The sequence below is a fragment of the Notolabrus celidotus genome, chromosome 4 (genome assembly GCF_009762535.1).
Source record: "Notolabrus celidotus isolate fNotCel1 chromosome 4, fNotCel1.pri, whole genome shotgun sequence".
NCBI classification, from domain to species: domain Eukaryota; kingdom Metazoa; phylum Chordata; class Actinopteri; order Labriformes; family Labridae; genus Notolabrus; species Notolabrus celidotus.
In genome coordinates, this window is record NC_048275.1 from 5233080 (window position 1) to 5790579 (window position 557500).

General features: G+C 42.8%; 8 protein-coding genes across 15 annotated transcripts in view; 3 read left to right on the plus strand and 5 right to left on the minus strand.

Annotated features, from left to right (window-relative positions):
* Positions 1-19740, minus strand: part of LOC117811475 (actin-binding LIM protein 1-like) — a 79285-nt gene extending 59545 nt beyond the window's left edge. Inside the window, exon 1 of the transcript XR_004631011.1 lies at positions 18945-19740. The gene's annotated coding sequence lies outside the window, so the exon portion shown is untranslated. The remainder of the gene's footprint in view (positions 1-18944) is intronic.
* Positions 19741-22757: 3017 nt separating this feature from the next.
* Positions 22758-41592, plus strand: fam160b1 (family with sequence similarity 160 member B1). Its single transcript, XM_034681768.1, has 17 exons — positions 22758-23125; positions 24045-24123; positions 28479-28648; positions 28751-28855; positions 28959-29081; positions 29153-29377; positions 29455-29651; positions 29742-29856; positions 29970-30046; positions 32390-32582; positions 32912-33075; positions 33864-34010; positions 35156-35246; positions 35321-35464; positions 36022-36162; positions 38328-38431; positions 40650-41592. The coding sequence occupies exons 1-17, from the start codon at positions 23081-23083 to the stop codon at positions 40759-40761; spliced, it is 2232 nt and encodes a 743-aa protein (XP_034537659.1). The 5' UTR covers positions 22758-23080; the 3' UTR covers positions 40762-41592.
* A 4042-nt stretch (positions 41593-45634) lies between these two features.
* srfb (serum response factor b) lies at positions 45635-95026 on the minus strand. Of its 6 annotated transcripts, none has more exons than XM_034681964.1 (8): positions 93928-95026; positions 78971-79237; positions 56963-57200; positions 51806-51964; positions 51438-51539; positions 49182-49379; positions 49014-49090; positions 45635-47457 (listed from the first exon to the last, which is right to left on the minus strand). In XM_034681964.1, exons 1-8 carry the CDS (start codon positions 94558-94560, stop codon positions 47362-47364), a joined length of 1770 nt encoding a protein of 589 aa, XP_034537855.1. In that variant the 5' UTR covers positions 94561-95026; the 3' UTR covers positions 45635-47361. The 6 variants fall into 6 exon arrangements, with proteins under 6 accessions (XP_034537855.1, XP_034537856.1, XP_034537853.1 ...); XM_034681965.1 differs by having other exon boundaries at positions 48989-49090; positions 51806-51967; positions 93928-94933; XM_034681962.1 differs by having other exon boundaries at positions 51806-51967; positions 93928-94930.
* Positions 95027-102408: 7382 nt separating this feature from the next.
* ptk7b (protein tyrosine kinase 7b) lies at positions 102409-214054 on the minus strand. Of its 2 annotated transcripts, none has more exons than XM_034682095.1 (20): positions 213416-214054; positions 135876-136172; positions 124442-124544; positions 124152-124336; positions 120980-121127; positions 116017-116147; positions 112771-113037; positions 112497-112633; positions 110526-110661; positions 109922-110041; positions 109623-109772; positions 108179-108326; positions 107910-108037; positions 106692-106892; positions 105622-105783; positions 105251-105483; positions 105069-105149; positions 104699-104850; positions 104405-104583; positions 102409-104035 (listed from the first exon to the last, which is right to left on the minus strand). In XM_034682095.1, the coding sequence occupies exons 1-20, from the start codon at positions 213543-213545 to the stop codon at positions 103875-103877; spliced, it is 3249 nt and encodes a 1082-aa protein (XP_034537986.1). In that variant the 5' UTR covers positions 213546-214054; the 3' UTR covers positions 102409-103874. The 2 variants fall into 2 exon arrangements, with proteins under 2 accessions (XP_034537986.1, XP_034537987.1); XM_034682096.1 differs by lacking the exon at positions 213416-214054 and adding an exon at positions 145508-145607.
* A 3960-nt stretch (positions 214055-218014) lies between these two features.
* Positions 218015-256165, minus strand: klc1b (kinesin light chain 1b). 2 transcript variants are annotated; one of them, XM_034682097.1, is made up of 17 exons: positions 256054-256165; positions 245955-246228; positions 243912-244142; positions 241619-241700; positions 240815-241043; positions 239879-239966; positions 239202-239303; positions 238628-238801; positions 237010-237109; positions 236026-236078; positions 235721-235788; positions 235495-235603; positions 235347-235355; positions 234927-235079; positions 220398-220522; positions 220238-220295; positions 218015-219049 (listed from the first exon to the last, which is right to left on the minus strand). In XM_034682097.1, the coding sequence occupies exons 2-17, from the start codon at positions 246201-246203 to the stop codon at positions 218975-218977; spliced, it is 1905 nt and encodes a 634-aa protein (XP_034537988.1). In that variant the 5' UTR covers positions 246204-246228; positions 256054-256165; the 3' UTR covers positions 218015-218974. The 2 variants fall into 2 exon arrangements, with proteins under 2 accessions (XP_034537988.1, XP_034537989.1); XM_034682098.1 differs by lacking the exon at positions 235347-235355.
* A 1863-nt stretch (positions 256166-258028) lies between these two features.
* Positions 258029-261836, plus strand: mrpl2 (mitochondrial ribosomal protein L2). Its single transcript, XM_034681526.1, has 8 exons — positions 258029-258146; positions 258490-258589; positions 258673-258823; positions 259755-259896; positions 259968-260083; positions 260168-260278; positions 260483-260556; positions 261515-261836. The coding sequence occupies exons 2-8, from the start codon at positions 258515-258517 to the stop codon at positions 261719-261721; spliced, it is 876 nt and encodes a 291-aa protein (XP_034537417.1). The 5' UTR covers positions 258029-258146; positions 258490-258514; the 3' UTR covers positions 261722-261836.
* On the minus strand, positions 261809-355857 carry zmp:0000000755 (phosphofurin acidic cluster sorting protein 2). The gene is made up of 24 exons (XM_034681525.1): positions 355289-355857; positions 313827-313914; positions 302339-302428; positions 298180-298305; positions 291865-292027; positions 289111-289202; positions 288055-288135; positions 286078-286137; positions 284823-284974; positions 284491-284584; positions 281444-281527; positions 280800-280933; positions 280041-280173; positions 279837-279941; positions 278628-278734; positions 275851-276005; positions 275650-275760; positions 272117-272219; positions 268221-268263; positions 268083-268125; positions 267698-267836; positions 267388-267611; positions 266468-266581; positions 261809-264639 (listed from the first exon to the last, which is right to left on the minus strand). The coding sequence occupies exons 1-24, from the start codon at positions 355489-355491 to the stop codon at positions 264524-264526; spliced, it is 2760 nt and encodes a 919-aa protein (XP_034537416.1). The 5' UTR covers positions 355492-355857; the 3' UTR covers positions 261809-264523.
* Positions 355858-539958: 184101 nt separating this feature from the next.
* Positions 539959-541009, plus strand: LOC117811925 (transmembrane protein 121). Its single transcript, XM_034682417.1, has one exon. It carries the CDS (start codon positions 540059-540061, stop codon positions 541007-541009), a length of 951 nt encoding a protein of 316 aa, XP_034538308.1. The 5' UTR covers positions 539959-540058.
* The last annotated feature ends 16491 nt before the right edge of the window (positions 541010-557500 follow it).

Consider the following 557500-nt stretch of genomic DNA (forward strand, 5'->3'; position numbering starts at 1 on the left):
CTCAACATCAGGACTAATAGTCCGCTCACTCAATCACTCCTGGATCACTTCCTGTATTTGGTCCGTTCCTTTTCTGGTAGAATCTGACGTTTCTAAATTTGTTTCAGGACCGGCAAAAATGTTCCATCTCTTTAAAAGTGTTTCTGATTTTGTAAATTTGTCTCCAAGTTTTATATTCTCATGGTGAAAGCTCAAATGGACGTCCAATATCTTGATTTATGGGAGGTAGAGCCTTCAGTTATCAGGCCCCTCTCCTTTGGAATCATCTACCAGTCAGGGTTCAGGAGGCAGACACCCTCTCTACTTTTAAGAGTCGGCTTCAAACTTTCCTTTTTGATAAAGCTTATAGTTAGAGCTGGATCAGGCTTGGACCAGCTCTTAGTTATGCTGCTATAGGCTTAGACTGACACCCTGGGATCCTGTCTTTCCCTCTCTCTCCTCTCTCTGCCTGTCTCTTACTTTAACTCTTCCTGTCCCATTAAAGTTACTAACCATAGACCTTTCTGGAGTCCCTGAGCTCACTTGTCTCTAAAAGTAGTATGGGAGGTTGAGCCTTCAGTTATCAGGCCCCTCTCCTTTGGAATCATCTACCAGTCAGGGTCTGGGAGGCAGACACCCTCTCTACTTTTAAGAGTAGGCTTCAAACTTTCCTTTTTGATAAAGCTTATAGTTAGAGCTGGATCAGGTCTTAGTTATGCTGCTATAGGCTTAGACTGACACAATGGGATCCTGTCTTTCCCTCTCTCTCCTCTCTCTGCCTGTCTCTTACTTTAACTCTTCCTGTCCCATTAAAGTTACTAACCATAGTCCTTTCTGGAGTCCCTGAGCTCCCTTGTCTCGTAGGTTCCTCTGGATCTCTGCTGCTGTGGACGTGCCAGACTCCAGCTGCTACAACTACTACTATCCATCTCCCCACTATCATCTCTCTCTTCATCTCCCTCTATCCCTCTCTCCAACACGGTCTCAGCAGATGTGTGTCTAACATGAGTCTTGTCCTGCTGGAGGTTTCTGCCTGTTAAAGGAAGTTTGTCCTTGCCACTGTAACTTGCTAAATGCTGCAAAGTGCTCTGCTCATGGTGGATTAAGATGAGATCAGACTGAGTCCTGTCTGTAAGATGGGACTGGATCTGATCCTGTCTTGATGTTGGGTCTTTGTTAATAATAGGACATAGCGTACGATCTACACCTGCTCTATTTGGAAAGAGTCTGAGGAGAACATTTGTTGGGGGTTTCCTTCTCTATCTGACGTCGTGAAATACCCCAAACTTCACTTTACCACCTGATATATATTGAACCAGAAGAAGTAAAGCCCCAGGGCATCCTTGTGTGATGACAGATTGTCTGTCCGTGCTCACACGTGGCTCCGTGTACACTAAACCCAGGTTTGATTGACAGCTCTACACCCTCTCACGCTCTGCAGGTCACGTTCTGTATGAGGACTGTATAAGAGGACGAGGCATGGGGGCATTTAAGGTCCCATGGTCTGACTTACCATGATCTCCAACATGAGCTCTGTATTAATATCTTCAGGGGATCCTCTGGAATCCAATTACAGAGATCACGGGAGAGCACGTTCCAGGCTGAGCCATGTGAACGCAGCAGATCTTAAATCATACGTGAGATTTATTTACGTACGCTGCATGAAAGCTGCAGAACGTTCACCATCTTATCTGCGAGGGGAGGATTAAAAAAACATTTGCAACATGAAAAATTCATGTGAGTGTCTAACAAAAGAGAAAACAGAGCTTCTTTGTTCATTAGGGTGTATTGAATATGACTGTTGGAGTATATAATGTAAAATTAAAGAGCTCTCTTAGACTCTCACGTGCACCAGAGCTGCTTCTTCTTCTTCTTCTGCGTCGTAGAAACTCTCATGGATCCTGATTTCCTTTCACTTTCTTCATGTGATCTTTACCTCCTTTGTTTTATTCAATTCATCATCTTTCCACTTTGATGATTCTGTATTTTTGCTGCAGTTTGAAGCCTTTTGTAAGCATGCTGTGGAAGCTTAAATGCCAATAAAGTTTCTGCATGTAGAGAAAGAAGAGAGTTATCTAAAATCTTCCACTCCATCCTGATTAATCTCCTCTTCAATGTGTTCTCAAAGTGTCTGAACGTCTCCTGGTGAGCAGATAAAGCTCTCTGCACTCCAGCTCTGATGTTTGCAGACTCTCAAACATGCAATCCCAGAATGATTTCAGGAGTAACTCGCGCTCCCTCTCTGCACCCCTCCACGCCTGAGGGGGGAGGAACAGTCTTTGCATCAGCACCACCTCTCCTCTGTTCTTCCTGATGCAGGCCGCTCATTATGCATTCAGACTATATTCATCCTCTGCAGTTTCTACTCTGCCCCCTGCTGGATCCTCGGCAGCACTGCAGCACTTTGCAGCGGGGCGTTTTCTTCCCATCGGGCAGTGGAGACGTGCCAGAGAGGCAGACAGGAAAAATAGTGAGCTGACTTTTCCCCCAGCCTGAACTCCACCCTGCTCTCTCATGAAGGCGGAAACATGTGAAGAGTAGACTCAGCTGAGAGAGTTTAAAAACACTCTTTAAAGCTTCTGGGAATCAAAGTAAAGAATCAAATACTTTAGTGTGTGTGAGAATAAATGTTCACAACTCCGAGAACATTCAGTTTTAAAAAGGCTCCTGTTTGTTTGTTCGTCAGGAATTTGTGGGTGTGGCTGAGCGCATGTTAAGTGACTTTGATAAGCCCCGCCCCTTAATGTCGCACATTACTGACAACAGATCAACAGATCACAAAACAGTCATCACTTGATGGCATTCAGCTGCACTAATTTAAAGTCACTTGTGGAGATGTTATGATGAACTAAACTCACGATACGATTTGATTCTAAGTTCATGGTTTGATTTTTTAAGAGTTTAAGTGACTCAATTTGTATTCAAGCCAAGCGGCAACCTCCTGTCTAAAAATGTGAGTCCAATGTGGAAGTGTTAAAAACTGCAGTTCATCAAGGATCCACTTGAGGCTGGCTCTAGAAGTACCAGAAACCACATACACACCAATTCAAAGAAGCCGATCTTTACAGCAGAAATAAAAATGTTTACAGCCTGGTTCAAAAAACGAGTGTAGTCTGGATAGATCATTTCTCTGTGAATCTTTTTCTAACGCAGCAATTTCAAAGATATTGAGATTACAAGTCTTCCAATGAGAGGCACAGCTGACTTGATTGACAGGCGGGAACACTGTAGCTGTTGGCTAGGAGGCTCAAAGCCCGCCTCTTTACGGCACAATCGCTCAACAGCAGCAATATGGCTGCCGCCGCCGATTGGCCTCAAAACAGCGCTTCAGAACCAGATGGGTGACGTCACAGATACTACGTCCATATTTTATACAGTCTATGGTTAGCAAAATGCACAAGCCTGCTGATGCACTGATGCTAGCACAGGCACATTGTTGTTGTAAACACAGAGTAGCATAGATCTGTGTTCTCTGAAACAGCATCTGACCTGGCTTTTTGAGTTGGTAGCCAACAGATACCTGATATCAATCAATCAATCAATCAATCAATCAATCAATCAATCAATCAATCAATCCATCCATCCATCCATCCATCCATCCATCCATCCATCCATCCATCCATCCATCCATCCATCCATCCATCCATCCATCAATCAATCAATCAATCAATCAATCAATCACGTTACAATCGCTCCACAGCAATATGGCTGCCGCTGACGATTGGCCTCAAAACAGCGCCTCAGAAACAGATGGGTGATGTCAGGGATACTACGTCCATATTTTTTATACAGTCTATGGGTCTCTCTGATCGCCAGTCGCCTGCTTCCGGCCCCGCTACGATCTCTGTTTACTTTCCCACAGAGATTCAGAGCGTGTTATGTTAATCTACAGCTGATACATGTTGCTGTTTATCATACAGACATGATGACATGAAGAATAGAGAGGAGGAGATGAAATACACGGCCAATGTGCGGCTGATGGGCGGGGATCCAGGAAGTGATGTAAATGCAAGAAATACAATGGGGCTTGCGGTCCGTGTCTATTCTACCTGTAGTTACATTTTGGAGGAGGTGTACATCAGCTACGTGTGTAGGCCTCTGCGTAGGTACGGGAGCTACACGGACCTCCGGTGTAGGCTATGGCGTCGATTTGAGACAGAAGAATAAATCAGCCTTAAGTCTTTGTTGATTTGACGACTCATTCGGGTGAAAACAAGCCGAGCACAGAAAAAACAAAGTTCCTGGGATCTTGCTTCTTTGTTTCACGTTCATCTAATTCATTAAACTCCTCTGATGCAGAGTAATACATGAAAGTGTCATCTCTTTAGAATATGTGGTGTATGAAAAGCTGCATTGTGGCTCCTCACAGCTGAAAGCAGCACAAGGACGTCCTATTATTGTCCGTCTAATAATACAGTAATGGACCTATTATCATCCTGCTGCTGTAATAATCTGTGCAGGGGCTGCTGGACTCTCATGCTACATAAGACTCAACAAGAGCAGTTCCTGACCAGCAAAGCCTATTATCCATGGATGAACGCTTCGTCTGCATTTGGCTCACCTGTGGATGATCCATGTAGACCGTCCATTAATAACCCGGCTGGGAAACCACACACCGCACAACCCTCACCCCGGGCAGATTTAGCGTGCTAAATGCTAATGCATGGTTACAGAGCGATGCTCGGAGAGGTGAGAGCAGACCGACTTTTTAATACAAGAGGTCACATTTACCGTAAACAACAGCAGGGTGTGTGGATATACTCCACAGTTATCCCGGGGATTTAAATTAGGATGCCAGACAACTACACACCCACACACACAAACACACACACAAACACACACACAAACACACACTCAAAACTGAGCTCCTAACTCCATGCACGGGATGACAGAATATTGCAAATCCTGCAGACACAGCATGATGGACATAAGAAAAATCTAATAACCAGGATGAAGCCGTCGACTCTTTGGAGCGCGGACAGATCTGAGAGTTTCAGTCTCTGGATAAAAACAAAGTGTTTTCAGACGAGCAGCAACGTTCACTTCTTCAAACTGTGCCTCGCTGACATTCCTGAGCTGTATGTTTCCACTGCAGAACTCACACAGTTCTCTTCCCTCTGTGCAAGAATTAAAAACATGAAAAACCACAGGAATCTGCTTCTTTGGAGGCTTCATCCATCACTCACTGACCTCTGGATGGCATCACTTGAGTGCCGCTCATTCTCACAGGGCGTGTGGAATAACGCCGTTTTTGGCCGAGCTGTCTGCTGTCACTGTGACTGTGGGTTTTGTTTCAGCTGTCACTGAAGAAATCAAACGTCTAAAAATAAGCCTCACCCCGTGCGACCTCTGACCCCGGGTCGGTCCGCAGAGACAAACTCTCCATGAACATGAACCTTCAGTCAGGATGTAACTCCAGAGTCAAAGCAGCTGCTTCGGTTTGCAGTATTTGCAAACAATTAAGAGCCAAGCATGATGATTTTCCTGCTGTGTCTGGCAGCCGGTCAGGGAATACATAAGATCTGGAAATCTCGATTTGTCCTCATGCCCATGTTGTAATCCCGATGTAAGCCATCATGTCGCTTCATGTCCTGCAGCAGGTCTGTCCTTACATACGGGTGACTTTCATTATATAACGACGGGGAGAGGATGCTGATTACTTTCATCACTTTTCCTACATTTGCAGAAACGCTCTCTGCAGAAACGCTCTCTGTCGTCTGAGAGGTCTGATTGTGTAACGGTGCGACAGGAGCTCTCACATCAAGCACAGGTCAGATGTGGAAGGCCACACACCAACATCCAATTACATACAAGTAATCTGTCACTAATCAATTGACTGTCAGAGACCCCCTCAGAGGACGAGCAGCTGAACCAGAGAGTAAGACTTGTGTTTTCAACAAACAGCCGAAGCTTTAGAGAAGAAGAAGAAACACAAGAGAGGAGGACGAGATGATACGCTTCAATGCTTCATGATTTAAAACAGCTCACATTAATCTGCACAATGAGAATATTTTTGCAGGGTTCAGATAAAATGTAAAGAACTGTGATTTTTCTTCTGCTGTGTAATGTTCATTCTCATTTAATCTGACTGAAGTAAAGGAAGAAAGGAACTGCAGATGTGTGACCAGCCACACACAAGCACACATCTCTCCTCCTGCCTCCTACCTGTGGCGACATCATTCAGCCTCTCGCTCAGGAAGTAGTCGTTGGGGTTCAGATATGGCAGCTGCTCCATGTACTGTTTAGGAATGAGGTACAGGACCTCGGCGACGTGCCCGTCCTCGATGATGGACATCCGTTTCACCGAGCTCTTCCTCTTCACGCGGACGTGGTCCACGCTGTGGCTGCGGTTCGAGCTGCACAGCTTGCCCAGACTGTTGAGGTTGGGCAGGGTGGGCATGGTGCCCTGCTCCCCTTCAACAGACCCACAGAGGAGGGTGAGGTCCTGCAGGTAGACGTCAGCCAGGGTCAGAGTCAGTCCCGCCCTACACACCCATCACCTCCGGACATCAAGAAGCTTCCAAAGAGAACAGAAACAGAGCTCCTCACAGAGTCATGGAGAGGCCTCTAGTGGAAACTCCTCCCGTTAGATTCCCTTCACCTGTCACCTCAGATCTTCTCTGGTTGTGGGAAGTGGAGCGCTGAAATCCAGCTTGGGGTGTAAGTGCCAAACAGCAGGCAGCAGGTATGACGAAGCACTCTGCTGCAGGTGGAGCGAGTGAGGAGCGGGGAAAGAAGCTTACACTACGAGTGTCTTCAGCCCAACCAGCCTAGAGCCTTAAGCAGCTTAGAGCTGACGTCCAGCCTAAGATTATCTTCTGGGTGGGGTTAGGTGGCTTCACATGAGGGGACGAGGATCGTGGGAAGCTCTGCACCTGATGAGACTCAGGTGCATGTTTACTGAGTCTCACCTGTTCAGAGGAGATCAGGGACTGTGCAAAAGCAAACACCTGAATGTGCTGAGAGTACAAACATCAACATCCTCTCTGAAACACATCATGAGCTCAGTTCACTCAGCTCTCAGGTGACATTACTTTAACACACCTTTACACTTCTTTACATCTAAAGTCAGACATCTTTACTTCTGTTTGAGCTCTAAATTATCTATTGATGTTTTTTTCTTCTGCTGCAATAATAAACCTAAAGTCTGAATCTTGGAAAGCATTTGATGTTTTATGCTGATTAATGTTTTGCATGAATAACACACTTTTCATTAAAGTAGTTTAATGTGCAGAGAGATCAAACAGATGGACATCAGAGATAGGGCTGCACAAAATATTGCAAAGTCATCTTTATCTCAATATGAGCATTAAATAAACATATTGCACTCGTTTGAATTTACTGCAATAAATAAGAAAAACTACTTTAAGTAAACAGTGTGTTTATTTTACTCATTGGAAAGAGGCTGTTCCATGATTTTACACCTTTATTTTAATTAGAGATGGGTTTCATAATTTTAATACTTGAATGTTTTACATTTATTTGAATGTTGTTTTATTATCTTATTTATTTTTCACTAATTGTTTTTATTATTTGTCTTTTCTGTTTTATCTATATTTTTGTCAATGTTATTTTTACAAATTTTATCCTCACCCTTTTTTTATGTATTTGTATCTATTTTAACTTTTAAGATTCTTATTGTTATTTTGATGTTTTAACTTATTTTAAATTACATATATTTTATTATTTTTGGTGTTCATTAGTCTCTTCTTCAGAATCTATTTTTTTTATATGTTTTGCTATTTTTTAACTTCTGCTTCTGTCTTGTTTTCAAACTATGTAAAGCTCTTTGGATTGCATTTGATTTGTATGAAAGGTGCTATATAAATTAAGATAGATAGATAGATAGATGGATAGATGGATAGATGGATAGATGGATAGATGGATAGATGGATGGATAGATGGATAGATGGATAGATGGATAGATAGATAGATAGATAGATAGATAGATAGATAGATAGATAGATAGATAGATAGATAGATAGATAGATATATAGATGGATAGATGGATAGATAGATAGATAGATAGATAGATAGATAGATAGATAGATAGATAGATAGATAGATAGATAGATAGATGGATAGATGTATGGATGGATGGATGGATGGATGGATAGATAGATGGATAGATAGATAGATAGATAGATGGATAGATGGATAGATAGATAGATAGATAGATAGATAGATAGATAGATAGATAGATAGATAGATAGATAGATAGATAGATAGATAGATAGATAGATAGATAGATAGATAGATAGATAGATCGATCGATCGATCGATCGATAGATAGATAGATAGATAGATAGATAGATAGATAGATAGATAGATAGATAGATAGATGGATGGATGGATGGATGGATGGATGGATAGATAGATAGATGGATAGATAGATAGATGGATAGATGGATAGATGGATAGATAGATATCAGGTATCTGTCGGATACTCAACTCAACTCAACTTTATCTATAAAGCACTTTAACAACAACAGCAGCTGGACACAAAGTGCTGTACAGAAACATAATGGATAAAAACAAACAATAAAATCATAAAATCAATAAGAACAATAAGATGAAATAAAGTTAAACAATAAAAAATAAAACATCTATAGGCACTAAAACAAGAGCAGGGTCTCATGCTGAGTCGAAAGCCAGGGAATACCACCTCAAAAAGCCAGATCAGATGTTGTTTCAGAGAGCCAATAAAAGAGCTAACACAGATCTAACCTATCTGTGTTTACAACAACAATGTGCCTGTGCTAACATCAGTGCATCAGCAAGTCGGTGCATTTTGCTAACTGTAGACTGTATAAAATATGGACGTAGTATCCGTGAGGTCACCCATCTGTTTCTGAAGCGCTGTTTTGAGGCCAATTGGCGGCGGCAGCCATATTGCTGCTGTTGAGTGATTGTGCCGTAAAGAGGCGGGCTTTGAGCCTCCTAGCCAACAGCTACAGTGTTCCCGCCTGTCAATCAAGTCAGCTGTGCCTCTCATTGGAAGACTCGTAATCTCAATATCTTCGATATGTGTGTGCCGATGGAGAAATGAGCTATCCAGACTACACTCGTCTTTTGTACCAGGCTGTAAACATGTTTATTTCTGCTGTAAAGATAAGCTTCTTTGAATGTGTGTGTATGTGGTTTCTGGTACTTCCAGAGCCAGCCTCAAGTGGATCCTTGATGAACTGCAGTTTTTAACACTTCCACATTAGACTCATATTTTTAGACTGGAGGTTGCTGCTTGGCGCAAACGTAGATGTTTTACCACTTCTTATGCCAACACCTCCAGCTCCAAGTTGCAACTCGTGCAAGGCTAATGTTTGGAGGGGTGGAGGTAACGTAGTGGATATAACACAACTAAAATCAAGCACCTCAAGAATCATCATGCATAAGAATTTAAAGGAATACAACGAGTTCAATCAACTAATCGATGCCGTTAACGTGTTTTGCAAGAGAAGGTTCTTGGATTCATTTTATTGCAACTCATTGAAAACAAGCGAGTCTGCTTCCTAGTTGAACGCACGGTGTTAGCATCACATAAATATTCCTCTGACACCGCTCTGCAAACTTTTATCAACAGAGTAAAATGATGACACAGTGATGAGCTTCCTTACAGATATCTGTGAGCGCTGATGTCTACCGACACACGGTGCAGAGCTAGGAGCTGAACACTTCCACAGACAGGGACTTGATTTCCACACCATGAAGGAAATGCTCAACCAGCGGCATAATCTATTGAATTAAATGCATGTACGTTTGTTTCATACTTGTATTAGATCAGATCAGAATCAGACGATACAAAAGTCCAGGTATCAGTATCTGGACTTAAAAGTTGGAGCGTTGCATCCCTCAATTTCATGCACTTAGCATCATGGAGCATGTGCAAACCCAGGAACATGTGCAAACCCAGGAACATGTGCAACATGAAGAGCATCAGATAAGCAAAGAACTGTGAGATAAAACTTGTATGCATTCTTTAATATTTGTTTGTTTATTGCCCTTCATGTCAGTTTTGCATTATTGCACGTCACATAGCATGTTTCTCTCATATGCATGAGTATATGAATGCAGCATTACTCTAACACACTCAGGGCAGATTGCTCCGGGTGTCTGCCAGCTCTTCACAAGGTCACCGTCCAGCAAGGTCATCCAAAACAGCCAACAAAGCACAAACACACATTAACCAGCAGCAGGATCCTCCACACTCAGAGATGCTGCAACTTCATCAGCGCTGAGGCGGAAACAGAGGCCAGCCGAGGCTCTCCAACATCCTCTGAAATCACCGGGTTTAGGATTTCATGAGATGTAACTTCATAAGAAGGCATGTTCATAGTTTTTAATCTTCTAACCAGCCAATGGGGAAGATTTGTTTCTGGGCAGAGGCTTCAGAGTGTTTTTCCTTGCAAGACAAATCCATGAAACTAACAGAGCTATCCAATTTTTTACCGGCATGTTCTCTGGGGTCAGAGATGCGTTTATCTTTCTTGGATATGAGCATGATTAAAAACAATAACCCAGCAGAGGTCTGATGCACTTTAATAGTTTGAAACCGTAAAACAAAGCCGCAGAGTCCGCTCCGCCTCCGACATAAAGTCAGATTGAAAAGCAGAAAGCATTCGTGACATGCAATATCCATCACACAGACAACACAGCTATCTGCTAAATGAAAGAGGTCACTGGAGGTACACCGTGATGAAGAGCACAGCACACAATGACGAAGCACAAAATCTCCTCTGAGCGTGGAGACGTCGGGCTCGGCCTGCACTTCAAATTTAATGATTTTCCTCTTTGTCTGAGCGGCGCAGAGACACGATTGGCTGGAGCTGCTGGCTGTGACATCTACTACTTACATCGATACAGGATTCAACTCATTTCACTTAATTCAACTTCCATTTACAGCTACACCTCCGTCCTTTCATTCAGAGAGCTGGGGTTTCATTCCAGAGGACGGATAATGTGCGATAATGAGGTTACAGGCAGGAGCTATTACACCCACACATGCACACACATGGACCTGAGAGTAACTGAGGACGTCCTATTCTGCTGCAGTGAGGCACTGCCCTCCAGTTGTCATCCTCTCTGTGGTCGCTGTGACACAGCCCCCCTACAAACCCCACACATTCACGCCGCTCCGAAAGCAGAGTCCCGTCCCTGCAAGCATCCAAACGCAGCCGCAGCATTTCAAAGAAGAAACACACCCCCCCCCCCCCTCCTCCTCCTCCTCCTCCTCCTCCTTCTCCTCTCCTCTCCTCTCCTCTCCTCCGTCTTACCATCCAGTCCGAAGCAGGAGGTGATTTTTTGGGCGTAGTTGCACAGCCCGTCGTAGCTGGGCTCCCTCCACGCTGTATCCCTCTCCTCCATCTCTACACACTCCCACACACACACCGTCCCGTCCGGCAGAGCTTTTACTCCTTCCCCTACTCATCAATTATTCAGCTCTGGCCAGGACACATGCATGCGCGCGCACACCAGCCCCCATATTCACACATACACACCCTCACACACACACACACACACACAGTGGCAGGGAAAAGTGCTGATGCAGAGGGTCGAGCTGCTGGAGCATGAGCAACCCTCTCCAGTGGTCTGATCGGGAGGAGGCAGCGGATCACACTGCTGCAGGATGGAGCTTCCTTTTCCATCCTCCATACATCACATGGATCACTCTGCAGGGTTACAGGTACACTGGGCAGGAAGTGCTTCAGGAAAGGGCGGGGCTGAGGAGGAGTTCACAGCAGGATAGAGATGCTGGAGACGGACCAGGTTCTGCTGGGGCTGTTCGGCACTTTAAGCTATCAGACATCTAACGATTACTTTTAGATGTGACCGCTCTGAAGAAGAAGAAGAAGAAGAAGAAGAAGAAGAAGAAGAAGAAGAAGAAGAAGAAGAAGAAGAAGAAGAAGAAGAAGAAGAAGAAGAAGAAGAAGAAGAAGAAGAAGAAGAAGAAGCTGTCTGGTTTCTTCAAGAAAGGGATAAAAAAAGGCGAGTCCAAAATAGAAAGTTACACTGAAGACTGATTTTCAAAGACACATCACGATTAGATCAAATCTAATAAAGCTGTTCTGCATAATCACGGCCCCTAACGTCAACATTTTAACACATCCCTGATTCATGTTGCTGAGAGTTACACAAACTCAGCCCAGCTCTCCTGTAACGCCTCCAAAAACCATCCATGAAACCAGAGATTAAATATGACATGCAAATATATGCCACAGTCTGTGAGAAGCTGAAAACTGAATGAAGAACACACCGGCCCACACATGAGGACTCTGCAGACCAACATGTTGTTGTAAGATTCTGCAGCGTTGCAGGGATAAAAGGCTCAAATGGACCGAGATGAACAATAAATTCAGGCACTTTGAAAAGCCAGCATAAACTGTAGAAAAGCACTGATAGCAGAACAGAACGCTGTAAAAATACACCCAGAGACCAGGCTGGAGGGGTTCAGTCAGGGCGATTTCCCAGACAACGAGGTGACCCTGAACACAACACTTCACCCTCACTTAGATTCAACATTAAGCAGCAACCTCCGAGGTCTTTCTCAGAAACTGCAGTTCCTCCAGTGTCCACTAGAGTGTGTCTCCTGCAGTGAGTCAGTCCCCATAGAGCCCCATGTTAAAATGTTACAGCAGAAATAAACATGTTTACAGCCTGGTACAAAAACAGTTTGGGTCTCTATAGCTCATTTCTCTCTTCATGACAACTGTACGGCTGAATTTATAAACAACTCACCTGTTTACAGCAGGTTATTACCCGGCTGTGTTCAATACTGGATTCTGATTGGCTGAAACAAACAATAGAAATAAACACCAGGGACAACCCTGATCACACACGACATATCAAATCAATCTGCAGAGAGGAGAATAGAAGGGAACAGATCAAAGCAGAATAGAACGGAACAGATCAAAGCAGAATGGAATGGAACAGATCAAAGCAGAATGGAATGGAACAGATCAAAGCAGAATAGAACGGAACAGATCAAAGCAGAATGCAATGGAACAGATCAAAGCAGAATAGAACGGAACAGATCAAAGTAGAATGGAATGGAATGGAACAGATCAAAGTAGAATGGAATGGAATGGAACAGATTAAAGCAGAATAGAATGGAATGGAACAGATCAAAGCAGAATAGAATACAATGGAACAGATCAAAGCAGAATGGAATGGAATGGAACAGATCAAAGCAGAATACAATGGAACAGATCAAAGCAGAATACAATGGAACAGATCAAAGTAGAATACAATGGAATGGAACAGATCAAAGCAGAATACAATGGAACAGATCAAAGCAGAATGGAATGGAATGGAACAGATCAAAGCAGAATGGAATGGAACAGATCAAAGCAGAAAAGAATGCCTCCGATTGATCAAAACCTAATAACAGTGATTAATTGTTCACTTCTGGCTCCAGAAAACCAACATGGCAGCGACAGGACCGGAGACAGGATGACACTGAGATCCAGGAAGAGCAGTACCAGGGTTTATGATAAGATGGTCTGACTAATGGAAGGACATCAGTGCTGAGGTAGAAGCTGATGGCTTTGTGCTGATAACCACAGTGTCATATTGGCGACTGTAAGACTGAGAGCACAGTAATGGCGGACACTCGGACAGCTCAGCGACGGGCTGGTTATAATAAAACACACACTTGGAAGGAGGAGTGGAACAGTTTGAGAGTGTTTCCAACTTTCTCTTTTTGCAGGACGGAAAATATCTAAATGAGCTGACACGTTTCAGATTTCTGGATGCTGGATTATAAAGATAATCACAACAGAAGGCCAGACATGTAGGCTGAGTCTGCAGAACTAAACGTTAATACCCTGAACACAAAACAGATGTGGGTTCATGTCCATATCTGTATAAACACATCAGGGCTGAACTGATGATATATCAATAACCATTCCCTCCATACAATATCAACAAATCAGCTGTTAACCTCTGTGTTTCTTCATTCTGCCCTGTACCTGTACGATCACACATGACAAAGAGAAGCAGCAAATCCTCTCAGCTAGAAAAGCCTGTCAACACATCTGAACGTGCCGGGGGCCGTGGATTAGTCAGGACTTCACACATTTATTTTAGGACTGCCCAAACTTCTCTGTTTCTGGGAGGAAACTCAAAAAGGGAAGCAGACTGATTTTAGGATCCTGATCTTTGCATTTTCAGGCAGATCTCTCAATCAGGCGAATCGAATCCGAAGGACAGAGGCGATATTCCCTTTTTGAAAATTCTGCTTTCAAAGCCAAAAGGAAAGGAAGACAGCAAAGCTTCCTAGCTGAAGCCACAACCTCTGAACATGATACAGAGGAGAGGAAGGCTCCTTCGTGATGGAGAGAATCACACCAAGATCACAGCTGAGAACAGGTTCTCTGAAAAGTGGGCCACAGTGACACGGCAGCGCCTGAACTCTAGTTACCTCTGTTAGTTAGCTAGCTTGTTATGTATCTAGTTCCACTAGTTCATTGGTTGGTTAGTTAGCTTCTGTATTAACCCACAAATCTGTTCTCTGTCACTGCTAATTGTGTGTGCGCTGCACTCCATGAGCACCACTGTTTTGTCCGTCTGATGGCGTGCGCGGTGCTACGCACACTGTTAGTGTGGGGCACTCCCATTTTCAGTCCATGTGGGGGACCTTGGGTTTGCATTACCGTTAGGTCTGGGCCGAACCATTAAGCATCTGAATCAAACCGAAAGCGCAGCACTGAAACGGTCTGGTACGAATACGTTTCCTTTTTCATCCTTAGTAGAAACAGTAAGAGAAAACGAACACACACACAAGAGTCATCAAACTTTCCAAAGTCATAAGTGTCTGCTGCAAATTAACAACATGGATCTGTTATTGTGTCGACTAGACCCACCTGAGGGATCTTTGATGTGTTATCAGTAAGTTGGGGCAGGGGCTCCCAAACTATTCAGACCCCCAAAATATAGGTGCCAAAGTCTCATGACCCCCACTGTCCCTCAAAGTGATTTAATGTGGCTTCATGTAGCTGGTCTGCAGAAAACTAGCTTGCCTTTAAGAGCATGTGTCTGTGTTTCCTGTGCCGTTATGAATTAACCTGCTGCTACTGATGCTTTAGATAATTAACTGTTCACTAACCCTAAACTTAAGAGTCATGTGGAAACAAAGAAAGGCAGAAAACTCATCACATTTTCTATTTTCAAGGTTTTATTTCAAGTTAAGCTACTGTTTTCGTCAATATATTTTTACTATAATGGGTCAAATGTACTATTTTTAGATGTCCCGACCAAGCGTGCCGGATACGGCCCTGGTGGTGAGGCTTTCAGCAGTGTGACTGCCCCCTGGTGGCTGGCTGCAGTATAGGTCAAAAAATCTGTCTCCCCCATTCATTTGAATGGGGGAGCAGTCAAACTTTAAAAAATAAATACACGTCGTACGAATGTTTCTCACATCCGTATGCTGTGGTGATATGTAGTTAGTATTTGACTGTTTTGTTTCCAAGGCCTCTTTTTTCTGAAAAGTTTATTTTTCGTTAGTTATTACAGTTTAAAAAACGGGGTTTTACTTCCTGTTTCCTTTGATTCACAGCCGCCGTAGAACAAAACTTCAAAGGGCACACAGCGTCTTGTGACGTTACGCTGTAGGGCGGAGCTTATTACAAAGGCTTCACAGGCTCTGGCTGCACAATGGCTGCGCCCGGGAAAGGGATTTTTTGGCTTCAGAACTGTACAACGGGAAGAGGCGGAGCAACGCTGTCCATTTTTATTTACAGTCTATGGTCCCGACCCACACTTTGGGAACCTCTGAGTTGGGGGACGGCGCTGACAGAACACATCAATGATGGAATATGGTGCTAACGGAACCACCTTCAGAACCATGACGTGAGAGATGTGAAGGTTGTGAGTTGTCTGTGTTAAACTCTGTCAGCTGATGATTTAGAGGACGGTTAAAAAGGCAGGGAATTTTTTTTTTTGAAATTCTGACTTTTAAATTGATGCTTTAATGCAGATTTGGTAGATCCTTGTTTCAATCGAGAACTTTATCCATGACATATCTCATGAGTGGACTTTGGAGTCAGGGTCATCACCGATGTATTTAGTGATTTTCTGTGATTTTAAAGGACTTTGTGTTTATTTTTGTTTCAAGTCCTCTTGATTTTTTAATAATTAACCTATTAACCATTGGTTGTGTGAATGTGTCTGATGAGTCTAGGATAATAAATCATTAAGTGGTGTTCATGTAATCGACACAGAGATAATTAGCACTTCCCTCTCCTCCTGCAGGGTTGAGGTGGTTACTTCTCATGAATAATGATTGGCCGCTTGCAGTGCGCTTAAACGAGCTAATCAGGTCTATGTACCACAGGGGGGCTATCAGGCGGTGGACTGAGCTGCATCGATCCCCAGCAGCAGCAGCAGCCATGAAGAACAGATACAGCGGGACGTCTGAGTGATGGGGGGTTCAAAGTCATCTTACTGCACAGAGCAGCAATAAGAAGAACCTGAAGCTCTCTTTGAAAGGTTTACAGAATAACAAGATGAAGCTGCACATTAAAATAAGAGCCTGCATGTTTACTGCACCTTCTCTGCATCCAGCATCAAATCAATCAGGCAGAGTATCTGATCAGAACAGGAACAGAGGGAAAGGGTCTTTATCTTTCCTGCTAGAGAGCAAAATCACCCGACAACAAATCCAGGATAACACATGACGGAAACAAACATGTTCCACCGTCTGCAGGGATCAGTCACACCCACAAAGACCCTTCTATTTCCATCCTTTTCACCTTTATCTCACCAGGAAATGAACCTAGATTTAAATCTTGTGTGCAAGGGAGTCAAATATGAAAGCTCTGAGCAGACAAGCATCCATGCAGCTGTTTTCTCAGGATCGAGATCTGACGTCAGATGATCATAATTTGCATTCCCGGAGTTTTAAAGCACAAAACAAACATAGAAAGAGTCTTAACCTCGTGAATGTGGCATGGCATGTGACAGAAGCTGACATATTGCGCTGGTGATATGTATTGGAGCCAAGACGTGATTGCCCCTTCCTCGAACCAAAACCTACATTAAGCTTGTTGATAAAGCGTGGTCACTCCCCTCAGGTGGGTCCAGTCCACAGCGTCACAGGTTCTTGTGTGGGTTTGAAGCAGAAACTCACGGTTATGGAAAGTTCAATTTCTCTTGTGGTAATGTTTGTTACGTCCTAACCTTTTTCTCTCAGGATTCTGCCTTTAAGATCAAAGGTGGAGTTCTAGAATTCTGAGATCAAAGGCAGAGTTCTAGAATTCTGAGATCAAAGGTGGAGTTCTAGAATTCTGAGATCAAAGGCAGAGTTCTAGAATTCTGAGATCAAAGGGAGAGTTCTAGAATTCAAAGATCAAAGGCAGAGCTCTAGAATTCTGAGATCAAAGGTAGAGTTCTAGAATTCTGAGATCAAAGGCAGAGTTCTAGAATTCTGAGATCAAAGGCAGAGCTCCAGAATTCTAAGATCAAAGGCAGAGTTCTAGAATTCTGAGATCAAAGGCAGAGCTCTAGAATTCTGAGAACAAAGGCAGGGTTCTAGAATTATTCCTTTGATCTCAGAATTCCGAGAGAAAAGTCAACATTCTGAAGAAAAATTTGATCTAAAAAAAAGGAATATCCTTAGCCCCTCCACTCTTTCCTGGGGCGGCTGTGACTCAGTGGTTGTCTATCAATCGGAAGGTTGGCGGTTCGATTCCAGCTCCGGCAGTCACATGCCGAAGTGTCCCTGAGCAAGACACTGAACCCCAAATTGCTTCCTCTGTTGTTCAGCGGTGTGTGAATGTGTACGAATGAGATTAGTAAATACTGATGGTCCCTCACTAAATAGCAGCCTCTACCGTCAGTGAGTGAATGGGTGAATGTGACCAGTAGTGTGTAAAAGCGCTTTGAGTAGTCAGACAGACGAGAAAATCGCTATATAAGTACAAGTCCATCCAAGTCCCAAGTCCATTTCCTGCTTTATCCCTCTTTTTATATCATCAATAACTAATTCAAAGTAAACAAGTCAGAAACATGAACACTGAGACATAAATCAGCATGATAAGAACTAACTATAAAGACAGAAACCATGTTTGACAAACATTTGTTTGACCTGATTTCGGATATTAGAGTTTGACCCATGTCCCATCCATTTACATGGAGGAGGCCGTCCTTAAGGGCTATACTGCAGACAGTCAGCAGGGGGAGCTCTGTAGGTTTTGGCTTCACTTGTCACGTCTGTTATCCTGAGATAGTAAATGAAATGTATGGATGCTTGTCCGCTTACAGCTTCCAGCAGCAGTCAGAGTATAAGATATAAACCAAACACAGCGGATATTAAACAAGTGAACACAAACTGCAGCTCAAACAACACATTTGCTTCTTCAGGCTTCAAACATGGTGTTAAATTGAAGCAGCCTATCTTAAAACAGAATGAAAACTTTGACTGAATCACACCTCTCATGGTGTTGCTCTTCCCAGAAACATAGTGAGACTTATCTCACACATCCAGCTTCACACTGACAGATATGGTCCTCAGATTCTACCAGTAAATCCTGTCAAAACCAGAGACTGAAGAGACCACATGAGTCCTCCACAGCTTTCTTCTGAGCAACAATTAGGGTGTGTTCAGGAACTACTGATCTGCACCATCTCTGATTAGAGGCGTCAGATTAAAGAAAGGACAGATTAGCTTTATAATCACATCAGGGGGTTTTAAAGAGTGAGGTTACTATGGTCTGTAAATATGATAAGTTGAGTCTGTGGTGTAAAGGCTGCAGCAGTGGGAGCTGTACAGTTTCAGCCATGCACAGGTCTAACCTACTTCCACCAGCAGAGTCCCCACACAGCCTGGTGCTCCTGAAACACGACGGAGACCAGCTCTCTTCAGCATCTGATCCTTCCTTGAACCATCACCCCCTCCTCTCTAAGACCTCAGACACTTTCCCTCCTCTGAAGGATCCGTTATGATGAAGGCTTCTGCGGCAAAAGACACTCACCTCTAGCAGACATGCCCGGTAGGTAGAGCCTCTCTTTCTGTCTTTGCAGAGATCCACAGGAGGAGCTGGTCCGGAGCGGCTCTCACAGGGGGAGGACAGGACCAGGTCACAGCCTGGTCTTTATGTGGACCTGAAGTTTTCAGCTATAGGGATTAAACACGGGGACACATTCAGCCTGCGATTAGGTAGACCAGACCAGACCAGACTGCGCGATGGAGAGAGCACTTTCAGCGACAGGGCGTGTCCTGGATCAGACAGCATCCTCTTCTTTTTACAACAAGTCCAGGTCCAGGTCTGGACATCATACCACAGAATTATAAAGATATCAGAGGTAAATCCTTCTCGGAAGTCCAGTCCTGCAGAGCTGGTCCCTCCTCGCCTTAAAGGGGATCTCACCCACTCTGTGTGGATGACTCTGCTGTTCTGCAGCCTGAATCATAAAGTTGTCAGACACTCAGGAGAAATCCACGTTAGTGTCTTTATTCCAGTTTTGATCCATTAATCCGGGTACTTTAAGAATAATGCATGGTAATCTGTGCATCACGTGGACTTGATCCTGAAGCAGAGACACTTTGCAGGAGAGGAAAAAGCTCCCATCAGGGTTTCAGCAGCTGTCAGCATGAGAGATTGTTGTCACTACTTTTCCACAGAGCACATCTGGGAGGCTGATCGGGTTCCAATACTTGCTTTTTACACTTCAAGTGAACTTATTGATTTCTGTTTCCACGCTAAGGGAATATCGACCCCTCTGCATGTGTTGGTGCTGCCTGCCTGCCTTCATTGGTATGCATCGATCGTTTTCAGTAATTATGATGCTGCGTTCACGTGCACCACGGACGGACCAGCTCCGGATGGTCCCAATCTGAAAAGTAGTTCTTCATCACGTGCTGCGTTCACGAACATGAAGTCTTAATGAGGAACCAACATGGCGTTTAACTACAGGACAAATACAGACGGTTGTAACCCAATACTTTAGGCTGTTAGAAATTAAAATATGGTAAAAAAAAAAATTAAGATTTTATTTTATTAATCTATTTTCATCTAAATTAATTGTTTTATTTATTTTTATTTTTTATTTGATATTGAAAATGGATAATTATTCATTTTATCTGATTTATCTATTTTCAATTTATTTCTGTTTTATTCATTTATCATTTTTTATTTTATTATATTTTTTATTGTATTAATCTGTTTAAGTTATCTTTTTTATTTGATTTATCAGTTTTTATTTGTTTATCTATTTTATTTGATCTATCTATTTTTATTGTTATTATCATTTATTGTATTTATCTTTTTTAATCTATTTTATTTTGTTTATCTATTTTCATCTAAGTTATTTGTTTTATTTATTTTGAATTGATTTGTCTATTTTATTTTATTCATCTATGTGTAATTGATTTATCTGTTTTATTTATTTATCATTTTTTAGTTTATTATATTTTTTATTGTAATCATCTGTTTCAGTTGTCTTTTTGTTTGATTTATCAATTTTTATTTGATTCATCAGTTTTAATTATTTGTCAAATTTTTTTATTCATGTATTTTATTTTATTTATCTATTTTTATTGTATTTATCTATTTTTATTGTATTTATCTATTTTTATTGTATTTATCTTTTTTTTTCATCTGTTTTATTTTATTAATCTGTTTTCAATGCAGGCATTTCAAATTATATTCAAATATGAAAAACAAAGGTTCTGATTATGAAGTTATTAAGGGAAGTCTGGGGGAAATTGTAACAACTTTTATTCCTCCAATCATAAACAGAGGATGACACTCACACTGCACATGCTCAGTAAGATCTTAAACCCACCAGGGGGGCAGGACTCACATTATTAAAAAAAGATAGCTGCATTATTGATTTTAAAACAGAACTTGGTAGCTTAATATTGTCCCAGTCACTGTATTTTTGCTTTACTGACCCAAATCTGTGTGGGAGTAAACAACAGTGTTGTTGGCTTAGATCCTTGTTTAATTGATTTCTTGCTGACACAGTTATCATGTGTTCCAGTTAGTATTTTCAAAGTAACAAATGCTGCTGTCTCATTTTTGCAGCTGTCCCAAACATGTGATTTAAACAATTCATGTTAAATAAAACTCAAATATGAAGCAGAGACTGAAAAGCACTGTCAGAGCTGCAAACTAACTCCATGTAAGACTGTAATCTGTGCAGAAACAAAACTTGCATTTTTAAATCAATAGATGATTTATATTTAGACCTAATGGTTTAAATAAGTCAGTCTCATGTAACTGTGTATACGGTTTACAAATTATACTTTAGTTACTTATAAATAAATAAAAAGGGTACCGAGTCCCAAAAGTTCCCCAAAAACCTAACCTAAGTCTATTTGTTATGTTGTAGACACAAGATATTTATATTGTAAGCACAAGTTAATTATTTTCTGAGCATAATATGTGAACTACTGCAAATTATTTTGGGGATTTCAGGGTCTCTGTACAAAAGGTATTAGGTTCAAATTCATGTATTTATTTGCAACTATTAATTGCAACTCTATCCAGGGTCTGATTCTAACTTCTTACAGTCAAACAAATGTGAACCAAACAAGCAGCAACCTCCGGTCTAAAAATATGAGGCCAGACAGATACCCGACAGATACCTAAGATAAGATAAGATAAGATATTACTTTATTGATCCCCCGGGGGGGGAAATTCAGTTGTTACAGCAACCCAGACATAAGTACAATCAAGAAAGAAGTTTCAATAAGTACAAAATAAGATAAAAAAAATAAGTAAGTACAAAATAAAATAAAAATAAAAAATAAAAAATAAAACAAAATAACATAAAATAAATAAAATAAAATAAAAAATAAGTAAAATAAAAATAGATAAATAAAGCTAGAATACAATTTAGATATATACAATGTTACAAATGGAATTTAAATTAAATAGCAGTAATTACAGGCAGTATTAAAAAAATGTTTCAGTAGTGACAGGTTGACATGGTGTGAATATGGTTGGTAATGACAAATTAAGCAATTTGATATCAATCAATCAATCAATCAATCAATCAATCAATCAATCAATCAAGTTTAATTTATATAGCACCTTTCATACAAATTAAATGCAATTGAAAGAGATTTACATCGTTTGAAAACAAGACAGAAGCAGAAGTAAGAAAATAGCAAAACATATTAAAAAACAAAAATAGATTCTGAAGAAGAGACTGATGAACACAGAAAACAATAAAATATATGTAATTAAAAATTAGTTATAGAAGAAGAAGAAGAACGTTTCACTTGTGTTATTTTTCAGTCATGCTACACGCACAGTTTTTGGTATATACATACAATGCACACACATGCTATAGACATGCACTTAGGGAGAGATGTCAGAGTGAGGATGCTGCCATCAACCAGCACACCCCAAGCATTTGGGGATTCGGTGCCTTGCTCAGGGGCACCTCAGCAGTGTAAGTGAACCAGCACCAGTCCACATGCCAAACTTCGTCCATGCTGGGACTGGAACCGGCGACCCTTCGGTTCCCAAGTCAAATCCCTATGGACTGAGCTACTGCCGCCCCCAGTAGTCTATGGAACCTAATGGGACATGTGATTATCTTAGGATGGGGTTGGTAATGGGCTAAAAAAAAGTAGTTATAAATATATGTTTGGTTTATTTAGTTTAAAAAGCCTTTGATTATCTAAGAAAATTGTGTTGTTGTAGCCATCCCCACTCTCCCCTACTGTCTCAGCGTTATATGACGTCAATTAGGAAAACTGGCTTTGTCTGAGTGCAACATTTCGTTCCTCTTACAGAGTAAATCCTCCCAGTCCGAAGCTCCTTTTTCCCATCCTCCCTGACACGTGAACGCATCGCCCCCTGCTGGATGTAAACAGAAGCGTTTGGCGAGCGAAGTGCCACCGTGTCCTAAAGCCAGCGAGCTCCTTCCTCCTACCTGAGCCTTTACCCCGGGGGACGTCCTCTTGTCTCCAGAGGTCTCCTCCAGTGCCCTCTCTCTGGTGCTCTCAGGGTTTTATTGCTCACTCCTTCTCTTTTCGTTCCAAGGGTCAGTACATGAAACCTCCAATCTGGATCGAGGCGGCAGCAGCAGGAAGAAGAAGATAGAGGAGTTCTCTCGGTCTTCTCGGGAGAAAATCGTCCAATCCAAGAACAAAATGTTCTCCAAATTCACCTCCATCCTGCAGCACGCTGTGGAGGCGGTGAGTGTGTGACCTCCACCTGTGTGTGTGCTCACCTGGTGTGTGTTGTTGTCTGTTTTAAAGGCCTCAGACATCAGAACGTCATCACACACACACCATGCTAACTAGCCAGCTAGCTAATTGTGTTTGTTTGTGTTTGTGGTCAGGCTGTTGTTTACATGTGGGGGACTTTATTTGTTTTTTATCCCACCTTTAAAACAAACAATATCTCCTGCTGTCATTCACCTGGTGTGTCTCTAATAGTGTGTTTTAAAGGTAGTTTGTGTAGCTAGCTAGCCGCTAATGTTAGCTTGTATCCTGAAGCTAACGTTAGCTTGCTCTGGATTCAGATTTCAGTCTCATCATGAAGAGTTATGTCGACATGATCACACAGCTGGGGTTGAGGTTGTGTAACTGTGTTAAAGGGGATGATAAAGGGACAGTCTGTCAAACCACACAGGGAGGTTTTCATAGTTTAGTTTAAGCTAGCACGTTAGCCATCCGGTTGCCCCAATAGAAGCAGAATCCTCTGAATCTGCTTCATGTGAACAGATTCAATCAATAAATGAGCTTCAGGTGATTCAAAGGGAACTTCTACACCTTGTGTGTTAATTTGAGAGTGAAAGGAAATGTCTCCTGTTAGATATTTGACCTCTCATGATGAGACACAGCTTGTTTATGTGTGAAAATGAGCTAGCTAACATTTACAGACTTAAATGCCTCATTGTTGATGTTTTCAAAACTCACATTAGAGTCTTTAAAACTCAGATAATCTACTCCTGCTTCAAGCTAACGGACACCACAATATTAATCTCCACCTGATTGTCTCTGTAACATGTAATCAAGCTGTCAGGGTGATGAGTGTTCTCCCTCAGGGGGAATTAGTGTAAACTAATAAATACTCATGGTGTGTTTGTTCCTTCTGTTCTATGTGTTCCAGCTCGCCCCATCGCTGCCCTTACAGGAGGACTTCGTCTATCACTGGAAGGCCATCACACATTACTACATCGAGACGTCAGGTAAAGAGACTCCTGAGAGACTAACACCTGTTGTAGTTAAAGTGACCTGAGGCTTTTACTACGAAGCCAGTTCAACACTCCAAACTGAAACCAACACAGCTGTGTTTACAGAGTGAAGGAAGAACTAACGGATAAGACCAACTGCAGAGAGTGAACGCACAAATCATGAGTTTTAATATCACTTTCTAATCATTAGTGAACAAAAGAGCTGACAATAATAACTCAAGTTTATTCTTGTGGCATAGATGTCATATGGTCGCTCATTTTTGTATTCATTCAATTATTATACACGTGTAAATTATACGTATATGAACATCTGAAACTCTGATTCCCTCCTCATTTAACAATCCACTCAAAACCTACCTCCTCATAAAGTCAACAACACGTGATCTCCACTCCCTCCCCACCTCTGATCTCTCCTTCTGTATCTGATACCTTTATTTTTGTTGCACATCATGTGAAGCGTCATGCAGCATCCTGTTTCTGAGCGGGTTCAGGATCAGCTACAACATTTGTAAGACTTTTGATGTTAAAAATCCTGCTTCATGGTACTCCCTTGGTGCAGAGGTGGATTGATTGTTGTGCAGGTTGTCTTAAGTCATTTGTGTACATTACATATTTTTACATTTTATTTTCATTTAATTTAATTTTTGTTTTACTTCAACAATATATTTATTGTGTTTTATGTGACAAGACAAATACTAATGGTACAATTGACATAAAATATACATTATACCAACAACATAATCCCTCCAAATAAATAAATGAAAACAAGTAAAATACAATAGAATAATACATGAATAATACAATTTTTAAAAAAAAAGGCAAAAAAATAATAATAGTAATTAAATAAAATAAACAAATACACAACACAGCACCATTTTTCAATTAATTCGCTTCGTAACGTCCGAGAAACTCAATTAAAGGTGATTAAATTTCTTGTAAATCTCCCCCCTGTCCCCTGACAATATAAGTAAGTCGTTCCAATACAATGCATGATGCCATCTCCTTCACCCACATATGCATTGAGGGCACATCCACTTTCCTCCAGTATAAAGATATCAACCTCCTGGCCTGCAGGAGTCCAAAGTCAATGAGTTTTAGTTGTCTTGAGGTAAAAGTACACTTCTCTGGGTGTAAACCATAGACTGTAAAAAATATGGACGTAGTATCCGTGACGTCACCCATCTGTTCCTGAGAGCTGTTTTGAAGCAAATCGACGGCAGCAGCCATATTGGTAATGCGGAACTCAACTAGGCAGAGTGTGACGTAGTGTGAGTCTCTTAGCCAATGGCTGTGTGTTCCCGACCGGGATTCACGTCAGTCATGTCCTTATTTGGGCAAAACTCATAATCTTAATATCTTCTTAACCGTCACGTTAGAAAAAAATTCACCCCCCGTACAGTGTGTGCCATTAGAGAGATTAGCGTTGTAGGGCCAAGCCGTTTTTTGAACCAGGCTGTAAACATGTTTATTAATGCTGCAAAGATCGTCTTTTTCCCATTCATATCTATGTGGTTTCCGGTGTTTCTGCAGCCAGCCTCAAGCGGATTTTCGATGTATTGCAGTTTATATCACTTCCGCATTGGCTTCATCGTTTGAGACCGGAGTTTGCCGCTTGGTGTAAACCCAACACACGCATCCTTGCTTGAAAAGGAACACTCACTCCAGCGATCTTAGATAAAGTTTGTACGACTGACTTCCAGTAATTCTGTAGTTTTGGACAGTCCCAGACACAGTGAAAATTTACATTTAATTTAGCTATTTTACTACTTTATTGTATTTATCTATTTTATTTTATTTTACTTATCTTTTTTTATTATTCTTATTCGATTTTATCTATTTAGGGCCCGAGCACCGATGGTGGCGAAGGCCCTATTGTAACCCTAAGGGTTATTATTATAGGAGATTGCAGATTTGGACCCCTGAACGTGAATGAAAGCGCAAGTATTTTTGCACACTCATCGGGTCTGGTGAAAATTGCAAGTTATCATAGGTCTCGCAAAAAAATTCTCAGTAGCGCCCCCTGGAGGTAAAAATAACACCCTACGCATCAAGTTTTTTGAGCTACATGCATGAAAAGTCCTACACATATTCATGGCATCAGGACGCACAAAAAAGCCTCTTGCACCCATATTTGAAACTCAACAGGAAGAGCGCCACCTAGCTTTGAACATGAAAATGGGTCCGTGCAAGAGTGCATACTTTCGCTATCTTCTCCTAGAGCTTTTCTCCGATTCAGTCCAAACTAGGCACATTCTATAGTAAACCCATTGACGATTAATACAAAGTAAAGGCATTCCGTTTAGACGTAAGATGTGGGCGTGGCAGACTTTGGGGCGGGGCATAAAAAAAAACCCGTCGGAAAATAGATTTTTGTGACTTTAAAATGCACGTAATTTCACCTCATCATCCAGCCAGTATATACTCTCAGATCTTGCTTTCGCATCATGTGATGGCAAATATCAGGCGATGGTTTACATGTGGCGGCGACTCGCGTAGGCGGCGGCCGCGGGTGTGCGAGGGCCCGTTCATCGCCGCTTGTGGTAATTTTTCTATTTCTATCTGAATTATTGATTTTTATTTTTGTTTGTTCTTGTTCTATATTAATCTATTTTTATTTATTTTCCATTTTTATCGTAATTATTGGAAAAAAAAATCATTTTCATTTGTGTGTATTTGATATTTTTCTATTTTTTTGCTTATTTTTCTATTTTTTTGCTTATTTTTCTATTTTTATTTTATTTTTCTACTTTTATCCTTATTATCTATTTTTATTTTTATTGGATTTTTCCTTTATTTGTCCTCTCTTTATTTTTCTACCTTTATTCTTGTACCTCTTCTTCCTACTATGTCTTGTTGCTGCAATAACTGAACTTCCTCCCTGGGATAAATGAAGTCTTATCTTATCTTATTGATACCTGTATGATTTTTAGAACAGTGCTTTAAACTTGAGTTACTCTAAAGACAGGAAGTAAATCTTCCATGAAGCAGTTTCATATTCATCCTTTAATAAGTGATTGGTTTCAGCTGATGATCGTATTAATCGCCTGCTGATGCAGCATCTAAATGTAGGAAACAAACCGACACACTGTGAAGGAAAATCTCACTTTAGGTGCAGACATGTGAAGTATGTGGGGAATGTCATGCGAGCTGCAGACTTGAACACTCTTGTCAGTTTGAGAGCAGCTCCAGATTATAAGGAGGACGGCCTGATTTCAGCCTGTGGGGACCCGAGCAGGTAGAACGTGAACACCATGAGTCTGATCAGAGACGTGATGAACCCTATCGCGTCTAAATCTGACACCTTCTGCTCGAACGACCGGCTCAAACCGCTTCTTGGTAGTTCTCCCCGTTAGTCCAGTTTAACAGAACTTTCTCTGAACAGCTGAGGGGGATTATACGAGGGTTATGATGCAGCTGAGCTGGTTCAGGGTGATTTAATCTGTGGTTTGTAGACTTGTGACGCTCTGAGCTCATGCTAACACCGCCTGGAGGGCTTCAGACTTTCATCTTTATAAAAACTGTAAATGCAAATGATCAAATCAAGTGCTTTAGATAATCACAACAAGGTGAATCTGAATGTGTTAGAGAGTTAGTAGATCAAAACGTGGTCTCTAGACTTGTGCATGACTACAGATAAACATGACTTTAACAGGCAGAAACCTCCAGCAGGACCAGACTCATGTTAGACACACATCTGCTGAGACCGTGTTGGAGAGAGGGATGGAGGGAGATGAAGAGAGAGAGAGATGATAGCGGGGACACAGATAGTAGTAGTTGTAGCAGCTGGAGTCTGACACGTCCACAGCAGCAGAGATCCAGAGGAACCTACGAGACAAGGGAGCTCAGGGACTCCAGAAAGGACTATGGTTAGTAACTTTAATGGGACAGGAAGAGTTAAAGTGAGAGACAGGCAGAGAGAGGAGAGAGAGGGAAAGACAGGATCCCAGTGTGTCAGTCTAAGCCAATAGCAGCATAACTAAGAGCTGGTCCAAGCCTGATCCAGCTCTAACTATAAGCTTTATCAAAAAGGAAAGTTTGAAGCCTACTCTTAAAAGTAGAGAGGGTGTCTGCCTCCCGGACCTTGACTGGTAGATGATTCCAAAGGAGAGGGGCCTGATAACTGAAGGCTCTACCTCCCATACTTTTAGAGGCTTTAGTACGAAGAGCAGGCCTGCATGTTGGGAGCGTTGCTTCATCAGTCGAGCTTTGGTTTAGATGGAGAAGTGTAAATCCTCTCAAAGGGGAAGTGGTGAAGCAAAATCTGCAGCAGCTGAAATCTCAAGTTTCACAGTCAGGAGGAACAAAGCTGAGACGTGTGTGTGTGTGTGTGTGTGTGTTTCTCTGGATAGATGACAAAGCTCCGGTCACAGACACAAACATCCCCTCCCACCTGGAACAGATGCTGGACATCCTGACCCAGGAGGAGGCAGAGCGCGAGTCTGGAGAGACGGGACCCTGCATGGAGTATCTCCTGCACCACAAGATCCTGGAGACGCTCTACACGCTGGGCAAGGCAGACGTAAGACACTCATCGGAAATATGCAAATAAGAGTGTGTGACGCCGGATTAAATGTAGTGACATGTGAATACTAACATGCTCTGTTTGTTTGTGTCCCTTCAGTGTCCTCCTGGCATGAAGCAGCAGGTGCTAACCTTCTACACGAAGCTGCTCGCACACATCCGTCAGCCTCTGCTGCCCCACATCAACGTCCACAGACCTGTACAGGTGAGAAGAGGACTGCATTTCTGTTATCTGTCTCTGTTAGCTGATAGTGAGACTTCTTTTAACCTCCCTCCTCTTCTCTGTGTGTGTCTCGTTCCTCCGTCAGAAACTGATCCGGCTGTGTGGGGAAGTGCTGGCTGCTCCCACAGAGAACGAAGAGATCCAGTTTCTCTGTATCGTCTGTGCCAAACTGAAGCAGGACCCGTACCTCGTCAACTTCTTCCTCGAGGTGAGTCGCTGCTTTGAACGGAGGGAGGATAAAGTAAGTCAGGAAATGTCTCTAACTCGTGTTGTTTGCAGAACAAGTTAAAGCGCCCTGAGACGAAGCGTCCTGCAGGGGCCGACGCAGGGAAGGAGAATGTTCTGGCTCCAGACACCGGTCAGTCCCCATCAGAGGAGCGGACTGAGGATCAGCCGGCTGCAGCTGCTGCCGCCGCCGCCTCCACGTCGAGTCCAACCACCAACAATAACAACAACAACAACTACAATCTGGTCTCCTCCCTGCTCAACCTCACAAAGAGTCCTGTAAGTCATCCCAAAGATGAACACTTTCAGAGGTTTCAGAGTGTCTGAAGTTAAAGTTTGATCTCTCTCCGGCTCAGGACGGGAGGATAGTGGTGAAGGCGTGCGAGGGTCTGATGCTGCTGGTCAGTTTGCCGGAGCCTGCAGCCGCCAAGTGTTTGACGGAAAACACGGAGCTGTGTGACCTCCTCACCGACAGGCTGGTCGGCTTCTACAAAGCCCTGCCGCAGTCCATGGACCCTCTGGACATCGAGACCGTGGAGGCGGTGAACTGGGGGTAAGGATCTCCTCTATCCTTATTTTAAAAAAGCTTCCTCTGAGAAGTTTGATCTCACCTGTGCTCCCTCTCTCCCTCCTGTGCTCTCAGTCTGGACGTGTATAACCTGAAGGAGGACGCCGCAGTCTTCACGGGGAAGCGTGCTCTCATCTCCTTCCTGTCGTGGCTCGATTTCTGCGACCAGCTCATCAAAGAGGCTCAGAAGGTCTTTAAAGCTGACTCACTGTTTCTTCTATTCATGCATCGTATTGTGACAAACAAAAGAGACGTTGATTTCTGAACGCCGCCGTTCTTCTTCTTCTTCTTCTTGTCTTCCAGTCGGCGGCGGCAGTGATGTCTAAAGCGGTGAGAGAGCGCTTCTTTGTGTCTGTGATGGAACCGCAGCTCATGCAGACGTGAGTCCTCTTCTGAATCATCAATCACTCCTCCTTTATTCAGACTCTTCATGTTGTCTCAGGGCGGTGCCGGTTCCTCCACGTCTGTCAAACGTTTCAATGCTCTGATAATTCTTTTATACCGTGAGAGTAAAACAACACAGACTCTGTTTAACATGAGATCTCATCAGGAAGAACCAACGATTAGGAACACGATTACTATCAGAACAAAGCTTCACAGATTAGAGAAGGAGGAGGAAGGAACAGTGGTCGACCAGTTTCTGAAGGAGTGAAGAAATCAGATGTTATTTTGTGATTCATCGTTTCACTGCATTTTATTTTCTTAAAGAACATTCTTTAAAATTCAAGCTCAACCCATCTTTATTTATATTTATTATTTATTATATTTTTAATTCATACTTACAATCATGCAGCCAGAACTGCTTCACGAAAGGACAGAGAGACAGAAAACAACAGAAATAGTAAAATAATAAAAGACGTAAAAATACAAAAATATTTCAAAATAAAATAAATACAGTAAAATTAATAAAATAAGTAGTAGTTAAAGAAAGCTACAATTAAAATCAGTTAAAGTAAAAAATAAAATAAAATACAATAAATAAATAGACAACTAAATACATGTTTTTTAAAAAGTTAAAATAATGATTATAATAAAAACAACCTGCAGGAAGGAGATGTTGATTATATGTTGATGTTTTTTTTTTTACAATTGATAAAATATAATAATGAATGAAAAAACAAAACAGCTGATCAGGATCAATCAATCAAACTTTATTTATACAGCACCTTTCATACAAATCAAATGTAATTGAAAGTGCTTAAATGCTGTTGAAACAAGCAGGAAGCAGATATGAAATAATATTAAAAAAATAACTAAAAATTAAATACATAAATACAATTCATTAAATTAAAAAATAACTTAAAGGGGCGCTGGTGGCCTAGCGGTCTAAGCGCCCCACATACAGAGGCTACAGTCCTCATTGCAGGGGTCGTCGGTTCGATTCCCAGCCGGTGGACCATTTCCTGCATGTCTTCCCCCGCTCTCTACTCCCCACACTTCCTGTTTTTCTTCAGCTGTCCTATCAAAATAAAGGCAAAAAGGCCAAAAAAATATAACTTAAAAAAAAAATCAAAAGTAAAACAACAAAAACAACAATAAATGTATGTTATATGTAATTAAACACAAGTTAAAGCATCAAAATAACAATAAGAATATACATTTTTTTAAAGAAATGAAGGCTCTGAAAATGTCTTTAATCATTCAGATTAATCGGCTGACACATTAATGGATCTGTCTCTAGAAAAGAGACATATTTGTGTGATCATGCAGCTGAATCATTCCCTCATGGAGCCTCTACACGGCAGACAGTTCTCATTCACAGGTCGACAAAAACAAAACAAGGGATCCAACAAAGCAGTCAGTTCACAGTTTAATATGTGCCTCGTTTTATTGGTCATGGTTTTCATTTCCTGACCTGTGGTCCTGAGCTGTGGGTCATGACCGAAAGGATAAGATCGCGGATACAAGCGGCTGAAATGAGTTTCCTCTGAAGGGTGTCTGGGCTCGGCCTTAGAGATAGGGTCAGGAGCTCGGACATCCGGAGGGAGCTCGGAGTAGAGCCGCTGCTCCTTCGCGTTGAAAGGAGTCAGCTGAGGTGGTTCGGGCATCTGATAAGGATGCCTCCCAGACGCCTCCCTTTAGAGGTGTTCCGGGCACGTCCAACTGGGAGAAGGCCCCGGGGTAGACCCAGAACGCGGTGGAGGGATTATATCTCCTGCCTGGTCTGGGAACGCCTCGGGATTCCCCAGGAGGAGCTGGAAAGTGTCGCCGGGGAGAGGGATGTCTGGGTCAATTTGCTTGGACTGCTACCCTCAGCGACCCGACCCCGGATAAGCGGAAGAAAATGGATGGATGGATGGATGGTTTTCAGTTCAGTTCAGTTCAGGCGTCTCTGGCCTCGTACAGTTTGTTCCGTATTCTTTTCTTGGCCTTTTAGGGGGTAAAGGTCAGGGTGGGGTGAGGTTATTCGTATACCCTGTTATCTGTGGTTACATGTTTGTCCTCTCCACGGCCAAACGAGAGCCTGTTTGACTTTCATTAAGTGGACAGATTTAGAGTTCTGCTCTCTTCTTTCCCCAAAGTGACAGATAATGAACCGTCACACTGACGTATCTCTCTCTCTCTCTCTCTCTCTCTCTCTCTCTCTCTCTCTCTCTCTCTCTCTCTCTCTCTCTCTCTCTCTCTCTCTCTCTCTCTCTCTCTCTCTTCCCCCCCCTTTCTCTGCAAAGCTTTAATACCTGATACTGTCCTAACACATGTATTGTAAATGTGGGTTCACTCAGGTCCGAGGTGGGCATCCTGACCTCCACGGCCCTGCTGAACCGGATCATCAGACAGGTGACGTCAGAGGCTCTGCTGCAGGAGATGGTGTTCTTCCTGCTGGGGGAGGAGAGAGAGCCGGAGACGGTGGCGACCATCGCTCAGAATCCTCTCAGACACAGACTCATCGAGCACTGCGACCACCTGTCAGACGAGGTTCAATCATCACACGTCTTTCAGCCTTTTGTTATTCCATCGTTGTTACATAACCGGCTTCAGAAATGCAAATTCACACGTCCATTGATTCTTCTCTCATTGTTAAATATTCAGAGAACAAGTGTCCGTCTGCCCCTCAAGGATTCAGAGCTCCAGAGAATCTTCTGATTTATCCAAACACATGAATTAATTATGATGTGACAGAGCTCATTGTCAGCACACAAACAAAAGAGATGAATCATCAGAGTGAAGTTAGAAAAGGCTGCGTTATCACAGAACAAACGCTCTGCATGTTCCTCCGGCTGACTCTCCTCCTCCTCCGTCCTCAGATCAGCATCATGACTCTGCGGCTGTTCGAACAGCTGATCCAGAAACCCAGCCAGCACATCCTGCACAGCTTGGTGCTGCACGGCCTGGAGGAGAGGAACTACCTGGAGAACAAACCGCAGGAGGAGCGGGAGCCTCTGGAGAACGGGCAGCCGCACGATGCCGTGTAAGACCCCGCCGTCTGACCTTTGAACCGCCCTAAAACTCATCTTCAAAATAAAGTGAATGCATCAGCAGGCTGTGTTTCTCAGATGTGGAGACTAATCTGCTCCTTAGTGTGTTTTTAGGTTTCAGATTTGTTTAAACATGTTGCATGAAGTCATATCAGTCTGTTGTACCGTTAAACGATCAGTTCTGGAAGTTTCATGCATGCAATGTGGAATATAAGCGTGCACAGCTCTGAAACATGAAGATGAACTAGTGCAAACAAAACAAACTCTGTGACTCACAAATAAAGTTTCCCTCTGATTTATTCTGCAAAAATTAAAGTTTTCAGCTTCACACGACATGTTGCTCAAACATTTCAACAAAAGGGAGACTGAATTTGTGAGCGGCAGTATTTTACGTGCATCAAATGTCCTGCAAAGATAGAAGGTCACTGAATGCAGCACTGTTATATCTGCAGAGTTTCATGAGCTGGACAAACTTTGAAACATTTTTATGACGATAGACGTTAAAATAATGGGACGATTCATCATGCACGTCCAAGGAGTGTAAACCTCTGATCACATATTCACTCACTTTAGGATTCTGCAAAACTGCAACTCAAAGGGTCCTAAAGCCCTCTAATCCTATAAATAAATATATGCATGTAACTATAAATCACTTTTTATCTGCACACAAAGTTAAGCACAAAGATGAACTCTCAATTTAGAATCCAGAATGAAAGACAGAAATTAAAAACTCACGTCTCATTCCTCTGATCAGACGAATGTATTTGTGTTTCTTCCACAGAGATCTTGAAGAGGACCCCCTGTTCGGTGATGATGTCTCCCCTGACAGCAGGCTGTCCGGCTCTGATTGGCTCAGCTCGTCTCCTCCTCAGAGTCCCGACCACGCCAAGCCCGACGGGAAGACGGAGGTCCACAAGATCGTCAACAGGTACGCAGACGGTTCAGGACGCAGGGGACGGGGTGAGGAGTTTCAATGTTCTCCACCTCACGTGAACACATGAACAGGAAGATCAAACGTTTCAAACAGGCGCACTACTTTGGCATCATGATACTCCAAAGTTACCTGAAGCACACTTTTTCCTCATGCAACTTGGAATCACAGAGGAGCTTCAATTCAAGCTCATTAATCTTGTTAAACAGGGACGTGATTCTTCAGACTTTGTGATCTGAGAAGTTGACTTTAAGAGACTTTGAATATCCAGGAGGATGTTAGTTGGTATTCAGCTCGTGCTCGTCCTGCAGACTTTAAAAAGGACCGCAGTGAGATCGTTTGATGTTCATCTGCCGAGCTTTAAATTCACTCTAAAGTCTGATAATGACACGGACTGTGGAGGAAACTCTTCTGGGTGCAGGTAGAGGACCTCGCTTTCATCTGACATCTCCTGAGAGGATTTGCGCTGCAGTAGAAGCTACACACAGACGTCCAATTTTATTTAGGGTGCGTGTTCGCCGTCCCACAGCGTGCGCCCTGCTACACAGGAAGGGTGTTTGCAGCCTTGAGCAGCTGGGTCCAGTATAGAGAGAACAACATTAAAACAACAGGTTACAGATCCTTTCTGTGATTACTAAGCCTATAGCAGTCTCAATAATAAGACATTTTATTAATAAAATGCTTTTCAGAACACTCAAAGACACTTTACAAATCCTAATCACACATTAAAAGATTAAACACAGCAGTTATAAAAACATTAACAGTTCAAAGCAGTTTTGAAAAGGTCTGAGCCTATAGCAGCATAACTAAGAGCTGGTCCAAGCCTGATCCAGCTCTAAATATAAGCTTTATCAAAAAGGAAAGTTTGAAGCCTACTCTTAAAAGTAGAGAGGGTGTCTGCCTCCCGGACCCTGACTGGTAGATGATTCCAAAGGAGAGGGGCCTGATAACTGAAGGTTCTACCTCCCATACTACTTTTAGAGACTTTAGGAGCAGATCGTGGAGGCAGTTCATGCACAAGTCTTGGTTCTATCAGCAGCTGCAGCTTGTTCTGAGTGAATTCACCTCTGAGTGGATTATCTCTGAACTTGTCACACCCCGGTCTCAGAATGAAGATTAATAGTCCTCTTCATTTCCTGCAGTTTCCTGTGTTTGGTTCCCGATGAGGCCAAGTCGTCATATCAAGTGGAAGGAACGGGCTACGACACCTACCTCAGAGACGCACACAGACAGGTAACGACCGCTCTCCATCATCAGAGTCTACCTCAGAGTGTAGACCAGGTACTCACTGTGCTCATGCTCCTCAGTTCAGGGACTACTGCGGGGTCTGTCAGCGGTGGGACTGGAGGGGGAATCCTAAACCCTTTGAGAAGTGCAACCTGGACGCCCCGTTCTTCGAGGGACACTTCCTGAAGGTTCTCTTCGACAGGATGGGTCGCATCCTGGATCAGGTCTGTGTTCAGAAACCCCTGCAGGGTGCATGCTCTATGTTCAAACATCAGCTGTGTTTTTAAACTTCTGTTCTTCAGTGGAAACTCAGTAACCAGTCTGCAGAGTAAATAAAGCCTCCTGCATGCTAATGAGCACAGGAGTTCATGTAAGGTCACACTTGATGAGATTCTTCTCCTGAAAAGCAGCAGATAAGTTTCCACAGATTAAATTCTCCCACGCAGCTGAAAGTTCACACACGCTGCTCGCTGCATAATTAAAGTCCTCTGATGGAGAGAGAGGAGAGAGAAACGAGGAGAGCGTGCAGATGAGCGGATGATTACGATGAGGTCGTCTCAATTTAGGAAATCAAAACAAAAATAATGAGACGGAGCCGTGAACTCATCAGACCGGGGTTCATAAAGATGACTGATGGAGATAATGAAGTCTGATGGACTGTTTGCAGATTTTAAAGGATCAAACATCGACCATCCCCATTTCTTCTTCATGTTAAACTCCTGCTCTTATTCCTCATCTTCGTCTGACGTAGTTTTAATTTGACTTCCTGTCTTTCCTCCAGCCCTACGACGTGAACCTGCAGGTGACTGCTGTGCTCTCCAAGCTGTCTCTGTTACCGCACCCTCACCTGCACGAGTACCTGCTGGACCCTTACATCAACCTGGCCCCCGGCTGCAGGTCTCTGTTCTCCGTCATCGTCAGGGTAAGACACCCGTCCAGTTGATCAGACACCTGGGTGCTCTGAGATCTACCGCGTGTCTTGTGAAGTGTCTCAACATCCGAGTGTTTCAGTGTTACCTCGGTGTGGGCGGGGCTTATTAGCTTTGATTTGAGAGAGAGAGAGAGAGAGAGAGAGAGAGAGAGAGAGAGAGAGAGAGAGAGAGAGAGAGAGAGAGAGAGAGAGAGAGAGAGAGAGAGAGAGAGAGAGAGAGAGAGAGAGAGAGAGAGAGAGAGAGAGAGAGAGAGAGAGAGAGACAGAGAGACAGAGAGAGAGAGACAGAGAGAACGACATGCATCAAATCCTGCAGGAACCAGGAATCGATCTTACGACCAGGGCGACCATAATAATAATAATTTTATTTATAGAGCACTTTTCAAAAACAGGTTACAAATAAATAATACAATAAATCACACATGGCAAAATCAAGAAATGAAATATATTTTAAAAGACATTTTTCAAATATATATATATTTAAACGGTTAAACTTGGGTAAAAAAAATTAACAAATAAAATAAATAAATAAAAGTAACAAAAATAAAATAAATACATCTAAAAAATAATATAAAAATAAAGAAATAAATAAAAAAACAGAAGTGCGATAAGTATGTTTTTAGAAATGCTTGTAGCCTCTGTTCATGGGGCGCCTGCTCTGTCATCTGAACTAAACTGGCATCCTGATGGTTATTTATTTATTTAAGTTGTTGTATTATATTTGAAAATCTTTTAACGACTAAAATACCACACTTTAAGAATGTTTTTTTTTTTTTTTTTTTTTCAAAGATCTTTTTATTTAGATTTTGACACATTACAAAAAAAAAGATCAGTGCAAACAATTCAAGAAAGTGACGTTTTTGTATAAGAAACATATTATGTAAATGAATACATTTTTTTTTTTTAAAAAGCCAATATGTGGTAGTAACTTAAAATAAAAGATTGACAAGTACTCAAACAGGAAAATAAAGAATAGTGAAATTACAATACGATGAGTAGGTGAATATCAAAAAAATAATAATAATTAAAAAAGATAAAAGAGCAATAAGTATAGAAAAAAACAAAAAAACAAATATACATCCATATATGTCCAGATACACCCATATACATACATACATACATACATACATACATACATACATACATATATATACAAATACATACATACATACATATACATACAAATACATACATACATACATACATACATACATACATACATACATACATACATATACATACAAATACATACATACATACATACATACATACATACATACATACATACAAATACATACATACATACATACAAATACATACATACATACATATACATACAAATACATACATACATACATACATACATACATACATACATACAAATACATACATACATACATACATACAAATACATACATACATACATACATACATATACATACAAATACATACATATACATATACATACATACATACATACATACATACATACATACATACATACATACATGTATGTACATACACACATGGAAATAAAAATATAATCGTACAAGAAAAAAAACCCCCGGATAAATTAATAAATAAACAAACAAAAAAAAAATAATAATAAAAGGAATGAAAGTACCAAAAACAAGTTAAGAAGTAGAATATACAAAACAAACAAAAACAAAAAAACACACAAGTAAACAAACAAACAAACAAAAAAAAACCAACATGTTTTTTAGTCTTATTTCGAAATTTAATTTCTCCTTGATTCCTAAAAAATCACACTTAGCCTCCACACACACACATAGACTTGTACCTCTGGTTTCTCACACACCTGCTCACCCCTCTCTTTCTTTCTCTGTTCGCTCTGTTGACTTTTCTTGGCGATCTAAAAATGCCCCAAAAAAAGGACGCACTTTTCACATTTTGGACTCGGCTTTCCACGACAGCAAATCAGGCGAACGCATCCCCAACATAAAGATAAAGAAGCGGGACAACTTCCAAATAATATCTATGAAGGATTTCTGAAAAGCAGCACCCATAGGCTGAACTCTCCCCTCACAGATTTCTCTCTTTGCAGCCTCTTCTTCATGATCTTGTCTGTTTGATAGAATCACAGAAACATCCCAAAGAGAGCAGGAATAACTTGTTTTTGTTTTGGTGTTTTTTAGGTGGTTGGAGATCTCATGTTGAGGATTCAGCGCATCCCAGACTTCACCCCCAAACTGCTGCTCGTCAGGAAGAGATTATTGGGACTGGAGCCGGAGGGCATCATGTATGTACAGTGACGACTCTGTGTAGCCGAGCTCATCCAAATCTTCAAACTTTATTTATCTGTTTTCTGAGCTGTGAGTTTTATTACAGAACATTGTATCAAATATAACATCAGGAAGAAACCAGAGAAAGATGAGAAAACAACAATTAGTAAAGACACAAACACAGGATCCACGTCTTAAAAACAAACTGTGAGGGCCTTTTTATATTAAACCTACTCGGTCTTTAATGAACACTTCTTTTTAAAGATACAAACTTGATGATTAGGGGTGTAACGATTCTTTTTAACAACGATTCGATTCGTATCATGAATCGTGGTTGCCGATAGGATTAAAGGAAGATATTGGTTCATTTAGAACGATACGATACGAAATGATTCAGTGAGTTGAAATCGATGTAGTCGGATCATTGAAATATAAATTGATACATCGATGTAGTAGATGAATCGTTACACCTCCATTGATGATTACTAACTATATCCGTCCACTCCTGTATCATTGAGTGTTGAGGATGTAACTATGGTCTGGGTTATGCAGGAATCAAAGCACTAAACATGTATTCATCAGGATGCCTAACGCCGGACTTCCACCAGATACGTGTCTAGTCCGTCTCTGCGCTCTCACATCTGTCGACGCCCACCGGCTGCATTTTCAGAAAGGAGCATGTAGCCGGACTAGCGTGACCGAGCGCAGACAGACCGGACACGGATCTGGTGGAACCTGAAAATCAAAGTTTCTTTTGAGTACTAACTGGGCAGTCCAAGAGAACATACAGATGAGCAGCTTCCTGAAATCCACACTAAAAGACAGGTTTCTGTTCACACCTGAAAAATACAAACTCAGACCTTTCATACAAAGGATGCAAGGTCTGAGAAGAAATCAAAACTTCTTATTCAACATTAAAGGTGACATATCATGCAAAATGGACTTTTTAATGGTTCTTTACCTGAAATATGTGTCCCTGTCTACAAACCCCCCGAGAATGAAAAAAATCCATTCTGCCCCTGTTCTGATTTCTCCACCTTTCTGTAAATGTGTGTGAAACGAGCCGTTTCAGACTTCCGTGTTTTTTGTTACGTAACAACAATATCCGGTCTGTCACGGAGTCAGAGTTCGGAGCTTGTTCAGCCCATAGACTGTATAAAATAATACTGAATCCCCCCTCCTCTGTTTTTCATTACCTGCACACATGTGTGCTAACAAGGAGCTTAGGAGGGAGGCATGCTAGTTGTAGGCTGTCTTAATAAACACAAAGGTCGGTTTTACTCCCCACGTCTGCAGATTTGAAGATCTAGTGGATGATTTTTATTTGTCATGGATAAGTGCTAGCGCTAGTTAGCATAGCCACATAGCTATATGTTCATAGCTATAGCTGTAGCTGTAGCTGTGTACCAAGACACACGTCGACATACTGACAAATAAAACAACAAGAAACACTAAATCTATGACCAATCCTTCAGAAAGGTCCTGCTGCCTTTCTGGCAGAGGTCGGTTTTACTCCCCACGTCTGCAGATTTGAAGATCTAGTGGATGATTTTTATTTATCATGGATAAGTGCTAGCGCTAGTTAGCATAGCCACATAGCTACATGTTCGTAGCTGTGTACCAAGACACACGTCTACATACTGATAAATAAAACAAGAAACACTAAATCTGTGACCAATCCTTCAGAAAGGTCCTGCTACAGGCGCCTCTCCGTCAGGATCAGATTCTGGATCAGATTCAGAGGGTTGAAGTAACGTGATCTCTGAGCAGCCGTGTATATTCAGCCAACATGTAAACATTAGATCAACGTGCTGGAGAGCCGAGGCACATCCACTTCCTGAGGGGGCGTGGTCAGAGGGACAACAGAGTGTTCTGAGGAGGACTGAAGAAGAGGGTTTTTCAGGCATGCCAAAATCTGATTTCAAAGTGTTTTTTTGAGCATAAACTTTAAAGACATGTTTTGGGGACCTGTTAGACCAATATATATTGATGAAAAAAGCGTGATATGTCCCCTTTAAAAAAGAACAATGATAATCAATCAATCTTTGATAAATAGGTATGACACAAGTTTTACTTTCTATAAAGAGATTTTTATGAATTGTGATATAAAAATGTGAAGTGAAGACGAAAAGAAAAAATTATTCTCTGAATTCTTTTAATCAAAATCAAACTGTGTTTAAGTCTGTTTGCTCGTCTCCATCAGACTTTAAATATGTCCCTCTCTTCCTCCCGTAGCATCGACCACATGACTCTCCTGGAGGGCGTGATCGTGCTGGAGGAGTTCTGCAAAGAGCTGGCAGCCATCGCCTTTGTCAAATACCACGCAGCTGCCTCCTCCTCGCCGTGATCCTCCCGCTGCCGCTCCATCTGCCTCGCTCAGCGGACAGGTCAGGATCAAACTCTGGGGCGCGGTGGAGCCGGTGGCACAGGGCTCAGAAACAAACTTTACCACTAACTGCTCGTCCCGACTGTTAGAGCCCGCCCACGGGTCTCATGGCTCCGCCTCCTCCGGGCTGCAAAAAAAAAGAAAAAGAAGCTCTGGTCTGTTTTTAAAGCGGGTCGGAGCGCAGACACTGCCCAGCCTGCAGAGGAGGAGGAGGAGGAGGAGGAGGAGGAGGAGGAGGAGGAGGAGGAGGAGCGAGGCTTCCCCGGACTCTCCCTCCTCCTCACCAGCCAAACGTTCACACCCTGTAATTATTGCGGACACACGGATGTTTGTGTATTTATTTCCTGTCCCGTGTCGGCTCATTTGTAAAAGTCATTGCCTTAGTGTGGACTCACACCGTTCAGTTTCACCGGACTGTTTCCTTTTGAAACATTTTAATCTTAAAGCGTCGTGTTGTCTGTTTGAAGACAAGAGGCTGCCGAACAATGCCCACTCCCTTCTCCCCTGTACTCTATATACCTGTAGTTACACACACACACACACACACACACACTCTTACTGGGCTGCAGTATTTAAGATGCTGCGCTCATGTTTTATATGCCAAGTCCTCTTATTTATTTGCTTTCATGTTGCCTTTTAGCTAACGTCGTATTACGTTGAGTTTAAAGAACTTTGTTTGTTTGCTCGGTTTGTCTTTAAGTGCTTCATCTGTGCTCGCCCCAAAGATTTCACCGTCATCACATCCTCTTCATGTTCTGGTGACTTTAGTAAAGATGGAAGTTTGCACACGGATTCAGCCGCATCGCTCTCGTTACATTAATGTTCGTGCTTTTTATCGGCCTGCAGGGATCTTTGAGTGATCCGGTGTTTCATCTCTCACCCTCCAGTGTTTATTTATCCAAAAGAGTGTGTTGGATTGTTTCAGTAAGGTCTGTTTCTGGATGCAGAGGATACAAATCAGCATTATCAGTGATTTAAAGCAACAGTTCATCATATTCACACCACGGCTGCTTCTTCTGATCCTAAAACATTAAAACAAATCCACTACCTCTGAATCAGTCAGCTTTAACAGTATTAGAATATTAACTCTAAGATAATATCTCTCTTAATTAGTTCATTTTCTAATTTAAAAAAAATAATTATCTTATTTACATATATTTAAAATTCTTCTTCTTGGCCCTAAAATAAACAATAAATAAGATAGACTCAGTAAAAAAATTAAATGGAGAAGTAGATATACATTTATATAAAATTAAATAAAAAATTAAATATGAATAATTCTGACACCCAAAATAAGTTAAAGAAAATTAAAACTTTTTCACTGCCAGCTGCCGACCAATCAGGCGACAGTATTTTCACAACCTGAACCAGATCAATCAGATGTTCTGACAGATGATTAGTTTGTCATGATGTCCAAAGAAAAAGATGGCCGCCGTGTGAATGTGTTGATGTTTATTAAAAAAACAAAGATATTTAATTTTTTTGTGACTGAGACGATCAAATCTGAAAAGTACGATGGAGGAGGATCAGGATCACGTTAAGGATGGAGAAAATGACAGTTTGAGAATAAAGTCGGCATTTTACAAGATAAACAGAATTGTGAAAAAAAAAAAAAAAAAAAGTTGAATTTCGAAGTTAAAGTTTTGTCTTTAAAGTCGTGACATAATCAACATTTTTTACCAGAATAAACCTTGAAATTAAATAATGATAATTTGACGATAAAGACATTTTACAGGAATAAAAAAAAAAGAGTCATATGTTTAAGAAATGTTTGACTATATTCTTGAAATTACCTCTCAATTATTGTGGCAATATTATAAGAATAAAGTAGTTAAGAGAAAAACTCTTTCATAAACAGGAAAAAAAAGTTAAATTTCAAAGTAAAAGTTTTGAATTAATGACTTTATTCTTTTACATTTCTTTTAAAAAAAGGCATAAATTAATGACTTACATTTGTTATTTAAAAAATCTTTAAAAGTCCTCAGAGAATTATGAATTTACAAAAATCTACTTCAATATAAGAAAAAAGTTGAATTTCAAAGTAAAGTCTTAAATTTATGACAATCTTTTTTTTAAAGTTGTAAGAGAAATTAATTTACGTATTTAAATTAAGAAGATTAAAATTGTAATCTTCTTAGAATACAAACATTTTACAAGATTAAAAACAAAGTCATAAAATTAAAAAAAAAAGTATAAATTCATGGCATTTATTAGTAAATTGACATCTCTTTAAAATCAAGAGAATTAAAATTTACAACTATATGCGATAAATTACAAGATGTATGTGGCATTATAAGAAAGTAGTTCATAGAAAAGCATTGAAAAAATAGTTGAATTTCAAAGTAAAAGTCTTACATTTATGACATAATCTGTTAAAAACATGACCTTTTTTTTTGGTTGAAAAATTGTAAGAGAAATTAATTTATGCATTTAAATGAACAAGATTAAAGAGGTAATTCATGGCTTATATAATCTCTTTAAAAGTCTTAAGAGAATTTAACATTTTCAAATATGTGCCATCATTTACAAGATGTATTTGGCATTACAAGAAAAACGTAGTTAAGAGAGAAAACTTGAAAAAAAGTTTAATTTCAAATTAAAAGTTGTAATTTTTTGACGTAATTCTTGTAAATGAACGACTTTTTTCTAGAATTGTAAGAGAAACTTACTACTTACTTAAACTTTACAAGTATAAATAAACACAATTGAATTCATCTAAGAGAAAGAAGTTAAGACTTTATTTTCACACATTAACTTCTTTTTATAGAGGAGAGGAAATTCTTCAAGTAAAGTTGTAATTTAATAAGAAATAATCATAACAGTCTGTAAATTCGACTTTATCCTCCTACTCTCTCGTCCTGTCCCTCTAACGTGACCCTGCTCCTCCTCCGTCCTGAGAGAAACCTCTGAGTCTCACAGAGACCAGTTCCCTCTGCGGCTCCTTACCCTGAACCCGACCCTTCAGAGTCCTCGGAGCCGATCATGACTCCCCATCAGGTGTTGTGTTTACCTGCAGTATTACCCGTAAGACGAGGTGCTCTGTGACGGCTGTGACCTTTGACCTGTGTGTGTGAGTGATGGATGAGTGTCCTACCTGGAACCATCAGCACCTGAACTACATTATGCAACTGCCTGCATGGACTCAGATTTTGCACATTGTCTGTCTTCATGTTTCACGATGTAAATCTTCACTCGAAGCTTTTTGTTGTTGTTGTTGTTGTTGTTGTTGTTTCATAAACCAAAAGAAGAAAGCGAGGATGTTCCTGAGCTCTATTTTAACGGACGCTTTTTTTAATCATGCACATTTTTTAATCGACTCTTTCCGACTGTACATTTGTATATTCTATGTGTACAATAGCAATAGAGATATACTTACTACCTGGTGTAAATGCATGCGTCACATTATTTCTTCTGTTGGAGAGAGAGAGGACGGTTTCTGGGACTTGATGCCTTACTTCACATCGTGGACTCCCGCCTCGAGAGCCGCCTCTGATGAGCAGGACTCTGAGTGTCGACCACCTCTTGATGCCAACTGCTTTGTCCCCCTTGTGTCAGACCGATCACTGTCTCACGTTCAGGCCGCTTCTCTTGGGTTTGTGATTGTGCTTCATTTAAAGTTAGGATGCATGCTCACTCCTCTCCTCTCCTCTCCTCTCTCAGTATAACACTGCAGCTCTTCTCTGTTCCCTTCATCTCAGCACCTTTTGTGTTCCCGTTCCTCTGCCTCTCTCCGTCCTGATTAAAGAAGGAAACATCCTCCAGCAGCAGACGCCGTGCTCAGTCTTTGTGTTTTATCTTGTTTTTATTACAAAACGTCTGTACAACAAAAACAAAAATACACAAAATAACCATTTCTTGAAACGACAAAGTGAAAACCACAAACTGCTCAAAGAAGATTTTTAAAAACCAAAAGAGGGGGGGGGGGGCGATGACGGAGCGTCTGCAGCCCTGCAGGGGTGGACAGCGAGCGGGGACAGCGACCTCTGCAGGTGAAGCAGTGAACAGCAGATTGTCATCATCCTGCGCTCTCTCTCTCGTCTCTGCTCCTGATAGGTCCGGGGGGGGGGGGGGGGGGGTCACGTGACGCAGTCTGAAAACAGGCAGGGTAAAACGTTTCCCCTCGTCCTGCAGTGAATTAGAAAGCAGCCGTGGAGAAAAGAGGCACTACGGTGCAGAAAGAAGGCTCTCAGTCTGAACCAGCTCTGAGAAATGAAAGCACCTGAATCACTGTGTGAGAATATCGGTTCCTGTAACTCGACGGTGTGGCAGCTTTTAAATGCTTCTCAAAGAAACACTGACGACAGGATTTAGGGGAGGCCGGCCGGGGATGCAAAGATACTCTCAACACGATAAAGGTGCAAGAAACAAGTCATGATCAAGCTTTGGAGAAGGGTCCCTCCTAGAACTCATATATAAGACGCTTTGATTTTACTGCTTTACACCTCAATTAGTTTATTTCCCTCTTCAGCTTGATCTTAAAGTTAAAGAAGTCGATGCAAACATCTAACAGAAGGATCAATGTTTCGACGATCAACGTTTACCTTATCCAAAATGTAACTATGCATCGAAACAACGTGGACTGCAAGCCCTGTGATTGGTTCACTCCACCTCCTGCATTCACAGCACTTCCTGAACTTCCTGCACATTTCATCTCCTCTACTCTTCACTGTTATCATGTCTGTATGATAAACAGCAACATGTATCAGCTCTAAACTAACACAACACGCTCTGAATCGCTGTGAAAAAGCAGAAACCGTAACTACCGGGGAGACCACACTGCCCTCTAGTGTTTAGGAGGAGTACTGCAGAGTGACGCGGACACATCAAACGAGTATGAAGCTGCGTAGAGTCAATGCAGAAGGATGAACCAGGCTGTAGCGCCCCCTGTGGAGATGTGGGCATGACACCTGCTCTGAAGGTAGCAGAGAGATTGATCATCCAAGAGTTAATCGATAACTTCTGCTAACATTTAAACGTTAGTTAAATCTTGTTTCTTGATCTGCAAAATTTTAACCTGCAGCCTCCATACGTCTCTATTTAGTTACAGACTGCAGAGACGAAATGACGTCTTTCAGGAGAAGTCTAAACAGCGCCCTCTGCTGTTCAACAAAGGTATCGCGCTTCATTTCCCGTCTCTGATTTGAGTCTCCTCTTTTCGTTTTGAGGTACGGTTACATCCCCGGCTCCAGCTCTTTACAGCGTCTCGTCTAACAGGTGATACAGGCGTCCAATAACCTGACTCGAGTTCTGACGTCACGGGAAGCGAATCAGGGTGTCGGGTTTATAACAGATCACATGATGTTAAAAATGTGATGGCAGGAACATCATCAACCTGCAGAATTCAACTGTTATAGGAGTTTAAACACGGGTCTGTACTTGTGCCAAGCATGAGGGGTTGATGAAGTCGTCATTTAGATGAACAGTCTTCTCTTTTGATATGATTTTAAAAGTTTGACATCTTAAATGTAAAAATAATGATAGTAATAAAGTCTTATTCTCCCCTGATGCTTGGCCCGTCCACTCCTCTGCTCTTCAGTGATATCGTCCGGTGAGCTAAGCGTAAAAACCTCCAGACGTGGACTCGACCGTTTGTGTGAAAGCATCAAAATAAAACCAGCGTGAAGCGTGTCGTCATGATCCGTTAGATTTTCACAGTTTCAACTTTTCTACACCCGTCAAAAGAGCCTGAAGAGGACTTTCTGATTCAGAGTGGACGTCACATTTAATAAAGGTGGAGACGTCAGCGGAAATGAAACACTGACAGTGAGTGAATGGAAGCTTTACATCGTTTAGTGACCCGGCGTCTTCGTCCTCCTCGAAGGAAAGTCTGAAAAAAAGTCTCAAAATAAAGGAGCGCTCGTCCTCCGTGTGGAGCCTCAGCGTGTCAACACAAGATGTTATTTAAATTAATTTACACAGACATGTAAATATCCCTCTTCTTCATGTACATACAAAACCACTACGTAAAAAACAACTACATGCTGCCGCACAAACTAAAGCAGGCTGAAAATATCAATTAAAAAAAATATGTACATTTCCAAATGTCTCTTTTTTTTTTGTTTTAAGTCTCCCCCGCCCATTTACAAACCCCTGCACACACACACACACACGCACACGCACACAAACACACACACACACACACTCAGAGGCTCGTGCACGAGTCGCTCACACTGGAACATTCAGACACACACGTCTCTTTGGCTGGTGTGAAGCTGTGGCACCTCGCAGTGTGTGTGTACATGTAATAATTACACATCTTCAAAAAAAAAAAAAAAACACACGCAAAAAATAACACCATCCAACGGCATCAAAATATGTTCCGATGATGGGCGTAGTGATATATTTCCTATGCACTTTCGAATATATATATATTTATATACCAAAACATACTGAGTAAGGGTCACACACACAGGCCCTTTGATTGTGTGTAAATATGTCACATTCAGAAGTGTGAAGTTAAACTGTAGGAAGGCATCAATAAATAGAGATGTCTGTCTGTCCGTCTGTGTCTCTGTCCGTCTGTGTCTCCGCCTCCACGCGTCAGACGGCTCCGGCTGGCCGTCAGTCGTTCTTGGAGATCTGTGCCGCGTCCAGGTTCACCACCTGCAGCTCCGTCAGATTACTGCTGCTGCCGCTCGACTGCTGGCCAATCACCATCTGGAACACAGAAACGGAGCGGCCCCGGTCAGGACTATAGGAGACAGCCAATCACGAGTCATCATCACACATCATCACTCCACACCACACCCAGCATAGAAAACAACCTGCTACACCGCTTTCAGCTCATCGTGGAGAGGTGTAGTCTGTCAGAGTTATTTATACAGGAAGTCAGGGTTCAGTCAGAGCAATTTAAACTCTTTAAACTCTCTTTAGAAGTTCACATTAAGGTCTTTAAATTCTAAAGACAACATATACCTTATTTATACGCATAACAAAAATTTAAGTTATCATGAGATGAAGAGAAAAATATCAGGGGCAATGGAAGGATTTTTAAAAAGTGACGCAAAGATAGATGACATGACAGCTCTTAAAAAATAAAGCCAAAAACATCTAAAGTTACCCATATTGACTGGCTCATAAACCCCGCCTCCTCTATGTTAACAGATGGGTCAAAGTGTAAAATCAAACACAGGTCAAATAAACGTTTGTCAAACATGGTTTCTGTCATCATAGTTAGTTCTTATCATGCTGATTTATGTCTCAATGTTCGTGTTTCTGATTAGTTCACTTTGAGTTAGTTATTAATGATATAAAAAGGGGGATAAAGAAGGAAAGAGGGGAGGGGCAAAGGATATTCCTTTTTTAGATCCAAGTTTTCTTCAGAATGTTGACTTTTCTCTCGGAATTCTGAGATCAGAGACAGAGTTCTAGAATTCCAGAACTCTGCCTTTGATGTCAGAATTCTAGAACTCTGCCTTTGATGTCAGAGTTCCAGAACTCTGCCTTTGATGTCAGAGTTCCAGAACTCTGCCTTTGATGTCAGAGTTCCAGAACTCTGCCTTTGATGTCAGAGTTCCAGAACTCTGCCTTTGATGTCAGAGTTCCAGAACTCTGCCTTTGATGTCAGAATTCTAGATCTCTGCCTCTGATCTTAAAGGCAGAATTCTGAGAGGAAGGCTGGGACTTCAAAATTAAATAGATGGCCTATTCCCTCTTCCATATTAAGGCCATGATTGACAGCTGTGTTGCCCAATGAGGCTCCTGCAGCGTTGTGTGCACCGGATTATCAGAGGAACGGTCAACGGTGAGAGGAAACGTAACAAACTCTAACACAAGAGTCCTTGAACGCACCACAACCGTCTGCTTCAAACCCACACAAGAACCTTTGACACTGTGGACTGGACCCACCTGAGGACTTGACCCAGCTGAATCTTTTTAAAATTATTAACTTACTATCTAAAAAGTGACTCTGGTCTCATTTTTCTATCCTGGTTTGGCAGCGATACACTTTGAACAAAGACTCTATAATAGCAGAAATAAAAACCACTCCAGTGTAGATCTCTGTGCACGGCTACAGGTGTGTTTTGTTAAACTGCACGTGTCAACAATCTCAACAAGCTGCCAGCTGATCATTCATTCAAAGAGGCGGCAGGTGAAAGCCTGCAGCCTCACGGTGCAGGTGCTCTGTTAGGATGCATGAGTGCAGTCAGGTGACATGCTGGTTGCAGAGGGAATTTGAGAGTTTCACTTGTAAAATGCAGATCTTGCCGTACTGGGTGAAGTTGCACCGCAGAGACGGGGATCTGCACCGTGCCGGGGGGTGCTGTGAGGAACACCTGAGGGACACCACCTGAGGGGACAAAGGTTTTCATCGGTTACTTTCATATTAAAGTACAAATGCATCCACCAGTCAGTGAGCCGTGTGGTGCTCGGCGTCTCACCTGTGTCCTGGCCCTGTGCGTGGGACACCTGCATGGCGGAGGTTCCCTGTGAGAAGGCGTTGAGCACTGCGAGCCCCCCGTCAGCCAGCGTCGGCGTGGAGGCGTACATCACCGTGTGGGGGCTCGGGTACATCATGTGACCTGCCACAGACGTAGGCACTGATGAGGTGACGATGGTTGCTGGGAGACTCACCGTTGCTGGAGGAGAAGATGAGGAGGAGGGAGAGAGAGAGGAAGAACATGTTAAACTGAGGGCAGGAGGAGTGTTCACATGTTGGCCAGCAGATGGCACTAATCCTCCATCCTTAGTCTACTGAGGCAGAGTCACACCGCCCTTCAGGACTCATGTTTGAAGCTGAGAGAACACTGAGGAGTTCTTTAGAGGACTTTTAGAGGATGATGATAACAAATGTTTTTATGAACATCAGAGGAACTCTTTGTTTCCACTTTTATGATCTAGAGACAAAACCCAGGCCTGAGAAATTAACCTGCAGTTCCTCCAGTGTCCACTAGAGCAGTGATTCTTAAATGGGGGTACTCACAATAAATTGAAAAAACATCTGATTGTAGACAACTTTATCAACAGCATTTAATTTTTATTTCAATGCAACATCAAATATGGCATTATTTCCAAATTGAGCATATTCATTCCTAAAATATATTATTTACAAAACTGCTTGGACCAGGGATTTTCATCTGTTACCCCGGCTCTACCTCCCTCAACTTGTGTTAAAACTCGGTTTTCTAAAGTTCAAGATGAGTCGGATCGATGACTGTAGCTGTGACTTGAGGCCAGATGAATAATTGTAAATATTATAACTCCTGATGGCCGCCGTAAATCGTAGTTAAGCTACTTTTAAAAAGGGCCAAAACAGGAAGCAGCACGTTGTCAGCTGTAATAACTTGACAGATCTCTAAGAGTAAAATAAAGTACCTGTTGATGTCTAAATGATATGAACAGGGGAGGAGGAGAGGAAAGGAAACTCAGATAATACAGATTTAGTAAGAAGCTACAAAGTCCTGAGTTCTGAACTAAATGGATTGTGGTCTCAGGCTCACCCATGAGTTGAGTGTTGCATTGCAGACTTGTTTCGGAAACATTTTCACCCACTAAGGGGGGCCCCACAGAAAAAGTTTGGGAACCACTGCTGTAAAACCACATGCATACATTTATTCATGTTATTCTCCAATATTATTTCCTGATTTTTTTTCTCAGCCATACAAGGGGGTACTTGGTTGAAATGGTTTTTGAAAGTTGGTACACAAGCCAAAAAAGTTTGAGAAGCCCTGCACTAGAGTGTGTCTCCTGCAGTGAGTCAGTCCCCATAGAGCCCCATGTTAAAATGTTACAGCAGAAATAAACATGTTTACAGCCTGGTACAAAAACAGTTTGGGTCTCTATAGCTCATTTCTCTCTTCATGACAACTGTACGGCTGAATTTAGAAACAACTCACCTGTTTACAGCAGGTTAAGGGTTAAAGGGAGGGTGGATAAAACCTTCATCTCAACACTAAGGTAGATAGTTTTTCTAATGGAGCTTGTTCTTTAAGAAGTCTTCACATCCTCCTTTAGTTTCATTGTCATTTTAAAACCTCATTCAGTCCCAGCGCCTTAATCTCAATCTTTGGTGTCCCTGAGGACTTTACTCACAGACGCATTCTTCTACAATGGAAGGATCACAAACCATCTGAAAGTTCCTGGCTACAAGACCTAATGTCCTTCCTCTATTTAGAGAAAATTAAGTACAGTACTAGAGGTTGTTCAGATCATTTTAAAACGACCTGGGGTCCTGTGCTGTCATTTGTAAATTCTATTCCCACACTTGAGGACTAATGTAATATATGTTTCATAGGCCAAGTTGTAAAAATTCATTTCAAGACATTGTTTGTTAGAAATAAGTGTTTTTCATTTTATTTGTATTTATCTTTTATCTATTTTTTATATATATATATTTAGTTTTTTAATTTCTAATTTTTTTATTTTTTTTTTAATTTATTCATTTTATGTATCATATCTTCTTTCTAATTCATGAGTCCTTCCTGTTTCCTTATTATTAATATAACTTATTTTAAAACACATTAGATTGGACTCTATTTGTCGTCATTGATCGATGTGTTCTTGTTTGTCTGTAAAATATAAAACTGGGTAACATGCACTTTTTGATTGATGTATATATACACAGCAGAAAAACCTAATACAAATATATTATAATAATAAAAACCCTCATTCAGGACCAGAGATGGGATTAGACCTACCGGTGGAGTTTGTGGAGGTGTGGGAGATCTCTGGACTGCTGTCACTGTTGGAGGTGTTGGGATGGACCTGGATTGCCTGGAGCTGCTGGGGAACCCCCGGACCTAAACAAACATGCACACACACACGAACCATACAGCCACTACAGTGAGTCACGAAACCCCCACACTGGGAGAGCAGCAGTCACAGTAGGAGTCATGGTAGTACTATTAACTGCAGTAGAAGAAGAAGTCGTGCAGTCATACTCCCAGCGTTAGGCGCACGTTATTAGTCAGAGCAGAACAAGTAGCATGAGCATCAGCAGCAGCTTTAAGACATGATTACGTTCAGTAGAAGCAGGCAGAGGTGTGCGGCGTGCAGAGCGGGTCACCTGTGAGGGAGACAGCAGCAGGGAAGCGGAACACGGCCTGCTGTCCCTGCTGGGGTTGCGGGGCGGCGGCCAGGGCCGGACCATGCTGCCCCTGGAGGGCCAGGGAGTGCTGCTGCAGCTGGCTCAGAGGAATGGGGGTGCCGGGGGGGAGAGGAGTGCCTGCTGGAGGGGCACATACACCGGGTGGGGGGTAAGTGCCAAAGGATAGTACGGGCAGAAAAGTGATGGCAGAGTCAGATTTACAAAAAAGAGCGCTGAAGAATATTTCGATCAGCAACAAAGCAAGAAACACATCAGAGAGCTTTATTAATCAGCAACAGACTTCTCTGGAAGAGAATTCGGACTTCCTTGGAAACTAAAAACGTCATGTTTACTCTCCCCAACCATTAGAGTGTTCTGTAGCCGGCTGATAGTCCTTAATGACTTCCAACTAAGGCAACACTTTTCAAACCCTTCAGTGTTTTCAGTCAAAATAACATCTTGAGAAGTGACCGTGATGTGTCTGTGAAATAAAAGCCTGTGTTCATCTGTTTGAGGTGAGTCTCAGCTTCACTGTAAACAGCTCCACAGAGGCTTCACTCTGGCTTCCTTCAGCGGTATGAACCTGAAACAGGAACTGATGTTCTTGTGATGTTCTTGTAATTAACGGGTCTTCAGTTTGCTGAAATAACAACATCATGATGCAGATTAGTCAAAAGTGTCAGGTCTGTCCTCAAGAGGAGAAGAAAACTACGTCTACAATGTTTGTTTGTTGAATGGAGGTCTATGAAAGAGGATTAGAGACACTGATGTTTTTTATTAGCTCTGACCTTCTTCACGGAATGTTCCATTTGTTCTCAGAATTCTGACATCACAGACAGAATTCTGGAATTCTGTCTTTGATGTCAGAATTCTAGAACACCTGCTGTTGCTCTCCATACAGACTGTTTCTCCTGCTGACACCTGATTGGTGGATACGACTCAGACTACAGACAGAGACCAGAACCCTTCTCAGACAAAAAACCCAGACCTCCTGAGATCCAGATTCAACTTGTCTCTGAATCAGAATCTGTAATTACAGGTTAGTTGTAGCTGAAAGTAAAAAGCTTTGTCAGGTCTGTCCTCAAGAGGAGAAGAAAACTACGTCTACAATGTTTGTTTGTTGAATGGAGGTGGGATCCATCATTTCTGATGCCGCGTTCAGGGAAGTCAGGAAATCTAAACGCTGATTGTCTTTAGTGACACAGCATCAAGCAGATTTGTGTCTCAGTGTAAATGTTTGATCTAGAACAGATTGTTAGCTGCTCTTCAGAAATGATGGATCACACATCCATCATTTCTGATGCATTCAAGGAAGTCAGGAAATCTAAACGTTGATTGTCTTTCTAGTTTTGTACTCATAGATTTGCAACTTTTTGTATTTCCCTTACCAATGTTTAAGTGTTTTCATAAGGTTATGACTTTATTCTTGTAAAATTACTTTTTGTAAATTTACAAGCAGATTCTTATTCTGTCTATTCATCTTATATTCGGCGGTTGAACGGACGCAGGAAGTTAACTGTTATTTTGTGAAGCACTTCCGGTCCTTACTTCTGGTCAATAGTAAATGACAGTAGCTTGACTAGTTCAAAGCCTATAGAGCAACAAATCCCTCAAAAGTGATGTGTTCGAGGAAAACGGGAATTATATGTGCCGTCAGAGGAAGTCAGAAGAGCTGGTACAAACGGAAAAGGCCAAACCACAACGACGAATATTTTAAACCGGATGTACGTCATAGCTTTACATCCTCATTCAAAAATAAGGTGAATAAACAGTATTTCTCTACAGAACTACAGAAATTATGTTCATAAATTGACGTGTTTTCTGTATAATTTTTAGACTTTACTCTTTAAATACTTTACTCCCATAAAATTAAAACTTATTATTATTGTTTTGTAATCACAAATTGCACTTTACTTGAAAATAAGTTGCACTTTTAAATTATTGATTGCTTCTACACACTGTCTGTCTGTACATATGCTCCATGTTGTTGAGGTGTGCTATTTATTTGGACGTGTGCTGCTGACCTCTTGGCCAGGTCGCCCTTATAAATGAGGTCTTGATCTCAATGGGACTCGTCTGGTTAAATAAATAAAAAACTCTTCATTAATGTAAAACTGTATTCTATTTTATTTTAACAACATTTTTCCTCCAATTACCTTTTTCTTCATAAATGTGTAACTTAAATCTTGTAACTTTCAGACTTCATTCTCAAAATGTAATATTTGTTAAACCTTGATTGCATTAAATTATCTTACTCTTTTATAAAGAATCTGTAAATATTAAATAACTCTCTTCTTGCTTTATGTAGAGGCCATTTTTATATCCTCCAAAAACAAAAAAGGAAACTTGTGGCGGGTCGGTCTTCAGAAGAGAAATTTTAAAATGTGTGTATTTTTTTTTTTTTAAATGTCTCTGTAGGATCTTAAACACTCAGACGTAGATCTCAGAGACGTTGACTGAATCAGTAACCTGAAGTGTTTTAATAAAACATGTATTCCTGATTGATCGGTTTTATAAAAGGAGATCAATGTTTGACTCTCTCTCTAAAGATGACGCACACTCAGACTTCAGAGCCGGACTCAGGACTGAGGACTGAGGACTATCTCCCTCTGGTCGGGTCATATGCTCACAGACAGTTGCTGCTGCGGCGGGGAGGGCCGGCCCGCCAAGCTGTCAGATCAGGAGCTTTTAGTGTGGGAGGGCGTGTTGTTCCACCTGGCACTGCTGCTATGTGCCAGACAGGTGGTGAAGAGGAGGAGGGAGGGAGGGAGGGAGGGAGGGAGAGAAGCTTGTAGAAGGAAGAGAAAGAAGAAGGAGGAGGAGGGACAGGAACAATCCACGTCTGTCCTTCAGCTGTCAGTCAGAATAACAGAGACGACACATCAGTGGACGTGTTTGTCTCTTCAGCTGTGTCCGAGCGTGGACGAGCAACAACGAATAAACACTCACGTTACTGCAGGGGGCTGAACACACAACACACGACACACACCGTCACCATGTTTTTACATTTCACACTTTACAACCAGAGCTCTGCTAGCTTAAAGAGCTGATGGTCTCTGAACAGGATTTCATGTTTCATCCAGAGGGGGCGCCAGAGTCAACACGAGAACTCCTCACAGAGACTTAAAGTGCCCTGATGACTGCAGGCATTTCAGACAATTTATCATTAAGTGTTTGCACCTTTTGTCTTTGCAACAAGCTTTTCTAGATGTTCTTTTTATGCAACTGCAAAATGAAACCTAGCTTTGACTTTGAGCTCAAACCAGAGCTCAAGATAAGAGGGTATATCATTTATTTATATGGTTGCAGCTGGGTTTTTTTTTTACAAATATTACTTTATTTGGTTCATTTGCCTGCATTTCAGACAGAATAATTTAATGTTGGCACCTTACGTGCTCTTTTGCGTCTGTGCAACAAGCTCCTCTAGATGTTCTTTTCATGCAACTGCAAAATTAAACCATGCTTTGACTTTGAGCTCAAACCAGAGCAAGAGAACGCCTAAAAAAATTAACTAAAAGAGTTGAATATAAGAGGATTTCTTATTTAATAACATGGCTGCAGCAGTTTTTGACATATAGTACTCTTATTTGGTTCATTTGCATTCATTTCAGACAGAATAATTTAGTGTTTGCACCTTTCTTACTCTTTAGTGTCTTTGCAACAAGCTCCTCTAGATGTTCTTTTTATGCAACTGCAAAATTAAACCTAGCTTTGACTTTGAGTTGAAACCAGAGCACGAAAACACCCCAAAAATTATCTGGAAGAGTTAAAGATGAGAGACCTGAGAGGAGAATAATTTGAATGTGATTTCAAATATAGCGTCAATAATTCAATAACATGGCTGCAGCAGTTTTTAAAGTTATATATATTTTTGGCCTTTTTGCCTTTATTTGATAGGACAGCTGAAGAGAGACAGGAAATGTGGGGAGTACAGAGCAAGGGAAGACATGCATTTCAGTACACTTTAATCAGATTTTCCAACGTCAGATTGGTTGTTTTGTTTCTGCTAGAGGTTTTTTACTTTAAATTTAAATGATGATAATGTTTGAGATGCTTTTTTTTCTATGAGACAAAAAAAGAAAGAACTAGTTTTATTTTTACACAGAAAAGAACAGAATTGATGTTTTTGATCTCCTCTCTTCACCTTCTTTGCTTTTAAAAAGCTGCTTTATTATCATTCATTTACATATTGTCTTCTAATGTTTATTTTTACTCCTCCTGAGCCTTTCATTCACCTCCTCTACTTAACATATTCATTTATTCTTCTTGGATTTCTTATTAGAAACTGTGAGAATATGCAGATGATATAAAACAGGAAGCTGTTGTAGTCTTTTTAAAACCTCTGTAGTCCAGGTACGTCAGAGTCTGGATCATGTGCGGTCCGAACTGATGTCCCAGAGCGCCGGGCTCCTTGATGAGAGCTTATCGATTTAAATCTAAATATTGAGGGTCTCCACTCAGGGACTCTCGCAGCCTCAGAGGTTCACTGTAAATCTCAAAGGAAGCTTAATGAAGCCAATTTAGAAACACTTTAGGTTCCCCCAATCAGATCCTGCTCCTCTGTAGTCCTCATTGAGTCTGTGCGGTACAGATCCCTCATGTTCCAGAGCCAGTCCCCCTTAATGGAGGGTCATGTCTAGTTCAGAACCAAAACTGACGCCTCAATTAGAGTTTCAGCTCAAGCCACCCATCCCTCATTGAATATTCATGACTAATTAAAGGCCGTGTTCGTCAGCCCTCAACGCCAGGTCTATTGTGTCCGCCTCACCTAATTATTCCCGTCCCCGAGTGACAATCAAAGGACGGGCCGGGCGCCAACAGACGCGACTCCCTGGTTACGGGGCCTTTGTAAAAACCTGAGGGTGCAGAGTGTTGGTGAAGAGCTGCTGTGTGATGTAAATATTTTTTTAAAAAGAGAGAGAGCACGACCCCCCTGAGAGGATGGCTCAGGTCACGCTGCGGCGCCATTCAAATTCTAATTAGCTGATACGCAGAAGACGCCACGAGAGACAAAGCGTTCGTTCAATACGTCGACGACACTGTGATTTAAAGCAAACATGAAGACCTGAGGAGAGGCGATCTGCAGAAACAAACAGGAAGGAGTAAAGAAGAGCAACAGAGCTCACGACTACGTACCGGGCATGAAGGTGAAGCCGCCGGGCAGCTGCATGACCCCGGAGGCAGCGGCGGCCTTGAGGACAGTCCCGTTGGCGCTGATGTTGCCGCTTCCGGAGATGGGCGCCATGTAGTTGGTGATGGGAAACGAGGATCCGCTGCTCACCTGCATGGTGGTGGAGGTGGTGGGCACGGTGGACTGGGCGGCGCTGGTGGTGCCCGGGAGGTTAGCTACCGTGAACGTGGGCTTCAGTGTGTCCTGAGGGGGGGGGAAAGAGACGGGAGATATTAATGACCATCAATCAGAGACTTCTCTTCTTACCACTCAGTCCTTAAACAAAGACTTCCTTAGACCTGAAGGTAGAGGGTGAGATATGAGACCATGGGAGTGAGTTCAGGAAGGAGGAACAGAGTCGACAGGGACTTGCGCATTCATGTTAAAGAAAGGTTAAAATTGTTGCTGATGAAGCATCTGAGCTCTGATTGGGCTGATTATACGACTGTAAAACCAGATTTATGGAGAGCATGTTGTGTTTTTGCTAATAACTCCACATGAAGCTTCCAAATTAGAAACACCGGCCCTTTAAGAGGCTCGGAGACACAGTTAAAAGAGAATAATGATTGTGAAGGAGCAGAAGAAGGTCAAATATTCAGAGTTTATGTCCTGAAAATGGGTCGAGCTTTCAAATGATCGTTCCTACAATTTCACATTTTGTAACTTCTGTATGTTTCAAGTCAAAAAAACAAAAAAAACCCAGATGATGTAATCCCTCTCCGCTCTGCTTGAACCCATTTAATCCAGTGAGTGCAAAAACAACATCCCAACAGCTTCATCTACCAACACCTGAAACAACAGCATCACAGCGGCAGCAGAGCGAGGACCATCAGCAGCAGGAGGAGGAGGAGGAGGAGGAGGTTTTCACATTTGTAGTATTTTCAGGGATCAATGGATGTGTGACAGAAACCAGAGCTGGGTCTAATGGACTCGGGAAAACAACATTACAGAGGTAGAAAACCGGCTGGGAGCCCAATAATTACATCCACATGTCTGCTCAGCTCTGCAGGGAGCGTTTAACTCAGCAGGTTCGACTCTGCAGCACGAAAAAAGAAGTTTGTTTCATTTCAGCTTCAGAGGAAAACTTGAATGAAAGATGTCAATTCAACAAGAAACACATCAAACTGCTCCAGAGCGCAACATGCCCACAAAAGGAGAATACAAAATTCAGCTACTTAAAATATTTGCTGAACTGTCTCAAATAGGGATGTAAGGATAAATCACAAGGCGGTAAAAGATCCATACAAATAAGGGTGGATTGAAATCGATTCAACAACATTTGTATCTGGATATTATTTTCAAACAGTAGAAGGCGCTCTCTGCATTTCACTCCGCTTGTTCAACATCATGAAGTCTCTTGCTCTCTCGTCACTCCGCTGAGTGGAGTGTAACAGACATGGCGGCAGCAGGTGAAGACCGAGCAGGTCAGGATGCACCTTTGTGTTTACAGTCTGAGGTACGACAGCATTTTTGCTTTCACTGATACTCTTAAGAAAAACATGTCAGGAGCATAAACTGCACTTTAGTTTATTTAAAGAGATTTACTTTATTTGTTTTAATATTTCATACTTTCATTTGGGGATCCTTCACTTTCCATTTCTTTAGAATTGTTCTGAAATGTTCCAACAAGGTATTTTTGTACAGTGATTTTTAGTTTTTTTGCAAGGTGCAAAAAAAAAGTGTGCAGTGGTTTTATTTGAGTTACACCTTAAAAATGAAAAAGGATTACTTTGTTTACAAAGAAATATAAGAGAACAAATATATATTGCAACTGTCCATATCTGAGAATTGAAGTTATTTAAATTTTGAGTTCAATCCAGTTTTCTTGAATCGGGATTCGAATTGAATTGTGGGTTGAGTGTATCCTTACCATAGACTGTATATAAAATAGACGTCATCTCGCTCGGCTCAAAGTGAGGCCGCCACAAAAACTGCTCCCCCTAGTGGCTGGCTGCAGTATAGGTCAAAAACTTTAAAAAATAAATACACGTGGTACGAATGTTTCTCACATCCGTATGCTGTGGTGATATGTAGTTATTATTTGACTGTTTTGTGTTCAAAGCCTCTTTTTTCTGAAAAGTGTATTTTTCGTTAGTTATTAGAGTTTAAAAAACAAGGTTTTACCTCCAGTGTAAGAGCCATATTCATGTTCTTGGGTCAAGCTGTGAACCACGTTGTTTATTGTGCCATTGGGTGTCTGGGTTGTCTTGTTGATTAAGGGCACAGGTATAAAGGTACGTCACTGCCAAGGTATCAGTTGTGTGTCTTGACCCGGAAGGGCGTATGTTTTTTGACCGCTGTGGCGCTGTGACGGCAGGCGGCATGGAGACACCGCGGCTGAATTGTTTGTTTGTCTGATGAATGAAACTGTTGGATGCTGTTATCACTTCGCATGGTGCCAAAATAACTGGATTGGGGACCCTGTCCATTATATATACACTGTCTATGATCCTTACATCCTTAGTCTCAAATAAAATAATCAACAAACATTTTTCTAATTCACGTTTCAGTTCGTTTCAAAGAAAAATGTCAAAACATTTAATGTTCAAGCGTCTCAAATTAAAGGGTTTCTGCTTTTTTTCATTTGGGGATTAAAAAGTTTGAGCTTTGAATTCTGCCGTTTTAAAAACAGAAGCAACAGCGTCTGATATTTAATGGTCTACTCTGTTCTGAGATGAGTCCTCTGCTGCAGCTCTGGAAAGCATAAAACCAGAAACTACAACAAGCTCACATTAAAACCTGCAGAATCATCTCCACCTCAGATCAAAACCCGACCTCTGCTCAACACAACGTTTGAAACAGAGACTGAATCCTCATGCCTGCTCTGAGTTTATCTGGTCACACAGCTGACACCACGTCTCAGTGAAATGTAGAGATCACTACGATGAGATGCTCACATTAACACACACACACACACACACACACACACACACACACAGGAGCATCCATTCAGCAGGGACCAGGATGTGTTGCTGAGTGGGCTGCAGGATGAGAGCTGGGTGGGCGTTATAAAGAACATCCAAACCCACCATGCCTGTTTCTGCCCACTTCACCAGCAGCACTCATCACATGATACTAATGATCTGTAATAACAGAAGAAGCCTACACACGAGGAGAGCCGCAGAGTGTTTCATACGCAGAGTTTCTTGTTCTTCTTCTTAGAGCTCCGATTCAACATGTTCAAGAACACAGAGCGCTGCTTCAGGGAAAGAAGAAGAAGTGATCACACGGAGGAGAGAATCAACAGGCTGTACTCAGGAGGTCAGATCCATCAGGTGTGGTTAGAGGCTGCAGGTCTAACACGGGTACAGGTCAGTCTGACCTTCAGGATCTAAAGAACAGGCTCTGACTAATGTGGATCAAATATGAAGCCTCAGTCTGCACAAACTGCCTCGATTCATCTGAACCTCACAACAAATACTAGCAGACGAGTTCCTCATGTCTCTGGTGGAGTGATTATATGTCAGTTTAACCAGACACAGCCTACATACAACTTTATCTCCATTTACTAGATCAACATACTGACAAACCACGCCCACTACCAGATGACATCATCACATGTGCTCCTTTACATCCAGGTAGTAGAGCTGCAGAGCGTTATGGCCGCAGACATTAACCAGAGCTACAGCTCCAGCTAGTGAAGGGAGGCTGAAGAATTAAATATCGAATGCTTTGGCACCAAAACCTGCAGTTCCTCCAGTGTCCACTAGAGTGTGTCTCCTGCAGTGAGTCAGTCACCATAGAGCCCCATGTTAAAATGTTACCCGGCTGTGTTCAATACTTGATTCCCATAACAATAGAAACTAACACCAGGGACAACCTGATCAAACACAACATATCAAATCAATCTGCAGAGAGGAGAATAGAACGGAACAGATCAAAGCAGATTAGAACGGAGCGGAACGGATCAAAGCAGAATAGAACGGAACGGATCAAAGGAGAATAGAACGGAACGGAACAGATCAAAGCAGAATGGAACGGAATGGAGCAGATCAAAGCAGAATAGAACAGAACAGATCAAAGCAGAATAGAACAGAACAGATCAAAGCAGAATAGAACGGAACGGAACAGATCAAAGCAGAATAGAATGGAACAGATCAAAGGAGAATAGAACGGAACAGAACAGATCAAAGCAGAATAGAACAGAATGGAACAGATCAAAGCAGAATGGAACGGAATGGAGCAGATCAAAGCAGAATAGAACGGAACAGATCAAAGCAGAATAGAACGGAACAGATCAAAGCAGAATAGAACAGAACAGATCAAAGCAGAATAGAACGGAACAGATCAAAGCAGAATGGAACGGAATGGAGCAGATCAAAGCAGAATAGAACAGAACAGATCAAAGCAGAATAGAACAGAACAGATCAAAGCAGAATAGAACAGAACAGATCAAAGCAGAATAGAACAGAACAGATCAAAGCAGAATAGAACAGAACAGATCAAAGCAGAATAGAACAGAACAGATCAAAGCAGGATAGAACGGGTCTCCTTGTCATTTCATAATATTTCAGGTCTTTTAGTTTTAAGTGAACTTTTTAAAACTCTTAAACTTCCCACATGGAGGCTGTAACAGGTGTAAACTCTGTGTCCATCTCTAAACCTCAGTTAACACGTGTTTATTCCTGCTTGTTTAGGAAAGTTTTTGTAGTTTTAACTCTTAAATGTTACTCTGTTTGTTCTCTGGATTGTAAAACACTTAAACTCCTGCGTCTGTGTGAGAAGTGTTTTAGAGGTGAAGTTTTGTTCCTCTGTTGTTCAGGTCGCGGTTCAGAGGCATGCAGTCGTCCTCTGTGAGCAGCTTGTTGGTTTTTATACGTGACTGATTACATGGGTGAGAGGTGGACGATCCAGCTCTGATAAGACCTTCAAACCACACAAACATGTAAACTTCACTCTGCTCAGAGCACTACAGGCTGCTTTGACTCACTGCAGTGACTCAACACTGGGTTTTTTGTTATTGTTTGATGGGCTGAAAGATTAAGGAACAGCTAAAGGTGTCAGAGTAAACTTGGTGGCGTGGTGCAGATGGCGGAGCAGGTGGTGTCTTACACAAGCCGCTCTGATCCACGAGGAGCGCTCAGAGACTTACAGACACAGAGCTGAGCGGGCCGCTAGCTGCTCTGCTGCTCTGCTGCTCTGCTGAGAGTTTGTGACAGTCCAAGGTCCTTCACCTCTTTAGTTAAACAGCAGCCGGGGAGTCAGAGGGGGAGGGACGCTACACACACACACTCACACACACACGTATGCAAACACAGGACTCACAGTTGTTCTGCTCTTTCAGCCACAAAACAAAACTGAAGAAATTCACACGACAGAGCCGTCAGCTGTTCACAGACACCTCTCAGACCTGTTGTTCATCACAGAGACAGACGGAGCGTCACACAGCTGTCTGCAGCGCGTCACACACACACACACACACGTTTACACTCAGGTTTAAGAGAGAGCTGCTGCTTTAAAGTCCACTTCATGTAAACAACACCAACAGGAATAAATGTTCCTGTTTGTTTTTAAATTAAAAGGGACAGATTTTAAAAAGTACCAAGGGTCTGAACATTTACATATCTTATATCAGGGAATTAAATCAGCATATTTTAATTTAAGACTAAGTCAAATGTAGTTTTCACAAATAAAATGTGCTCTGAAACACACTTTTTTATTTTATAATTATTTATACATTTATTTTATTTCAGTTTATTTTACATTTAGGCAAAGTTACATCGAATTAAAGTATATATAGGACTTAAAGCTGTTGCTAATTTGCAGTCTTTCTCCCTAGTTGGGCTTTAAATATGCTTATGTTTCAACAAACTGAGTTTGTGCTGTCTAATTTTGCTCTGCACGGCTAAATAATGGATTAAAAAGCCATTTATCAAAAATTAAACCAGTCCAATCTAAAAGAAATCAAACAATGTGCTGACAAATTAACATTGTATATACAAGTTTATGTCAAAAATTTAAATACTGTTTAAAAGTGTATTGTTTTTTGCAATTTGTGACATGTTAAGTGGAATATTTGAAGCCTTTTTTGTTAGATTTTTGATGAATTTCCTGAAAATCTGATATCCAGTATCTCAGATTTATTTGAGTATTTTCTCATGGTGGTGATGTCATTTATATTATGATAATATTTTTATTGTTAGTAACATAATTGCTATTATTAGCATTATTAGTAGTAATATTTTAAATGTATTTATTTATGAAGGTCTGTGTAAATTTCATGAAAATCAGAAATCCAGATTTATTAGAAGATTTTCTCATGGTGGTGATGTTATCTATATTATGATAATAGTGTTATTTCTAGTAGCACAATTGCTATTATTAGCATTATTAGTAGTATTATTTTTAATGTATTTATTGATTTATTTAATTTTCTTCTCTGTGTTTCAGGGAAGGGTTTAAAGTACATACAAATTATAAAACAATAATAAAAAATATTTAAAAAATAATATTTCCTCAGATCAATCAAAATGAATGATTTAAAACAGAAATGTTGAACTTCTGAGCTGTATTCTCATGTATACTCTCAGTTCTCGGTCATGGAGGTGATCAGCTGGAGCTCTGCTGAGGTCTCACTGAAGCTCAGGTTGCTTTGATAGCAGCTTCAGCTCGTCTGTATTTTAGGGTCGGGTGTTTCTCCTGACAAATATCTCTCAGAGTCTCTACGGGGTTCAGATCAGGTGAGCTGTTCAATCAAACACAGTTATGTCACCTTCAGTGAAACATGTGGTGGTGGTTTTGGCGCTGTGGGCAGGAGCTGAGTCCTGCTGGGAGAGGAAATCAGCATCTCTGTAGACAGACGGGTCGCACAATCATCAGTTCTTAGAGGGAATAAATATGAATACTGGGGATATTAAAGGGAATAACTTCAATCCAAGCGTTTAAAATCTGACTCTAGAAAGAGTTCACTGACTCATATCTCTGCAGAGCCTCGAACACTCGGTCCCTTTTAGTCTCAGCTGGTCATCTGACAGTGACGGAGCGTTTCTGCACGAACCTCAACCCTCATGTACTCGCTCATGAGCTACTGAAGACCACGACGAGCACTGACAGTTAAACTCAGACAATCTGTCATGAAGGCAGGAGTAAAGAGACAAAACTGAGTGTGTGTGTGTGTGTGTGTGTGTGTGTGTGTGTGTGTGTGTGTGTGTGTGTGTGCACAGGAGTCAGACCTGCGTTAGGGGGACGGAGAGCGAGGACAGAAGATTGGGGACGGGAGGACAAACAGCTGAGGGTTCAGACAGCTGGAGGGAAACCTGAGCTCCTCTGGGGGGGGGGGGGGGGGGGGGGGGGGTTAACCCTTTCCACACCAGGAGAGGCATCAGGAGCACATGGAGTGACGGACGCCACCCGACTCTGAGCGGCTCGCAGTAATGACGCAGAGCCAGAGCGACAGACGGAGACACTTGAACTCAAACTCTAAAAGAACATCAATATATTGATTCTGCTGATTGTTGTTGAACATACATTAATATATCATGTGAAGGATCACTTTAGGTCATTGCTGTGTTTTAATGTTGTGTGCAATATTGCGTCAGAGTGTGTGTGGGGCGTATTTAGTGTGTGTGTTCCTTGTTTGCTTCATTAGCTTCAGTGAAAAGTGTTAAAAGCTCTACACTAGAATATCAAAGTCCTCAGAGAGCACAGGACCCAGGTAAAGGTGAAGTTAGGTGTCTCAAAGAAGCTCAGCAAGGTGTCATGGATTCCTCCATCACCTCTGCTCTCTAACAGAGAATCGAACCGCAGCTCCCGCCTCCGCCATCAGGTTTGGTTCCAGACCCGAGCGTTGTCATACGATCCAGGTTTTGAACCCGCGTTATCTCTGTGACCTACATGCGAGCTTCCACTGACCCACTGCTTTGTTTGACCACCCCTGTGTGTCTCCTCTGCGACCGTGGGGGTCTATAAACAGCACCCGGCTTTGAGTTCAGAGTCAAGGCGGTGCATCGTAAACATAGAGCGCGGTGAAGTAATGCATTCCTGCAGACACAAGAATCAGCTCTGTGAGCGTGTCGCCAAAGACGCCGTCACTTCCTCCTCAGGTCCGGGTCCTGATCGTTTTACTGGGACTTCATGCAAACCTGATCCATGAGAAGTGACTCTTCTACTCTCACATCTAATGTGCATGAAATATTGCTGGGCGATAATTTGTGTTATATCTTTTCTCAATATAAATAAACCTGTAATTACACCCCCCAGCCACTTAAAATGGAGGGGGCGCTAATGAGCCTTAAACGCTAGTTGCCACTCAACATTAGACAGACGAAGAATACGGCATTGAACAGCCAATCATGTCGCAGGGTGAGAGGTAGGCGGGGCTTAAATACATTCGGAGCAGAATGTAAACACAGTTGAAACGAGCGACAGCGACACTGAAGAAGACTCAAAACCTAGCAGCTCAAAGCAGAGTCGTTAGTCTGACACTGAGTCGACTTCTGTTAACACTTCATTAAATATACTTTTAGGATGTGGGTAAAGGAAGAGCACAGAGACACGTTTAATGTCCACCGTGACCGTAGGACAACTGAACACCGAGCAACCGTGATGCATTCACTGCACTGTGGGAAACATCATCACTCTGCCTGTAACCCTTAGTAACCTTAAAGGGGAGAGCACAACTCAAAACAATAATCAAACAGTTTGATATATCTTTGTTGTAAATTTAAATCAAATTATGGGAATAATCTCAACCTGAGAAAAACAAGGATTACAAACTAAAACTTCACAAAAATCTCATTTTACATTAAAGACCTACTTCCTGTTTGCACCGTCAGAAATGATGGATTCAAGAAATTTATCAGAAAGCTAAATCTAGATACAAACTAACAAATTGTCTGTTCTTAAACTTTTACTCAGGACCAAAAATCTGACTTTAAATTTCAATGAATCGCCCAGCACTAGCATGAAGTCTGAACACGTTAGAGCTGAAACAATAATCTGTGTTTGCAGAACTCTCACTTGTGATGGATGAAGGTCCAAAAAAGGGACAGGTGACTTCTCTTTTCACACATTAAAAAGGTTCCTGCTTCAGAGGAACTACTTCTTTTTATATTAAAGGAACTTTTGGGATGGGATAAGCAGTTCAAACGTCTGAAGTGAAATATTTATAACTCTCTGAAGATATCTTAAAACAGGAAAGGATAAATGATGTTAAAAGCTTGAGGTTGATAAAAATGAGACAGGCGTCACCTTAAAGTTCCTTCTAACACGTCAACAGGCCTTCATCTCTGATACTATTCTCTCACTTTTTGGAGGACACAGATTCTCTCGGTGGTTACGGCCTTGGTCTTATTGTATTTGTGGTTTTGTGTTTTTGCGTTTGTGTTGGAGTGCGCGCTCTCGTCATGTGAGGATCTTTTTTGTCCATCAGGCAGGTGGAGAGCAGTGCTTTGTGTGAGGGATGGAGGGTTCGTAGGATTGTTCAGCTTATCAGCATCCTCTAAAAGAACATTATGCTGTATGACGTGGGTTAGTTTGACCTTCGACCTTTGGCCCTTTGCAGCACAATGTTCCCCTCTCTCATCTCCTGGTTTCCTCTCTTCTTTGAATAAAGACCCAAACAGTCACTCTGAGTCCAAGAAGCTCTCTTTGATTACAAAGTTCTGGTTCTTTTGGTGGAAACACGACTTAAACCGACAAACAAGTTGTTCTTAAGTTGAGGCTTACAAGTTATTTCTTAGTCGAAGTCGAGTAGTTTTTTAAAAAGTTCATTTTTCAGGCATTTTTTCACGGTTACTGGAGAGGACAGATGGATAGAGACAGATAATGTGGGGAGTAGAGAGATGGGGAAGCCATGCAGCAAAGGGTTGAGGTCAGGGAGTTGAACTTGTGCCTGCTGCGACGAGGACTATAGCCTCTGTACATGGGGCGCACCCTGAAACAGCTCGGCCAAACACAACCCACCAGACAAAGTCTTTTCTTTGTTTCATGTTTGATAAAACTGAATATTTTGGAAGTTGTGGAGTTTTGGGGAAATATATTGAGAATCCATCCATCCTGATATTTGGAAAAAGACAGATCGCCAGCCTATTACAGGGTAAACATGGAGAGACAGGCACCCATTCATGCACACACACACACACACCTACGAGCAATTAAGAGTGACTAATTAACCTGGTGAGTGTGTTTTTGGACTGTGGGAGGAAGCCAGAGTCCCCAGGGATTCGAACCAGAAACCTTCTTGCTGTGAAGGTTCAGTGCAACCCACTGCACCACCGTGTCCACCGAGAAGTGAAAGGTAAGTTAAGGGCGTGCATTTAGCTCCATCAGTAGAGCAGAGACCTCGTGTGCAGACGCTGCAGTCCTCGCCACACTCGGCGTAGGATTGATTTCCTGATCCTGACATGATCCGGTGCAGCTCACCCTCCACTCTCTCTCACTCTCTCTCTCACTCTCTCTCAAGATGAGAATCATATTAAATAAAAAGGTAAAATATGCTTCTAAAAGGTCAGTCTGCTGCAGCGCTACAACAGAAATAAGAATACATTATTTAACAAAAGCCACCAGAGGATGCACCTTTTGTTCTTGAATCTATGACAAAGATTTCTTTTCACAAATGCAAAAGTTTGTGTAAAATTCTTTACATTTCATGCCAGATTTTCTATGAATAATTTGTTTGAAGTCCACCACACATTGGGTAAAGTCTAAGCATGGTCTGAGCGAGGGAAACAGGGCACTTAGTGTAATGAGGAACCAGAACAAAAACGAATGGAGTCACGATTTATAGTCGACAGAGGACGGCTGAGTCGTCTGAAATCAGCCGCAGAGAGCTTCCTCCGTCGCATGCAGAGATATTTATTTTACAGTAAACACAGAAATCTAAAATAATACTCCTCTGATCATCTAAAGGTGAAACTAAGAGAGAAATCCTGATATCAGAGCGATCAGGTGACAGAGTTCAATAAACGTGAACCCCGTACGACACAGTCTCAACAGAGAGGTATGGAAACATGATTTTGTGCCTCCTTTGAATAAGCTGGTTTCTGAACTGTCCCGGGTCTTAGCAGTTCTATATATGGTCAAAAAATAAAAGCCTCCTCTGCCCTCCTTACGTTCACACACACTGCACAGAAGAGCCGGGTTTAAAAAGAAGAGGAAATGAGGGAGTAATTAAAGAGAGAAGGACACAAATGATGCCCTATTCATGAGGGATTAATCATCCCAAATTGAAGGTGACAACTGGCAGGCCGGTGCGGTGCTGGTCGGAGAGCCCATTGTGCAGTTTGCTGGAGCCTGCTCCTCGTCTAATCTCCCATTTGCTGGCTCCCATCTCCCCGTCTGTCACCCTGCCAGCAACATGGAATTTGCAGCTCCATTTGGGACTGCTAAAAAAGGCAAGGCAGCCCAAGTGGAGGAGGTGCAGCCAATGGCGGCTGACCTGTCCAGTTGCTTGCTGTAAAATAAGGGTTTGGAGGAGGGGAGGGGGGGGTTGACATAACGTAGCTTTCCTCCGACACAGCCAGCATGCTGCTCTCTCTCTCTAACAGTCTGTTTGAGATAAGAGCGAAGGTCTGTGTAAATTAACTTCTCATTATCTCTCAGCGTCTCCTGTCACCCACTTCAAGCCTCAGCTCGGCCGCAGAGCGAGACTTAGACCATAAATACTTTATCTTTAACGCTGGAGTGCCACGCTTACAGGGGTAATAAGACTTTATTTAAAGGGGGTTAAATAAGGTGTGCTTAAAAAAGTTTATTAAATACAATTAGTATCAGTCAGCACAGTCTTCGGATGTTCCAATGTGACTAACTTCCAACAGAAAGCAGAATCAACAGTCAAATAAGTTTACAGAGTGTGTCTACCACTAGCAGAGCTAGCTCCAGCAGCCTTCGGACAACAACTTTATCTCCATTTACTATATCAACATACTGACAAACCACGGCACGCTACCAGATGACATCATCACCTGTGCTCCTTTACATCCAGGTAGTAGAGCTGCAGAGCGTTATGGCCATAGACATATAAAGAGTAGACGCCGCATATGCTGCTGGGGTGCAAGAAATACGGCCACCATCTTGGTCCGGTCATCCTACCCATGATCCTACCTGTAAACTGAAGCAGCAGAGACTTCAAGATGCCAGAGCACTGTGCGGCAAAATACCTCTCATACATCACATATATCACATATCACAATATTCTATTACTGTTAAGCCCACTATGAATATTTAAATACACCGAACCATGTGTCCTGTATCATACCTACATGTAGGACGTTTGCAGAAAAAAAAAACAGCGAGTTATGATTGATTAAATGCGCTGACAGTTAATTGCGCCTGCCAAACAGATTACACTGAGTGGAGGGGGTGACCGGACCAAGATGGCGACCCCACGGCTCGTCAGTGCCAATAGGTAGTAGCGCTCGATGCGGCGTCTACTCCATGGTTATGGAAGCAGACATTAACCAGAGATACAGCTCCAGCTAGAGGAGGGAGGCTGAACTACAGTCTGTCTGTAGTCTGAGTAGTATCCACCAATCAGGTGTCAGCAGGAGAAACAGTCTGTATGGAGAGCAACAGCAGGTGTTCTAGAATTCTGACATCACAGACAGAATTCCAGAATTCTGTCTTTGATGTCAGAATTCTAGAACAAATGGAACATTCTGTGAAGAAGGTCAGAGCTAATAAAAATCATCAGTGTCTCTAATCCTCTTTCATAGACCTCCATTCAACGAATAAACATCGTAGACATAGTTTTCTTCTCCTCTTGAGGACAGACCTGACAAAGCTTTTTACTTTCAGCTACAACTAACCTGTAATTACAGATTCTGATTCAGAAACATGTTGAATCTGGATCTCAGGTGGTCTGGATTTTAGTCTGAGAAGGGTTCTGGTCTCTGTCTGTAGTCTGAGGAGTATCCACCAATCAGGTGTCAGCAGGAGAAACAGTCTGTATGGAGAGCAACAGCAGGTGTTCTAGAATTCTGACATCAAAGACAGAATTACAGAATTCTGTCTTTGATGATGTCAGAATTCTAGAACAAATGGAACATTCCGTGAAGAAGGTCAGAGCTAAAAAAAACATCAGTGTCTCTAATCCTCTTTCATAGACCTCCATTCAACAAACAAACATTGTAGACGTAGTTTTCTTCTCCTCTTGAGGACAGACCTGACAAAGCTTGACTTTTGACTAATCTGCATCATGATGTTGTTATTTCAGCAAACTGAAGACCCGTTAATTACAAGAACATCACAAGAACATCAGTTCCTGTTTCAGGTTCATACCGCTGAAGGAAGCCAGAATGAAGCCTCTGTGGAACTGTTAACAGTGAAACTGAGACTCACCAGGTTCACAACCCTGAAGTTAGTCAGATTAAACTCCATTATCCGGGTTTCTTTTTTACAATGAAACTGAGACTTATGGGTTCATAACCCTGAAGTAAGCCAGACTGAAGCCTCTGTGGAACTGTTTACAGTGAAACTGAGACTCCTAAACTGATTTTCATTAAGAGGTGGAAAAATGTGTTGCTCCAAACTCAGTCTGTAAAAAGAAGAACAGAGCTGTGGTTTGGCTGAGCGGTTAAAGCATGCACCCCATGTACAGAGGTTATAGTCCTCGTCACAGCGAGTTCAACTTCCAGGCCTCGACCCTCTGCTGAATGTCTACTCCCCACAGTCACTGTCCCTCCTCCTCAGGCAAAATCACCCTCAAATACTGTAAAAGCATCCGGACTGTTCCTCTCAGACTGCGATCTAATTATAAAACATGATTTCTCCGGGGACACACGGTCAGACTCATAATGTGGATCATTTGTTGGACAAAGAGGCTGTTAGAGAGCCACGACGTGTGAAAACAGAGATCTCAGCTGTCGGGTTGGAGCCGCGTTCTCCTCTGCTCAGTTTCACTTCCAGCACCAGATACCGAGCAGCGCAACAAACAAACTTTAACATGAATACCGACACAAGAGAGGGAGGAGAGGAGCGAGGGAGGGAGGGAGGGAGAGAGGAAAGGAGGGAGGAGGGGGAAGAGTGGACTGCGATACTGAGAACTCGTTCCTGAGCCAGATCCTCTACGCAAACATGAGTTGTGGGATTTTGCCACCCCTTTCCAAAAATAACCCGAGGAGCATAAAAACATCTGTACTGTAGGCACGGCCGATAGAAGAGGAGCACTGATGAGAAACATGCCCGGGTCTTTGTACAGTATCATCACATTCATTATTAATGTCCCAGAATGCCTTTCTCCAGACTGTAGCTGCTGGTTTTACGTCCTTAATGTGAGCTGGGAGAGACATGAACACAGAACAGACACATTTTCACGTCCCTTAAATCACACTACTTCTTCTTCTTCTTCTCTGCTGACAGAAAACGCCAAATGATGCGTTTCTAACGGACGCCTGTGCACAAACCATCTCTGCAGATTACATCTCACCCGCTCAGGTTTCAGGACCAGATTGAATCCGCCCCGCAGCAGATGATGAGATGATAAAGACGTGACTCACAGGTTCTCTCAGAGTCTGAAACTTTGACAAACAATCAGCAAGAAGTTGTTCTGCGACACAAACGCAGATCTGAAGATGCAACTGTGCTCTTTATAAACAAACGCGCCTCACAAACGATGAGGTGAGATGCAGTCCGATAAAATACGATCAGATATGAGATTGTCTTTGTTGGATAATCTCTCTCAGACTCAGAGCTGCAAACAAAGCGTGAATAAATATAAATAATAAACAAACAGCACTCTGAATATTCCACATTAAAATGCACGTTCTGCATAAAACAAACAAGTGATAACGATCTGAACGCCCTCCTCCAGCCTGCAGAAACATCATTGAACATTAATATCTGGAGCGAGGTCTCCAGCATGAACTCACGTCTGCTGACCTCCTCTGCCTCTCTGTCACTTCTCCAAACTGTCCTCCACTTCCCCCTCCAGCTTCTGCAAACTCTGCTGTGTTTAGACTAGCTCAGACTCCATGTATGACACACCGCAGACCTGATGAACGGTGTCCAGACTCTGCAAGAGGTGCAGGGAGCGATCGCCGTGCAGACGCGAAGAGGTGCAGCAGCTGTCTCAGTTTGTTCTGTTTGATGGAGTCACTGGAGAAGTGTTCCATATATCAGATCTTTCCCTCAACAAGCGTTCAAATAGATTTACGTGAAACAATAACTGTGGCTTTAACTCGTCTCAGGTCCGTGACATGAACTTCATGCACAGACAGGACGCTTTCTGCTGAGATGCTGCAGCTCTGACGTCAAGCTTCTGTTTTACGATGGTTCAGTTTTATGAAAAGACAATGAAGAGTTTTTTATTCAGCTTGACATGATGCTTCTCCAGCTGCTCTCTTTGATTTGCCCCCTAAGAAATTTACGATACGATACGGAACGATAATATACGATGCTATACGATGAAGTTACTTGTCCCTGTGGGGGAAATTTGTCCAGAAATTAAAAAATATTACAAACTCTTCTCTGGCTCGTCTCTTCCTCTCTTCTTGTTGGTCTGTAATATGCTACAATACAAAACTATACCCTACACCAGGGGTGTCCAAAGTACGGCCCGGGGCCAATTGCGGCCCAACGTCCATTTATTTATGGCCCCAAGCTTCCATCTTAAAATGTGTTATTATAGCAAAGAAATGAATCACATCCTGAATCATCTGTACATTTGCAGTTTCTTTCAAGCGCACAAACAAAACTAAAGTCAATCCAGAAATGTCTCAAAAAGCTTCATATGGACTTCTTTTATAAATTCAAAGTTCTGGATATTCTGCAGGAATATAATTATAGGAGGAAACACAAGAACTCTTAAAGTTGACAGGTTTTTTCAAATTAATGTTTTTATCATGATGTGAAAATGTTCTTGATGAACAATAAAAGTTCAGAAGACACAAGACAAGATCAAAATTATGAAATTGTGCAGAAAAGGCAAAATTTGGTGCATAAAAAATAGTTCAGAATGCAGGACAAGAATTATTTAGTTCTTAAAATGTTGTCTGCTGGTCAGAAAAGTCTTAAAAACAACATGACGAAGAAGTGTGATTAAATCCAGATCATGATCCTGTCATAGAAAAATAACGAGACAATATTTTTCCCCACATTGCCCGACCCGAATGAAAAACATTCCACAGAAGAAGATAAAGTTTGCTAATGTTTACGTGGCTTGTGGAGAACTGAGGACTTCCTAGTTACTGATTTATTGAGAAAAAAATGTAAAATAATTGTTATCAAATAGAGATTTCATATATAACTTGTATGATTCCTAAGTCACCTAAGTCACAGTAGGAGCCACTGGCCCTGAAGTATTCTGACAACATCAAATGTGGCCCTCTTTGAAAAAAGTTTGGACACCACTGCCCTACACTATGCTACGTTACGTTCCATTACGATACGATAAGATACATTACGTTGGGATACATCATGATACGAGACGATACATTACGCTACATTATGATACGATACCTTATGATACGACGTGATACATTAAGATACAATACGTTACATTACGATATGATACATTACAATACGTTATGATACGATATGTAACGCTAGTTCTGATACGACATGATACGATCATAGACTGTAAAAAATATGGACGCAGTATCCGTGACGTCACCCATCTGTTTCTGAACGCTGTTTTGAAGCCAATCGGCGGCGGCAGCCATATTGCTTCTGTCGAGCCAGTGTGACGTAAAGAGGCGGGCTTTGAGCCTCCTAGCCAACAGCTGCAGTGTTCCCACAGGCAGCTGTGCCTCTCATTGGAAGACTGGTAATCTCAATATCTTTGAAATTGCCGAATTAGAAAAAAAATCACCCCCCTCACAGTGAGAGGACGTCGAGAAATGAGCTATTCAGACGACACTCATCTTTTGTACCAGGCTGTAAACATGTTTATTAATGCTGCAAAGATCGGCTTTTTCCCATTCATGTGTATGTGACTTCCGGTACTTCCGGAGCCAGCCTCAAGCGGATCCTCGATGAACTGCAGCTTTTAACACTTCCGCATTGGACTCATATTTTTAGACCGGAGGTTGCAGCTTGGATACGATACATAATACGTTATTATGGGATACAATAAGATATGTCAGGATAGAATACGTAACAATACCTTATGATACCTTATGTTTTGATATGATACATTATGTTACGATGCGTTACGATACGATACATTCTGATATAATATATTGTTGGAGCTATTTACATTGTTTCGTATGTTTGATTATTTTTACTTTAATCAATTCATTTGCTTATTGATATTTAATTTAAGGTAATTAACTTTAATGCCATAGGGGTATTAGCATATTTAGTTACTCACTTTTTATAGGTTGATAGTTTTGCACCGGGTGATGTCTATACATATGGGTAGGTAAGATAGGAGGGGCGGACACCAGGGATGGGGAATGGTTTTTTAACGGGAGATTTGAAAGAGACGCTACCTTTTGTTTGAGCGAACCTTTTGTTGTACAATAAACCACCAAGAGACTGAATACTTGGCTGGACATTGACACTTTTTTGGACACCGTGTAAGATCCACTCTACCTTATGTTACTTACGATAGAATATATTACGATAGGATACATTATGATACGATACGTAACAATATGATATGATAAGTTGCTTCAGTCTAATCCAACTTTCCCCGTTGGGAAATCTGTCTTGGATTAAAATCCTTACAAACTTCAGACACTTTGTTTCCCAGGTCAGTCTCTTCATTTAACCCCTCGCTAGTTTACGAAACGATACGATACAACACAACACAATACCATACCTCACAGTATGATACACTTTATTGTCCCTATTGGTCTTTCAATTACATTAATCACAAACTTCAGGCTCTGTTTTCAATCTGGGCTTTCAATCCGCCCCTAAAAAGTCTCAGAGACGGCACATCGTGCTCTACATTAAAATGTACATTACCGTCCCTGTGGGGAGATAAATGTCTCCAACCAGACATCATCTTCAGACACATTTCCCCTTTTTGTTTTTGCTATTTTGAGTTCATTGATTGGACGGATAGAGAGAGACAGACATTTAGAAATAGAGGGAGTCAAGAGGCAAAACACAGACTGATGCTTCAAGGCTATTCACTGAGTCAAACCAGCGTTCCTCATCACATGTAGTGAAGGAGGCTTGTTGAAGCTCTGTATACACTTCACACTAAACTTAAAGTTCATCTAGTTCATCAAATCAGATCTGTATTCACCGAGCAGACACCTCTCCTCAAATCTTTAAATAATGCGTCAGTGTTTATTACATAAAAGATTCAAGTGATGCAGAATGAGGGGCGTGGCTGTCAGCAGGTGACTCCAGCCTCAGCTCCACCTCTCTGTCTCATGATAACACAGCGACCTCCATCTTTAGGCTTCATAACGCCCCTGATGACATCACTGAGACTACGTCCACCCTCTACATGCTCCTCAGTGTGTCCCTCTGAGAGCTGGACTCCCACACTCACAGCAGCAGCAGCAGGGTCAGAGGTCACAGCATCGATGCCAGCCTCTTCAATGGACACCACATGAACCAGGACGTGAAGTATCACTCCAGTGTTTCCACTCCACCTGCTCGTATCTGCATCCATACCTCCGCTCCATATCACCGGACCAGTGTGTTGTTGGGGGGGCGAGGAGGGGGAGCGAGGGTGGGGGGGATCACAGGACTCCAAAGACAGCTGCAGCTTATAAGGAATGTGAGGGGCCTCAGCCAAGAGAGCAGGCAGGGAAACCATACCATATATGGCAACACAGGCCGAATCTCATTTTTATCAATGAGCAGAGCGGGCATGAGGACGGCTTCACACGCAGAGGTCCGTCTCCATCCTCCACGCCGCGTGGAGCGCGTTAGAAAACAGCACAACCACAAACAGGACGCCTTTAAAGACGACGTGAACTCTGAGGAGCTCGCATCACGTGACCTCAGGAAAGGTGAGGACAGCGAAGCGTGTCTGACGCCAGGTTTATCGCTTCACTTCAAAATGTCAAATACCAGAAGTTTAAGAACATAAAGAAGAAGAAGAAGAAGTGGTGAAATACATCCACTCATCAGGGTCAGGACGGAGGCACGCAACAAATAATCCCCTGAAATGTTCAACTGTTCAAGGTTTCTGAAGGTGCGTGATTCCTCCATCTCCCCACAGATGTACGTCCTGTTGAACTATCTCAGAGCTTCATCCCCAAACCCAAAGATAAACACCTTCATATAGCCGTCTGCATGTTTCTAACACAGCCCAGGCCTGCTGTGATTTATCTGCAGAGTCAGAGAGGTCAGAGAGGTAGGGAGCGATAATACTCTCCTCAGTCCGGAGCCCTTTGAAGGAGGACTCAGACCTTTTTTTTTTTAATGCTTTAATTAAAAAACGCCGAACCACGAGCTCAAACTGAGGCCGCACATCCAGCAGGCGAAGGTTCAGAAGCGTGTTTACAGTACGGGAGATTATTTTCCACAACTGCCTGTGGATCTGATCTTTTGCTCTGCTTCTGAGCTCCTCTGGCCTTTTTTGGAGAGATTTCCTGCAATATTTATTTATGAGCCGAGGTACGGAGTGACATCGCACAACCACACACCGCTTTTACTCTTACCCCCCCTCACGTGGGTCTGCATCTCAAAACAGGCTCCGTACTTAGATAAGGCTCCCAGAGTTAGTATCATCTTTTAAATCTCTTCTTAAAACGCATTTTTACAGACCTTTCTAACTGCTTTTACTTCTATTTTATTATTATTTTTAGTTTTTATCCAACTAATTAATAATCTTAGATTGTATAATTTGTTATTATTATTTTTTTTTATTCATTATTTTAATGTTCCTAAATAATCCTTTTCACTGATTTCTGATTTTCCCGATGTGATGTCGTCCTCTTACTCTAATAACCTCTTTTATTTTCCTTTTAATGCTTTTATTTAGTTTTCAATTTTTTATTTATTCATTTATTTACTCTTGAAACTTGCATTTTGCTTTGCATTGTTAAAATCCCTCCTCACTCTCTAAAGGTGCGTTTCAACCAAGAGTTCTGGGGTCTTTCAGCCCCCAGAACTACTTTATCCTGAACTAAAAGGTTCCTGTGCCCCCATTGTTGTCTGCGTTTCGACCCTGGGGCGTAGATTGTGTAAATCAGGCCAGTGACGTATGGAGGAAATAAAAAGTAAATGCACTACACCACCAGACCAGTAGAGGGCAGTAAATCAAAGACGAATGCCATTCATCACAGATGACACCATAGAAGCAGACGGACAGGCAGGTATCATTATGAGCAACACAACAGTTAGCCTGTTAGCATGAAGAGACTCAGCTGGTGCTGTTTTAGATGGTGCTATATTTCATCACAGATGGATTCACTGAATCAACACGTGAGAGGAGATAAGCGCGAGTAGCAAAGACGTTTCAACACGGCTTTAAAATCCTTTTTAACTCAAAAAGCCGTGGCAGAGATCGACCGGTGTTTTGGTTCAAACAACGACCCTGTTAACTGGAGACTCTCAGCCGGATGCATCCCTCATAAACGTCTTTAGACGATCATTAAATATCTGATGAGGATATTGAATCTTTAAACTCCCTCTGTGTTTCAACAGCTGTGTAAACTCCACAAACACTGACACGTTCAGCTGAAGGTCTCCAGTTTACAGGGTCACTTTTAAAACCGGAACACCGGGAGAGACGCATTCACGGTGGGCTGAGAGAAGACTACTGTTACAAGCTGCTAAATCAAGAGAATCACAGCTTCTTCTTTGGAAAAGTACACACACATACAAAAAAGATAGAACAAATAAAAACTGATGAAAGAAAGAGAAATCAAGTGAATCACAGATGGAAAAAACAACGACTGTGAATGGTTTTTGGAAGAAATTGAGAAAAAGAAAAATTTTGAAAAAAAAATTTTGAAAAAAAAATTTTTGAAAAAAAAAATTTGAAAAAAAAAAATTTAAATTTGAAAAAAAAAAAATATGACAAAAAAAAATTGAAAATTTTTTTTGAAAATAAAAGATTTGACAAAAAAAATTGACAAAAAAGTTAACCCGGAAGCCTGTGTTTCAACAGCTGTGTAAACTCCACAAACACTGACACGTTCAGCTGAAAGTCTCCAGTTTTCAAGGTCACTTTTAAAACCGGAACACCGGGAGGAGAGACGCATTCACGGTGGGCTGAGAGAAGACTACTGTTACAAGCTGCTAAATCAAGAGAATCACAGCTTCTTCTTTTGAAAAGTACACACATACAAAAAAGATAGAACAAATAAAAGCTAATGAAAGAAAGAGAAATCAAGAGAATCACAGATGTGTGTGATGTTATTGTGGACGGAGGGCGGAATAAAAACACTGCGGTTAATCTACCAATCAGACACGCTCAGCATTGCAGGCCCCGCCCCCTAAAAGCCCCGGGGCTTTTGAAAAGTACTACACCCCTAGCAGGGGCTTTTTAGGGGGGAGATTATCTACCCCTGAACTAAAGTTAGACCCTGGTTCCACTGGTCGAAATGCACATAGTTCAGGGGTAAAGTTCCTCCGGTTGAAAAACGCCTTAAATGTTTACTTTGTTATTTGAACCACACTTTGTTTGTAAAAGCACTTTGTAAACGTTTGTTTTTAAAGGCGCTTTATAAATAAAGTTATTATAAAAAGGAGATTCATTTTGCATCATCATTATCTTCTGCACAACCCTCCCAACATCAGACTGATCACACTCCAAAAGGATGAATACTTCCTGCTCAGAATCGAGGTACAGCCCCTCTAAGGCTCAGTTTTTACATGAATATCTAAACCTCTACATGAGTAAAGAATATCTGCACGTTTTCCGACCATGCTTCTGCCTCTGTGGCGTCTAATCAGCTTTGCTTTTTCATAAATTTGACTGCATTCATGCCTCCATTAGAAATCAGACGGAGGGTGAGTCACAGATACTTAAACTGGAGCACCATTGTTGCAGAAACGAGCAGCAAGGACGAGAACAGAAACGAGTGCGTTCAGCTGCAGCCTCGCTCTAAAAGCACCCGAGTATAATCAGCGTTCAGTCTCGCCCTCTTTAAAGGACTTTTAGGGCGTCTGATTCTCACCTTGGTGTCGCCCATGCTCTCCGACTCCGACACCTGGTAGGTGAGGTCCGTCTCCTCGAAGCCCGTGGCACTCATGCGCTGGTCCATGGAGGGGTCTGAGCGCGGCGGCGAGTCCGGGGAGTTCAGGCATGTTTGGATCAGAGCTTTCCCCGTCTCGCTCGTGATCATGGGTTGGAGTTTGCGGGTGGCGAAAGTGTAGACGTGACCCGTTTCGCTGGCCACCAGCAGCAGAACCTGCGTCCCCGTCAGGGTGGAGAGTTCGTACGCCTGCAGAGAGACAACAGAGGAGTCAGCAAGGCACGCCATCAAGAGTTCAGCAGCAGGAGGACGGAGGGTTAATGAAAGGGTTTGTCTTCATTTTAAAACATGGAGAGCAAAATGTTCTCAATAAACAGACCAAAATAAAGAGCTGTAAACAAACATACTGAAACACGAGCAAACCAAGAACCTTTTAAAGAGACAAAAAACAACAAATATGTCTGTATTACAGGGAAAGTTGAGTGAAATTTTCAGGTGAAAATGTAAAATATACAAAAGTTTTCTGGATCTTAAACTGACGACTTCAAATGTCTCCTATTTGTAGAAAAAAATGACTTCTCACTTCCTCAACACCTTTAGAAGCTGGAAGAATCAAATATATTTTTGCATTTATGCTTTAAAAATTTATGAATTGATTTCATCATTCAGCATTTTCCAAATCTGTCTGCTCATTGGAGCTCAATAAAACAAGGCTTAAAACCCGGGGGGGCCTAGCCTTTGCAGCAGCGGCCCCCGAGCTCTGGAACGGCTTGCCACTCCAATTACGAATGAATGTTTTAAATCTTTGTTGAAGACACATCTCTTCTCTTTGGCCTTCTCCTCGTGAAGAGGACAGAAATATCCTATTATGTTGTTGTTTGTTGTTGTCTTCATGTACTTTTTACTTTTTATCTTGTAAAGCACTTTGGCCAACACTGGTTGTTTTAAATGTGCTATATAAATAAAGTTGACTTGACTTGACTCAATCTTCCAAACACTGTATGATGATTTTAATCAGGTAGTCCAACCTGATCCTCTGATCGCTATCCTGGGGATAGTGTGAGATAAAAATAAGAACGTGACAGGAACTCCTCTCAGAATAACATTTGTAACTTTGTTAGCTCGGAGGCTGATCCTTGTTGATCCCAATGTTTTAATGTCCTGTATACTTTCTATAAGAAAACGATCAATAAAAATAGATTTACATTTTTTTTGATGAATTGAAGAATATTTTTGTTGGCAAGTGACTTTTTTTGGGGGGGGGGGGGACTTCTGCTTTTAAAGCTGGGGTTGGTAATCAGATTTAGATACACTTTTTGTCATACTGGTTAAAATGATCTTTATGTCCTGATGGTAATCAATACATAATGTGTTCCTAAAAAAGAGTGAAAAAAAGCTGCTATCTACAGCCGGAGTAAACCTGGGAAAACACCAACCAATCACCGTTTTTTGGCTCCCCAAATTTTAAACCAATCAAATCCCGTCCTGCCATTCTGCCCGCCTCCTGCGCGTACATTTCCCCGGAGTGCACTCCTCCAAGTCCCCGTCTCCTGCCTCTGCTTCCCCTGACTCTATTTACTGCCCCTCTCGCTCGTCCTCGGGCCTGTCCCCTCTGACCCCATGAGGTGCTTTGCTCAGGACTGTAGTCCGGATCAGAGTCTAAAAAGCTCTCACCAACAAGCAGAATAATTAATGACGTTCAGTAAGTCCTACAGAAAATATATATTTATTGTAGCGTCCGTCCGGACGCTGTAGTGATGACGAGCCGATTCTTGAACACGTTGATCTTTAATAACCGGTCACTGTCGGCCGTTACCACGCCAACCAACAAAACAACAATCAATGTTTGAATGAATGAAGAACTTCTCCTCTTGTCTCTCCTCTCTCCCGCTCGTACACTCTACACCTCTCCTGATGCCTTCACTGACTGTCAACACTGTAGGAATTAAGAACATCTACACTGAACAGGTTTAACAAACAGTAGAGCTGTTACAGTATTATATATGTGTTATAACTTTCCTCCTGATATCGTGTCACCAGTACAATTGGATAATGCTAGCATGACAGTTGTGAGTGCTAACAGCAGCCATGTTTGTTTGTGTTTTTAACTTTCACTATGATAATGTTTTGGTGAGGACCGGTTTTGAATCAGTCACGATCATATGGTCGAGAATCAGCGGCGCTCGTGCATGTGAGCGAGGGGGGGGTCGTTTTGGAGGAGCTCTGAGGGAGGAGGGGAGGGGTTAGACGGAGTCCTGAGGAAATGCTACATTCAAATTCATGCTGGTTTTCCGAGACTACCAACCCCAGCTTTAATATCACCAAAAATATTCCATAAATCTAGTAGATAATAGATGTTCTGTATAATTGATTAATTAACAGGAGGTGATTATTTCAGATTCATGAAAGCATGCGGTTCATTTACAGCAGCAAGGAAACATTGCGTCATGTTCACAAAGGTTAATTTCTGCACTTCAGCTACATTAAGTATCGTGGGGTTACATATTCTTCTATTTGTCTGTTTTTGTAATGGCCTCTAAGTTTACGTCTCTGAAGCTGAACCAGAGCAACTTTGAAGAGTTTTGCTTCTTAGATGACTTCCAACTATTCATCGATGATCAGAACTTGAAAAAGAAATTCTCTGACGACTGAATAAGCAAAATTGAAAATTTGAGGTTTAACCCTCTTATTATCCTCGGGGTCAATTGCACCCTATCCATTGTTTAACGACTCTAAATTAATGACTGACATCATTTTTTTCCCTTCATATTTCATGACTTTTCCTAATTTAATGGGGACAACTGGGAAAAGGTCAAATTAAAATGTTGATATCTTCCAATTTCCTGTAAAAATAATTATGCATCAGTGTTCGTTGGGGTCAATTTGACCCCAGGCATGTGACTGCATGAGCTGGGATCGAACCGCCAACCTTTAGATTGAGATATAATATTTCCAGCCACCATGTCTCTAAAGACATTCAATGATGAGTCCTGTGTGATACGTTTTGATAACATAGAAACAAGGCAGGGCCGAGGAGAGCATGACAAACTTGCAGCAGTTTGATTTCCTTCTGAGTGCTTTAAATTGTGTTTATGCTTAAAATGTATTTTATTTAAAGCACTGTTTAGGTAGTCAACAAAGAAACATAAAGTACCTGACACATAAACCTGGGTAACAATCAGTTTGTGGGGGTTTAAATTGCTGGGGTCAAATTGAACCCAATGATAAAAGATGTTAGTAAATTAGAGGGTAACAGGAGGGTTAAATAAACTTCAGCTGATGGCCGAACGTGAAGGATTTGAGTATAACTCTGATAAACTCTGGAATCTAACAGAATAAACTCTGGAGTGGACTCATCGTTGCCGTTTTCAATAAAGTACCAATCAGTTTTCACTCTGAGTCCTAAAAGAGTCCTGAAATATTGAGGCTGAGCAGCAGATAAGAGACTACGTTGCCACTGGTATGTTGCTTCCCACTTGTTTGTTGATACTGCAAACTACTACTACTACTAAAAAACAAACAGTCCCGGGACTCGTGATGTCTTGGACATCTTATAAACATCTCACTGCAGCATCCCATTTACGTCACATCCTGCCTCCTGAGACCCTCGCTCACTCAACACAGAAACTTAATGCTCAGAGGGGCCGTGTGTGAATATCAGCTCTGGAAACTTTCAGAGTTTGACTGTCCTGAAATATTCAGGAGTGCACGTGTGAACAGAGCTTTACGCTTCAATGCAAAGTTACAGAAAAGTATGAGAATACCTCGAAAACCAACGATAGAGACGTCTGACGTAAACCACCATGAAGCTAAAATAACTGGAGATAAAGTTCCAAGAATAGAGAGAGTGATAGCTCTGTGTGTGTGTGTGTGTGTGTGTGTGTGTGTGTAATGTGTATAGAGGAGGGAGGGGGGGGGGGGGGGGGGGGGGGGAGTCATTTTTTAGCAGCAGAGACATCGGCTGTGAAATGTGAGGCCACCATCACACTGTGCCGCGGTATCATTCATTATACAGCCTGCACACACACACACACACACACACACCACAGTGTAAAGAAGACAATGAGATTCAACACACATATACATACTCACACTGCACTCACACTGCACTCACACTGCACTCACACTCACACACACACACCACAGTGTAAAGAAGACAATGAGATTCAACACACATATACATACACACACTGCACTCACACACACACACACACACACACACACACACACACACACACACACACACACACACACACACACACACACACACACACACACACACACACACACACACACACACACACACACACACACACACACACACACACACACACACACACACACTGCACTCACAGTGAACTCCTGAGAAACCTTCTTAATGAGTCATAAGTTCTGTGGAGGATGCTCGGGGAGCTGTGAAGGCACCGTGCCATCAGCGTCACCTTGGTGAGCTCAGTGCGGACACACACGCTGATGAATGTGTGTGTGTGCGTGCGCATGTGTGTGTGTGTGTGTGTCACTGTAAGCTGAAGAGCAATAGAGTGGGGAGGAGACTAATCACATTCAAATTTGAAGGGTTTATTGAGCGGTTACCAAACCACACGTTCATGTCCTGATACTGTGTTCATGATGAGCGGCGCTCTGTGTCTGCTGAGGCCGATGATTAGCTTTCAGAGCGATAACATGATGACAGAGAACAGAGAGGTTACTGACGAGCAGCTGCTGATACACGGGCTCAATGCCACACTGACAAACCTCAATACATGCTGATGGCGTTTATGATGCTGCTGCAACCTCCAGAGAAGAGAAACTGAACCAACACGGAGCTGCAGTTCCTCCAGTGTCCACTAGAGTGTGTCTCCTACAGTGAGTCAGTCCTCATAGAGCCCCATGTTAAAATGTTACAGCAGAAATAAACATGTTTACAGCCTGGTACAAAAACAGTTTGGGTCTCTAGAGCTCATTTCTCTCTTCATGACGACTGTAGGTGGTAGAATTAGGGGGCGTGGCCTCTTTGGAATGGAATGGAACAGATCAAAGGAGAATAGAATGGAATGGAACAGATCAAAGCAGAATAGAATGGAACAGATCAAAGCAGAATAGAATGGAATGCTTCTGATTGATCAAAGCCAAATAACAACAGTGATTAATTGTAGACAGAAAAAGAGACACCAGGGACGACCATATACATGTCAAACTAATCTGAGTAAAGGAGTCGGTCACATGTCCCCTCTGCCTGTTGACACTGTGGTGAAAACTCTCTCTATATCTCATTTCTCTCTTCATGACAACTGTACGGTCTCTGAACTTTAACCTCTGGGTTGTGTTTGTGGTTTTGGAGCCTTTTGGAGATTGGTTCATGTAAATATCAGACAAATAATCTGTCTTTATGTGTGCTTTAATTATGTTCAATCAATCATTATTTGTATAGCACCAAATCACAACAAACCTTATCTCATGACGCTTTTACAAACATATGAGGTCTAGACCACTCTATGTCAAATTATGAACAGAGACCAAACTTCAAGACAGGAGAAGACTCAGTCTGACCCCACCTTAATCCATCATGAGCATTGCACATCGCAGTATTTAGCTAGTTACAGTGGAGAGGAAAAACTTCCTTTAACAGGCAGAAACCTCCAGCAGGACCAGACTCATGTTAGACACACATCTGCTGAGACCGTGTTGGGTCTTGAACGTCAGACTGTTAACCTGCAAGGAGGACTGACGGCTGATGGTGCTAGCTCTGCTAATGGTAGCTGCACTCTGCAAACCAACGTGATGTTGTTGACCTGCAGACTCTGTGATCCTGTGTTTAGTTGTGGGGAATAAATCGTGCTCTATGTTCACTGTTTTTAGTGTTTTCTTAGCTTTAGACCAGGCGGCAACCTCCGGTCTAAAAATATGAGTCCAATGTGGAAGTGCTAAAAACTGTAGTTCATCAAGGATCCACTTGAGGCTGGCTCCGGAAGTACCAGAAACCACATACACACCCATTCAAAGAAGCCGATCTTTACAGCAGAAATAAACATGTTTACAGCCTGGTTCAAAAGACCAGTGTAGTCTGGATAGCTCATTTCTTGATCAGCTCACACTGTAGGGGGGGTGAATTTTTTTTCTAACTCGGCAATTTCGAAGATATTGAGATTACGAATCTTCCAATGAGAGGCACAGCTGACTTGATTTACAGGTGGGAACACTGTAGCTATTGGCTAGGAGGCTCAAAGCCCGCCTCTTTACGTCACAAGCAATATGGCTGCCACCGCCGATTGGCTTCAAAACAGCGCTTCAGAAACAGATGGGTGACGTCACGGATACTACGTCCATATTTTATACAGTCTATCCTTTAGACTAGTTAGTTGGACTTTAAATATTTGTTTAAATGACTCCAAAATGAGTGTCTTCTGAACATCCCTTGTTAGCAGAAATGTGCAGGTATGTGCTGACCACGTCTGGCTCCTCCAAAAGAAGTGTAGGTGAGCAGTGATTCATTTACATTCCTCAAGCTCTCTTTATCTTCTTTAGTCTGATGAAACAACTGTAACCAACCACCAATACATCTCCTCTCCCCGGCACAGAGTGTTTAGCTTTGATTTCATTTCATAACTCCTCCCTCCTCTCAAGCTCCACCCTCTCTTCCAAATATGGTCGCTTCTGGCTCGACCTTATTTACAACATCAATTAAGTCCAATCATGAACTGTTACGCAGCATCACAATAGAAAGTAATGAACTCTCCACTCCGGCTCCTTCACCTTTCCTTCGCTCTGCAGCAGCTGCACAGAGTCTCCCACACCGAGGCCCGTTATTGGCCGACGTCCAAAAGGTAGAGGAGGACTAATTTGTCAACTTAAGTGTGCTAGTTGGCAGCACGAAATAGACCTACACAAAGCTTTAATAACTTTCTCTGCCGGCTGATTGTCTCATAAATATTCATGACGGCGGGTCGGCTCAGGCTCTAATTGGTTCCCCGGTCACAGGAAACATCCTGGCTGAGCCCATACATCAAATACAGACGGGAGCAAGATATAACGAACGTGAGAGCAGACGAGAACATGTGTAGTGCTGTGATTTAAACAACAAAAACAGCTCCTGCAGCGCCCTGATAACACCTTGATAGAGAGAGTCTCCTCTTCCATTTCTGTTTGGTTTTCAGTCAGTATAATAAATAATTAAAACACCACGTTACGATGTTCAGAGTGAAATAAAGCCTGATTGTTTCAGCTCAGATGTCTCTGCAGGTAAAGCCCCGATGAGGACATTAATAATGTCTGTGTTCACTTCAGCAGAGACAGGTTTGGAGACATGTTTTCTGCTGGTTGGCTCATTTTCAAGGCTTTCTGCTGCACCTAAATAGAAAGGAGCTGTGTGTGTATGAAGTGATGTAACACCTGTGTTTTCCTGCTATGACAAGTCAAAACCTCTCTCTCCCTCCAGTTCCTGTGCTTCTCTCTGCGTGCAGTCATTATAATTATACTCATTTCATATATGTTTCTACTTACACTTACACTTACACGTTTTCTGATCACAAGTGAAGCAAAATTCTCCTCTCCAGATATGTCTGTGAAATAAACTGTCTGCGCCCGTTGAGTCTCAGCTTCACTGTAAACAGTTCCACAGAGGCTTCACTCTGGCTTCCTTCAGCGGTATGAACCTGAAACAGGAACTGATGTTCTTGTGATGTTCTTGTAATTAAAGGGTCTTAAGTTTGCTGCAATAACAACATCATGATGCAGATTAGTCAAAAGTCAAAAGTCAAGCTTTGTCAGGTCTGTCCTCAAGAGGAGAAGAAAACTACGTCTACAATGTTAGTTTGTTGAATGGAGGTCTATGAAAGAGGATTAGAGACACTGATGGTTTTTTTTTTTAGCTCTGACCTTCTTCACGGAATGTTCCCTTTGTTCTCAGAATTCTGACATCAAAGACAGAATTCTGGAATTCTGTCTGTGATGTCAGAATTCTAGAACACCTGCTGTTGCTCTCCATACAGACTGTTTCTCCTGCTGACACCTGATTGGTGGTTAAAGTCTTGAACATTTGTGAAACATTCATGAGACATTTGTATAATACTTGTGGAACATTTGTGAAACACTCGTGGAACATTCAAAGAACATTCATGGAATATTTGTGCAACTTTCATGGAACATTTGTATAAATATTCGTGGAACATTCGAGAAACACTCCTCGAACCTTGGTTAAAACTTTTGTGAAATATTTGTGCAACTCAGACTACAGGCAGAGACCAGAACCCTTCTAAGACCCTCAGGTCTGTCCTCAAGAAGAGAAGAAAACTACGTCTACAATGTTTGTTTGTTGAATGGAGGTCTATGAAAGAGGATTAGAGACACTGATGGTATTTTTTTCTTCTTCACGGAATGTTCCATTTGTTCTCAGAATTCTGACATCACAGACAGAATTCTGGAATTCTGTCTATGATGTCAGAATTCTAGAACACCTGCTGTTGCTCTCCATACAGACTGTTTCTCCTGCTGACACCTGATTGGTGGATTCTACTCAGACTACAGACAGATACCAGGGCCCATATGCACATCCAGCCATTACACAAATGGGACCATTAGTCTTAACGTACCGTTATGGAACGGCCCATTTGACCCTAGCATTAGCCGCATGCACGACTGCACCTAATTGGCCAATCAACTAATTGCAGCATGAAAGCGAGGCTGGTGCAAAACGTCATATGTCCAGGGAACCTCCTGGAAAACCCCGAACCAACAAATTCGAATTGCGCATGCCTACTATGCATGAACAACAATAATGAACAAACAGCTGTTATCAGCAAGTCAATCCTCAAAGAACATACTTTTCCAAAGTGTTCGTTTGATCCCCAATGCATCGCTAATGGCTGGACATGCATACAGGCCCAGAACCCTTCTCAGACTATAAAATCCAGACTCTGAGATCCAGATTCAACATGTCTCTGAATCAGAATCTGTAATTACAGGTTAGTTGTAGCTGAAAGTAAAAAGCTTTGTCAGGTCTGTCCTCAAGAGGAGAAGAAAACTACGTCTACAATGTTTCTTTGTTGAATGGAGGTGGGATCCATCATTTCTGATGCTGCGTTCCAGGAAGTCAGGAAATCTAAACGCTGATGATAGAGAGAAAGAAATCCTCCTCAGATCAACAACCATGGATTGTGTTCCTCCTGCTGTTGCTCTCCATAAAGACTGTTTTTCCTGTAGACACCTGATTGGTGGATACTACTCAGACAACAAACAGAAACTAAAACTCTTTCCTACTACAGCTCCGTCCTGCTTGTATAAGTTATGTATCTTTATGTAACTGCACACAAAGAGTCGATGTAAGCGTAGAGAACATAAAAGAAGAAGAAGAAGAACAGGCCTTTTCTTCACTCACCAGTTTGAGACCAGTCTACTATAAATCCTCCCACTCCACCCACCTGTCAGTTTGTGATGGCTGACACAGTGTGGGCAACAATTTCAAAAAATCTCCATCAGCACACTTTGTCAAATAGTGTTTGTGTTGCCAAGAACCTACATAAAGACACCTCAGTTTCCACGACAACAGTCTGTGATACACACACACACACACACACATACACACACACACAGAGAAATACTGCAGAGTTAGAGAGCAGGCGCTTCAAAGTAACACAAGGACACATTCAAACTCTTGCAGCTCCATGAAGTGCAAACATCTGAACTAAATCCTGCTCCCCGCTCAGACCCCTTCTCAAAATGATCATCCAAAGACGCCACACAGCCGCAGCACGGGGCGATGCTGCCTGATGGTATCAACGCTGCTGAGTTTGTGCAGTGAGGCTGGATGCAAGCGTACGAGTGTTCTGTGCAGAATAAAGTTCCTCGCAGTTACTTTGCATGAAAATAAATTCATGATTTCAAAGATTACTGCAGGATGCAAGTGAATCTGCAAAGTCTGATAACATTATTAAACATCATGGCTGTGATGAAATGACCTGCAACACTTAAAAGGTTTAATGAAGCATGCATGATGGCTTTCATTTACAGTTTGAGTGTCATCCTGCTTCTCCTTTGGATCTGAAGTAATCCCTAACCCTAATCACAAAGAAATGCACGTGCATTTCCTCCATCACGTCCACTTTGTTTACATTTTATTAGGGGTGTAAGGATTCATCCACTACATCGATGTATCAATTTATATTCCTATGATCCGACTACATCGATCTGTGCTCGGCAAGTTGGCCTCCCAGACGACATATATCGATCTAACATCGTTTTAAAAGGTAATAAATTGATTGTATCCATACTAGGAAATAACACATTGGATTTAAGCACGGCAGACTTTATATGGATGTGTTTTTTTTTACACTTTTAATGATAAAGACGTTAAACGTGACTCAATTCAGGCTGCCTGTCTGCGACGTCATCGCCACGTGCCAGCAGACAACAAAACATAGCATGGTGGACGGCAGAGGAGAAGCCGGCGAGCAAGGAATTATCAAGCCACCGTTGTGGTCCAGCGTGTGGAAACACTTTGGCTTTTGCAAAGACGTAGATGTTCTAAATAAGTCGCTCGCTGTTTGTAGGACAACACCACAAATCTATCCAACCACCAACTAAGGCGCCGTGGGATTTCACACAACACCGGCCGTCCAGGCGCCTCTTGTAGCGTTCATCAAGGTAACATCAGCTCTGCAGAAGCCTCAGGCCTCGCCAGTATGTTTAGTCAGAGACTAGGACAAAACTCGGCTCGGGTCAAAAACATCAACAACAGGACTCTAGGACTGTCCAGTATCAAGGTGTTTATCTCACAGTCACACTGGTTGAATTTTTGGCTGAAAAGTCACTGAATCGTTTCGGATCGTATCGTTCTAAATGAACCAATATCGTCCTTTAATCGTATCGGCAACCGCGAATCATGATACGAATCGAATGGTTGTTAAAAAGAATCGTTACACCCCTAGTTTCATTGAATACTTCATGTGAACATTTGTCACTTTGAAATTCTGAGTTCTTGCAGGAAAAGTGTGCAGATATGCCGACTCATGGAAAGTGCATGATGTAGCATGAAACAGTCTGCCTTGGAGCGCTCACACACTCCCTGATCTGACACTTAGACAGCTTAGACACACTCACACATGAACCAGGACTGCACCTGAGAGTCAGTGAGTGTGGAGTCAGGGCCCCCGCTCGCTCTTGCAGAGGCTCCATCAAACAGTTCAAAGGTCATAAGTGTGACAGCATGACACGTGTGGCTTTTATTCCTTATTATGCATCTAAAGCAGAGTCTCTCTTTAATGCATGAGACATTTCAAGGTTAAAAATATAATTCAACCTGCAGCTCAAGTTGAAGCTCCTTGAATGAAGGGCTGTGCAGATTCTCTTTGGCATGACTCAGAACATTTGTAACAGTGACATCTTCTTCACTGATCATTTATCGATTGAATCAGGAACAAGAAGATGGATTGATGATCTCTGGTTTGCAGCTCTGTGGCTCCAGACTGCGTGCACACTCTGCTCCACTCTCTCTCTCATGTGTGAGTGCTCTCTGACTGTCCTCTGATGTGTCCCCCTGAGGTTTAGTCAGCTGTTGGCACCTTCAGGCTCGCTGCTGCTCACCAACACATGGCTGCAGCCTGCGAGCAAAGTCCTGCTGCTCAGTGACAGAGGGACAGCCTGAGCACACAGGACCTACCACTGACTGTGTGTGTGTGTGTGTGTGTGGAGGTGTGTGTGCTGGACTGTCAGTTTATCTGGACTCAGTGTGAGAGTGTGTGTGCATGTGTGTGTGTGTGTGTGATGATTGGGGGTGGTGGGCATGGTCATAAATAGAATTGTCATTTGCTCAGGTCTATTTAAAGCTCTGCCATCATGAATGTTCTGACTTCCTCTCATCAGAGTCAGAGAGTGTCACAGCTGCTCTTTAACTCTGCAGAATAAAACATTATTTAAAAAGGCAGGGGGGGTCAAACATGCGGCCCGCGGACCAAAACCGGCCCCTCAGAGGTTCCAATCCGGCCCGCGGAACGACTTTGCAAAGTGAAAAAATTGGGTCGTTGACAAATAAGCCTCAAAAACTTCTTTTAAAAAGTATTTCCAGAATGGTCACAATGCATATTTTTGTGTCTTGAATAATGTGTTCTAACAAGGCTTGTACGTCAACATTAAAACAAAATGCTTTGCCATGGTAGAAGACTGTACAGTCCATCTTGTGTTACCTGTTTCCCTCCAGTGTGTAAAGATCTGCCCATGCATTTCTTTTCATTCTAGAGATGTTGCCTTGAATTGGCTATAAAAAGTATAGGATTTAATGTTATAAATATATAATTTAAAGAACGGAATGGAATGGAAACAGCTTTTTTAAGTGTTTCCATAGTTTTTTTTTACCTTTTTCTTAACTTGAACACCCAAAAAATGTCAGGATATTTGTCAAAATATACACTTTCCTATCATATTCTAATTGAAACGTTTAATAAGTATCCCTTAGAGTGGTTACAGTGCTTTACACATTTGTATTCAGGATTATGTAGGATTTTTGCATTCTATTGGCCAGGTATAAAATATAATTTTTACAGTTTTAGGTTGGTTGTACCACCTGGCATGGAAAGTGTTACCCTCCACCTTTAAGTTGATAAAAGCTTTTCTATTATTATTTAAGAGACATCTACAAACCTTTTAACTCAGCCATGACAATAAGTTGGGGTCCTCTGAATGATTTGCATGCAATGATATTTTCCCATCTGTCGTACTGTGTCACAAGCTGGAAAAACAACACTTGCTCCCATCAAATCACTGTACAAGCAAACATTAAAGGTACTGGACAAGAAGCCAAAAAAGTTATCACTACTGCAATATCATACAGAAGTACAACCTTTTAACTTGTGAAAATGTTGTGGGTTTTGCTGATGCTTGTTTAGCGTTTAAAGTGATAAATGGTCTGACTAAATGCTCCCCCATTAAAAGAGTTTATATCACTGCGTGCAGATAATGGAAGAACAACTAGGACAGCAAATAGAGGTGACTGTGTCATACACCAACCACAGATCTTCTGAATTTGGTGTATCAGCCCTCCTCTCTATTAGAGCAACAACTGCATGGAACTCATTACTGAGTACAGAGAGTGCTGCAGCTTTGCTGAAGAAATCATGGCTAAAATCAACCCAATCATGTCCTCATCACACTTAAATATAAGGACCTTCATAGTGTAGTGCTTTTAGCTATTTATATTTTATTACTGTGTTGGTAGGTTTGATGTAAATGTATCCCTGTTGTTTTATAGTAGTTATGTATTATTGTGTAGATGTTTAAATTATGTACTATTTGTTTTTAACAGAGGCATCGCCTCTGTCTCCTGCCCAGGGACTACAGATGTAAATTAGCTGCTAGCTAACTCTGGTACAACTAAATGGCTGTACACTGCCCCTGTTGAAATAAACAAACAAATAAAATAAATAATACATGTAATATGTTGAAGTCCATTATAACTACTTACTTTCAAAATATCCATGAGTACGGTGGTGCCACCCTGACATTTGAGAACATGCAAATTACAGGACAATTTTTTTAAAATAACTTTAGGTGCCTTCAAACTATTGATATTTATGAACTTGTGTTTATTTCAAAGCTCTTATATGTAAAATCATACCATGGTGTTTTAATTTGAATTTATTATTCTTAAAATACATTTTTATAGTGTTTTAAAGGTGACATATTATGCTCTTTTTCATCAACATATATTGGTCTAAGAGGTCCCCAAAACATGTCTTTAAAGTTTATGCTCAAAAAAACACTTTGAAATCAGATTTTGGTCTGCCTGAAAAACCCTCTTTTTCAGCCCTCCCCAGAACGATCTGTTTTCTCTCTGACCACGCCCCCTCATGAAGTGGGTGTGGCCTCGGCTGTCCAGCACGTTGATCTAATGTTTACATGTTGGCTGAATATACACGGCTGCTCACAGACCCGCGTTACTTCAACCCTCTGAATCTGATCCAGAATCTGATCCTGACGGAGAGGCGCCTGCAGCAGGACCTTTCTGAACCATTGGTCACAGATTTAGTGTTTCTTGTTGTTTTATTTATCAGTATGTAGACGTGTGTCTTGGCACACAGCTACGAACATGTAGCTATGTGGCTATGCTAACTAGCGCTAACACTTTTCCATGAAAACTAAAAATCATCCACTTGATCTTCAAATCTGCAGACGTGGGGAGTAAAACCAACCTTTGTGTTTATTAAGACAGCCTACAACTAGCATGCCTCCCTCCTAAGCTCCTTGTTAGCACACACGTGTGCAGGGAATGAAAAACGGAGGAGGGGTTGAGTTGTATTTTATACAGTCTATGGGCTGAACAAGCTCAACAAGAGTTGTCGTTACTTAAAGCGGATGTGAGGAACTTTTAGTTTGTATCGATTCTGGCGCCCCCTTGCGGACAAAGTGATACCTCTTATCTCTTGTCCTGTAAATGCAAAATTAGTGTCTTCAGACAATAACCTCATCCTGTTGTCTTTTAACATTTAGATGTATCACACAATGTGATTATCTGCCAAAAAACAGCCCAAAAAAAATGCTGTTCCTGAAGTAAGTCTGACACCTACCCCCTCAGAACAGTTTCAGGCATTAAAAATGACAACAGAGAAGGTGTGGGTGTTGTTGTGGATGGTCTTGTTTGCTTTTGAGGGTCATATAGAGGCATTAGTATCAGTTTCAGTCTGTTTCTCAGCCAGTGAAAAACTCCTCATTGTGCCTTTAAAGGTTATTCTGTTCTGATTTTGCTGGTCCGGCCCCCTTCAGATCTACTTGTCCTGTCTGTGGCCCCTGAACTGAACTGAGTGTGACGCCCCTGCTTTATTAAGGGAACAGGAGCTCTCTGTTATCAGAGTCCAGGATGTGAGCTCAGGTATCTCAGGTCTCTGCGTAGACTTTCTGAGGTTCCTGAGAACCTGACAGGATCCTGGTTTTGTAAAGCTGGCCCTCTGACTCACCTTCTTCATGATGCCGGTCTTCCTCTTGCTGAAGGTGGTGTACCGTCTCAACTTGTTGTCAATAAATTCCATCTTGATCTTCACGCGTCCACGTGTCTTCTTCCCCGGTTTGGCCCCTGCGACCCCCCCAGGAACCATCCCGTACCCCCCTGGAGGAACCCCGACCTCCTGCCCGGTCACTGCAGCCTCCATCTCCCCTCTCTCCCTCTTCACCCCTCTCCTGCTGTCCCCGAGTGACCCCATGGGGTCCTCATCGTCCCCCGAGTCAGAGTCGTTGTCGGACCCGCTGCACAGGGGCGCGTTCTCCCGGTCCGGCTCGAAGCGCGCTCCCTCTGGTAGCACGACTCCCGCGTTCAGAGCCACCATGCCCCCCTGGACCTGGCTCTGCAGGGAGGTCCCCCCAGAGCCGTTCCCTGGTCTCACACCTCTCGGCCCACCTGGTCCGTTAGCCCCCAGCATCCCGAGAGAGTCCCCCTGTCGCCCCGCAGACCCGGAGCTGTACCCGCTCGCCAGAACCACCTGCCCGGCTCTCACCAGCACGGGACGGACCCCCGACCCGAGTCCTGTAGTGGATCCTCTGCCTGGTGCGGCCCCGTTTCCTGATGCTGCAGACCCGACCCGGCTCGGTAACATTCTATGTGCTGGACCGAGTCTGTGAAGACCAGCAGGACCAGCTGGAGCGCGCCTCGTCGGATTAAACGCATGCGCTGGAGCTCCTGAGAGTAAACAAACCGGACCCGGTAGACCCGGTAGAGGGTTCGAGGACTCCAGGAAACCACCGACACAAAGTTTAGAAAGTGATGCTGCCCCTGAGACCCTTAGACCCCGCTCAGCTCGCGCTCCCTCCTCCTCTATCTCACAAACTCTCCACACTTTCTCAAAAAGGAAAACACGCAGCGCGGCCTACATATCCCTCCGCGGAGTCAACTAGTCCCTCCCTGTTTACTGAAAACAAAACCACCTCTTCTCCTCTGACACCTTCACGCGCACAGGTACTCACACCTTTACCCACAATCCACCTCTCTGATGATCCGTGAAGCGTTCAAGGGTCTCTTTTTTAAGAGCAGCGTTTGAGGCGCGCGGAGTAATATCACAGCACAGGATCTACTTTCCTCCTTATAAAGAGATACAATGTTTCCTTATTTGGTGCTGTCTCTCCTTATTTGGTGAGTCACAGCGTCGCCTCCTGATTGGCTGGTGGTCATCTGAGCCTCGCTGTGATTGGTCGGTGAGGCGGGCTCATTGGAATAAATACCAAAATGGTTGCGCTACCGACAACGTCACGGTGAACCGGCCGAGGCACCGAAATAACAAAACATCTAACTTTTTATTCCCAACAGAGAGCTCCACGAGACCTTTACCCACAGTTTACATGTCTCAGTGTGTTTTTAAAGACACATTTAAACCCAAATACTCTGTTTTTATTCTGTTAAAGGAAACTTTATCTCATGTTAGTGTGATTCTGTACTGTAGAGTGATTCTTTAGGTGTAAATTAATGCTGTTTAGCAGCTTTAGGATACTTTAAAGGAGGATTTATTGTTATGTGCATTATACATTAACCTCTTTGCCCTAGAGATATGACAGAATATATATTTTTAGAGACTTTGAAGACTAATAATGCATCATACACACTTACAGACTATAAACCTGATACAGACCTACACCAGGTTCATCTTTAACATGTATAAACATGTCAAATAAAGGTATTTTTTTCCACATTTGGTCGTCTTTCAATTTACCTTTTTTGAGTGAGTTTATTTTTCAGTCAAGAATGACAAGCTTAACATGTGTCAGTGTGTTTTTAATTATCAATTTAGACTCAAATACTCTGTTTTTATTCTGTTAAAGGAAACTTTATCTCATGTTAGTGTGATTCTGTACTGTAGAGTGACTCTGTAGGTGTAAATTAATGCTGTTTAGCAGCTTTAGGATACTCTAAAGGAGGATTAATAGTTATGTGCATTATACATTAACCTCTTTGCCCTACAGATATGACAGAATATATATTTTTAGAGACTTTGAAGATTAATAATGCATCATACACACTTACAGACTATAAACCTGATACAGACCTACACATGGTGCATCTTTAACATATATAAACATGTCAAATAAAGGTATTTTTTTCACATTTGGTCGTCTTTCAATTTACCTTTTTTGAGTGAGTTTACTTTTCAGTCAAGCATGACAAGCTTAACATGTGTCAGTGTGTTTTTAATTATCAGTTTAGACTCAAATACTCTGTTTTTATTCTGTTAAAGGAAACTTTATCTCATGTTAATGTGATTCTGTACTGTAGAGTGATTCTGTAGGTGTAAATTAATGCTGTTTAGCAGCTTTAGGATACTTTAAAGGATGATTAATAGTTATGTGCATTATACATTAACCTCTTTGCCCTACAGATATGACAGGTTCTATTATTTTGAGACATTGAGGACTAATAATGCATCATACAAACTTTCAGACTATGACCCTGATTCAGACTTACACCAGCTGCATCTCTTACATATATAAACATGTCAATTAAAGGTACTTTTTGCACATTTGATTGTCTTCCAATTGACATTTTTGAGTGAGTTTATTTTTCAGTCAAGCATGAAAAGTTTTACATGTCTCAATGTGTCTTAAGTGATCAATTTAGACTCAAATACTCTGTTTTTATTCGGTTAAAGGAAACTTTACCTCATGTTAGTGTGATTCTGGGCTGTAGAGTGACTCTGTAGGTGTAAACGAATGCTGTTTAGCAACTTTAGGATACTTTCATGGGTGTTTTTGAAAGAATGAAATGTTATGTGCATTATACATGAACCTCTTTGCCCTACAGGTATGACAGATTATATTTCTTAGAGGCTTTGAGGACTAATAATGCATCATAACAAACTTTCTAAGCTGCTCAGACTATGACCCTGATACAGACCTACACCAGGTGCATCTGTAACATATATAAACATATTTGGTCGTCTTTCAATTTACCTTTTTTGAGTGAGTTTATTTTTCAGTCAAGCATGACAAGCTTAACATGTGTCAGTGTGTTTTTAATGATCAATTTAGACTCAAATACTCTGTTTTTATTCTGTTAAAGGAAACTTTATCTCACGTTAGTGTGATTCTGGGCTGTAGAGTGATTCTGTAGGTGTAAATTAATGCTGTTTAGCAGCTTTAGGATACTTTAAAGGAGGATTTATTGTTATGTGCATTATACATTAACCTCTTTGCCCTACAGATATGACAGGTTCTATTATTTTGAGACATTGGGGACTAATAATGCATTATACAAACTTTCAGACTATGACCCTGATTCAGACCTACACCAGCTGCGTCTCTTACATATATAAACATGTCAAATAAAGGTACTTTTTGCACATTTGATTGTCTTTAAATTGAACTTTTTGAGTGAGTTTATTTTTCAGCCAAGCATGAAAAGTTTTACATGTCTCAGTTTGTCTTTAGTGATCAGTTTAGACCCAAATACTCTGTTTTTATTCTGTTAAAGGAAACTTTATCTCATGTTGATGTGATTCTGTGCTGTAGAGGGATTCTGAAGGTGTAAATTAATGCTGTTTAGCAGCTTTAGGATACTTTAAAGGAGGATTTATTGTTATGTGCATTATACATGAACCTCTTTGCCCTATAGAGATGACAGATTATAATTTTTTAGAGTCATTGAAGACTCAAAATGCATCATACACACTTTCTAATCTCCTCAGGTTATGACCCTGATACAGACCTACACCAGGTGCATCTTTAACATATATATACATGTCAAATAAAGGTACTTTTTTATGTCTCACTGTGTTATTAGTGATCAGTTTAGACTCAAATACTCTGTTTTTATTCTCTTAAAGGAAACTTTATCTCATGTTGATGTGATTCTGTGCTGTAGAGTGATTCTGAAGGTGCAAATTAATGCTGTTTAGCAGGGAATGTTCTCACCACATTGGCTAACATTCCCTATAAGTTCTGATTATGTTTCAAGACAAGGTTTTGAGTGTTACCTGCACTGTGTACATAGGATGTTTTTATAGAATTGTATTATATTATATTTTATTGTATTTTATATTTAGATTTTAGATATTTAAAAGCTGGAAGAGAGAAACAGCATCTCGGTTTTCCTGTATGTCTCGTACATAAAGTGAAAATTGACAATAAAAACCTTTGAATCTTGAATCATATTCAAAGAGCATCTTGAGGATGTTTATAGATTTAAATAATGTTCCTTTTTTGTATTAATGAAAGAAGAACATTTTGTCTGTAACATTCAGATGATGTTTTGATAATATTCTTTTAGTAACAGACAGTGGAGGACAGTAACAAAGTACATGTACTTAAGTACATGTTTTGAGTATCTGTACTTAACTTGAGTATTATTTTTTAGGGGTACTTATTACTTTGACTCCACAACATTTCCATCAATGCTATAGTTACTCACTACTTTAGCTTTGAAGTCAGCTGAAGAATTGTCTTTTCTTTTCTCAATCAGATCCCAAAGACTGTAAACTGTTTGTGTGCTTGTGTTTCGTTTGTCTAAATGGTGTAGCCGTACCTCGGTTGACTGTAGATCAGATCAAACATTATTCAGACCAGTCCGTTCATTTAGTGAAGGTAACATCACCATCTAACCTGAGAAAGCATGTCGAGGTCTGTAGCTAACAAACTGGTTTTATTCCAGACGAGCATTGTAAGCTTGTCTGTGCTTGTAGTAACTTAGTTTATATTTCATGGTTTACTTTTTAGATATGAAGTCATGTTTTCTAGATAAACAGAACGGAGCAGAATGAACACCCATGCATTCTTTACTGCTCACATGCTTTGTGAAAATACGTTCAGAGATATTTTAAAAAGTACATACAAACTTTCTAAGATGCTCAGACTATGACCCTGATTCAGACCTACTTTGTGGCAACACCAGGTGCATCTTTAACATATATTAGCATGTAAAATAAAGGTATTTTTTTGCACATTTGATTGTCTTGCAATTAACCTTTTTGAGTGAGTTTACTTTTCAGCCAAGCATTAAACCCAACTGAGTATTTGTTGTTACTTTTTAAAGACACCTGGGTGCAAAATACAGTCTATAGAGCTGTTAACATGCTAACAGTAGACCTGACACTATAATAAAAGCTTACATTGTAAATAACATCAAGAAAGTGAACCTGATTATTTTGTTTATTGCAAATGAAGGACTGAAAAACAGAAAATCATAGAAAAGCAACATATACAGAGAGAGTCGGACTAAATGTGCAACCTACAGATGTGCCAGACTCCAGCTGCTACAACTACAACTATCTGTCTCACCACTATCATCTCTCTCTCCAACACGGTCTCAGCAGATGTGTGTCTAACATGAGTCTGGTCCTGCTGGAGGTTTCTGCCTGTTAAAGGAAGTTTGTCCTTGCCACTGTAACTTGCTAAATGCTGCAAAGTGCTCTGCTCATGGTGGATTAAGATGAGATCAGACTGAGTCCGGTCAGTAAGATGGGACTGGATCTGATCCTGTCTTGATGTTGGGTCTTTGTTCATAATAGAACATAGAGTAGTCCGTTTGGGAAGAGTCTGAGGAGAACATTTGTGTGATTTGGTGCTGTATAAATAAAGACTGATTGACAGCAGTAATGCTGAAATGCAACATGCAAAATAAATGTGACAGTGAACACCAGGATCCAAAAACTGGAACAACAGCTATCACTACTTGGATAACTTGTTTTCACTCTTCCACTTCGTACTGCTGCACATTGTAGAAACATCTTCTGTGGCATTTTAACTTCTCTGTCTGAATGCACTCCTGTTTAGTTTCCTGACAGTGTTTGAAGTGATGCAGTAATCCCCACCCGGCTGGTGCTGCAGGCAGGTTAAAACAAATGCATCAAAGTATTTGAAAATTAATCCTCAGCCAAGATTTGTTGGCAAGAAGCTGGAGGGGGTTTATTCTAATATGTTACGTTTATCACCAGGAGATCCTGCAGGAGATAAATGTCATCTCACAGCTGCATCCATCAACATACAGTGGGTGATAAAATACTTGCACACACATTGCAGCTGCATGATTTTTAGAATAATGACAGCTTGGGAACACTGACACAAATCCCTAATTTCACGTACTCCCACTCATACAGGAACTTTATTTTACAGCTACAGACTCTGTGTTCACATATTGAGCTCTTAAAAGAAGTCTCAGTGAAATGTTTGTAAGTTTTAAGGTTAGAAAATATGCATATAGCGCCATCTGGTGGTCAAAGACAGAACTGTGTGCATTTGCAGACAGGAGGAGTGTTTGTAAGGGATTTTAGAGGGTGAATATGTGATGTTTTATACATTAAATCTCATTAAATATAACACTTAATGAATAAAGGAAGACATTTTTAATAACAGCACACATGTGGTGAGTCATAAAAGTTAAAGTCTGAAGACAAACAAACACAAACATGCACTTTTTTAATTCAGCCATGGCCTTTTGATGATAAATATCTCTACATCTAATAAGTGGCTTCATTTTAAAGTAATGTAAAGCCTGCATATTCTTCTATAACTCCAGATCTGTCTCTAAAGATCCTCATCAGTCCCAAGAACCTCTGCAGGCAGCTGTTGTTTACACACAGTCTGAAAATGCAACTTGCAGAGACTCGCTCGAGGTCGGCGATGAACCTCAGAGAACATTTCGTCACCTTAATTATTGTTACCGAACATTACGCTGAGAGGAAAAGCAGCTGCATGTAGGAACTGGGACAGGAACTCTGCAGAAGGTTCAGAGGATGGAACATTTGATAACAACTCCAAACATGAGCAACACAACTTGTGTGCACGTTAACAAAGAAGTCTTAAGGATGGTTCACGTCTGCAGCTTCATTATTACACAGAATCAGAATAAAGAAGTGTCTTTGATTTGATTTATCTCATTCAGTTAGATTATTCAAAGGCTGTTCTTCATGTGACTTTGAATAAACACAAGGTGCTCTACAGAAAATGGAACCCTTATTATTACACTTTGTCCCTCAAGACCATGTAGACGGTATACAACATGGACTAAAGCCTATCATGGGCGGTCGCCATATTGGAAATGTGGCCTCAACCTAACTTCAGTCAACCTAACAAGAGGTAAAGAGGCGGGCCTTTAGCCTCCTCACTAACAGCTACAGTGTTCCCGCCTGTCAATCAAATCAGCCACGCCCTTATTTGGGCAAAACTTAATATCTTCAAAATGACGACTTATAAAGAGTCGTTGTGTGAGTTCTATGAGGAAGTAGTGGTTTCCCAGCTAATCAGGGCGACGTAGTGGGGCCGCCACTCGACCAATCAGGACGGAGGATTGGGGAGCAGCTCTGATTGGTCCGTCATAACGGGAACAAGGGGAATAATAACATTGCTTTATACAAAGGCGTTGGAAAACACAGAGATTTCGCGATAATCTCAAATTACTCCACTTACCGATGAGTACTGATGGGTATTATGACCTTTTCTCCAAATCTAGCAGAAAAAAAGTACAGTTTTTTATACCATTCCTACCAATACAAGCTTCAAAGTTACTAACCGTGGACCTTTCTGGAGTTCCTGAGCTCCCTTGTCTCGTAGGTTCCTCCTGCTGTGGACGATCCAGACTCCAGCTGATACGGACGTTCTGGATCCCAGCGGCAACAGCTACAACTACTCGTCTCATCACTATCACCGCTCCCTCTCTCTTATTCTCCTCTATCCCTCTTTCCAGACCCAACTTGGTCTCAGCAGATGTGTGTCTAACATGAGTCTGGTCCTGCTCGAGGTTTCTGCCTGTTAAAGGAAGTTTTTCCTCGCCGCTGTAACTAGCTAAATACTGCGATGTGCAATGCTCATGGAGGATTAAGGTGGACCAGCTCTTAGTTATGCTACTATAAGCTTAGACTGACACACTGGGATCCTGTCTTTCCCTCTCTCTACTCTCTCTGCCTGTCTCTTACTTTAACTCTTCCTGTCCCATTAAAGTTCCTAACCATAGACCTTTCTGGAGTCCCTGAGTTCCCCTGTCTCGTAGGTTCCTCTGGATCGCTGCTGCTGTGGACGTGCCAGACTCCAGCTGCTACAACTACAACTATCCGTCTCCCCACTATCATCTCTCTCTCTCTTCATCTCCCTCTATCCCTCTCTCCAACACGGTACGGTCTCAGCAGATGTGTGTCTAACATGAGTCTGGTCCTGCTGGAGGTTTCTGCCTGTTAAAGGAAGTTTGTCCTTGCCACTGTAACTTGCTAAATGCTGCAAAGTGCTCTGCTCATGGTGGATTAAGATGAGATCAGACTGAGTCCTGTCTGTGAGATGAGACTGGATCTTATCCGGTCTTGGTGTTGGGTCTCTGTTCATAATTCAACATAGAGTCCGGTCTAGACCTGCTCTGTTTGTTAAAGCATCTTGAGATAACGTTTGTTGTGATTTGGCGCTGTACAAATAAAGATTGATTGATTGTACATTTTGTAGAAGCTTCACTCTCTGTAACATGAACCACAACACGCAGGTTAAAAACACTGTGAACCTTTATTAACAGCAGCATGTATACTTTTGTAAATATCTGGGATTACTGTGAACATTTGCTGAAGCAGATTAAAAAAAAACACGTCTAGGTGTGAGCGCCTAGCATTCATAAAACCAAACACTAAAAACAACGTATAAAAACAGGTTCATACACAAAGGCCTTGGTTTGATTAGATAAAGTAAAAAAGGAGGGAAACAGGAAAGAGAATCCTTCATTTAGCAGGCACTTAAAGGAGCAGTCCACTCTTTTTGACCTCTTAGTTTGCGTTAGCGTCTCCAGCTGTTCGCAGCCTGAGCGCTCACTGATTGAACCGTGAGACAGAAGAAGATGAAGAAGAAGAAGAAGAAGAAGAAGAAGTACCTTCCTATTACAAACAGTTAAAAAAAGACAGGACCTTCATCATAAATAAGCAGGCTCCTGCATGTCCGACTACACGACACGAGAGAGAGACAGAGGGAGAGAGTCTTTAAGTGAAGTTAGTGCATGGCTTCTACTTTATGTACACGCTGCAGCGTCGCTCCCAACGAGCGCGCCGGGAGAGAAACTGTGATTGGACCTCTGGAGAAATGATGCTGCAGGTTACACACACAGTGATAGGCTGCATCCCTGTCACATGATCACTCTAACATGAGCACCTTGGAGTTAATACAAGAACACACTCGTACAAAGAGCCCGGGAGTGGCACAGTCACGTCTACGAGGGGACGATCCTTGGCTGTAAAGTCGATGTTTGTGACGTTCCTGAAGTTTTACTGACGGGTGACTCCTCACGTGTACGCCTTCATGCAAAACCCTGACTCCACTTCTTTAAAACACACACAGGAGCACAGGGACAGATCAGTGGTGAACACACACACACACACACACACACGGGATGCATCTGAGGAGGCCGATAAAAACACCTCTGATTGGCTGATTGAGCATCTATGAAGTTTTCTTCAAACTTCAAAACAGTAACATTTATCTTAATTTATAAATCTGAACCGGGGTAACAAGGCTCAAACATCCCACAGCAGGAGGTCTGAGTGTGTGTGTGTGAGTGTGTGTGGGAGTGTGTGTGTGTGTGGAGAGGTAGAGGCACTGAGGTCGTGAGTCTCCGTGGATCAGAGGTGTCTCAGGGACAGTACGCAGAGCAGGCAGGGTCACAGTGGAGCCACACACGGGTCTCTGTGGGGGGTGTGGTGGTGGTGGTGTTGGTTTGTGGTGGGGTCATCCACGCTGCATTTAAGGCAAACATAAACCCCCCCCCGGTCTCTGCTCGCCGTCCACACACACGTGAGTCAGTTTCAGTCTCCTCCACGCAGACGCTGTTTGAAATGCATAAAAAAAGTGTTTGTTCTCCTCCAACCCTCCTCCTCCCTGAAATGTGTGAAAATCCAGCATCGTGTCTTTTTGATATTTGGGGTGGGGAGGGGAGGGGGGCAGGTCAGAGTTCCCCTCACACGTGGTCTCAGACTTTGCTGTCAGACGGCACTTCTCCCAGCGCGTGGACGATGTCGGTGAAGGACGGACGCTCCTTCAGGCTGAGCGCCCAGCAGCGACACATCAGCTTGTAGATCTTAGACGGACAGCCGTCAGGAGGAGGCAGCTTCAGCTTCCCCGTCTGCAGAGCTGGAGACGAAGAGGGAGAGGGAGAGAAGGAGAGAGAGAGATAGGGGGGTTAGAGGAACGCAGAAACATGGACGCACAGGATGGAGGTTCAAGCATGGGTATGGAGCTAGTGTCATTCGAATTGCTCAAAAGGACGAGTGGACAGCTTTAAGAAGATCTCTCTCTATACAGTGAAAAACTGCAGTCTCCAAATCCTCATTGGTTGATACCACTCAGACTACAGAGACCAGAACCCTCCTCAGACTAAAATCCAGACCCTGAGATCCAGATTCTTGGGATTTTCTTGTACTTAAAGGCTCATTTCACTCTAAACCGAGACCTTTTCCTTCCGTGTGATTTCAAAGTCAGCCTCCAAAGCTTCGTACTGACCTTCCAGCACCTCGTCATCATTCAGTTTGGCGTGCGGCATTTCCCCGTGACTGAACACCTCCCACATCAACACTCCGAAGGCCCACACGTCAGACTTGGTGGAGAAGTCGTCCTCAAACACCGACTCTGAGGGGAGCCAGCGCAGCGGGATCCACGCCTGTCTGTAGTGATAGTACTCACTGAGAGCAGGGACACGAACGAGGAAGAAGAGGAGGAAGAGGAGGAGACATCCGTCAGACCATCATCACAACGTGTACTGCAAAGAGTGGTTTTTATGTGGTTCTAAAGCCTGACCTGTTGTAGACGTCCTTGCTGAGGCTGAGCGACGACACCTTCACGCGCCGCTGGCTGTTGATCAGACAGTTTCTGGCGGCGAGGTCTTTGTGGACGAAGCGATGATTGGAGAGGTGCTCCATCCCATGAGCCACCTGGGCACAGATGGAAACCTGCAGAAGAAGAAAGACAGAACAAAGAGTGTGAAAAAGTTTGCATGGAGCTAATGCAGAAGACCGCCATTCTTTCTCTTGTCCAGCAGGGGGTGAGAGAACGGTTCCCCTCCTCACTGACAGACCCAGACTCAAAGCTTGGCACGTTTCTATGTTTAAATATTTGCATGAATGACATCGTGCACAACTCTTTGAGCTGTCAATCATCCAACACTTACTTTGGTCTTGGTGCTGATTGGCGTAGATTTGATCTTGTCGTCTTTGCTTTTGGAGATTCTCAGGAACTGCTTGAGGTCTCCCTGATGAGACAGAAACCATAACCAGAGGGCGTTACATCAGGTAACAAGCAAACTTCACTCTGCAGCCGTTTGTATGTGTTTGTGTGTGTGTGTGTGTTTACCAGGTCATAGTACTCCAGGATCATGTAGTGGGGGTCTACCTCCCTGCACAGGCCCAGCAGGCGGACCACGTTGGGGTGGCTGAGCTTGGCGAACATCTCAGCTTCGCGGCGGAAGTCGAGCTGCAGCTGTTCGTCTCTGGTCTGCAGACTCTTCACCAGAACCACCGACTCCTCCTCGCTCTCCTCCAGACCTTTAGCTTTACACAGGAGCACCTCCCCGAACTCTCCTTTACCTGAACACACACACAGAGACACACACTCTGTCACCTTCTGACGTCACGTTTGTCTTGAACTCGACCACAGACACTCACTGCAGATAATCATGTTATAATAAGAGAACATATTGATATATAACATCATAAATAACGTACCCAGAGTGGTGATGGTCTGCAGGTTCGCTCGGGGGAAGTGCAGTTTGTCGTTGTTGACGTGGCTGTGGCGTTTCTCCGTTGTTGCTATGGTTCCCATGTTTGTGAGCGCCACCTCCTCCTGGATCTCAGCGGTGGTGTGACCGTTTTGTTGGACAGTCCCTCCTGATGGACAGAGGACACATCCCACATGGTCAAAGGTCAGGGGCAGTATCTCAGTGGTTGTGAATAATTGGTTTTATTTCATTATCTATTTCATTTATTTTATTCTATATTATTTTATTTAATATAATTTATTTATTTACTTCATTTTATTTTATATAATTGCATTTCATATTATTTATATTTCATATCATTTATTTATTTAATTTAATTTATAGTATTTAATCTATTTTATTCTATATCATATTAATTCATTTATTTGATCTTATTTAATTAATTAATTACATTTTTATTTATTTTTTGACTTATTTCCAAAAACTACTTTCTGCTCCTTTTTTGAAAAGTACAACCAAAGCATTAAAATCACTTTATTTCTACTGACCATGAAGAAAAAAGGAGTAAAATTATTCAAATTATTATATTATATTTATTATGTGTTAATGTAAAAATTTAGCTGTATTTTTTATTATTTCCCATTCTTTACTTTTATGTTTTTTCCATTTAAAAAAAAAAAAGTTCCAAACAAAGACATCAAACAAACAAACAAAAACAATGTTAATGTGTGAACTTGTGGGTTTTCCATTATAGTGGCAATATCAAAGACGACCACTAGATGGCAGCAGATATCCATTAACTTTAAACAATGTCAGAGGATCATGAGGATGAGGGAATTTAGAGAACTCTGATAAACTCAGGCCAAAAGTTGGAGATGACTGCGCTAAAGTTCTTCATTTCTGAGTTGAGTTTTTAGTTTTCTGTCTGACTTCACTTCAGTCTTTCCTTCTGGCTAAAACTTTTACTTCCACGACAAATATCTGACTTCTCTTCTCCATACATTTCAGCCTCAGTGTTTGATCAATAACTGATCTTAAAGCTGACACCTTTGTGTCTCCGGAGTCAAACATTCATACCGTTCAGACACTCCATCTCTGGCTCCTCTCCGTCCTGTCCTTTCTGCTGTCGTTTGGCATGGCGTCTCTTCTTGCAGTAGAACATGAGTCCTAGAACCACGATGATGTAAGCTACGGCGGCGCCCACGGACAGACCGATGGTTTGGATCATCTTGTAAGGAGCTTTGTCTTCTTCTTCATCGTAGGATTGATTCGGTTTGTCTGTTGGGGAACAAAGAGCGGTTAAACAGGAAGTCTTTTCATCACATCTTCAACCGAACATCATCTTCTGTTTTAGATAACAGAGTACAAAAAAAGTGATGAATGAAAAGTGTTAGAAATGCAAAATGCAATGTTTTAGAACACAACAGTTCCAGCATGCAGGCCTGCTCATCGTATAAAGTCTCTAAAAGTAGTATGGGAGGTAGAGCCTTCAATTATCAGACACCTCTCCTTTGGAATCATCTACCAGTCAGGGTCCGGGAGGCAGACACCCTCTCTACTTTTAAGAGTAGGCTTCAAACTTTCCTTTTTGATAAAGCTTATAGTTAGAGCTGGATCAGGCTTGGACCAGGTCTTAGTTATGCTGCTATAGGCTTAGACTGACACACTGGGATCCTGTCTTTCCCTCTCTCTCCTCTCTCTGCCTGTCTCTGACTTTAAGTCTTCCTGTCCCATTAAAGTTACTAACCATAGTCCTTTCTGGAGTCCCTGAGCTCCCTTGTCTCGTAGGTTCCTCTGGATCTCTGCTGCTGTGGACGTGCCAGACTCCAGCTGCTACAACTACTACTATCCGTCTCCCCACTATCATCTCTCTCTCTCTTCATCTCCCTCTATCCCTCTCTCCAACACGGTCTCAGCAGATGTGTGTCTAACATGAGTCTGGTCCTGCTGGAGGTTTCTGCCTGTTAAAGGAAGTTTGTCCTTGCCACTGTAACTTGCTAAATGCTGCAAAGTGCTCTGCTCATTGTGTTGCTCAGAGAAAATGAGCAGATATGAGACGCTGCTTCAGTCAGCACACAAAGATCCTCAGAGTGTGAAGCCTGACAGGCGTGGCGTCAGAGACGAGGTCGTGGTTATTAACCTGTCGAGACGGTGACAGGTGGGAGGTGAAGCTTTAATGAAGGCCTCCATCCCTCACGCCTCATCTGAGCACCTCTGTGTCTGATAGAGAAAGCTAGTGTATATATATGTATGTGTGTGTGTTTGTGTGTGTGTGTGTGTGCGTGTTGGACGCACCCACGACAAACAGCTTGGCCACCCGGTCTTTGATGCTGCAGCTGTTTCCGGCCACACATGTGTACCTGCCCGTGTCGTCCGTGGTGACGTCTCTGATCACCAGGGAGCCGTTCGCCATCTTCTGGATCCTGTTGGTGAGAGAGAGGGAGAGAGAGAGAGAGAGAGAGAGAGAGAGAGAGAGAGAGAGAGAGAAGGAGAGAGAGAGATTAATATTCTGTGACTCCCTTCCTGATATCTTCATGAAGGTGGTTATGGTCTCTGGTTCTTACCTCCTGTTCTTGCTGATGTCGAGCGTCTTGTCTTTGACCATCCAGTGGATGTGGGGCTCGGGGTCTCCGGTGGCCTGGCAGTGCAGGACGGCTGTGTGACCCTGATACACCGTCGTGTTCTCTGGCTCCACTTTAAAGCGAATGTACACTGTATGCACACATACACACACACACACACACACACACACACACACACACACACACACACACACACAAACACACACACACACAGGCTCATTAATATAACACACGCCACAGAATGTTTCCCTCACACACTGTGGTGACTGTGGTTAAAGCCTCAGTTACCCTCCAAACCAAAGCTAATTTATCATTTGGTTTAGAGGCGACAGAGCTCATAATGAAGCCACCGTCACTGCATTAAAAACAGACAGGACTCTGTAGTGGAAGTCACTGCATTAAAAACAGACATGACTCTGTAGTGGAAGTCACTGCATTAAAAACAGACATGACTCTGTAGTGGAAGTCACTGCATTAAAAACAGACAGGACTCTGTAGTGGAAGTCACTGCATTAAAAACAGACAGGACTCTGTAGTGGAAGTCACTGCATTAAAAACAGACATGACTGTAGTGGAAGTCACTGCATTAAAAACAGACATGATTCTGTAGTGGAAGTCACTGCATTAAAAACAGACATGACTCTGTAGTGGAAGTCATTGCATTAAATACAGACATGACTCTGTAGTGGAAGTCACTGCATTAAAAACAGACATGACTCTGTAGTGGAAGTCACTGCATTAAAAACAGACAGGACTCTGTAGTGGAAGTCACTGCATTAAAAACAGACAGGACTCTGTAGTGGAAGTCACTGCATTAAAAACAGACATGACTCTGTAGTGGAAGTCACTGCATTAAAAACAGACATGACTCTGTAGTGGAAGTCACTGCATTAAAAACAGACATGACTCTGTAGTGGAAGTCACTGCATTAAAAACAGACATGACTCTGTAGTGGAGATCACTGCTTTCACAAACGCAGCTTAAAACTGGACCATGTAAAGAGGAAACTATATATAAACCTGATCCAGAACCACAGAGACTTCTCTGGACCTAAGCTTGTTTAAGGTGGACTGAGTGGAAAACTGTCCTGTGGTCTGATGAATCAAAGTCTGACATTCTTTCTGGAAATCATGGACGCTGTGTCCTCCAGTCTAAAGAGGAGAGGGACCACCCGGCTTGTTATCAGCTCACAGTTCAAAGCCAGCGTCCCTGATGGTATGGGGATCATAAGAGTCCATAGCATGGGGAGCTTCCACATCTGGGAATCAGAACCAAACTGCATTCTGCATGCATTACAACACTATGGCTCTGTAGTAGAAGAGTCCAGGTGCTAAAATGTGCTTTGAAGGGAGACTGTCCCTTCATAAAAACATCTTGACCCTCTCCTTCGATCTTTCATCATCCAGGTAACCAGTGAGGAGTTTACCTGCTACGGTGAGCGTCACCAGCGCTCTGATCTCCCCCTGCAGGCTGTTGGAGGCGATGCAGGTGTAGTTTCCGGCGTCGCTGCGGGTCACTTTGGTGAAGTGAAGCTGACCGTTCCTCTGCTCCACGTGGGGCGGCACCTCTCCTCCGTCTGCAGGGGGGAGACAGAGAGACACAGGTGAGGGGTAGAAACATCAACTATGAGGAATCACATGCATCCATCTTCACACTAATGTCTGAATTCTCTCGCCTGTTTTATCCCTCTTGTTAAATACATTCATGCTGTAAGACTCTGCTCACCTGCTTTGGTCCAGCGGATGGTGGGCGGCTCTCTTCCCTTAGCCGAGCACTGGATGGTGATCTCGTTGTCGAGCTCCAGGCACTGGGCGGGCTGGGGTGTCGGTGTGAACTTCAGCTTCTCTGAAAGTTAAAACACACACACACACTTTAAACATGTGGTGAACAGGGAACATGTCAACGCCGAAACTGACACGAAGCTGCTGAAGTCGTGTTCAGACACGTTCAGGGGGAGAGCTGCTGCATGCACACACGTGAGTCAGCCTATCAGAGGCTGAGATCATACAAACACAGAGACGTCAGGACTCTGTCTCAGTAATCCTCCTGCAGCAGCAGCAGCAGCTGACTCTCCCCGACACACACTTATCATGAAGTAATGTGCTGGCGTGAGTCATGTTTTACACCTCTGTGGGCGCCCTGCAGACACAACATGGACACGCTGCTTCTATTCTAGGAGACAGACACATGCATGTCCACATCTGATTTAGGTTCCCCCTCCACACTGTGACTGATTGCTGGATCCTCACACATCATCTCACAGTCAGTCATGAAATAACTTAAACAGTTTAAAGTACGGTACAATCTGATAAAACCAGAGATGTCTTACCCAGAACGCTAACCCTCGCCTGCCCAGACAGCCGCCCAGCTGCAGTCTGAGTCTCACAGCTGTACATCTGTCCGTCGTACACCTCCACGTTGTTGATCCTCAGGGTGCCGTTAGGAAACATCTTGAAACGAGAGTCCTGGAAGAAGACGAGCAGAAGTCAGAAAAGTCTTCAAGACAAGAATCAGAAGCAGAATCAGCGTTTCCACCAAGCCACCCGGTTCAGTTCGGTACGCAATTTTTTGCCATTTCTAATATTAAAATTTAACTTTTGTAGGGTTAGGGTTAGGGTTAGGGTTAGGGTTAGGGTAAGGGTTAGGGTTAGGGTTAGGGGTTAGGGGTTTGGGTTTGGGTTAGGGTAAGGGTTAGGGTGAGGGTTAGGGGTTTGGGTTAGGGTTAGGGTTAGGGTTAGGTTAGGTTAGGTTGGGTTTGGGTTAGGGTTAGGTTAGGTTAGGGTTAGGTTAGGTTAGGGTTAGGGTTAGGGTTAGGGTTAGGGTTAGGGTTGGGGTTAGGAGTTTGGGTTTGAGTTAGGTTAGGTTAGGTTAGTTTAGGGTTGGGGTTGGGGTTAGGGTTAGGGTTAGGGTTAGGGTTGGGGTTAGGGGTTAGGGTTTGGGTTAGGTTAGGTTAGTTTAGGTTAGGGTTGGGGTTGGGGTTAGGGTTAGGGTTAGGGTTAGATTAGGTTAGGTTAGGTTAGGGTTAGGGTTGGGGTTGGGGTTAGGGTCGGCATTGTCCTTCATTTCAGGAACCCTTTGTTGAGGTACCAAGCGTATTAATCCAGCCCTAAACGTGCAGCCGAACTCACTGCAATCAGCTCTTTTATGAGAGAGAAGCCGGAAGTTGAGATTGTCCTGAAAATGATGTGAGTTAACGAATCCTGACTGGAACTGCTGGTAGGTTGCCCTTGCCACCAGAGGACACTGTGTCAGCTTTGGATGTCATCTTATAAATAGAGGCCAGGATGAGGGCCTTCTCCCTCTTTGTCCACAAACATTTGATGGTTTGTCATGTGTCTGTTGTTGCATCCTCAATAACCATGACAATCATCATATGCAACATTGGCGACTTAGAGGACAAAATAAAACAAACATTAACTGCAAAGCTGCTCCTGGTGGTTTGTGGCTCCAGTTTGGATCTGTATCCAATAATGACTCTGTTTAATGTATTTTTTTATTCATATTAGGGAATGCTCTCAGGTGTTATTGAGGCGTCGAGGTTGGTCTTAAAATGAAACAGTCTTCTTGAATGAAAAAAAAGAGGGTGCTTAACACAGACACCAGCTGAGCAGAGAGAGGGGCTCAGAGATGGATGCAAAGGGAGAGAGAGAGCGCACAAGAACAAATGTTTCCTGTAACCTGATGTTTTTAAATGATTAACATAGCTTTACCTACAGCCAACATATTTAAAGAGAACTTTATTTTCCAAAGAGAGTTCACCTTAGGTTTGAATAAAGCCCACCAAATAAGTGTTCTGAGTACAACTTCAAAATAAAGGCGTAGTGTAAAAACAAGAGGAAAGCTCTTTTTACTTTGAAAAGCATTCTGGGAGAGCTTTTATTTTATATTTTTCATGCTTTTAACATGCATTTAGCAGATATTAAGCTTAAACTGATTGCCATATATACATTTTCTGTGTATTTTGGCCGAGATCAGCATGCGGCATGGTACAAAAATTGCCTCTATTCACGCCAAAACAAGGATCAAGCAGCTCCGGGGGACGTCACTCGGCCAATGTGCTTCCTGAGTAAAGCGTTGAAGGGTATAGTTCAGTGTGCAAATGCAGGAAAGACCAGGATTTACTGTACCAAACCAAAACAGACCACTTGATGGAAGTGCACCATTATTCATTTACCTGGGGGAAAATTCCAGCATCACAGTTGCTCTTACTCATAATATAGCAGTATGAAATAAATAACTGCATGTATAAAACGTGGACATGAATAAATCTGCAGGTGTGTGTTTCTGTGTGATAGCTCACCTCAGGTGTGATCCCCATGCTGTTGCGGTACCAGGTGACCTCAGGTTCAGGGTTGGCCTGAGTGTGGCAGTGAAGGTAACCTGGTTTCCCCTCCTCCAGCAGGCTGTCCTGAGGCTTCAACACCCAAACCGGGGCGGCTGAGGAGGAACACAGAAGACACAATATTAAAGAGCAGACCATAAATAACATCTGTTATCTACAGAGCAGTCTCTGAATGTCAACACATTTAACAGACGCAGAAGAAGAGGGGGTAATTAAGGAGTTTCAGACTCACTGGCCACGGTGAAAGTAACCTCCTGTGTCCTGCGTCCCGCCTTGTTCTGGGCAACGCAGGTGTAGATGCCCGAGTCCCCGCCCTCTGTGGGACTGAAGACAAGATCCAGGCCGTCCTGGTACACCCTGCCTTCCGTGGGGACCCTCTGACCTTCTCTTTCCCACCACACCTCGGGCTCAGGTCTGCCGCGGGGAGGCCGACATGCCACCCGCTGCAGGGTGTCCGCTGTGAAGACGTTCGACATCTTGGCCACCATGTCGTCAATTTCTGTTGAGGAGAGAGGAAGAAGATTCAGCATGAAATATAAATTTGAAAGAAGTAAATACTACACACTTTACCTTTAAATACTACACACTGTACCTTTAAATACTACACACTGTACCTTTAAATACTACACTGCACCTTTACATACTACACACTGTACCTTTAAATACAACACACTGTACCTTTAAATACTACACACTGTACCTTTAAATACTACACACTGTACCTTTAAATACTACACTGCACCTTTACATACTACACACTGCACCTTTAAATACAACACACTGCACCGTTCCTTTACATACAACACACTGTACCTTTAAATACTACACTGCACCTTTACATACTACACACTGCACCTTTAAATACTACACACTGTACCTTTAAATGCTACACACTGTACCTTTAAATGCTACACACTGTACCTTTAAATGCAGCACACTGTCCCTTTAAATACTACACTGCACCTTTACATACTACACACTGCACCTTTAAATACTACACACTGTACCTTTAAATACTACACACTGTACCTTTAAATGCTACACACTGCACCTTTAAATGCTACACACTGTACCTTTAAATACAACACAGTGCATCTTTAAATGCTACAAACTGTACCTTTAAATACTACACACTGTACCTTTAAATACTACACACTGTACCTTTAAATACTACACACTGCATCCTCTAAATACTACATACTGTACCTTTAAATGCTACACACTGTACCTTTAAATACTACACACTGTACCTTTAAATACTTCACACTGCATCCTTTAAATACTACACACTGTACCTTTAAATACCACACACTGTACCTTTAAATACTACACACTGTACCTTTAAATACTACACACTGTACCTTTAAGTACTACACACTGTACCTTTAAATACCACACACTGTACCTTTAAATACAGCACACTGTACCTTTTGTTTCTCCTCTTTAAAGATGGTTTAATTATAATTAATAATTAGATGATGAATCTCTGGTTGTTGAATTTGCTTTCACAGTCAGTGAGTTTAATGAAACCTTTCCTCACAGCGGGTTCAGCGTCTGTGATTTTAAATTTCATGAGCAGCCTGCAGCTCGCTCTCTGACTTCCTGTCTGGTCGGTAACAGTCGTCTGGTTAAACGGCGGTGACGAGAGAACAAAGCGTGCAGCGGGAGGACTCAGTGTTTGTGATGCTGTGTGGGAATTAACCGGGCCCGTGTGAGGCGGCTCATATCAGAACCGACAGCAGCGACACACAGAGGGAATGTGATCTGTGAGACTCACAAGACCTCCCACTACAGTGTGGTTAATAATGTGTGTGTGAGTGAGTATGTGTGTGTGTGGAAGTCATTAATACACTATTGGCCAACAACCCTGTGAAAGCTGGTCCGAGGCAGAGACCTTCTACGAGTTCAGGGTCGAAATCAATTACAGGGAGAGGAGGAAAACCACATTTCTCAGCAGATGAGAGAGAAGCAGAGCAGGAAGGGGGGGGATGCTTAAACTCCTCCCTTAATACTGAATTCTACTGTGACACAATCCCCGTAATGCCTGCAGGGATTACCATCAGATTAAGTGAATTAAGGTATTTAAATGGAGCTGTGGTTCACTGGGTTAAAACTGCAGATACAGCCGGAGCTCGTTAATCCTGAACCCTGAGGTAAAAGGGCTGAGAGAGACCAATAATGCACCGGGACACGGAAACACAGAGAAATTCCAGCCTTGAGCTTATTCTAAATATTTGACTTGCATGCACTTGTGTTTGGAAATGCTGGCTGATTAGTAAGATGAGAGGATACTACAGCGATTGCTGCTCTAAGCTCAAGCTGCCATTCAGAAAGCTGTTGTGAGGATTTATCCCACTCTGAAGTCACGGCAGGATGGGATCAGAGCAGGAAGTGTTAGATTTATTATTACCATAACATTCAAGTGTCTGAACTTTAAATAACCTTCAGTTCTGTGCATGTGTCTGAAACTTTGTGCAAAAATTAAAAGTCACCCGTGTGAAAGTTTGAGAGTTTTAAAGGAAGATTTCAAAAAGTTGTGGCCTTCTTCTCAAGAACTTGAACTGTTCTTAATTCTTAAAGAAAAACCGCCAACATCGGTAGATTCAGTGTGTGGTATTTAAAGGTACAGTGTGTAGTATTTAAAGGTACAGTGTGTAGTATTTTAAAGGTACAGTGTGTAGTATTTAAAGGTACAGTGTGTAGTATTTAAAGGTACAGTGTGTAGTATTTAAAGGTGCACTGCGTGATATTTAAAGGTGCAGTGTGTAGTATTTAAAGGTACAGTGTGTAGTATTTAAAGGTGCAGTATGTAGTATATGAAGGTACAGTGTGTAGTATTTAAAGGTACAGTGTTTAATATATAAAGGTACAGTGTTTAGTATTTAAAGGTACAGTGTTTAATATATAAAGGCACAGTGTTTAGTATTTAAAGGTGCAGTGTGTAGCTTTTAAAGGTGAAGTGTGTAGTATTTAAAGGTGCAGTATGTAGTATATGAAGGTACAGTGTTTAGTATTTAAAGGTACAGTGTGTAGTATTTAAAGGTGCAGTGTGTAGTATTTAAAGGTGCAGTGTAGTATTTAAAGGTGCAGTGTGCAGTAGAGAGATGGAACAAGCAAACAGCTGCAGACTGATGGAGGAAATAATGCTGAGAGGAAACAGGAAAAGGCTTCAGGGGAGTGTGTGTGTGTGTGTGTGTGTGTGTGTGTGTGTGTGTGTGTGTGTGTGTGTGTGTGTGTGTGTGTGTAGTCGATACAGCTGGGCCGGACGTCAATAAAGGAATGTGATTATCATGAGCAGATCTGGCTCTAAGTGAAAGAGATGCAGAGAGAGAGAGATGTAGAGCAGGATAAAATATGTAACCCACCTGACTCTCAGATTACACGTCTCAGGTGTTTCCTTCCCTACAGGTCAACAGCTCACAGTGTGTGTGTGTGAGTGAGGGAATGTGTGTGTGTGTGTGTGTGTGTGTGTGCGTACCTGCGATGAGAAGGGAGGCTTCCAGTGTGACCTGCGCCCCGCTCACGCCCCGGCCGACACACCTGTAGGTTCCTGTGTTTCTGGGTTTGACCTGAGTGATGAGCAGGGAGCCGTTTGTCATCAGGATGACTCTGTGGAGGAGGAGCACATTTCACAGGTGTGAATGAAACTCACTGCAGAGAAGCATCAATAAGTTCACATGGTGATAATGCACCGAACAGGAAGAGTTAACGTCAGAGAGTCGAGGCCGTTTGAACGTAGACCCACTTTTTGAAAGCTTGGCATGTTACCTTATTGTGTCTGAGCGGCCTTGATGCTCTGAAGCCATCTGCTGCTCTAAATAGGTTAGAGTAAAAGCTGAGATTCTGTCCGCAGAACACAGAAAAAGTGACCTACTTAGAGAGTTAATTTGAAAAAGTTGTGTGCTTCTGGCAGGCTGAAGGAGGATTCAGAGCCAGAGATGGGAGAGATGAGGAGTAATTAAAGAGTGACCTAAAGCGAGCTGCAGAGAGCGCAGATACAGATCCACAGAGACGACGAAGACCAGCAGGTCATCGCTTCTTTGAAACAGAACTGTCAGAGTTTGGAGAAATTAAATAATAAAAGCAGGGAAGACCAAAAAAGGTCAATCCAGTCTTAATCCTGGCATAGGAAATATCACACTGGCATGACTGTAGGAGAGCTTCTTTTTGATTCATCTTAAATTCAGGGTCTAGATTTTTCAATGCCAATATTCATCCACAACACTAGGGGGCACCACTTCTCTGTAAAGCCAGTGTACCCCTGACACTGAGTCATTCACAACCTCAGCAGCAGGGGGATACTTATCAAAGCCATTCTGGAATACGTATCGAAGCCATTCCTGAATACATATCAAAGCCATTCTGGAATACGTATCAAAGCCATTCTGGAATACGTATCGAAGCCATTCCTGAATATGAATCATAGCCATTCCAGGATTTGTTTCAAAGCCAATCCTGAATACGTATCGAAGCCATTCTGGAATACGTATCAAAGCCATTCTGGAATACGTATCGAATTCATTCCTGAATATGTATCATAGCCATTCCAGGATTTGTTTCAAAGCCAATCCTGAATACGTATCAAAGCCATTCTGGAATACGTATCAAAGCCATTCCAAAATACGTATCTAAGCCATTCTGGAATATGTATCAAAGCCATTCTGGAATACTTATTGAAGTCATTCTGGAATACGTATCAAAGCCATTCTGGAATACGTATCGAAGTCATTCTGGAATACGTATCAAAGCCATTCTGGAATACGTATCAAAGCCATTCTGGAATACGTACCAAAGCCATTCTGGAATACGTATCAAAGCCATTCTGGAATACGTACCAAAGCCATTCTGGAATACTTATCAAAGCCATTCCGAAATACGTATCGTAGCCATTCCGGAATACATATCGAAGCCATTCCGGAATACGTATCAAAGCCATTCTGGAATACGTATCAAGCCATTCTGGAATATGTATCAAAGCCATTCTGGAATATGTATCAAAGCCATTCTGGAATATGTATCAAAGCCATTCTGGAATACTTATCAAAGCCATTCTGGAATATGTATCAAAGCCATTCTACTTAAAATTCACAACACCTTTCCACTCTAATAACCATGAAGTATGGAATTCACAGCTTTTGTTCCTTTAATACTTTGCAGATTGTTGTTCCTAAAGTCCAAACTGAGCTGTGACAGAAAGCCTTCATGTGTTCTGCACCTTTCAGCTTTCACCTGGAACATCTACAGTCTGATTTTAACTAGATAACCTTAGTCAGCCTTAATGTTTTTAGATCCCTCGTGTAGAGTCTGGATCCCGGGCTTCCTGTGTGCTGATGTTTTTAGTTTTTAGTTTTTAGTGTTTTTATGATTCGGACTGTGTTGCTGTTGAAACGGCTTCATGCTTATGAAGGTGTTTTCAACTGTGTCTGCATTATCATGTGGAAAGAGACATGTTCAAAAAAACATCTCTGGTGTAGACAGAATTATTTTTAAGACACAGAGAAAAAATCTGTTGTTAGAAATATCTGCACACGCTTGAATATTGCCTCCTCCAAAGATGCTCACTTCTGACTCCACACAGCCAACATGAAGCAGCCAAAATGCAATCTAAGACTTGATAAAGGCAGGCAACAAACCGACAGGGTACTTCATCATCAACAGTCTCTGTGAGTCTAATTCCTGAGAAGAGTTTTCCTAAAGCAGAACTCTGTTTCTGCTCCCTCTGGACGGCTGATATCTCTGTGTCATCTCTTCTTCTCTGTTCAGTCAAAGGAGGGAAATGAGCTCTGGGACCTCGTGTGTGTTCCCACCAGAGAGATGGAGAGCAAGTCAGAGAAACATGACTTCACTCTGAGGACACAGTCGAACATAACCAGGAGAGTAAACGAACAAAGGCAGATTTATTTTGAGGCAGTAATCTTTTTTAGTCATGCAGAAAGAATTGCTTCAGTTTCATATTCCTGCCTCCAGAGCCGGTCCGACCCTTGGGACTGAACGCTCCGGTCTGCAGAAACAGCCTGGAGCTCACACCGGTGTGTTTCTCTCGGTTTTCACACGTATGAAAATAATCTACATCAAACATCGACGTTATCTGGAGAGAGGTTTGTTCACACAGAGCGGGGCGGGAAACAGACGAGCTGCATTCCTCTGACATCTTATCGGCTTGGATCAATAAACACGGACACGCTGAACTACAGTCTGGGTGTGTGTGTTTGTGTGTGTGTGTGTGTGTGTGTGTGTGTGTGTGTGTGTGTGTGTGTTCACGCCCGTTATCCGCCTCTCTGTGATCTTCCTGAGTCAGCACAGACGAGGGGAGTGAACCTGCAGCGAACACGATCATTAAACACCTGAGAGTTCATAAATAATAAACCTTAAATTACCTGATATACGATGCATTCATTCATTTACTTTTCTAAATACTTTTACTTTTACAGTTATTTCTTACATACTGTGTTTATATTTGGTCACAATCATAGTCATTATAACTATTAGTATAATAGTGTTTGATAATGGTAGAAGTACCTGAGCCAAACCTCAGGATGCATCAAACTTCAAATTTAAGAGCCCATCTCAGGATCAAGGATGCTTGCTCTTTTAAAAACAAAGAGCCACATGCAAATCTTGGTTACCCTCTAGAACACTACGCTCCCAGCATCCAGGCCTGCTCATCGTACCTAAAGTCTCTAAAAGTAGTATGGGAGGTAGAGCCTTCAGCTATCAGGCACCTTTCCTTTGGAATCATCTACCAGTCAGGGTCCGGGAGGCAGACACCCTCTCTACTTTTAAGAGTAGGCTTCAAACTTTCCTTTTTGATAAAGCTTATAGTTAGAGCTGGATCAGGCTTGGACCAGGTCTTAGTTATGCTGCTATAGGCTTAGACTGACACACTGGGATCCTGTCTTTCCCTCTCTCTCCTCTCTCTGCCTGTCTCTTACTTTAACTCTTCCTGTCCCATTAAAGTTACTAACCATTTCTGGAGTCCCTGAGCTCCCTTGTCTCGTAGGTTCCTCTGGATCTCTGCCGAAGATTCCTTTTTTGGTTCTGTCATTCATCCTTTCTTTTCTGTTCCTTCTGTTCTTTCTTTCCTTCCTTTCTTCCTAATTTATTTCTCTATTTTATTCCTTTCATTCTTCTTTCTTTCTTTCTTTTTTCCTTTCTTTATGTCTTTCTTTGTTCTTTCCATGTTTCTTCATCCTTTGTCCCCTTTTCTTATCCCGTCCTTTCCTTCACTATTTATTCTCCTCTTTTTCTTTCTTCTGGTCTCCCTCTCTTTTCTCTTTCCTTAGACCTTTCTGGAGTCCCTGAGCTCCCTTGTCTCGTAGGTTCCTCTGGATCTCTGCTGCTGTGGATATACCATCCTCCAGCTGCTACAACTACTACTATCCGTCTCATCACTATCATCTCTCTCTCTCTCTTCCTCCCTCTATCCCTCTCTCCAACACGGTATCAGCAGATGTGTGTCTAACATGAGTCTGGTCCTGCTGGAGGTTTCTGCCTGTTAAAGGAAGTTTGTCCTTGCCACTGTAACTTGCTAAATGCTGCAAAGAAAGAGTCTGAGGAGAATACTTGTTGGGATTTGGCATTTCAAACCACATAATAGTTTCCAATTTGTCAAGAAAGCATTTAAAATGTATTAAAACAAGCCAATTAAGATCAAGATAAGTCACAATCACATGTGGGGAAGGTTTAACATTGTCGTGTAACTCTAGCCTGTTTTCATGTTTATGTTTTCCTTTCTTAAGATCTGTTGTGAAAGCACAGACACACACAGTATTCTCTGTGTCCCTGAGCTGGATGTAAAACGAGGATCTTTCATATAAAATAAATCTTTACATTATAAACAGGCGGCTCTCATGAGGGCCGTTTACAGAGCGTCTGTATAAACATGAGCCGTGTGAACCCTGAGGCGCTCTCAGCTCCCCGTATAGAAATTGCTTATTACCTCATGTTTCTGTGTTTCTGTACACGCTGCTGCTGGGGGGGGGGGGGGGGGGGTCCACTCGCAGAGCTGCAGAGTGCTCTCTGATTGGCTGAGAGGGCCTGAGCTCCCGTGATGTATAGCAGAAACTTTACACTGTTCTGTTCCAGTAATAATATTCCTAATGTGCAATCCGTCTTCAGCGAGAGCGGTAACAGGATACAGGGAGCTGAGAGCCGGAGAGAGGGTACCGGCTCAGCGGGTTCAAAGGACACGGAGAGCAAGGGAGCAAGATTATCGTTCACTACGAGGACTTAAACTCTCTCTCTCTTTCTTTCTGATTATTTCATGTTTGCATTTATTCCACACCATAGAAGTGAGGGCACACCCATGATGGTTCTCAGGAGTGAAATAAAGGGTTAGGTAAATGAAGAAGTGAGTGTAACGGTCAGTGAGGAGGAAGGAGTGAGAGAGAAACAGGAAACAGTGTGGCAGAGGAGAGGAAGGAGAGAAGCTCCAGACGTACCGTGACTTGTTAACCAGCGGCTCTTTCTCGTGGTACCACTCCAGCGTGGGGGCGGGGACGGCGGTGAACTGGCAGTGGAACGCCGCCTCCTCGTTCTTCAGCACCACCTGGTCCTCGGGCGTGACCACGGAGCGGGGGAAGCTCTTGTCTGTTAAAGAGAGAGAGAGAGAACAGATCGGGGTGATTACATCTGAAACAGGGTTTTATTAAAAGCTGCCAACAGGACGGAGCGAGCGGCCTTCAGGTGGAGGTGTGTCAGCACCTCGAGGGCCTCTGGGGACTTAATGAGGTCAGAGAACAGGACCTGCAGATTATCTGGACCCTCATCTTCCTCATGAGTCTTCTCTATCTGTACTTCTGCCTAAATAAAGAGCGTCCAGAGGCTTCATGAGGCAGGAGCGACTTCTGTATTTGATCTAAATTTTAAATGTAAAGATAAGTCTGAGCTCTTTAAAGTGTCCTCAGAGGAGCTTGCAGGATTTTTCCCTGAGTTTGAAATGACCTCATATCACCTCCTCATGTAGCTCACCCTCTGACCTGCCAAAAGTAGAGATTAGGTACAGTACAGCTTGGAGTGGAGCCTTCATCACATTGTTTTACTTTCAACACAAATCTGCAGGCGTTGATCTCGCTACAGGAACATGAAAACACCTCTAATCCTGGTTTTAGGTGCACGGTGCCAGCAGCTGAACTGGGATACCTCCTGTGCTGAGGTGTGAAGAAAAGAAAAGGTGTGCACTCAGAGGTGCACCTGGCCCACCCAGGACGTGAGTGTGACCCCCTCCTCTCAAAGAGCCGTGACCGTGAACACAAACCCGTTTAAATCTGTCAGCCTCTCCTTCAGGTGAAGCCGAGCAGGCGAGCCGAGGGTGGCGACGCCGTAACTGGAAACTCAACAATTACCTATTCTTCCTGCAGCCAGGTGCTAAGCTAGCGTGTCTGCATGTGTGTGTGTGTGTGTTGCAGGTGGCTAATTAGAGTGGAGCAGGGCATCAGGTTACATGCACAGATGTTCTCCTGTATGTACTGTACCCGGTCTGTGGGCGGGGGGGGGGGGGGGGGAATACACTCATACAGTACATGCACAGTAACATGCAGCCTGAGGAGCCTGCAGAAACACACATCTTTACAAACTGCAGTTACACATCAACAGAGAGGTGCTGCAGCGGGAGGAGGGGAGGTCTGTTATACGAAGCAAGATCAATATAGTCAGGATTTATGAAGAATATTAGACGTTATGTTTAGTGACATGATGGCCGCACTTTGTGGAACCTTTAAATTTAAAACATGATTAACATAATTTCAACACTAAAGTCAGGAACTGTATTTAAGTCCACCTCCTGTTAAGATGATGTGGAGCTCACATTTAAAAGAATAGAGCCACGTGCAAATCTTGGTTCCCTATTACCCCTCTAGAACAAGCCTGCTCATCGTACCTAAAGTCTCTAAAAGTAGTATGGGAGGTAGAGTCTTAAGTTACCAGGCTCAACTCCATTGGAATATTCTGCCAGTCAGGGTCTGGGAGGTAGACACCCTCTCTACTTTTAAGAGTCGGCTTCAAACTTTCCTTTTTGATAAAGCTTATAGTTAGAGCTGGATCAGGCTTAGACTGCTTTAGGTTCAGACTACTATAGGCTCAGACTGCTATAAGCTCAGACTGCTATAGGCTCAGACTGCTATAAGCTCAGACTGCTATAGGCTCAGACTACTATAGGCTCAGACTGCTATAGGCTCAGACTGCTATAAGCTCAGACTGCTATAGACTCAGACCGCTATAGGCTCAGACCGCTATAGGCTCAGACTGCTATAGGTTCAGACTGCTATAGGCTCAGACTGCTATAGGCTTAGACTGCTATAGGCTTAGACTGCTTTAGGCTCAGACTGCTATAGGCTTAGACTGCTATAGGCTTAGACTGCTATAGGCTCAGACTGCTATAGGCTTAGACTGCTATAGGCTCAGACTGCTATAGGCTCAGACTGCTATAGGCCTAAACTGCTATAGGCTCAGACTGCTATAGGCTCAGACTGCTATAGGCTTAGACTGCTATAGGCTCAGACTGCTATAGGCTTAGACTGCTATAGGCTCAGACTGCTATAGGTTCAGACTGCTATAGGCTTAGGCTGCTATAGGCTCAGACTGCTATAGGCTTAGACTGCTATAGGCTCAGACTGCTATAGGCTCAGACTGCTATAGGCCTGAACTGCTATAGGCTCAGACTGCTATAGGCTCAGACTGCTATAGGCTTAGACTGCTATAGGCTCAGACTGTTATAGGTTCAGACTGCTATAGGCTCAGACTGTTATAGGTTCAGACTGCTATAGGCTCAGACCGCTATAGGCTCAGACTGCTATAGGCTTAGACTGCTATAGGCTCAGACTGCTATAGGCTCAGACTGCTATAGGTTCAGACTGTTATAGGCTCAGACTGCTATAGGCCTAGACTACTATAGCTTCTGCTTCTCTGTGATCAGGTCATGGGGTAGCAGTCTAAGCAAGTCGACCCAGACATATTTCTCCCCCAGCAGTGTTTTTGAGATCCTCCTGGAGGATCCCGAGGCGTTTCAAACCCCCTGCCAACCTCTCGTGAACGACACGCTGAACTCTTCCTCTAGAGTTAATGAATTTAACAACAACTAAAGTGTTCTGAGTCACCGTAGAGAACCTCTCTGATGGTGTTGTTGTTGTTGTTGTTTCTGTGTGTGTGTGCGTGTGAGGGATGGAGGCAGAAGAAGGTGCTAACACACTCTCAGGTAATCACATCAGGGACTCCATTACATCCCCTTCCTGTTCTTTCACCACTAATGGTCCACACACCTCCTCCTCCTCCTCCTCTTCATCACACTCCCTGCTGAAAACATGGTCGCTGATTGCTGCTATTTATTGTTATTTATCAAGAAGAAAGGTGAAGAAGGTGAGTGGATCGACTGAGTTTCACCTGATTTATAGTTTTTAATGAATAAAGCTCCAATAAGCAAACAAGGCCTTCAAGACCAGTGTGCCTTTTATTTCTTGCTTCATCTTTTGAGGTTTTTATTAAGATGCATTTCTGTAAAGTTTGAGTTTTGTTTGCTGGATCGTGTTGTGTTGTAGTTTGTGTGTTTTGAAGCTCTGGGATGAATAAAGGATTCTTGATGTTCTGCAAAGTGACAAAGATTAAAGAGAGGAAACACACCGATGATGTTGAGGGTGAAGTTGCTGTTGCTGCAGACGTGTCCGGCTGCGTTCTTGGCGCAGCAGTAGTACAGGCCGTTATCGTCTGGGCTGGCGCTCTTCACGGTGAGCGTCCTCTCTTTATTGTTGATCTGATGACTCTTCTCCGTCAGCTTCACCCCGTCTTTAAACCACTGACACGTCGGCCTGAGAGGGAGAGGAGGACATGAGGAGAGGAAGAACATACATTTGTTGAGTACAGGCGTCTTCCTCTTCCTCATTCATGAGCTCTAACGGGAAGAGGAGACTCACCGTGGGTGTCCATCGATGTGGCAGCGCAGCGTGACGGGCGCAGAGCTCTCGATCTCCCCCTCTGATGCCGGCTCCTTCAGAGTGACGCCTCCGCTTTCCAACCCTGCAGAGGAAGAGGAAGCAGAGGAGAGCGTTAGGAGGAGGAGGAGGAGGACAGGAGGAGGAATCGAGTTAAGTGGTAGTCCTGTTGTCTGTCCTCGAGGGGATGAAGGGAGAGTCACACGACAGTGACTCAGGAGAGCGACCACATCGCTTTAACCGACAAACCACAGTCCTGCACACACACACAGCTTTTTATGGACATTTACAGGAGAGGTCAGTGACTTACTGTCTGTAAAAGACACATCAAGTGTGCACCGCAGCCTGTAAAGTCAAGTCTGTTTGTATAGTATGAATAAAAGCAGCAGGAAGGGACCCACAGAGCTTCACAGTTAGAATCTGCTGCAGAGATTAAAGGAGTAACGCTGAAAAAAGGAACCTGACACACTGCAAAAAGCCAGCCTTCAAAAACAAGAAGAGATATACAAAAATTGGGGGTATATTACTTAAAGTAAGCAACATTATCTGCCAACAGAACAAGAACATTTGGCTTGAAGACTTTCCAAAACAAGTAAAAATATCTAACCTCAATGAACCCAGAAATATCTTAAAATGTGTGAACTTTCACTAATAACATGTGTTTTTCTTGATAGAAATTAAAAAAAGAGACTTCTTTTCTCAATATGTTGAAAATATTCTTCAATTAAGTAAATGCTAATACCATTATTTTGACATAATGACGCGCTAGGAATTACATTTCTTGAAACCAGGAAAGTTACACTAAAAACTAATTTACTGTTCTTGATGGAAAGACAAAAGTTAAGAATATATTTCTCATCATGTAGGATCATATTATTAAAATTCTTAAATGAGCAAAAAGCAGATGAATTCATAAATCATATTAATGCCTTGTAATTTGGAGGAATTTATCTGAGTGTAATTATTTCAGTTTGAAATGTTAAATGTTTAAATATTAAGTGTCAGTTTACAGTACTGTGCCAACTGTACTAAATATAGTAGAACATATTCTCTATTGTTTCAATGAAAATAAAACAGTGGATTACATTTGGCTGTCATTTGTTTTAATTGTGTGAAGAGATACAAATGTGTCAAAGTCATGATTTCTTATTTCATGCTTGAAATAAGAAATTATGACTTTGAAAAAGAAGTTTTAACTTGTGAGTGTTGATGAAACAGCTTTGTAACATTTGATATTTGAGTTTCAAGCGTGTATTACTCAATATAGGTCATAAAATCTCAGTAACAAGCTGTAATATCTTACTGAGATCATTTAGGACCAAAACACTCAAAAAAAAGTGAAGATAAGATAAGATAAGATACTCCTTTATTCGTCCCACAACGGGGGAAATTCATGGAGTTACAGCAGCAAACAAGAAGGTGTACAGAACAAGAATTTAACAAGAATATATATAGAAAAAAGAAATGTCCATCAAAGACGACAGATTGGCCATAGTTCTCCTGTCAGCCACCACCTCAGGGTCCAGGACTGAGCTGGCCTTCTTCACCAGTTAGTTCAGTCTTGCTCTCCTGTATCCTGTCCTCCCACAGCAGGTGGGGCATAAAAACTGCTTAGTGAGAAAACTATCTTATCCGGCAGAAAATAAGCAAATGTCACCCTCATCTGAGATATTCAATCTTACTTAGATTTCAGTTTTTGCAGTGCATGAGGTTAAACACCTTGTATGATAAAAACGAAAGCAATGTAAAGACTGGAGGAACTATTCAAACAATAAAAGAGTAAAAAGCATAAAATAAATGCATTTTAAGTTTATTTTAAAGACCTGGATGTCTGATTTAGTGATTGACAGCTGAGATCTGTGAGTAACACGGCGTCAGCGTCAGTACGCCTCTCTGGAATCCCCCTCTGCTGCAGCCTGTTGACTTCACACACAGAGGAGAAACCAGCGCTAATGTTATTTATGTGACGATGTATAAGCTGCGGTTACACGACATGATTAACTGCACAGTCAGCACGGTTCATGTGTGCAGGTTTGTTTGAGTTGCCCATAAGGGTTTTTACAGAGTGTGTATGTTGAGTGTGTATGTTGAGTGTGTGTGTGTGTAAGACATTCCATTAAGTTCTGTTCTTATAGCCCGAGGCGGCTGAGACTCTACTTATGTTCGGATCATTTATGAAATATGCTCGGTATGAGAGAGAGCGAGAGAAAGTGACGATTAGAGAACAATTTCCTCGTCGTTAAAACAGAAAATTTAAATTCCAACACACCGACTCGTTTAAAGGTGAGGAAACACTCAAAGGTCACAAATTAACACGGCTGAACACGGGGTCACAGAGTCTGCAGAATTCTGAGAACTAATGGAACATTCCGTGAAGAAGGTCAGAGCTAAAAAAAAACCATCAGTGTCTCTAATCCTCTTTCATAGACCTCCATTCAACAAACAAACATTGTAGACGTAGTTTTCTTCTCCTCTTGAGGACAGACCTGACAAAGCTTTTTACTTTCAGCTACAACTAACCTGTAATTACAGATTCTGATTCAGAAACATGTTGAATCTGGATCTCAGGGGTCTGGGTTTTAGTCTGAGAAAGGTTCTGGTCTCTGTCTGTAGTCTGAGTAGTATCCACCAATCAGGTGTCAGCAGGAAAAACAGTCTGTATGGAGAGCAACAGCAGGTGTTCTAGAATTCTACAGCTCACTTTGACCAATCAACACTTGGAAGGGGACAAAGAGGATTCAACACGCCTTAAACGCTCAACTTTTAAATCCATGTGAGAGATGGACCGGTGTTCCAGTTAAAAGAGCGACCCTGTTAACTGGAGACTCTCAGCCGGATGCATCCCTCACAAACGTCTTTAGATGATCATTAAATATATGATGAGGATATTTGGAAAATAAAAACTAAACTAGGATGCATTCCCGAGGACTCCTTCTGTGTTTCAGCAGCTGTTGTAAACTCCACAAACACTGACACGCTCAGCTGAAGGTCTCCAGTTTACAGGGTCACTCTTCAGACTGGAACACCGGGAGCTGACAGAGACGCATTCACACTATCAGGCTCAGAGAAGAACGATGTTCAGGAGTTATTAAACCAAGTGAATCACAGGTGTGTGTGATGTTATTGTCGACGGAGGGGGAAATAAAAACACTGAGGGTAGCCAACCAATCAGAAACCTTGAGCACTGCAGGCCCCCCCCCCCAAAAGTTCCTGTACCTTTGGAAAGTACTACCCCCAAGGGAGATTAACTACCCAGGAACTAAAGTAAAACCCGGGTTCTTGCGGTTGAGTTACTGTGGGTGAAGAGCACCTTATGGAAAGATTGCATCACCACTCAGAGGTCAGAGGGGGCGCTCTGTAGACCTGTTTTGATGACCTGTTGAGGATCCAAGCAGTTCTTTGTTCCCAGGAGGATCATGGGAAACCATCTCTACAGTAACATGCCCTTCAACCCTCTCTCTCCCTCCTTACACAGACGCCCAACAACTGTGAGTGTGTTCACATCACGCCACACAGGAACATGTGTGTGTGTGTGTGTTTTTGTGTGTGTGTGTGTGTGTGTTTGTGCTGAGAAGTGAAACACAGCTGAGGATCATGCGGCCCTCAGCATGAATGCACGCCTGCAAATACTCTGGTAGGTCTGCAGACTGAACGCAGCTCCGGGGTGATAATTGGTTGTGTGTGTGTGAGTCAAGGCTGCTGTGGTGAGTTAGTGAGGAGGAGGAGGAGGAGGAGATGATGAAGACCTGTTATTAGAGCTCTACTCGACACAACAAGAGTAGGAAACAATGAGTCAGAGAGTAAGAGTTTGATGAACGACAGGTATCAGAGGATGTGTCTGAACCTGTCAGGGGAACAGGTGGGTGTTACCTGGATCAGGTGGTGTCAAACTGTCATGATAATGTGTGTGTGGAGTTTCCTGCTGTGACCGGCAACCCAACAAAACAACAACTCAGAGGCAGGAATGTGTTCGGGGAAAACCCTCCGTCACCTTGAACATCAGAGAGGAACAAACAGCTTCTTCTTAAAGATGCTTTCTGACGATCTGTGAATTAAAAGTTTCAGGATTTAACTTCCTGTTTCACTAACGAAGCCACTGAAACGTGTCGTGCCATTTTCTGGACACCACATCAGCCTGTTGGAGCGCAGCAGTTGTCTATAGATTTATGACGGTCTTGAGTTTCCAACACTCTCGCTGAATTGAATTCTTGCGGCTTAAAATCACGTCTCTGTTAAATTTAATTTCCAGTCTGACCTGGATTTTCTGACGGCCTCACATTCTGACGCTCTCAGCTCAGGTTTCTCCAGCTGTCCCCTCTGCAAACAGAAGGCGCTCTTTCCTAACCTATTAGAGGGGAAATATTTGAGTAATCCCTCTCTGAGCGCACGCCTAAGTGTTGGAGCGGCAGCGGCGTAATTAGACGACGATAATTATTATGTTGGAGCCAGAACAGGAAGCTCTGTCAGCGCGTGGAAGATAATGGATGAAATGTGAGGATATCAGGGAGGCAGATGTTTGGACTGTCTTTCACCTCAGCGTGCCAACGTGTGTGTGTGTGTGTGTGTGTGTGTGTGTGGGTTTAAATGTGTGTGTGTGTCACTCAGTGAGCTGATTTGTGGCCGTGAAGAGAAGCTGGATCATGTTTTCTCCAGGATGTGATTTTGACTGACAGCAACATGTGTGTGGAAATATCTTTAACATGTGTGTGAGCGGCTTCATGCAGAAAACATACTTTAAAAAAAGGGCTGAGAATTTAAAAGAGACGCCTTTCTGACAAGAGATAATCGTTTTACAGCTAATGTGATCAAAACAGGAAAATGTATTTCATAATTTTACGCTTTTTAACCTTAAAAAATATAACTTATACAATCATGTTGATAGATAAACTCACTACCCATGCCTCCAACTAATCCTGCACAAACTTATAATAATGTTATGTTTGCTAATCATATTATTTATTAATCTTTTGGCTCATATGGTTAACTTATTTATGTATTTTCATTATGTTTTTGCATATAGTCTTAATATTTTAGTGATCATTTCTGCACAGCTGTGTCCGTGCATTGACTTTTTACACTGTGTAACATCACTCTGTGTAATTTAACTTCATTATATCAAAACAGAATGTGTCTAGATCTTGTCTAAAGGTCTGCATGATGAATATATATATGTGCATATTTATTGCTTTTGTCTTATTATATCATACTCTAGTGACTCTGTTGCTATCTGTCATATTCACACCATGTCAACCTGTCACTTCTGCAGAACATGTCTTTACTTTATGTATAATTACAACTGGTTATACCATGTGTAGCATTTCTATATTCATTTAATTTTCATACTTATTTAATTTATGTATTATCATTTTATTTATCTATTTAATTTAATTTAACTATTTCAATTTTATTTATCATTTTTTAATTAATTCTCTATTTTTAATGTATTTCTCTATGTTTTATATTTTCTACTTTTATTTTATTTCTCTATTCTTATTTTATTTGATGTATCTGTTTTTATTGCAATTTTCTCTTTTATTTAATTTCTCTATTTTTTATTGTATTTCTCTATTTTTTATATTAATCTATTTTTAATCTATTTCTCTCATTTTATTTCCCTATTTTTAATTTGTGTATCTGTTTTTATTGTATTTATCTATTCTATTTCCCTATTTTTAATTATTTCTCTATTTTTATTATACGTCTCTATTTTTTATATGCATCTAATTTTATTCTATTTCCCTCATTTTAATTTGTATCTTTTTTGTTTGATTTACCCATTTTTTTTAATGTATCTTTTGGTTTAATGTATATATCTTTACTTTATTTTACCAATTTCATTTCATATATCTGTTATTATTTTATTTCTGTATTTTGATTTATTTATCAATTTTTAATTTATCTATGTATTTTCACTTAATTGAAAAATGTTTTTCTTTATTTTTACTCTCTATTTTTTCCAACCCTTATTCTTGTGTTGCTCTTGCTTCTCTGCATGTGTTGCGCCAACAACCAAAATTCCCCCAGGGATCAATAAAGTATTATCTTATCACATATTATATCATATAATTATACATTTATACATCTGAGCTGCTGGAACACGTTTAATCTCCAACAGGTGAGTGATAAAGTTCATCTTAATCTAAAGCTGAGGGAGTGACGGCGGAACGTCAGAGAGGAATCTGCTGCGAACTACATCTGCTGAACAAATGTAGGTTAAGGACACATGCTGAGTGATTAAAGCAAGAATGTGTGAGTGTGTGTGTGTGTGTTTGTGTGTGTGTGTGTGTGTGTGTGTGAGTGTGTGTGTGGGTGTGTGTGTTTGAATTAAACCTTCCCATGCTTCCTTTTTACCATCAGGCTCTATCACTGCCCCCCAAACTCAGTCTGAACTTTCCTGGAGGATCAGTCGAAGTGTACAAAAACCCAAACACCAAGCTGACCCTTCGACGCCTCTGCTGACGCTGCGTCACGGAGATCCAGTGACCGGGCGAGACAAAGGGGACGAGGGAGGGGGGCTTTAAAAACCTCTATTAGTAAAAACAGAGGGGGGATAATTACTCTGAATAACTCTCCTCTGGCGGGAGCGGCCCACCCACCATTGTGAGTAAGATAAATTACCCTCTCTGTGTCTGCAGAGAGCGGGAGGGTGGGAGGGGAGCAAGGGAGGAGCGGGTGGAGGAGGAGGAGGAGGAGGAAGGGGGAGGATCTCCTCTGGTACAGTCCATGTACAGTACATATGTAAGACCCCCCCCACCCCCAACCCCCCAACCTACATTTATGAGTACGCACGCAAACTGGCACACACATGAGCGAGCCCACATGCAGGATTAAAGCCGGAGGGGATCTTTACTCTGGAGCTGAGCGGCTTTATCGCCCGTTAAATGTATGTTGGGGAAATATGAGCGCGTGTGTCGCACAACAACGTCTGATCCGCTGACAGCGATCAGGATGACGGGTGGAGAGCCGGAGCGGAGTGATGGAGAGACAAACGTGTTCATGCATACAGACAGGTGCAGCACACGGAGGTGAAGAGGGATGATTTCAGACTTCATCTTCAGAGTGTGATTGAGAAAAGCATGCTCTAAAGTCTACTGGTTGAGTTTCATCTTTAAATCAATCTCACAGATCCAGCTGCACATTCAGAGAGCTGCAGACTTCTTCACCTCCGACATCTCCTCTCTTCCTGCAGTCTGCAGTGCTTTTATATCTACAGAGTGGTTTCACTGCACTCCATGTTAAACCCTGGTGCTTGTTGACTTTTTCAAGCAGCTTATCTCAAAGACCTCCTTAGTCTGAATTTAATACATGCCTGATTCACAAACTCCAAAATAGAGCGTGCATGCTATCATTAAAGCTCTTCAGATTCTACAAATAAGAGACAAAGCTGCTTTTGTGTGGATCAGAAATTGACATCTACATTTCAAGTTTTGAACATTGTGCAAAACATTAAAATCTGACAATCTCCCGTTACAGATTCGGCAGAAAATAGCAGTATCTGGTTTCTGTTTGCAGCACGAGTAAATTGTCCTCTAGTGTTTCATTGTGTGTTTTGAAAGGAGTCCATGCACGGAGCAAAAAAAATCCAACATGTCTGCACTTATCTGGAGAAAATATAGTTTTAAATGAACGTGATTAAAGAGAAATTTGCAGACAAGTGTCACTGTGCTTAGACATCTTTCTCACTTCTTATATTTGGACTCAAACTGTAAATAAAAGCAATGCATGAGAGGAAATGTTTGCAAGAAGTGCTTCGTCTCTAATTTAACTCAAAAGCATGATACAAACTCTTTCTGTTATAAAGCTGCTCAGCTGCTCTGCTTGTTCATCAGGGTGTTGTTGTTCCCGTTTAAATACAGCCATCAGAGACAAAGACATCCCCTCAATGACTCCTTAAGACGTAAATTAAGGCTCAACAAATTAATTAAATTACTTTAAATCCACTTAAAGGAAGAATAAGCATGTTTGTTTCTGCAGCAGAGGTCACAGAGGTGGACTCAGTGAAGAGTTTCAGCGTTTTGAAAGATATTTCTACTTGCCCACTTCTCTCCCTCCCTCTCTCCCCCTTCCTTTAATCTATCTTTAATATTTATAATAATAATAAAAATAATAATAACAATTCATCAAATTTATATAGCGCTTTTCTAAGTACTCAAAGTCGCTTTACATAAAGGTGAAACTAAAAAATAAAACATATAAATAAAACAAAACAGGGACAGAGGTGCGGCCGGGGGTTATATGCTTTTTGGATCAGGTAGGTCTTGAGGTGGTTTTTGAATGATTGAAGTGAGTCAGAGTTGCGGATGTGTGGAGGGAGAGAGTTCCAGAGAGTGGGGGCAGCGATGGCAAAGGCTCTGTCCCCCTTAGGTGCGGTACTTGGACTTGGTGATAGGGGGACAGGAGGTTGGCATCTGATGATGTGAGGCGGCGAGATGGGGAGTGGCGTTTGAGGAGGTTTATTTAACCTTCCTTCTTTTTTTATAATTTATTGTATTTTTATTTATCAATTATTTATAATTGATATTGTTTTTCTTATTAATTAAACATTTATTTATTTATTTTTTAAGTCGTGGGAGGTTTGGGTGAGAGGGGCTTGGGGTTCTGATAATGACAGAGCACTGGTGCACACACTTGTTGGTCAATCAATAACAAGAAATGTGAAAACAAATTATAATAATAATATTTCTACATTTATCTGCAAAAACTCACCTTTTTTCTTTTTTTAAAGCTGAAATCAAAATGTGAGCACTCTATAAAAAGTTAGCATTAATTTCTCCAAAGATGAGTCGACCTGTGAGAACGTTTCAGACTCAGGACTCAAAACTGTGACTGCAGGAGACACGTTAAATCTCTCTGTTTCTACAGAAGTGTCTGAACTTCTGCAGCATGCACTTTGTCTTCCAGACACTGAAGCAGCTAAATGCTCCTCATCATCGACCTGCACGCCTCTTAAAGGTGACATATCACACTTTTTTCATCAATATATATTGGTCTAAGAGGTCCCCAAAACATGTCTTTAAAGTTTATGCTCAAAAAAACACTTTGAAATCAGATTTTGGCATGCCTGAAAAGTCCGTTTCTTCAGTCCTCCTCAGAACACTCTGTTTTCTCTCTGACCACGCCCCCTCAGGAAGTGGATGTGCCTCGGCTCTCCAGCACGTTGATCTAATGTTTACATGTTGGCTGAATATACACGGCTGCTCAGAGATCACGTTACTTCAACCCTCTGAATCTGATCCTGACGGAGAGGCGCCTGTAGCAGGACCTTTCTGAACGATTGGTCACAGATTTAGTGTTTCTTGTTGTTTTATTTGTCAGTATGTCGACGTGTGTCTTGGTACACAGCTACGAACATGTAGCTATGTGGCTATGCTAACTAGCGCTAGCACTTATCCATGATAAATAAAAATCATCCACTAGATCTTCAAATCTGCAGACGTGGGGAGTAAAACCGACCTCTACCAGAAAGGCAGCGGGACCTTTTATGAAGGATTGGTCACAGATTTAGTGTTTCTTGTTGTTTTATTTGTCAGTATGTCGACGTGTGTCTTGGTACACAGCTACAGCTACAGCTATGAACATGTAGCTATGTGGCTATGCTAATTAGCGCTAGCACTTATCCATGACAAATAAAAATCATCCACTAGATCTTCAAATCTGCAGACGTGGGGAGTAAAACCGACCTTTGTGTTTATTAAGACAGCCTACAACTAGCATGCCTCCCTCCTAAGCTCCTTGTTAGCACACGTGTGTGCAGGTAATGAAAAACGGAGGAGGGGATTCAGTATTATTTTATACAGTCTATGGGCTGAACAAGCTCCGAGCTCTGACTCCGTTACAGACCGGATATTGTTGTTACGTAACAAAAACACGGAAGTCTGAAACGGCTCGTTTCACACACATTTACAGAAAGGTGGAGAAATCAGAACAGGGGCAGAATGGATTCTTTTCATTCTCGGGGGGTTTGTAGACAGGGACACATATTTCAGGTAAAGAACCATTAAAAAGTCAATTTTGCATGATATGTCACCTTTAAACTCTTCATCGAGCTGCTCCATGATGAGCTGCTGAACCAAACCTCTGAAATCGTTAGCTGGAAAACCCCAAAGAGGTGATGTGACCTGCAGGGAGGATGAACATCATCCTCGTTTTAAAAACGCTGATTGCAGCTTTAATGCGCCCGCCTTTTATCTTGGTGTCCCAGCATGCCTTGCGAAGCGTTTGCTATCAACTTGCATCTCATGTTAAGATTAATTACTCCTCATTTTATCGCTGCAGCAGTTTTAACGTCTCCTCCAGTGAGAGTCCTGCTGCACTGATCATTAAAACATGTTTCCTCTCTTCTAAAAATAATCCTCTTCTTGCTCTCAGTGATTACACCAAACAAACGAGCGCACCACCTTCCCCTCTTTCCAGTAAAAACACTCGCCTCGCTGCTGTTCGTGGGAACATTAATGACCTGGCAGATAAAACAGTTTATTCTGGGTCAGCTCTCAGAAACTGGTGCTTCACGTCGAACTGGTTCTCTCTCTGTGATCTGTGGGAGTTTGGACGCCGCTCTGCATCAAGTTTAATTACAGCATGTGAGAGAGCAGCTCTGCCTGTAGCACATCAAAGAGGGAGAAGATGTTTCACTTTGTTGATTCAGGATGAACATTTGAATCGTTTAGAGCTTGTTGCAGGGGCCAGGAGATCTGCTGAGGGAGGGGGAAGCACACATCACATTTGTGTTCTCTGTGTTTCTTCCAGGAGGTCCGGACGCTCGTCTGTTCTCTTAATCAGCCTCTGAATCAGAAAGTTCACCGCAGAGGAAGAAAAAAACCTCCCGGATGGATGCAACATATTCCAGATGGAGACGTTTTTCACTCTCACAAAGAGCTTCAGAAACGAACGGTACCTGAAGGCCTCAACAAAACCAGAACCTCAAGAGTTCCCATGGTGTCCTCTGGAGCTTCATAACAGCCCTCTAAAGTTTCATCACGCTACTTATTTGTCTCTTTAAAAGGGACAAAAAGTTTAGAGACTCTCACATGAAAGAAAAAAGCAGCAGGAAAGAGGACACGTCTAAACTAAACCTCCATAAGTGAGCTGAGACGTTAAAGACCCGCTCTGTGATTCTCAGACAAAAGCCTTTTGATAGTATGTGAGGAGAAAAAAAAAAGAGTTACACAACAACAAGCAACAAGAAACACATGCTTGTTGGCTCGGAGCTCGAGTTTCCTCTGGAGCGAGGGAGAGGAAGCCGAGGAGAATAAAGCAACAAGCTGGAAACATTCCTGCAGCTCATACTACCTGTCATCTTATACGCCATCTTTGTTTGGCTGGTTTTGATCCAGGCTCTGGAAGCACCCTGTTATGAAACCCCTTTCTCTCAGGACGCGCATCAAGGCGGCGGCGGCGGCTGAAATCAAACACTCACACTTGATATTGAAGGAGGCGTTGGTGGAGAGGAGCATCTCCCCGACCGCCGGGTTCTCCGCTTTGCAGATGAAGTTCCCCGCGTCCAGCAGCCGATCCACCGCCGTGAACTTCAGGTTGCTCCCTTCCTGGAAGCGGCGCTCGTCGTTCTGCAGGCGCTGCCCGTCGTGGAGCCAGACGTACGTGATGTCGGTCGGGTCGCTGACCTCGCAGCGGAGCATGGCGCTGCGGCCGTGCAAAGCATCCTGGGACTTTGGCTCCTTGGTGAACTGGATGAAGGCGGCCTGGACCGTGAGGGCTGCAGAGAGAGAGAGAGAGAGAGAGAGAGAGAGAGAGAGGAGCTGTTACACTTTTACTGCTTTTTCCGTTCATTAAGTGTTCGCCATGGCGAGCACTTCACCGTCTGAGGAATGTGATGTTTAGACAAAACTGGCTCGCTGTGAATTATTCTGTCGTAAAATCATCTGAGTCAACGCGCAGGATTTTCCGTGAGTGAAGGTGAACTGAGTGCTTCCTGTAACGCCGTCACTTTTTCCTCTTCAGGGCAGCGTGAGCGTGAAACACAAACACATCCACCTCTGAGGGAAGCTCACCTGCTGAACTGAGCGACGTTTCTGCACATGGCACTTTCTATTCTCAACACGCTTTGCTGCACGCCATCAATAAATGCAAAACTGACCCAAAAACAACTCAAAACAAGAGAAGAATGAGACACAAACACTCAAGAGTCGTGTGACCTCTGCTCAGAGAGACTCGTCTCCTAAACGTGACGTGATGTGTCGCTCCCTCGTCCTCACGTGCTCTTAAATCTTTTATTTCCCTCATGATGCAGAGAGACGTGTTTTCTGCTCTATTTACCCTCAGCTCAGAGGAGAACATGACAACGGGGACGACTGGGAGGAAAAAACCAGGGTCAGTCAGTCTCTGTCAGATCAACACGATTTACAGAACACAGAGAGGAGAGGTAGAGACGATGACAAGAAGAGAAGATGGAGAAACAGTGTGGTTAGAAGGAAATATGCACCTTAAATTAATCACTGCATTATAAACAGACATGACTCTGTAGTGGAAGTCACTGCATTCAAAACAGACATGACTCTGTAGTGGAAGTCACTGCATTAAAAACAGACATGACTCTGTAGTGGAAGTCACTGCATTAAAAACAGACATGACTCTGTAGTGGAAGTCACTGCATTACAAACAGACATGACTCTGTAGTGGAAGTCACTGCATTAAACACAGACATGACTCTGTAGTGGAAGTCACTGCATTAAAAACAGACATGACTCTAGTGGAAGTCACTGCATTAAAAACAGACATGACTCTGTAGTGGAAGTCACTGCATTAAAAACAGACATGACTCTGTAGTGGAAGTCACTGCATTAAAAACAGACATGACTCTGTAGTGGAAGTCACTGCATTAAACACAGACATGACTCTGTAGTGGAAGTCACTGCATTAGAAACAGACATGACTCTGTAGTGGAAGTCACTGCATTAAAAACAGTTATGACTCTGTAGTGGAAGTCACTGCATTAAAAACAGACATGACTCTGTAGTGGAAGTCACTGCATTAAAAACAGACATGGCTCTGTAGTGGAAGTCACTGCATTAAAAACAGACATGGCTCTGTAGTGGAAGTCACTGCATTAAAAACAGACATGGCTCTGTAGTGGAAGTCACTGCATTAAAAACAGACATGACTCTGTAGTGGAAGTCACTGCATTAAAAACAGACATGACTCTGTAGTGGAAGTCACTGCATTAAAAACAGACATGACTCTGTAGTGGAAGTCACTGCATTAAAAACAGACATGACTGTAGTTGAAGTCACTGCATTAAAAGCAGACATGACTCTGTAGTGGAAGTCACTGCATTAAAAACAGACATGACTCTGTAGTGGAAGTCACTGCATTAAAAACAGACAGGACTCTGTAGTGGAAGTCACTGCATTAAAAACAGACATGACTCTGTAGTGGAAGTCACTGCATTAAACACAGACATGACTCTGTAGTGGAAGTCACTGCATTAAAAACAGACATGACTCTGTAGTTGAAGTCACTGCATTAAAAGCAGACATGACTCTGTAGTGGAAGTCACTGCATTAAAAACAGACATGACTCTGTAGTGGAAGTCACCGCATTAAAAACAGACATGACTCTGTAGTGGAAGTCACTGCATTACAAACAGACATGACTCTGTAGTGGAAGTCACTGCATTAAAAACAGACATGACTCTGTATTGGAAGTCACTGCATTAAAAACAGACATGACTCTGTAGTGGAAGTCACTGCATTAAAAACAGACATGACTCTGTAGTGGAAGTCACTGCATTAAAGAGACATGACTCTGTAGTGGAAGTCACTGCATTAAAAACAGACATGATTCTGTAGTGGAAGTCACTGCATTAAAAACAGACATGACTCTGTAGTGGAAGTCACTGCATTATAAACAGACATGACTCTGTAGTGGAAGTCACTGCATTAAAAACAGACATGACTCTGTAGTGGAAGTCACTGCATTAAACACAGACATGACTCTGTAGTGGAAGTCACTGCATTATAAACAGACATGACTCTGTAGTGGAAGTCACTGCATTAAAAACAGACATGACTCTGTAGTGGAAGTCACTGCATTAATAACAGACATGACTCTGTAGTGGAAGTCACTGCATTAAAAACAGACAGGACTCTGTAGTGGAAGTCACTGCATTAAAAACAGACATGGCTCTGTAGTGGAAGTCACTGCATTAAAAACAGACATGACTCTGTAGTGGAAGTCACTGCATTAATAACAGACATGACTCTGTAGTGGAAGTCACTGCATTAATAACAGACATGACTCTGTAGTGGACATGATGAACTCTTCATCCATAAACTCAGAGTCTGTCAGCAGCCCTCATGAGTCCTGAACACGATGTTATCACAGTTGATGTCAGGGTTTGTTATCACAAGGAACGGTCCGCTGCTGGAGTCGATTAAGCACACCTACACCTGCATGATGGTGTGTTGGTGTGTTTGTGTGTGTGTGTTTGTGTGTGTGTGTGTGTGTGTGTGTGTGTGCCTCTTGCAGGACTCGTGCCAGGTAAAAAGGGGATCTTTCAGTAATATGAAATAAAGCAGGTTGTTGAAGATGAGCCAAAGTAATTCCTCCATCTTTGACCCTCCTCACCCCGTCGCTCCGTCCTGCCCTCCTGCCCTCCTCTTCATCAGGCTCACCTTTGTCTCTGCTGCAGGTGGCTCAGGCTGACAGGTCGAAGCAGCGAGGCAGAGAGGCGGGTCAAACAAGAGCGCTCGTGATGCAAAGATATTAACCTCAAACTCCCCTTCGCCTTGAATCACTCAGAGAGGAGGTTACAGTGTTTTATAGAAATGTTAAATCAAGGATCAAACTGTGCCTCAGATATCCAGAGTTTAGGTGATATGCAGCCTGGATTCAGGTGCTGTGCCAAGAATAACAGAGACGTTTTGTGCTTTCTTGACTGTCTTTGAACACCACAGCCAAAGTAAAGACATATCTGTTATCAAAACGCCTCTTACTCAGATAAAAACATCACTTATCTGGAGCTGAAGCTGAAAACATGGCTTTTATCCTCCTTACGCAACATCATAGACGTTTTAAAAGGATGATGCCCTTCAATGATTTACTGACTGAAGCCTCATGTGTGGTGTCTCTGTTTTAGGAGACAATGACGTGAACCCGGTGACCTAAAGATGTCTCATCCTCCTGACGCCCACGAACATCTCACCATGAATCAAAGAACAAGCCAGGTATGGAGAGCACAGAGAGCTGCTAGTAGACAGGTTTTGTTCCTCAGAATACATCCATAAAAAGGAGGATCTTTTTATATCTGAGGTTCAGTAATTTAAAGCTCCTGTGGGGAATTTTCATGTTGTGTTGATTTTGGCGCCCCCTGTGGTCAAAAGGAGTATTTGCCGATTTTGTCCCATACATGTAAAATGACAAACGCTCATCCTGCTCTCTGTTAACAGTCGAATGTCTCATCGTCAAGAGACTTTGCTGTCTCATCAGCGTACAGGTAATCACTCGAGGTCATAAACAGACGCCTTAATCAAAAGTTAAAAACTCCTGACTGGAGCTTTAATGCAAATATCAATTCACAACAGCAGATGGCGCCACTAATCTCTGAGCATTCCTCTCATGGCTGAGTCCAGCCGTCGTTTACAACCTCAGCAGCAGGGGGATAAAAGATGGAGAGACACGGTGATCGTCCAGAACAAGGAGTCCCAAAAGTGGGCGGAGTTATGATGCTGATTTTAAGATGATGGTTATGAATGCAGCAGATCAATCTCCCTGATAGATCGCAGGTTACTTTAATTTTTATGGTATTAAACTGCTTAAACCATAAGTGGTTCATTCACACATGTTATCACATTTTATACCATTCAAATGAGACAGCCTCTAGTGGACACCGGAGGAACTGCAGGTGCAAAAAGCAGATTTCAGAGGAAAATCAATTTCCCGGATCAAATCAGCGTCAGGTTTCTGCTGTAAGAGCTAATCCAAAGAGTTTCCAGGATGGTGGGTTTCTATAAGGCGTCATGAAAGGGTGTTTGATGGAGGGATGAAGCAGAGAGATGGAGGAGGTTGTATTCTAGTTGCCATGCCAGTGTTTCCTGATAACACGGCGAGGAGCGGGGGTCCTTTGTCCGTCAGCTGTGAGACGTATACGAGCTGCAGAACCTGATGGTAATCTCACCGAGGTTTGTTATAATGAGCCCGTCCTTCTCTCAGAGTGAGACCCCGCCGCAGTGTAATTACCCGACACAATGAAAGCACGACAGACTGGGAAAAAAGAGAAACGACTACATATCAGTGTCAGCGATGAAAAGGCAGAGCAGCTCTGCGGCTTTGAGCGTGGGCTCCAGTGTGAGCTGAGACGAGCTCTGCACAGATTAAACACTACCTGGGGTCAGCCGTGTGGATGTGATGCAAAGAGACAGCAGGGGCTCGTTCTCTTTCATCACTTTGATCCCTTTCAGAGGATGGAGGGGGGAGGTTTCTGCAACAACGAGGCTGAAATGCTCATTTTTCACACGTTACAGGAGGATACAGTTCACCTGTGACACCCTGAAGGAGACGCTGCATTCATCCCCCGCTCTACAACACCTCATGGAGTGGATTCATGTGAAATGAAACCCACACATTTATGTTCTCTGAGTGGATCTACACAGAATGAAGCTCTAGTCTTCTTAGACTCGACTTGAACTGGAAGCTGCTTTCAACTGAGGGAGGATCCATCAGTGTCATCTTTTAACCTCTCAGTGGGACTTGAACAACTTTATCTTATAATTTAGTTACTGCTGTGAAATACTCCAGGACACCCGTCCTTCAAAAGCAAACGGACGTGTTTATTCCATAAAACCTCAATTAGTGGCCCCAGGCTTTTATTTGGGACACGCATCAATTCTTGAATAAAACTTCTGCCCTGCAAAGATGAGCTCTCTGTCATCAATCCGCCACTCACCAGCTTTCCTCCTGATCTGCTCATAGGAGTCTGATACGGTCCACATGATCGTTAACCGTCCTCTCCCCGATGCTACGCGGTCAGCTTTTCACCGTCTTTCGTAAACGTACGTTAAAGTTCAGCTATGATTCCTCTCATTCTCTTAAAGCAACAGTAAACGCTCCTCCTGCTACTTTCTTTTGCACAAACATGACCCCCTGTTCAGTGAATATGACGTGTGGCGTTAATAACAGTTAATGCATACAGGCTTCTAATTCAGACCACAAACTGTCGCTCCACCTTTTCCCATTGTACGGTTTTGAAGCCAAAATATCCCGTTCCAGAAAGCTGCCATCTTGTAAATTTTCTGCAGCCAGAGTCTGCACAGTAGGGAATTTGTAACAAGCTCCACCCCTACACCGTCCCGAGGTCCTAAGGAGTTTCTCTCTACAGCAGCTGTCAATCAAAGTAAACCCGGATGTAAAACCCTGTTTTTTAACCTCTAATAACGAGAAAGAAACTTTTCTGAAAAAAAGAGGCCTTGAACACAAAACAGTCAAATAATATCCACATACCACCACAGCATACAGATGTGAGAAACATTCGTACTACATGTATTTATTTTTTTAAGTTTGACCGCAGCCCCATTCAAATGAATGGAGGAGACAGAGTTTTAGACCTATACTGCAGCCAGCCACTAGGGGGAGCAGTTTTTGTGGCGGCCTCACTTCGAGCCGAGCAAGATGACGTCCATTTTATATACAGTGAGATATATGATTGAGACAGGCTTTTATTTTACAAAACTGACGTCCACACCAGGCCACTAAAAGGGACCCTGCCTTTAATTGGGGCAGGCTTTTATTAGAAGCTTTACATTACGTTTGCTGCTGATTTAAGACTCTAGATATGAGATTAAACTGTGAGTGTTAGAGTGTGGACAGATTCAGACCTCTGACAGAACCAGGCGGACTGTTTACTCCACTTTGCAGCTTTTATGCTAAGCTAGGATAGCACAGGATCTAGCTCATGTTAAAACATGAAAGTCCTTTATCTTTAATTTCCTGCAAGGACGAAACAAGCGTCCAAAAGCGTGACAGAACCATCATCCTGCAGGTCTCACCTTTCAGTAAACCATTAAAGACTGATTAATAAACTACAGACCTGGACTAGTTTGGGATTTAAAATCACAACCTCAGACCTTGGTCTATGTAAAGCAGCTGTGGTCGTGGTCTGAGAGGAAGCTTGCACCTGGTCAGAGTCCGTCCTGTTTAACGTCTCTGCTGCTGCCGGGTTCACTCAGACATCCTGACCTCTGTGTTTGGACGTTTCAGCTTCATGCTCGGCTGATGATTCACGTCAGAAATCACAAACTGCTGCTGACACGCCGCATTGTTAAAAACACTGACAGAGGGTCAGCCAGGCAGAAAAACACAGCGCCTGAATAATGAAGAGATGTGCCTCGACTATCTCCTCTCAGGGCTTCGTTCAGAGATCAGAGATTCTGATTTAACACTTTTGATGGTTCACTAGAAAACTGAAAGTCCTCTAAAACTCAGAGTATGTCTTTTTAATACATTTGAGCTTCTGTTTAGTTTGTTTCTGAGCGTCTCTCAGCTTTAATGGTTCCTTTTAATGATCTTTAAATGTCCTCTCTTGATGTGTTTCTTCTGCTTTGCTGCCTCGCTGCTGAAATGAGCTTTAAAAAGCTTATTTGACTTTTTAATTCTATCACATTGTGCTAAACTTTTCACCCTTATTTGTTTCATGCATTTGTTTTCATCTAAGATATTTATGCATGTCTCACTTACACATTTATCCTTGTAGTTTGAAGTTAAAGTTGTGATTTTGATCGTGCAGATCATGTATCTGCTCTTTGGAGAGTTATGATCCTGTTCACGGGACAAGAAAATAATTGATTTTTAGAGAAGATTTCTTCATGCTAGTTTTTCAGGAGGCAGAGCAGTCAGTGTAACAGTGCAGAACACACACACTCACACACTCACACACTCACACAGATCTGTGGTAATGTGCTGACAGGCAGTGACAGCTCTGTCAGCAGACCTCTGCACTCCTCAGTCCTCGTCCTCTCTCACATTTATCTCCTCGGCGTCTCGGTCCACAAACACAGCTGAGCGTGAAGCGTTTCAATCTGAGCTTTGATTTCACAATTTAAAAACACACTTTGTTTCACTGTGACGCTTGACCTCTCTGTGCACCCACACACACACACACACATGCACACGCAGCTAAAAACATGACGATGAATCACTGACAGCTCAATATATCTGCAGATCATTTTGTTTAATCTTAACATTCCTGATGTAAACATAAATAACGTGGAAAAGATAACAGCATTTTGTTTTGTTGCATTCTGCTCTCTTTTTTTAAATTAAAAAATTCAGACTTTCTGATGGACTGATTTGTGATATATCTTATTAATAAAGTGCTCTATTATTATTTGTTAAAAATAATTAATTAATTAGTATTTTAATTGAATTAATACCTTTCCTGTTATTTTTCTAATACTATAATTATTATTTTTTAATAATTCATATTTATTCATTTAACTTTTATATTTATTTATTTACTTTTTATTTAAAGTTTGTGTCCTTTTTCATTGTTTTTCTAATATTATTCAATTATTAGCATTTATGAGTTGAACTTTTGTTTATTTATTTTTTAAAGTGTTTTATTTATTAAAATTTTATGTCTGTATTTATTTATTTTGTATTCAATTATTTATTTAATTTGAAAAAAAATGTACTTTTCTCTTTTATACTATGGACTTTTTTTTTTTTTAAATATTTGTGCATAAGATCCTTCTTTGAGTCTTACTGCTGCATTGTCTTGTTTGCTCTAATAAAAAGTAAAAAAAAAAAAAATTAATGAAAAAGTTGCAGGACAGTCAGGTTCTGTATATTTTCTCGCTCACGTCTAATTATCTGCAAACAATTAATTTGCAAGTCCAGAAGCTTCCTTTTGTTGTCAGCAGAGATGCTTCAGGTCCAGAGAGTCATTGGTTTATATTGTAACTCAGTTTCTGCAGACCTGCTCTTCTTGTAAAGTGGTAAGGTGTGATCTCTCTCTCTGTCAGTCCATCCCTGCAGGAATGTTAATTCTGTGATGTTAGCTCTGCAGCTAAGCAGCAGGAATCTGCAGTGGTTGCTAAATTTCTGGAAGTAGAAATATGTTGTTTTTTCTCTCTCCTCTCTGCTGCTGCTGTCTCTCCTTCAGAGGAGCTCATTACCTGAACCTGAACCTGAACCTGAGCCTGAGGAGGAGGGAGATTCAGATTCAGAGTCTGAACTCTTCCTGCACATCTGGATGCAGCAGCAGCAGCAGCGTCGTCTCTCCCCATCCTCTCCCTGTTGAAAAATGTATGTCATGTTTTCCTGTCTGACCTGCCGCCTGCTCTCTCTAAATAAGACGTTAGCTCGCCTCGCTCTGTGAACTCACAGCTCAGAGTGAATAATTGATCCGTCACTTTAATGTCGTCTGATTCGTTGGCTGTTGGTTCTCTTCTGAAGTCGCTCTGTTTGGTGTTTGGATGAAGATGTGTTCACAGCTTTCATTGGAATATGCAGATCTGTTAATTATGTAGATGATGGTGTTTAAAGTATTTGGAGGCTGAGGGAGAGGAGGAGGAGGAGGAGGGGAAAATAGAGAGATCACGGATGGATGGTTTCATTTAGAGTGGCGGAGCAGAGAGAGAAGGAGGGAGAGAGAGAGAGAGAGAGAGAGAGAGAGAGAGAGAGAGAGAGAGAGAGAGAGAGAGGGGGATTAGTTTGGTTGTAAAATGTGCAGCACAGTGTTTGTTGAACTCATTCTGCCTGATGTTTAAAGCTGCGTACCGTTTCTGATTCCTCTTCCAGTTCTGCTCATTGATTCTTCAATCTGATTCATGATTTATGAAGAGCACAAAATAACTTCTTGAGTTCTAAAAGAGATAGAAGAATGACAAACCGTGCACGACAGAGTCTCTGTTGGAATCAGGAGTGGAGTGGAGCTTCACCCCTTGTAACACTCAGATCAAATGAAAGCATATTGGACATATTTGCAGACATGATTCGTTAACCTCCATGTCGTCACAGTTGATGCAGACAGCAGCACATTGAATACAGATCACTCCCTCTATTGCACACCGTGTTGAATTACATGCTTCATCATATCAGACGTGCTTCCTCTCCTGCATGAAACATCTTTGCCACACGTCACACCTTTCTGTCATTGTTTTTAAACTGGTCTTCTTGTTTCACCTTCATGTCTTGTCTTCCCTGTTTTATTTTGAAATCACTAACCCTTGTCTCTGTTTCAGTTGTGTTCCTGTCTGGTCACACCTGCTCCCTGATTGTTTCTCCCCACCTGTTTCCCATCACCCTCGTTACCTCTTGTATTTAACCTCATGTTCCTCACTGTCTCATTGCCGGTTCGTTGTACTGTTACATTCTTCGTCCCAGCATTCTATCTTCATCATTACATGACAGTCTAGCCGGTTTTGAGCTCTGCCTGCCTTTTTCGACCTCGCCTTTTGCCTCACGTCTGTCTGTTACCTCGGCCTGATCTGACTGCCTTCCTGTGTACCGGATTAAACCCTTTGCATTTTGGAACTCTGGTCTGGTGCGTTGCATTTGTGTCCACCTTTCTGTGCTCAGGTTCATGACAGTCATATGTTTGAGTTGGATTAAAATAATCTTTTTATGTTTGTTTGTTTTAATTCAGTATCTTGGGACAGGACATGATAATATCTTCTCTTCTGATTGTTTTGAAACCCTGACTGCCAGTTAAATTTTTGTTTGTTGAATTGTTTATGAGCTGTCACTTTTCCTGGATAATTAAATGTTTCTATGCACATCTATTTTCTGTTTTTAAAACCTGCTTTGATGTTTTCATGATACAGATGTGCAGCTTTAACATTCACAGCACAGTGTTTGTCTAAAGTTGCTTCTCTTCAAACTGAAGCTACAAATAAAAAATGTAGTGCATGTTAATATTTTGGATTCTGTCTCACGCTTCATCAGCATCAGACTCCTCGCTCTGCTGTCGAGTCACACACACACACACACACACACACACACACACACAAAAACACTCCTGAGCAGCTGTCTCGCTCCGACACGGTCCACTGACAGGCTGCCTGTTAAATCTGACACACACACATACACACACACTAACACACACACACACACATATATATACGGGCTACTTGAGCTCCACAGTGTGTTTTTCAGCTGCAGACATTTGTGTGTGTGTGTTGATGTGTGACGTCGCCCTGCAGCAGTGTCAGAGATAACACTGGTGTGTGTGTGTGTGTGTGTGTGTGTGTGTGTGTGTGTGTGTGTTTGTGTGATGGTCTGCTGGAGACAGATCTGCTCTCACGATCTGTCCGATGAGATAAAGTGAAGAATTAAAGCTCTTGTGATTTCTAAAAGTTCTTGAGACGTCTCTGTGAGTCGTTTAGAGTCTGCAGAAACGTCTGATACTTTGTCCAATAATTGATATTGATCCCATTTTAATGTCTTTAGATGAAGCAGACTCACTCTGCAGCTCACTATCAGATGTATGATTCACATCAGATATAAGAAAGCATCAAATCCTGACATGTAAGAAGCTCCGGCTGCACAAATTTAACAATGTTGTTCTAAAAATGTCTTTAAAAAAATCATAAATTATTCTAATACTTCAGCTCCAGACTCTTCTTCTCTTCCCTCGCTCTGCCTGCTGGTTTGGCTGTAAATAAAGTGAATATATTCCTCCTTCTCTGTCACTCAGAGTGTTTCCACACACTCTGCATCGTGTGCTGCTGATGAGACCGTTATCTCAGGTCCTGGCTGTCAGCTCGACTCTCACACGACTCCAACCTGTCAGCGCTGACGGCTGAGTCGGGCCTAATGGGGTCGCCGGAGCAGTGAGTCGAGGAGGAGAACACTGGTGTGCAGATATTTCCCCTCCTCCATCTTTAACCTACTTTCTGTCTCCCAACAACTTCTCACACACACCTTCATCTGGATCCAGGGAAACAGAGAGACTATTTTTAAAAAGGAGGAACTACTAATATTTCATGCAGCTCATCCGGGTGCATTAGTGTTTCTGCTGGAAGCGTTTCACAGAGAGTGCATATCGATCTTATCGGAGTCAGGACTTCAGAGTCTCTGGAGGAGAGAGCTGCAGCCCGGCACGGTTTTCTGCAGCTCTGACAAACTTTATAAAGACGTTTCACTTCAGTCAGTCAGTCAACAGAGACATGAGTGATTGATCGGTTACAGAGCTGCGACTAACGACTTCTTCGACAGCCAAATATCAATCGAGTATTGAAGAAAGTATTCAAATTATCAGATAAGGAAATGCACGATCACTTTATGTCTACATTAAACTTTAAAACCAAGCAGCAACCTCCAGCCATGAGACATGAAGCCAATGTGGAAGTGTTCAAAGCTGCAGTTCCTCAAGTGTCCACTAGAAAACGGCCCCAAAAGCCCATAGAGCCACTATTACCTCTTTTTGACCAATGCAAACCGGGTTTTATTTCTGGGCTGGTTTGGAGCTGGTTGAACTTGCAAACCAACATGGCACCCGTTTGTTTTTCACCAAGCTCGAGCCCGTGGAAGAGGCACATCATGACGTCAGATTTACCAGACCTCCTTTCCCAGCAGCGCTAGCGCGAACTTTCCCTTGTCTCCTCGGCCGACCACCGCTTTGCCTTGGAATCCATTAGTCTCTAATATTTTTGGGCTGCAGGACAATGGTGGAAACACAATTGGTTTGTGTTTTTGATCACGGCAACCCCGCCCCTCGCCCCTGACGTAAGTGGTTCGCGGTTCTAGACCAGCAAAGAGTTGGAGCCACTCTAGAACCGGTTTTCCTGGCCGGTAGCCGGTTCACTGAAAGTCGAAACCGGTTCTCAATTGAGCGCCTGCTCCAAACCGGCCCTGAAACTGCCTCGGTCGAAAAGGGGTAATACACACTCATTCAAAGAGCCGATCTTTACAGCAGATATAAACATGTTTACAGTCTGGTTCAAAAAATGGTTTAGGTCTAAAGAGATCATTTCTCTGTCAGCACACACTCTACGTCAGGCATGTCCAAAGTACGGCCCGGGGGCCAATTGCGGCCCAAGGTCCATTTATTTATGGCCCCAGGCTTCCATCTTAAATTGTGTTATTTATAGCAAAGAAATTAATCACCTTCTGAATCATCTGAACATTTGTAGTTTTTTTCAAGCGCTGAATCAAAACTAAAGTCAATCCAGAAACATCTCAAAAAACATCATATGGACTACTTGTCTAAAGCCAAAGCACTGGGGATTCTGCAAGACGGCAATAAAGAAGAAACACAAGAACTCTTAAAGCTGACAGGTTTTCAAATTAATGTTTTTATCATGATGTGAAATCTGATACATTTTCTTGATAAACTCTAAAAGTTCAGAAGACATGCCACAAGACAAGATCAAAATTATGAAATTGTACAGAAAAGGCAAAATTTGGTGCATAAAAATTATTCAGAACTCAGGAAAATAATTATTTTGTTCTTAAAATGTCGTCTGCTGGTCAGTAAAGTCTTAAAAACAACATGAAAAAGAAGTGTGATGAAACCCAGATCGTGATCCTGCCATAGGAAAATAATGACAATATTTTTCCCACATTGTCCGACCCTTATGAAAAACATTTTCCTCAATAAGAAGATAACGTTTGCTCATGTTTACATGGCTTGTGGAGAACTGAGGACTTCCTAGTTACTGATTTATTGAGAAAAAAATTAAAATATTGTTATTAAATAGAGATTTCATGAATAACTTTTAAGATTCCAAAGTCTCAGTCGGAGCCACTGACCCAGAGGTACTCTGACAACAACATATGTGGCCCTCTTTGACAAAAGTTTGGACACCCCTGCTCTACGTGGTGAGTTTATTATAACTTGTTATTTTTTAAGATACTTAAGTCACGAGTTTTGCCAAATAAGGGCGTGGCTGACTTGATTGACAGGCGGGAACACTGTAGCTGTTAGCGAGGAGGCTTAAGGCCCGCCTCTTTACCTCACACCCGCTCCACAGAAGTTATGTTGAGTTCAGCATTTCCAATATGGCACCCGCCGACCATCGGCTTCAAAACAAGGCTTCAGGAACAGATGGGTGACGTCACAGAGATCAAAAATTCATATTTGTATCCCGTCTTAAAACAAAGCTGGAGTCCATGTAAGAAGGATGATGTAGGTTTGATGTGTAGCGTGCTTAAAGGGATGCACGATACATTAATCATCAGCCTGTAATGGGACTGTTTTATTTCTAGTTAATATTCAGATAATCACATTTTATCTGATAAAAACAGCTGATAGGAACGGCGTTAGTGTACCTGCTAACAAGCCAACACACGCCCACACTATAGGGGGCAGGATGAGGTTTCGCCATTGAGCAGAATAAGCTAACTAGAGTCAACAAAAGCGTCACCATGAGGAAGTTTGAAACTGTCTCTGAGGATAAAACAGCTGCAGTTTGCAAAACATGTGCAGGAAGGATTCCCAGAGGAGGAAAAGGTCCTCAAGTTTATCACCATGAGTCTTAGAAGTCATCTAAAAACTTGTCATCGCCACGAAGATGCTTTAAAGGAATATGAAACAGAAGTAGCAACAGTCATGCCGATACGAGAGGTGTCTGAAAGTGGCAGGAAGTTTGACAGAGACGGCTGAAAGGTAGAAGCAGTTACACTAGATCTAGAAGACCGTCGGGTAAAAGCACATTTGGAAATCTGGTATTCTCTCCTGAGCTGCCACAGACAAATCCCAAATTAGGAACTTCCCCTAGAGGGTTTAATAAAGTAGTTTGAATTGATTGAATCGCTCTTTTCTAGCTCTATTGGATGTGTTCAGTCCTGCTCCCTGCAGATCTCGTGGTCAAACCCTCTCCGTCACACCTTCAGTGACTCGTTCCGATTCATTCTGCAGAAATCAAATCTAAAAACAACCTTCAGTTTCCCTCTGACCCGTTTCCTCGCCTCACTCCCATCACCTGAAGTATTTACGTTTCTGTCACAGGGAGATTCCCGTCCTGTCTTCCCTGATCTCTCTGTTTGTTTCCCTTTCATCTCTCACTCTCTCTTTTACACGCTCTTACTTTGAAGGGCTCTCAGCGGGCGAGAGGATAGCGTATCTCTTTGAAACGCCTCAGAGTCAAACGTTTCCTGTATTCTTCTGTGACTCAGAGACAGCAGGAATAACCGGCATTGATTTGGTCAGGGTGATAGCTGTGAGTGTGTTCTTGTGATGTGTGTGTGTGTGTGTGCTGTTGAAGTGTGTGCGTGTGTGTGTTTATATAGAGAGCGAGGGAGGCGGAGCTGCTGAGTGTGTGAGAGATGTAGGTCACTGTGCCTCTCTGTTTGAACGGTGCTGCAAAGTTGGCAGATTTACTCTCTGTCTGTCTGTCTGTCATCCTGGGGTTTGAGAAAACACCTCATCTGCGTGTTCTCATTCACACACACACACTGTCACACACACACATACACACACACACAGCATGCTGACTGTACGTATGAAACCATCCTGCGTGCTGGATTTGGCTCGCTCCTTCCCTCCCTGGCTGCGAGCTCAGCTGGGAGGCGGCGTGCCGTCTGTGAACGTTACTTGATGGAGTGTTTGAGGAGGATGTTGGGTGAGACTCTACGGCTGCTTCAAACCCATCTGCTGCTTTTTATCTCGGCTTCACACAAACTGAACGAATGCAGGGAGGAGAAATGTTGGAGCACGTTTCATTTACAGAGAACTTAAAATAATCCTCCAGAAATCAGTCTGCAAAAACAGAAACTGAGTTCAGGCTTTCTCAATAAATCAGATTAGATTTCTTGTTTTGTGTTTTTTTTTCTTGCAATAAAAATTCTCTCTATATTTAAACCTGTAGTTAAACCACCCAAACACTTAAAAAGGAGCGGGCAATCATATCACATTACATCATATCCTTTCCTATCGTGTTGAATCACAATCTACTGTAGCAATATCGGAATGTGTCATTCAATATCCTGTCGTGTCAAATCATATATCGTATCTCGTCATGTCACACGGAGCTTGTCCTGCTGTATCGTATTGTATATTGTTGTATCTTGTCGTATCATATCTGGTTGTTCCGTATCGTATCTTGTCGTATCTTGTTGTGTCATGTCCATGTCGTATCGTATCTTTTCATGTCATGCTGTATCTTGTGTTATTTTCTTTTTTTTATAACTTATATTTTATTTGCTTTTCTTGATAAGGTTACATCAAAACAAACACATCAAACAAACATTGGTGTCAGTTAACAAACGTCAGTTTAGCCTCCTTTAAAATCAACCATTCTCTTCAAACTTTTTGATGGGTTATAAAGTTTGTCCATTTTTTTCCATTTTTCTTGGCAGGCAGATTGTTGAAGTCTTAAGTTATGTGTGAAGTTCTCCATATCGTGTAGTTTTTCAACAATGTCCAACCAGTTTCTCCGAGTGGGGGGGTCCTCCGTATACCACTTTCTTGTTATTGCTTTCTTTGATGCCAGTAGTAGTAGCCCAACCAGGTACATGTCTTTGCTTTGTATATTCTCCTGTGTTAAATCTCCCAGATACAGCACTTCACACGTCTCAGGAAGCCTATAACCTAAAATTGCTGTCATTCCTTTCCACACCTCATCCCAGTACTCAGTCATTTTAACACATTGCCAAAATACATGAGCGTGATCAACATCATGCTCACCACACCGTCTCCAGCAAGGCTGTGGAACAGTTGAGAATTTTCCTTTGATTTTGGGTGTGATGAACAATCTCACAATATTTCTCCATCCGTATTCCCTCCACATTCTAGAGCTTGATGATCTACTCTGTGTCCTACACGTGTTATGCCACTGTTCCATGGTTATTTTTTTCTTCAGTTCCTTTTCCCATTTATCTCTAATGTACAGAGTGGAAGTTGTTCTATTTCTCACCATATTTTGATATAACACCGAAATTATTCTCTTAACTGTACCTCTGTATGCATTACACAGTGTTACAACCAGTCCATTTAATTCACACGGGGAACCAGGCCTTATCTCCTTATTAAAATAATCTCTGATTTGTAGGTACATGTAGAAATCATTTTTTTCTAAGTCATATTCTCTCCTTAGTTTTAGAAAACTTTTGATTTCTCCTCTTTCAATCAGTGTGTCAATTATTGTTATGCCTCTATTTGCCCACTGTTTAAACCTTTGGTTGAGAGTCCCTGGTTTATCTTGTGTTATTTTCATGTTGTGTCCAAGCGGCAACCTCCGGTCTCAAACTATGAAGCCCATGCAGAAGTGTTATAAACTGCAATACATCCAGAATCCACTTGAGGCTGGCTGCAGAAACACCGGAAACCACATAGACATGAATGGGAAAAAGACGATCTTTGCAGCAGAAATAATCATGTTTACAGCCTGGTTCAAAAAACGGCTTGGCTCTACGGTAGCTAATCTCTCTATCGGCACACACTGTACGGGGGGTGAATTTTTTTCTAACGTGACGTTTCAGAAGATATTAAGATAACGAGTTTTTGCCCAAATAAGGACATGACTGACTTGACTCCCGGTCGGGAACACATAGCTGTTGGCTAGGAGGTTCAAACTCCTCCTCTTTACGTCACACTCTGCCTGGTTGAGTTCAACATTTCCAATATGGCTGCTGCCGTTGATTGGCTTCAAAACAGTGCTCAGGAACAGATAGGTGACGTCACGGATACTACGTCCATTATTTATACAGTCAATGGTTGTGTCTTGTCGTAACTCGTCTCATTGTGTTGTATCTTTTCGTGTCTTGTCGTACCTTGTTGTGTCGTATATTCTCGCGCTGTATCTTGTGTTATTTTCACGTTATGTCTTGTCGTAACATGTCATCGTGTCGTATCTTTTTGTGTATTGTGATGTCGCGTTGTACCTTCGTGTCATGCTGTGACTTGTCATATTATGTATCGAACCATATCGTATCTCATGTTTAACGTTGTGTCCTGTCGTACAATGTCGTGCCACACTTCTCTGTTCTTCAAAGATGATTTTCAGGAAAGCCAAGCTGCTAATTTCTGTCCTGTCTTATTTACAAATCTAACATTTTAGCAGAAACATCCATTTAGTGGATTAATAGTAAATGTACTGCTGAAACAGTTTCTTACTTTATTCAACCACTTTTTTAGATTCTAATTTAGCTTAAAGTCTGCTTTTTGGTTAAGTTTTTCTATGTGGAAATAAAATAAAATAATAAAGAAATAAAACATGTCGAGTGAGGAAACATGCAAATTAACATCTGTCCGTGTTAATTTTCAGGCTGTCAAACATGAATGAAATTTACACCTTCATCTCAATCACTGCGTGAATGAATGATGTTTTTGAGGCAGCACAAAGAATGATAATATACTTCCCCCCTTTACGTTTCTTTCTAATTAAACATCGTCTGAGTTTCTGCAGTGACAGGTGACAAAACAAATCTACATTTCAGACTTCACTGTTTGTTAAACGAGCCGCTACCTGTCACCAACCCTCAGTGTGTGAATGAAGAGGATCTCCATATGGTCTCCATGACAGAGGACAACAAAACACACATGTAACGGTGTCTGTGTGTGTGTGTCTGTGTCTGTGTGTGTGTGTGTGTGTCAGCCATAAATCTTTTAATAAGCTCACCAGGAAACCAATTAACAGCATCAAAGGCTCGCTCTGACTCCGCCCACTCTCTCCTCACACTGTGTTTTCATAGACCACCTATTACTGAATTTACCGCCTCATTATGAGTCCTACAGGCCGCCTGCAGCGAGCTCCAGGCTCACACTCAGGACTGGGACTAGTTTAGCCCCGAGGAGCGTGAGTATAAATCTCCATTATACAGCATGCAGGAAAAAATGCATCATCATAAATCACCGTTAAAGCAGAGCGAGTGAAGCGCAGGGAATAACGTCCAGCTTTAAAGAAGAGCTCCGCTTTGAAGCACAGACACCAACACTTACACACACGACCTCATGAGGGATGACGTTCTTCTTGTTTCATTCTTGGCTGAAGTTCCAGATCTCAAGTGTGCAGATGTCTTTGCATCAAAGAGTCTCTGGTGGAGAGTCTTCATGAAGTGAAGCTTTGTGTAATGTGCAAAGACAAAGTTCAGGGAGGTCACGGCAGCTGAAGGTTTGTCAACTTCCACTACTTTACCACAAATCAAAGTTCCCCCAAGGCGCCTTACAACAGTTACTAACCATAGACCTTTCTGGAGTCCCTGAGCTCCCTTGTCTCGTAGGTTCCTCTGGATCTCTGCTGCTGTGGACGTGCCAGACTCCAGCTGCTCCAACTACTACTATCCATCTCTCCACTATCATCTCTCTCTCTCTCTTCATCTCCCTCTATCCCTCTCTCCAAGACAGTCTCAGCAGATGTGTGTCCAACATGAGTCTGGTCCTGCTGGAGGTTTCTGCCTGTTAAAGGAAGTTTGTCCTTGCCACTGTAACTTGCTAAATGCTGCAAAGTGCTCTGCTCATGGTGGATTAAGATGAGATCAGACTGAGTCCTGTCTGGAAGATGGGACTGGATCTGATCCTGTCTTGATGTCTTTGTTAATAATAGAACATAGAGTACGGTCTAGACCTGCTCTGTTTGGAAAGAGTCTGAGGAGAACATTTGTTGGGATTTGGTGAGTCCAAATGGACTGGACATCCTGCTCATGCTCAGTTTGTACACAGTCAAATAAAATCGCCTAATGAAGCTTTAACCATCACTCCACTTAACTGACTACTAGGTTCAGTCCTGTCTGCAAGATGGGACTGGATCTACATACTACACCATAAGTCCATGTAGTCCAGTTCTTACACAGAAGTCTATGCATGTAGACTGATGTGCATGACACAGTTTGCAAGCCCTGTGATTGGTCCACTGGGTAGCATCCTCCTACGTCTCCTCTCTTGTGTCTCTAGTGTTTGGGTGGAGTAATGCAGAGTGAGGGGGTTAGTCCAACGCACAATGACTGCATGAGTCAACACAGAAGTATAAACCAGGCTTTAGTTGTTCACTCACCACCATGAGGCCCCACCCCTGCAGGATGTCATCCCCTTCCTTGTTTCCTACTCTCTCTTTTCCTTGTTTCCTACCCTATCCATCGGCCCGTCCTCTCAAGAGGAGGCCCAGAAAAAGGCAGAAACCTCGAACAAGATCAGACTCCTTCAACTTCTGATTTATCAACTCAAGCTCCAAATCATAGCGGGGTTATACGACGCATGCTTCTTCTGTTGCAATGCTTCTGTTTCTTCCTAAAGTCATGAATGAAATGCTGAATATCACCGCAGAACGACTCACTGAAACCGATCCGTCTGCAGAAAACTTGTGCAGACAGAAATAGACGACCACAGAAGACACTGAACACCTGCAGCCGTAAATAATATTGTGAAGGATGATGCCAACGTTGCGGGTAAACAGCCAGACAGCTGCCAAAACTCTGAGTGCATCTTATGGATAAATATCAAAGCCTGACGACGCCCAGTTCACTCCGATTATCTTCATATTTAGAAAGTTAAAGGGACAGTGTTTCTCAAGTTTAACACGATCTTATTTATAAAGACACTAAATAACAAAGTTAGAGACGTCTGTGTGCTTAAGTTTCAGAGCACAGTCGGCCCCTCTCCTGTCCTGCGGCTCCACGTTAGCGTGTGATGTATAAATGTCAGCTCTGTATGTTCTGCATGCCTCGGGACAGGCGGAGCTTCAGCGCATGAAGACAAGAGCCGCGTCTGTCGTCACCCTCTGCCGCTCCGTCCCTCCACACCACGCTTCATAACTGTCAGTCCGGATCCAAAATAGAGACATCTGAGCACGGCCAACTCTCACCCGTTTTCAACACCCACTCATAAAAGGCCGACTGTTGAAACACGGGCGGACTGATGCATCTCTGCACGCCGAGGACAGGACGAGCTGACAGGAGGAGGAGGGGAGGGAAGAAAGACGCACGGAGAGCGGACTCAAACATTATGATAAAAAAACGCCGCCATGAAAGGCACCATGGGTATTATTATTACCCATAGTGCACAGCAATCTGGAGCCTCGGCCGTCCCTTGCAGCTGTGCTTTAACGAGACATGGTGAATATGGGAGCAATTATTAGATTAAGACGGATTAGGCTGTGCTCAGGTAAAGAAAGCTGGCTCTCTGTGGTTCTTTAAAAAGCAGCTCTAATCCAGTAATGAGGGAGAAACGTTCAAGGTTTGTATATAAGGTTAGTTCTTTTAAATGCAACAAAGACTCTACACACAGCCGGCCTAAAGCTAACCGTTTACATAAGTCAGAGCGTAACTTCTCTGCAGAGTGCATGAGCTGAATTTAACAGAGGATTTATTATCGGACTGAACTTAAAGGAGCAGTAATGTCAAACATCTGGGGTCACACTCGGCAATATTTTTCCAGCATTATGAGCCAAAGATGGAAGATTAAGTCAGAGTGGAACAGAGCAGCTCAGCAGTTTGCAGCCAGGCTAAACACACAGTCTGATAGATGTTTCAGATGAAAGGGTCGGCTGTTTCAGAAGGCTGAATCTGGCTGCATGGTTAAATCTCCCCCGAGCAGGCCCGGAGACGCCGCCTCAGCAGAGATTCATGACAGATATGAGACGAAGCAGAGGAAAGAAGTGGGATGTTGTTTCCAAACTGTCTGAAAGATGATCTGTGGAGAGGACCGGCTGATGGGTTAAACAGACAGAGGGAGGGGGAAAATGCCTCGGCTGCACAACCCTGAGCCAAACGTGCTGACTGTGGACGGAGAGCGGCGATCGCAGGACAATCCGTCTCCAGAGTGACGGGAGCTGCTTTTCGCATCAGTAGAGGTAATAAATGACGTCTCCCTTCCCCGGCTCTGGCAGCAGATGGGTGCTCGGTCTCTTCTCTGCAGGCGGCTCTGGCTAATGTCTGCACCTCGGCCGTGTTCAGACAAGAGTGCCAACCTGGAATGTGGTGGCACTCCACAATCCTCTGGCGCGACACCAAGACCAGAGGAAAGGAGCCGAGATAAGAGGAGAGGAAGGAGAGGAGACTCTCAGAATGAAGGAGATGAAGGAGGGCCAACAAGCAGCGACATCAAGAGCTGAGAAATAAAGCCGACTGCAGTTCACTGAGTGTCCACTAGAACGTGTCTCCTGATCATACAAGTCATATCAAACCAATCTGCAGAGAGGAGAATGGAACGGAACAGACCAAAGCAGAGTAGAATGGAATGCTTCTGATTGATAAAAACCAAATAACAACAGTGATTAATTATAGACAGAAAGAGAGACACCAGGGACGACCATATACACGTCAAACTAATCTGAGTAAAGGTGCATTTCAACCAAGAGTTCTGGGGTCTTTCAGCCCCCAGAACTACTTTACCCTGAACTAAAAGGTTCCTGTGCCCCCATTGTTGTCTGGTTAGATTGTGCAAATCAGGCCAGTGACATATGGAGGAAATAAAAAGTAAATGCACAACACTACCTGACCAGTAGAGGGCCATTCATCACAGATGACACCATAGAAGGAGACGAACAGGCAGGTATCATTATGAGCAACACAACAGTTAGCCTGTTAGCGTGAAGAGACTCAGCTGGGGCTGTTTTAGATGGTGCTATATTTCATCACAGATGGATTCACTGAATCAACACGTGAGAGGAGATAAGCGCGAGTAGCAAAGACGTTTCAACACGGCTTTAAAATCCTTTTGAACTCAAAAAGCCGTGGGAGAGATCGGACGGTGTTTTGGTTTAAACAGCGACCCTGTTAACTGGAGACTCTCAGCCGGATGCATCCCTCATAAACGTCTTTAGACGATCATTAAATATCTGATGAGGACATTTTGAAATCTTAATAAAAACTAAACTAGTTTGCATTCCCAGGAACTCCCTCTGTGTTTCAACAGCTGTGTAAACTCCACAAACACTGACACGTTCAGCTGAAGGTCTCCAGTTTACAAGGTCACTTTTAAAACCGTAACACCGGGAGAGAGACGCATTCACGGTGGGCTGAGAGAAGACTACTGTTACAAGCTGCTAAATCAAGAGACTCACAGCTTCTTCTTTTGAAAAGTACACACACATACAAAAAAGATAGAACAAATAAAAACTAATGAAAGAAAGAGAAATCAAGAGAATCACAGGTGTGTGATGTTATTGTGGACAGCGGGCGGAATAAAAACACTGGATGTAATCTACCAATCAGACACGTTCAGCATTGCAGGCCCCGCCCCCCAAAAGCCCTGGGAGCTTTGAAAAGTACTATCTCCCTAGCAGGGGCTTTTTAGGGGGGAGATTATCTACCCCTGAACTACTTTTTCACCCTGGGTCCGTCGGTCGAAACGCACACAGTTCCAGGGTAAAGTTCCTCTGGTCGAAAAGCGCCTTAAAGGAGTCGGTCACATGTCCCCTCTGCCTGTTGACACTGTGGTAAAAACTCTCTCTACAGCTCATTCCTCTCTTCATGACAACTGTACAGTCTCTGAACTTTAACCTCTGGGCCGTGTTTGTGGTGTTGGAGCCTTTGGAGCCTAATCTGTCTCGTTGAGCAGTTATCTGTGTCTCTGCTCGTCATAACTGGCGTGTTGGATTGTTCAGAGCTTGTCACACATTTGATGTATTTGTGGTCTGTGCATGGGAACTTGAGATATGAACTAGAGGCTTTTTAAGATGCAGTCCACAAACCGATGTGTGACATCATGGAGGCGTCGTGCATTAATCATGCAGTCTGGTGCCTGGTTGCTTGTTAAATTCTTTCTTATGACAGCTTCAATTAAGCTCATTCAATGTGTTGTCTTCATAGCGGCTGTAAAGGCTGCTGCAGTCATTACTGTGTCATTATCTCTCTCACAGAGGAGGAGGAGAGGCGAGGGCTCCGAGATGAACCGGTACCTTTGAGTATTGGGATTTCATCCGAGGTCACATCCCTGCTGCAGCATGCTGCTGCTGATCTATTAAGCAGGATGATTAAAAATGAGGTCTGAGACGTGGAGTCCTCTGACAGAGCTGGGTGAGCCTCATGATCTAATGAGACAGATTACAGCAGAGTTGGAATACTTAATGATGGACGGCTGGGTGAGCGTGCCCTTTCTTCAGGCTCAGATTCTTTCAGTCTCTCGATGGGGCACCAGAGTGCAATAAGGACCCCATTAAACTCTCTCACTCTGTCATGCTGTCTCTGTCCATCACATAATAACAGTGCATCTGCAGAGTGCCTCAGAAAGTGTGTTTAAAAAGCTTCCTGGAACCCCGCTGGAAAAGCAATCTGCAACATCCTCCAACGATCAGATGCAAAAACAGCGTTCCTCTTTGTTCTGTTGAACGCACCCGGAGGTGGAAAACAAACAACAACAGACCTTTAGAGAGCAACTTTATGAAGGCAAGCAGGGATACAACAACACACTCATGAGAGGGCTGGATGCACAAAGCTGGATTCATAATACAATGAGTTTGTGATGTTTTTTAAGGGTGTCAGAGATCCAGTTTATGTTCATGGACCTTAAAACAGTCACTAAGGGTGCCCTGAAACAGACCCTTAAAACAGTCACTAAGGGTGCCCTGAAACAGACCCTTAAAACAGTCACTAAGGGTGCCCTGAAGCAGACCTTAAAACAGTCACTAAGGGTGCCCTGAAACAGACCTTAAAACAGTCACTATGGGTGCCCTGAAACGGGCCTTTAAACAGTCACTAAGGGTTCCCTGAAACAGACCTTAAAACAGTCACTAAGGGTGCCCTGAAGCAGACCTTAAAACAGTCACTAAGGGTGCCCTGAAACAGACCTTAAAACAGTCACTATAGGTGCCCTGAAACGGGCCTTTAAACAGTCACTAAGGGTTCCCTGAAACAGACCTTAAAACAGTCACTAAGGGTGCCCTGAAGCAGACCTTAAAACAGTCACTAAGGGTGCCCTGAAACAGACCTTAAAACAGTCACTATGGGTGCCCTGAAACGGGCCTTTAAACAGTCACTAAGGGTTCCCTGAAACAGACCTTAAAACAGTCTCTGAGGGTGCCCTGAAGCAGACCTTTAAACAGTCAATAAGGCTGCCCTGAAACGGGCCTTTAAACAGTCACTAAGGGTTCCCTGAAACAGACCTTAAAACAGTCACTAAGGGTGCCCTGAAACAGACCTTAAAACAGTCATTAAGGGTGCCCTGAGACAGACCTTAAAACAGTCACTAAGGGTGCCCTGAAACAGACCTTAAAACAGTCATTAAGGGTGCCCTGAAACAGACCTTAAAACAGTCATTAAGGGTGCCCTGAAACAGACCTTAAAACAGTCATTAAGGGTGCCCTGAGACAGACCTTAAAACAGTCATTAAGGGTGCCCTGAAGCAGACCTTAAAACAGTCACTAAGGGTGCCCTGAAACAGACCTTAAAACAGTCTCTAAGGGTGCCCTGAAGCAGACCTTAAAACAGTCACTAAGGGTGCTCTGAAACAGACCTTAAAACAGTCACTAAGGGTGCCCTGAAACAGACCTTAAAACAGTCACTCCCTCATCATCACGTCCAACAGGACAGCGCCCTCTGTTGTTCAGAAAAGGTATCACGGTTCATTTTTCATCTCACAGATTTGAAACATCTCTGATTCTAAACCATCTCTTAAGTCCTGTTACACCCTGAGGGATCATCAGGCGTCAGTCTGCGTTTTCCTTCCTCTCTTCATGAAATAGACTGAAGACATGGGTGGCCTCCTCCAGCCTCACCTCCCCCAAACACACAAGCAAACACACACACAAACACACACACACTCATGTTGATGCTGGCAGGAGGAAATCAAACAAACCTGGCACCCCGTTTGTTTCCAGGACCAGGCCGCTCTGTGGTGGAGGGTTTCCTAGCAGAGCTTGGAGTGCGCTCAGTGAAGTCACCACAGTTTAATTATCCACAGAGTTTACTGTAACGGTATTCACTGGATCCCTCCTGCAGTAAGAAAGCTCCCTCTGACTCAGGACCACAGGAGGGGGAGTGTGTGTTTCTATGAATCGACCGACTCTTCAGACACCAGAGGCGAAAATACAGGGAGAGATCTGCAGCTCTGCACACACCGAGGCCAACGGTGACAAACATGCTGCAAGAGTTTTGATAATGCTGCGTAATCTGTAACCCCTCAGAGGAAGCATGCATTAGAAAAACTACAAACAAAACAAACTCCTTAATCAAAAACACACTCAGGTCCAACAGCCGAGCTGAGAGCAGACGTGACACACGAGGAACTGATCTCACCCTTAATGAGCGCGTCATCTTAATAAAACCTGACATCAAAGCGTCTCATTATGAGCCTTAAAGAGACGCCCAATGTGCCGCTCCTGATGTGTCCACGCATCTGTAACCCAAATGATCTGAATGAAGATGTATTATCTTTTAATTAAGGAAGGCAATCTGCGCCTGAGAGCCAGCAGGCGGTCCGTCTGCAGCGCCACGAGGAGAACAAGGAGGAGGATCAGGATCAGGCTCGAGTCTGAGTTCACTTCAGATCTCCTGATTGTGTTTTAAGTTTTAAAGGCAGTAAGATTTGGAGGTTCATGTTTTCTTTTAGTTCAAAGTGTTGTCAGGATAAATAAGACAGGTAGAATACCTGCAGAGGTTTCCACTCGTTCCTCTTTGGGATTAAATGCAGCGATCCTGCAGCCGCCTGGTTGGAGACCATGCACATATATTTTGGGACCGTCTGAAACTAGTAACATATTGGAAAGATATTCAACTTGAAATTTAAAACTGTGTTGGTGTAGAATGATTGAACCCTCCTACTTCCTGTTTGGAAATACTGTCAGGTGATGAAGACTACAGTGACCATGCAGCTCTAATGAGGGTCCTGCTTTAGGTTGCAAAGAAGATCATCACAGTCTCCTGGTTTAGGCGGCAGCCCCCCAAAGTAAAGACATGTTCTTTATGGAGAGTAACATCATCTCTTTGTTGACTTCATTGACTTTCGGATGAACTGATTTGTAATATATATTATTTTATTCTACAAATTTTTCTTATAAGTTTATTTTATCTATTTGTTTTACATTTTCATTTTTCAAATTGTTGTTTTTTATTATTATTTGTATTTATTAATTTAGCTTTATTTATTCTTTTAAATCATTTGTATTTATTTATTATTTTTAATTAAATTTATTTTGTAATTATTTATTCATTTTTATTTTATTCGTACTTTTTTATTTAGCAGTTTGTATGTATTTGTTAATGCATTTTTATTTCTCATTTTTACATATTTATTTATGCTTTTTAAACTTTATATTCATTATTTTGTATATATTTATTTATGCTTTCTTAAACTTATTTATTTATTTTGTATGTATTACTTTTTTTAACTTATTTTGTATGCATTTATTTATGATTTTCTTTCTTATTTATTTTGTCTGTATTTAATTATGATTTTTTAAAACATATTTATTTATTTTATATGTCTATTTATATTTTTTTTCTTAATTTGTATGCATTTATTTATTCATTTTTTTGCTTATTTATTTTGTATTTCTTTATTGATGCATCCTTTATGTTTTTTTCAATTTTTCTCTTCCTGACAACTGACTTCTTTAAATGAAATATTTGTGCCTGAGATCTCCCCCTGAGGCGCACCTATCCTCTCATCTGTATTTACATCAGCATGTCGTGCAGTAAATCACTGCAGCAGTCTCCTTCCCGTCCCTCAGGGTGACTCTGTGAGCTGTAGGGGGGTTTATGGCATTTGCAGCGCCTCTTATTTGAATAACAGAGGAGCGGTCAGGATGCTGCAGACCCCCCGCTGAGCTCAGCAGTTAGCTTTGAAAGCAGTGTTTATATTAGCATACAGAGATGGATCTACTTCAGAGCTCAGAGATGAGGAGGTGTGAGGAGATAGAAACCAGTCCTCTACCTCAGATCCAGAGCTTCCCTCCCTGCAGGTTATAAAACACTTCTCCTAAATCACAGGAATAAATACAGACTAAGGAGTCATTTCTATGAACAGGAAAATGTGCAGCTTTTGTTTTAGTATCAGTGTCAGGAAGGCTTCTTTTACATGCATATTTATCCTGCATCCCACTTTTGTAATTATTTAATGTTTTTATATCTTTATTTATTCAACGTTCTGCAGAATTGAAGGATGAAACTGATGCGATGAGAAGCCTGCAGAGGAGCATGAATCTAATTTCTGTCACAATCAAGAGAAACTCTGCTCCTGCTGAATTCCTTTGTTGTAAGTTTACGGTAACAACCTTGCACACACACTCCGACACACGCTCTCCACCCATTATTATAAAGGATCACACACACTTCAGGCCGCGTTACTTGGCAACAACTCCCACTCGTCGTGTTTCCACCCACTCACGGAGCTGTCGAGGTGATTATGTTGTTTCTGTGAACAATTCAGCGGCTCGGAGCTCGACCTTCACACCTGAGCGTCAGAGAGAGAGAGAGCGATCTGTTCACACACACAGAGAGAGCTTCAGCTCGGTGAGCTGACACCAGATTACTGCAGGACGACAAACGGACTCTCTGCAGGCCGGGATAGGAAATGAAACGGGTCAGAGAGGTGTGCACTGTTTGTCCAGGTAACACACGACTAGATGTTTCACTCATGAAGGAGAGGAACTCAGACTTCAGTGTGCCTGATAAACGCCAACATGATGAGGTCTGACCCATCTGTTCATCCACAAATGAATGACTGATCCTAAACCGTAAAGAGTCTGAGCATGTCAAACTTTGGGAAACCGCTGAACCGCTGAAGGATCGTCTCGAATCAATCCTGAATAGTTCCAAAAACTCTCCGCTTTGCATTTCCACGAATCCAACCCCGAAGGGGAGAGAGGAAGTGGAAGAGAGACGAGGTCCCTTCCTGCTAATCATCCTCCAGCAGCTGGTCTCCATCGTTACATCTGCTCCACAGATTGAACGAGGGAACAGAACCCGGGTGAGAGACACGGGCGCAGAGACAGAGAGGAGGTTGTTTTGTGAACACAGAGAGTATCCTGAGGATCAGATGGACCACTCAGTCCGGTCTGAAGGTTTCTGCTGAGGGCTGCAGACTCCCTCCCACCTTCTCAGAGATCCTTTCCACCAGTCTGATGGAAATATCCCTGATTTCTGCTCTCAGATGAAGCTGGAAATCCCACCAGATCCGTCTCTGATCCGTCACAGCTCTGGATCTGATAGGTTTCTATTCTAGTCAATGTGTTAACTTCCACTGGATCCGCTCCGTTGCGTTCCGGCTGCGTCTCTGATCCGGTAGGTCGGGGCCCTCCGGATCAGATACACAAGTTACATCAATCTCAACAGAGCAGATGGAGCGGGACAGGAAGTCAGGTTTCACCAAAACAAAATGAAAACATCCGGTTAATTTTCAGAATAAAACACTCTGTGTTATCACCAGATCGTATTTCACTTAACTACAACAACAAACCAAAGTCATGATGAGCGGAGCCAGGCCTGGAGTCAACAGGTCAGAGGTTTTCAGAGGACCAGAAAGACAACATGGATGAGGAGAGGAGGAGGAGGAGAATCCTTGACTCAGTGATTACAGCGGGGAAAACCTTGGTCACATGACTCTAGCCGTCCGGCAGTTCCTGGAGAGGGACCGGACACGGATCTGGTGGAAGTCCTGAATCATGAAGCATCTTTCTGCAGTATTTATTCCTGCTTAAACCAGCAGGTAACACCGTGTTTGGGGATGTAGTTACCCTCAGAGGCTGTTGTCCTCAAAGCCAGGGTGTGAATTTTGTCGTCCCTCTCTCCTCTGAAGGAACAATTCAACTACAAGGTCAATTTTCTACAACCAACAGGTGATCAGAAACCTGATCTCAGTTTCTCTTTGCTCCTCTGAAACAGAAGTTCAGTTCAGCTTCAGGTAGCGAACACAAAACTGGGAAAACTGCAGAATGAGTGCATCCTGCAGAAGCAGGAGACTTTATTATATTATATTATACTCTTATTCTACAGGTTTGGTCATAGAGTCTGCTGATACGAGGGCTGCATCTTATATTTGGGCTGAGAGCGCAGCCACATTAAAAACAGGCTGAAATGAAGATGGAGACTCCCTGCAGCAGTCTGCACCACTCACACACCACGAGAGAACTCATCTGCATTCAGGAAGAGTATGATTGAACATGAAGACTTCTCATGAAGTAGATCAGGAGTTGGTTTTTGCTTCAGTCTCCTCCTCTTCATCACTGAGTGCAGACTTTTGTTTTTCACTCTCCCTATAGTTCAGGAAGTGCTTTAAAGTGCAGAGCTTCCTGCACTCAGGAGGAGACGGCAGCAGCTCTCCATTAGAGAGAGGGAGAGAGGGAGAGAGAGAGAGAGAGAGGGAAAGAGAGAGACAGACAGAGAGAGAGAGACACAGAGAGAGAGAGAGCTGATTCCTGCATGTTCATTAGACGTCATTAAAGCGAACACACCCTGCAGTCTGACACCTGAGCTTCATGCAGTCTGCTTGATCTCACTCCTCCTGCTCCTCTGGTCACTCCATGTCTCAAACTGAGGAGTCAGAGCTGCTCTCTGTAAGGTTTATTTACTTCATTGTGGACCACAGTTTCTTTAAATGCATGATTATGACTTAGAGAAGCTGTTGCTCACTTATTGAAGCACCTTTCTGCACTTTATACGAGTATTCTGGTCGCTCTGCTGCAAAGAGACTCCACTTTGAGGTGCAGAAAAAGTCTTTAAAGCATCTCACATGGACTTCATTTTACAGTATTATGTCGGCTGCATGATCCCAATGATCTCTGAGAGCTTTATAATCCAGATTCATCATGCATCTTCCTCCTCCAGGTAACCTCTCTGTGCAGAGATGGAAACACGGTCTCTGTGCCTCAGACTCGAGGGGTCACACACCTTGTGTCCTGGAGTTAAGGGTTTGATCACAGAGATTGGAGGACGCAACAAGTTATAAAGAGTCTCCAACTCTTCAAAATTAATCAAGCTCTAAATATTCATCAGCTCCTGGGAAACACAGACACACACACACACACTCACTCACACACACACACACACCAAGACGAAGGCGTGCTGGTTTCCTCTCCCCTTAAATGTAAACAGCTTTGGAGAGCAGCGAGGCCCGACTAGCACAAAGACCTCCCTCTGAGCGGACTGTCACTCACACTCTGGGGAGAGACACCGCCCTGCAGGAGGTGGCGCGACCTCCTGAGACTTAACGAAATGACACCTTCACACACACACACACACACACACACACACACACTCACACACACACACACACTCACTAACACAATCACAGACGTACAATTATCCGCTCTGAGGACACTAATTGGCTGGGTTGGCTGTGTGTGAATACAAACTGAGTTCGGGGCAGCAGCTGTTGTTAGAGGCCAATCTCTCAAAGGTGAAGAGGAGGAAGAGTGTCTGTGTGTGTGTGTGTGTGTGTGTGTGTGTGTGTGTGTGTGTGTGTGTGTGTGTCAGTGTGCATGTTTGGAATAAAGAATCTGGGCCCATGCTGCGTCGTCCTCGGTGCTGACAGCCAATTACCTGTGTGTGAAGCCGGACTCCCCTCCTCCCCTCTTCCCCTCCTTCCTGTTTGCTGTCAGACTCTGTCTCATCCCGACGCCTGATTGGACGACACCGCTTCCTGTCTGAGTTCTCTCCGCTGCCGTGGAGACCGTGGCTGCCATCCCATAATGGTTGCCATCTTAACCCTCCTCACAGAGGCCACATCAGCCAGCGCGGTCCCGGAGCTCGCTCTGAGAGGAGGCAGCTGCTCCTCTGAGGGTTAGTGTTCCTGTGAGTACAGGTGAGGCTGCTCGGCTGCACCTGCTCTGATATTAATGCACTCTGAGTGGATCGTGACCCACTTTTAAAGAGGCAGAGTCCGACATTGTGCAAGTAAAGAGGCGGTCTGTCCTTTGCAGAAACACACCACAACAAGCTAAAGATCGTCTGCAGGCTAAAGCTTCACTCAGGACGAAGAGATACCTGCTCACTGAGCCAGACTCAAAGTCCCAGCTGCTTCTTTTCAAGGCCGTCCCAGGAAGGTAGAGGTGGGAAATATATCACTCCAGCAACATACCATCATCCTGACGTGTGTGAGGATGAGCCAGCACAAATATCGATACGTTAAATGAAGAAATGCAGCGCTCCAATCGATTTATCTGCCGCTTTCACTCAGCCTGTCATAGCGGCGTTAAAGACGTGAATGAGGGGAGCGTGACTTGAGATAATCAGCTGCAGACAAAGTTGACAGCAGTCCTATAGAGATAGATTATAGTGAGTAAGCTTGGCAGAAAAGGTGAGGTTTGAGGTGGGATTTGAAGGTGGTGGGAGAGGTGGAATTTTCCAAAGCTTGATCCCTAAGGCAACTGGACTGGTAGGAACTCTTGAATTCTTTTCCAGAGTTTCTACCAGTCCAGTTGCCTTACAGATCAAGCTTTGGATTACCATGACCTGGATGACTGAGAACCTTCAGAGACAGGTGGAATTTTGTAAGTCCTGGGGGAGAGAGTTCCAGAGCGCCTGAAGGCTCTCGACCCCGTGGTGATCAAGGTGGGAGGGTGAGTCGGGTGGAAGAGGAGGACCTGAGACTACGGTAGGGTGGGTATTTTTAGTATGGAGGAGGTCAATGAGGTCCTGAGGAGCTCGGTTGTTGATGGCCTTGAAGGTGAGAAGCAGAATCATAAAGGTGATGCTGTATTTGATGGGAAGCCAGTGAAGTTGCTGCAGGACAGGTGTGATGTGGCTGGTGGAGGGGGTTCTGGTGAGGATGCGGGCAGCGGAGTTTTGAACCAGTTGAAGGTTATGGATGGATTTGTCTGGTAAACCAGAAAGAAGGGAGTTGCAGTAATCTAGAGGTGACCAGGGTGTGAACCAAAATGGCAGTACTGTTTGGGGAGAGAGATGAACGCAGGTGAGAGATGTTTCGGAGATGGAAGTATGCTGACCGAGTGACATTATTGAAGTGGGACTGGAATGACAGTTCACTGTCGAGGATGACACCCAGGAGGGGGAGACGAAGGAGTTGTCAATGAGGATGGAGAGGTTGTTTGTTTTTTAAAGGGTGAATTTAGTGCCAATGAGAAGAACCTCATTGTACTTATGTCTGGGTTGCTGCAACAACCGAATTTCCCCCCGGGGATCAATAAAGTAATATCTTATCTTATCAATAAAATACAAATAAATGATACAATAAATACATTAATACAATAATAATATATAAATAAATCAAAAAATAGATACACCAAATACAAATAAAATTTTGAGGTATATACAAAAGTTACACATGTTATAAATAGGAATAATTAGTTATAATTCTACAGGCAGTCCTGTAAGGAAGACCTACTCCTGGAGCAAGAACCATTGAAGTTCCAGCATCTTTATTTAGTTCCTGGTGCATGCAGTGGAAACGCTCTGAGTACCCCCTTTTAAGTCCCTTAAACCTGGAGAAAGCTCTTTATAATACAGCAATGAGACTGCAGGAAAGAGGATGTCGAAGACGACTAATGTGTTCATGTTGACAGAAATAAAATTAGACAAATAGAGGAATTAATCTGACAACACACATCATCAGAGTAATAAATTGTTGGTTTAGTACAAAGCCTTTAAAAACAGCCTTGTTCCTCAGAAAGCATCAGGATATAATAGAAAGAGGATCTTCAGAAAAGCCTGCAATCAAACCGTGCACTCGTTCCCCCCCTCTACATTTAGAAAGCTTCATTAGCACATGAAATGATTCTGCCTCTTCTGTCTGTAATTACCTCCATTTGCATCGACAAGTGACTTATTACCATGCAGCGTACCAGATCACAGCGCTCTGTCAAATCAGCTCCTCCTGCAGTTTGCAGCAGTTCATGTGCAAACCTTAAAAATCAGGCCCCTTCGTATCTTAAAGAGCTCATAGTGCCCTATTACCCCTCTAGAACACTACGCTCCCAACATGCAGGCCTGCTCATCGTGCCTAAAGTCTCTAAAAGTAGTATGGGAGGTAGAGCCTTCAGTTATCAGGCCCCTCTCCTTTGGAATCATCTACCAGTCAGGGTCCGGGAGGCAGACACCCTCTCTACTTTTAAGAGTAGGCTTCAAACTTTCCTTTTTGATAAAGCTTATAGTTAGAGCTGGATCAGGCTTGGACCAGCTCTTAGTTATGCTGCTATAGGCTTAGACTGCCAGGGGAACTGAAGCACTGACACTATCTCACCCCCTTCCCCCTCTACATCTCTTACTTTAACTCTTCCTGTCCCATTAAAGTTACTAACCATAGACCTTTCTGGAGTCCCTGAGCTCCCTTGTCTCGTAGGTTCCTCTGAGCTGCAGTAGGCATCCTCCTGCTGCAGACGTGCTGGACTCCAGCGGCAACAGCTTCTACTACTCGTCTCTTCACTATTACCGCTCCCTCTCTCTCTTACTTCCCTCTATCCCTCTTTCAAGACCCAACTCGGTCTCAGCAGATGTGTGTCTAACACAAGTCTGGTCCTGCTGGAGGTTTCTGCCTGTTAAAGGAAGTTTTTCCTCGCCACTGTAACTAGCTAAATACTGCGAGGTGCAATGCTCATGGTGGATTAAGGTGGGGTAAGAATGAGTCTTATCCTGTCTTGATGTTGGGTCTCTGTTCATAGTTTGACATAGAGTGGTCTAGACCTCCTATGTTTGTAAAAGCGCCTTGAGATAACGTTTGTTGTGATTTGGCGCTTTACAAATAAAGATTGATTGATGTGAACGTGTCACTGTTTGGGTTTTTAATGAAGACACTGGCTGCAGTGTCAGGTATTAAAAACAACAACATATAAATAATATATCTTATTGATTGTGACTCATTTGTTTTTGCAGCTCATAAAGAAGTGACAGTTTTGACTTCGGTCTGTTTGGAGTATTTCAGTCACACGCCACCACAGACTGCTCTTCCATCAGAAACATGGAGAGCAAACTGATCCAACGCTCAGCAGCAGATGGAGTGTAAATGTGTGTGTTTGCAGAAACAAGCAGTGAGATGTATTTCCTCTTACCTTTGATGCAAACAGCAGCCGTCAGGTTGGAGGAGCACATGAGGAGAGAGAGAGGGAGAGAAGAGAAAACGTTAAAATGGACGTAACGACTAAAACAGGAGAGCGGTTCAGCCCGCCAGCGTCTCTTCTGTTTGTTGGAGTCTGACCCTGAGGCCGCGTGAACGTTTCTATCTTTGAATCGTGTTTCTTTAATGTACTTTCAGAGACACAGAGATGCCTCCCGGCACAGGAACCTCAGAGCAGGACGAGATAAATCAATCCAGCTGTAAACACGAATCCATCTCTTCATCCTTCATATATTTCAGCTCAGCGTTACAGCCGGGGAAGATTTATGGAGCATCATCGCTGGCGGTATGAACTGCAGGAGGATACTCGTGGGCCAAAACAAAAGGGCTTCTGGGTAATGCTTTCATCAGGGAGGGAGAGGATGGGGGTCAACACATCTTCGTCTGCTCTGCCTCGGAGGAGCAATCTATGAAAAAGGTGCACGGGCAATATTTTCTAAAAGCCCCCACGAGCGCCGGAGCAGAATCTATTTTCTCCTCCCTCGCTCTCCCTACATCTCATCTCCGTGTGAGCTCCACGGGAGAGGATGAGAGCTGAATAACAGACAGCACATCAGAAACTGAACCTCTTGTTTTACAGCATCTCAAAGAGCAAAGTGTTGGCGTACACAGAGACCTCCTCGCCCTCCAGCTCACCCCTCAAACCCGACCGACAGGCTCAGAGCACATTGCTCTATCGCCTGTAAAATAGACACACTGGTCTCTTTATAAGAGGATTAAGTGAAGAAAGAGAGGCAGCAGGAGGGTTCTCTGTCTCTGCCAGCACTTCCAGCCTGAGGGGGAGGACCCATTACAACACAATACAGCACATACATGAAGCCTGACGTGATCTGCAGCTCAACATGAGGCACAGGTGAGAAGATCCAGGACTACATGTGGTTAACAGGTATGAGTCTGTGCAGAGGAAGGCCGTGCCCAGACTGCAGAGAGTCAGGATGAAGCTGTAACCTCCTGATAATCAGAGAGTGGAGATCACCTGAGCTTTAAAGGTGAGCAAACCAGGTAAATTAATCCATGATGAAGACGTTGAGTCAGAGAAAGAAAAGCCAGACATAAAAACACATGACTGCTCGTGTTGTGCAGCTCTGCATGTTTGTTGACTCATCCACATCATAGTTAGAAGTGAGTCATGCTACTTTGACTAAGATGCACCTATTTGTTCTCAAAGGAATAAAGATGAATGTGTGAACATCTCTGACGATGCAAAACATCCACCGCAGAAAATACACTGTGAGGCAAACCGGTGTTCCAGTTTAAAGAGCGACCCTGTTAACTGGAGACTCTCAGCCGGATGCGTCCCTCACAAATATCTTTAGACGATCATTAAATATCTGATGAGGATATTTGGAGAATAAAAACTAAACTAGGATGCATTCCCGAGGACTCCTTCTGTGTTTCAACAAGTTCAGCTGAAGGTCTCCAGTTTACAGGGTCACTCTTCAGACTGGAACACCGGGAGCTGACAGAGATGCATTCACACTATCAGGCTCAGAGAAGACCGATGTTCAGGAGGTATTAAACCAAGTGGATCACAGGTGTGTGTGATGTTAGTGTGGACGGAGAAGGAGATAAAAAATGAGGGTACTCGCTCAGCATTGCAGGCCCCACCCCCTAAAGTTCCTGGACCCTTGGAAAGTATGACCTCCTAAGCAGGAACTTTTCAGGGGGCGATTAACTACCCAGGAATTAAAGTTAGACCCTGGTTCCTGCTGTTGAAACGTGCATAGTTCTTCTTAAAGTCCGGGGGAAAGTTCCTGCAGTGGAAAAGCACCTTTACTTCTCTCCCTTTGTGACTGGTTAAGACACTTTCACTTTTAACACTCACTGAAGAGTTTTTATCTCTGGACAGGAAGTTTATAACATGTTCTCCAAATTTTGTGAAAGCCTGACCATGATAATCCTGAATTAACATTGTAAAGGTGGATTCTAAAGTATCCTCAAAGAGTACCTAGATCCTGGGGAAAGTTCCTGTGGTTGGAAAGCACCTTTTCAAATTGAGATGAAAACCTTGTACTAGTGATTCCAGAGGTGTGGGCCCTGAATGCATCACAGGATGTCTTTGTTTAGAGCTCCTCTTGTGACATTTTATGAATCTTCATTCATGCATGCAACGAGATATTAACACCGGATATAAAAGTGCTTGACCAAGGAGACAAATGGACGGGGAAATGTTCCATGTTGGTCTTCAGGTCTGTCAGTGTGTCGCCGGATGTTGGGACTTGGGAAGTTTAGGAATGGATATTATAAACCTGTAAGATATTTGTTATCTGCACAAGAACATAAAGTACATTGAGGGCTTTGATGGCTTTGTGTTTCTAGAGGCGACACGATACGATGCACATGTAAAGTGAGGAACAACACACCAGTGATAACCACCAACAACACACACTGCACTTTAACTATCTGCACCATGAGCCACCTGAGTCCCCGCGCCTCCAGTTTACCTTTGAACCTCCTCTAAAGAGGCTCGGCCATAAATCTCAGCTGCCTTTCAGAAGGTGTAAAGGAAACCCTCGTTGTGAAGCATCATCTGTGTGTGTGTCTCTCCCCCCACCTCCTCACCCCAACCTGAGTATCAGTAACACAAAGAGCAGCTCATCTCTCCTCACATCAGTGGTGACCGCTGCCTGCAGACCTGCTGATTTAATGATTCTCTTCAAGAACCGGGCGAGGCCTCGGGAACAGATCCTCCCTTTGACTTTTAAACCGACTGTTTTCAACCAACAGATCTGAACCCCGACAGAAACACAGAGATGTGATACCGACGGACGGCAAACAATAACGGATCGTGTTGCAGAGCAAAAACAGGAGGATCTGCATGTCTGATTTCAGCCCGCCTCTCTCAGGGGTCTGGTAACAGTCTGGGTCCAGCCTGGTTAAAGGGCGAGAGCAGCCTTGGACCAGTTCTCAGGTGTCAGGTCCTATTAAATTAAAGCTGGGAGGGATGAGGGGGGCTGCAGGGAGTAAACTGGAACCAGTGGGACATGAAGGAGGAGAGAGAACATGTGGGTTCAGGGATCACTCGCCTCCCTCGTAGACGCTGCTTGTTCCCGTCTTTATTCCTGCAGGATGTATCGATCCACAGCCTCGTGCAGCTCAAGGTCTCGTGTTAGACGGACCCAGACGTGCCCTCGTAACGGGCTGACAGGCTCGCACAGAGAGAGAAGGAGGGGGGGGGGGGGGTCAGCTGCTTTACAAAGAACCCTCCTGTTATTATTGCAGAGGCCTACAGATCATCAATCGCTGAAGAAATGGATCATCTAATGTGATTCTGAGAGGTAATAACCTCATACATCCTGGGGAATGGGTGCATGTTGTTCTGCAGGGAAGTGTGTGTGTGTATGCATCCCTCCTGCAGCATCTTCAGGCGTTTCCACAGAAACCAGGACAGGACAGTGATCCTCCGGGGAGACGGAGCCACAGCAGGGGTCAAAGGTCAATTAAGGGTAATTTATTTTTGCTGGGAAGCGCTGATCCTCCCAGCGTGCTCTTCCTCTGAAGGAAGGAGAGTTAATGTTCGGCTGTGACACATCTCCAGAGCTGTTGCTGTTTTCTTCCTCATATTTCCATCAATGGGATTCTGGTTTCTCTTTCTCAAGAAATACGGCAGAGGAGTTTAAAGTTAGAGCTTCAGTACTCCAGATCTGTTTCAGGATCACTTTTTAAGGTCTCGGTCTCGTCTCAGAATTGAAATCCCTGTCATTACTGTGATGAGAGAGGAAGCCCCTCCCTTTCTCCATTCATTCATTTTTCCCTCCTGTTGCTCACGTTATGTCTTTGTGAATCAACACACATGCTTTGAATGTACTGTACTGTGCAGGGCATAGTAAACTTGTTTACATTAGCTTGTGATTCTGTGTCAGGCGGGACAGTAAGACTCTGCAAGTTACGGACTTCAGAGCAGTGAAGGGGGCTGATTATTTTTAATAATCCCTCCTAATTTAAATAAATAATAAGACCCAACACTATTTACTATGTATGTTAAGTTACATAAGTACAGAGAGAGAGAGTAGATCAAACATAACTGGCTGCATATAAAATGTTAATGTTTGAAGTGTTTGCTGTGTGTTTTTGTTGATTGTTAATGTTCTGGTTTTTGTTTTTAACTCTGTAAAGCACTTTGAATTACTCTATGTATGAATGGTGCTTTATAAATAAAGCTTATGCTTATGTTAGCTTGCTCACGTTAGCTTGCTTACGTTAGCTTGCTTATGTTAGCTTGCCTATGTTAGCTTTATTATGTTGGCTTGCTTACGTTAGCTTGCTCACGTTAGCTTGCTCACGTGAGCTTGCTTACGTAAGCTTGCTTATGATGGATTAAGGTGGGGTCAGACTGAGTCTTACCCTGTCTTGAAGTTGGGTCTCTGTTCATAATTTGACAGAGCGGTCTAGACCTCCTATGTTTCTAAAAGCGTCTTGAGATAACGTTTGTTGTGATTTGGCGCTATACAAATAAAGATTGATTGATTGATTACGTTGGCTTGCTTACGTTAGCTTGCTTATGTTAGCTTGCTTATGTTAGCTTGCTTATGTTAGCTTGCTTACGTTAGCTTGCTTATGTTGGCTTGCTTATGTTGGCTTGCTTACGTAAGCAAGCTTATGTTAGCTTGCTTATGTTGGCTTGCTTACGTAAGCAAGCTTATGTTAGCTTGCTTACCATAGCTTGCTTACCTTAGCTTGCTTATGTTAGCTTGCTTACCTTAGCTTGCTTATGTTAGCTTACTCACGTTAGCTTGCTTATGTTAGCTTGCTTACGTGGTAGTTCGTCACGTTTTAGGAATTAATGTTACGCCTCTTTGGAAATCAATACAAAACACGCAAAAACTGAAATCTTAATTTGAGTGTTTTTATCTCATTTAGCCAAAAATATCTTGTTACGCTTAGAAGCCACTTTGACCTGACATCCAGATAAACAACTTATTTAAGACACTAAAGAGAAAAATATGTTTCTTTACACATAATAAAGAAACTATTTAAAGAAACTTAATAAAAAGTTCTTGCTACAATGGCAACAATATTTGATCGTTTATTCTTTTATTTTCACACATTTTAAGTAATTCAGACATTACTTTATTATTTTATTATTTCTAAATACGATGTTTATCTGGACCCGTCAGATGAATGGGAAGTTTTGTGAGTAAATTTTAAGATTTCTGAGTATTTATTTGTCTTCAAAAATTCTGACTTTACCTCCAAACATTCCAAAACAGACTCCTGACATTTTCAGCGCAGACTTTCTCTTTAATGCATCCAAGGAACAACATCAACAAATTGAATCCTGCATCCAGAAAAAGGCAGTTTCCTCATCAGTCTGACCTAAATCTCCTCATTGATGCATCTTTTCTCTTGAAGTGACTCGAGCACTTTGAAGACGATCTAACGTGAAGTGACCTGATTCATCCTGAAGTCGACACGATGCCTGGAGGCCGTTCCACATGAGAGGAATCAGAGGAAGCGTTCACCCGCCCAGCCTCGCTCCTCAGCGGGGTTAAAAGGCTGGTAGTGAGGGGCAACAGTGAGACGGTTCGATGCCACATGAATGTTAAGGACGCTTCGACAAAGCAGCAGCAAAGTGACCTAAACCCCCGGGCCAAGCGGCCAATCACAGAGCAGCTGGGCCGGTGACCTGTGGTGGTTAACTGAACGACAGCGCTCATCCAGAGGAATCACAACATGCACAAATATTTCTGTAGAAGCAGCTGAGCCATCCAGCAGCGTGAGGAGATACTATCCCCCTAATTCAGGCAAATGACATTTACTGAGCAGTTATTTAGATGCTATCGCTGGCTCGGCTCTTTGTGCTGAGGGGATTAGCGCCACCGTGCCCGCCGCTGAAAGGCGTCTTTGTGGCGTTGGTCTTTAGCGGGATGGGAGAGCGGCTCGGATGGAGGGTGTCAGTTATCAGGGATCCTGCCATGCCCTGCTAATCTCTGGCCCCGCAGAGTTCCTGAACCTCAGCCAGCACGTCCAACGCCAGCCTCTCGAGTTCCCTTCAGAATGGAGGGACAATGACAGGTATTCACAGCGAGAGCCGCTGGACTGTCGAGCTCCTCTCCTTGAGTGAGCAGCATAAGAGCCGGGCCAGGCTGCAGGATGGGGATCTAAAGAAACACCACTGTCTGAGCACTCAATACAGACCAGCTTCAAGTATGTGTAGCTGCACAGTGAGTCCTACAGTCTGCAGAGAGCTCAAGACTCCCTCTAATGATACTTAGACCACAACAGTTTAGGCACTGTGTAAGATGTCTGTTTTTAATGCAGTGACTTCCACTACAGAGTCATGTGTTTTTAATGCAGTGACTTCCACTACAGAGTCATGTCTGTGTTTAATGTGGTGACTTCCACTACAGAGTCATGTCTGTGTTTAATGCAGTGACTTCCAGTACAGAGTCATGTCTGTTTTAATGCATTGACTTCCACTACAGAGTCATGTCTGTTTTTAATGCAGTGACTTTCACTACAGAGTCATGTCTGTTTTTAATGCATTGACTTCCACTACAGAGTCATGTCTGTTTTTAATGCAGTGACTTTCACTACAGAGTCATGTCTGTTTTTAATGCAGTGACTTTCACTACAGAGTCATGTCTGTTTTTAATGCAGTGTCCACTACAGAGTCATGTCTGTGTTTAATGCAGTGACTTCCACTACAGAGTCATGTCTGTTTTTAATGCAGTGACTTCCACTACAGAGTCATGTCTGTTTTTAATGCAGTGACTTCCACTACAGAGTCATGTCTGTTTCTAATGCAGTAACTTCCACTACAGAGTCATGTCTGTTTTTAATGCAGTGACTTCCACTACAGAGCCATGTCTGTTTTTAATGCAGTGACTTCCACTACAGAGTCATGTCTGTTTTTAATGCAGTGACTTCCACTACAGAGTCATGTCTGTGTTTAATGCAGTGACTTCCACTACAGAGTCATGTCTGTTTTTAATGCAGTGACCTCCACTACAGAGTCATGTCTGTTTTTAATGCAGTGACTTCCACTACAGAGTCATGTCTGTTTTTAATGCAGTGACTTCCACTACAGAGTCATGTCTGTTTTTAATGCAGTGACTTCCACTACAGAGCCATGTCTGTTTTTAATGCAGTGACTTCCACTACAGAGTCATGTCTGTTTTTAATGCAGTGACTTCCACTACAGAGTCATGTCTGTTTCTAATGCAGTAACTTCCACTACAGAGTCATGTCTGTTTTTAATGCAGTGACTTCCACTACAGAGCCATGTCTGTTTTTAATGCAGTGACTTCCACTACAGAGTCATGTCTGTTTTTAATGCAGTGACTTCCACTACAGAGTCATTTCTTTCCTCTATCATTCAACACAAAGACTTTTACTCAGTTTGTTACTTCCTTCTTTGTGCAGACTCTTTAATGATTTATTCATATTGCATTATTTTAAATTCTGATTAAGGATCTGAATTGTTCATAAATTCTTCTTTAAATCCATTACTGCCTCAGCTCCACTCCTAATGTCTAAAGAACTACACAGACACAGGACTCTCTAACTTCTCTCCAAACACGCTCTCAGATTAATAGTTAATAGTTGCCTCCAGTATTTATACAAAGTGAAGCTAAACTCCTGCAGGCTGCAGCGCTCATGAAAAAGTGGGTCACAGAAACACTTTGCCAACGTTCCCAAAGATCAGCGCTGCTTCAAACTCCTCCATGTTATCTCTGATGTTTTAATTAAATGTAGATGAGGAGGAGGAGGAGGAGGAGGAGGAGGAGGAGGAGGAGGATGAAGAAAAGCAACACAGCTGAATTTTTCATCCCAGACTTCCTGCAGATTTAGGAGTTTGGATAGTTGGCGCAGGGACGGAGGGGGAGTGAGTGAATGAAGAGGTGATTCACTGAAATGTTGAATTAATTTGCTGCTGTCAGTTTCTCTTTCACAGTGTGGTGTTCAGGGAGGAGGGGGGAGGTCAGCCCCCACCATTCCTTGGATCCCTCCTCTTCCTCCACATGCCTTGGCTTGGCTCAGCTTGGCTCTGCTCGGCTCTTTATGGCCTCCTTTCCACTCGGCTGAGAAGCAGACATGCAGAGGGACGGTCGTAAACACTCAGAACTTCGCAGCCCAGCGTCTCCTCAGCTCCTCCTCGGGTCTCACATTGTTCCCATAACCTGATTCCCCCCCTTTAGAGTCAGCTCTACCCTGGTTCAGCACACATCATCTGCCTCTTTCATACATGGGAGGTGGGACGCAGATCGTGGTCCAGGGTTTGTTACAGTGAGCAGAGTCCCTGAAGGCAAACATCCAACAGCTCTCTGGCTTCAAACGGAGCGATCAGAAGTCAGGCAGAGGATCAAGCAGCTCGCTGCAACAACTGAGCAATAAAGGAGTTCAAACTCTGCGCTGACTGCTCCGAGGAGGAACACTGAAGAGAGAGAGAGCATGCACATGAAAGAGAGATGGGTCGAGCTTTAATTCAACTTTAAACATTCAACACTCTTTAAAGAATGCAGACAGAGGAACAACGCCATGCAAAGTTTAGATGCTCTGAAGCTGCTTTCATGCACTTTCGAAGAAGCCGGCACATTCAGCTGCACCGAGCAGACGAGAGTAAAGATGGCGTCTCCGGTGTGGATGTTTTCACTGTTTTAGAAGATGACATGATTGCAACTTATAAGACATACAGCGAGTTTTCAGAGAGGAGGAACGAGGTCCTTCACTTTTAACCCAACAAATCTTTAAGTCAGCTGAAAAGTCGTCATCACAACGAAGATGTGTGGAAGCACCAAGAATAAGTGTTGTAGTGCAGATTTCACAGACGTTTGAGAGCTGCAGAAAGTCTAGCAGAGGATTTCAGCAGCTGAAACAGTATCCTGAGACTACTCTGCAGAATCTACCTGCCTTGTATGATGTGATCTCTACACAGATCCACAACAACGTCAGTTCTCCATAAATCTGAGCCTTTCTTAACCTCAGGTGTGCAAAAACTACACATTTTAAAATGCAAAAATGGGACAAGGAAATCCCACTGAGGAGTTATCAGTCATCAATATCATCTCCCAAAAATCTTTTTGTCATACATCCCCAAATGAAAGGGTAAAATATACACGCTACAAAAGCCACAAGTTTTATTTCAACTAAGTTACGCTGCAAATATTCAAAATAATGTATATGACTAGTGCTGGGCGATAAATCGACAACGATAATATTGTAATATAATTTTTCTCAATATAAATATAACAAATGTTCGATAAAAATTTGATATAATTAAACATGTAATTACACCCCCTAACCACTGGAAAGGGAGGAGGCGCTAATGTGCCCCAACTGCTAGCTGCCACCAAGCATTAGATAGAAGAAGAAGACAGTATTGAACAGCCAATCATGTCGCAGGGTGAGAGGAAGGCGGGACTGTTTTTTATTTTGCTTCCTGTTAGCACTGTCAAAAATTATGAAACAAGAAGCTGATCAGAGAATTAAATCCAGATACATTCTAACATACCATTTGGTTTCTTCAACTTTCACTCAGGAGCAAAAAATTGCTTTCAAATTTAAATTAATTATCGATATCGACTGATATGAACAATTTTATCTTGATAACATCTTTTTCAATATCGCCCAGCAGCACTATATGTGACTGTCTGATAGTTTAAGTGTTAGCTGCAGAGGCAAATCCGTCACAATGCTTCCTGATAGACGGCATTAAAGAAATGAAGAGTTTCTTTCAGTTGGGATCAGAGTTGGTTCAATCAGTCAGGCATCCCCAAAACATTCTCTATCACACACACACACACTCACACAAACACACTCCCCCCCCCCCCCCCCCCCCACCACACACACCTCCTCCTGGCACAGCAGTGGAATGCAGCCGTTAGCAGCTCGGACGTCTCGGTGCTCTGTAAGCAGCTCAGGACAATGTCTCCTTTCAAAGGAGACGCTCCGATGAAAGAAGCCGAGTTAATTGCTGTGACCACAATAGAAACCTCCCTGTAAGGACGGCCCACTTCCTCCGGCAATTAGGACTCCGTTACCTACACACACCCCTGTGAACAAGATGTGAGGTCGACAGCTGGTCAGAGGAGCAGATTCCTCCTGTCATCGTCGGACGATTCATCATCAATCACTCCATTAGTGTTTGTACAGCTTCAACTCAGACAACAAAGTTACCTCATGAGGCTTTGCATGGAGGGAAGGTCCACACTGTGCTCACCAAGTCAAAACAAACCCTAACTCTAACATCGACCCAGAGAGGAAAGACTTCCTTCAACAGGCAGACACCCTGAGCAACACCAGACTCATTGGTGGATTCTGTCATCAGAGGAAGAACAGAGGAGGTGGGGAGTCAAATAAATCAGAGACAGGGAGATAGACAGAGCAACGAAACAGGCAGAAACCTCCTGCAGGACCGGACTCATGATGAGCAGCTGAGATTTAACAGTTTTAGAATCTTATATATTTTCCTGCATATCCTGATTGTGGACTTCCTCTTTAGTTTTACTCTCAGGTCTCACGTATATCTTGAGTCCAGAGGAAGAGTCCTCCTTCCAGATTTCTTTTTGGACCTTTCTGAAGTTTAAACCGGCGAGATCAGACGGCATGAAAAACTGGGAATCATCCAGCAAACTTGGGCCAATGACTTACAAGATAGAAGAGAATTGAATTGTTCTGTAATAAACCCTCCTTCTTTCTAATTTTCTCACATTGAGTCTGGTCCTGCTCGAGGTTTCTGCCTGTTGAAGGAAGTTTTTTTTGCTCATGGGGGATGGATGTTAGGCATCCATATTCTCATTTATCTGGAAGCTTTTTGACGATCATTTAAAATACTTTAGACCCTCCACTATGCCTGGTCTGTCAGAGATTCTAGTCTTGCCTGGGGTGACTTCAGAGAGACGATAAAGGATATCTGTTCTGCCAAATCAACTTGAGACCTGAGTATGAAACTGAGATGGAGAGACGACATTTGCAGTGTTTCCTGTATTAAGACAATACCTGGGCGGGACACCTAAGTATATATTTGGCTTTCAGTGTGGCTATAATGCAGAAGAAAATATGGTTTAGGTTCTCTCTGACATTCTCTGTCTCCTGGGTCTGATAACCTGCAGCACCTGAGACGTCAACAACACGTCCCTCCTGATCATGCAACTCTTCAATATGAACCTTCTCATATCTCTAAATTCAATAAAAGTGATGTGCAGCTGGTTGTCGCTGCAAAACGCTTCATCATTAACAAACCTCGTCCTCAGGAGCCCTCTAACTTTGGATATTTGTAATTTGCCCGTCTATCTAACACATGCTGTGGGTGAATATCGCCCCAAAGATCAGACACGTACAGAAAGAGAGACAGTAGGAGGCGGGGCGGGACAAGCTGCTGTGAGTACAAAGAGAGGAAAGCTGTCGAGGGTGTGTGAAAAAATAAGGTTGGAGGGAGGTTTCTGCCTGTTGTTGAATTCTCACTCAGGGAGGTTTAATCTTTGTTCTTTGAGTAGTAGTGGTGTAAGGATTTATCTACTACATCGATGCATTGATTTATATTCCTATGATCCGACTACATCGATCTGTGCTCGGCTAGTTGGCCTTCCGGACGACATATATGGATCTAACATCGTTTTAAAAGATAATAAATGGATTGTATCCATACTAGGAAATAACACATTGGATTTAAGCACGGCAGACTTTATATGGATGTGTTTTTTTTACACTTTTAATGATAAAGACGTTAAACGTCATCGCCACGCGCCAGCAGACAACTAAACACAGCATGGCGGACGGCAGAGGAGAAGCCGGCGAACGAGGAGTGATCAAGCCACCATTGTGGTCCAGTGTGTGGAAACACTTTGGCTTTTGCATAGATGGAGATGCTCTAAATAAGTCGCTCGCTGTTTGATATGTAAAGGTCAAGTAAAGTAACCACGGCAACACCACAAATCTATCCAACCACCTACTAAAGGCGCCATGGGATTTCACACAACGCCGACCGTCCAGGCGCCTCATGCAGCATTCATCAAGGTAACATCAGCTCTGCAGAAGCCTCAGGCCTCGGGTGAAAAACATCACGGCAACAACAGGACTCTAGGACTGTCCAGTATCAAGGTGTTTATCTCACAGTCACACTGGTTGAATTTTTGGCTCAAAAGTTACTGAATCGATTTCAAGTCACTGAATCGTTTCGGATCGTGTCGTTCTAAATGAACCAATATCGTCCTTTAATCGTATCGGCAACCACGACTCATGATACGAATCGAATCGTTGAGTGAATCATATCGTGAACCAAAAATCAGGATTCGAATCAAATCGTGTGTTGAGTGTTTCCTTACATCCCTATCTTTGAGCAATGAATCAAAGAGTCGTCCTGACCGCTTCTTTATGCAAAGTGTCTGTGGATAACTTTTTGGTGAAGTGGTTCTTCTTAAAAGGTGACATATCACGCTTATTCATCAATATATATTGGTCTAAGAGGTCCCCAAAACATGTCTTTAAAGTTTATGCTCAAAAAAACACTTTGAAATCAGATTTTGGTCTGCCTGAAAAGCCCTCTTCTTCAGTCCTCCTCAGAACACTCTGTTTTCTCTCTGACCACGCCCCCTCAGGAAGTGGATGTGGCCTCAGCTCTCCAGCACGTTGATCTAATGTTTACATGTTGGCTGAATATACACGGCTGCTCAGAGATCACGTTACTTCAACCCTCTGAATCTGATCCAGAATCTGATCCTGATGGAGAGGCGCCTGCAGCAGGACCTTTCTGAAGGATTGGTCACAGATTTAGTGTTTCTTGTTTTATTTATCAGTATGTCGACGTGTGTCTTGGTACACTGCTACAAACATGTGGCTATGCTAACTAGCACTAGCACCTATCCATGATAAATAAAAATCATCCACTAGATCTTCAAATCTGCAGACGTGGGGAGTAAAACCGACCTCTACCAGAAAGGCAGCAGGACCTTTCTGAAGGATTGGTCACAGATTTAGTGTTTCTTGTTGTTTTATTTGTCAGTACGTCGTCGTGTGTCTTGGTACACAGCTACAGTTACGACATGTAGCTATGTGGCTATGCTAACTAGCGCTAGCACTTATCCATGACAAATAAAAATCATCCACTAGATCTTCAAATCTGCAGACGTGGGGAGTAAAACCGACCTTTGTGTTTATTAAGACAGCCTACAACTAGCATGCCTCCCTCCTAAGCTCCTTGTTAGCACACATTTGTGCAGGTAATGAAAAACGGAGGAGGGATTCAGTATTATTTTATACAGTCTATGGGCTGAACAAGCTCCGAGCTCTGACTCCGTGACAGACCGGATATTGTTGTTACGTAACAAAAACACTGAAGTCTGAAACGGCTCGTTTCACACACATTAACAGAAAGGTGGAGAAATCAGAACAGGGGCAGAATGGATTCTTTTCATTCTCGGGGGGTTTGTAGACAGGGACACATATTTCAGGTAGAGAACCATTAAAAAGTCGATTTTGCATGATATGTCACCTTTAAAAGAGACAGACGGACCGGTTGGAGGGACAGGGAATGGTTTAAAGGAAGAAGTAGAAACCCAGATACGGAGAGGTGTATGATGTCTGCAGATTCATGACTCAGAGTGGTTATAAACCACGGGCATCATGAGCCTCAGCCTCTCCGTCTCAACAAACTGAAGAATAATTACATGGTGAGGACGCTGGTTAACCGACTACAGCGCTGAGGCAGCAGACGGGGAGTTTTTTTCTATGATTAAAGCTGAATAATTAGCTCTAATTACTTCCTGTTTTACACACCAGCTCCTTCAGGTCATGCACTCGGAGAACGAACAATGTTTGGCTTTTCCCAGGATTTAATGTGAGTGAGGGGGGGAGAAGAAGGGGGTGAGGGTGAAGCTGAGGGGGCAGAGTGGAGTTTTTCTTCAATCAAAGTTGTAGGCTGCAGAGAGCAGACTGAGCTTTTAATAAGAGGGGAGCACGGATCTGAGGAACATGCACGTACGCACACTTTAACGCAGGAGAGACGCGCACACGCACACACACACAGAGGGGTTTGTTTGCCAGATTAAACTAAGAGGGAATTGAGTGACAAAACCTCCTATTATGGGCTCATTTGTATGTACATCACAGCCTGTCTTTGTGGAGGAGTAAGACGTGATGAGGCGCTCCTCTGCTCCTCAATGAGAGCGTGACAGCCCCCCTCCTCGCCCCCCACACCCCTCCATAAAGTCCTTCAATGAGCTCTGTACTCTAAACCCAGCTCTGTGTTCGCATGGCTCACAGCTCGCTCAGGGAGGGAGGAGCGACACACATGACATGAAGGAACATGGAAGCGCTCTGGCAAAGAGCTAATCAAACGTTGTAACCGCATTAACAGACGACACGAATTCATCACCAGAACTGATCGCAGATTATCACAGAGGACGCCGAGTTCAGAACAAAGAGCTCTAAGTATGAAACAAACACGCTGCTGCTCAGGCAGGATGATAAAAACATCTCCACAGATCGCCCTGAACACGACGTTCCCAACATGCAGGCCTGCTCATCGTACCTAAAGTCTCTAAAAGTAGTATGGGAGGTAGAGCCTTCAGTTATCAGGCCCCTCTCCTTTGGAATCATCTACCAGTCAGGGTCCAGGAGGCAGACACTCTCTCTACTTTTAAGAGTAGGCTTCAAACTTTCCTTTTAGATAAAGCTTATAGTTAGAGCTGGATCAGGCTTGGACCAGCTCTTAGTTATGCTGCTATAGGCTTAGACTAACACACTGGGATCCTGTCTTTCCCTCTCTCTCCTCTCTCTGCCTGTCTCTCACTTTAACTCTTCCTGTCCCATTAAAGTTACTAACCATAGACCTTTCTGGAGTCCCTGAGCTCCCTTGTCCCGTAAGTTCCTCTGGATCTCTGCCATAGGTCCCTTTTTTTGGGTCTGTCATTCTTTTCTTTTGCCTTTCATTCCTTCTTTCTTTCTTTCTTTCTTTCTTTCTTTCTTTCTTTCTTTCTTTCTTTCTTTCTTTCTTTCTTTCTTTCTTTCTTTCTTTCTTTCTTTCTTTCTTTCTTTCTTTCTTTCTTTCTTTCTTTCTTTCTTTCTTTCTCTCTTTGTTCTTTCCATGTTTCTACATCCTTCATGTCTCCTTTTCTCATCCTGTCCTTTCTTTCTGTCATTCTTTCACCATTTATTCTACTCTTTTTCTTTCTGCTGGTCTCCCTCTCTTTTCTTAGACCTTTCTGGAGTCCCTGAGCTCCCTTGTCTCGTAGGTTCCTCTGGATCTCTGCTGCTGTGCACGCGCCAGACTCCAGCTGCTACAACTACTACTATCCGTCTCCCCACTATCATCTCTCTCTCTCTCTTCATCTCCCTCTATCCCTCTCTCCAACACGGTCTCAGCAGATGTGTGTCTAACATGAGTCTGGTCCTGCTGGAGGTTTCTGCCTGTTAAAGGAAGTTTGTCCTTGCCACTGTAACTTGCTAAATGCTGCAAAGTTCTCTGCTCATGGTGGATTAAGATGAGATCAGACTGAGTCCTGTCTGTAAGATGGGACTGGACCTGATCCGGTCTTGATGTTGGGTCTTTGTTAATAATAGAACATAGAGTATGGTCTAGACCTGCTCTGTTTGGAGAGAGTCTGAGGAGAACATTTGTTGGGATTTGGTGCTTTATGAATAAAGATTGATTGACAGATCGATGATCACGCCTCAATTGAACCCCAACAGGACTGGACATCCTGCTCATGCTCAGGTTACACACAGTCAAATAAAATCGCCTAATGAAGCTTTAACCATCGCTCCACTTAACTGACTACCAGGTTCAGTTTCCTCAAGGTGAAACCCAAACCCTGCAAACGTTTGACTCTCCTGTCCGCCTGAATGTTTTTGCTTGTTTGTTTTTGCTGCAAAAACAACACACAAACAATTTTCACCAACATATATTTATGATATTTCTCTGCGAGACATTTTAAAACAAAAGTTTCCGTTCAGTCCTGCAGGGTCTCTCCATGAGGTCCATCCGCTAACCCTCCAGGTGAGTCACGGTCCACTGCAGAGCTGCAGGACTCTGCTGTGTCTCACATCCTGATCAAAGCCTCCCAGAGCTCAGATGGTGCATTCTTCAAACCTCACTGATATTAACAAGCCCAGGAAACCACACTCCCCCACAGGACGGCCTGACACTCATTGTCTGTTTCTCCCACGTCTCCCAGCTGCACGGGCACAGGGTAAGTGTTTCACTCTGTCTGTGTTTATCTGAAACACAGGAGGTAAACACTCAGAGAGCTTTTAACGATGACAAACACACAGTCATGCTCTCCGAAAACGCCGTTAAGTGAAACCTGCTGAACCCTGTAAGTTTCACACACATCTCCCGAAGCTGAACGCATTCACAAAGAGTTACCCGCCACTCATTCACGCGTGCAGGGTCAGAGTGAAACCACACAGGACTCATTCTGTGTGAGCATGTCGGTGCATGCAGGGATCACTAAAAGCAGAGGACGCCCTGACACTGAGAGCGACTGTAATGAGCCTGCACATCACCTCGGCAGTCATCCACATCCATCACTGACACACAGGCGGCAGATTAGATGGACTTCATCCATCACCTGACGCTACACGCTCCTCCTGCAGGCCAGAGAAACCAGATCCTCCACACTCGGCCTCTCTCCTGAGTGAGCGAGTGTTTCTGTGTGGAGAGCAGCTGCAGGCACAGCGGGGATCAAACCGGCCTGCTGGAGGGATGAACCCGAGTCAGATCTTTGACCTGAGGGAAGGAACGCTGGGTACTGCTGCAGCAAAACTCCCATTTCAATTAACACACAAACACAGGGATGATTTCATATCACACGTGAGACAGAGATCTGAGGAGTGGGCTCAATGCTGGAAGTGTTCAGACACTGAAGGCCTCAAACGTTGCACAAATAAGACTCCATAGGCATTTTTCGACCGGAGGAACTTTTCCCTGGAACTACGTGCGTTTCGACCGGTGGAACTAGGGTCTACATTTAGTTCAGAGGTAGATAATCTCCCCCCTAAAAAGCCACTGCTAGGGGGGTAGTACTTTTCAAGGGTCCCGGGGCTTTTGGGGGGCGGGGCCTGCAATGCTGAACGTGATTGGTAGATTAACCTCAGTGTTTTTATTCCGCTCGCCGTCCACAATAACATCACACACATCTGTGATTCACTTCTCTTTCTTTCATTAGTTTTTATTTGTTCTATCTTTTTTTTATGTGTGTGTACTTTTCAAAAGAAGAAGCTGTGATTCTCCTGATTTAGCAGCTTGTAACAGTAGTCTTCTCTCAGCCCACCATGAATGCGTCTCTCCCGGTGCTCCGGTTTTAAAAGTGACCCTGTAAACTGGAGACCTTAAGCTGAACGTGTCAGTGTTTGTGGAGTTTACACAGCTGTTGAAACACAGGCTTCCGGGTCAACTTTTATGTCAAATTTTTTTTGTCAAATTTCTCATTTTCAAAAAAAAAAAAAACGATTTTTTTTTTGTCATAATTTTTTTTGTCATAATTTATTTTTTTCAAAATATATTATTTCAAATTTTTTTTCAATTTTTTTTTTCAAAGTGTTTCTTTTTTTTCAATTTCTTCAGAAAAACATTACCAGTCAGTGTTTTTTCCATCTGTGATTCACTTGATTTCTCTTTCTTTCATTAGTTTTTATTTGTTCTATCTTTTTTGTATGTGTGTGTACTTTTCAAAAGGAGAAGCTGTGATTCTCTTGATTTAGCAGCTTGTAACAGTAGTCTTCTCTCAGCCCACCGTGAATGAGTCTCTCCGGTGTTACAGTTTTAAAGTGACCCTGTAAACTGGAGACCTTCAGCTGAACGTGTCAGTGATTGTGGAGTTTACACAGCTGTTGAAACACAGGCTTCCGGGTCAACATTTTTCTCTTTTTTTTTGTCAAATTTCTTATTTTGAAAAAAAAAAAAATACAATATTTTTTGTCATAATTTTTTTTTTCAAATTTCTTATTTTGAAAAAAAAAAATTGAATTTTTTTTTTGTCAATTTTTTTGTCATAATTTTTTTTTTTTTCAAATTTAAATTTTTTTTTTCGTCAAATTTCTTTTTTTCAAAATGTTTTTTTTTTCAATTTTTTTTTCAATTTTTTTTTTTCAAAATGTTTCTTTTTTTTAAATTTCTTCCAAAAACCATTCACAGTCATTATTTTTTCCATCTGTGATTCACTTGATTTCTCTTTCTTTCATTAGTTTTTATTTGTTCTATCTTTTTTGTATGTGTGTGTACTTTTCAAAAGAAGAAGCTGTGATTCTCTTGATTTAGCAGCTTGTAACAGTAGTCTTCTCTCAGCCCACCGTGAATGCGTCTCTCCCGGTGTTACGGTTTTAAAAGTGACCCTGTAAACTGGAGACCTTCAGCTGAACGTGTCAGTGTTTGTGGAGTTTACACAGCTGTTGAAACACAGAGGGAGTTTTAAGATTCAAAATATCCTCATCAGATATTTAATGATCGTCTAAAGACGTTTATGAGGGATGCATCCGGCTGAGAGTCTCCAGTTAACATGGTCGCTGTTTAAACGAAAACACCGGTCGATCTCTGCCACGGCTTTTTGAGTTCAAAAGGATTTTAAAGCCGTGTTGAAACGTCTTTGCTACTCACGCTTATCTCCTCTCACGTGTTGATTCAGTGAATCCATCTGTGATGAAATATAGCACCATCTAAAACAGTGCCAGCTGAGTCTCTTCATGCTAACAGGCTAACTGTTGTGATACCTGCCTGTCCGTCTGCTTCTATGGTGTCATCTGGCATAAATGGCATTCGTCTTTGTTTTACTGCACTCTACTGGTCTGGTGGTGTAGTGCCTTTATTTATTATTTCCTCCATACGTCACTGGCCTGATTTGCACAATCTATCCGGGGCTTTGGCCCCGCGGTCGAAACGCAGACAACAATTGGGGCACAGGAACCTTTTAGTTCAGGGGAAATGTTAACAAGTCTGTTTGTCTTCACAGCAATCAGATACTGTGAGTTATAAGCTGCACATGAAATCAACATTTTGCATGCATTCTCCACTTCCCTTCACAGAAAGCTGCACCCTGCTGCAAACACAGCTCCTGTTTTAGAGCAGTGAAGCAGAGCGAGCCGTTTATCATCGAATGATAACGACATCAGTTTAATGCAGCAGAAAATGAAACCTGATTAAAGCTGCTTCACTTTAAACTCATCAGAGAGGAGAGAGGTGGAATATCTCTCTTTAATGCAGATCCTACGGAGAGAGACCGACAGCTGAGGGATCTAGTTAGGATGCTCGCCTCCTCGTATCTTGCCTTATTGCTTTCCTCCTAACGTGGACTACTTAGGCTCCAAACCCTGGGTCTCTGGGGGGGGGTCCAGGACTTCTTCTCAGCATTGAAGTATGAGGCTCTAATGCTGCCGGGATTTCCACTTTTCTCACAGCAGATAGAAACGGCGACTGAAAGAAGAAAGGGACGATTCTCGCTCTTTAATCTGTGTCATGTCTCTCGATTAGTCAGGCTCATCTTCAAAGGGGGACTTTTACCTCACAGAGTGGCTTCACCGACAACAAAGAGCACTAAATAAGACAAAGTCGAGGAGTTTCAAGCTCAGCAGCTGTTTCATGTTTGACAAACTGCTCAGAATAAAAGCTTAAAACAAACACAGAGAGTTTAAAATCTCCCACATCAAAGTTCAGAGAGGAGACGATTGATGGAGAAGAAAAAACCTCTGAGGGTTAGAGAAATGTAAAGTTACAGATCACAGAGAGCTCAGAGTAATGAACTGTAGTGGTGAGTCTCAGCTTCACTGTAAACAGTTCCACAGAGGCTTCCCTCTGGCTTCCTTCAGCGGTATGAACCTGAAACAGGAAGTGATGTTCTTGTGATGTTCTTGTAATTAACGGGTCTTCAGTTTGCTGAAATAACAACATCATGATGCAGATTAGTCAAAAGTCAAAAGTCAAGCTTTGTCAGGTCTGTCCTCAAGAGGAGAAGAAAACTACGTCTACAATGTTTGTTTGTTGAATGGAGGTCTATGAAAGATGATTAGAGACATTGATGTTTTTCTTTAGCTCTGACCTTCTTCACGGAATGTTCCATTTGTTCTAGAATTCTGACATCACAGACAGAATTCTTGAATTCTGTCTTTGATGTCAGAATTCTAGAACACCTGCTGCTCTCCATACAGACTGTTTCTCCTGCTGACACCTGATTGGTGGATACGACTCAGACTACAGACAGAGACCAGAACCCTTCTCAGACTATAAAACCCAGACCCTGAGATCCAGATTCAACATGTCTCTGAATCAGAATCTGTAATTACAGGTTAGTTGTAGCTGAAAGTAAAAAGCTTTGTCAGGTCTGTCCTCAAGAGGAGAAGAAAACTACGTCTACAATGTTTGTTTGTTGAATGGAGGTGGGATCCATCATTTCTGATGCTGCGTTCAGGGAAGTCAGGAAATCTAAACGCTGATTGTCTTTAGTGACACAGCATCAAGCAGATTTGTGTCTCAGTGTAAATGTTTGATGTAGAACAGATTGTTAGCTGCTCTTCATGCAGATATCTGTTTATAAAGAGAAAGAAATCCTCCTCAGATTGTGTTCCTCCTGCTGTTGCTCTCCATACAGACTGTTTTTGCCTCAAACCACAGATTCCAAAATGAAAAGCTGACCCGCTTCAAATGACGACAACAGCCTCTCAAATCTTTCTCCCCCCTCGTGTCACCCAGAGGCTTCCCCGCCTGTAATGTGAAGCTCCTCTCCCCCCTCCCTCCCTCCCTCCCTCTCCCCCCTCCTCCTCTCTGCTCTGTTTAAAGTCAGAGTCCCGGAGAACCAGGAGAGCGGCTCACATTTCAAGACAAAGGCCTGATCCTCTGTCAGAAAGGAGACACTCTCCAAACCGGACCTGCTATTTATCACAGAACCTGTTTTTCTGCCCGCCCCCCCGTCACACACCTTCACTCTCAGACCTGCTGAGCCTGACCGACCCACGTCAGGGATCCAGCTGCGTACGATCCCACGATGACCCCCTTTGTTCGCTCTGCTCTGTGTGAGCTGTATTCAGGCTGTGATGCATTTTGTTGACAGTGTGGAGAAGACATCAATTACAGCGTGTGAAGGTATGCAAGGTGACGGGCGTTTGTTTGAGTTTCACACAAACAGAGGGAGCGGGGTCGAGGTCTGCGTCAGAGCCTGTTTGGTTAAAGTACAGTTTGATGAACTGTAGAAGAATCAGACGCCGTCGAGCAGCTGGACCCGTTTACAGAAAAGTGATTTCAAGCACACAAACATGGCCGCCGCTGCCGCTGGCCAAGGAGGCGTTTCCTGAGTGAGATTACAAAGCGGGATAATCAGATAATGAGCCTGTAAGGAGCAGATTTGCTCTGTTTAAAAGGTCAGAGGTCAAGTTATACAGAAGTCTCAGTGTTTAAGGGCCCTGAGGTCTGAACGCACGCCGTGACCTCTCAACAGAGAGCTCAACTCGGGTCAGGCTTACGACTACAGAGGCTTTGGAGGGTCAGAATACAAGTTTCTAACAAAGAGCCTCTGATCCTGCAGCTGAACTTCACTCTGGAGCCGTTTCACAGAGACCACGGTCACTTTCAAGACCAGTTCAGGACTCTAAGGCCCGAAGATTTCCAGGAAATGGATGTCCTGGGGCACCAACAGTACGGCATTTAAGGTGAAGGCGTAGTGATGGTGGATCAGTGTTTTACAGGCTGGTGAATGTTCCAGACTTCATGCAGACTTTTCACAGGCGGGAGGCTGCAGGGGAAAGTCAGTGTGAAGATGTCAGGAGTGAAGTGCATGTGTTACAGGAGCCCTACAGAGTGTAAGGGTACAAGATCCTCAACAAAGAGCCTCTGGATCCTGCAGCTGAACTTCACTCTCACCATGTCAATGCACTTCAGAACTTGCTACACGAATCAAGAGACGCCAATAGTTTGCGGCTTTAAAGATGCAAGCTGTGCAAGAACTGTTTATGTATTCATGCACCGAGGCTGCAAGGCTGGACGGCTTCACTTCAGCTCATAAACTTTATATTTACTTTCCTGTGCACGAATCTAAAAGGTGCATATTCATTTTAACAGATTCTGTAATGCTGCTACACGCAACAGCTGCAAAACAAGGTTTCATTGTATTCTTGTATGCACGGACAATTAAAGGCTGATTCATACTTCTGCATCGCCCCTACGCAGCAGGGGCTGACGAGGGGCAGACATGAGACCCACATACTTGTGCGTCGATCTGTCCATCTCGCAGTGTGGTCTCTCTGATAGCCGGTCGCCTCCTTCCGGCCCCACTACAATCTCTGTTTACTTTTCCACAGCGATTCAGAGCGTGTTCTGTTAATCTACAGCTGATACATGTTGCTGTTTATCATACAGACATGATTACATGAAGAAGAGAGAGGAGGAGATGAAATACACGGGGATCCTAGAAGTGTTGTAAATGCGGGAAATACAATGCCGCTGAGTGGACCAATCACAGGGCATGCAGTCTGCATCAATTCTACCTGTAGTTACACTTTGGAGGAGGTGCACATCAGCTACGTTCGTAGGCCTCTGCATAAGTATGGGAGCTATGCGGACCCCCCGCGTAGGCTACGCTGTCAATTCAACACAGAAGTATGAATCAGCCTTAAGTCCACACAATCTGTGTTAAAAGAATTGTGCAGCGCATGCAGAAGTTAAGCAAACATGCAAAAGTCCAATACAAATGCAACCCTAGAAATGTGCTGCAGACGCAAATGTGTCCTCACCTTCTGCAGCTCTTATCGTTATAATCAATAAGTTCACTGCTTCATAGCAAAGTCTGGATTCAGGATGATGTTCTTTTTAAAGTATTTCCTGAATTTCTGTTTTTTGATTTTGCATCTTTCATTGCATTTGCTGTTGATGCAGTCGTTTACTTTTCTGCAGCATGTTTTTATTTCTCTTTGCAGACCGTTTCTGCTATTGCTATTTCTATTTTTAGAATTGCATTGCTTCCAAATTTGCAGCAGAACTCTCCTGATAGAAATCATTTCAGCGCCATCAGCTGCCCTTCCTGGCCACCGTACTTTCCTCCCCTGAATAAAGAAACACATCACAGCCGTGCACTTCCATCTCTGCAGGGTGCATAACCAAGAACGCTCACACACCTCTTCCCTGTCAGATCTAAAAGTGCAAAACCTGCAAAATCAAACCGCTTCACTCAACCTACAAACTAAAGCAAACATTGAATGTGTGGAGGAACAAATCTACCGTCTGGGAAAAGAAAGAAGAAGAAGATTTTGTGTTTGTTCTGCAGAGGGAGATGTTTTTCTGAAGGATTAGCGTCGTGTTGTTGGACGGAGGCCAAAGGAAACACGCTGGAGCTTCGTTTTCCCAAAACCTCCAGTCAACCTATATTTCAGATTCATGCAGCCACCTGCTCACGACCACGAGCGTTAACCGAGTCACAGAAGAAAGGCTGAGTGTCACTGCAGCGGAGCGAGGAGTCAAAGATGTGTCTGTGTGTCTGAACGGAGGATAATCACATTAAAGTGGAGAGAAAGAGAAGATTAGATCATGTGCTGCAGGATGGACATCACATGAAAACTCTTAGAGCTGGATTTTCACAGGATCATCATTTTGAAGCTCATCATGGAGGAGAACGGTCACCACATCAAGTCAAAGCAACAAATCAAACTTCACAAAGATTCATTTACATCCAGAGAATCGACGACAGCCTCTCTCTAAATCTTCTGAGTTCTGCTTTTCGTCCTGCAGAAACATCCCCTCATTAAACTCTGACAGCGGGTCATTGTGTCCGGCGTGCTCCGAGCCGTCTGGCAGCGCCGTGTTTAAAACAAGAACAGCATTTTCACCAAATAAGAAGCATATGGTTCAACATCCAATTACAGCTATTTTCTCTCCCCGGCTCGCTTTAACAAGACGCTCTTGTTCGGCTCGCTCAGGAATCATCTCTGCTCACGGCTCGAGTCGACCTCAGGAAGCAGCCGAGTCAGAGAAACAGAGCTGAGAGGGACTTCAGAGCCGCCACCGCCGCAGAAACCTGCAGCGAGTTCTCCTCCAGGCACGGACACGTTCAAGACTGAGTCACCACCAATCATAAAAACTTACTGCAGCATGTCGCCGTAAAATCTGACAGCCAGCAAAACCACAGACAACCAGGGGGAATCTGTGAAACGATGATCTTAATTCATCTCAAATCGATTCACACACGAGGAACTCTGGAATCTGAGGCTCACAAACCTCGAGCTGACTCCATGAAACATGGAGGAGAGTTAGAGCTCTGAACAGGGTGCACGCAACTCCTGAATGAACCCTGACTCAGAGTGTTTTAATCTGGATTAGTCAGACTGCTGGAGGTCACAGGGTTACTGGAGCTGTTTAAAATGAGCTGATGTCATGTTAGTGGGACTTCTTAGTTCATATTAACTAGGGTTGCAAAATTCCAGGAATTTTCAAAGTTGGAAACTTTCCATGGGAATTAACGGGAATAAACGGGAATTTACTAAATTGAAGGTTGGCTCTTAATAGTGAACTTAAATATAGTTGGGGAAAATATATTTTAGCATAATCCTGACTAAAACAACCAGATTTCATTCAAGTACAGTTGATTATCTCTGCTATTCCTCAATCACATGCACATAGCACACTGCTTACTGCAGGGCTATTGAGACCACGCCCCCTACATGCACTTTTAATTTAACATTTTGAATGGGACTTTGTTGGAGGGAGACGGGCACTTTTAATTTAACATTTTGAATGGGACTTTTTTGGAGGGAGAGGGGCTCTTTTAATTTAACATTTTGAATGGGACTTTGTTGGAGGGAGAGAGGCTCATTTAATTTAACATTTTGAATGGGACTTTGTTGGAGGGAGAGAGACTCATTTAATTTAACATTTTGAATGGGACTTAGTTGGAGGGAGAGGGGCTCTTTTAATTTAACATTTTGAATTGGACTTTTTTGGAGGGAGAGGGGCTCTTTCAATTTAACATTTTGAATGGGACTTTGTTGGAGGGAGAGCGGCTCTTTTAATTTAACATTTTGAATGGGACTTTGTTGGAGGGAGAGGGGCTCTTTTAATTTAACATTTTGAATGGGACTTTTTTGGAGGGAGAGGGGCTCTTTTAATTTAACATTTTGAATGGGACTTGTTTGGAGGGAAAGGGGCTCTTTTAATTTAACATTTTGAATGGGACTTTGTTGGAGGGAGAGAGGCTCTTTTAATTTAACATTTTGAATGGGACTTTGTTGGAGGGAGAGCGGCTCTTTTAATTTAACATTTTGAATGGGACTTTTTTGGAGGGAGAGAGGCTCTTTTAATTTAACATTTTGAATGGGACTTGTTTGGAGGGAAAGGGGCTCTTTTAATTTAACATTTTGAATGGGACTTTTTTGGGATTGCATTTTTGTTAATGAATGGGTTGAGTCTGGGGGATGAGTAACATTTAACTCAACATTCATGTTTTTGTTCTTCAATGAAATAATTGATTGTTCAATCAAATATTTAACACTTGATAAATTTCTACTTACAAATAAATCTGTTTTAATTGTATTATTTTGGATGGATGTCTGCTTAGAACAAAACAAATATTTGTGCGTGGATATGATACTTTTCCATTAAATTCCCATAAATTCCCATAATTTTCAATTTGGAATATTTCCAAAATTCCCCAGCTTAACTTCCCATGGAAATTTACCGAAAATTTTCCACCTCTTTGCAACCCTAATATTAACTCAAACAAACATTAAGGCAGCTTTTCAAAGTGCAACATACTCATTTTTAGGTGGACTGTATCTCTTAAAAACGCCATAAAAATACTAAAAAACACACTTTAGATAGGATGGATATTAAGAACGTATATCTATACAACTCACAGAAATATAAGGAGACACTGAGCCATGTGATAAAATGTAGAAATCTGTGAACTATCCCTTTAAAAGCACTTAAAAACATGCTGAAACAGTCCTCTCCAGGCTGCACCATGTCCCTCCAGGTGGACCTCCAAAATGTCCTCTGAATGCCGCTCTGTTTCCCTTCCACTCAACTCCCCAAAATGGAGATTGCACAAGAGGAAATATTTCCTGTAATCTGATGTTATTTAAAAATGAATCCAGCTTACATGCTGCCCACGTGATTTGAGACTTTTCTTACACTACAGTTCCTCAGAGACTTGAACAACGAGCCGTGAGAGTTACTTCATTCACCAAATAACGGACCTCGACGAACTCTCTCTACGTCATTCGCCTGATTTGCAGAATCTGTACGAGACTTCAGGACGAGGAGGAAACACAGACAACAGCAGGCCAGTCAAAACATATCAGACGGGTACGTTACGACATCATAACGTTAAGAGGCTGTTTCTCTTTCTAACAGCTGCTCAACAATAACAACCACAGACCCATTCAGCTGGAAGCCACCAGTTAACACGGTCACACTTTAAACTGGAACACCGGTACAGTGCTTTTGAGGCTTTATCAATAAAAATACACATTACCTGTTTAACCAACCACTCACTCTGCACATCCCTGCTACAGATATGATAAATCAACATATATGTAATATACATGTGTCCTATTTAACACATGCAAACGGGTAACAGATGGAAAGTTTGATCTACTTTATGCAAAACAGGAAAACTGTGAGACAGCAGGATCACCCAGGAGTTTCAAGGGAATAACAACGTGCAGGTTTACACTAGGACAGAAAATCTGAAGCTTTAGTCTGATATAAAAATCTGCACATCTTTCTTTAAAACATCTAAAATACCTCCTACAGATTCACTCTGGATCGTGAGGTAGAGAGAGGAAGAGAGTCATGTAAAGACAACACGAGTACTCTAATTTACGATGGTGTAACCGCAGAGCTCTCAGGTGAACTTTACGATGATGTCAGAGCGAGAGGATGTAAAGACTTTCAATGCACTTAAATAAAAAGCCAAACAGAAACCAATAAACCACGGCAGCTTCAGCCGCTCTCAACATCAGAAGTTTGATTCAATAAATCTACGCTGGAGCACACGGGGACGTGCCGAGACTCTCTCATCACCTGACCTGTAGAGAAAATCAGATCAGGATCATAAGATCAGAGCGGAGAGAGCCAGAGTCCGGACTTTACAGGACAGCAGAGTGACAGAGAGGTCTTTGTCCTGAGCTCGCACGATCACCAACACATGCTTTTAATTCAGAGGAGGGGGATTCTAACACAGCGCCCCCTCACTATGTGGACGCTGGAGGAACTGCAGCGTCTGTTTTCACACGTTTTCCTCATTCTTTAGAAAACGATCATCTCCTGACCTCTGATCATTAAACACCTTTATCTCTCTGCAGATCGCTCCTTCCTTCCTTCCTCTGCACCTCTCCCTCGTTCTGAACCAGGTCAGAGCTCATTAGAGTCCATCTGCACTGAAACCTGAGCGGCTCTTTGTTGAGCTGACCTCCACTTCTCCCTCTTAACCTTTAACCACCAACCTCTTTCTCTCTTTCAGTCTTCACCTGATGTCCTCCGGCCGCCTAAACTTCCCACACTCCCACCTGAGATTAAAACCACAGATAAAACCAGAGACTGCTTTCATGGACTGACCCACTGACAGAGGTTAACACTGACGGGCGACTTCTCTTTTATTAAAGTCCTGCACCTCCAGCAGGTGAAGGCATTTTCATCATGCATACATTTTACCTCAGTCAAACCTTCAAATTGCTGCAATTGACATCCATGAGGCAAATTATTTAATTTAATGTTGCATTGATTTCTCTTCTTTCTAAAATGATGGAAACTTTAATCCAACTTTACAATGTTAATTCAGGATTATTACGGTCAGGCTTTTACAAAATTTGGAGAACATGTTATAAACTTCCTGTCCAGAGATAAAAACTCTTCAGTGAGTGTTAAAAGTTAAAGTTAAAGTGTCTTAATCGGTCACAAAGGGACAGAAGTAAAGGTGCTTTTCCACCGCAGGAACTTTCCCCCGGAACCAGGGCCTTTTAGAAGTACTATGCACGTTTGAACAGCAGGAACCAGGGTCTAACTTTAGTTCAAAGGTAGTTAATCTCCTCCTGAATAGTTCCTGCTTGGAGGTAGTACTTTCCCAAAGATCAAGGAACTTTGGGGGCGGGGCCTATCTCCCCCCTCCGTCCACACTGACATCACACACACCTGTGATTCTCTTGGTTTAATAACTCCTGAACATCGATCTTCTCTGAGCCTGATAGTGTGAATGCGTCTCTGTCAGCTCCCAGTGTTCCAGTCTGAAGAGTGACCCTGTAAACCGGAGACCTTCAGCTGAGCATGTCAGTGTTTGTGGAGTTTACAACAGCTGTTGAAACGCAGAAGGAGTCCTCGGGAATGCATCCTAGTTTAGTTTTTATTCAAATGTCCAAATATCCTCATCAGATATTTAATGATCGTCTGAAGACGTTTGTGAGGGATGCATCCGACTGAGAGTCTCCAGTTAACAGGGTCGCTCTTTACACTGGAACACCGGTCCATCTCTGACATGACTTTAAGTCGAGCACAAGAGGAATCTCCTTCATGCTAACAGGCTAACTGTTGTGTCGCTCATGATGATGTCGGCCCGTCTGTCTCCTTCTATGGTGTCATCTTTGTTGAATGGCCTTTGTCACCTCCTTACTGCCCTCTACTGGTCTGGAGGTGTAGTGCAGTTTCTTTTTTCTTCTCCATATGTCACTGACCTGATTTGTATAATCTCAACAGGACTTCAAACCTCAATCGAAATGTCAACAATGGGGCCACAGGAACCATTTAGTTCCTGGAACTTCTGGTCGTAAAGCTCCTTCAGATGTGTCCTGACCGAGTGTAGAAACAAAGCCCTCCTCCCTCCCTCCTTAAACTTTAACACAACATGTAGACGTTTCCAAAGCAGGAATAAAGCACAAAGTAAAGACTGTAGGAAAAGCTCAAACTTTAAAACAACCTCATAGTCTCTAAAAATACCTGCGGTGAGTGCGAGTGTGTGAAGGTGAGTGTTTACGGAGGGAAACGAGGTGCAGAGGTGAGCGGCTCTAACGCACGCTGTGAACGCTTCTCTCCGTTTCCACACACGGAGGAACTGGCTCATGTTTAATGCTTTTTGAACCGCAGCAGAGTTTGAGAAAGAGTTACAGCGCCAGAAAAAAGATCAAACAGAGCAGAGAGGAGGAGAAGGAGGAGGAGGAAGGGCTGCAGGACATCCAGCTCTCCCTCTTGGATGAGATGAGAAACATGGTGTGAGTCTGTGTGAGTAGCTGGGTCTGTTTAATTCATGATGAGCTTGTTTCTCTGAGAATCTGAAAGCTTGTTTTTCTAATAAGAGGACCTGATGAAGCTCTGACGGCGGCTTTCATCACGTCACAGCGGGGATCCTGCTCCTCAAGAGATCAGGGAATCTCAGCGTCCTGCCTTACTGTGTCGTCTCTTCAAACACGTCACAACCTGAGAGTCTGTCCGAGGTAAGGAGAGTGCAAGGAGCTCGCCGTGCCAGTCTCTCCACCTTCAAAGAGCGAGAGACCTGAGAGTGGCAGAGAAAAGGAGAGTGAGGGAGCGAGAGGTGCAGCGGGGGCTCGTGTGTCACCTGACCTGGTTTTCAGGCGGACCTGAGAGGTTGCAGGGGGAGGCAGCGGTGTCGCTTTCACTCAGACCTTTTCTTTTGCTTCCTCCTAAATGACAGAGCGGGCGAGCTCGCACAAAGAGAGGGAGCGACACGTCCGCCTGAAACCATCCAGAGAGATGAAAGAGGCGCGGTGAGGTCATGGAGCAAGAACGCAACTGGGCCGAAACGCCCCCGTCGACCTGCACCAAAAACACACGCTGATTAATAACACGGAGGACGCTCTGCAGGGATGTTTTCAGCTGAAGGTCAAAGGTCAGTGCCGGTAACATCTGCTGCTGGAAGCTGCTTCCTGTTTGTCTTACATCACTTCCTCCATCCTTCACCTTTAGTAGAGAGGCGGATCTGATCCATGAGGACTCTGAGATCCTTCATCAAAGCTACATTAGATCAAACTGCTCGGCCTGTTTCAGATTTTCATAAAGTAAACTTTAAAGGAAAATTCAGACTGAGACAGGTTTTTAAAGGATTTCAAAACTTGCCAGAGTTTAACTCTCTGAGGGGGAGAGGAGATCGTGTTTGTGTTTCTGGAGAAATGTCTTTATTTAGACTTTTTAAAAAAGCTAAATAAAGAGGTCTGTCTGTCTGTCTGTCTGTCTGTCTGTCTGTCTATCTATCTATCTATCTATCTATCTATCTATCTATCTATCTATCTATCTATCTATCTATCTATCTATCTATCTATCAATAATCCATCCATCCATCCGTCCATCCGTCCATCCATCCTTCCAGCCAGCCATTCATTTATCTATCCATCCGTCAATCAATCCATCTATCTATCCATCCATCCAGCATCTATCCATCCATCCAGCATCTATTCATCTATCCATCCATCCATCCATCATCTATCCATCCATCCATCCATCCATCCAGCATCTATCCATCCATCCAACATCCATCCATCCATCCAGCATCTATTCATCTATCAATCCATCCATCCGTCCATCCATCCGTCCATCCATCCATCCATCCATCCAGCATCTATCCATCCAGCATCCATCCATCTATCTATCTATCCATCCATCCATCCATCCATCATCTATTCATCTATCCATCCATCCATCCATCATCTATCCATCCATCCATCCATTCATTTATCTATCCATCCGTCAATCAATCCATCTATCTATCCATCCATCCATCCATCCATCCAGCATCTATCCATCCATCCAACATCCATCCATCCATCCAGCATCTATTCATCTATCAATCCATCCATCCGTCCATCCATCCAGCATCTATCCATCCAGCACCCATCCATCTATCTATCTATCCATCCATCCATCCATCCATCATCTATTCATCTATCCATCCATCCATCCATCATCTATCCATCCATCCATCCATCCATCATCTATCCATCCATCCATCCATCCATCAATCCATCATCTATCCATCTATCCATCCATCCATCCATCCAGCATCTATTCATCTATCCATCCATCCATCCGTCAATCAATCCAGCATCTATCCATCCATCCAGCATCTATCCATCCAGCATCCATCCATCTATCTATCCATCCATCCATCCAGCATCTATTCATGTATCCATCCATCCATCCATCCATCCATCCATCCATCCCTCTCTTTGCAGTGTTCAGGGTGAACTCCTCCCTTTAGATGTTTTAGGTTATGTGTCTGCAGAGCTGGAGGCTGCAGTTTCAGGACCACATCTCTAACACTCTTGCATTGCGTTGCGTTGCGTTGCGTTGCGTTGCGTTGCGTTGCGTTGCGTTGCGTGGCGTTGCGTGGCGTGGCGTGGCGTGGCGTGGCGTTGCGTGGCGTTGCGTGGCGAGTGTTGGTCAGGGTTACAGTAAAAACATGCTCCTTGGTGATCCAATGCTTTGTGTGATGCCGTAACAAACACCATCTCAGAGCTGCTGTCCTGAATCTGCAGCCTCCAGGTCAGCACACACACATGAGCTTCGAGGGATGATTCAGGATTATTCGAATCCTCAGTGAATAGTTAGACGTGACTACTGAAGAGTATTCTTGCTAGAGATGACCGTCCCTACATGCTACTCGTATTAAGTCTCAGAGTTGTGCATCAGACGTCACCTTTGTGCTCACCTGAAGCTTCCAGGACGCTGAAAACAACTTAATGCAGATCACAGCATGAGAAACACATCTAACAACATCACCAACTAATGATAGATGACTAAAATCAACACAGACTGATCGCACTAAATATTTAAACAGGAAAGGAAACGTGTGTTTTGTGTTCATGTATTTGTAGTACAGACTGATCGGATCAACATCTCCGTCCGTCATCCATTTGTGATGTCGACTAATCGCTGCATCTTTAGATTCCAGCTCTCATTATTTCTATTTCCAGCCTCTGTTTGTCATCTCCCTTTAAAAACACATCGCTCCATCACCGCAGAGAACAAACACACTGATTATACACACACACACAATAACAGTAACACACACAGGTCCTCTCTGTGCAGGTGCAGCCGCTCGCTCAGGGAGCAGAGGACGGAGCTTCCTGTCTTTATCTGCCGAGGTGACGACAGGACGGATACAAACGATGACAATCGACGACGCTCCCGCTGACCTCCCCTCGTCTCTGCGGCGAGGGCGACAGGAAGTAGCTGTTTGGTTTGTTGTGGTCGTTTCCTCCCGGCGTCACGTCAGAGCGGATGAATCCTCCCTGACGTCTATCAGCGCCGCTTTGTGTCCTCGTCCCTCCGTCCAGACCCAGACACACGGCCGTGATCCTGTCTTTCCTCATCGTGAACCGTGTGGTCAGGGGTCCCCACTCTGTGTGTGTGTGTGTGTGTGTGTGTGTGTGTGTGTGTGTGTGTGTGTGTGTGTGGTCAGGATGGAGGGTGAAGGCCGGGCGTCCCTGAGGGTCTGGAGAGCAGCGTGGTTTGACTTCCTGCGGCGTGGACGGAGGAATCGCACGGGGCTTTCACCACCGCTGGAATGTTACAATGTGTCGACGCAGACGGACGTCCCAGAGGAAGTCCTTTAGAGAGAGAGAGTGTGTGTGTGTATGTGTGTGTGTGTGTGTGTGTGTGTGTGTGTGTGCACCTGTGGCTCATATCTGTCATTGTTCACTCTCTCTCTGTGTCTGGTTCTTGCAGGAGGCCCGCTGCAGCTTCGTTCGCTGCGTGAGGAAACTGTGTTGCTGTTTTAAAGAATGAAACTCTGCAGAAGTCTAAAGATGAAGCTCCTCCTCCTCCTCGCCTTCGTGTATCAGAAACAGTTACTACGGATTAAAAAGGCATTGCATCATCTCAGAAACAGTCTCACGCAGCTCCAGCTCCAGAGTCTTTTTTCCCAAACAGCCAACAAAGAGGCTCAGATAAAAAAACCCTCCTCGTGCAGGAAGCCTCCTCTCCTCCGCTCTGCCTCCTCGGTGCCATCCCTCCGTCAGAACTGATTAAAAACACTCTGAGGTCTGCCGGAGCGCAGACTCAGGGGGAGGTTCAGAGAGAGGACAGCCGGGGAGAGAGGAGGGGGTTTTGAAGGGATTCAGGATTTGGCACAGTTTGAGAAAGTGGAACAAACGGAGCGAGGAGGAGGAGGAGGAGGAGAGGAAGGTGAAGCAGAGTGTGAGTACAGCAGCAGCATGGAGGAGCAGGAGGACGTGTAACATCATTAAAGTGACGACGCAGGCCGTGTAAAGAGCTTCTCTGTGCCCGGATAATTACTCTCTCACAGGACAGGGGACGTGTTAGTGCTGCAGGAGAGAGACGTTAGACACAGAGACCGGGTCAGCTGAGGTTTGGAGATTATAGAGGCGATAGATTCATCGATTCAACCATCAGCTTGTTTGAGGACAGAGATATGAACGACTTTAAGAGGATCCATCAAACATGAACCCTCTTTTCACAGGAACACAGAGCTCAGCAGGATCAGGGTTTCTGCTGCAGAAATTAAGAACCTGACGACTCTCTGCAGACAAAACTAAAACGTCTCGTCCAATCGGAGCAGCAGGAGAAGCAAATTAAACATAATAAGAACATAAATTCAACATGTGAGCAGGAAACACTGAGAACATACTCAGTCTGCGTCTGTGTTTTTCTAAATCATCCTCCTCTGAATCGCTTCTTTGCAGGAACATCCTCTTTAATCGTTCACCCAGGAACCATGTGCATGAATAATGCATGACTTTATTACTCTTTTTCTGTGTTGCAGGAAGAATTCAGCATCTCCATAGTCACAAATCTGCAGATTTAATAAAGTATGTAAGAGAAACTGTAGTTTTGTAGTATAATGTTCGATGTATTTTTGGGTGTTTTGCACGTGCAGGAAAAAAAGGCAAAGAGGGATCCAGATTAAGCAGATCTTATGTAGGGATACACCGATCCGATCCTGGTATCGGATATCGGCTAGATCGGACTCAAAAAGCTAGATCGGATATCAGTGACAAGGGGCCGATATATAGTGCCGATCCATATGGCAGATCTATTCCTCTCAGTTCTATGCTTTTCTGTGTTTACAACAGCCATGTGCGTCTCCTAAGTCATCAGCTCCGGCTGGTCTGTGCATTTTTGCTCGGTGGAGCATGATGGAGGATAACTACAGAGGCTCTGCAGTTTAGGTGCATGTCACGCTTCTTATGCTAACAACTTCGCCGGAAACTTGCAACATGTGCAGCGCTAATATTTCAACGGATGGCAGTTGAGCTGAAAAATATAATGGAAGCCCAAAGGAGGAAGTTTATGTCAGCTGTAGCCGACTGCAAAGAAGGAAGAAACCTTTTATTAATGGATTCAAAGTGTGAAAAAAAATGGACAGGTTATTGGATTTAATTGTTGTGGATCCTTGAAGTTAAGGGATTCCAGCCTCTGGTTCAGCACTTAGAACCCAGGTACAGTTCACCATCAAGTCAGAAAAGCCTGAAGTTGCCAAAACATGATTCTATCCTCACATTAGAGATTGTTAAATCAATATCAGGATCGGATCAGCTAGTGTCGGTATCGGCAGATACCAAAGCCCAGGTATCGATATCCGTATCGGGACCTAGAAAGTAGGATTGGTGCATCCCTAATCTTACGTCTCGTTTCCACCAAGCGGTCTGGTGAGGATCAGTACAGTTTGGTACGGGTCGGATCAGTAACGCCTGATCCTGTTTGCATTTCCACAGCCAACCGTGCCCTATTTGGTGGGCGGCGTGTAAGCCAGATGCTGATAGCCGCGTCAGCTGTGTAATAGCGTGACGTCATGGCAGCGTGACACAGTGTACCCCGCTAATAAATGCAACGAAGAGGAAAAACACGAGGAAAGTCTGCACCTCTTGACGCCATTTTCCAAACAAAAAAAGTAAACTTCCTGAAGTCCACTGGAGATTTAAACATGGCGGGGTTATGTGTTATTCTTTATTACCACTGTCACACCGGAAGTGACGATTCTTTCGACCAATCAACGGACTGCAGTGTTCCTAGCTCCACCTCCTGGGGTCGGATCGGTGTGTCTGGCACCCCAACAGAAGGGTACCAATAAGTGGGACGGTACGGCTCGGTAATTTGGGGACCTGTCCCGGTTTTAGTCAATGGAAACGCCACAAGATGCGTGCCGTACCGAGACGAACCGAACTGAACCGCTTGGTGGGAACAGGGTTTGAGACTTTCAGAGGACGTGGTGGATGAGGTAGGAGACTCGGGTGAGATGGTGGAGGATGACGTGCTGCAAAGGCTGAGGGTTGGGAGTGAACCTGATCTTGCTTTGAGGACTACAAACATGGTGCACAATATTTAATGCTGAGCTAAGCAGGCACTCCAGATTTTAGACTTTTGAGGAATGTTTGTAAATCATATTTCAACACGGCATAATCTCTGACATGAAGGAGTGAACGCCTCACTGTGATTGAGTTTCAGCTCATGATGCGTCTATGAGGGGAGACTAGAGGAGTCACACAGCTTTTCTTTTGCTGTTGTTGCTTTTGCACAATCACAGACATGCCTCTTTGTTCACAGCACGCAGATGATCCAATAATTCATTTATCAGATCTTCTAAATTAAAAAAAACACCCTGCAGGACTGAACATCACCAAATATGGTCTGAGCTGTCTGAACAAATGAAAGAGAGAGAGAGGCCACAGAGGAGGAGAGGACGACCAACGCTTAGAGGAGAACAAGCGTTGAATAAAACTCTTCTGAGCTGCATGAAACAAAGAAGAAGAAGACGAAGACGAAGACGAAGAAGAAGAAGAAGAAGAACGACAGACGGCTGACCAAAACCACAAGAGACGTTTGGATCTGAAGCAGAAACAGGCTGGATGTCGAGGATGTAAACAAAAGCAGTGACCTGATTCAGACTGAAGCTTTTCCCCGACGACGCACAAACAGGCGTCAAAACTCAGAACAACTTCAGACGACACCACAACGCCGCGGTCAGCAGATCTGCATACATCATGAAGAACCAACGCCACATCAAGCAGTGGGGAGGTTTGATTCAACACAGAGGAAAGTCACAACCAGCGGCAGAGAGGAGATTCTGTCCTCTGACTTTAGAAGCGTCACTTTGAGCTTCTCTTTCTCAGACACACAAGACCACAGTTTCTCTGAGCTGCTCCAGAAACACAAATACTCTCCAGATGAAACTCCAAGGAGAGTCTGAGTCTTTCCAGGACCACTGACCAGCATTCGGTCGGTGATTGGGCACTTGCAGCTCTCGTAAAGAACTGAACAGGACAGACTTCTCCTCCAAAGTCTGGAGACATCAGGAGTATCGAGGCTCCTGGTTTCAATCCAACATGTACAAAAGTGGAATCACGAGCAGCTCCCTGCACCGGGCCAGAAAACAAACACTAAACATGTCACATTCTACCTGTTCCCTCAGACAAAACTAATCCCAGCTCTGCAGCAGGTCCACCAGGACCACCAGGACCAGGACCACCAGAGATCCTATAAATCAATCTGACCCTGCAGCATAAGAAGGAGAGGAAACTAGACGATGCAATAACGAGTATCGATCTGAGGACTCGTGAGCAACAAAAAGTAAATATGCATTCTGCCCAAACTTGGAGCAGGCTGTCTACAGCGAGCCGTCTGCAGCGAGCAGTCTGCATGTGCCGTCTGCAGTGGGTTGTCTGCAGCGAGCAGTTTGCAGCTGGTTGTCTGCAGCAAGCAGTCTGCCTGCAAGAAACCGTCTGCAGAGGGTTGTCTGCGGCTAGCAGTTTGCAGCAGGCCGTCTGCAGCAGACCTTCTGCAGCAGGCCGACTGCAGGGTCACTTGCAGACCGCTGACCTCTTTCATTAGTAGATCAAACACAGCTGAAGGCCCGGCACGTTAAACACTCGCTCCTTTCAGCCTGTTTGAATCTGCAGCCGTGGAGGGGGAGGAGCCGACGCTGATTGAGAGCTGCCCGCTGTCACTCCGCCTGTGGCCCGACGCTGCGATGAGTTCATTGAGCCTCGGGACACAAAGAGTTAATGGCTGCTGGGATTATGCAACGGCATGCCAGACTCCTTTCTCCTCTCCTCCACCCCTCCTCCTCCTCTACCCCTCTCCTCTCACTCCTTCAAACGGGCTCAGGCCGAACGAGGCATTCCTGCACGTTTCCATCAGATGCATTTGAATGCGGCGCTGCTCATGCTCTGGCAGCGACGTGGGAACAAAACAAGGATTTAGTTTCAGGGAGGAGAGCGTCCCTCAGCAGGGCCTCACACCTGCCTGCAGGGGGGAGAGTCATCGTAAAGTTTTACTGCAGACGGAGACGAGATATCAGCGCAGAGTCAAACACTGGAAACATCTGTAACTATCTCTCTGCAGAGTTAAAGGTCATCACGGAGAGCAGAGAGGTGATCCATTAAAGATGGAGACTGATCAGAGAACTAGAACGTCAGATTGCTAAGCTAACTAGCCTGAAACACTTCCATAACAACAGCTGATGCTCTGATGAGACTTTCCAGGCAAAGATCCGACTTTCTTCCTGATATATAAAAACAATGACGGGGTAAATTCAGACTGCACATCAGGGTCCATCACTAAACTCCTGAACATCGTCCTGCAGCAGCAAACACACAGAAACACCGCAGACCCACGAGCCAGGAGCAAACAGAGCTCCTTCAAAACCATAACCCTGATCATGAACCAGAGTCCAGGAGCAGAGCCAAAAAAACCACAAACACACATATACACAAACACACACACGGCAGAACGCTCCTGGGGTCATTAGGTACAGAAACCAGTTCTAGGGATCAGCTCAGACCTCGCTGATAAAGTTATTATTTAAGCGACAAATCCAAGCCACAAGCTCTCGACCAATCAGACGTGAGCAGAGCTACAGGACCCACCATGAACCTCCTTGGACTTCTAGAACCTTCTTCATCCTGCAGACTTTATTTCAACCCTGATCCCCTAGGTGTTAACGCACTTGAGGTGCATTTCGACCAAGAGTTCCAGGGTCTTTTAGCCCCCAGAAGTACTTTCCCTGGATCTAAAAGGTTCCTGTGCCCCCATTGTTGTCTGCGTTTCGACCGCGGGCTGAAGTCCCGGGTAGATTGTTCAAATCAGGCCAGTGACGTATGGAGGAAAGAAATTATATTCAATAATATTTTGAAATCTTAATAAAAAACTCCCTCTGTGTTTCAACAACTGTGTAAACTCCAAAAACACCGTTACGTTCAACTGAAAGTCCCAGGACCTTTGAAAAGTACTACACCCCAAGCAGGGGGTTTTCAGGGGGGAGGTTATCAACCCCCTGAATTTATACCCTGGTTCCTCCGGTCGAAACGCACCTAGTTTCGGGGTAAAGTTCCTGCAGTGGAAAAAACGCCTTGAATTCCTGAGGAAAGTTCCTGCAGTGGAAACGCAGCTAAAGATGAAATCAAGGAGCATCAAGGTGAAATACATCGAACTGATCTGACACCTCACATGCTCAATCCACATTAAGAAGCTGAATGCACGTGGTCTGATAGTTCATCCATGACCGGCTTCAACATCAGACCTCTTCTGGAGGAGACGAGCCATCGACCGTGAACCATCGAGCCCCTGGTCTGAGACATCGGGTCTCCACGATGTTAACCTCTGAGTGAAAGAGGATCCTCCTCAGGGAGGAGAGCCTCGGTGACAGAGTGAGTGCAGACGGAGGAGACGATGAGGTTTAACCTGAACCTGAATAAACAAGCTCTGATAAATGACCAGAAACCAGAGACCATGTGGACCTGGAGAATCCCCCCCCCCCCTGGTCTCAGTCTGCTGGTCCTGCAGGTCAAAGATGTTCACAGAGAGGAGGATCTTATTCATCGGATGTTTCTGCTGCTTTGTCTCGATGTCTCGCTCCTCTCAGAGAGAAGAGCTTCACTCCTTAAAACAGATGAATTACATCAGAACACATCTGGAGTCATATTTAATCTTCTCTTCTTTGAACCTCTGCTTTTATTTCCTGATATAACCGTGATGGATGTTTACAGCTGTGCATGAAGGATCTGAAATGCAACATGTCGTCCAACGCACGAGTGAATAATCTGAGTGTTCAGGGACCCGAGGGACAGCATCTCGTTGTGTTTGTTGGAGGAACCTAAAGAGGAACACACTCTGAGGAGTTCTTTTAGAGCATCGAGGAGTTTCAGGGAGTATTTATTTATTCCTGAGTGTGCATCCAAACGATCAACGCAGCGGGAGAGAAGATCTGCAGGATGAAGCAGATCAAAGAGTGAGAGAGGACTTTACTCCAACATCTGAAGTCCATCTCTGCTCCTCTCCCGTAAACACACTCATGACCTGAATAAATAGCAGAGAAGTGATGAAGCAGAGAGGAGGAGAGGAAGAGAGGAAGACGAGGAGGCAGGAGGAGAGATGGAGTATCATCGTGATGGACATGAACTCCATTTGTGGCTTTCATTCATTCAGAGAGAAGCGTTGATGTTCAGCTGCAGACAGAGCGGGGTCTCTGAGCAGGAAAACTCAAAGTCATCCTGCAGGATTCAGGAGGAGCAAGGAGACGTAGTGTCCTTATCAATACAAGGTCCATGCTTTCTCCCCTTTGTTTAACAAACACAACTCTGCTCACTGTTAAAGGATTAATAAACATGTGATATCAGAAATGATAGATTTCTGTTTTTGCCTCCAACAGAAAAATAAATCTGACGTTTCTGTAAAACACAAAGTCTGGTTGGAACAACCTGATCACACGTCACATCAAATCAACCCGCAGACAGAAAGCAGTCTGACGTGTTTCACCTCTGCCTGTTGACACTGTGGCAAAAACAGATGGAATGGAACAGATCAGAGTAGAATTGAATAAAATGCTTCTACACTTCAGACAACCTGATCACACGTCATATCTAATCACTCCATGCAAAGGAGTCTGTCTCATTTCCATATGCCTGTTGACACTGTGGCAAAAATGTAGCTCTAGTGAAAGTTCAGACAGGAAGACTATAAAAGCAATCACAGCAGTTGTTTAACTCTCCTCTCCCTCGTTCAATAGCTCACCCACTTCCAGCTGCATGCTCCAGAGCTGTCATTGGTTAATCAGCAGCAGCTGTCATCCAATAGCTCAGTGGCACGCCCTTATCGTCAGCCTATTAACTTTCTGTTGTCTTTTTAAATGTCTCTCTCTCTCCAGGTAGTTCCTTCTTGCATTGATGGTGCGCACCCCTCCACCTCCCTATCTCTACCTGGTCTCTGCAAAGTCTTCAATTCCTGGGATCATCAACCACCACCACCAGAGTCTGGACTCTAGGGGGATTTCTTCTACTGCCAAATTCACACATCCTACGCTCACAACATTATCCCCACAGAGTCTTTACGCCAAAGATTTCTGTCAAGTTTCATTATTTATTAAGTTGTAATAAATAACCTTTAATCTTCAAACTGTGTCTCTCATGATTGAAATGTTAGAATAGACCAAAGCAGAACACAACAGTATGCTCTGATGCTTCAGACAACCTGATCACACGTCACATCAAATCAAGCTACAGAAAGAAAAGGTGCACGGCACATTTCGCCTCTGCCTGTTGACACTGTGGCAAAACAAGTAAGAAAAGAACAGAATGAGATGGAAACATAGACTGTATAAAATATGGACGTAGTATCCGTGACGTCACCCGTCTGTTCCTGAGAGCTGCTTTGAAGCCAATTGACGGTGGCAGCCATATTGGAAATGCTGAACTCAACCAGGCAGAGTGTGACGTAAAGAGGCGGAGTTTGAGCCACTTAGCCAACAGCTATGTGTTCCAGTCCGGGAGTCAAGTCAGTCATGTCCTTATTTGGGCAAAAACTCGTGATCTTAATATCTTCTGAACCGTTGTGTTAGAAAAAAAATCACCCCCCGTCCAGTGTGTGCCGATAGACAGATTAGCTACATAGAGCCAAGCTGTTTTTTGAACCAGGCTGTAAACATGTTTATTAATGCTGCAAAGATCGTCTTCTTTGAATGTGTGTCTATGTGGTTTCCGGTGTTTCTGCAGCCAGCCTCAAGCAGATTCTCAATGAACTGCAGTTTTTAACACTTCTGCATGGGCTTCATAGTTTGAGACCGGAGGTTGCTGCTTGAACGGATTAAATCAAAGTCAAATAACAACAGTGATTAATTGTAGACAGAAAAAGAGACACCAGGGACGACCATATACATGTCAAACTAATCTGAGTGAAGGAGTCGGTCACATGTCCCCTCTGCCTGTTGACACTGTGGTAAAAACACCAGTCTCTATCTTATGCTGGTTTTGAGTGTCCAGGTCTTGCTCACCTTGTCAGGATTTCATTTGCAAAACCACCTGTTGACTATACATTCTCCATAACCTGTGTTCTAGTCATACTGTTGGCTATATATTTGAATCCTACATGTTCTGTTAGTGATTATCGCTCTGTGTTATCAGAGAACAGAAGATAGTAGGAAGATAAAAATGACTGGGACTATAAATGAAAGCTCTGTAAATATTTGAGCGCAGAGTCTGAGATGTTTGGATCAGAAGCCGGCAGCTCGGAGTGTTTTTGGTGTGAACAGCTTCAGAAACACCATTTTATAAAAACATGGCACTCGCCGCCATCTTTCCGCCTTCACACACTCACAGGGGCGTTTTAAAAATAGCTCCTTTCTGCTGTCAGGAGAGCGTACCTGGCTCTACTCTATTCACCAGTCGTATAAACACAAACCCTCAGCCGCCTGCAGCCCCCCCACTGCTGCACACAGAGGACACATTCATACAGCGGGCACCGTGAGGAGGCTGGAGAGAGGGAGGGAAGGAGGGAAGGAGAGGGACACTCTCAGAGGAATGTTTCAGACTATCAGGGCAGCGCTGAAGGCTCAGGAACAACACAATCACAGCTCGTCCACGTCTCAGGCGTGCACATCTGATAAAACCTGACTGAGTTGTGACAAGATGAGCGCCGGGTTCATGATCCCGATCCTCGGCGGGATAACACAGCATTCCTCACACCAACGAGGAAGACTCCTTTCATGGCCTCCCTCGCTCTCTGCACAGAGGTTATGAACTTTAAAGGGTTCCAACAATGTGGGAGGGCGGCGTGTCGTGTTCATTTGTCTCCTGGATCACACTCCTCTCTCTCTCTCACACACTCTCTCTTTCTCTGTGTGTGCACATGAAGGACTCCATGGAGCTGCCAGGCTGAGGCTCAGACATGCAAACACAGTTATGAATATGATAATCAGAAACAGCAGAGTGTGAGGATGGAAGTTCCCTCCTGGGAATATTTAATGACACCAAAGAGCTGCTTTCAGTGAGAGCTGAAGACGCACCATCATGCTGTCCAAGGAGAGAGAGGTTTAATAACATGCATGTCTAAATCTGGAGTCAGGAGGACGATGTGTTGCAGCTTTAATTCTTGTTTTTGTCTCAGTGTTTTAAGAACTAATCATTTAAAAGCAGTGTCTCTCCTAGTGTCTGGAGACTGATGTAAATGTGTTGCAGAAAATGTGTTCAAAATCTGATTCCTTGTTTTCATTCTGCAGATGTTGTTTCTCCCCCCACACACACTGAGCTGAAAACAACATGCTGCCATATTTAATCACTGTTTCACACACAGCAGGTAAACTCAGGTTGGATGTTTGTGCAAAGCTGAGGAGTTTTTTATGAGACTCTGAGATGAGGATTCTTTGCCAAAGAAGGTGTGCACAGAAGAGGAGTTTGTTTTGGTGGAGGAATGAAAACACAAGGAAGGAGAGACAAAGGATGAAAGAGAAAGAAGGAGTTTAGAAACTTAAAGATAAAGCTAAAGTAAGAATAAAAACACAGAGAGCATCATGCATAACGTGCTCAATGTATATCCCTGTATAAAGCATTTATTTATCCTCTCTGTCCTCCAGCTTGAATCCAGTTTTCTCTCCACTCTGCAGTCAGAATCATACAAATCTGCATTTGTTGTTTTTTCCCCCCAAACTGCGGCCAGTGGGGGAGGGGGACCAGTGCCCCACTTCCTCCACAGACCCCCACACAAGCTCTTAAAGTTCCCCCCTGAAGGAAAAACCTCCCTCTAATGTAAAGACAAGAAAAGGAACAACTTTCACCCTCAGTGAGAGACAGGAATGATCCTAACGCAAGAAAACCTCCTCCAGGAGCATAGAGGCTTTAACAGCATGGAGGTCAATGTCGGGTCTGCTGGTCTAAGGGTCTGAGGGTCTGCAGTGTGGACCCTTCTCTGTATTCAAGGCTTTAAATGAATGAGAACATGAATTAAGCTCAGTGCAGGCTGCGTTCAGGAGCGCGTTACCAACCTTGTACGCAGAACAATCCGAAAGCGAACATCGTCTCCGCCGCTGCCTTCCTCCTCCTCCTCCTCTTCATCACCGCGGGGGTCCTCCAGGCTTCCCCCCTCCGAGTCTCGGTCTCTCCGGGTACATCCATGCCCGTCCTGGTCCTCCTGGAGGCTCCCCGGGTCTCTGTGTTCTCCTGCGGCTCCGGGAGAGCCGTGGGGCGGAATGCGGAGCGTGAAAGAGATCCGTGCGTCACCGCGTGCGTAAAGGTGATCCTCTCTGTGTTACCTGCGCAGGTCTCCCGGGGAAACCACGGCCTGCTCACCTGGTCTGTTGTGGGAACTATCCGGAGCGAGGCAGGGACATGTGGATCCGGTCTACAGGCCAGGCGGACTAACGACTGCCCGAGCTCACACCGAGGAGCCGCGCGGAAAGTTTGAAGCGAAGTTGGATCCTCCAGATGTTTTTAAGGAGCGGGAGTTCGCTGAGTCTGCAGCCCGCTGAGGGTCATCACAGCCCGGGGAGGGAGTCCGCTCTGCGCCGGGTCCTGGTCTATGGTCCTGGTCCGCTCTGCGCCGGTCACTGCTGCTCCGAGTTTCTCTCCGCGGTGTTTCCAACTTGGCTTCCTCCCACTCCAACCAAGCCTGAGAGGTTTCTGCTCCAGCGTCAAGAGGGACCAGATATCACACGTCAGATCCGGTCTGGACTTTCAAAATAAAACTTAGAAAGATTTTTAAGTCAAATGTATTTTCTTTTAATTTACTAAACCATCCATCCGGAAGAGGATTAGGGCCAATGAAAAAAAAAATGTAGGTCAATTTTTTTTAAATTATTATTATTTTGAGATTGACGTCAGAATTCTGAGATTAAAGTCAACTTTTTTTCTCATAATACAAACAAAACTATTAGTTGTTCTTTTGTATTTATAGCTGATGTTATTGTTATTATATATATATTTTTTATTTGTATGTCTTATTCTTATGCCTTGTACAAAGAGAGCACAGTTTCCCAAGTCAAATTCCTTGTGTGTTCAATCATACCTGGCCAATAAACCTGATTCTAATTCTGATAATAATAATATTTTTTTTTTTAAATTGACGTTAATTTTTCTCATTTTTTTCCAGTGGCCCTAATCCTCTTCCATACATCAGAGAGACAACAAATAGAACAAATTTAATCATCACTACTTTTAGAGTTGTTTTATTTTATTTTAGCGTCATTAAATTTTGTTTTCTTTGTTTATTTGAATCAGAATCTTAACAAGTAACCAATTTTTATTATTATATTCATCCACTAAAATTTGCACTCTGGCTTAGGCTAATTAATTTATTTATATCTTAAAAGTACTTCTATACTTTTCTTCATACAGATAGTATTTTTATTTTTATTTAGAATTTTTGGATTTGTGTTTAGGTTTATATATTTATTGTCATTACTGTCTTGTTGTTAAGTACCAGTGTTCAATTCACCACTTCAAATTCCTTGTGTGCCAGCTCACTTGGCAATAAAGATTTCTTGATTTGTTACAAATCTTTGCACATTTTTAACTGCATCACTGGTTTTGTGAATATTTGTAGATTTACTTATTTAGTTGTGCATACGTTCATAAGGTATGCTTATTTTACTTTTTTAATTTCTAATTGCTAATAACTTTTAATAATTTTTATTTTATATGCTCCTGTTTTGCACTGTCTACTCTGCTGCTGTAACACTTTTAATTTCCCCGTTGTGGGACGAATAAAGGAATATCTTATCTTATTTCTTGTGTACTTGTACATATTTGAGTACTTCTTTTTAATGCTTTACTGTAAGAGAATGAACATAGAAAAAAATATATATAAATGTAACATTTGACTCTGATATTTAAGATGAAATTTCTAGGCATGGATCATACAATGGTAATGCAATTGTCCCAAACAAATAAATTATGTTTTGGTTAACCTAACCAATTTAACCCATCACATTTTTTCAGTTTTGTTCAAAGTTAAAATTATTTTATTTTGAAATGCTAACATCCAACATCCGGTATTCGTCTATTCATTCCAGCTGACTTGACGTCATTCCCTCTTTCTTTCTCCATAGTGGAGCTTCCGGTCCTCTACCTGATCCAGGATAATGAAGTCAGCAGTGCCACCTCCTGGTCTGAGCTGCTCTGTTAGAATGTGCTGAATCATTTTAAAGGCTGAAAGTTATTCTAATTATTTCAACTATTTCCATCATAAAGAATCTTCTACCTGTCCTCCCTCAGGTGTGCTGCAGCTCCCTGAGGAGGTGAGGAGTCAGAGTCAGTGAAATATTTTAAATCTCCACTCCAAATTATTATTTTACAGACTTGTTTTAATGTTAATTCAACTTTTTATTACATTTTAAATTTAACTTGATTAATTTTGTATGTTTTTTTTTATGTATTTATTTTATAATTCATGTATTTTTGTTCTTTTTTATTTTCTCCCTATTTTTCCCCTATTTTTTAAAATCATTTTTCATTTATTATTTCAATGCTTTTTATCTATTTATTTGTTTATGACCTCCTCTGATCCTCTACATTTAATCATTAATTTATTCATTTAGTGGTGTTTTCATTTTATCTCATGGCTCCACATCCTTTTATCTGTTTTTAATATGTTTTCTGATGTGATGTCGTCTTCTCAAAACCTATTTAAAGCCCTTTCATGCTTTATTACCTTTATATAACATATATGTATTACCGCTGTTTATGCATCAGTTTTTTTTGTTTAATTAATATTTATTCTTTTGAACGTTTTCTGTTTTGTTTTTGCTGGGTTAGAATTTTCTGTCTTTTATAATAATAATAATAATAATAATAATAATAATAATAAAATCCATCCATCCATTTTCTTCCGCTTATCCGGGGTCAGGTCGCGGGGGTAGCAGTCCAAGCAAATTGACCCAGACATCCCTCTCCCCGGCGACACTTTCCAGCTCCTCCTGGGGAATCCCGAGGCGTTCCCAGACCAGGCGGGAGATATAATCCCTCCACCGCGTTCTGGGTCTACCCCGGGGCCTTCTCCCAGTTGGACGTGCCCGGAACACCTCTAAAGGGAGGCGTCCGGGAGGCATCCTTATCAGATGCCCGAACCACCTCAGCTGACTCCTTTCGACGCGGAGGAGCAGCGGCTCTACTCCGAGCTCCCTCCGGATGTCCGAGCTCCTGACCCTCTCTCTAAGGCCGAGCCCAGACACCCTTCAGAGGAAACTCATTTCAGCCGCTTGTATCCGCAATCTTATCCTTTTGGTCATGACCCACAGCTCATGACCATAGGTGAGGGTTGGAACGTAGACCGACTGGTAAATCGAAAGCTTTACCTTCCGGCTCAGCTCCCTCTTCACCACAATGGACCGATACAATGTCCGCATCACTGCTGACGCCGCACCAATCCGCCTGTGGATCTCACGCTCCATTTTACTCCCACTCGCGAACAAGACCCCGAGATACTTAAACTCCCCCAATAATAATAATAATAATACATTTTATTTATAAAAGCACTTTTAAAGTTTCTCTAAGGCACTTTACAAGAAAATAAATTATACACTAGAAAAGCAAAGGAAAGCTAAGCAGCAAAACATAATTACATTTTTTTTTAAAGGTGACATATCACGCTTTTTTCATCAATATATATTGGTCTAAGAGGTCCCCAAAACATGTCTTTAAAGTTTATGCTCAAAAAAACACTTTGAAATCAGATTTTGGTCTGCCTGAAGAGTCCTCTTCTTCAGTCCTCATCAGAACAGTCTGTTTTCCCTCTGACCACGCCCCCTCAGGAAGTGGATGTGCCTCGGCTCTCCAGCACGTTGATCTAATGTTTACATGTTGGCTGAATATACACGGCTGCTCAGAGATCACGTTACTTCAACCCTCTGAATCTGATCCAGAATCTGATCCTGACGGAGAGGCGCCTGTAGCAGGACCTTTCTGAACGATTGGTCATAGATTTAGTGTTTCTTGTTGTTTTATTTATCAGTATGTAGACGTGTGTCTTGGTACACAGCTACGAACATGTAGCTATGTGGCTATGCTAACTAGCGCTAGCACTTATCCATGATAAATAAAAATCATCCACTAGATCTTCAAATCTGCAGACGTGGGGAGTAAAACCGACCTTTGTGTTTATTAAGACAGCCTACAACTAGCATGCCTCCCTCCTAAGCTCCTTGTTAGCACACATTTGTGCAGGTAATGAAAAACGGGGGAGGGATTCAGTATTATTTTATACAGTCTATGGGCTGAACAAGCTCCGAGCTCTGACTCCGTGACAGACCGGATATTGTTGTTACGTAACAAAAACACTGAAGTCTGAAACGGCTCGTTTCACACACATTTACAGAAAGGTGGAGAAATCAGAACAGGGGCAGAATGGATTTTTTTCATTCTCGGGGGGTTTGTAGACATGCCAGGGACACATATTTCAGGTAGAGAACCATTAAAAAGTCAATTTTGCATGATATGTCACCTTTAACTGAATAAATAAATTAAAGTTCAATTTTGTCCCCCTCTTGCATTTCTGCCATGCTTTGTTTGTCAGTGCACTTTGTAAACATGTAGTTTTAAAGCTGCTGTATAAATAAAAGTTATTATTTTTATATTATATTGAACACGACTGTGAATAGAAAAGTGTTGGTTTTATTTCTGGATCAGGATCACACAGATTTTCCTTTACACAGGATTTATATTTATGATATTTGAGAATCAAGGTTACCAACAACGATCATGAAACCTAACTCTTCTATTCCTGCTTCATTTCTGATTTCTGTCAAACATGTCAAACAAAAATTAAGTCTCACAACATTCCAGTTTTTTTTTTTTTAAGTAGCTTCACTAAAAATAAAAAAAAGAATCAAAGACACCGATCAGAGAAATGTGCAAATTAATCACCCAGCAGAGATCAGGATCCGTATCACACCTGTAAACACGGCGTTCACGGTTCACACCTGAAGCCGTCTGCAGGCGAGTCTCACATGGCACCACAGATCAATCAGGAGGATCCGTTCAAACCTCGTTATCCATTTTACACACGATTAAAAGAGTCGGACATTTTCACGGAGGTGTTTCTGAGCGCTCTGAGATCACGGGATTCTAATCTGTTAGAAATAAAGTCCCTGACTCACGAAAGGTCCGGGTTCATGATTCAACCCGTCCCCCAAAGCTTAAAGCAACACCTCGCATCACAAAGAATCTCAACAGGCAAAAGTTCAACCATCACATGAAATAAAAATCAGGATTTACAACTTTACATTTCCTCATTTCAAACCCGACAGACTCTGAATAAAAGACGAATGGCACAGGAAGACCAGAACCAGGAGGAGGGACCTAAAGAAGAGGTGAAGTGCAGACTCTGATTCTGAGGAGACGTGTTCAGGAGGCACGATGAGAGGACATAAAAACACCCTGAATTAAAAACACAGCAGGTTTCTGACGACTAAAAAGAGTCTTTGGGTCTGGATCTCGGAGGGTCTTTGGGAGGCGGAGAGAGAGGGTGCAGGGTCTGGTAGTGTCGTTGGTGATCATCGTGGAGGCTCAGAGAACGAGCCGAGGGAAGCAGAACCTGAACCTGGAGTCGTCTAGTTCCCGGTGTAAAGATCCACGGTGCTGGAGCTTAGACCGCGACTCTCCCTGAAGTTTCCTCCTCCTCGATTCTGAGACAGGAACACACGAACACGTCATGAGGCCGTCTTCAATTAACACAAATCTAAAACACTACGCTCCCAACATGCAGGCCTGCTCATCAAACCTAAAGTCTCTAAAAGTAGTATGGGAGGTCGAGCCTTCAGTTATCAGGCCCCTCTCCTTTGGAATCATCTACCAGTCAGGGTTCGGGAGGCAGACACCCTCTCTACTTTTAAGAGTCGGCTTCAAACTTTCCTTTTTGATAAAGCTTATAGTTAGAGCTGGATCAGGCTTGGACCAGCTCTTAGTTATGCTGCTATAGGCTTAGACTGACACACTGGGATCCTGTCTTTCCCTCTCTCTCCTCTCTCTGCCTGTCTCTTCCTTTAACTCTTCCTGTCCCATTAAAGTTACTAACCATAGACCTTTCTGGAGTCCCTGAGCTCCCTTTTCTCGTAGGTTCCTCTGGATCTCCTCTCTCCTTAGATCCTCTCTCCTCAGCTCCTCTCTCCTTGTCTCTTCTCTCCTTATCTCCTCAGCTCCTCTCTCCTTGTCTCTTCTCTCCTTATCTCCTCAGCTCCTCTCTCCTTGTCTCTTCTCTCCTTATCTCCTCAGCTCCTCTCTCCTTGTCTCTTCTCTCCTTATCTCCTCAGCTCCTCTCTCCTTGTCTCTTCTCTCCTTATCTCCTCAGCTCCTCTCTCCTTGTCTCTTCTCTCCTTATCTCCTCAGCTCCTCTCTCCTTGTCTCTTCTCTCCTTATCGCCTCTCTCCTCAGCTCCTCTATCCTCAGTTCCTCTCTCCTTATCTCCTCTCTCCTTATCTCCTCTTTCCTTATCTCCTCTCTCTGCCTGTCTCTTACTTTAACTCTTCCTGTCCCATTAAAGTTACTAACCATAGACCTTTCTGGAGTCCCTGAGCTCCCTTGTCTCGTAGGTTCCTCTGGATCTCTGCTGCTGTGGACGTGCCAGACTCCAGCTGCTACAACTACTACTATCCGTCTCCCCACTATCATCTCTCTCTCTCTCTCTTCATCTCCCTCTATCCCTCTCTCCAACACGGTCTCAGCAGATGTGTGTCTAACATGAGTCTGGTCCTGCTGGAGGTTTCTGCCTGTTAAAGGAAGTTTGTCCTCGTCTTCTCTGTAGTGACTGAAGTACAGTCGAGGTTTAAACACATTTGATCACAGCAGAGATTTCATGTTGTTAAAGTTCTCCTCACCTGGAACTGGTCGTCACTGGTCTTGTTCAGGTAGTTCAAAGACGCAGCTCGCTTCATGCTGCAGAAACAACAGAAAGAGAATAGTGTTCACAGATGACCTGAGATCGACTAAGTCACAGCTTGGTTAGTTTTTGATGAACAGATGAGTCTCCTCTCTTACTTTGTGTTGCGAGGTTCAGGAGGTCCGTTCCCCTGAAGCTTCTTCACCAGCAGCTCGCTGCTTCGCCGTAAAACGTCCCTGAGCTTTCCCAGAGAGCCGCTGCGCTGCAGAGCTCCACTGCCATCCTGCAGACACACACAACCATCAACACCTCATACACACAACCATTAACACCTTATACACACATACACACCTAACAGTTCACACACACTCTTCCCTGATGATTTGGGGAAGCGTTGTCACAGATACATGTTTGTGTTTGGCGTTATATTATGAACGGCTGAACGGTGTGATTGTGAGTTCATCAGAACACAAAATAATCGGTCCTCATAATAAACGAATCCGTCCATCCATTCATGTGAACATCAGTCTCTGTCATATAGCAGCATATCTAACTGTGTTTTCTTTCCTATCTAACCAGGTAAAGGTGAGTCAGCAGATTTCCAAAGTCTTTCAAACTGGACGAAATAAAAAGACGCTTTGAGACACAAACATGTTTTTCCACCCTAAGGTTCGGACGATCGTTCTTCCTCTGAAGGACTTTATAACGTCGTTAAAAACGAGGAGCTAGATTCGACTGTGTAAAAAAAATGGACGACATGAAAGCTCCCTGAAAGTTACACAAAACAGTCAGAGCTCCCCCTGCTGACTGTGTGCAGTATAGCTCATAAGCCCTGCCTCCTCCATGTTAACAGATGGGACATGGGTAAAAGTGTCAAATCAAACACAAGTCAAATAAATGTTTGTCAAACATGGTTTCTGTCATTAAAGTTAGTTCTTATCATGCTGAATTATGTCTCAGTGTTCCTGTTTCTGACTAATTTACTTTGAATTAGTAAATAAATTATATTTATTTCTATGCTGCCTTCAAGTGGAACTTGTAAAGTCGTGTGGAGAAGTTGTGTGAATGAGTGGCAGTTGTCCTTCTTGTTTCTGTGTTGAAATGTTAAAATGATTATTTTTTATTTGAACTAAAACGCTGCGCCGAAGAACATAAAGACAAAAAAGTTAATCTGAATTGATACTTGCATCGCTCCTTTTGGTCCCGTACATGGCGAACGTTTATCAAACTAAGTTGCTCAAGCTCCTCCCCCGCTAACTACAGCCACTATCAGTTACATCACTCTGATGATGGAATTCTAGAACTCAGCATTTGATGACGGGATTCTAGAACTCTGCCTTTGATGACGGAATTCTAGAACTCTGCCTTTGATGACAGAATTCTAGAACTCTGCCTTTGATGACAGAATTCTAGAACTCTGCCTTTGATGACAGAATTCTAGAACTCTGCCTTTGATGACAGAATTCTAGAACTCTGCCTTTGATGACAGAATTCAAGAACTCTGCCTTTGATGACAGAATTCTAGAACTCTGCCTTTGATGACGGAATTCTAGAACTCTGCCTTTGATGTCGGAATTCTAGAACTCTGCCTTTGATGACGGAATTCTAGAACTCTGCCTTTGATGACGGAATTCTAGAACTCTGCCTTTGATGACGGAATTCTAGAACTCTGCCTTTGATGACGGAATTCTAGAACTCTGCCTTTGATGACGGAATTCTAGAACTCTGCCTTTGATGTCGGAATTCTAGAACTCAGCCTTTGATGTCAGAACTCTAGAGCTCTGCATTTGATGACGGAATTCTAGAACTCTGCCTTTGATGACGGAATTCTCGAACTCTGCCTTTGATGACGGAATTCTAGAACTCTGCCTTTGATGACGGAATTCTAGAACTCTGCCTTTGATGACAGAATTCTAGAACTCTGCCTTTGATGACAGAATTCTAGAACTCTGCCTTTGATGACAGAATTCAAGAACTCTGCCTTTGATGACAGAATTCTAGAACTCTGCCTTTGATGACAGAATTCTAGAACTCTGCCTTTGATGACAGAATTCTAGAACTCTGCCTTTGATGACAGAACTCTAGAACTCTGCCTTTGATGACGGAATTCTAGAACTCTGCCTTTGATGTCGGAATTCTAGAACTCTGCCTTTGATGACGGAATTCTAGAACTCTGCCTTTGATGAAGGAATTTTAGAACTCTGCCTTTGATGACGGAATTCTAGAACTCTGCCTTTGATGACGGAATTCTAGAACTCTGCATTTGATGTCGGAATTCTAGAACTCAGCCTTTGATGTCAGAACTCTAGAGCTCTGCATTTGATGACGGAATTCTAGAACTCTGCCTTTGATGACGGAATTCTCGAACTCTGCCTTTGATGACGGAATTCTAGAACTCTGCCTTTGATGACAGAATTCTAGAACTCTGCCTTTGATGACAGAATTCTAGAAATCTGCCTTTGATGACAGAATTCTAGAACTCTGCCTTTGATGTCAGAATTCTAGAACTCAGCCTTTGATGTCAGAACTCTAGAGCTCTGCATTTGATGACAGAATCCTAGAACTCTGCCTTTGATGTCAGAACTCTAGAACTCTGCCTTTGATGTCAAAACTCTAGAATTCTGCCTTTGATGACAACATTTTGGCTTTGATCTTAAAGGCAGAATTCTATCCCATTATCACCGCCATGATTGACAGCTGTGTTGACCAATGAGGCTCCTGCAGCGCTGTGTGCACCGGATTATCAGAGTAGAGGAGTCTGCCTCAATTATGAGGTCACAGTACATTTTCAGCGATTCAAGAGTGAAAACACGTTAACAAAAATGTCTTAAATATTAACATCTTTAGAACATGGTGGTTGCTTTTGACAAATTGAGAGGTTTTATTTCCTGTAAATCTGAATCCTGCCCTCTGCTGAGTTCAGGATAATCCAGATTTTTTATGGTTCTCTCAATCATACTCCAAAGTTTTCAACAACACAAGCTGAAGGTTGGATCTTGTATTAGATTGTACGTGATTTTGTCATCTTTTCTACTCTTTTGAACAAGATTTGATCAAATCTGATTTAATTCCATCAGATTACTTTTGAACGTCTGGGCCCTGAACACAGTACATGCTTTGAGCCAGCAGGGGGAGCTGTGGGTCACTCTGAGTATTTACTCGGCTCCATGTGATGCAGAGAAGAGGCCAAACGTCACAAATGAAAAACTTTATTTGAGAATACCAACAAGTGTTGATGCAATAATCTTCATCACAATGCAGAATGGTAAATATAATGCAGTCCTACTTACTAAGATAGTGCTTATAGACCTTACCATTTATGTTCTCCACGTTAGGAAACTGAAGTCACACTATATATGTCAAGAATAGACAGTTCAATAAATAAGCATTCCACTAACACAACAATATTGTCATAATTATGTGATGTACATCGTCTTTTGTTCAGAGTTGCATTAGAAGTAAAGGAGTACTCGTCAGGAGGAATGAAGAATAAAGGCAGGTAGCATACCGAGAAGCTGCAGGGTGAATGCACTTTTCAAATCTATGAACACAGCCTACAGTTACACTTCCAAAGATGTTAAAGTCATTTACATTCAGCAAGTTAAACATCTGAAATAACATGTTTGATGTGGAGGAAACACTGAAAGTGACAACGTTCACCTGCAAACGTGTGTGTGTGAGAGAAAGGCAAAACACTCCAAATCCAGCATCCAGAGGGGCCACTGTACCACCGTGACGACACAAACACACACGAGTACGACACCGATCCAGGCTTCAGTTCAATCACCACACCAGCTTTACTCCGACACGACTAACGAAGGCAATCAGGGCGCTGACGTCCGCTCTGTCATCATTTATTATCATCGATCAATCTCTGAGGAGGCCGGGATCGCTGCTCAACGCTCTGCTTTAACAATGACGCCGATTCCCTTTGGAAAGACTCACATTGAACTCCATCAAACCAAGGACGCTGAAGCCGGAGAGAGCAGAGTGAAATAAACTACCATGGCAACAAGAGCTCGTTGAGATTCCGACCAATCAGCCGTCAGCTTTGGCTCAGCTGACACCGATCCTGTTTTTTTAACATCAGGCAACACACCGATAGCATTGTTAACAAGCTACTGCCTTAATATTCAGCCACAAATCATCATAAACATTAAAAAAAATGTAAACACAATTTTACAAAAATGATATTTCAAAGATAATATATCTATAAAAACAACAAAAAGTCCCTTCTCAGCTCCACAAACGAGTCCTCACATGTAAAAAAAGAAGCGGATCCATCAGTACCGTTTATCTGATCCGGCGTGTTTGTTTCACGTTAATGAAGAACTGAAGAGAACACGAGTTGGCAACAAAAAGAATCCTGAAGTTTAAAAAAGAGAAACGTGAATGTGACGGCTGAACAGGCACCGGGTTAGAGCTCAAAGTCAGAGAGAGACCCGATGATGAGAATCTGAGGGGGGGCTGGGCGATCTGGACTAAAGACTGAGATCAGGTTTATGTTGATATGATGATAAATATGATATGAGGCTAATCACTAAGCAGAAGTTACATCTGCTGTTTCTGCCTGCATGATATGAGAAGACCAGAATACTCGCCTGATTCTCTGTGGAATAAAGTCTGAGCTGAAGATACAGAAAGATAAATATGTCTGTGTAGAAAATCTCTGAGAGAGTGAGATAGAGGGGAGCGGAAGAGGATGAAAGACAACATTTATTATCTTTTTTAACATGTGATCTTTTTCTCATAATACTGATGTTGATTGAAGAACTCCAAGCAAAATCTTTAAATTCTGAGTTAAACTCAGAATTCTGATTTAAACGCAATCTCAGACTTAATCTTGGAATTCTGAGGAAAAAATAAAAATTCTGGAGGGAATTCCAGAATTGTGAGACTTAGGTTAGAATTTTAAATATCAGAAAGTCAGAACTCTGAGAAAATAAATCTGAATTCTGTATTAAAAAAAATGGATTCTTAGATTAAACTCATAATTCTGAGGTAAAAGTCTAGAGTTCTGACGCAATCTCAGACTTGATCTCAGAACTCAGTCAAATTAGAATTCTGAGGGAATTCTAGAATTCTAAGAGTGTCGGAATTCTGAAGAGAACGTTGGAACTCTGAGACTAAAGTCAGAATACTATCTTCTATCTCAGAATTATTAAAAAAGACAGAAAGAATTCTGAATAAAAATGTGGATTATAAGATTAAACTCAGAATTCTGCAACAAGTTAGAATTCTGAGTGTCGAAATTCTAACTTCGATCTCAGAATAATCAGAAAGTCTGAATTCTGATGGAAGAGTCAGACTCTCAAGATCAAAGTCAGAATTCTGAGGATTCATTTCTGATTATAAGAAAAAAAAAATCTAGATACTGAGAAAATAGTCAGAATAAAAAAATGAATAGAATTGTGGAACTAACCTCAGAATTCTGAGAGAAGTTTCATAATTCACAGATTTGAATCTAAAGTCGGAGTTCTGATGTTAAATTTAGAATTCTTAGAAAAGTTTTAGATTCTGAAAACCAGGTCACAGTTAGAAAACCTGTCCATGGCCCTCATCCTCTCTGTAGAGGGGCGTGGTGGTCTAGGACTCTGAATTAGCATGGCTCACTTCAGCTGTGGCTCTGTTTGTCGTCTCTCTTGAGGTGGTGTGTCAGATGAACAGCAGTAAACTCTGAGTTCATTATGAAGCTCTTGTGTTTGAAAATACAGGTCTGATTATTCGACGGGGAAGAATCTCTCTGGATGTAAATATTCACCAGAGAAATACTCTAGTTTTTAAATGATCTTTACCTGAAGCACACTAAACTTTACTCTTCTAGTTGTTGAGGTTTCCCTTATTATGGGACTTTTCCCCTAACCAGCAGCACCCCTGTCTTATACGTCACAGTACACATATTCTAATTTACAAGAAACAACTCTGCTCGTATCGCCCAGCCCTCCTTACTGTGATTATTAATCTGACTGTGGGATGAGTTAAGAATGAAACTGATCTTCTAAACCTTTCAGCATGTCTCTTTACCTTCTTCCTGCTCCACTTTAATCCAAATAATCGACTATGCACCTCCTAAAGTATTACAGGTGGGTGTTGCAAAGAGGGGGAAGTGTGCAGGTGATTCCTCAGAGGGAAAGATTTCACACACAATGATTTTTCTGTTACGTGAAAGAGAGACAGAGACAGAGAGAGAGAGAGAGAGAGAGAGAGAGAGAGAGAGAGAGAGAGAGAGTGATGATTTCTGAGATGTTGTACTACACAGGGTTAGTGAGAGGAAAGAATCAGAGCAGAGGAGAGAAGACCAAACGTCCCAGCAGCTGTCAGACGAACAGGGGACAGAGATGACAGCCAGCAGGGGGCGCTGTCTGAGTCTCTGCCCGAGGAGGGGGGGAGGGGCACCGGCAGAGGAGCTGTTGGTTTGTTGGGACAGAGAAGGCCAGAGGGAACGACAACACACGAGAGAAGGATGGAGGAATAATCTTGATGGCTTAGGCCTGATAAAAAGAGAAAGAGAGAAACAGACAGAGACAAAAAACGGCAAACATGGTGAGACTCAGAGATCAGGGCGGGGCTGCCTACGCTACACACCTGTAGACCTGCAGACCTGCAGACCTGTAGACCAGGTAACCTGAGCTTCATCCCTGTCCTTCTCTCCCTGCTCTAAACTTTAAACACAAACAGAGGACGGATTTATAACTCTGATTTAAAACATTCAGAGATTAACTCTTATCAAAATCTATGCAGACTTCTTTAAATCACATATTACTGAAATGATCCAGACAGACTATATGATCCACAACTTCAGAAACTGAACTGGCTCCAGGTATTTTCAGGATTTCTTACAGTATTTTTACATTTTTATAAAGCTTTAAAAGTCCTTTATGTTCTGAAAATAAAATATATTCTACTATCCTGGTTTTATTAAAGCGTCAGGTATATATTCCTTTATGTCTTTGTACATTTAAAAGGGAATCATTAAAGACAGACTATTTTCAGAAGCCTTTTATTCACAGTTATATCATGTTATACTCTGTAGTTTGACTTTTTAAAATAGTTTTACATACGTCTTCATCTGTGGAGTTTATTTAGTCTTTGTTTACCTTTTTAATGCTGCCTGTACCTTTAAGAGTTGCATTCCATACATAAATGTATATATAACATTGTAATACATTTTTAAAAAAAGCAAACTCAAGACATATCTTTCTTTTAATTATGTTTTATTCTGACTTTATTTCTGAACTTTTATGAAGTTTAATTTTTAGTGTGTATTAATGCCTCACATACTGTCTTTTTAAAAAATGTATTACAATTGTCTTTTTAATATTTTGATTTAAATAGTTTCTAATTTATTTATTTATTTAGCTTTTATCTTGTTTTTGTTGATCTTTATGTATCTAGATGTTTTAACATTTTATGGAACCTCCAGTGTTTCCTTATTAAGACCATAGGACAGTATTTCCTCTTAGCTCCTTTTCTGATTGAGTCTTTTCTTCACAATGTTTTATGTATATGCAGTTTGGGGTGGATGTGGGCGGGGATGAGGTCTTATTGATTGCTTATTTAATTTAAATTAAATTAAAATTTATTTTATTATTTTCTTTATTTTACTTTGATTTTATTGTGGATAATTATTATATATTTTTTTTACTTTATTACCTAATTTCTGTTTGTATACCACACTTTGTGTTACACTATGTTGTGTAAAAAGTGTTTTACAAATAAAGTCTGATTGATTGAATAGACTGCTTTACTTTTTCATCTATGTTTTTTTCCTTCATATTTTCATATCTCTATCTCACTCTCTACCTCTCCCAGCTCATGGAGGAGTGTTTTACTGCTCTGGCTCATATTACACTCATTGAACTTCCCTGCCCGTCTGTCTGAGCATGGTGTGAAACAGTAGCTTTAATCTTGACCTGAGTCTCCACCTCTCCTCTGTGATTCTCTCCAGCTCTCTGTGTTTGAAGGACAGCTGAGCTGAGGTGAGCAGAAACCTGAAAGTGCAGCAGCAGACTGACTGAATGTTTGATACTTTCTGCAGCCTCAGGATCTGCTCAGAAACAAGCAGGTCAGTGGTGCAGTACAGGTTTGTGTTTGCAGTCACAGTGACTCAGCTGGGTTTTTTTTTACTCTTTGGGTAACAAGTTGGCTCACTGCAGCGACCAATGACGGTGCACTGCAGGCCACGCTCATCTGCAGGCATCAGCACTGATACAGACTCACTGATTCAGACTCACTGATACAGACTCACTGATACAGACTCACTGATGCAGACTCACTGATACAGACTCACTGATACAGACTCTCTGATACAGACTCACTGATTCAGACTCACTGATACAGACTCTCTGATACAGACTCACTGATTCAGACTCACTGAGACAGACTCACTGATACAGACTCACTGATACAGACTCACTGAGACAGACTCACTGATACAGACTCACTGATGGAGACTCACTGATTCAGACTCACTGATTCAGACTCACTGAGACAGACTCACTGATACAGACTCACTGATACAGACTCACTGAGACAGACTCACTGATACAGACTCACTGATGGAGACTCACTGATTCAGACTCACTGATACAGACTCTCTGATACAGACTCACTGATTCGGACTCACTGATACAGACTCACTGATACAGACTCTCTGATACAGACTCACTGATACAGACTCACTGATACAGACTCACTGATGCAGACTCACTGATACAGACTCACTGATACAGACTCTCTGATACAGACTCACTGATGCAGACTCACTGATGCAGACTCACTGATACAGACTCACTGATACAGACTCACTGATGCAGACTCACTGATGCAGACTCACTGATGCAGACTCACTGATACAGACTCACTGATACAGACTCACCGATTCAGACTTACTGATACAGACTCAATGAGACAGACTCACTGATTCAGACTCACTGAGACAGACTCACTGATTCAGACTCACTGAGACAGACTCACTGATATAGACTCACTGAGACAGACTCACTGATACAGACTCACTGAGACAGACTCACTGAGACAGACTCACTGATACAGACTCACTGAGACAGACTCACTGATTCAGACTCACTGATACAGACTCACTGATACAGACTCACTGATTCAGACTCACTGATACAGACTCACTGATTCAGACTCACTGATACAGACTCACTGATTCAGACTCTCTGATACAGACTCACTGATGGAGACTCACTGATACAGACTCACTGATACAGACTCACTGATTCAGACTCACTGATTCAGACTCACTGATTCAGACTCACTGATTCAGAGTCACTGATACAGACTCACTGATGGAGACTCACTGATACAGACTCACTGATACAGACTCACTGATACAGACTCTCTGATACAGACTCACTGATTCAGACTCACTGAGACAGACTCACTGATACAGACTCACTGAGACAGACTCACTGAGACAGACTCACTGATGCAGACTCACTGATACAGACTCACTGATACAGACTCTCTGATACAGACTCACTGATGCAGACTCACTGATACAGACTCACTGACTCGGACTCACTGATTCGGACTCACTGATGCAGACTCACTGATGCAGACTCACTGATACAGACTCACTGATGCAGACTCACCGATACTGACTCACTGACTCGGACTCACTGATTCGGACTCACTGATGCAGACTCACTGATGCAGACTCACTGAGACAGACTCACTGATGCAGACTCACTGATGCAGACTCACTGATACAGACTCACTGATGCAGACTCACTGATGCAGACTCACTGAGACAGACTCACTGATGCAGACTCACTGATACAGACTCACTGATACAGACTCACTGAGACAGCCGTTATTCTGAGATTAAAGAGAGTCCATATTAGCTTTTTTAAATGTATATTTTTGTTTTCATATTTATTTCTTTATTTGTCATTTACAGTTTTTTGGATACTTTTTTTTTTTAACAACTAATTTATGACCTTTCTTGGGACCTTTTCACGAGTGACTTTTATCCCATGTTGTCATTTTAAAGCAAAACTGTGAATGTGATTTTATACATAATGTGCACCTCTTGTGTTTTAATATAAAGATAATTTTAAATAATTAGTGTCTCTATTTTTTCCCTCATATTTAATAAATCTGACATAAGGGCACACACATTCCTGTCCCTGTGCAAATGGCAATGGATTTATTTTCTATATTTTCCAGTTTTAATTCTTAATTATCTTTTGAATGCATTTTATTTCTTTTCACATACATTTGTAATTTCATATTTATTGTACAATATCCAATTTTAAAGTCCTGTTTTTAGCTTATTATCTTATTATTATATAATATAATCTATATTGTTTATTTATGTAACTGCCTTTATGACTTTGATTTTTATAAATAGTTGAAGAAATTATTTGTATTATTATTTTCTAGTTTCTGAGTATTGTTATTATCAATCTATATTTTGCATTATTATTCGTTTTTTGAATATTATTCTAGTGTAATATTCTTGGTGTATTGTTAGATTATTATTATTACTAAGGCTTTCCAAAGGACATTTCCTACAGCTGTTTGTTTACTGAAATAAAAACCTCATCCTTGTCCCTCTGTCTCACCTCCTCTCTCCCTGAGTCGACCTGAAACAATAAAACCTCTCCTTGTTCTTCTGTCTCTATAAACCAACCCCATCCCAGCTGACTGTTTGGACTGAGAGGAAGAGAGAGAGTACAATCCACTGAGTGAGAGAGGAAATTTGATTGACAGGCTGATTGGTTGTCATGGCAAAGGTAATCATCAATGACACAGGTTAGTGACACACACACAGACAGAGAGAGAGAAGCTGGAAGCAAAGGATGGAGAACATGCAAACTAACACAGGCGGCACATTGAGCACAAAGCACCAAACACACACACAGGTACACGGTTTGTATCATGCATTTTAAAGAGACACACACACCTCTGAAATGAGAGGTGACTGATACACACACACTTCACTACTGTTCTAGATTTCAGGCGTTTGAGGGAAACGTGGAGGTAAAGTGAGGAGCCGACGACGAGCGGGAAACACTTTTACCTTCCATACGTCAGCTAAAGTAAAAAAAGTGAACTTCTCCACCTCCGTCTGAATGATATAAAGGTGACACGGCAGGTATTCAGCAGCTCCAGCAGCAGTAATCACATCACACTTCCTGAGAGTGAGGGCGTGTTCGGGCAGAGAGGAGCAGAGTGAACACTGAGACGTCACTGAGAAGAAACCCTGACAGATCTGTGAGCTCGTGTCTCAAAGAGAAGGTGTAGCTGCGTGTCTGCAGCGCTGTGCATGAATGGATGGAGGGATTTCGTTTACACTTTGTGACTCCGCCGCAGATAATGAGACACTCACACACACACACACACACACACACCCTGCATGCCGTCACATGTTTCAAAGACAAGCAGGTGCACACGGGGGATGAAGACACATGCTGAAGCAGTTCTAAGTAAGCCGTGTTATGAACATGTGTGTAAGGAGAAGCGTTCACATTCACACCACAGCCAAAAAAACACAATACTGGTCAGCTTCATGTTACTGAGAGAGCAGCAGACGTCAGGGGGACAGACATGTGGACACGGGGGGTTAGGGATGTAACGGTAAACCTCAATGTGACTTTTTAAGGGTGTGAGTGACCCAGTTTGTGATCAAGCTGCCGTACATTTAGTTACTTTATTTTGAAAGTAAACAGCAGAAATGTTGGATGTATCAGGTTGTGTGTTCAGAACACAACACGGAGCAGGACCGCCGGACAGCTGGAGTCATGTGACCGAGGTTTTCCCCCTGTAATCCTTGAATCAAGGATTCTCCTCCTCCTCTCCTCCTCCATGTTGTCTTTCTGGTCCTCTGAAAACCTCTGACCTGTTGACTCCAGGCCTGGCTCCACCCATCATGACTTTGGTTTGTTGTTGTAGTTAAGTGAAATACGATCTGGTGATAACACAGAGTGTTTTATTCTGAAAATTAACTGGATGTTTTCATTTTGTTTTGGTGAAACCTGACTTCCTGTCTCACTCCATCCAGCAAAAATAGAAGTCTTGCGTCTCTGATCTGGAAGGCTCCGACCTGCCGGATCAGAGACGCAGCCGGAACGCAACGGAGTGGATCCAGTGGAAGTTAACACATTGGCTAGAACAGAAACCTATCAGATCTGGAGCTGTGACGGATCTGGTGGAATCTGGCTGATCTGTCTCTTACGTATCTCTCTCTGTCACCTGCAGAGAGGTTAGGAGAGAGAGAGATATATCGTCTATGAGTTAATCGATAGCAAACGGTGATCTAATGTGGAAAAAAAGAATAAAAATGCTAAAGTGGACGTTGAATACACTCGTTCAGATCGCTGTGCATCCTCATCTGCAAAACCTTCACGTGCTGCCTCCGTCTGTACGTCTCTATGCAGCTACAGACAGCAGGTAGCGCCCTCTGCTGTTCATAAAGGTCATCACTATTAATTTTTCTTCTCAACTGTCTCATGAGGAACCGTTACATCCCTAAAGTGAACACATGGTCTGTTAGTGAGCATGTTACGGCTGGTGCTGTTACATGCGTGTTTGTGCAAAGGAAGGTGGGGAAGACTCAGGCTCAGGCGAGGCGTCTCTGTTGTCGGGTTTAAATAAGCTTCCAGCGGCGGCTGCGGCGTCTATTTAAGCGAGCACGCTGTCACATTAATGTCATGTTTTTCAGCTTCAGTAATGAGAAAAGGCCTGACACGTCTAAATGGAGACAAAGTGCAGGAATTAAACCCCCGCGGTGAAATAACAGCCGGAGTGGACGCCGTAATGAGGCAACAAATCACAGGATGAGGCGTTACGTATCAATCGTCCAGTTTTCTGCTCAGTGGGACGAGCTGTGATTGGGGAATCTGTCAGACGGGCTTAATGGTGAAAACATGACACATCCTAATAAAGATTTAGACCAGCTGTGTCTCCGCGCGTCGCACAGAAGCTGATTAATATGGAACATGTCGTCAGGGCGCCGCCGACTGAGCCTGAGTCTTTTTTTTTGTTTCACTCCACACAACAACCACTTATCACAAACACAGGGCGAGGACTTCACCGTCAGGCAGTGAACAACAAAAACATGAACATGGAGCACCGAGGAGACTCAGCTGGTGTCAGAAACAACACATCGGCATGCCAAGACACTCAATCAGCTTTTACACTTTGGAGAAAAACGTCACGAGAGGAAGGAGGAGCGTCTCCTGCAGGGGGATGGACGGGTACAGACACGGCTCACAGAGGGCGGCCATCTTTCTCATGATTTGTTTAGAGACTTTGAGAGAAAGAGGGCAACTCAGACTTTGGCTGCAGACTTATGTTGCTCATGGTAAAATACTGACGCTGTTCAATAGGTCACACAGTAAAGACTGAGATGAGTCAGAGGAGAGAGAGAGATTCAATACTTCTGATTTGTTAAGCAGGGTTCTACGAGGTTCTTGTTCACATTTAGGGTGTTACCTACATTAGAAGCTGATCTTTCTAAAGGTGCTTTTCTACTGCAGGAATTTTCACCAAGAACTCAGGACCTTTTAAGGAACTGTGCATGTTTCAACAGCAGGAATCAGGGTCTAACTTTAGTTCCTGGGTAGTTAATCTCCCTGCTTGGTCCAGGAACTTTGGGGGTGGGGCCTGCAGTGCCAAACATTACTTGCAGTGTTTTTATTTCCCCCCCTGTCCACACTAACATCACACACACCTGTGATTCTCTTGGTTTAATAACTCCTGAACATCGGTCTTCTCTGTGAGCCTGTGAGTCTCTGTCAGCTCCCGGTGTTCCAGTCTGAAGAGTTACCCTGTAAACTGGAGACCTTCAGCTGAACTTGTCAGTGTTTGTGGAGTTTACAACAGCTGTTGAAACCCAGAAGGAGTCCTCGGGAATGCATCCTAGCTTAGTTTTTATTCTCCAAATATCCTCATCAGATATTTAATGATCGTCTGAAGACGTTTGTGAGGGATGCATCTGGCTGAGAGTCTCCAGTTAACAGGGTCGCTCTTTAAACTGGAACACCGGTCCATCTCTGACATGGCTTTAAAATCTGTCTTCTTGCTTTAAGTTGAGCGTTTCTCGTCTCCTGCCAAGTGTTGATTCATAGAGAGAGAAACCTTCTGTGGTCGTTCTTTCCTGAAGGTGGAGAGCAGACTTTCTCTTCAGCGAGACTTTCTTTGAGTGGTTTCCATCCTCTTAAGGAGTGACCGCTGTCGGCGTGTGGTTGTCGCCCAACAGAGCTCAGTGTGATCTACATGGAGACCAGGACGCTCTGGTCTTAAACCCAAGCATGCATCAACTATGAAATCTAAAGAAAAGTCAAGTTTGCTTCCAGTTTGTGCTGATCGAGGCACTTTCTGCTCCAAACAGCTGATCTGATGTATGCAGGAAGGTTTTTCTGCTTCAAGTTCATGCCGTAGCATACTCCGAAGGCTCTGTATCTACGCACGAAGCCTCACATGCACCTCCTCAAAAACCTGACATCTCCTCTCTCTTCTTCTCTGCAACAACTGCTGCTCGAGTTCCTCATACGACCGAACTTAATGAAATCAGAAGTTCTTTCAGCCCTCACTTGTCTCATATGTCAGCGTGTCTGTACCGGTCCACTCCCTGCGGCGTTAAAAACACCTCCTTGTTCTCCCCCGTGAGGTCACTGTTCGTTCTGACTCGACTGTCGTGGATCTGTACTCACCCCGTTCCACTCCACGCCCATACTCACTTCCTCGCCGGTCTCGGAGCCGCTCTCATACTTAACGCTGGACAGGCTGTCCCTGCTCCTCCGCCTGTCCCCGTCTGTGTCCTTCAGCAGCTCCACCACACGCGTCCCGTGGATGGGGTCGATGCCCTGAGGAGAGAGAGAGACGCAGACGCGCGCACACACACACACACACACACACACATGCACAGGTCAGACTCAGTTGGGTTAAAGGAGGGTTAATGTGGTTGATATGAGAGGGAGTGCAGAGTTATATGGAGGAATTAAAGGGATGTTTCTGTCTCTGTAGCGGAGGCACCGCAGAGACTCAGACCGTGAGATGGCAGTGATGTTATGGGAGGGAGGTGGAGGCTAAACGGGCGGGTGGGGGCTATCAGTTAGAGACAAACCACTTACTGTGTTGCTCTGGATCCAAAGCAGTGTAGAGAAAGGGAGAGAAATATCATGAGAGTCGTGTCCTAATTTAAAGACTTTACAGAAACAGGATCTGAGATGTTCTCTGCATGCACTCATGGATATATGGAGACCAGGAGAAGATGCTGACCTGCTTACGGGACCTGACGGCGCACTCCTCCAGGGTATCTGCAGCCTCCAGTTTGCCCTGTCGGCGGTACAAAGCCCCCAGGTTCCTCAGGGTAGTGTTCACTGTGGGGCTGATGCAGAACATGAAAATGAACAAACTTCCTTCATGCATTCATAAATCATTGAATCTCTGGCTTCTATTCAAATGTTTTTATTGATGCTCAGGTTGTAAAACATGCTTATCTCACCTGTTGACTTTGCAGGCCTTGTACCAGCCGCCGTACTCTCCGTAGGGGGTGTTGTCTCTGTGCTTGCCCTGGAAGTAAATCATAGAGAAGCGGAAGTGAAGGCGGGGAAAGAGGAGTAGGGTTAAGAACTGGATCAGCTGCATTTTTATGTGTTTACATGTAACTAACATATGCCCTGTGGGGCTCATGTGGAGCGTGAAGGACAGCTCAGGTCTGTCTCTGCAGCCTTTCACACATCTCTCCTTAACTCCTTCAGTTTTAAATATTTGCTTTGTGCAGGATGTCTGTTGATTCAGAAACCTCACCTTGCTCATCTCCTCTCTCTCCTCTGCATGCATCCAGATGGGCTTGTTCTCAGCTGCAGACACACAGAGAGGAGAGGTGGTCTACACACAGGAACAACAAGACTGGAAAACACATTAACCCCTCAACCTCGAGATGGTTTACTGCATGCATCATGAAGTATTCATGTAGCATGCAGAGATAACCCTATCACCCCCTCATCACTCTGTTCTTCATCTCTCTGCAGGCTGCATGCTCTCTGACTGTCTATAAATGCTTGCTTGGATGATTCTGAGTGAAAGAAACTGCACCTAAAGTGTGTTTTTATCATTCAATGATTCAAAATGTTGCAAAATTTAAAGATTGGTGCAGAAAAATTAGCTCCTTCCTTGTTTTTCTTGCACATACAGAAACACGCCGCCGTCTTCTTCTCTGAATTTAACCTTTGGACTGTTTTGCATTGAAGGAAATAAATCAATTCCCTGATCTTGATACAGAAACTTCAATTAGACTTTCATCCTGCATTTAGAAATTTAGAAATACTGCTTTTGTGCTGCTTCCTCTCAACCTTCAACTCCCTCAAAGGTTAATAAAACAAAACCTCTCTGCGTCGTTGTGACGTTCAGCGACAGAAGAAAAATAAACCTCTCAGAAAAGTGGTGCATTGTGCAGAGCTGTCTTTTATTCTCCTTTCAAAAGCAGGCGCTCTAATCCCCGGAGGAGAGGAACTGAAAGGCTTAAACCAAGAGAAGAAAAGTTTCGTCTTTGAGAGGAATGAACTCTTTATTTGTTTCTGTTTATTGTTTATTTTGGATTCTCGGTGGAGGTCAGAACATCGTCCACTTTTTAACCATCTGTCCGTCAATGTGTGCCCTCGCTGTGTGAGACAAACGGCAGGTGAAGATCAGACATCACAGTTTATTCTGAGGGGAGCCCGCCACCGTTTATCAGCGATACGTTTGAGTTTATTTTGTCTTATAAACATGTCTCCTTCGATAAAACCTTACCATCCACAGATCCAAACTCTTTCTCGTGAGCTCGGGTCAGAATCTCTTTGTACAGGACCTCGGCCTCCTTGTATTTCCCCTGTTTGAGGAAGCAGGACGCCTGCGGAAGAAAGATGAGAGAGGCGTTTTAGCGTCAGATCAAATGGGCCTTTAATGTCCCCAGAGAGCAGCAGCAGCAGAAGTCCGTCTGAATATTCCTGCTGCTCGCTGTGACTCATGAGAAAATGATCCAGCAGCACAGAGCCTCGTCTGCTGTCTCTCTGCAGCCTCTCCATCATCGGGGCGGACAGAGGCCTAGAGAGGAGAGAGGGACGAGGAGACACGCTGCAGAGAGGGAGTGATGGCTGAGGGTCTCTTAGTCTCTTTCAAGGAGATTTGAATTTTAAGATTTGAAGCAGAAAGCGTTTACACTTTTATTCTTAGACCCCAAAGAGCCAAGAGAAGTCTGTGTCTGATTCATGAACGGTTCCTTAACAGTGGAATTGTTCTAAAATTGATGAATGCCATGTCCTCGTAAGTTTGAAGCTCATGCTTGATGTTCCCAGTTAGCATTTACTTTTAAAAGTAAACTTTTTAATCGAGCTTTTAATTTGGAGTAATTCATTTTTAGCCCTGGACTGCATTATTATTATTTTAATCATTGTTTTAACATTTATTTATCTTATTTAATTATTTATTTATCCATTTATTCCCTGTATTCATCTGATCTTGTCAGTGCTACCTTAATTTTAAATTATCTTTCCACTCTTACTTGTTTTATTAATTTCACTTTGTTGATTTTATTTTTAAGTTTTTAATTTATTATCATGCCTTTTTTTATTTTACATTGCTGTTGTTTTCTGTCTCTGTTATTTTGTGAAGCACTTCAGCCTTCATGTTTATATGTATGAAAGGTTTTAAAGTTGAGTTAAGTTGAGTTGAGATATACGCCCCTTAAATGCCCATATAAGGGCATGCCACTGCAGCGCCACACAGCAATCACACAGGCGTAAAAAGTGAGCCTATAGCAGTAAAAAGTTGATTTAGTTGATCTGAAATGGAGGTAAAGCTGCTGGAAGTGAAACACAAACAAGCTGTTTTGTTTTTTGTAATTATGTTTTATAGCTTCAGTGATTTTAAACAAATGAATCCAATAACATCACTTGTTCAGATCGCCTCAGAAACGGACGCACATCAGATGAAGTGAAATAAAAAGTTGATCTCAAATCTGAAGGAATAATTTCCTGAGATGGAAGAGACTTAGACTTTTTCTCCCATATTTAAAATGATTGATATATTTTATTCTTAGAGCTGTGAAATGATTGATCATGTGACTGATCAGTCATTAAACACCTGTGTGTAAAGGTGAGTGTATGTAAGCTGTAGCCTATAGTATTGTCTCATGTCATCTTGTGCATTCATAAGTTTAATATTCTAACTGATTGTTTCCATCAAATCCACTTTATTTGTTTAGCACATTTAAATAAACAGTGAAGTTTACCAAAGTGTGATTCAGGACCTTTGACACTTCCAGGTTTGGGCTACATTTTTGGTGCTTTTACTCGCCATGAAGGATTAAAATTGACAGGCGCTCTCAGATGTTAAAGGGTTAAAGTGAAATGTGTTTTGTGAACTTTACCAGGTTGTTCTTGGTCTTGGCCACGTTGGGATCATCCGGGCCCAGCCTGCACTCGTAGATCTCCAGGGCCCGGCAGTAGTAGTACTCCACCTCCTCGTACTTGCCCTGGTTCTGACACAGCAGAGCCAGGTTGTTCAGCTGTTTGGCCACATCTGGATGATCCTTCCCCAAGACCTGAAGGGAGACAAGAAGGGTTTGGATCAGAGTTTGATTCAATGTCTCTGTGCGTTTGGCTTCCTCCTTCATGCTGCAGGCACTCAGACGATCTAATAAAGGCTGATCGATAAACTGAATAGAGCTCTCAGGCAAAGAGAGACTCTGTGTACCTTTCGGAGGTCTGTAGCTTTGTCACGTCTCTATTTTCAGCCGTGCTCTCAATTAAACCCTGTAACTCCCCCCTGATTCAGGACGGCCCCCAGGGGAGACTTCACAGATGATTTAAGAAAATCATTTTCTCTATTTTTACACGCAGCCGCTGCAGCTGACATTTTGGAAAATGTCCCCCGTTAATGAGTTTGTTACACTGAGCGGAGAGCAGCGCTGTGGAGCGCTGTGATCCAGGGATGTGGCCTACCTTTTCTCTGATCTCCAGAGCTCTCTTGCAGAGCGGCTCAGCCTCCTTGTACTTCCCTCTCTTTCCGTACAGCACGGCCAGGTTGTTCAGCGTCGCAGCAACCTGGAGAAACGTAAACAAAGCATGCTGGCGGTTAAGCTCCACAATATCAAGGATTTATGCACCTGTTCCCAAAGACCTGTCAGAAAATATACGATGCTCAAACAAGCAACCTTTCAAAGAGCTCAAAGCCGTCTGGATTACACGGGATGGAAGGAACTTGTTATTGTTTATTCTGCATGGAGGATCAGACTGAGTGACAGGTGAAACAACAGGAGGAGAAGTGAGAGCTCTGTGCTTTATCTTCCTTTACAAGGTGCCTCTGTGTAAATCAATGCTCACAAATTTGTCCACAAAGGAGACGAATCTGCAGCAGGTACCTTTTTTTTATGATTTGTTGGATGTAGGAGCAAACATTGAGCGGTCTGGATTGATTAGTACAGAGCCTGTAGTCACATGTTCACACAGATCAATCCTTAAATAGAAGGAATAGATCCATACTGACTGACTGAGTGGCTGAGTGGGTAAATACAGGAGAAGACTGTACAGTTATTGCTTCTGCTGATTATGAGTTAACACCAGCAGACGAATCTAAACATGAAGCTGTGTTTGAAGCCCTAAGGTCAGAGAAGTCTTACAGCGGGATGATCTTTGCCGAGGGTCTTCTCACGGATGGAGAGAGCGTCGTTGAGCAGGTGGGCGGCCTCTTTGTATTTGTTCTGATCCCTGCAGGAGAGAGAGAGAGAGAGAGAGAGAGAGAGAGAGAGAGAGAGAGAGAGAGAGAGAGAGAGAGAGAGAGAGAGAGAGAGAGAGAGGACACGTGATGAGACCGAGTGTTTCAGAAAGAAGAGGAAGAAACATGGGGTGAAAAAAACAACTTTGGTAGGCATGTGTGCCGCAAATTAAAAAAAGGAAAAAAAAAAAAAATTAAATATAAATAATTTGTATCAATTGAAATATCTTATTTTTTAAAATAAATTTACTTTAATGTAATTAAAAATGGATTCAATTTTAATTTGGAATTTGAAAACATTCTTTGTCTTTGTTTTGATGAATCAATTTTCTTATTTAAAAAAATATTATTTTCAATAATTCAATATAATTAAATTAAATTAATTAAATGTATTGAAATAAATTTAATTTGATTAAAATTTGATTTTTTTTTTAAGTACTGTTCTTTTTGTTCTGAAATTAAGAAACTTAGCAAATAATTATTAATTAATTAATTCATTATGAAATTTTTTTTATCAATTGATCTAATTATAAATTCATTTAATTTGAATTTCCAATAAAAAAATCTGCTACACAATAAAGCAGAGTTGCATGATTTCAAATAAATAACTAAATTATGCAGACCCATCTTGCACAATGAATTCCAAACACAGCACAGCAAAGGGAAGTCAGTGCAAAAGTAACTTTAACAAACTTCCACTGTGCCAAACTAAAAAATTCTGCACATGTGGACTCTCTATTCCACTTTAAAACTCATCCCTCTCCTGGTTCTCTCTCTCATTGAGGTGTTCTTATGTGTTTGCATGACTCACATCGAGCTAACACACAGACACATTTCTGACCTGTAGACCAAAGCCAGGATGTTGAGCATGGTGGCCACGTCGGGGTGGTCGTGTCCAGAAGTCTTCTCCAGGTCCTCCAGAGCCTGCTTGCAGAGGGGGACGGCCACCTCGTACCGGCCCTGGGAGGCGTACTGGATCACCAGGTTGTGCAGGGTCCTCAGGCGGGCGGGGATCTCGTAGCCTCCCTGCTGAGCCGCAGCCACGGCGGCGCTGTTGTGTTGGTGCTGCACTGTGGGGGGGCAACATGCAAAGGTCAAAGGTCAGCTTTGATGTCAAAGGGAGAAACTCTGACATGATTATATCGCTCACTACATTTGCATGCAGACAATAAAAGCGCACTCTGTTGCTACAGGGGATAATCAGGTTATAGGATAATTCAATTTAAACGGTATGAACATTATCTCTGCTCGTGTGACGGACAGTCACGCTCTTCATCTCAGAGCACGACACTGAGCGTGTGACCTTTAGTTAAAACAAAAATTAGCATCACATTAAAGGCTGCTGTGCATGTTCAGAACAATAGAGTTAGCTTGTTTGGTTTTCTTTCTCATTACATCATGAGTTAGATTTTTCAGTTATCTTTTTTTCTTCTGTAACATCTTTTAGATGTATTTTATTTTTTTATTTTGTACTTCTCTCGACCTGATCTCATTTGTAAAGCATTCTAGGCTCTATGATTACATAACATTTAAAAATCAAGCTATTATCGTTATAATTAATCCTGCATTTCCACAAAAAGTGCCCTGTTATTCTAATTTCTAAAAATGAGACTAAAATGGGGAGAGAAATAAATTGATTTCGTACTTCCTTGGCCGTGGTCCTCCTCGTCGTTGGGGAAGAGGTCGTCCAGAGAGTCCTTCGGTGTCTCTTGGCCCTTCTCCTCCTGCTGAAAGAACGACACAAACACCGAGTCAGATCCTCCGACAGAGAGCGAGAATCACACATAACAATTCAGAAGTCCTTCGTGTCAGACGGTGAAACCACACAGGTCACAGAGACAACACTGGGAAGAAAAATATCTGGAGGTTTTATGTTTTATTAGCATTGAATTTTATGTTTATGTATTTTCAAAGCTTATCCAGGGACTGTCATTACTGCTTACAAAGGCTCTGCTGCTTACAGACAACTCCTTTAAAATCTGTGATAACATTATTAGATTCAAAGATAAAGTGGACTCATGGAGCTCTTAGTTATGCTGCTATAGACTGCTATAGGCTTAGACTGCAATAGGCTTAGACTGCTATAGGCTCAGACTGCTATAGGTTCAGACTGCTATAGGCTCAGACTGCTAAAGGTTCAGACTGCTAAAGGTTCAGACTGCTATAGGCTCAGACTGCTATAGGTTCAGACTGCTATAGGTTCAGACTGCTAAAGGTTCAGACTGCTATAGGTTCAGACTGCTATAGGTTCAGACTGCTATAGGTTCAGACTGCTATAGGTTCAGACTGCTAAAGGTTCAGACTGCTAAAGGTTCAGACTGCTATAGGTTCAGACTGCTATAGGTTCAGACTGCTATAGGCTTAGACTGCTATAGGCTCAGACTGCTATAGGTTCAGACTGCTATAGGTTCAGACTGCTATAGGTTCAGACTGCTATAGGTTCAGACTGCTATAGGTTCAGACTGCTATAGGTTCAGACTGATATAGGTTCAGACTGCTATAGGTTCAGACTGCTATAGGTTCAGACTGCTATAGGCTTAGACTGCTATAGGCTCAGACTGCTATAGGTTCAGACTGCTATAGGTTCAGACTGCTATAGGTTCAGACTGCTAAAGGTTCAGACTGCTATAGGTTCAGACTGCTAAAGGTTCAGACTGCTATAGGCTTAGACTGCTATAGGTTCAGACTGCTATAGGCTCAGACTGCTAAAGGTTCAGACTGCTAAAGGTTCAGACTGCTATAGGCTCAGACTGCTATAGGTTCAGACTGCTAAAGGTTCAGACTGCTAAAGGTTCAGACTGCTATAGGTTCAGACTGCTATAGGTTCAGACTGCTATAGGCTTAGACTGCTATAGGCTCAGACTGCTATAGGTTCAGACTGCTATAGGTTCAGACTGCTATAGGCTCAGACTGCTCTAGGCTTAGATTGCTATAGGCCTAGACTGTTCTAGGCTCAGACTGGTATAGGCTTAGACTGCTATAGGCTTAAACTGCTATAGGCTTAGACTGCTGTAGGCTTAGACTGCTATAGGCTCTGACTGCTATAGGCATAGACTGCTATAGAATCAGATTACTTAAGGCTTAGACTGCTATACGCCAAGACCTCTATAGGCCAAGACTGCCTAAGGCTTAGTCTGTTATAGGCTCAGACTGCTATAGGCCAAGACTGCCTAAGGCTTAGTCTGTTATAGGCTTAGACTGCTATAGGCTCAGACTGCTATAGAATTAGATTACTGAAGGCCTAGACTGCTATACGCCAAGACCTCTATAGGCCAAGACGGCCTAAGGCTTAGACTGCTATAAACTTAATCTGCTATAGGCTTAATCTGCTATAGGCTTGGACTACTATAGTACATAACATATATATACTATATAGTATAAAGATGAGGAATGATGCAGCCCTCCAGTTAAAGTGTTCAACAGAGAGAGTTTTAATGCATATGGTTGCTCAGGGGACGAGTCTGGAGTTGATATGTTGACTGTGATTTCTGCAGGTGTTCAGGAGCTTGTAGCAGCTTGTTAAAACATGAAAAAAGCTTCTTCCGGAAAAAGAACAACAACCATTCAATCTTCTTCTCCAGTGGTCAATGTGTGCCGGCTATTAGAGCGTCTTTGAGTCTAAAAATAAGAGCAGAACATGCAGCGATTCATCCCAGCATCAGATCGATGGAGAGCAGAGCAGAAAGGCTCATTCCCGGAAGAAAAAGATGTTCTTTATTTCCTGTATTGGAAATCAATCACACCTCGAGGCTCTGAAGCTCGTCAGTGCAAATAAAAGTAAAAAGGAAATAGTTTTAAAAATGTTCACTGCCATGAGAGTTTCACTGGATGGAAATAATAAATTCAGTTTGAATCTAGTCAGGGACGAGGAGACACGATGATAACCTGTGGATGTATTTGTAGTTGGAGGACAGAGTCCGTCAGTGTTTGGTACTCACAGTGGGTGAGACATCTTCGTCGTACTTCTTGAGCTGGTTCATGAACTCCAGGTGCTTCTTCTCCTCCTCCAGCTGGGCCACGCTCTGCTCGCTCTTCTGCAGCTTCTGCTGGGTGTTGGCCAGCTCGTCCCGCAGCCACTGGTTCTCCTGGCAGAGCCTCCTCACCTGAGCGCGCAGCTTCTGCTTCTCAGACTCCACCGCGTTCAGGTGGTTGGAGAGGGCCATCATCACCTGGAACGGAGAGGTTTAACATTTAATGAAGGAGCTGAATGTGAGCGCGGAGAGCCGACGGAGCACGATGTGAGGCTGGTGCGAGTGAATCATGGTCACCACACAGGCTCAGTTTAGAATGAGGAAGCAGAAACGCTGAGCGGAGGACAGAGACACACGGCGGGCTCTTTACTGTGAAGTGTTCTCATTCACAAACTCTCTGACATTTACTGTTCTGTGCTGATCGAGCTCACTGTAAACACTTCTGCACTTAAATCTAAAGAACTAGAGATGCCTCTGTGCACTTTGTTTTATTCTAGTTACTGATTCTGACACCTAGACTCATCTATCAACAGAGTAGAGGAGATTCATCTTGTGCTGTTAAGGCACTGCAACTTCATTTGTCGATTAAACTCTTGGAAGGAGACGAGCTCTAGAGACAAAGAGGATTCAAAACGTCGGAAACGCTCGACTTAAAGCAAGAAGACTGATTTGAAATCCATGTCAGAGATGGACCGGTGTTCCAGTTTAAAGAGCGACCTTGTTAACTGGAGACTCTCAGCTGGATGCATCCCTCACAAACGTCTTTAGACGATCATTAAATATCTGATGAGGATATTTGGAGAATAAAAACTAAACTAGGATCCTGAGGACTCCTTCTGTGTTTCAACAGCTGTTGTAAACTCCACAAACACTGACACGTTCAGCTGAAGGTCTCCAGTTTACAGGGTCACTCTTCAGACTGGAACACCGGGAGCTGACAGAGACGCATTCACACTATCAGGCTCAGAGAAGACCGATGTTCAGGAGTTATTAAACCAAGTGAATCACAGGTGTGTGTGAGGGGGAAACAAAAACACTGAGGGTACTCTACCAATCAGGAACATTCAAGATTACAGGCCACGCCCCCTAAAGTTCCTAGACCTTTTGAAAGTAAGACCCCCATGTGGTCCAGAGCGGTATATGCTATTTCTCTGTAGTCCTCTTTTCACTTATGCACTTTCTTGATATCTCCTGGAGCTCTGTCCCTGTAATGTTCTAAAGTAACTTGTTCACACATGTCTCTGAAAGTCTTCCCTGTCAGGAGGTATTTACGTCTCACGCGGCAGGACATGACATCAAGCTGTGAAAGCCTCAGTGTGATGGAGGATGAAGCGGCAGAGACCTTCAATAAGACGATGGTTATTATGTTTACATCAACACTTGTTGGTCTCATCTTGAAGACGACTCTTCTCCTTCATCCTCAGATGTTTTCACTCGTCCTGCTACAGATTCAAACCAGCTGCATGATTGAAACCTCATCGACACAGCCTGATCACTCTCAGTGAATGTTCCTGGACATTCTTACTGTGCTGGGTGTTTGTGTATACTCATGCAACCCACCCTGAAGATGTTCTAGAAGTTTTGTGCAGATGATTTGTGATATGCAAATATGGTTGTTGTTTTCTTACGAAGCCTGTAACGATCAGATCCCCCTCTGTGTGCTGCGAAAGGTAATTCTGCTTTTTGTCTGAAACAATCTTTCTATAATCCATCAAACACCAAAGTTTCCTTTCTGCTCAGCGCCCTGCTTCCTCGCCTCCTCACGCCTCACACTTACACGGAGAGAGCGTGCAAAAGAGGAGGGGGAGCACAGATGGGCGGACATCTTTCTTGCTCTGAAGCAGATGCGAGTGTTTCTGAGATGAAGAGGAAAAAGCAGGCTGCAACCTGTTGATTGAAAACCTCTGCTTTGAAACAGAGAAAGCAAGCAAAGGTGTTTTCAATCCTCATCTCTGAACCTGAGCTAGTGACGGCAGAAACAAGCGGTAAAGATCGCTCCCATCATCTCACCTGAGCTTCTCCCAGGCCCAGCTCGATCATCTCCACCGACTTGCGGAGCAGGTTGGACTTCTCGTGCACCAGGTTGGCCTCCTCATCCTTCTTCAGGCACTTGATGGTCTCCAGGAGGCTGTGCAGGATGGAGTTGTGCTCGTTCTTCAGGGCCTCCAGACCCTGGATCACCAGCTTGGTGTTGGAGATGATCTCCTCCTGAGAGAGCTTCTCCAGCTTCTCTTCTCGCGGGTACACCATGGTGGACATCTTCTTCTAGGTCGCTCTGGGAAACCTGGAAAAACAAAGAGAAGCGGCTGTTACAACATGCATCCTCAGGCGGGCCGGACTCTGTGGGGATATTTGAACAGCTGCAACATTAGAGGACATTTTCATAACCGTCCAGAGATGCAGCTGTGCTTGTTTAACACTCAGATACAGAATATAGCTCCTCTATTCTCCTGTAAGCAACTTCGCTTGTACATAAACGCATGACAGAAACTCTCGCAGAGCTCTGGATGCACACACGTCAATCTTAGCATGATCAGCCGGCGACGCCACAGCCATAAAAAGGAAATGAACTCGTGTTTTATCTCTGCAGGGAAATGAGGGATTCAAATTTCATGAGACGGAAACATGAGCAGTTATTCATCCTGTTAAATCTAACACAGAATGAATAGAGTTTAATAAAGCATGCATCAACGAGACTCTGCTCCGAGCGCTGCACAAATTGTTCCATAAAAGTTAAAGCTGTGTAGAATCTCTGTTTTATAAGCAGCCGGGGGACACAGGGGCGTGTTATTGAGGGGGTTTATAAAGCTGGTTTGGAGCAGGACTGCAGCTCTCCGTCGAACAGAGGGCACACAGATGCTGCAGTGTGTCTGCCTCCGGGTGCCAAACGGAGTCAAGGAGGGGACGGCACGACAAAAGCCTCAGTGATCCAGCTCCACAGCTCCACAGCTCCACAGCTCCACAGCTCCACAAACACACTGCTCTGAAGAATCGTCAGCGCAGGAACATGTGCTATTCCTCCCAAACACTCCGAAGATAACCTGTGACTCAGAGAGACACGTCAGCGTGTGCCACATCCAGTGAATGTCAAGAGGAAAAAAAAAAAAAACAGCCCTGCCCTCAGATCCGCAGACCTGGGTCCATATACTGTGAGGGGGGCCTAGCTGTATCAAACACCAGCTGAGTGCCATCTGCCAAGAGAGAACACACTACAGCACCATTAGGCAGCCACTCCTTGTTCTGCTGCATGCATTCAGTCTCTGCAGGAAACGCATGTCAGAATGAAAGACAACAACTGGGACTGAAAGATGTATGCCTTGAGTGGATGATGCAAGCCTCGTCTGCATGATCCTGCTGTGCAGAGCTGCAAATATTGTTTATATTGGTCGTCAATTAATCTGTTTATTGTGATTTTGGTTCGTCTGTTTGTTGTTTATGTGTGAAATGAGAGGAAAGGCCCGTCACACATTCTCAAGGCGAGAGACGATGTCTTCAAAAATACTGTTTCATCCAACAAACTGACCAAAAACTGAATATATTTAATAGAAGACTCAATAAACCTCCAGATCAAACATTTTCCAGACTTAGACCCTCAGATTATGGACTTTAAAAATACCCTTAATTAATGTTTGAGCAGATCTTGGAGCCTTAATGTCCGTCTAATAGTAACCCTTCAGTTCTTGCACAGACGACACACCCGACTGGTTCTCTAGCCGGCCTCCAGTCCTCCAGTAATCCTCCTCGTCTTGTTCTGTTATGCACGTCACATCATGTCATCCCAGCTCTGAAGGAGGGTTCATTATTTCAGACTGCTATGTGATCTGACACACTGGGATCCTGTCTCTCCCTCTCTCTCCCGTCTCTTACTTTAACTCTTCCTGTCCCATTAAAGTTACTAACCATAGACCTTTCTGGAGTCCCTGAGCTCCCTTGTCTCGTAGGTTCCTCTGGATCTCTGCTGCTGTGGACGTGCCAGACGTCCAGCTGCTACAACTACTACCATCTGTCTCACCACTATCATCTCTCTCTCTCTTCATCTCCCTCTATCCCTCTCTCCAACACGGTCTCAGCAGATGTGTCTAACATGAGTCTGGTCCTGCTGGAGGTTTCTGCCTGTTAAAGGAAGTTTGTCCTTTCCACTGTAACTTGCTAAATGTTGCAAAGTGCTCTGCTCATGGTACGGTTGAGTTTTTTTCCTTCACCTCAGACGAAAAGCTCGGCCTTACTTGGATTTACAAACCGCTTACACAAATCCATACAGGAATTTCAAAAATGTTTGAAGTTTGAGGCTTGAATTAAAATTTTTCCGACTGAGCAAAACTTTTGATATTCAGTCAAACTTGATGCAGACATCTCTCTCAAACTGCTGAAACAATGAGTGCAGATAGTCTTCAGTGTGCAGAGTATGGATCCAAGTTGACACTAAAAATATAAATGCTCATTTTTCTCATTCAGTTCATCGTGTTTGATTATCTTTCCATTAGTTCTGCAGGATTTCATTCCATTCTGCTTTGATCTGTTCCATTCCATTCTATTCTGCTTTGATCTGTTCCATTCCATCATATTCTGCTTTGATCTGTTCCATTCTATTCTGCTTTGATCTGTTCCATTCTACTCTGCTTTGATCTGTTCCATTCTATTCTGCTTTGATCTGTTCCATTCTATTCTGCTTTGATCTGTTCCATTCTATTCTATTCTGCTTTGATCTGTTCCATTCTATTCTGCTTTGATCTGTTCCATTCTATTATGCTTTGATCTGTTCCATTCTATTCCATTCTGCTTTGATCTGTTCCATTCTATTCCATTCTGCTTTGATCTGTTCCATTCTATTCTATTCTGCTTTGATCTGTTCCATTCCATTCTGCTTTGATCTGTTCCATTCTATTCCATTCTGCTTTGATCTGTTCCATTCTATTCTATTCTGCTTTGATCTGTTCCATTCTATTCTATTCTGCTTTGATCTGTTCCATTCTAATCTGCTTTGATCTGTTCCATTCTATTCTATTCTGCTTTGATCTGTTCCATTCTATTCTGCTTTGATCTGTTCCATTCCATTCTGCTTTGATCTGTTCCATTCTATTCTGCTTTGATCTGTTCCATTCCATTCTGCTTTGATCTGTTCCATTCCATTCTGCTTTGATCTGTTCCATTCTATTCTGCTTTGATCTGTTCCGTTCTATTCTCCTCTCTGCAGATTGATTTGATATGACGTGTGTGATCAGGTTGTCCCTTTGTGTTTATCTCTATTGTTATGGGGTTTCCGACCAATCAGAATCAAGTAAGAATCTAACATAAAAGGTACTTAAGTTGGGGTTCCAGTTTGGCTTGAAGCGTGAACTCGACCCCTACTATCATGTCCTCCCCTCACTCTCCACATTTCCTTTTCCTCTCTAATAAAGTCCCCAACACACTGAAACGATGAAGCTCAAATGAGCATAAAAAGCAGATCTGGTGAGAGCTCAGTCGACTAAAACAGGCCGTGTAGTCTGGTGCCAAAAAATGACCAGAGGGCTTACAGTAAGCAGTCGGCAGCTTGCAGAGCAGTAAAATGTGCTCACTGTGAAATTATTCAGCATGCAAGACACAGCATGTTTTTTAGGAGAACGAAAACGCAGAAACTTCAGTGAGCACACAGACTCTGCTTTACATAAAGTTCTCCTCAAACCTCGTAAACAAATCGTGTGTTTGCATGAGCAGAGAGAGAGACGACTGTGTCACATGGGAGCTGTGTGAGCGAGGAAAGTCAGAAATATAAAACTTTCAGCTTCCCGAACGATCACAGGTATTCAGATTACACCGAGCGGTTCCTCTGAGTCTCAGCAGTTTAACTCCTCTGTGGATGAAAAGCTTCACGCAGCAGCTAACAGAGACTTCCTTTCATGTCGGGCAGGAGGGAATCAAACAGAGTCTCCACCTTGATGAAGAATAAAAACAACTGTAAGGAGGACTTTCTTCTGACAGCTCAAGTTAATATTTCCCAAGTCTTTAAAAGAGGAGAGATAAAGTCCAACAGGCTCTTCAGATTAATCTTTAACTTCCTGCTTCACGATGCTCGAAAAATACATCCTCCAGGTACTAATCGTGTGTTTAAAGACACAGCTGTTTGGGGTTTTTCATGTCAGGTCATGCAATGTTTATCAGCCGCAAGGGGGCAAAATCTGCCTGTTTGATCATTTAACTCTCATGCAATGAAGATAAAACGTGATGCACGAACATTTTTAGTCTGTAAAGCTCTAAAAATCTCATGCAAACTTATTCAAAGTTGCATTTTTCTGCATAAGAAGGTGCAGCGACTTCCCCAAAGATAAGTAGGTATTGCTCTTTATGTCTAATCCTGAAAAACGAAGGACAACAACATAAAGGAAAGAAGCTAACAACCCTCTGAGTGAGTCTGGGATAGAAGCGATCGATCCTGGATCAAAGACTAACCTGGGCTTCAGCAGCAGATCAGCATCATAGTTTGGCAGGGAGCGACGGCGATGAGATAATGACTCCTCCTCCAGCTATAGCGCTACACGGCAACACGGCGCATCATAAAAACTGCTGAGCTAATCCAAAGAGAAGCTCCTCAAAATGTTCCCTGAGAGACGGAGGGAGAGGAATGAGGGAGCGATGAAAGAGAGGAGGAAGAGGACTGGGAAACGCTCGCAGGCGGCTGATGACCTTCCCTCAGTGTACAGCGAGAGGCACAGCCCCACCCACGGCGAGGGGAGAGAGGAGCAGGGGCGGGTGGAGGAGCAGGGGCAGGAGGGTGGGGGAGGGAGACTCTGTTCCTCTGCACTCATCAGACACAAAGGATCAGGTCTTAATGAGACACAACGGGAAGGGCTCCATTACTCTATTTATAGGCTCAAAGCTGCAAGCACCAAATCTACAATCTCATGCTGCTGAAAGTGAGATTATTACTCAGATTAAAACGCAGCGCCGGGGTTTATAATCTCACCTCAGCAGCACGAAACAATGAGCGAACGTATGCATCCTGTTGTTTACAGCGTGCAGTCAAAGGGAGACGAGCAACATGACTCAGGGCTGCAGGGACGAGAGCTCCAGCTTCTCTCTGATACCAAGAAAAGGACCAATCAATCACCTATCAATACATCACCTGCTCCCCAGGGACCAATCACATGAGGTTCAATAATTCAGCTACACCCACTAAAGACTGACGCTTAAATATCGTGTGTTTAGCAGAACATGTTGAAGCAGCAACAATTAGAAAACATTCAAACTCATATGAAAGTCCTGATCAGCTTTAAGTGCATTTCAACCAAGAGTTCCGGGGTCTTTTAGCCCCCAGAACTACTTTACCCTGAACTAAAAGGTTCCTGTGCCCCCATTGTTGTCTGCGTTTTGACGGGCGGGCAAATCAAGCCAGTGACGTATGGAGAAATAAAAAGGTAAATGCACTACACCACCAGACCAGTAGAGGGCAGTACAACAAAGACGAATGCCATTCATCACAGATGACACCATAGAAGCAGACGGACAGGCAGGTGTCATTATGAGCAACACAACAGTTAGCCTGTTAGCCTGAAGAGACTCAGCTGGTGCTGTTTTAGATGGTGCTATATTTCATCACAGATGGATTCACTGAATCAACACGTGAGAGGAGATAAGCGCGAGTAGCAAAGACGTTTCAACACGGCTTTAAAATCCTTTTGCACTCAAAAAGCCGTGGCAGAGATCAGCCGGTGTTTTGGTTTAAACAGCTACCCTATTAACTGGAGACGCTAAGCCGGATGCATCCCTCATAAACGTCTTTAGACGATCATTAAATATCTGATGAGGATATTGAATCTTAAAACTCCCTCTGTTTCAACAGCTGTGTAAACTCCACAAACACTGACACATTCAGCTGAAGGTCTCCAGTTTACAGGGTCACTTTTAAAACCGTAACACCGGGAGGAGAGACGCATTCACGGTGGGCTGAGAGAAGACTACTGTTACAAGCTGCTAAATCAAGAGAATCACAGCTTCTTCTTTTGAAAAGTACACACACATACAAAAAAGATAGAACAAATAAAAACTAATGAAAGAAAGAGAAATCAAGTGAATCACAGATGGAAAAAACAATGACTGTGAATGGTTTTTGGAAAAATTTTCGAAAAAAAATTGCCAAAAAATTTTCGAAAAAAAAAAAGATTGACAAAAGAAAATTTGAAAAAAAAAATTTGACCAAAAAAATTTGAATTTTTTTTTTGACAAAAAAATTTTTGGGAAAAAAAAAATTGAATTTTTTTTTTTTGAAAAATTAAAAATTTGAAAAAAAAAATTGAATTTTTTTTTTTTGGCAAAAACAAAATGAAAAAAAAAAATTGGCAAAAAAGTTGACCCGGAGAATCACAGCTTCTTCTTTTGAAAAGTACACATACAAAAAAGATAGAACAAATAAAAACTAATGAAAGAAAGAGAAATCAAGTGAATCACAGATGTGTGTGATGTTATTGTGGACGGCGGGCGGAATAAAAACACTGCGATTAATCTACCAATTAGACATGTTCAGGATTGCAGGCCCTGCCCCCCCGAAAGTCCCGGGACCTTTGAAAAGTACTACCCCTCTAGCAGGGGCTTTTTAGGGGGGAGATTATCTACCCCTGAACCGTTGTTCCGTTACAGTTCGCAAACATGATGTCATCACTCTGCGTCCTGATAAAAGATGAAGAAAGGATTCAGAAGAAGAGACACATCTTTACCCCAGAGGGTGATGGAGCTCATGGGAAATGTAGTTTGCATCCCAGAAGGGCACTACCGACTTCATCCAGAGGGGGCGCCAGAAACAACACAACATGAAAACTCCTTACTGGAGCTTTAAACACCAAAACAGACAACAAAGTCCAACACAGACGCCACAAAACATCCAAACACAATCACGCTAAAGTGATGAAAACACACCCAGGTGAAAATTGCTAAAGGTGGAAGTAGACCCATATAAGGAGTGCAACAAAACACATGACAGCCTCTACATCTAGGTCATCAACAGAGCCGTGTATGTACGTGTTTATCTGACATGGTTTTGATGAGGTGGATCACAAACCTGCATCTTTATAGACAAGACACATGACTCCACCTTACAGGGGGAACCAAAGGTCAAACAATATTGCAGCAATCAGAGCATATCAGGCCCAGAAGCCCGAGAGGAGGGAGCCGCGTTATGAAAGGCCACTCTGTGTTTAAAGGAACAACTCTGTGGACTCTGGAAACCCGGGTCATCTCCCAGAGCTCCAGTCTTCATTAATCTGCATCTCCGGAGGCCCCCGGGCTGCACATTATCACACCACCCTTTGAAAAAACACCATCATCTCTCAGTCACCTGTTTCTCCTTGCTTTCCAGAGGAGGATCAACCCGGTCACCCCTCTTTGTGCATAATCCTGCTCTCTGTAATTTCCCCCCCTGAGTCCGCCTAAAGCAGGATAAGAACTCAGAAAGTTAAATGTCGGTCATGCAGCTGTGATGAGGAGTTTCACTGACGACAACAAGCCCCAACAGTCCTCCCTGCACACGCTCTGGAAACACTCCGTCACAGGGAGGGTGTGGTGCTGATGTTTCTTTAATCAGAAAATACTAACACAGGAAATGGAATGAGAGCAAACCGCAGAGTCCAAGCTCTGTGCCATCTCCCCCCTGAGGAGCGTTTCCACCTCATCTTCCTCCGTTTCCTGCACAAACAGCAACCCAAACACATCATCCACATCAGCAGCAGACACAAAGGAGAGCCAGCCAGAGAGCAGGGTGTGGCAGGGCCAGGGACAAGCAGGAGGGAAGTGCCACCGACGCTGTCCACAGTCATCCGTCACTGCACAGCTGCTGGAGGCCTGTTCCCTCTGCTCACAGAGGGCTGATACAAGCTTCACACTGACGACAGGAGAGAGGCGACAAAACTAACACTGGGTTTCATTTAGCATGTTTGCTTCTGCGTGTAAATGATGCTACATGATGTTAACAGGCCTTCAGGACATCTGCAAATAGCTTCAAACCAGAGCACACAGATAACATGCTCCTTATTTATTCCATGTACATTTGAAGGCACACCCTGCTCCCTGCATGACCTCACTTCTTCTGCTCCATTTCACTACATGTGAAATATTCAGTCCACTTGAGACAGCCAGTCCAGACCTAGACTGTCCTCCTGTTGAAAACAGGGAGACGTCTGGGTATTTAAATCTACCTTGGAGCAATTTTTTTGTATTCCTCGACTGCAATATTACCATTATTACTGTTATTAAACATTTTTTAACATTATTTGTATTCAATTTTATTTTATATTAATCTATCGTACTTTATATATTTGTATTTATTTCTATTCCATTTTATTTCATTCTATTTTAATCTATCTAATTTATATATTTTTTTATTTTTTATATTCTATTTAATTTAATTTAATCTATCTTACTTTATATATATATATTTTTTTATTCTATTTCATTTTATTTAATCTATATTACTTTGTCATTTTATTAAATTCTTCTGGTATTTATCTGATCTTATGAATTATTTTTTTTTTTAAGTATTTTAAATTACTTTCCTCTATATCTCATATTTCTGTTGTTTTCAGTCTCTGTTCTTGTGAAGCTCTGTGTGCTGTATGCTTGAATGTATGAAAGGTGATTTATAAATAAAGATGAGTTCAGTTGTTCTGTTGTTTTATTTTGTTCAGCTGTTTACAAAGATATCCAGAGAATGATGATAAAGTTTGAGTTGAAGTTGAAGTTCATTTGACGTTATGTTGCTTATTATTCAACACATAATAAACATTTTAATCCTTTTTAATGCTTTGTAGTGTTTCTGACTTAAAGAGCTTCACCAAAACAAAAACCTTTTCCATTGAAATGAATCAGTCTGAGGTCATTGATCCGTATTTACTCTGATGATGTAATCAGACACTTACAATAATCTCCAGGGTAAGGTGTAATCCTTATTATCATGTTATATTTATTAAACACAATCTTTCATGATTTTACACCTTAAGTTTTTTATTTATTTATCATGTTTTTGTCTGTTTTCTTTTACCCCAAAATTGTCTTCATGTCTATCAATGATAAATCTTCATTATGTCTGAATAACATTAATAAAACTTAAATAACACAAATATATATATTATTCAGAAAAAGTCTCACATTCTTTTAAATATTAGGATCCTTACACATAACTGAATAATAAAACATAAAGAAATGTAAATACCTACTTTTTTAATTTTATAGAGAGATGTTTTTATCTTTGTTTCATGAAATGTAAGTGTATTTAAAGTGTTTTTTAACCAGATTATTTATATATAAATATTTATATTTTTATTGGGTTTTTCAGCTGTTACCAAGTTTTATATTTTTACAGACCAACAAGAACACATCGTTCAATGACAACCACTAGAGTCCAATCCAAAGTGTTTTAAAATAAGTTATATTCAAAATAAGAAAACAGGAAGGACTCATGAGTTAGAAAGAAGATATGATACATAAAATAAATAAATAAAATTAAATAATAATTTTATTATATACATATAAAATAAAAAATAAATAAATACAAATAAAATAGAATAAAAAATATTTCTAACAAACAAAATATTGAGATGAATTTTCACAGCTTGGCCTATGAATCATATATTACATTAGTCCTCAAGAGAGGGAACATAATTTAAAATGACAGCACAGGACCCAGGTCTTTATAAAAGTGAGTCGATCACATATATATATAACTGATTGATCATCGATCAGAGGTCAGAGGTCAGAGTCTGAGCTGATTGGATTATAAGGAGGAGGAGAGCTGAGCTCAGTCTGACGATGTGTCTCAGTATATAGAGATTAAACAAACTGTCAGTGTGATCTTTAGTCCTCTCAAAGTCACATTATATCTGTCCTGTGATTCAAAGGTTTTTAATCCTTCACACTGAAGCTGTTTTTATCACTTTGACGCTCCGGTTAGCTAACACTAGCTCCAGCTAAGCAGCTAGCATCACCACTCCCTGGTTCCTGAAGCTTCCCTCCTTCTTTAAACCTCCAATGCCGATAAATCCTTTAATTTCATCCTGAATTAAAGATCATTACATTCACAACTCTGTGACAGAACAGGGAGGAAAGGTTTCTGATGTCAGTAAGAGAAGATAAAGCCAGTACTCACCGAGAGCTGTGACTGACGGCTAGCTCAGAGCTCAGCCCCTTTAAATCCAAAATGTCTCCGGCTCAGTCAGAATCTCCCACAATGCCCCGCGGCAGGGCTGAGGAACAGTGACGTCATGGTTTGTTTTCGCCCCTGACTGTTTTTTTTTTTCATTTTACAAAAAAAAGATAAGAAAATAATAAGAAAATAATTTAATAAAATAAAAGTTAAGAAAAATAGAAAAATAAAAATGATTAAATAAAAAAAATAAATAGAAAAATAAAAAAATTTAAAAAAAATAAGAAAATAAATGAATAAAAATAATAATAATAATATGTGTTGGACATTTCATCGCTGCTTTTTTTTTTGTCAAGTTTGTTTAAAATGTTGTTTCAATTGTTACCCATCAGTCTGTCTGTGGTTTAGTGTATTTTATTTTACACCGTCTATGGGTTTAATGTACAAATGTACATGTTGTACAATTACTCATCACAATACAAGCCGAAAATTCCATCACATGAAAAATACCAAAGGATGATTAGTGACACCTGGTGGTTAGATTCAGCTCTTACAGGTGACAGTTATTCAATCAGTTATTCATAACTCTAATCACTCAGACAGCTTTTATCATTCCCAGGTGTCTGATAAACAGAGGAGGATCAGGGCCACTGAGAGAGAAATTCACTGAAAGGGGGAGAGCAAAACATTTTTTTTCAAGGAGTAATTATTTTATCCAAATTCAAGTGAGCAAAAAAAAAACATGTTTAAGGTGTTTATTTTTAAAATATCGAGATTAAAGTCAGAATGCTAGAATTCTGACTTTTTCTCAGAATTCTGGAATTAAGGAAGGATTCTAGAATTCTGACGTTCACTTTTATGGAATTCAGCATTCTGACTTTAATCTGAGTCTGAGACATTAAAGAATGTATGTACACCTCTTACATGTTCTTTTACTCTCAGGCTTTCCCAAAGTCAGACTTTTCTGTCAGAACTCTTAGATTAAAGACAGAATTCTGAATTTTGTCTCAGAGCAACAGAATTGATTAAAAAAATAACATGTTTAAAAAAACATTTTTTTGCTCGCCATCTCATTCATTTTAGTTTTTTTCAGTGGCAGCGAGCAAAGAAACATGTTTATATAATAACATAATGTAATATATAATATAATATAATAATATACATATTTATATATATATATTTGTATTCTGAGACAAAATAATTCTGACTTTAATCTCAAATTTCTGTCTTTACTCCCAAAACTCTGACTTTAATCTCAGAATGAAAATAAAAATAAATATAAAAATGTCCTTAGTCCTCTTCTGTACTTTTATCATAACATCTTTGCTCCAATCAAATAATAATTCACATTCCGAAAGCTCATCTGTCTTGGGTACAGAATGCTGCTGCTCGAGTCCTAACAAGGACCAAAAAAGTAGACCACATCACTCCAGTTCTTAGATCTCTACACTGGCTTCTTGTCTGTCAGAGAATAGACTTTAAAATCCTGCTGATGGTTTATAAAGACCTGAATGGTTTAGGCTGATCTGCTGCTACTTTATGAACCACCTCGACCTCTGAGGTCATCAGGTCCTGGTCTGCTTTCAGTCCCTAGAGTCAGAACGAAACATGGTGAAGCAGCGTTTAGTCATTATGCTCCACATATCTGGAACACACTCCCTGAAAGCTGCAGGTCTGCTCCAACTCTAACCTCTTTTAAATCAAAGACTAAGACTTTTTTATTTGCCACTGCCTTCCTATCTTAGCTTATTCTAACCCACTTTAAATTAAAATCTTAATTTATTTTTTAATATATTTCTAATTTTCCTTTTCTTTTCTGTTTTATTATATTTGTCATTTTAATTGTGTTATGTTATGCCTGTCTGAATGTTTCCAATGCTTTTAATGTTTTAATGTAAAGCACATTGAGTTGCCCTCGTGTATGAAACGCGCTATACAAATAAAGTTGCCTTGCCTTGGGTAGCACTAATCGGCGAAACACCCCCCTCTGCCGTCCAACGTCTATCGCTGCAGCGGACGTCATCAGAGCGCGACGCAGCGTGCAGGATTGTGAAGGACGCAGAAACAAGCTCGGGATGAATTGAAGCTAAATAAAGGTTTGTAGGTGTTTCTGCTTTACCGAGTTTAGTCACATTAAAGACAAAAGATAAATGAATCATCCAGTGGTCTGTTATAAAATGTAATATAAGGTTACATCAGCTTTACGTTCAGGACACAGGATAAGCTAACTGTAGCTTTAGCTCACATATACAGGTGATGTTTAAGGTTACTGACGTCAGACAGACAGAAACAGACAGACATTAAACTGCAGAGGGAAACATGTAGATTATTTATATGGATCTGATTCTCTTTGAGTCTGTTAGAGGTTATAATCTGCAGGAGGTTAGATTAAAGCAGGAGGAAGAATCAGCTGTTATTAAAACCCTCTCTGCTCCTCAGGTGTGTCTCAGGTGTGCACGTTGTGATGATGGCGGTGTCGTGTCTGACTCGAGCCCTGCGCTCCCTGTCTCTCTCCCAGCATGCATTGCTCTCCTCTCAGGTAAACATCCTCCACCTGTCAGAAAGTCAGTCTTAAAGCAGCTCTCAGTCATCAAACAGACTTCATCATGTTTGTGTTCACAGGTCACTCAGACTTCACTGGGAGCTCAGGTACAGGTGAGAGGATTCCTCACGACAGCCGCTCTGAGTCAGAACAGGACTCTGTGGAAGCAGATGGAGAAATACACCATCAAACCCATGGGCATGAAGAAGACCGGAGGCCGGGATCACTCAGGTAAGCAGAGGAGGATGAGGATGAGGATAGATCCAGTCCCGTCTTACAGACAGGACTCAGTCTGATCTCATCTTAATCCACCATGAGCAGAGCACTTTGCAGCATTTAGCAGGTTACAGTGGCAAGGACAAACTTCCTTTAACAGGCAGAAACCTCCAGCAGGACCAGACTCATGTTAGACACACATCTGCTGAGACCGTGTTGGAGAGAGGGATAGAGGGAGATGAAGAGAGAGAGATGATAGTGGGGAGACGGATAGTAGTAGTTGTAGCAGCTGGAGTCTGGCACGTCCACAGCAGCAGAGATCCAGAGGAACCTACGAGACAAGGGAGCTCAGGGACTCCAGAAAGGTCAAAGAAAGAAAGGAAAAAGGAAAGAATGAAAGAAGGAAGGAAGAAAGGAATGAAAGGAAAAAGGAAAGAAGGAAAGAAGGAAAGAAAGAAGGAATAAAAGAAAGAAAGAAAAAACAAAGGAATAAAAGAAAGAAAGAAAGAAAGAAAGAAAATGAAGAAATGAAAGAAAGAAGAAAAGAGAGAATGAAAAAAGGAATCTACAGCAGAGATCCAGAGGAACCTACGAGACAAGGGAGCTCAGGGACTCCAGAAAGATCTATGGTTAGTAACTTTAATGGGACAGGAAGAGTTAAAGTAAGAGACAGGCAGAGAGAGGAGAGAGAGGGAAAGACAGGATCCCAGTGTGTCAGTCTAAGCCTATAGTAGCATAACTAAGACCTGGTCCAAGCCTGATCCAGCTCTAACTATAAGCTTTATCAAAAAGGAAAGTTTGAAGCCTACTCTTAAAAGTAGAGAGGGTGTCTGCCTCCCGGACCCTGACTGGTAGATGATTCCAAAGGAGAGGGGCCTGATAACTGTAAACTCTGTATTTGAGACCTTCTGTATTTAGATTAATGTTTCTTCTGTCTCTCTAACAGGAAAGATTCGAACACATGGTATCGGTGGAGGTCACAAACAGAAGTACCGCTGGATCGACTTCCAGCGTCTTCACTACGAGGTCGGCAAAGAGGCGAAGCCGTTCGAGGAGAAGGTGGTCGAAGTGCGGTACGACCCCTGCAGGTGAGAGCAGCTTTCATAACGTGAGACTGAGATTACTCTGGAAGGTGTGATGACACGTGGCGTCTCCTCAGGTCCGCTGACATCGCTCTGGTCGCCGGAGGAAAGAGGAAAAGATGGCTCATCGCTACGGAGAACATGCAGGTCGGAGACATCATCAAGACGTCCGGGGTCATCGGACGGATGGCGGGTACGAGATCCATCCTGTGAGCTTTTATATGACGACGTCGGAAGTGTCTCTTTATTTAACGTGGTCTTTGATTTGACTTCGTAGTCTCGGCCAATGAGGGCGATGCGCACCCGCTGGGAGCTCTGCCTGTGGGGACGCTGGTGAACAACCTGGAGATCCAACCAGGGAAGGGATCAGAGTACATCCGAGCTGCAGGTATCTGTCATCATACAGTTATTTAAAAACATGATTAAAGTTACAGCAAGGGATCATTTAACTCTGATGAGTCTGAGTGTTTGGATTAAGTCCTTAAATAGTTAGTTAAATAAAAGTGAGTTATGAGGAGGACAAAGACGTCTTTTGCATCCAGAACATGTTCATATCCGATCTCTCAATGATGAGTATTTCTTCTTGTTTCAGGGACGAGCGGCATCCTGCTGCGTAAAGTCAACGGGACGGCGATTGTCCAGCTTCCCTCGAAGCAGCAGGTTCAGGTGAGTCTCTCTCAAACTTTTCTGAACTCCAGCTCTGTTTGTTTTTGGGATAGAAAGTTCAAACTGCTTCAAACTGCTGCAGCAGATTCCCACAAAGCTGCAAGTGATGCATCCTGAACATTTAATGCGATTCAGGAAAGACCAATGGCCGTTCTGGGGAGGGCCAACAGGGGCCAGTGCCCCTGTAAAACTGAACCTGGACACCCCCTGTGCCCCCCCCCCTCCACACCAAACAAATATTATACAATTAAAAAAAGCTTTGGTATCGCACCGATGTTACAGGTGGAACACATGCGTGTGGCACTTGGTTCCAGTCCCTTAGAGCGCCAATCAGCTGCTGTCAGTCTGCATGTTGATATAGTGCACAGTAGTATATATGTCTTTGTTCTCAGCCGGTCCTCGCCCTTCTCAGTCTCTTTTGTCAGGGTTGAATGTGTCCCTCTGACAACACCCTGGCCCCCCCACAGTAAAAGTGGTCTAGAACCACCACTGGGAAAGACGATCAAAGTGTGTTCAAGAGAAGATGAAGATGCTACCGACTGACTTTGGTGTTTAAAATCATCAGATCTGAACTATTAAACATCCTCTTCCTCATGAAGCTCTCAGACTCTTAGAATAACATCCTGAGCTGCAGGAGGAAGTTCTTTTTGTACGTCTTTTCAAAATAAAAGCTGCTTTAAAGCTGCTGTTAGTAGTTGTGATATAAACATCAGTTGTGAGAGAGATTTTGAATGTCAACACGACCCCTCCCCTCTCTGCTGTCGTAACCCCGCCCACAAAAGATCATTGTGAGTGTTCTATAAGGAAGTAGTGGCTTCCCAGCCAATCAGGACGACAGAGGACTGGAGATTAGCTCTGATTGGTCCGTGATAACGGGAACGAGGGGAGTAATAACATTGCTTGATACAAAGACATTGGAAAACTGATTTAACGTGATCTGTGTCGCCTGCTCACACAGGTTCTGGAGACCTGCATGGTCACTGTAGGACGCGTCTCCAACATCGACCACAACAAACAGATCATCGGGAAAGCGGGTCGGAACCGCAGATTCGGCAGACGGCCGTCGAGCGGTTTGTGGCAGAGGAAAGGAGGCTGGGCCGGACGGAAGATCAAACCTCTGCCTCGGATGAAGAGTTACCTCAACCTGCCCTCCATCTCGGCGTAGAGAGGACGAGTCAGAGACTGAAGCTCACCCTGTGTTATTGTTCTGTGTGGGGAGAGACGGCGTGAATAAAGACGAGACGTTTGTACAGAAGATTAAAAATTTTTATTAAACACAACTGCTTGTGAGAGCATGGAAAGAAACAAAACAATATAAAAATCCAAAACATATTTACATCTATAGTAAAACATGCAGAGTAACCCATATTTTTAGTGGTAAATTTAAAAATACTGTCATGTCGTTTAAAATAGGGTTTGTGCAAAGACACCGGGCGGCATTTCAAGTCTCAGGAGCAACGAGATGGCATGTCGGAGAGCTTTGTAATGAAACACTGATGTTAGTTTGAGCATGCCCGCTCATTGATCCAGCCTTGTTAAACGCCCCCATGCTACCTCTAGATTCAGGGCAAATTAAAACAAAAAGAAACTCGAGGTCAAACGCATCGAAACACTTTCCATCCGGCCCCCTTTCTTTTTTTTTAAAAGGCCGATTCCCTCAAACGCACGCCGCAGCCCGCCGCCGCCCGCCGCCGCCAGAGCGGACCAATCGAACTCTGAGAGGAGAGCGACGGGAACGCTCGTTCACGGGCGGACACGAGGCGGTAGCTGCAAAGTAAGGTTCTTTTTTTTTCATCAAGTGGCAAAAAGCATAAAGTAACAGACAGCTGTAACGGCTCTTAAAGGGACAGTACGTCTTTTTGAGTGTGGTAGTTTAAGGTGTTTTTCAAAGGTCAGTGTTATAGAAAGAGGAGGAGTTCAAGCTTATCTCTCAATTTAGATCATTTCAAGAAACTGATGTCGTTGAAGCGTACGCTCTAGAGATTTTTCAATGCTTTACTTTGTCGTCGAGATGCACGTTTATTTTTGCACCATTCATGGACGCAGCGGCACATCTTACGTCAAAGTGAAGCACTGAAAGGTTTCTGAGCAGAGCGTGCTCTTACATCCACATCAGAGTTTGATGATCTGAATGAGGTGTTAGAGCTGACCTCGTCTGCAGAGGTCGATAGTCGAGTTTCTCTTCCTGTAGGTAACACACCTTGATGTTCCTCATCCAACCACATGAAGAAATAAAAACAATAGAAAGACGCACTGTCCCTTTAAACCCGTCAGCACACATCATCCCTGCGATAAGGGGAAATAAAAGTCATTAATCAGATCGGCCGTCTCTTGATTAAAAGGTAGTGGTTCAAATAAAAGACCTCCAACACGTCACCTCAAATAAACAGGAGTCCCAATTAGAGCTCGAATGTGTAAAAACACATGAAAGTGCGTCACAAAGTGAGGGAGATGCAGGAGAAATCAAACCTCTAATAGTGTTTGTACAACTTCATACGAACGAGTTCTGCTAATATATATTTGGCATTTATGTGGAGAGTAAGGGGGGGAAGCTATTTGTGCTTTCAATTTAGAGGAGAGGGGGTTCACAATAATACATCTCGTATATATTTTTCTATACAATGCTAAAAAAAGCCAGCCTATCAAAGCTCGGAAGTCTTCACTTTATAAAAAGCAACAACAAACTCGGACAGAAGAACCTTCGGAGTCAAAGGTTTCCTACTGCGGGAGTTTCACGTGAACACTATCAGGGAGTACCATCGAAACACGAAGCACACCGACACAGACACACACACACACACACGGGCAGCGACTCGGACACGCCCCCTCCTGTTTGATCCTGCGCTCGGCGGTAACGCTCCCACGCAGGTTTCAGGTCAGACTGATCGTCTCCCGCCGACGCCTCAGGTCGCTGCGATATAAAGGACACCACGGTAAAGCTCTGTTAGTGCACACGTCCTGTAAATGTTTCTGACCTCCTGCAGAGCACGGACTGCTCCTTTAATCTACACTCAGTAACGTTAATACTGACTCCACGAGGAACACGTCTCTACGAACACGGAGCTCAGGGTGGAATCGACGGCGACGCTAAAGCGAACTGAAGTTTGGCACATCAGGAGTGTTTGTTCGAACACGGCAGGAGTGCGAGTCCTCAGGAATCCGGCGACACTCGAACACAACGCGGCGGGAAAAACTGAAAACACGTCAGGACCGTGGAACGAGGAGACCGCTCTCACCGCCGTCACGTCTTCATTTGGCGTTCAGCTGTTGATAGTTGAAATATTTGAGGTGTCAGATTCCCTCTGCTTCCACCCACACACACCCTCACAACAACAACAACAACAACAACAACCCGTCACGTGATGACGCTCGCATCACTGCGCCGCGTCCATCAGAGCGACCTTCAGAGGCAGAGAGCAGCTCCTTCCTGTTTCCATCTTCAGGAGAAATAAAGGGACGAGTAAGAAAAGTGAGCAGAAGAAAGGATTCCATCTAGATTCACAGCAATATTCCAACTTTCAACGACAAACACAATCTCACACACGCCACTGCACGTCACCATCACACTCCTCCATCGTCTATAGAGTCACAATAAATGTAGGATTTCACAGAAATAATAAAATGTTAACAAAACAAAGTGCAAACACAGCTGCCATTATTGAAATGTGGCAAATTGTCAAAAAACCCCAAAATACCTCCGAGGCGGTCGCACAAATCTTACAAAATAGTACTTGTTCTTTTTGTAGTGTGTAAAAAACAACAACGACACCAACAACATCAAAAACATCGAGTTGACAACATGAACACTTGGTGTGTATGAACACGTGGATGTGAGTCAGTAAGATTTCCACAGGAAAACTAGTACTGCCGGGGCCCGGCGGCTCGTCCTCGGGTTCTCTGGAGCCTCTCGGGGAGACAAGTGCAGCGGAGAGTCGGGCGGGGGGGGTCGAGCGGAGGGCGGCCGGGGTCACACGGGTTTAGTGTAACCGAAGATTCCCACCGGGAAGTGCTTGACGTGTGTCGGCCACTGGGCGGCGAGCTGGAAAAACTTCACGTCGTTCCACTCGACTCCATCGATGGTGACTGAGGGCGAGAGAGAGGAGTTACTGATCTGAAGAGGTTCATGGGCTCTACTGGAAAAAAAATGCCCCTCCAAAAACATGAAAATAAACTTATTTCATACTTTTACCTTGAAATAAGCAAAAAAATCTGCCAATAGAAGAAGTGAAAATTTGCTTGGTAACATTTCTTAAAATAAGACGTAATATTTAGAAAACTGTGATCTTAAAATGAGCAGGGAAAACTTATTTTAAGTAATATTTCACCAGTATTTTAAAACTTAGTGTCTCAGAATAAGACAGGAATGATAACAATTAGTATTTTTTCATTCATAAAAAGATTTCTGCACAAATACATTTCATGTCAACTTCTTCATTTGAAGTATTTTCACCTTAATTTGAGTTGTATTATAGCAGCACTTCTCTAGGTTTAAGACCTTTTATTTGAAATAAGATGACAAAGTTTAATTTGACAGTTTGAGATATAATGTTTTCTCATAGTGAGCTGGATATACTAATATTCAGTCATGTTGTTTTTTAGGATAAGCCAGCTCTGCTCTAAAGGAGGTGTTTCATTGTGTGCATGGAGTTTGAGGATAAATATTTTTATCTGATTTAAAGAAACAGTGTCTGAAAACTGAAACCCAACCTTAAAAACAACTTGTCTTTCTTTCTTTTTTCTTTCTTTCTTTCTTTCTTTCTTTCTTTCTTTTTTTCTTTCTTTCTTTCTTTCTTTCTTCTTTCTTTCTTTTTTTCTTTCTTTCTTTCTTTCTTTCTTTCTTTCTTTCTTTTTTTCTTTCTTTCTTTCTTTCTTTCTTTTTTTCTTTCTTTCTTTCTTTCTTTCTTTCTTTCTTTCTTTCTTTTATTCTTTTCTATTAGATTCTCCAATAAAAGTCATTTACTTAAATCAAGTAAAGTGTTTGTCTTAAATCAAGATTATCCGTCTTCTACAAATAAGATCTCAGCTTGAAAAATGTCTGAAATGTAAAATAAACCTTGTTTCTTCTAAATTAAAACTCAAAACAAGATAATTTCAAGATTGTTTGACTGAACAAGATATTTAAGATGTCTTAAAACAAGTCCCTCTATCTCGCTCAAATGTTACTTGTTAAGTAAATGTATCTTAAATCAAGTGGGAGAAGACATTTAGACTATAAATGAGACAATTTCACTTGGTAAGATTTTGAGTTTTTGCAGCGAGTAGTTGTTACTACTCTTCCTCTCTGCATTAAAGACAAGCGGCAACCTCTGGTCTAAAAATATGAGCCCAATGCGGAATTGCTAAAAACTGATGTTCATCGAGGATCCACTTGAGGCTGGCTCTAAAAGTACCGGAAACAACATACACACCAATTCAAAGAAGACGATCTTTACAGCAGAAATAAACATGTTTACAGCCTGGTACAAAAGAGGAGTGTAGTCTGGATAGATCATTTCTCCATCGGCACAGCTGACTTGATTGACAGGCGGGAACACTGTAGCTGTTGGCTAGGAGGCTCAAAGCCCGCCTCTTTAAATCACAATAGCTCAACAGGAGCAATATGGCTGCCACCAACGGTTGGCCTCAAAACAGCGCTTCAGAAACAGATGGGTGACGTCACGGATACTAAGTCTGTGATTAAAACACAAATATCTGAACTCTCTGATCCTCACACTTTTAAATCAGGATGATATTTATGATAGAACTGAAAAAACCTGAAGAGTTTAATCGTCTCCAAACGTGAGCTATGAGGACGTTTCAGGAAACCTCACAGTCTGTCTTCACACTCCTCTCTCTCTGTTTACATGACTTGTCTCTAAAGTCCCTGAAGCGACCACCAGGTGGCGGTGTAGCTCCAGCGGTGTGTGGTTACCTCTCAGCATGGTGTGCTGGTGTTTGGCGGTGCAGATCAACCTGCTGATTCCATCGATCACTTGGCTCTTAGAGTCCAGCTCTTTCTCCTTCGGCTTCTTGCTGAGGAAAATCACTGCGGAGGAGAACAGAGACACGCTCGTCAGACTTTACACGTCACGCTGTGATCACAGCTCTTTAAGAGGACTACTCTGTGAGACAGGAGTTAAATAGAGCCTGTGGTGGCTCCAGAGGGAGACGTGTTGGAGTCAGGTTCAATCTGTGTACGTTTAAGGAATCAATAAACAAGATCGGCCGGTGGAGTTTGAAAGAAGTGTTAATCTGACGCTCAGTCTGAACCTTTATTAACCTAAAACAAGACTTCATCTGTGTGTGCACAAATGTTCTTAAAAGAGCTCATAGTGCCCTCTTACCCCTCTAGAACACTACGCTCCTAACATGCAGGCCTGCTAAAGTCTCTAAAAGTAGTATGGGAGGTACAGCCTTCAGTTATCAGGCCCCTCTCCTTTGGAATCATCTACCAGTCAGGGTCAGTTCTTATTGATTTTATGATTTTATTGTTTGTTTTATCCATTATGTTTCTGTACAGCACTTTGTGTCCGACTGCTGTTGTTCTTAAAGTGCTTTATAAATAAAGTTGAGTTGAGTTGAGTTGAGTAGACTGCTATAGGCCTAGACTGCTATAGGCTCAGACTACTATAGGCCTAGACTGCTATAGGCCTAGTCTGCTATAGACTTAGACTGCTATATACTTAGACTGCTATAGGCCTAGACTGCTATAGGCTCAGACTACTATAGGCCTAGACTGCTATAGGCTCAGACTGCTATAGGCTCAGACTGCTATAGGCTCAGACTGTGTAACCTTTAATTGTGTTGTGATTCTAGGAGTCAGTGTTTGGTTTTCCTGTGGCGGTCTCTGACCTTTCTTGTTCTTCTCCTTAGTGACCACGGTCATGGCCATGCTGGGCGGGGGGGTGAGCTCCCCTCCACACGGCAGACGGCTGACCTGCAGAGACCTGAAGTTGCTCTTCAGGGTGTTCTTCAGACCCACGTCTCTCTTCTCGCCCTCCTTCTTCTTCTCCGGACCCTGCCACGTCCAGTAGTCCACCTGCAGCCCCATCACCTCGCTGCCCGCACACGGAGAGCTGCAGAGGACGAGAGAGAGGTCAGAAACCCTGCAGAGAGACCTGGAGGGTGTGTGTGTGTACGTGTGTGTGTGTGTGTATTGTACCCAGCTCCAGAGAGGGCGGTGGACACAGAGGGAGACTGTGGAGGAGTGCCTCCGATCTCCTTCCCATACGGACCAGCCGATGGGGGGGTGGGGGAGGACAGGATGCTGGTGTTACCTCCCATTGCATCATCAGAGTCGACTGCACAGAGAGGAGAGAATAGTCTCAAACACACACATGGAGGTTTAAAGGAAACCAAACACGCTAATGAACGTGTGTGTGTGTGTGTGTGTGTGTGTGTGTGTGTGTTTGAAGAGTCGTCTCTGAATAAATCACAGAGCCGGGTTTCTGGGTTGTTTCTTCTTCCTCGTCTTGATCCACACCGAGATGAGGAATGTGGAGCACCAACCTGACAGAATACTAACACACCTCCACATCCAGTCTTACCTGAGGTCGAGAGACTCTGCTCCACGATCCCGACTTTCACCACCTGAGGGAGGGAGAATTATTCAGCGTGAAAACAACATGAAACAGAATAAATGAGCCATCCTGTCTGGCACCTGAGAGAGGAAATTAAAGTCTCACCCCGATGAATGGCACGAATTTCTGACAGGAGTCCTCGTCGGGGCTGAAACAGAGAGAGAACAGAGGCCGTGAGGAACTGGAGGAGGAGGAGGAGGAGGAGGAGGAGGAGGGATAACATCTGAACACTGAGTGATCCTGGAGGGAGGATGGCGGTGACACGGCCTGCTCCATGTCCCATCGCAGCAGGAATGGCACATGACCAGCCGTGGGTGAAATGGGGTCATCGTTAGGGTCACGTTACAATGAGATGGATGAGAGGAGGGACCGCTCCTTACAACCAACAGAGGTGTCTGACAGACGGAGCTGAGGGCCACAGTTTGGGCCCCGCTGTTCTTTACTACTCTCAAGTGTTCGAGACTTCTCACACGAAGAGATGAGTGCACACACGAGCGTCACAAGAGCGTCACACGAGCATCACACGAGCATCACAGCAACAGATCCAAAGGACGCTAAAGTGTAACTGGTGATCTTGCAGGGAGGAGGTGAAGCAGTGGGAACTTCCTGATCCTGAAGAATATCTCACACCAAGCGCAAACAACACGACACAGAGGAGCAGATACAGACCTGCAGTCCTGAAGGATCCTAACACTCATGAGGGGTACAGTTTAACAATGATTCTGCAGCCGCACCAGCTGACTGAACAAATCAAGCTCTTCCTGAGACGTTTTCAGCGAGGTGGATTTAAAATAACAAGAAGACTATTCTATTCTCTGAAGGTCACAGTTATATCCACGCCAAGGCTAAAGATAGTTTCACTGTAAACTACTTCCTGTCCTCGTTCCGTTCACTCCCTGAAATCCCTCCATGCATCAGCCGACGGGCTCCTTCGCTTGACATCGTAGTGATCCATAAAAATGGTGACAAAGATGGCGAAGACTTGAAACCAGCACTGTAGTTAAATCCTCAGAGGGTCTCATCCTGCAGAAAGAAAGCCCAGCCGTGCCACGAGGAAACCCTCACCTGGGTCTTAATTCTATTTTGACGAGGCGTGACCGCCTGCAGGAGAGGACCACAGCGGTACTTTCATGAGCGTTGTGGTTCCTCACGTCACCAATCTTATGAACCTCTGGAGCGTCGTATTTAGGGTTGCATAGGGATGGAAAGCTTCAGGTAAATTTCCATGGGAAGTTAAGCTGGGGAATTTTGGAAATATTCCAAATTGGAAAGTTTCCATGGGAGTTAACTGGGAATTGAGGGTAATTTAATGAAAACTTAATGCTTATCCAAGCATAACTATGTTTTGTTTTCAGCAGAGATCCATCCAAAATAATACAATTAAACAGATTTATTTTTAAGTAGAACTTTATCAAGTGTTAAATATTTGATTGAACAATCAATTCTTTCATTGAAGAACAAAAACATGAACGTTGAGTTAAATATTACTCATCCCCCCCCCGACCCAACCCATTCAAAAGTTAACAAAAATGCAATCCCAACAAAGTTCCATTCAAAATGTTAAATGAAAAGAGCCGCTCTCCCTCCAAAAAAGTCCCATTCAACACGCAAATAAAAAAGCATCTTCCCTCAAGCTTCTCAAGCCTAGCCTCTGCAGGATTCTAGAAATCATCTGTGCTTCATGTGATGGAGGAATGCTCAGTGCAAGTAGGGGGCGTGGTCTCAATAGCCCTGCAGTAAGCAGTGTGCTATGTGCATGTGATTGAGGAATAGAGATACTCAACTGTACTTGCATGATTTGTACTTGCTGGTTGTTTTAGTCAGGATTATAATAGAATATATTTTCCCCAACTATATTTAAGTTCCCTATGAAGAGCCAACCTTCAATTTAGTAAATTCCTGTTTATTCCCATGGAGAGTTTCCAACTTCCACAGAATTTTGCAACCCTAGTCGTATTATGAGCTGATGTGCTGCATTGCATTGGGATTCATACTCACTTGTCAGCACCTGATCTGTCTAGAAGATGAGGTTTATTCTGCTCTCATGGTAGAAAACAAACATTCGGACTTCCTCTGTCACAAAAACCTGCACAGCTGCAGAAAGAGTGTGCAAAACTTTCACTATGACTCCTCTGGTTCTTCAAAGTACCTGACATCTGTGTGAGAGTAATGAAGCTCTTCAGCCGCAGTAACAGGGGAGAGAGTGTCACTGTAAAGAACGACCGATCTACTACTAACGAATCAACCTGACTCTGACTGCTTCACCCCGGCTCGTTCTCGACCCTGCAGCACGTCAGAGCCACAAACCGCTCCTCCACGTGGAGATTCAGGCTTACTTTAAAGGTTGTTAGGCAAAAAAGTCACAGCAACAACAACACAGAAGACAGACCAAGAACTAAAAAAACCACAGCAAACCAGAGACAGAGTCAGGACAGAGTGGAGTCACAGTGAGAGCCAGAGTGAGGAGGGGAATGTTGAGACACAGCAAGGAGCTCAGGCTGAATGAAGGAGAGAAAGAAAGGAGGGCAAAACAAACCAAAGAGTTGAGTTAGATACCTGATGTAAAAATCAAAATACAAACTCCTTTTCCTTGAATGCAAATCAAAAAGGGGGAAAGGGGGAGAAGGAATGCGACAGTGTTAAAACTGAGTGATGTATTTAGTACCTTCTGACCAATAGGAGGCCTCAAACAGAAAACACACAACAAACAGTCTGTGAGTGCAGCGGCGTCTGAGGGACGGATTTACACATTCGATCTAAACTAAGACATCTGCCATCGAAGTGTGACGTAGCTCGAGTTACAGAATCTGTTCTCCTGCCTCTGATTTATAAAGTCAGACGGGTTCTGGTCTCTGTCTGTTGTCTGAGTCGTATCCACCAATCAGGTGTCAGCAGGGAAAACAGTCTGTATGGAGGGTTCTACGAATTCTGAGAACAAATGGAACATTCTGTGAAGAAGGTCAGAGCTAAAGAAAAACACCAGTGTCTCTAATCCTCTTTCAAAGACCTCCATTCAACAAACAAACATTGTAGACGTACTTTTCTTCTCCTCTTGAGGACAGACCTGACAAAGCTTTTCACTTTCAGCTACAACTAACCTGTAATTACAGATTCTGATTCAGAGACATGTTGAATCTGGATCTCAGGGTCTAGATTCTAGTCTGAGAAGGGTTCTGGTCTCTGACTGTAGTCTGAGTAGTATCCACCAATCAGGTGTCAGCAGGAAAAAACAGTCTGTATGGAGAGCAACAGCAGGTGTTCTAGAATTCTGACATCACAGACAGAATTCCAGAATTCTGTCTGTGATGTCAGAATTCTGAGAACAAATGGAACATTCCTTGAAGAAGGTCAGAGCTAAAAAAAAACATCAGTGTCTCTAATCCTCTTTCATAGACCTCCATTCAACAAACAAACATTGTAGACGTAGTTTTCTTCTCCTCTTGAGGACAGACCTGACAAAGCTTGACTTTTGACTTTTGACTAATCTGCATCATGATGTTGTTATTTCAGCAAACTGAAGACCCGTTAATTACAAGAACATCACAAGAACATCAGTTCCTGTTTCAGGTTCATACCACTGAAGGAAGCCAGAGTGAAGCCTCTGTGGAACTGTTTACAGTGAAACTGAGACTGGGGTCACGGTCACCTCTGACTGGACTGAAAATAAAGTCTTGGCTGGAAGTCTTTTATTGCTAACTGCTCACGTCACTCCTAAAAGCTATGCTAACGTCAGATGATAACTAGTGAAACCTAGATCGTCATCATCATCATCATCATCATCATCACACATTACAGTATCCTGTATGTTTATTTGTGCCTGTGAGCATGCACATGCACTTCAGCATTCGCCTCATGCAAATACTTTTGTGCCACCTGTTAGCTTCATTTGTCTTCTGATTCATTCTTTTAAATAAAAGCAGCTCCACATGCTAACAGAGAGCACAGAGAAAGCACAGAGACACAGAGCCGTGTGCAGGATGAGGTGATCTCAGTCACGTTACCTCTTCTGTTTGTAGGTGAGCATGGCTTCTGAGATGGGGAACTGGTGGGAGACGTTGGCACCGGCCAGGTACTGAACCACTCGTCCTGCTACATCGATGTTATCTGAAGAGAGAAAGACGGTTAACAACACAACACACCCTCCTGTTTAAAGTAAAGACTAACGAGCTGCACGACAGCTGAAGCTAGCAGCTGATTTTCACGTACAGATGAGCGCTGAGGAGTGTGCATTAATCATCTTCCTTCCACGGAGCGGCGCAGAGTGAGGAAGGTCATTAAAACATGTGTGAAGTCAGCCATGTGACACACAAGATGAAGTGTGTGTCAGAGAGACGGCCTGCGGGCTTTATACAGCTTCAACATGTGTGTGTGTGTGTGTGTGTGTGTGTGTGTGTGACTGAGACTGAGACTCTTTCACCTCCGGGTGTAAATGAAGGAAATGTAAAGGTGGAGATTATCAGACGTGTTCAGGCGGAACAGTTGATCGTTAAAGAAAGGGATGAAAATAGAAACTGTGAGATGGATGTTTGAGAAAACATCTGTTAGAGTGAGAGAGCAGAGAGGAAACATCACATGAAACAGGAAGAAGAGATTTAACATGATGAGGGAGTCTGAAATGAAAGGGTTAATAATAAAAAGGAACAATGTTATTTAGATGTAAATCTACTCCTCAGACTATGCTCCTGAGTAATGAGTTTAAAGCTCAAGGAATAAACAACAGTGGCCAATAAGGACAGACGATCTGCAAAGACCTGCTGATCTTCATTAAGAGAAACATGTTCAAACAATGCAAATCCATAAAAACATGCAGAAGTCTGCAGATTATAAAATTGGAAACAACTGACACACACAGATGATGGAAAGTCAAAACACTCAGGGCCTGATCTACTAAGATCCCAAGTAACGAGCGCTAATTTGCGTGTGCAAATAATAATTTTGCACGTGTTATTTCTGGGCATGTTGCGGGTGATCTACTAAGACTGCGTGCGCAAATGATAACGAGTGCAAAAGTGGTGCGGACCGCCCTATTTTAATGAGGATTTTGCGTGTGCTATCGGCTCATCATGGAGAGTTTGAGAGAGCAGAGTGGTCTTAAGCGATAAATGAAGTTTGAAGTTATGGAGTTGGAGGTCTTTGTGGAGGAGGGAAATAAACACATCGGTGAACTCCAGCAGAGACATCTCAGCGTTAGAAACACGATTTGGGAGGCCATCTGTGAAAAGGTGAATGCTGTGAGAAAAAACAGAAGATCTGCCGATGAAATAAACGCATCTACTCTACTCCAAAACGCAATCAGTGTTTTGATGGAGTTTAGAGAGCGATTTGATGAGGCTAAGTCTGCCACTCTTGCTCTAGAAAAGTTAGGCGTCACTTGAATGCAGACAGTCGCCTCACTGTCCCAGGGAGCAACTTTCGGGTGAATGTCTTTAATGCCTGATATCATCATCCAGCAACTGTCCCAAAGATTCACCAGCTTAAATGGAACTGGGAACATGTTTGAGGCAATTCACCCCAACACACTGCTGCAAGCACGAGATGAGGAGTTACGCAGAGCTGCCTGGCACAGCTCAGTGAGCGCTCATTCTCCAAGTTAAAACTAACTAAAACCCCTTGATGAGCACGATGGGACAGGAGAGACTGAGTGGACATGTCGTGTTATCTATTGAGAATGACAGATCAAAGAAAATGGACATACAGCGCATCGTGGACAAGTCCGCGGAGCTTAAGGCTCGTCCAAACAGTGGTGAGTAGGCTGAGAACTTCATGTTGATTTTGTGTTTGCATGTGAAGATGTGGGCCTCTGTGCCAATTTGACTAAACTTTATATCTGTTGATACAGTGACCTACTGTGCTCTCATTATATGACAAAGTTAAAGTGGGTGTCAGAATGATGCGGTCGCTATCCGTGGTGCTGAACTGCTTTGAATTTGTGTTGTTTTATTATTATTATTTTGTTCTCTTGGTTTGATTGACTAAAACATTTAGTAATGCTTGTAAGCCCAGCTTTTGCGGGCATGTTGTAAAGCGATGTTATGATGAGCTTTACAGTGACCGCAGCCATGTGGGCGTAACGCTGTGCCAGTTTGCACCTGCCTTTCAAACGTGCTAAATATAGACGCAAATACAGCGCCCGCTATCTGCTTCAGGGTTTGATAAATCACATTGCGTGTGCTAAATGATTACATTTGCATCTCCTCCTCCCAGTATTTTGCGCGTCCTGATGATCTACATGTATTCTGCATATTCATGCTGTGCTATTTTGCTCATGTGACAGACGCAATCCTCGGTGCTCCCGGTTAGTACGTCAGCTTTGCGCGCGCTATCAAGTTTGCACGTGTTTTTATACACGCAAACCTTTAGTAGATCGGGCCCTAACTGTGCAAAGACAGACATCACAAACGAAAGAGCTCCAGGCCTGTGGGGGGCGCTAAGTGAATAATCTGTAGAGGACCAGACACCTTTTATATCAATCATCAGACCACATAACCATAAACGCCACCGGAGCAGAGTGTGTGAGGACCATGTCCTGATGTACGCTGTGCAAAAACACGACTTCATGATCACCATCACAGAAATACTTTTAAAATATGAACCTATTTATCTCATTGTAGTTTCACCATTTTTTAATTTCCTTTCTATTTATTTATCTTTTATTTTAAATTATTCTCATTTAATATTATTGGTTGCTTTTCATTCATTCACTTATTGTGTTATACAAAAAACATCACTTGCTTTAATTGTTTACGTTTATCTTTTGTATGTAATGTGTGAAAATTCAAATAAACAGATCTTTGGAGAAAATTAACAGAAGCAGAAGTAGATGGCGCTCAAAGGGAGCTTGTTTCAAGGTCGTAACTGAAAGAAATGTATTTTTATTGGGATAAACCCCTTGAGATGTGCCACCTCGTTTTAGAGGGGGTCCATTTAAAGAAAGTTATGGTGTTATATGAAGTAAATAAAGATTTTAGAGAGCTGCTTTGATTAAAAAGAGTCTTTGATTTAAGATTACAAGGGAAGTGAGACTCAGGGCAGCGGGTCCATAACGCTCCGACAAGCTGAGCTCAATGACCCTGTTTTAAAAGTTGAGGAGATAAAATAAAAACTGCTGAGTTACATCAAATATAAAAAGACAGATAAAAAAAGACTTCGTTTATTTTACTCCTGATTGTGTTTTTAATCCGCAGTGGAATAAAGGACTTCATTCAACCTGAAACCTGCGGTATGGCTTAAAGCCAGCTTCCTGTCTGAGGACTGAATGTGTGAACTGTTTGAATAAAGTCTCGTTGAGGAGAGATGGAAGAGAGACGTGTAAATCTTGCGGGTAGGAGCCGATGGGCCGTGGTGTCCTGAAGCAGCAGAGCATCAGATTTGTGATGTGGATCTCTCTGCAGTGCTCCGGCAGGCTGCAGCTGTTCTCCTTCAGACCGAGGAATCCTCTTCCTCCCATCCATCAGCCCCTGACCCGTACTCTGACCCCGTTTCTCTCAGGCGGGTTCAACGTTAGACACGCACACTTGCTTTTAGTGGATCGTACCTGAGGCGGGCCGCTCCGTCCTGCAGAACAGCTCCCTCCACGCCGTGTCCATGAAGATGTTGTTGAACTTGCTGTCGAACGAGGCCACGTACTTCGCCAGGGGATGAGAACCTGAGGAGGAGCGTTAAAGAGCTTCACGTTAAAAAAACAATCACATGAATCCTCTCAGTCTGAAGCTGAAACTCATCCGGGTGGTCTCACCTATGGGGATCACCAGGAAGCGGATGTAGCTGAGCCAGTCGGGCGTCTTGTTGGCGAGCTGCTCCACAAAGAACCTCAGGATGGTGCTGAGGTAACTCTGGTCTCCTGCCACCGCCACCTTCATGGTCGGGGGCGTCTGTGCGTTGCAGTTACAGCTGAAAGGGTTAAAACAGGAGAGAGAGGAAGGCGTCATGAGGAGGAAGTTTAAAATCCTGACAGATGTGAGTCACAGCTGAAGGAGAGATTTTATCACAGCGGGGCTTTCCTGGTTTCAAACCGGTTTCACCTTCACGCAGGACACAATGAGGTCATGAGTTTGATCTTTAACGCCGGATACCTGCGAGTGTCAGCACGCCTCGAGTGAAACTGAATAATCCTGCAGCATCAAGATCCTGATCTCACGATGACAGAGAGGGAAACCAGCTCACCAACGTCACGTTTAGAAAGAGGCTGAGTGAACGTGTCAAGGAGTCAACACCTGAATCTGTCCTCAGGACTGTGCAGCTTAATGATTTATTAAATCATTAAAAGGTTCACAGAAAGAGACGCAACTCACGTCACACGATTCACCATGAAGAGATCAAAATAATGATCTTATTAAAGGTGTGAGGAAGTTTTAGTTTTTATTTTTACCTCCTCACCCTGAGGTTACTTTATACCCTATATAGGTGTAAGTAGGTGGTTCAATTTGTGTGGTATGTTAACATGATGTTAGTTCAGTCAGACAACTCACGTTTAAATTGTTTATTGTAGCAGCAAATACATATTCATGTTTGGCGCCCAGGCTCCGGCCTCATCACTCCCTGCAGATAAGTTTACATGCAGACTTTGAGGAGTGATGAGCAAAACATACTAAACACCCCCGGAGCCTGCAGGTGGAAGCTGGGGAGGCGGCGGGGAAGAAGAAAATATCAGCAATGGCATGCAGCAGCAGAGTCGTTGACAGGCAGAGGGAGAGATGGGAGATTTTTTCCCAGTTTAAATAGACCGCCAATTTGAGAGGCAGAGGGCAGGATTGGATGATGGATAAGAGAGTGGGACATGTGACGTGTATGGCATTGCAGCTCAAGTTGTCTGCCTGAACTAGCTCGCAGGCGTCGCTCCATTTTGTGCATTTTATGTGTTTGATGATGATGTGTGTACGTGATTGAGGATGTGAAGCAGAGGAATCATTCTGGAGGGTTCTCTGGAGGTGAAGGTGGAAAAAAATATGGATGGGAAGGCAAAAGGAGCAGAAAGAATGAGGGTGTAAAAATAATAATAACAAAAAAAAAAAATATATATATATATTATAAATAATAACAATAATAATAAATAATACAACTAATAACAACTACATCGATAATAATAACAAAAACATATATTATAAATAATTCAATAATAAAACAGTAATAATCATAATTCTTATGCATTATAATCATCATAACAACACTAATCTAAATAATAATGTTTGAAGAAAATATAAAAAATAAATAACTAAAGTGAAATTTAAATTAATAAATACAATTAATTACTTTGATTATCACCATCATCCTTTTTTTCTCCTTCAAATATTATCATATTATTATTATTATTATTAATAATAAATCATTGCATTATCATCTAATATTTTATGTCAAATTGTGCTAGGATTTTTGTAAATATTTTTCCACCAATAGATAAAATATGCAATATACTTTATACCCTTTATACCCATTAGTAAAAACAAATGTGCTTTTATTTTGGAGGGACAAAAAAGGTACTTCCTTTAGATCACAAACAACTAAAAGAAAGATTAAAAAAAATGATGCATGTGCGTAGATGCATAAACTCTCCCTTTAGCATAGCATAGTCTCTCTCTCTCTCTCTCTCTCTCTCTCTCTCTCTCTCTCCTCTCTCCTCTCTCTCTCTCTCTCTCTCTCTCTCTCTCTCTTGATGTTAAAGCACATGAAGTTAAATGTTAGTCTAAACTCCTTCTATGGGCCGCTCAGGTATCAGACTCTGGTGGTGCATCCTCACCTGTAAAAATCTTCCCCTGCTGCCTCCCTCTCTGTACGCCTCTATTCAGCTACAGACAGAAGAGATGTCTAACGAGACAAGTCAGAGGCAGATAGCGCTCTCTGCTGTTTTAGATTACATTCTCATCTCACTGATTTGAATCGTCTTTTATCTCTAGCTTGTCTCGTGAGGCAGCGTTACATCCCTGGAGGGACCGGTTTGAAAGCAGGTTTTGTGCTTCAAGGAAACCCCTGCAGCCGGTTGACGCAGCAGAAGCCCTAAATGTGAGCATCAGAGAGGTGTGTGGCTTTTCATGACATGGCATCAGCTGCAGTAAACAGGTGGAGTGAGGGAGCAGGTGTGCAGAGAGGAAGAGCGACAGTTTGGCTGGATCAGAGAGGAGACAGGTTAAACAGAGGCAGCAGACTGAGGCAGCTCCATCTCCCACTGACATGACCTCCTGAGGAGACGGTGGCTGAGCAAACTGATCCAAGACAGAGGGAGGAGGGCAGAGCATCAGAGAGAGAGAGAGAGAGAGAGAGAGAGACACAGAGAGAGAGAGAGAGACACAGAGAGAGAGAGAGACAGAGAGAGAGAGAGAGAGAGAGAGAGCACTTTACTACAGCGAGCAGTGGTTTCCTTAAGTTCTCTGGCAGCGAGCCAACGCACACACGCACAGTCTGCAAAGAACTGCCCTGAGATAAGAACGAGACTCACTCAAACAGTCGTGTGCGTGTGTGTGTGTGTGTGTGTGTGTGTGTGTGTGTGTGTGTGTGTTTGTGTGTTTGTATGCGACTCACAATCTCTGGATGCGAGTGACGATGGTGTTGAAGGCAGCCTGAACATCAGCAGCAGAGCAGGTGGACACGATGGGCTGGGCCTGTTCATGGAGCAGCTCGGCAACATACTGCACAGATACCCACACAAGAGGACATAATGATGAGGTCATGGTTAAACACTGTGAGGTCATGAGTTAACACAGTGAGGTCATGAGTTAACGAGATGACGTCATGAGTTAACACAATGAGGTCATAAGTAAACACAATGAGGTCATGAGTTAACACAGTGAGGTCATAAGTAAACACAATGAAGTCATGAGTTAACACAGTGAGGTCATGAGTGAACACGGTGATGTCATGAGAAAACACAATGATGAGGTCATGAGTAAACAAGATGAGGTCATGAGTTAACGAGATGAGGTCATGAGTTAACACAATGAGGTCATAAGTAAACACAGTGAGGTCATGAGTGATCAGGGTGATGTCATGAGAAAACACAATGATGAGGTCATGAGTTAACAAGATGAGGTCATGAGTTAACAAGATGAGGTCATGAGTTAACAAGATGAGGTCATGAGTTAACGAGATGACATCATGAGTTAACACAATGAGGTCATGAGTAAACACGATGAGGTCATGAGTAAACACGAGCAGGTCATGAGTGAACATGATTGGGTCATGAGTAAACACGATGAGGTCATGATTTAACAAAATGAGGTCATGAGTTAACATTGTGAGGTCATGAGTTAACATTGTGAGGTCATGAGTTAACATTGTGAGGTCATGAGTTAACACAATGAGGTCATGAGTTAACATTGTGAGGTCATGAGTTAACATTGTGAGGTCATGAGTTAACATTGTGAGGTCATGAGTTAACACAATGAGGTCATGAGTTAACATTGTGAGGTCATGAGTTAACATTGTGAGGTCATGAGTAAACACAATGAGGTCATGAGTAAACACAATGAGGTCATGAGTTAACATTGTGAGGTCATGAGAACACACAATGAGGTCATGAGTTGAGATTGTGAGGTCACGAGTAAACACAATGAGGTCATGAGTTAACATTGTGAGGTCATGAGTAAACACAATGAGGTCATGAGTTCACATTGTGAGATCATGAGTACACACAATGAGGTCATGAGTTGAGATTGAGCAATAAAAGCTGCAGTTCCTCCAGTGTCCACTAGAGATGAAGGTGGGACTGGTCATGCACAGGTAAACACACACCTGTCCTTGCCACTCCATGGTGTTGATGAGGATGATGCTCTCTGGGAGCCGCTCGTCAGAGATGAGGATCTGGTTCAGCTGGTCGTACACGGACTTCCTGGGCACCTTCAAACAGATAAGAAGAAGAGAGGGAGAGAGAGAATGAAGCATTTCCTCCTGGACTGAAAACACACACAGAGAGAAACACACCTGTGATTTGTTTACCTGCGCGATAAGCCGGGAGTCTGGGGAGCACTCGCTCTCCATGCTGCTGGTCCTGTCGCTCTGGGCCTTGGAGTTCTGTCTGTCTTTCATGGAGGTGCTGCGAGGACGTCTCGGCAGCCTGTTCTCCACTTTACTGCAGAGGACACCCAAACATGGAGCAGAGTTTAACAAAACTTCAGAGAAACAGACCGTCCGTTATGACTCTACAAGCACCAACATCACAGTGAACCGGGTCTGAACATGTGCACGAAACGCGATCGACTGTCACGGACACACTGCCCGGATGCATCAGAGCAGGTGTTCAGATATGCACGGCCGCTTTTTGAGCATCAAATTACCTTTTCAGCAACACCTCGTCCCTGTGCTGGTTTATAACACCGCCAGATTCACCGAGCAGATGAGACACATAATGCATCCCATAGAGGCTGCAGGACGGATGGACGCTGATGTTTGGACTCGAGGTTATGTTTTTAGATACTGTTTGGGACATTTATGACTCTATTTATGTGACAGCTGGAGGAAGACAGAAGACATGAGGGAGGAGAGAGAAGAGGATGGCATGCAAATGATCGAGGTGGTAAAATGTTGGAGGAGTGTACGAGACTCTGACTCAATAAAAAGGGAATTTAAAAACTAACTCTGCCCCCTTCTTGGTTTTATAAAGTCTCTAACAGTAGAGGGGACATCCTGCAGCCTCAGTGTACATGAGGACATAACTCAGTGGTGTGCATGTTCCAGATGTAGTGAACAGCAGAGTACCTGGGAGACATGTGGTTCTGGGACTCGGTCTTGCAGAGCTTGCCAACAGTGCTGGTCACCCGCTCAGTGCTGACATCCCAGCTGCTCACCTCCCCCGGCCCCTGTCCCGGCCCGCTTTCGTCCGTCTCCGGCTCCTGAACCAAAAGAAGGAGAGCACAGATGAGTAGAGGTTGATAATAAGGATGACAGAGGAGGTACAAAGTCGTGGTCTCGAGGAAACACTGCTCCTGCACTTTAGAGTTTCCATTTGATGTGGTTTTCTGGAGCGGAGCAGAGAGCCAGCTGCCCGTCGCTCAGAGGGGGAATCAGGGTCAGACCAACAAGGTCAGAGCGGCTGACCGACCCCGGCAGCACCGAGACGACGACAACAACAACAACAAACACTCTGCTCCTCCATCCTCATCAGTCTCACTTCAAACAGCAGGGGGCCGAATCTGCAGGATCTATAATGGATGACTGTGCTGTGCCTCTGCTCTCACACGCTCTCTTCCTTTTCACTTCTTCTTAGAAAACAAGTCAGACCCACGGGAGGAGAGGGCGCTCGAGTGGAGCCAAACAAGAACACTCAGAGAATCTCAAGGGGCGCTCGGTTTGGAGGAGACGTCGAGTGTTAGACTGTTTCTGCGCAAACAAAAGAGACGTACCCCGACTGTGGCGTCTGTGTTGCTGTCGTCCTGATATCGAGCTCCTTGTACTTTACATCTGTCCACTGTCAGGAAGTCTCCGGTCTGCAAGAAAACACACAAACACACACATTAAAACATGTAAAAGGAGGGAGTCACGTCTGCTGCAGTCTCAGTTCTGACTGATTAACGTCTGATAAGGATATAACCTGCAGGCTTCCAGTGCAACCAGCTGAGTTTACACCTTTATATGAAAACAGCGTCCACACTTCATCTCTAACATGTTGTGTTTACTGCTCAGAGCTAATCTAGGTCACCGTATGAGGACTTAGACTCTCTGTGCACGCTGCAATTAACTTTACAACCTGACATCTGATCACAGATTACATGAGAGTTCACACCGATACTATACCTGATACATACTCTCAATATCAATATCGTGATTAATCAGGGGATGTTATGACCTGAGGAGCGTGAGGAGTCATGAAGAAGTGAAGCTGTGCGTTTAATTGGAAGTGAAATCAAAACTTGTATATGTGTCAGGACAACAATAACTTAGAGGTTGACCCAAAGGTAACTTCCAGCTGTGAGACATGAAGCCAATGCAGAGGTGTTGAAAACTGCAGTTCCTCGATTGTCCACTAGAGGCTCCAGAAACCACACTCCTATTCAAAAAGCTGAAATAAAGATATTTACAGCCTGGTTCCAAAATGATGTCAGTGGAGTGAATTTTTAATAACTCATCATTTTTAAAGGTGACATATCACACTTTTTTCATCAATATATATTGGTCTAAGAGGTCCCCAAAACATGTCTTTAAAGTTTATGCTAAAAAAAACACTTTGAAATCAGATTTTGGTCTGCCTGAAAAGCCCTCTTCTTCAGTCCTCCTCAGAACACTCTGTTTTCTCTCTGACCACGCCCCCTCAGGAAGTGGATGTGCCTCGGCTCTCCGGCACGTTGATCTAATGTTTACATGTTGGATGAATATACACGGCTGCTCAGAGATCACGTTACTTCAACCCTCTGAATCTGATCCAGAATCTGATCCTCACGGAGAGGCGCCTGTAGCAGGACCTTTCTGAAGGATTGGTCACAGATTTAGTGTTTCTTGTTGTTTTATTTATCAGTATGTCGACGTGTGTCTTGGTACACAGCTACGAACATGTAGCTATGTAGCTATGCTAACTAGCGCTAGCACTTATCCATGATAAATAAAAATCATCCACTAGATCTTCAAATCTGCAGACGTGGGGAGTAAAACCGACCTTTGTGTTTATTAAGACAGCCTACAACTAGCATGCCTCCCTCCTAAGCTCCTTGTTAGCACACATGTGTGCAGGTAATGAAAAACGGAGGGAGGGATTCAGTATTATTTTATACAGTCTATGGGCTGAACAAGCTCCGAGCTCTGACTCCGTGACAGACCGGATATTGTTGTTACGTAACAAAAACACGGAAGTCTGAAACGGCTCGTTTCACACACATTTACAGAAAGGTGGAGAAATCAGAACAGGGGCAGAATGGATTTTTTTCATTCTCGGGGGGTTTGTAGACAGGGACACATATTTCAGGTAGAGAACCATTAAAAAGTCGATTTTGCATGATATGTCACCTTTAAGATACTACATTAAATGTTTTGCCCAAATAAGGGCGTGGCTGACTTGATTGACAGGCGGGAACACTGTAGCTGTTAGTGAGGAGGCTCAAAGCCCGCCTCTTTACCTCACACTTGCTCCACAGAAGTTAGGTTGAGTTCAGCATTTCCAATATGTTGAAATGGTGATTATCAGTCGACACCTATAGTCTTTGTCCCGCCCCGAGTTAATCTCATCCACTCTCATTCCTTCACATCCCGACTTTTGGAGCTTGTTTTGGTGTTTCACATGTGGAGGTTGTTGATCAAATCTCAAGAGGCGATCACAAAAACCATTCAAGTTAGGAATCTAAATACACAGCTGCACTCAAAATTATTCATCCCCCATTGCAAACAAGATTTATCTGCAAAATGTACAAACTTTCATCTGTTTGCAATGAACAAATTAAAACAAGAACAGCTCAAATAGCTAAACACGACTAATGCTTGGAAGTGTTTTCTCAAATTTCAACAAAATATGCTGCTTTTGTGAGTCTATCATTAATAATATAGCTGCAAAAGAGGACTACAGCCTCTGTGCATGGGGTGCATGAAATCAAGGTGAGAGTGGAAACTGAAAAAACCCTGAAAAGTGGGACCAGTCTACCAGGAATTAGACCGGTCCCAACAGTCCTGCTGACAGTTTGTGTTTCCACATGCAGGTAAGAAAACTTCTCTGCAGACCATGACAGTGAGAATCTCACCGTCTCAATCCGTCTGTTCATTTCACTTCAGCTGAAGAAAGAACACGGACACACTAACCAGCTCCCTGACTAAGAGTGCATCTCGTAACATCTACTTTATTTCACTTTAATATTAGATCAGAGACTTTCCGATCCGCCCGCAGGACGTGTTTATCAAGTTCCACTGCAGACAGTTATTGAGCAGCATGGAGGCGAAGCCGGCTGAGACACTGCGAGCTGTTTTATTACAGACTGAAATGGATTCTCAGATATTTATAAACAAATCTCTTTCTCTCTCTCTCTGGCCTTGTTGTTTCCTCTGCTCTATAAATCTCTGAGTGGGAGTTCAGGAGTTGCTCCGTCCCCTCATCTGTGTGAGCATGGGAGCATATTTGAGTGTGTTGATGGCGGTTCAGGGGTCGCTGTGTGTTGCTCTCTATAAATACGAGCGGGGGTTCAGGGGTGAGTGGGGTGAGGCCTGCAGGGGGGAGGAGGAGGGAGGGGAGCTGGTGGTATGCATTGCACTCATGCTCAGGATTTCTCGCCTGTTGTGTCGTGGTCCTCGGGGATCCCTGAACCACAAAAAGCAGGGAGGACTGCCAGACATTCAAACAGAGCCCAGGGGCGATTCCTTTACATAACAGTGTTTACAAAAAGACGCTCTCCAGCAGCTGCCAGGAAGAAGTCTGCGGGTAAACAGAGGGGCTGAGAGGCAGCAGACGGGGACCAGCGCTTGGGGATCAACTTACAGGACATGACAGCTCCCTCTGCGCGCTTTTTTGGCTGTGTATGCTTCCAATCTCCGTCTGAGAGCTGGAGTGAGACATCCCCTCGAAAAACGGCCTGGAAACAGAGCACAGGCACGGATTAGAGAGAAATAACAACAAGAGAGAAACGTCCTTACTCCATCCGTTAGAGTCCAACAAAAGAGAGGACGCTCTTTTTCTTTGATATCTGTCAGCAGGTTTTAAAAGTCAGAATGAAGGGAGTAAAGATGCACGTTTATGAAATATTAAAAACAACACAAACAGAAGATGTGATCCCTGTGATGGTTGAACTCAGAGCTGCGGCGTGGACGTACTTTAGTTTGGGTTTGGGCGTGCTAAGGACGCTCTCGTTGTCCTCCATCTCCGGCCCGCTGTCGCTCTGGTTGTAGACCTCCAGACTGTCGTAGAGTAAGTCCAGATCCTCCTCCACCTCCTGCGTCTGGTCTACGGGGTCAGAGTCCAGGACCTAGGGGGTGCAGGATCGACACATCACGGACACGTCAGGACTCAATAATCAGGGATTGTGTGATTGTGTTGGTGGATTAACGTGTGTGTGTGCATTAGCTGATCACATTCAGAGCCGGCTGATGGAGAACGATGAAACGAGGAGGTCTGAGCTATAAATATGTCGATAAATACGTCTCTGCCTCGGTTCTAAGCAGGCCAATTAAAAGGTAAGTGAGTGCTGGAGGAGAGCTGAGGTCCTGAGCCTTGATCTGCTTGCTGCACAGCGGGGACGTATATCATAGGAGCTGCACACAGGCAGCCTGTGGACTAATCAGGTGATTAATGCCACTCCATAAGTGCAGGAGCTGGCAGGGAGCAGATAAACACAGGCTGTCCCCACTCCTCCTCCTCCTCCTCCTCCTCCTCCTCTTCGTGGATCTGTATTTATAGAGCTGTGGCCCTGCACACCGCCCGGCCACCAGGAAATAAGGATTACAGCCGGGAGTGTGATAACAGATCACTGGGACACCTGAGCGTCCAGAGAAACAGAGGTGAGGTGAAGCAGGAGCTCTGCAGGCGTGATCTACTCTCTCTCTGTGTGTAACATCTTCCTCCCGTCATGTTCGGATGTTTGACGTCAGACTGATGGAGAGGAGATGATAATATGTATTTCACAGTAGAGTGGTAATAATTATTATCACAGAGGCCTGATGGATTATGTGCTAATGGAAATCCTCTGTAGGGGACCTCGGCTTCCGGCTGATGACCTGATTACGAGGCGCCGTATAGAAGAAGCATCAGTAAATAATACAAACAGAAACAGGAGCGTCTATCATCAGCGTGTTAGAGAGAAGTGCTTAATGGATTCTGAACACGATATGGAAATGTGTGAGTCACACACTCATGAGCGGCGTGGGGATGTTGGACTTGCTGATTCTCCTCCATCAGATGGAGCCGTGAGCTGGGATTATTTCACGCTGACCTGAGGGCGCTTTAATATCTGAGGGCTGACGTATGAAAGCTTTATGACAGACGGTCGGAGATATATTTCCAGGTGTTTGAGTTTGACCTCTTTTCCGTCTGTCAGTCAAAACAAACATAAACACATCGACTCTCACTCACCTCGTCCGTCACCTTGAACCTCTTCAGCAACGCCACAAACTTCTGCTTAAAGTTCGGTTGCTGAAATAGAAAAAACAGAGAAGGAACAAATCAAAAAAACACCTTCAAACAAAAAAACACCTTCAATCAAAAAAACACCTTCAACCAGTCAGCTTCATCCACAGACCACTCTGTGATATCATCTAAAACATACTAATAAAGGGAGGAAGAACCTTCTTATTCAGGCTTCAGACAACAACATATGAGGAAAATATTTTAACAAAGGTGTCTGTCACATTCCCCCTCTGCCTGTTGACACTGTGGTAAAAATGTTAGAACAGAACAAAACAGGATGGATCAAAACAGAATGGAATGGAATGCTTCCAACTGATCAAAGCAAAATAACAAAAGTGACACCAGAGCCAGGCAAATAGAATGGAACGGAACAGATCAAAGGAGAATAGAATGGAACAGAACAGATCAAAGGAGAATAGAATGGAATGGAACAGAACAGATCAAAGGAGAATAGAATGGAATGGAACAGATCAATGGAGAATAGAACGGAATGGAACAGATCCAAGGAGAATAGAATGGAACGGAACAGATCCTAGGAGAGTAGAATGGAATGGAACAGAACAGATCAAAGGAGAATAGAATGGAATGGAACAGATCAAAAGAGAATAGAATAGAATGGAACAGAACAGATCAAAGAAGAATAGAACGGAACGGAACGGAACAGATCAAAGGAGAATAGAATGGAACGGAACAGATCCAAGGAGAATAGAATGGAATGGAACAGAACAGATCAAAGGAGAATAGAATGGAATGGAACAGATCAAAGGAGAATAGAACGGAATGGAACAGATCCAAGGAGAATAGAATGGAACGGAACAGATCCAAGGAGAATAGAATGGAATGGAACAGAACAGATCAAAGCAGAATAGAATGGAACAGAACAGATCAAAGGAGAATAGAATGGAATGGAACAGATCCAAGGAGAATAGAATGGAACAGAACAGATCAAAGGAGAATAGAATGGAACAGAACAGATCCAAGGAGAATAGAATGGAACAGAACAGATCAAAGGAGAATAGAATGGAATGGAGCAGATCCAAGGAGAATAGAATGGAATGGAACAGATCAAAGGAGAATAGAACGGAATGAAGCAGATCAAAGGAGAATTGAACGGAATGGAGCAGATCAAAGGAGAATAGAATGGAATGGAGCAGATCAAAGGAGAATAGAATGGAATGGAGCAGATCAAAGGAGAATAGAATGGAATGGAACAGATCAAAGGAGAATTGAACGGAATGGAGCAGATCAAAGGAGAATAGTATGGAACGGAACAGATCAAAGCAGAATAGAATGGAACATATCAAAGAAGAATAGAATAGAATTAACAGATCAAAGGAGAATAGAATGGAACATATCAAAGAAGAATAGAATAGAATTAACAGATCAAAGGAGAATAGAATGGAACGGAATAGATCAAAGCAGAATAGAAATGAATGGAACAGATTAATGTAGAATAGAATGGAACGGAACAGGTCACAGATCCTCATGTTTTCTGTTTAATGTTTTTAGTTTTGTTTCCATGAATCTGTGACTAGCTGAAGGACAGATCCCTGGAGGTTACCTCTCAGGTGAGGACTCTCTCTGGTTCTGAACACACTTTAATTATAAAAAACAGGACCACGAGGAAAAGAGCGCTCAGAGGAGGAAACGAACGAGGTGATTAAATATTCATGACAGCTGGGCTCCAGCTTATCAGCGCTCCCAGTTAGCGTCTGCTGGATTACTCATTCACAGCCACTCCATGTAAAGACCATTAGAGTCAGTCCAGTGAGCCCACTGTGTTCATTTACATGCTCATCCACATCGCACTAATGGCTCAAACAAACGCAGCACAGTGTGTGCTCGGCCTTAAGAGCTCGGACCACGGCAAACACACGTCCGGAGCTTTTCTCTCCGTCAATGATTGGCAGGAAGGAAACTCACCCTGGTCATGGAGGTGGTCCGGATCATTTTCCTCCGAGGCTTCTTCGGCTTCCTCACCTCGTCGTCTTCGTCATAAAGATCCTGGGAGAAAGAGAGGATGGATGACTGAGATGAAATATTCATAACAAAGTGAATTTAAATTCTAAACATGTGAGAGCTTAATGTAAGGAATCTAACAAAACCAAAAACTGCTGCTCTATAAAACATCATTGATTTTACAATCATATTCCTTTGACAATCAATCAACCAACTTCATATCCATACAGTCACAATTCCAGATTTTCAGAGTTCTGCATGATGGCAGTCAAATTCAACAATGCAGACACCTGTCCAAACACCCTGGGGGCAAAACCTGAACTCCTGAGCACCAAGATGAGCTCATATTCTTGTTTTTAAATACTGTCCTTCACTTAGTGCTGGTGCAGAAGAAGTCGCTGATCACACATAAACATTTCTCCTCCAGTAAATATTAATATAAGACATAAAAAACTGGATTTCCTGCGATTTCCAAAATAAGATATTGATCTAAATGATCCTCTCCCATCCAGAAGAGTTTGTGTCTGTGTTCCTGTTTTGGACATTTTATGGACATCAGCTTTTGTTCTGTGTGAATCTAACCCTGTCAACAGTCTGTGAGTTAAGACCGATGAAATGGATATGGTGGCATCGCTGTCCCTCTCCTCTGTCGCCAACCTCTCTTCCGCTCACTGTATCTTCGGGTTAAATCATGACAGTAAATCTGTCTTTACTTTCCATCAGCTTTGGTTTTTCTTTACACTAGAGAATAGAGGTGTATCATTTGAAGCATGACAACTCTATCCCACTTTATCAGCAGGTCCAGCTGAGGCAGCAGTGAGTCTGGTCCTACCAAAGGTTTCTTCCAGCTAAAGGAAACTTCCTCAGGGTGCGAGCACGGTGCAGACCTGCTCTTCTCGTCCTGAGATATCTTTTATTATGACTCGGTGTTATTTCAATAAATGATTGATTGATTTTTCCTGCTAATGTTCCTTCATGTTGTTCAGATTTGTCTACTCTTTATCATGTTCTGGCGCTGACCTGTCCGTGGACGGCGTCATCGCTGGCTTCCTGCTCCGATGAGTAGCTGTCGTCGTCCTCCTCGGAGTAGTTGTCCATGTCCGGGGAGCGATCTGAGGTCGACAGAGGAAGAGAAAACAAACACAGAGAGAGTCATGAAACTGCAGTAACTCAAGTCCTGGGGAAAAAACATGTGAGCAGATTCAGAAGAGAGAATTTCACATTAATAAATCTCCTCAATGGCACGGACTTAGCCGAATGGTTAAGTTGCGCGCCCATGTAGCGGGTGGCCTCGGCTTGAATCCAGCCTGCATCCTCTTTCCTGCATGTCATGCCCTCACTCTCTCCCAGTTTCCTACACTATCCACTGTCCTCTACTCTATAAAAGAAAGGTGTAAAAGCCCCAAAAATATTTTAAAATAAAAATTAAAATAAATAAATTAAATTAAAAATTAAAAAAATAAATTAAAATAAATAATAATAATAATAATAATAATAATAATAAAAAAGGAATAAATAAATAAATGAATAAATAAATAAATAAATATATAAACATATAAATAAATAAATAAATAAATAAATAAATAAAAAATGTATTAAAAAATCTCAAAGTGTGAGAAACAGGGTTTATACGGGGACAGAACAAAGGAAAGCATCTCCTTATTTAATCACTAACACTCAGTATTACCTCCCGTCTCCTGCGCTCCCTTTAAATCAGAGTTGTCACGTCATTTGTCTTCTCTGTTTTGGACTAAAGACTCATTCCTGTTCTCGGTACTTGGACTGTGAAAGGAAACTCGCAGACTTCCCCAGAGGCGTTATATTTCTGAGTATCTGACAGCGCTCTGCAGCCGAAGCCGAGAGGAGAGGAAATAAAGTTTTAAAAAGAGAGGCGAGCAGCCCTCCAAGGTCACTGCCGCTGAAATGTTCTCCGGAATGAGGAATCCTCAAAGGAAGCGTTTTTTTATCTGAGTGAAATAAATCCTGCATAACTGAATATAAACTCTGCAGCTTCATTAGAGGCTCCTCGCTCACCTCAGAGGGAGACTCTGTTAAATATATAAAACAGCATCTTTCTATTGTTGTGTTTAAAGCTTCGGTTTATTGTTTACAGTTTTCAGGCTGAGTTTAAAGGAAACTTTGTCTGACTCTCATTCCTCACTCCTCAGACGTAATGACTCGTTCTGACGGCTGGAGGAGAATCATGAATAAAATATACGCTAATGAAAACATTTACCGCTCACATGATGAAACGCTGAATGTGCTTTCTGAAATGTAATGAAAGTGTATGCAAATGAGAGCGTGGAGCTCCTTCTTTATCTGACTGCAGACACATTCCTGCAGAGACAGATTGAGCTGAGTGTTTGACTGAGGACAGATCAGGTGATGGAGGACGGGAGATGCACTTCAGACTTCCTGAGGAACATCCTGTCCCTGTGTTCTGCGTCAGGACGGACGTTATTCGGGGGTTCAGCGCAGAGAAGGAGAAGCATAAACATCTTTTCTTCCCTGGGAGTGACACTGCTTTAATACTCGGGCCGTGAGCTCATCTGTTATGTTTGAGGCCAGTCCTTAATAACATCCAGAGCAGAGAGGGATCAGCGGAGCAGGATGGAGGCCCACTAACCCTCCCCGTCCAGATTTAGACCGGTGTAAAGTAACAGATCCTAAATCTGTTCGACTCTCACATCAACATTACAACCATAGCTGAGCGGAGCCACAGGTCGGTTTGAGATTAATCCCTGAGTCCATCTGCTGACGTCTGAGGAGGATACATTCCTCTGAGTGTGACGGGAACTTTAAGGGGTGCTGATTTATGGCCAAATTCCAGCAGATCCGTGTCCGGTCCGTCACAGCGCCGGATCTGGTTTCTATTCCAGTCAATGTGTTAACTTCCACTGGATCCGCTCCGTTGCGTTCCGGCTGCGTCGGAGTCCTCCGGATCAGATACACAAGACTTCTATTTTTGCCGTACGCCGGAGCACGACGCATCAATCTCAACAGAGCAGATGGAGCGGGACAGGAAGTCAGGTTTCACCAAAACAAAATGAAAACATCCGGTTGATTTTCAGAATAAAACACTCTGTGTTATCACCAGATCGTATTTCACTTAACTACAACAACAAACTGTCATGATGAGCGGAGCCAGGCCTGGAGTCAACAGGTCAGAGGTTTTCAGAGGACAAGAAAGACAACATGGATGAGGAGAGGAGGAGGAGGAGAATCCTTGATCCAGGGATTACCACGGGAAAACCTCGGTCACATGACTCCAGCTGTCCGGAGGTCATGCTCCATCAAGAGAGCATGGAGCCGGACCGCAGCGGATCGGAGACGGACCGGACACAGATCTGGTGGAAGTCCCATGTTAGATCTAAATGACATCTAGGCAAGACTTCCTTTCCTGCGTACTGCATTGTTTACAGTCCAGATTCAAAACTGGACCTTGTGTTTGAATCTGAAAGCAAAACTGTGTTCCTCCTGCTGTTGCTCTCCTGATTGGTTAATGCTTCTTAACTACCAACAGAACTCAGAACACTTCTCAGACTTAAATCCAGACCCTTCCCTGCAGACTCTACATTCTCCTTTAGAATCTGAATAGAAAGCTTAGTTTGGGATTAATGGAGCTGGTTCTGCGCTCTGTAATTGGAGCCGTGTGGACGGAGGGAGGGGGGGGGGGAGCAGGCCTGGGCACGCTGGAGGCTGAAATAGCACACACAGGCTGAGGCAGAGGGGGGTGAGGTATGTTCAACTAACCCAAAGATTGGCTGTGCCCACCTGAGGTTTTGGTCTTGCGTCCGGCCTGCCCGCTGCCGTCCTCGTGGTCGATGGGCTGGCTGGACAGAGAGTACACGCTGATCTCCGCCACACGCACCGGTGCCTCCTTCACGTTGCTATGGAGACCCAGGATCTGTCCTCCGTCTGTCGGGTGTTGCATCACCTGAACGCAGGAAGATAGAGGCCGGTCAATGATTTCACACACAGAGAAGGAAACAAGACGTCTAATAACTGATCCTGACTTCTCATTCTGTCATGTTTCTACTGCCGCAGGGTTTCTTTAATTCAACATTAACACATAAATAATATTAAATAAACATTTGCTGTGAAAAGTAGAGAACATACTGAGCCACAATCATCATCTACTGCACAGTGAACATTATCTAACAGCATTTCATACACTACCTGCTGTGCAATGTACATTATCTAACAGGCACTATATAATCATCATGCAGTAAACATTATCTATGGTGCAGTATATATATTTAAACTGTGAAAAGTTCATTAGACAAAGGGTTCTAAGCATGATGTTAGAACTTCAACTCTTAAAGGCCCTGTGAGGAGTTTTGAACTGGCTGAGAAACAGACTGAAAATGATACTGATGCCTCTTTATGACCTTCAATAGCAAACGAGAGCATCAGCAACAACACTGACACCTTCTCTGCTGTCATTTTTAATGCCTGAAACCGCCCTGAGGGGGTAGGTGTCAGACCAGATGATGGACTTCTTCAGAAACAGCCTTTATTTGACTGTTTTCATGGAAAATAATCACATTGCCTCATAAAGTTGACTGTTAAAGAAACAACAGGATGAGTTTTTTGTTGAAAACACTGCTTTTGCATGTTTAGGACAAGAGATAAGAGGTATCACTTTGTCCACAAGGGGGTGCCAGAATCGATACAAAACAAAACTTCCTCACAGCAGCTTTAAAATGTTTTTTTTTTTGTAAAAATAAAAAATCATATTTCAGCCGGATTGGAACTAAAATACAACTTCAGTATTTCAAAAACAACAAAGTGGAAAAGTTGTTTGACCTAATTTGTCCTTTCAATTATGAGTAATATTGTATAATTTACATATACACCATATCTATTTTTTCTTAGTTAACTTTATTATTTATTTATGTATTTATTATTTAAAAGAACCATGCATATTAATTAACATTTCTGTAAATATGCCAGAGTTAGCCAAAAGGCTAGTTTACATCCGTAGTCCCTTGCCAGATGTTAAAAAGGCTCCTTAGAAAGATCAAGATTAAACAAAGATACAATTGAGTAAAATAAAATCAAAGTAAGAAGGTAGAGGAGAAACCAAAACACAAACAAACAAACAAAAAAGAGAAGAAAAGAAAAGTACAAATAGCACCATACGATTAAAAATGACTAAAAGCTACATAAGGACATGATATGACAGTTTTTGAGAAAGTGTCCACGGACATAAAATACATGGAGCAAGACAATCAGGAAGTAGCAATGAGGAAATGTTAAAGAAGACACATGCAGACACAACAGGACAACAGTTAACAGTGCTGTACATATTTGCATCTGGCAGTGACTACCAATCAACTGTGTATAATATTGCAATATATCCCAATATTGTGATATCGTGATATATCGTGATACTATCGTATCGTGACCCAAGTATCGTGATGCGTATCGTATCGTGAGGTTCTTGCCAATACTCACCCCTACAAGATATACTGTTCAATATACATTATCTTACATGCAATAAAATGTGTTGACCTGACTAGGGATGATCACAATTAATCGATTATCGATTAATTGATTGTTAAGAAATTACTGGAAACACACATTTTTATTATCAATTTTCCGTCACGTGGAACAAACATCACGTGGTCTCATATTACACTCATCTATCAGGGAGGTGTTTTAAGTTTAAAGCATGTTTGGATGTGAATCAGCTGTTAAAGGTGTTGCGCACAGCGGAGACGCTCAGCTGGCGGCTGCGGCTGCACGTCAGGTCTCCAAGAGAATCAATACACAACTGCTGCCAACAACGACACGGACACAAAGGTTGACAGCTTTAAACAGGATATTTTAACCTTTGGATACGAAGGCAACAGACAGGTGGGAAATTCAGGTACGCTATGTTTGCAGACCAGCATCATTAAAGCCGTCTGAGCTTTTCTCCAGCGGGACTGATAATGACCCGGTTGCGCTCCCGGCTGACACCTGACCGAATACACATGTTTATTTTTCTCAATAAGAACGAGTAGACAGAAAACTGGACACTGTGAGTCTGAAGTACTGTTCTGTTAGTATTATGAGCCTTCACTTTATAAGATTATGTCCGCGGAGAATATTTCTATGAGCCTGATCGTTGATATTCAGCGTGTCAAACGTGTGCCCGTATTCAATCCCGTCAGTTAGATGCATTTTGTTGCTGTAGAAAATACAATTTAGGGGGAAAACAACCTATTTGGCCTTTTTTTTGACGTAAGAATAATGTTTTTTTTTTTATTAATTAATCGATAATTGATCGTTAACATTTCCAAAAATCGATCACGGAAAATACTTAAAATGTACATCCCTAGACCTGACCAATGAACATTTCTTACAGTGTTATTAAAATAATATATTATTATCTAACATACATTATCTGCCTCCCTGTATGCTCTACTTTTCTATAAACAATTTTAACTGTTGAAAATACACAACCAGTCAAAAGTTTGGACACACCTTCTCATTCAGTGTTTCTATATATTTATATTTACATCATCTACTTTTTTAATATGCATTACCTTCTGTTGAAAATACATATACCTTACCTACAGATCAATATTCATTATCTAAAGTATAATAAATGTGGTATATTGTGTAATATATATTATCACTATGTAATATCCAATTGCTTCTGTTTCATAAGCATTACCTAATTTGAAATATACATTACCTACAGATAAATATGCATTAATTAACTTGAAATATACATTATCTGTAGTGCAATAAACATGATCTACTGTGCAATAGACATTATCACTATTTAATATCCATCAATATCTGTTTTATAAACATTACCTAATTTGAAATATGCATTACCTGTTTAATTAACATTACCTTCTGTGCACTATACTTCATTTATTGATCAATGTACAAAGTTTAATTAACTTTAATCAGGGTTCCCACTCTTTTCCAGAGATCATTTTCCAGGACATTTTCAGTGATGATCAAGCTGGTATGACAGTCTAAATTGAGTTCCTAATTTAGTTCCTAAATAGTCTAATATGTTCCTCTCAGTGGAAGTCTACATTGAAAGACGTGCAGTCTATGGCTATCGATGAAATCATCTCTTACATGCTTAAAAATTATGGGAAATTAATTATAGAACAATGCAACCACAGATGTACAGCACTTCACTTTATTAGTGCAACCAAGTAACAATGATGGGCAACTCAATCTCAGCTTTCTCTTCCTTCAAAAAATATTAAATAAATAAATAAATAATCAGAGGATCAGAGCATAAACTGACCTAAATAGAACTTAATGACAAAAATGGCCACAAATGTTGAATGGGGATGTGTTTTTTTAACCTTGTTAGATCGAACACAGTCATGTTGTAATAATTTTCCAGGACATTTTACTTTTTCTCCTATTTTCCAGGTGCTTTCCAGTACTGGAAAACTGGTCAACTGTTTTCCAGGTTTTCAAGGTTTTCAAGGACGCGTGGGAACCCTGTTTAATGAATATTTGATCTCAATCTGTGGATGTCAGAGTATATTTAATTCCATTGTGTAATTGTCCGTGGTGTAATGACGATAAATGTTCTCCAGTTTATATTCTACTTAACCCTCGTTGGCAGAATTCCTGATTATGTTCTGAATCAGAATAAAACAGGACTTTGTCTCTGAGAATCTTCACTCTCTACATTCAGTGCTATTTAAATGAGTTGCCATCTTGTCTGAAAGTTTGTCTTCATGTATAAATCTCTGTGAAATCAAGCTGAAGCAGCGTGAACAGATAACATTCAGGAGGCAGCAGGATGGAAGAATCATCTCTCTGTGTTTACTGAGCCAGAACTGATCCAACAGTGATTGAGATGTGTACGTAGCACTGAATTACACTCCCTCAGATTTACAGATTACTGACTGACAGCGCTCGTATCCGTGAGACATCTTCATCAGCACAATGCTGCGTGTTCACTCCGAGCGTCTAAACGAGCTCAGCCAATTTGCTGCTATCATCCAGTCAGACGGAGTGACACAGCTTGAGTAAAGCGGCGTGATGAGATGAGGAGGAGGAGTTTATTCTGAGATCTTTCTGGGGGGTGCTGCTGATATCTTACTTGATGAATGGCTGCAGAGGGAGGAGGTTCATTTCGCTCAAACGCTGGCAGGGGTGCACTTCAACGCTGCATGCAAAGTCCAATAAGTGGCTTCCTCCCACTGACAGATTCAGAATGAGGGCACCAGAGAGTTCACCGTGTTACCGATGACAACATAATTACCCAACAGGATCCAATAACGGACGATTGAGTTTTAGGGGTCTGACGGTGTTTCCTCTAGAGCGTGCACGGAAACTGCACGCCAGATGATCAGTGTTTTAAATGCAATAAAGAAGCAGTCAGTTCGTCACGATGCTGCTGCTGGGACATTACTCAGACTGATGGGCATCAGAGACTGTAAACAGAGCTGCAGAGACATTACCTGTGTTTCAAGGTTGTGTCAAATATAAACCATTTACTATTTAAAGGGACAGTTTGGACATTTCTGAGCTGGATTTCATGAGGTAGTTACTGGCAAAAAAATACAACACACTGCACTTTTAAATGCTACACTGTACCTTTAAATGCAACATTGCACCTTTAAATACTACACACTGTACCTTTAAATACTACACACTGTACCTTTAAATACCACACACTGTACCTTTAAATGCTAAACACTGCACCTTTAAATACTACACACTGTACCTTTAAATGCTACACACTGCACCTTTAAATATTACCCACTGCACCTTTAAATACTACACACTGTACCTTTAAATACTACACACTGCACCTTTAAATACTACACACTGTACACACTGTACCTTTAAATAATAATACATTAAATACTCAACACTGTACCTTTAAATACCACACACTGTACCTTTAAATACTACATACTGTACACACTGTACCTTTAAATACTACACACTGTACACACTGTACCTTTAAATACTACACACTGTACCTTTAAATACCACACACTGTACCTTTAAATGCTACACACTGCACCTTTAAATATTACCCACTACACCTTTAAATACTACACACTGCACCTTTAAATATTACCCACTGTACCTTTAAATGCTACACACTGCACCTTTAAATATTACCCACTACACCTTTAAATACTACACATTGCAACTTTAAATGCTACACTGTACCTTTAAATGCTACACACTGCACCTTTAAACACTACACACTGTACCTTTAAATGCTACACACTGCACCTTTAAATATTACCCACTACACCTTTAAAAACTACACACTGCACCTTTAAATACTACACACTGTACCTTTAAATTCTACCCACTGCACCTTTAAATACTACACACTACTGAACCTTTAAATACTACACACTGTACCTTTAAATACTACACACTTCACATTTAAAAACGACACACTGTACCTTTAAACACTACACACTGTACCTTTAAATACTACACACTGTACCTTTAAATGCTAAACACTGTACCTTTAAACACTACACACTGTACCTGTACCTTTAAATACCACACACTGTGCCTTTAAATGCTACACACTGTACCTTTAAACACTACACACTGTACCTGTACCTTTAAATACCACACACTTTACCTTTAAATGCTCCACACTGTACCTTGTAGAGCAACCTGTAGCTCTGTGTTATTAAATATAATTACAAGCCTCATCTGTTCTGAAGATGAAGAATAATGTATACACGCTCAGAGCATTGAAACATGCACGCACTCTGATTTTAATGCTAAATGACCTGCATTAAATCCTTAACGCTACATCTCCATGTAAAGAAACATCCATTACTTCAGCTCCTGTCCATTATTCCTGCAGAGCACACCTGAACGCACGCTTTGCAGGAGAAGCGCATACGCAGCCGGCTCCAGATGGCCCATAATCTCTCACAGCAGTATGTGTGATGAGCGTGAGTCATCTGAAATGATGTGTAACACAGGACGCAGACGCTAATAGGCATGTCAGTCACTGTCAGGAGCGTCACACGGTCACACAATCACAAGCTCAGAGCGACAACAACGAAATGTTTCCACGTCACACGCCTGAGAGCGAAGAAATGAATCTGAAGAGAGGAGCTTCACCTCAGCCATGTTGATCACTCCCACCGCTAACGTCTTGTAGCCCAGGATGGTTCGGTTCTTGTAGCGTTTCCTCCTCTGCAGCATGATCTGCAGTCTGTTGGTGTCCCTCTTCAGAAAGTGTGGATACTATAAATAAAGAGATAACACAGACAACATTAAACACTCATCAGACTTAAGGTGAAGCGTTGCATGTAGACTTATTTCAACACATCAAACGTCTTCATTGTAAGCAGCCACGTGCAACAACAGAAGAAACCCTGCTCTTCTTTCATGCAGGTAACTTCTCCTAACTTCACTGTTTATTTACATATTTATAAATAATAATAATGTGTGTGTTGATGATGTAAATATGAGACACACATTCTCCTCCTTCCTGTATTCAGACGAGGGTTGCCACCTTGGATTTGTGAAAAAAAGGGACACATGACCAATTGTTTGGGTTGGAGGGCTCGGCCACTATTACCAGTTCAGACTGACCAGATGAACATCAAATTCAGACATAGGACACTGGGAAGCTCTGCCGCTGCAATCTTGTCTTCTTCTGGTGAACCTTTTTTGGTCCTAAAAGTTGATATGGCTGCCTGTTTTTGTTTGTTTGATTCCACAGCTTGATGCTTTTTAGTTTTTGCATTTTTCTCTTCATATTTTACAGAGATTTTCACCGGACACAAAACGCGTGTGGTGGAAAAGTTGTCTCCCTGGGTCGGCCGTACCCGTCCAAACTCTCACAGTGTCGCCCAGTCAGGATTGTAACTACAGTGTCGAGACCAGTCTCAAGGCCGCTTATTTCAGGTCTCGGTCTCGTCTCGGTTTCTAAAGCATTTTTACTCGGTCTTGTCTCGGCCTCGGACTGGGCGGACTCTGTATATCATATCAAGACTGGTCTAGACCACCACTGAGGCACTCTGTGTCCCTGTCATTACTGTGATAAGAGAAAAAACTAAACTTAAGGAGTCAAAAGAAAGACAACAAAGATAAAACCAAACCTTGTTTGTTGCTGTCAATAGGATTCAAAGCAAACTTAAATAAAATAAACAGAAGTCTTTTATTTTGTTAACTCTCATCATGATTTTTCATTGATATATATGGTCTTGGTCTTGTCTCTGTCTTGCCCTGCCTTGGTCTTGGTCTTGACTCGGTCTCAATCCCTAAATGTCTTGGTCTAGCCTTGTCGGTGCACTCTGGTCTGAGACATGTCTTGGTCTTGGTTAAAATGGTCTTGACTACAACACTAGTCCACCCATTCATCCATTATCTTGACCGCTTATCCCGTTAGCCTATGCCAGCTGACTTCGGGCGGAAGGCAGGGTACAGCCAAGCGGCAACCTCCGGTCTAAAAATATGAGTCAATGCAGAAGTGTTAAAAGCTGCAGTTCATCGAGGATCCGCTTGAGGCTGGCTCCGGAAGTACCGGAAGTCACATACACATGAATGGGGAAAAGACGATCTTTGCAGCATTAATAAACATGTTTACAGCCTGGTACAAAAGATGAGTGTAGTCTGAATAGCTAATTTCTCGATGTCCTCTCACTGTGAGAAGGGTGAATTTTTTTCTAATTCGGCAATTTCGAAGATATTGAGATTACTAGTCTTCCAATGAGAGGCACAGCTGACTGCAGGAACACTGCAGCTGTTGGCTAGGAGGCTCAAAGCCCGCCTCTTTACGTCACACTGGCTCAACAGAAGCAATATGGCTGCTGCAGCCGATTGGTCTCAAAACAGCTCTTCAGAAACAGATGAGTGACGTCACGCATACTACGTCCATATTTTTTACAGTCTATGGATACACCCTGGACAGGTCGCCAACCTATCACAGGGCTAACACAGAGAGACAGACAACCATTCACGCACACACGCACACCTACGGGCAATTTTAGAGTGAACAATTAACCTGGTGAGCATGTTTTTGGACTGTGGGAGGAAGCCAGAGTACCCGGTGAGAACCCACGCATGCACGGGGAGAACATGCAAACTCCACACAGAAAGGCACCCACCTGACCGGGGATTCGAACCAGGAACCTTCTAGCTGTGAGGCAACAGTGCTACCCACTGCACCACCGTGCAGCCCTACAACACTAGTCACTAGTATATGTTTTTTTTTTCGTGCTGGTGTCTTGCATAGACTAGAGTACAGAATGAAGGAAATCAAATGAGGTTTTTGTATTCCCCAAAAAACGGGACAAATTGTGTCCCAGCAGAGATTTGTATTTTCCCGGGACAGCTGGTGAAAAAAGAGAACAATTCTGGGACAAACGGGGACGGGTGGCAACTCTAATTCAGACACCAGCCATGATCCAACATGTCGGGTGTTAGATTCTGCTCCTCGCTGACTAAACTATAAATAACCCTCGTGTGGTCAGTCTGCTGGACTGAGGCTGAACTGTTGCTCACTTCAGAGAGACGATTCTCTCACACATTTATTTAGTGTGTGATTATTTTTGCTCTTTCTGTCATTGGATGGAGTCCCTGTGTGTGTCTGTGTCAGAGCGGGATCATAACACTGCTCAGCTCTGTCTTTTAGTTCAGGATCATTGTGAAGACTTTTGATCAAATGTAGAAAAAAAAAAGTTGTCAGGTATCTCGGCTTGTTAGTTTTCCTGTTTTTGATTCCACTATCGATCCTCATTAAAGATCAGAGTCCTTTAAACTCCCCTTTAGATACTTTCCTCATGTTCTGTGAAAAGATGAGAGGATGAAAACATTTGAACAGGACTGGTCTTTACTTTTATTGTTTCATAATATCAAACTAAGAAAAGAAAAATGACGTTTATTGACATCTACCAAATTGTACCGACCGGACCTTGAACGCATCATAATAGTGAACTAACCAGCTTTTATTCTAACACAGATTTAAACCTTGGATAACTAATTAAACTAACAGGACTTGTTGCAAAGTTTGGGTGTGATTAAAGAGGAAGAGGAGGAGGAGTTGATAAAGTTATTCGACCTTCAGGTGGATCAGGTTCTACATTTTGTTTTAGTTTGATGCACAATGCCGATAAGCTCGTCCAAAGATCTCGTGCTCCGTCCTTAAACCAGATAACTTTCTAACATTACCTGTCCTTCTCTTCCTCCTTATCTTTATCTTTTACTTTAGAGTCTAACTTGAAACCTTTTGAGATTAAAAAAGATCTTCATACTAAGACCAGTTACAGGAAGTGGTTTCAAAGTTAGGCGTGGCCACAAGAGATGCAAGATGTAAATTCATACATTATAAAATTGTGCATAGATATTATTTTAAACAAGGATAATAAATGCTGGAAATGTTATAAAGTAGAGAGAGCACATTCCTTCATGCTCCATGGGGCTGAACCACAACACTACATTTCTGGAGAGTGGTGTTGAAGAGTCCTGAGGGCTGACTTAAACAGCATTACGTACAGATTATGTATTCCTTTATTACAGAGCGGATTCTGAGGTTTAAGATTTAATCCTTCTGTATATGTTTTGGGATTATTATGTTATTTTTTTGTTTTGTTTTTTTTTCATTTTTTTGAGTTTATTAATTTATTTCTTCAATTTTTTCATCTTAATTTAACTTTTATTTTTTTCTGGTTTTTATTCTTTATTTTTTTGTCTGTTTTTTATTTTAGTTTATTCTATTTATTTGTTTTCTGTTTTTACATTTTTTAATTCTCTTTTTTGTCTGTTTTTTTGCTCCTTTCCTCAGAATTGTCTTTATCACTTATGGACAGTTACTCCTTCATTATGTGTTTATCATTTATATTGTTTGCTTTTCATGCGATGACATCAATAAAAACTTGAATAACATTTTTTTTTTTGTGTTACCTGTTAGCCTGAATTTCAATTTCATGCAAAATCTCTATTAGAGAATCCTTGCATGTTTGTGCACCAAACCTGGTCTGTACTGGGACTCAAACCAGCAACCCTCGACTTCCACAGTCAGACTGTAGCGCTCTCATGAGCTTTGATGATTTTGATTTCAGGGTTTATAAAAAGAATCACCAGCTCCTTAAGAAACCCAGGCTTCATCCCCCTGAAGTCCTGAGTTCAGTCTCCACATAATAAACTCTCATTCATTTAGAGGTAGCATGTCTGCAGGAGGCTGAGGTTGAGGTGGAAGCTGCAGCACGACCCTGCCTGTCAGTTAACGGCTGCGTCAGTGTGAACAGTCACAGTTTAATGTCAGAGAGCTTGCCTGTAGTGAGAATGTGAGTTCCAGGTCTGTCTCCATCAGTCCGCTGGGCGGGAGGACGTACTCGTTTGATCTCAGGAGGCGCTTTGAGCCCTGCAGGAAGAGAGAAGACACATTTTAATGGAAGCAAAGTTAAATCATTAGAGACTGAAAGGCGGGTATGTTCAGCTTTTTATGACATGAGTTTAACTCTGGATAAAAATGTGCAGATTGTTTGATTTAAATTTAAGGGTTGGAGGAAATTCTGCACAATTCCTCCTCATGAGTCATTTCTTAAGATTATATGCATCCACAGAAAGTGACCGAGTGTGCACACATTTTTCTGTACGAGCTTCACTTTCACACGTTGATGCAGATTCACACCTTGAAGCAGCAGAAGACAAACTGTCCTCTGTGTCTGAAAGGAGACGATCAGAAAAACAGACACAGCCGGATCCTTCAGATTCAGAATCGAGGGTTTTGCATCCTGTGAGCGTCTCTCCAGGTTTGATTCATGATCTTAAGAGGGATGCTCGGTCCAGGTGGAGCTGTGACCGAAACCCAAGCTACCTCATTTATCTCTGCTACGCTTTGTGCCGCACGTCGTTGGGTTCTCATTCACAAATTAACGGCTCCTGTTTCAAGCCTGCGTCTCCAAACTCAGTGCGGTTTTATTTATGTCACGCTATCTATGTTGGTTACGAGAGAATCGCTGCCTGAGCTAATTCTGGGAGCTGGCACAGAGTCGGTGTCGCCAAACAGCCCGGGGATTTAAAGGTCACAGGTTATGGCAAACGTAACGACACCAACAAACAGGGTGTCCTCACAGGACCTGTCTAAGTCCTGGGCATGTTACAGTTAAGCGTCTTTCTCTGCATCTTCTGATCTGGACATGGAACCAGAGTGTGAGTGTGAGAACAGAGACAGACGTCGAGTCTTGAGTTCACAGTTTTCTATCAGTCTGTCTGTTGTGTAAGAAGTTTGGCAGATCATCGATGATATAAAAAACAACAGCCTAAAGCTGAGTTCAGGTGTCTGCAGAACATGCCAGCTGAATAAAGTCAGACTTGGTGAGCAGCAGGGAGCAGTAAGAATATCCTGCATCTGGCTTTATACAAGGGGGCAGAGAGGGAGGGAGGGAGGGAGGGGGAGGGGTCTTTGAAAGTCAGCTGTGCGACATTTGATCTGAATGTCATCAGAGCTGCTGAATCTTGAAACACACACCAAATGAAATGACTGGGTGTGTACCCAGGGATCATCGCATGATACCAGGAGGTGTTGGCTCCATGCTTCTGTACGGATGACACAAGCTCCACTTATTTTTAGTAACTAACTGTAAACTGTCGTATCTCAGGGTTAAAGCACTTAGCATGCAGGGCCATTAAAGCAACACTCAGTGAGTTTACATGGTGTTCAAATGATCAATTTATTGTCTGACTAAAACTGGACTTTTAAAGCTACAATATGCACCTTTAAAAACTACAGAATGCACCTTTAAAACTATACACTGCAACTGAAAATGCAACAGAATGCACCTTTAAATACTACACGCTACCTTTAAATACTACATACCGCACCTTTAAATGCTACACACTGCACCTTTAAATACTACACACTGTCCCTTTAAATGCTGCACACTGCACCTTTAAATACTACACACTGCACCTTTAAATACTACACACTGTCCCTTTAAATGCTGCACACTGCACCTTTAAATACTACATACTGTCCCTTTAAATGTTACACACTGCACCTTTAAATATTACATACTGCATCTATAAATACAAAACACAGCACCTTTAAATGCTACACACTGCCCCTTTAAATGCTACACACTGTCCCTTTAAATACCGCACACTACCTTTAAATACTACACACTGTACCTTTAAATACAACACACTGTGGCTTTAAATACGACACACTGCACCTTTAAATACTACACACTGTACCTTTAAATGCTACACACTGTGCCTTTAAATACGACACATTGCACCTTTAAATGCTACACACTGTACCTTCAAATACGACACACTGTACCGTTAAATACTACACACTGTGCCTTTAAATACTACACACTGTGCCTTTAAATACGACACACTGTCCCTTTAAATACTATACACTGTGCCTTTAAATACAACACACTGCACCTTTAAATACGACACACTGTCCCTTTAAATACAACACACTACACCTTCAAATGCTACACACTGTCCCTTTAATTACTACACACTGTACCTTTAAGTACTACACACTGCACCTTTAAATACTACACACTGCACCTTTAAATACTACACACTGTCCCTTTAAATACAACACACTGCACCTTTAAATACTACACACTGCACCTTTAAATACTACACACTGTCCCTCTAAATACAACACACTGTACCTTTAAATACTACACACTGTCCCTCTAAATACGACACACTGTCCCTTTAAATACTACACACTGTCCCTTTAATTACAACACACTGTCCCTTTAAATGCGACACACTGCACCTTGTATGTCAGCATATAGAAACACATGTATCACAGTGTGAAAGTCTTTGCTCTATAATGTATTCGTGTGTTATATTGTTTATTTTCTCGCTCCTGTGTGATATCATAGTCGAGCACAGATGTTTGCATTATGAAACACTATCTGTTTAAGATTTTAGGACTTCTGGTTGAATTATTCAGACCGTTCACTTTTCATGCAGTTCCACTTCTTGCATAAGGTTTCTGAAATATGAAGTCTCAGTGTGCAGGCATGTAAAGAGCCGGCCTTTAGCACTCAGAGAACACAACGCTTAACTCTACCTCATGAAGCGGAAGAACTCTTTAAGAGAACACTTAGAGCTGCGTTTATAATTTAAGATGCATGAGAATTATTTTGTTAAGAAAAGGGGAAAGAAGCAAAGAGGAATATTTAGCTCAGCTGACACCTAAGGATGTAGAGGTATGCTATGATTCAAATTAGCGAGATGAAAATGTACAATACTGTCTAACAGCAGAGGGCGCCTGTGTGGCTGTTTGGCTTCTTTTGCATGTTATTATAGGCATTTTTCGAACAGAGGAACTTTACCCCTGAACTACGTGCGTTTCGACCGGTGGACCCAGGGTCTAAATTTAGTTCAGGGGTAGATAATCTCCCCCCTAAAAAGCCCCTGCTAGGGGGTAGTACTTTTTAAAAAAAAAAAATTGTCAAATTTTTTTTTTCAACTTTTTTTTTTCAATTTTTTTCTTGTCAAATTTTTTTTTTCAACTTTTTTTTTTCAATTTTTTTCTTGTCAAAAGTTTTTTTTCAACTTTTTTTTTTTCATTTTTTTTTTTTTCAAAAATTTTTCTTTGAAAATTTTTTGTTTCAAATTTAAAAAAAAAACATTCACATTCATTGTTTTTTCCATCTGTGATTCTCTTGATTTCTCTTCCTTTCATTAGTTTTTATTTGTTCTATCTTTTTTGTATGTGTGTGTACTTTTCAAAAGAAGAAGCTGTGATTCTCTTGATTTAGCAGCTTGTAACAGTAGTCTTCTCTCAGCCCACCATGAATGCGTCTCTCCTCCCGGTGTTCCGGTTTTAAAAGTGACCCTGTAAACTGGAGACCTTCAGCTGAACGTGTCAGTGTTTGTGGAGTTTACACAGCTGTTGAAACACAGAGGGAGTTTTAAGATTCAAAATATCCTCATCAGATATTTAATGATCGTCCAAAGACGTTTATGAGGGATGCATCCGGCTGAGAGTCTCCAGTTAGCAGGGTCGCTGTTTAAACCAAAACACCGGTCGATCTCTGCCACGGCTTTTTGAGTTCAAAAGGATTTTAAAGCCGTGTTGAAACGTCTTTGCTACTCGCGCTTATCTCCTCTCACGTGTTGATTCAGTGAATCCATCTGTGAAGAAATATAGCACCATCTAAAACAGCGCCAGCTGAGTCTCTTCATGCTAACAGGCTAACTGTTGTGTTGCTCATAATGATACCTGCCTGTCCGTCTGCTTCTATGGTGTCATCTGTGATGAATGGCCTTCGTCTTTGTTTTACTGCCCTCTACTGGTCTGGTGGTGTAGTGCATTTACTTTTTTTTTCTCCATATGTCACTGGCCTGATTTGCACAATCTACCCGGGACTTCAGCCAGCGGTCAAAACGCAGACAACAATGGGGGCACAGGAACTTTTTAGTTCAAGGGAAAGTAGTTCTGGGGGCTAAAAGACCCTGGAACTCTTGGTCGAAATGCACCTATAAGCCTATATGTCTCTTCTGTCTGTAGCTGCAAAGATGCGTACAGACATAGCAGCAGCAGGTGGAATTTTACTTTACAATATAGAGGAGGTACCTTTTGTGTCCTTTCAAAATAAAATCATAAAGTTAAAATAACAAAAATAAAGAAACCTACAGTAAAAAAAAGCAAAATAAAGCCTGTATGGTGAGGGAATCTAATCTCTAAAGCTCAAACACAAATCAATAGATGAGATCACGACTCGTACTCAGTATGTAAAGAAAGCAGAGTGTAAATATGTGTCTGGGTCTGACCTTGTCACTAACCTGAACTCTACAAAGAGGCCTTGTGTGCACTCTTTTCTCATGCTCACAGGCAGCTACAATGAATCAAAGCACAAAAGCTGAGCACTCTCAAACTGCCTGACATGCATTAACAATACAGAGCCTTGGCAAGAAAAGCTTGTACTGAATGTCCTCTCTCCCCCCTCCCGCCCCTGTGACAAGCTCCTCCACTGTCTCTCTGGGGCCGGGCGGGGGGATGTTACAGCCCCTAAACTCTACAGAGCTCCACCAGTCTGTGGGAAAACACGTCCGACTTTACACCTCCTCTCAGAGCTCGTCTTTTTAAACATGCTAAATTCTCTAAATTGGCTCCCCTGTTGGCAGAGACACGACGGGGAGCGATTTAGGGTCAGGACATGAGCTCAGCTTGCAATTGTATTAGTGAGGTTTTAAAGGCATTTTGAGGCTTCTGCTTCCTCCCAACACACACTCACTCACACACGCACACACACACACACAGATACACAACCGTAATTGGATCATATCTGAGTGTGCTGCAAATGGAAGTGCTTTGGACAGCAGCTCGCACTGAAATGAGGATTGCACGCCTTTCTTATCATAATCCAGCTGACATCAATGTCTGGCTCCGAGCTCGGGCTGCAGCACACAGACTCCAAACGCAGAGTGAAGGGGGGAAAGAGAGGGCACTAGTTTTCTGATGAAGACTTTTAATGTATATAAAGTAAATGTAGTGTAGGGATGGGACAAATAATGATATGGCAACATATTGTTGTCCTGACTCACATTGCTTTAATTTAACATGACTTACGGTGTCACTACTCCACGACTCCACCAGGAGGCACTGATGACAAGAGTCGTAATGTATCATATCACATCATTTTGTGTCGTACCACCTCGTATCGTGTTATATCAGATCATGTTGTGTAGTGTTGTATCGTAGTGTTGTATCATATCGTGTCTTATTATATCGTGATGTATCATATATTGTATCGTATCATAATGTATTGTATAATATTGTATCGTATTGTATCGTATCTTATTGTATTGTATCATATCATGTTAGTGACTCCACAAAGAGGCACAAATGACAAGAGTTGTAATGTATCATATCACATCACATCATTTGTGTCGTACCCAAGGGAGAGGTTCCGGTGGCTGGCGGTGAGGCTTTCAGCAGTGTGACTGCCCCCCTGGTGGCTGGATGAAGTATAGGTCAAAAAATCCGTCTCCGAAAATAAATACACATCGTACGAATGTTTCTCACATCCGTATGCTGTGGTGATATGTAGTTAGTATTTGAGTGTTTTGTGTTCAAGGCCTCTTTTTTCTGTAAAGTTTCTTTTTTCGTTAGTTATTAGAGTTTAGAAAACGGGGTCTTACTTCCGGGTTTCCTTTGATTCACAGCCGCCGTAGAGGGAATCGTATTGTATCGTATTGTATCGTATTGTATCGTATTGTATCGTATTGTATCGTATTGTATCGTATTGTATCGTATTGTATCTTGTCATATTGTATCGTATTGTATCGTATTGTATCGTATTGTATCTTGTCATATTGTATCGTTTTGTATCGTATTGTATCGTATTGTATCTTGTCATATTGTATCGTATTGTATCGTATTGTATCGTATTGTATCTTGTCATATTGTATCGTATTGTATCGTATTGTATCGTATTGTATCGTATTGTATCGTATTGTATCTTGTCATATTGTATCGTATTGTATCGTATTGTATCATATTGTATCTTGTCATATTGTATCATATCATATTGTATCATATTGTATCATATTGTATCATATTGTATCGTATTGTATCGTATTGTATCGTATTGTATCGTATTGTATCGTATTGTATCGTATTGTATCGTATTGTATCGTATTGTATCTTGTCATATTGTATCGTATTGTATCGTATTGTATCGTATTGTATCTTGTCATATTGTATCGTATTGTATCGTATTGTATCGTATTGTATCTTGTCATATTGTATCGTATTGTATCGTATTGTATCGTATTGTATCGTATTGTATCGTATTGTATCTTGTCATATTGTATCGTATTGTATCGTATTGTATCATATTGTATCTTGTCATATTGTATCGTATCATATTGTATCATATTGTATCATATTGTATCATATTGTATCGTATTGTATCGTATTGTATCTTATTGTATCGTATTGTATCGTATTGTATCGTATTGTATCGTATTGTATCGTATTGTATCTTGTCTTATTGTATCATATTGTATCATATTGTATCATATTGTATCGTATTGTATCGTATTGTATCATATTGTATCTTGTCATATTGTATCGTATATTACCGTCTATTTGTGGTCCCCGAACTGTTATTCCTTCACTCTGTGTTTTGGTCGGGTCACCGCATGTTTACTGGGACTTGTCTCCATGTCAACGATACGCAGACAGGCTGTTACTGGGTCTCTTAGAGTCCACTGCTGCGAGTGAAATTTTTTTTCATGTTGGCACTTTGCCAGCTGTAGGACCCTAGAATAAAACGGTGTGTTCACAGTTTGCAGCTCAAAGAAAAGTGGACGGTGAAAATCAGCGATTGAAAGAAGAATAGAGTGAATAAGTTCCTCTGCTCCTTCACTTGCCATGCCATGAAATGCAGTGAAGGCCCACAGATAGGGTGCTTTGCACATGCAGTACATTTTGAGTTGAATGTTGTTTTTATTTAATGGGCAAAGTGTTTTACAAAATAAATGGAGGGACAAAGTTATATTTGTCTTGTCTTCTTTTTTTTTGCTGATCCGAAAAACGATCCGATCCGTGACTCAAAACCGTGATCTGATCCGAACCGTGAGTTTTTTGACCCGTTGCACCCCTAATTGTATTGTATCTTGTCGTGTTGTTTTATTTTGTATCCTGACATAATATTGTATCATATCGAATCTTATTGTATTGTACATTATTTTTAATTATTTATTGTATTGTTTATGGCATGTTTACAGTTTTATTTACTTTGATGATTTGTTGCTTCTGTTAATATATTTCATATTCCTGAAGTGGGACCAATAACAGTTTATCTTATGTTGTTAAGAACTTGAGTTACTAAGAAGAGGGTTGGTGACAGGCACTGTCTGAGCTCTAGTCACCTCTTTCATCAAATTCTACAAATTTTACTGTTTTTAAATCCTCCTTTGTATCTCATTATATTTTGTATCTTTGTCTTTTAAATGCTTGTTTTATTCATAGGAAATTATAAAGTACGTTTGTTGATTTTGTCAAGTTAGTGGAGGTAACAGGACTGTATTAGAGATGTGAAGATCATAGGCACATGTGGAAAAATCATAAATCAAATACTCATGACTGAGAATAATATACACTTTTATTTTAATACATTTAAAAGATATGAAAGGTTAAAAGTTTCAGAAGTAATAATGTTTCAAATGTCGTTTGTTTGTAACAGAGTCACTGATTGGTGCATTTAGTAAAATCTACAGAAATCTGAAGGTTTGGTTAAAATGTTAAATCATCATGAGCCTGCAGTCTTTGTTATTGTCGTCTCTGCAGAAGGTTTAAAGGAACTGGAGTGAACTGGTTTTTAAAGAAGAATTACAGAGCTGCCCGGTCCTGCAGAGGTTCTCTTCAGAGGCCTGAGCTTCTTGCAGCGACCCGGCGGTCTCCTGAGAGACAGACGATGATCCCCGGGAACACAGAGCCTCCTGGAGACTAAAACTGCAATCTCATCATCCCTGCTGCTGAGGCTTTGGGAGACTATCCAAACAGCTCGCCATTACCCGGGTTATGTGTGCACGCAGGCCAGTCCGCCTGATGAGACCCGCAGAGAGAAGAGACAGCCACTGTATGCTGAACAGAGAGCCAACGACGTGCTGTAATGAGCTTTTTGTTATTCTCTGTCTGAAAACAAACCCCTCTTATCCCTCCCTCATGTTCTCCTACGGTCTCCTCATCCCCTCAGCGGCTCCACCAAACACAACCTGCTGGAAATTGCATTTAATGCTCCAGTTCCGGAGCGGCGGTGAGCAGAGCGCTGCTCGGCTGTCCTGAGGGCAGCTCAGCAGAAACGGAGAGATTTCACGCTCCGCAGACGACGCAGCTCACGGAGAACGCCAGACTTGGTTGGTTACTTTCTCCTTCAGGATGACAGTAAAGCTGGATGATGTGTTTCTCTTTAAATAGAATCAGCCAGTGCTGCATAAAATTTCAATTACGTTTTGTAATGAGGGAGAGAATATTGAGACAGAGACAGCCGGACGGTCCTCTCTGAGGCATGACGGCAGACTGAAGGGGACGGGGCTGATAAAGGATTGAAGTTTGGAAGCTCTCAGCCAAAGACTGAAACAGCTTTATGAGTTATATAACTTTCATTTCATGCTTTTTAACGCAGGCGATCAATCACCGTCGGAGACCTCATGAGAGAGAGAACACATATTTGATGTTTGGACAGAAGAGGAGGAGCAAAGAGCGTCTCTCTCTCCCTCCTCAGCTCCCTCGTTCATTCAGTGTTGGTTTAATAAGTTCATCTCTAATCAAATACATTTAACTTATGTAATAATGTGTGGTTTAAAGGTTGGTCACCACATGCAATCACATTAATTCTACCAGAGCCCAAGGCTGCAGAGGCTGCAGAGAGGGAGCGACTGATTAACGCTCGTCTGATTGGACGGTGAAGAAGTTTATCTGCTGTCAGTCAAAAGAGAGACGTTAGCATATATCTTCCTCTTGGCCTGTTCTTACGTCTTTGACATTTCTCCATACTTTCTCACCGTATGTGTTTACACTCACACCGTACAATAACTCCTCTGATATCAAAGGGTTAGCATTTTTTTGTATTTTTGTCTCAGGTTTTATCAGATGTGTCATATTTTGCTGTCATGGACACTTTGGCAATAACTGCTTATTTTCCTATTTTTGCCTTTTCATCCCTGTTTTGGATTTTTGTTGCAAATAGTTAAAAATAGCTAAAATTTTGGAATACTGCCGAGCTCGTGATGTCACTTTCCCTCATCGACCGATCAAAATCATGAGGGGGCGGGACCTCTGATTTCACTTTTGTCACCAACAGAGGAGAAACTACTAAAGGGTCAAATAATCAGGTCTGAGCAGCAGCTAACATCAGACAGAGATGGACATTCAAGAGCTGGATCAGGCTTGGACCAGCTCTTAGTTATGCTGCTATAGGCTCAGACTGGCACACTGGGATCCTCTCCCTCTCTCTCCTCTCTCTGCCTGTCTCTTCCTTTAACTCTTCCTGTCCCACTAAAGTTACTAACCATAGACCTTTCTGGAGTCCCTGAGCTCCCTTGTCCCGTAGGTTCCTCTGGATCTCTGCTGCTGTGGACGTGCCAGACTCCAGCTGCTACAACTACTACTATCCATCTCACCACTATCATCTCTCTCTCTCTTCATCTCCCTCTATCCCTCTCTCCAACACGGAAGGTCTCAGCAGATGTGTGTCTAACATGAGTCTGGTCCTGCTGGAGTTTTCTGCCTGCTGTTTGACTTCAAGGTCTGAGCATGCTCAGACGGTCTAGTCCAGTTTGGGGCCGATTGTGTTAACATGCAAGAGACTATAGATCTCTAACCACATCATCTAGGTTTGTTAGTCTGACTTTGAGATATGAGACTTGACTTCAGTCGGATCAACATGTATTTTAAGAATCCAGTTTTAGTTGGACTGACACAATAAATCAATTTAAGCATCATGTTAAAGAACTGATTGTTGGAAAACCCTGATGAAAGCCTCAGACTGAAACTTTTTCATGTCTTTAAGCTATTAAAGTTGCTACAACTTCTACTATCCGTCTCTCCACTATCATCTCTCTCTCTCTCTCTTCATCTCCCTCTATCCCTCTCTCCAACACGGTCTCAGCAGATGTGTGTCTAACATGAGTCTGGTCCTGCTGGAGGTTTCTGCCTGTTAAAGGAAGTTTGTCCTTGCCACTGTAACTTGCTAAATGCTGCAAAGTGCTCTGCTCATGGTGGATTAAGGTGAGATCAGACTGAGTCCTGTCTGTAAGATGGGACTGGATCTGATCCTGTCTTGATGTTGGGTCTTTGTGAATAATAGAACATAGAGTACGGTCTAGACCTGCTCTGTTTGGAAAGAGTCTGAGGAGAACATTTGTTGGGATTTGGTGATACATAGTCGCCCCCTCTCTGCTGGACGCCTCGCTCTCTGTGTTTCCTCCACGATTTCTGTGATTGAAAGTAAATATGAAGCAGACAGAACTTCAAACAGACTTTATGGTGAGTGCAGTCTCAGCTTTTCAGCTTTTTAAGAAACGCAGTCAGTGGACACAGGCCCTTAAAGTCTGCTCGTCTTTACGACTGGCCTGCAGCTGAGACTCTGCGACCTGTCAGGCATACGAGCACTGAGCATGAGTCCAGTCTCTGCATACATCTCCCCGTATGTGCCGTTATTCTGTTAAATACTTAGCCTCTTCCTCCTTCCACTCTTCAGGTTCACACTCAAACACAGAGGAGGCAGGACATTACAAGTTAAAACAACCTCTCAAACTCTCTGCCAACAAACCGTCACTCGCACGGACTTTATTCTGAAAGGGTGATACGTTATCCTGTCGTTTACGGCGCTCGCTCTGAGCTGGAGGAATATTTTGAATTCCACGTGAAGGATGGGATGACGGCTGAACGGGAATGTGTTGCTCTAGTTACGGTCAGGAGGAAACACAACAAACATGAATCCCTCCGTTCTGCAGGAAGGAAGGAGGAAGCTGAAATGAAATAAGAACTGAGCTGGGTTTGTTTACGGATTAAGCGTTCTCAGATAAAATAACTGTGCTTTATCTCTGTGATGTCAAACTGGAGTTGAAGTGGAGTTAAAAGGAGCTCTTTGATTGGCTGGTGTTTGTGTACGCAGGACAGAGGAGGTTGTAGGAAAGGAAGCCGTGAAGTGACATGAATATGACAGATGCTCATCTTTAAATCAGGAGTGGAAGAGACTCATGAAGGCTTCGTGTGCACCTGAGGAGGTTTTTATCCAACAGCACGTCTTCTCATCACTCACCTGTATTTTGACAGCTATACTCAAGGAGTTGAGCTCTTTATCCAGTTCTTTAAGGACGACCAGTTTCTTCAGCGTGAGGCTGCAGAGTCTGTGGAGAGGAAGGAGAGGAAGAAGAGGAGAGGATCAGTGGCATGACTAACACGGAGCATGGGAGCAGCATCTGAGGAAGACGAGCACGGAGGACGAAGCAGCACCCACAGCTCACAGAGTCTATTTCTACCTGTGGTTTTATTCTACTGTGGTAAAGACAGGAACCATGCAGGTAGAGTACGGTCTAATCTGTGCACTTGGTCTCAGGTGTGTTTGTAGTTTAATGTGAGACCAGAGAGAGAAGACGTGGATGTAACCTGCAGACAGACTCAGGATCAACAACCTGCTTTAATGTGGCGTGCTATTTTCCTGCTGACGTGTTTTCAAAGCGGCACAGCGTCATTTTTAGAAATCGCTTTATGAGCCAGAATTATTGGGACTATTTCAGGACCTGACACACTCCAGTCCTCTGCCTTTTCATCTGAGTACGCAGCACGTCAGTCCTGTTCTACCTCCACCAATAAAATCAGCTCATCTCCCAAAATAAACAGGTGCACTACGAGGTCAGAGCGGATCTCTGAAAGCTCAGGACCTGGACCAAACTCTCCAATTTCTGCAGGTGAGATAATAAGAACACATTCTGCTCTCTTCAGCTCTGTGTACCTCATCTTAATAAATAATCTCAGTGAGTGTGTTTACACCCTGGATCCGATCCAGGATTGAAGTTTTCATGTTTCTGCGTGTAAACAATCCTGATTTCAGAAACCAGTTTGAGCCCTTATCCTGGTTTTGCTGCCTGCAGCATGCAAACACCTTATCCCGGTTTCTGCAAGCTGTGACTACCTGTGCAGGCGCCGCCTCAGCCGAGTGACAAATCAACAAAACAAACACAGTGGCAATGAGAGCATCTAGGATAGGAGCTTCAACATGCTGCGGATCCCTTTGGTGGTCAGAGTTGAGGACTTGAGGTGGATAATATCTGCAACGCCATGTTGGGATTTAATAATCAGCCCGCAGTGATCCACAGGGGTCTCATTTCTCTCCGATTACTAAGCCGCCGTGGTTTGTGTTGTACAAAATAAACATCCCAGGCGTCTGCATAAATAAGATGCAGTGATCTGAAACCAGGATACAAGTGTTTATCATGCATACAGGGACATGAAGGACCAGGTTTCTCTGTATGCATGCAAACAAACACCATGTCCATCAGGTTCATAACGGGGATACTGAGGTCCACGTAAACACACTCAGTGAAGAGGACTGATGCATCAAAGTGTTCCTGAATCAGTGTTTGTACTGCCAGACTGCAGAGAATCCCTCCTGGATGGTGACACTGAACGCTCCTGAACGCTGCTGCACACTGCTGCACGTTGCACACTGCACACTACTGAATGCTGCTGCACACTGCTGCATGCTGCTGCACGCTGCTGCACGCTGCTGCACGCTGCTGCACGCTGCTGCACGCTGCTGAACGCTGCTGCACGCTGCTGAACACTGCTGAATGCTGCTGCACACTGCTGCACGCTGCTGAACGCTGCTGCACGCTGCTGAATGCCGCTGCACACCGCTGCACATCACAGTGACTCATGGATCTCTGCTCAGCTGCACGATTCAGGAAATGGGCCGATACCGATTCTGACACTTAAGATAACAGTTAGCCAACAGCAGATTATGGTGCTGATTGTATTCCAATGAATTGCTGATATTATTATATTTTGATCAATCCCACTCTCTGGACCAGGAAGTGTTTGAAACTACTCTTTAATATGAAGACTTCACTTCCTGTCTTAAGAAAATATCAGCGTCAAAAGAGAAATGCACCAAACGTGGAAATCAGGCGCCGCACAGACACGGATGTTTGCATCCCGTCTTTGTAAATCTTTGTGTCTGGTTTCATGTGAGCTCTGAGGTTTGATGCATTTTAATCATTGCTGCTGTTTCTCAGAGGCGGTGTCATACTCCCACACTGCCCCCCAAATCCCTCCTCTGTGGAGCGCCACTTTGGCTCAGCGGTGAAAGCGTGCATGTGCACGTTCAACACCCAGCCTCGACCCTTTGTGCCATCATGACATCCTGCTCTCTACACTCCTCTCCTCAGGACGTATCACCGTCTTACATCGGACTTTAAACTCACAGTGATGCAGCACATTTTTGCAAAACACAGCAAGGTCTTTTTAATGTCCAGCCTCGGTTTCACAACACACAAAGAAGAAGAAGAATGCACAAAAAGGCTAAAGCTGCATTAACACCTCCTTCATGGGTTTCTAACAATCAACAAACTTTAAAAAATCCCCCTCCCAGTCATCTGCACAAACACACCCCTTAAAAATCCTCCACACTCATCCAAAAGTCAACAACACCCAGGCCAAGTCTACTCAGGCTTCCTCCTCCTGACCCACTTTCCCTCCGTTCCTGCTGCATTAAAGAGTGATGAGTCTGAGCCCGAGTCAAGGAGGAAGAAACACAAAGCAAACACAAAAACATCCACTCACACGCTTTCCTCAGAAACTCTGACTTCATTCAGACTCTCCCTGATATCAGTGTGATTCACAGAGACCGCACACGTTCAAACAGAGAGACAGAGGAGTGAAAGACGACGACGAGGAGAGAGGAGGAAATAAATCTGGGTATGAAAATGTTAAAAAAGGATTGTGCAGGAGGGCAGCGGCAGAGAGGAGTTGTGAATTTTTCCTCCTTTCCTCTCCAAGCTGGAATTTCATACTGCTTTAATTTAATACTTTAACAGAGGAGCAAAAACAGGAAGTCAGGTTTTAGATTTACATGTAAAAAAACAACAGTAGAATAAAGTAGATGAAAGGAGGACGAGAAAACAGAGTGAAATGTCTGTTTCACTTCACAAGAAAATCCTCATGCTCTTTTGTTATTGTGCATGTTTGAAGTCTGAGTAGTATCGACCAATCAGGTGTCAGCAGGAAAAACAGTCGGTATGGAGAGCAACAGCAGATGTTCTAGAATTCTGACATCACAGACAGAATTCTGAGAACAAATGGAACATTCCGTGAAGAAGGTCAGAGCTAAAACACAACATCAGTGTCTCTAATCCTCTTCCATAGACCTCCATTCAACAAACAAACATTGTAGACGTAGTTTTCTTTCCAGGAAAAACAGTCTGTATGGAGAGCAACAGCAGGAGGAACACAATCCAGCGTAATGACGGCTCCCACCATGGTTGTTAATCTGAGGAGGATTTCTTCCTCTCTATAAACAGATATCTGCATGAAGAGCAGCTAACAATCTGTTACACTGAGACACAAATCTGCTTGATGCTGTGTCACTAAAGACAATCAGCGTTTAGATTTCCTGACTTCCCTGAACGCAGCATCAGAAATGATGGATCCTACCTCCATTCAACAAACAAAGATTGTAGACGTAGTTTTCTTCTCCTCTTGAGGACAGACCTGACAAAGCTTGACTTTTGACTTTTGACTAATCTGCATCATGATGTTGTTATTTCAGCAAACTTATGACCTGTTAATTGGACTTTGGTGTCTGTATGGAGAGCAAAAGCAGGAGGAACACAATCCAGTAATCTGAGGTCACCGTTTTCAGAGGTAGAACTCTCCATGAGAGCTGATGAGTTTATGAATCAAAGCTTTTTACTTTCAGCTACAACTAACCTGTAATTACAGATTCTGATTCAGAGACATGTTGAATCTGGATCTCAGGGTCTGGGTTTTATAGTCTGAGAAGGGTTCTGGTCTCTGTCTGTAGTCTGAGTAGTATCCACCAATCAGGTGTGAGCAGGAAAAAACAGTCTGTATGGAGAGCAACAGCAGGTGTTCTAGAATTCTGACATCACAGAAAGAATTCCAGAATTCTGTCTGTGATGTCAGAATTCTGAGAACAAATGGAACATTCCGTGAAGAAGGTCAGAGCTAAAAAAAACATCAGTGTCTCTAATCCTCTTTCATAGACCTCCATTCAACAAACAAACATTGTAGACGTAGTTTTCTTCTCTTCTTGAGGACAGACCTGAGGGTCTTAGAAGGGTTCTGGTTTCTGTCTGTAGTCTAAGTTACACAAATACTTCATAAATGTTTTAACCAAGGTTCAAGGAATGTTTCACGAATGTTCCATGAAAGTTGCACAAATGTTTCATTAATGGTCCAGGAGTGTTTCAAGAATGTTCCACAAATATTTCACAAATGTTTTCAGGAGAGTTCCAGGAATGTTCACAAATGTTCCATGAATGTTCTTTGAAAATTCCAAGAGCGTTTCTTGAATGTTCTTTGAATATTCCACAAATATTCCACAAATGTTTCATGAATGTTCCACAAATGTTCAAGACTTTAACCACCAATCAGGTGTCAGCAGGAGAAACAGTCTGTATGGAGAGCAACAGCAGGTGTTCTAGAATTCTGACATCAAAGACAGAATTCCAGAATTCTGTCTGTGATGTCAGAATTCTGAGAACAAATGGAACATTCTGTGAAGAAGGTCAGAGCTAAAAAATCATCAGTGTCTCTAATCCTCTTTCATAGACCTCCATTCAACAAACAAACATTGTAGACGTAGTTTTCTTCTCCTCTTGAGGACAGACCTGACAAAGCTTGACTTTGGACTTTTGACTAATCTGCATCATGATGTTGTTATTTCAGCAAACTTAAGACCCGTTAATTGGACTTTGGTGTCTGTATGGAGAGCAAAAGCAGGAGGAACACAATCCAGTAATCTGAGGTCACCGTCTTCAGAGGTAGAACTCTCCATGAGAGCTGATGAGTTTATGAATCATCCGCATGAGTTTTATCACCTCACTGTGACAATGAAAGGAAGTTGTAAAGACTGTTTTTGCTACCCTTCATGAGCTCATTCATCTCTGATAAATAAGTATGTGTGTTCATTGTTTTCATTTATAAACCTGACGCTGTGTGAGGAAAAAGGAAAGGAAGGTGTCTGAATGTCACTCGCTCCCCGGAGAGGCTTCTAAGGCAGCGGCAGGATCTCTCTTTTAATGAAGATAATATAAAAATTTCAGCGTGCAAAATGAGTCAGGGACTAAGTGTGCTCGTGTAATAATAATTCTATGCTTCTGGAACATTTGGGACATAAATCACAGATCTGCTTTGCTGCATCATTACCTCAGTTAAACCACATAGTAAGAAGAAGAAGAAGAAGAATCTGTATTTGAGGCTGGAGTAATTAAATGTTAAAGCTCGTAGGTAGCCATGAATCCAGCCTGCCGTATGGTGAGCATGAGTCACCAGTCAGACAGGGAGGGAGGGAGGGAGGGAGGGAGGATGGGGGAGGGGAGGGGAGAGCTGAAGGTTTAACAACATCTCTATCCCATCACAGCTCCCTCTCTCCCTCTCCCTCTCTCCCTCTCCCTCTCTCCCTCTCTGCAGACTGAGACTCACATGTAATTAAAAAGGCTGCAGGTGCTGAAGGGGTCACCTAGGGAACCAGGATTTTTTATTATTAGACAGAGGTGTTATCTGCACTCCTGCCTGCCACTGTGTCGTGTTGACAGTGAAACTTGTGGCCATCTGTTCTGGCCCGGTGCCGGCGTGTTCCCGTCCCCCCCTGCCCCCGGTGCCAGCTCACTTTGCCGCCCGATCAACGCCACACCAGGTGTCCTAAAAAAGCACCACATCACTCGGGCCTCGCAGCGTGCAGAGACGAAGGGCGCGGCGATTACGACGACTCGTATGAAGAGCGATCATCTCTGGACTTATTTACAATACGAGCAGATCAAACAGCCTGTCACGTTTCAGACGCAGAGATGACAGACAGTGAGTTGGCAATTTTCTGCACGCCCACGTCCCGCTGCTGAGGAGAGAGCGGACGTCTTCGATCTAACGGACAGAGAGAGAGAAACTGTCCACACAAATAAAACATTACGTCAATCATGAAATCTGAAGGATGGGAGACAAATCTGTGATGTTTTTATTCCTTCATTCAACACTCAGATGTCAAATATTAAAGAGAGCATATGACTTAACACCAGCAGAGAGGTGAGAGGTACTGCTTTGTCCACAGGGGGCGCCAAAGTCTATCAACAGAGTTCTTCACTGGAGCTTAAGTGACCTTTATGCTGTTTCCTCAAGCCTCTGTTATTTTTAGGATACTTTCTAACCAACCTCCAATCTTAAAATATGAAGCTAATACAGAAGTGTTAAAAACTGCAGTTCATCGAGTGTCCACTAGAGGCTGGCTGCAGAAACACCAGAAACCACATACACACCCATTCAAAGAAGACGATCTTTACAGCAGAAATAAACATGTTTACAGCCTGGTTCAAAAAACAGTTTAGGTCTGAATAGATCATTTCTCTATCAGCACACAGGAGTTACGAGTTTTGCCCAAATATGGGCGTGGCTGACTTGATTGACAGGCGGGAACACTGTAGCTGTTAGTGAGGAGGCTAAAGGCCCGCCTCTTTATCTCAAACTAGCTCAACAGAAGTTAGGTTGAGTTCAGCATTTCCAATATGGCTCCCGCCGACAATCGGCTTCAAAACAAGGCTTCAGGAACAGATGGGAGACGTCACGGAGACTACGTCCATTTATTATACAGGATATAGTTCTTACTGGGTCAGATAGTTGTGTTTAACGTCTATGCTGAGGGACCAGATCTCCCTCCCCTCAGCAGAAACTGGCACACACTCAGGATGAAACGGGGTCTTGCAGAAGCCCCTCGAAAGACGCATTAATCCTGGATATAAACCATGTCAACCCCACATTCCCACAGAGAGCCTGAGGGGGATCACTGCTGCCAAACCGAACCAAACACAGCAGCATTATCAATCCATAAAAACACAGGGTGGGTGGAGGATCTATACAGCAGGCTGCAGCCCAACATTTCTGTAGAACAGGCGCTGAAGTGCAGAGATAAGTCTGACATTTTCTGTCTGTTTCCCAGCTGATAAGAACCCAGGGAGGGAAATCCCTCTTTCTCTTCTCTGCTGTTTGAGTAAACAAGCAGTCTGCCTCCGATCAGGTCAGCACGGCGAGAGACACACGGATCCTCGTGTGCAAGAGGAGACCGGGTCATGGACGGATGATATCCAGGAGGCCAGACTGACAAACACTTCAGTGAATACACAGAATATCCAATCCACAATCACAAGTTACCCAAAGTGCTGCTCAGTAAGATGTAAACAACACTTTGAAACACTGAGAATCTAAAGCAACAAGGCAAGCTGTCTGGAATAATAAACTACAATACTTTGGATTTATTAAAAGATCATTTGTAGAAAAGCAAAGTACTACAACACATGTGTAAAACTGCTCCTGATGTCAAGTAGACCTTTCTGGAGTCCCTGAGCTCCCTTGTCTCGTAGGTTCCTCTGGATCTCTGCTGCTGTGGACGTGCCAGACTTCAGCTGCTACAACTACTACTATCCGTCTCCCCACTATCATCTCTCTCTCTCTTCATCTTCCTCTATCCCTCTCTCCAACACGGTCTCAGCAGATGTGTGTCTAACATGAGTCTGGTCCTGCTGGAGGTTTCTGCCTGTTAAAGGAAGTTTGTCTTTGCCACTGTAACTTGCTAAATGCTGGATGCAAAGATTACTTAATAATCCGTCCTCCAGTCTTACTGCCTTTTCAACCTAGCCAGTTTCAGGGCTGGTTCGTAGCCGGCGATCAATTGAGAACCAGTTTCAGAGAGGCTCCAACTCTTTGCTGGTCTAGAACCGCGACCCGCTTACATGAGGGGCGGGGTTGCTGTGATCAAAAACCCAAACCAAACGTGTTTCCACCATTGTCCTGCAGAGAAAAATCAAAGAGACTAATGGATTCTAAGGTGAAGCAGTGGCCGGCCGAGGAGACAAGCTGCCGTTGTCCAACATTGTTGTTTTGTGAGGGAAAGTTGGCGCTAGCGCTGCTGGGAAAAGTGGTGACGTAACTCTGATGTCATGACGTGCCTCTTCCAAGGGCTTGAGCGGGCACAAAAACAAATGGGTGCAGTGTTGGTTCGTGAGTTCAACCAGCTCCAAACCTACGCAAGCACCAGCCTGGAAATACAACCCGGTTCGCGTTGGTCGAAGAGAGGTATCTTTGAGCTTTATCTAATAATGTTCAGAAAAAGGCCGCACCCTAAAGGTCACGTTCGGCTCCAACCTTTCTTTTGACACCCAGGTGAACAAGGTGATCCCGTCCTGTTTCTAGACTAAAACCAGGTCTTAAAAAGTCCTCCATGCTTTTATTCCTTCTGTACTGCGACATCCAACATCCTCATCCAACGTCAAAGAGTAGCAGAGCTGCATGAGGACAGACATGTCAACATGTATACTCCTGCAGGAGTCACGTTAGTGTCAGCTTGTTCATGTCTTTAGTTGTTGTCCTCCTAACACACTGACTCTCTCTCTGAGTCTCTGTTTGCGTTGCAGCCTCTTGTTTGTTTACAGTCAGCTTGTTTCATTGTAAACAAGCCCAACAGCCAACAGCTGGCAGGGCTGAGGTTGATCCCCATGCAGCTGCATGTAGACCAGAATATTAGAGGAGCACTCGTCTCTTTATTAGAGGCGTAACTGGCTTCCTTTAACGGAGTGTTTTAGGGTAAAAGTGTTTGGTGAGTGTAAGGGTCATCGTCAGCCGTGACTTCAGTCTTTCACTTCTGTTAAATCTCCCTCTGTGGTTTCTAAACTCAGTGTGTCTGCAGGAGTTGAATCCGCAGTAACACGCTCCAGTCATCAGCATAAGGTCTCACTCAGGTTAATGACAGTTAGCGTGCAAACCTTCCTCTAAACGACACAAGCGATGACGTGACGTGTAGCGCGGTGTCAAAATGAACAGTTATCGAGTGTTTTGATGGTCGGAGCCCGCTCGCCGCCCGAGCACTCAGCTAATAGGTTTAGCCTACATGGCATCACTCACAGCTGCATGAGTAGTGCGGCTCCATCTAAGCCCATTAGTGCGTCCAAGTCACCCGCTGTACCGTCACTAACTGTTGACCTTTACGGTTTTTAAAGGAAAGGGAGGCCATTAGATTACAAGGCCATTTCCCCTCCATGAGATTACCCAGACTGCTCCCAGTGATAGTTTAATGTTAGTGAATCTGCGGTACGGGAGGGAGGGAGGGGGGGAGGGAGGACGCTCTCCGTGAAGACATGACAAGACATCCATGACGTGATCCCCATCTCTCATCGATACCTGCACATCACTGCCTCTCATCATGTCTCCATAAACATGCAGGTAGTAACAAACGTCAAAAGTCACCTTCACACCCACACATACTGCATTACACAATGACTCATAGAATTCACCTTTTAACCCGGGACCTACGACCTGAGCTGTAACATCGCTGAAGCGTGCAGCGCATACAGAGCATACAGAGCATACAGAGCATACAGAGCATACAGAGCATACAGAGCATACAGAGCATGCATGGTGCCACTGTTTACTGATTATTTCCTAAGCATTACTGATACATTTTATGTGATCTCATATGGACGGCCTTTATGTTTACCTCTAAGATTGGAATAATCTGTAATTTTTATATATATATATATATATGTGTATATATATATATATATTGGCCTTTTAGCCTTGATTTTATAGGACAGCTGAAGAGGGACAGGAAATGTGGGGAGTAGAGAGTGGGGGAAGACATGCAGGAAATGGTCAACCGGCCGGGAACCGAACCGGCAACCCCTGCGACGAGGACTGTAGCCTCTGTATGTGGGGCACTTATGGCTCGTTTCCACTAAGCGGTCTGGTATGGATCAGTACAGTTTGGTACGGGTCTGTTTGCCTTTCCACAGCCAACCGTGCCCTACTTGGTGGGCGGCGTGTAAGCCGAAAGCCGATAGCCACGTCAGCTACGTAATAGCGCGACGTCATGGCAGCGCGACACAGTTTACCCCGCTAATAAATGCAACGAAGAAGAAAAACACGAGGAGAGTCTGCACCTCCACGGTCGACCATGGAACGTTTCTTGACGCCATTTTCCAAACGAAAACAGTTATCTTCCCGAAGTCCACTGGAGATTTAAACATGGTGGGGTTATGTGTTGTTCTTTATTACCGCTGTCACACGGGAAGGGATGATTCTTTCGACCAATCAACGGACTGCAGCGTTTCTAGCTCCACCTCCTGGGGTCGGATCGGTATGTCTGGCACCCCAACAGAAGGGTACCAAAAAGTGGGACGGTACGGCTCGGTAATTTGGGGACCTGTCCTGGTTTTAGTCGATGGAAACGCCACAAGATGCGTGCCGTACCGAGACGGACCAAACCGAACCGCTTGGTGGAAACGGGGCTTTACACCGCTAGGCCAGCAGCGCCCCTAATCTGTAAATTTAACAGCTTTGAATGACTGATTTACATTCTGTTCCAAAAACAAGGGGTTGTACTATTTTCAAGGTTTGCAGACTTTGTGACTTTGTTTGTGAATATGAATTAAAATACCTTGAATTTTGGTGTCAGGTGAGCCTGTATGCAAAAATGCTTTAAAACTCCCTTTAATCAGTGTTATTTTTCTTTCTTCCTTCCTTAATGAGAGCTTTTTTAAAGAGAAGGAAACGTCTGGCTCAAATATTTTATAAAGAGCCTCTTGAACAGTGCCGAGCTTCTAAAGGCAACTGTATAAGTAGGCAGCAGTTTGCAGCTCACATCCTCCACCTGGTTCAAACACACCTCAGTAAGCCTGCTCAGGTATCTTCCATGTGAGGGAGTTCATTCACTCCAAAGGTGTCATTGGAGATCTTGCAATGCCTGCAATGTTTCACTGTACTGTTTTGATAATGTGACCATAGATCAGACAAACTGCAGACAGGTGTGAATAAGAAGCTTTGTTATGAAGTTGTTGGAACCTGTTTGTAATTGGAGGAGACACTGAGCTTCTGTTGAGATCACAGCGTAATGAAGGACGGACCGTCAGCAGCTAGAGAAACTCTTTCACGTTATCTGTCCTGGACAAACAAAGACACTTATCAGAGACCGCACACTCCAACAGCTGTGGTCAAATATTTGACTTTGGATAAGGGGCCTGTGATTGTGGCTTATACAGCATTATCTTATCTCTGCTGCTTCATTCTTTCTCTCTGCAGCAATAACAACGAGGCTTCACAGAGGGAATAACTCACATCACACACTTTCACTTTCTGCAGGAGGACTTTAGATTCTTCATTGAGAGCTTCAGGGACATATCAAAGGGGAATGGAACGGAACAGATCAAAGCAGAATAGGATGGAATGGAATGGAACAGATCTAAGGAGAATAGAATGGAACAGATCAAAGAATAGAACAGAATGGAACAGATCAAAGTAGAATAGAATGGAACAGATCAAAGAATAGAACAGAATGGAACAGATCAAAGCAGAATAGAATGGAACAGATCAAAGCAGAATAGAATGGAATGGAACGGAATGGAACGGATCAAAGCAGATAGAATGGAATGGAACATAACAGATCAAAGGAGAATAGAATGGAATGGAACGGAATGGAACGGATCAAAGCAGATAGAATGGAATGGAACAGAACAGATCAAAGGAGAATAGAATGGAACAGATCAAAGGAGAATAGAATGGAATGGAACGGAATGGAACAGATCAAAGCAGATAGAATGGAATGGAACAGAACAGATCAAAGGAGAATAGAATGTAACAGATCAAAGGAGAATAGAATGGAATGGAACGGAATGGAACGGATCAAAGCAGATAGAATGGAATGGAACAGAACAGATCAAAGGTGAATAGTATGGAACAGATCAAAGGTGAAGAGAATGGAACAGATCAAAGGAGAATAGAATGGAACGAAACTGATAAAAAGTAGAATGGAATGGAATGGAATGGAATAGATCAAAGGGGATAGAATGGAACAGAACAGATCTGTTTACAGCAGATTAAGGGTTAAAGGGAGGTAGAATTGGGGGTGTGGCCTCTTTGAGTGACAGGTGGGAGCTGCTAACCAGCTAATGAATTAGCCTCAGATGCAGACCGTCCTTATACGGTCACTTCTTGCTGCAGCTAACTGGCAGCTAACAAACCATAAGGTGAAATCAGGGTAGCTACACGTCCAATATCTACAACGTCTCTTGGTGACAGTGCTGTTACCATGTCTCCTCTCCCCGTCCAGTGCAGACTGAATAACTCGGCCCACCTGTATCAAAGCGACGTTGGAACATCAGAGGAAATCAAATCAATTGTGGGAGGCGGATTAAAGGTGGACAGCGGGGTGGAAGTCAGGGAGCAGAGCCCAGAAAAACACACACATTGTGCACAGTGGATAATCCTTTTTGTTAGCCCCTCTGTGACCTCAGCCTCCCCTGAGTCAGACCGGCTTTCTTTAACACACACTTACACACGCACGCACGCACACACACACACACTCATACTGGGCCTCACGCAGGTTCCTCTGGAGTCAAGTTTTAAAGAGATCTTGCTGCTTTGAGTTTGTCTCTCTGTAAAGCGATACGTCTGTCTGGAGAGTGCTTATGTGACAGCGGACATAGTTTGTATCACGCAGACATCAGGAGGTATTTAAAAAATGTAAAACCCACATCAGAGACGGACTCCCCAGACACACAGACGCAGTATCAGATGTAAGATGTGACTCGAAGCATATGAAGGGAAGATCGCTGAATGTGAGGGCCAGTTTTCTTGCTTTCCTCTGCTCGTCTCTTACTGTAAAGACATCGTTACAGTCTTTAAATATTTTATACATCCACACTGATTCTCTGTGAAGCTCCGACTCAAAGGACAACATAGTTTCTATCTGGTTGGTTTCTATCTTCACAATGTAGCTCAGAGTGTTTCTCGTCAGGGCCGATGTCAACAAAGAAAATAAATCCCTCGACATCAACATCCTTCAGAGCTGTTCGTCCAAGACGTGCCGGCTCCTATCACTCGGCTATTTTTGAACCACTTCAGTGACAGCAACATCTCGAACACCATGAGACTGAAACGCTCTTCACTTTAAGAGCTTACAAAGACACAGCAGCGAGTTCCAGGAATAAAAGCATCACAGTGTTCAGATACAGCTGCGAGCCGGAGTCGTGTTTTACCAGCTTCTCTTTGTCACGACTGGATGACTGAAGAATTAGCAGCAGTTTATTGTGTCTGATCTCCCTTAAGCTGAATTATCTTAACATATGCACGACCGTCGGGACGTGAAGGGGGCCTCGAATAACAGTTAAACATCCTCACGCATGAAGACTCAAACCAGAGTGATGTAAAGTGATGTTATCTGCCTCTGACTTCTCTTGTTGGACGTCATTAATATCTCTTCCGTCTGTAGCTGAGGCGTACAGATAGGTGAGCATGCACCTGAGGATGCACCTCTAGAGGCGAGACCTGGGCGGCCCATCAAAGGAGGTCTGACCATCATTTCAGGGTTTTCCTTTTCTTTTCCAGATACGATCGCCCTCTTCTATCAATAAACTAACAGGAAATGAAGAGAGGATGAGAAACGCCACAATGTAAGAGCTTCCGTCCCTTCAGGGGGCGCTATTATGGTAGACCAAAGGAGTCTAGAACGGAATGGAACAGATCAAAGGAGAATAGAACGCAATGGAACAGATCCAAGAATATTATGGGACGGGACAGATCAAAGGAGAATAGAACAGAATGGAACGGATCAAAGGAGAATAGAACAGAATGGAACAGACCCAAGGAGAATAGAACGGAATGGAACAGATCTAAGAATAGAATGGAAGGGAACAGATCTAAGCAGAATAGAATGGAATGGAACAGATCAAAGAATAGAACGGATAAAAAAAACAGATCAAAGAATAGAACGGAATGGAACAGATCCAAGCAGAATAGAATGGAATGGAACAGATCCAAGAATAGAATGGAAGGTAACAGATCATAGGAGAATAGAATGGAAAGGAACAGATCAAAGGAGAATAGAATGGAATGGAACAGATCAAAGGAGAATAGAATGGAATGGAACAGATCCAAGAATAGAATGGAAGGGAACAGATCATAGGAGAATAGAACAGAATGGAACGGATCAAAGGAGAATAGAACAGAATGGAACAGACCCAAGGAGAATAGAACGGAATGGAACAGATCCAAGAATAGAATGGAACGGAACAGATCATAGGAGAATAGAATGGAATGGAACAGATCCAAGCAGAATAGAATGGAATGGAACAGATCCAAGAATAGAATGGAAGGTAACAGATCATAGGAGAATAGAATGGAAAGGAACAGATCAAAGGAGAATAGAATGGAATGGAACAGATCAAAGGAGAATAGAATGGAATGGAACAGATCCAAGAATAGAATGGAAGGGAACAGATCATAGGAGAATAGAATGGAATGGAACAGATCAAAGGAGAATAGAATGGAATGGAACAGATCAAAGGAGAATAGAATGGAATGGAACAGATCCAAGAATAGAATGGATAAAAAAACAGATCAAAGAATAGAACGGAACGGAACAGATCCAAGCAGAATAGAACGGAATGGAACAGATCAAAGCAGAATAGAACTGAATGCTTCCACAGGTGATGTCAGGGTAAGCTATACGTCCAATATCTACACAGTCTCTGGGTGAAGCTCCTGTCACCATGTCTCCTCTCTGTCCAGTGCAGACTGAATAACTCGGCCCACCTGTATCAAAGCGACGTAGGATCATAAGAGGAACACATCGATCTGATCGCTCCTGAGACATTAAATAATCTTTGTGTAAGACTGTAAAAAAGTCAACTAACAGATGTATGAGGTGTGAACTTAAACTGGGTTTAAAATATTGATGAAGAACTTGGAGTCCTCATCTTTCTTGACCTCACATATCTCAACACTAACAGGGACATAGACGACTGTATCACACAGGAACAGATCAGGCCGGTCTGAGTCTAAATGAACGAGCAGCGGGGACACAGAGTCCATCGAAGCCTCTGAATTGAACGATATGCTGGCTAAACAAAAACAGACTTTTGTGATCCTTCTCCCCGGGTCAGCATTCTCGTTGATGTTTCGCCGGCTCCATGCCCTCGGATGACTGCACAGCGATTGTCAGAGGCACAAAGCAGGGGGAAGTGGAGGATGGAGGACGAGTGATGTAACAGAGGGCTGAATGAAAAAGTCACTGTCTATGTTTGGTATGTGCTGGGGGGGTTCCAGGCTCGGGAAAAAAGGCTTCCAGTCAAGCTTTTAATGCCTCACATCTACCGTTTCTTGTATTCTCTGCTTCAGATGTGAACGCACTCACAGTCTCTGAATAAAGCATGCTCCAACAATGAGGTTCTTGAGGAAGCAGCTCGTGGAACTTGCTCCTATGTGCAGGGATTGACAGAAGAAGCCTTACTCTGAAGGCTGAGGGAAGCCGCGGCGCTTTGTTCCTTCATAACTCGATTATTTGTTCGTGTCTCGTTGTATAATTCAGTCCAAACAGAGGATGCTCATCTGAGGGTTATTTCTCCTGAATCTTTTATTCTCTAGCAGGAAAACAGAAGAATCTTTTTATTGTGAGGGAAGCTGGAGAGGTAGAGAGAGTCATCCTGACTTTATTTTCTTTATTTCATGTCTTATTTTTAGCTTTTCAATCAAATGGAGGAGGCATAATAAAGACCTTCATGCTCACAGCCAGGCCAACACCACCCACGCCACCAATCCTTTCACATTAAAGCTTTACATTCACCCAGACTGGAGAGTCTGCAGGAGTCCTTTAAGGTAATCTGAATATTTCATATCAGTCGATATCGATAATTATCACGATAGATATGAAATCATTATTTCATTTAAATTTAAATGCAGATTTTTGGTTCTTCAGCGAAAGGTGAAGAAATCAGACAGTTTGTTAGTTTGTATCTGGATTTAGTTTTCTTGTTTTTTTAAGTTGTATTTTTGGCCTTTTTGCCTTTGTTTTATAGGACAGTTGAAGAGAGACAGGAAATGTGGAGAGTAGAGAGTGGGGGAAGGAAGACATGCAGGAAATGGTTGACCGGCCAGGAATCAAACTGGCAACCCCTGCGACGAGGACTGTAGCCTCTGTACGTGGGGCGCTTAGACCGCTAGCCCACCAGCGCCCCTGGATTTGGTTTTCTGATGAGCTTCTTGAATCCATCATTTCTGACGGTGCGAACAGGAAGCAGGTCTTTTGTGTAAAATGAGATTTTTGTGAAGTTTTAGTTTGTAATTCTTATTTTTCTCAGATTGAGGTTATTTCCATAATTTGATTTAAATGTACAACATATAGAATTGTGTACTGTGTATCAGTTTATAGAGTATTGTTTTGAGTTGTGCACTCCCCTTTTAGATTACTATGGGTTACAGGCAGAATGATGTTGTTTCCCTCAGTGCAGTGAATGCATCATGGTCGTACGTTCACGGTGGACATTAAACATGTTCGAGATGCACAGCAGAAGTTGTCTCTGTGCTCTTCCTTTACCCACATCCTGAAAGTATATTTAATGAAGTGTATGAAGTTAAAAGTTAACGCAGAGTCGACTCAGTGTGCAAGTATGTGCAAGTGTGTGTGTGTGTTATTTTACGGGTTTAATGTATGCATTTTAACTTGTGTGATATTCTGATATGTTGGCCCATGGTTAGTTGGTCCAACTCAGGACATATTGCTTGTTTATGCTAAACGGCCCTTTAATACGTTGACTTGCACTTTTGTTAACTTATATGTGCCCTTGTGATGTATTGTTGTTTTCCTTGTCATGTTTCAGGACACTCAACACTGCAACCACTGATTTGATACTTTTAACTTGATATACATACTGTTTGTTTGTTTGTTTGTTTGTTTGTTTGTTTGTGTGTGTGTGTGTGTGTGTGTGTGTGTGTGTGTGTGTGTGTGTGTGTGTGTGCGTGTGTGCGCGTGTGTGTGCAAGCAAGTGTTTTTACAATGTGATGTGTTAATTGTGACCTGCCAAGGGACTGCAGATGTAAATTAGCTTTAAGCTAACTCTGGTACAATGCATCAGATGGTGACATTTATGTTAAATATTGTACATGGTCCCTTTACAAATAAATTGAATAAATAAATAAATAAATAAATGAATTCTGTTTCGACCTGCCGGGGACTACGGATGAAAATTAACCTTATGGCTAACTCTGGCATATTTACATTGATGCTACGCTGAAATGTTCATTAATATGCACTGTCCCTTTAAATAAATAAATAAATAAGTGTCAGACTAACGACTCTGCTTTGAGCTGGTAGGTGTTGAGTCTTCTTCAACGTCGCTGTCGCTCGTCTCAGCTGTGTTTACATTCTTCTCCAAACAACTTTAAGCTCCGCCTACCTCTCACCCTGCGACATGATTGGCTGTTCAATGCCGTCTTCTTCTTCTGTTTAATGTTGGGTGGCAACTAGCGTTTAAGACTCATTAGCACCCCCTCCATTGTAGGTGGCCGGGGGGTGTAATTACAGGTTTATTTATATCGGGAGAGATTATATCACGATAATTATCGTTATCGAATTATCGCCCAGCACTATTAACAAAAACTGAAGGAGACAATGAGGCCAGCTGATCAGTTTTAACCAGGTAACACAGTGGGATGTTCCACAAGAGCTTAGCCTGCTCTTAGCTTGCACGCAAAGTTGGTTTAGCCCCCAAATATCTGGTTTGTGTGCCAGATGGCCGTGAGCTGTTTGGGTTTTAATTCCCTGAATGGAATCTTCTGAGAGCTGGAGAGAGAGAGAGAGAGAGAGAGAGAGAGAGAGAGAGAGAGAGAGAGAGAGAGAGAGAGAGAGAGAGAGAGAGAGGGGCCACACAAAGAGGAAGCTTTTCATTTGGTAAAGCCTGATTTCTGTCACTGTTTACTTTATGAGAGAGAAAACACCCGATTAGACGGCGAGGCAACAGAAACAAAGGATCAAGGCTGAAATCACAGCTTTTCTAGAGGACCTCCGTACGCTTCCTCTGAGGTTTCTGTCGGGTCTAAGCCAACGAAACGAGTCCAGACTCTGTTTGGACTTTCTGCCGAGGAGAGCCAGCGGCTGAAAACACAAATTACAAATATATCCTTTAATCTCCTGAAGTTGTAACAAGGAACATTTCTCATCACATGTTAATTCACATAATGCAGAACAACAGATGGTGTCCTCTCATTAATCTTAAGACAATACTAAATATTAGTAATGGGATGAAAGCTTAAGCGCGGAGGCCAGAAGTCATGTGATTAAGTTAAACAGAGCCAAAGCACTGTTGTGTCGACAGAGGATTAAATCTCTGACGGATCGTGGAGGAAACTCAAACTGCTCCAGGCTGACTCAGGTATCTGAGATGAAACCTTCTAAAGATGCCTTTAACAGTTCTCTAAAGTCTCTCATTACACGTGTGCACTTTGTTAAAGCTTCACCAGGAAGACTTCAGCTCCGGATGAACGAGTTAGAGGAGGAGAAAGCGCTGCCCTCGTATCTGTGATAATACTCTGTTTGTGTTCTTTGTGAAATCTGCGGTCATGAGGCTCCACAGAGCCGTGGCAGAGTCTGACAGTTGTAAGGATTACCAGCAACTTTTTATGTAATACTACACGAAGCTGCTGCGTTAAAGCTCAGCGCCAGATTGTGTTTCTGTTTGCTGATTTAAGCTAATGCTTTCCCTCAAAACGCCCATCTGAAAAAGAGAGAGAGATTAATGTGTGTGCAGCGTGAATCAGAGCTTTGACCAGTATGTTCTTGTTGTGTGGGCGGTTTGGAAAAATCCTTCAAAGGCTTCTCTCTGGAAACGGAGGGAGTGCTGGCATGTTTAGTCCTATTGAGAAACACTAGAACGTCCGAGAGTGGAAACGACAAGGAGAAACAACGAGGAGGAGTAAACCTGTCTTTGTATTTTATCCTCACGTCAGACACACACTGAGAGAGAGAGATGCTCCCAGGTCTGCTGGCTCGGAGCCACATTAACACACAAAGTAGTCCTTAATGAAACACACAAGGGATAACACAACCTGGGGAGGCGATGACGGGAGCTGCGAGTCCACAATGACACAGCAAATATTCATCGTCTCTCACAAACTCCCACAGAGCGCCATCAGAGGAATGTGTGCAGATCTTAAACTCTGAAAGTGCAACGACAAGCTGCGTTCACAGCTCAGAGATCGGACTACAGCTCTGTATGTGAAAACACAACAAAGGGACAAAGACGGCCTTACTTCAGGACAGGCATATTTACTGACACTGAAGCACAAAGTATGCAGCTTTTATGTTTCAAAAAAGTTTAACCTTAGCATGAAAACCCACTACTGTGCAGGATGTAAAGGATGCACGGCGAACAAAGCCAGCAGCAGGTTTATCGTGTCAAACTGGCTGCTGGAGAACATTTACTCAGGACCAAAGAGACGTTTTTGAAGCCAAGAGTCAGTTTGGATTTGTGGAACTGGATCCATTTTGGTTCCCACACCCGTTCTGCAACACAATGAGTCTTTCTGCAGCATGCATTGCAACACATTTGGAGAAAAACTTTTTAAAAATGCAAATTTTGTCTCAAAAGGAAAACTTTGTTGATCTCAAAGTTTGTCTCACTTGTTTTGTTTTTATTGCAGAGTAAGTGGTTCTCATTCAAACAGCGTTACTGACACCATCGTGAAATCCTGCCATAAGTTCTGCAAGATTAACTTTATTACATTAGAAGTGCTTTAATTCAACTGAATGGAGATTTGTTTTAATTACTGTTTTACTTCAGGTGTTATTTACCGTGCAATATTTACAGAAAGAAAAACTGAATCAAAGTTATTTTCTGTGAAATTAAACTGACTAAGTCACGAAACATTTAATTCATCTCCAAACCAATCCTGCAGAGCTCTCTCTGAACTTTCCTGCACAATCCTCCAGACTTAAAGCTAGGGTTGGTAGTCTCGGAAAACTAGCATGAATTTGAATGTAGCATTTCCTCAGGACTCCGTCTAACCCCTCCCCCCCTCTCCTCGGAGCTCCTCCAAAATGACGCCCCCACTCACATGCATGAGCGCCGCTGATTTGCGACCATATGATGGTGACTGATTCAAAACCGGTCCTCAGGACATCGTTTGTGTTTTGCACTACGTCAACTCACGTCTCACTGAGCGGTAAGAAAACACCAAAACATTCTCATAGTGAAAGTTAAAAACACAAACAAACATGGCTGCTGTTAGCACTCACAACTGTCATGCTAGCATTAAGTAGTTGTACCTGTGACATGATATCAGGAGAAAAGCTATAACACATATAATACGTCTAAGTTTTCTGTAGGACCTACTAAACGTCATTAATTCCTTTGCTTGTCAGAGCCCCCGTGGTGAGAGCTTTTTAGACTCTGATCCGGACTACAGTCCTGAGCAAAGCACCTCACCGGGTCAGAGGGGACAGGCCCGAGGTCAAGCGAGAGGCGCAGTAAATAGAGGCAGGAGGCGTGGAGTGCACGCTGAGGAAATGTACGCTTTGCAGGAGGCGGGCAGAACGGCAGGACGGGATTTGATTGGTTTCATCATTTGGCTCCTGATGGCAGGGATTGGTTGGTGTTTTCCCAGGTGTACTCCGGCTGTAGATAGCAGCTTTTTTTCACCCTCTTTTTTAGGAACACATCATGTATTGATTGCCATCAGGACTTCAAGATCATTTTAACCAGTATAACAAAAAGTGTATCTAAATCTGATTACCAACCCCAGCTTTAATAAGCCTTGATTCAGTGAATGTTGCAGCAACAAGTGTGTTTGTACGTGCAACATTAAGAAACATACTTCTAATCCATGTATCCGTATGATAACGGCCTGCAAACTCTCAGTTTAACGTGCTGTATTGATGCCTCCCCCCTCCCCTGCTGCTCTCAGACGCTCAGGTCCTCTCTGTCCTCCTTTGTTGCAGTTTTCTGCAGAGCGGACAGCTCTTTTGTTTCGTCCTGAACACAAGTGGACGAGGTCAGGAGGCCCGAGTGTTTACAGTCAGACACCTTCAGCTGCAGCACATCATACTCACTGTGTCTCCCTAGAAAGCATATTAATGAACTAATCCTCTGACTGTAACCTCCAGACAGTACATCCTCTTAATAGAGAAGGTCTCTGAGTCCACGCCAACTGAAGCCAACGACTTCATAAAGTCTTTATAGTAACAGTCGTCGAACAGATACGGGGGAATGTTGTGAGAGCCACAGCCTCTGACAAGGTTATGACTGAGCTATTAAATCCTGTTAAGGTGGACGGACTGCCAGGCAGGAACGCTCCTCAGCCTCCAGTCTGCGGGGAGGATTTACAGCTCAGGAGCAAAGCCTTGTTTAAAACAATCTCTGCGTCTCGCCTGCCGACCCGGCCAGCTCCGACGCCTTCACAGAGATAAGTAAGTGTTGTTGGGCCTTCACGATGAGAGGGGGAGACACAACATGCAGGTTGTATACAAGGCAGAGTGAAGGAACACAAAATAAAACATGCATTTCACTTTTTTACACCACTTAATCATCCCCAGGTAATCTGAGGGCAGCTGATTACGAGCTCAGCTTCATCTGATGCATGTAAATGTGGTGAAAGCGTTATTTCTACACGTCCATCCTGCAGGAAAAAAAACCCCACACTTCTTCCTCTTCATGGAGACTAGAGGCTGACATTTTTCCAGATTCCCAATGGATGGGAGTCAAATTAGCTATTAATCACATGATTGGGACGGTACAGGATAAAAAAGTTAACAGGAGCAGACGGGAGCAGGAAGGTCTAGAAGGACTGTTGTTAAGTCTTACTTGTGACAGCATGTAGTTTTTTCAGTTCATTGTGTGTAAACTGTAAACATTAGCTCATAGTTCACACACCTGCACCACCAGGTAACGTGGGAATCTCTCCTGCTCTCCAGTTCAGCTCTGAGGTTTCTCAGTTTTTTCCCTCCGGTGCATTAAATTGCCTTTTCCTCTATAAACTCCGGCTCATAAAGGCGTCCACGTGTGTCCGCAGTAAACACATCGCTATGACATCGGCGCGGTCAGAATCCCTCGTTATTAAGTTTAGTTGTATTTTTATGACTTTGAAGCTGCAGACCTGAACAGCTGATCAGTGCACTGCAGGCTGAGGTGTGCTGCATCAAATAACGCAAAAGCGAACAGGTTTTCTGATGCGAAGTGAAAGTGAAGTGCTGACAAAAACCACAAGTGGAGCGTACACCTAACCCGAGATGAGTGCTCGATTCTTAGTTTTCCCAAACTCAGGTACAGTGTGTGAAACGTGAAGGTTATGCCTTTATGCCCTTTTGTTCGTTGAGGGATGTTTTGCCTAAAGAATTAAAGAAGAAAAAAAATGGGAGCGGTACATGAGCGGGAGTCATTCTGAATGGGAGCGGGATGGGAGTGGGAGTCATTTTACTGGGAGTGGGACGGGACAGGAATTCTTTTTTCACTCTGGCCTGGGATTTGGACGGGACAAGATTATTTTCTGTGGGAGTGGGATGGGACAGGAGTGAAAATCCACTCCTGTGTCACCCTCTAATGGAGACCATAGACTGTAAAAATAATGGACGTAGTATCCGTGACGTCACCCATCTGTTTCTGAAGGGCTGTTTTGAAGCCAATCAACGGCAGCAGCCATATTGGAAATATGGACCTCAACCAGGCAGAGTGTGAGGTAAAGAGGCGGAGTTTGAGCCTCCTAGCCAACAGCTATGTGTTCCCGACCGGGAGTCAGGTCAGTCATGTCCTTATTTGGGCAAAAACTCGTAATCTTAATATCTTCTGAACCGTCGTGTTAGAAAAAAATTCAACCCCCGTACAGTGTGTGCTGATAGAGAGACTAGCTACGCAGAGCCAAGCTGTTTTTTGAACCAGGCTGTAAACATGTTTATTAATGCTGCAAAGATCGTCATTTTCCTATTCATGTCTGTGTGGTTTCCGGTGTTTCTGCAGCCAGCCTCAAGTGGATTCTTGATGAATTGCAGTTTATAACACTTCCGCATGGGCTTCATCGTTTGAGACCGGAGGTTGCCGCTTGATTGGGACGGGCAAGATTTTTTTCTGTGGGAGTGGGATGGGACAGGAGTAGGGTTGCAAAGGGGTGGAAAATTTCCGTAAAGTTTCCGGTAAATTTCCATGGGAAGTTAAGCTGGGGAATTTTGGAAATATTCCAAATTGAAAATTATGGGAATTTATGGGAATTTAATGGAAAAGTATCGTATCCACGCATAAATATTTGTTTTGTTCTAAGCAGACATCCATCCAAAATAATATACTTTAAACAGATTTATTTGTAAGTAGAACTTTATCAAGTGTTAAATATTTTATTGAACAATCAATTATTTCATTGAAGAACAAAAACATGAATGTTGAGTTAAATGTTACTCATCCCCCAGACTCAACCCATTCAAAAATTAACAAAAATGCAAACCCAAAAAAGTCCCATTCAAAATGTTAAATGAAAAGAGCCGCTCTCCCTCCAAACAAGTACCATTCAAAATGTTAAATTAAAAGTGCCGGTCTCCCTCCAACAAAGTCCTATTCAAAATGTTAAATTAAAAGTGCCCCTCTCCCTCCAACAAAGTCCCATTCAAAATGTTAAATTAAAAGAACCCCTCTCTCTCCAACAAAGTCCCATTCAAAATGTTAAATTAAAAGAGCCGCTCTCCCTCCAACAAAGTCCCATTCAAAATGTTAAATTAAAAGACCCTCTCTCCCTCCAACAAAGTCCCATTCAAAATGTTAAATCAAAAGAGCCCCTCTCCCTCCAACTAAGTCCCATTCAAAATGTTAAATTAAAAGAGCCCCTCTCCCTCCAACAAAGTCCCATTCAAAATGTTAAATTAAAAGAGCCCCTCTCCCTCCAACAAAGTCCCATTCAAAATGTTAAATTAAAAGAGCCCCTCTCCCTCCAACAAAGTCCCATTCAAAATGTTAAATTAAAAGAACCCCTCTCCCTCCAACTAAGTCCCATTCAAAATGTTAAATTAAAAGAGCCTCTCTCCCTCCAACAAAGTCCCATTCAAAATGTCAAATTAAAAGAACCCCTCTCCCTCCAACTAAGTCCCATTCAAAATGTTAAATTAAATGAGCCTCTCTCCCTCCAACAATGTCCCATTCAAAATGTTAAATTAAATGAGCCTCTCTCCCTCCAACAAAGTCCCATTCAAAATGTTAAATTAAAAGAGCCCCTCTCCCTCCAACAAAGTCCCATTCAAAATGTTAAATTAAAAGAGCCCCTCTCCCTCCAACAAAGTCCCATTCAAAATGTTAGATTAAAAGAGCCGCTCTCCCTCCAACAAAGTCCCATTCAAAATGTTAAATTAAAAGAGCCCCTCTCCCTCCAACAAAGTCCCATTCAAAATGTTAAATTGAAAGAGTCCCTCTCCCTCCAAAAAAGTACCATTCAAAATGTTAAATTAAAAGAGCCGCTCTGCCTCCAACTAAGTCCCATTCAAAATGTTAAATTAAAAGAGCCCCTCTCCCTCCAACAAAGTCCCATTCAAAATGTTAAATTAAAAGAGCCCCTCTCCCTCCAACAAGTACCATTCAAAATGTTAAATTAAAAGAGTCCCTCTCCCTCCAAAAAAGTACCATTCAAAATGTTAAATTAAAGGAGCTCCACTCCCTCCAACAAAGTCCCATTCAAAATGTTAAATTAAAAGAGCCCCTCTCCCTCCAAAAAAGTCCCATTCAAAATGTTAAATTAAAAGTGCATGTAGGGGGCGTGGTCTCAATAGCCCTGCAGTAAGCAGTGTGCTATGTGCATGTGATTGAGGAATAGCATATACATTCAACTGTACTTGAATGAAATCTGGTTGTTTTAGTCAGGATTATGCTAAAATATATTTTCCCCAAGTATATTTAAGTTCACTATTAAGAGCCAACCTTCAATTTAGTAAATTCCCGTTTATTCCTGTTTATTCCCATAAATTCCCGTTAATTCCCATGGAAAGTTTCCAACTTTGAAAATTCCTGGAATTTTGCAACCCTAGACAGGAGTGAAAATCCACTCCTGTGTCACCCTCTAATGGAGACACATTCTGACTTTTGCAAATAATGCTATTTATCGTCTCACCCTGCCCGTAACTCTGAGTAGATGTAAAGTCCAGACAGAGCGTTAAAGTAAAGGCAGCATGTTGGTAAATTTAGAAAGTGTAGCTCGGTGACTCTGCAGCATGCGATGATAAAAACAATGGTACATATAATGATACCTCTGCAGCGTACGGAGCAGGATTACTGTTATTATCATTTAGGCCATTACTCTGCATCCACGCTCTCAGGGAAATATTGTGAACAGCTTGAAAGCATGTATGCATGTATGTCAGAGGAAGTATTTATAGCTTGCAGGGCTTATATAAGCCTTTTCACAAATCACTGGAGATGTTTCCTCGTACGGAGCTCGCTGAATGAGCTGCACAAAGAAAAAAAGATGGATGCTGAGAGAAGCCCGCAGGAACCCCGGGAGCTTCATCCTGGATATTGGAATAGAGTTTATTAAAAAATCAGAGTCCTCCTCTCCGTGATGATTCTGCTCACCCGATGAGAAAGTATGGATCTGTGCACGACGCAGTGTTGCCCTTTGGAGGTGCAAAAACACGACTCTGACATTTCATCAAAAGGGTTTTAGTTTACATATTTCATACGGCCATATGGCGCTCCTGATGAGCCTGAGACGGGATTAAGTCTGCCCTTTAACTCCCGCATCACAGCGACATACCTGCTCCTCTGCTCTGATGAGAGGTTTGATCGCATCCACCCGACACTCTCAGCCTCACCTGAGCGCAGAAAGGAATAAAGTACATGTGTTTCTGAAGCTTTAAACCTGGATTGAAGTAATAAAAATGCATGCATGATGTCAAAGTTTGGAGTCTGACATCAAATCTGCAAAAAGCAGATACCTGGTTGTGCATCTTTAGTCAATCCAAGGTTGCTGTGATTCGTGCAAACTTCACTGCAGCTGACTCCAAACTTCTTTCTGCAAACTAGACGACACTTCCAGAAAGATAGATGGAGCCTGAATATGAGCAGGGAATTGTGTAATCGATAAAAAGTACGACGCTCGACATCAGCAGGAACGATTCTGTTTTTTCTCAAAGTGATGAAATTAAAAGCAGAACGGCTTCATCAACGAGAGCTGCATGGATGCTGCTGATGAAACAACTCCTCTGTGTTGTTGCTGGACGTGAACAAAATGCAGCCCAAAGGTGTTCCTGGCTCCTCCTATCCAATTCCCCTGACTTAATGTGACATAATGACTAATGTGCTGAATGGATCCAAGTTCAGGTTACTGCAGAGTTTCAGTGCAGACGTTGCTTTTCTCTGTTTCCGTGCAGTCAACTTTTCTTTCTTTTTTTTTTTACATCAGCGACACCGAAGAGAGCGAGGACTGAAAGGTGAGACTCTTTTAAAAAGCTGCAGAGAGGGCGACAATAAGGAAGATCAACACGGGAGCCACTCTGTAACGAGGCCGGACTGAGACGAGGATCAGGTCTCATGAGAGAGACTGTGAGACGCAGTGAATGACTTAAAGCATCTTAAAGTAGGGCTCCTACATTAAGCATGCTCATCGTACCTTTAAGTCTCTAAAAGTAGTATGGGAGGTAGAACCTTCAGTTATCAGGCCCCTCTCCTGTGGAATCATCTACCAGTCAGGGTCCAGGAGGCAGACACCCTCTCTACTTTTAAGAGTAGGCTTCAAACTTTCCTTTTTGATGAAACTTATAGTTAGAGCTGGATCAGGCTTGAACCAGCTCTTAGTTAGACTGCTATAGGCTCAGACTGCTTTCGGTTCAGACTGCTATAGGTTCAGACTGCGATAGGCTCTGACTGCTTTAAGCTAACACTGCTATAGGCACAGACTGCTTTAAGGTTAGACTGCTATAGGCCCAGACTGCTATAGGCTCAGACTGCTATAGGCTCAGACTGCTTTAAGCTTAGACTGCTATAATCCCAGACTGCTATAGGCTCAGACTGCTATAGGCCCAGACTGCTATAGGCTCAGACTGCTTTAAGCTTAGACTGCTATAATCCCAGACTGCTATAGGCCCAGACTGCTATAGACTCAGACTGCTGTAGACTCAAACTGCTATAGGCTTAGACTGCTATAGACTTAGACTGCTATAGGCTTAGACTGCTATAGACTCAGACTGCTATAGACTCAAACTGCTATAGAGTCAGACTGCTTTAGACCTAGACTGCTATAGACTCAGACTGCTATAGGCTCAAACTGCTATGGGCTTAGACTGCTATAGGCTCAGTCGGCTTTAAGCTTATACTGCTAGATGAACTGACACACTGGGATCCTGTCTTTCCCTCTCTCTCCTCTCTCTGCCTGTCTCTCACTTTAACTCTTCCTGTCCCATTAAAGTTACTAACCATAGACCTTTCTGGAGTCCCTGAGCTCCCTTGTCTCGTAGGTTCCTCTGGATCTCTGCTGCTGTGGACGTGCCAGACTCCAGCTGCTACAACTACTACTATCCGTCTCTCCACTATCATCTCTCTCTCTCTCTTCATCTCCCTCTATCCCTCTCTCCAACACGGTCTCAGCAGATGTGTGTCTAACATGAGTCTGGTCCTGCTGGAGGTTTCTGCCTGTTAAAGGAAGTTTGTCCTTGCCACTGTAACTTGCTAAATGCTGCAAAGTGCTCTGCTCATGGTGGATTAAGATGAGATCAGACTGAGTCCTGTCTGTAAGATGGGACTGGGTCTGATCCTGTCTTGATGTTGGGTCTTTGTTAATAATAGAACATAAAGTACGGTCTAGACCTGCTCTGTTTGGTGTTGTGTAAATAAAGATTGACTAAACGGGGGATGTCCAACAATCAAGCACTTTCAGGTTAAAACAGGTTAATCTGTTTTTTCCTACAAAGAATCCTCTTATTTATAATGATCTGGGTTCAAAGTGGGCTGAAGAAGGCTTAAAGGGCTCACATTTGGAGACGTGGTTTGTTCATTTACATTAAGGCTGCACAAAGTGTGTCAAATGATTGAATGTCTACAGAACCGATCCTGATCTGGGTAGAACACAGATCACCTGACGCAGCAGATCTGCAGCTTTGCACTTGATGATTTTTTTGCACGGTCGATGAAAAGATGAACACGGTCGTGGTGTCGCCTGCAGAATGAGGATTCCAGACAGTTCAGACTCCTTAATCTGTGATTAGTCAAGCGGGCGGGACATCGAGCTCGATGCTGCAGGAGAGTGTAAACACCTCACCTGGATGTTACTGATGCAGGAGGAGAGCAGCGTGTCCACAGAGTGTGTGACAAACACAGCCATGAGATAAGAGACGATGTCCCTGATGACTCCTGCTCTCCGGGTCGTCACCCATCGACCCGCGTTTGTTTACCATGCTTGTTTTTAAATGTCATGTGCTCTCATTCATGCAGGCCTCGGTGTTTAGTGTGTGTGCAAATGTGTGTGTGTGTGTTGCTGCTGGCACACACTCCTCAGGAAATGCCTGAATGGGAGAGGTGGGAAATAAGAAGAACAGAACAGGAGAGGAACACGAGCTGAGAGCCTTTGTCCCCAAAGTGCTTATTTTGACAGGATCCTCCCAGCGTCGGAGGACAGTGAGCCGGACTCGCTCGCTGGATCAGGAAGTTGGATCTGTTCGCGAGCAGAGACCCCGTATCCACCCACACAGGAATCTGGCCTTTCCCACATTCGGAGGTCCAGGCAGGGGAAACAAACCTTTCTCTGCTTTTTGGGAGGAATTCAACATTCAGCACATAGCCGCCCTCTGAGCCTGTTCAGCAAAACTATTCAACAGAGGGATCCACAGCTCCAATAATGACCCCCCCCCCTAAATAAAGCCAGCAGGTTCATGGTCAACACCATGCAGGACTCAAACGGGGGCTCGGGGCTTGGGTTTTTCGGCTGCACCAGGAATGTGACACTCTTCCCGAGGAAATTCCTCCTCCTTCAGGAAGACAGGGAAGGAAAGCCAGAGAGTTTTGACACTCTTCAGACGGTGGGAGTGAGCGTGAAGCAGACGAGAGGGAAGGTGCTGATTGGTCGAGTGTGAGAGAGTCTGTGAGGAGCAACGAGCTGCACACCAAGAATATGTTTGATGATTTCAGACGATGTAAAACACACAGCACAGCAATGCATGTTTCAGCATGCATTAACATCGCTGCACATTTCCATTAACATTTATATCGTCTGATTATCTTCCTGCGCTCACAGGAATCAGAGCGCTGCTGTCGTGCGTCCTCAGGGCGTTAAAGGTAGAGCTCTGATTATTCAAGCAGGGAAGTGTGGGCTGCTTTTTTATCAGTGAAATCACTGGATTGATCCTCCCGTTCACACATGCACCACGCTGCAGAAAGTTTCCCAACATTGCAGAGAGGGCTGCAGGCGCAAACGCCAAACAGACACATTTGAAAACCTCGGCTTTCTCCGTGTGAAATGTCCGCAGGAAGTCAGGGTGAGAGCGCAGGAGTTAATCATCGAGGGTGTAAAGCAGCCTCTCCCTCCACGTGCACACACTCATTAAAGTAAGGCTTTGTTTAGACGACTTATCAAACAACTTCAAGTCTGTGCATTGAGTTTAAAAAGACGACATTGTGCAAACGATCTGCAGAAGCAACCGGGAACGCTGCAGTTTGCATGCCAGGCCTGTAGTTGGCAGTCTAACTTCTCCTGCAGAGCACAGAGTACATGGGACATAATATGCATGTGTGAATGGGGCTGATACAAGATCCACTGTTCCCGGTGAACACGACAGAACAGGAGGTGGTTTCTAAGATTCAACTCCAGAACCCGGTTTGAGAAGTTTGTGTTTCCTGCTGGAACAGTCAAAACGCAACAAGAGTTTTTCTTATTGAGTTTGTTGGAGTTCAACCGACAGAGAAATCTCCTGCAGTGAGTTGCATGTGTGAACAGAAAGTTCCATCAAATATCAGGAGCTCAAGTTATCTGGAAAGTGTCCGGAGCTGGTGTGAGGAGGGTTAATAGGATATATATCCCTCCACCACAGCTCCCCTGCCCCAAGGCATCCCCCAGGGTTCGGTGCTTGGTCCCCTCCAATTTATTCTCTACATTCTCCCAATTGGTAAAATCATCCGTCGTCACGGTCTCCGCTTCCACTGCTCCGCTGACGACATCCAACTTTACATTTCCACCAATTCCATCACTGCTCCAACCCTCTCCACCCTGACTGAAGTTAAATCCTGGATGCAAAAAAACGACCTCAAACTCAACTGTGAAAAATCTGACCTCTTAATCATCTGCCCCAAATCCCTCACCACAACCACCAACAACTTCAACCTCTCCATCGACAATGCTTCCCTCACTCCGTCCTCACATGTTCACACCCTCCGTATAACTTTTGACTCCCATCTCACTCTGGAACATCACATCAACCACATTACCGAAACCGCCTTCTTCCACTTGAAAAATAACGCCCTTCTCCGTCCATCCCTCTCCTTCTCCACGGCCGAAACCCTGATCCACGCCTTTATCACTTCCAGACTCGATTACTGTAATAGCATCTTCTATGGCCTTCCTTCCAAGCAACTCGTTCATGTTTTTATTAATCTGTTGTTTTAATTGATGTTTTTATCCTCTGTGCAGCGTCTTTAAGTATTCAGAAAAGTGCTTTCTAAATAAAATATATTATCATATGGTGGGGAGGACTGAGTGATGTAAAGGTTCAGCAGGTGCCAATCAACACCACCTGCAGGAAACACACGATTGAGTCGTACCTCGTACAACCCTGCAGCCAACGATCCAAAGCACACATGTAACTGGATGTCAGCGATGCATTCAGGGACTTCATCATGTCTCAAACTCCACTGCAGAAACTGGATTAGGTCTTAGAAACCATTCGACAGCATCTCACCCCGTCACAACACGCCTCGCTCCTCAGACCGAGCAGCTGTTTGACTTTGAGATCACAGAGCGTCTTCACAAACACATAGTGCTGTGTCACCGTCCTGAAGGACACCGAGACGACCGGCTGGGGGCTCGTCCACGATGGCCAGAGGAAGCTGAGGATTAGAGAGGCCGTGTCTGTGTGCAGCATCAGATTACTAACTCTTCTTTTCCTGTTATGAAATCAGATTACCGCAGCCCCCCCGCCAGGAGGAACAATATCCAGCCTTGAGACAGAGGGGGGGGTGGGGGGGGCAGGGGAAAGTAAGCTCGTCTTATCCTCCTCTGTTTATGCCCTGATTGAAAATGAACATACAGACAATCAGACAATGAATCAAAGAGATTAAGGCCAGGGATGATACAGGAGACGGCACGCAAACAAGTCAAACTTCAGGCTGGAATAAAAGGCCGTGTGCATCGCAGCATGAGGGCCGCGTAAAGACTCAGACCTGATGGGCTCATCTCCGCTGACCTAGAACAAAGACAAATAACGCTGCTGAGAAGGCTCAGGTCTGTTTGTGTTCAGATCACAGTAAACACCGGGACGTGGACCTCTGACGGACCCTGAAAACTACACTCCATTAGGATCAGGATAAGACCTGGCGCTCACCAGAGACCGGGTCGTCTTGGGACTCACTTGATGAGTGCCCTGAGTTTACCTTCTGACCACTCAGGATCAAACAGTGCCACTAAGACGGAGCCCCAAGCATGTGCACGCTCACAGATGTGGACAGCATCACCGGCAATCATGAGGGTAGTGCAGCCAACAGCGTGAGCCAGATCTAGGCCTCAGTATCAAAAATGGTTCCTTTTTTTTTGGACCCAGTTCCAAATTTCTCAGACTCGTGGATTCGATGAGGAACGTGCATCTCTGTTCCTCTTATTGGCTCCTAACAGGGAAGGGAATCTTTCATGATTAAACCTCAGTGAGAATTTATCAGTTCACAGAGAGTTCTCATCTGCAGGACCTGCTGAGTCGGCGTAACGTTACGTGTTCCGCAGCACGTCAACAAAGTCTTGAGGAGGGGATCATGACGGAAAGTTTGTCTAAGCTTCACTAAAAATGATAAAATGAAACTGAAACTGCACAAGGGGGGGGGGGGGGGGGGGGGGGGCACGTCCGTTATGACGTCCACTTTAAGGGACTGCTCAGTCTTCCATGTGCTGCAGCTGGAGTAACGTCCCATCACGCTCGGGTACAAAACACAGCTGAGCTCTCGTTCACATTCATACAGAGGTAAACAAATCATGTCTACAAATATTAGATCAGAGAGATTCTGCAGAACTCTGCAGAATCTCTGCTCACTTTAGAGATGAAGGGCGAAATGAACAAGGAGGAAGTGGAGGAAAGTCTCCAGCGTTCAGGCAACATGCATGATGTATGATGATGATATTAGTTCATATTCTGATGTGTTTTTATTCTATTTCTCTTTCATTTATTTAAATAATTATGGTTTGTAAATGTCCTTGTTGATAACAGTTCACTTTAGAGAACCTAAACCACCAAACAATAAAGGCAGGCTAACTTTTGTTCATGTAGTATTCAGGATTTCTTTAGCAGGAATCAGGAATCTATACATTTGAAACAGTACCCAATAGTGGTGCAACGGATCACCGTTGATCCGTGATCCGTACGGATGCCTCTCCACGGATCGGCACGGACGTGGTCCGCGGATCGGTTGATGAAAAAAGTTGCGCGTGTTCACGTGATGACCGCATGTTCAATCCACACTCACTCGTCAAGCGCAGCGGTAGTCGTGGCAAGTGAAGGAGCAGAGGGACTTGAAAATCCTCCTGCATCTTGTAAGTCACATGTATGGGAGCATTTTGGTTTCCCTGTGAAATACAGTGAATGCTGAATGTGATTGAGCCACGTTATGAAATTCCGTCGCGCACCCACTAGACCAGAGGCCGTCAATACGCGGCCCGTGGACCGCATCCGGCCGCCTGTTCATGGCCCCCGAACTGTTATTCCTTCACTCTGTGTTCTGGTCGTGTTTACCAGGACTTGTCTCCATGTCAACGATACGCAGACAGGCTGTTACTGGGTCACTTAGAGTCCACTGCTGCGAGTGAAATCTTTAACTTTCACTTTCATTTATGGAGTTCGCATATTTGCACTTTGCCAGCTGTAGGACTCTAGAATGCAAGAAAATGGTGTTCAGTTTGCATCTCAAAGAAAAGTGGACGGTGAAAATCAGCAAATGAAAGAAGAATGGAGTGAAACTTTTGAAGTTCCTCTGCTCCTTCACTTGCCATGCCATGAAATGCAGTGAATGAGGCAGGACTGGACCCAGAGTAAATTTTGAGTTGAATCTTGTTTTTATTTAATGGGCAAAAGTTTAAAAGTGTTTTACAAAATAAATGGAGGACAAAGTTATATTTGTCTTTTATTTTTTATTTTTTTTACTGATCCGAAAAATGATCCGATCCGTGACTCAAAACCGTGATCCGATCCGAACCGTGAGTTTTTTGACCCGTTACACCCATAGACTGTAAAAAATATGGACGTAGTATCCGTGACGTCACCCATCTGTTTCTGAAGAGCTGTTTTGAGACCAATCGGCTGCGGCAGCCATATTGCTTCTGTCGAGCCAGTGTGACGTAAAGAGGCGGGCTTTGAGCCTCCTAGCCAACAGCTGCAGTGTTCCTGCAGGCAGCTGTGCCTCTCATTGGAAGACTAGTAATCTCAATATCTTCTAAATTACCGAATTAGAAAAAAATTCACCCCCCTCACAGTGAGAGGACATCGAGAAATTAGCTATTCAGACTACACTCATCTTTTGTACCAGGCTGTAAACATGTTTATTAATGCTGCAAAGATCGTCTTTTCCCCATTCATGTGTATGTGACTTCCGGTACTTCCGGAGCCAGCCTCAAGCGGATCCTCGATGAACTGCAGCTAACACTTCCGCATTGGACTCATATTTTTAGACCGGAGGTTGCCGCTTGGTTACACACCTAGTACCCAACCAAAGCTAGACCATCACTGATCATCAGCTGGATGTCACTGATAGTTCACGTGCATTCTGCAGCCTGCTTTGTTTAATATGAACATCCAAACGTAAAGGACGATAAGGGTTGTTACGGTTCTACAGTTTAAAACGTATATTTCAATTTTCATACGTACAGGAAAGACTGATCTGCTCCGTAGCTCTCCCCGTGTAAGTTAAAGAGATCTTTAAACCTAACTTTGAGCTGCTCAGAGAGCTCCTCTTGCACGCTGCAGCACATTCTTTATCGTTAGCAGATAAACATAGCACCATCTTGACCTCTGCATTAGTGTCATTCCTGCAAACGCCACATCACCCCCTCACAAGAGTCTGCAGAGGACAGATTCCTGGGTATGAACTGTCGAGTAGTTTTTGATTTGTTTGCAAATTTGTTTTGTTTCTGCAGAATCATGGAGGGTTATACTCACACATGCTGATTGCAAAGTGGTCAAAACACCAGGATATATAAAGCTTTCTCAGAGAAGTTGGGCCTTGAGTCTTACCCTCAAAGCAGAAAAGATCAGATCAACGAGCACAAAGAAACATCTTTGTTTGGAGGATCCAATTCTTTCTCCTCTTTCAAGGTAAGCAAACAAAGGACGAGCTAATTCATCGTCCACATCCTTGAATTGATTCTGCATCAGTGAAGAAGACTCACCGTGTGGGTTTGATCTCTTAGCTTCATTCATTTCTGACCAGGGAGATAAATCCTCTCTCTGCACTCCCTCCTCAGACACTCTAAGACTTTAGAGGAAAAGGAGAATTAAAAGGCTGAAACACCTCCAGCACCAGGCGGTGTTCAAACTCTGGAGGGTGGGAGACTGACCGCCCCGGCTGGAGAAAAGACGATTCCTGTCAAACCGTTTCAGCCGACTGACGGAGGACGGAAGACAGAGCCGCTGACACACTCGTCTGTTCTGATTCGGCACCAAACTCAGCCTGCAGACTTTGTGCATCAGAGTTAGCCTTCCAGCAGCTGAAGCTAGCAGACCAGATGCACAAGGTGTCAGATCAATACGTCTCACCGCTGCTTTAGTGTGCCGTCTTCACAACTAAACACGAAGCAGGACTCTCTGCACCTGACCCGCACGGCTCAGGTGTGACGCAGGTGTGACATTTTGGGTGCAAAGATAAAAAGTAGAGCAGGTTTCGGTGCACAGAGGTAACAATGATATGATGCTGAGGTGTGAGCTTGTTCTGCACCCTGCAGAGGCTTCATCTCTGAAACATATACACACACTTCTTTGGTTCTATCTTGATCCTCAGGTTCAGTCTTTCAAAAAAGAAACAGAGCATTTCAAGTTTTGTAAGAAGTCATCTCTGTGATGGCTGCGAGGATCATTTTTTCGACATGCAGCATTTTGTTGATGAAGAACATCTGTGTGGGATGTTCCACCAGAATCAAAACCAGTTGTTTTTAACAGTCCTTTGCCCTCATGTGAAACTCAGCCTCTTATCTGGACACCCACATTTGCTAAAGGCCAGTGGAGGAGCAAACAGCTGCACACAAAATAGCCCTGCCCCTGAAAGAATGCCAAAGCACAGTCCCCCCGAAAACAGGCCGAGGGCCGGGCTGCACGCACAACCTTTCAGACGAGTGAGCTACAAACACAGGAGGACGGAGCAGAGAGGGGCTCTGCAACTTCTGGAGAGAGTGATAAACACAGGAAACACAAAGAGCTGTTTGAATCCAATGCAACTAAAAAACCTGATCAGACTGACGTACAGAATGTAGCAGCACGGAGGTCTAAAAGTGGCCTAGGGCATGCCTCTCTGTAGCTAGTGGCCTGACGCACCATGTTGCTGCTTGTGACGTTCACCCGTGACATGTCGCTCCTAAAATTCTCCTCCTACATGTCGCTCCTAAAGTTCCCTACCGACATGTCGCTCCTAAAGTTCCCTACCGACATGTCGCTCCTAAAGTTCCCTACCAATATGTCGCTCCTAAAGTTCCCTACCAATATGTCGCTCCTAAAGTTCCCTACTAATATGTCGCTCCTAAAGTTCCCTACCAATATGTCGCTCCTAAAGTTCCCTACCGACATGTCGCTCCTAAAGTTCCCTACCGACATGTCGCTCCTAAAGTTCCCTACCGACATGTCGCTCCTAAAGTTCCCTACCGACATGTCGCTCCTAAAGTTCCCTACCGACATGTCGCTCCTAAAGTTCCCTACCAATATGTCGCTCCTACAGTTCCCTACCCATATGTCGCTCCTAAAGTTCCCTACCAATATATCGCTCCTAAAGTTCCATACCAATATGTCGCTCCTAAAGTTCCCTACTAATATGTCGCTCCTAAAGTTCCCTACCAATATGTCGCTCCTAAAGTTCCCTACTAATATGTTGCTCCTAAAGTTCCCTACCGACATGTCGCTCCTAAAGTTCCCTACCGACATGTCGCTCCTAAAGTTCCCTACCGACATGTCGCTCCTAAAGTTCCCTATCAATATGTCACTCCTAATGTTCCCTACCGACATGTCGCTCCTAAAGTTCCCTATCAATATGTTGCTCCTAAAGTTCCATACCGACATGTCGCTCCTAAAGTTCCCTATCAATATGTCGCTCCTAAAGTTCCCTACCGACATGTCGCTCCTAAAGTTCCCTACCAACATGTCGCTCCTAAAGTTCCCTACCAATATGTCGCTCCTAAAGTTCCCTACCAATATGTCGCTCCTAAAGTTCCCTACCAATATGTCGCTCCTAAAGTTCCCTACCGACATGTCGCTCCTAAAGTTCCCTACCAATATGTCGCTCCTAAAGTTCCCTACCGACATGTCGCTCCTAAAGTTCCCTACCGACATGTCGCTCCTTAAGTTCCATACCGACATGTCGCTCCTAAAGTTCCCTATCAATATGTTGCTCCTAAAGTTCCATACCGACATGTCGCTCCTAAAGTTCCCTATCAATATGTCGCTCCTAAAGTTCCCTACCGACATGTCGCTCCTAAAGTTCCCTACCGACATGTCGCTCCTAAAGTTCCCTACCAAAATGTCGCTGCTCCTAAAGTTCCCTACCGACATGTCGCTCCTAAAGTTCCCTACCAACATGTCGCTCCTAAAGTTCCCTACCAATATGTCGCTCCTAAAGTTCCCTACCAATATGTCGCTCCTAAAGTTCCCTACCAACATTTCACTCCTAATGTTCCCTACCGACATGTCGCTCCTAAAGTTCCCTACCGACATGTCGCTCCTTAAGTTCCATACCGACATGTCGCTCCTAAAGTTCCCTATCAATATGTTGCTCCTAAAGTTCCATACCGACATGTCGCTCCTAAAGTTCCCTATCAATATGTCGCTCCTAAAGTTCCCTACCGACATGTCGCTCCTAAAGTTCCCTACCGACATGTCGCTCCTAAAGTTCCCTACCGACATGTCGCTCCTAAAGTTCCCTACCAATATGTCGCTGCTCCTAAAGTTCCCTACCGACATGTCGCTCCTAAAGTTCCCTACCAACATGTCGCTCCTAAAGTTCCCTACCAATATGTCGCTCCTAAAGTTCCCTACCAATATGTCGCTCCTAAAGTTCCCTACCGACATGTCGCTCCTAAAGTTCCCTACCAACATGTCGCTCCTAAAGTTCCCTATTGATATGTTGCTCCTTAAGTTCCCTGCCGACATGTCGCTCCTAAAGTTCCCTATCAATATGTCGCTCCTAAAGTTAACTGACATGTCGCTCCTCAAGTTCCTTACAAACACGTCGCTCCTAAAGTTCCCTACCGACATTTCGCTCCTAAAACGGTGGCAGGTGTCGCTGTTTTTTTGGAGCTACATGGCGCGGCAGGCCACTAGCTGAGGAGTGGCGTGGCACAGACCAGTCTTCCATCTTGCTGTCACTTTAAGAAATGAGCAGTCCACCACACAGGTATCAGTCTTTAGCTGGACTATGCCAGGTAAACCTTCACTCTCCTCCTCATCAATAATCCATCCTCATCCTCGCCCCTTACATCTTTAATACAGCAGCATGTTCGCCGTCCAGAGGCAGAGGCGTGGGAGATAAATGCACCATCCAGGCGATGACATGTTTCCTGCTCCTCAGTGAACTCCTGCTCCTCAGACTTTAATGGACACAGTCATCAAAAGCATGCTAACCCACTTATGTCAGAAAACAACACTTGTGTTTGCTCGTACAGAGAACATCGGCTTCGTCTTCCTGTCCAGAGAGAGAGCACCGGAGGCGTAACACCGCAGACTAACATCGATTATCTTATAGTTTCTGAGCGCAATAACGTGAGATTAAGGTCAGGAAATCTCACTGACCTTTGTGGAGCAACAAAATAAAAATGGAATTATGTTTTTCAGAAATAGGACGACAATACAAAAAAAAAAAAAGGGCATAGGATGTTGGATAAGAGCGGCGTCACTCTGAGCTGAATAACATCCACACCGAGGACGATCAGAATCAATGACTGTAAATTATCAATGTTTCCATAAAGCTCTGATTTCATTGACACATGCAGACTCATGCGGGCTTAAAGAGGCAGCAGGCACACACACACACACACACACACTCACACACACACACACTCTCTCATCGACTGTGGAGGAAACCCTCCCCTCGCGAGCCCACTTCTCTCCCATAGAGTGGAGCAGATCTAGGTCAAAGCTGATTAATGTGCCCACAGCTCCCGAGAGGCTTCTGGTCAGGTGGCAGCAGTGCCTGCTCCCTGCACATGAATACTAATGCACAGTGTTACTGAACGTCAGCGCCACAGAGACAAATCAACCCAACAACGTAAAGACAATGCAGACGGCTCACAGCATTTACATAACACCCACAATCACAACACATTCTTCTCTTAGTGTGCAAACTGCTCCGTCAGCAGAGGGGTGCGTGTGTGGGTGTGTGTGTGTGTGTGTGTGTGTGTGTGCACGTCCATTGAGACACACATATGAAAGTGGCATGTATGTGGAAGTATTGAAATCGTGCGTGGTTCAGGATCACGCCGCACAGAGCGTGCAGGCTTTACAGAACCCCGCTGCATGTTAACCTACATTAAGGATGTTCTGCACAGAGGAGCCAGGTTTACAGATTACTGCTGACCCTCTCTGATTCAATAACAACATCATTTTAAAATATAAGTCAGGTTTCTGTCAACGATAAACATTCTCTGTAATGTTTTTATTACATGGTTGTATTCCTTCACGTTTCCAGCCCTTTGTTTATCCACCTAACAAGTTTTTTTTTCATGTATTGTTCATTTTAAGACGACAAATAACTTTCTTAGCTTTTGGTTTTTGTGCAACAGATTCTTCTCCAGTCTCCGCTCTTGTTTAGATTCAACAAACCTGAGATTACTTTTGCACAAACTGATGTTTCAGCTTCTGTTTGAACTCATCAGAGAGTCATCCAGTACAGTGGTTCCCAAACTGGAGGTCGAGTACCCACGGGACGTCACGAGACACTGATTGGAGGGTCATGAGATGCCTTCCAAAAAATAATAAAAATATATAATAATTTAAATAACATATTTTATCCAGTTTTGCAAATAAAACTCATAGCTCAATTAGACATAAGATATTAGATGATAATGCAATGATTTAACTTGGTGCAATAATTACTGTTAGGTTAAATATGAGGATGATTTAAATGAGGAAAAAATTTTTTTGATTGATTTATTTAAATGTTACTTAAGTTTATTTATTACATTTTCTAAACCATTTTTATTATTATTATTATTATTATTATTATTATTATTATTATTATTTATTATTATTATTTGTATTTCATTTTATTGTTGCTAATAGTATATTATTGTTTGTATTATTATATTCTTTATAATATTGTTATTATATGTTTTGCTATTATGATTATTGATGTTGTCTTTATTATTATTACTATTTTCATTATTATTGTTATATGTATTATTATTGGTGTTATCATTTAGTTTTTTTTGTGTTTTTTTTCACACCCTCTTTCTTTCTTTCTTTCTTTCTTTCTTTCTTTCTTTCTTTCTTTCTTTCTGCCCTTCTGCTCTTATTTTTTCTGCCATCCATATTTTTCCCACCTTCACCGCCAGAGAACCATCCAGAATTATTCCTCCCATTCACATCCACACATCAACAACGAACATACTAACATCATACCAACATACCACACATATTGAACCACCTACTTATTGGGATGTAACAAAGAAATATGAAAGCTCTGAGCAACATTTAACCACCTCAAGACAATGGGGGTCACGAGTCTGTGGTATCATTATTTTGGGGGTTGTGGGCTGCAATGCTTGGGAGCACCCCTAGTATCTGCAAAACCCTGCAAGATCCTTCATATGAAACAAGTATGCACCTTTAATACACATGTTGGGGAAACACATGTGCACTATAGGACTGGATTAGTATCTCTTCCTGCAACCAGCATGAAGAAGGAGAGAATAAATGGAAGGGACTATCACAACACACCTCAAGGATCTCAGGGTGCAACATTTGCACATAATAAAAATCAAGGAAATAGTGCAACGACTGATCTGCATTAATAGAAATTGCAGGGGTGTAACGATTCATCTACTACATTGATGTATTGATTTATACTCCTATGATCCGACTACATCGATCTGTGCTCGGCAAGTCGGCCTTCCGGACGACACATATCGATCTAACATCGTTTTAAAAGGTAATAAATCGATTGTATCGATTCTAGGAAATAACACACTGTATTTAAGCACGGCAGACTTTATATGGATGTGGGTTTTTTTACACTCTAGTCGGTCGCCTATCAATCGGAAGGTTGGCGGTTTGATCCCAGCTCCAGCAGTCACATGCCGAAGTGTCCTTGAGCAAGACACTGAACCCCAAATTGCTCCATCTGTTGTTCAGAGGTGTGTGAATGTGAACGAATGAGATTAGCTGATACTGATGGTCCCTCACTACATAGCAGCTTCTACCATCAGTGAGTGAATGGGTATGAATGGGTGAACGTGACGAGTAGTGTGGTCAGAAAGACTAGAAAAGCGCTATATAAGTACAACTCCATTTACCATTTAATTGCAATGTACCTGTGCAAATAGCAACAAGGAGTGGGTATCCATCTGACTCATATGCATGCAACTCCACTTGACACATGAGTCCTGGGTGATATTCTACATCCTCAGGAAAAGGCAAACACACTGCCCTCCTTCATACAAACATGCAGCCAGCTGCTGCTGCTGCTGCTGCACTGCCCCTTTGCACAGACAGATCCTCCTGACCTCAGAGCTGCCAGAGGATGAAGATGATGTCTGAGCAGCATCCATGTCACTGTATTTATAGACATGCATTCCCCAGAAACAGTGCAAGAAACAGGGAGACATGCTGAATGAAACATGAAATTACTACAGAGCTTTAACCCTGCAGGTAAACAGGGCTGCAGGTAAACAGAGGTAAACAGGTAAACAGGTGAGCAGCAGGTAAACAGGTGAACAGCAGGTAAACAGAGGGGAGGGTCTGACAGGTATTTACGTTAGTTTAACTTTGTTAACGGCAGCTAGTTATCCTAACGGTCAGAATACAGAACAGTTACACACTTTAACAGCTTATATTTAATATTTCTTTATAAAATATAATCTGGGGTTATTTATTTGAGTTAGGAGCATCTTTCTCCTCAAATATTAATTTAAATAAACAGCTTATAAAGTCAAATATGAGAGGGAAACACTCGTTAGCTCGTTAGCATTAGCCTCCTAGCTAGTTAGCCTGGTGTGTTTGAAATGTGTGTCAGCTCGTCCCTGATGTTACACCCAGCCGGGCGGTGTCAGGCGGTGTTAGCCTCATATAATAACAGGAGCATGTTAAACGCAGGGTGCGCTGGGTTTGAGTCTTCATGTTACCTGGGCACGCAGCTGGGGGACGATCGGTCTATCTCCCAGGTCGCAAACAGGTTCATGGGGACGGGCATGCTGCCGGAGCCCAGCACCACAACCCCGGCTAGCGCTCCGGTCGGGAGGGGGGTCGGTACTGGTCCTCCGCCGCCGCCGCTCGGGTTCAGGAAGGCGGCCCGGACGCCTCCTCTCTCTACAGCCGCCGCCATCATCACCTCCTCTGCCGGGGAGCAGCTGAAGCTGAGTGTGGGACGGGAGGAGCCGCTGGACTCTGAGACCTGCTCCTCCAGACTCCCGGAGCTCTACAGTCCGCTCCTCGCTCTGACTCGCTGTGCCCGGAGATGCTGCTCGGAGGGGCGGGGCGAGTTTCTGCCGACAGGGGGCAGCATGGTCCAGCTTCCAGGGAGGGACTCAGACTGCTCTGTAGACCTCAAAACACAGAAAACAGGGAACATGACAGATTACATTTACATACAGGTCTTTATTTTATTTTTAAAGGCACTATGAGGAGTTTTTCACCAGCTGAGAAACAGACTGAAACCAACACTGATGCCTCTTTATGACCTTCAAAAGCAAACAAAACCATAAACAACAACACTGATACCTTCTCTGTTGTCATTTTTAATGCCTTATACCACTCAGAGGGGGGTAGGTGTCAGACCACATGATTGACATTTGATTTTAGAAACATCCTTTTTCGGCTGTTTTCATGACAAATAATCACAATGAGTGATAAATCTGGCTGTTAAAAGACAACAGGGTGAGGTTTATGTTGAAAACACTACTTTTGCATGTACAGAACAAAAGATAAGAGGTATCACTTTGTCCACAATGGGGCACCAAAATTTATATTAATCAAAAGTTCCTCACAGCAGCTTTAAGTGCTAAGAGTTTAAAACAATCAGATTTACACTACCAGTCAGAAGTTTGGAAACACCTTCTCATTCAAGGGTTTGTATTTATTGTAATGATTTGAAACACTGTAGATTAATACCAAAGACATCAAACTATGAAAGAACATATATGGAATTATTTAATTAACAAAAAAGTGTTAAACAAAGCAGAATATGTTTTATATTTCAGATTCTGTAAAGTAGCCCCCTTTTTCCTTCAAGATAAGATAAGATAAGATATACTTTATTTGTCCCCGTTGGGGGAAATTATTTTGTTACAGCAGCTTACAACATGGGACAGGGGAATACAACAATGTACTAACATAGTTAAAAAAATATAATAACAATAGTTATAGCAATTACAAGGGTAAAATATAATAAAATAAAATAAAATAAAATAAAATAGAATAAAATAGAATACAATAAAATAAAATAAAATAGAATAGAATAGAATAAAATAAAATAAAATATGGCAACTATTACAGATATATACACACTATGTACACTTCTGTCTGATAAATAGATAAGGTAAGTTATTGCATGATAAAAATTGCACCAGGTTATTTAAAAACAAACATACACAGTATGAAGAATCAGTGTGATTCAGATGGATACAGTAGTTATTTGTGAATGTGCCAAGTCACACTTCCATGTAGTGGAATGAAAGATGACAACAGATGATTAACGGGACACAGCAGTGCTGGTGTTAAACAGTCTGATTGCAGATGGGATGAAGGACCTGGGGTAGCGCTCCGTCCTGCAGGGTGGGAGTCTCAGTCTGCTGCTGAAAGGAGCTGCTCAGGGACCCCACAGTCTCATGCAGGGTGTGAGAGGGATTGTCCATGATGGATGTCAGCTTGGCTAACATCCTCCTCTCACCCACCTCCTCTATGGAGTCCAGAGGACAGCCCAGGACAGAACTGGCCCTCCTGACCAGTCTGTTAAGTCTTTTCCTGTCCCTGTCTGTGTCTCCTGGAATGGTTTCTAATGAACATGAGCCTTGTCAAGAGTTCATTAGTAGAATGACTTGCCTTCTTAATGTGTTTGAGACCATCAGTTGTGTTGTTCAGAGGTAGGGTTAGTACACAATGGATAGACCTATTTGACTACTGTTGTAATCCAGATTATTTCATAGTTTTGATGTCTTCAGTATTAATCTACAATGTTGAAGATAATTAAAATAAATTAAAACTATTGCATGAGAAGGTGTGTCCAAACTTTTGACTGGTAGTGTATAACATTTTAATCAAAACTTACCACACTGAATATTTTATTCCATTTATTATATATGTTTTATTCATTATTTGTACATTTATAGCTGCTGTTGGTAGGAATGGTGTACAAAACTGTACTTTTTTTCTGCTGGGTTTGGAGAAAAGGTCATAATGTAATACCAGTATTGTATTTATTCATGTCGTACTATGCTGTAACGTCTCACATCATATCATATCATATCATATCTTATTGTATCTTGTCTTATTGTGTCATGCTTTATTGTGTCGTATCTTGTCCTGTTGTATCGTTTTCTATCATATCACATTGAACCCCTGACTGTTAATGCACCGACTTCTTTTATCAGTGAGACAATTTTAAGATGAGAAACAGCTCACTAGGGTAAAAAAAATCCTACATACTTTACCTCACACTAAAAGTTCTTACCCAGATTCTTTCTCAATACAAACATTTACGAAAATAAATATTTATTTTGGCATTTAATCTGAATTTGGAGAACTCTCCCTTTGCTGAGTTTAAGTCATTAAGAAACCCACCTAACACGCTTTCATGGTGGATATCTCAAGAAGCAATCCAAAAAATGTTCCACCAATACAGAAAACCTTTAACTCCCTGATACCTGAGACTGCTACAAACAAGATACAGGTGTTTTAAACACATTTATACATGAAAATACATGTTTAGTTTCACCTCAGGTTAAGAACAGTAGTTACTTCTTTAAAAAACCAGATTGAAACTTTGACAACAAACTTTTACTTTTACTTCAGTTTCAAATATCAGACCAGGACTGAGAGGTTATCAATCAGACTTTATTTATAAAGCGCTTTTCATACAATGACATTGTAACACAAAGTGCTGCACAAGTAAAACAACTTCAAATAGAATAAATTAAGAAAAAGATCCCAGCCCCAGCCCCGACCCCAAACCCACCCCACAATCCTAAGGTTAACAACACAATATGCAACAATAGTAATAAAAACAATAAATAAAAAAATAATAAAAATCTAAATATCAGGCCTTACTGGGAGGAAATCCACAGACATATAAACAATGTATTTTATGTAAACATTCCATTTAATTGTGAAGCCATGTACTTGGGCAATGTATTGGTTGACACATGGAACATCAATGACAAAAAACTGTTAGCTATACTATTGGCAGCCAGTAAGAAATCCATCACAAGAAAATGGTTAAAAGTAGAACCTCCCACCGTTGATGAATGGATTGAAATTATCCATGAGATTTATGTTATGGAGAAGATATCTTTTTCCCTAAAAGTTGAAAAAGGAAAATTTTATAAGATCTGGACCAAATGGACTGAGTACGTAAAACCAATAAGATCTGACTTCACTTGACTTTTACTGTGCTTTGTGTAAACCTGCTCTCTTTTTTTCCATTGTGTTTTTGATTGTCTGAGGGGTGCGCTTCCCGGTTCTTACTTGTTTTGTTTTGTTATTGTTTCTAACTGAGATAAATACTGATCCGTAACAGAAAATCCTGGAAGGGCAATAAGTGTAAAATTATCTGACTTTTCTGTGTCCATCTTTATTTATTTTTCTTGAAAGACTGAGGTTGCTATTAATGTATGTGATGGATTGAATTTGCCTTTCCAAATAAAAAGATAATTTCAAAAAAAAAAAAAAAAAAATCTAAATAATTTGCTGAACGAACTGAGGAAACGCTCTCATGTTATCTTAATGAGGAAACACTGGAGGTAAAATAAGATGTTAAAACTCAAAACAGGAAATTAAAATCACCAAAGTAAAATACATTTCTAAGATAATAAAAGACTAAAATATTAAACCATTACAAGAAAATAAGATGTGAGGCTTAAAATAAATAAAGTAGAATAAAAGTGACTAAATTTGAAATAGATAATAAATAAATAAATAAAACTGTTAAGAATAAAAATAAAACTTAGTTAAAAGCAAGACTAAAAAGGTCGGTCTTGAGTTTGCCTTCAAAAATATGTATGCTCTGTGCAGCCCTCAGATCCTCAGGCAGGGTGTTCCACAGGCGTGGGCCGTGATAATAAAAAGCTGCCTCACCGTGGGTCTTAGTTTTTACGTTTGGTACAATTAAAAGTCCGCTACCTGAAGACCTGAGGGCTCTCACTGGCTCATATGATAAAAGCAAATCTGATAAATAAGAAGGGCCAGACCATTAAGAGCTTTAAAAACCAATAAAATAATCTTAAAATCTATTCTAAAAGATACTGGAAGCCAATGCAGAGACTTTAAAATTGGTGTGATGTGGGCTCTCTTTCTGGTCTTGGTAATGGTAAGAGATGTACCTGTATTTCTTTTTGAACAATTTTTATTTAAAGTTGTACACATAGTATGTTACAGAGTCTGTTTAGAAGAAATTAAATGAGAAAACATTAGAACTCGGCAGGCATTTCCAGGCAGGCAGTCATAGATAGGTTCCTGGTTTTGGTCTCATCCACACAAATAAACAAGGAGGGAAAGACCCCCCCCTCAAGTTACTCTATCATAATTGTTTGGCAGTTGAAGGTGCTTAATTACAGGAGCCCACAAAGTTAAGAACAAATCCAATCTACAGTGAAGTTTTGCAGTTATCTTTTCCATCAGATAAACTGTCTTTAATCTCTCTTTCCATTGGTGAAGGGTGGGAGGTAGTGGTTTCAGCCAGGTCAATGTTATCATTTTCCTGGCTACTAATAAAAGGACATGCAACAATTTGACTTTCTTTTTGTCCATAGCTCCCTCTGGGACTAAACCTAATATGTAATATCGTGGATCCAATGGCAAATCAACCTTCAAAATAGATCGAACTTCTATTTGGATCCCTAACCAAAAGTTTTTTAATATCGGGCAATCCCAGAAAATGTGGGTATGGTCTCCCAATTGCTTACAGTTTCTCCAACACAGGTTTGACCTATTTCTATCATATTTTGATGTAATCACAGGAGTTTTAAAATATCTCAATTTTAGTTTCCAATTAAATTCTTTCCATGTAGGACTGCTCGTGATTTTGTGTCCTTTTTCACAGGCTTTTTCCCATTTTTCATCCTCAATGATAACGTTCATCTCAATCTCCCATCTCTCTTTTATGTCCAGAGAGTTTCCAGAAGAGTGGATGTACCTGTATTTCAAACACTGGTGGGACGTCAATTGTGACCAATGTAAGATTTAAAATATGAGTAAGAGTCAGAGATGTAAATCAGTTGCTAACTTTAAAAAGTAAGAGTTTATCAGGAGCTGCAGATTTAGTTAGGCACAAAGAGCCTCGAGCCAAGAGACTCAAATAAAAACCTGAGGCTTTTATTAAAGGGCTGATAAGAAGTTGTGCATACATTTCCTTTTGTCATAAACTGTACTTCCCACACACACAATAACATTTTGATACTTTCTGTGTACTGACATGTCAGAAAACTTTCAGTTGCATTAATTAAAACCACAGTGACACACACTTGTTGCAGTAAAGTCGGTTCACAGTTCAGAGGGTTGGGCCGGCTTCAGATGTAATCCACATTATTCATACTTGGTCATCGGTCTGTGATGAAATGAATGAACACCTGGTACGTGCTGGTGCCGTTGTTCTCATAGTACAGGTGCAGGGAAACACGTGAGCTGTACCTGAGCTCTGGAGTAAATCTGACTTGACGGGACTTGTTCAGGAGGGTTGGGTAACGTGTGACACCGCTGCTTTAAACCGACCAGGGAAAGAGAAAGCACACTTCCTGAATGTGTCAAGAGGTTTCTGAGATTTGCACAATCAGTGTTCTGACGTTGAAGCGATGCATCATCTGAACGCAGAACGTTCTGTAGTCAGGAGTGTTTGCAGGTTCAAGCCGGCTTTATTGATTTTCTGTGCAGACTTGCAATGAACCGTTTATATCAACCACTATTAAACCATTACACACACTCTCTATGAAAACTCTGGATGTAAAACAAGGAGTCACCATTATTCAGAAGTATAATTCATTAACATCTGACAGCTTTGTTTTGCAGATATGTGTCATGTATGAATTAATGTGTGTCACTCTGCAGGAACTAAGACAGGAGACCACAGAGTCTGCAAGAGGTGACAGTTCAGCTGAATTTAAGAAACCTGCTTTTGGACGATTTGCATTTTCAGTCAGAGCGAGAGAGAAAAGTGGAACTCAAACCCACTTCAGTGTTTTTAAAACAGAACTTGAATCAGAGCTAAAGGTGAAAGGTTGGCAGTCATGTGCTCCATGATTTGACCTTTGTATGCAACAGCTTTAAAGATATATGTTGGAATCTGGAGTACTGTTTGTGAAGTATTGTTTTTAGTTGTTTGAATATCGTCTTCTAACATTTCTTGATCGTCCTGCCCCTAAACTAAACTATAATAAAATAAAATAAAATACAATAAAATAGACTAAACTAAGGCAAAATAAAATAAAATAAAATACAATAAAATAGACTAAACTAAGGCAAAATAAAATAAAATAAAATACACTACACTAAAATAAAATGAAATAAATTAGAATAAAATAAACTACAATAAATTAAAATGAAATACATAAAAAAACTACAATTAAATAAAATAGAATAAAATAAAATAAATCAAATTAAAATAAACTACACTATACTAAAATAAAATGAAATAAAATAAACGACAATAAAATGAAATAAATCAAAGTAAAATAAACTACACTAAAATAAAATAAAATAAATAAGAATTAACTTAAATAAACTGAAATAGATTAAAATAAAATAAAATAAACTGCAATAAAATAAAAAGAAATAAATGAAAATAAAATAAACTACACTAAAATAAAATAAAATAGACTTAACTTAACTCAACTGAAATAGATTAAACTAAAGTAAAATAAAATAAAATAAAATAAGATAAAATAAAAAAGTCAGCTTCCCCAATTTTTATGAATCACAGGGATCTTCAAAAAAATTAGATGAAGTTAAAAAGATCAGATAAATTCCAAAAATGAATGGATAACATTCAACAGGATCAGTGTCTGCACTAAAGTGTATGAACATATCGCCTCCTAGTGTCTGAAAATGGCACTACAACCAAATGTAGGGCAGTTAATATAACATGCATGTTGTTCTCCCTCCAGGAGGGGGCAGACTGTTCACACGTTTCAATCAGATATTTCTAGATTCATCTCCATGACAGCACGCCTTCAGAAATAGCTCCATAGAAAAGAAACATCAGTGTATTCACTAAATAATGTTTATTTAACACTGAGAGAGGCTTAAATGACAAATCAATAAAAGGGAACATAGTGCACCTCGTAGTCTGAGGATTCCCTCCTGGATTCTGGTGAGCACTGGTTAACATTATTCATTATTTTATGACCTTTAAGACCAAAAACCCATCAGAGGATTGAGAATGGACTGATTATATTCCTTGAGCGACAGTTTCAGAATAATGTACATGATCTGGAAACACCTCTGTACAAAAGGGACAAGACCAAAACCAAGATTGGATAGACCTGATCTTCAGACCGTTAGGCAGCACTGCATTAAAAACAGACATGACTCTGTAGTGGAGATCACTGCATTAAAAACAGACATGACTCTGTAGTGGAAGTCACTGCATTAAAAACAGACATGACTCTGTAGTGGAAGTCACTGCATTTAAAACAGACATGACTCTGTAGTGGAAGTCACTGCATTTAAAACAGACATGACTCTGTAGTGGAAGTCACTGCATTAAAAACAGACATGACTCTGTAGTGGAAGTCACTGCATTTAAAACAGACATGACTCTGTAGTGGAAGTCACTGCATTAAAAACAGACATGACTCTGTAGTGGAAGTCACTGCATTAAAACAGACATGACTCTGTAGTGGCAGTCACTGCATTAAAAACAGACATGACTCTGTAGTGGAAGTCACTGCATTATAAACAGACATGACTCTGTAGTGGAAGTCACTGCATTAAAAACAGACATGACTCTGTAGTGGAAGTCACTGCATTAAAAACAGACATGACTCTGTAGTGGAAGTCACCGCATTAAAAACAGACATGACTCTGTAGTGGAAGTCACTGCATTAAAAACAGACATGACTCTGTAGTGGAAGTCACTGCATTAAAAACAGACATGACTCTGTAGTGGAAGTCACTGCATTAAAACAGACATGACTCTGTAGTGGAAGTCACTGCATTAAAACAGACATGACTCTGTAGTGGAAGTCACTACATTAAAAACAGACATGACTCTGTAGTGGAAGTCACTGCATTAAAAACAGATGTAAGGGCCAAGTTACGTTTAGGCATATTAAAGGTAAAATAAATAATTAACAATTTTGGGTTTACAGTAAATCTTCATATTTGTGATTTTATTGTATAAGTTAAGTGATTAAATATGTTTGAGTCAGCTAAAAGTAATTTCATTTAATTCATGTGGATGTTTTGTAAAGTTAAAAGGCAGAATGGTACTGTTGTCAGCAGTGAGTATGTTACTGTCCCTTTAAGAGAAAGAGAGCTCTTGCGTGTGTCCGTAGGGTGAGACTGGGGCAGACAGTTGAGGATCAATCAAGGACCGAGCCACATGGTTTCTTTACCGTAGTATTACAATTCTTTGTTTAGGAAAACTTGACTTTGAACATCCAGTAAGATTGGTTAACAAAACTGTGGAATAAAGGAATTTGTTTTATCAGTTTTACTTCGGAGTCCTGTGGGAGTTTTTTCCTCTTCAAATGAACGTACACGAGTAATTCCAAGGCTTTTTTGATCTTCAACCCACCACATTCGTAAAGAAACCTGCTCTACCTGGACGAATGGACATTTATGGATGGATTTGAAGCACAAAGGAAGGGATTTCTACTGATTCAAGTTACGGTGGTCGTGAGTAAAATGGAAATTGAAACTCTGACATACGCAACGTCACTCTACGCATTAGTGAGCTGGTTAGCAACGCTGTTTTTTGGATATTCTGTCAAGCCAATCAGTGGACAATAAGCAACAGTGTCTGAAACGCTTCAACTAAATCTAGGTTGTTCATCACAAACATGGAGCAGGAAAAGGACGAAACAGCTACAGTTGTAGACACTAGGACAGTGAAAGTCACAGCTAAAGCTATGGAGGAAAAGGTGAGGCATACTATTAGCGCACGGAAGGCCAAGCTAGCTAAGCTAACGGGAAAAATGAACCAGATAAGCAAATTAATGGACAGTGAAGATGATAATGTAACAGTAATTTCGACCAAGCTTATTGTGGATTTCAACGAGCTGTTTGGAGAGTTCTGTGAATGGAACACCAAGGTAAAGGGACTGTTACAACAAATTTCTGAAGAAGAAATGAACAGAGACCAAGCTAACTGGTTTGAACCTAAGGCTGATGCTTTTAGGAAATTTGCAGAGAGTGTGAAGGCTTGGATAAATGAGGCTAATCTACGTCTTGTGGAAGCAGCTAAATGCAATGAAGAGGTGCAGCCATCAGACAGTGTTTCCAATGCATCTAAAGTATCTTCAAAGCGTAGTTCAAAGGCACCTTCGGCACATTCCTCTCGTGCATCATCTACTGCATCATCTACTCGTCTTAAGGCAGAATTGGAGCGTGCTACATTGTTAGTCCAAGCATCTGTATTAAAACAGAAACAAATGTTGGAGGAAAAAGAAGCTAAACTCAAAAGAGAAAAAGAGGAACTTGAGATACAAACTGCTTTAGCAGCAAATGATGCTAAGATTAAGATTCTGACTGAGTTTGAAGGACTCTCAAGCAGAGCATCAAGTCATGATGGAATGAACTCCTATTTAGCTTCAAACAAAGCTTGTGATCCGCTAGCTCCAAGTCAAAGAAGTGTCTTACTCACCACAGACAGACAAGCAGCACGAAACAATGATGTTCCACAAAATGTCCAAAGTTCACCCACTTTGACCACTCATCAGCAGCCAGAGGCTCTATTAAATGTTGCTGAAGTGCTATCCAAGCAGCAGAGATTGGCAACCCTGCCTCCTCAGACCATTCCTGTATTCAAAGGAGACCCCCTAGAATATAAACTGTTCATAAGAGCCTTTGAACATGGAGTAGAGGACAAGACAGAGAGCAGTAAGGACAGATTGTACTATATGGAGCAGTACACCAGTGGACAGCCGAGGGAGCTGATAAGGAGCTGTCTTCATATGGATCCCGAACGTGGATATTATGAAGCCAAAAGACTTCTGAAAGAACATTTTGGGAATACCTACAAGATTTCAGTGGCTTACATAGACAGGGCTTTGAACTGGCCAACCATCAAGTCTGATGATGGAGAGGCTCTCCACTCATTTGGCCTCTATCTCACTGGATGTCGTAATGCTATGACTGATGTTGAGTACATGGAGGAGCTAGACAGTACAGCCAATTTGCGTGCTATCATCACCAAACTCCCGTACAAATTGAGAGAAAGGTGGAGGAGCCAAGTCTGTGGAATACAGGACAGGGAAATTCGCAGAGCTAAGTTTAATGACCTTGTGGATTTTGTGAACAAGCAGGCCAAGGAAGCCTTGCACCCACTGTTTGGTGACATAAAGGACTCTACCTCAAAGAGCCAACTTAGAGCTCAAGTGGATGAAAGGTTGCACAAGAGAAGTGGTAGCAAGAGAGGCTTCACCACAGCAGCAATTATCACCAGTAACAAGGAAGAGACTGTAAAGCCTAAGCCAGAAGATAAAGTCAGTGGCAACCAAAGGTGTGCATTTTCAAAACCATGTCTCTTCTGCAATGGTGTTGAACACGCTATGGAACAGTGCAAGAGGATGAAGAAGTCTCTTCATAGGGAGAAGATTGACTTCTTAAGAGCTAAAGGTTTGTGTTTCAGTTGCCTACAAAAGGGTCACATGAGTAGCTCATGTAAGCAGAAATTGAGCTGCCAAGTGTGCACACAGTCACACCCTACGGTGTTGCACATGAAGGGGAAACCCAGTTCTTCAAACAAGGAGGTAAGGCACGAAGTGGAACCAGGTGAAAATGAAGAAAAACTGTCATCCATTGTGAGTGGGTTTGTGGGAATGGATGCAACCATTGGTGATACTGAGAACGTAGAGAGCATCTTAGCAATAGTTCCAGTTCAAGTCAAGACCAAGAAGGGCCAAAGGGTGACACAAACTTATGCTTTTCTTGACCCTGGGAGTACTGCTTGCTTCTGCACTGAGGAGCTAATGAAAGAACTTAGTCTCACAGGCAGAAAAACGCACATTCTACTGAAGACCATGGGAGAGAAAAGGGTTGTCAGCAGTCACATTGTGTCTGGCCTCGAAGTAAGCAGATTGGACTGCAACGACTTTCTGGGGCTTCCAGATTCGTACAGTCAGAAAACCATTCCTGCATCTACAGACAACATTCCTTTACAAGAGGACGTTGACAAGTGGTCCCACCTTCAGCAGGTGTTAATTCCAAGGATAGATGCAGGTATAGGACTCCTTATTGGGACTAACACGCCCAAAGCTATGGAACCATGGCAGGTTATCGCCAGCGTAAATGACGGTCCTTATGCTGTAAGAACAAGGCTAGGCTGGACTGTCAATGGACCTCTTCGGAAAGAAACTTCCAACAGTTCAACAAGCGGGCTGATACAGGTTGCTGCAAATCGTATATCAGTCAGCAGACTAGACACGCTTTGGAGTCAACAATTCAAATGTGACTTCCCTGAGTGTGAGCAAGATGAGAAGCTGGAAATGTCAAGGGAAGATCTTCAGTTCCTTGACATGGCCTCACAGTCAGCTAGACTTGTGGATGGACATTACAGCATTGCACTACCACTAAGGAACAAGGATGTGAAGATGCCCAACAACCGTGCAGCAGCTGAGCAACGAACTCTGAACTTAAGGAGGAAGTTTGTAAAGAATCCTACATTCCATTTGGAGTACACAGCCTTCATGAACTGCATGATTGAAAAGGGGTATGCTGTAAAGGTATCTGACAAAGACCTCAGCCGGAAAGATGGTAAAGTATGGTACCTGCCACACCATGGGGTTCATCACCCCAAGAAGCACAAGCTCAGAGTGGTATTTGACTGCGGAGCATCATACAAAGGCACTTCTCTGAATGATCAGTTGTTACAGGGACCAAATCTGACCAGCACCCTCCTCGGTGTCATCACCAGGTTCAGGCAAGAGGAAGTGGCGGTCATGGCTGATGTGGAAGCCATGTTCCACCAGGTTAAGGTGCCCGACGAAGACTCTGACCTTTTCCGGTTTCTCTGGTGGACATCAGGTGACATCAGTCAGGAGACAGTGGAGTATAAGATGGTGGTTCACTTGTTTGGTGCAACCTCGTCTCCGAGCTGTGCCAGCTTTGCCCTACGCAAATGTGCGGAAGACAACAGAGATCAGTCCAACAGCCAAGCAGTTGACACCGTGCTCAACAACTTCTATGTGGACGACTGTCTTAAATCAGTCCAGTCAGAAGAAGAAGCTGTGCGGCTGTACCACACCTTGCGAGCTGTATGCGAAAAGGGAGGATTCAGACTTACCAAATGGATCAGTAACAGCAGAGCCATGCTGTCTGTCATCCCAGAAGAGGAGAAAGCAACAGAAGTTAAAGACCTTGATCTGACTCAAGATGTGCTTCCTACAGAGAGAGCTTTGGGAGTTCACTGGTGTATCCAATCTGACAGCTTCAGGTTCAAGATAATAATGTCAGACAAAGCCCCCACTAGGAGGAACATCTTATCCATTGTGAGCTCTGTGTATGACCCGTTAGGTATCCTGGCACCAGTTTTGCTCCCAGCAAAGAGAATCCTGCAAGAGCTTTGCAGAAGGAAGCTAGGCTGGGACGTCCTAATTCCTGATGACCTCAGTCGTGAGTGGTCTACATGGAAAGCTCAACTCCACCAGTTAAAAGACTTTAGTGTCCCAAGGTGTTTCAAGCCTGCAGGCTTTGGTGAGACAGTATTCCATCAACTCCACCACTTCGCAGATGCTAGTGAAGATGGTTACGGGACAGTTAGCTATTTGCTACAGAAAAACAGCAGCAACAAGGTCCACTGTGCGTTTGTCATGGGGAAAGCCAGAGTGGCTCCGCTGAAGCCCATTACTATCCCACGAATGGAGCTTACCGCAGCAACTATGGCTGCCCGCATGGACAAGGTATTGAAATCTGAACTGCAACTACAACTACAAGAATCAGTTTTCTGGTCTGACAGCACAACTGTGCTGAAGTACATTTGTAACAAAACAAGCAGATTCCGCACTTTTGTCGCTAACCGTGTGGATACCATCCTGAAGATCTCTGAGCCACACCAATGGAGGTATGTTAATACTTCACAGAACCCTGCTGATTACGCATCCAGGGGGCTCAAAGCAGAGAAGTTCATTCAAAGCCACGCTTGGTTACAGGGGCCGGACTTTCTTACCAAGCCCATGGAAGACTGGCCAGAAAATCTAGTTCCTGGAGACCTAACCATGGAGGACCCAGAGGTAAAGAGCTCTGTGGTTTGTGCTACTGTAACAGATGATCCAAGAGATGCAACGATGGAATTCATGCAATACTTTTCGTCCTGGATTCGTCTTAAGAAGGCAGTCGCTTGGATGCTTAAATTCAAGAGCAGTCTGTTGAGCCAGTGTCGAAAGAGAAAGGAGCTGAGTGTTACAAAATCTCCCCTCGAAGTCGTTAAGGAGATGAGGAGTTTCAAGGCAGACCTATTTGGAGCTGACTCCAATACACTCACAGTGGAGAACCTCACAGAAGCGGAGAGGGAAATCGTTCGATTTTGCCAAGGCAAAACGTTTTCCAAAGAGATCTCTGCACTTCAACGGGGTGAAGGCATAAAGAGGAGCAGTAAGCTTTTCAAGCTAAACCCTGTCCAACAAGATGGCATTCTCAGGGTTGGTGGAAGACTCAACAGGGCAGCTTTACCGGAGGAGTCAAAACGGCCGGCAATCCTTGATAAGGATCTTCATGTCACAAAGCTGATCCTCAAAGAAATCCATGAGAATTTGGGTCACAGCGGTCGAAATCATGTGCTTTTCAAGTTGCGGACCAAGTATTGGATTCCTGGCGCAAACTCAGCCATAAGGACAATCCTATCCAAGTGTCTTGTCTGTCGACGCTCACATGGAGCTGCAGGACAACAACTGATGGCTGACTTACCTCGAGACAGAGTCCTGCCAGACGACCCTCCATTTACCAACACTGGAGTGGACTACTTTGGCCCATTCGAAGTAAAACGTGGGCGAAGTAAAGTGAAAAGGTACGGCGTTATCTTTACATGCATGACAGTTCGAGCAGTTCATTTAGAGGTAGCGTCCTCACTGGACACAGACTCTTTTCTAAACGCTCTTCGTCGCTTCATGGCCAGAAGAGGCCAGGTCAAAGTTCTCCGCTCTGACAACGGGACCAATTTTGTTGGAGGCCAGCGTGAGCTAAAGAAAGCCATTGAAGAATGGAATGTCTCCAAGATCGAGAACACACTACATCAGAGTGGCATCCAGTGGATGTTCAATCCTCCCACTGGCTCCCACCACGGAGGTGTATGGGAGAGGTTAATCAAGTCTGTAAGGAAGATTTTGAGTGTCACCCTGAAGCAACAGACATTGGATGAAGAGGGCCTACACACTCTTCTATGTGAAGCAGAGGCCATTATCAACAGTCGGCCCATAACAAAGGCTTCCAGTGACCCAAATGATCTGGAGGCTCTTACGCCCAATCACCTTTTGCTTCTGAAGACCAAGCCGTCTTTACCCCCTGGAGTGTTCGACAAACACGACATCTATGCAAGAAGGAGGTGGAAACAGATCCAGTATATGGCGGACATGTTCTGGAAGCGGTGGACCAGAGAATATCTACCGCAGCTGCAAGAACGTCAAAAATGGTGCCATCCATCTCGCAACTTTACCACTGGAGACATTGTGTTGATAGTCGACGATTCAGCACCACGCAACTCCTGGGTTACAGGAAAGGTAATCCAGACAATCCCAGACAAGTCTGGACTGGTTCGACAGGTACGGGTTAAAACCAAAACCAACACTTTGGACAGGCCCATCACGAAGATATGTCTTCTACAGGAAGCTGAGTGAGGTCGTATCCCTCAACCTCAAAGACTGTCATAGAAGACTCTTCCTTGGACAGACTATATCTTTGGCCCAATATGTTTAATTTGTGTGGTAATTGTGTATAGTTTAGGGCACAATTAGGGGCCGGTATGTAAGGGCCAAGTTACGTTTAGGCATATTAAAGGTAAAATAAATAATTAACAATTTTGGGTTTACAGTAAATCTTCATATTTGTGATTTTATTGTATAAGTTAAGTGATTAAATATGTTTGAGTCAGCTAAAAGTAATTTCATTTAATTCATGTGGATGTTTTGTAAAGTTAAAAGGCAGAATGGTACTGTTGTCAGCAGTGAGTATGTTACTGTCCCTTTAAGAGAAAGAGAGCTCTTGCGTGTGTCCGTAGGGTGAGACTGGGGCAGACAGTTGAGGATCAATCAAGGACCGAGCCACATGGTTTCTTTACCGTAGTATTACAATTCTTTGTTTAGGAAAACTTGACTTTGAACATCCAGTAAGATTGGTTAACAAAACTGTGGAATAAAGGAATTTGTTTTATCAGTTTTACTTCGGAGTCCTGTGGGAGTTTTTTCCTCTTCAAATGAACGTACACGAGTAATTCCAAGGCTTTTTTGATCTTCAACCCACCACAACAGACATGACTCTGTAGTGGAAGTCACTGCATTATAAACAGACATGACTCTGTAGTTGAAGTCACTGCATTAAAAACAGACATGACTCTGTAGTGGAAGTCACTGCATTATAAACAGACATGACTCTGTAGTGGAAGTCACTGCATTATCAACAGACATGACTGTAGTGGAAGTCACTGCATTAACAACAGACATGACTCTGTAGTGGAAGTCACTGCATTAAAAAACAGACATGACTCTGTAGTGGAAGTCACTGCATTAACAACAGACATGACTCTGTAGTAGAAGTCACTGCATTAAAAACAGACATGACTCTGTAGTGGAAGTCACTGCATTAAAAACAGACATGACTCTGTAGTAGAAGTCACTGCATTATCAACAGACATGACTGTAGTGGAAGTCACTGCATTAACAACAGACATGACTCTGTAGTGGAAGTCACTGCATTAAAAAACAGACATGACTCTGTAGTGGAAGTCACTGCATTAACAACAGACATGACTCTGTAGTAGAAGTCACTGCATTAAAAACAGACATGACTCTGTAGTGGAAGTCACTGCATTAACAACAGACATGACTCTGTAGTAGAAGTCACTGCATTAAAAACAGACATGACTCTGTAGTGGAAGTCACTGCATTATAAACAGACACGACTCTGTAGTGGAAGTCACTGCATTAAAAACAGACACGACTCTGTAGTGGAAGTCACTGCATTATAAACAGACATGACTCTGTAGTGGAACTCACTGCATTAAAAACAGACATGACTCTGTAGTGGAAGTCACTGCATTAAACACAGACATGACTCTGTAGTGGAAGTCACTGCATTAAAAACAGACATGACTCTGTAGTGGAAGTCACTGCATTAAAAACAGACATGACTCTGTAGTGGAAGTCACTGCATTAAAAACAGACATGACTCTGTAGTGGAAGTCACTGCATTAAACACAGACATGACTCTGTAGTGGAAGTCACTGCATTAAAAACAGACATGACTCTGTAGTGGAAGTCACTGCATTAAAAACAGACATGACTCTGTAGTGGAAGTCACTGCATTAAAAACAGACATGACTCTGCAGTGGAAGTCACTGCATTTAAAACAGACATGACTCTGTAGTGGAAGTCACTGCATTAAAAACAGACATGACTCTGTAGTAGAAGTCACTGCATTAAAAACAGACATGACTCTTTAGTGGAAGTCACTGCATTAAAAACAGACATGACTCTGTAGTGGAAGTCACTGCATTTAAAACACATGACTCTGTAGTGGCAGTCACTGCATTAAAAACAGACATGGCTCTGTAGTGGAAGTCACTGCATTAAAAACAGACATGACTCTGTAGTGGAAGTCACTGCATTAAAAACAGACATGACTCTGTAGTGGAAGTCACTGCATTAAAGACAGACACGACTCTGTAGTGGAAGTCACTGCATTAAAAACAGACATGACTCTGTAGTGGAAGTCACTGCATTAAAAACAGACATGACTCTGTAGTGGAAGTCACTGCATTATAAACAGACACGACTCTGTAGTGGAAGTCACTGCATTAAAAACAGACACGACTCTGTAGTGGAAGTCACTGCATTATAAACAGACATGACTCTGTAGTGGAACTCACTGCATTAAAAACAGACATGACTCTGTAGTGGAAGTCACTGCATTAAACACAGACATGACTCTGTAGTGGAAGTCACTGCATTAAAAACAGACATGACTCTCTAGTGGAAGTCACTGCATTAAAAACAGACATGACTCTGTAGTGGAAGTCACTGCATTAAAAACAGACATGACTCTGTAGTGGAAGTCACTGCATTAAACACAGACATGACTCTGTAGTGGAAGTCACTGCATTAAAAACAGACATGACTCTGTAGTGGAAGTCACTGCATTAAAAACAGACATGACTCTGTAGTGGAAGTCACTGCATTAAAAACAGACATGACTCTGTAGTGGAAGTCACTGCATTTAAAACAGACATGACTCTGTAGTGGAAGTCACTGCATTAAAAACAGACATGACTCTGTAGTAGAAGTCACTGCATTAAAAACAGACATGACTCTTTAGTGGAAGTCACTGCATTAAAAACAGACATGACTCTGTAGTGGAAGTCACTGCATTTAAAACACATGACTCTGTAGTGGCAGTCACTGCATTAAAAACAGACATGGCTCTGTAGTGGAAGTCACTGCATTAAAAACAGACATGACTCTGTAGTGGAAGTCACTGCATTAAAAACAGACATGACTCTGTAGTGGAAGTCACTGCATTAACCACAGACACGACTCTGTAGTGGAAGTCACTGCATTAAAAACAGACATGACTCTGTAGTGGAAGTCACTGCATTAAAAACAGACATGACTCTGTAGTGGAAGTCACTGCATTAAAAACAGACATGACTCTGTAGTGGAAGTCACTGCATTAAAAACAGACATGACTCTGTAGTGGAAGTCACTGCATTATAAACAGACATGACTCTGTAGTGGAAGTCACTGCATTAAAAACAGACATGATTCTGTAGTGGAAGTCACTGCATTAAAAACAGACATGACTCTGTAGTGGAAGTCACTGCATTATAAACAGACATGATTCTGTAGTGGAAGTCACTGCATCCACAAACCCAGGTTATAACTAAACCATGCAAAGAGGAAACCATATATAAACCTGATCCAGAACCACGGAGACTTCTCTGGACCTGTTCCCATTTAAGATGGGCTGAGTGGAAGTGGAAAACTGTCCTGTGGTCTGATGAATCAGAATCTGACATTCTTTTTGGAAATCATGGACGCCGTGTCCTCCGCTCTAAAGAGGAGAGGGACCACCCGGCTTGTTATCAGCTCACAGTTCAAAGCCAGCGTCCCTGATGGTATGGGGATCATAAGAGTCCATGGCATGGGTAGCTTCCACATCTGTGAAGGCTCCATTAATATTGAACAATATATACAGGTTTAGGAGGAACATATGCTGCCATCCAGACCATGACGCCTTCATGAAGACCTTACATATTTCAGCAAAACCACATTCTGCACGTGTTTAAACAGCATGGCTCTGTAGTAGAAGAGTCCAGGTCCTGAACTGGCCTGCCTGCAGTCCTGACTCGTCCCCCATTGAAAACATTTGGAGAATCATGAAACTAAAAATACGACAAAGGAGACCCTGAACTGTTGGGCAGCTGAAATCCTCTATCAGGCAAAAATGGGGCAACATGTCACTTTAAAGTCCAGAACCTGGTCTCCTGGGTTCACCAACGTTTACAGAGTGTTGTTGAGAGAAGAGTTGATGAACAGGAGATATGTTTCTGTTTGAGATGCTGTCACCGGTTTTCTACATTTCCCTCATTTGTTCAAGCTGGAGGAAAGAAAGCATCTTTGTGGCCTTGACTTTTAATACGTTGTTAAATTACTTTTATTTGGCACTTTGTGGTTTTTATTTCCCCTCATAACCTCTCTCTATCCAACGCACAGGATCTCTGTCTGTATTTCACTTCTGCCTTTCACCACCAGGGGTCCCTGTTCATTCAGAAATGGTCTCCTCTTTTAGTTTGTTGGAATTAAATCTGAATATTTTGCTCTTTCTTCCCACGGCTGTTTCATAAAGCTGCTGCAGAATCGAGGGGATAGAGATCTGTAATGAGGGGAAAGCCCCGACATACATCTGTCTTTGTGTTTTTCTTACATTAGATTTAGTATCTGATGTTTCTTGCAGTACTATCTGTGAAACTGCACATTTATTATCAGCTTTTATCCATGCAACTCCAGGTTCTACACATGCTCTTCTTATTTTTACAATGCATAAATTTTTTTTCACATTTCTATTGATCCTCATGTTTTGCAGGAGCTTTTATCATCCTCCTCTGAGTTCTCACACTACCTCCCTGATTGAACCTCCTCCTCCTTCTCCTCCTCTCGTCCCTGTGAGTGGGTGGGTGGGTGTGTATATTGTGACACAGTGACTCCATTGATGTTTCCACACACAGCAGTCCGACACTTTATAAACCAGCCGTTCACCTTTATTAAATCCTGGAGACCAAAGCTTAAAAAACTGGAGCATCAATTTGTCACGTAGAACCCCTGCTCAGTGGCAGCCGTCCTCCTACAAATCAAAATAATCACCTGCATCCTAATATCAAGTGAAAAAGGTCTGCAGCGGAGAGGAGGCGGCTCACGCTGATGTTTTGGAAAGGTTGCAGGTTATTTCCTGTTATTAAAGCTGTCTGAAAATCTGTGGCAGAGGAAGGCAGGAGAGCGAGTAGTGCACCTCTCTGACGTCGGCACACAGACGACAAACATTGCTAATTACTCACATCGTCTGTTGGGTAACATCTTATTGTTGCTTAGTTCACAACAGAGCTGTCACAATGTCAGAGTGATGCAAAGCAAACATGTTTTCTTAGCATATCTTTATTTTTAGATGTGAGCTTTTGTTTTGGTGTGTGTGCTGCCTCCTCACATTCAAAGTCAGACTTTCTAATAAAAGGAGCCATCGATGAACAGCAACGAAAAAACATCCCTTTTTGAATCTGAGCACACAGATTAAAGTTTGCTGTCATGAGTTTGAAGGGCATCAGGTCCTTGAGGTGTTTCTGAAAACTTGCAGAGTGAACGCGATGAACTCAGTGACCTTCTGAAGGATGTTCATAACCACTGGGATGTCACCAGATGGTATTCTGACATTCTTTTTGAAGCCTTGAGCTCGGTATTTTGGACTGAATTAGCTGAGGGGACACATAGCACATTCTATTCTCCTTTGATCCATTCCATTCTGCTTTGATCTGTTCCATTCCATTCTATTCTCCTTTGATCTGTTCCATTCCATTCTATTCTGCTTTGATCTGTTCCATTCCATCCTATTCTCCTTTGATCTGTTCCACTCCATTCTATTCTGCTTTGATCTGTTCCATTCTATTCTGCTTTGATCTGTTCCATTCCATTCTATTCTGCTTTGATCTGTTCCATTCTATTCTGCTTTGATCTGTTCCATTCCATCCTATTCTCCTTTGATCTGTTCCACTCCATTCTATTCTGCTTTGATCTGTTCCATTCTATTCTGCTTTGATCTGTTCCATTCCATTCTATTCTGCTTTGATCTGTTCCATTCTATTCTACTTTGAGCTGTTCCATTCCATTCTATTCTGCTTTGATCTGTTCCACTCCATTCTATTCTGCTTTGATCTGTTCCATTCTATTCTGCTTTGATCTGTTCCACTGCATTCTATTCTGCTTTGATCTGTTCCACTCCATTCTATTCTGCTTTGATCTGTTCCGTTCCATTCTATTCTGCTTTGATCTGTTCCATTCTATTCTATTCTGCTTTGATCTGTTCCACTCCATTCTATTCTGCTTTGATCTGTTCCATTCCATTCTATTCTGCTTTGATCTGTTCCACTCCATTCTATTCCGCTTTGATCTGTTCCGTTCCATTCTATTCTGCTTTGATCTGTTCCATTCTATTCTGCTTTGTTCTTTTCCACTCCATTCTATTCTGCTTTGATCTGTTCCATTCCATTCTATTCTGCTTTGATCTGTTCCATTCCATTCTATTCTGCTTTGATCTGTTCCGTTCCATTCTATTCTGCTTTGATCTGTTCTGTTCCATTCTATTCTGCTTTGATCTGTTCCATTCCATTCTATTCTGCTTTGCTCTCTTCTGTTCCATCCTCCTCTCTGCAGATTGATTTGATATGACGTGTGTGATCAGGTTGTCCCTGGTGTTTATTTCTATTGTTATGGGGTTTCAGCCAATCAGAATCAAGTATTGAACACAGCCGGGTAATAACCTGCTGTAAACAGGTGAGTTGTTTATAAATTCAGCCGTACAGTTGTCAAGAAGAGAGAAATGAGCTATAGAGACCCAAACTGTTTTTGTACCAGGCTGTAAACATGTTTATTTCTGCTGTAACATTTTAACATGGGGCTCTATGGGGACTGACTCACTGCAGGAGACACTCTCTAGTGGACAAGGGAGGAACTGCAGGTGTAGCTGTTTGGTGTTGACCTCATTTCTAAGCTGGCATATCTTACTTTACTTTCCTCTCTCTCATGTTGACCTTTGAGTTTCTGTCAGCTGATTGCCTCGGTTCTTATTCACAGAACCATACAGGCATTTTAACACAGGGCTCTATGGGGAAGGCCTCTCTTTTGGAGTCAGCCTCAAGTGGTCATTGATGGAACTGCAGGTTTTTGGACTCAAGTGTGTGATTGGTTTCTCAGTCATGGAAGTTGCAGTTTATCTTTACTACCCCACTTAGCATGATTGGACACTTACAACAAATAGAATGTCTTTATATCTAAACCAAATAATTCAACATGTACTGGAATCCATTTGTTATACCTCCTCTAAAGGGGAACAATCATGAGCATGAACGTCTGAACACTATTTCATGTCCTTTACGAGTCCGGTTTAGACAGTCCAACAGTTCAATCCCTTTAAGCCGCCCAGACAAAATTGCAGGCCCTAATGAGTGGAGGAGGGAAAATCCATAAAAGCCAATGGTTTGTCGCTGCATGCATGACTTATATTTGGAGCTGTTAGCCTTGTCAATACAGGGATTGGAGATAAAGATGTCAGAGGTGCTGTGGAGAGAAACTGCTCTGTTCTTTTTGTTTCAACTAAATAAGGAGAAACAAAAAACCCTGCAGAGGAAGAAGAGGCAGACTGAGGGTTTAACGGTGATGAGCAGCTTCAGGAGACAAACATCCCTCTCTGTGTTCCGACACCGAACACCTGCTGTTCAAACTACCACCACATATCTGCAGAGAAACTCAAGTCTCATCTGACTTCCTCTGAACAGTGTCGCTTCAGGGCTCTCTGTGGATGTGAGAGGATGCGTCCTGATTCACAGCGTGTCCATGTTCACAGGATCTGACAAACGCAACATCACCTTTTGATCCTCACACTGCTCAGAGACCTGGTCCAGCAGAGCGGCTCCGTCATGTATTCTTAAAGAGAGAACTTTAACACCTGAAGAACAGCGTCTGATTTAATCCTTAGTGAGGACCAGAGGCCAAGTGTCAAACACAGAGTCCTCATTTGCATTGTTTAAACTTTTGTCATCAGAGTTTTTGAAGATGTGAAAAGTTCAGCTGACTCTAAAGTGCTCCTGCTTGATCTCTCAGAGTCCTCAGAGTCCTCAGAGTCCTCAGAGTCCTCAGAGCGAGAGATGTACGTCTGTTTCAGCAGAGTTTCACCATGTTTGAGGTGCCTGTGAAGGAGAATCAGATTCACAGAAATGACTTTCAACTACGACGTCAGTGAGATCACAGTTTGTTCCTCTGGAGGCAGCCTTGAGTTAAAGCCTTAAAGATCCTCAGAGGATGTTTTCACTTTAAGAAGACCGAAACTGAAACCTCTTCATCCTCAGGTCTCTGTCTCAGACCCTCGTTTGGAGATTCCACACCGAACATGATGCAGCATATTTCTGCAGCTACAAGGTTCTAAAAGTCTCTAAAAAGTAGTATGGGAGGTAGACACTTCAGTTATCAGGCCCCTCTCCTTTGGAATCATCTACCAGTCAGGGTCCGGGAGGCAGACACCCTCTCTACTTTTAAGAGTAGGCTTCAAACTTTCCTTTTTGATAAAGCTTATAGCTAGATCTGGATCAGGCTTGAGCCAGCTCTTAGTTATGCTGCTATAGGCCTATACTGCCAGGTGAGCTGACACACTGGTATCCTGTCTTTCCCTCTCTCCTCTGTCTGCCTGTCTCTTACTTTAACTCTTCCTGTCCCATTTAAGTTCCTAACCATAGACCTTTCTGGAGTCCCTAAGCTCCCTAGTCTCTAAAAGTAGTATGGGAGGTCGAGCCTTCAGTTATCACGCCCCTCTCCTTTGGAATCATCTACCAGTCAGGGTCCAGGAGGCAGACACCCTCTCTACTTTTAAGAGTAGGCTTCAAACTTTACTTTTTGATGAAGCTTATAGTTAGATCTGGATCAGGCTTGGACCAGCTCTTAGTTATGCTGCTATAGGCTCAGACTGGCACACTGGGATCCTGTCTTTCCCTCTCTCTCCTCTCTCTGCCTGTCTCTTACTTTAACTCTCCCTGTCCGGTTAAAGTTACTAACCATGGACCTTTCTGGAGTCCCTGAGCTCCCTTGTCTCGTAGGTTCCTCTGGATCTCTGCTGCTGTGGACGTGCCAGACTCCAGCTGCTACAACTACTACTATCCGTCTCCCCACTATCATCTCTCTGTCTCTCTTCATCTCCCTCTATCCCTCTCTCCAACACGGTCTCAGCAGATGTGTGTCTAACATGAGTCTTGTCCTGCTGGAGGTTTCTGCCTGTTAAAGGAAGTTTGTCCTTGCCACTGTAACTTGCTAAATGCTGCAAAGTGCTCTGCTCATGGTGGATTAAGATGAGATCAGACTGAGTCCTGTCTGTAAGATGGGACTGGATCTGATCCTGTCTTGATGTTGGGTCTTTGTTAATAATAGAACATAGAGTACGGTCTAGACCTGCTCTGTTTGGAAAGAGTCTGAGGAGAACTTTGTTGGGATTTGGTGCTATATTGAAAATCTAACATAATTAACTACCAGGGCATCCAGAGAGCACTGAAGTTTAATGAAAGGGCATTCATGGGGCACTTTGGTGCATTCAATCCATGGGAGAGGAACCCTGAGGACACTTTTTAAAACTTTATTAACTGTAAGGGCATCCAGAGGGCACTTTCTATGTGTTTTCCTCTGAAAGGGCAGCAGAGAAGGTAGTTTTTAATGTTTTATGTCCTACAGCAGAATCTAAGAGGGCTCTTCAGAGAGGTTACTTTGGGACATGAGGGTCAGCAGGGGGGCGATCGCCAACAAACATACATGAAGTTATGGAAAATAACATATTCATGGGCTGAAAAGAAAGCACACAGCATTTTGAAATAGAAATGAGAGGAGTGATGAGAAGAGTCTGCAACAAACAGAGAGAGGAGAAGAAGAGGAATGCAGTCTCCTCCCCTGCAGACCTCTATCACAGTCAGACGGTCTGAAGATGGAGGAGACGAGCATTTCTCTCTACATCTCAAAAACAAATACAGCATGGAGCACAGCTGTCAGCTACCTGAAAACAGTCACACACCTCTGCAGACTCCAGTTCAGCTCAGGGACCATTATACTGCAGGGAGGACCAGCAGGCCCTCGAGTGTGACTTTAGATAGGACCTGCCTTTAAATGGACATGCACCTGCAGGAATAAAAAGGACCATGCATGCACACTGGACAAATAAATGCATGAGTTCTGGTTTGTCTCTGAGCTGAGGAACATTTCCTGACTGATCTACGGTCAAAACTTAAGTCTGAGAAACACGTTCAGATCTCTCTCAGCAGAAGAAATGATTTCTGGATTTCATGGCGTTCTTTTTTCATTAACACAAACGGATATTTCTCAGATTTCATTTTCAGGTTTCACCAAAGAGTCTGCTGACGGTGGGGATGCAAAAATAAGACAAAATACAAACATCCCGGTAATAGATAAGCAGCAGGCCATGCAGTACACACAGCTTTTATCACCTCTGTGTGTGTGTGTGTGTGTGTGTGTGTGTGTGTGTGTGTGTGTGTGTGTGTGTGTGTGTGTGAGTGTGTGTGTATGCAGGCTCAAAGCTATCTCCGCCTGTCAGTTTCTGCTGCAGAGAGCATGCATGTCCCTTTCTTGTTTTAAAATGTGTTATCGGATCAAACATTCCCAAATGAATACAGAAGTGAGTAAACCCCTCTGAGTCTGTGAGACAGGGTCTGATGTGATTTGGAGAGGTTGTTCGGGGACGTTTCAGCGACTGGATAACTCCCCCCGGCACAGCGTGGTGATCGATCAGCCTTTCTTTTACTCTGCATTTTAACACTGGACCGTTGAGATGTTGAGCCCCCCTGCAGGGAGACACAGCTCCCTCCTCCCTCCTCCCCGCTGGAGATTCAAACTTCCCGCTCAGAGGCAAACAAAATCGGCTTTGTTTCCAAATCTTCACACGCCTGAATCTGCACATGTGATCCTTACATAACACAGATTTGATGTTCCTGGTACCCAGCTGTCTCCATGTGATGCTATCCTGCATTTGTTCTGTGAATCTTTGCTCATCCCTGTGAGGCAGGTGCTTTGAGTTCTTATCTGTGTTTCATTCACCCCAAAGAATACAGCGTGTTGGCTCTGAATATTAAAGAGGTGTGCATGCGTTCGTCGCTCCTCTGCCATGAGGAGGATCAGACGGGAAGGCTGTCACGGCTGCCGTGAGATAATGCACAGAACAGAAGAGAGAGAAAGAACCAACCTGAGGGTTTACCTGAGTTAGAAACAAGCGGCAACCTCCGATCTTTAAACATGAAGCTGAGGGAGAAGTGTTAAAAACTGCAGTTCATCAAGTGTCCACTTGAGGCTGGTCCCAAAAGCCCATGGAGCCACATACACACCCACTCAAAGAGGTTATCTTTAAAATAAACATGTTTACCGCCTGATTGTGGGCTGAATTTATTGTAATTTGTTATTTTTGAAGATAATAAACTTTCATGTTTTGCCCAAATAAGGGCGTGGCTGACTTGTTTGACAGGCGGGAACACTGTAGCTGTTAGCGAGGAGGCTAAAGGCCCGCCTCTTTACCTCACACTCGCTCCACAGAGTTTAGTTGAGTTCAACATTTCCAATATGGCACCCGCCGACGAGCGGCTTCAAAACAGGGCTTCAGAAACAGGTGGGTGACATCAAGGAGACTACGTCCAACTGCAATACATTCAAAACTCTGCTGCACGCCTCCTCACCTGCACCCACTCCCGTGACCACATCACCCCCGTCCTCCAACATCTTCAGGTCAGAGGGGGACAGGCCCGAGGTCGAGCGAGAGGGGCAGTAAATAAAGTCAGGGGAAGTAGAGTCAGGAGACGGGGACTCAGAGGAGTGCACGCCGGGGAAATGTACGCGCAGGAGGAGGGCAGAACGGCTGGACGGGATTTGATTGGTTTAAAATTTGGGGAGCCAAAAAACGGTGATAGGTTGGTGTTTTCCCAGGTTTACTCCGGCTGTAGATAGCAGCTTTTTTTCACTCTTTTTTAGGAACACATCATGTATTGATTACCATCAGGACATAAAGATCATTTTAACCAGTATGACAAAAAGTGTATCTAAATCTGATTACCAACCCCAGCTTTAACTGTGAGGTGAAGTATTGTTGCATCTAGTATTTACAAAGTCTTTCTCAGGACACTGGACAAGAAGAGCAGCAGCTCTGCATCAGTTCAAATGTAGGCTAACTTTAACATACTTTATAACTTAGAACATATTTACTCTCAGGTAACGTTTAAGTTGTTGGTTACGCTGAGATAATTCTATCATAGAGTTTGAACTCAAACTTAAATTTCACACCTCGCTGTGAGTGAAGTCCTCCATGAGTACAGGTCGTCATGTTGCAGAGTTTTGAAAGATGACAAATGAAAACTGTGTGACGACTGTTATCTGTGCTCTTTTTTTTTGTTTTCCACAGGTAGAGATAATTTAATCCACACTATATAACTGAGTACATGTTCTCATGTTGGTAGCCGGGTTATCAGCCTGGTAGAAATGAATGAAAAATAAACACTCCACTCAGGCATGGATACGAAGGATTTCTGTCTTTGTTGCTCTCCACCTCTGCCTCAGAGTCCTTGTGAGAGCCCTCACGATTCATTAAAGCTGACCTCCACCTCCAGCTCCACCTCATTCAGAACGACAGGTGAGTGTGAATGTTGATCATGACTCAGAGCTGGACAAAGGCTGTTTTCAAAACCGCCTACTGTACTAGCAGTACAGAGCAAAATCTGCAGTACACCAAAACTCCCCGGATGTCTACTGATTTGGGAAAATTTCACAGTGTCGTGGAATTTTCATAGTCTTATATATATGTATCTAAGAATGTTTAACTATTGTATTCTTTCAGTCTAAATGTCATGTTTAGAGTAACTTGTTTCCTATGTCGTCTGTGACGGGCGAGATCGTGTCAGGGTAGTAGTCAAGGTCTCTCCCCCTGCTCCTGTCTTTATCTATGTGTTATGGCCGACTTACTGTCTCCAGAACTAGAGCACAGGTCTTCTTCCCACTTGTTGTGTTCCTATTGTCCAAACATGGTTATCTAACTTTAGTGTCGTCTTCAGAGGGAATAAATACCATGCCAAGGGTTTTGTCTGTCAGAACTGACATGGCATTGCACTGCACTCTCCTGCCTGTGTACTGTTATGTTATTTCTCCTTGATCAAGTTCTACATAAACTATTTCAACGTAAGCCGTCCGAGTCTCCTGAGTCTTCTGTGTCCAGTGTCCAGTTTGTTGCTGAATTCCATCACACACAGCATGCATCGGACCAGTCTGCCTTACGTACTGTTTCCCACAATGCACAGCGCTGATTCTGCTTTTTCATTTATCTTCTTCTTCTTTTTCATAACTTTTAAGATCATAAGTGATGCTAAAGAAGCAGTTTCTCTATCAGCTTGGCCGTTGTTTACTTCCGCTTTCTGAAACCAGAAATTCAGTGACCTCTGGCCCAACGTACTGCAACACAGATCCAACAGAACAGTCATACTACAGACTAAATTCAAATGCAGTATAGGTAGTATGTAAAATGTCTCTCACAGTACTCACCAGGTGAAGTTTTATAATCAGAATGTAATAAGTGAGGGAGGCGGATGCAGATTCAGCCTCCAGAGACTTCCAGTCAGAAAAACAGAGTCTGATCTGCTGGTACGCCACGACGCCCACACAAAGCATTCACACTCGTCTGCAGCACAAAGCCGCTCTGCTCCTCAGGGGTCAGCATATGGCTGCACATAATTTCTTCTGAGCTTCTCAAGTGGCCCTAAACAATTTTATTATTGAGTCAATATGGTCCAGATTCTGCAGCGTGCAGGGACAGCTGCATTATAATTGAGAACACGTACGCAACGCTGAATTACAATATGCTCTCCCTGCAAGAACAATAACCACTTTCTCAGATCTGATTTAATACAAGTTATACAAAGTTACAGGAAAAATATCACCAAACATATTTCCATTTCCTCCCCTATTCAGCAGAGCTAACAGGGTTATATCAGGTTACAAAGAAGAACACTGTTCAGGTGAACCTGCAGTTCCTCCATTGTCCACTAGAGTGTGTCTCCTGCAGTGAGTCAGTCCCCATAGAGCCCCATGTAAAAATGTTACAGCAGAAATAAACATGTTTACAGCCTGGTACAAAAACAGTTTGGGTCTCTATAGCTCATTTCTCTCTTCATGACAACATTAGAATGGAACAGATCAAAGCAGAATACAATGTAATTCTCAACTCAACTTTATTTATAAAGCACTTTTAAAACGACCACAGCCGAAACAGAGTGCTGTACATTAATAGGCAAACAATGCAGGCATAAAACAATTCAAACAATAAATAAAAACAAACCATAAAACACTAAAACAGGAGCAGAGTCCCATGCTTGGTTGAAAGCCAAGGAATAAAAATGGGTTTTAAGACGAGTTTTAAAAATGGACAGTGAGGAGGCTTGTCTAATGTGGAGGGGGAGCTCATTCCATAATTTAGGAGCCGCAACAGAAAAAGCTCTATCCCCTCTGAGCTTCCGTTTTGACCTCGGTACCTCCAGGAGCGGCAGATCAGCTGACCTGAGGCACCGAGCAGGAGCGTAGGGGTGAAGGAGCTCAGAGAGGTAAGGCGGGGTCAGACCATTTAAAGATTTAAAAACAAATAAAATCATCTTAAAATTGGCTCTAAAGTGCGCCTGGATTAGAACAGATCAAAGCAGAATAGAATGGATAGCTTCTAATTGATCAAAGCCAAATAACAACAGAGATTAATTGTAGACAGAAAAAGAGACACCAGGGACGACCATATACATGTCAAACTAATCTGAGTAAAGGAGTCGGTCACATGTCCCCTCTGCTTGTTGACACTGTGGTAAAAACTCTCTCTATAGATAATTTCTCTCTTCATGACAACTGTACGGCTGAATTTATAAACAACTCAACTGTTTACAGCAGGTTAAAGGCTGATTCATACTTCTGCGTTGAATCAACGGCGTACCCTACGCCGGGGGTCCGCGTAGCTCCCGTACCTACACCGAGGCCTACGCACGTAGCTGACGTGCACCTCCTCCAAAATGTAACTCCCTGTAGAGCCGACGCGGACCGCAAGCTCTGTGATTGGTCCGCTCGGCGGCTTTGTCTTTCCCCCATTTACAGCACTTCCGGGATCCCGGACATCGGCCGCACATCGGCCGTGTATTTCATCTCCTCCTCTCTATTCTTCATGTAATCATGTCTGTATGATAAACAGCAACATGTATCATCTGTAGATTAACAGAACACGCTCTGAAACTCTGTGGAAAAGTAAACAGAGATCGTAGCGGGACCGGAAGCAGGCGGCCGGCTATCAGAGAGACCGCACTGCCCTCAGGCATTTCGGCGGAGAATTGCTGCGCGACACAGACACACCGACGCACAAGTATGTGGGGCTCATGTCCGCGTCAGCCCCTGCTGCGTAGGGGAGACGCAGAAGTATAAATCAGCCTTAAGGGTTAAAGGGAGGGAGGATTAGGGGCGTGGCCTCTTTGAGTGACAAGCGGGAGCTGTTATGTGTCCCCTCAGCTCATTCAGTCCAAAAAAACACAAGCTCAAGGCTTCAAAAAGAATGTCAATATACCATCTGGTGACATCCCAGTGGTTATGAACATCCTTCATAATGTCACTGAGTTCATCGTGTTCACTCTGCAAGTTTTCAGAAACACCTCAAGGACTTGATGCCCTTCACACTCATGCCTGACTGCAAACTTTAATCTGTGTGCTCAGATTCAAAAAGGGATTTTCATCAACGTCTCCTTTTATTAGAAAGTCTGACTTTGAATGTGAGGAGGCAGCACACACACCAAAACAAAAGCTCACATCTAAAAATAAAGGATTCGGTCACATGTCCCCTCTGCTTGTTGACACTGTGGTAAAAACTCTCTCTATAGCTCATTTCTCTCTTCATGACAACTGTACGGCTGAATTAATAAACAACTCACCTGTTTACAGCAGGTTAAAGCTGGGGTTGGTAATCAGATTTAGATACACTTTTTGTCATACTGGTTAAAATGATCTTTATGTCCTGATGGCGATCATTACATAATGTGTTCTTAAAAAAGAGTGAAAAAAAACCTGCTATCTACAGCCGGAGTAAACCTGGGAAAACACCAACCAATCACCGTTTTTTGGCTCCCCAAATTTTAAACCAATCAAATCCCGTCCTGCCGTTCTGCCCTCCTCCTGCGCGTACATTTCCCCGGCGTGCACTCCTCCGAGTCCCCGTCTCCTGACTCTACTTCCCCTGACTCTATTTACTGCCCCTCTCGCTCGTCCTCGGGCCTGTCCCCTCTGACCTGATGAGGTGCTTTGCTCAGGACTGTAGTCCGGATCAGATTCTAAAAAGCTCTCACCAACAAGCAGAATAATTAATGACGTTCAGTAAGTCCTACAGAAAATATATATTTATTGTAGCGTCCGTCCGGACGCTGTAGGGATGACGAGCCGATTCGTGAACACGTTGAGCTTTAATAACCGGTCACTGTCGGCAGTGATCACGCCAACCAACAAAACAACAATCAATGTTTGAATGAATGAAGAACTTCTCCTCTTGTCTCTCCTCTCTCCCGCTCACACACTCTACACCTCTCCTGATGCCTTCACTGACTGTCAACACTGTAGGAATTAAGAACATCTACACTAAACACGTTTAACAAACAATAGATGTGTTACAGTATTACATGTGTAATACTGGGCGTCATTTTGGAGGAGCTCCGAGGGAGGAGGGGAGGGGTTAGACGGAGTCATGAGGAAAAGCTACATTCAAATTCTTGCTGGTTTTCCGAGACTACCAACCCTAGCTTTAAGGGTTAAAGGGAGGATTAGGGGGCGTGGCCTCTTAATTCAGTTCCTGAACTTTAACCTCTGGGTCATGTTTGTGGTGTTGGAGTCTGTTGGAGATTTGTTCGTGTAAATACCAGACACATAATCTGTCTGACAGAGAACGCTGATATTATTTTATTTATATACATCTTTGTCTTTGTTATGCAATGATTTGGACTCATATGAAGTGAAGGTGTGGAGCAGGACCACACCTAAACCACACCCTCAATCACCTGACAAGCCTACTTAAACTTAGCCAGCCTACTCCACCTGTTTGTCTATGACTCTTCAATGCACCCTCCCTCACCTTTCTCTGTTTCAATTAAACTTTCTTCCTTATACCCTTCTACTCAACTTGTGCCAGCTTCTTCTATGCCCTTGTCTACTTCCAGGTACAACCCGGGTCACGGACCCCCATCCTGAGTCTCCTTCTGCAGTGCCACACCTCGCACAACTAACTCAATAAACGTCAAGCTTATATCCTTGTGTGCCGTGGTCCTTGCTAGTGAATGCTGCATTTCGTCGACAGAGCCACATGTTTACATGATTGCAGGGCTTCATGTTAACATGTGATATTGTGCCTGTAAGTGTGCTGACATGTAGCTTAAAGCTCAGCTGTGCTCCTGTGAAGACGCTCTGATCCGCTCCTCTTTCCATTTAAATCACAGCAGACATGTTGGCTCTAATCTGTGGGTTATTCAGGACTTACTGTCCACCATGGCCTGACTGTTTTTAGAAAGCTATATTACATAAGTAGAAATGCGCTCTCCACTCCTTTGACATGATCCCACTTTAACTCATGCATGATAATGTGACAGCTCACATGGGCTGGGGAATATATTTAATCCCAGTTTATTCCCAGAGCGTTTCTTTGGCGGCTAAAAAAGAAGATGACTTCAACCTAAGTTTAGTAACGAGGCCGGCGACAGTGAGGAGGAATAAATAGGATGTTAAAGGGGACATATCACGCTTTTTTCGTCAATATATATTGGTCTAAGAGGTCCCCAAAACATGTCTTTAAAGTTTATGCTCAAAAAAACACTTTAAAATCAGATTTTGGTCTGCCTGAAAAGCCCTCTTCTTCAGTCCTCCTCAGAACACTCTGTTTTCTCTCTGACCACGCCCCCTCAGGAAGTGGATGTGCCTCGGCTCTCCAGCACCTTGATCTAATGTTTACATGTTGGCTGAATATACACGGCTGCTCAGAGATCACGTTACTTCAACCCTCTGAATCTGATCCAGAATCTGATCCTGACGGAGAGGCGCCTGTAGCAGGACCTTTCTGAACCATTGGTCACAGATTTAGTGTTTCTTGTTGTTTTATTTGTCAGTATGTAGACGTGTGTCTTGGTACACAGCTACAAACATGTAGCTATGTGGCTATGCTAACTAGCGCTAGCACTTATCCATGATAAATAAAAATCATCCACTAGATCTTCAAATCTGCAGACGTGGGGAGTAAAACCGACCTCTACCAGAAAAGCAGCGGGACCTTTCTGAAGGATTGGTCACAGATTTAGTGTTTCTTGTTGTTTTTATTTGTCAGTATGTCAACATGTGTCTTGGTACACAGCTACAGCTACAGCTACAGCTATGAACTTATAGCTATGTGGCTATGCTAATTAGCGCTAGCACTTATCCATGATAATAAAAATCATCCACTATATCTTCAAATCTGCAGACTTGGGGAGTAAAACCGACCTTTGTGTTTATGAAGACAGCCTACAACTAGCATGCCTCCCTCCTAAGCTCCTTGTTAGCACACATGTGTGCAGGTAATGAAAAACAGAGGAGGAGTTGAGTTGTATTTTATACAGTCTATGGGCTGAACAAGCTCCGAGCTCTGACTCCGTGACAGACCGGATATTGTTGTTACGTAACAAAAACACTGAAGTCTGAAACGGCTCGTTTCACACACATTTACAGAAAGGTGGAGAAATCAGAACAGGGGCAGAATGGATTTTTTTCATTCTTGGGGGGTTTGTAGACATGCCAGGGACACATATTTCAGGTAGAGAACCATTAAAAAGTCAATTTTGCATGATATGTCACCTTTAAGGTTGAGTCTTTGAGGAGTCAGGGTGTGTGTGTGTGTTCCTTTGGGTCAATAAATGAACCAGACCAGATCCTGCTTGATTGTCTTTTCTGACTCTTGTTATATTTTGACGTTTGATACAATTTCTATTAAAGTGTTTGATGAAGAGCATCTGTCGAGCCATTCACAATCTCCTCTCCAAGTATCTGAAGCCAAACAACCATCAACCGTTTAAAACGCTCCAACTATAGCCAAATAAACTCCCCATCTCCCCGTCGGCTTTATGCTGCAGAATGAAAGTTAATGAGCGGAAAGTCATAGCTGAAATTCAATGATATGTTTATGGTGATAAGGAGCCGTTAAGACGGTCCGAGAGGGTAAATGAGGTGACGGGGGCCAAGCTGCTTTGTGTGTGTGTGTGTGCATGGAGGAGGAGAGCTGAGTCATTGAGGTGACAGTGTGAGCACAAGATGAGGAAAACTTCAATGATATCTAAGAGAGAGAGAGAGAGAGAGAGAGAGAGAGAGAGAGAGAGAGAGAGAGAGAGAGAGAGAGAGAGAGAGAGAGAAAGAGGAGGACAGTAAATCTGTAATCTGTGCCCCAAGATGTGATAACCCATTACCCGCATAAAGATAACATCTGGTCCCCACTCTCCTCCCTGCCACCAGATAACACCCCATTTTACATTGCTCTGTTTTATGATTTCCTAATCCCTCGGCGCAGGCAGTGAGAGCCATCTTAGTAATCGCCTGCACAGCCACGTATAAACAAACTCTTAATCTTCTGGAACCCCAAACTTCAGATAATTAACAAGGCTCATTTTGTGAGAGCATGCACAGCTGCTTCCAGCGCAGGCCTGCAATGACCTGGATTTAACGTCCAGACCAGGACTACGTGCCAAATTGGCTTCATGCATTCACCTTTGTTTTCTGCTCATAATGAAAACCATTAGCTCTCAGAACCAAACGTCACATGCAATTACTGCGACCATCTTTAACTGGAGCTTACTTAAACTTTATTTTTCGGTAAATCTCTCTGCTGTCAAACCTCATGTTTCAAAAATCAAGAATGTGTGAGGGAATAAGAACATCATTTGGAAAGGGCAGCAACATCGTGTCAGGCAGCTCAACCCTGAAGGGCCCTTTTAAAAATGGAAGCCCTTTTATTCCTCAGTTTGTGAACAGCATGGTGTGGAAACAGAAAAACAGCAGCCCTGACAAAGTGCTGCTATCAAACTTAAACTAAAAATCTATTTCCCGCTAAGTTCAAAGATCTTTTTGACTTTTATCCTTTTGTAGAAAACAGAAAGTAATGACTTATTGTCAGTTCTCATTCTAGGAACCTTTAAGCTTTCCTCTGATGATACCGGCCTCTCTCTGGGCCTCCCAGTGTAGCCAATAACGACTAAACGACCTCTGATCCAGACTCTCGTTTGTTGAATGGAGGTGGGATCCATCATTTCTGATGCTGCGTTCAGGGAGGTCAGGAAATCTAAACGCTGATTGTCTATAGTGACACAGCATCAAGCAGATTTGTGTCTCAGTGTAAATGTTTGATGTAGAACAGATTGTTAGCTGCTCTTCATGCAGATATCTGTTTATAGAGAGAAAGAAATCCTCCTCAGATTAACAACCATGGATTGTGTTCCTCCTGCTTTTGCTCTCCATACAGACTGTTTTTCCTGCTGACACCTGATTGGTGGATACCACTCAGACTACGAATAGATAACATAATACTGCAACATTTTACATTATAACACTAATGTTATGAGATTTAAACACCTTCATCTCATTCACAAGTTAAGATAAAAAGTCTGAATGGTCAGATGAGAAAGACAAACGTTCATGAAGGAGAACGAGGAAAGGTTTTGTTCCATGTTGCAGGTCTTTATCGGTCTGATGTCATCAGCTCTGAACAGAACCCGGCTGTTACCTGAACTGAACCTCCCTCTGGTGAATCATGGACCTTGAATCTTCATTGTACCCTGTGATGAATGCAGGGGTGTAGGTTTGATTTTGACCTTGGTGGGGACACAGCGTCTGCCTGTGTATTCGGCTGCAACAGAAGCAATGTTTTGCATTCATTAGCGGTTGCCTATGAGGGAGGACTATTTTCCTCTGGTGACTTACACTCTGTTTGTTGAAATAGCTTCTTAAGGTCCATCTTTCTTTTCTTGCCTGCTGTCATCCTCAGACATGAGTGCACCGTCAACACTAGCGAAACCTGCAATGCCGCATTTTTTCCCCTTCAATGTTAATATTGGTGGGGAGATTTCAGCCATCGTTTGAGATTGGTAGGGACACGTCCGTATGATCCGTACACAGTTCTACGCCATTTGATGGATGGAGTGGGTGTCTCCATGTATGAATGAAAACATTTCCCTCCCCTCAGCTCTGTAAATTATCAGAGTATGATTTTAAAATTGTACTCTTTGATTCTAGTTACACAGAGCCTGCAGTGTGAGATATTCTCTTCATAGATCTGGGTCAAACATCCCACTGAGGAGCAACCTAGGCTGTGATCTTCTCCATGAAAGGGTGCTTTTATTCCTCCGCCAGGTTTCTAAACTTTCCGTTTTGTCTGAAAGTCAGAAATTTGTCAGATTGTCGTAAAGTGGTGCCATTTCTGTTTCGGCCAGTTTGCAGATAAAGTTAGAAACAATCACAAACTACCATACCAGAAAGACCCAGAGGAAAATACATTTAGAGAGGAGATCTGAAAAGTGTTTCATTTATGTCTCCTAGACAACAATGAGATCTGTTTGAAAGCAAAATGAGACTATAGCTTATGTCTCCTGTTTCTCATTCTTGCCTTCAGAAAAAAAGTTGCAAAAAGTCTCAGCTTAGTCTCCCTTTCAGTTCAAAAGGAGATCTGGTCAAAATCTGAAATGATTCTCAGGTATTTCTCAAGTGTTGTGACTCCTTTTGAGCTCAGGTGGAGAAATCAGGGAGCTCTCTCAACTGTCTCAATCTAACCTCATCCATTTGTTTCAGTCAGACTCAGTTTTTGGGTCTCAAGTTGAGCTCAGATGGAGCAAAGAAAGAGCCTGAGCTCATCTTTTCATGAACATTTATAGTGTCCTGCAAAATTAAGATTTCAATGTAATCGTCCACAAACTTACAATTCTCATTAAAACATTTGAACCACTTCAAGATCAGATATTTAGATGTGAAATGATCTCTTCTTTGACTTCACAGTCTGGTCCTTCCTTTACAAGTCTGTTTGGGAGCAAAACCACTTCACAAAGATTTAGTGGATTTGAGAGAAATTGCAAAAGATAGAGATTTCATCCCAGGTATGACAGACCATTTATTTAAAATATGGGCCGCAAAAGGGCCGACCAGATTTAGCCAGATTATTACAATTAAAGGGGCGGATTCTTTTGGGCGCTGGTGGCCTAGTGGTCTAAGCGCCCCACATACAGAGGCTACAGTCCTCGTCACAGGGGTCGCCGGTTCAATTCCCGGCTGGTCAACCATTTCCTGCATGTCCTCCCCCGCTCACTACTCCCCGCATTTCCTGTCTCTCTTCAGCTGTCCTGTCAAATAAAAAATGGCAAAAATATATTTTAAAAAAGAGAAGAGAATTAGCCATTAATGAGATCTCTCATTTAGGTCTCAAGTAAGACTCATGTCATGGTCTCAACTATTTCTCCTAGTGAATTTTAGGAGAAACGAATGAGAACTATTTGAAACTTGAATGAGGCTGAAGTGAGAATCTCAATTTTGTCTCCGGAGACTTAGAAGAGAAAGCCTTGAGCAGTAAAACTTTCCTCTGGGGACTCTATTAAGAAAGTACAGTTTAAAGCCTTGTTTACACGAGAAAGGCCTCATTATTAACGAGGAAGTCTTCTCTTTTCAACTCATAAGATAAGATAAGATAAGATACTCCTTTATTCGCCCCACAACGGGGAAATTCATGGAGTTACAGCAGCAAACAAAAAGGTGTACAGAACAAGAATTTAACAAGAATATATATAGAAAAGAAAAAGTCCATCAGAGACAACAGATTGGCAACAACTCTCCTGTCAGCCACCACCTCCACAGGGTCCAGGACTGAGCTGGCCTTCTTCCCCAGTGTGTTCAGTCTTGCTCTCCTGTATCCTGTCCGCCCACAGCAGGTGAAATCCTTCCAATGTGGCGTTCGTGTCTGGTGTTAGCTCTGTTAGCATGATGCTACTCTGCCAGTATTCCCTCTGGTGCTGGGTTAGCTCGTCCACCTTATTGTAGATAGATCTTACATTCCTCATAACTGTGGGTGGAAGGACCCACCGTTAGCTTGCACCTTATTGTGATGATGTTAATTGTTGATGATGATAACGGAAAGTCTTAAATGGTTTGGTTGCTTCATTGTAGATGTTCCTTATTTTACAAAAAAAAAGAGTCATTTTTTACTTTTGTGCATTGCTTTTACACTGCTTGGCAGTACCTGCACCCAAATGGACTTGAAGCACTTTGTTACTCTTACTGATCTTGTTTCCTCTTGTCTAGATCTTTGCTTGTGTTGTTCTTGTTCTCGTATGTACGTCGCTTTGGATAAAAGCGTCTGCTAAATGAAATTGTAACATTGTAACCTCAATACCAGCACGTCATCCATGCCTCCTTCTCCTCAGTTTGCAGGGAAACATCGGGCCTAGCATCGTTTAGCATCGTCATGCTACGGGCTGCTAACAGCTGATCTCGTATGTAAACAATGCGACCATGGTTACACGTAGGATCTCCGACTAAAAGCACTGGAGTATGCATTCCAGACCAGTAGATGGTAGTATAACTTTGTAAAGAGACATCAACTGCTCAGTAGTCTACCACTGTAGTTATCATCCTCCTACTGCATGACTAATTGACCAGGAACCTAATCGGCATTTGAAAGAATTTGACTCTTGTACCTGTTTTCAGAAGTTTGTATTTTCAGTCGCCCAGGAACTAAAATACCTATAATAAAGCGTAAACAACATGTGGCGATACATCATAGCTTTTGCCTCTTTGCTCTGCACACCCGAATGTAATAAGCTAGAGACTTGACTTTATGCCCCTGACAAGCTGAGGCTCCACCTAGTGTTTAAAGTCAGCATTACATATGTGACGCTCAGAAAATCCATCATCACATTTTATGATGTTTGTAATGTTTTATTTTGGTAATCATATTCCTGTTACAAGAACAGTTTAATAACATAAGCCATAACGGCTGGTTAATATTCGTTCTTTGATTGCAAAGTGTCGCTTATATACAGACTGTGCACCTTGCCAGTAGGGGGCAGTGTGGCGCTGTGCTTCTCCCTAGGTACCCTCTTTGATAGCGGACTCTGGCTCCTTCCTCATTCTACCGAGTGAAGCTGCACTGTACAGAAGCATGGCTGCCTGTCTCAACCTTTCTCCTGTTTAACACAGGAACCTTATCTGTGTATGGGACCTCAGACTGGGACCTGTAACACATACACAATAATCACAGAGATAAAATAACTCCAACACACGTATGGCTCCAACAGTTGAATTGATGTTTATATATATTTCAGTACGACAACTCACGTTCACTTAAGATAAAGTTTATTGCAGCATACAGTATTGTGTTTGGCGTATGGGCTCCGAACCTCATTACTCAGCATACATTATTTAAATGCATACATTTAGGAGCAATGAGATAGGACTAACCCCCCTCGGAGCCCGCAGGTGGATGCCGGGGAGGAGGTGGGTACAAAGTTTGCACACAGCACTGAGCAGGACAGCAGGAGCACTTGCAAAGCAGAGGCAGAGACAGAGACGGGGAGACGTGCAGCTTAAATAGACCGCCAAATGAGGATGTTGAGATCAGCTGATAGGGAGGATGATGACGTGTCAGTATGACTGAGCGCAGCTCGAGTTGTCTGCCTGAACTAGCTTGCAGGCGGCGCTCCATATATGTAGCTGTATCACTAGCAGGTATTTAAGATTGCATATGTACAAAAATTAACCTTCCCCTCAAAGCCTTAATAAAAACGTATCTGTCTAATTTGTAATCTTTGTGTTTCAGTAGAGAATGTGGAAACTGGTAGCTTTCATAAAGAGTTTGATCCTCAGTTTCTCTCTCACAGTATAAATGTACAAACATTTAATAATATAAATAATTATGTGTGCTAATTATTTTGTATTTACTGCATAAACAGCATCTATTTATGCTCTCACAGACCTTCAGATCTCCCCTTAATGAACACATTTAATGCATCATTTTAAAACTTGTCGTAGAGATCTGTGAAATCGACGGGGTTCAAAAGTGCTCACGTTATTTGTTTCTGAAGGAACCGTCCCGGACGAGTTTTAATCCTGATTGAAGTCGCCTTGGCACATGTTTTTAAAGCTTTGTGAAATAAAAGCTGTTCCCTGGTCATGTTGTCAGTTTTACTGTATCTACTGTGACAGCTCCAATAAATATGTTCAGTTTATTCCAGGCTTTATATTTCACAAGCCCCACAACATCAGCCTCAGTGAAATGTGTGCCTCTTTTATTGTGGAGGGTGGACTGCACAGGTCACACACCACAGCACCGCTTTATTTTGACAGTGTTTAGTTTTGACAGGGGTCAGGAGAAACTCCTGACATTTAGAGCTCACCAACGAGATAAAGGCAGCGCTGTTTTTCTGCTCCGGTCCTCGGGGCAGTGTTTGCAAAGTGATCCTTTCCCTGTTCCCCGCTCCGCTCTGCCGGTAAAATCCGATCTGTCAGGTTCCCGTGCTGCGCCGAAGTGTCCACGGGCAAAGCAGCGAGAAACTTCTGTGACAACTTTTGGACAAAAGGGAGGTCAAAGCACAGCCTGTTGACATTCGGGACGTGCTGCACGCTTCCTGTCACAGCTCAGTGCCCGCTGAAGGGCAACTTAAGAAAAAGGACGAGCAAGAAATAACTGCTTTATTCAGCAATAAGAGTCTTAGCACCGCTGCACAAACACCTTCAGTGCGGTGTGGGCGGTATCAGAAAAACAGCAACAAACTCCATCACTGCTTTTCCTTGAAGTGCCTGTCCATCCTTTCAGCACAGATCAATAAGTATTGACAAGTGACAGGAGGGCCTGAAGCAGGGGCAACCATTCACACATCAAACTCAATCTGTTCAAACTTTGAGGAGCAGTCGAGCAGAATTCTGTTTTCTTTCACAGGATGATGAAAACTTTGTGAAGACGGGCGTCACATTTATAGTCTGTTACACTTTCTGTCAAATTCAACCTGATCACACACGTCGTATCAAATCAATCTGCAGAAAGGAGAATAGAATGGAACAGATCAAAGCAGAGTAGACTGGAATGGAACAGATCAAAGAAGAATAGAATGGAACAGATCAAAGAAGAATAGAATGGATCAGATCAAAGCAGAGTAGAATGGAATGGAACAGATCAAAGCAGAGTAGAATGGAATGGAACAGATCAAAGAAGAATAGAATGGAACAGATCAAAGAAGAATAGAATGGATCAGATCAAAGCAGAGTAGAATGGAATGGAACAGATCAAATCAGAGTAGAATGGAATGGAACAGATCAAAGCAGAGTAGAATGGAATGGAACAGATCAAAGCAGAATGGAATGGAATGGAACAGATCAAAGCAGAGTAGAATGGAATGGAACAGATCAAAGCAGAATAGAATGGAATGGAACAGATCAAAGCAGAATAGAATGGAATGGAACAGATCAAAGCAGAGTAGAATGGAATGGAACAGATCAAAGCAGAATAGAATGGAATGGAACAGATCAAAGCAGAATATAATGGAATGGAACAGATCAAAGCAGAATAGAATAGAATGGAACAGATCAAAGCAGAATAGAATGGATCAGATCAAAGCAGAGTAGAATGGATCAGATCAAAGCAGAGTAGAATGGAATGGAACAGATCAAAGCAGAATAGAATGGAATGGAACAGATCAAAGCAGAATAGAATGGAATGGAACAGATCAAAGCAGAGTAGAATGGAATGCTTCCAATTGAACAAAGCCAAATAACAACAGGGATCAATTCTAGATTTTTCCAAGGATTCAAGTCTGAGAATTAAAGGGAGGTAAAATTAAGGGCATGGCCTCTTTGAGTGACAGGTGGACCCAAGAGGAAACATAGAGAAGAGTAAAGACTGAAAAATGAGAGGAATAATTTCGCAACAGTTGGCCAATGATTGACAGGACTAGTGTTGTACTTTCCGTGCTGTGCCTCTGTTTATTGACGCTGGACCAGCTGGTCAGCAGAGCCTCCAGATTCTGTTATATGCTCAGTTGTAAGACTAGTTTCCCTGGCAAAGTGCAAAGTCATTCAGGGGGTGGGGCCTCTGCAGAAAGATTGGGAGGAGAGGATCTTTATAAAGTAGTGGAATTATTGTGATTAGCTTTGGCTGCAGAAAGCCAGCAGAAGAAGTGTAATGAGAGCTGCGTCACCGTCCCCGTCACTCTGTCCTGGAGTGACATGAATATGATCCCTCACTGGCTCTCCTCCCGTCATCACTTCGAATCATAGTCTAAGGCAGATGGACGACTGTTAGCAGCTCTTTACAGCGACGGAGAGAGAGTTCGTCTCCGTCCATGTGTCCTTCCTGGAGTGTCATCCCACAAAACTGCTGAAACCTTAACATCAAAACATCAGAAAGGAAAATCTGAGGACAAACATCTCAGATCTAATTTTAGATTTCTCCACTTGCAGAAAATGTCACATGATTTCAGGCCAGATGAAAATGTCAAGTTGTGTTGCAGCTCTTAAAAGAGATCCTCTTCACAGTGTTAGCTGCAGCATCTTAACACTCCTCCTTCAAACGAGCTGATGAGTGAGAGCTTCTTTAGCCTTTTCACCCTCCTCTTCTTCTTTTGTTTGAAGGAAAAAAGAAGGTTTGACAGGTTTACAAGAGAAAGCTCTTTTCAGCGCTGCATATTTAAACCCCCTCTCTTTGAGGAGTTTCATCTCATCTGATGTGAAACAGTGTGAGCTTAGCACGGACGCATCTGTACGGCCTACATAAAGAAAACAGGCCATCATCAGCCAGAACAATGAACCTCTGCAGGTATTGTTTCTGTATTTATTTATTTCTCTGAGATGTATAGCATCCAGGGTAGAAGAGGCTTTGTTCATATTTGTCCCAGATTTTTTTGTGCAGTAAAAGCAGAAAATAAAATTAGCAGTAAACAGCAGTGACGCTCAAGGCCAAACCAGAGCCCACCTTGGTCTAATTCTCCTCCTGAACTGTTTATCTTCTCCATTGCAGCCATGCACAGAACCTCTGAAGACCAAAACAGGGTGCACAGAAGTGTTATCTTGTGCACAGAAGTTATGAACCTGTGTGAATTCATGTGCCATGAATTGCCATTATTTGCCCTCTTGATGATGTATGTCACTGTTTATAATGTATTTTTATGAGTGTAACACTTGGACTGGTGTTTAGTGTGTGAACATTAGCGCCCTCTAGGGTTGTGTAACAATTCATCTACTACATCGATGGGTAACACTTTACAATAAGGGTCCCTTAATTAGCATTAGTTAATGCATTATTAAGCATTAATTAACAGTTTAATAATAGTTTAATAATCGTTATAATGTATTACCTAACATTAACTAACACATTAGTTAATGCATTAATAAGCAGTTAATTAATGTCCACTGCTCAGAGTTAATTAATACATTATTAAGCATTAATAAAAGTTACAAAACTTAATTAGTTAACCATTAGTGAATGCTTTCTGGACCCTTATTGTGAAGTGTAACACATGCATCACTTAAGTAACACATTATAAATGCTAAACTGCCTCATAAGCATCAGCATAAGCATAAGCGTGTGCATCACTTTTAAGTGTCCTCTGGAAACACTTGTATTGTGCTGTGGTCTTTGCATCGCGTTTTCTAAATGCTGTGCATGTGTTGTCAAATTGATGAAGATGTTTTCTTAATTTGCTTGTGTTTTGTCTTTTTGCATGTGTTTTCTTAAGTTGCAGTGCTGTGAGCTCTCAGGGCCACCGTACTTCTCTGTGCCAGTTGAGATGTTATCTGTGATTATCTGTTTTATTCTAAATAAAATGTGTTGAATTCTTTATATGTGTTGCTTCAACTACATTTCAACTCATTTTGCTTCAGAGTATGTGTTACCTAAGAGATACATGTGTTACACTTTACAATAAGGGTCCAAAAAGCATTCACTCATAGTTAATTATGGTTAAGTAATGCTTATGAGGCAGTTTAGCATTTATAATGTGTTACTTAAGTGATGCATGTGTTACACTTTACAATAAGGGTCCAGAAAGCATTCACTAATGGTTAACTAATTAAGTTTTGTAACTTTTATTAATGCTTAATAATGTATTAATTAACTCTGAGCAGTGGACATTAATTAACTGCTTATTAATGCATTAACTAATGTGTTAGTTAATGTTAGGTAATACATTATAACGATTATTAAACTATTATTAAACTTTTAATTAATGCTTAATAATGCATTAACTAACGCTGATTAAGGGACCCTTATTGTAAAGTGTTACCCATCGATGTATTGATTTATATTCCTATGATCCGACTACATCGATCTGTGCTCGACTAGTTGGCCTTCCTGACGACATATATCGATCTAACGTCATTTTAAAAGATAATAAATTGATTGTATCCAGACTAGGAAATAACACATTGTATTTAAGCACGGCAGACTTTATATGGATGTGGTTTTTTTGCACTTTTAATGATAAAGACGTTAAACGTTACTCAATTCAGGCTGCCTGTCTGTGACGTCATCCCCACGCGCCAGCAGACAACAAAACATAGCATGGCGGACGGCAGAGGAGAAGACGGCGAGCGAGAGATTATCAAGCCACCATGGCGGTCCAGCGTGTGGAAACACTTTGGCTTTTACAAAGACGGAGATGTTCTAAATAAGTCGCTAGCTGATTGTAGGATATGTAAAGGTCAAGTAAAGTAACCACGGCAACACCACAAATCTATCCAACCACCTACTAAGGCGCCATGGGATTTCACACAACGCCGACCAGGCAGACTGTGTGAATGAGTAGAGTTGGCGGTGCAGTAGTTGAGACAGAGGGCGGAGCAGAGAGACAGCAGGGAGGTGCAGGATTTAGTTTGAGTCTTTAAAGAGTAACGGCTGTGAAACTATCAGAAAATAGCTTTTCAATTTTCACTCTTTGCTAATTTCTCCAGTGCTCTCTCTTTCTCTCTCTTCCTGGATTGATACATCACTCTCTCTCTTGCAGCAGCAGCTTCAGGTTCTAAACATGTCTGTAGCAGTGTTCATCTTTTCTCCATAAGCGTTGGTGAGTTTCGATTCAATCGAGGGCGAGAGGTTGTATCATTTGAAAGCCTGTGGTGTTGAAAAGTGTTGAAGAATCAAAAACTGGACTGAAGCCTGAAAACTTCAGCTCTTGTTTTTTGTTGTCTGTTGTTACATGCACTCTTTTAAACTCCGTCTGAGCATGTCTGACGCATGAAGCTGCAGATCCAGGCAGTGCAGACCGTTAAAGTTCACAGGATGGAAAACTTGTTTCTTCAGGACATTCTGTCAAAGACAGATACCTTTTCAATTTCACAGAAAGAACTCGCCAAAGTTTGGGCTCTCTGATTGTAGGGAAGTTCAAAGGATTGGTGGAGAGCAATCAAACGCACCCCGGGGCGGCCATTTTGGATATCTGGGTTAACACTGAGGAAAACATGCAGAGCTACAACTCCACAGCAGAAAATACCCCAGCTCAGCTCTGAAGCAACTCATTAGAGAGAGAGCTCTGTGTGAGAAACAGTCACCGTGCAGCTCCTCCTGTCCCTCCTTCACTCAGAGAACTGATCCCTCTCAGTGAAGCTTCCTTCATGCATTAAGGAGAGGGACGGAGAGCAGCAGCAGGAAGGTGCATTTCCTGCTCTTGCTGAAATGTGAATGTCACAGACAGCAGAGCGTCCCTGCATGGTCTGCTGTGGTCCAGAGCTCCCTTTGTGAGGTATCTACTGGTTTCCGAAAACCAGGAAATTATAGAACCGTTCACATGCCAACTGTATGAAATGTTCCGTTTATAAATCACAAACCACCTGGAGATATGTGCACATAGTTCAGCCTGGTACTCCGCCCTTTTCACGCCCACATTCAACCATATACGGTCAATGCAAAGCACTTTGTGAATGAAAACGCATACAAATGAGCCAGAAGATCAGAGGTTCTCAAGGTGAATCATGGCAACAACAGAGAGGAACACGGAGAAAATAAAGTTCCTGACACAAACCGTGGTACTTGTGAATGAAGCGGAGGTCAGAGAGCACTTAGGCTAAAAAATCAGGCACCCTCGTATCTTAAAGAGCTCATAGTGCCCTATTACCCCTCTAGAACTCTACACTCCCAACATGCAGGTCTGCTAGTTGTACCTAAAATCTCTAAAACTAGTATGGGAGGTAGAACCTTCAGTTATCAGGCCCCTCTCCTTTGGAATCATCTACCAGTCAGGGTCCGGGAGGCAGACACCCTCTCTACTTTTAAGAGTAGGCTTAAAACTTTCCTTTTTGATAAAGCTTATAGTTAGAGCTGGATCAGGCTTGGACCAGCTTTTGTCATATTGCTATAGGCCTAGACTGCTGGGGGAACTGGCACACTGACACACTGGGATCCTAGCTCACCCCCTTCCCCCCAACCCCCTCATCACTTACTTTAACTCTGCCTGTCCCATTAAAGTTACTAACCATAGACCTTTCTGGAGTCCCTGAGCTCCATTGTCTTGTAGATTCCTCTGAGCTGCTGTAGACGTCCTCCTGCTGCGGACGATCTGGACTCCAGCTGATACGGACGTGTTGGACTCCAGCGGCAACAGCTTCTACGACTCGTCTCATCACTATCACCTCTCTCTCTTACTCCCCTCTATCCCCCTTTCAAGACCCAACATGAGTCTGGTTCTGCCTGAGGTTTCTGCCTGTTAAAGGAAGTTCTTCCTCACCACTGTAACTAGCTAAATACTGCGATGTGCAATGCTCATGGTGGATTAAGGTGGGGTCAGACTGAGTCTTACCGTGTCTAGAAGTTGGGTCTCTGTTCATAATTTGACATAGAGTGGTCTAGACCTCCTATGTTTGTAAAAGCGTCTTGAGATAACGTTTGTTGTGATTTGGCGCTATACAAATAAAGATTGATTGATTGATTGATTAGGCTATGTTCACACTGCAGGCAAAAGTGTCCCAAATCTGATTTTTTTTGTACTCAAGTGACCAGGTCAGATTTTTTTAGAGGCAGTGTGAAGACTCAAATCTGGCCCAAATCTGATTTAGACCACTTCCATATGTGGTCCAGAATCAGGTAAACAGAGACCTCACGTCCTTCCAACAGAAGTTTGATGCGTGGATATAAGTTTGAATGTGTTGTTTCATCACATGCAGCTTGGCTCTGACAGATTATGAGGATATGTAGGATAAAAAGAGAACAGGTCATGACTTTTGGGGGCGGCAGTAGCTCAGTCCATAGGGACTTGGCTTGGGAACCGAAGGGTTGCTGGTTCGAGTCCCAGTATGGACGAAGTTTGGCAAGTGGACTGGTGGCTGGAGAGGTGCTGGTTCACCTGCCTGGGCACTGCCTCGGTGCCCTTGAGCAAGGCACCGAACCTCCAACTGCTCGGGGTGCGCTGGTTGACGGCAGCATCCTCACTCTGACATCTCTCCCTAAGCATGTTCACTGCATGTGTGTGCATTTGTATGTATATACCAAAAAAAAAAACTGTATGTGTAGCATGTCCAAAATAGCATGAGTGAAAAAATTGAATTTCCCCCCTGGGGATCAATAAAGTAGCTTTCTTCTTCTTTACTCACACACTTCTCTAATTAACAGATGAGTGTGAGGCAGCACACAGCTCTCTTCATTTATCGATATCTGACAGAAGTTTGATGCGTGGGTATAAGTTTTGATGTGTTGTTTTTATCACGGGCAGCTTGACCTTTGCTTTGACTGTAGGACAATAACTGTGACAGCCCGTCATGGCTTTACTTCCACACTTGTCTCATTAACACAGTAAACACCTGCAGGTGATGAAGATGCTACTTTTTTTCTCTAGGCAGCATAAACATTACACAGAAGTGACAGCGTGGACAAAGGAGACACCAGACAGAGTGATGAAGCAACAGAGGAGTGTGAGGCAGCCGTCGCCGCGTCTCTGCGCTCCGTGTGCGCCCTACAGCAGTCTTTATTTCACTAGCGAAGACCACACCAACAACAGAATGAGATTTGAAAGATAGTTTATTGATTTTGGATTATTGTACTGATTGATCTTTGAACTCATAATCGCTTTGGGGAAGCTTCGTAGGGGATCCTCAGTAGCACCCGGGCACGACGGACCCCCCTCAGGGCCCCCCTCAGGGCCCTATGGAGAAGGAGGAGAGGAGCTGAAGGAGAAAGGGAAGGGAGGGAGGGATGCAGAAAAGAGAGCGAGAAAGGAGGAAATGTTCAGGTTTGAATATATGGGAAAACGAAAGAGGCGTGGTTGAGGTGTGGCCCTGCTCCTGACATGTTGCTGTTATCACCATCAAAAGAATAATTACACTCAGTGACTCCGCACAGCGTGAGAAACATTGAAAACATGACTGTCACTTTGCTCTGCGGCTGATTTACGTCTTCTGCTGTTACTTTTTTGGTTTTACCTCCCGATGAACACGTTAGAACACGGTCCGTTTTGTTCCTCTACACTTTGGAGAAATGTGACGGTGGGACAAAGCTGATTAAATATTTGATGAACTTTAAGACACGCTTTTATCTTTTAATGACAGCTTATTGGAAACAGCTCAACACAGTCACATATTTCAATAAAATATGCTGGTTTTAGTGATGATGGTGACGTGGGTCTGTTACTTCCTGCTCTTGAGGAGTGCAGACGCTTTTTTGCTTGCTCTTGCTTATGCTTGCATTCTTTTCATTTGAACTCTTTTTTCTTCACTGAGAGACTACAAGCAGTCACTCCAGGATACATAGAAACCACTGGGACTATAATTTATTGTCGACAAAGTAAACTACTGCCTTATCTCGACATTTTATCGAAACTGCAAATGTGGCCTACTGATCGGCAAAAGCCTGTTAGCAGCTAAGCTAACTGGAACCAAAATGCCTCCTTTCACTGTGGACGATTTTCAGAAGATCCTTCAGAAAATTGCTGTGCTGGAAACAAAGATGCATCGGATAGAAGTGAATGTGGAAGTGAATGGACTATGCGGGAATGACGGCACTCTTCCATGGGGTCAGAGCAGCAGACATGTACCTGCTAACACACGGCTAGTTAGCCCAAACAATGACACTCCAAAACAGGAGGACTGTGCAGTTGGGACCAGCTGGAACACTCTTGGCGCTAGGCCTAAAGATAAAACGTTTCCCACGGACATGAGAGAATGGATAACAGGCAGAGCCCAGCGCCCTGAGATTCCTGATGCGACTGGCTGGCCTGCACTCTCATCCAGAAGGAGTGCCGCCTCAACCCCCCTACCAAGGAGGAAACAGCCATGGACAGCAGTAAAAACTACTAGTAAGAGCAAACCTGTAGAAGAACCTGGTTAGCTGCAGGGTCATCAGCTGGGGACCACCGCTCATGGATGTTTCGCCCCTTAGCCCAGAACATCTCCTGGTGGCGGTGACACTCCCTGCAGCTAACCTTCTTCAGGAGCTGCTTGCTCCCCATATTTTGTTCCTTCTTCTCAGCCATAGCCAGAAGCTTGCCTTTTCGGCCTCCTCTGATAGCTCCCTGGTTGCCTTGTGCAGCCGAGCTCCCCGACACCCCAAGTCTTTGAGTAGCCGTGTTGTTAAAGCTCCCACAAAGCCTCTAGCCACACCTCCACTGGGTAGAGCTTTACGCTCCATCCTCCATCCCTGCACTCTGCCACCAAATCTGCATATTTTACCCTGTTTCCCTCGTGGGCAGCCTCCAACCCCTCCTCCCATGGCACTGTGAGCTCCACAAGGAGGGCAGATTTTCCTGCCGAGGACCATAGGACCAGGTCTGGCCGAAGGGTGGTGCTGCAGATTTCTGCTGGAAAGTGGAGCTGTCTGCCCAGGTCCACCTCAATCCTCCACTCCAACCCTGGTGCTAGAAGCTTGGGTATCAGTGTCCTGTTGATAGCAGTTGCAGGCTCCGCTGCGTTGTTATTAAAGGAAATTAAATGTGTGAAAGGCATTCAAATATAATCTGACTTCAGTTCTCCCTCTCACCACCTGCGTCGCCAATCTCCCCCTGCCTCTAAAATGTACGTACGCCTGGGTCAGAGTCTGCTTACCGGTGGTCACATTTTCCCAAGTTTGTTTTTATAAATCACAAACTTGGCGTGAAAACAGCCGCACGCCACTTTCAGGGTCTGTTTTGTGCGTAAGCAATGTTTATAAATGAGACCCCTGGTCCGGCCTCAGAGGAGACTCCTGAAGTCTTCTAAAACACGCTCTTCTGTTCTCTCTGACATTCATGCTAATGGATGTCAGAGCTGCGTCTCCTGTGTTAGTGGGCCGTGTTGTCCGGAGCTGAAACCCAAAGAGAGCTGAGGGACCCGGCTCCATTCTTCAGGGTTCAGTGGAGCTGCTCAGAGCGGGGCCCGGGATCTGAATGCGCTCGGTGCAGAGTTCATGTTCTGTGCCATCAAGATGAGATTCAAAGCTGGCGCGGGGTCCCTCCTGATTTGCATGCTGTATGTTCTAATAGGATTCCATCAGCTCATTCCATCACTGTTTCATTTCCCCTGGCTGTCTCTCCTTCATTATCCTCTCCCTCCATCCTCCTCTATCTGCTCGTACGCTGCTGTGAGTGGAAACGTGTGGATGTGTGCGAGCAGAGACAGGAGGCTGCTGTTCTTCTGCTCTCAATGTTAATATGCTCAGTGTGTGGAGGGTTTCATAAACACGCAGAGCAGAAGAAGGAAGCAGGTCGGGCTGATTGAATGAGACTGTCTGTGTCATTCATGTGCAAATACACATTAAATACACAGAGTTCTTAGAAACCTCTTTCACAGACGCATTCTCGCCCCGCTGTCTTTGTGACCGGATAAAGAGCTTGTGCTGAGAATTGAGGGATTTCCACATCATGGCAGAGCTCGCTGCTTAAGCTGAATCAAGTTTGGAAAGGATCCTGTTCCTTTTTGGACTGACTCTGAAAATGAAGATGCAGATTTTTTTTATGACATCATAAAGATGTGCTCTGTAAATTATGTATAATGTCCTCTTCAGGGGAGAAGATAATACGCACACAAACAAGGAATTTTACAGTTTGTCTCATGAAGACTCCCACACTGTCTGTCGAACAGTTACAGCGCCGCCGGGTTTATCCCGCTGCAGAGATTTCAGATTTCAACAAGTCCAGAGAAGCAGTTCAGACGGTTTTATCTTCAGGCTTCAGGTCAATTTTAAACACCAGATTCTTTAAAGCATTATAAGCTGTGATTTTTGCATCAAATATCCCACAACGGGGAAATATAAAGTGTTACAGCAGCAAAGTAGACAGTGCAAAACAGTATAAAGTAAACAAGAGCATTTATAGCAATTATTAAAAAGTTATTAGCAAGTAAAATTAAAGAAGTAAAAATCTTAAAAACGTCTATACACAACTTAATAAGTAAATTAAAAAACATCTCCAAACTATGATCATTCATATCCCAAACCGGCGCTGAGAAATTAGTCCATGCATTCATATTGCAACGCACTGTATGCAGGTCTATCCAAGCAATCCATAAGAAGGTCCCAGTTCAATAAGAACATTTGATCATATCACCCCAGTTCCCAAAACACTTCATTGGCTCCTTGTTCAGTACAGAATCACTTTAGAAATCCTATTACTAGTACATAAAGCACTTAATGGTTCAGCTCCCCAGTACTTTTCTGACTTGCTCACAGTGTATAACCCGACCAGGATCCTTAGGTCAGCAGGTGGAAGACTTTTAAGTGCACTCAGAGTCAAATCAGAGTCCGGTGAAGGGGCCTTCAGTTACTGTGGATCCTTCTCTCTTGAACAAACTGCCTGCTGACCTCAGGTCCATCACTTCTGTCTTTACTTTTAAAACAAAAGCCAAAACATATTTATTTTCTAAAGTGTATGAAAGATTTAATGAGTGTTGTGACCGGCTGCATGTGTTTGTTTGCTGTTTAATGTATGTTAGGTGTGTATATTGTTTTTATTTATTTATTTATTTAATGTTCAACAGTTTTTATTGATTTTCAGACAAGAAATAAAAAGACTCCATCTTACATGAACATATACTCCCATGTGTAACATACACATAGTATGTTGACAAAGACAGAGGGTAACAAACAAAGAAACCGTTAAACAAACATATAAGAAATGACAAGTAAACAAAAAACAGAACCACATACACTGTTTCCCAAATACTGAATATACATCCATCCTTCGCACATTTTAAATCTAGCTATTAGATTAACCTCTTAAATTGCCAAGCTGTGTAAGGGCCCCATATGAGCATATATTGGTAAATATATAAATAGTTTTTATTTATTTTAAATGATTTAATGTTTTTAATTCTCCATGTAAAGCACATTGAGCTTACTTGTAATGAAATGTGCTTCATAAATAAAACTGCTATTGCTATTACAAAGACATGCAAAACAAAAGTAACCCCTGACACAGCCACTGCTGAATTCTGGGTTTTACTTGCAGCGTCGATTTGATGCAGTGGCCCTGTTTCAACAAACCTAGCCTGACGTGCACCTCCTCCAAAATGGAGCTATGTGTTGAAACTATGCCGACCACAAGCTCTGTGATTGGTCTGCTGGGGAGCATTGCACTTCCTGCATTTACAACATTTCCAGAATCGTTTTACATCGGCCGTACTTTTCATCTCCTCCGTTGTTAGAGCCATTTCTGCATATTTTGCTGATTATTGTTATTTTAAATAATACTTTATTATGATTAATGGCTCTAAGTTTATGTTTTATTTAAAATGTGTAAATGTTTATATTATGAGATCCTCCTCCCTGGAAATGAGCTCTATGGGAGCGTGGGACAGGTGCTGCTGATGAGGCAGGGGAGAGCTGTATTGTTTTTGGACCGCTCTCTTTTTTCGTTATTTAACTGCAGAGAAAAGCCTAATTATGCTCATGTTTCTGTTGTGAAAACTGCACCATCGACAGTAATAAATCTTCTGTTCGCTCCAAGCCAGACCAGGACCGCAGGTCTCCTCTGAACTAAGGCAGGCGGCCGAAACCCACAGCAAAGCCGCCACATTTCTTCTTTGCAGTAACTGCTGTATGATCAACATCTATCAGCTCTAATTTAAGGCAACACGCTCTCTGTAGTTCACTGTGCACAAGCAAGCAAAAACGTAGCAAGACCAGAAACAGGCGATCTGGCTACAGCAGAAATCACAATGCCCTCTAGTGTTCAGGCGGAGTATTGCAGAGCGACGCGGACACATCGACACACAGGTATGTAGAGCTCACGCAATTGGACAAGATCTGAAATAGATCTCAATATGTTGTCATTTTAAAATCACCCTCAAACCTGGGAGATAATTACGGATACCTTCTTACTGAAACGTTAGACACAGCATATTTTCTATCAGATGATGAGCATCTTGTCTGTCGCACTACATCCAGTAAGGTGTATTTTTATAAGCCACACTCAATTTGCACCCCAGTTTATTTCATGCAAACAGCTACCTTAGTCAAAATGCATGACTGAAACACACACAGGTAATAACAGAGGGTGTTTAAGGCTGTGTTGACCTCTGGACTTAAAATGTTTACACCCATCTGTGTTTCTTCTTCAGCAGATGGAGTGTGTACTTGAGCTGTTTCTACGCTGTGATGAAGGAAAGGGTTAACTTTCTCCTTCTTCTCAGCCAACTCATTTAACAGGAGTCTAAGGGCCCTCATTCATCAAGAGAAGCGAGCACAGCGTTACTGTTATGTTTCTCATTTCACACACATATTACAGCCGGCTGCAGTCTGCGCTCAGAGTGATTGGTCTCCTGTGAGCAGTCAGACACAATTTAAAGGTCCTGTCTATTTGTAATCTGCTGGAAAGATTGCCACATGCTCTGATACAGTGCACCAGATCAATCCAAAGCACGTCTCCTCCCCGACGTGAGCTCTCCGTACGCCTCTCTGTACGTATCACTCTTCAAAACACTCCGAGGGTGAGCGGCTCGTCTAATTAAGGATCTGCAGGCCCAGCGAATTAAAGAGAATAAAATGTCTCATGGATTATATCTTTAGTTACCGCGCGATCGATGGACAATTTCCTGCTTTTTGATTCATCCCAGGTGTTATCATCACGTCTGTGTGGTTAGGGTTGTGATATTGATTCGGTAATGAAAGTGACACACGCTGTACGGAGGTGGAACTGAACACGTCTGTGACCAGAAGAAAAAAACGAAGATCAACCCTCCAGTTTTAGTCCAGCCTGAGTTTAAAAGCTCATTTCACTTCACAATAACATAAAACACAGAGCAATTTACTTTTACTGTTTCCTTTAGTGAGAGGAAGAAAAAAACGTCGACTCAGGGAAAGAGGAGGTCACATTTCTGAGTCTAAAGGACCAGAACTGGACAGGTAATGTGATTCAGAATAAACAGATATAATGCAACATTTGTTCAGGTTAAAGGCACAGCTTGTTTTTTTGAAGTGTGGTTGTTTGAGGTACTTCAAAAGTAGTGTGTATGTTGATAAGGTGAACATGGTGTGGATCATGGGTTGTGTCATTAACAACAAAAACAGAGAGCTGTAAACTTCCTCTGAAGACACTCTAACACAGGGGTTCCCAAAGTGTGGGTCGGGACACCAACGGGGGATCGCGAGATGTCTTCCAAATTTCTTACTTTGTCTTTAAGTGTTTTGATTTGCTTAATTTACCCATTATTTTAAAAATATAGACAAAAATAGTGATTACATTTGAAATAAAACCCTGCAAATAAGTTCATTTCATTAGCTTTCTGCCTTTCTTTATTGCCAGATGACTCCTAAAGTTAGAGTTAGGGTTAGCTAGCAGTTAATTAACAAAAGGTTTAGTAGCAGCAGGTTATTTCACAGTCACATGTGCATGTAGATACACTAATTCTGAAGTATGAAGCAACATTTAATCACTTCCAGGGACAGTGGGGGTCACAAGTCTTTGGCACTTGTATTCTGGAGGTTGCGGGCTGAAAAGTTTGGGAACCCCTGCTCTAACATACAGCTCCTTTCTGCACTCAAAAAAAGCAATATGGGTGTCTATTTTATCAACAGAAGTATAACATGTAGCTGCTATTATATTAATCCATGTTTAGTGGTTAAACATTTTTAAATCATGTTTTAATATGACATGCAAAATCCTTGAAACTACAAGATTGCTTTATGTCAACACAACCTAAAGGGTTTAGGTAGAAATCCCATCTGCAATACCTCTCCAGAGCAGAAGGTGGCAGTAACGTGCAACAGGCCCTATTCATCAGCCAAGGTAGCGTGCTTCTGGCAAAGAAGAGCCATCACAGGGAGTTTGGAGAGTTGGTTCGACTCCCGGCCGGTCGAGCATTTGCTGCATGTCTTCCCCCACTCCCCACATTTCTTGTCTCTCTTCAGCTGTCCTGTCAATAAAGGCGAAAAAGCCCAAAAATATAACTTACAAAATAAAAATAATAACCTATCCATAATCATATTATACAAGTTATTGTGACCCAAGACAATGAAGTCAGATCCTACCTTAGTAAATATGTTGAAACAACCTTCACAGATGAAGTTGGACCCAAACATTGCAAATAAGTAACATCAATACTTTATGTTCACTCAACATATTTACAATAAGCTGGATCAACAGAATTGTGTCTCTCTAAATGAAAGCTTTTTAATCAGGTTGGAAATTCTTTCTATAATTTTATTACGTTCACCCAACAAGTTATTTCTTGGAGTGTGATGTAACTTCTGAAAAGTGAAGAAAGCGGGTCAAACAGCGGCGTTCAGTGACAGGCTGAACTCTGGATGGTGAGTGATTCAGACTGCAGCCCTATGTGAGCCACTGGTCTCCTCTGATCCAGGTTCCTAAAAGAGTCCTCTTGTGTCCTCAGTAAACAGCACGACATCATCTCAGTCAGACATGTAAACACACTCGATGAGTTAAGTAACACGCTGGTTAAACCACCGACGCAGAGACTACAGAGCCTGTTTCTCTGATTGATAACAGTCAGCACATCCTGCAACTCAGCCTGCACACTGACGTCTCTCCAAACATAAATAGGACAGACTTTAAAGGAGCGGAGAGAAGGATAAACAAAGTACAGAGCTCAGGGCCTCAGTGGGATCTGTGCCTGCGGCCCACCCGATGGCTCAGCCTGCTGTGTTTGAGCTGTGAGACATTTTAATCAAAGCTGGGATCTTACTGTACCACTTAAATGATAATAACAGCAGAATACAGCTGGATGCAAATGGTTCTGTTTACAGGCATAAATTAGGAGATCCCACAGGGCAGTTATTAAGTGTTCACACACTGCAGGGGGAGAGACTACATAATCCCTCCTAACATGTAAGATAACAATAAAGAACAACAACAAGCCGAACCTCGACACACAGCGGTGTGACACGACAGGGTTTCTTTATCTGAAGGCATCAGGAAGCGCTCGGCGTTCAGGAGAGGACAGAAAGGTTTACATGCCGGAGTTTAAGCGTGAGTTCAAATACCAAAAAATACAGAATCATCTGAGGAAATTATTCAGAGGCCTTCGTGGGAGTATTTCAGGCAGCAGGAATTCAAACATTAAATCTGTGGTGAGCGTGCGCCATGACCCCGACCACTTAGCCCTACACCTACGTTTAGTTTAGCATGTATCACATCTGGAGGTGGGGTGAAGTGTTGGACTTGGATTCCTGTACGGATATTTTACATTAATATTCCCAAAGAAACTTACAGGAGCTGAAAACTGTATCCATTACTCAAGTGCCAGAACTGCAGTTCCTCCAGTGTCCACTAGAGTGTGTCTCCTGCAGTGAGTCAGTCCCCATAGAGCCCCATGTTAAAATGTTACAGCAGAAATAAACATGTTTATTTAAAGCCTGGTACAAAAACAGTTTGGGTCTACGCCTCCCTCCTTTAACTGTTGGTTGAGTGAAAGGGTTTCCTGTTTGTACCTGGAGGGGATACGATATACTCTTTCAAACTCACAGACTAAGTTTGTGAAAATTTGAGGTCCCTTTATTGAATATAATAAAAGTAAAAAAACTGCTACCTGATTAATTGAGGCATTGTTTGGACTGCACTGATGGTGGGTTGCTACGCCTTAGACTGAACATATGGGCTCTGCACCTGGATCTTTAATTTACCCTTGGACTTTCAGACAGTGGAGTGTCATCCATTATTTACTGTCTTTATTTGGTCTGACACTGATTTAATATCTCACCTTACTGTTAAATGGCAGTGTGGGCATGTATGTATGTATATATTTTTTGTTTTGTCTGTTTGTTTATTTTAATTATTTTGATTTTTGTTCTTCTTTTTTTTTGTCTTTTGATAGCTTTTCCATTCCAATGATGTGCGTGCCTATTTCTTTCTTTCCTTTTTATTATGGTTTCTCTGTCTGTTTTCTTGTCTTGCTATATAACAAAAAACTGAAAATAAAGTTCTTGGAAAAAAACCAAAACTGTTTGGGTCTCTATAGCTCATTTCTCTCTTCATGACAACTGAAGGAGGTAGAATTAGGGGGCGTGGCCTCTTTGGAATGGAATGGAACAGATCAAAGCAGAATAGAATGGAATGGAAAAGATCAAATCAGAATAGAATGGAATGGAACAGATCAAAGGAGAATAGAATGGAATGGAACAGATCAAAGCAGAATAGAATGGAATGGAACAGCTCAAAGCAGAATAGAATGGATCAGATCAAAGCAGAATAGAATGGAATGGAACAGATCAAAGCAGAATAGAATGGAATGGAACAGGTCAAAGCAGAATAGAATGGAATGGAACAGATCAAAGGAGAATAGAATGGAACAGATCAAAGCAGAATAGAATGGAATGGATCAGATCAAAGCAGAATAGAATGGAATGGAACAGATCAAAGCAGAATAGAATGGATCAGATCAAAGCAGAATAGAATGGAATGGAACAGGTCAAAGCAGAATAGAATGGAATGGAACAGATCAAAGGAGAATAGAATGGAACAGATCAAAGCAGAATAGAATGGAATGGATCAGATCAAAGCAGAATAGAATGGAATGGAACAGATCAAAGCAGAATAGAATGGAATGGAACAGGTCAAAGCAGAATAGAATGGAATGGAACAGATCAAAGGAGAATAGAATGGAACAGATCAAAGCAGAATAGAATGGAATGGATCAGATCAAAGCAGAATAGAATGGAATGGAACAGATCAAAGCAGAATAGAATGGAATGGAACAGGTCAAAGCAGAATAGAATGGAACAGATCAAAGCAGAATAGAATGGAATTGAACAGATCAAAGCAGAATAGAATGGATCAGATCAAAGCAGAATAGAACAGAATGGAACAGATCAAAGAAGAATAGAATGGAATGGAACAGATCAAAGGAGAATAGAATAGAATGGAACAGATCAAAGCAGAATAGAATGGAATTGAACAGATCAAAGCAGAATACAATGGAACAGATCAAAGCAGAATAGAATGGAATGGAACAGATCAAGGCGGAATAGAATGGAATTCTTCTGATTGATCAAAGCCAAATAACAACAGTGATTAATTGTAGACAGAAAAAGAGACACCAGGGACGACCATATACATGTCAAACTAATCTGAGTAAAGGAGTCAGTCACATGTCCCCTCTGCCTGTTGACACTGTGGTAAAAACTCTCTCTATAGCTCATTTCTCTCTTCATGACAACTGTACGGCTAAATTTATAAACAACTCACCTGTTTACAGCAGGTTAAGGGTTAAAGGGAGGATTTGGGGCGTGGCCTCTTTGAGTGACAGGTGGGAGCTGCTAGCTGTCTCCTCTGCTAATTCAGTCCCTGAACTTTAACCTCTGTGTTTGTGGTGTTTTTTGTTGTTGATGTAAATGTCAGAGAAGTCACTGTTTTTTATCGTTCCAGTTCTCACAATAATGTTCATATTAGTACTAATTAGCAGGTATCTGTGTGTGTGTGTGTGTGTGTGTGTGTGTGTGTGTGCGCTCTCATCATACCTGTTTGTTATCTCTCCCACTGTTTGTCTTACATTGATTTATGTCTGGAGGCTGGTCCATGAGAGGCAGGGTGTTGTTGGCCTTCCCTGTAACCGTGATGAGGAGCCTGATTGTTGCTTCATTATTTAAAGTGGGGACAAACATCTCTCATCAGAATAGCTTGTGATTACGTTAGGACTGTTTGAATCCAATCATAAAGTCCAAGGACGCTCTCACAGCAGAAGATTTACAATAAAACAAATGAAACACGGCTCTCCTCTAACTGTCTCTGAGTGTCGTCTGTTGTTTCAGAAAAGAACCTTCTGTCCCGAGTGATTATGAGACAATGAGAGCGAGCTGTCATTTGTAATCAGAGCGGGCTACAAACAGCATCCACAGCTAATGCAAAATATGTTTTTGTTAACTTGTTTCCCTGAGCCAACGGCCGACAATCCCAAACTTCAAAAGAACAGTTTTCACGCCCACATTGGACTGTGAATGAAATCAGAGATAGAATATAATTGCCGCGTATGAATAATTCAGTTGTGGGATTCGTGATAAGGCAAAATTCTAATCGGGGCTTTCCCTGAAGGTCCTGCAGACTGATTCTTCCTCTCTGTGCTGCCGGCTGCTCCAACTCTCTGCAGAGGTCTTTGTCGTGTCGCTCTCCTGCAGGATTCAGTCTGACTGACACCGCGATGCTGCCAACAAACAGGCTGCTCGCTCTGCCACAAAACTCTAAATCAAGACTTCTCTAGCACAAGACACAGGATACAGGAGATGGTTTTGCATGCATCCTTTAAAGCTACATCAGCTCCTTATTAATGAGACATGTTTGCGAAAACGAAAGCAGCAGTTTTAAAGGACGGAAATGAGGCCAGAGGTCATCTTCCTCGGTGCAACTAACCTGCACCCTGGAGCAGAGTGCACAAGCTGGGCATGAATTAATCGGCCTTATCTCATACGCTGGCATCAGCTGCAGCCGACTCAATGACTGGAGCTCACACTGAGGGCACCAAACCTGTCTGAGAACTGTTGTAGCTTCATGTGGTCTTATCGTGCACGGTCAGGTGACGATTCGGGGTGCCAAGTAACACACATCTATCCACTCTCCCCTCCAATCCAAATATCTGCACAAGACAGATAGTATAGAAAACACAAACCCATGCAGAACAGAAACACAGCCATCATAGCGGCTTGGTCACTGACATGTTTGGACTTTCACAGGACTAGGAGGCTTTGACAGTTCAGAGCTGATGGCTTCATTTACAGAGAACCTGAAAGCAAAGCCTTCCTGCAGGGCGGGGACAGCTCTGTGTGTCTGTCTGATTCATGTGATCCTTCAGAGGACGAGCTCTTTATTCAAATCGTTCCAAAAAGGAAACCTTTAAATCAGCTCACTGACGGATGAGTCCCTCTGTCGCCTGCGTGCCCCTTCATTAATCCTCCGGTAATCAGGACACGCTGCTTTGTCTCTTTGTGGGTTTTTATAACTTTCACTCTTTCTGCTAGTCTCACCTTTGTCCTGAGTTCGATTATCTGAACTTAAACCTGCTCCATCCAGGTGCATAATTTACATCCCAATGTTGGGCCTAACTTAAAGTTAGTTGTAGCTTTCAACTCTGAGATGAATGTAGTGTTACACCCAGACCCTACAGACAGTCCGGTCTATGGAGGGTTATTTGTTTACATCATCAGCTGTTTCAACCTTGTTACCTATGGAAACATTGAGAGCAGCAACACTCGCCAGCTTGAGAGTCCATCATCTCGTTCGAATCAAACGGCAGCCAGAAATTAGGGCCAATACAGAAGTGCTAAAAACTGCAGTTCCTCAAGTGTCCACTAGAGGCTGGCCTCAAAAGTACAGGAAGCTACATACACATCCATTCAAAGAACCGATCTTTACAGGAGAAATAAACATGTTTACAGCCTGGTTAAAAAAAATCTGAGTAGCTCATTTCTCTATCAGCACACAACACACAGTATTTTTTAAGATATTAAAGTTCTGAGTTTTGCCCAAATAAGGGCGTGGCTGACTTGATTGACAGGCGGGAGCACTGTAGCTGTTAACGAGGAGGCTAAAGCCCCGCCTCTTTATCTCACATTGGCTCAACAGCAGTTAGGTTGAGTTCAGAATTTCCAATATGGCAACAGGACTTCAGGAACAGATGAGTGACGTCACGGAGACTACGTCCATGTTTATAAATTCATATGAAATGCATCCTGGGATATGGTCAACCACATGATGCAACTTAATGGCTCAGAAAAAGAAGGATCTGATGGAACCTTCAAAAAATAGGACAGCATCTGATGCAAGCGGTCTTACATGTCCAGGTCCAGGTGGGTGGTCTTACCTAAGGCCCTTGTTCTGCTGTGAGTCATCTTCCCTCTGTGAGAACTGAAGTTATGGCGTTGCAGCCTTGGCGTGGTGTTTGTGGAGGACACAGATATATCTCTATTTAGCACAGCTGGCTGCAGGGGAGAGGCCGCTCTGCGGGACGCCGGGCTGTATGTGTGGCTCAGCCCCGGACCTGTGAGGGACTTTGCACCGCGTGTCGTCCCCTTGAGCAAAGCTGCTGCATGGGCTCAGCGTGAGTCCAAGCTCATTTGCTCTCTTTATAAATAACATGTTGAGGCTCTGTGTCGGTCATCTCTCCTAATAATCCTGTTATGTATTTGTGGTTGTTGCTTCTTGTTTATTTGTTGATTTGCTTTTGTTCCATGTGTGTGTGTTGACTGATCCATCCTTCTTATTGGAACCAGTATTTGTTTAAATGAACCCATGTGACCCGAGCCTGGTTCTAAAATTACACTATCAGAATCCTGGAGGTGAAACTCACTTGGGAGCTTTTGCTGAATCTTCCAGCTCCCTCCACACCGGCACATTTCACAGGACAGCTGATGCCGTTTTGAATAATTTTTCTAAGTACTCTGTAAGTATGAGCAGGCAGGACGACCCTGTGCTCCATCGTTTTTGCTGCAGTTTCTTTTCCTTTTATTTTTCAGCACTTTAAAGCACAGCAGCGAGTTCCCCCCAGTGGCTCCGTTTCTATAAGTGTTGGACCGGTGAAGTGATTTTTTTTCTCCTCTGCACTAAATCTGTTATGATCCTATACTTCAGAGTTTAACAATGACCTCAACAAACTCCTCTCTATCTGCAGCTCTGTGTGACTGCATGTGGAAGTTAGTGCACTCTCCAGCTTACTTCACATCAGAGCTGTCTATCCTGGGCTTTATCAAAGGCAGAGACTTTCTTAGCTGCTGCCCAAATTTCAAAAAACGCCTCCCACTACTATTCTCTGCAGCAGAAAGTCACCTCCAGATACAGTATATCTCTTACACATCAGAAAGTGTGGGTGTATTTCACAGCAGTGCTATCATTAAAGCTCACATGCCTGTCTTCAGCTGATCCATGGACAGGCCTTCAAATTTAACATTTAGTACTTTCCCCTTTAGATCAAATCCATCCCTGTCTGATGAGGGTTTACGTTCCCCCTGCGAGGACGGCATCAGGATCCCGGGTGATCAGGGGGGATGTCAGGCGGAGCTGAATCAAAAGCCCGGTCTCTCAGTCCATTTTATTTTTGGCAGCTGGAGTCAGACATCTTTGTTCTTATAAAGGTGTGACCTCGGCAGTTAAAAGAGCGGGAGTCAGCGCTTTTATAAGTCTTCTTCACGAGAAAGAAGGAGCTCCGAGGACGTCTGCTTTATGTTTAAGGTTGTTCTTCTTTTGGCCGCTGCCCCACATACACAGCTGCACACGTCGGCCCCCGAGGAGCCGGTGCTGATGCTAACGGCTCGCCTTGATGGCACCTTCAACTTCGTCTCTATTATCCTGCAGGGAGAGATTCTGCTGCTGCAGCCAGGTACAAACTAAGTATGTAGAAAACAGGAGCACACAGACTCCAATCTGAGAGCCCTTCAGCTACCGTCTGATGAAGATATATGCATCTGAGAGCGACTGGCAATTTTAGACTACTTCCAGAGGATCTAACGGTTTGCAGCAAACAACCCCCAGCCAAGACTTTCTGCACAATGTGCTGCAGTGTTTACAGTCCAGATAGTAACTTCAGATCAGAAGAGAACAAAATTCAGCCCTCAGGTATGTCTGCTAAATAAACTCTGTCCCATCTTGGTTCATTACATCCCCCCAGAGGAGCGTCTGTTCATCTGTGTCTACTGAGTCTCAGTTTCACTGTAAACAGTTCCACAGAGGCTTCACTCTGGCTTCCTTCAGGGGTATGAACCTGAAACAGGAACTGATGTTCTTGTGATGGTCTTGTAATTAACAGGTCTTAAGTTTGCTGAAATAACAACATCATGATGCAGATTAGTCAAAAGTCAAAAGTCAAGCTTTGTCAGGTCTGTCCTCAAGAGGAGAAGAAAACTACGTCTACAATGTTTGTTTGTTGAATGGAGGTCTATGAAAGAGGATTAGAGACACTGATGTTTTTTTTAGCTCTGACCTTCTTCACGGAATGTTCCATTTGTTCTCAGAATTCTGACATCAAAGACAGAATTCTGGAATTCTGTCTTTGATGTCAGAATTCTAGAACACCTGCTGTTGCTCTCCATACAGACTGTTCTTCCTGCTGACACCTGATTGGTGGATACTACTCAGACTACAGACAGAGACCAGAACCCTTCTCAGACTAGAACCCAGACCCTGAGATCCAGATTCAACATGTTTCTGAATCAGAATCTGTAATTACAGGTTAGTTGTAGCTGAAAGTAAAAAAGCTTTGTCAGGTCTGTCCTCAAGAGGAGAAGAAAACTACGTCTACAATGTTTGTTTGTTGAATGGAGGTCTATGAAAGAGGATTAGAGACACTGATGTTTTTATATTTTTTAGCTCTGACCTTCTTCACTGAATGTTCCATTTGTTCTAGAATTCTGACATCAAAGACAGAATTCTGGAATTCTGTCTGTGATGTCAGAATTTACTCTCCATACAGACTGTTTTTCCTGCTGACACCTGATTGGTGGATACTCCTCAGACTACAGACAGAGACCAGAACCCTTCTCAGACTAGAATCCAGACCCTGAGATACAGATTCAACATGTTTTATCCAAGCGGCAACCTCCGGTCTAAAAATATGAGTCCAATGCAGAAGTGCTAAAAACTGCGGTTCATCGAGGATCCACTTGAGGCTGGCGGCAATTTCTAAGATATTGAGATTACGAGTCTTCCAATGAGAGGCACAGCTGACTTGATTGACAGGCGGGAACACTGTAGCTGTTGGCGAGGAGGCTCAAAGCCCGCCTCTTTACGTCACAATCGCTTAACATCAGCAATATGGCCGCCACCGGCAATTGGCCTCAAAACAGCGCTTCAGAAACAGATGACATCACGGATAGTAGCCTGCGTCCATTATTTACAAAGTCTATTGTTTTATCTTTTTATTGATCAGATTTCTGCACGCCACCTCAGCTGATAATCCTCTCTACGACGTCTCTACTCTCTCCTTGTTCCTCAGGTTATCTGTTAAACTGTCCATGATGCAGCACGAGGAAAAGAAAGTCTTATCTTGAAGTCTTCCATCCCCATCCCTGGCCACACAGTGAGTCCAGAAACTTATGTTGTTGTCCGATGACAGCAGACGGGTTCTGGGCTCTGATGAAGTTGCTGTCAGGTTTTAAATGAAGGTAGCAGGAGGTCTCTACAGCAGGTTAACAGGAAAGATGCCTTTTAGTTATTTTGCTTGCCTCCCCTCTTGTATCACTTTCTGCCTTCAAAACATGCCCCAAAGCAATATCTGTTTGAGTGCCCCAAAACACTGAAGGTCAGGCCCTCTCACATGCCCCACAACGGGCCGCTCAGAAAGCTTTTCACACATCGCGCTGAGCATCAATATTGCAGCAGGGGCAGCAACATGTCAAACTCTTTCTCTGGCCCCAGGTGGGCTCTGGAGCTCTGCAGGATGTCCCACACCAGCAGACAGTTTCAGGCTGCCGTCAGACTCTATATGTCATCCTCTGCTGCCCGAGGACGTGGAAGCAAACGCTGCAGATCGCTTTTAGCACTTCAAGGTCCTTCAGATCCCACAAAAAAGTGAGGGGCCTGAAGCTCAGAGTGTCGACCTGTGCCGGTCCCTGGGTATGCATGTGAAAGCACCTCCTGCCCACGCCGTGTAACTCTGTGACAGGACCACGCTGTTATTCTGAGCCTGCACAGGACAGGGCTTGATCTCATCTGACACGGGAGCTTTCATCCTGGCTCAGGTACTGTACTCTTCATCCGACCTCTTTCACAGAACGCTGTAATCCCAACTTTTCCATTTCCAGCTTCACTAAGACAAAGGACACGTGCGTTATGTGACCTTTACGGCTGGATGGCAAAACATCAGGGACAATGGGCTGCACAGAGATGACTCTGAGAAGCTGCAGAAGAAAGAATGAGTGTAAGATATACTGAATATAAAGACTAATGTGATATTGTTGGCTTTGCATATTAAAGCAGAAAACCAACAGTCATTCCTTGTGGGTAAAGAGAGTCCATCTTATAAATGTCAGACTTATAACCTTGACATTAACCAGGCTTTGTGAATTTATAGGCCTTTCTTCATTATTTCCTATATGAATTCTTATAATGAACTTCTTTCATCCGTACTTAATAGCCTCATACATCTTCAATCAGTTCGGCTTCTCTCTGCCTCCCTCTTTTAAATGACATTGAGCTCCGTCTCTCCAAAGACTACCTGTTGATAGTCAGATCCGAGCTGCATTTTTCTTCCCTCCTGTCACAGGAAAGGCAATTTCACACATATTATGATACCTTTCAAACAGACAGAGGTGACAGTGCCAGGTTTCCAAAGCGACTCACTGCAGGTTCAAAGAATAAGAGTGAGAGATGACAGCGGCACGGTGACAGAGAGGAATCAAAAAAAAAAAAAAAAAGGCAGGTTTATGAAAAAGACGACAATTTACTCGACTCAGAGAGAGAAGAAAGAGAAGTACGGTGACCAACAAGGGCAAAGGGCCGGGAGGAGTTTCATCAGGAGAGACAGGGTGTAACTTTAGAGGAGATTGACAGCTGTAACATGCTGCAAAACTAACAAGGATGCAAAAAAAAGGTAAATGCATCAAAGGAAACAGTGCTGCAAATACTGAAATGATGCAAAGTGAGAGGAAATAATTGTTGCATGTTCAGCCATCACAACAGAAGTGCTCCGGGCCTGTAGGGGGCAGTAAGGGCGTCTTTGTGCCTCCTTTACCCATGAAAATAAGCTGCATTTAAAACTACAACTGCTACTTTCAAGATGTCTTATCTGTTTGGATGGACGTTAAACATTGCATCCACTAGAGGGCGCTCTAACCGGTCTCCATGGACCAGCTGTCCTCCTCTGTCCGACCAGGTGACATTGAATATCAGTTTATCATTTCTAATCAATTCACACGATCTGTACTGAACATGTTTCTCTCCAAAGTATTCTTCTTTGTTGGGTTTTGTTGGTCTGGATTGAACTTATGGCTACGCTGCTCAACACTGCCCCCAATGGTTCCCAGTGGTACTGCAACAATTGGTCCTTATCATCCAGCAAACTCTACCTACAGGTACAAATGAAGTAACCTTGACCCTTGAGCCTTATTGGTTGTATTAATAAGGTCATTTTTGTATTGTTTTCAGTTTAGACCACCTGCGCAAACTTAATGACAGTCAGTAGCTTTGTCGTGGAGTTTTTTGGGGGACTGCTTAGCTGGTTGGATAGCTAGCTTCAGGAGCTAATGAGACCTTAACAGCTAGGAATATTGACGATGAAAATGTGCACATCTACTTTAAATGGCTCAAGAATTGAGATAAGAACTGGCTTGATAAGAACTTTAAATATAATTCCATATAAACACTTTTGCCACCAAGTTAGCTTCTCGTACAGAAACAAATCCAGCTTTTGGTTGTCCAGTAGGAGGAGAGTTGTTGAAGCAGTGTTTTATCTGTTTGAGATCATGCTGATGTGATTTATAGACATGCTGCAGATTGGACTCTGTGTAACACTCTGTGCTCAGATTCACATCTGGTGACAGATCTGACACTCATCACAGAGTCCTTCATGAAAAGGTTGGTTGGCCTTCTCTTGAGTTGAAACAAACAGTTGTATTTGTATATTTTTAAAGCTCTTACTGGAAAGCTGCCCTCTTACATGAAGAACTTGTTGGAGTGGCATTATGGACACTTCATTACTTGTTACTCTGAAAGCTCCTTGAGTTTGCACTGAGCTCAGTAAATCAGCATTTTCTATTGATGCCTATAACTCATGAACTGACTCCAAAGATAACATCTATCCCTCTTTTGCAGAGTTAAAAGCTTTGGTTTCTAACAACTGTCTCAGCTCTATAACTGTTTTAGATAATACTTTGTTTGTTAATGATTAAAAGTGTCTGTCCATTGTTTTGAATGTGCCTGTGACCTCCACAACATTGGAAATGAGGGAAACCTCAAAGTCCTTTCGAGAATAAAGGTTTGAATTTAATCACTTCTGTTAATGCATGTGTGTGACTTTCTGCAGCATGCATTTAATTTGGCCAAGATTTTAATTCTTAGATCGAGACATGTTAGACGAATGACCTTGTTTTTATAGTCATTTACTTGTTTTTAATCTTTGCATGTATGGTTGATTCTTAAATTGATTATGAACATGTCTTTCTTTTTGTCTCAATTAGTCTGGGAATCATAAATTGTGTTAATGACTGTTAAAATAAGCTGCATTGGTTGTCTCACCTGAAGTCTCATCAAAGTAAAACTTGTTTCAAGATTGAGTAACAACTTCAAGTTGCATGATTTAAGAATAACACTTCAGTCAGACAACTCACGTTTAAATTGTTTATTGTAGCAGCAAATACATATTCATGTTTGGCGCCCAGGCTCCGGCCTCATCACTCCCTGCAGATAAGTTTACATGCAGACTTTGAGGAGTGATGAGCAAAACATACTAAACACCCCCGGAGCCTGCAGGTGGAAGCTGGGGAGGCGGCGGGGAAGAAGAAAATATCAGCAATGGCATGCAGCAGCAGAGGCGTTGACAGGCAGAGGGAGAGATGGGAGATTTTTCCCCAGTTTAAATAGACCGCCAATTTGAGAGGCAGAGGGCAGGATTGGATGATGGATATGAGAGTGGGACATGTGACGTGTATGGCATTGCAGCTCAAGTTGTCTGCCTGAACTAGCTCGCAGGCGTCGCTCCATATAAGGCATCCTTTTAAGACACAATTCAGCTTGTATCTTATTGATTGCTAATTATTCTGCTTTGCAAAATAATAATTTATTTGTTTTGTTTTGGCTCTAAAGACTTTGAGCCATATTTGCATCAATGTTGAGGCATTGAGCTTTTTTTTTTTTTAACTTAAATTGGTGTTTTTCTTCAATCAATCAATCAATCAATCTTTATTTGTATAGCGCCAAATCACAACAAACGTTATCTCAAGACGCTTTTACAAACATAGGAGGTCTAGACCACTCTATGTCAAATTATGATCAGAGACCCAACTTCAAGACAGGGTAAGACTCGGTCTGACCCCACCTTAATCCATCATGAGCATTGCACATCGCAGTATTTAGCTAGTTACAGTGGTGAGGAAAAACTTCCTTTTAACAGGCAGAAACCTCCAGCAGGACCAGACTCATGTTAGACAGCCATCATGCCTCGACTGAGTTGGGTCTGGAAAGACAGATAGAGGGGAGTAAGAGAGAGAAGTGATAGTGATGAGACGAGTCGTAGAAGCTGTTGCCGCTGGAGTCCAGCACGTCCGTATCAGCTGGAGTCCAGATCGTCCGCAGCAGGAGGACGTCTACGGCAGCTCAGAGGAATCTACGAGACAAGGGAGCTCAGGGACTCCAGAAAGGTCTATGGTTAGTAACTTTAATGGGACAGGCAGAGTTAAAGTAAGTGATGAAGGGGTTGAGGGGAAGGGGGTGAGCTAGGATCCCAGTGTGTCAGTGTGCCAGTTCCCCCGGCAGTCTAGGCCTATAGCAGCATGACAAAAGCTGGTCCAAGCCTGATCCAGCTCTAACTTGTCCCCAGGCCTTAATTTGCTTAAATTAAGTTTACAAAATAAATAAATTACATTGTCTTTGCGGGCTGCACGGTGGTGCAGTGGGTTGCGCTGTCGCCTCACAGCTAGAAGGTTCCTGGTTCGAATCCCTGGCCGGGCGGGTGTTTGCATGTTCTCTCCGTGCATGTATGGGTTCTCTCCGGGTTCTCCGGCTTCCTCCCACAATCCAAAAACATACTCAGGTTGATTGATCACTCTAAATTGCCCGTAGGTGTGCGTGTGTGCATGAATGGTTGTCTGTCTCTCTGTGTTAGCCCTGTGATAGGTTTGAGCTAAAAATCAACATATTCTACTTATTTCAACCCTTTTAAATAATTTTCAGAGCCTGCTTATTTCTAGATTTAACAATCTCATTATTAGATATCTTGTCAAGTAAAATTATCTTGCTGCATGGAGAGATAATTTCACTAGTTTTAAGAAATCTTCACCTTCAATTAAGTTTTTTCATCCTATATTTAAGCTACCCTTCTTTGCAGTGCGTTGTTCCTGTTCTCATATTTAGTTGGACTATGCTCCGCATTGTTAAGTGTGCTTGGTGTCTGACTTTGGAGCGTGTTGGTCGCTGCAGTCGATGTCCACCACCAAAGACAAAGCCATTATTTATTCGTCAGTTTATTTGACAGGGACAACACATGTGGGTGTTGCAACATCTAAATTAAAGTGCCGCTGATAGAGTGTATATTGGACTTCTAGCTGGGGCTAATTTGCAGTCCTGGTCTCTGGTAATGCTTCTGGGAAATGAAGCACTGTAAAGTAGACACAACAGACACTCACACAACAGGAACAGCACACTAGCAAGCCATGACGGGGAAGACAATTGAGGAACGGCTTCATTAAAATGCAGATGAAATTAAAACGGTGTCAGACGTTCACATCCAGACGAAGCCGCAAACAAACAAACACAAACTTGGCACCGCCGTGAGTTTTCTTTGAGTCGTCTTCAAACATTTCTTCAGTCTCTGACATCAAACAGACTCCTCTCCACTTTACATCCATGTCCTAAAGTGCACTTCTTAATGTCTTATGGATCAATAAAATACAGTCAGCTCCTCCCAGGCGCTCCAAACTCTGAGATTCTCCTCGTGTTCCAGTAACATCTCCGGGTAATAACGTTTGATTTGTACGTGCAAAACCCAACAGTGATCAGGCTTAATTAGGTCACACAGCTCTCCTTAGATAATTCACATTATAAATTAGAACAGTGGATCCAAGTCAATATGGATGAATATTTTAGAGTCTTAGAGACAAAAACAATATCACTTTGATTGAACTTTAAACACTGATGAGCTGTTACAGTCGACCGCAGCGTCTTAGCATGAAGCAGTTTAATGAAGGAGTATAATAAAAATATTAAAACCCTAATGGCTTCAGATGGTGCAATAAGAGACTCAAATCAATAAAGGGACACTTCTTGGAGGGACGCCAGCTCTGAGACACGCCGCTTGGCTCGCGTCGCTCTGTCACTAAACATTATGAGGCAGCAGTGGAAGAGAAAGCTGAGGTCACGTCCTGTAAACTGTGACTATGTGCTCTAAAACCAGAGCTTTAAACCCCAGGACCTGCACAGACAACATCTGTCAGTGTGAGCACCATTAAAGGGAGCACTGAGCCTTTATACAACACAGGGTTAATGAGGATTAGATTGTGGTCTGGGTTGATATTCAAATCTGATTGGCTGCAGGGTGTCCATAATGGCAATATAATACAATGTGGTCAGATATGACACAATCCATTACAGCACAATATGCCTCAGTGATGCTCTGGATCAATGTGTCCTCTTACGTAGTCATATCTAATATCTGTTTCATTCATTGACTGTATGTAAAGGTGGACGACACTTCTCCCTGTTGTACAAAGTGAAGCCAAAATACCCCCCTGACCACTCACAATGGGTGCTGCTATATTGCACATTTGGAGCCGGAGTCTGTGCAGAATAGTGGCATTGACATCCTGCCAGTCCTCTAGTCCTCAGGTGGGTCCAGATTCTTGTGTGGGTTTGAAGCAGACTCTCACGCTTATGGTGCGTTCAATGACTCTTGTGTTAGTGTTTGTTACTTTTCCTCTCACGGCTCCTCCTCTACTCTGATAATCCGGTGCACACAGCGCTGCAGGAGCCTCAGAAAGGTTAAAGGTTACTCCTCAGCTCCAATCTGCAAAGATGAATGTTCAAACCAAGCCAGAAACCTTGGTGTAATCATAGACTCAGACCTTAATTTCAGCAGCCACATTAAGACAATTACAAAGTCTGCCTACTATCACCTTAAGAATATATCAAGGATTAAAGGACTCATGTCTCAGCAGGATGCAGAAAAACTGGTCCATGCATTTATCTTTAGCAGACTAGACTACTGTAACGGGGTCTTTACAGGACTCCCTAAAAAGTCCATCAGACGGCTGCAGCTCATACAGAATGCTGCTGCTCAAGTCCTAACAAGGACCAAGAAAGTAGAACACATCACTCCAGTTCTTAGATCTCTACACTGGCTTCCTGTCTGTCAGAGAATAGACTTTAAAATCCTGCTGATGGTTTATAAAGCACTGAATGGTTTAAGCTGATCTGCTGCTACTTTATGAACCACCTCGACCTCTGAGGTCATCAGGTACTGGTCTGCTTTCAGTCCCTAGAGTCAGAATGAAACATGGTGAAGCAGCGTTTAGTCATTATGCTCCACATATCTGGAACACACTCCCTGAAAGCTGCAGGTCTGCTCCAACTCTCACCTCTTTTAAATCAAAGACTAAGACTTTTTTATTTGCCACTGCCTTCCTATCTTTGCTTAATTTAACTCATTTTAAATGCAAATTTTAAATTAACTTTTAATATATTTCTAATTATCCTTTCCTTTTCTATGTTTTATTACATTTGTCATTTTAATTGTGCTCTTTTATGCCTGTCTGAATGTTTCCAATGCTTTTAATGTTTTAATGTAAAGCATATTGAGTTGCCCTCGTGTATGAAATTCACTATACAAATAAAGTTGCCTTGCCTTAATATGGAACAGGGTTTGGACCACCTATCGTTTTTTTTAACAGTCTTCTAGAAGAGTTCTAGAATTCTGAGATCAAAGGTAGAGTTCTAGAATTCTGAGATCAAAGGCAGAGTTCTAGAATTCTGAGATCAAAGGCAGAGTTCTAGAATTCTGAGATCAAAGGCAGAGTTCTAGAATTCTGAGATCAAAGGCAGAGTTCTAGAATTCTGAGATCAAAGGCAGAGTTCTAGAATTCTGAGATCAAAGGCAGAGTTCTAGAATTCTGAGATCATAGGCAGAGTTCTAGAACTCTGTGATCAAAGGCAGAGTTCTGGAATTCTGAGCTCAAAGGCAGAGTTCTAGAATTCTGAGCTCAAAGGCAGAGTTCTGGAACTCTCAGATCAAAGGCCAAGTTCTGGAATTCTGTCTTTGATCTCAGAATTCCGAGAGAAAAGTCAACATTCTGAAGAAAAGTTCTAATCTTCTAAAAATGAAATTTCCTTAGCCCCTCCCCCTTTCTGTCTTTATTCCTCTTTTCATATCATCAATAACTAATTCAAAGTAAACTAGTCAGAGACATGAACACTGAGACATAAATCAACATGATAAGAACTGACTGATTTGACAAACATTTATTTGACCTGTGTTTGATTTCACAGTTTGACCCATGTCCCGTCTGTTAACATGGAGGAGGCGGGGTTTATGAGCTATACTGCAGACAGCAATCAGGATGTTTTGGCTTCAACTTTGGAGAGCTCCCAGTTCGTCCATCTTTAAATGCCGTTGATCGTTCTGGAGCAGCTAACAATATTTTGATTGAAGGATCTTTTTGGGATCATATTTGTTATTTCAGGTATTAGTCACATCCTCAGGCGTTACAGATTTCATGTCATGGTCTTTTTGTTCTCTGTCACAGGTGTGTGTGGGGTAATGCTGTCTGAAGTGTCTTTAATCAGGCTCAATATTTTACATCAGCGACCTTGTCGGGCATTATCCTCGACTCATACAAAGACTTACAGCTACTTAAGCTGTCTGTATCCAGAAATTCCCACACTTCAGCCTCCTCTGAATACACACACACACACACACTTCGCAGCCATTAGAGAGGGAAGGGAGGAACTTCAAGAAGATTTAACACTTGGCATGAATTGTAAGTCGTGTACAGCGGGTCTGCAGGGAGCTGTATGACATGCAGTATGACAACTATTAACATTTAAGGTGGCAAACACACGGATCTCCACTGTCGAACACGCTGCAAACGGATGAGCTGCCTGCATGTTAATGGGAGCTCAGCGGGGGATAAATAATTAAAGACAGGATTACATAATGGATGAACTTCCTTCTGATGAGTATTGTTAAGCAGGGAAAAGGTTGAAGGAGGATAAGAAGCAGGATGGCCCCGCGAGAGTTTGACGGTACAGGGGGGCCCTTGGGACTGAGTATATCCAAGTGTGCCCAGGGCCCCTCATCGCAGGCAGCAGATCAGAGGAAAGACTCTCACACCGGGGAGGAAGGGGGAGCAAAGAGAGAGTGTGAAGGGGAAGAAACAGAGCCCTGACTCAGAGCTGTTTGGCTGGGATCGCTCTGCCTGCTGGCTGCTTGGTTTTTCATCCCAGTCTCTAACTTTGATTAACACTTCAGGAAATTAGCAGGGGACGTGAGCGAGGCCTTCGGGCAAAAGGGCCCTCAGAGATCAGACTCTGTGCCAGAAATGTGAACTCTTGGTGGAGTGATTCCCCTGGTGGAAGAAGAGTGATAAAAGAGGATGTAAAAAGCTTGTTCCATAGAAACCACATCATAATAATTAATCTGTGAGGAGGAGGGAACAGTGGCCTCTTTTAGATCTGTACAGTTCACAGGGACATGTTACAGTTTCATTGTACTGCACATGTTACTCTGCAGGTTTAGATTTACATGATGCATTGTGATAGATTTAACATGACACACCATGTTAGACTTTACAGTGACATGTTGTCCCATTCTTGCCTGATAGAGGATTTCAGCTGCTCAATAGTTCAGGGTCTCCTTTGTCGTACTTTTAGTTTCATGATGCTCCAAATGTTTTCAATGGGGGACGAGTCAGAACTGCAGGCAGGCCAGTTCAGCACCTGGACTCTTCTACTACAGAGCCATGCTGTTGTAACACATGCAGAATCTGGTGTTGCTGAAATATGTAAGGTCTTCCTGAAGACGTCATTGTCTGGATGGCAGCATGTGTTGCTCCTAAACCTGTATATATTGTTCAGCATTAATGTAGCCTTCACAGATGTGAAAGCTACCCCATGCCATGGACTCTTATGATCCCCATACCATCAGGGACGCTGGCTTTGAACTGGGAGCTAAAACAAGCAGGGTGGTCCCTCTCCTCTTTAGAGCGGAGGACACAGCGTCCATGATTTCCAAAAAGAATGTCAGATTTTGATTCATCAGACCACAGGACAGTTTTCCACTTCCCCTCAGTCCATCTTAAACAGGCTCAGGTCCAGAGAAGTCTGTGGTTCTGGATCAGAATTATATGTGGTTTCCTCTTATATGGTTCAGTTTTAACCTGAGTTTGTGGATGCAGTGACTTCCACTACAGAGTCATGTCTATATTAATGCAGTGACTTCTACTACAGAGTCATGTCTGTTTTAATGCAGTGACTTCCACTACAGAGTCATGTCTATTTTTAATGCAGTGACTTCCACTACAGAGACATGTCTGTTTTTAATGCAGTGACTTCCACTACAGAGTCATGTCTATTTTTAATGCAGTGACTTCCACTACAGAGTCATGTCTGTTTTAATGCAGTGACTTCCACTACAGAGTCATGTCTGTTTTTAATGCAGTGACTTCCACTACAGAGTCATGTCTATTTTTAATGCAGTGACTCCCAGAGTCATGTCTGATTAAATGCAGTGACTTCCACTACAGAGTCATGTCTATTTTTAATGCAGTGACTTCCACTACAGAGTCATGTCTATTTTTAATGCAGTGACTTCCACTACAGAGTCATGTCTGTTTTAATGCAGTGACTTCCACTACAGAGTCATGTCTGTTTTTAATGCAGTGACTTCCACTACAGAGTCATGTCTGTTTTTAATGCAGTGACTCCCAGAGTCATGTCTGATTAAATGCAGTGACTTCCACTACAGAGTCATGTCTGTTTTAATGCAGTGACTTCCACTACAGAGTCATGTCTGTTTTAATGCAGTGACTTCCACTACAGAGTCATGTCTGTTTTAATGCAGTGACTTCCACTACAGAATCATGTCTGTTTTTAATGCAGTGACTTCCACTACAGAGTCATGTCTATTTAAATGCAGTGACTTCCACTACAGAGTTAGTCTGTTTTTAATGCAGTGACTTCCACTACAGAGTCATGTCTGTTTTTAATGCAGTGATTTCCACTACAGAGTTAGTCTGTTTTACTGCATAGCCTCCTGAGGGTTCCAGGATCATGATTTTTATTAGCACAGCTTCAAGTGAAAGGTCTGAATATTTCTCTTTCACCTCCTCGTCTTTGATGGCTTCACCTCGGGGTTTAAATGTTGGAGCCTCTTCAGGGAGAGTATCCGTGCAGGTCTCCTGGGTGTTTCTGAGATGCAGGTGTGTGTGTGTTTGAAATTTCTCTCACGTGTATAAATAATACCTGAGATATCACACTGGGAAATGGGATATGCAAAGCTGGTTCCATAGGTAGCGTCCCATTATTCTCTTGTGTTGTGCTCATTCTTTAGAAATGTCATGTAAATGCAGAATCTTCTGACTGTGGAGCACAAACACAGCTCCTTAAGGAGGGATGATTTCCTGCTCTGACTGTATTCAAGGATCCTGCTGGTGGTGACAGGTTGGTGTGATAGGTCAGAGCTCTCTCCGTCACTGACGAGCTCTGTTCAGGTGTGTGTGTTTTTCTGAAGCACGCTGGTGGAATATAAACACAGTGGACATGACCCATGAGGCAGTGATGCTAACAACACAACAGAAGAATGAAAGTGAGAATCAGGTCATGATAATTGTCAAAGGATCTTGTAGAAAGCTTGACGCCAGTTTGTCAGCGTGTTTGTCTGTCTGATCGTGTTTCTTTCATCGTGTTTTTAATGTTTGATATTTTAAAAACAAGCTCTCCCCACAGACTCTGCTCCGTTTCATTCCTAATTTTCAAACCCTGCATCAATTTAACATTTTTCAGTCTCCAGCAGACCGCTGCTGGTTGACTTAATGGACTCAGATTTGTTTTATGTCCCTTTTTTTTTAGTGTGTGGTTTCTTGCTGATGCTGCAGCTTCCAAGAAAGGCCTTCCAAAGAGGAGGAATAAAGACCAGTTTATGCCTGCACTGCTGTCCAAGAATCCCCCTTATGCTCAGTTCTACATTTGAAAATGTGTGTCTCTTTTTTTTTTTTTCTTCTTCTTCTGCAGGATACTGAAGAAATCTCCTTTCCCCTCTCTCTCCTCTGCAGCCTTCAGTTTCCTCTCTGCTTGTTTGCTCGGCTGCTGAGAAAAATGAGACTCTTTCACAGCCTGAAAAACACTATTTTCCTTTTTATAATTAGTGGAGACGTCCTGGGTTAATTAAATAAAATGGATAATGCATCTTCAACAGCCATTAGTAGAGTGGCTGTATTACCTGAGCATCAAAGCATTGGTTAAATACAGCCGGGATGGAGTATTTAAAGTGTAAGACCGTAATTAAGTGATCAGTGAGAGCCGCAGAGGTCCAAGATATAAACGTATTGATGCTTTTTACAGAGAAGAAGGATAAGTGGGTCTTCAAATTATTGCAGTGATGCTTAGCAGGGCTTGAATTCCTTAATGAGAAGCAAACTTTGTTGATGTAAAAGTGGAGCAATAATCTCTGCAGAACTGAAGAGCCTTATAAGAGACTTATGAGGGAATCACAGCAGCAGGAAGAGGAGATGGTCCTCCAGAAAACCAAACAACATAAGCCATTTAAAGCCGGGTCGCGCTGATCCTCGGAAATCTAATTTCCTCTAAAGGGGATGTCAGAGTTCTGCTCCAGAAGCACTTTTTCTAATCAAGCATAATTACCTTTCATCCACTCTCAGCCCCTGGATTCAGGTGAGTCGCACAGTTTCTTTCATTAAATGCTCACACCTTGATTCAAGGAGCTCTCTGTAATTGACTCTGACCTCTGCTCTGAGGAACGACCTTCAGATTCATGCAGACATTAAGCTCCTGATGCTGCACATACTGTACGCTGTGTGTTTCCATGTCGACGGCCAAGAGAAGAAAATGAAGAGCTGGTAAATTAATATTCTTCACTTCTCAGTGTGTTATCTACCTCTGTGTTTTTTTTACACCAGTCTCTGGGTGCATACAGCCTAATTCTCTTTTTATATTCAGCAGTATCTGAAACCTTCTGTTAACATTTCAATCTGATTTCTTGCAGCACCGCTGACCTTTACTTTTTCCATTTTTGGCATTACCTTTGGGCAGAGCTAGCTATTATTCTAACAGAGGTTGATATGTTTCATAATGCTCCTTATCAAAGTAGTCATTCTGCAATAACTATAATTTAATTCTGCACAGCTTCAGGTTATGTTGCCTCAGTGAAACGGTGTCCTGTTGGTAATAAATGAACTCAAAGTCAGTGCTGCTCATATATTCCTGTCATGTGTAAATACCACAATGATCCAGGGAATTAAAATAGATTAAATAATAATCTTAATTTCTTTATTTAGATAACTTTGTAAATAGATGAGGAGCAGAGAGAGCAAACAAGCAGTAAAGAGAGTCTTTATGAAGACTCACAACAGAGGAGTAAACCTTTGAGTTTTTTTCAGCTGCCTTTTTGAACCTTTGCATCTCATCAGTCGACTTATCGGTTTTCTGGAGCCAAGAGTGAGAATATTTGGACAAGATGGAGAAGCTGGAGAGGAGAGAGAGGGTAGCAAACGCAAACAAGTCAATAAAGCACACAGAGAGATCTGTCTGATATTTACATGAACAAATCTCCAAAAGGCTCCAACACCACAAACACGGCTCAGGGGTTAAAGGCAAGGCAAGGCAAGGCAAGGCAGCTTTATTTGTATAGCGCATTTCATACACGAGGGCAACTCAATGTGCTTTACATTAACACATTAAAAGCATTGGAGACATTCAGACAAGCATAAAAGAACATAATTAAAATGACAAATATGATAAAACAGAAAAGAAAAGGAAAATTAGAAATATATTAAAAATTACATTAAAATTTTAATTTAAAGTGGGTTAAAATAATCTAAGATAGGAAGGCAGAGGTAAATAAAAAAGTCTTAATCTTTGATTTAAAAGAGGTGAGAGTTTGAGCAGACCTGCAGCTTTCAGGGAGTGTGTTCCAGATATGTGGTGCATAATGACTAAACGCTGCTTCACCATGTTTCGTTCTGACTCTAGGAACTGAAAGCAGACCAGTACCTGATGACCTCAGAGGTCGAGGTGGTTCATAAAGTAGTAGCAGATCAGCAATGTATTTTGGGCCTAAACCATTCAGTGCTTTATAAACCATCAGCAGGATTTTAAAGTCTATTCTCTGACAGACAGGAAGCCAGTGTAGAGATCTAAGAACTGGAGTAATGTGGTCTACTTTTTTGGTCCTTGTTAGGACTCGAGCAGCAGCATTCTGTATGAGCTGCAGTCGTCTGATGGACTTTTTAGGGAGTCCTGTAAAGACTCCGTTACAGTAGTCTAGTCTGCTAAAGATAAATGCATGGACGAGTTTTTCTGCATCCTGCTGAGACATAAGTCCTTTAATCCTTGATATATTCTTAAGGTGATAGTAGGCTGACTTTGTAATTGTCTTAATGTGGCTGCTGAAATTAAGGTCTGAGTCTATGACTACACCAAGGTTTCTGGCTTGGTTTGAACATTTCATCATTGCAGATTGGAGCTGAGCAGTAACCTTTAACCTTTCTTCCTTGGCTCCAAAAACAATCATTTCAGTTTTTTCTTTGTTTAACTGAAGAAAGTTCTGGCTCATCCAGTCATTGATTTGTTCAATGCATTTACTCAGTGTTTGTATGGGACTATAATCCCCTGGTGATATGGTGATGTAAATGTGTGTGTCATCTGCATAGCTATGGTATTTTATTTGGTTGTTTCTTATTATCTGACCTAAGGGGAGCATGTAGATGTTGAATAGTAGAGGCCCCAGAATGGATCCTTGAGGTACTCCACATACGATTTTCATCCGCTCAGATGTGTATTTACCTATAGACACAAAATAGTCCCGGTCATTTAAATAGGACTTAAGCCAATTTAGTACTGCACCAGAGATTCCCACCCAGTTTTCAAGTCTGTCCAGTAGTATCTTGTGGTCAACTGTGTCAAAAACAGCACTGAGATCAAGTGATACCAAAACTGAGATTTTGCCGTTGTCTGTGTTTAAATGAATATCATTGAGGACCTTGACTAGAGCGGTCTCTGTGCTGTGATGTGATCGGAATCCTGATTGGAAGACATCAAAACAGTCATTTATCATTAGATAATTGTTCAGTTGTTGAAAAACAGCTTTTTCAATAATTTTACTTAAAAAAGGGAGGTTTGATATCGGCCTATAGTTGTTCATTTCTGATGCATCTAAATTGTTCTTCTTCAGGAGGGGTTTAATTACTGCTGTTTTCATGGCCTGGGGGAAGACACCTGTAAGAAGAGACATGTTGACAATTTGAAGCAGATCCGAGGTCATGCAGTCTGAAACCTTTTTGAAAAATGGTGATGGTAGAATGTCAAGGCAGCAGGATGAGGATTTCAAATGCTGTATTATATCTTGTAGGTTTTTGTAATTTATTGGATTAAATTGTGTCATAGTGATTGAGTTGTTTTTTGGTGGACACACAGATAACACATTCCCAGTACCTCGTACAGTAGTGCTGACTGCTTGTCTGATTTTCTGAATTTTGGCAGTGAAGAAGAATGCAAATTCATTGCAGGCCTTGGTAGATAAGTGTTCAGAGGCCACTGGCACAGGGGGGTTTGTTAGCCTGTCGACTGTAGCAAACAGGGCGCGTGCATTATCTTTGTTTTTGGAGATAATGTCTGAGAAGAAGGTCTGCCTTGACTTTTTCAGTTCTAGATTAAACATGTGAAGTCTTTCTTTATAAATGTCATAATGAACCTGAAGCTTTGTTTTACGCCACCTGCGCTCAGCTTTTCGACATTCCTTTTTTTCATGTTTGACCTGCATGGTATTCCTCCAAGGCGATTTTTTCTTATTGGAGACCACTTTTAATTTAGTTGGTGCAATGGAATCAATAATGTTTGTAATTTTTAAAGTGAAATCTTCTACAAGTTCATTTGCAGAGAACCTAGAGAGGGGGGTTATGGAAGAGAAAGCCTGAATAAATATATCACTGGTACTTTCAGTAATGTAACGTTTTGAGATAACCTCAGTTTGAACATTAGTGTTCACAGATAAATCACTTTCAAAGAAAACACAGCAGTGATCAGAGAGAGCAACATCAGATACCAGAACCTTGGAAATGTTTAGACCCTTGGAGATAACCAAGTCTAGGATGTGGCCCCTGTTGTGTGTGGGCTGCGTCACATGCTGAGTGAGTCCAAAGTTGTCAAGGACATAACACAGTTCTTCGGTCACTCTGTCCTCAGGTTTGTCAACATGGATGTTAAAATCACCAACAATTAAAACAGAATCAAAGTCAGTGCAGATAAGAGACAGTAGTTCAACAAGGTTATCAAAGAAATCAGTACAGTATTTAGGTGGTCTGTAAATATTAAGAAATATAGACCGAGAGGATGTATTTAACTGAAGAGCCACATATTCAAAAGAAGTGAAATTTCCATAAAACACCTGCTTGCATTTGAATAACTCATTAAAAATTATACTAACACCTCCTCCTTTTTTATGCGTTCTAGTCTCACTCACAAAAGAGAAGTTTGGAGGGCATGATTCAATGTGTACAGCTGCACTGTTATCTTGGTCTAACCAAGTCTCTGTTAAAAACATAAGATTAAGATTGTGTTTAATAATAAAATCATTTATTAAAAAAGATTTGCCTCCCAGAGACCTGATATTTAATAAAGCTAAGTTTAGTGAGTTAAAACCAGTTGTGTTATTTTTTACAGCTGTTTGTGGCTGACGAGGAAGTGGAGCTAAATTTAATAAGTTGGCAGATTTAGTCGAGTATCTTCTGTTTCTTAGCAGATTTACCCTTTTTCTATTTCCTGCCAACAGAGGAATTGAGGAGGCTACCTGAATTCCACAGGGCCCCGGCTTTTCCTGGTTGAAAACATTAATGATATCAGCTTTGAAGCCTGGACCCGGCCCATATCAGTTAGAATTGTTATGATGATGATGATTCTGAGGAGGTGAAGGGGCTTTGTGAAGTTTCTGTGATGGTGGTTTCGGGCACGGTGGTGGGCTGGGGGCTGGGCGATGGGGTAGATTTAGGGGAGAGAATATGGGATTTGGACGGGGTGTAAGCTTGATTCCAACATTGACAAGCTTTTTCATCTCATCCGTAAAATCCAGGAGGGGGGAGGAGGGAGAGAGAGTGACTGGAGAGGGCGGGGAGTTGGCTGGTGTTTGGGGTGGTGAAGAATAGAAATCTCCTCCTGTTGGGAGTGGAGGCCACTCCTCTTGTTGGGGGGTGGAAGATGGCCGCAGTGGAGGCCACTCCTCTTGTTGGGGGGTGAAGATGGCCGCAGTGGAGGCCACTCCTCTTGTGGGGGGGTGGAAGATGGCCGCAGTGGAGGCCACTCCTCTTGTTGGGGGGGTGAAGATGGCCGCAGTCTGGGACGCTCCTCTCGTTGGGGGGTTGAAGTTGGCGGCACTGGAGGACGCTCCTCTTGGGGGGGTGAAGGTGGCGGCGATGAAGACTCCTCCTGGCTCAGCGATCTCAGTCGTTTTCCTCCAGAATGTGGTCTTATCTTCTGTTTTGTTTTGTCTTGTCTCTTGTCCTTGGCCAGGGAAGCTGGTGTGTGATACACAGAGTAAAATAGGTTGGAAGTGAACAATCTTACTCCTGACTTGTTGAGGCAAAATCCATCTGCCTTAAAAAGGTGTCTGCGTTCCCAGAAAATATTAAAATTGTCAATAAAGTTCACTGATTGAGCAGCACATGTAGCTTTGAGCCATTTGTTCAAAATCAACAGCCTGCTGAATCTCTCGTCCCCTCTTCGGACAGTCGGTAGAGGGCCACTGATAAACACCACAGTATCAACAGATCTGACTTTGCGCAGCAGATCAGTAAAATCTTGTTTCAATACCTCAGATTGTTGCTTCACAACATCCAAGGCCCCAGTGTGAAGAATGAGTGATTTCACCGTTGTGTGGTCAGCAACAATGTCCAGAATTTTGTCTGAAATGTCAGAGACCGAATCGTTGGTGAAGCAGAGGACTTTGGTGTTTCTCTTGCCACAGAGGCTACTGACCTCTTTCACGACACCATCGCCCACGATCAGTGTTTCAGGCCCAGTCGTCAGCTCCCTCTGCGGCCTTTTGCTTATAGATTTGGTCTCGTACCTTCCCTTGGTCTTCGAGGACACAGGGTTTCTCAGGTCCTGGGATGGAGAGTCAGGATCTTGTGAAAGTGGTGCAAATCTGTTCTCTAAATGTATCTTTGTTTCTTCTACAGGTTTGCTCTTACTAGTAGTTTTTACTGCTGTCCATGGCTGTTTCCTCCTTGGTAGGGGGGTTGAGGCGGCACTCCTTCTGGATGAGAGTGCAGGCCAGCCAGTCGCATCAGAAATCTCAGGGCGCTTGGCTCTGCCTGTTATCCGTTCTCTCATGTCCGTGGGAAACGTTTTATCTTTAGGCCTAGCGCCAAGAGTGTTCCAGCTGGTCCCAACTGCACAGTCCTCCTGTTTTGGAGTGTCATTGTTTGGGCTAACTAGCCGTGTGTTAGCAGGTACATGTCTGCTGCTCTGACCCCATGGAAGAGTGGTGTCATTCCCGCATAGTCCATTCACTTCCACATTCACTTCTATCCGATGCATCTTTGTTTCCAGCACAGCAATTTTCTGAAGGATCTTCTGAAAATCGTCCACAGTGAAAGGAGGCATTTTGGTTCCAGTTAGCTTAGCTGCTAACAGGCTTTTGCCGATCAGTAGGCCACGTTTGCAGTTTCGATAAAATGTCGAGATAAGGCAGTTGTTTACTTTGTCGACAGTAAATTATAGTCCCAGTGGTTTCTAAGTATCCTGGAGTGACTGCTTGTAGTCTCTCAGCGAAGAAAAAAGAGTTAAAATGAAAAGAATGCAAGCATAAGCAAGAGCAAGCAAAAAAGCGTCTGCACTCCTCAAGAGCAGGAAGATTAGAGGTTCAGGGACTGAACGAGCTGAGGGGACCCCTAGCAGGCAAGGCAAGTTTATTTATAAAGCACCATTCATACAAAGAGTAATTCAAAGTGCTTTACAGAGTTAAAAACAAAAATCAGAACAGTAACAATCAACAAAAACACACAGCAAACATTTACATTTTATATGCGGCCAGTTATGTTTGATCTACTCTCTCTCTCTCTCTGTACTTATGTAACTTAACATACATAGTAAACAGTGTTGGGTCTTGTTATTTATTTAAATTAGGAGGGATTATTATAAATAATCAGCCCCCTTCACTGCTCTGAAGTCCGTAACTTACAGAGTCTTACTGTCCCGCCGGACACAGAATCACAACTGATCTTGCCTTAACCGAAATGAACCCTTAAGAAGACAGCTAGCAGCTCCCACCTGTCACTCAAAGAGTCCACGCCCCTAATCCTGCCTCCCTGCTGTAAACAGGTGAGTTGCATATAATGTCAGCCATACAGTTGTTCTAATGAAGAGAGAAATGAGCTATAGAGAGAGTTTTTACCACAGTGTCAACAGGCAGAGGGGACATGTGACCGACTCCTTTACTCAGATTAGTTTGACATGTATATGGTCGTCCCTGGTGTCTCTTTTTCTGTCTACAATTAATCACTGTTGTTATTTGGCTTTGATCAATCAGAAGCATTCCATTCTATTCTGCTTTGATCTGTTCCATTCCGTTCTATTCTGCTTTGATCTGTTCCATTCAATTCTATTCTGCTTTGATCTGTTCCATTCCATTGTATTCTGCTTTGATCTGTTCCATTCTGTTCTATTCTGCTTTGATCTGTTCCATTCTGTTCTATTCTGCTTTGATCTGTTCCATTCTGTTCTATTCAGCTTTGATCTGTTCCATTCTGTTCTATTCTGCTTTGATCTGTCCCATTCCATTCTTCTTTGATCTGTCCCATTCCATTCTTCTTTGATCTGTTCCATTCCATTCCATTCTGCTTTGATCTGTTCCATTCCATTCCATTCTGCTTTGATCTGTTCCATTCCATTGTATTCTGCTTTGATCTGTTCCATTCCATTGTATTCTGCTTTGATCTGTTCCATTTTGTTCTATTCTGCTTTGATCTGTTCCATTCTGTTCTATTCTGCTTTGATCTGTTCCATTCTGTTCTATTCTGCTTTGATCTGTTCCATTCCGTTCTATTCTGCTTTGATCTGTTCCATTCCGTTCTATTCTGCTTTGATCTGTTCCATTCTCTTGTATTCAGCTTTGATCTGTTCCATTCCACTCTATTCTGCTTTGATCTGTTCCATTCCATTGTATTCTGCTTTGATCTGTTCCATTCCATTCTATTCTGCTTTGATCTGTTCCATTCCATTGTATTCTGCTTTGATCTGTTCCATTCTGTTCTATTCTGCTTTGATCTGTTCCATTCTGTTCTATTCAGCTTTGATCTGTTCCATTCTGTTCTATTCTGCTTTGATCTGTCCCATTCCATTCTTCTTTGATCTGTTCCATTCCATTCCATTCTGCTTTGATCTGTTCCATTCCATTCCATTCTGCTTTGATCTGTTCCATTCCATTGTATTCTGCTTTGATCTGTTCCATTTTGTTCTATTCTGCTTTGATCTGTTCCATTCTGTTCTATTCTGCTTTGATCTGTTCCATTCCGTTCTATTCTGCTTTGATCTGTTCCATTTTGTTCTATTCTGCTTTGATCTGTTCCATTTTGTTCTATTCTGCTTTGATCTGTTCCATTCCGTTCTATTCTGCTTTGATCTGTTCCATTTTGTTCTATTCTGCTTTGATCTGTTCCATTTTGTTCTATTCTGCTTTGATGTGTTCCATTCCGTTCCGTTCCAAAGAGGCCACGCCCCTAAGAGTCAGGGTTAGTCAGCAGCTGGATTTACCTGCAGGAACTGTATCTTAGTGTGATACAGCCAAACTGACAATATTTCAAAGAAGATGTTTTTTGAAGAGGGTTGTGATTTGGAATCAATGTTTTTAACTTCCTGACACAATAAGACAACCATCACTCCGTTTACAGCAATAATGCAACACGGAGTGAGCTGCACGCTTGATATTTAGCCTACAGGAATAAATCCTGATCTAAAAAAGGGAAACTTTTTTCGAACAATTTAAGCCCTTTTTTAAGTATCTGCAAGCCTCTATGTCTGCAGAGTATCAACACTTCCACTCAACTTTCAAAGTTATAGAATGGCGTAAAAACAGCTTCACACAGAGCCGATGATTGGTGGAGCCCTGGAGAGCTGATCCTCAGAGACTGTGGAGAATCAGGCTGGCACGGCTGCGAGCGGCTCTGTGGGGAAATCTAATGATATTGTTCTGCACATCTTCCTCTTCATTGCATGCACAGTGAGAAGATTGTCTGCATTTCTTTAGCAGAGCCCCCCCCATGCTGTGACACATTATCTGTTTCCTGCAACAATTGTCACAATAACAAGGGAAGTGATTGGCAATCTGAATCCCAGCCGGTGTGATTAGCAGTGTGCAGCCACACACTGTATAAATATGTAAAGCCTCACAATTTGAGAATCAATAGAACAAATGTGAAACTATTCCTCTGTCTAAATGTTGTTTGCAGCGCATCGACTCGCTCACACATCAGCAAAAAGGCAGGATGTGATTTGATTCCTACTGATTCTTTGATAAGATTTCAACCCCCAAACACTCTCCCCTCCAGCCTGACGAGCGCTCCTGCACAGCTGATGTAAGCGAGTTATTGACTTAAATATTATTCAGAGGATGATTTACCATCATTAAGTGGAATGATGCACAACGTTAAATCTCTCTGGCACAAGGTTGTGAACGCGAGGAAACAGTTTCTTTTGATGAATTATTGATCAGAGGGAGAAGAGAGAGAGAGAGAGAGATGTATTTTTGCTGTACATCTTTCATAAGCAGAATCTTTGTGAGCAGAGCGAGATATCTGTGAGTGATTACGTAGGTTATTGTGATTTCTCAAAGATAAACATGAGGCCATCACCCCGGTAATCCCTCATATGCAAATTACAAAACACCAAAAGCAGCATTGCTCAGAGAAATTAATGCACGGTCGTTCTGACAACTGAAAAACTGACTGAGGTGAAAATGCAGCTGCAGTCTTGACAGCAACCTGAGAAATCCAAACAGATTACACCTGCGCCTGGACCGCACCGTCTCCAAAATATGAATCAGATGAGCCTGTCAGATATGAAGCAGCACGGCCTCTGAGATCATCCAGCAGCACAAAACACAGACCAAAGCAGTTTGTTTTTTCTCCCTCTGTCAGACGCTGCCTCACATGCTCCCTTTTGCAGACAAATTCAACTGCAGTTCATGCAACTTTTAACGCCTTAAACTCACAATACATGCAGCACAAATATGTAGCCCCCATGTGCAATTCATAAACGTAAAGTTTTCTGCTGTACAGGGACACATTGAGGTGTTTTGGCAATCTGAGCAATGCACCGTCTGAATATCACAACGACTTTAAGCACCTGCAGATAATGAGCGTTCACTGACGCTGCCTGTGGTGAAATCATTGATGACACTTACATCAGCCTCGGGCGAGAAGCTTTCACAGGAGACTGCTCGTCAGGGAGAATGACAAGCGTTAAGGCGGGGCGTCGCCCTTCTGAGGGAGAGGAAGGATGCAGAATGTTTCATACGCTTTAAAACAGACATCAAAATCTCTGTAGTGATGTATCCCAAGCAGAGACATGCGTTCAGATCATCTGCAAAAATCGACTCAAATAACATCAGCAATTTATTTGTGAGTAATCTCTCTGAGTCTGGAGTTTGGCTTCTTCACAGCTGCCATCTTGGATATCTGGAGCCAGAAGGACAGGGTTTGGATAAAAGGGTGGATAGATAGATAGATAGATAGATGGATAGATGGATAGATGGATGGATGGATGGATGGATGGATGGATGGATGGATGGATGATGGATGGATGGATGGATGGATGGATGGATGGATGGATGGATGGATGGATGGATAGATAGATAGATAGATAGATAGATAGATAGATAGATAGATAGATAGATAGATAGATAGATAGATAGATAGATAGATAGATAGATAGATCTTTATTTGTCCTTAATAAGGAGATTTGTTGCCATCGTCTGTACAGGAATACATGTATGAACACAATAACCATAAACATCCACCCAGTCTCACAGCAATGGTGCCCCGCATCCCACAAATATACACACCAGACACATATGCACACACTGGACACATATATGCACACCGAACACATATGAACACACCGGACACATTACAGTGGCATTCTGTTTAGCAGTGCTATGGCCAATGGGACGAAGCTTCTGCCAAACCGGGCTCGCCTACAGTAAGGGGATCTGTACCTGCGACCGGAGGGGAGTAGTGTGAAGACCGAGTAGAGGGGGTGTTGGGGGTCCAGTGTTATAGTCCGTGCTCTGCGTATGATGGCTCTGTTGTTGAGGTCAGACAGGTTGGGTGTGGGGAGGCGGATGATTTTGGTGGCAGTGTTTGTGGTGTGTATGAGTTTGTTTTTGTTGGAGACAGTTAGCATGTTGTAGTAGCAGGGGGAACAGTAGAGGAGAATGGGTTGGATGATGCTTTGGTACAGTAACAGTAGAAGGTGGGGGGGCGACAGAAAGTGCTTTGAGTTTGCGGATGGCAGAGAGTCTTTGTTGGCAGCGTTTGTGAATGTCAGTGGTGTGTTGATCAAAGTTGAGCTGGAGTAAAGCTTGTGCCTGTGGCTAATTCATTTGCTGGATAGTGAAGCATCTTGTTCCTCACAGAGTCTGATTCTGTTTGCAGTGGTGGCTGACCAGAGTCGTTTATTTATCAGATTAAAGAAGCCAACAGATCTTGTGGTGCGTAGCTGCTCATCGTCTTCTCTTTGGGGACAAGCCAATAACAAGCCGCCCATGCACACGCTCAAATAGATCCATGTATGACAAACACTGAGCCAGCCAACGAGCCAGGTGTGATGAGCACAGAGCTGCTAATTAGTCACATTATTTTATTTATATGTTCGCACTGAGAGTACAAACTGTGAGTCAGACTCCTCTGACGGTCTGTTAGTCAAATAAAGCACACACAGAGAGATCTGTCTGATGTTTACAGGAACAAATCTCCAAAAGGCTCCACCAGCACAAACACGACCCAGAGGTTAAAGTTCAGGGGCTGAATGAGCTGAGGGGACACCTAGCAGCTCCCACCTGTCACTCAGAGGCCACGCCCCCTAACCATCCCTCCTTTTAATCCTTAATCTGCTGTAAACAGGTGAGTTGTTTATAAATTCAGCCGTACAGTTGTCATGAAGAGAGAAATGAGCTATAGAGACCTAAACTGTTTTTGTACCAGGCTGTAAACATGTTTATTTCTGCTGTAACATTTTAACATGGGGCTCTATGGGGACTGACTCACTGCAGGAGACACACTCTAGTGGACACTGGAGGAACTGCAGGAGACACACTCCAGTGGACACTGGAGGAACTGTAGGTTTTAGCACATTAGCTCCTCTCTCAGCCCTTTGGCTTTTTATCTTCTACGTTTGCAGAAGCCACAAAAGACCATTCCTTAACACCTCTTTTCTTGGACGTGACTAAGGTTAGAGGAGGTAAGGAGATTTTAGGAAACAGGATTTTGGATTTCTTAAGCTAAAGCAGGATTTTTCTGTCAAAGGTGTTTTGCAACTACAATCGTAAGTGTTGTCTTTGCTTTCACAGAGGAGAAGTTTGTTGAGTAGAGATGCTGTTTGGTATATTTTTAAACTTTTAATTTTAACATGGGCTCTATTGGAATTGACCATAGACTGTATAAAATATGGATGTAGTATCCGTGACGTCACCCATCTGTTTCTGAAGCGCTGTTTTGAAGCCAATTGACGGTGGCAGCCATATTGGAAATGCGGAACTCAACCAGGCAGAGTGTGACGTAAAGGGGCGGAGTTTGAGCCTCTTAGCCAACAGCTATGTGTTCCCGACCGGGAGTCAAGTCAGTCATGTCCTTATTTGGGCAAAAACTGGTAATCTTAATATCTTCTGAACCGTTGTGTTAGAAAAAAATTCACCCCCCATGCAGTGTGTGCCGATAGAGAGATTAGCTACGCAGAGCCAAGACGTTTTTTAAACCAGGCTGTAAACATGTTTATTAATGCTGCAAAGATCGTGTTCTTTGAATGGATGTCTATGTGGTTTCCGGTGTTTCTGCAGCCAGCCTCAAGCGGATTCTCAATGAACTGCAGTTTAAAACACTTCTGCATGGGCTTCATATTTTGTGACCGGAAGTTGATGCTTGGAATTGACTCACTTCTGCAGCCAGCCTCTAGTGGCAACTGGAGGAATAGCGCTTTTTGAGTACTTCTGTCTCATACTTAAAGCTGGGGTTGGTAATCAGATTTAGATACACTTTTTGTCATACTGGTTAAAAAGATCTTTATGTCCTGATGGCAATCATTACATGATGTGTTCCTAAAAAAGAGTGAAAAAAACCTGCTATCTACAGCTGGAGTAAACCTGGGAAAACACCAACCAATCACCGTCTTTTGGCTCCCCAAATTTTAAACCAATCAAATCCCGTCCAGCCATTCTGCCCTCCTCATGGGCGTACATTTCCCCGGCGTGCACTCCTCAGAGTCCCCGTCTCCTGCCTTTACTGCCCCTCTCACTCGTCCTCGGGCCTGTCCCCTCTGACCTGATGAGGTGCTTTGCTCAGGTCTGTAGTCCGGATCAGAGTCTAAAAAGCTCTCACCAACAAGCAGAATAATTAATGACGTTCAGTAAGTCCTACAGAAAATGTAGATGTACTGTAGCGTCCGTCCGGACGCTGTAGGGATGACGAGCCGATTCGTGAACACGTTGAGCTTTAATAACCGGTCACTGTCGGACGTGATCACGCCAACCAACAAAACAACAATCAATGTTTGAATGAATGAAGAACTTCTCCTCTTGTCTCTCCTCTCTCCAGCTCACACACTCTACACCTCTCCTGATGCCTTCACTGACCGTCAACACTGCAGGAATTAAGAACATCTACACTGAACACGTTTAACAAACAGTAGAGCTGTTACAGTATTATATATGTGTTATAACTTTTCTCCTGATATCGTGTCACCATGACAACTGGATAATGCTAGCATGATAGTTGTGAGTACTAACAGCAGCCATGTTTGTTTGTGTTTTTAACTTCCACTATGAGAATGTTTTGGTGAGGACCGGTTTTGAATTAGTCACGATTATATGGTCGAGAATCAGCGGCGCTCGTGCATGTGAGCGGGGGGCGTCGTTTTGGAGGAGCTCCGAGGGAGGAGGGGAGGGTTTAGACGGAGTCATAAGGAAAAGCTACATTCAAATTCATGCTGGTTTTCCGAGACTACCAACCCCAGCTTTAAACAAAACAACAGGAATGTGTGACGCTGCAGGATTTATGAGAGAGTATTTATGCATTCCTTCTAAATTCCCTGCTACTGTCCTCTGAGACAAAGTGTATCAATATCCAATAATGTCCTCATTAGTGTTCAGTTATGGCGTCCTTGGTCCATGCTGATGTGCAGAGGGACTCGGCTGAGGCAGCCTCTGAGGAAGCCGCTGCCTCTCTTTATTAAGGATGAGCTCACAGCGATGCGAGGCGGCTGAACATCCCATTAAGTCATGAAGAAATGGCATTTATTGGAAGGACCAGGAGGAAAAGAACAAATAAGCTAGGAGGCGAGCAAGGGGGCCGTGCTGCCTGTACTCTTTATGTGCAAGTTAATGAGCATGTGGCTCTGAGTGGTCAAAGGGGGCCAAGGTGTGAGCCGACGCTCCCCGTGATATCATGCAGATGCCTGGGCGATGACAGCTGGCGAGGCAAATGGTCCAGAGTGCAAACATTCAAAGTAATTACAGAGTAATTATCCAGCATTGCTGCCATATGGAAACCAAGTGAGAGCCATACATCTTATTTTCATCCTGAGATGGATCAGGTATTCATATATCAGGGGGCAGCCTCCTCACAGACGACCGACTGCAGCCGTGAATCCTGATAAAAACATAACGTCTCAGTAAATCTGAGCGCACAGAAATCTATCCAGAAAGTTGATTTGTGTGTTGGTAAATATCTTAACCCGTCGCTGTGATTTAATGCTCAGATAGATGAGTCAGTTATGCTAAATACACTGCTCCCAGATGGACAAATTATTCATGTGGGCCTGAAGTTTAGTCGCAGTGGGAGGATGCAGGATGTTCGGTCACGCTGACAGCACGTCTGTAGCTTCATCAACAGGACGCAGAACGGAGCGGCAGCAGGAACAGACACACCGTCTGTCTCGTGTTAACACGCGGCGAGGAGTTAAACACACTGTGAGGAGTTTATCATGCTACGAGACAGACTCAGATTTAATCAGACACAAACAAGCAAACCGGACCGTCTCTGAGAGGAGAGAGTGTCTTTATAGTTATTTTTAAAGTCTGTCCCTGCTGCCTATGGTTCTACATTTCAACATAGAGATTAAATGTACAGGAAGTCGACTGCATTAAGAAATAATGAATTATCAGCATGCAATAAGTTATATTTGGAGGTATGGCTCTGTTCTGGGAGCTCCCTGCCCTTCCTCCTGCCTACGTGGAATGCCAAAGTCTGAGGTGGGGAGAGCACACCTCCCCTCTCCTTCATGTGCATGAACAGCTACTTCTATCTGTCTCACCACTATCATCTCTCTCTCTCTTCATCTCCCTCTATCCCTCTCTCCAACACGGTAGGTCTCAGCAGATGTGTGTCTAACATGAGTCTGGTCCTGCTGGAGGTTTCTGCCTGTTAAAGGAAGTTTGTCCTCGCCACTGTAACTTGCTAAATACTGCGAGGTGCAATGCTCATGGTGGATTAAGGTGGACCAGATCTTAGTTATGCTGCTATAGGCTTAGACTGACACACTGGGATCCTGTCTTTCCCTCTGTCTCCTCTCTCTGCCTGTCTCTTACTTTAACTCTTCCTGTCCCATTAAAGTTACTAACCATAGACCTTTCCGGAGTCCCTGAGCTCCCTTGTCTCGTAGGTTCCTCTGGATCTCTGCTGCTGTGGACGTGCCAGACTCCAGCTGCTGCTACAACTACTACTATCCGTCTCACCACTATCATCTCTCTCTCTCTCTTCATCTCCCTCTATCCCTCTCTCCAACACGGTAGGTCTCAGCAGATCTGTGTCTAACATGAGTCTGGTCCTGCTGGAGGTTTCTGCCTGTTAAAGGAAGTTTCTCTTTGCCACTGTAACTTGCTAAATGCTGCAAAGTGCTCTGCTCATGGTGGGTTAAGATGAGATCAGACTGAGTCCTGTCTGTAAGAAGGGACTGGATCTTATCCAGTCTTAATGTTGGGTCTTTGTTAGTAATAGAACACAGAGTATGGTCTAGACCTGCTCTGTTTGGAAAGAGTCTGAGGATAATGTTTGTTGGAATTTGGCGCGATAGAATTAAAGATTGATTGATTGATGAAAAGCCAAGGAAGGCAGAGCAACAGCAAAGACCCCCGGGGGTTCAGAACAAAGCGAGCATCAGTGACAATTTTAAAAGCAAACTCAAGACCTACCTTTTTAGTCTTGCTTTTAATTGAGTTTCATTCTTATAACAGTTTCATTTATTCATTTCTTTATTTCTTTATTTATTATCTCTATAGTCACTTTTATTCTATTTTATTTATTTACTTATTTAATCAATATTGGAATACGTCCTCTGAATGAACATCGGAGAAACAGAAGAAGTGTGATGTGTGTGTTTCTGCAGAGACTGGCTCCCTGTCTGTATTCAAAGTTTCAAACCACAAAATATTCATTAAAGAAAAACTCAAATGTTCAAAATCAAGGAAATAAAACAGAGGGGACAAAGACAGTGGAGACCACATCCAAAATGTTGATAGATCCTCGCTCTCTTTCTGTAAACTAAGGACAGAAACTAACCTCAGAAAATAAAAGACTGGCAACTAGACTACCCGGGGTCTCAAGCCAGAACTACAATAACAGAACTCTGCAATATTGAGGGATGTCTGCCCGAGGAGGACACTAAAGCCCTCTCCACAATCGTGCTGACTGATTGTCAGAGAAACCTCAGCTCTCCCTGCCTCTCAAAATCCCCTGCAGCTCATGTCTCTCTCTCTCCGTCTGTCTGGTCTCCCTCCTCCTCTCTCGGTCAGAGCAACAGAGTCACTGTGCTGAGGTTTGGAGCATCAACAGTCCACAAGTCAGGAAGCAGGTGACACCACTGTCTCTCTGCTCTGCTCTCAGTATGTCTGCAGAGGACATTAACACAACCAGTGCGCTTAATGAGATGCTGAAAGGGCTTAACAAGATGGTGAATTAGTGGAGTAGTAGCCATGACAGAGGGTGGAGCAGAGACACAAAGCAAACCCCTTCCTGTGTGTTTGTGCAGAGATGTGAATGTCTGCAGAGATATGGGCGTGTTCATAAACGCTTCAGACTGTACCTGGTGTGAAACAATCACAAAACAGCTCCTCGTCTGAACTCGCTCTCCTCACTTTATCCCTGCCCAGAGGAAAGTTTTACTGCTCAAGGCTTTCTCTTCTAAGTCTCCGGAGACAAAATTGAGATTCTCACTTCAGCCTCATTCAAGTTTCAAATTGTTCTCATTAGTTTCTCCTAAAATTCACAAGGAGAAATAGTTGAGACCATGACATGAGTCTTACTTGAGACCTAAATGAGAGATCTCATTAATGGCTAATATTCTTCTCTTTTTTTAAATATATTTTTGCCATTTTTTATTTGACTGGACAGCTGAAGAGAGACAGGAAATGTGGGGAGTAGTGAGCGGGGGAGGACATGCAGGAAATGGTTGACCAGCCGGGAATTGAACCGGCGACCCCTGTGACGAGGACTGTAGCCTCTGTATGTGGGGCGCTTAGACTGCTAGGCCACCAGCGCCCAAAAGAATCCACCCCTTTAATTGTAATAATCTGGCTAAATCTGGTCGGCCCTTTTGCGGCCCATATTTTAAATAAATGGTCTGTCATACCTGGGATGAAATCTCTATCTTTTGCAATTTCTCTCAAATCCACTAAATCTTTGTGAAGTGGTTTTGTTCTCAAACAGACTTGTAAAGGAAGGACCATACTGTGAAGTCAAAGAAGAGATCATTTCACATCTAAATAGCTGATCTTGAAGTGGTTCAAATGCTTTAATGAGAATTGTAAGTTTGTGGACAATTACATTGAAATCTTAATTTTGCAGGGCACTATAAATGTTCATGAAAAGATGAGCTCAGGCTCTTTCTTTGCTCCATCTGAGCTCAACTTGAGACCCAAAAAACTGAGTCTGACTGAAACAAATGGATGAGGTTAGATTGAGACAATTGAGAGAGCTCCCTGATTTCTCCACCTGAGCTCAAAAGGAGTCACAACACTTGAGAAATACCTGAGAATCATTTCAGATTTTGACCAGATCTCCTTTTGAACTGAAAGGGAGACTAAGCTGAGACTTTTTACAACTTTTTTTCTGAAGGCAAGAATGAGAAACAGGAGACATAAGCTATAGTCTCATTTTGCTTTCAAACAGATCTCATTGTTGTCTAGGAGACATAAATGAAACACTTTTGAGATCTCCTCTCTAAATTTATTTTCCTCTGGGTGCTCTCTCTTTGGCTCTAAGCATGACTGCAGATATGTTTTTTTCTCACAAGCTTCAGGACTTTTGATACTCCAATGTAAAAATAAGAGAGATTTAATCATTTAAAGTATGTGTTATTGGAAAGTAAGGAGGTACAGAACATTTTGCCGACCCTTGCTCTGTTTTTTGTTTTAATGAGACACCGGCTGCCTCAGAATCCCAACAGAAGCTCTCATTTGGGCCACTTAAGGAAGCAAACATGCCCAGACTGTTTACTTTAATCCTGCTATTTAACATGCATTCTTTATTTGGGCTGTGGAGACCCACTGGGACCATGGTCTCTTTTCCAGGAGTGCCCTGCAGTGGTACAGGTTAAAGTAGAACAAACATGCATGCGTCAGTTTGTCGACTTTGTGCAGAATCATCTCACGTTTGAGCTCATTCTGATCTTCAGGGCCAAGTTTTTCAAAAACTTTAATCTGGATCAGAATGATCTGGATAGGACTAAATCTCCAAACTGGGAATTTCTAAAGCAGAGATGGGATCCTGATCCTACAAAAGTGGGATACGGATTTGGTAATCCAATCCTGCCCAGAATCCAGATCAAATGTTGATTTAGGGTATTTCCAATCTCTAAAGGTGGAGATTAGGATAAGTTTGATGCTAAAAATCAGGGTTATCCTGATCCCACTGGAAAGGTGGATTGAAGGTGGATGTAGAGACATGCAGGACACATGACACATATTTAAACATTCTTTTATTCAATGCTTGCAAAGTAAAGCAACACAGACCATACCAAAACAATATCCATTCTAAATTAAATAATTAAACATAAAATATTTAACAAGAATTTGAAAAACTACATGCAAAAACAATAATTTTACATTTCTTTCCTCTCTTCGAAGAGGCGAATACGAAGCTTCGTTTCCATCTGTTGATGTTACGGGTGTGAGGGTGAACCCAAAAGCAGCACACTGGAGCCCGGAGGAAACAGCAGGTAACAGTCTTTACTAACCCGGTCACACAATGTCTGTTGAGAAGCTGGTTTCGCTGTGTGGAGGATCAGGCTGGAAACAGACGAGGAGCAGGCAAATCTCTTGGTCGGGGACAGAAGGCTGAGGTAGTTACCAGGGCAGAAACGAGGAAGGAAGGTCGGGGACAGGCAGGGTCGAAACCGGGAGATCAGTCCGAGGAAAAGTGCTGGAGAGTCTTGCATTTGCAGTGAGAACAATCTGGCACTGAGTGAGCTGAAACCGGGACTTAAATACTGGCAGCAGGTAATGAGAAACAGGGGATTTGTGTTGGCTTAATGAGGAGAGTGTGGTTCAGGTAAACGAAGGGGAGTGGAAATGTAGTGGGCTGAGAGGCTGAGCAGGTGTGGCAGGTGATAACTGTGACAGTTGAAGCAAAGTCAGTTTCCTCTGCTCCTCAGCTACAGTGATCTGTTTCTCTGCCCTCTCAGTTTCTTCTAACTGTGTTGTGAAATGGCCAGGATCAGTCCATGATGCAAGGATCTTGAGGGAGAGCAATATTTTTAGACAATTCCAACAAAATTACCCCGGATGGCATCATATTGGGTGACAGCGTATACCCACTCTTACCATGGCTTATGACACCTTTTGTTGGATTATTCGAATAATCGTCGAATAGATGCCAATGATTATCGAATAGTACTTTGGTTTGAAATGCCCATCCCTAATTCAAAGACTGCAAATCTAGATTCTGTCATCCTGATCTTGTGGTATCTGGATCAGAATGATCCTATCTACAAGATCACTTTTATCTGGGATAGCAAAAAGGGACTACAAAATCTGGATCATATTAAATTTAATCCAGATTAAAGTTTTTGAAAAACTGGGCCCTGGACGTTAGGTTTCTGGGATTAGCTGATATAAGATGATGCATGTTCAATATATTCAGGCTGACCGCATACAAGTGATAGAGCTTAAAGCTGGGGCTGGTAGTCTCGGAAAACTAGCATGAATTTGAATGTAGCATTTCCTCATGACTCCGTCTAACCCCTCCCCTCCTCCCTCGGCGCTCCTTCAAAACGACGCCCCCCCGCTCACATGCACGAGCGCCGCTGACTTGCGACCATATGATGGTGACTGATTCAAAACCGGTCCTCACCAAAACATTATCATAGTGAAAGTTAAAAACACAAACAAACATGGCTGCTGTTAGTACTCACAACTGTCATTCTAGCATTATCCAGTTGTACTGGTGACACGATATCAGGAGAAAAGTTATAACACATATATAATACTGTAACAACTCTACTGTTTGTTAAACGTGTTCAGTGTAGATGTTCTTAATTCCTACAGTGTTGACAGTCAGTGAAGGCATCAGGAGAGGTGTAGAGTGTGTGAGTGGGAGAGAAAGGAGAGACAAGAGGAGAAGTTCTTCATTCATTCAAACATTGGTTGTTGCTTTGTTGGTTGGCGTGATCACGGCCGACAGTGACCGGTTATTAAAGATCAACGTGTTCACGAATCGGCTCGCCATCACTACAGCGTCCGGACGGACGCTACGATACCGTACGATACATCTACATTTTCTGTAGGACTTACTGAATGTCATTCATTCTTCTGCTTGTCAGAGCCCCCGTGGTGAGAGCTTTTTAGACTCTGATCCGGACTACAGTCCTGAGCAAAGCACCTCATCGGGTCAGAGGGGACAGGCCCGAGGTGGAGCGAGAGGGGCAGACAGTAGAGTCAGGGGAAGCAGAGGCAGGAGACGGGGACTTGGAGTTCACGCCGGGGAAATGAACACGCAGGAGGAGGGCAGAACGGCAGGACGGAATTTGAATGGTTTAAAATTTTGGCACCCAAAAAACGGTGATTGGTTGGTGTTTTCCCAGGTTTACTCCGGCTGTAGATAGCAGCTTTTCTTCCTTCTTTTTTAAGAACACATTATGTATTGATTTCCATCAGGACATAAAGATCATTTTAACCAGTATAACAAAAAGTGGATCTAAATCTGATTACCAACCCCAGCTTTAAGTATGGACTGTAGGGAAACAGTATCCTGTAGTAAACCTGTTTGATATTGAAACAAAGTCAGCCTTATTGTCTTAGTATGTCCTCCGCCGGGCACAGAAGCAGTAGATCTTTTAAAATGAGGAACCACTGAACCCCCATGAGAACATGGACGGAGTCAGCAAAGAGATAAAACACTCCACTCTGTCATCATGGGCTGCAGAACTCCTCTGAGTGTGTGTGTGCTTTGTGTTATCTGAGACGTCTGAATAATAATTAATGTGTTTCATTTCACACTTTTGTTTACCTGCCTGGTGAGTGACCTTCTCTGATGTCCTCCAGGCTGTTGTCACATGTTCACCACATCAGATCAGGAGTGGACGTAATGAACACCCTGCGTCAGCGCGGTGATTCATTTTTCACACCCTGGCTGCTCAGAAACCTCCTGTGAGAACAGCTGTAGATGTAACCCCTATCATTGATCTTGTAAGGCGTAGCTGGAGCTCCCAGCTCGCTGAGTTTTTGATGTTTGTACCGTCTCTCCTCCCCGACTCCCTCGCCCCTTACCCACTCCCACTCCCTCCCTCACCCCCCTGCCTGCAGGCTGAGGAATCACCTGCTCCACTGAAACCAACACATAATCGCTTATCTGCACTTGTCATGCCAGAGCCGCTACCTGAGCATCTATTTGTTTTAAGATCTTCTTGGATAGCAGTTTTTTGAAGGCACTTGTTCACGCTCCCTCAAACACACACAAACAAACAGCTTTCACACACACCCCCCACACACACACTGAGAAGCGTTCACAACATGCACACAAACACACCCACACTTTGTCTCATATATTCCTTAAGGCATTAATTCATGTGTCGAGTTGTCCTTCATTAGGAGCAGAGAGAAACTGAAGATAAAGTTGTTTGCCGTGAACGATCGAAAGCTTCTGGAGGAACAGAGAGGGTCAACCGTCAGGCGGAGTTTGAGGTTATGAAGAAGTCACTGCTCATCCAAACTCTGCAGAAAACTTCTGAGCTCGAGGAGCTGAAGGCTCGTCATCAACTCTCAAACAGGCTCAAGGAAGAAGGGTAACACAAAAAATCTAAATGCTTTTCATCTTTTCACATTTCACATAGCTGTGGCAACAAATGCCTTTAAAATGTACATTAAAGGTGACATATTATGCTCTTTTTCATCAACATATATTGGTCAAAGAGGTCCCCAAAATGTCTTTAAAGTTTATGCTCAACAAAACACTTTGAAATCAGATTTTGGTCTGCCTGAAAAACCCTCTTTTTCAGCCCTGCTCAGAACAGGCTGTTTTCTGTGTCTGTGCCTTTAAAGGTGACATATCATGCAAAATGGACTTTTTAATGGTTCTCTACCTGAAATATGTGTCCCTGTCTACAAACCCCCCGAAAATAAAAAAGAATCCATTCTGCCCCTGTTCTGATTTCTCCACCTTTCTGTAAATGTGTGTGAAACGAGCCGTTTCAGACTTCCGTGTTTTTCTTACGTAACAACAATATCCGGTCTGTCACGGAGTCAGAGCTCGGAGCTTGTTCAGCCCATAGACTGTATAAAATACAACTCAACCCCTCCTCCATTTTTCATTCCCTGCACACATGTGTGCTAACAAGGAGCTTAGGAGGGAGGCATGCTAGTTGTAGGCTGTCTTAATAAACACAAAGGTCGGTTTGACTCCCCACGTCTGCAGATTTGAAGATCTAGTGGGTGATTTTTATTTATCATGGATAAATGCTAGCGCTAGTTAGCATAGCCACATAGCTACATGTTTGTAGCTGTGTACCAAGACACACGTCGACATACTGATAAATAAAACAACAAGAAACACTAAATCTGTGACCAATCCTTCAGAAAGGTCCTGCTGCAGGCGCCTCTCCGTCAGGATCAGTTTCTGGATCAGATTTAGAGGGTTGAAGTAACGTGATCTCTGAGCAGCCGTGGATATTCGGCCAACATGTAAACATTAGATCAACGTGCTGGACAGCCGAGGCACATCCACTTCCTGAGGGGGCGTGGTCAGAGAGAAAACAGAGTGTTCTGAGGAGGACTGAAGAAGAAGGTTTTTCAGGCAGACCAAAATCTGATTTCAAAGTGTTTTTTTGAGCATAAACTTTAAAGACATGTTTTGGGGACCTCTAAGACCAATATATATTGATGAAAAAAGCGTGATATGTCACCTTTAAATGAGAAGGAGCTCTCTGACCACGCCCTCTCAGGAAGTGGGTGTGGCCTCGGCTGTTACTTCAACCCTCTGAATCTGATCCAGAATCTGATCCTGATGGAGAGGCGCCTGCAGCGGGACCTTTCTGAACCATTGTTCACAGATTTAGTGTTTCTTGTTGTTTTATTTATCAGAATGTAGACGTGTGTCTTGGTACACAGCTACGAACATGTAGCTATGCGGCTATGCTAACTAGCGCTAGCACTTTTCCACGAAAAATAAAAACCATCCACTAGATCTTCAAATCTGCAGACGTGGGGAGTCAAACCGACCTTTGTGTTTATTAAGACAGCCTACAACTAGCATGCCTCCCTCCTAAGCTCCTTGTTAGCACACATGTGTGCAGGGAATGAAAAACGGAGGAGGGGTTGAGTTGTATTTTATACAGTCTATGGGCTGAACAAGCTCCGAGCTCTGACTTCAGTTACAGACCGGATGGCGTTGTGACGTATGAAAAACACTGAAAACTGAAACAGCTTGTTTTAGCACACATTTACAGAAAGGTGGAGAAATCAGAACAGGGGCAGAATGGATTCTTTTCATTTTCAGGGGGTTTGTAGACAGGGACACAGATTTCAGGTAGAGAACCATTAAAAAGTCCATTTTGCATGATATGTCACCTTTAACTGAGAGAAAAGACAGGAGACCCACCCGCCATCCAACCCAAAACCCACAGACTTGATTGTGTTCATTTTTAAGGAGCGTATCCTGTGATTACAGCGGTTACCCGACTACACAAAAGCTGCACATCAAAATCTTGGATATCAAGACTATTAAAAAAGGCACAAACAGACAGGTCGTACAAGAAGAGTGATTGTTTTCTTGTATTTAGTTAATCAAGTTTGCCTTTTCGTCTCACTGTATATTCATCACTTGGTTCTGAACAGCTTAGTCACACAGAGCTGTCAGCGTTTGTTGGAATAGAAGGTGAAACTCTCTCCAAGAATAGGTCTTTATTCATTATTCAGGAGTGTTTGACAGACGTGCACAGATCAACAAGAAAACCCCTGAAACTGTCTTTTAGCGACCAGCCGACAGCTCGATTCCTGCCCCTCTGGCAGACGTGAATAAAATAATATTTATTATTTAATGCTCCTGAAAGCACGATGTGCAGCTTCTAACGGGGGGAAGGTGTCAATGACAGGAAACACCCGAGTGAAAGATGCTTATTTGTTCATTTGTCAGCAGATAAATGAATCCACCTTGTCAAATAGAGGAGCGTTATATCGACAGTCAGCACGGAGACGATCCAAATAAAACTCTCAGAATCAGAAATAACTCCAAAAATCACTCCAGACTTTCTCCTCCCTGAAAGCTCAGATATCATGCATCGAGTATCAGACAAAAATCTGTCTCCTCTGTAGCTCCTTGTTCGTGCACTCTGAGAAAAACACAGCAGCCTGGATTGATAACTGTTCATAAAGGCTGAAGCCATCAGCAGACGCAGGAGGGAGCCCCGCGAGGCCCCTATCTGATGAGAGAGAGAAAGGGGGACAAGCCGAGCAACAGAGTGGGAGCAGATAGGGAGTAAGTGCAGATACAGCAGGGTTATTGATGTGCTGTATTAAAGCTGTGAGGCGTCTGTAAGAACGAGCTTAAGAGCGCGTATCAATCTTTATCACACGATCAATCATCTCTTCATTTATAGCTGATTAACAGAGAGGCTCGCCGTTAAATCACAGCTGATCTCTGTTTGAAACTTCATGTAGGATCTGTAGGAGAGACCGGGATTTATGTAACATTAATGTTTCTGTTTCTAGTGTTGACCAATCAGGTGTCTGCAGGCAAAACAGTCTGTATGGAGAGCAACAGCAGGAGGAAAACAATGCATGGTTGTTAATCTGAGGAGGATTTCTTCCTCTCTATAAACAGATATCTGCATGAAGAGCAGCTAACAATCTGTTCTACATCTAACATTTACACTGAGACACAAATCTGCTTGATGCTGTGTCACTAAAGACAATCAGCGTTAAGATTTCCTGACTTCCCTGAACGCAGCATCAGAAATGATGGATCCCACCTCCATTCAACAAACAAACATTGTAGACGTAGTTTTCTTCTCCTCTTGAGGACAGACCTGACAAAGCTTTTTACTTTCAGCTACAACTAACCTGTAATTACAGATTCTGATTCAGAGACATGTTGAATCTGGATCTCAGGGGTCTGGGTTTTAGTCTGAGAAGGGTTCTGGTCTCTGTCTGCAGTCTGAGGAGTATCCACCAATCAGGTGTCAGCAGGAAGAACAGTCTGTATGGAGAGCAACAGCAGGTGTTCTAGAATTCTGACATCACAGACAGAATTCCAGAATTCTGTCTGTGATGTCAGAATTCTGAGAACAAATGGAACATTCTGTGAAGAAGGTCAGAGCTAAAACAAAACCATCAGGGTCTCTAATCCTCTTTCATAGACCTCCATTCAACAAACAAACATTGTAGACGTGGTTTTCTTCTCCTCTTGAGGACAGACCTGACAAAGCTTGACTTTTGACTTTTGACTAATCTGCATCATGATGTTGTTCTTTCAGCAAACTTAAGACCCGTTAATTACAAGAACATCACAAGAACATCAGTTCCTGTTTCAGGTTCATACCGCTGAAGGAAGCCAGAGTGAAGCCTCTGTGGAACTGTTTACAGTGAAGCTGAGACTCAGCAGGAACAGGTGAATGGCAGGGACTCGAAAAGGATTTATTTACCCAGATATAAGGTTTATTTTTCAGACTTATGTGGAGGATGAGGAGTGAAGTTTGCTTCACTTTAGATCTGAACTCAGTGGACTCTGCTGGCTGCACAGAAGTCTGTTTCTCAGAGGTGTTGTCCTGTAGGGAGTGAAGCACCATTGTTTTCATGTCTTGCGTATGTTTTGGAGCAGAGACAGGGATATCTTTCCCCTCATGTGTGTCTGTAAGGATTTTTTAACTCTTGTTGTCTCAGCGTGGCCTGAGAGAAACATCGATTTCAGACTTTCAGTGAGGGTGTTTTATGTCGGGATCAGTGCTAACACGGCTCTGATTCTGGGGTTCTTTCAAAGCTTCACAGGCATTCAGGTGTCTCCTCTTTCTGCTCTTTGACTGCAGCACAGCTGAGAAATGTGATTCGCTTCCAAAATGCAGCATAACATTTGGAAAGTGAGAAATGTCAGCACCTGGGGAAGTGATCCTTGAGTCAAGGATATAGATCAACAACACTGTCAGGTCCGCTGCTGATGGATGGCGGTCATTTAGCATCCCCAGGGCCAGTAAAAAATCTCAGTTATTGCTCTTTTAAAACGTGCTGATCTATTCCCAGGATCAGAGCGGGGAGACGCAGACAGAAATCAGAGTTCACTGAGAACAAACGTGACTGTGAGATGTGACAGACAGAGAGGGAGGTGTGGGTGTAATGTTTGTTTTAATCTAAGAAGAAGATGGATCTATATGCTGACAACATCAGACAGCTGTAGGAATCACAGGGTTGAACGCTGAATGACTAATTAAGTTAACTTTTAGAGTAAAAACAGCCGAGGCCTTCAAACTACAGATTTAGAGGATACTTAAGAACGAGTGACGGAGCTTCAACAAGCAGAACAATAAACAACAAAAACAAGCACTCAGACTCAGAAGACTGGCATCAGTTCTCACAGTGCCTTTATAATCTCATGCCTGCAGCTAAACTTCACTCCCTGTTTAAACCCTCTGTTTAGACTGACTCACGACTGACCTCTGGCAGGTAGTCTAAGCCTATAGCAGTCTAAGCCTATAGCAGTCAAAGCCTATAGTAGTCTGAGCCTATAGTAGTCTAATTATATAGTAGTCTGAGCCTATAAAACTCTGAGCCTGTAGCAGTCTAAGCCTATAGCAGTCTGAGCCTATAAAAGTCTGAGCCTATAGCAGATTAAGCCTAAAAAGTCTTAGCCTATAGCAGTCTAAGCCTATAGCAGTCTAAGCCAATAGCAGTCTAAGCCTATAGCAGTCAAAGCCAATAGTAGTCTAAGCCTATAGTAATCTAATCATATAGTAGTCTAAGCCTATAAAAGTCTGAGCCTATAGCAGTCTAAGCCTATAGCAGTCTAAGCCTATAGCAGTCTAAGCCTATAGCAGTCTAAGACGATAGCAGTCAATGCCAATAGCAGTATAAGTCTATAGCAGTCAAAGCCAATAGCAGTCAAAGCCAATAACAGTCTAAGCCAATAGTAGTCTAAGCCTATAGCAGTCTAAGCCTATATCAGTCTAAGCCCATAGCAGTCAAAGCCAATAGCAGTGTAAGTCTATAGTAGTCTAATCATATAGTAGTCTAATCATATAGCAGTCTAAGCCTATAGCAGACTGAGCCTATAGCAGCATAACTAAGAGCTGGTCCAAGCCTGATCCCACTCTAACTATAAGCTTTATCAAAAAGGAAAGTTTGAAGCCTACTCTTAAAAGTAGAGAGGGTGTCTGCCTCCCGGACCCTGACTGGTAGATGATTCCAAAGGAGAGGTGCCTGATAACTGAAGGCTCTACCTCCCATACTACTTTTAGAGAGTTTAGGTACGATGAGCAGGCCTGCATGTTGGGAGCGTAGTGTTCTAGAGGGGTTATAAGGCACTATGAGCTCTTTAAGATATGAAGGTGTTTGATCATTAAGAGCTTTGTAGGTCAGAAGACGGATTTTAAATTCTGGTCTAGATTTTATGGGGAGGCAGTGTAGAGAAGCTAACATGGGAGAGATGTGCTCTCTCTTCCTGGTTCTAGTCAGTACTTGAGCTGCAGAGTCTTTAGAGACTTATTAGAGCAGCCTGATAAAAGGGAGTTACAGTAATCCAACCTGGAGGTAACAAATGCATGGACTAGTTTCTCTGCATCGCTCTGGGACAGGATGCGTCTGATCTTTGCGATACTGTGAAGGTGAAGAAAGGCTGTCCTTGAAATTTGTTGAGTGTGGGCGTTGAAGGACGAAGCCTTCGATAAACAGAGGCACAGACAAAAACAACAACATAGATCCCAACGGTTACACCTCTAAATTTGTCCTCCTCTTGCCCTTCGCTATGTGCAGAGATTCAATCCTCCTCTTCTCTCAGGTCTGTGACCATGGAGATGTTCAACTATCCTTAGTTCTTCTGAGTCTGCAGCAGTAAATTCACATTTACTTTAGTCACGCAGTGTTTTGAACTTGAAACATCACATGGGGCAGACGTATGAATGATTGTACCTCAACCAAGGAGAATCGATCGGATCAAGTGTCGACTTGGCTCCCAATCCAAACCAAGTCTCTCCATATGAAATGGGATGAATCCAACCTGTGTGTTCTGATTGAGATGGTTACATGAGGCTTTTTTATTCTGGTTATTAGTGGTTCATATCAACACAGCCTCTGAGAAATATACCACAGTATCATCTGCATATAAATCAACGTCAAATATGAAGAAACGTTGACTTTCCACCACTTTTCTTCGTCCTCAGCGCAGCCATGTTCGTCTGCCGAGCAGAGACACTCTCTCTGAGTACCATGAGGACATCAGAGCCTGGACTTCAAACCTTTAAGCACTACTTCTCCGTTCACCGCACTCTTTTCTTACCCGAGCTCTTGATTCTACTTGAGTAAAGATTGGGCGTACTTCGGCCAGCTTCGCTTGATAAATTCAACAATCACACTCACTCTCTGAGAGCCTGATGAGGCGTGCTCACTGCGGCTCTTCACTCAGAGGTGGTGATTCAGGTAAGAGGACTCCAGGTGCTGCTGGGATTACTTCAGAGTCTGTTATTTGATGATTGACTGTGACTCGGAGGGGCCGGAGGAGGCGGGGTAGCGAGTGTTATTCTCCCGCCTGTTTTCTCTGCTTTTGTAAAACCATTAGGGTGATAAAGCACCGCATAGATCCAGCTTTTTACGACTGGATCTATACTTCTCATTTCTTACTCACTGTCTCATTAACACCTGGTATTTGCCTGCCTGGCGTTCAGTGATTGTCGCCGTCACAAGCAGAAGAAGTGTTTGCGAGAGATTGAAAGAGACTCCCCATCACATCCGCAAGCTTTGACAAGAGCTGCAGCCGGTAATTTATTCTGATGGCTCCCCCTCCCTGCACACAGCTCTGAAGGTCATCCCCCACACTGATAAGAAAGCTGAAAGAAAGGCTTTTCTGGAGTGATAATCAACCGCTTATTCCCTCAAAATGCCATGTCCGAGGTACGGCTGGCACAACTCGGCTGTAATACAAGCTGTCAGGTGGTTGTGTGTTTGCTGCCGGAGGAGGATTTGCTGCTGTAAGCTTTCATTCGCCGGGTATCAAGCTGACAAACAGAATTGATTGAGGTTGTTTGGGTTTAAGAGAAGCCAAGAGAGCACCAAAAATGAGTCATAAAACTTGATAAACAACAGGCGAAGAAAGGAGACGGGCGTTTCACCAAAGAGACAAATACGCTGGAATATATCTCCGGTGCTTTACGCTGAAGTCTTTGTGTCGAGGCGGTTTTGGAGGCCGCAGTCTGATGGTTGGTTTTATAGCTGATGTCACATTTATCCTCATTCTAACTCTGAGCGCCTCAACAAGTCATGAGTTTCAGTCAGACGTTCCGCTTTCCCTCCCTAAATGTTTATTTATACGGCGGCTGTCTGCAGGGGTGACGCCGCATTTGAAGTATAACAGAGCCGGACCGAGAGAGGAGGACTCACAGCACAACACTCCCTGATTTGGGAATCCGCTGCATGAAAATCACAAAGAGGCAGGAGACTTCAAAGTGGAGGGGGAATTAGATGTGTAAGGAGGAGAGGAATTACAAAGAGTGGAGGCTGAAGACGACTCCGGGTGGAAATTGATTGGACTCGAGAAAACTGTCTCCATCTCTGTTTGAAGAAATGTTTCTAAAAAAGGCAAAGTGTTGAGATTACAAACTTGAAAACCCGAACACTCCTCTGGACTTTGTTTTTAAGTGTTAACACGACTCCGCCGGCTCAGAGCCATACAGCCGACCTGCTTCTGAGAATAGACGGTTTATTTAGCTGCCCTTTCACAAGACTCGGATTCGGGGAACTTTTCAAGGTTTTGCAGAGACGAAAGGTCACATGGAGACAGAGCTCAGTGTGGGTCGCTATGGTTACTGCCTCTGTGTACAAGACGAAGCAGGCTGTTTGACAGGAGGTATCCAAGACGACCCCATGGGTGCCACAAAAATGAGTCATGAGTATGATCTGATGAGCATGTGGAGTGGGGGGGGGGCAACTGCAGCTCTCAGGCTTTTATTTTGAAATTATTTGTGAACATCATGCACTGCAAAATCTGAAATCTAAGTAAGATTGAATATCTCAGATAAGGGTGAAATCTGCTTTTTTTTTTGCCTGATAAAATTTTCTCACATATAGTTTCTATGATAGAGTGTTTCACTTGTTTTGGTCCTAAATGACCTCAGTAAGATATTACAGCTTGTTACTGAGATTTTATGACCTATATTGAGTAATACATGCTTGAAACTGGAATATCTAATGTTACAAAGCTGTTTCATCAACACTCACACGTATAAAACTTATTTTTCAAAGTAATAATTTCTTATTTCAAGCATGAAATAAGAAATCATGACTTTGACACAATTGTATCTCTTCACACAATTAAAACAAATGACAGCCAAATGTAATCCACTGTTTTATTTTCATTGAAACAATAGAGAATATGTTCTACTATATTTAGTACAGTTGGCACAGTACAGTAAACTGACACTTAATATTCAAACATTTAACATTTCAAACCATTTCAAACTGAAATAATTACACTCAGATAAGTTCTTCCAAATTACAAGGCATTAATATGATTTATGAATTCAACAGCTTTTGGCTCATTTAAGAATTTTAATAAAATGATCCCACATAATGAGAAATATATTCTTAACTTTTGTCTTTCCATCAAGAGAAGTAAATTAGTTTTTAGTGTAACTTTCCTGGTTTCAAGAAATATAATGCCTAGTGCGTCATTATGTCAATATAATGGTATTAGCATTTACTTAATTAAAGAATATTTTTCAACATATTGAGAAAAGAAGCCTGATATTTTTTAATTTCTATCAAGAAAAATGCACTTATTATTATTGAAAATAAACTAATTTTAAGGTATTTCTGGGTTCATTAAAAAAACAAAAATGGATTTTAAAATAGTGACTACTGCACACCAACAATAATGAAATATGCGTACTTAAAATAAGTTAAAAAAAACTTTGAAGTACACTACCGTTCAAAAGTTTGGGGTCACTTAGAAATGTCCTTATTTTTGAAAGAAAAGCACTTTTTTTTTTCAATGAAGATAACATTAAATGAATCAGAAATACACTCTATACATTGTTAATGTGGTAAATGACTATTCTAGCAGCAAACGTCTGGTTTTTAATGGAATATCTACATAGGTGTATAGAGGCTCATTTCCAGCAACCATCACTCCAGTGTTCTAATGGTACATTGTGTTTGCTAATTGCGTTAGAAAGCTAATGGATGATTAGAAACATCTTGAAAACCCTTGTGCAGTTACGTTAGCACAGCTGAAAACGGTTTTGCTGGTTAGAGAAGCTATAAAACTGGCCTTTCTTTGAGCTAGTTGAGTATCTGGAGCATCACATTTGTGGGTTCGATTATACTCTCAAAATGGCCAGAAAAAGAGAACATTCATATGAAACTCCACAGTCTATTCTTGTTCTTAGAAATGAAGGCTATTCCATGCGAGAAATTTCCAAGAAACTGAACATTTCCTACAACGATGTGTACTACTCCCTTCAGAGAACAGCACAAACAGGCTCTAACCAGAGTAGAAAGAGAAGTGGGAGGCCCCGGTGCACAACTGAACAAGAAGACAAGTACAGTAGAGTCAATAGATGCCTCACAGGTCCTGAACTGGCAGCTTCATTAAATGGTACCCGCAAAACGCCAGTGTGAACGTCTACAGTGAAGAGGCGACTCCGGGATGCTGGCCTTCTAGGCAGAGTGGCAAAGAAAAAGCCATATCTGAGACTGGCCAATAAAAGGAAAAGATTAATATGGGCAAAAGAACACAGACATTGGACAGAGGAAGACTGGAAAAAAGTGTTATGGACAGATGAATCGAAGTTTCAGGTGTTTGGATCACACAGAAGAAGATTAGTGAGATGCAGAACAAGTGAAAAGATGCTGGAAGAGTGCCTGACGCCATCTGTTAAGCATGGTGGAGGTCATGTGATGGTCTGGGGCTGCTTTGGTGCAGGTAAAGTGGGAGATTTGTAAAAAATAAAAGGGATTTTGAATAATGAAGGCTATCACTCAATTTTGCAACGCCATGCCATACCCTGTGGACAGCGCTTGATTGGAGCCAATTTCCTCCTACAACAGGACAATGACCCAAAGCACACTTCCAGATTATGCAAGAACTATTTAGGGAAGAAGCAGGCAGCTGGTATTCTGTCTGTAATGGAGTGGACAGCGCAGTCACCAGATCTCAACCCCATTGAGCTGTTGTGGGAGCAGCTTGACCGTATGGGACGCAAGAAGTGTCCATCAAGCCAATCCAACTTGTGGGAGGGACTTCAGGAAGCGTGGCGTGACATTTCTTCAGATTCCCTCAACAAATTAACAGCTAGAATGCCAAAGGTCTGCAATGTTTTAGTTGCTGAAAAGGGAGCATTCTTTGATGAAAGCAACGTTTGAAGGACAAAATTATTATTTCAACTAAAAATCATTATTTCTAACATTCTCAATGTCTGGACTATATTTTCTTTTCATTTTGTAACTCATTTGATATATAAAAGTGTGAGTTTTCATGAAAAACACAAAATTGTCTGGGTGACCCCAAACTTCTGAATGGTAGTGTAAATGTTGGCCTTTTATTCACTTGACCCACACTGTAACTCTGCACCGTGTTGTGGTTTGTGTCTGTTGTCTTCACTCTGTTAGAAGTCTCTTTCTTTCACTCTCTCCTTGTTTGCTTTAACATCCTTCACTGCCTCTGAGCTTTCCTCTTCCTCTTCTTCTTCTTCTTCTTCTTCTTCTTCTTTTCCTTGCTAGTAACTAATTAACAATTAACCATGAATCTGGCCTCCAAGTACACTAAACATGATAATAAAACTATCCTCATGTTGTTCACTGATTTGAACTGCTAACAGAAACTAAGGTTTTTGCCACAGTGTCAACAGGCAGAGGCGAAATGTGCTGATCTGGTTTGACGCGTGTGATCAGGTTTTCTTTGCTGCAGAGAAACAAACCATCGTAATTTGGTTCTGACCAATAAGAATCAAGTATCCAACACAGCTGGGTGATAAATGATCCGACAGCTGAGCCTTAAATTAAATGTTTGGTTTGATTTCTGCGCCTCCCAACATTTATCTGTCTCTTTGCAGCTCAGTTCATCCGTAAAGCCCCCTGCAGACTGTGTTAGATAAGGATTTCATATTCATAAGATAAGAGTTTTACAAACATGACATATGCAAACCATCCCTCCTGTCACTTCTCATCATGAACACAGCTTTAACCCTGTACTGCATGTTTGGCTCTTAATCCAGAGGCTGTCTGCATTTACACTCAAGAGTATTTAATGAGACATGTTTCAACATTCAGTGTTTAACATCTTCATCAGAGAGAAGACAGTTTAGCCTGGATGTTTAAACCTGCATGAAGGGATACAAATAAAACTCTTATCACAATAACAAACACTGTTTTATTGAGGGAAAAGTATCTTCATCAACGAGCCATGCAGTAAGAATCCACTTTAACATATCATACAGAGAATGATGGTGGAGTATGGGAGTGTTATTTGTATACTAAATAGAAAACGCAGCTCTCCATGGAGCTTCACTGGTGCTTAGCAACGTAAAATTGCAATTTATTAGATTGCAATCTTGAAATAATTTACTTGGACAAATAGAAAATGCATCGGTGAAAGTGGGAGGTAATTGCATCGAGGTGTGTGTGCAGTCTTTGTGTGAAAAAATGCACGCTCCTCATCATGAAACACCTGCTGATAAAAGAAGTGCAGATGTAGGTTTTCTTATCACACACCTGATAAACATGGAATCAGTGTTTTTCTCTGCTTTGATTTATTCATCTGAAAGCATGAACATCGAGTTTATTCAGAAGAAGCCGCAGCTTTCCCCCTTCAGTGAGACACCTCGGCATCATCTCTGCTGCAAACATCATGAAGAGGCTGCTGCAGGAAGAACAGCAACACTCTCAGAGCTGGAGAAAATAACAACCTCTGACTGAAAACATCTTCATCTCTGAAGTCTTCTCTTTACCATTAAAAGTCTTCTCTTCATTGTTGAAAGTCTTGTCTTCAATGTTGAATGTCATCTCTTCACATTTTGAAGTCTTCTATAGAGTTAAAAGTCTTCTCTTCACGGTTAAAAATCTTCTCTTTGCTGTTAAAGTCTTCTCTTCGATTATTAAAGTCTTTTCTTCGCCGTTGAATGTCTTCTCTTCACTGTTTAAAGTCTTCTCTAGAGTTAAAAGTCTTCTCTTCACTGTTTAAAGTCTTCTCTAGAGTGTTTTAAGTCTTCTCTAGAGTGTTTAAAGTCTTCTCTAGAGTTAAAAGTCTTCTCTAGAGTTAAAAGTCTTCTCTTCACTGTTAAAAGTCTTCTCTAGAGTGTTTAAAGTCTTCTCTAGAGTTAAAAGTCTTCTCGAGAGTTAAAAGTCTTCTCTAGAGTTAAAAGTCTTCTCTTCACTGTTTAAAGTCTTCTCTAGAGTTAAAAGTCTTCTCTTCACTGTTTAAAGTCTTCTCTAGAGTTGAAAGTATTCTCTTCACTGTTTAAAGTCCTCTCTAGAGTTAAAAGTCTTCTCTTCCCTGTTTAAAGTCTTCTCTAGAGTGTTTAAAGTCTTCTCTAGAGTGTTTAAAGTCTTCTCTAGAGTTAAAAGTCTTCTCTAGAGTTAAAAGTCTTCTCTTCAATGTTTAAAGTCTTCTCTAGTGTTTAAAGTCTTCTCTAGAGTTAAAAGTCTTCTCTAGAGTTAAAAGTCTTCTCTTCACTGTTTAAAGTCTTCTCTAGAGTTAAAAATCTTCTCTAGAGTTAAAAGTCTTCTCTAGAGTTAAAAGTCTTCTCTAGAGTTAAAAGTCTTCTCTAGAGTTAAAAGTCTTCGAGAGTTAAAAGTCTTCTCGAGAGTTAAAAGTCTTCTCTAGAGTTAAAAGTCTTCTCTGTTTAAAGTCTTCTCTAGAGTTAAAGTCTTCTCTAGAGTTAAAAGAATTCTCTAGAGTTAAAAGTCTTCACTGTTTAAAGTCTTCTCTAGAGTTAAAGTCTTCTCTAGAGTTAAAAGTCTTCTCTAGAGTTAAAGTATTCTCTAGTGTTTAAAGTCTTCACTGTTTAAAGTCTTCTCTAGAGTTAAAGTCTTCTCTAGAGTTAAAGTCTTCTCTAGAGTTAAAAGTCTTCTCTAGAGTTAAAAGTCTTCTCTAGAGTGTTTAAAGTCTTCTCTAGAGTTAAAAGTCTTCTCCAGGGTGTTTAAAGTCTTCTCTAGTGTTTAAAGTCTTCTCTAGAGTTAAAAGTCTTCTCTAGAGTTAAAAGTCTTCTCTTCACTGTTTAAAGTCTTCTCTAGAGTTAAAAATCTTCTCTAGAGTTAAAAGTCTTCTCTAGAGTTAAAAGTCTTCTCTAGAGTTAAAAGTCTTCTCTAGAGTTAAAAGTCTTCGAGAGTTAAAAGTCTTCTCGAGAGTTAAAAGTCTTCTCTAGAGTTAAAAGTCTTCACTGTTTAAAGTCTTCTCTAGAGTTAAAGTCTTCTCTAGAGTTAAAAGAATTCTCTAGAGTTAAAAGTCTTCACTGTTTAAAGTCTTCTCTAGAGTTAAAGTCTTCTCTAGAGTTAAAAGTCTTCTCTAGAGTTAAAGTATTCTCTAGTGTTTAAAGTCTTCACTGTTTAAAGTCTTCTCTAGAGTTAAAGTCTTCTCTAGAGTTAAAAGTCTTCTCTAGAGTTAAAAGTCTTCACTGTTTAAAGTCTTCTCTAGAGTTAAAGTCTTCTCTAGAGTTAAAAGAATTCTCTAGAGTTAAAAGTCTTCACTGTTTAAAGTCTTCTCTAGAGTTAAAGTCTTCTCTAGAGTTAAAGTCTTCTCTAGAGTTAAAAGTCTTCTCTAGAGTTAAAAGTCTTCTCTAGAGTGTTTAAAGTCTTCTCTAGAGTTAAAAGTCTTCTCCAGGGTGTTTAAAGTCTTCTCTAGAGTGTTTAAAGTCTTCTCTAGAGTTAAAAGTATTCTCTAGAGTGTTTAAAGTCTTCTCTAGAGTGTTAAAAGTCTTCTCTTAACTGTTTAAAGTCTTCTTTTTACAATATCTACAATATTTCTGATTGGACGCTATGAGAGGAAATGTTTCTCCTTTTAAAAAGAGGATTGCTGTTTAATTTGTATTTACTATGGGGTAAATGGAGTGTCTTCAAATTATCCTGTATGTGATTAAAGGGAGAAGGGAAAACAAACAAGCTCCCTCCATTTAATAATCCTTAGAATGGGGAAATTAAACTCTGGCTGTAAACAGTTTACTGGAAACTAAATATTCACAGAGACTCAGGAACCCCAAACACAACACCTGCCAGAGAAGCCTTAAAAGAGAAACACAGACTGGAGGAGCCGCAGATAAACTCAGAGAGAAGTGAGGAGCAAATCATGCAGACAGGTTTTAGTGCTGCTTATGCAGACTTACACACACATGCACCACATGAGGAGACACTGAATGCATTTGTCACTACCTCTGAGTGAGATAATGAGTCAGCACAGAGGAGGTAAATATAAGCTTTCCACACCTGGTCATGATCAGGACCAAACACACCTGGACCCTGCACCGAGACGGTTACCTCACCTGACTCTGTTATTCTGTTTGTTAGTCTCTTTCTGCACATCCTGCCCACAAACACGTCTGGTTCTCTTCAAGCTTTCTGCCTGTTGAAGGATGTTTTTCATGCTTGTGGTGGATTAATGTTCGGTCTCTGTAAATATTATAAAAGTAAGCTCTAGATCTGAGGAGGTATTCAACGAAGTGAGCTCGACACAAACAGACTCTTTGAATAATCTGGCTCAGAGGAGCCTGAAGCTCCAGTTAGAGATTACAGGTATTAAGAGGCTGCAGTCTATTCTACGAAGCAAGTCAAATACATTCTGGTAATCTGGCTTCACACTGACCCCGACAGAGATCTTGCAAAGAGGTCAGACAGAGCTGTTATCAACCTGGACAGTCTGTAGTCACCAGATCATACTTTACAAACAGAGCAAAATATGATATTGGAGAAATATCAAGAAGTTAAAAACATAATCCAGATTAAAACCAACACAGCTGCGTTCACAGATTAAATTGAGTTATAATATCTCTTTCACGTCACTGTGCGCAAACAAACCAACCACAACAGCTCTTGTTTATTCCCTGAAACATCTTGTTGCTTTGATTTGTTCCTGTGACGTGTGTGACAGATTTAGACGTAACATTTCAGCTGCAGCTCTGAGGTTTCACTGACTTCAACAAAAGCTTTTCAGCAGATCATTTAACGGCTCATGCAGCCAAACATTCATCTAAACATCCATTCATTCATCCGTCCAAACCCAAACATTCATTCATTCATGCATCCAAACCCAAACATTCATTCATGCATCCAAACCCAAAAGTTCATTCATGCATCCAAACTCATACTCTCATCCATGCAACCAAACTCAGACATTCATTCATCCAAACTTACATTCCTTCATGCATCCAAACCCAAACATTCATTCATGCATCCAAACTTACATCCATTCATTCATGCATCCAAACCCAAACATTCATTCATGCATCCAAACCCAAAAGTTCATTCATGCAAACTAAAACATTTCATTTATTCATGCATGCATCCAAACCCAAACATTCATTCATGCATCCAAACTCAGACATTCATTCATTCGTCCATCCAAACCCAAACATTCATACAAACTCAAACATTCATTAATTCCTCCAAACCCAAACATTCATTCATGCATCCAATCTCAAACATTTATGCATTCTGTCAAACTCAAACACTCATTCATGCTTCAAACTCAGACATTCATTCATTCATTCATTCATTCATCCAAACCCAAACATTCATTGATGCATCCAAACTCAAACATTCATGCATTCATCCAAACCCAAACATGCATTCATGCATCCAAACTCAGACATTCATTCAAACTTACATTCCTTCATGCATCCAAACCCAAACATTCATTCATGCATCCAAACTTACATTCATTCATGCATCCAAACCCAAACATTCATTCATGCATCCAAACTTACATTCATTCATGCATCCAAACCCAAACATTCATTCATGTATCCAAACTCAGACATTCATTCAAACAAATCCAAACATTCATTCATGCATCCAAACTCACATTCCTTCATGCATCCAAACCCAAACATTCATACATGCATCCAAACTCAGACATTCATTCATTCGTCCATCCAAACCCAAACATTCATACAAACTCAAACATTCATGCATTCTGTCAAACTCAAACACCCATTCATGGTTCAAACTCAGACATTCATTCATTCATTCATCCAAACCCAAACATTCATTGATGCATCCAAACTCAAACATTCATGCATTCATCCAAACCCAAACATTCATTCATGCATCCAAACTCAAACATTCATGCATTCATCCAAACCCAAACATTCATTCATGCATCCAAACTCAAACATTCATGCATTCATCCAAACCTAAACATTCATTCATGCATCCAAACTCAGACATTCATTCATTCATCCAACCTTACATTCCTTCATGCATCCAAACCCAAACATTCATTCATGCATCCAAACTTACATTCATTCATGCATCCAAACCCAAACATTCATTCATGCATCCAAACTCACATTCCTTCATGTATCCAAACCCAAACATTCATTCATTCGTCCATCCAAACCCAAACATTCATACAAACTCAAACATTTATGCATTCTGTCAAACTCACACACCCATTCATGCTTCAAACTCAGACATTCATTCATTCATTCATTCATTCATTCATTCATTCATTCATCCAAACCCAAACATTCATTGATGCATCCAAACTCAAACATTCATGCATGCATCCAAACCCAAACATTCATTCATGCATCCAAACCCAAATGTACACTCATGCATTCGAACTCATTCAAACTCATTCATTCATTCATTCATTCATTCATTTATCAGAGGAAGGTGTTGACCCTCTTGTGAGAAAGACCTCAACACAGAGATCCAGCCTCCTTATAAAGCCTCCCTCAGCTGATTGACTCCAGCTGAGGGAGATCACAGGTGATCCCAATAACCACTGATGAGAGAGGCAACCTGAGGATCAGATCTGGACCTCTTCACCTCCAACCAAAAACACTGTTATCTCATCATCATCAGTACATGGTCACCCAAAACACAAACTTCTACGTGTTGGATAAAGGAGGACGGTGAAGACCTGATGACTTCTTAACTCCACACATTGAAGCTGCTGTGTTCAGTTTATCCGTCCTGATGTGGATCAGAGAGGAGTGAGGAGATGCAGAGCTTCTTTGAGGTTCTTTGTTTGTGACAGAAGTGAAGCAGTTTTCCTCTCACAGCGCTGATTTAAAGTCCTCTTCGCCCTCCAAACTTTGACATAAAGCCGCTCCTTTAGCTGGGATCGTCTCTGTGAGCTGCAGTTAGCACTTTCTTCTCCTTAGCACGCTGCCACACACACCAAATCAAATCAAGAATGTCAAATTGAAGCTGCTGGATTCGCTGTTAGTCCTAATCTCAGTGTTTCAGCCTCTCCTCCCTCCGTCTCCAGCACACAGCCGGCCTCTCATCTGCTCTGAGTGCTCTCATTACCACACAGTCAGGACACCAAAAACCCCAAATTCCTCTCCGTGGTGCGACCTGCTGCATACCGATGTGTGAGGAGGATGTCTGTTATTTAATTTAGCTCCGTCATGTCAGGAGGCTTTTGGTTTTTAATGGTTCTCCTGGAACATGGAGGGAACAAAACCTCTAATGAAGGTCTATATCTTCAGCTTTCTGCTCGGCCTGTCAGTGAACGGACGGCTCCTCCACGGACAGCTTCAATGTGAAACTGTAATTATCTGTCAAACTTGTTTCAGGGTCACATGGTAGAGTATTATAGTTAACAAGTCCCCAGAATCAGCCTGTCTGGAGGGAAAGCCACATTGAAATGACTGATTGAAGACAGATAAAAGCAGAAAAAACGAGTGAAACACAGAGAGAGCTGGTCGCTGTGATGTCCAATCTGTTCAAAGTCTCAGACAAAAGCAAAACAACAAAAGGCGATGTCTCACATGGACACAAATCACAGCTCTGTCTCAGCATTAAAACAATAAGTGGAGGGTTTATTTGATGCTGCTGCTCCTCTCTTTATATATTTGTTGTTCTTTTATAAACTTTTAACAGAAACAAGAAAGATGTTTTTAGATACCCGAGAGGAAAATCTGGAACCAAGAAAAACCAAGCTGCGTGTCATCAGAGGACTCTTTGTTGTCTATTGACGATATACCATCACCGCTGGGAATGATTGCCAATCCCATCCGATAAACAACTTCCCGACAAGAACGTCCTTCTCCACTAACTTCAGAGGGAACTGTGTGTTCAGACATTCCAGAAAAATAAACAAGTCACATCTTGGTTCATTACATCCCTCAGAGGAGCGCCTGTTCTATCTGTTCCTGCTGAGTCTCAGTTTCACTGTAAACAGTTCCACAGAGGCTTCACTCTGGCTTCCTTCAGCGGTATGAACCTGAAACAGGAACTGATGTTCTTGTGATGTTCTTGTAATTAACGGATCTTAAGTTTGCTGCAATAACAACATCATGATGCAGATTAGTCAAAAGTCAAAAGTCAAGCTTTGTCAGGTCTGTCCTCAAGAGGAGAAGAAAACTACTTGTTGAATGGAGGTCTATGAAAGAGGATTAGAGACACTGATGTTTTTTTTTTTTTAGCTCTGACCTTCTTCACGGAATGTTCCATTTGTTCTCAGAATTCTGACATCAAAGACAGAATTCTGGAATTCTGTCTTTGATGTCAGAATTCTAGAACACCTGCTGTTGCTCTCCATACAGACTGTTTCTCCTGCTCACACCTGATTGGTGGATCACAACTCAGACTACAGACAGAGACCAGAACCCTTCTCAGACTATAAAATCCAGACCCTGAGATCCAGATTCAACATGTCCCTGAATCAGAATCTGTAATTACAGGTTAGCTGTAGCTGAAAGTAAAAAGCTTTGTCAGGTCTGTCCTCAAGAGGAGAAGAAAACTACGTCTACAATGTTTGTTTGTTGAATGGAGGTGGGATCCATCATTTCTGATGCTGCGTTCCAGGAAGTCAGGAAATCTAAGCACTGATTGTCTTTAGTGACACAGCATCAAGCAGATTTGTGTCTCAGTGTAAATGTTTGATGTAGAACAGATTGTTAGCTGCTCTTCATGCAGATATCTGTTCATCCTCCTCAGATTAACAACCATGGGAGCCGTCATTACGCTGGATTGTCGTCCTCCTGCTGTTGCTCTCCATACAGACTGGTTTGCCTGCTGACATCTGATTGGTCGATACTACTCTGATGACAAACAGACAATTCTCTAAACACTAAATCTTGACCCCAAGTACAGATTCTACAATTTCAAATATAATCTGTATCTAGTTGGTAAATCCCCTCCACACATGAAGATAATACAACAAACAAACAAACAAACAAACAAACAAACTAACCAATCGTTGTGGCGCTGGTGGCCTAGCGGTCTAAGCAACCCACGTATAGAGGCTACAGTCCTCGTCGCAGAGGTCGCTGGTTCGACTCCCGGCTGGTCTACCGTTCACTGCATGTCATCCCCCACTCTCCACTCCCATTTCCTGTCTCTCTTCAGCTGTCCTGTCATTACAGGCAAAATTGCCCCCCAAAAATAAATAAATAAATAAACAAACCATACCCTTCTAAGTGATTCCATTCCTTAAACCATGTGGGACAGAAAGTTCTTTGACAGATATGAGTTTGTTGTTTCATTGCAGAGGCGTCTCTCTGTCCTCACTGCACAAATGAAGATTCATATTCACTCCATCATTGTTTGTAGTAGAACTCCTCAACACTTCAGAGAGCAGCAGAGACTCAATAACACCCCATAGATCATCCTGCGAGCGATACCCCGTCCTAACTGAAGGATGCCTCCTTAATGTGAATGTAAATCATGTCTCCGGTGTGATAATGAAGTTATTGACCGACTGCTAATGAAGCAGATAACCGACGCATCTGTGGATAAAAGCTGGAGTGCTCCACATTTACATACTAATTTATGCTTTCATATACAAGGAAGAGCATATGTTGCCTGAGCGCCCGAAACTGTTCAATATTCATCCTGCATCTTTTTCTCCCCGGCTTTCAGAAACAAACAAAAACAAAAGTGCGTGCTAGTTTCAGGTTAGCCGGCCGCTCAGCGTGTGAAGCCGGAGAGTTTTATCATCAACTATCAAACAGAGCTGCACACAGGGAGGAGGAGACAGGCAGGGGGGAAACTGGGGATCATCTTTCATTCAGACCTATTTTCACAGCCATCTTTAAAGTTCCTCTTCGTTCTGGATCCCTGTCAGCTCTGCTCCACTTAGACAGCGAGTAAAAAGAGTAACCTATATCCATCATTACTAAAGCTAGGATGTATCAGACGTATGTATAATTTATGCATCGATATAGGCCAAAGTTGATATAGAAGTTACAGAAATCATCTCTTTTAAACCTGTAATCTGAAGGCGAGGGACAGACTTTAGATGTTGGAAGAAGAGCAGCACGAAAGAAATGATCATGACTGAGAAATGTGCAAAAAGAAAAACTTCCTATTGACAAAATAAAGCGCTGAAAATGTTCTAAACAGAGCCGACATTAGTGTTTGTGCTGGAGTTTGTCTGCTAGAGCTGACCTCGTCTGCAGAGGTTGATCGCCTTGCTTCTGTTCAAGTTCTACGTCAAGTTCCTCACCTCACGGTAACCCTTTAAAACCAACCAAACTAGACCTTTAAAGCTCTTTAATTTACATATTTTATCAGGCTAAAATAAACAGAAAAAGTAGTATGGGAGGTAGAGCCTTCAGTTATCAGGCTCCTCTCCTTTGGAATCATCTACCAGTCAGGGTCCGGGAGGCAGACACCCTCTCTACTTTTAAGAGTAGGCTTCAAACTTTCCTTTTTGATAAAGCTTATAGTTAGATCTGGATCAGGCTCGGATCAGCTCTTAGTTATGCTGCTATAGGCTTAGACTGCTATAAACTTAGACTGCTATAGGCTTAGACCGCTATAGGCCTAGACTGCTGTAGGCCAAGACTACAATAGGCTTAGACTGCTATAGGCTTAGACTGACGTACACTCAGACTGCTATAGGCTTACGCTGACGTACACTCAGACAGCTATAGACATAGACTGCTGCAGGCCAAGACTACTATAGGCTTAGACTGCTATAGGCTTAGACTGCTGTAGGCTTAGACTGCTATAGGCCAACACTACTATAGGCTTAGACAGTTATAGGCTTAGACTGCTATAGGCTTAGACTGCTGTAGGCCAAGACTACTATAGGCTTAGACTGCTATAGGCTTAGACTGCTATAGGCTTAGACTGCTATAGGCCAACACTACTATAGGCTTAGACTGCTATAGGCTTAGACTGCTGTAGGCTTAGACTACTATAGGCTTAGACTGCTATAGGCTTAGACTGCTGTAGGCTTAGATTGCTATAGGCCAACACTACTATAGGCTTAGACTGCTATAGGCTTAGACTGCTGTAGGCCAAGACTACTATAGGCTTAGACTGCTATAGGCTTAGACTGCTATAGGCCAAGACTACTATAGGCCCAGACTGCTTTAAGGTTAGACTGCTATAGGCTTAGACTGCCAGGTCAACTGACACACTGGGATCCTGTCTTTCCCTCTCTCTCCTCTCTCTGCCTGTCTCTTACTTTAACTCTTCCTGTCCCATTAAAGTTCCTGACCATAGACCTTTCTGGAGTCCCTGAGCTCCCTTGTCTCGTAGGTTCCTCTGGATCTCTGCTGCTGTGGACGTGCCAGACTCCAGCTGCTACAACTACTACTACCTGTCTCACCACTATCATCTCTCTCTCTCTTCCTCTCCCTCTATCCCTCTCTCCAACACGGTAGGTCTCAGCAGATGTGTGTCTAACATGAGTCTGGTCCTGCTGGAGGTTTCTGCCTGTTAAAGGAAGTTTGTCCTTGCCACTGTAACTTGCTAAATGCTGCAAAGTGCTCTGCTCATGGTGGATTAAGATGAGATCAGACTGAGTCCTGTCTGTAAGATGGGACTGGATCTGATCCTGGTCTTGATGTTTGGTCTTTGTTGCTAAGTATGGTCTAGACCTGCTCTGTTTGGAAAGAGTCTGAGGAGAACATCAGCTACAAAAGATGTGGGTGTATGTAACAGAAAGAAAGTCGTTCCTCTTCTACAAAAGAAAAAGTATTAAAATTCCTCAGCAGAGAAAGAGCTTACATGAGGTTAAAGATCAGTTTCAGATAACAGCATCAGAGTGCATTAAGAGGCTCATGTTAGAAGGTAAGCTCAGGATCACCTGGTGCTGTTAGTGCTGATCATGATAATGTCAGACATCCCCAGGAATCATCAGATTTTCTCAGTAAAAGTCGAGGTGGTTCTCTGAGTTTCTGCACTGCTGCAGGGGAGTTAAGAGTTTTTTCAGCCTCACGCAGGAGGTGACACTCAGAGGAGAGACAGGAGTGGATGTTAACTGAATCTAACAAGAAGTCAGACGTGTAGTGGATCTGCTCCCGAGGTGGATGGGACTCTTAAAGTGCAGTCGGCACAACAGATAATGGATGGAGGGATGTTGTAGGGCACGAACAACAGGGTCAAAGCGGCCTCAGTCTGAGCAAAGGCAGACCTCAGAGGAACAAAATAACAGCCAGGAGAGTGGAAATTGATTGGAGGAAAAAAAATCTATCACAAAGAAGAAGTGGTGGAGTGCAAATTGTGCCAAAAAGACCAGAGGCAAGGAGTGCAGAGAGGTTAGAAAACTACAGGCTGAGGTGGAGGAAAGTTTGGAGGAGTGTGGAGGCTTCTGTGATTATTTGAGAAGAATATAATGTTCTACCCTCACCATAAATCCAGCCAGTGGGTACATCGTCATCGAAGTTTGGAAACATAGACACAGTCACATCCTGTCAGAAAGTAAAGTTAGTGTTTCTCTCCTGAGTTTGACACTCAGAGCTGAGCTGAGCAGACGAAGGTAGAAGTGTTTGGGTGCAGCAGCAGCAGCAGCAGCAGCTAGAGGTTCACAGATGGAAACTAATGATTCACAAGCAACAGATTTATATTTGGGTGAATTATACCAAGAGAAAATATCATCTAACAGGAACAAGCACCAAAACAGAAGGTGGGTTATCTGGAGTTAACTTTTTACATTGCTGTAATCAGAAAGCGGGTGCAAAGAAGTTAACGAACAGCTGCATCAAAAAGAAGACAAGCCTGCAGTTTGATTAAAGCTGCAAGCAGCGATGAACAGGCCTTCAAATCTTTGTGCACATTGGGGTCTGTTGCAGCTGCAGGATGTGCAGCAGAATGTATCTGTGCAGCAGTAAATGGTGCAATGAGCTACACTGATATGAAAGCGTAATTGAAGGGTTATGATTAGGGTTAGGATTAGGGTTAGGGTTAGTATTAGGGTTAGGGTTAGGGTTAGGGTTAGGATTAGGGTTAGGATTAGGATTAGGGTTAGGGTTAGTATTAGGGTTAGGGTTAGGGTTAGGATTAGGGTTAGGGTTAGGGTTATGATTAGGGTTAGGGTTAGGATTAGGGTTAGGGTTAGGGTTAGGCTTAGGGTTAGGGTTAGGGTTAGGATTAGGGTTAGGGTTAGGGTTAGGATTAGGGTTAGGGTTAGGGTTATGATTAGGGTTAGGGTTAGGATTAGGGTTAGGGTTAGGGTTAGGCTTAGGGTTAGGGTTAGGGTTAGGATTAGGGTTAGGATTAGGTTTAGGGTTAGGGTTATGATTAGGGTTAGGGTTAGGGTTAGGGTTAGGGTTAGGGTTAGGGTTAGGATTAGGGTCAGGCTTAGGGTTAGGGTTAGGGTTAGGGTTAGGATTAGGGTTAGGGTTAGGATTAGGATTAGGGTTAGGGTTAGGGTTAGGGTTAGGGTTAGGATTAGGGTTAGGGTTAGGGTTAGGGTTAGGATTAGGGTTAGGGTTAGGGTTAGGATTAGGGTTAGGGTTAGGGTTAGGGTTAGGATTAGGGTTAGGGTTAGGATTAGGGTTAGGGTTAGGGTTAGGGTTAGGATTAGGGTTAGGATTAGGGTTAGTGTTAGGGTTAGGGTTATGATTAGTGTTAGGATTAGGGTTAGGGTTAGGGTTAGGATTAGGGTTAGGGTTAGGGTTAGGATTAGGGTTAGGGTTAGGATTAGGGTTAGGGTTAGGGTTAGGGTTAGGATTAGGGTTAGGGTTAGGGTTATGATTAGGGTTAGGGTTAGGATTAGGATTAGGGTTAGGGTTAGGGTTAGGATTAGGGTTAGGATTAGGGTTAGGGTTAGGGTTATGATTAGGGTTAGGGTTAGGATTAGGATTAGGGTTAGGGTTAGGGTTAGGATTAGGGTTAGGATTAGGGTTAGGGTTAGGATTAGGGTTAGGATTATGATTATGATTAGGGTTAGGGTTAGGGTTAGGATTAGGCTTAGGGTTAGGGTTAGGATTAGGGTTAGGGTTAGGATTAGGGTTAGGGTTAGGGTTAGGGTTAGGGTTAGGATTAGGGTTAGGGTTAGGATTATGATTAGGATTGGGGTTAGGGTTAGGGTTAGGATTAGGATTAGGGTTAGGGTTAGGGTTAGGATTAGGGTTAGGATTAGGGTTAGGTTTAGGGTTAGGGTTAGGGTTAGGATTAGGGTTAGGGTTAGGATTAGGGTTAGGATTAGGGTTAGGGTTAGGGTTATGATTAGGGTTAGGGTTAGGATTAGGATTAGGGTTAGGGTTAGGGTTAGGATTAGGGTTAGGATTAGGGTTAGGGTTAGGATTAGGGTTAGGATTATGATTAGGATTAGGGTTAGGGTTAGGATTAGGCTTAGGGTTAGGGTTAGGGTTAGGGTTAGGATTAGGGTTAGGGTTAGGGTTAGGGTTAGGATTAGGGTTAGGGTTAGGATTATGATTAGGATTGGGGTTAGGGTTAGGATTAGGATTAGGGTTAGGGTTAGGGTTAGGATTAGGGTTAGGATTAGGGTTAGGGTTAGGGTTATGATTAGGGTTATGATTAGGGTTAGGGTTAGGGTTAGGATTAGGGTTAGGATTAGGGTTAGGGTTAGGGTTATGATTAGGGTTAGGGTTAGGATTAGGATTAGGGTTAGGGTTAGGGTTAGGATTAGGGTTAGGATTAGGGTTAGGGTTAGGGTTAGGGTTAGGATTAGGGTTAGGATTATGATTAGGATTAGGGTTACGGTTAGGGTTAGGATTAGGCTTAGGGTTAGGGTTAGGATTAGGGTTAGGGTTAGGATTAGGGTTAGGATTAGGATTAGGGTTAGGGTTAGGGTTAGGATTAGGGTTAGGATTAGGGTTAGGTTTAGGATTAGGGTTAGGGTTAGGGATATGATTAGGGTTAGGGTTAGGGTTAGGATTAGGGTTAGGGTTAGGATTAGGGTTAGGATTAGGGTTAGGATTAGGGTTAGGGTTAGGATTAGGGTTAGGGTTAGGATTAGGATTAGGGTTAGGGTTAGGGTTAGGATTAGGATTAGGGTTAGGGTTAGGATTAGGGTAAGGATTAGGGTTAGGGTTAGGGTTAGGATTGGGGTTAGGGTTAGGGTTAGGATTAGGATTAGGGTTAGGGTTAGGGTTAGGATTAGGGTTAGGCTTAGGGTTAGGTTTAGGATTAGGGTTAGGGTTAGGGATATGATTAGGGTTAGGGTTGGGGTTAGGGTTAGGATTAGGGTTAGGATTAGGGTTAGGGTTAGGATTAGGGTTAGGGTTAGGATTAGGATTAGGGTTAGGGTTAGGATTAGGGTAAGGATTAGGGTTAGGGTTAGGGTTAGGATTAGAGTTAGGGTTATGATTGGGGTTAGGGTTAGGGTTCGAACCAGAACTATACTTAAGCAAACCGAACCAGAACCAAACCAAACCAGAGCCAAACTAAACCAGAACCAAACTAAACCAGAACCAAACCGAACTAAAACCAAACCGAACCAGAACCGAACCAGAACCGAACCAGAACCGAACCAGAACCGAACCAGAACCGAACCAGAACCGAACCAGAACAGAACTGAACCAGAACCGAACCGAACCAGAACCGAACCGAGCCAGAACCGAACCAGAACCAGAACCGAACCAGAACCAGAACCAAACCGAACCGAACCAGAACCGAACCAGAACCGAACCAGAACCGAACCGAACCAGAACCAAACCGAACCAGAACCAAACCGGAACCACAACCGAACCGAACAAGAACCGAACCGAGCCAGAACCGAACCAGAATCGAACCAGAACCGGACCAGAACCGAACTCAAGCAAACAGAGCCAGAACCGAACCAGAACCGAACCAGAACCGAACCAGAACCGAACCAGAACCGAACCAGAACCAAACTCAAGTAAACAGAACCAGTACCAAACTGGAGAAAACAGAACCAGAACCAAACTGGAGCAAACATTATTAATGTCCTCAGGTTTGCATTGAGTAAAATCAGATCCCTCAGCTTGGATGGTCTGATCTGATTTCTCCTCTCAGTGAGTATTTGCCCGGTCTTTGAGAAGAACCCTAACTCTAACTCTCTCAGAAGGAACAGATGAAGCCAGGATACACAGCCTCCCCTCCATCACCTGTATCCTATATCCTCATATGTGATTGGCTTCATGGCCGCCATGCTGACCAATCAAAACAAAGTTCTGCTGTGAGCAGAGCTGGGGCTGAGCACTGAGAGAGCTAAGCAGCAAAAGGAAAAAACTGGGAGCCGGCTCTCTCTCGATATGAGCCGGTTCTTCTGATTCACTATAAAGCATCGACTCTCAGAGCCGCAGCTTTTGATCATGACACATCACTCATGTGCTTAATCTGTGTTACAGTTATGAGGGCGTCCTTGGAAAATTTTCTCACCTGTAAGGGGTCCCTGGTTTCAAAAAGTTTGAGAACCCCTGTCCTAGACTGCAGCTTCTGTTGCGTGTTCCCGGTCTGCAGGGGTCAGGACCTACCAGAAAAGGTCCAAGGAAGGAGAATAGAGAACCAGGGAGAGGTCATGGGTGACCAAGGCTCACTGGTGTAAACTGCTTAAACAGTGAATGCTGGTTCTGATGGAGAGGAGTCAGAACACACAGGGATCTCAGTTTGTTGTGTATGGGGATGTGGAGCTGCAGAGCAGTCAGGGTGTCCAAGCTGACCCCTGTCCTCCTCAGAAAGCTTCTACAATGGACACATGAGCATCGGACCTGGACTACAGGGCGATGGTAGAAGGAGGTCCAGAGGATTACGACAAAGTCAAGGTGTTGACTCCAGATCTCAGTCCAGTATCTGAGGGACCAGCTAGATGGATGGAGGCCTCACCTCACAACTTACAGACTCATCAGGTTATCGTCTGCAAAACTGTCTTAACTTTTCTTTTGAATCCTACATTTCTAACAGGAGGATACCAACAAACTTTCCACCAACCAGAGGCTCTGTTTCTTATCACTGCTCTGATTATTCTGCAGGCATTTGAACGGCTCTGCGTTTGGCAAAATATGTGAGTTTCCAAAAGAAGTTAAGGATCCAACAATCAAAGGAAAGCCTTGGAGGGAGCTGTAAATCAGTTTTCAGTTTGACCTCGACAGCTTTGTTTTTCAGTGTTTAAGTGTTGACACGTAAAAGCACTTTTGTTGCTGTTCTTGGACTTGGCAGGGATAAGTTTGATTAGATTTCGGTTGTTTACACCTTTATATCCAACATCAACACGTCACCTCTTTGTTTGGTTCTCAGGTTGAAGGAGCAGCTGCCTCTTCTGTTTCCTGTTTGAGCTCATGAATAAGCTGGATTAAGGTTTTCCAGGTGGTTGAAGCTGCTGGTGAATTGAAATGAGTTTAAAGTAGAGTTTGTGTGACGCAGCAGATATTCATCCTTCGTTTGTGATTGTTTTGCACTGATTGAAGTTTTAATCACATTCCCTTGACCCCAGTTGAGCCAGAGGTGTCTCTTCTATAGACCTGGGTTCCCTGCAGACTTATGTAAAACCCACAGTCACAAACCCTGGCGTCAAAATGGACAGCGATTTTAAACTTGATAAACAAATAAACTCAGCAGTTAAAACCAGTTTTTACCATCTGATGCTTTTATCCAAAATGAAATCTGTTGTATCTTTTAATGATTTTGAGTGCTTCATCCATTCTTTTATCTCGCCCCTTTTGGACTACTGTAATGCACTTTACACTGGCATTAACCACGCCTCCCTCGCTCGCTTACAGGTAGTCCAAAACGCGGCTGCTTGCCTTTTAACAGGAACCCGCTAGCATGAGCATATCAGCCCCATTCTCGCCTCCCTCCACTGGCTCCCTGTCCATTTTAGAATTGATTTTAAAGGTGACATATCATGCAAAATTGACTTTTTAATGGTTCTCTACCTGAAATATGTTTCCCTGGCATGTCTACAAACCCCCCGAGAATGAAAAAAATCCATTCTGCCCCTGTTCTGATTTCTCCACCTTTCTGTAAATGTGTGTGAAACGAGCCGTTTCAGACTTCAGTGTTTTTGTTACGTAACAACAATATCCGGTCTGTCACGGAGTCAGAGCTCGGAGCTTGTTCAGCCCATAGACTGTATAAAATAATACTGAATCCCCTCCTCCGTTTTTCATTACCTGCACACATGTGTGCTAACAAGGAGCTTAGGAGGGAGGCATGCTAGTTGTAGGCTGTCTTAATAAACACAAAGGTCGGTTTTACTCCCCACGTCTGCAGATTTGAAGATCTAGTGGATGATTTTGATTTATCATGGATAAGTGCTAGTGCTAGTTAGCATAGCTACATAGCTACACGTCGTAGCTGTAGCTGTATACCAAGACACACGTCGACATACTGACAAATAAAACAACAAGAAACACTAAATCTGTGACCAATCCTTCATGAAAAGGTCCTGCTGCCTTTCTGGTAGAGGTCGGTTTTACTCCCCACGTCTGCAGATTTGAAGATCTAGTGGATGATTTTTATTTATCATGGATAAGTGCTAGCGCTAGTTAGCATAGCCACATAGCTACATGTTCGTAGCTGTGTCCCAAGACACACGTCGACATACTGACAAATAAAACAACAAGAAACACTAAATCTGTGACCAATCCTTCAGAAAGGTCCTGCTACAGGCGCCTCTCCGTCAGGATCAGATTCTGGATCAGATTCAGAGGGTTGAAGTAACGCGATCTCTGAGCAGCTGTGTATATTCAGCCAACATGTAAACATTAGATCAACGTGCTGGAGAGCCGAGGCACATCCACTTCCTGAGGGGGCGTGGTCAGAGAGAAAACAGAGTGTTCTGAGGAGGACTGAAGAAGAGGGCTTTTCAGGCATGCCAAAACCTGATTTCAAAGTGTTTTTTTGAGCATAAACTTTAAAGACATGTTTTGGGGACCTCTTAGACCAATATATATTGATGAAAAAAGCGTGATATGTCACCTTTAAGATTGTAATGTTTGTTTTTAAGTCACTACATGGTCTGGCACCTCAGTACATCATCTACACCCCGTCCAGAGCACTGAGGTCTGCTGATCAGATGCGTCTTGTCGTGCCAAATAGCCGACATAAGACAAGCGGTGACCAAGCTTTCTCAGTGGTAGCTCCTAAACTGTGGAATGAGCTACCCACCCAAGTCAAAATGCCCCCCCACTCTGGATACTTTTAAATCACGTCTTAAAACTCATTTTTACTCCTTGGCTTTTAATACAGCATGAGAGTTTGTGTTGGTCTTTGTTTGTCTTTTAATTTACTGTATTTTAAATTGTACTATTATTTATTTCTACTCTTTGTCTTTGTTGTGCAGCACTTTGGTAACCTTGCTGTTTTTAAATGTGCTATATGAATAAAATGGATTGGATTGGATTGGACAAACTTTAACCTGGTGCATCATGTGTCTCCCCTCTTCTGTCGACCTCTTTAGGATTAAACAATATAATATGAATCTGAGCCTGCAGCTACAAATAACAGCTTTTTATTTATGCAGTATTACAGAAGATATTTAAATCCTTGTTTTGTGTTTTAATTATTGCAGTAAATGAATTTAACTTTCTGCACAATCTTGCAAGTTTGACCACTTTCTCCCCGAGTCCTCAAAGTCTCCAACCCTGCTCTCCTGTTCTGCACGATAATCCTGCTCCTGCAGCATAAAGATATAAATAACTCTACAACTTTCTTTCCTTCCCTAATATTTCTTATACAGACCCTTAGATAGATTGAGAGAAGAAGCTGAGTAAGTGCGGCATGCTCATTTGAAGCTCGGTGTCGTGGGTGTGCAGCCATGTGCAGAATTTACTCAGGAAGTTGGGGATTCATGTTCAGGGATTACAAGCTCAGCCACTGAGTCCTGAAAAGGAGAAACAGCTTCAAAATATGCAAATCCAACTCATGCATAACACAGGAGCTGTGTATCAAATTTGGGTGTACATTACAGGAAGGGGTTCATGCTTTTTTACGTTAGTGCCGTTTTAAATGAAGCAGAGAGGGAGTACTGTCTTTATTTAAAGCAACAGGATCAGCCTGAATCATCTCTGTGGAAACGAAACAGCACTTCATTCCTGTAATCCTGTGTTTCATTGGTCGTCTTATTGCAACACTTCTCTTCACTTGCTTATTATTTTTATGGTCTATATGTCTGAGAGTGTGACCTCGTACGATCGGTCCCTTCAGACTCGTTTCTTTTTATTTCACCGTGCCGTTAAGTCTTCGGTCAACCTCGGGGTGTGTTTCTGGGGAAGCTTCTGACTTGGATTAGAGGGTGAAGAATGGAGCTCACATACAAAGACTCCCTCCAGCTGAGACAGCGAGAGATCATATAAGCTCATATTGATTTTGCATCCAGACAGACAGTATATCTCACTTACTTCCAGGAGCAGATGTTTCTCTGGGAAATCACGTTCAGATGAAAGTAGATTAAGGATGAAAGTGTTTCACAACTGCTTACACGTCGGTGTTTTTCCACTCAACAAACTTTTAATACAATCAACAAAACAACTCAGCGTGGACCATAGGGAAGACATTTTATTTATTGGGATAAACCCCTTGAGATGTGCCATGTTGTTTTAGAGAGGGGTCCCAGACAGGCTGTGACAAATAGAAAACAGCACAATACAAAATATACAACAAAACATGAATCCTTCAAAACAAAAACACAAACAGTCAGACAACAACAACAACAACAACAACAACAACAACAACAACAACAACAACAACAACAACAACAACAACAGGGGTTGGTAAAACCTTAAACAAGGTACAATCGACCAGAGAAAAATAGAATAAAATTCAATAAACTAAAGGAACATTGATTAAACACACAAAACAATAATAATAATAATAATACAAATAATAATAATCGTCATAAGAAAATAAATGAATAAATAAAAAAATAAATAAAGGAGGTAGAGGAACAGTGAGGGCTTTACTGAAAACTTATACAATTTGTTTTGAGATGGGAAAACAAATCATACGAACGAATATTCAAAGGTAAATTATTCCAGTAGGAAGGAGCCTGAAAAATAAAAACATAGTGTTTACAAAGTTCAAGATATTTTCTGCACAACATGAAGTCAATAAAACTTTAATTATTACCAAACACTAATATATCATCTAACAACTACACGACCTCCTAGACTAACAATTAACTACTCAAATCCAAGACTTCCTGTTTTTGTGTGTTGCATTGTTAACAGTGCTGACAGCAGCTTTAGAAGCAACAATGTTCATTTGTTGACCCATTCATGTATGTTTGGTGAGTCTCAGTTTCACTGTAGACAGTTCCACAGAGGCTTCACACTGGCTTCCTTCAAGGGTATGAACCTGAAACAGGAACTGATGTTCTTATGATGTTCTTGTAATTAACGGGTCTTCAGTTTGCTGAAATAACAACATCATGATGCAGATTAGTCAAAAGTCAAAAGTCAAGCTTTGTCAGGTCTGTCCTCAAGAGGAGAAGAAAACTACGTCTATAATGTTTGTTTGTTGAATGGAGGTCTATGAAAGAGGATTAGAGACACTGATGTTTTTTTTAGCTCTGACCTTCTTCACAGAATGTTCCAGAATTCTGTCTTTGATGTCAGAATTCTAGAACACCTGCTGTTGCTCTCCATACAGACTGTTTCTCATGCTGATACCTGATTGGTGGTTAAGGTCTTGAACATTCGTGGAACATTCGTGAGACATTGGTGTAGTATTTGTTGAACATTCGTGAAACACCCATGGAACATTTGTATAATATTTGTGGCACATCCGTGAAACATTTGTGCAACTTTCATGGAACATTCATGAAACATTCCTGGAGCTCTCCTTAAAAAAATGTGTGGAACATTCTTGAAACAGTTGTGGAACACTCATGAAACATTTATGCAACTTTCATGAAACATTTATGCAACTTTCATGGAACATTTGTGAAATAGTTGTGGAACATTCTTGAAACAGTTGTGGAACATTTGTGGAACATTCATGAATTATTCGTGGAACATTTGTGAAACACTTGTGGAACATTTGTGGAACATTCATGAATTATTCGTGAAACATTTGTGGAATATTTGTGGAATATTTGTGGAACATTTGTGGAACATTTGTGGAACATTTGTGGAACCTGAAACCTGAAACAGGAACTGATGTTCTTGTGATGTTCTTGTAATTAACGGGTCTTCAGTTTGCTGAAATAACAACATCATGATGCAGATTAGTCAAAAGTCAAAAGTCAAGCTTTGTCAGGTCTGTCCTCAAGAGGAGAAGAAAACTACGTCTACAATGTTTGTTTGTTGAATGGAGGTCTATGAAAGAGGATTAGAGACACTGATGTTTCTTTTTTTAGCTCTGACCTTCTTCACAGAATGTTCCATTTGTTCTCAGATTTCTGACATCAAAGACGTCTTTGCAAAACCCATAAAATATCAACAATCTGCCCGGTCTGTTGAGTGTGTTGGGTTTGGGGTGTTTTCAGGTCTCCATATGTGAGATTCATTAGTGGAAAGAAAGAACATGTCTTGTGTTGTGTTAGGCTCCTTGCACTACGTTGTTTGGTCCTTCATAATCAATACAATTCATCAGGTGACTTTTATATAGCAGGGAGATTAACACCAATCAGTCACTGCATTATAACCACTTACAGGGGAAGTGAGCAACACTGATCATCTCTGACAGTCACCTGTCAGTGCGTGGATCTGTCAGGCAGCAGAACGATGTGCTGAAACAGGAAAACATGTGTGAGTGTGAGGATGAGAGCGACTTTGATGACGACAAACTGTGATGGATAGACGACTCGGTCAGAGCATCTCCTTAACGGCAGCTTCTGTGGCGTGTTACCGGTCTGCAGGGGTCAGGACCTACCAGAAGAGGTCCAAGGAAGGGGAACAGGGAACCAGGGAAAGGTCATGGGCGGCCAAGGCTCCTTTTACAATGTTTGTTTATTGAATGGAGGTCTATGAAAGAGGATTAGAGACACTGATGTTTTTTTTTTTAGCTCTGACCTTCTTCACGGAATGTTCCATTTGTTCTCAGAATTCTGACATCATCAAAGACAGAATTCCAGAATTCTGTCTTTGATGATGTCAGAATTCTAGAACACCTGCTGTTGCTCTCCATACAGACTGTTCTTCCTGCTGACACCTGATTGGTGGATACGACTCAGACTACAGACAGAGACCAGAACCCTTCTCAGACTAAAAACCTAGACCCTTAGATCCAGATTCAACATATCTCTGAATTAGAATCTGTAATTACAGGTTAGTTGTAGCTGAAAGTAAAAAGCTTTGTCAGGTCTGTCCTCTTGTCGTTCTTCCTGATCTGGTCAGGCACGACTCTGAGTTTGTATTTTTTTACACACAGTATGCCTGAAATGAAACCAGGTGTTCAAAGCCGAATGTATAACACCTTTACCTTTGCATCAACACAAGCAAGAAACTGTTATAAAAACAGACTAAGAGACTCATTTATTTATCCCTGTGTTTGTGTGTTTTTAGGGGTTAAAGTGATAAAAGAAATGGCATACTCACTCTAAATCAGACTTGTCAGGATCCACAGTGAGGTATTGCTGGTTCTGGTGCAGTGACATGTACAATGGGAACATTTGATTGACAGACTACTTGACATTTCTCGACATTCAGCAGTCAGTCACTATAGGCAGCCAGCCAGCAGGCATCCCGTCCTGCTGCAGCGTGGATACAGCTCTGAACAGAGCCCTGCAGTGTTTCTATAACCTGCAGTCACTTTAATGAGTGGGTTGGACCGTAAAATAACGTGTTCATGAGAGATTGTATGCTGTGACAGAAAGTCTCCTGTTATATAGCAGAATGTTTTTCCTCTGGTGTGTTGCTCTGGAAAACACAAACGAAGAGTCTGAGACGAAGCTGCAGAAAAACAAGAGAAAAATCAGAGAGAGCGAGAGGTTCAAGAGAAGCTGGTGTTTTCAGAGCGCTGTGATTGTGAATAAAAACACATGAATAAAACAGAATCTCTGATAAAGACTGCTGCTCCTCAGCTGACCTCTCACGGGTCAATCCCGGAGCTCCTGTAGGATTTCCTTTTTATCTAAAAACATAGAAATGTTTATTTTACACTGAAAACAACTTGTTTTAATGGTTCATGTTTGGAACAGTCAGCATCTACGTATTATTATTCATGCTCCATTGTCAGATTAAGGTACGAAGTGGATGCATTATCCTCTTCATTACATGCTCCTTTGTCCCTAAGCATGCAGGTGCAGCTGATCAGACTGATGTAAGCAAGAGACCACATCATAAAATCTGACAGAGCGATATTAAGGAGAGAGAGAATCAGCACAGACCTGGGGATGAGGCTGAATCTGATAGGTTCACTACAGGGCTGATTAATATAAACTGACTGTAGGTTGGTTAACACTGAGGAAGACTCAGGTCTGAGGGACGCCCACCAGTCATATGGGGTGCCGTCGTAAGGAACAAGAGTTTCAGGCACACAGGAGGTTTAAGAAAAAGAGAAGCAACCAAAGTGGAACTCCTGAAGAATGTAAATACTGTCACAATAACCAGGGATCACTGGATGACAGTGATTAACACTCATAGATTATTTGCTTTATATTTTTAATATAGATTCAAAAACTGTTTTAAAAAGGCACAATAATGGAATTCTAAATATGTGAGTAAAAAAGTGATTAATCCAAAATAGTGATAATTTTTTCCCTCTAAATAAAACGTATCTTAATGTACTGTGTTTCACCTACTGTTTAGTAATGTAGTGTATCTTATGGTGCTATATTGTGTTAGATGAAATCATATTTGGTGCTGTGTGACTTTAGAAAAAACAAAATTAAATTAAAAGAAAAAAAGAAAAGAAAGGAAGAGAAAAAAATTTAAGAAAAGGAAAAAAAAGTTAAAAAAAAAGAAAAGAAAGAGGGAAAATAAATAAATAGAAGAAAAAAGAATTTTGCAAACCAACCTTTAGAAAAGTTGCGGATTGTTTTGGAAAAAATAAATGAATAAATAAATAAAACAAACTTTGCCCTGACTAGAGATTCTCACATGTTCAGTCACAATTATCAGATAAAATATCACATTTCTGAAGTAAAAAATCGAAATGACAAAATATTATTACACATTTTTGACTTTTTAACCTCATAATTTTGAATTATTTTTAATATCTAAAACTTACTTTCTCAAAATAATGACCAAACATTTGGATTGTTTTTCTTCCATCAAGGATAAGGCCTGACTTGTTTTCTTCTTATTTTGTTTTTAATATTATTATTCTAAGTTCATGTTTTGGGGCTTTTTTTATACCTTTATTTTATTTTATTTATTTAATTTTTGGAATTTTTTGCCTTTATGATAGGACAGCCTAAGAGAGACAGGAAACGTGGGGAGCAGAGAAATGGAAGATATGCAGGAAATGGTCTCGGCCCAGGAGTCGAACCGGCTACCTCTGCGATGAGGACTATAGCCTCTTTATGTGGGGCGCTTAGTCCGCTATGGGCCACCAGCGCCCAGACACCTTTATTTTTAGAGGAGAGAACAGTGGATAGTGTAGGAAACCAGGAGAGAGAGGGAGAATGACTTGTGTCTTCATATGTTTGAACGCAGCGACAGCAAAAAGGAAATGTTTTGAACAAGCTCATTTCTTAAGTTTTACTGTCACTCACACGTTTCTGAAAACTAATGAGACACTCAATCATGAAATCATACGCACAGTTTGACTGATTCTACACATTGAAGTTGAATTATTATCTTAAACAGGTTCAGCTCTTGACCACTCCACTCACATACATGGACCCCTCTGTGTTCAAAGTGAATCACTTCATGGTTCATGATATTCTCAGTATGAACAAAAACTCTGCTCATTCAACTTTAAGTGAGTTTGCAGCCCATCTGCTGCTCCCAGAGACGGCTCCAGCTCCGACTGACCGGTCCCACAATAAGGTGACACACAGGAATTACCTGCTCCTCTCTGACAGACCGTGACAGAGGCCATTATCACCCCCCCCCCCCCCCCCCCCCCTCCAAACCGTCTGAAGAGTCCGAGCAGGTTATTACCAGGCGGTGTAGTTGGCTTCTGGCTGGAAGGAAGAAAGGAATTTCAGACTACAGAGAAGCACAAAGACAGCAGGTTTTACACTCTGAATAGATCTGTGGACGGGGAGCAATCGCTACAGTTCAAGCTACATGAGGCATGCAGCTGGACTCATTTCCTCCAGAGTACCTGCAGATTTACCCGTCTGTATCAGGAAGTGGCTCAAAGTGGACCGTTTAAAAACACTGCAAGTCCATTTACAGACGAGTCGGGGTGAAGGAAGGAAGTGAAGAGCGTGAACTCTCTCAGGTCATGAGGAGAACATAAAGGAACATCACTCAGTTCATGCAAATATGATTGTAAACTCTCCTCTGTGATTGGTTGTGGGATAACTCTGCATCTTAAACATTAAGCTAACAGTGATACCTGACTAAGGTTTATCCTTCAACTCCCACATTCAGCAAATTTCAAGGTCAAGGTCAGCCTTTTTTAACTTGCGCAATATTTCTAAAATTAAACGCATCCTGTCTCAGAGCAATGCAGAAAAACTAGTCCATGCATATATTCCCTCCAGGTTATATTACAGTAATTCCCTTTTATCAGGCTGCCCTAATAAGTCTCTAAAGACTCTTCAGCTGGTCCAAAACGCTGCAGCTCGAGTACTGACTAGAACCAGGAAGAGAGAGCACATCTCTCTACTCTGGCTCCACATAAAACCTAGCATAGAATTTAAAATCCTTCTTCTGACCTACAAAGCTCTTAATGATCAGACACCTTCATATCTTAAAGAGCTCATAGTGCCCTATTACCCCTCTAGAACACGACCCTCCAAACATGCAGGCCTGCTCATCGTACCTAGAGTCTCTAAAAGTAGTATGGGAGGTAGAGCCTTCTGCTATCAGGCCTTGCATCACGGCGTTTCCTTTGGAATCATCTACCAGTCAGGGTCCGGGAGGCAGACACCCTCTCTACTTTTAAGAGTAGGCTTCAAACTTTCCTTTTTGATAAAGCTTATAGTTAGAGCTGGATCAGGCTTGGACCAGCTCTTAGTTATGCTGCTATAGGCTTAGACTGACACACTGGGATCCTATCTCATCCCCTTCCCCCAACCCCCTCATCACTCACTTTAACTCTGCCTGTCCCATTAAAGTTACTAACCATAGACCTTTCTGGAGTCCCTGAGCTCCCTTGTCTCGTAGGTTCCTCTGAGCTGCCATAGACACCCTCCATCTGTGGACATGCTGGACTCCAGCGGCAACAGCGTCTACTGCTCGCCTCATCACTATCACCGCTCCCTCTGTCTCTTATTCTCCTCTATCCCTCTTTCTGCCTGTTAAAGGAAATTTTTCCTTGCCGCTGTAACTAGCTAAATATTGCCATGTGCAATGCTCATGGTGGATTAAGGTGGAGTAAGACTGAGTCTTACCCTGTCTTGGTGTTGGGTCTCTGTTCATAATTTGACATAGAGTGGTCTAGACTTGCTCTGTTTGTAAAAGCTTCTTCAGATAACGTTTGTTGTGATTTGGTGCAACCTCAGGGCTAAAGAATAACGCCGGGTGGAGGTGGTAATGAAATCCTGCCGTGCTCAGAGCAAAGCGTGAATGTTTCATGACTCCACTTTCTGTTTCTCAGAAGCTCAACCTGCTTCTACATCTTTTAAAAGAAACACGGTCTCGCTGTCAGGCTTCACTCTTTGATTGTAAACATGTCTTTGTCGATCTCATACAAAGACATGTCATGTTCTCTCATCATCATCACTCATTCATCCTGACAACATCAGAGTCCGCGAGCAACCGTCTACGAAAACAACACGGTAAACAAGCTAGTTATTGTGCGGCACGTTTCCCGCTCGTACCTCACCTCGGGCGAGCTTCAGCAGCTTTCTTTAAGCAGTCTTAGGAGGAGCAGGATCAAAGATAAAACCACTTTAGCGCCTGCTTTCATCTCCATACAGGGCTTCTGACAGGAGCTCTGCAGGAATTCAGGCACGTAGCTCCGGCTCTTACTTTCCGTCCACAAAGAAAACAAGCTGCACACTTTACTCTCCGACTCCGCTTTCAGACGCTTCAGTCGCTCGTCAGGCTCGGCCAACGCTCTCTCTCCCCTGAAGTGGAATTTTAAAAGCACTATTATCATGGGCTGCATCACAATGGACCTTTATCTGAGTCTGTTTGAAATGATGTTGTCGTTTTTTGTGCCGTTCTGCTTCACAGTGGAAGAGTTCTTTTTAAATCGGAGTGTTATCTAACCGCTGGAATCTCAATATTTGTTCTGACTCCACCAAACTAAATCTAACCTTGATCTTTTATTGACGCGTTTAAAGACATTTGAATCGACAAGTTCAGACAAGAGGGTGCAGTTTAAAGAAATGAAGTAGTACAGCATGTAAGGGACAATGTATAGAGAGCAGAAGGCTATAGACGACTGAAGCCTTGGCCCTGACCTAAAGCAGGTTGCTGTCCAATAATACACATATGACAGTCTCAAATGAATGGGGGGAGACGGATTTTTTGACCTATACTGCAGCCAGCCACCAGGGGGCAGTCACACTGCTGAAAGCCTCACCACCAGCCACCGGAACCTCTCCCTTGGCTCAGACACAAAGGTGGAGCTGAGGCCGGGCTTTACTGTTCTGGTAAACATCATATCACCATGCCCCTGATTATGCAAATATATACATATCTCTTACACAGCACTTCCACTGGTTGAAAGTGCATTTTGACCAAGCAGCAACTTCCAGGTGTGAGAAATGAAGCAGATGCAGTTGTGTTCTAACCTGCAGTTCCTGGGGTGTCCACTAGAGGCTGGCTGGGGAAAACACAGGAAACCACATACACACCCATTCAAAGAGCTGATCTTTACAGCAGGAACAAACATGTGATTGATGGGCATCAAACTAGATTGATCAAAGTTGGGTTGAGTCATAACTTATTTCAGATTTTTTTGCTCTACTTCAGAAACAGATGGATGACCACACAGAGACTACGTCCATTTATCATACAGTCTAACCCCGGAAGTCCACAGGAGGCGTGTGCGCCGTGGTACGGCTGCGACACGGCTTTGCTCTGTCCGAGGGCTTGCAGCCTGGTCCACAGGACTTGTGTTGGGATCGTAGCGCCAGCTCAGAGCAGGCAGGATCAGCTGGGTCCAGCATAGAGAGAACTACATACAAAGAACAGGTCACAGAGCCTTTCTGGGGTTGAATTTCTGCTCATTTGGAGAGTATTGCATTATTTTTGTGCTTTAATTATCACTGAGTATGCTGCAGAACTGTAAAGTTTAGTTTTTGCAGGTTTAGATGAGTTTAATAATTCATCTCTATTTTGTTGTCCTGTTACCTTCTGACACAGTTATCATCTCAAAGTCCAAAAATAGAGGTCTTGTGTATCTGATCTGGAGGGCTACTGATTGTCAGAGAAGGAATGCAACACAGATGAGTCAGTGGAAGCGCTATGCATAACTTTTAGCGGTAATAATTTCACATTGGATGAGTTACAAATAAATTCAAACTTGCACAATGTGCACAAGTGAAGATATTAGCTTTCCAGACCAAACCTGTTTTTGTACCAGGCTGTAAACCAGTTTATTCCTACTGGTTTTAACATGATGAGTGATTGGGTCTCCTTGCTTTTGCAGATAGCCTCAAGTGGATACTGGAGGTACTGCAGTTTTTGCACATCTGCAGTGGCTTTATTTTTAAACACTACAGGTTGCCACTTATCAAACTGAACATTTACACTGATGGTGAAGTTACATGAGGTAAACAGGACCTCAGTTTTTCTCCCGCGTCATTGTCAGAGTCTGAGACATTTTCTTTTTCATGTATCCGTCTTTAAGGATTTCTGTATCCGTACAGCGTTCTGTCCAAAGTTTACTCAGTCAGAGCTTACAGATTCAGTATCTTTAACCTCTCCTGCCTTTGTCCAACTTCAAACTAACCAGACTTCTTTCTGTTGACTGATATGATTACAGTTAATCCTGCAGAGTCTGTGATTAGAGCTGCCTCCCTAGCATCGGTGTGCTACTGTTTCTCGGACCAATCAGAATGGAGTATTTACCGGAGCCGTGTCATCCCTGTAACTGTCTCCCCTTGCAGACTGACAGCCTCTGAATGTGGAGACTAAAAGGACAGATTAAACTCTATAAATGAAGATTTGTCACTGTACCACGTTCGCTTGCGACCACAACAATGTTAAAGGCTCCTCTCCTCCTGATTGCTGAGGACATCAATTCAAAACCAAAATAGTGTGACAAGAAATGATTTTGAGGCCTTTATATTCGGGATGCTTAAATTGCCTGTGCCCCCTGGCTATTTCCTAGTAATGAGAATAAATGAATTGAAAAATGTAGATGGACCTGAGACGCCGGTGTTGAAATTGATTCCACAGTTGCTGACACCGCCGCGCCAAAAACAGAGATGGAGTAAAAAGAGGCTGAGACTGCGGGAACTCTGGGGGAAGGACGCCCACCTCCCCCGTCCCCCTGTGACCCCGCCGCGCCGCTGCTTGATGCTCTTTGGATTAAAGAACTTGTGAACTCTCTTCATTTGATCTGGAATCCCTGCTGAGCCCCAGAGCTCTCAGGTAGAACTCCTTCACTTTGATGCAGCGCGCTCTTTAAATTTTCCATTCTTTAAATGAAAAACATCGATATGCATCCAGGTCAGGCTGACCTGATTGGCTACTTGATTAATTACCCTTTGATTATTGCTGATGTTTATGTTCTCTTCACCTCATTGCTTATTCATGAGTCATGTGCAGTAAATTCTGATTATATTTCATAAGTGCAGATTCTACTCTGAAACATTAAACACAAATCCATGCTGCATAAATCAGAATCAGTATTTCTGTTATTTGTTGCCAGTGTGGAGAGGAGGGCCTCTTCAGACGGGAACGCTGCAGTAACCCACCAGTTACGCCAAATTGGATGTACTCCCATGAACTACTTACCTCTTCACTTTTATTGTCGGTGAATAGAGTCAATTTTCAGTCCCGTCTGCAGAGATTTGTCTGGCCTTAATCTGACTCTGCATTTAAAGTCTTGTAAGAGCAAGGATTAACTTTGGCAGGCCGACCACAGAAATGCTGCATAATTATTGTCATTCAAATACTTCATGTCTGACTTCTGAGGGGAACAACTGGCTTTATTCCCCCGTCTGATCTCCTAGACACTGAAGAGGGTTTAGAACGAAACAGGAGCACTGAGAGAGCTGGGTATTAATAAAAGAAAATCATGTTCATTTTTATTGAAAATACGCCGTGATGCAAGGCGTTAGTTTGCAAAGGAGGAATGTAACGCTTTCACAAAACAGGCCGATGAATACGAGCAGATCTGAGACCGTTCTTTATTTATTCAACCTTTATTTAACCAGAAGAAAGATGATCTTTTTTTCCAATGGTGCTCCGGTTAAGACAGGCAGCGGCAGGGTTTATACATTTCTGACATAGATCAGCCAAAGATACAAACATGATACACAAAGCATCTAAAGGACATTCAGATACATGACACAACCGGAAAAAAACAGCAAATACTTGTCTGACTGCTCTGTAAATACTGAAAGGTCAACCTTTGGTTTGTTGACTACCTTTCTGAAGCTTAACATTTGTCATTTTGGCGGCCTCTGTGATGGTTTTCTTAAACAAGGACTGACCAAATTCAGACAAGATGGCAGAGCATGGAGTTCCAAAAGGCTCAAGCACCACAAACATGGTCCAGGGGTCAAAGTTCAGGGACTGAATTAGCTAAGGGGACACCTAGCAGCTCCCACCTGTCACTCAAAGAGGCCACGCCCCTAATCCGACCTCCCTTTAATCCTTAATCTGCTGTAAACAGGTGAGCTGTATATAAACTCAGCCGTACAGTTGTCATGAAGAGAGAAATGAGATATAGAGAGAGTTTTTATCACAGTGTCAACAGGCAGAGGGGACATGTGACCGACTCCTTTACTTATTAGTTTGACGTCCCTGGTGTCTCTTTTTCTGGCTTTGATCAATTGGAAGCATTCCATTCTATTCTCCTTGGATCTGTTCCATTCCATTCTGTTCTCCTTTGATCTGTTCCATTCCATTCCATTCTCCTTTGATCTGTTCCATTCCATTCTGTTCTCCTTTGATCTGTTCCATTCCATTCTATTCTCCTTTGATCTGTTCCATTCCATTCTGTTCTCCTTTGATCTGTTCCATTCCATTCTGTTCTCCTTTGATCTGTTCCATTCCATTCCATTCTCCTTAGATCTGTTCCATTCCCTTCTGTTCTCCTTTGATCTGTTCCATTCCATTCTGTTCTGCTTTGATCTGTTCCATTCCATTCCATTCTCCTTGGATCTGTTCCATTCCATTCTGTTCTCCTTTGATCTGTTCCATTCCATTCTATTCTCATTTGATCTGTTCCATTCCATTCCGTTCTTCTTTGATCTGTTCCATTCCATTCTGTTCTCCTTTGATCTGTTCCATTCCATTCTGTTCTCCTTTGATCTGTTCCATTCCATTCCATTCTCATTTGATCTGTTCCATTCCATTCTATTCTCCTTTGATCTGTTCCATTCCATTCTGTTCTCCTTTGATCTGTTCCATTCCATTCCATTCTCCTTAGATCTGTTCCATTCCATTCTGTTCTCCTTTGATCTGTTCCATTCCATTCTACTCTCCTTTGATCTGTTCCATTCCATTCTACTCTCCTTTGATCTGTTCCATTCCATTCTATTCTCCTTTGATCTGTTCCTGTTTTGAAGAGAGTATCATTTCTGTAGCCCTCCCTCCAGTTCTCTTGAAACACTGTCACTAGTGAGCATTAATCAGCATCATTTAGACTGTGAAATAGAATTTCTCATACCGTTTGCCAGGCAGAAAATGACTCCTTATATTTTACATAGTTTTGTTTGTATACACCACACTCTCCTACTTCTGAGTTTGAGAAGAGAAGAAGTTTCATAAAAGGATTTTCTATTTCAAGGCTTATTTTAATCTTTGGCTGCACTCCTTCAAAACCGCAGCATCAGCACCAGACCTCATTATGTAAATACTGTGATATTCTGATAGTGGGCCATGTTTGGTTACCCGAAGAAGGCAGCGCATAATTTCCTCTGATGTGTTTTGTCAAAGAACAATGGGGAGGAGCGGGGCTGAAGGCTAGGTGTTAATTTGAGGAGGTGGATGAGTGTGAGCTTGTTGAACTGCACCTGTGCCAGTTCTGATGAAGAGAAGAGTCGTGAAGAAGAGGAAGAAGGTTAACCAGACGGCAGCTGAAGGCAAACTAAAAGAAACATTTACTCTGAAATCATCTCCCTTTAAACTATTCAAAAAGCTCAATGCGAGAGAATCAAAAGATGTGAGCAGATATGAGTTAAAATCCCTTTGGTGTTAAATTGTGTGCAATAAAACGTTATTACATTAAATACAGCAGACTTAATGGCTTTGATACTCTCATCCAACACTTAGAGAATTAGCAGATGGTGAGAAAGTGCTAAAAGCCACTCTGAAGTTGTGTGATTTAGATTTGCTTAATGCACATTTACAGTTGGCAGGAGGAGTCGTGCAGAGCAGAGGTGGTCCCATTAAATATAATACGTTTTTGACTCCAGATATTCAGTCACTTTATCGCCGTTCACTGATCAAACGGCCCGACAATGTTAGTATTTCAGGGAAACAAGACCAAGAACTAGCTACAATCGCAACTAACTTGAGTATAAGTGATAACATGCGTCAGTTTTATCTGTCAAACCTTGATTTATTACATCCCTCATAAGAATGCCCGTTCATCTGTTAGTGCTGAGTCTCAGCTTCACTGTAAACAGCTCCACAGAGGCTTCACTCTGGCTTCCTTCAGCGGTATGAACCTGAAACAGGAACTGATGTTCTTGTGATGTTCTTGTAATTAACGGGTCTTAAGTTTGCTGAAATAACAACATCATGATACAGATTAGTCAAAAGTCAAAAGTCAAGCTTTGTCAGGTCTGTCCTCAAGAGGAGAAGAAAACTACGTCTACAATGTTTGTTTGTTGAATGGAGGTCTATGAAAGAGGATTAGAGACACTGATGTTTCTTTAGCTCTGACCTTCTTCACAGAATGTTCCATTTGTTCTCAGAATTCTGACATCAAAGACAGAATTCTGGAACTGTGTCTGTGATGTCAGAATTTCTAGAACACCTGCTGTTGCTCTCCATACAGACTGTTTCTCCTGCCGACACCTGATTGGTGGATAAAGTCTTGAACATTTGTGAAACACTTGTGGAACATACAAAGAACATTCATGGAACATTTGTATGATATTTGTGGAACATTCACAAAACATTCGTGAAATATTCGTGAAACATTTGTGAAACATTCCTCGAACCTTGGTTAAAACATTTGTGAAATATTTGTGCAACTCAGACTACAGGCAGAGACCAGAACCCTTCTAAGACCCTCAGGTCTGTCCTCAAGAAGAGAAGAAAACTACGTCTACAATGTTTGTTTGTTGAATGGAGGTCTATGAAAGAGGATTAGAGACACTGATGTTTTTTTTTTTTATCTCTGACCTTCTTCACGGAATGTTCCATTTGTTCTCAGAATTCTGACATCAAAGACAGAATTCTGGAATTCTGTCTTTGATGTCAGAATTCTAGAACACCTGCTGTTGCTCTCCATACAGACTGTTCTTCCTGCTGACACCTGATTGGTGGATACTACTCAGACTACACAGAGACCAGAACGCTTCTCAGACTAAAACCCAGACCCCGAGATCCAGATTCAGTATCAGAATCTGTAATTACAGGTTAGCTGTAGCTGAAAGTAAAAAGCTTTGTCAGGTCTGTCCTCAAGAGGAGAAGAAAACTACGTCTACAATGTTTGTTTGTTGAATGGAGGTGGGATCCATCATTTCCGATGCTGCGTTCAGGGAAGTCAGGAAATCTAAACGCTGATTGTCTTTAGTGACACAGCATCAAGCAGATTTGTGTCTCAGTGTAAACGTTTGATCTAGAACAGATTGTTAGCTGCTCTTCATGCAGATATCTGTTTATAGAGAGAAAGAAATCCTCCTCAGATTAACAACCATGGATTGTGGTCCTCCTGCTGTTGCTCTCCATAGAGACTGTTTGTCCTGAATGTGTCACATGATTGATAAGACTTATCAGACTTCAAACAGAAAACTGAACACTTACCATACTATAATTCAGACCCCGCCAATCGACCCGAATCCTTCAGCAGAGATAAGACATGCACATAGAGAGTCCTGAAGTCAAACTTCATATGTAATCGAACACCTGGACACCTTTTGTTGAAGATAATGAGTTAAATGCAGGAGTACTACACTCACTTCGATCTAAAGCATACAGTGTCTCAAAGTCTATTTCAGGCTCTTTGCTGTCACGCCTGATGTAACCAGGGCAACTGGAAAGGACCCCGGGAACAGATAAAGGATGCAAAAACTGGTGCAGATGAAGGGTTTATGAAGAAGAGAGGGTTTCAGAGCTTACAGGATTTGCAGGTAGGCAGGTACAGGTGACATGGTTCCAGGAGGGCATGCAGGTAGCAGGCTAAAAGAAGCAGAGAAAGGCTGACAGACTGGCAGAGGAACAGAGGATCAGGTCTGATATATATGGTATGTGACTAATGAGGGACTATGCAGGTGGGTGAAGCCCAGGTGAGGGGAACACGTTTATTGTACTACCTTTTTTTACACAGACGATATTCTACCTCACTGGTGGGTTGAGGCTGTTAAGCTGGCAGCAGAGGAACAGAGATGTAATGGAGGCCAAACGGCGTCTGTGTGAAGAGGGGAGATAGCTTTATGTCACAGCAGCGTGTGTATGTGAAGCTTGTGCTGTTTGTTAACACACCACGCCTCATTCGCTTTCACAAAGCTGGATGATGTTTAAAATGGAAAAAAGCAATTTGATGGTGATGTTTGGTTCAAGGTAAAATATAAATACATGCAGCATGAAGGAGATTCATGATGGTGCTGTTACTGAATCTGGAGCCTTTTTTTGCACTCCACGCCTGAAAACATTCACAACAATGTCCAGGAGAGGTGTGTGAGTGTAAACATAATCACTATGACTGTAAGGCCAGGCATCTGCAACTCAAAAACTGTGTCAGAATCAGCTTCAATTTGCTCGCAATTGAAGTCAGTCCAAATTTGTTTGTGCAGTTTGCCATGCAGGAGAAAATGGTGCACAAGAGCTGCTCACGTGTGTGCACAGACTTTGTGAGATTTGGTAAATGATTGTGGAAATGTTGTGGAACATCAATCCAACAGTGTATGCCCACCCAACGGTGACTTCACCTCCAGCTCCCTGTAATAAGTCTGCATGACTGTGGGGTGAGTCCATGTGTAAACACAGCAGGTTAAAGTCCTGACTATTAGAGGAACATTCAGGAAACACTGGTGGAACATTTGTGAGACATTTGTATGATATTCATGGAAAATTAGTGGAACATTTGTAGAACATTCGTGGAACATTTGTATAATATTTGTGGAACACTCGTGAAACATTTGTGCAGCTTTCATGGAACATTCATGAAACATTTGTGGAACATTCTTGAAGCTCTTGTCGAACATTTATGAAACATTTGTGCAACTTTCATGGAAAATTTGTGGAACTTTCATGAAATATTCGTGGAACATTCTTGAAACCCTTGTGGAAAACTCGTGGAACATTCATGAAACATTTGTGCAACTTTTATGGAACATTTGTGGAACATTCATGAAATATTCGTGGAACATAAATTAAACAATTGTGGAACACTCGTGATATTTGTGGAACATTCACAAAACATTTGTGGAACATTCATGAAACATTTGTGCAACTCTCATGGAACATTTGTGGAACATTCATGAAACATTTGTGCAACTCTCATGGAACATTTGTGGAACTTTCATGAAACATTTGTGGAACATTCATGAAATATTCGTGGAACATTCTTGAAACTCTTGTGGAACACTTGTGGAACATTTGTGGAACATTCATGAAATATTAGTGGAACATTAGTGAAACAATTGTGGAACAATCGTGATATTTGTGGAACATTCATAAAACATTTATGCAACATTCATGAAATATTCGTGGAACATTCTTGAAACTCTTGTGGAACATTCTTGAAACTCTTGTGGAACATTCATTAAACATTTGTGCAATTTCATGGAACATTTGTGGAACATTATTGAAACTCTTGTGGAAAATGTGTGGAACATTCATGGAACATTTGCGGAACATTCATGAAATATTAGTGGAACATTAGTGAAACAATTTTGGAACACTCGTGATATTTGTGGAACATTCATAAAACATTTATGCAACATTCATGAAATATTCGTGGAACATTCTTGAAACTCTTGTGGAACATTCATTAAACATTTGTGCAATTTCATGGAACATTTGTGGAACATTATTGAAACTCTTGTGGAAAATGTGTGGAACATTCATGGAACATTTGCGGAACATTCATGAAATATTAGTGGAACATTAGTGAAACAATTGTGGAACACTCGTGATATTTGTGGAACATTCATAAAACATTTATGCAACATTCATGAAATATTCGTGGAGCATTCTTGAAACTCTTGTGGAACATTCATTAAACATTTGTGCAATTTCATGGAACATTTGTGGAACATTCCTGAAACTCTTTTGGAAAATTTGTGGAACATTCATGAAATATTAGTGGAACATTAGTGAAACAATTGTGGAACACTTGTGATATTTGTGGAACATTCATAAAACATTTGTGAAACATTCCTGGGACCTTCATTAACACATCCGTGGAATGTGCACCATGATGTTCTTCACGTTGAGCATAGTGTCTCTGCTTTATACTCTCCACTGCTCGCCTCAGACATCTGAATCATGATTTCTACTGTTGTGTCTGAATAGTGGAAATGCCATGATGCATGTTGTAGTGAACTCAGTCATGATTGCTGAAATTCCTCCTGTGTTTGCAATCCATCTACCAGACACCTAACCCCGACTTTGAGCCGTGAGAGCGTCGTGAGACTAACAGGGATAATCTCCCGCTGTGGGGTGTGTGTGTACGAAAGGATTTCAGGAATTATCAGGCTCTGAATTTCTTTGAATTACCTCGAAAATATCAGGAGTTAGAAAGAGATAGTGATTTAGGTCAGATGTGAGTGGCGTGGTCTGCAAAACAATCCAGTCAGACAGCTTGGTGCTGACTGACGGCGTGAGGAGACAGAGTTCTGGGGAAGTGGAGAAGTGACAGAGGAGGAAGGACGGATAGAAAGGCCACAGCATGACACCCACTGCTTATCGTCTGATAGTGAGGTTCAGATTTTCAGAGCTTAGCGTCAGCGATCAGCAATTAACCCGAAACTCCAAGCTAAGACTTCCTTTGTTACGCACTCGCCATGAGATGATGAAATCCAGAGTGTTGGAGGGACAACTTATCGATGCATTCAGATTATTTTGCAGCTTTAAACTTCAGTAGGATACCAGAACGCTTCTGACTCCATGAATCGTGTCTCTTTCCAAATAACTAAATTGAAAGAAGCTGTTTAAAGCTCTGATTCAGGGAGGAAAAACAGCCCAGAATAAAAGCAGCTGCAGCTCTCCTTGTAAACACTCACCTCCCTGTGCTGTCTTTCTTCGACTCAGGATGATGGCAGAGCAGAGGGCTCTTCACGCCGACTTTCCTCCAACTCTTCAGTCAGTGAAAACAATATGTGGGCCGGGGAGTCCAGACGCACAAAGAGCTGCCTGCTGCAGAGATGGGCCTAAAAAAAAAAAACCCTCCTGCAAAGTGTCAACAAGGGAACAGCGTCCTGGGGAGACGTGGATTGAGGACACACTCAGACGTCTCTATTTCTGGACGAAATACAAAAATGTGAGGCGAACTCATGATATCTCATGGAGCTTTTTTCCTCTTGCTGAAATGAGACTGAAATGAGGTTCTCCTTTGGAGCCAGGGGGATCGTGAAAAAAGGAAATGGTTTCTGTATTAACTGCGGGCAGACTAGCCTGTGCTCCCCTCCGGCATCATTTCAAGTATTAGAAACTCAAAAATGTAGGGCAGACCTCCTTTACAATTCCCCCCTCCCTCCCTTTTGGCATCTTTTGGGCTGAAAGAGGTGTTCAAATACAGCTCTGATGACTGGCTCTTTCTGCAGATTTCCTCTGCCTCCTTTTTATGAAGCACGACTAATGCCTCTGCAAAACTCAAGACTCCAAAACGCCAAATAATTAGCATCCTTTACTGACATTAAAGGTTTAAAGAGAAATGATGAAAAGCTGTGTGTGAGGCAGAGGTGTGTTACTGTTGACTAATCTATCAAATGTTAGTGTTGATGAAGGAATGCTAATTGTGAAGCAGAGGAAAATTGTTGTAGGATTTGGGGCTTTGGGTGTTTTTGTCCCTCTTTTGATGAAGGATTTGAGTCGCTGTCACTTTAAGAGAGTGAGTTGAGTCAGTGGGAGCTCGACTAGCTGTGGTTTCTTTTTCGTTTGGACAAATGGCCCGAAAGCAACTGCAGAGTGATTGTGACTTGGGTCCGGCAAGAAAAACATCTTTTACTAACACTGACAAGTTCTTACAAAAATTCCAACATTATTACAGACATTGAAAGCATCTGTCTCCGATGGGACCAAATATGGACAGGGACTAACTGGGTTATTTCCAAAGAAGAAAAATACCTCAAGTTCTGAAAAGTTGCTGTTAAGCAAGTTACTTTTTTATGCACTTTCAGATGTGACCAAAACAAAAAATGGTGTTCCTAATCTGCACTTTGATTTTTTGTTCATAATATGCACCTTAACTTGTGCTTGTATTTACCTGTCAAAATGAATGGAAGTTATGTTTTTCAGTTCAGCAGTATTTCAGCATAGGTTTAGTTTAAGTACTGCTCTTTTATTGTGTTTATGCCCTTTTGGACGTGGCAATACATTAATAAACATCCAGTGTGTTTGTTATCTTATCTATTTGTTTTTCTTTTGAATGGTTAACTTTGCTCACTGTCTGCTGAAATGGTCCAGCTCAGCTCAATCAATCAATCAATCAATCAATCAATCAATCTTTATTTGTATAGCGCCAAATCACAACAAACGTTATCTCAAGACGCTTTTACAAACATAGGAGGTCTAGACCACTCTATGTCAAATTATGAACAGAGACCCAACTTCAAGACAGGGTAAGACTCAGTCTGACCCCACCTTAATCCACCATGAGCATTGCACATCACAGTATTTAGCTAGTTACAGTGGTGAGGAAAAACTTCCTTTTAACGGGCAGAAACCTCCAGCAGGACCAGACTCATGTTAGACAGCCATCATGCCTCGACCGAGTTGGGTCTGGAAAGACAGATAGAGGGGGGTAAGAGAGAGAAGTGATAGTGACGTCCGTCTCAGCTGGAGTCCAGATCATCCGCAGCAGGAGGACGTCTACGGCAGCTCAGAGGAATCTACGAGACAATGGAGCTCAGGGACTCCAGAAAGGTCTATGGTTAGTAACTTTAATGGGACAGGCAGAGTTAAAGTAAGTGATGAGGGGGTTGGGGGGAAGGGGGTGAGCTAGGATCCCAGTGTGTCAGTGTGCCAGTTCCCCCGGCAGTCTAGGCCAAAGCAGCATGACAAAAGCTGGTCCAAGCCTGATCCAGCTCTAACTATAAGCTTTATCAAAAAGGAAAGTTTGAAGCCTACTCTTAAAAGTGGTGAGGGTGTCTGCCTCCCGGACCCTGACTGGTAGATGATTCCAAAGGAGAGGGGTCTGATAACTGAAGGTTCTACCTCCCATACTACTTTTATAGATTTTAGGTACAACTAGCAGGCCTGCATGTTGGGAGCGTACAGTTCTAGAGGGGTAACAGGGCACTATGAGCTCTTTAAGATACGAGGGTGCCTGATTTTTAAAGGCTTTGTAGGTTAAAAGAAGGATTTTAAATTCTATTCTACATTTTATTGGGAGCCAGTGTAGAGAAGCTAACACTGGAGAAATGTGCTCCCTCTTCCTAGTTCTAGTCAGTACTCGAGCTGCGGCGTTTTGAACTAGCTGAAGAATCTTTAGAGACTTATTGGGGCAGCCTGATAAGAGGGAGTTACAGTAATCTAACCTGGAGGTAACAAATGCATGGACTAGTTTTTCCGCGTCGCTCTGAGATAGGAAGTGTCTAATTTTTGAAATATTGCGCAAGTGAAAATAGGCTGACCTTGAGATTTGCTGAATTTGGGATTTGAAGGATAAATCTTGATCAAATAGGACTCCTAGATTCCTAGCCGAGGTGCTGGATGCCAGACTAATGCCGTCTAAGGTACTTATATTATTAGAAAAAGTCTCTCTGAGGTGTTTGGGGCCAATAGCTCATGTCCTTAGTCTGAAAATCCAGCCCAACCAAGCCCTGATTTAGTCTGTGACACATTTTGAATAAAGTTGTTTCTTACACAATGACCTGAGGTTGGATTATTGCATCAGATACATCAGGAAGAGACGTGTTAGCCCGGACTACCAGCTAGCTTGCAGCATTGTTGAATACAAGCTATTCTGATTATCGTTTTCAAACCTTATAGGCCTTGTTTAAAAGACAAACACCCTTAAGCTATCATTATAAAATAATATAAATATAAAACAAACAAAATCTGAAGAATAGCAGCGGTTTACAGTCCAAAGCTGTCTCTGGTGAGTCTCAGTTTCACTGTAAACAGTAAGTTATACAGAGGCTTCACTGGCTTACTTCACCTGCAAGAACCCAAAAAAAGACACTTATTATTATGAATTGCTTTTAATGAACAGGTCTGCTCCTGACTCTTGGTGACATTACAATCTGAAGTTCCTCTACACTTCCAGCCTCACCCATAGGAAAAGAAATTTAGAGAGATCTCAAAAGTGTTTCATTTCTGTCTCCTAGAAAACAATGAGATCTGTTTGAAAGCAAAATGAGACTATAGCTTATGTCTCCTGTTTCTCATTCTTGCCTTCAGAAAAAAAGTTGTAAAAAGTCTCAGCTTAGTCTCCCTTTCAGTTCAAAAGGAGATCTGGTCAAAATCTGAAATGATTCTCAGGTATTTCTCAAGTGTTGTGACTCCTTTTGAGCTCAGGTTGGAGTAATCAGGGAGCTCTCTCAATTATCTCAATCTAACCTCATCCATTTGTTTTTGTCAGACTCAGTTTTTGGGTCTCAAGTTGAGCTCAGATGGAGCAAAGAAAGAGCCTGAGCTCATCTTTTCATGAACATTTATAGTGCCCTGCAAAATTAAGATTTCAATGTAGTTGTCCACAAACTTACAATTCTCATTAAAACATTTGAACCACTTCAAGATCAGCTATTTAGATGTGAAATGATCTCTTCTTTGACTTCACAGTATGGTCCTTCCTTTACAAGTCTGTTTGAGAACAAAACAACTTCACAAAGATTTAGTGGATATGAGAGAAACTGCAACAGATAGAGATTTCATCCCAGGTATGACAGACCATTTATTTAAAATATGGGCCGCAAAAGGGCCGACCAGATTTAGCCAGATTATTACAATTAAAGGGGTGGATTCTTTTGGGCGCTGGTGGCCTAGCAGTCTAAGCGCCCCACATACAGAGGCTACAGTCCTTGTCGCAGGGGTCTCCAGTTTGATTCCCGGCCGGTCAACCATTTCCTGCATGTCCTCCCCCGCTCACTACTCCCCACATTTCCTGTCTCTCTTCAGCTGTCCTGTCAAATAAAGGCAAAAAGGCCAAAAATATATTTTAAAAAAGAGAAGAAAATTAGCCATTAATGAGATCTCTCATTTAAGTCTCAAATAAGACACATGTCATGGTCTCAACTATTTCTCCTAGTGAATTTTAGGAGAAACTAATGAGAACTATTTGAAACTTGAATGAGGCTGAAGTGAGAATCTCAATTTTGTCTCCAGAGACTTAGAAGAGAAAGCCTTGAGCTGTAAAATTTTCCCGTGGGCATTCCTTAAGCGAATGAGGTGTTCAAGCACTGTCCTGATGACCGGCTCTTATTAAACACGGCTACATGCCAAAGCTTTAACAATAGTGCACTTCTCCTACATCAAACAACTTAACCAGAAATTGTATGAGTGAGTAATTTTATTAATCATCTTGTCAATCACTGCTGTTTAAGTGCCTTTCAAAGTATTCACAGCCGTGGACTCTCTCACATTTACACACAGCCTGTAATTAAAGCCACAGTGAGGAGTTTTTAACTGGTTACAGACAGACTGAAATTAAAGGAAATGTATGCCTGTTTCTGCAAAAGGAACGAGACCATTAGGAACAGGACTAATTATTATTATGAAGTAATTTTTAATGCCTGCCCTCATTGCCAAAGAGTCATGTTAGACAAAGTGAGGAAGTGCCTTTGTTTCATATTTTCATGGAAACGTTTCAGAGCGAGTTAAAAAGAAGAAGAAAAGAAAACTTCTGCAGGACAAACTCAGAAACCAATGATGGCAAACTTGTTTGACATTCTGGAGAATCCCATAATCAGAAACAAATATGTCTGCAAAATAAACTCTAACTTCTTGGTTCATTACATCCCTCAGAGGAGCGCCCATTCATCTGTTAGTGCTGAGTCTCAGTTTCACTGTAAACAGTTCCACAGAGGCTTCACTCTGGCTTCCTTCAGCGGTATGAACCTGAAACAGGAACTGATGTTCTTGTGATGTTCTTGTAATTAACGGGTCTTCAGTTTGCTGAAATAACAACATCATGATGCAGATTAGTCAAAAGTCAAAAGTCAAGCTTTGTCAGGTCTGTCCTCAAGAGGAGAAGAAAACTACGTCTACAATGTTTGTTTGTTGAATGGAGGTCTATGAAAGAGGATTAGAGACACTGATGTTTTTTTTTAGCTCTGACCTTCTTCACGGAATGTTCCATTTGTTCTCAGAATTCTGACATCAAAGACAGAATTCTGGAATTCTGTCTTTGATGATGTCAGAATTCTAGAACACCTGCTGTTGCTCTCCATACAGACTGTTTCTCCTGCTGACACCTGATTGGTGGTTAAGGTCTTGAACATTCGTGAGACATTGGTGGAGTATTTGTTGAACATTCGTGAAACACTCGTGGAACATTTGTATAATATTTGTGGCACATCCGTGAAACATTTGTGCAACTTTCATGGAACATTCATGAAACATTCCTGGAACTCTCCTTAAAAAAATGTGTGGAACATTCTTGAAACAGTTGTGGAACACTCATGAAACATTTATGCAACTTTCATGGAACATTTGTGAAATAGTTGTGGAACATTCTTGAAACAGTTGTGGAACATTTGTGGAACATTCATGAATTATTTGTGGAACATTCATGAATTATTCGTGAAACATTCGTGAAACACTTGTGGAACATTTGTGGAACATTCATGAATTATTCATGAAACATTTGTGGAACATTCATGAATTATTTGTGGAACATTCGTGAAACACTTGTGGAACATCCGAGAAACATTTGTGCAACTTTCATGGAACATTCATGAAACATTCATGAAACATTCCTGGAACTCTCCTTAAAAAAATGTGTGGAACATTCTTGAAACATATGTGGAACACTCATGAAACATTTATGCAACTATCATGGAACATTTGTATAATATTCATGGAACATTCGTGAAATAGTTGTGGAACATTCGTGAAATAGTTGTGGAACATTCTTGAAACAGTTGTGGAACATTTGTGGAAGATTCATGAATTATTCGTGGAACATTCGTGAAAAACTTGTGAAACATTTGTGGAACATTCATGAATTATTCGTGGAACATTTGTGAAACACTTGTGGAACATTTGTGGAACATTCATGAATTATTCGTGGAACATTCATGAATTATTCGTGGAACATTCGTGAAACACTTGTGGAACATTTGTGGAACATTCATGAATTATTCGTGGAACATTTGTGAAACACTTGTGGAACATTTGTGAAACACTTGTGGAACATTCGTGAAACATTTGTGGAACATTCCTGGAACCTTTGTTAAAACATTTGTATAATATTTGTGGAACATTTGTGAAACACTTGTGCAACTGAGACTACAGACAGACCAGAACCCTTCTAACTTCAAATGTAGACCATGACAAGAAAGGACAGAAGCAGCAAAGGGAAAAGACACTGCCAAGTCCACAGAGAGCCAAAAAATCATCGCTTTTCACAGACTTACAAAAACACATATTTTTACTGTTAGTTAGAAGCAAAGTACTCAAAAGTTATTATACTTGAAATAATCTTCTACTGCACAGAAATGATAAACCATTGAGTTGGCTCATTCATCGTTAAACCAGGATGATATCATTTATATTTACAGGTTCAGACCCCCTTTTGGTAGCACCTCAAATTTTGTGGTCCCAGATCCAAGCAGCTAAATTGAGCTGCCTTCAGGGTGTCTGGGTCCGGCCTCAGAGACAGAGCGAGGAGCTCAGACATCCAGAGGGAGCTGTAAGTAGAGTCGCGACTCCTCTACATTGACAGAGGCCAGTCGAGGCAGTTTGGGCGTTTGATTAGGATCCTCCTGAGGGCTTCTTTTTGGATATCCAACTGGGAGGAGATCCCAGGGTGGAGGTTATATCCCGTCTGGCCTGGGAACGCCTCAGGAGGAGCTGGTAGACGTTGCAGAGGGGCAGGATGTCTGGGTCAACCTGGCCTCGTCTAAGTGGAAGAAAAATGAATGGATGGATGATTTGCAGTTTTAACGTGACACTAAAAAGTTGAAGAGGAGGAAACTTACACAAAGCTCCAACTGAAAACACATTTCTCTTCTTACTCACTGTCTGTCAGACCAACTGTTCCTTTCCTTTTGTTCCTGTGCATCCGTCTCCTTCTCCCTTATCACGCCGGCACCAAATGCTCCTGGCACCACACAATAGATATTGTGATGGGTGGTGGCTGCATTGGCTCGGCTTCTGTCTCATTTTCAGTTCATTTAAGTATTCTCTGGCACGGCGGCGTAGCCAAAAAAACCCACACTGGAAACGCACACGGGCGCCTCCGAGTGCTCGCTGCCTTTGGGTGGCGTCCCTCTGCCTCTCTCAGGACTGCCAGTTCTGTCTGACCTAAATACTTTGTTTTGAGTAGTGGCACATTTTCACCCAGAAAGTGATTCATGCATCACGAGCCACTCTCTGCCAAATTAAATGGTTTACTTGGGAGTCTCAATTGGGACAGAGCTGCGTCTGCTGTGTCTTGTTGTGATGATATTCTGCTGCCTGGATCCGATTCAAAGTGAGGACTTCCTTTGTGTTCTGCTGTCTCAGGTGCATCAGGTGCAATTTTCATATCTCATGGCTCACAGGTGACTGAAATGCATCAGTATGGCTCTCCTCAGGTTGTTAATGAGCATCAGTATCTGTGCAGGGAGCTGACCAGCTGCTGAGACCTGCTGACGTTTTCAAACCGCCCTCCTCTGTTATCTCCTCGCCCTCCTTCCTCCCTGGAATTACACAACACTTTTTTCTTTTGCTTTGCTTTTCCATAACTTGCTGCGTTTTGGGAGCAAATTTCTGCACCCACTGGTATCTCAAAGCACTCCCAGCATCTCTCTGCCCCCTCCATCTTATATCTCTGCTGCTTAATGATGGGAGGATGGAGCTACAGGAAGAGCCAGTGAGCACATTTCAGTCTCAAGCCAAAAAAAGCACACAAATAAAAAGAGGAATTTAGTGTTTTTCTTGGATATACGCCCGCTCATTTCTGTATTTCTGCTGAGACTCAGCCCTTAAAGGTCGCTTTCTTTGTTCTGTGAAAATATGACTTCATTGCGGTTGAAAGGAAATCCAAACAGTGTCCAGTCAATACTGATAAGCATCACAGGCGACCTGATGTCCCTTGATATTAAATGCTGCAGCAGTGTGGAGAGGTGTAATGAAGATGGAGAGCTGTGTCTCAGCAGGTGGTGTGGTTTGATCTGAGCTGAGCAGGCATCACACGAGGGAGTGAGTTCCTAATAAGGATGGTGGTTCTTATTCCATATCAGATACTGAAGATCATAAAATATTCAGAACTAGACTTTCTATTGTCTTCCCTCATCAGTGGTAACTCAGCATGGCACACCTCTGAGCACTTGGGTTTCTCTGGGTGTGAAAGTGAGGCGCATGAAGCTGCTTCAGGACTAAAACTCTGCGGGTCAGAGAACAACAAACGGACTTCCCGACGTCAAAGTAAAGCTCTGAAATGTTTCTGAAAGGTCTAGTTCACAAAGCAAAGTGCTCTAATGATGTCCAAGTTCAAACATGCCCGCAGAGTTCTGGAGCTCGGTGCAGTTTGCTCTTGTTTTGTGTCTGATTGAGGCCGAGACGAGCTGTCAGCATCTCCACCTTTTGCTGTGCAGAGCTGCACTTTACGTTCTAATCCTGTAGTTGGTTCATGACAGATGTGACACAGATTTGACAAGTATACATTCAGCTTACTTCCTGCAGTGAGCTAGCATTAAGTAGCTGGATGAGCATGGGGTCCTGGAGGTTTTTCAATCTGGCTTTAAAACTCTGAGTCAGCTTTATTAAGAGTTTTTAATGATATCCTCCTTGCAAATGACTCTGGTGACTATGTAATTCTTGTTCTGTTGGACCTAACAGCAGCCTTTGATACTGTGGACCACAATACCCTAGTGGCCCGGCTATGCCACCTAGTAGGTATCTGTGGTATTGCACTTGAGTGGTTCAAATCATATCTGGCTGACAGGAGTATAAGTGTAAGCCTTGGAAATTCAGAGTCCAGCTCTGCCCCGCTGCTGTATGGGGTTCCACAGGGGTCGATTTTAGGCCCCCTGCTTTTCTCTTTGTATTTACTGCCCCTGGGTTCCATCCTGAGGAAGCATGGCATCTCCTTTCATTGTTATGCTGACGACAGTCAGATATACAGTATGTGCCGTTAAAAAAGAGTAATGCTTCCTCCCTCGCACCACTTCTGGCATGTCTTGAGGACATCAAAGCCTGGATGGCTTTAAACTTTTTAAATTTCAATGAAAAGAAAACAGAAGTGATGGTGTTTGGTCCCAGTGGCCCATGTGAACCTCCTGTTGACTTGGGCCCTTTGGCAGATTATTTGAGGCCAACAGTCTCAAACTTGGGTTTTAAGATGGACAGTGATTTTAAATTGGATCGTCAAATTAGCTCTGTAGTGAAGTCCAGCTTTTTTCAGCTTAGGCAGCTGGCTAAGGTGAAGCCTTTTCTTGCACAGCAGCACTTTGAGACAGTAATCCATGCTTTTATTACTTCTCGGCTGGATTACTGTAACGCACTTTATATTGGAGTCAGTCAGTCCTCCCTCGCACGTCTCCAGTTGGTGCAAAATGCAGCTGCCCGCCTCTTAACTGGAGTACGTAAGAGGGAGCACATTACTCCGATCCTGGCCTCCCTCCACTGGCTCCCTGTGCACTTCAGAGTCCATTTTAAGATTCTGTTATTTGTTTTTAAATCTTTAAATGGTCTGGCCCCGCCTTACCTCTCTGAGCTCCTTCACCCCTACGCTCCTGCTCGGTGCCTCAGGTCAGCTGATCTGCTGCTCCTGGAGGTACCGAGGGCAAAACGGAAGCTCAGAGGGGAGAGAGCTTTTTCTGTTGCTATTCCTAAATTATGGAATGAGCTTCCCCTCCACATTAGACAAGCCTCCTCACTGTCCATTTTTAAAACTCACCTTAAAACCCATTTTTATTCCTTGGCTTTCAACCCTGCATGAGACTCTGCTCCTGTTTTAGTGTTTTATGGCTTGTTTTTATTTATTGTTTTATTGTTTTTATTATTTTATTATCCTGTGTTTTAATTGTTTTTATGCCTGCGTTGTTTTTCTATTTATGTACAGCACTTTGTTCCGACTGTGGTCATTTTAAAGTGCTTTATAAATAAAGTTGAGTTGAGTTGAGTTGAGAGCTCGCCATAGACGTGCCCCGGACTGATTTAACCCCTGATTACTATAGAAAAAGAAATGTCATGATAATATTAACACACTTTATGTATAGATAAGTTATTTCTTGGTTATCTGGAGGTGGAAATGTTGTTCTGAACATTGCAAAGTGTGAGCAGAACATTGAATATAAATACTCCAGCACAGTTACCACCAGCTCTCTGCAGGCGGTGAAGCTTTCCCTCTAACTGTGCGTGGCTGTTAGCTCTGCTGTTCGTGGCCTGTTTTGACCCAAAAGACTGCATAATGTTTCATTTTAATAAATGCAAACACCACAGAAGCACAGTGACGCCATTTGCTCTGCAGCACAGTTTATGGAGCATTGAAGCATTTGCATGTGCTCAGTGAATCAGAGTGTTTTTGCAGCACAAAGATTTTCTGAATCAGACCCCTGATATTGACATGTACCTCATAAAACCACTTTAAAAACTATCCCTTTAGTGTTGTTTCATTAAATGTTTTTAATTATTGAATCTTTTTGAGTATTTTGTATGAAAGCTGTTTCTAACACACATGAAGTGAAACCAAAAATCAAACCAGGACACCACAAAGAAAACACAAAACAAAAGGAACCAATGACATAATTAAATCTCTTGTAACTGGGACTTTCGTCTTGTTTTGAGGAAGCTGAGAGTTAAGGAACATTTTAACTTTGATTTGAATGAGCTGACTTTAACAGTCGAATTTGTTTCTTTATCCTGAGTTGTTGAAAACGGTTGCAGATAAACACATTTCATTTCATTTCCTTCCGTAGAGTGGTTTTATATTTATTGGTAATCCATACTTTAATTGTAATCCTACCTCCAGGTAATGGATGACAGACTTGGCCGTCTGTCTGGCACCCAGTTATGAAAGACATCATTCTTACTGGCCCTCAGATACGCAGAGAAGAAAACTACCTTCACAATGTTTGTTTGTTGAATGGAGGTCTATGAAAGAAGATTAGAGACACTGACGTTTGTTTTTCTCAGAATTCTGAAATCTGTTCTAGAATTCTGACATCACAGACAGAATTCTAGAACACCTGCTGTTGCTCTCCATACTGACTGTTTCTCCTGCTGACACCTGATTGGTGCATACTACTCAGACTACAGGCAGAGACCAGAACCCTTCTCAGACTAAAACCCAGACCCTGAGATCCAGATTCAACATTCAAAGAACATTCATGGAATATTTGTGCAACTTTCATGGAACATTTGTATAAATATTCGTGGAACATTCGAGAAACATTCCTCGAACCTTGGTTAAAACTTTTGTGAAATATTTGTGCAACTCAGACTACAGGCAGAGACCAGAACCCTTCTAAGACCCTCAGGTCTGTCCTCAAGAAGAGAAGAAAACTACGTCTACAATGTTTGTTTGTTGAATGGAGGTCTATGAAAGAGGATTACAGACACTGATGTTTTTTTTTTAGCTCTGACCTTCTTCACAGAATGTTCCATTTGTTCTCAGAATTCTGACATCAAAGACAGAATTCTGGAATTCTCTCTTTGATGTCAGAATTCTAGAACACCTGCTGTTGCTCTCCATACAGACTGTTTCTCCTGCTGACACCTGATTGGTGGATACTACTCAGACTACAGACAGAGACCAGAACCCTTCTCAGACTAAAACCCAGACCCTGAGATCCAGATTCAACATGTTTCTGAATCAGAATCTGTAATAACAGGTTAGTTGTAGCTGAAAGTAAAAAGCTTTGTCAGGTCTGTCCTCAAGAGGAGAAGAAAACTACGTCTACAATGTTTGTTTGTTGAATGGAGGTGGGATCCATCATTTCTGATGCTGCGTTCAGGGAAGTCAGGAAATCTAAACGCTGATTGTCTTTAGTGACACAGCATCAAGCAGATTTGTGTCTCAGTGTAAATGTTTGATGTAGAACAGATTGTTAGCTGCTCTTCGTGCAGATATCTGTTTATAGAGAGAAAGAAATCTCAGATTAACAACCATGGATTGTGGTCCTCCTGCTGTTGCTCTCCATAGAGACTGTTTGTCCTGAATGTGTCACATGATTGATAAGACTTGTCAGACTTCAAACAGAAAACTGAACACTTACCATACTATAATTCAGACCCCGCCAATCGACCCTGTGTTTGTTGAATGGAGGTCTATGAAAGAAGATTAGACACTGACGTTTGTTTTTCTCAGAATTCTGAAATCTGTTCTAGAATTCTGACATCAAAGACAGAATTCCGGAATTCTGTCTTTTGAACCCGGGGCATGTTTAATGATCCAAAAGTGTCCAACCCCCCCCCCCCCATTCCTAACCATTTAAATTAATATTTAGTGCATTGGTGTTCTTTAATTCTCACAGATGTGCAATGCAAATGTGTGAAATGAGCCATTTTCATTGTATATGTTGTTTACGCTAATTAAGCCAAGCAGAAGAAGTTTCATAGCGAAAAAATACTTTTTGAACTTTAAGATGGGTAAATTTGACCTGCAACATAACAGGAGGGTTAAGGTTACGAGTTTTCCATTATGAGAGGCACAGCTGACTTGATTGACAGGCGAGAACACTGTAGCTGTTGGCTAGGAGGCTCAAAGCCCGCCTCTTTACGCAACACTCGCCAGCAGAAGTTAGGTTGAGTTCAACATTTCCAATATGGCTGCCACCGCCGATTGTCCTCAAAACAGCTCTCAGGAACAGATGGGTGACATCACGGAGACTACGTCCATTATTTATAAAGTGTATGGTTTATACATTCCATATATTGGGTAGGAACTTTCCAACAAACGACTATTTCTATCAAGCTAGAAGCTGGAAACAAATATATGTGCCTGTACCCCCTTTTTAATTTGGAAACACATCATTTTTTTTTTTAATTAAAAGAAAAAAAACTGCAAATAATTAAATGTAAGTGAGTCAGCCATGAGCAGTCTTATTTGGCCTTGTTCTTGCAGGACAGGAGCGATGCTGTCCCTGTGTTGCTGTGCATCATACAGTCAGGGCGACCGTTAACACCCCAAAACAAGGCCCCGAGAACGTTCTGCACATTCCTGCACGCTCCACAGGACTGAGCCTCCTGCAGCTCTTTAGAAAAGTGGCTCTTATTTTTCTGCTTGACAGCAGATCGTGAGCGGAGACGGTCTTTGTTGTCTGAAAACTGACGAGTTCTTTCAGAGAGAGCGGGCGATGATTCAGCCTGGCAACGGCCCTGACTACGGCGCTGATCGACACTCATGCAGACAAATCACTGAGGGGGCATTGTGTCTGGTTTTTTTTATATCGGGTCAGGTAGAAACGAGAGGGGCAGAACATAAACAAGCTGAGTGTTACAATCATCATGTTCATTGTGTTGAAGGCTGCTGGGAGAGTTTTTAAAAAGTGCTCTCCTTAGAATATTTGTCATTGAAGGATCTCTCTTAGCCGCTGCTGGTTTATCACTCTGCAGAAACAGCTCTTATAAAGAGGAGAATGATTTATTATGGTCCTGACCTCCCACTCAACTTCTGATTTATTGCTGTTAGATGAGCTGCTCTCGATACAGGGGGGCCGCTGTCTTCTATAAGGCTGACTTTTCAAGTCAGATGCTTCAGTGGCTGAAATCTTACCTGGTGTGTTTTTATAACAGTCTCAGAAGCATGGCGTCCCTCAGGAGTCTGTCCTGGGTCCTCTAGTTCTTTCACTTTAATGGGTCAGATTCTGTAGGGCTTCAGCTAACTCTGGTCTTTTGTTATGGCTCTATAAAATGAAAATGAGTTGTTACATTGCCAAAGTTATCAATATCAATATCAATCAATCAATCAATCTTTATTTATAAAGCACCAAATCCAAACAAATGTTATCCTCAGACTCTTTCCAAACAGAGCAGGACTTAACAAAGACCCAACATCAAGACAGGATAAGATCCAGCCCATCTTACAGACCGGACTCAGTCTGATCTCATCTTAATCCACCATGAGTAGAGCACTTTGCAGCATTTAGCAAATCAAACTTCCTTTAACAGGCAGAAACCTCCAGCAGGACCAGACTCATGTTAGACACACATCTGCTGAGACCTACCGTGTTGGAGAGAGGGATAGAGGGAGATGAAGAGAGAGAGAGATGATAGTGGAGAGACGGATAGTAGTAGTTATAGCAGCTGGAGTCACGCCTGTCCACAGTAGCAGAGATCCAGAGGAACCTACGAGACAAGGGAGCTCAGGGACTCCAGAAAGGACTATGGTTAGGAACTTTAATGGGACAGGAAGAGTTACAGTAAGGGATAAGGAGAGAGGAGCTAAGGCGAGAGGAGCTAAGGCGAGAGGAGCTAAGGTGAGTGGAGCTAATGAGAGAGGAGCTAAGGAGAGAGGAGCTGAGGAGAGGGGAGCTGAGGAGAGAGCATCTAAAGAGAAAGGAGCTGAGGAGAGAGGCGATAAGGAGAGATGCAATAAGAAGAGAAGAGACAAGGAGAGAGGAGCTGAGGAGAGAGGATCTAAGGAGAGAGGCAATAAGAAGAGAAGAGACAAGGAGAGAGGAGCTGAGGAGAGAGGATCTAAGGAGAGAGGAGATCCAGAGGAACCTACGAGACAAGGGAGCTCAGGGACTCCAGAAAGGTCTATGGTTAGTAACTTTAATGGGACAGGGAGAGTTAAAGTAAGAGACAGGCAGAGAGAGGAGAGAGAGGGAAATACAGGATCCCAGTGTGTCAGTCTAAGCCTATAGCAGCATCACTAAGACCTGGTCCAAGCCTGATCCAGCTCTAACTATAAGCTTTATCAAAAAGGAAAGTTTGAAGCCGACTCTTAAAAGTAGAGAGGGTGTCTGCCTCCCGGACCCTGACTGGTAGATGATTCCAACGGAGAGGGGCTTGAAGACTGAATGCTCTACCTCCCATACTACTTTTAGAGACTTGAGCAGGCCTGCATGTTGGGAGCGTAGTGTTCTAGAGAGATAATATGTCACTATGAGCTCTTTAAGAAGGTGTCTGATCATTAAGAGCTTTGTAGTGTGTCATATAATATAAGCCTTGTGTGCTGAGCATGGTTGCTTTACAATTAGCATCCCTAAGATGAGCGGTACGGCTTAATTAACAGCCACTTTCCTCCCTGCTGAAGACTCCTCATCTCCACACGAGTCTCATTATGATCACATTTCTTTACCATAAACAGTTAATCAAACCAATACGTCAAGTGATCTCTGTAATGAACAGCTGAACCGTCTCCTGTAGCAGTTTCTCATGAAGAGTTTCTCTCCATAAACCTGATAACCTCGACGCTGTACAGATCCTGGTGTCTCCAGTCAGTCAGAGTTGATTTACGAGCCTGCTAATGTTCCTCCTCTACCTCAGCTCATTACGGCCCGGCATAGATTTTAGAATACATGTACAATGGTAAAAGCTCTAATGATTATAAAACAAACCCATCCTCCACACACGGAGTGATTAATGGGCTCTGTCAGTCATGGTGCTACATTAGTGCAGCCGTTTACCCAGAGCTGTGACTCGTACGAGCTCTGCAGACACGAATACAAACACAGCTAAGGCTTCCTCACAGATAGGACGAGTGTCTGTGACGCACCTATCAGACACATGTCTAATGCTGCAGACCTGAGAGCTGTTTGACGGCTTCTGCATGGAGACTGTACCTCAAGGTTCACTCAGCAGCTGACCACATGGACTAGAGAGAGAGGAGAGAGAGAGAGAGAGAGGAGAGTAAGTCCTCATGAAAACAAGAAAGTGTCTGACTGACTGAACGACAACCTTGTAAAAGAACAAAACATCATTAGGATTCATTTGTAAATGCAAGAACAGCTCAGAGAGAGAGAGAAAGAGAGAGAGAGAGAGAGAGAGAGAGAGAGAGTGAGAGAGAGAGAGAGAGAGAGAGAGAGAGTGAGAGAGAGAGTGAGAGTTAGAGAGAGAGAGAGAGAGAGAGAGAGAGAGAGAGAGTGAGAGTTAGAGAGAGAGAGAGAGTGAGAGTGAGAGAGAGAGTGAGAGTTAGAGAGAGAGAGAGAAAGAGAGAGAGAGAGAGAGAGAGAGTGAGAGAGAGAGAAAGAGAGAGAGAGAGAGAGTGAGAGAGAGAGTGAGAGAGAGAGAGAGAGAGAGAGTTAGAGAGAGAGAGAGTGAGAGAGAGAGAGTGAGAGTTAGAGAGTGAGAGAGAGAGATAGAGAGAGTGAGAGAGAGAGTTAGAGAGAGAGTGAGAGAGAGAGAGAGTTAGATAGAGAGAGAGTGAGAGAGTGAGAGTGAGAGTGAGAGAGAGAGTTAGAGAGAGAGAGTGAGAGAGAGAGTGAGAGAGAGAGGGAGAGAGAGAGTGAGAGTTAGAGAGAGAGAGTGAGAGAAAGAGCGAGAGTGAGAGAGAGAGAGTTAGAGAGAGAGAGAGATAGTTAGAGAGAGAGAGAGAGAGAGAGAGATAGTTAGAGAGAGAGAGAGAGAGAGAGAGAGAGAGTGAGAGAGAGAGTGAGAGAGAGAGGGAGAGAGAGAGTGAGAGTGAGAGAGAGAGTTAGAGAGAGAGAGTGAGAGAAAGAGCGAGAGTGAGAGAGAGAGAGTTAGAGAGAGTTAGAGAGTTAGAGAGAGAGAGAGAGAGAGAGTGAGAGAGAGAGAAAAAGAGAGAGAGAGAGAGAAAGAGAGAGAAAGAGAGAGAGAGAGTTAAACACATTCCTCTGATTCTCTGTGTTTTAAAGGTTTGATTTACATAGTTTACATCTCTGTCTTTTCAGTCTCTGCTTCCTTTAAACCACAAATCAACTTTACTCGACTCCAGCCGTCTGCACAAAACCAGCCTCATCCATTATGAGGGACTCAACACACCCGGACATTGTTCACCAGCTTACCCTGAGGCGGACTCAGAACCATCACACACGGACAAACAGACTGAAAAACAGCTTCTTCCCCAAAGCTGTGGACGGACTGCTGAACACATAACCCCAGCCCCAAGACCTCCAAAACCCCAAACCAGCTGAACCCTGACTCTAAGCCAGTGTTACCAACTCCTCAGTAAGAAAAGCAGCTATTGGCTGTCCTACAAGTCACTAAATTACAATTAATTTGCATGATTGAATTTGTGATGGATGCTGTAGGAAAGACGAGTGACATAAAGTGAGTAAAAAACACCCTAAATATGTTTATAACTAGATGATCTCTCTTCTGTTGTTTTATGTTGTTTTTTTTTTTAATGCAACAAATCCAACCCTCCTCCTTTATCCGGGGCCGGGCTTTGGACCTGCAAAAGGAACCCAAAAGAGAAACTCTGGGGGAGTAAGGTTTGGTTTTTAACCTTATGGTCCACTTAGGAACCGACAACAATCAATCAATCAGACTTTATTTATAAAGCGCTTTTCATGCAATGACATTGTAACACAGAGTGCTGAAAATAAAAACAACTTAAAATAGAATAAATAAAAAAGAATGAAAGATATAAATGTATAAAAATAAAAAGACCCCCCCATCCAAATCCCAACCCAACCCCAGCCCCGACTCAAAACCCACCCCACAATCCTAAATTAAGAACACAATATATGCAACAATTATAATAATAGCAATGAAAATAAAATTAATAAATAAATACAAGTAAAAAAGAAGTTGCTGAAGGAACTGAGGACGCTCTTATGATATCTTAATGAGGAAACACTGGGGGAAACATAAGATGTTAAAACTCAACAGAGGAAATTAAACTCACCAAATTAAAATACATTTCTAAGATAACAAAACACTTAAATATTAAACCATTAAAAGAAATAAGATGCTATACTAAAAATGAATAATTAAATAAAAAGGGACAAAAATTTGAACTAGGGGTTTTGGTGGCTTAGCGGTCTAAGCGCCCCACATACAGAGGCTACAGTCCTTGTTGCAGGGGTCGCTGGTTTGATTCCCGTCAGGTCGACCATTTCCTGCATGTCTTCCCCCGCTCTCTACTCCCCACATTTCCTGTCTCTCTTCAGCTGTCCTATCAAATAAAGGCAAAAAGGCCAAAAAAATTTAACTAGATAATAATAAATAAATAAATAGATAAATAAAGTAAGGTGAAATAAACCTGTTTCAAGAATAAGGCTCATTTAAAAGTGAGACTAAAAAGGCAGGTCTTGAGTTTGCTTTAAAAAATATCTATGCCCTCTGCAGCCTTCAGATCTTCAGTCACTTGAACATTTTAACATCTTTTTTTTTTGTCTACATTCAACATTTACCATCTAATTGGACCAAAAAGAGCCAGAGGGTGGGATCAGCCAGCGGCAGCTTCGTGCATGTGCGATTCATTAGAGGTCTGGACGCGTAGAGGTGAATGCCTCGTGCTCTGACTGCAGCTGGGAAGGACTCACGGTAGCGCCCACTGCTGGTTGAGAAGAGTAAGAACGATGCATGCTTTCACGTCAGTCTCTCCTTCTCCAACACTTTCACAGTGCAATGAAAACATTTCTATGAATGCACACATCATCTAATGTGCAATATAGATTGTTCACCATGCACGATCAATTCATTCACTTTGATCTGAATGGGTGGATGCAGATATGTTGCACACTCCATCATCCGCCCGTCTAAAAATATCTGGAGTCCCTCCTGCAGCTTTTAAAGGAGCTCATTTGGGAAACGCAGGAGCCGAGAACTTTCTTTTTTCAGCGGCAGCATGCAAGAAAATGTTTCTCCAGCGGACTCTGCAAAGTTCATATCATCAAGTTTAACCTCTCAGCAAACAGAAACAAACACACACACATAAACACACACACACACACACAAGTATTCCTGCCTCATTAAGCAAACTAAGCAGTCGTCCTCGGAAGGTAAGGTGAGCCGGGGCCGTACAGTTTCTGCCTGTTATAAACTACTTCCCTAAATTAGCCGGGTCCCCTGTGAGGGAGGTTTGGAAACATGCCACAGAAACACGCCGGGATCCAGAAAGCAGCAGCTTTGAAAAGGACAGAAACTCACGACTTGGATGTTCTCTGTGAAGATGACGCTGTAACGGCCTCTTGTCCGCTCTTAATGATGCAAGACGGAGCTCATCATGTGTTTGCATTCAGCTCCTGTTTTTAGATTAACTTTTGAAATGCTCACTCAAAGTTCTTCTGCCTTGTTCAGGATTTTGTAGCTGCAGGGCTCGGACTGTATCTGATGGTGGTGCTCACCTCGGAGCTCATGCATAAAGAATAACATTAAACCCACGAGGCTGTGCAGCAACGTGAAAGGAAAACAACTGATAAGTAGTAGTGCTGCGTGCAAAATTATTTAAGCTCCACATAACCTTGACAAGGAAGCAAAAGCACTTGGAGGTTTTTATGGTCTCTTCCTGGTTCTGAGCACAGTTTAATTAATGCCATGCATCCCTGTTTACAAAAGAACCCTCAGGGGAGCATGCAAATAATCTTTATGGAAAATGGCCACATCACACTCACTGTGTGTTCAATTAATCAAAGAGAGGAAACCACAGAGAGGCCTGCACAAACACAACATTCATCAGTGATTTCACGTCCAATAAAGCTGCAGACAAATCACCGTGGCACTGTGAGAGGAAGCCTCGCAGGCTGCTGTTTATTTCCATCATCGTGCACATGCACTGAATCTCTCTGTGTGTTTGAACCTCTCTAAACCTGTAACCTCATAGATGTTATTGAAAGAGTCAGAGTGTCAGGCTGGTACCGGGTTCTTATCAGAGTTTCTAATAATCTTTTGATCCAGTCAGAGCGCAGATTTATCAGAATGTATTCCACGTTTGAGCGTGGACACGACAGGTTAACCAAAAAGCCTTTTAGGAGAATGTGCAGCTTAATTAGCTCATCGCAACAAAGCTTCCCAAAGTGACACTGCACCAATGCTATCATCTCTGAATTTAAAATGAGGAACGGAAAATGTCAATTGGAGGAGTTTGAAAGGACTGTGTTAAAAAGAGATCCCACAGAATGAACGCTATTAATAATTCATTGAAGATTTTTATAAATGTTGGAAATGTTCAGAAAAGAGAATACAAGTATTGTTTCAATGTTCAACTATTCAACAATGACTTTCTTTCTGGTTGTTAAACCCACTCTCCGGTCTGTTTTCCCTCCAATCTACCCGTCCATCAGGATTTACAAACCCTCTCATCCCCCCCACTCGCCTTCGCTAATTTGCCGTGAGTCAATGAAAGGAAGCTCTAAACTGCTCCCAAGACAAAAATGACAAAGCATTATCATCACAGTGCCACTTTGGTGGTGACACATCAGCTCTTCACTTGAGGATTTGACTGTACTTTGTTAGTGTGAGGATGTGACTCATTGCTGTGCAGTTTAAAACCCATCAAAACGCTTCATCATCATAAAGATCGGTTTAAGCTAAAGTATCACAGCTGCTCACAGATTTTATTATAACTCAACACTCGAGTGATGCTGGATGAAAGACCTACACTCCTCCTAACAGAGACAACACATAAAAGGCTAAGGAGGGATGTTTTGAGAAACTGCAGTTCCTCCAGTGTCCACTAGAGTGTGTCTCCTGCAGTGAGTCAGTCCCCATAGAGCCCCGTGTTAAAATGTTACAGTAGAAATAAACATATTTACAGCCTGGTACAAAAAGAGCCAGAAGGTGGGATCAACCAGCGGCGGCTTGGTGCATGTGCGATACATTAGCAGTCTGGACGCGGAGGGGTGAACGCCTCGTGCTCTGACAGCAGCTGGCAAGGACTCATGGCAGCGCCCACTGATGGTTGAGAAGAGTTAGAATGATACGTGCTTTCACGTCAGTCTCTTCTTCTCTAACAATGCAAACATCATGTAATGTGCAATATAGATTATTCACTTTGCAAGATCAATTCATTCACTTTGATCTAAATGGATGGATGCAGGAATGTTGCACACTCCGTCATTCGCCTGTCTAAAAATATCTGGAGTCCCTCCTGCAGCTTTTAAAGGAGCTCATTTTAGAAACGCAGAGCTGAGAACTTTCTTTTTTCAGCGGCAGCATGCAAGAAAATGTTTCTCCAGTGGACTCTGCAAAGTTCATATCATCAAGTTTAACCTCTCAGCAAACAGAAACAAACACACACACACACACCCACAGTTCCTCCGGTGTCCACTAGAGTGTGTCTCTTGCAGTTCCTCCGGTGTCCACTAGAGTGTGTCTCCTGCAGTTCCTCCAGTGTCCACTAGAGTGTGTCTCCTGCAGTGAGTCAGTCCCCATAGAGCCCCATGTTAAAATGTTACAGCAGAAATAAACATGTTTACAGCCTGGTACAGAAACAGTTTGGGTCTCTATAGCTCATTTCTCTCTTCATGACAACTGGAGGAGGTAGAATTAGGGGGCGTGGCCTCTTTGGAATGGAACAGAACGGATCAAAGGAATAGAGAATGGAATATTTGATTGATGCCAACAGAATAGTCTAAGTCTAAGTCTGCCCGAAATCTGGGTGTCATGATCGATGACCAGCTAACCTTCAAGGTTCATGTTGCCTCGATTGCTCGGTCCTGCCGTTTTCCCCTCTATAACATCAAGAGGATCAGACCCTACCTGACAGAACACGCAACACAGCTCCTGGTTCAAGCTCTTGTAATGTCACGCATTGACTACTGCAACTCTCTACTGGCAGGCCTCCCTGCATGCACAGTTAAACCTCTGCAAATGATCCAGAACGCAGCAGCAGCACGTCTGGTCTTCAACCAGCCTAAGACAGCTCATGTCACTCCCCTGCTCATCTCACTACACTGGCTTCCAGTTGCAGCTCGCATCAGATACAAAACTCTAATCATGACTTACAAAGCAGTAACCAAAACCGCTCCAGTTTACCTGGAACCCCTCATCCAGGTCTACTGCCCTTCTCGCCCGCTATGCTCAGCCTCTGAAAAGCGCCTAGTGCGTCCAGCACACTAGGCCTCAAAATCACTAGCTCGACTCTTCTCTTCTGTTGCCCCTAAATGGTGGAATGAATTGGCCAACTCCATTCGATCTGCAGAGTCCCTCTCTACTTTCAAAAGACAGCTAAAGACCCAGCTCTTTAGGAAGCACTATGCACTTAGCTAGACTGTTCTCCACTGTTGTCCCCAGTGGCAGATCATGTCTTCCAGCTACGATTGACTCTCACTGTCCTGCTCTACTCTGGGAATCTGTGTTCAGCTCTTGAGTGACCCAGCACTTGGTACTTTGGTCATTATTGTGGTGATGTTAATTGTTGATGATGATAATGGAAGGTCTTAAATTGGTTGGTTGCTTCATTGTAGATGTTCCTTACTTTTGTGCATTGCCTTTACACTGCTTGGCAGTACCTGCACCCAAATTGACTTGAAGCACTTTGTTACTCTTACTGATCTTGTTTCCTCTTGTCTAGATCTTTGCTTGTGTTGTTCTTGTTCTCGTATGTACGTCGCTTTGGATAAAAGCGTCTGCTAAATGACTTTGTAACATTGTAACATTGTAATAGAATGAATAGAACAGACCAAATCAGAATGGAATGGAATGGAACAGGTCAAAGCAGAAGAGAATCAATCAATCAATCAACTTTATTTATATAGCACTTTACACACAACACAGTTGATCCAATGTGCTTTACAACAGAAAATGTTGTAAAGCAGCAAAATGAAAAATAAAAGATAAGAAACACACAAACAGAGGGAGAGAGAGGGAAAGAAGAGGGGCAAGAGAGCAATATAATTAAAAATGAAATGATAAAAGCAGTAATAACAAGAAATACAACTAACAGTGCAGTGAGTATCTGAGCCAGTGAGGTTAAGGGCAGTTAAAAGCTAATGAATGAAAGTGCGTTTTGAGACGACTTTTAAAAGTCTGGACCGAGGGGGAGAATCAGATGGTGGGTGGGGGGGGGAGAGAATTCCACAGTTTTGGGGCACAGATGGAGAAGGCCCTGTCCCCATATCTCTTTGTCCTTGCTGTTCAGACAGAAGTTTTGGTGTGATGATCTGAGTGCTCTGACAGAGTGATATGGTGACAGGAGTTCTGAGATGTAAGAGGGGGCCAAACCATGAATGTAATGGAACAGATCAAAGGAGAATAGAATGGATAGCTTCTGATTGATCAAAGCCAAATAACAACAGTGATTAATTGGAGACAGAAAAAGAGACACCAGGGACGACCAAATACATGTCAAACTAATCTGAGTGAAGGAGTCGGTCACATGTCCCCTCTGCCTGTTGACACTGTGGTAAAAACTCTCTCTATAGCTCATTTCTCTCTTCATGACAACTGAACACAACTCACCTGTTCACAGCAGGTTAAGGGTTAAAGGGAGGGAGGATTAGGGGGCGTGGCCTCTTTGAGTGACAGGTGGGAGCTGCTAGGTGTCCCCTCAGCTAATTCAGTCCCTGAACTTTAACCTCTGGGCCATGTTTGGGGTGTTGGAGCCTTTGTAAAACTTCAATTAGTAGCCCAGGCTTTTATTTGGGACAGGCGTCAATGGGAGACAGGCTTTTGATTATTTTGCATAAATAAAAAAATGGGTTTGTTTCATAATAATTGTAGCTTTTACCAACAAAACTACTCCTTCGTCCCTGGGGTTCCCAAATCTTCTTCTGATCAGGTTGAGGGGAGTAAAATCAATCCGAACATCTGACAGATTGTAAGTATAGATTGCTTTGCTGACTGTCGTCTGAAGGAGGGAATTGGACCTAAAATCAGCACAGTCATCTTGTAGTGACGGTCCAACAAGTCTGAGCTCCTGTGTTTTATTCATATGCTAGCACTAACTAGCAGCTCTCTGTGTCTGTGCTTGTTCAGTGTTTGTCATTGACATTGATTTATCTGTGGCGGCCGAACTTTGGAGTGACGGTGGTGAACCTTTTTATCGGTGAGCTCATGAACCGGCTCGGGCTCAAACTCATCAGCGTTAATAACATAGGTTTGCTAACCTCTCCAGCTCCCCCTTCCTCTCGGTCACTTTGCCTCTGATAAATGTCAACACGGTGACGGGCAGCAGACCAGCGCGTCTCGTCACGCTGCTTACGTCCATTATTTATACAGAGTATGGATTAAAGCTGCTCCAGTGAAGCTAACACGATCCTCTCACTTTAGATTCATCAGTGATGTCAGGTGCCGCTGCTCTCGTCCTTCCTGAGCGTCTCTGTGCTCGACCGGCTGCAGGTGGAAGTGTTTCTGTGAAAGTAATGAATGCATTTCATCTCGCATGTCCAGAGCTGTGCATCAGACTAACAGGCTTTATGAGTTATAGACGGTGGTGTGCTGTAGAGCCGGCCCCCTCCCCTCCTGCGCTCACACTGGGGGAAGCTTACATAAAAACAAATGTGTGCTTATGAGCAGTGATCCTGAGCTCCGTTACTCACCGCGGTTCCTGTGTGAGGTACCATTTGGGGAGCCATAAGAACCGCCTTGTTATGTTATATAACAACATCACTCCAACTTTACGTCTGATGCTTTTAAAGGGATGTGTTAAAGTGCAAATAATCCTGAGCTGCTGTTTGTTCAGCGCTGTGTGGACAGGTTGTGAATGCATAAATGTATATCAAAATGTCTCTTAGCTGGGTTTCACATCCAGGTAAAAATGTGGCAATCATTCTCTTCTGTGTGTGCTGAGCAGCCCACCCACATGGGACTCTGAACCAGATCAATCAAATGCAAATACTGTTGCATTCCAGCTCTGCTTTGTAGTCGTGCATCCTGTTTAAAAAGCTGCTGACAACTCTTCACTCCTGACCTGATGTCAAACACAGCACAGAAACCAGCGTCTCATCTCTGCTCAGCCTGTTAGGAGCAGTTAGATACCCGGGCTGAACGACCTCCACCTCCTCCTGCAGGATAAGCACGGAGGAGGTGGTGGAGGGCCTCCCCACCCCCTCTCTGAACTAATAGCCCCATGGGGAGAGGCTTAGCCCGTCCACTTCATGTTTCCCATTTGCTGGTTGGAGGCCTGATGGGGATGTTTAAGGATGGGAAGCCTTAACGCTCCCATTTGTTTTCCTTCAGGTAATCGATGGCAGACTCAGGGTTACAGCTAATGTGATTTATGTGTCCTATTTCCACTGTTATGCTTCATGTACAAATTGTCTCTGGTGATGAAAATTCCCCAATCTTTTCTCAACATGCTGACACTGAATCTTACCTGTCAGAGCAAAGCAATTAATGTTCGTGTCTGTCGCCTTATTTTTCCTCTAACGGCAGCAGTTTGAATCACACGAGTGAGGCTTTAAGAATCTTTGTCCTTACATTTAACCTTTATTTTCAAGGACTACTCATACAGCGACCGACAAGGGCAGAGGATCTACAACGGCCCGCATGATCCTCATCAGGAAAGGAAGAGAGCTGCAAATGCAGAAATTATGCATCTCAAGTCTAAAGCAAACGCGACAGAGGAAACATGCTGCCAGCGCCCCCTACAGGCCTGGAGCACTTTTTTCTCTTGCATGTGTTTTATGATTTTGTATTTTGATTTGTTTCTGCATCATTTGTGTTCTTGGAGCACGTCTGCATCAATGCATGTTTCCTCATGTGCAGTGTGTTTCCTCTGTTGCACGTGTTTTTAAAGATGCATCATTTCTGCATTTGTAGCCTGTTTCTCCTGATGAAGAACTTCTGTTCTTGTAGGGCACCGTATACTCACACAGAGAAACTAAATCTCAGTCCCAAAGATCCTTGCAAGAATGGAATAAAAAAAACCAACAACATAAATTCCTTTAAACAGTGACGTAGTGTTGTGACGTACAAATTCACTGGGCCAATAATCCTTTTACTTGAGTTTATGTTCATCCATTCTTGTAGATAATCTAATTTACTGTGATTCTGCACAAACCAAGATGAAGGAGAAAAATATTTCACTTGAAATGAAGCAGAGCTAGAAAACAGAATGTGTGATATGTCCTCGTGACTGAAGGTAGCGGCCCCAGAAAGTTTTTGGAGTCACAGAAGAGACACAAGTTCATGCTTCAGCCTTGCACAGTGTCTGAACATGAGAGAGCAAGCTCCAGCAACTAAATCAGCTGGATCACATTGTTTTCTATTTGAGTGTCTGAACTGACCACAAGCTGCACAGCACTAAGAGATGCGTTTTTTCATTCCTGCAGGTTCTTCTCGCTGCAATAAGGTTCCTGGTTCGACTTTTGGCCCGGGCAGGAGCCTACCTGTGTGGGGGTTTATCATGTTATCCCTGTGCATGTGTGGGGTTTTCTCCAGGCTTCCTTCCACAGTCCAAAAACATACCAGTCAGGTTGATGGGTCACTCTGAATTGCTGAAAGGTGCGATGTGTGCAAATGGTTGTGGCGGTTGCCATATTTGAAACGCTGACTCGACCTAACTTTTGGTTGCAAAGAGGTGGAGCTTAGGCGGGCCTTTAGCCTCCTCGCTGACAGCTAGTGTACCCATCTGTCATGTAACCTCAATATCTTCTGAACTGCTGAGTTATTAATAAGTTCACCCCCGTACAGTGTGTGCGGATAGAGAAGTGAGCTATTCAGACTACACTCATTTTTTGAACCAGGCTGTAAACATGTTTATTTCTGCTGTAAAGATCGGCTCTTTGAATGGGTGTGTATGTGGTTACTGGAGCTTTTGGAGCCAGCCTCTAGTGGACACTCGAGGAACTGCAGTTTTTAACGCTTCTGCATCGGCTTCATATTTCAGCACCAAAGTATGCCTCTTGATTCAATCTCAGGATCTTGGAATCAAACCCTCTGACCTTTCCATCAGGAGGTCAACCCAACACCTAAAAAGAAAGATGTACCTGTGTTCCACTTTATGCTTCTATCAGATGGTCTACTGGGTCCTTTTTTTTTAGTAACAAACTAAGAAGGACCCGGTGTGGATCCTTGTGGGACACCTTTATATTTATCACACCGGTCAGCGGTTTTGAGAGTCTTTTATTTTACTGCTCAGTTTGTTCTTCTGCTTCACTTCCTCACCTAATGGTGACCGGCCTGTTTGTGTCTCTGTTTGGACTTCAAGTCTCATAGCTGTGAAATCAACAAGCCGTCCTCTTGACTAATACATCTGCTGCAGTGTAAACACAGAGGAAATCAATCAGCCTGAACACCTTGGTGATTATGACTCTACCCACAGCACGACATTAACATCCTCTCAGCCGGGGACACGTGATAACGCTGGATTGTGTTGGAGCGTTTCAGAGAAAGCTGAATTACTGTGGTTGACTCGGGCTGAGATCCTCCTTTGATGAAAACCTTGGAGTTATCTGATTTCCTGCACAAACACACAGATTGCTTGGTCACTCTTCAGAAGCACAGAGGGAAGCTGGGTGGTCTGAGAGCTGCTTTAACAGTCAGCTCAAAGAGAAGAGGATGAATAGACGACTGATTGAAACCCATGATCGCAATCAGCCGAAGGAGAAGCTTCACATCAGAAGCTGATTCTCTCTCCGACCGTAAAGCATGTTCTGTTTATCCTCCACAGAAGTGTTTAGAAAACACCTCCATGCCTCTGTAAGTGGAGTTCAAGGTGCAGCTTGCAGCACTGAGTTTCCCACCATCATCATATCTTTTCTGACAAGATGAAAAACATGTTTCTCAAGCTGCCGCCGCTCTGTTGTCAAGGGAACATTTCTGAAAATGGAGAGTGCTCCGAGGAAGCACGCTCAAATATTTGCATAAAGGCAAAATACCACATTTAAAAAAAAGATCGACTTTCATTCCTGAGAGAGGAACCACAGCCGCTCTGAACCCCGGGACGAGATAGCCGCAGCAGAGCCTCTCCACGGCTCCTATCTCTGCGTCCTGTGATTGTTTTCTGCAGATGCTTTATGTTACACACAGTGCGGCTTGTGTTTTATCATGTGCTATCTGTTGTGTGTGCGCCTGCCTGCAGCTGATGATGCAGAGTCTCTGTGCAGGAGCCAAGGACAGCCGTCTGATGGAGGACGACGAGGGAGCAGAGGAGGACGGAAACAGACGCCTGGATGCTTCTCAGTTCCTCATAAACCCTATAAATCATAAAGCAGCTCTGTGTTGTTATGACGGAGTAATTACATTCATCAGGACGGAGAACTTTGACACACTCACACCAGTAAAAAACTCATAAACCTGCATAAATCAACTTCATCTGAGAGACAAGAAGAGACGTGATCCGATCTCATGAATTATAAACGCAGAGAGAGAAGGAGACAAAGGGGGAAACGTTGAGCGTCCATAAATAAGGATATTGGCAGATGTGATTCAAAGGTTAACTGCTGGCTTTAATGGCGAGGTTAACTCAGTCCCAGATGTGTTGTTTCACTAAATGCATTTCAATGAAGATATAAATTATAAATCAAAGGATGAGCAGAATGACAAAACATCAATCTCATGGTTGTTTTAAGAGGAGTGAGACGATAAAGATCACAGAGAACAGACACGCGGCTCATTTACATCCACAGCAGCTGGCGAGCCGACGCTGCTCCACACAGTGACGGAGGAACGGCGGAGCAGGTATCAGTCTGTGTGCAGCTCAAGGTCGATGACAGATTACCGTGAAACCACACGTCAACGACCTGTGACCTTTCACTTTGTCCAAGCATCAAGTCACGGTCGCTATCAGTCTATGAAGGTGCTTTTAAAACAGCAGGAACCAGGGTATAAGTTTAGTTCCTGGGTAGTTAATCTCCCTTTGAAAAGTCCCTGCTTTGGGGGTAGTTCCCTCCTAAGGTTCAAGAACTTTAGGGGGCATGGCCTGCAGTGCTGAATGTCTCTGATTGTTAGAGTACCCTCAGTGTTTTTATTCCCCCCTCCGTCCACAATAACTTCACACACCTGTGATTCACTTGAGGTGCATTTCGACCAAGAGTTCCAGGGTCTTTTAGCCCCCAGAACTACTTCCCCCAGGACTAAAAGGTTCCTGTGCCCCCATTGTTGTCTGAGAAAAAATTATATTAAACAATATTTTGAAATTTTAATAAAAAACTAAACTAGTTTGCATTCCCAGGAACTCCCTCTGTGTTTCAACAACTGTGTAAACTCCACTAACACTGTTAAGTTCAACTGAAAGTCCCAGGACCTTTGAAAAGTACTACCCCCCAAGAAGGGGCTTTTCAGGGGGAAGATTTTCTACCCCTGAACTAAATTTAGACCCTGGTTCCTCCGGTCGAAACGCACGTAGTTCAGGGGTAAAGTTCCTGCAGTCAAAAAACTCCTTTGGTTTAATAACTCCTGAACATCGGTCTTCTCTGAGCCTGATAGTGTGAATGCGTCTCTGTCAGCCCCCGGTGTTCCAGTCTGAAGAGTGACCCTGTAAACTGGAGACCTTCAGCTGAACGTGTCAGTGTTTGTAGAGTTTACAACAGCTGTTGAAACACAGAAGGAGTCCTCGGGAATGCATCCTAGTTTAGTTTTTATTCTCCAAATATCCTCATCAGATATTTAATGATCGTCTAAAGACGTTTGTGAGGGATGCATCCGGCTGAGAGTCTCCAGTTAACTGGGTCGCTATTTAAACTGGAACACCGGTCCATCTCTGACATGGCTTTTAAATTGCTTTAAGTCAAGTATAATCAACTCATCGCTCATGATGACGTCGGCCTGTCTGTCTCCTTCTACGGTGTCATCTTAGTTGAATGGCCTTCGTCTCCTCCTTACTGCCCTCTACTGGTCTGGAGGTGTAGTGCAGTTCCTTTTTTCTTCTCCATAAGTCACTGACCTGATTTGCATAATCTCCACGGTACTTCAGGCCTCGGTGGAAACACAGGAGCCAATTAGTTCCTGGTTGAAAAGCACTTTTAAAGGCTGAATCTCTTTAAGAATTTACTAGAAGGGGCTCAGAAGTAGAGTGGGTCACATGCTGAGGTGTCCCTGGTGACACACTCTGCACTGAATGCATATGAATGGGATTAATTAATATGAAGGTCCCTTACTATAGCAGCCTCTACCATCAGTGAGTGAATGTGATGAGTAGTGTTAAAGCTCTCTGGGTGGTTTGAAAGACCAGAAAAGGCTCATGTAGTAACGTCTTGGTGCCTGTTTCTCATTTCATCTATGTTCTGACTGAATCAGTCTTCAGATGTAAGATTTCTTACTAACAGAAGCAAGAAGAAACTCACTTCAATCATCAAACATGCGGCTGAAATCACCTGCACCACCCAAAGCCAACTGTCAGATCTTTACAGGCCGAACAGCAGCAGAGAGGAAAGAATTCAGCGTCACTGAGGAGCCTTCACATCGCCTCTACGACCCGCCTCAGAGCTTCTTTCACCAGAAAGAGAATTTACAAGATCTCTGTTGTTCCCTATGCAATCTGCATTCAACACAAAGTCAGATAAACTCGACTCCTGGTTTGTTTCTGTTTGTCTAAAGAGAGGGACTTATTATCTTTATGTAGTGTGAGCCCCGAACAAAAGGTTGATACACTATATTACCAAAAGTATTCGCTCACCCATCCAAATGATCAGAATCAGGTGTCCTAATCACTTGGCCTGGCCACAGGTGTATAAAATCAAGCACCTAGGCATGCAGACTGTTTTTACAAACATTTGTGAAAGAATGGGCCGCTCTCAGGAGCTCAGTGAATTCCAGCGTGGAACTGTCATAGGATGCCACCTGTGCAACAAATCCAGTAGTGAAATTTCCTCGCTCCTAAATATTCCACAGTCAACTGTCAGCTTTATTATAAGAAAATGGAAGAGTTTGGGAACAACAGCAACTCAGCCACGAAGTGGTAGGCCATGTAAACTGACGGAGAGGGGTCAGTGGATGCTGAGGCGCATAGTGCAAAGAGGTCGCCGACTTTCTGCACAGTCAATTGCTACAGTCCTCCAAACTTCATGTGGCCTTCAGATTAGCCCAAGTACAGTACGCAGAGAGCTTCATGGAATGGGTTTCCATGGCCGAGCAGCTGCATCCAAGCCATACATCACCAAGTGCAATGCAAAGCATCAGATGCAGTGGTGTAAAGCACGCCGCCACTGGACCATAGAGCAGTGGAGACGCGTTCTCTGGAGTGATGAATCACGCTTTTCCATCTGGCAATCTGATGGACGAGTCTGGGTTTGGAGGTTGCCAGGAGAACGGTACATTTCGGACTGCATTGTGCTAAGTGTGAAATTTGGTGGAGGAGGAATTATGGTGTGGGGTTGTTTTTCAGGAGCTGGGCTTGGCCCCTTAGTTCCAGTGAAATGAACTTTGAATGCCTCAGGATACCAAACCATTTTGGACAATTCCATGCTCCCAACCTTGTGGGAACAGTTTGGAGCGGGCCCCTTCCTCTTCCAACATGACTGTGCACCACTGCACACAGCAAGGTCCATAAAGACATGGATGACAGAGTCTGGTGTGGATGAACTTGACTGGCCTGCACAGAGTCCTGACCTGAACCCGATAGAACACCTTTGGGATGAATTAGAGCGGAGACTGAGAGCCAGGCCTTCTCGACCAACATTGGTGTGTGACCTCACCAATGCGCTTTAGGACGAATGGTCAAAAATTCCTATAAACACACTCCTCAACCTTGTGGACAGCCTTCCCAGAAGAGTTGAAGCTGTAATAGCTGCAAAAGGTGGACCGACATCATATTGAACCCTATGGGTTAGGAATGGGATGGCACTTAAATTCATATGTGAGTCAAGGCAGGTGAGCGAATACTTTTGGTAATATAGTGTAGCAAGAGCAGTTTTATTTTTAAAGCACATTTCAAGACAAGTAAGCTCAACATGCTTTACACTGAGAATAAAAACAACACAACAAATAGACAAGTGAATATATATATATATATATATATATATATATATATATGAATACAAATAATAACAACAATTAAAACCGCAAGTGGATATGTGCGGGCCCTCGTACAAGCACCGCCTGATGTGTGCGACCGCCTGATGTTGCGGGTGTTGCTGTGCTGCCTAGGCTGAAACTGTGAGCATACTTGTGCAGTTATCAGCATAGTGTACATTGCAGTACTGCCTGTCACCAGTAGGTGAAAAGCGGACAGCAGACCTCCAGTGGAGGGTCGTACATGGGGCAATAGCTACAAACAGATACAGAGCGCACCTTGATCCGGAGCTGGGGGAGGGGTGTACTTTCTGTTTGCAGGTTGAGACCCTGTTTCATTTGTTTGTTCAGTGTCCTCGGCTGGTGGCACTGTTTGATCTGCTGAGAAGGTGGTTTCAGGGGCTCGGGGAGGCTTTCTCTGTTGGGTTGTTTATTTATGGCCCAAAGTACAGTGCCAGGACAAAGACGGTACACACGCTAATGAACTTTGTATCAGGCGCTGCCAAGTTGGCCATCTGGCTAACCCGGAAGAAGCAGGCTCGGGGTGCCGGTTGCGTGGATCCGGTCCTGGTCCTAAAGGGGCTGCTGAAGGCGAGACTAAGGATTGAGTATGGGTACTTTATGATGATGGACAATGTGCTGGCCTTCAGTCACATGTGGGCTGTTGGGGAGGTTTTATGCTCCGTGGGTGCAGACGGAGGTTTGGTTGTTAATTTCTGAGAGGGACACGTTCTGTGTTTTGGTGGATGGATCTGTCTGTTTGTTTGTTTGTCTGTTTGTTTGTTTGTTTGTTTGTTTGTTTGCTCGGCGTTGCTTGATGATGTGAAAGTGTTTTTGGTATGTCATTGCAATGGTTCAATAAAGGGACTTTGAAAACCAAACCTGTCACCAGTAGGTGCTGCTGTGACTTTAATTATGTTCTGAACGATTGTTCATCACAGATCATTATATAAATAGTTGTGATCACAAGCATGTTACAAACATGTTCTGAGAGTAAATACTCATTGTGTCCATTAGGTGGCGCTATTCCTATGACCAACATGTGTATATAGATGAGTTCAGGCTGGGTCCATGATGAAACATGTCAATTGTGGGAGAGATCGGGTATTGTATGTAAAGTTTAGTTTAGTTTATTTATTATTCATTGTGTCGTGCACCTTAAGGTGCCCAGCCCATACGGACTTACAAGACACTACAAAACAAAACCAAATAGGAGCAACAACATCAGAAGAAAAAGAAAAATAGAAGAAAGAAGAGCAGTTACAATCCTGCACAAGTCCAACAGTGACCTAAATTAAAGCACAGAGGTACACTTTAGACATTCTCATCCTCCTCGACCTCACCGCAGCCTTTGACACCATCAACCACACCATCCTCCTCTCCCGTCTACAAACAACTCTACACATTACCGGCACTGCACTCTCCTGGATCAGATCATACCTCACTGACAGACACCAATTCATCAATATCAACAACTGCACCTCACCCACAGCTCCCCTGTCCCAAGGCATCCCCCAGGGTTCAGTGCTTGGTCCCCTCCTCTTTACTCTCAAAATCCTCCCAATCGGTCAAATCATCCGTCGTCACGGTCTCCGCTTCCACTGCTACGCTGACGACATCCAACTTTACATCTCCACCAATTCCATAACTGCTCCAACCCTCTCCACCCTGACCAACTGCCTGACTGAAATTAAATCCTGGATGCAAAAAAACTACCTCCAACTCAACTGTGAAAAATCTGACCTCATAATCATCGGCTCCAAATCCCTCACCACAACCACCGACAACTTCAACCTCTCCATCGACAATGCTTCCCTCACTCCGTCCTCACATGTTCACACCCTCGGTATCATTTTGGACTCCCATCTCACTCTGGAACAGCACATCAAGCACATCACCAAAACCGCCTTCTTCCACCTTAAAAATATCGCCCGTCTCCGTCCATCTCTCTCCTTTTCCACCGCTGAAACCCTGATCCACGCCTTTATCACTTCCAGACTCGACTACTGTAACAGCATCTTCTATGGCCTTCCTTCAAAACAACTCAACAAACTACAATACATCCAGAACTCTGCCGCCCGCCTGCTCACCCACACCCGCTCCCGTGACCATATCACCCCTGTCCTCCAAAACCTCCACTGGCTCCCTATCAAACAGCGCATACATTTCAAAATCCTCCTTCTCACCTACAAAGCCCTCCATAACCAGGCCCCCTCTTACCTCACCGGCCTGCTCCATCACCACACCCCCTCCCGTAACCTCCGATCCTCCAACGCCCACCTCCTCTCCCTACCACCTGACACCAAGCACTGAACCTTGGGGGACAGAGCTTTGTAGGTCTTGGCATGAAACCTATCCATCATTTTTTTTATGTATGTATGTTGAACCGTATTCTGGGGCTGGCCTTTAGAAATTTGCAAATAGAATAATAGAGTGTGCTCTGCCCGCCTCCTGTGAAAGGAAGCTTCAGACTCCGGATGAGACTCTGAAGCTGTGGAGGGTGTTTGGAGTTCATGTCAGATTTTCTTCAAAAAATTCACTTATTATCAAAGTTTAGCCCTCAACTGTGAAAGTTGAATCTCTTGACGTGACATTGAACACATCATGAAGAGCTGAAAGAAGCTGCTGGGCTAGAAGCTGTGAGCCAGATTTCATCTCTGTGGTAGCTACACTGAACCTTCAGCTGGCTTCATTGAGTTTGATCAGAACGTCTCAGAGTTTCAAAAAAGTGGAGGAAACTCTGATTCACTTTCTGCAGAAGAGGATATCATTCACAGCTCCATTATGTTCCATAAATTCAGAGGAAACCGTCAATAAGACATCAGCTCGGTGAAAGAGCCGTCAGCTGCTGGATCAGAACCCATTCACGTCTGCAGGACTCAGATTCAGTCCTCATCCTGCAGCGTGGTGACAGTCTAAAAAACCAACTCTTCTGAAAGAGGACGATGAAGTGAACGGCTTCATAAAGTCTGTGTAATGGGAGCAGTGTGGTTCCTCTGAGGGGGATTATCACTAATTGGCCCAGCTGGATAAACAGAGCTGCTGGTGTTAGCATAGCGCAGAGCTAACACCAGCCTCCTCTCCTCCACCTCCTGTAAGCATTATCTCTGAGCATGGCCGTTAGCACGTCCCATCCACTTGCTCTCTCTCTCTCTCTCTCTCTCTCTCTCTCTCTCTCTCTCTCCTCCTCATCATGTCACTTTTTCTCCTCCTTTCCTATTCGCTATCCCCTCATCTCCCCTTCCCCTTCATCTCTCCGGTCCCCGGCCCCCGTCTCAGGCTCCTGATTCACTGCTCTGTCAGGAGATCAATAGAAAGGCTCTCTGTCAGGAGGAGCCACCGCACCCCCGCCTCGGCCACGGCTCCCCAGACTGCAGACGCTCAGCCTGCTGGGTGACTACATGTCATACTGGAGAGCATCCCTCCTCCTCCTCCTCCTCCTCCTCCTCTCTGGATCACTTTTCATCTCTGCACCTCAAACCTGATTGAGGGGGATAAAAAAAAAAAAAGGCACAGAGCTTTAATGGAAGGAGAGGAGAGGGGCTTTTTGTGGGAGCCAAAAAAATACTGCCTGAGAAAATAGGATATCAGCAGAAGACACAATGTGGAAGAAGAGAGGGACAGAGAAATAAAAACACAGAGAGAGAGAGAGAGAGAGAGAGAGAGAGAGAGAGAGAGAGGAAAAGAGAGAGAGAACTTGTGCATTCAGCTAAGCTGCAAAAGGCTGGCTCCTCTTCCCTCCCCCCGCTCCCTGCCTCTCTCCACCCCCTGGAAAAGTGTTATCTCTCTCTCTCTGCCTCTCTCTCTCTCTTTTTCTCTCTCTCTCTCTCTCTCTCTCTCTCTGCAGCTGTGGTCTGCCGAGCGTCACCTCCACACAGCAAGTGCCTTTACTTGAGCAGAAGAGGGAGAAGGATGAGGAGGGACGCTGCGAGACACAAGTGAAATCCCCAGGAGTGTGTGTGTGTATGTGAGTGAGTGTGTGTGTGTGTGTGTAAACGCACCGCAGGAGCACCTCTGGACTTTTGCAGAGCGAGGTTTGAAGAGTGCACAGAAAACAGGCGGTGCTGGAGGAGCACAGTGCTGGTGGTGCTGGCAGAGCGTGCTGAGTGGAGACGGGGGAATCCACTGGCGAGGCTGATCCCGGTGTCTCTGGCACGAGCTGCTGGAGTGGGAGACGGAAAAACCGGTGCAGCAGCCAGGATCTCGTCAGGGGGGCAGCATTTCACCGCGACAACCGAGCGTGGAGACGACCGAGAAACTGCAACACACACCAACACGAGGAGGAAACACACATGCACAGTGACACACAAGGCTGAGTGGGGAAGGACATTTAGGCACGCTGCATTTTAAAGATCCTGTTTTCTTCTGATTTGCACAAACTTCCACTCTGACTCTACGTTTCCTCGTCCCTGCACGCTGTACGACAGAGAGGAAAACTTCTGGATATGAATTCTGTTTCCAGCAGGACCTACAGGACAGATTTCTTCATGCAGAATAACTTTTACTTGGGAGTTTGAGCACAAAATCACCTCTATTCACAGTCGCAGAGCCGGAGAGCAGGGCTTTGTGAGCGAGCCCTCAGTCGGAGCAGTAAGTGGATTATGACAGCAACATTTTGGGATTTCTCTTTCGCTCGCAGAGAAAGAAGAGAGAGGAACAGATCGTGGACTGGTGGATTTACGTGTGTCGGAGCAGGAGAGGATCCCGGGTGTTCTCTCCCCTCTCTCCTCCTCCTCCAGTGGATTACAGATGGGCTTTGTGATCTGGGGCTGCAGTCTCATGGATGATCGCTCGCTGCCAGTCATTAAAGTACAGAGAGGGACTCAAGTGAGTATTCAGCCGGATTTTAATCTGTGACGGATTAAAAGTGAATCTGCAGAAATAGACCTGATTGATGAAGCTGCGGTGTTAGATTATTGATCAGCAGGGTGTGAATGGTAGACACATGCCCGGAGGTTTATTACAGACCGGTGTGTGTACAGACAATCAGCCAATGAACATCGTTCACTAAATGAGGGCTGCTGTGTGCCGGCAGGTGGCTCGGGCTCGAGCGGGGATTGATTGAAGTGAACCGTGTGAATCTGATTAATGCGTCCTGGACCGAGGCCAAAGCAGAAGTGATGGAGGGGAGCACCGTCTGATCTGACCCACCTTCTGCAGCCCCTCTTCAACAGCACTCCTCCTCCTCCTCCTCCTCCTCCTCCTCCAGGCAAGGATGGTACCTCCACCCCCCACCAACAAGCCCCACGTGTGCCTCTCCACCATCCTCATCATGAGCAGCATGGCGCTGATCGATGCCTACCTGGTGGAGCAGAACCACGGCCCTCGCAAGATCGGCATCTGCATCATGGTCATGGTGGGGGACATCTGCTTCCTCATCGTCCTGCGCTACGTGGCCGTGTGGGTGGGCGCCGAGGTGCGCACGGCCAAGCGAGGCTACGCCATGATCCTGTGGTTCCTGTACATCTTCGTGCTGGAGATCAAAGTCTACTTCGTGTATCAGAACTACAAGGCGGACAGGAAGAGTCTGGACGCGCTCGCCAGGAAGGCGTTGACGTTGCTGCTGTCCATCTGCATCCCCGTGCTGTTCGTGGTGCTCGTAGCGATCGACCACATGGAGTACGTCCGAGCTTTTAAGAAGCGCGAGGAGATACGGAACCGCCTCTTCTGGGTGGTGGTGGACCTGCTGGACATTCTGGACATCCAGGCCAACCTGTGGGAGCCTCAGAAGAAGGGTCTCCCTCTGTGGGCCGAGGGCCTGATGTTCTTCTACTGCTACATCCTCCTGTTGGTGCTCCCCTGCGTGTCGCTGAGCGAGATCAGCATGCAGGGCATCAACATCGTGCCCCACAAGATGCTCCTGTACCCTATCCTCAGCCTGGTCACCATCAACATCATCACCCTCTTCATCCGCGGGGGGAACATGATCCTGTACCGGGACAACCGGGTGTCTGGGATCCTGATAGGGAAGAACGTGCTGGCGATAATCTTAAAGACCTGCAGCTTCGTGCAGTACAGGAGACAGTTACAGAACGCGTCTCCTGCCTTCGGCGTGGAGCTGCAGAAGAACTCCGTGGCCCACGCTCGCCCCGCCCCCACCCCTCCTCAGGTGGTCATGCAGGACCAGACCCCGCTTCCGGAGATGACCACGTGTGAGCACACATGACAGAGCGGCGCGGTGCATCCTCGGGACGTCTGCGTGGATGTGACCCTCTGGACGCCGACGGGGCTCGTGGTGCCGCACCTCGTAGTGAACGCTCACGTGAACACGGGGGAGGTGACGCTTGCCTCCGACGGCTCACAGGACGCCGCGCACGCTCAGTGAGACGCAGGGCGGTGTGCAGTCATGGTGCAAACTGCAGCTGCAGACTTTATGAAACATTAACTTGTGTATTTTTTTATAATCGTGCAAAAGAAAAAGATGAGGACGACTGGAGGACGTCTAGAGGATCTATTTTTTGAATTGTGTGTGTTGCATTCTAATCTTAAAGTTAAGGGTCCGTGTGCTGTGGTGTGTTTCTCTGTTGCTCGAATGTTCTCTGAAGTTGAAGGCTTTAAAATGTCAGATTCAGCGAGAGCAACCAATGAGGGAGAGCGATGACAATACGAGCTCTCTCTGAAGAAGTGTGTTTTTATATGTGATTCTTTGATAAAGTATTGTGTACAAGATAAAGGTTTCCTGCTCATTCTCTGACTCCTGATGGAGTTCACTTCACTCTTTAAATGCAGCGCGTGTCCTTTACAACAGGAAGTAGACTCTGATCTTCTCGCTCATTAGAGGCGACTGATATCCTGAAGTGTTGCCTTCACAGATTCATCACGTCGAGTGTTATCCTCCTCATTTGAATCATTTCTGCACTTGTGAATGCGTCACAGCTCCCGTGCGGTCGGAGCAAACAGCCGAGAGGCCGACGCTGCAGACGGAGGAGTGATTCACAAATAAAGAAACCTGTTTAATATCCTCCTCAGGCGCGTGTGCTGACGATCCCAGCTCCTGCGTCGTGGCAGATCTTTATAAGCACTGTCATTTGTTCTCCACACAAAAGCACAAAAGGGATCCTCTGGTCCCGTGATGCGAGTCCAAACAACCGCCAAGAGAGCGCCACGTCTGCTAATACCGCTCATCTCTGTGCTTTGTTCCCTCACTCACAGTCACACACGTTCTAGTGTCGCCCTGAAGAAGTCAGATCTCCAGGGAGGGATGTTTTACTCTGAGGTGGTTTTAAGCAGAAGGGGTTAAAAAGGATAAACGAGGTCAGGTGATGCAGGATCTCTCTCTTACAGTCTGTGACGTTTCTCTGCATAATCTCGTCCTCCTCAGTGACTGCTCGCCTGATTCAGACGCTCCATACATGTGGTCCATTTGTGCATCTCACTTCGTCACACATCACATCAGACTGCTGTCTTGTAAAGTTTCACCTCAAGAGATCTTTACACTACGATTCAGACCCAGTGTCGTCAAAAATGTGCATGCTCATCTTGGCAGTGTGAGCGCTTCATTTATCCTTTAATGTGAGCGAGCTTTAAACACAGAACTAAAACTGCGAGCAACCGTGGACTGAAGTTCTGCAGAGCGACCGGTGTTTCAGTTTAAAGAGTGACCCTGCTGACTGACGAGGTTATCACAGGTTGAAACAGCTGATGAAACACAGAAAGAGTCGAAACAAGGTTAGTTTTTCATTAAGGTGTTTAATACTCATCAGATAGAAACTAAAGGCAGGTCAGTGTTATATGCATTCAGCTGGAGTCAGTTCCCAGGGTCTCACCGTCACAGTTCAGGAAAGACCCAAGAGCAGAATTAAGGCAGATAGTGATTTAATTCACAGCAGGCAAAGAAGTGTACAGTCCGTCCCAAAGTTCAAAACCCAAAAGCAGTCCAACCAGGCAGAGGTACAGAGTCGGCAGGCAAAATTCAGAAACAGGTCAACAGACAGAGGTCGAATTCCAAAGAGACAAAAACATACAGCAGGCCGAGATACAAGAAGGCAGGAGCACACATGAGAATCTGGCAACCAGCAAAGGAACTGACTGGCTTAAATACCAAGGAGTGAGTAACAATAGGTTGCAGGTGTGTGTGAGCAGGAGAGCGCAGAGGGGGCGGGGCTAGGAGGAGCAGGTTGCTCCAGCAGTGTCCATGACACTATGTTCAAACCAGAACCAAAAGCAGAACACCGTCTAAACCTAAAGGCCTCTGTGTGTGCTGAATGATGGGTAAAGTGATAGATGATAGTTTTAGCCCTGCGCCGGGTGTAAAGTCCACACTAAACCAAACGTAGAAACCAGTTAGTTAGTTGGCCAATCAGTGAACAGCTTTTTTCTAAAAGAGGTGTTTAAGTGCAAACTCCCGTTAGCCACATTGCCTCTAAACAAGCTAACAGCTAACCATAACTCCCATTAAAGCTGCTGTTGGTAGGAATGGTCTAAAAAAGGTTACTTTTTTTTCTGCTGGGTTTGGAGAAAAGGTCATAATGCCCAACGGCACTCATCGGTACGTGAAGTAATTTTAGCCTATTGCGAAATCTCTGTGTTTTCCAATGCCTATTTATAAAGAAATGTTATTATGACGGACCTATCATAGCTAATCTGCAATCCTCCATCCTGATTGGTCGAGTGGCTGCCCCCACTACGTCGCCTTGATTAGCTGGGAAGCCACTACTTTCTCATAGAACGTGCACAACGATGTTTTGTGGGCGGGGTTACGGGAGCAGAGAGGGGAGAGATAGTGTGGACATTCAAAATCTCTCTCAGAACTGATGTTTCTATCACGACTACCAACAGCAGCTTTAATGGACAAACATAAAGGTAAAGTTTGTCAAAGCATGTTGAGTAAGGGATAATGGATGGTTAGTAGGTAGTTATGGGAAATTGAATGGACAGGGTGGACAAGACCCCAATGTGAAGTGGAGGGGTCTTGCTTACCGTACATTATGACTCGCCTACTAACTTAAGACACAAACATGTTGATTAATGATTATTTTATTAATCTAAAGTGATTTCTGTTTACAGTTTTTAAAAATAGTCCCAGTGATTCCTCGTCAGTGATCGTTCCATGGTGATGGATTCTTCTCTGCCTGTGTCGGCGGATTGATCATGAACCTGTCCTCATTCAGCTCTCCTTCTTCTCTGAGCTCTGTGGTTCACACACCTTTAAAAATAAACTAATGTCACAACTTTGAACCCTGCTGCTATCATCACCACCGCTCATGGTTTAAGTCTCTTTGTAGAGATTGCCAACCTAAAGTTTCTCTCACCTGCTCTGCTCGTTGATCATATTGCTGGAGGCTAAAGGCTGATTTATACTTCTGCGTCTCCCCTACGCAGCAGGGGCTGACGCGGACATGAGCACCACATACTTTTGCGTCGGTGTGTCCGTGTCGCGCAGCAATTCTCCGCCGAAACGCTTGAGGGCAGTGTGGTCTCTCTGATAGCCGGTTGCCTGCTTCCAGTCCTGCTACGATCTCTGTTTACTTTTCCACAGAGTTTCAGAGCGTGTTATGTTAATCTACAGCTGATACATGTTGCTGTTTATCATACAGACATGATTACATGAAGAATAGAGAGGAGGAGATGAAATACACGGCCGATGTGCGGCCGATGTCCGGGATCCCGGAAGTGTTGTAAATGCGGGAAATACAAAGCCGCCGAGCGGACCAATCACAGAGCTTGAGGTCCGCGTCGGCTCTACAGGGAGTTACATTTTGGAGGAGGTGCACGTCAGCTACGTGCGTAGGCCTCGGCGTAGGTACGGGAGCTACGCGGACCCCCGGCGTAGGGTACGCCGTTGATTCAACGCAGAAGTATAAATCAGCCTTAACAGTTGATGATGTGTGATCAGTTTGACTCTGGTGTTGCTCATGTTAGTGAAAGTTAATAACCGTCGTCAAGGGGTTTGGACCAATCAGAATCAAGCATCTTACAGCCAGAAGATCAGGAAGACAGCCGGGGAATAATATAGTGATAATTACTCTACAGTGGAAAAAACAACAGTGACATCTAGTGGTGAAATCATCAACTGTATGGTAATATAACTTTATTACCATAACTTTAGCTTTATTTGTCATAAAAACATGCATGCGATATAATAAGTCAGAGTCAGTTTGTTTAGGTAACGTGTTTTTGTAGTCGATCTTTGCATGCACCCTGACAAACTATCGTACTCCATCACACTTCTGTCGCCAAAACCTACAAACCGTGTTTACAGGTGGTCTATAGGTTTGGATTTCTGTAGACGTGTTTTAGACGTTCACACAAAAGATTGCATTGAAGTAAACTATCTCGCTTTCTTCTTCTTCATCGTATCCAAATTTGGCCTGTCTTTGGTCTTAAAACACACTTTGGGCCCGATCTACTAAAGGTTTGCGTGTATAAAAACACGTGCAAACTTGATAGCGCGCGCAAAGCTGACGTACTAACCGGGAGCACCGAGGATTGCGTCTGTCAAATGAGCAAAATAGCACTCGCAAATCATTTAGCGTGTTTGCCTTCATGAATATGCAGAATACATGTAGATCATCAGAACGCGCAAAACACTGGGAGGAGGAGATGCAAATGTAATCATTTAGCACACGCAATGTGATTTATCTAACCTGAAGCAGATAGCGCGCTGTATTTGCGTCTATATTTAGCACATTTGAAAGGCAGGTGCAAACTGGCACAGCAAAACTGCAAAGCTCATCATAACATCGCTTTACAACATGCCCACAAAAGCTGGGCTAACAAGCATTACTAAATGTTTTAGTCAATCAAACCAAGAGAACAAAATAATAATAATAAAACAACACAAATTCAAAGCAGTTCAGCACCACGGACAGCGACCGCATCATTCTGACACCCACTTTAACTTTGTCATATAATGAGAGCACAGTAGGTCACTGTATCAACAGATATAACGTTTAGTAAAATTGGCACAGCGGCACACATCTTCACATGCAAACAAAAAATCAATATGAAGTACTCGGCCTACTCACCACTGTCTGGACGAGCCTTAAGCTCCGAGGACTTGTCCACGATGCACTGTATGTCAATTTTCTTTGATCTGTCATTCTCAATAGATAACATGACATGTCCACTCAGTCTATTCTGTCCCATCGTGCTCATCAAGGGGTTTTTAGTTAGTTTTAACTTGGAGAATGAGCGCTCACTGAGCTGCGCCAGGCAGCTCTGCGTAACTCCTCATCTCGTGCTTGCAGCAGTGTGTTGGAGTGAATTACCTCAAACATGTTCCCAGTTCCATTTAAGCTGGTGAATCTTTGGGACAGTTGCTGGATGATGATATCAGGCATTAAAAACGTTCACCCGAAAGTTGCTCCCTGGGACAGTGAAGCGACGGTCTGCATTCGAGTGTGGCCTAACTTTTCTAGAGCAAGAGTGGCAGACTAAGCCTCATCAAATCACTCTCTAAACTCCATCAAAACACTGATTGCGTTTTGGAGTAGAGTAGATGCGTTTATTTCATCAGCAGATCTTCTTTTTTTTCTCACAGCATTCACCTTTTCACAGATGGCCTCCCAAATCATGTTTCTAACGCTGAGATGTCTCTGCTGGAGTTCACTGATGTGTTTATTTCCCTCCTCCACAAAGACCTCCAACTCCATAACTTCAAACTTCATTTATCGCTTAAGACCACTCTGTTCTCTCAAACTCTCCATGGTGACAGCCGATAGCACACGCAAAATCCTCATTAAAATAGGGCGGTCCGCACCACTTTTGCACTCCTTATCATTTGCGCACGCAGTCTTAGTAGATCACCCGCAACACGCCCAGAAACAACACGTGCAAAATTATTATTTGCACACGCAAATTAGCGCTCGTTATTTGGGATCTTAGTAGATCAGGCCCCATGTGTGAAAGCTTCCAGCGTCTCACAAGGACAAACACTCTTTCACTATAGACTAAAGTTAACCTTTTTGAAAGCTAAGACGGAGAGAAATCCTTTAAAAAAGCATCTTAAACTCCAGCAGATTGACACATTTAATTCTACTGGAGTGAATTCCTCCTACAGGAATCTGAAGAGAAGAGCACTTTACCCAAACTACAGCTCAGACTCAAACCCGCTGAACCACCGTGACGGCCCGCAGTGCAACTTCTCGTTCCCTCCATCCCTCGTGAGCGTCTGAGACTCCATGTGTGTTTAAATATGAGTCACATAGATACTCTGCTGAAGCACATTGTAATATAAGCTAAACAGAGCTTTTGTATTTGAAGTGATCTGTTCTTGGAGGCTGGGTGCGTCGCCATGTGTGTGAACAGATGATTCTCTGCAGTCACAGAAACAAAACCAGATGGCTGCAGACAAAAAAAACAACCGCTTTAGAATAATCTGAAAGGTTTGTGTTGAACAGTTTGTTGAGAATCAAACGTATGTGTTATACATCAGCAGTGCAGTGTCCTAAATACACATCACATTCAGGGTGGGGATTGATAAGTTTTTATCAATGTCAATGCCATTGTTGATTCTGCTTATCAATCCAATTCCTTATGAATTCTCCTAAAGATTCCTGAGTAATTTTTTTAAGGGGAAGAAAGTAGTTCAACACAGTCTTCTGCACCAAAAGGAACCATTTTATTTCTTCTAAAATGATGTCTGCACAAGACTGAACATGAACATATTCAACTTGAACACACTGAACAATAGGTTGACCTCATTCTCGGCCCCTCGAGCCTGGAGGAAAAGACTTTGAATTTGGAGAGGACAAATGCTTTTTCTCCAGGGGTCACCGCGGAGGTATTTTACCCGATCTCGGTGCCTCATTTTCCGCCGCGTGAGTCCGGACGTGGCCCCTGGAGCCTGAGGGAAAGCAACCCAACTCTGAAAGGGGAGAGGTAGGCGGGGGTTCGCCTCCCTGACGCGAACATGTTCACATGGAACCCTTCTCCACTCCACGAACCCCAAGCTCAGAGGCCGAGTTGACAAATGCTTCAGTATATTTGAGGTATTTGCACCTTTACATGAGATGACAGCGTTACACTGATTGCACACGGCATTGTTCTCATCTCTTTTACTAAAATGGAGCCACACTATAGAGCGCTTCTTCCTCTCCATGTTTCCTTGTGGAAATGTATCGTTACAAAGAATCAGTAACATTTGAGGTGTACAATTCCGATGGAATTGATCATTTGGAACCGGTTCTAAGTCAGATCCGGTTTTCAATTCCCACCCCTACATCACATATTTACAAACCTGCAGAGAAATAGCATCAGCATCCGTCCACATCTGTGGATGCACGAGGGGATTTGATTGGCTGCAGGGTGTTAAGTCATAAATACATTAATACAAAAGTAAAGTCTATTTCAGCCTGTGAGGACTTACCAAAGAGACTCTCTTTCGTAGGTAAGAGCCTTCATGTTTGGTTTGGTTCTTCTGGAGCGCTCACCATATTTGTTTTGGTGTTTTTCCGCCTCTGCAACCGCCTACACAGGCAACATTATGACAGTCAATCAGCACAGCGCCTCTTTATTATGGCATTTCAGCACACTCAGATCACTGTACGTTAGAAACTGAGCTGCTGCAGATCCTCCACATAGGCTGAACTTGAGACCCTTGTTGCAGCTGCATTCAAAAGCTCACTTTAAAGAGCAGTTATTACGCTTCCTCATATTTCAAACAGAGATATAAAGTAAAAATGTTGGAAGTCCAAACTAAAGGTGTGCACATGTTCAAACGGCTAGCTATGTGTTCGTCGTAGAAATCCCTGAAAAACGGTCCGTTCTTAAAATCCTGCAAAATCTTCACGAGACTTACTGAAATGATGAGGTCATCGCACAAGGATCTGCAAACTGGTTCAGCAAGGAAATGGTCTGCCCATAGCTCCGCCCCTGACAGGCCTCTGGATGGGCTACCCAATCAGAGGAAAGGAGTGGGCCCAAAATAGACAGAGGCTGAAATAAGGGTTTTCGAAAACACCAGTGGGAGGAAAAAGAGGGATTTATTATGAGCTGTAGATTATGTGACATTACATCAGAGGTACCAGAGGGAGGATATGAAGCCTGAATAAAAGCAACACCCCCCTCTTTAAAGAAGACAAGCTTCCTGGCTATAAACATCTCCTTAGTAATTCTGATGAGACGACGTGTTCACTGCTCTAAATTAATATGCTTGCTACGCATCAGCTGTGTCTAAAATGAGCAATTATAGAAACAGGAAGTCAGAGCCTCTGTCTATAATTCATGGAGCTCGTTAACGAGCTAACATCTAACTCCAGGGATGAGGAACCTAAACATTTCTTCAACATGTTAGGGGATCATTAAAAGTTTGCTGACTGAGATGCAGCTGGACGGACGTGAGAAGATGCAAAGCTCAGAAAGTTCAGTCGTGCAGTATGTCTTCACACCACCGGGTGGCGTTTCAGAAAACTCCTCTTTAATCTTTTACGGTGCAGTTCCTCGACTGTCTTTGAGGCTAAAGAGTCCGCCTCCACGTCAACCCAACATCTTTGCGAAACGCTAGCTCGACTGATGTTAGGTTGAGTCAGGATTTTCAATATGCCGACGACACGCTTCAAAACTCTGCTTCAGAAACAGACGGGTGACTTCACGAAGACCACGTCCATTTATTATACAGACGATGATCTGAACGCCTCTTTCAGCAACATGGGGAAGAGACGTAATGAAGTCAGAGGGAGACAGCGCCTTCTACTGTTTAAAAAAGGTAGTAATATAATTTTTTAAAGGTGACATATCATGCAAAATTGACTTTCTAATGGTTCTCTACCTGAAATATGTGTCCCTGTCTACAAACCCCCCGAGAATGAAAAGAATCCATTCTGCCCCTGTTCTGATTTCTCCACCTTTCTGTAAATGTGTGTGAAACGAGCCGTTTCAGACTTCAGTGTTTTTGTTACGTAACAACAATATCCGGTCTGTCACGGAGTCAGAGCTCGGAGCTTGTTCAGCCCATAGACTGTATAAAATAATACTGAATCCCTCCTCCGTTTTTCATTACCTGCACACATGTGTGCTAACAAGGAGCTTAGGAGGGAGGCATGCTAGTTGTAGGCTGTCTTAATAAACACAAAGGTCAGTTTTACTCCCCACGTCTGCAGATTTGAAGATCTAGTGGATGATTTTTATTTATCATGGATAAGTGCTAGCGCTAGTTAGCATAGCCACATAGCTATCCACTCTTGTTTTAAATTATGACAGAGTTGTTTTATGTGGGGATTTTAATATTCATGTTGATGACCCGAATAATCATTATGCAGCAGATTTTTTAAACATCACTATGTCTTTTAACTTTGAACAGCACGTGAACGGACAAACACATAATCGTGGTCATACTCTCGACCTTGTTTTTACCCTGGGCATGACAATATCTTCCATATCATTACTTGATTTGACTATATCTGACCACAAATGTATCGTTTTTAACTGTGATTCACCAGCTGTAGACACTGTTCCACCCCACTCACTGTGCTCTCGCATCTTCAACGAACATAGTGCCGCAAAATTCTGCCAAGTATTTGAAAGCCAATGCCCTCACCCACCCGTAAATTCACCTACCAATGACTTAACTGACCTTTTTAACTCTACGTGTCTATCCTTTTTAAATACCATTGCACCTTTTAAAGTAAGGTCTAAGTCAGCCAAAAGGAAGCAGCCCTGGATTGATGAAAATATCCGTAACAATAAAAGGAACTGCAGAAGGGCAGAGCGCAAATGGAAGAAAACTGGCTTACAAGTACACTACAACATCATGAAAGACCTTTTATCTCAATACAACACCTTGGTTAAGAATGCGAGAGCACAGTATTTCTCTGAATTGATTTTAACTCATCAACACAACCCTCGGTTTTTATTTAAAACGGTCGATCAACTTGTAAATCCAGAACCCCCTCCTGCCCCAGTTTTTAGTAACACTGACTGTGAGAAGTTTTTATCATATTTTACTGAGAAAGTGGATTTTATCAGAGCCTCGATCACTCCTGATTTTAATTACTCTGACGTCCCTACTAAATACGACGGTTTTAATCCCTTTTATCAGTTTTATCCAGTTACTTTGGTTGAACTTTTAGAAATGGTATCACATATGAGAGTGTCCTCCAGCCCTCTTGATGTGATGCCTACAAGGTTTTTACTGAAAGTAATGGATTCTGTGGGGCCTTGGCTGCTTTCCATTTTTAATAGCTCCCTGTCCAATGGTTGTGTCCCTGATTATTTTAAAAATGCCTGTGTCCATCCTTTGTTAAAAAAACCTGGACTGGATCCTTCCCTTCCCCAGAATTACAGGCCCATTTCTAAGTTACCTTTTATTTCAAAGATTTTAGAAAGATTAGTGTCCAAACAACTCCTCTCTGTGCTGGAAAATAACAAGACTTTTGAAAAATTCCAGTCTGGCTTTCGCAAGCATCACAGCACGGAGACAGCACTACTTAAAGTCACTAATGACCTTTTAATGGCTGCAGATCAAGGCATGTGCTCAGTCCTTGTGCTCCTGGATCTGAGCGCAGCCTTTGACACTATAGACCACAACATTTTATTGGACAGATTAGAGCATTGGGTAGGGGTTTCTGGTACGGTTTTAGAATGGTTCAAATCTTATTTTAATAATAGAAGGTTCTGTGTGTCTGTAAATAATTATGTTTCTGGTTTTACTGAGGTGAAGTATGGTGTGCCTCAGGGGTCGGTTTTGGGTCCGATTTTATTTTCCTTGTATATGCTCCCCCTGGGGCACATCATAAGCAAGCATGGTGTTTTATTTCATTTTTATGCAGATGATTCACAGTTATACCTGCCCATCAGACACACAGACCCTGGCATGCTGAGTTCACTGAATAATTGCTTGTCAGAAATAAAGAGCTGGATGTCAAGAAACTTTTTACAATTAAACTCAAACAAGACAGAGATCATTTTAATCGGACCACCACACATGACCAAGCAGTTACTGCCATCTGCTGGTCAAATGGCGAACCACATAAAACCTGTTGCAAAGAATCTTGGCGTCTGGTTTGACAGCAATTTAACATTTGAGCATCATATCACAAAACTTGTACAGTCGTGTTTTTACCACCTCAGAAACATTTCTAAAATTCGGTCCGTTTTAACTTTTAAAGACACTGAGACGATTTTACATGCTTTTATCTCATCACGCCTGGACTATTGTAACAGTCTTTTTAGCAGCCTGCACAACAAATCACTTGATCGTCTCCAGACTGTACAGAACTCAGCTGCCAGGGTTTTAACCAGAACCAGAAAATTCGACCACATCTCTCCGGTTTTAGCTTCCTTGCACTGGCTCCCTGTATGTTTTAGAATTGATTTTAAGATTTTACTGATTACTTTTAAAGCCCTGCATGGGCTTGCTCCGAGCTATATAGCAGACCTTTTAACACCCTATGAGCCGACACGTACATTGAGATCCTCGGGCAGAGGTTTACTGTGCATTCCAAACACTAAAATGAAAACAAAAGGGGACAGAGCGTTTGCAGTAAGGGGTCCGACGCTCTGGAACCTTCTGCCCGAGGAGATCAGGTCTGCTGAGTCAGTGGGCTCTTTTAAATCCCTTCTTAAAACATACTTTTATCGCAGAGCCTTCCCGGATTTTATCTGAATTTTATTTTATTTTAACCGTCTTTAAGAAATATATTTTGAAAGAATTTTATTCCTTTAGAGTTCTTTTAAGGGAATTTTATGTCTTTTAAAATATGTTTTATTTCTTTATCTTGACTTGTGTGTTTTTATGATCTGCCTGTTTTATTTGCTACCCATGTAAAGCACTTTGTAACCTGGTTTTGAAAGGTGCTCTACAAATAAAAATTATTATTATTATATTATTATTATTAGCTACATGTTCATAGCTGTGTACCAAGACACACGTCTACATACTGATAAATAAAACAACAAGAAACACTAAATCTATAACCAATCCTTCAGAAAGGTCCTGCTACAGGCGCCTCTCCGTCAGGATCAGATTCAGAGGGTTGAAGTAACGTGATCTCTGAGCAGCCGTGTATATTCAGCCAACATGTAAACATTAGATCAACGTGCTGGAGAGCCGAGGCACATCCACTTCCGGAGGGGGCGTGGTCAGAGAGAAAACAGAGTGTTCTGATGAGGAATGAAGAAGAGGACTTTTCAGGCATGCCAAAATCTGATTTCAAAGTGTTTTTTTGAGCATAAACTTTAAAGACATTTTTTGGGGACCTCTTAGACCAATATATGTTGATGAAAAAAGCGTGATATGTCACCTTTAACTCACTGATTTAAAACAGAGTAGGTGTAGCTCTCGTCACGACGACACAGACACAGGTTAGTTCTTTAAAACGGGCGTTTAATTCTGGAGCGGTCTTGTGGAGCACCAAGACACTGTGAGTACTGCAAATACAAATGATCATCACATTGCACTATACATATCAGAATAAAGGTAAATACAAAATGTACACTCATAACTAAAGTGCATTTCCATAACTGAAGAAGAGGTTCTTGATTCTTTAGAATGTCTTTCGCAGTTTTCCTAGGCTCTTCACGTGCACGACTGCAAAGCCAGTGTTGGGCAAGTTACTTTTCAAATGTAATACATTATATATTAGTAGTTACTGTCATTTGAAAGTAATTAGTTACATTAAAATATTACTGTCTGAATTGTAATTCATTACACTACTTGAGTTACTTTCACCAAAATAACTGCAGAAGTATGACTAGCATTCTAAAATGCTAACATATAGTTTATTGCAGCTGATTATAAATCCAGTGAACGGTGGTGTGGTATAGCATGATGACTGTGTAGGCCCTAAGGCTACCAACAACTTAATATAATAGGCACAGTGAAGGCTCATGGTGCAATACAATAAGTAACAATGACCAAGGACACCCTGACCACTAAAGGGTATAATAGAAATCATATGAAGACCATTTAAAGACCAGGCAGTGTGATTACAGCCACCAGACCCATATCTCTTATTGGTCTGAGACGGCCCCAGGGGTCATCTGATCACAGACACAGCCATTGATTGGTTGACCGTCCAAAACAGACATGGCAGCATTAAATTAGCTCCGTGAACTGTAGGAATAATAGTATTTCAATCAGATGTGTCCATAAATCATGCATTACCTTCAGTTTTGGACGAACAGGATCTGAGTAGTCTCTGTAAATACACCGATCTTCTCAGAGGCACAGAAAACCCTCTGGATATTGACGGAAAGCTAAGCTTCTCATGGAGCGGCTGTTTTTTACGGCAAGTCTCAGGTGACACGGTTATGATCAGAATCAGAATCAGAATCAGAATCAGCTTTATTCGCCAAGTATGCTTGAACACACAAGGAATTTGACTTTAGTAAACTGTGCTCTCTTTGTACAAGGCATAAGAATGATTTTAGACAAGCTTTTATAAAAGATTGTGATTTCTGTCGATGGTGCCAGTGCCAACCCTCAGAACATTAAAATGCGTTGTAACGTGTGCTACTGAGATTTGTAATGGGTATATTATTGCCAAAATTTTGATAGTAAAGCGTTATATTACTGTGTTACAGCAAAAAGTAATACATTACTGTAATTCAGTACCTCCAGGAAGTTGCGACCGCAACTATCAACGCAAATTCAACCAATCAGCGCGATTTTTTCGCGGCCCTGCAATTTTATACAATCACCTCAACTTTCCAGCAAATTTGACCAATTACCTCAATCTCAGCCCCTGTACGTCATCGGTTTTGTCATCAATTTGACTTCCTTGGAACATAAACGTAAGTCCTCACTTGATCGGCACTTTTCAACAGCAAAACACGCACAGAGAACGGGTGAAAAGAGGGGACAGCAGGCAGGACAAGTGACCATGACAACGTTATTATTTATAGATTGAGTAAGTAAGTAAGTAAGTAAGTAAAATTTATTTAGTATAGCACCTTTCACAGAATAAAATCACAAAGTGCTTCACAGGAAAATATCCAACACATTAAAAGAAACAGACAATAGCATAAATAGAACATTAGTCTGAACACAGTGAGTCGAAGGCCTGTTTAAATAAATGTGTCTTCACAAGTTTTTTAAAGGCGACAACAGATATAGCAGAACAGACATTTACAGGAAGAGTGTTCCACAATGTCGGTGCCACAACTTCAAAAGCACGGTCACCTTTTGTTCTTAAGCGCGCTCGAGGGACAACCAGCAAGCCCTGGTCAGAAGACCTGAGTGGCCTACTGGTAAGGTAGGGGTGGAGCAGGTCGACGATGTATTCAGGAGCCTGACCATGCAGAGCTCTATACACGAAAACGAGGACTTTAAAGTGAATCCTAAATTTAACCGGAAGCCAATGTAGGGAAGCTAGAATCGGAGTGATGTGGGTTGTCCGGCTGGACTTGGTCAACAGCCTTGCAGCAGCGTTCTGGACTAATTGAAGACGATGGAGGGACGATTTACTGAGGCAGGTGAAAAGTGAGTTACAATAGTCCAGTCGGGATGAAACAAAAGTGTGTATGATCATTTCCAGTTCGGGATGTGGATTTATAGATTGAGGGGCTCAGTGTTAGCTTGGTAACCTACCTGCAGCAGGTGTGCTTTGTGAACCAGCTCTCCTCACCTCCATGCATCTGTCTCATCTTCATTGATGATTTTTACCCCCCGGTGTGCGTTAGTGACAAAGACACAACCGGAGGACGTCTGTTTACTATTTGATGTTTGACGTTGTTGCCGTGGTTACCGTAAAAAGCTCTGCATCTACAGCTTGATTTAATCCAGTTTGGTGAAACATCAGACACATTCAGTAACTTTGGATCAACTCCTTGTCATCAAAGATGCAGATGCATTTCAGAGTGCCGTGAACTGACTGTGCATCAGTCGCTGCGAGGTGCATTCAGGGACCGTCGTAAATGTGCAATACAGACCTTTCATGGCATTTTTCTGTGAATCAAGAGAATCAAAATACAGTCAGTGGCCACATCAAGAATGTTTTCTAAAAACAACTGTAATTTAGTGTATTTACTTGCCCCTGAGATGTTATTGGGGGAAAAAAGCGGAAAAAAAACCACGCAACTTTCACCGCAATTTTTTCAAAAAGCTGTCGCAAATTCAGGCTTTTTGGGGCCGCAACAATCACAAAAAAATCCTGCGAAATCCTGGAGGGACTGGTAATTGCATTACTTTTGTAGCGTGTTACTCCCAACACTGTGCAAAGCATGGGAGTTTAGGAGCATCTGCCTTTGCATGCAGTCCCTAAACTCTGTCATAGTGGAAAACGTAATTATTCATTGCCTTTTAACCTTTTATCTCTTCTTACATGAACTCTTATTTATTAATTTATATATTGATACAAACATGGAATTATGTATAACTTTACAAATATGGAACAAATTAAAGTAACAGCACTTATAGTAGGAGCACTTTGATGTCTGTGAGGTGTCCATAATGAGGAGCATGAAAAAGTTTATGAGGCCTCAAAAAAAGTACAAAAAGAGAGAATCCTTTAATTCATGTGTGATTTTAGTTTCATCTAATCACTACACATCAGCGCCCAAGTTGACGTTCACATCAGTTAGTTTTTAAGATGTTTAAAAGGCTTTAGAAACATAAAGATGATCCTCTCCTGTAGAAGTCAGCAGTGTGCCCTCAGGCAGCTCAATCTACAATCCTCCCCCTCTGTTGCACATCCGCCTCTCAGGCCGCTGTGCCAGACTCTGGATGAATGTTGCGTTCACTCAGACGAGCGTGTTTTTCTTCTTTGCGCTGTCGAATGCTAATAAACTGGGGAGGGCTGCTGGATGCACCTCCAAACTTCCCACATTAACACTGACAGAGCGGACGGTGCCAAGCCAGCAAGACAAACGGCTGCAGTAAATCCACAGCTCCACCTCTGGCAGTCTGGGACGGCAGCAGAGGCGGAAACAAATGTAGTTTTCATGGAGGCATGTTCGAGCCCGAGGAGGACCAAACAGCTCGGATAAATAATGGTCATCAGGGATCGATCCTCCCGTCTGGGCGAGGGGCTGGATGGATGTGGAGAAAGAGTGTTTTTAAAGCAATAATGAAAGCAGGTTTTCTTTTTCTTCTGTTTTTAGATGATGCATGCCGACTGTGTTTAACAACTCGGAGCTGTGTGCTTGTTTCTGCGGTCAGTTCACACAATAACAGAGGCTTTAATCTTGCATTAGCATGCCGTGCACATCAGCAAAGCACAGAAAGGTCAGGAAGTTATTCTGCAGCGTTTGAGATTCATCTAATTTCCTCCAAACACACTTTACATACTCTGATTTTCCAGGGACGTGCACTTTAGCTCCGGGCAACATTTAACATCCTTCAACAGTTTTGCTGAACAGATGCAATTATCTATTCCTGAGTTCAAACCCTCGTGCAACTCATGTTTCTCTGAGAGCACTCAATCACCGAGCTACAGCCAGTGTAATTACAGCACTGTTCCTCACGTACAGCCCTCAGACATGTGAGTGTGTGTGTGTTATATGAGAGCAGATCTGAGTGTTACTCTGCGTGCCCCTGACTCGGGAAGGTTTCACTATCTTGCTCTTGCACAGTTCGGGAGGATTAGCGCAGGCTGTGAACTCGGCGGAGGATCAAGCCTGAGACTTGCAGCTCCAGGATGATCTTTGTAATAATCAGGTCACTTCTGCTGGACCGCCAGACGCTCTCCGTGAACTCGGACAGGGGAAGCAGGTGTTGGGAGATGAGAGCGGCTCGCTGGGAGCGCCGTGTAGCGCGGACTGTAAATGTGAATGGTTG

Bases quoted from the DNA above. Each gene is read 5' to 3' on its own strand.
- fam160b1 (XM_034681768.1), top strand. From the start codon at position 23,081: ATGTTCTCCAAATTCACCTCCATCCTGCAGCACGCTGTGGAGGCG. The intron at 23,126-24,044 runs GTGAGTGTGTGA...TATGTGTTCCAG, and splicing joins TGCAGCACGCTGTGGAGGCG to CTCGCCCCATCGCTGCCCTT. The intron at 35,247-35,320 runs GTAACGACCGCT...CATGCTCCTCAG, and splicing joins TCAGAGACGCACACAGACAG to TTCAGGGACTACTGCGGGGT.
- srfb (XM_034681962.1), bottom strand. From the start codon at position 94,560: ATGTTACCGAGCCGGGTCGGGTCTGCAGCATCAGGAAACGGGGCCGCA. The intron at 79,238-93,927 runs GTGAGTCAGAGG...GTCTCTCTGCAG, and splicing joins AGACCGGCATCATGAAGAAG to GCGTACGAACTCTCCACCCT. The intron at 57,201-78,970 runs GTGAGAATCAGA...CCCCCCCCTCAG, and splicing joins AGAGCATGGGCGACACCAAG to GACACACTGAAGCCCACGTT.
- ptk7b (XM_034682095.1), bottom strand. From the start codon at position 213,545: ATGGATGTACCCGGAGAGACCGAGACTCGGAGGGGGGAAGCCTGGAGG. The intron at 110,042-110,525 runs GTAAGACATCTC...TTTAACTTTCAG, and splicing joins GGCGAGGGTTAGCGTTCTGG to AGAAGCTGAAGTTCACACCG. The intron at 108,038-108,178 runs GTAAGAACCAGA...TCTCACCAACAG, and splicing joins GACATCAGCAAGAACAGGAG to GATCCAGAAGATGGCGAACG.
- klc1b (XM_034682097.1), bottom strand. From the start codon at position 246,203: ATGTCCACCATGGTGTACCCGCGAGAAGAGAAGCTGGAGAAGCTCTCT. The intron at 239,967-240,814 runs GTCAGAAATGTG...TCTCTCCTGCAG, and splicing joins ATCCTGGCTTTGGTCTACAG to GGATCAGAACAAATACAAAG. The intron at 237,110-238,627 runs GTAAAGTTCACA...TTTCTTCCGCAG, and splicing joins CCAAGACCAAGAACAACCTG to GCGTCCTGCTTCCTCAAACA.
- mrpl2 (XM_034681526.1), top strand. From the start codon at position 258,515: ATGATGGCGGTGTCGTGTCTGACTCGAGCCCTGCGCTCCCTGTCTCTC. The intron at 258,824-259,754 runs GTAAGCAGAGGA...TCTCTCTAACAG, and splicing joins CGGAGGCCGGGATCACTCAG to GAAAGATTCGAACACATGGT. The intron at 260,279-260,482 runs GTATCTGTCATC...TTCTTGTTTCAG, and splicing joins AGAGTACATCCGAGCTGCAG to GGACGAGCGGCATCCTGCTG.
- zmp:0000000755 (XM_034681525.1), bottom strand. From the start codon at position 355,491: ATGATGGCGGCGGCTGTAGAGAGAGGAGGCGTCCGGGCCGCCTTCCTG. The intron at 286,138-288,054 runs GTGAGTTTCCTT...TTTCTATTTCAG, and splicing joins GGACCACCTCCATGACCAGG to CAACCGAACTTTAAGCAGAA. The intron at 275,761-275,850 runs GTGAGACCACCC...GCTCCTCCTCAG, and splicing joins CTTCCTGGTGATCCCCATAG to GTTCTCATCCCCTGGCGAAG.
- LOC117811925 (XM_034682417.1), top strand. From the start codon at position 540,059: ATGGTACCTCCACCCCCCACCAACAAGCCCCACGTGTGCCTCTCCACC.